This window comes from Myotis myotis, unplaced genomic scaffold, assembly GCF_014108235.1.
Source record: "Myotis myotis isolate mMyoMyo1 unplaced genomic scaffold, mMyoMyo1.p scaffold_m19_p_1, whole genome shotgun sequence".
In the NCBI taxonomy this organism is placed as follows: domain Eukaryota; kingdom Metazoa; phylum Chordata; class Mammalia; order Chiroptera; family Vespertilionidae; genus Myotis; species Myotis myotis.
The window spans coordinates 8,100,281-8,676,996 of NW_023416313.1; the positions used below are offsets into that span (position 1 = coordinate 8,100,281).

The following is a 576,716-nucleotide window of genomic DNA, read 5'->3' on the forward strand; positions in this document are numbered from 1 at the left end:
TTGGAGGAGGAATCCTGGGCCCCAAGACTTCTTTGCTGTGCTTGCTTAAGCAGGAAACCCCATCAAGGAAGAGTATAATTACATAGAGTTGACTTTCACTGAAGCAAGCAACCCTTCCTTAGAACACACCTTTAAAAAGAATTTTTTTTTTTTAAAGGAAGAATGGGTTAAATGGGTATTCATTGGAAGATAGATGAATGATCTCATGGGCACTCAGTTATTTCATTTTTTAAAAAGCCAGAGCATCATGGTCATGCTTGCCTTTTTTTTTTTTTTCCATCTACTTTGTGCCAGAACTGTGTAAGGCCATTTGCATTTGTTATTTTACTGAATTTTCAACCTATTCTGTGAATTAGGTGTTATTGTTCTCATTTTACAGTTAAAGAAACTGAGGCCTAGAGAGGTGATGATTTGCCTCAGGTCACAGGGCTAGAGGTGGGAGTGTAAGGTTTCAAACAAGTCTCTCCTCCTTCAGAGCCAGATCAGGAGTGGCAGTAGGACAGGAGGCATGTTTTCTCCCCTTACAGATCTAAAGTAAACACTACCAATTCTAATCTGATTTACCAAAGCAAACTTTATGAACCACCTTCCACTGACACAGTTCTCCAAATGAGCATGATTTTGCTAAAATGTGGTAGTGAGAACCATGAGGGACCAGAGAAAGCAATCAGACTCCTTAGCAGCATTTCCAGAAGAACCCTCTTGGAACACACAGATGTCCAGGGAAATACTAAATTCACAAAGGCCAACCACTTGGACTCATGGAGGCCAATGAGCCACACCGTGGGATCTCTTGTCCCCATACAGCTCCTCCAAGGAAAGTACCTTTCCATGTAGTCACCTGATCCAATTTTTCTCCTGGTAATTTCATCCTTTAAGAACCAGCTCAGTGGTGCCTTCTTCCATGGTGGCATTTGGCTCTCTCATCCCTCACCACTCTAGGAAGACTTTACCATCCCATTGCTAAGCTTCTATAACATACCTGTAATTTGTGGGCTGCCCTTAAAGCCAGGACATACCCAACTGATCAATTTTCAGTTGTTAGGAAGCCCTGGCCCAAGGGTTCAGAGCACACGTGGGAGGTCCTCCTCCTACTATAAGTGAAGAGCATTATCAGTAGAAAAGCATATCAATGAGCAACTTACTTTCTTCCTTCACCACCCTACTTTCTGTTCTGCACTGTAAGATAGGACATTGTATTCCTAAAAGGCCTGTTTTCTTTAAATTCAGAAAATAAAAAGACAAATTTTATTTTGCTAATGATTTGAATCTTAGTTTAATGGATTTTGTGAAGAGCGTTGAGCATGGGTGGGGAGTGCCCAGCCTGCCGGCTGTATGAGGACTACAAAATCATTGGATCTAGTCTCCCACGGCAACTGCAGGTGGGACTCAACATTGAATACAGATGTAGGAGCTTTTTTCATAGCAACACAAATTTATATTAAGGGAATTGTGTGACGTGAGTGATGTTATAAATATCCAAATGGCCCTTGGCAGAAAAATGGTTCCCCACCCCTGGCATAGAGGATTGATGTAGGTCTAACAGGAGAGGCACATCTTTGAGATTAGGAGATGAAGGGGGTACAAGTAGAAACCCAAGTGGGGAATGGGCAACCATCCTATTTTTCCCCTCTTGCTGCTTCCTGAGTTTCTGGGATTCTATGTTGTAGAGATGGAAACATGGCTAGAAAGAAAGATAAGTCTGAAGATAAGTCTAAAGGAGGGGAGGAAAATAAGGTAAAGGAAAGGGTGGTGGGGCTTTGGACTTTGAAAGTATTTGAACAGAGAGTTGGCATTGGAGATTTTAGATACAGATCTAGGTGGGTGGGGTATGGGAGTCATGGAGAAACTAAAAAAGAAGGAAACAACTTTAAGAGGCATAGAAATAGACTGGGAACCTGATCATCTCTAACATTCTTCAAGAGATGTGCGATTGGAATTCAACCTGACAGCTTATTGCAGCTGGCATGTTTATGTGTGACACTGAGATTAGAGTGGATATTTGGGGTCAGGAGGTCTCTATAGGTTATAAGAAGAAAATGATGGTCTGTGAATGTGAAGAAGAAATGATGCCCTGAGTCTGAAGATAAAGGCAGGACAAAAGGACATGAAAACTAGAGAAGCCAGAGATGGTATAGGCAGCATGCCCATTGGCTTTCTTTGTTGCTGTGGTGTTTTTATGGAGTCGTTCTTTTAATTTAAAATCGTTTGTTTTTCCTTGATGTAAGCCCATTCTCCATCTCCCTCTGGCTCCCCTCCAAATAATCAATAGAGTGTCTTATTACCCACAAGCACTCACAGATAGTTTGCGTGAGCTGTTTTTGTTGTCTTTGCTGTTGCAGTTGAGGAAGAGTTTGAATTTCGCCTCTGGATTAAGATGCTGCAGGCTGCTGTTTGAACAGAAGCAAGATCTCTGAGGCAGAGAAGGCCACACAGATGGCATTGTTCCCCAAGTCCTTTGAAATGCTGACAGAAAGCTCTGGGATTTTTATAGATCATAAAATTAAGTTTCCAATCTTTTCAAGATTTTGTGATTTTGGGACATATCAGCAGATAAGTTCTTTCTTTCCTCCCTCCCTCCCTCCCTCCCTCCCTCCTTCCTTCCTTCCTTCCTTCCTTCCTTCCTCCTTCCTCCTTCCTGCCTGCTGCCTTCCTTCCTGCCTTCCTTCCTTCCTTCCTTCCTTCCGTCCTTCCTTCCTTCCTTCCTTCCTGCCTTCCTTCCTTCCTTCCTTCCTTCCTTCCTTCCTTCCTTCCTTCCTGCCTTCCTTCTTCCTTCTTTCCTCCTTTACTTTTCCTTCCTTTTTCTTTCTTCCCATTCCTTCCTCCATTCCATGCTCTCTTTCTTCTCTTCTTATCTTCTCTCCTTCTTCCTCCTCTTCCTCCCCTTCTTCTCTTCTTCCTCCTCCTCCTTCCTCCTTCTCCTCCTCCTCCGCCTCCCTCCTCACTCCTCCTCCTCCTCCTCCTCCTCCTTCTTCTTCTACTTCTCTTCTTCTTTTCTTCTTCTTCTTCTTCTTCGTCTTCTTCTTCTCTCTCTCTCTTTCTCTCTCTCTCTCTCTCTCTCTCCTCTCTCTCTCTCTCTTCCTCTTTCCCTTCATCCTTTCCTCCATCCCTCCCTCTCTCTGATGTTATCTCTCTCATCTTGAGCCTGTATACATATATCCAGGAAGTTTTGTCCACCAACAGGATGGAGGGCTTTGGGAAAGCAGTAAGGAGGGAGCACTTACTCTATTCATTGCTTGAAGGAGACAAATCATCTTGAATTTTCTATTATGTACACAACTATGGGTAGGGAGACTCTATACAAGCTATAGCATCATATAAATTAGTATATAAATGAAATGTACCTATATATTTTACCTTAAATTTATAAAAATATTTATTCACTCTTAAGTAGACCATAGCCAGGAAAGGAGTTAAATATTATAGATAACTCAGCTCAGGATTGGTTGTATAAATTTTCCAGCAAACCTGTCTATCCTATCACATGCCATGAGTTATTAGTGTCTTTTATTGCTAATATAACCTGCCTTTATCAACAACTTCTTCACATCCAACTCTGCTAACCCCTGGGTGCCTGTAGCATGTTGCTAGTCCTGGGAGTGCCCTGCTATCTCCATGGCCATGTCTGTATCTAATCTGCCGTACATATTTCAGGTTTTTCTAGCTGTGCTTGAGTGATCTGGGTGTCTACCAGAAGCTTTCTGATAAGATACTGCCTTCTCTGCTACAGTAGACTTACAGTTTCCCTTCAAAATAACCCAGTTGAAATTTAATAGAAGGTTTTAAAGCCACATCTGATTTAAATCGCCTAAGTTCTAGCTTTTAAGAATACTCTTGGCACACCAACCTCGGGGTTTTCTGAGCGACTGAGAGAAAACTCCAGCTTTACTTGCGACATATATCAAATTGAAACAAAAAACCCACACACAAACAGACTGGGTAGCCTGTTAATAAACTCACTGACAGGTGATAAACAACTGAAGAATGTCTAAGATTGGGAGTAAATCTTTAGTTTATAAGTAAAGTATTAGCAGGAAAGGGGGAGGAAAACACAAATCCTTTAAGATATTAGCTTATTATAGTCAGGGATTTTAAAAAAATCAAAGAAATCATGGGATAAACTATTAATTTTCCAAACTCTGATGTAATAGAACAACAAATGAGGCATTTTTCTTTGCAAATCTAAGCATCCTTGAGGCGGAAAAGGAAGAAAGGGTTGCTAGGCAATCTTTCAGTTTCACAAGTGACATCCCACACACAAAGCCTTGACCCACTCCTTCCCTGTCTCATCACAATGCTATACAGAGGTATCGGTATTCCCAATGTGCAGATGTGAAAACCGAGGCCCTGGAGGCAGAGTTGAAACATATTGTCACACACCTATAGCTCTCTGACTTCCAAGCCCATCATCTTGCTGAGGTGCCCAGCTCCCCTGGCTCTTAGGGTTCAGTTATTTTAGGCTCCCCTGAACACCCCTTCTAAACTCAGTAGTAGATCTTCAAGCAGCGCATTTACATTCCTAAAAGGCATCTCATGAACTAGCCCTTTATCCTTGATTAAAAAATAAAGAAATAAAATAAAGCTAGCTCACTGCTCAGGCTTCTTAACAGAACAGTATTTGATTTCTACATGTTGTTGATTTCATAGCATTCCCATAAGGCATCCAGGCTGCTCTCATGATTCTTCCTGCTGTTCCCCTTCAGGATTCCACTTTGATTCCTTCTCTGGAGTGAAGTCTTGCTTTCAAGATACAAAGAACACCTCCCTCTTCCCATGTGGCCTTGATTTAACACAAGAGGAACAATTTTCGAGGCTCATGCTAGGGAGATGCCCTCATGCTCTGCTCATGGGTCGGTTCACTGATAAAACTATTTTGCAAAGGAATTGTAAAAGACCTTTGAAATGTACCATTAATTGTATCTCCAGAAATCTATCTTAAGCATAATAATCTCAAAGGGAGAAACGACTTCATGCACAAAGAAATTCACTATTGTGTTGTTTTTAGTGGTGGTGAAAAAAAAATGGGCAATAACTTAATTGTCCAACAACTAGATAATGGTTGTGTAAACATCACGTGTCTACTAATAAATACTATGAAACAATGAAAAGTGATGTTTATGGAAGTTTCAACTTAATGTGACAAATCGAATTTACAGCATTTCCCCCCCACATCTCATTCAAGTCACAGTAAAGGGATAAAAACAAAAGCATACAAACCAGAGAGTCCAAGAGAATGAGATAGGAGACGAAAGCAGATGGGAGATATCAATACATTTTTAAAAGATGAGAAGCAGATTTTCAGTTAGTAACTGGATTGTGGTTGAGAAAGCTGAACCTTAAGTGCTACAGGGTAAAGATAAGAAGGAAATAGATCCATGTTACAGAATCCTGGGAAGGCTAAGGGTTGCAAGGCATCAGGTAGCACTGAAGGCAGGGAATGCCTGGTGCTGAGAGCAAGGAAGCAGGAGAAGCCTAGAGCTTTTCCCCAAGGAGGCACCTCTCCTGCTCCACCTGGTAGAAAACTGGAGGTTTACTCTCAGCAGAGGTTAACCCAGATAGACTCTGAACTCTGGGACCTGAGACAGAAGATAGGAAAAGAGAGAAGCATACAATAAAATGTATAAGAGGGCTGGAACTGTGCGAGAGTCTGCACAGTGAATGGCGAAATTCTCAGCCTCCTTTTCCAAATGCTGAGAATGCAAGCAGGCAAGCTGATAGTCCTCGATGGGAGATTGGAGAGTTCTCTGGGTAGAAACTAGCAAGTATAAGAAAAAAAATCTGGGCAATAGTGAGTTGTAATCCTTTTGCTGGAATGACTTGCTTTTGATTTAGACAAAAACACAACATCTGTGAAGCACAATGAAGTGAAGTGCAATAAAATAAAGTGTGCCTGTATATGCTTAAAAAAAAGAAAGAAAGAAAGAAAATCTGAAAAAACTGATAGTTATGGGTAGAGGTCTCACGTAAAGACCAGGTTCAAAGCCTGTCCTTCTGTGGAGTCTGCTATATGGTAAACCTTTTTTTTTCCTTTTTGAATCCTGGAAATTGGGTTCTGTATTAATTTCCTAGGGCTATTTCAACAAATCACCACAAAACTTGACCTAAAACAACAGACACATTCTCTCACAGTTCTGGAGGCCGGGAGTAGGACTCTAAGGTGTCAACAGGGCTCCTGCGGGTGTCTGAAGGCTATAGGGAAGAATGCTTCCTTGCCTCTTCTGAATTTTGGTGATTGCCATTGATCCTTGGCATCCCTTGTGGCAGCATAACTGATGTGTACCTGTCTTCACCTGGCCATCTTCCCTGGGTTCAGGTCTCTGTGTCTCTGTATTTCCCATGAGGACACCAGTAATGGATAATGGCTCACCTTACTCTGTAGGACCTCATCTTAACTCGATCATATTTGCAAATAAAATCATAATCACAAGTGTTGGGGATTAGGACTTGAACATAGCTGTTGGGGGGGGTACAATGAAACATACCATAGAGTTTAAACTATATATATATTGATTTCAGAGAGGAAAGGAGAGGGAGAGAGAGATAGAAACATCAATGATGAGAGAGAATCATTGATTGGCTGCCTCCTGCACGTCCCCCACTGGGGATCGAGCCTGTAACCCAGGCATGTGCCCTTGACTGGAATTGAACCTGGGACCCTTTAGTCCGCAGGCCAACAGTTTATCCACTGAACCAAACCAGCTAGGGCTAAACAATATTTTTTTAAAATATATTTTATTGATTTTTTACAGAGAGGAAGGGAGAGAGATAGAGAGTTAGAAACATCGATGAGAGAGAAACATCGATCAGCTGCCTCCTGCACACCCCCTACTGGGGATGTGCCTGCAACCCAGGTACATGCCCTTGACCGGAATCGAACCGGGGACCTTTCAGTCCGCAGGCCGACGCTCTATCCACTGAGCCAAACCGGTTTCGGCTAAACAATATTTTTTAATAAGTAAAAGGTAAACCACATTTCCTTAAAACAAGTTAAACCCTCTTATAATTCAGTGGCAGCTGTGGATATGCAAGAGGGCTCAAAGTACATGTCTAGTATCCTGATCCCCTCTCAAGAGGATCACCCCACTGAGTCTTCTTCTTGATATGTACACACATAAAACACAAAAACTCACCTTCGAGTTTGGGAGGAATATATAAGAGGAGCAATATAAGTAGATTTTTGCCTCTGCTTATGCTTTAGTAGCAAAAATAAAACAAGATACAGATTAAGGTGAGAGCTCTTTAATTTTCAGAGGTGATTTGAGTTGAGAAGCCCGGGCTGGCTTCTGGTCTTTGCACAGTGCATTTGAACAAAAAGGCTCCATCATGCCAATCAAGGCGACATCCTCTTTCAATGAACTCTTCATTATATATTTTTGCTCCAAGACAAAGAACATTCATGCAATTAAAATAGGCTGATTAAAAAAATCTGTGTCAGGCATAGACTTGCATTTATACTTTTGGGCACAAATGATGGGAGGGACATTAAAAAACTGCAAAACTGAGCAGAAATCATCTTTTTTCAGCACATATTTTGAAGAGGAATGCAGCATTGGCTTTTCCAGGACTCAGCAGCCTGGCTTCCCTCCTCATTAGTTGACCGCAGAGCCAGGGCTGCTCCCTCAGGCCCTAATCAACTTACTCAGATCGGCTGCAGAATCGATCTGACAGCCCGTGAAAGGGGGTTTGGAGGTGGGGAGGGAAACACCAGGGAGGGCTGAGACTTTGGGAACATGGACTTCTGTATTTTTAAGGATATCACCATGTTTGCCTAACACCAAGGACTGTGACATTAGCAGACCCTTCTGATAGTTGGGTCCCAAAATAGTTGTGACAAGGACCCTACAGTGTGTATGCCTTTTGAGTCCTGGGCTTAGAAACACTTCTTCAAAATGATGAAGAAGAAAGTTCTCTCTGATTTAAGCCTGAATTCCTTTGACATGAAAATGAAGGCAATTAACAGTTATTGATCATTTACTAAATGTTTAGTTTTTCCTTTTAATCACCATAGTAGCCCCTGAGGTTGGCATTATTATCTCCTTGTGCAGATGAGGACATAGAGGCTTAAAAGCAAGAAGGATATTAGAAATGTTTAACAGCCAGAAGAGCAAGGGCATAGACCATTTAGAAGCATGCTGGCCACAGTCCTGGAGTTCCCCCGGGAAAGGGGATGGCTGGGGCCCTGAGAGATGCCCCAAGGAAGCTTGGGGGAGCAACTACTTATAATAAGTATAAAAGTATTTCAATGACTACCATGGCATTGCCAAGTAAGCTGGGTCTGTGAGGAGGAAAATTAGCTTTCCCTAAGATGATCAGCTCACAGTAGATGACCTGGGATTTGAACTCAGCTATCTTCTCTCCAAAGACAACACCCTTCTCAACATGCCATACTCTGGTCTGCTCACTCCATCATGCCTTGGAGGAGGAGCATTGCCAAACTGACTTTAAGGGGTAAGTGATATCAGAATCTTTCCTGTGAATATCCTTGTCAAAGTGATGGAGAAATTTTCTAACAACCTGAGAAGGTGGAACATGAATCATGGGGTCGGAGACAGTATTTCAAAAGGGGAAAAGGCACTCAAAAGCAGAATTAAATGACTGAGAACAACTGTTGCCAATGCCTATCATTTTCCCCTAGAGCTAATGATCCCTTTCCGGTGGGAACCATATTCAGACCCATGACCTAGATGTTCATCTGGGGAGAGGACGGTTCTGATGCAATACATTGAGAAAATGCATTCATGACTTAAATGGTATACGATGCATATTTTGAAAACTTCAGTTAAGATTCTGGTTCTCCCACACACAAAATATTGAGTTTGGAACTTTGCCGATTGGTAGTATCCATAGAGTTTTCTTTATGAGTTGATTCAGGTTGCCTTAAAGCCTATGTCCATACCCATTCTGGTATGTCCGTAAAAACACGGTCAATTATTTCAATGGAAACCCTCAAACTACAAATGAAAACATGTTGATAGAAATGAAAGAAGAACGCCCTCTTCATCCACTTAAAATAGGAGAGACATGTAAAATCCTTTTATTATTTTTTTTTCAAGTGAGGGGAAAACCAGTATTCCTTTTCAAATACAAACAGAAATTTACTCACTGTCTCTGAAAAAACAAGCCCAGAATGGACACATTTGCCTCTGCAGGGACCAGCTTAGCTCTTTTCTCTCCATTTAAAAACCTTTGAACCTCTGCTTCCTGCTGTGCTCTTGCATTTTTTAATTGCATCTCTCTTGCTACGCTGTGTTTTCCTCATTGAGCTTGGACCACCTCTCCCTTTCTTCTCACAGATTCAAACCTTTTCTGTGATAATCACAAAATTGTAGCCTCAGAAGGCAATTCCCAAAGTGTGGTCTGCATCACCTCCCTGTGAGCCAGATGGTCATAGGTGATAGAGAGACAATGACCTTTTGTTATTTCAATAATCATGCATTTATTTTAATGAGTATTAAAATATAGACTTGGAACATTATGCTGTGATTACATAGGTATTATTGCCTAGGACCAGGCTAAGCTTCAAAAGTGAATCTATTCATGGTCAATTAAAATATGTTAAAAAATAATGGTCCTTGCAGTGTGTGAATACAGCAAAGAGCATCAGCTATTTGGGAGACAATTCTACCAAGGTCTGAAGCAGCATTCTCTGACATCGACTCTTCTCAGCAGGTGGACAGCCAGCTTCTGCCCATGAGGAAAGGGGGTGACTGTAGGAGTGAAGAGGCTGCCTGTTAGAAGAGTAAGCATCTCTCCTTCCCTTTGATCAGTCTGATATGCTGGTCTTCAAATGAACTCAAGAGCCTGCTCCCTCTACTTGCCCACATAAAACATACATTTGAGACATGGATCGTAAGAGCTACTTCTACCTTGGAGAAGGAGAAGAACGTGCAAGGTCTGCTGGGGCCTGGGTCTGGCCTGTGCGTTGGGTGTGTCCAGGTGCTACCCACAGGCAGGTGAGTGCTCCCTGTGTGTTGAAAAAGAGGTAGCAAAAGGTGGAGGAAAAAGAGAAGCATTCAACTAGCCATAAATCAGCTGCCAGCTGCAGTGCTGACTATTCTGTGTATGAATGGAAATTGGGTGTGTCTTTATCTCAAAGTGCCTTTGAGGAAAGAAGACGTTTATTTGCTAAGGAGTGAATTTACACTGCATAGTTGGTGTCCACAACAATGTAGGACTTAAGACTAAATCATTTAGACCTTGGAAAATGTACAACAGACTGCTGTGCTTGTGTGGGCCTGACATGGAGTCTCTTCTTAGTGCTGGATACATAACAGAGAGGAATAGGGAATAGGTTTGTTCAGGTGCACACATTCTGGGCCCAGCATATAGCTGATGCTAGAACCTTTCCTCTCCCAAGACCTCGCCTTTGAGAAAATGAGTTGGATAAATGTACTTTTAAACCCACCTCAGTATCATTTCCTCCATTAGTCTGTTGCATCTCTTCATCTGGACAACTCTTTTTTAAAAAAATAATATATTTATTGATTTCAGAGAGGAAGGGAAAGGAAGAGCGAGAGCGAGAGAGAGAGAGAGAGAGACATCAATTGGCTGGCTCCTGCACACCACCTACTGGAAATCAAGCCCGAAACCCAGGCATGTGCCCTTGACTAGAGTCGAACCCAGAGCCTTTCAGTCCACAGGCTGATGCTCTATCCATGAGCCAAACCAGCTAGGGCTAGACAACTCTTTATGTAAGTACAATGTTAAATACACTGTTTTCCTAATCCATGGAATTAAGAAATGGCTGAAGGACCCAGGTGGAAAGCAGGTGCTTAGTTATAGTATGTTGCTGGGCACTCAGAAATGGAGCTGATGACATGATTCTTCTGTGGTATGGCCTGAGAACTTGGGATAAGAGGGCAATATCTGATGTCATGTAAAGCCACATAACAGAGTGGGGGAAGCATGGTTGTTGCTGTCAACAGATTGAGTTCGAATCCTGCCTTTGTCACAAAATACCTGCACAAGTTACTTCACCTTTCTCGGGTTCAGTATTTTTCCATTGGAAAATAGATTTTAAAATACTTGGCCCAGTGCTCAAGAAGTAGTAACTGTTTTAATTACTATTTTAATGCTGGATCTCCTTTAATCCTACAATACATATGAGTGCCGCATCCATATCCCCATTTTATAGATGGGGAAACCAAGGCAATGGAGGCTTGGAGAGCATAAGGCTTGGGCAGCCATGAAGAGGTGGAGGTGGATTTTGATTGTATGTCCCCAGGCCAGTGACTGATTCTACCAACCCACACAGTATCTATGATTATTAGGAAATTATATTCTACAACCGACACAGACATGCTGGAGGTGTTCCTTTGAAAAGTTGTCAAGTGCCATCTTATTACAAGACTAGAGGCCTGGTGCACGAATTCATGCACAGGTGGGGTCCCTCAGCCTGGCCGGCAATCAGGGCTGTCTCACCCAGTCCCAATCAGGGCCAATGGGGGCCATCTGGCTGGGGAGGGACCATGGGAGTTTGGCTGGCCAGCCCCAGCCGGACCCCAGCAGCAAGCTAACCAACCAGTCAGAGCGTCTGCCCCCTGGTGGTCAGTGTGCATCATAGCGACTGGTCAAGCAGTCAACCGATTGGTCAAACACTTAGCATATTATGCTTTTATTATATGGGATAGTGAAGAATTTAACATGTCTCTGCCCCCCTTAGAGAGATGCCATTGGATCAAAATCATCAACTACTTGAACAGCCATATCACCTTTTCTCTCCAGGCTGTGTCTTGCCTGCTAAACAAAGGGGTTGAACTCTGAAGGATGGCCGCTGCGCTGTAACATTCTATGGAACCTACAAGGTGGAGAGGTTCTATTGGAAGAGGAAAAATCTGCATGTTTGGATCAATAAAAATGGGAAAACAATTTGAGCTTGATATATGAGGAAACATAAGTCATAATGTGTGTGAAGAGGAAGAAGACCAGGATGGGTAGGGAATACTGTTGGATACTTTATCTAGAAGATTCTCCACAATTCTCAGAAAGATTAAATGGTTTTTTAATAAAGAGGAGTAAAATTATTTGAACAGGATTCTAGTGAGGGAGAGAGAGAAGATAAAAAAAAAATTACAAATAGACCTGAGCTAGACAGCATACCTCTGGCCTTCTTACTACAGCTGCTAGAAAACCCATGAGTCCATTTTGGTTTTAGGATTCAAGAATATAAATGGGATTTGGATTGAGATCCAGGGTGGGTGGGCGAACTGGTGAGAACATAATAGATAACTTGTTTTTATGAGATCTGATATGAATAGTTTAAGCTGTAAAAGCAAGGCATGAGTCACTCTCATTTTCTGTGATTCCTCTGGTTGGCCCCAGAGGGAAGATGTGATGACTGGGTACATCTATTCCAATAAATAAAGAAACACATACACATTTTGTGATGATTGCTTTCTGCCAATATTTAATATACCTCCTGAGCTGGAAAATGGCTTCAATTCCCTTACCATCTCTCCTGCTCTGGTCTCGGGAGCTCTTCTCCTTCAAGGCTGGAAGCTTCGTTAGTCCGCGGAGACACTGCTTCCCACCTTAGCATAATATGTCCTTTCCCTCTCAGTGACTCCTATTTCCCAACTAGTAGCTTTAAAAGCTTCAGAGAGGGACATTTTTTTGTTGTTGTTGTTAAATGTTGATGGCCTCAGAGATATTGCAGAAGCAGTAGCTTGCTGAGAAGTGAGGGAGAAGAAACTCTTTTTTTTTTTTTTTTTTTGGCCAATTTACAAAGAATTGGGGTGGGAAGGAGTGAGGAGAACCCCCTGAATTGCTAAAATCCTACAACTGGAGTGGAAGGGGAGGATTATTCTTTGTCAATCATCCAAACACATTTCTAAAAATGTTGAGCATTTAGGCTAAAACAGGAGCTTGGATTCACTTTCCCTCCAAATGGCCAGGGAGAAGGGAACACACATCGAGTACAGAGCAGAGGAAACCTGGCCCCCTGCCTAGAATAAAGATTTTATGTTTTAGAGAAATGATCGAGGACATCCACAAGAAGCTGTTGATCAGTGAAACGTGCATGTGCTCAAAACACTCTTTCCCAGCAGAGTCCACCCCACCCCCTCCTCCATTCCAGGTCACCCTGGCTGGAGCCTGCTCATTGGGCAGTGCACAGCCTTGTTTAGGACAGTTTCTTGGAGGATTTTACTTTGAAGTGTTTCAAAGTAATTCTGCTCATGCAGGAGCTTCTTCTGTTTTATGGATCAGAAGAGATTTGAAATCTGTTCCGTAGAACAGCTAAGAGCTAAAACAACAACAAAACAGGCATTGATAAAATTTAATTGACTATATGTCAGACCCATCTAAATACTTAAAAAATATTAACTCATTTAATCCTCACAACAAACAGCCTTTTGAGGTATGTGCATTTACAATCCCCATTTTTAGAGTTGAGAAAAATGGTAAGTACTTCGCCCAAGGTCACATAAGCAATAAGTGATGGAGCCAATATTTCATTCCAATCTGCCCGGCTCCACAGAGTCCACACTCTTAAGCACAGTGCTATATGAGGACTAATGTCCACTTCCAAGGGTTGTTCTGAAGATCGAATGGAATAATCAGTATGCTATGCTCATCTAACATGGGGGATGATGCTTCTGCTAATGCTTCTGACTCAAAAAAATCCCGATGCCAGGAACTTGTATTTTTTTCCTTCCTTTCTCCCTCCTTCCCTCCCTCTCATTCTCTCTCTCTCTCTTTGTTCCTTCCCATCCTTCCATATTCCAAAGGGTGATTGGGTTCTTTTCAGTGGGATTAAGTACCCAGTCACCTAAGGCAGCAATGGAGAATGGAAGGCAGGGGGGAAAGAAGGAAGGAAGGAGAGGAGAGGGAGATGGGTTCATTCATTGAGCCTTTTCTATATCTCAAATGATTTACTTAGGATAGATTCCCAGAAGTGGAATTCCTTGGTCAAGGTATGCGAAGGAGCATTTTAAAGTTCTCCCACAAATTGCTATGCTTCTTTCCAAAGCTACCCACTTAAATTACCGTTAGTAGCAATACATAAGGGTGTCTTTTTCACTTCACTCTTGCTATTATTTGGCATTTTCAGTTTATTTTTTAAGACGTTCACACATAAAATGACTGATCAGCAAAAAATAGTACCTCCATGTGCATTGAGGTTGAACATTTTCTAATCTTTTATCTTGGTGAATTTTCTCTTTCTTTCCTTTGCTGACTTATATATGGGAGTGTTCATGCTTTTCTTATCTTTTTTCACATATGTTGAATTATCTTCCTTAGTCTTCTGGTTATCATTATCTTTTTGGTTTTGCCCTGCAAAAATTTTAATTGGTATGTAATTGCCTATAAGAGTGATTTTCAAAATGTAAACGACAAATACAACAGAGACACTAATCCATCTGGGTGGGTGCTGCCTGTGCACCGTACCAGGACCTGTCCATCTGTCCATCTGCCCTGTGAATTGCTTTATCATTCTGAGAACAGAAAACTTTCTCCCTCCAAAACAAGGGAATGAAGCTGAATCCTCTTCTATTTTGTATTTTATATCTGTTATATTCACTAGTTAATCAGAAATGTCTTTTGGTACATGGAATGAGGTAATTATTTAAATGTATTGTATTCCAAATTGTTAGCTGATTGTTCTAATCTTGTTTATTGAGAAACCCTAGCTTTTCTGGTTATTGTCTTGGGATGCATTTTTATCATATGGTATTAGAATATCATATATATATATATATATATATATATATATATATATATGATAGGGTCATTATTCTGGGTTATTGTCCCTGATGTATTTTTGTGCCTTGTCACATTACCTAAAACTTTATAGTTTTATGAAATGAAGAGCAGTTCCCCTTTAAATATTGTATTAAATATTCTGTTTATTTTTATAGGTTAACCTTAGAATCCTTTTGTCAAAGTCAAGTTGGGGTTTTTATTAAAATTGTAGCCAGCCACGTATTAATTTAAGAAGAATTTGAACCTTTACAATTCTCAGCATCGACATGTGGTTTCTCTCCTCATATTCGGGCCATGTTTTTCATCTCTCCTTAAAGTCTTGTAGCCTTCTTTATATGGTGACACGTTTTTGATCAAAATTATTCATGATATATCATTTTAGTTGCTATTGGAAATAAAATTCTATAAAGTATTTTGTACATTTTTGTTGGCAATTTTCATTTGTTTATCCTGGATTCAAACTCCTAAATTTTATTACATTTTGATAGTTTCTACCACATTCCTTTGGATTTTATAGGTCTATAAGTACATAACCTATAAAGACTAATTTTTTTTTCTTGTTTAATATTCATCCTTGTTTTTAAAATTTCTTTTTCCTTTGGTCAGAATGTCTCAAACAATGTAAATATAATGATAACAAGCTTGCTTTTTTGGTGCTTGATTTTGATATTTTATGATTAAGTGATTACCAACTATTATTGTGAAATATATTTTCTTTTCATGGTAAGAAGTTTTTTATATATTCCTACGTGAATTTTTAGAATATAAATTGGTCGCAAGTTTTAGAAAGTGGCTTTGCACCATTTATTTAAAAGATATGCTGTACTATATTATAATAATAGTTTTATTATTTGCAAATCACTGTAGAAGGCCTACATTACATCCTGTATAATCCTTGCCCTGATGAACATTAAAAACACACTCAGTTGAATTGCTTAACATTTCACTTTCTTGATTAACAATGGGTTTATTTATCATTAATTACTAATAGAACATTAACAACTGTTTATTTTTGTCATATAGACCTTACCTCATATAAAAGAATGTCATGGTACCTGGGACCATTTCAAGATGAAGGTATTATTTATGTATTTATTCATCAAATTGGGCACTCATTTATCCCTTTGATGTAAATACACAAGTATTTTTTGAGCTGTTCTTAGGTTCGGCAGAAGTAGAAGTTCTAAGCTCTGTCTCTGCTGCCAGGAACACCTGAGTTCCCATCCTAGCTCTGTTGTTTACTGATTATGTGAATCTGAGCAAGTTTCCTATAACTTTGAGAAGCCTCAAGTTTCCTCACCTGCAAAGTTGGCGTAACAAATAGCGCCTACTTGAGGCTGTACACAAAAATAGTCTCCATAAAGCTCCAAACGGTGTCTGCACATGCAATCCTCAACAAATATTATTATGACATTATTACATTCTGGAGACAAAGACAAAAGGGTCTGGGCCCCCTGCTGGGTGGCAGAGGCTATGTGCTAACTGTTGATCATCTGGTCCTCCCCAGACCTCCTCTCGCTGCCTTGCACTGAGAAGGCTAAAAGGCTAATTCCAATGTAACCCTGATTTTTTTGGGGGGGCGGGGGGGCTAGCAATCTGAATCTGTGCCAGCAAGCCCAGTGCACATTCTTGATAACCTTTAATTAAGTCACTGCCTCTTTCCCAGAAACTGGTCTTGCAAGACCTGTTACCTAAATACAGAGGCCATAAACTATGAATAGTGCACAGCCCCATGAGGGTGGGGGGGGCTGTATTAGCACTGGCGCCAGGCCAGACCATTAGATATGGTCTCAAGACCCCCAACACTTGGGGCCTTTTTTGCAAAGCCTGCGAAAGGACCGGAAGCATAATCCATTTGGGGGACAAAGACACTGAAAATATATAAAGGAGAAGCTCCCTGCATGTTACTTTGCTCAGACTTGGGAAATTAGTTCGCTGAGTCTGCTGGAGTAATGAAACTGTGTAACTCCATTTCTCTAAAGTATTGCTTGGTTTTTCTCCGGTCTTCTACAACAGCACCTGACTCATGATCCTGGAATTAGAGCTCACTTCCCTTCCTGGTCCTCAGTTCTGCTCATACTAGTACATTCCTCATTGCCCACTTCTCCCTCCCACCCTCATGTCAAGTCTGCTGGATGAGAAATAGATCAGTATGAAGATTATGGAAGAAGCCTAAGCCCCATAGCCAGGTCACCTGTGCCATAACTGATGAGCTCTTGGTCAGGGAATTTGTGGTGAATATATTTATGGCAGCTTGCTATTCACTGCCATATCAGGTCAGTACCCTGAGCACTGACTTCCAAGGTGGTATCTCCTGGCTTTTTCAGCATGTGTCAGTAGCCCCGGCTGCAGGAAAGATTCAGAAATCCAAAGAGCTTCACTTTCCTCAATGCTGCCTTGATATCCCCTTGCAAGCTATGCTTTAGAGGCCTTGGCCTTGGTTGCCTTTAACAAGTGCCCTCTGCATTGAACATGCTCCATCAGAATCACAAAGGATGGCTGGCTGTTATTTTCCTGGTGGTTGGGATGATTCATATCTATAACTCTGTCTCTATCTCTATCTCTATCTCTATCTCTATCTCTATCTCTATCTCTATCTCTATCTCTATCTCTATTTCTATACCTATATCTATATCTATATATTTTTGCAAAAGTGACTTATTTGTTCTGACCTCTCTACCTTTGTAGAGGCTTAGCTAAGTTGTCTTGTCTCCTTGACCTCTGCTCCAACCCTTGATAATAAATCACCTTTCAGAAGGCCCGCCCTCACCACTCTCCCTTCCCCCTAGGTAATTTAGATTTCTTGAGCTGCCAAATTTCTTCAGCCTGGGAAAGAAGAGGTTTCTTATGCATATTGTGTCAGCTGCAGACATAACTCACGAAACCACCCCAGACACAGGATGTCACCCAGTGATGCTTCAATTTACAATCTTCCAGAGCTCCTGCTGGCAAACAGCTCTGAGTGGAAGTGGGGAGGTTTACAGAGGCTTGGGGCATGTTTTTTAGCTCTTCGTTTCCCCCAGAATTTCTAAGGCTATTTAGCATGTTAGACACTGTCAAAGCATATTGACCTGCAAAACTACTGTATTTAGTGTAACTGTAATTTCTCATAATATTGAAGCTTACACTGGCCATATCCACAGCTTTGTTCAAAGCCTACCGGTGAGAAGGTCATTTATATATTGTAATCAGATTCTAGAGCTGACCACTTTTTAATTATGGCTTAGGTAGTGGGGGTTGAGCAGTTTGGGAAAGGAGGCTGGCTGGGAGTTATCATCTCTTTGATCATAAGGCTGAGTGATTTACTTTGATCACAGAGACAACAGTTCATAAAAAAGCTTGGTCTCTTCCTGAAACTTGCAGGTAAACAGGGAGATCATTTGAAGCTACTTGGGAATGAACAATTCAGATCCCAGACAATGGTCTTCTTTGAAATGGACTTAGGTGCCTATTGATTAACAGAACACAGGGGATTAAATGGGGGAAAAAAAAAAAAAGTAACTTTAGTCCCTGGGGAAGGTGCATCTAGAGGTCACCAGTTCTTCTGTGGTTGAACTTCTAGGTTCTGCATGACCCCTTCTGTGGAGCCTGCATGGAGTTCAAGCAAATCGGTATAAAGATGAACACCTCAGTGACAAGCTTGCAATCTGGGGAACCCAAAAGTCCTGCCTCTCTCCATTTATTATCTGTGGGTCCGGGGGCTAGGTGCTTAAACCCTTCTGTGCCTAAGTATCTTTACCTGTACAGATTGGACATACGTACTTCAATGGTTATGTTTAGGGTTTAATGATGTGCCTTTTGAGAAAAAAGCCCTGTGAGGTGTCAGGCATTTGGGGGAAGAAGAAAATACCAAGGTGTCCTAAATCAGGATTAGAAATTCCTCCTGCATTGTCCCCACTCCATCAGAGGAAGATGAATAGAACACTGACTTTTCGAAGCAAATTGTTTTAAAGTGATATTTTGAATTGTATTTTGAACATTTATATGCAGGAAATTTCACTTGTTTAAATCAAAGTGTTTGTGCCTTTGGGGGGTTGTCGTGAGTACTGCCACATGGGGGAACCATCTAACCACTGGTCAGTTTTAGAAATAGTAGCCGAGCAGGGATTATGTAGCATTGGAAGCATTTAAATTCTGTTAGTTGTGACTCTGGAGTGTGTGGATTGGTTGGTTCTGCTAGGATGACCTCATAAGCCTAGTCAGTTGCCAACTGACTGAAATATAAGTCATTGAGATCTGATAGTCACTATAAAAAAGACATTGGTCCTAAATACGCAAGACACCTTGAGTGGAAAGGCAAAAGCCCCATGTCCATTCTCAAATACTGGTCTGCCTTGAGACTTCTCAGACACTTGGTTCCTAGGGAGAGAACACCAGCTGAAGAGTGGACCCATCAGACTGCCTCTCCCCCAGCTCTGCTTTTGGCTACTTGTATTTTTGTGCCGTAGCCAGTGCCCTTTCATGGAGGGGTCACAGAGGTGAGGGAAAGGTGGCCACGTGGAGAGGAGATACCTAAAAATTCCTGCTACACCAGAACCAGAGGATGCCAGAGATGTGAGTATGGAACTCCAAGTCTTCAAGGATTCCATGCTGTCTCAATTAGGCATTACTGAACACCTACTGTATTAGTCTGCTCAGGCTTCCACAACAAAATACCACTTATTTGCTCACAGTTCCAGACCCTAGAAGTCCAAGATCAAGGTGCTGGTGGGGTTGGTTTCTTCTGAGACCACTTTCCTTGGCTTGAAGATGGTCTCCTTCTCATGGTCTTTACTCTGTGTGCCCACATATCTATATTCAAATTTATTCTTCTTATGAGGACACCAGTCAAATGGGAAGAGGGCCCACCTAACTGACTTCATTTTACTTTGATTACCTCTATAAAGGGCCTATCAGCAAATGTAGTCACATTCTGAGGTGCTGGGGATTAGGACTCAACCTATGAATTTGGGGGGCACAGCTCAGCCCATCATGCCTACTATGTGTCAGGTACTGTGTTAGCACCTGGGGTACAGTGTAGACCAGACTCACTTACTGTCCCTGAGGTCTCAGTCTCAGCCATTTGGTGACACTGCCTGTGAACATCAGACGAGAGTCTCCATGTCACATCATCGACTGTGCGCTAGAGTCTGACTCCTTCCTTTGGCTCCTTTAGCAATCAGTGCTGAATGAACCCTGTGTCAAAACTCTGTATGCCTTGGGCTTCTGAGATAAAGGTCCAGTTCTTCTTTTACTCCTGTGACCATTTCATCTCCCTGTCTTCACAAACTGATTCCTATGTCCAACTGTTAAATACTGGTGTTCCTACCGATATATATCAACCACTGCTCATTTCTGTGAATATTCTACCTGTGCGCCTCAAATATTCTGCTCCCTTGCTACTTAAAAGGTGGTCTGCACACCAGCAGTATCAGCAGCACCCAAGAACCTATTAGAAATGCTGAATCTCAGGTCCCACTACATTCACTGAATTGTTATATAGATTTCTAGCAAGATTCCTAGGTGATCTGAGTGCTCATTAAAGTATAGGAAGCATGTTCTACTGATGTCAGCTCCCACTGCCTACTGGCTATGTGTCAATCTCCTATCAGTCCTCTACCAGCTTTCCTCCCATGTGAGTAGCTGCTTGTTGAATGTCTCCAAGATGGGCATGGCCAACTCATCATGCCCCACTGGATTCCTCATCCTGTCTTCCTCTGCTGCTCATCTTCCTGCATTTCTCCTTTTAGGGGGTGGTCTATCCAGCCCCCTTCAGGCATGCAAGCTCCTCTTTGTCCTGCCCTTCTGCATCTAATCAATTAAGTCTTGCTAATGTCGACCCCCCTCCCCTCCAAAAAAATTCTTATCTCTTATCTCTCCTCTCCTTTTTTACTGCATGTACCCTAGTCTGGGCTTTCGTCATCCACCCCCTGGACTAGTAAAAGAGACTTTGAATGGATTTATTGGCAGCAGCTTTTTCTCCTTATGCTTCCAATGCCTTTGCCTGTAACCTCTCATTCCTCCTGTTGCCTAGCAACACTCACTCATCCTTTAAGACTCCGCTCAGGAATCCACTCCGGGACCCTTCCCTCACCCTACACCTACCCCCAGGAATCTTTTTCTGTTTCCTTAGTAACTCTGTGCCTCAGTGTCATCACCTGTGAAATGGAATAAGTAGAAATATGTTCAGGAATACATGAGTTACGTTCGTGGAGCAGGACCTGACACACAGAGTACAGCTGTAATAACTGTTATTTTAGCAACCATTTAAACTCTGATGGGTGGTATGGAAATTATCTTTTCTTCTACCTAGACCATAGTTTTTGAAAGCATGAGCAGATGACTGCTAGCATTGGAGCCATCAGTGGGAAGGTTCTGAGATGGTCCTCAGTCTGAGAAGCCCAGCTTGGACACTGCTGCCTAGGATCAGGGATTGTGTCCAAGGCATCTGGGAACTCAGATCTACCTCCACTGTGCCCTATAGCAGATGCTTCTTGAATACTGACCCCACAAGGTGACAGTTGAACACTTTAGGTACAAAAGGAAGCAGATATTATTCAGGATATAGTGTTTTTAAGTAATAGAAGCTACCAATGGCTTTGGGGGCATTTCCTAATTGAGGAAGCTGAGGAGGAGATTGCTGTCAGCTTGGCTGATTTATCGTTTTGAAGTTGTGCCCAGAAGCTATTTGTAGAGACAGTATTTTTAGAAATGTGAAAATAAATACAATTAAATTAGAGAGATGTGTCAAGTATTATTTTCCCTTGAATTAAGACTGTCCCCTGACCATTACAGCTTAGGTAATGACAACTCCTCAAATAATGAGGCCGTATTTCCTAATTAAACAATCAAGGCTCTCCAGTCATTGCTGTAGTGGAGATAGGGGTCAAAAGACTGGAACCTAAAAGAAAAGCAATTTTAAATGGACAGAAATGGCAATAAAAATGGAAATATTTTCCCTTGACTCTTTCTGTATCTTATTAACTCTTCGTGCCATGAGTAGATGTCAATCTTATTTAAATGCCTGTTTTCCACTTGATATAAAAGTTAGCCTGTGGAGCCCTAGCTGGTTTGGCACAGTGGTTTAGAGCCATGGTCAGCAAACTGCGGCTTGAGAGCCACATGCGGCTCTTTGGCCCCTTGAGTGTGGCTCTTCCTAAGCCTTAGGAGTACCCTAATTAAATTAATAACAATGTACCTACCTACATAGTTTAAGTTTAAAAAAAATTGGCTCTCAAAAGAAATTTCAATCACTGTACTGTTGATATTTGGCTTTCTTGACTAATGAGTTTGCCGACCACTGGTTTAGAGCATTGGCCTGTGGACTGAAGGGTCCCTGGTTTTATTCTGGTCAAGGGCATATGCCTGGGTTGCAGGCTCGATCCCCATGCAAGAGGCAGCCAATCAATGATTCTCTTTCATCGTTAATGTTCCTCTCTCTCTCTACCTCTCCCTTCCTCTCTGAAAGCAATAAAAAAAATTTTAAAAAGTCAGTCTGTGAAGTAGAGAACACACACACACACACACACACACACACACACACACACACACACGTCATTGAATCTTCCCTCACTACCTGTGTGGCCCTAAGCATTTCTCTTAACCTCCCAGAACTCGGTTTTTCTTTCCTTCAGAATCTGGAGGACTTAACACTAAGTTCATTCTTTGGCTTTGGAAGTTAAGTTAGATAACTTATGTATAAGGCCTATGCTTTTGTTCCCTCATAAACAAGGTAGAAGAAAAGTTGCTTTTTTTTCTAGACCAAATCAAATCTGGTTCAACCAGCACATACCAGAGATGAATCAACACAAATCCAACTTTCAGGACTCTTTCTTAGGGTTGTTAAAGAACTGGATGAATAGTTACAGGAATTGCTCAGCCTGAGGACACTGTTCTGGGGTTCATCTTGCTTAGGACCATGTGGTACAGAGCTCTGCTGGTACCCACTTCCTGATGAGCACTTAGCTATGGAGTGGCTGCCTCAGCTCCCACAGATCTTTAAATAAAGGCAAGCTCTCAGGTAACCATGAAATGACACTAGTCTGAGCTTCTGCCACTGTTATAACGTCTGGAATTTACTGGAACATACTTCAGTATACAAAGTGTGATTTTGGGTATGCATGTGTGAGTGTGTAGGTGTATGTGTTAAACTGTCACCCGCATGCTACTCACCTCCTAATCAGGATGACACACCCTGATGGAGACAGACACATATATCTGCTATTCGTATTGGGTCAGTAATTTAGGCTTTGCCGGGAAACCTAGTAAATGTCTAAAGTGGGTTTTACTGGTGAAATAAGACTGTTACCTCAAATGATGCATATTAAAAATTGACTACCAGTGGGTCCAGAAAGGGGATTGTGAAATTTGAATGAGTTTATGTGTTTTCTACTCAGCACCTACTCATCTGACTTCCCATTGGTAGTGTCCTTCCTTCATTACTAATGAACAAAAAAAAGTAACAGTAGACCCAGGACCAGGACAGACAGGAGAGAGAAGGGGCTGCAGGCCACATGAAGGCACCAGTTTTCTTTATATGAATGAGATCTGATGAAATATATATATTTTCAACTTTTTAAGCTGCTGACAAAAAGGGCTGCCCAAAGTGATAATTTTACAGAGTATTGGAGAATTCAGTCTAACTTTACTCTGGGTATTGAATGTTGAAGTGGAAAGTCAGCAAAATGGCATTGATAATGCTTCTCATCTCTGAAAGTAGCTGAAGGTTTAACCCACTGAGTAAAGATTTAAAAATAACACCTGAGTTATTTTAGAGCCATATTCTTAAAGAAGTTGGTGGAGCTGCCAAACAGTTATTAAAAGAATTTTTTAGTAATTCAAACTTCCCCCTCCCAGAGATTATTTAAGGAGAAGAATAAACCTTTATGTGATAAAATGAGAACCAGAGGAGAGTATGATAAGTGTGAAATGACTGCATCAAATTGAGTGTTTGCTAAAATGTCTTCTAGATGCATCAACAAAAGAGACACCATGGAGCTCCACATAGCCATTTAAGAGAGAGGTTGCAGACTGGATCAGACATGTGCAAAGTTTTGCAGGACCCATTTTTAAATTAAAGCAGTGCAAGAGAAATACCATCTGCAGAGGAGCTATGGCTAGTCACCTGATGGTGTGACAATTATTTGCCTGGTATACTAGTATAGTAAGTGCTCAATAAAGAAGTTTTTCCTAATTTTATTAATTATTTGTTGTTCTACCCGCCTCCCCACCCCTCAAACCTGTAGCACCTACCATATACTGGGCACTGTGGTAAGACATAGTATATTAGTTAAGCTCATAGCTGTGAGAAAACAGAATCTATTGTAGCTAATTTAAGCAGAAAAGAAAGTTATGAAAAGATATTTGGTAACTCACAAAATCTCTGGAAGAGCCAACATTGGCAACCACATGCCAATTTCTGCCTTAGAACTGCTCTAGTGGGCCTTCTGCTTCTGGTGCTGGGGAGTGGCTCCTCAGCCTACAGGCATTGTTGAAAATCAAATGTCCGTCTTGCTGCAAAGGCTTCTGCATGGTTCCCCCTTCCTCAGGATACTACATCTGAACTGAAGTGCTATGTGAGTTCTTCTGATTAGAGGAGCCCAGGTCACATGCTTAGCTGCCCTAGCTGCAAGGGAATCTGGTAATGTGAGTTTCTGGATTTTAACTTGGGGTAAGATTTCTCAAAAGCCATGACAAACACCCATTAGACTTAGTGTCTGTATTCCAATAGCTCAGTCTAGTTCCCATGTCAAGCTGTAGCACCTACAGGGTTGTTTCCTTCTGTGGGTTGTGAAGGAGAAATTGTTCCAGGCCTCTTTCTAGTTTCTGGTGTCCCCAGGCATCCCTTGGCTTGTAGCTGGTGTATATCCTGTTTCTTCAAATAATCTTCTATCTGTATATTTTGGACTCTGTGTCCAAATTCCCCTTTAATAAGGATACAGCCATATTGGATTATGGCCCACCCTTGATCTCATCTTAACAGGATCATCTGCAAAGACTTTATTTCCAAATAAGGTCACATTCATAGGCATTAGGATTTAGGACTTCAACATTCTTCACAGGAAACAATGTAACCCATTTTCATGCCCATCTCTTAGAACTGTTCATGTTACATGTCATACATTGGTATGGGTTTAAAAACTAGAGGCTGTGGGAGGGCACATAGTGCTGGTATGTTGATGAAAGAAAATTCAACAGTCTGAAGAAGCAAAGTGATGGAGGAGACACACTGGCTACCAGTGAAGACACTCTTGCTCACTAGCTAATGTCTGGGCAAGCCACTTCCTTGCTTTCATCTCAGTTTGCACAACTGTATAATAAAAAATATCAACTGGTCTCTCTGTCTACCTTTTTGATGTCATTGGATCTTCTAGGACAGCCCTTTGAACATTCATTGAAACCTTGTCTTCTCCAAGGTTTTCTGACCTTCAAGCCCTGACCTTAAACGAGGTGGGCCTTTGCTGAGCTCTGAATATCAAACAGTACAATGGTGATAACAAAAGTAACAAGCTTATCATAATAATAAAGCCAATTGGACCACCCTTAGGAAGGTCTAAGGTATTATTTGTGCAGCTGACAAGAGGATTAGCTTGAGCTGAGAGGGTTTCTGGAAGCACAGCAGTTGATTAACTTGGATGCTGGGGAATTCTCTACAGCATGAACTCTGTTTGTTGTGGGAAAACCTTGAGTAAACAAGTGATGAAAATGCAGGGCAAGCAATTCCATCCTTTATTCCTAGAAAAGATGCTCTATTTCTTGTTCAGTTGCTTTAATTGCTTTATGAGAAAGAGTCTTCCTGCACCCTCCCCCCTCAGAATAAATTGTTTTAAATATTGCATGGATTTAAAAGTGTTTAAGGAGGTCAGCACCTGACCCAGCTTAAATTTCCAAAAAGCCAATCCCAAGTATATTAAGCATAGACTCAACTGGCTGCAGGAGGGAGGATTTTATATCCAGGATGACAGTTTCATTTTAGTCCATTTCACTCACACTTGGAAGGGGAGAGGGTCTCCTATGAAGTTAATAGGGCAACATTTCTTATTCTTCCTTTGCTTTTCTAATTAACTATTCAGGTTTGTGGCTTCCCTTCCCACCAGGTTCACTCTGAACTGACAGGCTCAACTATTTGGAAATAAAATTTGGGCTTGGAGCTCAATATTACTTAGTTTAAGTTCAGGTTCTACCACTTAAAAGTACCGTGACTTTGGGTATGTCATCTCTGGGATCAGCTGCAATCTAAGGACAATAAAATAAATAGCAAGTTCAAGTTGACCTGTGGAGTAGATGCTCAATAAAATTTCAGTTCCTCTTCTTTTCCATTTATGGAATCCTCTCAGAATTCTGCCATACCAAATGAACTTTTATCCCTACTGTATTTAGTCATCTGTTTGCCTATCACCTATCATCAATCCTTCCTTCCATCCATACACCCATTCATATATCCATCCATCCATCCATCCATCCATCCAATTTTGAACATTTCCCTCTCTTTTTCTACCATCTCCTATTCTCCCTGTGTCTGTCCCAATAGAGGCTCCTTGGACATCTGAAATTTACCAGATAAACCAATCGATGGACATGTTTATAGGCTCAGAGGATAAAACATTTTAAAGCTAGAAAAATTTAAGACAGGTTGAGTTACATAGGCAATATTTCATGGTTTCATGGGAACACTACACTAATTTGTGTAGGTTTCCCTGGTCTTAAATATGGTGATTCTAAACAGATAAAGTATATTCCCATACTTGTATTTTACCTTGAGGAAAGATAGTGATTATAATAATGATGGTGGTAAAGATGATGATAATCATAGGCATCCTGTTTAGTCCTTATCATGTACCAATACTATACTTCATGTATTATCTTATTTTATCCTTCACAAAACCCCTTGAGGCATATGTTGTGATTTTATAGATAAGAAAAGTGAAACTTATAGAGGTGCAGTAATTTGCCTAAAGTGATGTAATTGGTAAGTAGAGAAGCCAAGATTTGCACATTGCTTTGTTTATTTCAAATTTGTATTTTTAATCTATACCTTCTTCTACTGGTATAATCAGATCAGAAAGAGATGCTGCTGCTGCTGCTGATGCCATCAAATGCTTTTGAGCATTTATTAGATGCCAAGCACAATTGTAATATTATGAGCATGCATTAACACATTTAACTCTCACACCAACCCAATGAGGTCAGCACCATTATTATCCCTGATTTTTAGATGTGGCTGCCAAGGCCCAGAGAGGAAGTTATAAAACTTCTCCCACAGATAAAAACTGGGTAAAATGGAAGCACAGAGGAGTGGCATAAACCTGGTCTTAGGGTATCATTGAAACTTTGTTAACCAAGAACTGAGCCATGCATTTGTGTTAGCCATGTACAAGTGGGATTTCCTATGCTGTCCTGAGTTTCTTGCAGTAAACTTCCATTTTCGAAGGTCACCTGTGCATGACCTTGGATCTCTAAGAAATTTGCCCTATTTGACCAGATCAGAGTTTGGAGCTTAGTGTCCTTAGGAAATAAATCCTTGATCTAGAGAAACTATGATCCAGGCTTCCCATCTGACCTCCAGACAATGTGTTGGACATGACTGGAAAATGTGATGGAACACCCACAGGCAGTTACTGTAGAGAAGTCAGAAAAGACAATGGGTAGCTTGGGCTCCTCACTAAATGCATATAACTTGAGGGCAGGATTAGATCTTAGAGTACGGGAAAGAAAGTGGCACGACCCCAGAAGTTTAACAACTCTCTTTCTAAATTAACCCTGCCCTTTATCAATCATGCACTTAGGTACAAGAAGAAAAACAACTTCAGTTCTATTCATTGCCAACCCTTACATCAAGGCTTAATTCAAAACTCATCTTCTCGAGGTAGAATAAATACTTCTTCCCCCCTGTATTTCCAAAGCACGTTATCTCTTCTCTAACATCATAGTCTTTAGTTTGCCTTCTACTGGGGGCAGGTGGGGTGGCTGATGGATGTCTGTCTCTGAAACTCTGAGCAGATTGAGTGTTCCTGGAAGTTAAAACAACACAGTTTTTTTCAAGGCCTTGCACATAGTAGGCATTCCAAAAATAATTTCTGAAATAAATTATTGAATTGAATTTGACTTAAAACATGGTCACTTTCTTCAAGACAAATAACTTGGCTTAGGAGCAGTCTTCATGTTTATTGGCATTTGGTTGGGAAGGTATCTACAGATAAAGGGATTGTTGGGGAGAAGTTGAAATTTTAAGAGTTCAACACACATTTCCCAGAAACTTTTCTGCAGACCTACATGACACCTATTACAAAGAACCTGGGCTTTGGAGAGTTCAACTTTGTTAGATTCTATGACCTGTATCTCCTGCTGTGATGGGCTACTTTCCTGGGTCAGGGTCTTAGGTGACTCTTATAAGAAGATGGCAAGGGCAATTATAATGGAGTATGGCAAAGAATATTTATTCAGTAAAGGTTAGTTAGGTTCTTATTCTTATATCACATATCTGAAGAATTGGAATCTTCCAGGTGACCTCAAATGGCAGAATACAACACGGTTTTGAGCCATTCTCCTTGCTCTTCATCTCTATCTCTCCCCAATACCATGACCCCCTGAAACATCACCATTAGTAGTTTACTCCTTTGTAACTAATACAGTATTGTATTAAAAGACATATTTCCTTCCTTGTGAGGAGTAACTATTCAGACTCTATGAGTGAATCTCAAAGATCATTTTTGTTCTTATCAGTAGGAAGGCATTGGTCTTGAAGGACACGGAGGGGGTACATTGCTTTGAAAAGGAAATTAGATCATGGTACTGAGAAAGTGCCAGAAAAACTGGCTTTTCTATGCTTTTTCATCTTTGGATCCTACTGTTAGAGTGGCGGGTAATCGGATATCTTTGCCCCATTGCTTATAGGAAGAAATCCACTAGCTTAGTGCTCCTAACCTCAGTCAACCCTCTTACCTGGCTGACTAAGTCTCCCTAATTCAGTTTAGATAGGCTGCATGCCTGCGGGTATCAACCTCATTCTCCTTATCAGCATTGTCTATAGTAGAGTGGTATTTTGATATTCGCATAACCCATATTCAACTCTAAATTAATTAAAAACTTGGTCAGGAAAGTGGTTCCTTTTACTGATTGAGATCCTTCCCACTCCAACACATGAGAATCATCATTCAAAATCCCCCCTCTGCCTTGACCATCAGGAAATTCAGACCTCAAATGGTAAGGTGGTCAACTTAAGTGTAATAATTCATAGCAAAATGTAAATAAAATGCAAAGCAATTTTTATATGACTTTTCTACTTTTTTTTGTATAAAGAACTGATGAAATCACTTAACCAATTGCGAATGAAAGAACTGTCTTCATTTGTTCTGATCTCAAATTCTCTTTACTTGCTCAGGTTCTGCTGGTTCCGACCAGTTTGTTCCCTATAACTTTTGTCGTAGGTCAGTGGCCAGGGTGTGTGCTTTTTCTTGATTGGTGATGTAATGTGAGGTTGCAGAACAAAATCTTGATTTCTTCATACTATTGTTCAAAACTAAGATTTTTTAAACATTGGCATTTGATAAATATTTCTAAAAAGGCATTGTCCCAGGAATGTCCCTGAGCTTTCCCATGGCCCTGCCCATCTTGGTCTCTGTGAGGGCTGCATATCTGCCTGTCTTCCTTTTGAGTCTGGTGGGCAGTGTTTCTATTCCACTCCTCTCGGCAATAAAAGCAACCCTGTTCTGGGGTCTGATCTAAAAATGGATTTCTCCTTTGAGCAGAAACTCAGATGCTATTACATTGGCTGTAAAAATGATTAAACATGTTTTCTTCTTTCCCAAACATAAAAGCTGGAGTTTCATTGTTTAACCACTTGGTGCCCATTCTTATGGGGTTTCCAGCTTCACCTCCCTGAGCCTCAGATTTTTCATCCATGAGAAACCAACTAGCGCTTCTCTAGCCTCAGAGTCCCTTATTTCTCCTTGCTTCATTTTTAAGCAAGTCCGGTATCCATGGAAACAACTGAAGATTAATACTCAAACTAGACAATCATCCATTTCTCTCTGAGCAATACAACAACAATAAAGATTGTGCTAGGAACAACCTGAATTCTTACCACAAATTATGAAGTCTGGTTTCAGAATAGAGGTAGAAGGGAAGAGGACACCCCTCTAAACATTTTTCTTAAGCATCTGAATGTAAAAATCATGGGAAACTGAGAAAATGCACTTATGGTACCAGGAAGCACCAGGTTTCATGAGCACTGGGTTTTGTCACTTTATGAATACCTCCTAGGATTAGGTCCTGCTGGATTTCAATGGCACTGAGGTGCCATCCATGTTTTTATGTGGAGGTGACCCAGGTCAAGCTTGTCCAACTGTGACCTCAGCTCCTTAGTTAGAGCACCTGTAGGTAGGTTCTAGCATGCTCTGTTGCTTTGTGTTCTTGGTGGCCTCCATCAGCATCTGAGGCTATTTACTTCCTTTCTTTCTCCCCCAGCTAGATTCCCTGGGAGCAATATGAATGATCTGTCTGGATCACAAGCTACATACAGCCTTGGCTGCAGAACAGCATAACAACTTGCTTTGCAGTCCTGCCAATATTTCACCTAATAGAGAAATAAAGGAAATAGGCCATTGTTCCTAGAATAAAGGGAACTGGATGCTGCAAGACTAGAAGATAATTCATGTCAGTTATGTGAGAGAAGGGAGCATTTGTAGATGCAGAAAGACTATATGGAGCCATGACATAGGGACACTGGTTAGGGTTAGGGTTAGAGCTGAGGTTTATGGGGAGAGACCTGGAGTTCCTAAAATTAGAAATTGGAGTCTAGTTAGGTGATTGCACTTGACATTTAAGATGCAGGTGGCTGTTAGAATTTCTATTTCTTTGATTACCAGTGGGTTGAACATTTGTCATATATTTATTAATAATTCATAGCTCTATACATACTATCGTACTCTTCACCTATTTTTCTCTTAGTTTTGCTACTTTTATAATTAATAAATGTTTCTTATTTTAATAACAATGATAATCATTTTTCTAGTAGATTTGTGATACTTAATTTTCCTAAGGATTTCATTTTGATTTTCATATTATGAAGACGTTTACTTTTTTTACAATATAAAAATCAAATAATTTTTTCATGCAATTTTATCTATTGCTTTTATACTTGGGAAGTGAGTCAACAATTTCAGATCAGACATTTTCTTCTTATTATATGCTTTGTTTTACACATTTAGTTCCTAGCTCCATATGGAACTAAATGTATAGTTTAGTTTTTCTCTTGTGATCTCTCAGTGTTTACAATTGTGTCCTCTTCCCAACGTTAGCTAATTGTGTAAACGTCATTTATCAAGTAATTCCCCCTCGCCTCTGGATTTGTGATGCCATTTATGTCATAATTGAAATCCTTAAACATACTAAAGTTTGTTTCTAAGCAGTCTATTCTGGTTCAACAATCTGTCAATTGTCGTAAGTATCATGTTCCTTGAATTATTGTTGCTTTACAACGCATTTAAATAGGAAAAAACAGTCCTCACCAATTGCTCTTATTTTTCAAAAGGCTTTTTAGCAATTGTGTCTGATTATATTTCTTAAAGAAATTCAGAATTGTATTTGTCACAAAAATTATTTTGGGATTTTGATAGAATATTTATGTGAATTTGAGATGAACTTGCTTCTTTGTAGAAACATAATCATGATAGGACTTGTTGTTTAATGAATACTTTTGATGTTTCCAAAATGCTACATAATGTTATTTCATTTAATTCTGAGAATAATCTTATGGGATAGGTACTACTATGGGGCCCATTTGATAAATGAGGCTTGTAGAAATGATCTCTTTCCAAAAATTACATAGCTGATTAGAGGCAGAATCAGGACTTAAACTCAGGTCTGCCTCTAGAGCTTGTGTAAGAAAGATTCCTTAAATCACTCTGTGTGTATGTGTGTTTTTTTTTCTGTATCTTAAGAGAGTTTTGTTGGTTTTTTTTTGTTTGTTTTTGTTTTTTTTTTTTTTAAATATATTTTATTGCTTTTTTACAGAGAGGAAAGGAGAGAGATAGAGAGTTAGAAACATCGATGAGAGAGAAACATCGATCAGCTGCCTCCTGCACATCTCCTACTGGGGATGTGCCCGCAACCCAGGTACATGCCCTTGACCGGAATCGAACCTGGGACCTTTCAGTCCGCAGGCCGACGCTCTATCCACTGAGCCAAACCGGTTTTGGCATTGTTGTTTTTTTAAATACAGATTTTGTACTTTTAAAGTTAAAATTATTCCTAGGTATTTTATATGTTACTTTTGTTTGTTCTATTTCTCTATGTTTTTTTACATATATGAAAGGTTATTTTTCATCTATAGTGTACATGCCCAATTTAGTGATCCATTAAAAATGAAATGCTCTAAGTTGATTGTCCTGGATTTTTACCAGCAAAAAATATTAGGCATATTGTTAAGATGGCAATTCTCCCCAAAGTGATCAACAGATTCAGCACAATCCTTGTCAAAATCCCATTCCTTTTTTTTTTTTTTTTTTTTTTGAAAAAAAAAGTGACAAGCTGATTCTAAAATTTATATGTAAATGCAAAGGGCCTAGAATACCTAAAACAATTGTGTAAAAGGAAAACAAAGTTGGGGAACTTATGTGTTCTAATTTCTAATCTTACTACAGAGCTACAGTAATCAAGACAGTGTGGTGCTGACAGAAAGAGATCTACAGGTCAATGGAATAGCATTGAGACTTACCCAACACAAACAAACCTCTCATATTTAGGGCCAATTGATTTCAACAAGGACGCAAAAATAATGCAATGAAGAAAAAGAGTCTTTTTAACAAATGGTGCTGGGACAACTGGATATCCACATGCAAAGGAATGCAATTGGACTCTGACATTGTACCACATACAAAAGTTAATTCAAAATGAATCATAGGCCTAAATGTTAGAGGTAACACTAAAACTCTAGAAGAAAACATAGGCATAAATCTTGGGGACCTTGGATTTGATAATGGCTTCCATGAATAATCAATAAGCACATTAATAGCTCAATATCATTAGCTATCAGAGAAATGCAAATCAAAACCACAATCTTATTACTTTACACCACAAGGATGGCTATAATGAAAAAGATAGATAATAACAAGTGCTGGCAAAGATGAGGAAAAATTGGAACTTTCATACACTGCTAGTGGGAGTGTTAAATGGTGTTGTCACTTTTGATAATGGGACAAAAATAGAACAAAAGAGGAAAATAACAGCTCAGTTCTCCTCTGAACACAGCTGTAAAAATGAAATAATAGCAAATAAAATATAACAAATATAGCATACTGAGAGAATAATTTAGCATGACCAAGTAGCATTTAGCTAGCAAAGTTAGAAGCTAAGTCAACAAAATATATCTCATTTAAGGCACAAATGAGAAAAGTAAATTTGACAGTCTCCTTAGTTGACAAATTGGCATTTGTTAAAATTTAACTTTCATCAGTGATCAAAGAAAATGTTAGAAAATCTCAGAAAATTGTTTATTTTACATATTATAGAATGGGCAGCATCTTATTTTTTGTTGTTGTTAAACCTCACTGGAGGATATTTTTTCCATTAACTTTTTAGAGAGCGTGAAAAGGAGGGGGGGAGAGAAACACAGATGTGAGAGCGACACATCAATTGGCTGCCTCCTGAACATGCCTCGACCAGGGCTGGGGAACAACCCCCAAACAAGGTGCATGTCCTTGATGAGGAATCAAACTTGCAACCCCTGGCTCTGCTGGCCAACACTCCAACCACAGAGCCAAACCAGCCAGGGCAACATCATATTAAATGAAGAACACTGGAATCAATCTTATTGAAGCCAGGAGTAATACAAAAATGCCTGTTATCACCACCACTATTTAACATAGTTTAAGTTTTAGCCAGTGCACTAAGCAAAGAAATGAAAACAATAGATGTATCTATTGGAAAGATAGAGAGAAAAGTATCAATATTTACAGGTAACTTGATTATATACTTTACAAAGCACAAAAGAATGGAATGAGAAACTATTAGAATTAATAAGAGATTTCAATAAAGTTCTCCAATTAAGACACTGGTGCACAGTAGCCACAGCAATAACCAGAGAATAGAATGGGGAAAAATTCCATTGCTTTTACGAGCAAATGGTTTCTATTTCCTTATTTCAAAATAGCATGTACATATTAATTTTATGTTTCCTTTGACTCACTAGTTTATTTAGAACATTTTAAATTTTTGAGGGGTTCAGAGTATTTTGTCTACATTTCTGGCAAACATTTCTGTATTACTACATTGTGATCAAAGTATGCCCAGTATGTGCGGAGGTAACTGGACGGAAGTGCAAAGTAGCCACAGATGTTTCTAATGGCTCTCTTGCCTGAGCAAAACCTAAGGTGAGTCCTTAGAACAGGCCCGATCAGCCTCCATTACAACTGGAAGGGAGGATTTCATTGGTCAAATGGAATAATCCTTGGCTGCCCACCATATGTTCCTGATGTCATTCATCCGAATGCTTTCTAATTAGCCAACTTCAGTAGTGTGCGGTGACATTTTCCATCAGCCAGTGCAAGTCTCCTAACACTGAAAGGGTGATGGTGTGAGAGGCAGGTGTGTGCCGGGTTTGTACACCAGGACTCTGGTTCCTCAGCAATGTGTGGCTGTCTCTGGGTCTCAGATGCTTGATTGCTTCCTACTCAACTTGATGTATTGTCTTTGAATGAAAGTTCAGAGCCATGGGCATAGCAGAGCAATCATTGGCTGTGTAGGCAGTCACACCTAGGCTTGAATTTCAGCTCTGTTGCTTATTAGCTCGAGGTCCTGGGGCATCTTAATGGTTCTTTGCCTCAGTTTCCCTACCTATAAAATGATGGCATTAATACCCTCCCGCAGGGTGGGTGTCCAGTTTGTGCAAAGTACTTGGGATGTACAAGATGCTTGATGAGTAAGTAGTGGCTGTCATGATTCTGGGTAAGTCTGTTTTGCTACATATATGAGCAGGTTTGCCTGGGACTGAGGAGGGACTTTGGGTGTTAAAACTGGTTTAGTCTCAGAAAAGTGGGGTCAGTCACCCTGCTGTGGGGAGACCCTTGTGATGAATCCCATAGGTCTCTGCCTTTGAAATGCTGGCGATTTAGGGTGGAGACAGCAAATGCAAGCAATCTGAGCCCCCACCTCTGCACCCCTGCTCCTCTGCGATGGCAGCATCGCCAACAGTCCACACCTTTCTTCTCTCTGTGTGAGCTGCTCCTCAGAAGCTTTCCCATAACCAAGTCCCACGTTGCCACTCGTGGTCAGAACTGGCAGGAGAGGTGCTTCAGAAAGTGCCTAGGTTTTCCAAAATTTCCTCCTTCTGCAAACTGTAAGCGTTCACTTTTGTGACAGTGGACTGGATCTAGGCCATAGGAGTGAAAGCAATTTCACACTCCTTTGCAAATTCTTGCTAATTTCCCAGAAAGCATTAACACACTCATTAGAATATGACAGGAGAATCTGCAGACTCCCAAAGAGTAAGTAGATAACTACTTTAGCAAGTTAAGAATTAACAGAGAGTAAAGGATCTACTATTATTGGAAAAGAGTCCAAGATACAGCCTGTCAGCTCTGGAAGAGATACAAAGGAGAACTTCCGAACTTGTTTGCTTAATTCAGGAATAAACCATTTCCCAAGATTCTATGAAGGCCATTGGAAAATGAGGAATGTTTTCTTTGTCCAGGATGGTGAAGAACGGGATGACTAGGAACCCGCGAGAAATAAACAAGGCTGGGCAGGGCCATAGAGATTGCATCACCAGTCCCTTAATTTATAGCTTTAATAACCTTTCAGTTTTAATAACCTTTTCCAGCTCAGTGGCTTCAAGTGCAGAAATACCTTTACGTAAACACCAACAGTGCTGATGCATAGAGTTTTGTTCAAACCCCAACTTTTTAATGTTCTCGTTGATCAGAGACACCATCTTGACAACAGTGATGAATAAAAGGAGGTGAGGCCAGAGAGCAAATTCAGAGAAGCTGCCAGACCCTCAGGTAGGTACATGTTTCAAGGTGTCCTCCCCTCTCGCTCTCTACCATGAAGTCATTCCTGCCAACACTCAATCACGGCATTTGTTATTTCCGCAGGGGTTACCTGCGGCTAACCAGAGACGGGAGAGGCTTTGGAGTAGTGTGCTGATTGCAATGTAACCTTGCTATTTTCTGTCTATGTGACCTTTGCATGCTAGTCCACCTGTCTGAGCTTCATATACAAAACATGGGCCTCCCTTGGCTGTGGGGAACATTAAATGAGATGCTAAGCAAGAATGTGGGTTCCATACCTCTAGACTCCTGGAGCTTTTATTCCCTATGCTTCATGACCCTTTGACTATACTTAGCCTGATATGTTTGGATAGCATTTTATGCATTTCTCCTCTTTCCTGAGTGCATTGTACACACCTGGTGGGTGGGACTAGGTACAGAAATCCCTTATAATGCTCAGAGTGGGGCTGGGCACATGGCAAATTCCCCCAAAGTGAATTTTGCTTTAACAAACTCTTATCAACCTTGACCAGCTTATTAATGATCATGAAATTCCAATGGGATGTAAAAAAGGGAGTTGATCAGCTATAAATAAATGGCTTAATACATTATGGTATATTCCATTAGTGGATGATTATATGGAAATTAAAATCATGTTTTTAAAGAATAGTTAACAAAGTGGCTCATGATACATTCTATGAAAGGGCAGGATATGTAACTGCCTAGTCTGTAATGTATATGAGCCAAGAAGAAAATACGTGAGGGATATGCATCAGTATACTAGTAATGTTTTATAACAAGGTAGTAGAACTTACTTTCTTCTTGTTCCTGTTCATTCAAATGATCTACATGTATGTACTATTTAACAATCAGGAAAAAAAGCCTAGTAATTGTTTTTTGTTTTGTTTTGGTTTTTAATGGAAGACAAAGGAAGTATATAAAATGAATTTCCCAAGGATGCTACCAATCCTGCTTTAGGGAAATTGAAATCTTGTTGGCCTTGTTCTCACTGCATCCCACCCCATGTAATACCAGTGTGGGTTGATATCCTATTGCATTAAATGTTCACCTCAAGGCTAAAGAGAAGTGGAAAGAGAAAGAATTTCCTGCAGGGACTGGGCCACTTATTTAGAAATCCCTTGTCAAATGCCCATGAGATTTCAAGGTCCTAGAGGGAGTCTTCCTATTCCATTTCATTACCAGGTGAGTGGCACATCTTGATTTCTGAAATACTCTGTGACAGCCCCTAAAAATACATAATGAATGGCAGATAGGTGGATGCCCGGACCTGCTTGCACGTCAGAGACCACCTCCAGATACCCAACCTGTGGACCATGCACCTGACAGTAAGCCTAATAAAGTGGATCGGAGTCAAGGTGACAGGATGTCATCTGTGAGCTCTGTGACCTTGAGTAAACTGTTTAACTGTACCAAGTCCCATCTGCAATGTGGGGGATAATAACTAATATGCCCACTGGGATATTGCAAAGATTCAATGGGATCCTGCTTGCCATGTCCCTATCCACCACTGTGACGTCTATTAAACTAGCATGGTTTGGTGAAAGGAGCACACAGGCTTTGGCCCTGAGGACACAGGTTCAAAGCCCACTTCACCACTTATGAGCTATGTGACAAATAGTACCAATGAACTGTTTAAGCATGTCTTCACATCTGTAAAATTGGGCCCATAATTCTGACTTCCAAATGTAGTTTTAAGGAGTAAAGAGCAAGTGTATAACAGATATGATAGCCGGCAGCCGCCGGGCAGGTAAAGTGAGTGAAATGGATTGAACAACTAAGCAGGATAGCCGTGACTCTGTGCCAGCCAACTGTTACCATCTAGGGATCTAGATATGTGAGTCTATTGTTGTGCATATTTGGTTTGTTTGTAAGAGAAACAAGAAACTTTAATTTTTATAGGAATTGAGTCAGTTTTTAAATACTGGCAAACAATTAGAAGTTTTTCAGGTAACATTGTAGATCACTGTGATCGGTCGATTCCCAGTTGTTTACTCATGTCTTTTACCATGCAACTTTGCAGAAGGCAGAGTGTATTTCTCACCCCACTGATGTTGGGCTTGTTCTTGTGACTTGCTTTGGCCGATGCATGTAGCATAAGTAGATGTGCATATGTGATTTGACCTATCACCTTTCACTTCTCCCAGAATCTGTCAAGAGAAGAGCATGCCCTGGAGAGCCACTGTCCCAGAAAGAGACCCAAGGGGCAGATCTGAAGCAGAGTTGCCCCTGGTGACACACAGTCCCATGAGTGAGAAAAAGAAAATGTTCGCTGTCATAGGCTGCTGGGATTTAAAGTGTCACAAAGCAAAACCCAACTCATCCACCACCCTTGGGTTCCAAGTTTGAGACCACCTAGGTAAAGCACCTAGCAAGTGACTGATCTATAGTGTGCACTTAATAAATGGTTGCCCTTAGGATTATTCTGGGCCTGACTCATCTCCTGGGATTTCTATAGTAGAAGTTAGGCTTAGGCCAATGCTTGTAAGATGTTTGTTTTGTGCTGATTTGACCTCTGAGAAACTTGAATACATCCATCTCTACATCCATCACTCACCTTATTATTTACCTACAGGGATAACTGTCACCCTGTGTTGTGCCATAGCATTGCACACTGTTTGTAACAGGACAATGAGTGGTAAACAGTGGTTTTATGATTTCTTACTTGGGAGTTTCTCACTGTATTTATTCCACCAACATGCATGATAGAGTTTAGATATGGAGGATGCAGTGAAAATGATTAGATTGCTCACACCGAGAAAATTCTAGTGTGATGGTGAGGGATAATCAACAATAATTTGTAAAGAATGTGCTAAGGTAGAAGTAAGAACTAAATGCTCTTGGGCCTCAGAGAACGAACTCTGAGCAGAGCTGGGGAGGCACCTCAGGGCATGTGAGAATCAAGGGGGCTGTTAAATGAGTAGCTTTGGTAATGTACAAAGGTGGGGCCGGAATTCCAATAGGGAAAAAAACAACAACATTCAAAGATACATGTGATGTGAGCATGTGGCATGTTCAGAACATGAGCAGGAATCTAGGTAGATGGGGAATCAGGTCCCAGGGGCTAAAGATACAACTGCAGGTAGGCGAGGACCAGCTGTAGACTTGGTTGGATTTTGTAGACGTTTGTTTTCAAAGGTGGCTGCCACAATTCCTCCCCTCACTAGGCATATGCCACTTGTCCATCAAGGAGGAGTCCATGCCTCTGGGCCTTGAATGTAGGCCACCTTGATGGACAGCACTGAGACACAGTGACACTGCTTAGGTCTAGGCACTGGCAAGTTAGGTCTCTCCTCCCCCAGGTGCTGGTTCCTAGAACATTCCCTCTCAGAACCCACCCCTCATTCTGGGAGAACCCCACAGAGAGGCTATGGGAAGGTACCGTGGTCCATAGCCCTGGCTAAGCTCCTGCCCAACAGCCAGCAAAGTGAGTGCATCACCACCGTGGATGTTCAGCCCCGTCAAGCTTCTGAGGACTCCATCCCCAGCAGCGTCTGAGCCCCGAAGAGCAGGCCATTCGGCAGAGACCATGAGCTCTCTGAAGGGTAACTGATAATAATAAACTGTCCTCCTGAGTCTCTAACTGGGGGGGTGATTTGCTATGCAACAATGGGTAATGGGAACAGGTATCAAACACATTGTCCTAGGCATCATCTGCAATGACTGCATATGGTAACTTTAAAGAACTGATCAAAGAAAACCTAAACAGTGAGGTGGGGTTGGGGATAAATTGGAAGTTCCCTTCCAAGTGGGAAGCAGTAAGTAGCAGTTTCCCTGTGTTTCCTTTGGCACTATTGCTATTATACTACACATTTTCCTTAGGAAGCAGTGTGATGTTCTAGAAGGAATCCAGGCTTTGATGTCAAGGGAGATCCAAATTAAAGTCCCAACTGTGTTTCCCATGAGCTATGAGATGGGGCAAGTCACTCAATGGGGTAGACTGTGTCCTGCCCAGATGCCCTCTCTGGGACCAGCCTCTCTGAGATGCTATGACTGTTGCCTCCTAGTTGGCCTCCTCTCTGCAGAAACGCCCTGAAGGTCACAATCCCCCACACACTCTGGGGATGGCCCCTCAGGGACTGACTGGTTCAGGGTCACAAGAGTCTGGTGGCTCGCTCAGGAGGGGGGACCTCTGCAGTGAGGTCTATGCTCCTAGCCCTGCCCCCATGGACCGGGCAGAAGACTACCCAAGTCCACAGCTTTTCTAGGCTCCTTCACCTTCTTTATTCTTCCCCCTTCACTCCCTTAAATATTTTTTTCTCCCTGAAGAACAATCCCTCAGTAAATCTTGTGTCCTGGAATCTTGGTCTCAGGCTCTGCTTCTGGAAATCCCAGCCCAAGACACACACCTTCCCTTCGCTTGTCTTTTCCAAACCCCCCTCTCCAGAATTCAGACATGATCAATTAAAACTGCCTGACACTCAATACACAGTCAATAAATGCTAACAGGCTTCTTCTCTCATCTTCCTCATTGGTACAAAGTGGAAAAATATGAGGAAAGTTCTTTTAACAAAAATGTCTTCCAGCACATTTTCGATACTGTCTGTAGCAAATCTTTTAGGAAAAATAGGGATATTCATGCCTTTTTAGTGGAGTCGGGAGGATTGGCTGAAATAGAGTTGGTTGTTGGGTTCACGGTAAGCGCTCAGCCTGTGGAAGCCACTGCCCTTCCATTGGGCCACCTCCAGGGGCACAGGCGGGCCCTTCCCTTCTCATGGGTGTGCCCTCAGTGGCACAGTGCCCCACACTGAAAAGCACTCCTGCATCTGCCCAATGCAGTGGGCAGGGAAAAAAACAGACTTTATCCAAGATGGCACAGGTTTTCTAATTCCACTCCATGTGGAGCTTGGGCGATAAACCCAGCTCAGTGCTTCTCACAACTGTGGACAGACTTCTCTGCCCGAGCTCAGAAAAAGCTAGACTCACTGCGTTGGTCGTTAACACAGTTTATTATTGGCACAATTATCAGTAAAGCATACATAAAATACAGCTGTTTTATAACACACGGAGCCACTGTGTCTTTACATGTGTAGAGGAACATATTAATATGCAAATGGAAAAATTAGTTCTCTTATAAAGTTTCACATAAATACACTGGCATTGCCCCCAAAGGAAAAAAAAATCCCCATAAAAGAACCAGGAGAGGGCTTTACAAATTATTATACAAGCAATATATGATGAAAAGAAACAACGGTCAACTCAGATACAATAAAAAACACAAAGGAGTTTCAGATTTATTAAACTGCACACAAAAGGAATGGATTACATGGCTTGAAAATATTTGGATCAACAGCAATTTTACAAATGCATAAATTCTCAAGGGGCCAAGTGTCGCTCTTTCATAAAAATCTGCTGTGGTGACTTTGATGACAAAAAGACATTTCTTGTTTCAGCACTTGGGCTCCATTGCACCGACGTGGGCTGGAGAACCAGTGGACATTAGCTCACCCATAAATTACCCTGCTGGGCCCTCTTGGCTGTTACCCAATGAAAGAAAAGGTGAAGAAAAAAAGCCAAAAAGGTACATTTAAATAATTTTCCCAAAGTGGATATTTTTCTTTTCTTTTTTTTTTTTACTGAAACAAGAAACTCTCAGATGCAAGTCAAAAAGCAGAAAATATTTTACAATAGTAAAAAGTCATCTGTCGTTAGGTTCGGCATATAACGGGATCCTGAGCACTGAGGGCATATTGACGAGGTGGCCTTCGTCTGATGCAGGGGAAAGGAAATTAACAAACACCGTGTCAGGAGAAGCCTTAGCATCTGCTCTTGTTTTAAGTACGATCAGTGCCAGGATCTATGTTACCTGTGAAGGCCTCCGGGGGAGGGTCATGGAAGTTTATTTGGAATGATCCTCTCAGTTAACAAAGACACAAAAAATAAAAGTGAAAGAAAGAAACTCAGATCATTGGGGTTTAGAAATAGGTATCGGCGTGAAAAAGTTTTTTATGTCTCCTCCTTTCTCTCCTGTGAATAGTGATCTGAAATAGTGAGTGTCACCCACGGGCCTATTGACGGTGGATCCAGTGCCGGTCAGGTCAGCCTTACTGGGAAGCCTGGGGCGGGGGGTTTTCTGATTTGGTCTCTTGAGTGCCGGGAGGCTTACTGTTCCACGGGCTGCTGTTTCCCAGGGCGGGTGAATTGTTGAAGTCTTCCTCGTCGTCCATGCCGTTGGCCGCATCATACTGCGTGTTTTCTAATCTAGTGATTAGCCTTTCGTCCTCGTCCCCAAACTCACCTCCCATCAGAGTTGGCTCTCCTACCACCATCACATCCTGTGAACAGCAGCTGACATTATTACAGGGAAACCTTGGGAGAGAGAAGCTCAGCCTAAAACACTAGTGGGAGGAGCTGGGGGACCTGGGACAGACACACTTGTGGACTGTACACAGGGTCAAGTCTCAATGTCGGGGGGGCCGAGGTGCATATCTGATCTCTACAGGAAATAAACATCGCCTCCTGACGTGTAACAACCACGCGAGTTTATGTCCTTAGTGCGCAGCCTGACACCGGAGAGCGAGCAATGCTAGCAATCTGCAGAAATAAAAAAATGGATTTTTCAAAATTAAAAAAATCCACGCTTTTCACTTGCTGACACTGGGGACTTTTGAGAGGGCTGAGGAACCTTCTGCTGGGTCAGTACCTCCGAAAATCCGCCACTTCCACTTAGGGCCTCTGAAGAAGGCCTTTTGGAAACTAGGCGGGAACATGGGTCGGATGCGATTCTGCAATATTCACCCAACCCATTCCTAATGGCATTTTCTCTGTCCTGAGGACGGTATATGTTTTAACTGAAGACGGAATCTCTCTTTTCTCTACTCAGCCAGGCCCTTTTAATGCAGCCAATATCCTTGACATTCTGCTACTTAATTACGGTAATTAATTTAGGTAAAGTTTTCGATAAAAACAATGTTCACACTGATTTGACAATTTGCATAGCTAATTAAGTCATTAGCAAAAACCTGCTGATTGCCAACAAGCCCCGAATTTACCATCTGTTATTTCATGGTGCCTGTCACCTATCCCCACACAGGCAACTCTGCCACCATTCTGGGCAGTGAAGAGAACCGCTCTGTCCAGCTGGTGCCATACAAGGAAGATGAAGAGTGCTAGTTACAATTACACTGATGAAGCTGGTCATCATCAGAAATGGAAGCGTGCAAGAAGACGCCATCGAATCACTCCTTTAAGCACAAATTGTCCTTCCATGCAGACAAGGGAGCCACCTACTGTAGCCGGGAGCATCATGGAGGCCACTGCTGGAGAGGCACGAGGGTGGCGAGAAGGGCACATGCACAGGGCACAGTTCCAGCCTCTTTGTTCAAAGGGGACCCTATGGGGCTGGTGGGTGACCTGGGCATGGGACAGGACACCTGCCAGGGGGAGACTGCTGGCCAGCCTCTGAGCAATAGTCCCCTTAAAAGTGCAGTGACTCCAGCTGCTCTCAGCTTCCGAGAGGCCAGGAAAGGCAGGACTGGGCCAGATGCTTTTGAGATGTAAGTGTGCATTCCCTGAGAGGGAGAGGGAGAGGGAGGCCTAGTTGATGAAATGCCTTGACAACTGGGAAATGTTTCTCTTCACTGGTGCAAGAGAGGGCTTTCCTGGGCAGGCTAGTAGAATACTGCTGATCAGGCCAGGGGAAGGTCCAGAGGGCGCTCAGATTGTTGAAGATGCCAATGAAACAAATCCCTTAATTACCCCTGGATTATTTTGGAATGGAAAATCTTGTTTGATTGATGGGTTGACTGCCCCAGAACTATGGGGAGATAATCAATAGGCTTCCAAACTGTGTTTTCTGGCTAATCACTCTCATGCTTTGATAAAAATGATTTTAAAGAGAAATATCTCAGATGAAGTAAATGTCTAAAGGATGGATACACTGGGTACACACAGCCATGTAGGTTCTGGCAGGATAATCAGATGTGTGCTTCCAAGGACATACTTATGACATAATAGCAACATGTTAGGAGACTCAGGAGGACTCTTGAGGCAGGACCCAAAAGGCACAGAGTGTGATTGGCAAGAAAGCTGATATGGTTTTAGATGACAAGTGGCCTCCACAGAGGCGACAACATTATCTGGTTAGTCAGGGCAGCTGCCGGATGACCCACTGGTGGTGTTCAGGATAAAAAGATGCCACTTAGTTACAGGCAAGTAGGAAAAGGCACTTATGATCAGGAAAATGGTAGGTGGAAAGAATAGGGCAAGACCGGGCAGAGAATGAAACAAGGGGTAACCTCATTTCATGACTTAACATGCAGCACGCTTTGTTGAAGAGCTTGGAAAATGCATGTGTGAGGTGTCACCGGGCAGGAGAAAAAGGTTAGAACCCACTTCATGGGTGTGCATTAGTATTGTGAGTGTGAGATTATCAGGAGAGGTGGGGGGGGGGGGGGGACGTAAGTAAGCATAACTGGAAAAGCAGAGAAAAATAAGAAGCCAAGTTCAACGTGATATTAGGGGAAAAGTTCCCAACACTCCAGATGCCTTCATTGTAACTGAAAATAACAGCCATTCAAGAAAAGTACTATGAAAATAGTGATTTGAATCACTTGAAATGGGGCTGATATAGGCGTGTCATATGTTTGGTGGATCTCTGTTCTAAGAACAGCTGGAAAAGATGCCCAGCCACAGATATTTTTAAGCTGTCTAAATGTCAGAGAGATGCCACTGCTGCCTTACTGATGGTAAGAAATAGCCTTTGCCAGATACATAATCACATGTGGATGTGTGTGTGTGTGTGTGTGTGTGTGTGTGTATGTGTGATTAATAGATGGCAAGCTCTAGAAGAGGCCACTTAGGCACACATCTCACTCTGGTTTCTCTAAACCTCTAGAGGAGGCTAGTGGTTCTCTACCCAAGCCATCCTGATGAGTTATCCTCACGCAAAGTGGACAGAGACATAAGGCATGTTCTGGGCGGCCTCAAACTAGGGGATGTTGGCACCATTTTCCCCACCCTCCACATCTTTAAAAATCCCCCCCGACATTCAATAAGAGTTGCATTTCCTTCCCATCTCTGCTATCTGTGTGTCCCCAGGAGGCAAAACTGGTCCAGCTGAGAGTAACCCATATGCCCTCGGCTCCTCGTCAGAGGCCTGGAGGTGCCACCAGCTTTTGCCCACGTCACATCTTCTCACTAATCAATCCCCCGTGCAAGGACCACCAACCTCTGAGGAGGACTGGAAGTGACTCCTTTCAGGGCCCCTCAATGCTTCTCCTTAAATTGGCCAGAAGGGGTCACTGCTGTTGAATGACACAGGTCTCCATCCCTCCCAGGGTTGAGGCTGCAGTTCGGGATGGCTCCTAGCCCCTGCTCATGGAGTGAGAAGCAGAATCCAAGGATTAAACCCTAGTCCTCGCCAGACACGCCCGCTGCTGCCACAGCAGCCATGTGGACCACGGCTGCGGTCGTGGTGGCACACCGAATCTGTTCGTGCCTTTGGACGAGGCTGCCACGTCTGCAGATTGTGTTTCTAAGCAGTAAAACTGTTGGTGATTTGGTAGACAGGGTTACGAGATGTGGTCACTACAAGCCAATGCTCACCATTTAACATCTATTCAATTAGAGTACACACGGAAGTTTGCATCTTTTCCTAACCTGGTTGCCTCCCCTGCCTCTTGTGCCCGTCTGTAAGTTTTACATAATTAAAACATCTTTAATGGCATAGTGTGGGGATAGGGCTGAAATTCTATCCTCACTTTCCAACACGTGCACTGTTCTCACAAAGCTCAGAGGGTCTCAACTCATTAAAAATCCTCTGGACACTGGTATCTTCCACTAAGATCCATTTGTTGATTGGAGGCCAGGAGCATGATGGAGCGAAATAAACCAGGAGCTCTTTAAAGTAAAATCAAAATGATTCTGAACAGGCCAGGTTTGTCAAAATGCACATGTATGTTGCTGCTCTATAGCCGAATGGATGGCCCACCAAACCCAGCCCAGGCCTCAGAATCCTCAATCCTGTGCCCTGTGAGCTAACACCAGGAGACAGAGCAGGGGAGAGGGAACCTCTTGGCCATCCCTCGGTTAGATGTTGAGTTCTTTAATGACATGTTTGCTTGTTTGTTTTTTAATCTTGGTATTGTCAATACTTGGTATAGTGTGGGGCACACAGTAGGAACTCAGATATTATTTGTTGAACTGATCTGAATTCTTGCAGCCACTGTGCTTTTTCATTTATTAGAGGAAACTAACAAATATTGGTTTCTAAAACTCTAGTACTGGGTGAATAAATTAACTACTTATGCGGATATTTGATTTATTTATACCCGGTCATTTTCCAATTAAACCCAGAGTGGGAATAGCTTATTGGTACCTTCATAAAAAGACTCTGCTTTTCTCCTTTGATATTTTCTCCTCTGACTCTTTAGGTGGCGATAGCTCAGCTCAAAGTCCAGAGGTAAGTCTGGCATTACCTAAGGACTGTGGTCTTAAAACTGAAACAGTACTTTCCTCACAGGCTAGCCACTCTCTCCATGACCATTTCCTTCTAAAAAATACAAACCACACCCTCTGTTTGTGGACGATGGCAGGGTCCCAGCCCCCCAGGTAATTCTCAGGTAGAGATGGGCTTGGTTTCAGCCAAAGAGAACTGACCGATGGAAGGTGAGTAAGAATGAGTGGGGGACAAGTTTGAAGGACACATTTAGAAGCAGAGAATCATGGTGAAAGAAAGGTCTATTCTCTCCTGGAGAGAGAAGGAGCACAATCAGGACATGAAGAGTGAGGACAGCAGACCAGAAGGGAGAGTGGGGGAGCGAGAAAAAGGGAAAGGGGAACTTCTATTGGTTGAGGGAAGTAGTAAGAGATGGGGAACATTTCCGCAGAGATGGGGAACATTTCCGCAGACATGGAGTCCAGAGGATGTCCGTAAAGCACTAGGAAAGTGTTGGGACTCAACTGACAGTCAAACCCCCGCCGAGGGTGATGTGGCACAGGTGGCAGAGGAAGACAGCCCACACAGAACTGTGGGGGTGGTGAAGAGACAGCACATGCATAAAGGAACATATAAATTTAACGGCGATAAATGATCTCATACTACCAGGCTGAGGAATTTGGAAGAAATTAGGCAGAAGGGACAGAATTGGGAAAGAAATGAGAGAAGATGGAGAAGGGTCCTGTACAGCTTGTACGATCTGGGAACGCCCCTCAGCGATCAGCTTTGGTGTTCAAAGAAGCCCCCTTCCAAGTGGCCCATTTCCTTTGTCAAGACCCAGAAACGAAAGACAGGGGTCTAGAGGTCAAGGGAGTGGAGGCCAAACCAGGGACTGACCCTTCCTTGGGCTAGGGAAATCGGTAAAGTGAAATCCACTCCACTGCACTTTCTGTGGCTGCGTTAATTACCAAGGTCTCAGAATGAGAGGGGCGCCCATGTCGGGGAGGCCCAGTCAAATTACAACAAGAAGCCTGAGAGCCAGGGGCTGCTTTCCAGGGCAGCACAGGGTCTCCGGTGATGGTGCCAAGAGCCCCTTACACACCACCAGGCATGCCTGCTAAGTGATATTTTAATTAAACCTTAAGTGACATATCTCCTGTCTGTGATTCTGACGGCTTTTTAATTCAGGTCCCATTGGAGCACAGACTCTTAATGTTCCTTTCCAATTCCCAGTCTGCAGTCTGCAGGGGAAGGTTTCCAGGCTAGACTTCCTCCCTCCCATCCCAAACCCAGTCCTGCCTCCCCTCCCCCATCCCAGCCTGCCCAGGATGTAACAGCAGCTAAAAGAGACTTGAACCTGGGCCCCTGGACTTGGAAGACAGGCAAAGGCAGGATTTCGGGCCTAAAAGGAAAGCGAGACTTACAGGTACCTGACTGGACAGACTCAGGTTGGCGGCCGGCGTCTTCTTCTTGCTCCCAGTGCTGTTTGTGGTGTTCCCAGCGCTGCTGTTGGACGTGCTGCTGGTGGAGTTTTTCCTTTTTCTCCGCTTTGTTGTCGGTTGCCGTGTGGGTTCTGCTGCAATATGGAAAAATGGAAGGAGAATCAAGTCCAGGGCAACCATCAGACCCTGTCCCTCTGCAGCTGTTTTTATAAATGGAAAAGAGTTGACTCTCTACATTTTTATCCATTTATTTTAACTTTACAAAAAGTGAAGGGAGTCAGCTGTTGGCTGATTTTTAGCATGAGATCTGTACAACTTCTTTGTAGCTAGATAAAATGATTTGTATCTAATTGTTATTTCTAATTTTATATATGCCTTTAATCTAGTAATATATTTTAGGGGTGAGCTACAAATATTCCTTTCATAGTTGAATTAAAAAGATTATTACCATTACAAAATTGGGAAAAACATTTTTTCCCTCCGGTTAACCTTTTCTTTATAACAAAAGGAGGGTTCTGGGATCACAAAGGGGTCTCCAAGGTGTAAAAGTAGAAACTTAGTTATACTAGTGAGCCAGTGTGTGACAGCAGCACTACTGGCCAAGTGTTATATTGCAGCTCAGCTCTATTACACCTTGAAATGTTCAACTAAAAAGTAGAGGAAGTGCCAGTTCTATTAGCCATGAATGCAAAACTGAGGGAGTCCCAAGTTAGTAAGGTTCCCAAGTTCCATGGATTAGACCCTGATATTTAAAGGATGCTACTAATTTCAAAATTTCTGAAAAAAACAAAACAAAACACAACTTAGTATGATATAGGTAGCATATTAATGAAGGGAAGCTAGATCTTTTGAAGAAGGCCTATTTAGAAATAGAAATATTTTACACCCGAAGGATGAGTAGCACCTTAATGAAAATATATGGACTCATGGTAATGTGTGGTAAGAGGAATATTATTTATTCATTTATTATGTACTGAGTATTACTCAGTATTTCCATATTTATTTTCTATTTTTAGTGTTTACTATGTCAAAATTATTTTATATTCATAACACTTCATATTAACTAGGTAATATACTAGGTAATAGTATAACTTTGTCTTGTAAATGAGAATTTTTTGAAAGCCTTTTCTAGGCAGTGACTAAATAAGTTGGAAATGGCCGGTGAGAGCATCTTTTTTGCTAACCCTACTATAGACTCAACTCTGATGGAGAGAAGATAAGCCTGAGCCATACTGAACCCAAATGCCTTGTAGCATTTTCTGATGGATGATGGGGGGACCTCCTTTAAGGCTCATTGCAAAGATGGTTTAGTCTATCAAGTTATTCATGATTTTTGATGAAGAAGAGGATTATGGTCCTAATTATATATCATTTTTCTTTCATAAATATTTTGTATCTTATATTCAGATATTTTCATCAAAGGGCCCAAATATTTATTTATAGAGAGCTATGGGTGCTTTTTCTGAAGGTTATGAAAACAAGGGAATAGAATTGATCATGGGGTGGAGAAGAGACGAGTAGCATATTCTAAAGTCAAGCAAATATCCAGGTTTCCCCTGACAAGCATCTTTTTCTTTTGACCTCAAGAACTGAAATCTGATACTTTAAAAAATCTATATTTTCTTCACAAAATTTGGAGGAAATATAATTTAGTAATAGAGTCATGGACTTGGGAGACATAAAACCTATTGTGACACAGGCCTCCTTCATTGATTAATCATGAAACTGATTTTGGCAAACTTACATGCCAGATCCCATTACATACAATGGGAATAACAATAAATACCTCATAAGGTTATAAGGTGAGGATTCAGTGGAAGGTCTGTGAGGGCTGGGACTAGGACTTTTATTCAGTGTTGTGACCCCAGTCGTTGAAGCAATGCCTGGCACCTATTAGGGGCTCAATAAAAAATCCTATATAATAAATGGTTAATATGCAAATAGACCAAATTGCAGAATGACCGGTCGCTATAATGTGCACTGATCACCAGACGCTCAATGCAGGAGCTGCCCCCTGGTGGCCAGTGAGCTCCCACAGGGGGAGTGCCACTCAGCCAGAAGCCAGGCTCACAGCTGACGAGCACAGCAGTGGTGGCGGGAGCCTCTCCCACCTCTGCAGCAGCGCTAAGAACCTCTCAGTGGACATCCCACAAAGGGTCCCGGACTGCAAGAGGGCACAGGCCAGGCTGAGGGACAACCCACCCCCTGCCCCCCCGGGCACATATGTCATGCACCGGGCCTCTAGTTATTGAATAAATGACTGAATTAATGTATAATATAGAGGTATATAATCATATGTTGGAAAATATAGATGTTCAAAACATTAAGTGAGTGGAATTTTTTTTTTCATAAAGACTTATTGATATTGAAAGACAAAATGAGGCCAATTGAAGCCCATGTTATATATTAAAAACTTAATGTTCTAGCTTGGCCAGCGTGGCTCAGTGGTTGAGTGTTGACCTATGAGGAAGTCACAGTTCAATTCCCAGTCAGGGCACATGCATGGGTTGCAGGCTCGATATCCAGTGTGGGGTGTGCAAGAGGCAGCCAATCAATGATTCTCTCATCATTGATATTTCTATTTCTCTCTCCCTCTCCCTTTCTCTCTGAAGTCAATAAAAATATATTTTAAAACATTAATGTTCTAAATCTGTAAAATTCCCCAAGATGGGAATGCAACTATTCTTTGTAAAATAATGCTCATTTTCTTGACTTCCTAAATATGTACATAGTTATATCTATGTTCATTTTATCTAAAATCCTTGGCCAATTACCAATGGAAGCTGACCATTATATTTTGTGATTCAGAAACCTATATGCCTTGTGTTAATAATTATTCTTTAAAAATAATCTTTAGCAAATGGAAACATTTTGCTTTTATAATTAATGAGGCTGAACACATGCCTGGGAATGAAAATGTATCAGATAGAAAGACAATGAATGCTGACTTGAAGCAGTAATTTCAGAACCCCAGCAGGAGACTCTATTATCTCCACTGCATTCTAGGGCTGTGAGGCGAATGGACTCTTTCATGTATTCTCTTCATGGTCAGAGTACCCTTAAACCAGAAAAATATTTCCTTCCTTCTCTTCTTCTTCCTCCCTTCTTTTCTTCCTCCCTCCATTTTTATAATATATTTTTATTGATTGAAGAGCAGAAGGGAGAGGGAGAGAGAGATAGAAACATCAATGATGAAAGAGAATCATGGATCGGCTGCCTCCTGCATGCCCCACACTGGGGATCAAGCCAGCAACCAAGGCATGTACCCTGACAAGGAATCAAACTGTGACCTCCTGGTTCATAGGTTGACACTCGAGCACTGAGCCATGCTGGCCGGGCCTCCCTCCATTTTTTATAATTTCTGTCATTTCATAAAAAAGTACCAGCATAACAGTAGGCCATGAGAAGCCCACAGTCTTATTCAGTGGAATAACTACTGAATTGAGAGCCAGGAACCCTGGGATCTGACTTCAGTGTTGCCAAAGATCTTAGTAACATTAAATAAATCAGTTTACCTCTCTGGGTCTCAGGTCCTAGTCTGGCAAATGAGCAGATAGTGGACGACTCCTACGCATGTTTGTCCTTCACCCATTTATTGTCTCTAAGTCCAAAATCATGGTCAGAATATCCCAAGTAAACTCCTTCTCCTGATAAATGTACAATCACTTCCTTCCTTTTCACTTCTCCTCACCCTCAGCAGAAGCCACAGAAAATGCAGTTAGCGGGAGAGTGAAGACCGAGGTCGTACCTGGCGGAGCCACCATCCGCTGCCACTTCTGGAACAGGCAGGTCTTCAGGCAGTCTCGTGGACTGAGGTTGTAAGTTTTGTGTCTCGACATCAGTTCCTGCATTGGCTCCAGTATTACACACAACTGCAAGAAGTTCAAAGGCGTGGGCATTTCACTACTTGATAATATTATTTGCAATAAATAATGTGAGCAGCTGGAATCAATTAGGAAGCTTAAGAGTACTTTTCTTCCCCTGGTTTTGATTTTCTCTATACAAGTTTTGGGGAAAAGAAATATTACCAATATTTGATGAAACCCACTTAATTTACTATCATTTACAATGTCACATCATAGCTGAATGTGATTCACACACACACACACACACACACACACACACACACACACACACACACAGTCTGTCCAGACAGTTGGGCGGATATATGCAACTCTGTTCTGAAATCAAGTGATCCTGTTAAAGAAAAAAGCTCTCTGCCTTGCAGCACAGCAGGCTCAAATTTCTACTCTGTTGCTGTCCCTGTTTGTAAAACCACCCACTGCGAGTTACAATGCAAGTTTATGGAGATGATGTGGCAGTGAAAGCCATCTTTGAAATTTGAAAGAACACAATGGCAACTACAGGTCCTGTTTTTGATCCCAATCCTTACAAAGGCCCCTGATGAGCACTAATTTTTTTATGCACTCATTTGTATTTTACACATGATGATAATGTCAGTAACATATTCTGGCATTTGTTCAGGGTGGCAGCTTTCTCGGTGGTTCTGCATGCGTGGTCCCCTTTGGTTACATTTATTCAGCTTTCCTTTAGTCCAAGATATCTGATGACAAAGATTAATGAGTGAAACAAGGAGGTAAATCCATTTCGGATTGCCTTGGACTTTCTGAATTCCTTCTCAGTTGGAAGCTTATCAGAATACCACTGCATTGAGAGTATCTAAGAGGAGAAAGACCGCAACTTGGAATGAGGCCTCCATGGCTGCTGAGATGGAGTGATACAAACATTGGCAATGTGCCTGCCCATGGGGAAGAACCATGTTTTATGAAAGACACACCTGCAACCTCCACCCTCATCAGCCCTCTCTACCCCCTTCCCTTCTGCTGTTCTTCACCTTGAACACTGCCTTAGAGGCCCCGTTGCTTTTTTTCTGCTGGGTCCCCTCTCCCTGGAGTTCTTCCCTCCCTCTTCCTGGTTAGTGCCCACTTCACCTTGATTATAAAGTTACTTCTTCCCCAGCCACTGACGCTGGGACCAAACAGAGTGACGGATTCTACAGTCACCTGTACAAATCAATCTAGGAATGGATTGTCCATCCAAGAAGAACCACTCCTAGATTCAGACAGGGTCAGACAAGGTTTGCATCTAATCTAGGACAGTGGTCGGCAAACTGCGGCTCTCGAGCCACATGCGGCTCTTTGGCCCCTTGAGTGTGGCTTTTCCACAAAATACCGACTTCTGCGCACAGGCCACGAAGTTTCAATCGCACTGTACATGTGCGCCCGCACGTGGTATTTTGTGGAAGAGCCACACTCAAGGGGACAAAGAGCCGCATGTGGCTCGTGAGCTGCAGTTTGCCAATCACGGATCTAGGAGAATAAGAAACACTTTCAGAGAAAGTCTAAGGACTGGGAAAACATTTTATTTTAATGAAAAAACAAAACAAAACAAAAACAAACCTTAAAAGGTTTTCTAAACCATTTCCTTTTAGTCTAGTCCCCATTCTTGAGAAATGAGCTAATGATGGATAGAAAGCTCCGGGATGGAGTGGAACAAGCATGGACTGGGAAGCCGAGAGGTCTAGTGTAGATTTTGACTCTGTCATTAGGTGTGTGTCTTTGGGTAAGCCACCCACTAGTGCTGGGTGTCAGTTTCACCTGCAAAACAACACCCATCTTGATGTTGTTGTGAGAATTTGACATAATATGTAGACAAATAGTAGACATTATGATTATGTATTTGCATGTACAGCACTGATCACAAAACAAACTCCATTTACACTACTTAAATCAAAGCATTCTCTGAACTTCTTTCCAAGTGTCAGGCACTCTGTTAGGGGCCAGGGACACAATGATGAGACCAACACAGTCCCTGTCCTTCAAATGTGCCAAGCTCCCTTCACAAGACGTAAACCCACTAAGAACAAACACTATCCAGTGTTTACAGGTCTCAAGACCTAGGAGCATCGGACATGCTAGGAAATGGGAGAGCCGCATTTATTGTGAGAACCCATGAGCTCTCTATCTTTCTTTTTCCCAGGGCCTTTCCTCTCTGGGTTTTGGGCAACACTTTTTTTTTTTTTTCAGATGCTAATCCCAAGGATTTATTCTTTCTCCTTTAATGTAAACATATCTTTCCATCACTGTAACCCAGCCCAAAGGAATTGACATCTCTGAATACTAATCAGGAATCCCCAATCCTCTTCTCCCAGTGGAGGGTTCTGGCCTTGGGGGCGGGGGTGGGGTGGGGGAAAGGCAGCTCTTCCCTTATTCACATATGTAGAGTCCTCAGTGTCCTGCTGTGGAGCTGGTGGCTTTGCTGGGCTGCGTGCTGTAGGTGGCAGAACTCACTCAGACAAGAGCCTGCCTTCTAGGGCAGCAGGCCAGGGCATCTTGGCAACAGCCAAGGCCTGGGGCATTATGAAATGAGATCAGGAAGGCGGCTGGGAGAGTGGGCTCACACAGTCACTAGCCAAGTCCTCCTAGAGCCAGGATTCCTGGTCTTCCTGAGGCCTCAGGTCTCCTTGAGAATCTGGTGAAGTCTCTGCGGTCTGTCTTTCCAATTCTGTACAAAATATCTGCAGGTTTACAAACCCTCTTATACCCCCATCCATTGAGTCCAGGTAAAGAAAGTCCGTGGTTAGTGATAAACATGAACCAGGCAACAATATACATCATACACTGCCCCCCCCCCCCCCAAACACATATAAATGGAACTCAACCTAAAAACACAGGATTCTCTAATATTGAAGAACAATTTTATCTGCAAAGTTGGGCCTGCTGCAAAGTTCCCAGTGACCCGTCCCTTTGCCTGAAAAGAAAGGCCACAGACCATGTCACAGCCTCTATATCAGCCTCTGTGCACGGCTGCTGTTCAGTTCGGTCTCCTCCTGTGGTGGGTGGAGGAAAAGAGGAGGAATCCACGGCACTGGGGGCCAGCAAGCCCTGGTCTCTTGGATATGAAGACCCTGAATGTGCAGTCCCTGCCAGGTCTAGCTAGGAACCCACAAAAGCCATTGCTCATCTTGGCATAGCTCCAGCGGTGCCTTTCTGCAGACTTTGTGAGGGTTTTAGGCAGCCTTGCTCCCCCTATACTTCTGAGGCCCTATTTTCTGGGATTCTGGCCTCAGCGCTGACTCTTTGGGTGTGGACCAAAATCTGTAACCATAACCAACAGTGACTTGCTGAGTGAGTGTGGATGGATAGATGACTGGATAATAGATATCTTGGCTAGATTAATAGCAAGGAGTCGTTTGCTAATGGCAGACAAATTAGGCATTGTCCTGTGGGCTTAGAGGTAATGAATTTGTCCATTTGATAAATAATTGATTGTCTCCTCTGTGCGGCATGCTTTGCACAAATGCACATGTATATACACAATTACTACATGTCCTGGGTAGGCGTGGAGATCTTAGCTCAGTCCCAGGGTGCCTGCCTTTTCATAGTAACAAAGGGCCTAGCAAAAGGAGATGGACAGTTTTGTGTTGCTTTATTTTTATCTGACAGTTCTCCTGGAGACATTGGCCTCTCCTTAGCTATACACTCATACTGGTTCTTCTGGCTCATCTCTTTGCCTGAACCTAAGAGTTGCTGGTGCCTGTCAGAGTTGGTTCTGGCCCAAAAAGTGATGCCCTGGGCTTTGGCATTTGGCTAAATCCCAAACCGAGGTCTTGTCTACCACCAAGATTTTAATTCCATCTTTTTGGAGTGATGGATTACGTCCCCTGAGCTTGAGCTGCCCTGCCTACTCTTTATATGTGGGCTCACCCAGGATTACTGTCAGTACCAGCTCAAGCTCATGTTGTTCTTCTTGCCTGAAAGACCCTCCCTCCTTCCTGGTCATCTTAGCCAAGGGTTGGCAAGGAATGGCCTGTGAGCCAGGTATGGCCATGCTAATGTAATAGCTGTTTTTTGTTATAACCTGAGACATACATAGTTGCTACAGAATCCATGAGGCCCATAAACCCTAAAATATTTACTATCTGGCTATTCATAGAGGTTGTTGGTCTCTGTTGTAAACCAATGCTGCTCAAAGGAGGTGGTTTGAAAACTATCCGCTATATTTCCATGGCAAGGTGAGGAGTTTGAAGCAGAATGTAATCACTGCTTCATCCATTGAGAAAGTCTTACGCAAATAAATAAATAAATAAATAAATAAATAAATATTTTAAAAAAATGTCTGATGAACTGAACAATGTGTTCAGCAATGTAGCTGATTTCTATTCCAGAGCAAGTCTGCAAACCACATTTGAGTCTCATCAATCTGACCATGAAGGTATTCCAAGGTCCAGCTCAAATCTCACATCTGTCTCTGACCTTCCCTGCCCACAGGGGTCTCTTACTTCTATAGTGCTTATTATTAAACTACGTACATTATGTTTTCACTTGCATTGGGAATTTTCCTTTCTTGTGGATTTGTTTCATCTCCTTATCTATAGCAAGTCATATTTACATTTCTCTCCATTTTATTTAACACAGTATTAGGCATACTCAAATATTTGTTGAGTCATAACTTAATAATCACTATATCTGCCCCTGGAGTATGTACCTGACATATTATATCATTAGCCCTCACCACCTCCTGACTCATTTTTATAGGTGAGGAAACAGACGCAAAGCCATTAAGTCATCTAGAGCTGATATTAAAGAGTGTGATTTTTATAATGTATCCAAGGTTATGCAGCCATTTGAAGGGCAGAGAAGAGGTTCACAGTCAAGTCTGCCTGATTCTAATTCTGTGCTCTTAACTCCTGACTGCTCTGTTGTCTACCTCTCTAAACCCAAGTGGTTAAATGGTTGCTGAGCCCAGCCAGTGTGGCTCAGTGGTTGAGCGTCGACCTATGGACCAGGAGATCATGGTTCAATTCCCTGTCAGGCACACACTTGGGTTGCAGGTTCACTCCCCAGTAGGGGGTGTGTAGGAGGCAGCTGATCAATGATTCTCTCTCATCATTGATGTTTCTATCTCTCTCTCCCTCTTCCTTGCTCTCTAAAATCCATAAAAATATGTATTTAAAAATGGCTCCTAAGATGCCAAATTCAAAGACTTTCACTGTCTTTGTATTGCTCCTTGTGTGGTATTGATATGTACACAGAGAGGCGTGTCCTTGGCTAAGATTTTCGGCCTCTCTGAATCTCAGTGTCCTCATCTGTAAAATGGAGATAATGATACTTATCTTTGATGGTTTAAAATAGCACAGGTAAATCCTTAATGCAATGCCTGGAAGAAGGTCAGTGCTCAGATGATGGAATTTGGTAGTATGATAAGTACTGGCTGTATCAATAACCCAGTCCTACTGAGCAGGACATCAATGTGTGATGTGACTGGTGATCTACTTTAGGAAGTAAGTCACTTGGTCTCCCTCACACTTAGGGGTTCACTAGATATAATGCTCCAAGAGATGGCAATCAGGCCAATGGTACAGAACATTTTAGTAGTTAATGTCTTTGATAATATCCATTCTTAGAATTCAGTGATAAATACACATGTTTAAATCTACAAACCACAGTTACTTTCTTTTTTAGTTTTTCAGGCAACTTACTCCTGTGGCTAAATATGAATTAGGAAAAAATCAGAAGGTAAGAGTGATTAAGAACCAAGCGCTTATCTAAGGATGGAGTCTCTTCTCATTAAGAAACACATCACCAAAAAAGATCTTATATTAAAACAATGGAACAATAGCACATGGAATCTAAAAGGAAAACAAATCACAACACGGGGATAATCCCACCTAGAAACGGATAACCATGAATGACAAGAGGAAAACCCACTCTGCCTGGGAGGATGTGACGGAAATGCTTTCCCTTAGAAGCCATGTAATTCCTACACAGGAGATGATGATTTGGGTTTATTTCCTGATAGGATTAAAGGCAGATTGGTTGTCAAATTCAAAACATCCTCTTTTTTATCTGAAGATTCAACCAGGGAGCCTTTGCCTTCTCTCAATTGTTTTGCAAATTGATTTGTTGGGAAAGTTATCGTATCCGACCCAGGGAGAGGAGAGGGACCATCCTCCTTCAAGAGCAAGCAGGCCCTGCATGCGCATTTCAATATCTATGTCTTGATCTCAAATTTTGAGGCTGCCAGGAAGGACACCTATACAGGACCAGTGAGGTCACTGGCTGCTTTTTTGACCCATGGGGGGACCCCATCAGACTAGCTCAGTTCAGGGTTTCTGCTGCAACAGCCAGGCCCACAAAGAAATAGTTCTGGGTTTCTGATGTTCATTCTCTTTCCTTCGGACCCCACGGACTTAATTCCCTTCCACAGTGCTCTGGTTACTGCCAACTTGCTTTTGGACCCTTCTTCCCAGCTCTGTATTGTAGGGGACAGACTCTTCCCTCTCTACACTATTCCCCAACTGTTTTTGTCAGCTGGCTTTGGGCAACGTTTGGCCAGTTGGAGGCACTAGGAAGACTGAAGGAAAGTGAGTTGAGTTAGTTTTCTAGGACTGCCAAAGCAAAATATGATAAACCAGGTGTCCTGAAACAACAGAAATGTATTCTCTCTCAGTTCTGGAGGCTGGACGTCTGAAATCAAGGTGCTGCAGGGCCGTACTCCCCTGAAGGTTTTAAGAAAGAGTCCTTCCTTGCCTCGTCCAGCTCCTGGTGGCTCCAGCTATCTTTGGAATTCCTTGGCTTGTAGCCTCATGATTCTATCTTCACAAGACCTTTCTCCCTGTGTCTCTGTATCTTCACCTCTTCTTGTAAAGATACTAGTCCTTGAATTTCCAAATAAGTTCACATACTCACTTTTCAGGTGAATGTGAAATTTTGAGGGATGCTATTCAACCTAATACATGGGAGAGAAATAAGTAAGAGCATTCTTGTCCTCTCTGTGGTTCAGATGTCTTTGCAGATCCACTATGGTCCCATTTTCTAGCAGGTGGTCTTTCCCCAGGGAGTGGCAGCGAGAATCTTAGGACTGCCTCATCTTCCCCTGGTTGCTTTTCTACACTTTTACAAGTACTTTGCCATATTAAATTTCCTGTGCTCAATTACCTGGTGTGGGTTTTGTTTTCCTGGATACACTCTGATTGAAACTCTGATTTATGAGACATTAGGCAACATCGAAAGTATTAAGGACTTTGGAGTCCATGTGATTCCATTGTAACTAGCTAGTTATTAGTAATAGGAAGGAGCTAAAGGGGAAGCCAGACATTATAGGCATGTCATTTGGGCAGCTTCACCAGGAAGTTGCAACTTTGCACTCCCCAGGGAACCACTGGCCTATTCCCTGCAAAAAACACTGGGGGAAGGATCCAACGAAGGGTAGATAAATGCATGCTCACTAACTCTGGGGTGACATAGGGAAGGTACTTGCCTGTCAGTCATACCTAGGAACAAAGATCATTGGTCACAATGGACAGGGCCACTGCAAGCCCATGAAAATTCTGGAATACATAATCCTCTAAACAAAGAAATTCTCTCTCTTGTTGCTCTTGTGCTCTTGGATCATTCTTAGCTTCCTTGCATTTGCCCGTGTTCCCTCCATAGCCATGTGGCTCTGCAGACCCCACATTCAATGGACTGATGGACTGCAGCAGAGAACACAAACTAAGCTAGTCTGATGCTGGACTGGACTTGGCTCCAACATGGAAAGGAAACTCTGGACACTGACTCTGATTTTAGCTCTGCTAAAGCCCCAGCTACACTGTTTCTATGACTGGGCAAAGGGAATCGGGACTTTGGAAACTCAGGGATTTGATTCCACAAAAATAAAAATCACTCATCCTCCCTTGCAAGTCTCAGACATTTTTTTTCTTGGGATATCACAAGAATTCTACTCCCACGAGCAACCAGGGGAGATGAGGCCCTCTCCCCTCCACTAACACATGGAGGCATCATATGTAGTGGTTAGGCATGCAAATTTAGCTTGGGTTCAGAGTCCAGCTACTTATGAACTGCCGGACCATGGGCAAATTACTCAATCTCTTGGTGTTTGAGTTTCTCCATCAGCAAAGTTGAGATATAATAGTACCTAACTAATTGGGTTGCTAGGAGAAACAAACAAAAATCTGCTTACAGTATGTACCTAGGTTTTAACATATGGAAATTACTTCCTACATACTTATTATGATGGGAGTGTAACCAAGCCCAGGGGCTGGGGCTTCATGGAAAACATTTCAAAACTCATCAGGAGGCTCCTGTTAAAATGTTATGGCTGTTCTCTGCCTAAAAATTGGATTGTGGTGATACAATGGATATCTAAATGTTTAGTCACTATGCCTTTCCTGTAAATAACTTGTTCTGACCACCAGACTATTGCCTCAAATACCCTACGCAGGTGTTCTATTGGAATCTCCGAGCTTCAGGGCACAGTAGCTGAAATGTTTCCAAAGGAAGGAGGAAACATCTGCCGGGAAATCCCTCACAATCATAAATAAGCATTTAAGGAGTTCTGTCTAAAACCTGAAATTTGCTATTGAGAAAATTTCAAATAAATTTTAGAAATTGACCAATTATTGTGTCTTTAGATGAGTCGGATGCTGAACATGAAAGCTGGGGGTCAGAATTACTGAGTGGCCTATGACAGACACTACTTTTTCACTGTAAGTCACTGTATGAGAACCCTGTGTGTTTTCTAGAGAAACAACCAATAGGATATGTATGTATGTGTTATAGCATTTTAAGAACTGGCTCACGTGACTGTATGTACTGTAGTGAGTCTGATATCCAGAGAGCTTTCATAGGGTGGAAACTCAGGCAGGACTTAATGCTTTAGTCTGGAAGCAGAATTCCCTCTTCTCTGCACATCTCAGTTTTGCTATTAAGATCTTTGACTGATTGGATGAAGCTCACCCAACAGTCATCTGTTTTACTTAAAGTCAATTGATTATAGGAGAAAACCACATCTACAGAATACCTTCACAGAAAAACCTAGATTAGCATTTGTTTAAATAACTGGTACTACAGCTGCGGTGAACTGAATTGTAGCTCCCTCAGATTCAAACCCCAATGCGACTATATTTGTAGATAGAGTATGTGGGAGATAATTAAGGTCATGAAGTCATAAGGGTAGGGTCCTAATCTGATAGACTGGTAGCCTTGTAAGGAGAGGAAGAGGCATCAGAAATCTGTCTCTTTCTCTCCATATATGCACATGGTGGAAAGTTCATGTGAAGACATAGTGAGAAGGCAGCCATCTGCAAGCCAGGAAGAGAGCTTTCACCAGGAACCAAATCAACCAGCACCTTGATTATGGACTTTCCAGCTGACAGTGAAAAATAAATGTTTGTTGTTTAAGCCGCCCAGTAATGGTATTTTGTTATAGCAGCCTGAGCTGACTAAGACAATAGCCTAGATAAATTGACAGAGAACTATCATAGTATACCCAATAGATTATAAAGAACTGAAGAGATAAACTGTGTCCTATTATTTTATTTTATTTTTAATATTACTCAGCACCAGGCAATGTATCTAATGTTTGTGGAATGAATGTTTGAATATATGAATATGATAGAATGGAAACAAAACCAAATAGGTGAGTAGACATCAGAAAATGGGTCAGCTCTTGCATTTCCCACTTCATAATTGTAGTAACCTGGGTACCAGGGATGTGATGGTGAACAGGGCAGACACAGCCTTCTTGAAGCCGACTGTCTTGGTGGAGGACAGGTGATAAACAAGAATTTCAAATGGACTGTGTATTACAAAGGAGAAGGGCAAGAGGTGACAGAAAAGGTTGCCATGAAGAACTGATATTTAAGTCGAGACCTAAAAGGATGACCTAGGAGACAGACAGATGAACAAGAAGATGGCTGGGACAAAGGTAGGGATGGACATCTCAGGCAGAGGGAAGGCACATGTGAATGCAAGAGAGAATGTAGCATCGGAAACTGCCACAGAGTAGGATTAGAGAGCAAGCCACAGTGGAGAGGCAGGCAGTGGTCACTGCTCAAGGCCTCAGCTTCTGTCCCCCAGTAGAGCTGAGAGGTACAAGTGATGTAGGCAGAAGCACTCTGTAGGATGAGCTCTCTGCAAACGCCATTAGGAGAAACCCTGAATGGCGATCTGGTAAATATCATACAGTTTTTCTTTCATGTGTTTCCTGTGCACCAGAAAAGCATCATTGGCATCTTGATGTGTTTGGCATCAATAGCCCAAAGACAAACACTGGCTGCTTAGAGTCTCCAAGCAAGGGAGAACTCCCACCCCCACCGGCTCAATGACTGCTGTCAATCACAGCACTGGAAGCCTTAGCACTGGTCCACACTGGTCCCAGTGGAAACAGGTAGCTTTTGTAATATGTTGGTTATTTTTCTGGGGAACTGAGACACTGTACTTGCAGGAGGTAATGTTTAACCAGTTAACTGCCACGTGTCCAAAATGGAAACCATCTCCACACACCACGATATTTTGAATTTAATTAAAAAAAAATCAATTTGCAATGAATATTATAAAAATAAATACATTACTTACAATCCGGGTGTTCTGGAATATTTTCAGCTGAAAATTCTCATGAAAAAACGATTTTAAAGTTGGTCTATGACGCTTATGGCATACAATGGGTTAAACACTAGCATTTACAAATGGGCCTTATAATCTTACTATTGTGAGTAAGGGGCTTTGGATATGGTCCTTGGGAGCTGTCAGTGACAGTTTCCAAGGAACGTAGATGTTGCTGCAGCAGTTATAATCCCTCCTGAACATTAGCTGCGTGGTTATGCCTGCCTCCTGCCCTGGTGCAAACACCCACAGATGATTGAAGACAGCACTGTGTTCTGGGGTTCTGGCCAGCACCCCCAGGGCTGCTGTTTGGGAGCATTTCTGAGCTGTGGTCAGTGTGTGGATCTGGACTTCTGACTGGGCACCCAGCGTGGGCCTGCACTTGGAATGCCTGCCTGCCTGCCTGCCTTCTGGGAGCTTCTGCCAGACAATGCTGGCCTTCCAGCTCCACAGTGACACACAGGAAGGACTGATTTCTCCCTGATGGAGCGCTCAGCTGCTCAGTCCTCCCACAGCTCTATCCCAGCGGCTCCATCCCTGCATCCCTGTGCAACCTTATATCAGCAGCTGCTTCCCTTCCCGGGGATAGAAGTGAGATCCGATTGAAGCAGAAAGCAGGATTTATGTTGACAATGGCAATACTTTATGAAAATGGAGTTGGCAGAGACTGGGATTGACACCTTGATTTTGACCCAGTGAGGTCCTTGTCAGACTTCTGATCTCCCGTACAATAATAAGGTTGTGTTGTTTTAAGGCACTGAGTGTGTGGTAATTTCTCTTGTCAGCAACAGAAAACTAATATAATCACCTACAAGGTGACACCCAAGTAAAAAGCTCTGGTAAGGTCACCGTATTTAGCAAATCAAAACACAGAAGGCCCAGTTACATTTAAATTTCATATAATAATTAATTTACGAAAGTAATTAGTAAATATATTCTGGCAAACCTAAGGAAGAGGAAGTTAGGAAGTGAGGCATTTGGGGGTAAAGCATTCCAGGAGGAAGCAATAGCATTCTGAGCAGAGGGAACAGCAAGGGCAAAGGCCTGGGGGCTTTGAGAAACATCAAGGAGAGGAGAGTGGTTGGAATGGAAGGAATAAGAAGAGTAGGAGATGAAATCCAAGAGGCTATGAGAAGCTGAAACATGAAGGTGATAAAGGGGATGCTGGACTTGGTCTGAGTGGGATGGGAAGTCATGGAGGTTTGGGGCAGAGGAGTGCCAATGTCTGGGGACTCCTGAGAATGGAGAGATGCCGACTGTTAGCAACTGAGGACAGGGTCTATTTATTTTTGCATTTTCCTGGGCCTAGCATGGAGGTAGGAATTCAAGCACACAAGTACTAGAAAGGCAGCAGGCCTTCTAATTGGTAGACCTCAATGCTGTGCCATCTGTTAGCAGAACCAGAAAGGTATGGGCAGATGCATGGTGGGAGGAGAGAAGATTTTAAGAGGAAAAACTGCTTCATGAAGAGAAATCTGAAGGCGGTAAGGTGATCTGTACATGACAGGGGGAAACAACAGCTGCAGGGGGACCTCATGCAGGCAAAGGCATTATGTACAAAGCCAAATTTTACTCTGGAACTCAGGTATTAGGGAACCTGGGAAAGACAGAGTCATGCCTACTATCTACTCCAGTTAATTCAGAGCACCACGTCTACTAGCAAACCAAGATCTGAGGAAGCCATGTGTCCACTCTTCAAAGACATCAAAGCTCCCTTGAAAAAGTTGCAGGAGGGAAGAAAGCTATGCTTATAAAGCTTGACTTTCAGGAGCTTGTTAATGAATCATTCACTACCCCTAATTGTGAGCAGGACTTGGTGTCTACTAGACACCAGGAAGTGGGCTCAGTGGCCTCCCTGGGTTTTCTCAGCTCATCCTCCCAAAGCCAGATAAGGAAAGAAGACCAGAGAGATTGGGTAACTGGTCCAAGGCCACACAGCTTTCAGGGACGTGTTAGCTTTGACTTCCTTGAACTTAGCCCCCAGACTGAGGCAGTTAAGCCCCCTATTAATTTTTATGTTCAGAGTGTGAACACATTTCTATCAGCCTGCATTATAACGAGCTGAATATATGTCTGCTCTCCTAATGAAAATGGGATCCTGATGGTGAGGTGAGGATTCCACCTTTCTATCATCAGGTATTGGCACCTGTTAGGCAAGCAGAAAAGGAAATTAATGCTGAATGAATGAATGAGAGAAATGTCCTCTCTGAGCCTCCGCTGTAGATATTTCTTTTAAAAAATATTTTTATTGATTTCAGAGAGGAAGGGAGAGATAGAAACATCAATGTTGAGAGAGAATTTTTGATCGGTTGCCCTGACTGGGAATTGAACCGTGACCTTCTGGTTCATAGATCGACACTCAACCACTAAGCCACTCTGGCCGGGTGGCTGTAGATATTTCAGTGCCAAAGGACTGACGAGGCCAGGCCACAGGTAGAGCAAGGCTTAATCCTTCATCCTCAGCAGAACCAAGTTCGGCACTGAGGAGCCTGTCCTTTGCTAATTTTCTCTGGGGCTACACGGACACTTGAACATGCAGTGCTTCTAATTTCATTGTGCTTGTTTTCCCACAGAGTATTAAAAGTCTGGAGAGCGATCACATTGTAGCCCTTTGTAAATTCTTTTTCTCCATCAATGTATAGGTATCCACATGGGAAGCTTTCCTTCCTTATCTTCCTCTGTGATTATCTCACTGTTTTCCTTTAATGCTCTGTGCCTCCCTGTGCCCTTGATGGAAGATGTGTATATGGTGTTAGAAAATTTGCTCCTGTTCTAACCATTAAGTTGATCCAAATGTAGGGGCTTCAGGCTCCTTTGTGATGCATGTGTGTGAGTCTTTAAAAGAGTTCTATGGTTGCTATCTGCCTCACTTTGCCCTTTTATGATGCTGAAATCCTTAGATATGAGAAAGAATAGGTTCCTCAGGGCCTCTGAGAACAGTGAGGAACTTGGGGGAGCATCTTCGTTGAGTCTAATTGGCAGAACTAACCTGAGCGGGAAAACACAACCACAGGTGACTGTAGGCTAATACAAGTGAGTGGCGCCTCAGATCCTCAAATTGTTGATAAAGCAGTAAGTAGATTCACAAGGCTCCCAAAAGCATAGAACTGTGAAAGCTAGACCACTCTCGGACATGATTGCAGCAGTGGAGACCAGAACTGTGGTCTTCTCTCTCCTTGCACAGCATCTGTCTTCTCCATCGCATTGCGACACTTGGCAAGGTCTTCCGCTCTTGAACTGGACATTTGCTTTCCCCTGGGTCTAGTCCCAGTCCTCTTAGCTAGTTTTTGAAAATTTGTTGCAAGCTGTAGCTCTGCTATGGGATTCAGGACTTCCTGTTTGCAATGCTGCTAGGGTGGGTGGATCTTAGTTTGGTCACTTGTAGAAGGTAAGTATCCCAAGGGCACACTGTAAGTGAGGTTGATCCCCCACATACCCTAAGTCCTGAGCAGGAGCCAGTTCATTTCCGGTTCAAAACACATATGCATTTCGTATGAACATAGGCAAAGTGGGCACCACCCTCTACCGCCATTTTTCTGGGGCTTTCTGCATGTGAGTGTCATTCACCTGGGCTAGCACCAGGAACCCTCACGATGCCACCCAGTACTCTGGAGGGCTGGCACGCACCTGGTTGCTCTGCTGCCCCATCTAAACCTCACAGCAGCTCTGGACTCAGGTATTATTATCCTTATTGTATAGCTCAGCAACCTGAGGCTTAGAGAGACTGAGGTGGCTCACCATTCATAAATGCTCTCATTTTATCTTCAGAATAACACACGGGTTAAGATGGATGATCCCCATTGTCAGAGGCTACCGCCCCATTTTCAGAGACGCTAAGTGCCTTGTCCCCAGACCCATCTCTAGAAAGCAATGGAGCCAGATTTGAGCATAACTCCTATTAACTCCATACTCAGAAAGGTATTCAGCAAACAGCAGGTGCTCAATAAAGATCTACTGAAGAAATGGGTTATCCAGAGCCCCCCTATTTTCACTGCCCTCTACTGTTGCAACATTATCGCTTTCTCTAGCCCAGTGATGGCGAACCTTTTGAGCTCGGCGTGTCAGCATTTGGAAAAACCCTAACTTAACTCCGGTGCCGTGTCACATACAGAAATTTTTTGATATTTGCAACCATAGTAAAACAAAGACCTAATATCTTTGATATTTATTTTATATATTTAAGTGCCATTTAACAAAGAAAAATCAACCAAAAACATGAGTTCGCGTGTCACCTCTGACACGCGTGTCACAGGTTCGCCATCACTGCTCTAGCCCGTGGTTCTGAAATCAATGCTGATTTAAAAAGAAATATTTGGCCAAGTCCTCTTTGTCAGGCCAGCGTTGGGCTGCCCGCTTCCTGCGTTCCCTCCCTGCCGCCCTTTGCTCCCAGCAGTATCTTTGGGAAGCAGCCCAGGAAACAACCATTTCCCAGGCCAGCATCTCTCTCTGCTATCTTGTGTGAAGCTGCGGAATGACATTTCCTTCCTCTTAATTTCTCTGCCAGGCAAATAACGCATCACTCAGGGTTTCTGCGTCAAGTTCTAACACCTGATGCATCTGATATGCGAACCGCTCCTTCTTCTGTTTGTGCAGCAATGAGGCGTTATCGCTCTCACTTCGATGATGAAATGCATCCCCTCTCACTCCTCACCTGCGTCCCTGGCAGCTCCAGCAGGTTCACGTGGCTTCTCCAACGCTATTTGTCTTGTTTAACATTTTCTGGCTCAAAAATAATCACGTGAAATCATCCCCGTGTCACCCCTACTTGAGTGCTGGCATGGCTAAGTAGACAGGCGGACATATTCAAACCAGGGATGTGGTTTAGGAAAACCGTCCTGTTGGAACATTTTGATCGAGTAACGTTCTGCCCAAAAGTCCCCAAAGGGATGCTACTTTACAAGACATCCTATAAGGAAACAGGCCGATCGGTAGTGTTTCCACGGGCGCTTTGCAGTTCAAAAGGATGGGGAAGCCGAATAGGACCTAAGATGAGTTCAGCACAGTTTCATTTTGGAAGAAAGGGCTCCAACAAAAGGCTGTTTCGGAGGTTTTATTCTAGCATGAACAGTTTATGCACTGAAAATAAACAGATCATGCATAGCTGAGGTTCTGGGAAAATAAAACCTGCTCTCCCTTTATCTTTCTCTACCTACTTCCCCTTTTAATTTTCAGTATACCAAAAAATAAAGGTTTTTAGGAGCATCATAAATTATGGGTTTTGGGCATTACAATGTTCCCTGTTGGCACACACACACACACACACACACACACAGAGACACACACACACACACACACAGCCATCCATGTTTCCACACCAGGGCTAAAGCATGCATGCCACCTTGTTCACAGAGCCGATGCTATTTTTAGACTAAATTGTAGGAAGTCTGCAGCATTAATAAATGGGCAAGAAGCACAGAATCACAGTGCATGGGAATATGCCAATGCAAAAGCTAGCTTGGCCTTTAGCCAGTGAACTGTGGTTAGATGTTGCAGCAAAGCAAGGAAAAACACTGCTTACAAAGAAATGATTAATCAGCTGACAAACGTCCAGGCATTTATTCCCTATTCTTTAGTGCCAACTACATTAACACCAGCATATTTTCAACTCTATTAGGGAAGTCTCGCAGCCTGGTACTCTGTGATGAGCTCCTGGAGCGCTTCTGAAATCAGCTGCGCAGTATTTGGAGAGGTGACCATTTGATAAACATTGCTTTTCTGTCTGCCATCCTAATAGACCACGTCTGTTATTTGTCTCCATGATACCTTGTGCTGAACAATAGCCCTAACGGTTCTCCAAACGCAGTGCTGGAAGGAAATCTACTCCAACTGAGGTGTTAGCATCTGGCAGTAACTGATCCATGGGAATGGAGTATGATGTCCTGGGTCGTGTTTGTTTCAGCGAAGTTCTGTCTCTCACGGTGGCAAATTGCTTCCCCCATGTGTCAGTTTGACATTCATTGGATGTCAAGCACTTCCTAGGGAGGGAGCCAGTTGATAGAGTTTCGTCCCCTTCCTGGGATAAACCCACGATCTTAGTCATATAGGAAGATGAAGTAAAATAAAGAATTATGGACTAGCCCTAAATCGATTGGCATGATGGATAGAGCCTGGGCCTGTGGACCAAAGGGTCCCAGGTTCGATTCCGGTGAAGGACATGTACCTTGGTTGCAGGCTCCTCCCCGGCCTTGGCCCTGTTTGGGGCTTGTGCAGGAGGCAACCAATCAATGTGTTTCTCTCTGTCTTTCCCTCTCTCTTCTACCCTCCCTAAAAATCAATGGAAGAATATCCTCGGGTGAGGGTTAACAAACAAATAAGCAAGCAAACAAATAAACCAAAAGAATTACAGAATAGAATTAGGGTGACCAACTTGTTCTGGTCTGCCTGGGCCTCTCCCAGATTTTAAAGCCAGACATTTCATATCCCAGGAGACTCTTCAAACCATTCAAATGGGACGGTTGGCTACACCAAGGGGAAGATCCACCAACTTGACCCTGCAGGAAACAAGGAAGGGGCTTGGGTTTGGGAGTCAGACCCAGGTGCTAACCTCAGTTGGGCTCTACAAGCTGTGTGGCCCTGGCGAGGCTTTAACCTCCTCAAGCCTCAATGTAGTCCGAATGGGTTAGTAAAGCTCGGTCCTGGGTTGTTATGAGGTTTAAATACGGTAAGGTACAAGTTGTAGAACACAGTGCCTTCCCGCTCCCACCAACACATCATTTCTGCAGTTACACACCCATTCACGTCTGCCATGATGGGAATAATGACATCAGCTGCCCCACGAGTTGGAGGAGACAAGGTGAAATCGTGTGTGGAGAAGTATTGGCAAATGCAAGAGACAGTAAACTTCAGAGCCAGCTAGGTGGCCTCCAAAGTGGTGTATGATGGGCCCTAAACACGGGGCAGCAAATGACACAGGCAAATTACATCCTCAGTGGAATTCCCTTCTTTTTGACTCTGAGCAGGGTTTTATTCTTGTCCATAAAGCTGAACCTTCTCTCAGGAGAGCAAGCCTGGTAGAGGAGGCAGCACTTCCACCACCTTCCTGTTGTCACGAGGTGGGTACTTTTACAAAAGACCTTGTCCTCCAAAAAAATTTTATTTGGGGGTCACTGAAAAATAATAATTGCTGGAAGTCAAAAATTTTAATTAAACGTATTCAAAGGGAGTACCGATTAATGCAGCGGTTCTCAACCTGTGGGTCACGACCCCTTTGGGGGTCGAACAACCCTTTCACAAGGGGATGCCTAGGACCATTGGAAAACACATATATAATTACATATTGTTTTTGTGATTAATCACTATGCTTTAATTATGTTCAATTTCTAACAATGAAAATACATCCTGCATATCAGATATTTACATTAAGATTCATAACAGTAGCAAAATTACAGTTATGAAGTAGCAACGAAAATAATTTTATGGTTGGGGTTCACCACAACATGAGGAACTGTATTAAAGGGTCACGGCATTAGGAAGGTTGAGAACCACTGGATTAATGACTCTAAGCAAGAAAGTATTAAAGGCTCACAGGCCAGCTCATGCCTGCTGAAGCAAACTCTCACTGCCAGTGAAGCTTTAAAGTATTGGTATTTCCTGCATTAATAATGCTCTCAAGCACATTCATAACAATACAATTAGCAACACAATTCATACCATGCAGCATGCGAGGACCCTGCATTATTGCTTACACAACAGCAACAGAGCCCCCCTCTCAAACGCCATGCTCTAATTTCAGCTTTCAGGGGGGATGATTCTAATCCCGGGAGGTGGGAGAGCCTTGCAGAGAGCGATGCTCCTCCCACGTTCAAATCGCGTAGGTGCTCACCAAACCACACTGCTTTCAGGGATGACAGACATTTTAAAGTCCAAGCTCCAGTGAATTTGGCCACATTTCCAAACTTTCTATGGGGCAAAATGTGGTGAATGTCCTAGCAATTATTATTCTAACTCAGGCCCTGGCCAGGTAGCTCAGCTGGTTAGAGCACTGGACCAGCTGACACATACCAACGTTGTGGGTTTGACCCTTGGTCAGGACACATACAAGCTATGAGCCTATGAGCACATGAATAAGTGGAACAATGAGTCAAAGTTTCTCGCGCTCCCTAAAATAATAAAGAAATAAAATTTTAATTCTTAGGCTATCTCAGATTCTATCGTAAAATCCACAGGCCATCATGATACTTCTATGTGGATGAGACAACTGCCATTGTTAGGTCCTTAGAAGCGTAGCTCCACAATTCCCATCTTCCTTCCTTGGACATTCTGAACTGGCTTTGCAGGAATCCTTGCCTCTTGTCTAGGAAACACTGGGATAAGGAAAATGCACATTTTATTATGAGTGGTTTTGGCCAAAGGCCTGTGCTTGTCTTGAGTAAAACAACAAACATTGAAACATATAGTTGCGCCAATTTATGTTCCTCAAGCAATTCAAAAGGGCATCCATTTTTGTGTATCTTCACAACCACTATATATCTCATATCTACAATAAGCCTGCCAATTTGGTAGAAAAAAAATGATATGGAATTGTTCTTTGTTTCATTTTTTTAGAGAATAGTTTATTGATTTTTAGAGAAAGAGGGGGGAAGAAGGAGAGAGAGAGAGAAACATCGAAGTGCGAGTGAAACATGGATCAAGCCCACAACCAGGGCATGTGCCCTGATCTGGAATTGGACCCAAAACTTTTTGGTGCATGGGATGACAGCCAACCAACTGAGCCACACTGGCCAGGGCTGGAATTATTTTTATTTCCAATGTGAATTCTGAAGAGAGCAGCTCAGTGGAGATCCCAACAAGGAGGACATAGGACCCAGAGTGGATTAGGACACGTTCAGATGAAGCTTCTGGAAGGGTTCCCCCTCACTGTCCACCTGTCCCCACGTTATCTTGCCTCTCTCATGCAGACCTTCCCATTTACCTTGAGATTACTCGGCTCAGGGCACCCATAACAGGTACCCAGCCATCAGACCCCAGCACTGTATGTTTCCTTATTCTTTGCATTAAATTAAAACAAACAATAGAAGAAAAGGAGTGTTTTTCAAAAATCTACTGGACTTTAGATGAACCTTAGCCTAGTTTCTGGAGATGCCAAAATACATAAGCGTTATTCTCTAATCCAGAGGAGATCAAAGACTAATAAGCAAGATGGACAAGTAAAAGCAATATTATTCAGTGTGAAAAACTAAAACATAAACAAGATCTATGGATAAGTGATAAAGTGCTTCTTCTGTCCCACTCGCCCCGCCCGATGATACATGGGCATGTGAAGAAGATGGCAGTGGCCCTCCTGGAAACTTTGGGATCTGAGCCAGTAGAAAGAAGAACCTCTTGGTGGGGCTGACACCCCAGGAAGGCCTGCATGCAATGCTCTGGCCCCTCCGAACACTGAGGACTGGCTTGGCAGGGATCCTTTGGCTCAGAGAAGGGAGTTATTCCCTTTGAGGGTCAGAGAAGAGTTCCTGAAGAGGGAGGTCCACTGAAGCAGGTTCGGAATGTGAAGAGGAATTTTTGAGGCTGAAAGGAGGGAACATCCGTGCAGATGTACAAATGCTCCGGTGGTATGGCACCCTGGGAGGGTGTCTGACATTACTGGAGGGACGACTGGCAGGAAATGAAGCCCAGGGCTTATATACCATGTATTTGAACAATAAGTTGCATGATGTATTTTGCAGATGTTAATAAGTGTTAGAGAAGAGAATTTTAAAATACCCAAGAATGAAAATGTTTGAGATAATATATTGAATGAACCGAAACTAACCACATTTTCTTTTCTGCAGGACTTCTCAGAGCCTTCAGCTGCATTCCCAAGAGGAGGATACAGGATTCCCAAACCTATTAATAGGCTGAACCTTTTTTTGTGGTAAATAAAAATGACCATTTTTGTAGTTCAACAACAAATGAAGCAGAACAGCATGAACACTCAATCCTAAATATCTAAGGGTATAAATAAAACTAATAAACAAAATAGAAACATTTAGTGAGCACCTACTATGTACTGGGCATTATTATTAAGCACTTTGTGTTTTTTAAATCACAATGACAGCCCCGAGGCAATCCCTTTTGTTATCCTCATGCTACAGATGAAAACAAAAACAAAAATAATCAGGTTGAGTGTGTGGTTGCAATTTATGCCATCTCAGTTCTCAAGTTGCTTGGGTGAATGAAGCCTAAGACCCAGTCCCTGATCAGAGGATGCTCACAGCCTAGTAGGGTGTGTCAGACACGGGTGATACGGAGGCAAAGTTTCACAACAGAGATATGATACAGGGAGGAAACACAGAGCTGGGGGCAAGGATGCTTTTACTGATCAGGGGATTATGAGTTCAGCCTTGGGCATTTTTCTGGGTGAAGGAAGGGAGGGAAGACATTCCAAGCAGAGGGAGAAGAGTATCTAAAGGCATAGGAAAGATCAAGCATGTTTGGAAAATTGAGTTCAGCAAGGTTGAAGTGCAAGGCACTTGGAAGAAAGAGGAAAAAAAATAAAGCTAGAAGGATAAGCAGGAGCTTACTTCTCCCTGGTCACATACACAGACCAAGGCAGTTTCTGCCCTCCCCGGCTTTGGTAACCATGGTGATGATAGTGGTAATGATGATAATAGATTAGCTTTGCACAACACCTAGCAGTTTATGAAACATAATCACAAACATTACAGTCTATCATTTGATCCCGTGAAGAAGGCAAGGCGGGGAGTATTTTTAGCCCCATGTTGCACAAAAATAGTTTAACTTTCAATTGCTTACATGAATTTGTACCAAATTTACTCAGCCGCCCCAAATGGCAATGATCAAACAATGTTTTTCTCATTTGGAGTCCAGGAATTCATTGCTATTTCTCTTATCCAATAGAAAAAAAATCAAATTCACTGAAAACTCACTACCATCACTCTGGCAGAGTTAGTGTGCATCATACATCCTGTGCTCTCATGCATCTCCCAGCCTCCCTTGCAGTTAAGTTGAAGTCACATGACTAGCTCTGGCCAATAGGCTGGGAATGGAAGTGAGATGTCACTCAGACTAAAGTAGCCAATTGTGTTCTCCTAATTGTTTTTTCCCTGATAGAGCAACCATGGACACTGTGTTTTCCAGAAGTTACAGTTCCAAGATGGAGTAGGGTGGCCAATTCATGCTGGACTTTCAAAGCAAGAAAAGCAACTCCTCAAGTGGGTTAATCAAATTGCAAAGTTGGGTCTTATATTTACTCCAGCATAGCTTATCTTATCTTGACTACTATGGTTTTAAATACACTGGCACCTCAATTTCTTTCTTTTCTTTTCTTTTCTTTCTTTCTTTCTTCCTCTCAATCTTTATCTCAAAATGACATATGTCTTGTGGACAATATAGAGAAGTAGAAATATTCCAGAAAATACCATAGAAAACATGCTACTGCTAGTATTATATTCATGAAGTGGCTGATACCACTTCACTTTCTTGCTAAAAAGTCTTCAAAGACTCCACTGCTTCAGCAGATAATGTCTGAATCACTAAGCCCAGCGTGTGAGACATTAAGTAATCTACTCATCTTTGTACTTTATTTTCCCCAGCTCTCCCGCCCCAATTTATTTTTCAGCCTCACTGGACCATTTAGGTTCCCTGGGTATGTATACCCATCTAAGAATTATTAACAGACAGTTTCCTCCTTTCCAACTTGATTGTAAGTTCATCGAGAGCAGTGATATGGCAATTACTTGGAAAAAGACAGAAGAGCCAGGCACAGAAAAAATATGCATTGGACTGAATTTCACTGAGTAACGATCTGTGAGAAAGAATCATCTTGCTTGGGACACTTTTAGAGTCCCTGGGCTGTTTTCCCAATTTTGGTAATAATATCATTTGATGTCAGATGATTCTCTGACTAGTTTTTTCAGCCTTAGACAACTTTTATATCTTTACTCAAAATTAAGAAAATCCCAAAGTTTACAGAGAAGTGCCTTACCTCTGTTTAACCAAAAGTTCTGTGCTTTACCTGAGAGGCTGCATATGCTATAAAGAAAAAATGGTGATGTCCACCAAATCAGTAGCACAGGATTGATTAAAATGATGATGACCTGTTAAACGTTACTCTGTGCTACTGCACAGTAGAACCTGAATATTTGCATAGTCATGTATGAGACAAGGAGCTGGTGAAATCCAGGTGATCACCATGGCCAGGGTTCCTGAGTCTTTTCTTCCTCTTCTGTGACAGACATGATGGATGACAGACAAGTGTGTCTCATTCTTCCTGGGGCATCCTGGGTAAGGGCTGGGCAGCAGGCAAGAAACTCTATGTGCTATTTACCGGCACAGCTGTTATCACTTCAACCCCCAGCTCCATAAGAAAGCGTATTAGAATCTGATGGAAGAGAAGGATGCTAAACGGGTGACTTTAAAGCTCATCTGATATATAACATAAAAGGCAAGTGATACCCAGAGTTGGGTATTTGGCTACCACACCCACATGGCACCACTCTCAACTGGAAGGAATGGTACTCCATGATGGCGTGGGGAGCCTCTATTTGAAAGGTTTGTCCAAAGGAATGAAAATTTAGCTTATCGGTTTTTGGGTAGCTTGGGAGGATGCTTTCTTTCCGAACTATTTTATGCCTCAGTTTTTTCTACTTCCAGGAGTACTTTCTGTTAAGAACTGTGGCCATTTTACCTGTTTCCCAGGTGCCAGCTCACTGCCATGCACAGAGCAGCAAACCTGTACATATTCATCATCTGTGATGACAGGAGAACACAGGAAGGCCAATGTCCTGGAAGGCAGCCTTAATGACTCATTCACTGAGCAAATAATGACAGAACACCTACCATGTGCCAGGCAGAGATATAGGCACTTGGCATATAGCAGCAAGAAAGTCAGACAGAAAAGGCCTCTGCCCCAACAAAGCTCATAACCTAAAGGGAGAAGCTAGAAAAGTGAAGACATAAACAAGACACTTTGGAAATGGGTGAATGCCATGAAGATAATAAAACAGGGCTATGTAACAGAAAATGGTTAGAGAAGGGTCAAAAGGGTTAGTGAAAGTCTTCAGAGATAATATTTGCAAAGTTTCCAACCATGACATGATTTGGACACAGAGCCTTCTAAGTAGGTGGGAGGAAAGAAAGAGTTTGACATATTTGAGGAAGGCTGGAGTGATGACTATAGGAGACTGAGAAAGGATGAGAGAGGCAGGGGTCTGGTGATGGTTATCCTTATAATTCATCTCACTCTCAGTGCAAAGGAAAGCCTTGAGAGGGTTCCTTTTGGACATGACAATCAAGGGTTGAACTACATCAGGGTGGGGAACATCTGGCCCACAGGCCATGTAAGGCCCACAAAATCATTTGGTCTGGCCCTGCCAAGGCTTTAGGGGTGAGTTAATTAAATGTTTGACCAAATAGAGCAGGCTAATTTTTAAGTTGGTAATTTTGTATGGCCCGTGAATGATGTTATAAGTATCCAAATGGCCCTTGGCAGAAAAAAAGTAAAGAGCATCCTTTTCATTCATCTATCCTTGTTACTGAAGTTTAGGCAATTTTCAAAACAAGCTTTTTTCCCCCCTTCTCTCTCAATCATTTTTTTTTTTCTCCTACTAATGACTCAGTACTCAGTCTGTACCAGATATTGTGCTAGACAACAGTGCACAAAAATTAAGTTTCTGCTCTCCTCAGTCTTATAATCTACTGAAGAGAGGTAAACAATAAACAAACAAATATACATAAATGGGTTAGGAAATGGTAAGCTTTATGAGGGAAACATAGAAGATCATAAGGAGATACAAGTATGTGGGTGCATGCTGGCTGTTTTTGAAGGGGATCAGGGAGGATTTATTTGGAGTTACTGGAGAGAGGACTGAGAAGGAGAGAACCCTCTGAACATCCAGGAAAAAGCAGTGAAGGAAGTGGGAACTGCAAGTTCAAAGGCCTGTGGCAGGGAGCATGCTTGGTGCACTTGAGGAAGACCAGGTGGCTGGACAGATGGAGGAGAAGAGTGGTGAAGAAGGGAAGCTGTAGTCCAGACCTCATAAAACCTTCGTGGGCCAAGCAAGAACTTAGGATTTTGTTCTGAGAGGAGGAAACATGGGAGAGTTTTGAGGAAAGGTGCTGTAACATTATTCAATTTATACTTAACATGATAATTTTGGGTTCTGGTAGAGAATAGACTGAGTGGAAACAGGGAGAGAAGTTGCATTGGCTTGGCTGTGGGAGAGGTGGAGTCATCAGATGCAAGTCTGAAGAGTTACCAGCAGGGTTTCAACAGAAAGGATGGGGGCTATGAGATAAAGAAGGGAGTTAGAGAAAACCCCCACGATGTTGGCCTGCGACTGTCAGGATCTGAACAAGAAGAATTTGATGCATCTGTTAGACCTCCACATGAAAGTGTTCGGCAGGCAGAGAGACATATGGGGCTGGAGTTTGCAGGAGACGTGGGGGCAGGAAATAGGAATTAAGGAGTTTAGAGATTGAATTAAAAGGCATGGGACTGAAGGAGACCTTCTAGAAAATAGGTGTAAAAAAGACAAGAAGAAATCTGTGCAGAGTTCTGAGGCAAGAGACTGAGAAAGGCCAGCCAGTGCCAGAGGAGGAAAATCAAGAGACTTAAGAGAAAAAAAGGTTTCAAGAAGAAACATGAGCTGTATTAAAGAAAAGGATTACGGATTTTACTTCTCTCTCCCTCCCTCCCTTCCTCTTTCCCTCTGGCCTTTTAGTTGAGATCTTCCAGGCTACATATTTTCTGGTCCTCTTCATAACATTGAGGATTTTGGGGTTTCTTCCCGAGATCCCCCAATGCATGCAAAGGCATTGCAGATAAAGAGACAATCACATCTGAGTACAAAATACATCCCTTGCTCTCTGTTATTATATTAATACACTGCTAGTACTTTCCTCCCAATTTTATCCACAGAGAATTGAAAAGGTGTTCCAAGTCAAGGTTTAGCATCACCAAACTGTGCACTCGATCAGCATAAATGTCTCCTTCTAGATGAATCCACTTCAATTATATATTTAATTCAGCCAAGAGCTCCCCAAAGAAGGGTTATTCCATATTCACCAGCAAAAGTATTTCTGATACCCTCAAGGGGGCCATGATTTGCCCAAAATACATGCAATCTTTTTTTTATGTTAATGCAGAAAAACTTGAAGGTTATTAAGTCCCTGCTCCTGGCAGCCCCTGCAGTTACAAATAAGGCAGCTAATGAGAAGAAAAACTGCCCCTACTACCGTATTCCCAGAGCTCCAGCCATCTTTCCGCAAGAATGCTGTGACAAATGATACTTTTCACCTCCCGACCATGCCCCTCTCCGATTATAGATTTAGATGGATAACATGACTACAGGAGTTAGGCCCGGGAGCCCATGATTGCCTCTGGCACCCGCCGTATGCAATTCGGGTGAAATTTTCAAGAGCCAAATGAAATAATTGCAACAGGGTAAGCCTCAGTCTGCAAGTGAATTTATAAAAATTAAAAGGTCTGAGAGGTAATGCTCATGGACCCATTTGTCTCATTTTTCCTCATTAAGATTTAATTGAAATGAACTCTGGGAACTGTAAGAAAAGTTACATTCTTATTTTAGGCTCACAGATAAAAGAAGGTAATTTTTTAAAGCATCTAAACTCTGCTTGGGATCAGCTCCATGCGTTCTTTTCCCCCGACTATCGACAACAGTGCAAGCACACCAACGAAACTCAAAATATAAGAAAGGTCATTTAATGTTACCAGAAACAGAGCTGAGTGTTGACATTTCGGGAGCACGGGTATCTATGTTTGAAGACACCATTACAACGGCTCCTGGGCAAACTCTAAAATGTGAACTGGCCACCTACCATGTAAAACTAATTTAAAGGAACTGGAAAGTCAAAATATTGTCATCTAAAATAATTACCTTCTATAGACAAACTCATTCATTTATCTTCACTTCAATGTATTGTAGGAGAGAGTGCTAATGTGAAACACACTTATGGATGCATGAGAAGATGAGGGAGGGGAAGAGAACAGTGTCCTTATTTGGGTTTTTCTCGGCTGCTAATGTGTACAATGCCATTGAACAGTGTGCAAATGATGTGACAGCGTTGGCTCCCAGGGAGTCCAGCTCCAGGCTGCTACCTTTTCCCATCAGCACTGCCAAACTGGGGGAAAAAACACAACACACAAAAACCCCCCAAAAACTGTTCTTCCAAGATCACCAAAAACCTCCTCTCTGCTAACCCAGGTGCACACTTCTTAATAATATTTGACATTGTGGCCCATGACATTCTTTTCATATAGAAATACACTCTCCTTGGGTTTCTCTCTTAACTATCTCTCTATTGCTGATGGCTTCTCTTTGGTCCCCTCTCAGGTCCCCTCTTCATTTATCTTCCCAAATGTTGGTCTTCTCCCTTTATCCTGCCCCGTGTATACTTGCCTCCTTACTCAAGATCATCCCAGAACAAGCTCATCATGGTAGTGGTTTAAATAATGTCACCCAAAGAGATCTAAATCCTAACCCTCAGAATCCGTGTATGTAAACTATTTGAAAACAGGGTCTTTGTAGATGTAATTAAGTTAGAGATCTAAAGACAACCCCACACTGAATGGAGGGAGGATCTTAAACCCAATGGCAAATGTTCTTACAAGAAAAGGGGAGGACACAGAGATACACAAGTGGAAAGTAGCCATGTAAAGATGGAGGCAGAGGTGAGTGATGCAGCCACCAGCAAAGGCACACCTGGGACCACCAGATGCTGGAAGAGACAAGAAGCGTCATTCCCTAAAATCTTCTGAGGAGGCATGGCTTGCTGACTCTTTGGTCACAGATATTTGGGCTCCAGAACTTTGAGAGAATAAATTTCTGTTGGTTTAAGCCTTCAAGTTTGCAGTAATTTATTATAGCAGCTCTAGGAATCTAATACATTCAACTCATAATGAGACCTTAATGGCCACCTTTAACCTAATGACTCTCAATTTCTTAGCTCCAGCCCAGACTGCTTTTCTGAGTTGCAGATGCTCTGAGCCTCATCACCTGTCTGGGATGTTTTCCAGACACCTTCCTCTCAAGGTACACACCTCCATCACATAGGCTCCTGCCTGCTCCTTGTGGATTCTGCTGCTGAAGCTAGAGACTGGAGACCTCCATCATTACTCAAGAACCCTGCACCCTATTTACAGAAGCAGCAGCAAGAACCAAGAGCTAAGATCATGGACTCTGGAGCCCGAATGCTTGGCCTTGAATTCTTGCACTTACTCAGTGTCTCAACTCGGGCAAGTTTTCTATCTTGTTGCCTCAGTTTCTCACCTGTCATATAGATAATAACAGTACTGCTCCCCTCCCCATGTGGGCTTTTCTAGGATTAAATTGATTGCAATCTGTAAAGTGCTTACAACACTGCCCAGCACACAGACAATACTATTTGTTTATTTTAAAATAAATATAATTTGAAAAACATCTGGAATCTCCCTGGGTTTTGACCGAAACTGATGGTCAGTAAGGCTGAAGCCTCACCCAGGGAGGGAAGCATGGGCATTGACCAGATGGCTCTGAAGAGTCTCTGGGCCCATCTGTTCAGCATGCCAGAAGCCCACATACCATAGTTGAATGTTGGATTCAAATTTAGCCCTGCCTTCCTGCAAGTGGTTGGATAAAAATTCATCCAAGGCTTCCAACCCCAAATCCATTTCCCACACCTGAAATGCTCTTCCTCTTCCCTCTTCTTCCCCATCCTCCCCCCTTTCTCCCCGAGTTGCACTGGGCTGTGAGGCAGCCTCTTCCTGACACCCTCCCTCACTGACCCTGTGGGCTGAGTGGGATGATCTCTTTATTAATCCGTCTCTTCTATCTGACTGTCAGCTCTTCGAAATCAGGAATTGTGCTTTATTCCTATCTGGCTTTGGACACTTGGAATGCTGCCTGTATATAATGGAGATGCAGGGAAGTTTGTGAAATAAATAATCATTTGTTTAGTAGCTTCCTCATTCCCCCAGAGAGTGGATGTCAGAGTAGGCCTGAAAAAGGATCTCAGCTTCCAAATTATAGCCCTAAAATCCTCTGTTTTACCAATTAGCTGAAAACCAGTAGGGAACCGCCCTAGTCACTCACTATTTAGATTCCTGCAAAGCACAACATCCTACATTCTACTGATTATATGCGAAGTATACTTCACAAGGAGCACAGAAAAGCAGGCCAGGGGCAGTGCTGTGATGCTACCAAGATTTAAGGGCAAGGAGTAGGACTTCCAGAAGATTAAGGACATAGAGAAAGACCCAAACACCTATGCCTGGAAGCATATGAAGAAGACAGAAGCACAGCATCCTATGCAATGAGGAGGTACCAGCGTCTCAGGCCTTCATGAGTCCTGGAACCAACTTCATTCATTGTGATCCAGGACTGATGCAGGAATTAACATATGTATACCATTCTCTTAGTATGGCTTTTTCTGCATATCACAGAGCCAATGAGAAAACAATTTCTAAGAGCATCTTTTGAGCTCAGTATTTTTCAAAGCTTTTTATTTTTAAAGTTTTTTCTAAATACCCAGTGCATGTTAGGGAGCTCCATGGTTCAGTGTTAATGACCAATCGATGGCAAAGGCAAAGTAGGCGTCTCCACAGGAGAGACCTGTAACTGTATCAGGTGTCTGCTCCTAACAAGACTACCTCCACTGGTCCTTTGGGCAGTTTTCTGAGGAAAGAATATGGAGACAGGAAGGGACTCCCCTCTTTCCTGTAAGGCTCACATGCATCTATCAGGGAAAACCGTAGGTTTACCCTTTAAAATAGAACCAGAGGCCCATCTCCACTGCTAGCACCCTGGCCCAACCCCATCATCTTTTGTCTGGATTTTTGCAACATCTTCCTGACTGCTCTCCCTGTTTCCACCCTTGTCCACCTGCTGACCCTTCTCAACCAGCATCTAGTCTTCCTGCTTAAACTAAGGCGGACCACAGCACTCCTCTGTCGAAGACCTTCAACATCACCCCCAGCCAGAAGCCCAGGTTCTCTTAGTGGTCCTTAGTGGTCTGCAGTGTCCTTTATGACCTGCCCCAGGGAATGATTAGAAACGTTACTCCCTCGGGGCCCAGGGTGATTAAGCTCAGATCTGAAGTTGGCATGCAGCAGACTCGCTGACATAGCAGTCCCTCTCTGTAGCAATCACAAAATATTTTGCTGATGGGCAGCAAAAAAACTAATGTCAGAAGGGCTGAAGCCAACTGAAAATTCAAATGATGCATAAGTCAAACCAGATATCTGGGTGAGTCATCTTGTGTGAGTGAGTCATGCTTTTTACACTTTTCAGTGCTTAACCAATCTGCATCCACAGGGCTTTGGTGCCAATTGAGACTTTGGGATTTCTCAAACATGTTGTGTCCTTGGGTGTATACTGATGTTAGACCCACAGGTCTAACTTCAGTTTCTTCCTTCCCCATGTACTTACCCACATTTGTGATAACTCTCTAGACCTCACTTTCTTTATCTGTCAGATGGGAGCATAATACTTACTTCAGTATTTTGACCCTATTTATCTTGAGTTCTGCTGGAATATCATTTGACCCTATTTATCTTGAGTTCTGCTGGGATATCATTTTCTGAAGGAAGCCTGCTTGGGCCTCTGACAGAATCAATATCTCCCTCTTTTGCAAGTTCCTTCTCTACTCATAATAAATGATCAATCAGTTAATCATCCCTTCTTATTTGTTTTGCATATCTGCTTTCTCCTCAAGACTGTGTAGCAAGGAGTATGTCTTATTCATCTTTGTGTTCTCAGCCAGACTGGTAATGTTTGTTGAATGAAAGAGTGAATGAGCTCTCAGGTGCAAATGGAGGGTCCATTTCCCGTATGAAAGTTAGGCATGGTTGTGTATTTCCAAGAGATTTTCTTTTTGTACACTGATAAACACTATTGGTGTACTAGACGAAAAGGAACCACTGTAGTAGGAAGAGAGAATGAAGTCAACAATGAAAAACCATTTCATATTAGTAAGATTGGTGAAAATCCCAATGCCAACTGTTGCCAAGGAGGGACTGATGGGAATTCCCAGGCACTTGGTCGGAGAGTAAATTGAAATAGCCCTTTTGAAAAAATACAGCTTCAGATGCACATGGCATTTTCTAACAATTCTACTCCTGGGGAAATGCCCTTGAAGAATTGTGTGCGCATAAACAATGAAACATATGCAACAATATTCGTAGTAGCAGTTTGTAATAACAGTAGAATTGGAAACTACCTCAAATGTTCATCAATAGCAAAACAGATGTATAAATTGTAGCCGCTTCTTAGAACGCAACTCCTTACAGCAGTTAAAATTAGTAAATGACATATCCATGCATTTGCATAAATAAATTTCATAATCATATTGCTGAGAAAAATGTTGCAAAAAGCTGGGTATACCATCTATATGAAGTTCAAAAACAGAAAGTAAAGTCATGTATTATTTCTGGATGTGAACATCCTATATAATAAAAAGCTAATATGCAAATTGACCGAACGGTGAAAGGACTGGTTGCTATGACCGGCACTGACCTCCAGGGGGTAGATGCTCAAAGCAGGAGCTGCCCCCTGGTGGTCAATGTGCTCCCACAGGGGGAGCACTGCTCAGCCAGAAGCCAGGCTCATGACTGGTGAGCACAATGGTGGTGGCAGGAGCCTCTCCCACCACCACAGCAGCACTAAGAATATCTGACTGATATTCCCTGGGGAGCGGGCCTAAACTGTCAGTCAGACAACCCCCAAGGACTCCCAAACTGCGAGAGTGTGCAGGCTGGGGTGAGGGACCCCCCCTCGAGTACAGAAATTTCATGCACCAGGCCTCTAGTATATAAAAAAGTATCAAATCATGCCAGTAATGGTAGATATCAAATTCTGCATGGTGAGGAATGGGAATAGTAAAACAGGGTTGAGGAGAGGTCTTCTTATTCAACTATAATGTGGTTATTTCACAAATAAAAGACTCCGAGGAGTGGGGTCAGTCCCCAGAATATCAATCACTCTCACACCTTCACATAGAGAAACACCATGCTGAGTCTCTACACATTCTGGAGAACCATGTCAAAGCAGGAACAAGTCTTTTATAGGCACTAGGGAGGCAAAGAGGGATTTCGGGGGGGAGGGGGCAGATTTAATATCCCCAGTAACCTGAAAACATGGTGTGTTTTTTAATATTTGTATAGGATTTATTAGTTTTTAATTGGCATGTTTAATTATATATTAATATAATTTGATTAATTTTAATTATTTAGATTATAATTGTATTTGAAACTTATAATAAGCTATTTACATTTGTATGTCAAGCATTAATCCATTTTGTTTTCTTTGTTGATTAAGATTACATATGTGTCCTTATCCTCCATTGTCCCCCCCCCCCCCCCCCCACACACACACACTCATGCCCTCACCTCCCTGGTGTCTGTGTCCATTGGTTAGGCTTATATGCATGCATATAAGTCCTTTGGTTGATCTCTCCCCTTACCCCCACCCTCCCCTACCTTCCCTCTGAGATTTTGTGGTCTGATCAATGCTTCTCTGTCTCTGGATCTGTTTTTGGTCATCAGTTTATGTTGTTCACTATATTCCACAACATGGTGTTTTTATTATATCTAATTTACAGATGAGGAAACGGAGGCACAGAGAGGTGTTTTATTTTTTAACATTGACACAGACTGCACAGCTCCCAAACCTGAGGGTGTAGAAAGATTTCCTTTCTAACAATTGCCTTAGGTTAAAGTTCGTTCTTGAAAAGTGCCCTGTGCTGATCCTGCCTCAGCTGCTTTTAACAGTAAAGAATCGACATTTATAATGAGTATCTGTCAGGCTCTGTTCTAAGTCCTTTGTGTGAATTAGCACATTTAGTTCTCAAGACAATCTAGGTACTGATATAGGCAACTTTGGAGATATCATGGATTCAATTCTAGACTATTGAAATAAAGCGAGACATACAACATTTTTGGTTTCCCAGCACTATAAAAGTTATGTTTCTATTATACTATAGTCTGTTAAGTATGCAATAGCATTTTGTCTTAAAAACCAATGCACATACCTTAATTAAAAATGCTTTATTATTATAAAATGCTAGCCATCATCTGAGCCTATTGGAAAAATGGTGCTGATAGACTTGATCAACACAGGGTTGCCACAAACCTTTAATTCATGAAAAAACAAACAAACAAACAATCACAAAAAGAAACCAAACTCAATATGCTCAAAGCACAATAAAGCAGAGCACAAGAAAATGAGGTATGCCTGCATTATTCCCATTTTATACCTAAGCAAGCTGAGGCCTGAGAGTTTACATGATTTGCCCAAGGTCACCCCCCCACCCCCTTCCCCGCCCCTTCCGCTTCCCTAGTAGAGACTCTTAACCATACCCTCAGGCTCCAAGCCACCACCCTGACTGGATTATGGCACCATCATAGAAACTGGGATTCAGTCCTCCATGTCTTTCACCCTCCTGTCACATCCAATTAGATGTGTGTTGCTGTTGTTGTTATTATTGTCATTCAATGGCCTGAATGTCTCTGAAAGCCACTCCTCCTTTCCATTCCCCTTGGGTGCTGCCTTCTTCAAGGCCTCACCCACCTCCACTATGGAAGCCTCCTGACCTCCTTTCTGGCCTCCAATCTTTGCGAAGGAGTCTCTCTAGACCACTAGCTCTTCAGTGTGACTACACATTGGAAGGACCTGGGAGCCCGACAATGTACCAATGTCTGGGTGCACCACAGAGATTCTGATCAGTTGGTTGGGGATAGTCTAAGGATCAGGAGTTTTAACAGACCTTCCTCCACTGATTATAATATTCACTGGAGTTAAGAGAAGTGCTGTTCTAAAATAAATGAACAAACAAAATTGAAACAGACTCATAGATATAGAGAATAGACTGATGGTTGCCAGTGTCGGGGGAGTGGCTGGGGAACTGGGTGAAAAGGTGAAGGAATTGAGAAATACAGATTAGCATTTACAAAATAGTCATGGGGTTGTAAAATACAGCACAGGAAATATAGTCAATAATCCTATCTAATAAAAGAGAAACATGGTAATTGGGGTACGACCGCTACCCTTCCCATTGGCTAATCAGCGAGATATGCAAATTAACTGCCAGCCAAGATGGCAGCCGGCAGCCAGGCAGCTTGAAACTAACATGAGGCTTGCTTGCTTCAGTGACGGAGGACTCCAACGTTCCCTGCCTGCCTTGCCGGCCTCTGAGCCTGCAGTTTCAAACATTGTAACAAATATAGACGCTAAACAAAACTCCAGAAACCAGCTTTCAGTTGGCTGGGATCTCAGAGCTGGAGTTGATACAGAGTTTCGATTATAGAACCGAAACAAACCAGATACCTGCTTTCAGGAGCGGAGGCCTAAGAGCTGGAGCCTCAGAGCTAAAGCTGGCCCAGAATAAAAAAGAAAAAAGAAAAAAAGAAGCAGTTGGGAGCTTCAGTCAGCCTGAAAACAGCCCTCAGCCCCTCACCCAGACTGGCCAGGCACCCCAGTGGGGACCCCCACCCTGAAGGGTGTGTGACCAGCTGCAAACAGCCATCATCCCCTCATCCAGGCTGGCCAGGCACCCCAGTGGGGACCCCCACCCTGATCCAGGACACCCTTCAGGGCAAACCAGCCAGCCCCCACCCATGCACCAGGCCTCTATTCTATATAGTTAAAGGGTAATATGCCTCCCAGCACTGGGATCAGCGGAGCAGCGAGGCCTCCCGGCACTGAGATCAGTGTGACAGGGGGCAGCGCCCAAACCCCCTGATCGCCCTGCGGCTCTGTGTGTGACAGGATGCGGCGCCCCAACCCCCTCACCCCACGGGCCCTGCTCTGTGTGTGACGGGGTAGAGCCATAACCTCCCCATCGGCCCTGCCCTGAGAGTGAGAGTGGCGGCGCCCCAACCCCCTGATCGGCCCTGCTCTGTGTGTGACAGGGGGTGGTGCGCCAACTCCCCTATCGGCCTACTCTGTGAGTGACAGGGGGGAGCTCCCCAACCCCCTGATGGGCCCTGCTCTGTGTGTGACGGGGGTGGCACCACAACCTCCCCATGGACCCTGCCTTGAGTGTGACAGGGGGCGGTGCCCCACCCCCCCAATCGGCCCTACCCTGAGCGTGACTGAGGGTGGCATTGCAACCTCCCAATCAGCCCTGCTCTGTGCATGACAGGGGGAGGCGCCCCAACTCCCCAATCGGCCCTGCTCTGAGCCCGACCAGGGGCTGCACCTAGGGATTGGGCCTGCCCTCTGCCACCCGGGAGCAGGCCTAAGCCAGCAGGTCGTTATCTCCGAGGGGTCCCAGACTGCGAGAGGGCACAGGCAGGGCTGAGGGACCCTCTCTTCCCCCCGAGTGCACAAATTTTTGTGCACTGGGCCTCTAGTATTGTAATAACTATGTATAGTGCCAGATAGGTACTGGAAGTATCAGAACACTTTGGAAAGTATATGTCTGCCTAACCCAGTGGTTCTCAACCTTGCTAATGCCTCAACCCTTTAATACAGTTCCTCATGTTGTGGTGAACCCTAACCATAAAATTATTTTTGTTGCTACTTTATAACTGTAATTTTGCTACTGTTATGAATCGTAATGTAAATATCTGATATGCAGGATGTATTTTCATTGTTAGAAATTGAACATAATTAAAGCATAGTGATTAATCACAAAAACAATATGTAATTATATATATGTTTTCTGATGGTCTTAGGTGACCCCTGTGAAAAGATCGTTTGACCCCCCCAAAGGGGTCGCGACCCACAGGTTGGCGACCCACAGGTTGAGAACCACTGGCCTAACCACTGTGCTGTACACCTGAAACTAATGCAAAACAACATTGAATGTAAATAGTAATTGAAAAATAAAATTTTAAAAATTACTGTAAAAAAAAGAAATATTGTTTTAAATTCACAAATATTAGTTTATAAGAGGTTGAGGTTCTTCACTATGAAAATAGCTCAGTGATCATGGGCCAGTCCTAATTCCTTAGCATGGCAGATGGAGCTACCTTGCCAATACTCCAACCTGAATTTCTACATTTTTAAAGATTTTCTACCCAGATCCCTCTGCACATGTGTACATGTGCATTCATGTGCAAACACACACACTCACATACTCACATTACATACAGTCTAACTACACCTAAGATTTTATACCGTCTGAATACACCATGTTACTTTATGTTTCCTGGTGTCTTAGTCCATGCAGATTGCTGTAATGAAATACCATGGACTGGGTTGTCTTATAAACAGCAGAAATTGATTGCATATGGTTCTGGAGGCTGGAAATCCAAGGTCAGGGTGCCAGCTGGCTCTGTTGAGGGCCCTCTTCTGAATTGCATACTGCTGATTTCTTGCTATGTCCTTACATGATAGAAGGGGCTGGGGACTACCTGGGGGCTGGGGGTGGGGGAGGCGGTTTAAGGCACTAATCTCATTCCTGACAGCTCCACCCTCATGATGTAAGTACCTCCTAAAGGCCCCACCTACTAATAAATCACCATTGGGGGTTAGGATTTCAATGTATGAATTTGTTCAGACCACAGCACCAGGTCTTTGCACATTCTGTTCCCTCTGTCTGAAAGAGCAATTCTCTTCTTTTGTGACTCTCAAGTTCTGTTTATTTTTAAACACCTGCTTAAATGTTCCTCTACCAAGAAAGCTTTCTTTGATTCTCCAGCAGGACAGTTTTCCCTTTGAGTTCACAGACCAGTTGGTACATGGTTTTGTTACAACACTTTGATTCATAATCAATTGCGTAGATTATGGTCTCCTCCTTTATCAAGAAGTGTGTCTAAAACATGGCTTAGAGGCTCTGTGTCATCTGCCAGAAACCACTACCCTCTCCCTATCCTCCCTGCCTAAATCTAGTCTCACAGAGCTCTCTATCTCACTCCATTCTTCAGCCATTGGCCTTCTTTCTCTTCCTGCCATGGAGCCTTTGTCAGGATTGAGCTCTGAGTCTACATGTGCTTGGGCTGCTCCACCCTAATTAAAACCAACTTATTTTTAAAACTTGGCTCAAGCATCATCTTCTCAGGGATGCCTTCTGATGTTTTTCATGGACTGGTGAGTTTCATTTATTGTACTCATAAAATTATGTTTCTTTCCAAGGTGGGATTTAGCTAGTTAGAAATTATACACATATTTGTGTATGATTATCTGGTAAAGGCCTCTCCACTCATAACCATATGAGCAGCATTGTAACTGTTTCTGCTCATCCTTATGTTTTAGGGCCTAGCACTGTGCCTGGCACATTGTAGGTATCAGAATGAGTGAACAGCCAGCACATAGTAAGTGCTCAGAATATACTGCTAAGCTTGGTGAGAGCAAACAGCACATCTTCATTTTTATAATCCCCAGGCTTTGGAACATAGTGTGCACTCAATAAGAGATTTTGTGTATCATCAAAGCTAATGACTATTCCGTTGACTTCATCTAATAATAGTCAGCGTTTTAAGTATATCGAAAGTATTTTTCTCCATCATAAAACCATGGACAATAAAGACTTTTATTCACACAGTCATTGCCAGAGCTAGAAATTGCCTAAAGCCCCTGGGAAATTAATAAGGAAATAATGGCTTTCAGATGGGTGAAAGACCTCTAATAAGAGAAAACCTCAGTGAACATATGTAGTTAAAAGTTGAATCAACTACATGCAAATATCGTTATAGAAAACAAAGTTATAACTTTTATTTAAATGAGGGGGTCTCCTTACCAATTTATAGTTAAACTTAATAACATGAGCCTACCAAACATTTTAAAGAAGGGAGAAATAACATAAGAACATTACTTAGACTTGAATTTGGGGAAAGGAAGATTCTAGAGGTTTCTGGGAAACTCTGGGTACAGAAAACCTAAGCTAGTCTTTATTGAATAGCTTTTTTTAAAAAAGTAAGTCTATGTGCTAATATTATCATATCCAGAGATTATTCCAGAGAGTCATATTAAAAGTGTGCAAATACTTCCCTTCCATTAGGAATTTGCAGAATTTTCATAAGCAGACAAATCTCCCTCAGGATTCCAGGCACTGGCTTGTGTATGTGCCTCTGAACATTAGAACGTTTTTGTATTTAAAACCTATATGTCACGTTTCAAGAGGCTCTTTGGGTACATGTTCCAAATTATGAAACACAGTGTTATTAAAAACATTTAAAAACAGCCTCTCAGAGATTCTAAAATAGCAAAACAGAAAGAGAAGAGGCAGTCACATCATTTTAGATCTGACCTTGGACGCCAAATGGCCCCTCAAGGAGAGACACCCATAGAGTCCCTGAAGTCCCCAAGCCAGAGCAGTTATTTTGGAGAATTTCCAGATTGTTCCCCTTAGGATCCACAGAAACCCTGACAAGGAGTCCCAGTGGACAGCAAAATAGAACAAATGATGGGATTGCCCAAGAATTAACTCCCAGCCATGGGTGGGCCCAGGCTCTCTTCTCCTCCATCTTTCTCCTTCCTTCTTGGTCTTCATCCTTAATAATGATCCTCAAGGCTTTAATTGCCAGATATTCAGAAAAGGAAACCCTTGTGTACTGTTGGTGGAGATGTACTGTTACAGTCACAATGGAAAACAGTATGGGGCTTCTTCAAAAAATTAAAAATAGAACTACCATATGAATATATCCAAAGGAAACATAAACACTATATGAAAGAAATATCTGCACCCCCATTACTTACAATAGCATAAGACATGGAAACAACCTAAGTGTCTGTGTATGGATAAATGGGTAATATGAATAAATATTCATATATTTATTAGTAAATAAAAATATTTACTTAGAATATATTATTTATTAATAAATAGCCATAAAAAAGGAGAAAATTTTGCCATTTGTGGACCTTGAGGGCATTGTGCTAAGTAAAATAAGTCAAACAGAAAAAGATAAATACTGTGTGATCTCATTTATGTGTGGAATATAAGGAAAAAAACAACACACCAAACTCATAGAAAAAGAGAATAGATTTCTGGTTACCAGAGGTGGGGGTGAAGAGTGGGGGGAACTAAATAAAGGTGATCAAAAAATACAAACTAAAAAAATATATAAACTTCCAGTTATAAGATAAATATGTACTAGAAATGTAATGTACAACATGATGACTGTAATTGACACTGCTGGATGATACACAGGGGTGGGCAAAAGTAGGTTTAGAATTGTGAGAACATGAAAGAGTTTATTTTCATTTTTTTAATATATTTTATTGATTTTTTTACAGAGAGGAAGGGAGAGGGATAGAGAGTTAGAAACATCAATGAGAGAGAAACATCGACCAGCTGCCTCCTGCACACTCCCTACTGGGGATGTGCCCGCAACCAAGGTTCATGCCCTTGACCGGAATTGAACCTGGGACCCTTGAGTCCACAGGCTGACACTCTATCCACTGAGCTAAACCGGTTAGGGCTGATAATTTTTATTTTTATTTTATTTTATTTTATTTTTTTTAACATGAAAGAGTTTATTCCTGTATCATTATTTATTAATTATTGTATTATTTATTTGTATTATAACTTTAAACCTACTTTTGCCCACCCCTGTATGTGAAAGGTGTTAAGAGTTCTCATTATAAGGAAAAGAAATATTTTCTTGATTTTGTATCTGTATGAGATGATGGATGTTAACTGAACTTATTGAGGTAATCATACCAGTATACATGTAAGTCAAATCATTATGCTGTACACCTTAAACTTACATAGTACTATATGTCAACTATAGTTCAATAAAACTAAAAGAATGTGTTTTTTTTTTAATACAGGGCCATTTAAATATACCATTTACCTAAAATGAATAAAGAAAATGTATCAGGAAGCTTCTTTCCACACATACACACACAATCCGATCAGGCCCACATGGTTTCAAGGGAACTTAATACAGGTAGTTTCATAAGGGAATTCTACAAAAAACTCAACACATTTAAAAGGCAAATAATTCAGTGCTGTTCAAATTATTCTGACCAAAGGAAAAAAAAAGAAATGTTTTCAAAATGTTCATGAGGCCAGGATACTAATAAGATACACACTGACAAAGATATCATAAAAAGAGAATTTCAAGATACCTACCAAACTATTGGGATTTGTCCAGAAATGAAGTGATGGTTGGTTATCAAGAAATCTATCCAGATGAAACTGCCCAGTGTTGTATTCAAGGACTTGCCCTGCGTCCGATCTCAGCTCTGCCACTTACTTACTGGCTGATCTTGTTCAAGTTACTTAACTCTATGAATGTGAGTTTCCTTAAGTTTGGAGTGAAAATACTAATACGAGTTCTAGATTGGGCAAGGTCTACATGAGTTGATGTATGTAAAGAACTTAAACTACTGCATATCACAGAAATTACTGCAAATCACTTGAATATCAATTGTACCAAATAAGCATCAATTATTCTTATTAATATGCTTGACCATAATAATAAGAAATGAAAAATAATACCATCTCTTAGACACCAGAAGTACATTGGATAAAATTTAATATTGATTTTTTTACTTTAAATAGCTCTTAATAAAATAAGAATAGATTGATATTACCTTAACATGAGAATATCATAAGCCATCATCCTCTTAATGAAAAATCTGGAAGCATTCCCATTAAAGTCAGGCACAAGATAAGGATATTAATTATCCTCACTATTATTTAACACTTTTCTGATAGTTCTAGTCAATATAATTAGCCAAAAAAAAGAATAAAACATAAAATTGGAAAAGACTTGGTCAATCATCATTATTTGCAAATGATAAAACTTAGCAGGACCACCAAAGAGGAAACTAAAAAAACAAACAAAAAGTCACTTGTTCAAGGTTCTGCAGCTAGTAAGTAACCAAGTCAGGTTCCAAACCTAGTTTGCCTAAATCAGAGCCCATACTTCTAACCACTATGCTACATTTTCCCTTCCTTGAATCCAGAAGGTCTCCTTCACTAAACCGTGGCACCTACCTTGGTAAAGAATTACTATATTCTTAAAGCAAAAAGACCATGACCTCTGCCCTGTCCTTTCTTATAAGCCAGAGAGAAAGAGAAATGCATATTACAATAAAAATAAGATACTATTTTTCACCTATAATACTGGAAAATAGAAACATTTGATAACCTTCAGTTGTTGAAAACTGTGGAAAATAATCATTTTATATGTTGCTGGGGAAACCAAAACTTGGTACAACCTCTATATTGAGCAGCTTGATAATATTTACTAAAATCATGTACATATCTTTCTACCTGACAATTTCATTTCCAGGATTGTCTCCTACAAATTTAGCTTTTTAACTGCTCCTGTGCAAAATCAAATGTGAAAACATATTTACATATCATTGATAATAGTAGAAAAATATTAGAAACAACCTAAAGGTCCATCAAAAAACCACTGGTAAAATGTTACGATCTCTAGAGCAAGATTTCCATGATGGTCTTTGACACTATGAACTGGAAGGGTAACACTCCACCCCTACTTTATTTCACAAAGCTTGGAAAATAGGCAAGAAGAGAAGAGGGACAAATTAGCTGTCTGCGTGGGGAGATTTCCAGTCTTACGCTATGATTTGCATTGGAAAACTTTTAAGATCAGAAGCAATATGTGTGAAATTCTCATGAGCCCAGAAATATTTACTATCAATTAGGGAATCTCCTAGTTAGAGACCAGAGCAGACCGGGTATACAGGAGGTGCTCAGTATTTGTTTGTGAATTGAATGGATATGAATGAGTCCTACAAATGACACCAAGACAAAAAGGAAACTAGAACCCATGCTCTGCTACTAATAGGTAGGCAGTCTTGGGTCAATCTCCATCCAGCTATGGAATCTCTTGGTTTCAGTTTCCTCATTTCTGGCCTGGGATTTATTAGCATTTTATTTGTGGCATTTGTCAATATTTCTATTTTGTATTCCTTTTTTTTTTTTTAGAATGATTAAATAGAAGTCTTTAGAAGTCATTATTAATTTCAGTTGTTTTACCGATGAGGAACATTGATCAAATAAAGTTAATGACATCCCTCATCTATGCTCACGACAGGTTGTTTATGAATTGTAAAGAACATTACATCCTTAGAGGGAAGTGCTACAGGTGTTCAGTCTGTGATGTCAAGGATGGTTAACAGCCGTCATATAAGTCCACTCAAGTGTTCCAGGCAACACTTGAATTTGGGGTTTTACAAATGGTTTGCTCTTTAAAACTTTCCACTCCTCAAAGAGCACATCTCAGGTTGAGTAGCCTCAAAATGATTGACTCTTTATTCACTGCGTATAGGGAAGAAGATGCAAGATTCCTGCTTTCAAAACAGCTACACTCCAGTGATCGGCATAAGAAGCAGGGAAGTAGAAGGGTAAAGTACAATTATGCAAGAGAATTCAACTGATGAAAATGCTACACGGAAAATAAGACAGGTAATGAGGTATGACGGAAATGACAGGGATTTGGTGAGGTCACTTGACATAGGCTGACTGGGAAAGACCTCTTGCAGGAGGCTATGTATCTTGAGACCTGAATAATAGTGACCAGCCATGCAAAAACCTGGCAGGAATATTTTAGTAATAGAGTTGAAGAAGAAGAAGAAGATGATGAAGATGAAGGAGAATGTATCCTATTTCAGGATACATCCCTGCCTATGATCTAAAACGAAATTAAATCTGAACACTCTCTCCTTGCCCCCTTATGCATTTCCCTGATACAATTTTTAATTAAGTAATTAATTAATTAATTTTACCATTCTAGACTATTAGAAAGGCTATTTCGCAGGAGGATGAACTCTGGGCTCCATCTTGTACTTAACTTTGCAATCGCTCAGCTTTGTTACCCCTCAGACTGCCAATTGTCCACCTACCCATCTTCCTTGAATTTCAGTGTCTTGTTAAGTAACAATTTCTTTCTCTTTCTCTGTGTCAGAGACTGGGAAATTACTTTCTTTAATCCAGGCCCCATTTGTAGTTTTTAAGGCTAAGAATTGTAGAAGCATCTGTGGCTGTGATATTGTTTTCAGTTAGAACTGCTCTGTTAAAATACTGTTTTTGCTTATTTATATATATAATTTCTTTTAATGTTCTGATAGCCATTCCCCCTGGCTTGACTTTTAGAAACCACGAAACCACTGTTTTCTAGATGCTGGTATGACTGTATGTTACGGTCATTTCACTTCGTTAAGAGTTAACTGCTTTACTTCCCTTATCACGTTGTCATATGTACTACTTTTCCATCTTCAAATGCAATTAAAAGTGCCCTTCGGGTGTTCCAAGTCTCAATCCTTCCATGTGTGGAGCGTTCACGTGGCTTGGAAGGCCTTTCTCTGCCTCTGCTGGGATGAAGCCTTTCTTTGAGGAGGAGGCGGAGGGGTAGAGTCAGAATGAGGTTGTTTCAGAGTCTAAATGCCTCACCTTTGAATCGCCCTCTCTCCTGCTTGGGTCCACACCAGGCAACCAGCTCTCACCAACCATGGAGTGTGGAGCAGCCTTGGGAACCAGCCAAACCTGAGCTTCACTTAAGGAAGCATTGGTGGCCCAGACTAGCTTTGTGACCTTAGGCACAGACAGATTTGTATCTGTCAAATGGGCATGATAATACCGATCTCATCATTTCATTGTGAACATATAGAATTTCTTCAATACCTAGTGGTATTATGATGCTAATTATGATCCTCATGGTCTTTGCACAGACTGGAGCTTATCTCTGAATGAGATTCATGTCATAGTGCCCTATGCCATGGCTCATCACTCTCCCTGTGACATGTGCTTCTCCAGCCCTTGACTAGTGGCCTTTCACATGTGAGTTTGAGAACGCTTGACATGTTCTTCAGTTTCATCAGTAGGATGAGTCCACTGGATGACTTGGATGAACTTGGGTGTCCTGGCAATGGCAAATTGTAGTATAGTTTTAAAGTTCTTGCTCTCAATTCCTGGACTCATACCAGACTAGTAACCAACAGTTTGCAAACCCTCAGTGAACCATGCATGATACCTTGAGGGTCTCTAACATGCAGGCACAGGGGATTTGCTGGTATGGTTCCTGCCACCCTCCCCACCCAAACTGCATTGCTTAACTAGGGTTTGTTACTGATCTGTCTGAATGTGTGAATGGTGGATGGTCTGCTCATATCCTAGCCTGTTCTTATGCCTAATAACCACGGTTCATCTCAATCTCTGAACAGGGATTCCTGTTTCCTTCTCAGGCTTAATATTTAGGTGGGAAAAGGGTTTGCATTATAATCCCTGCTTATTCTTAAGACCAAGGAAAATATCCTGGCTGGGAGTCAAAACCTTACAAAAATAAAAAACAAACATATCTCGACAGGGTTCCAAATGCTGACTCCAGCCATGCTCATTCTCCTAGAGGCCACTTTATGTCATTCTGTTGGGTAGGAAGCATTTTCCAAAGCTAATTGCCCAGTTCTTCAAGGCACCAGACTCTACTTTTTTGCTATCAGTGAAAGCTACATGCAGGGTCCAATGTTCTTTAAGTATAACAATAACAACAACAAAATTCTTCCCTCACTTGGGAAATTAAAGGCACAGGATCAAAAAACATTATTGGGAAAACTAAATGCTTTCAAGCCCAATAGATGATACTGCTTATTTGAAGAATTAGACTTAACAATAACAACAGAAAGCTTATAGGTAATATTGAAAACACTCAGTGATCATGATTCTACATTTGAAATAACTATATTGGGAAAGGATGCCAAATATATGCACATGTCCCAGACTCATCGCTGTTACCCTCCTTGGCAGATATCATTAATCATTGACTTCTCTTTTTTTCTGATCTATCATATGACTTCAGAATCTCAGTGAAGAATTCAAGGCCATGACCAAGGCATAGGAGATGACAAATGAGATGAGACTGACTTGTCTTCCTGGTGTTGTAATTTAGGCTTAAACGTGCTCCTCACATACATTATCACTCTAACCTAGGCTAGTGATGCACTTACCACAATTCACAATGTGCATAATCATTTACACAGGAGAAAACTGGGGCCCCAAGAAATTAAGGCAATTGATCAAAATTACATAAGAAGTTGCCGAAGTGAGAGTTGATCTGCTCTCAGATAGCACAGGAGGGGACTAATATTTAGTAAGCTCCTTCTGCATGCCAGGTTCTTATAAATTTTAACTCCTCTGGTCTTATAAATTGTGCCAACCTGTGGAACATTAATTTTCCCAATTTTCAGATAAGTAAAGGGGCGTTGAGAGAAAGGAAAAAACTCACTCAAGGCCCCTATAGGCTGTAGGGGGGTTTGGGTTTGAGCCCACATTTCTCTGAATCTACAGGACCTTATTTTCTTTAACACCTGGCCTCACAGCTCAGTCTTCTGCTTGCAGATAATACCACCTGGAGCAGGACATGGCAAAGGTGCTTAGAGGAATGGGATTAATGGCAGCAGCAAGCTGAACATTGCTTCAGTGCTCAACATTTAGAGGAAAGATTAAGTAAACACAGTCCCAGCACCACACCAGAATGTTTTGCAGCTATTACAAATGGTTAATAGGATGGCTATGTAGAAGCATGCAAAAGTATTTATCAAATAATATTAAAAAATGTATATGTACTGATTACATTTATGCAGATACTATGCATATGCACGAATAAAGAGTAAGGGGAAACACACACAAATGTCTTTTGCTGGGATAGAGGATAAGATGTTTTAAAGTTGCATTAAGCATAATGCATATAACAGTTTGTCTATCCCAATATCAAGAAAATTTGGCCAAAGAAAATAGACAAAAATAATTACCCATTAAGAAATTTATAGTTTTATTGCATTTTGTTTTGGTTTTATTCAAAATATGGTCTTCCATTTACCAAACTCCATCCACCAGCCATCCGTTCAAGCGCTGTTTACTGGTGCTTATTGTGATGTAGACCTTGTGAGGCTCTACAAATATACGGTAATTGATCTGTCTTCAGGCTTCTCTGAGTCAAATACAGGAGACAGACAATTATAATACAGGATCTACCAAGAGCTAAGCATAGAACCAGGAACACTGAGGCTGGGAAGAGATCAACCAAAGAACTTGTATGCATATATGCATAACCCATGGACACAGACAATAGGGTAGTGAAGACTTGGGGCAGGGGGCAGGGGTGGGATAGAAGGGGTCAATAGGGGGAAAAGGGAAGCATATGTAATACTTTCAACACTAAAGCTTTTTTTAAAAAAGAAAGAAATGAGGACAGAAAGGCAAACAGGTGTGGAACCAGGGTGCAAGGGCTGGGGAAGTAGTGTTATGTGTGCCCAGGAAGAGAGAAGAGAGCCAGATGTCATGTTGCTCTAGTGGTTCCAGTATAAAGAACAATGCTAGGTACATAGCAGATGCTCAACAAAATAGGACAACAAACACTAACTGGGCACTTTATGTCCCTAGACTCTGTGCTACGTCCTTTACATGAATCGTCTCACTCCATCCTCATGCTAAGCCCTACGAGGTGCAGATGTAACTTTTGGCAAAATAGATTAAGGACACAATGGTAGATGCTGACTCTCCAATCAAGGCAAGAAAGACATGATCCAATTCCTATCAACATCTCCATTCTACATTCTTACTAGAAAGGCAGCAGAGTTTTGCTATGAAGCACCTAGATTATAGACCAGACTGCCCAAGTTCAAGTCTCGGTTCTGCCACTTGGTGATTGATGTAAAGCTGGGCAACTGACTTCAATTACTCCCACGCTCTGCACCTGGCTCTCTTACGGGGACAGTGCTAGTGCACAGGGGCCATTGTGAAGACTAGTTAAGTTAGGACATGTATCTCGAGCACAGCACAGCAGGCAGCAAGCTCTGCATTAAATGGAGGTCTTTGAAACGCTTCTGTATATTGCCCTACCCATAAATAGTTTCCTTGTATCATTGTCAGGAGAAGGGCTGGTGCCCTTCTTACCCCTCTGCAGGTATCGTCTCCTCAGCCTTTCTAAGCTAGAATCAGAGAACTGCAGGACCTGGGCTCCAGCTGGGTTTTATTGACCCCAGGGCGAAGGTCACCATTTTACTGATGACAGTAAGAGAAGCTGGAGGAAGAGAGAAAATTTAGCATGTATTCATCTGTGTTAAATGCAGCTAAAAGATATAATAAAGAATCAAGAATCTAAGATTTCACCAGAGGGTTAGCGACCAAGTCTAGGATAGACGCCAAAGTCCCAGATTCCTCTGTGGGGTCAGCTAAGGACACACCATGTGGAACTTCTTTATCTGCCTGAGGAAAGGCATCTTCAGATGGTTGAAACCTAACCTCTCAGGATCCCTGACAAAATGACATGCCCAGCAGTGCCGAGCAGCCCTCTGAATTCCTGCAGAGAGAACAACGCCACAGACCCCCACTTCCCAGGCCTTGCTACCCACTCCACTGCGCCAGCTTCCCCACAGAGGGCCAGTTCTGAATGCAGAGCCTGAAGCTTTGAGAGGACATAGCCCCAGCTAACCTGGCTGGGAGCACTCACCTGTTGACCCATCCCACTTGGGCAGATTCTGGTTTCCCTCTGAGAACAACCTGGTTTGAATCTGTCAGAACAGCTAGGGCAGTGGTCGGCAAACTCATTAGTCAACAGAGCCAAATATCAACAGTACAATGATTGAAATTTCTTTTGAGAGCCAAATTTTTTAAACTTAAACTATATAGGTAGGTACATTGTTATTAACTTATTTAGGATACTCCTAAGGCTTAGGAAGAGCCACACTCAAGGGGCCCAAGAGCTGCATGTGACTGACGAGCCGCAGTTTGCTGACCACGGAGCTAGGGTATTGAAGTGAGGTGGGGTGGGGGGAGGGGTGGCACGAAGCTGACTGGCTCTTGCCATGCTTGGATTTGGCTCTGGGACATCTAGGCTTGATACTAAGAGTGTCCTCTCCCTCTATCCAGGAGGAGGGCTCTGCCATCCTCATATTTAACCAGAGGCTCCTAGCCCAGTAACCTGGTCAGCCAGTTGCTCTAAGACCTGACTCCCAACTAACTCTCTCCTGCCTGTCTTGGCTTCTCATGTCCCAGCATCATCAAACTGCTTGGAATTCCACCCCTGAGTCCATACTCCTTCTTTTCCTTCAGATGGAAATGCCCTCCCTGCCCTTTCCTCTGCTTTCCCTTTATTCATTCTTTTATACTCAATTTAGGCATCATCTCCTTCAGGAGGCCTTCTCTGATTCTTCTGAGATGTCTCTGTTTTGTACTTCCATAACTCCATCTGGAAACTTCTATCATGGTATTTACCATGTTGTACATAATTTTCTCTGTTTATGGGCCTGACCCTCATGGGAGTGAGTTTCCTGATGGCCGGGGCCATGGCCTTTGAGTCTTCAGCATCTAACAAGCACCTGGCACATGGCAATGAGTGCATGACTTGAAAGCATTTGTCCAAATCACTCTTAATTGAAAGAAGAGAAAGTCTGGGCAAAGCATGCCAGCATTTCAACACACACAAAAATGATCGTGAATACAAAACAAAATTCCCCAACCTGTGGAGCGCTTAAGGATAAAGAAATGAAAGCATAAGATTTAGGATGCAATGGGTGCCCTGGAGAAGTGAACACTACACACGATAATAAAGGAACTCAGCAACTCAGAGGCAAAGGACTGGGGACCGTGGCCACCACCTTCTGATTGACTCTGGAGGACAATGTTTGCTTTATGAAGGAAACCAAACCCCTTGCCTCCCATGTGACAAGTGCAATTCCACTAAAAACTGGTGTGGTAAATGCTACCCTGTTAGACCAACTATGGAGGCTGTAAGTATTATGTAGGTAGTGAATGTTTCCCTAACACTTAATTTTAAAAAATAATAACTGACTTTATATCTAAACCAGAAAAATCTGTTACTATGTCACACAGAAGCTCCCTGGGAAGACTTCGAAATGCATGTCTATGTTACAGCGCTGGTTGGAATTTCTTCAGGGGCTCTCTCTGGAGGGCACACCAAGTCTCTGCAGGATGACCGGCTCCTGGGTGGAGAGGCAGAAGCCGTGAGCTCCACAAGAGCACATTAGAAACTTGAGACAACCAAAAGGGACATACGACCAAAGCATCTGATGACAAACATTGCTTGCCTTTGAATAATTCATTCCGAGAGTGATACAAATGTACAGAGGAAGCTCAATCCTGACAAAGGCTAGGTTTGATGCTTGCTAATTAAATTCCTTCCTCTGTTCACACATACACGCACACACACACACACACACGCACACACACACACGCACACGCACACTCACATACACATTGTGCTGTAATACCGCATTCTAACTCCTTGGTTCAAGTGATATATAAACCTGTAAAGGACTTTTCCAACTCACCAGGAGATATAATCATCACATTGGTCTTACCCTGAGGTAGTTGAGGGTGAAATTTGTTAGCCCCATTCTGGTGATGTTTTTGGACAGCTGATCCAGGACCTGAGGATCTTGTGCCTAAACAGGAAAAAAGTCATACATTTTATCCTTGCAAGATGGTCTCAAGAAAGTCTCAGGCCCCAACCAGTTTGGCTCAGTGGATAGAGCGTCTGCCTGCTGACTGAAGGGTCCCAGGTTTGATTCCGGTCAAGGCCATGTACCTCCGTTGTGGGCACATCCCCAGTGGGGGGTGTGCAGGAGGCAGCTGATCGATGTTTCTCTCTCATCGATGTTTCTAACTCTCTATCCCTGTCCCTTCCTCGCTGTTAAAAAAAAAAAAAATCAATAAAATATATTTTTAAAAAAAGAAAATCTCAGACTGCACTACAGCTGCTAAGAAATGCAATCTTGACACTTGGTTTTCCTTAGAGGGCCAGTTTGCTGGAGATAATTTAATTTACATTTCAAGACACATGCATATAATGCTCAAGGAGACTTGTGGGTCAACGGTGCAAGACCTGAGGTCAGGGAGAGCCAAACGGAGTCAGATGTGCTTTCACATCTGGGGAGAAACAACTTCACTTGCTCTATGAGAGGCCCTGTGTCTTCAGGAGAAGGGATGTGAAGACCTGCCAGGACACCTCTAGGTCCTTTCTGGTTATGTGGCTTGTATTTATTGAACCTCCCATGTTCCAGGAAGAGCTGGTTCTATATAGAGATGCATCAGGTAGTCGTGCTCTACATCAAGGAACTTACATTGTAGTCAGACAATAGGAGAATAATAAATAAGGGGAAAGATGTGGTTGCTGCTGCTACCAGCCAATTGTCATACTTGCAGAGGACCTTCTATGTGCCAGGCACTGTTCCATGTTCTTTAGATGCATTGACTCTTAGTCCTCAAACCAATCCTCTGAGATAGACTCTATTACTGTACTGATTTTATAGATGAGGGATTGGATACAAAGAGGTGTCATATCACTTGCCCAAGGTCACACAGGAGCAGGGATACAAACCTATGTGATCTCACTCCAGGGCTCAGGTTCCCAACTCTATTTTGAGAATAATAAGAGTGGCTACTCAGACTGCTTCAAGGAGATGTGAAGTGGGCTTTGAAAATTGAGAAAACTTGGGTCATGAGAGGCTGAAGCAGTGGAGAAGGGGAGTGGGAGTGTGGGAGTGGTCACAGAAGAAAGCTCAAGGGCAGAGACCTGGTTAATCAGTCAGGAGGAGAGTTGAGGACCAAAGCCTTCAGGGATGGCCTGGAGGGATAATTAGGAGACAGTTGGCTTATCAGCCCAGATTTGGGAGTCAGAGCCAGCTGAGTTGAAATCTTGATTTTACCACTTTCAGTCTAAAAATCATTGGGCAACTGATTGAACTTCTCTGAGCCTCAGTTTCCTCACTTGTAAAACAGGAATAATGAATGATAACTCACCTAAGTTACTTGGGGAGTTAATTATGATGCGCATACAACGTGCATCACAAGGCCTGGCATAGGAAACACCCAACAAGTGCCAGCTACTGTTAACATATTCTCTTTTGATTATCTTGGGTCTTAAAAATCAGGCTCAATAAGTGACTTTGCTCCCAAACCTTTTCACGGGAAATGCTTGCTGTATCACGTATGAAAGAGGAGGGACTTAATTAAGTAAATGCCTTGACTCCTTCAGGGACTGCACCTGACTAGCTCCCATCAAGTTTTCCCTTTAAAACATGTCTCTAGATTGGCATCAAATCCACCCTTGCACTTAATTGGTGTTCAATAAATTTGATGTGATTTATGTCCAGTGGAAACCAAGAGAACCCCAAATATCCCAGCTCATTCCAACACTGGTTAAAAAGGGCCAATTCCTGTGGACACAGAGATGAGGTCCATGTGCTCCGTGTCTCCTCAGATGGTTCTAATCAAAACTGGAAACTGTTTTTCTTACTTCTTGTTTTATTTCTTCCCCTGATTATAAATAACGGGTTTATTAGCCCAGGCAGAGCATTACTGGATAATGACTGAACTGAATTAAAGAAAAGTACAAACTGTTTATTGAGGTAACCTCAATTTAAGAGTTTAAAATAATAAAGTTTCAAAAGAAAAAAAAGGCTCAGAATTCACCACACTCAAAACAAAGGAGGAGAAAAAGGGCCTATGGATTAAAATGGTTGAGGGAGAAACCCAACATTTAGAGTTCATTACGTAAAGTGTGAAAACTGCCGGAGTTCTTTCACAGAGAAACTGTACTTCTCCCGAGTGAAACGAGGGGAAATAGGGAAGAGAGTGGAAGAGAGAGGAAAGTACTTACATGCATGGCGAGAATACTTCTTGGGACCAGCTCTCTGTACTGTCTAATGGTAAAGTGCCACGTTTTTATTCTCATGAGATCGTCGAAGGTGAACTCCAGGATCAGTCTGCCTTCTGTACATACCTGGACGTGACAAATGACACACTCATTGGTTATGCACTCTGAGAACGCCATATTTTTGTTTTTGTTTTGGAGAATGAGTGATTTTTATTTCCATAGAATTACATCCCTGGGTTTCCAAAGCGCCATTTCCCTTAATCCAATCCTAGAAGAAGTGTAATTGGGATTTTGGGAGAGCTAAAAGCAAAGCCAGTGTCCAGAGTCTCGGTTCCATCTTGCATCTGGGCCCAGTTTAACATCAGGCTAGTTGCAGGCCATTACCCCATTGTGTGTGGGTGAATGCCAGGAAGAAGGGTCATGAGAGCCCCACAAGCCAGAAGTCAACCAAGAGCCAAGAGAGTGAACTCCTTTGTTCAGGGAATTATGTATCCAGAATTTTCCCATGCTTGCAGTGGCCAAGCCCATTTTGGCCAATGACCTGTTCCCAGGTGTGACTGACAAAAAGCGTCTTTACTAGTCCCTGCACCTTTTCTGGGAATGGGTAGTCTATCTCCCACATGTCCAGTCCCTTCCCCAGTGATCTGCTGGGAAGGAATGCATGGCTCCCCGGGGAGTGTAAAGCTGTAGGTTCCTGGCAAAACTGCCCAAATGACATGCCCATAATATTTGGCCTTCCCTTTGCTCCTTTCCTGTTATTAATAACTAGGTTAATTATAACAGTATTTCTCTCCCTCCCTTCCTTCCTTCCTTCCTTCCTTCCTTCCTTCCTTCCTTCCTTCCTTCCTTCCTTCCTTCCTTCCCTCTTTCTTTCTTCTTTCCTTCTTTCTTTCTCCTTCCTTCCTTTCCTTCCTTCCTTCCTTCCTTCCTTCCTTCCTTCCTTCCTTCCTTCCTTCCTTCCTTCCTTCCTTCCTTCCTCTTTTTGCTAGCAATTTCATCTCTTTTCTCTCCTGTTACAGAGTGCAATGGAAGTCTGTTAGCAGAACATATCTATCCCCTTGACTCTGACATAATAACCTGCAGTTCCTAGCATATACCACCTTCCTGTACTGAAAGAGAATGCCATATTTTTGCCACTCACATGTCAGCTACTCAACATGGTCCCTTTGACTATCCTTGGATGGCTCTGGATCTTGACAAAATGGGACACTAGTGGCTTTTCCATGGCATACTGAGGCAGGTACAAGCTAGTTAGTGGGTTCAAAGGGGAGTGTAGCTGCTTACCTGCCATGGTTATTAATGACCATTAGCTGCGACTGAAACCCTGTGAGCCTCCATTTCCTCACTTGTAAATAATGGGCACAAAACCCATCTTACAGCAAGATTATGTCCAAAACCCATGGCACAGAATATGGACCCCACAAAGTAGTATCCTCCTACCAACCTCCCCCGCCCCCCTCTTTCATGATCCTTTGATAATAGGAGCTTGAGCTGTTGTTCTAATTTTAGTTAATCCTACTTTGGGAGAAAGTATCTAATAAAATTATTTATGTTGAAGTGTGGGATACTATATGATTACCAAATCAGAGGTTCTCATTTCCAAAGAGAAATCCCAGAGGGCTTAACCCAAGGGTATGGGTATCAGTTTCTGACATGGAAGTTAGAAGCATATTTAGAGTCCATTCCTTAAATCACATCATATCAGCAATGACAAATTCTGCTTGCATAAAGGGCCAGCCTTTGGGAGGGGTGGTGGCGGCGGCGGCAAATTTATCTTTCTAAGAAAACTATATGTCATTAATAAAAAATACTTATTGGCGCTCTCTTCCTTGATAGACTGATTAATGATAGGGGAGCTTTTCAATCTTCTTTTGATATTCAAATCATTTTTTCCATGTAGTCATTATTTTATTTGCCTTTCTTTTCACTGCTAATGACTTATAAATGGAAGAAAACACTAGGCACTCCCACAACCACCAAGCCTATTTTGACTATAGGATAGGCAGTGGCGGTCACACACTGGTCCAGCTGAAATCATTACAACTCATTATTCAGCCCATGCTGGCCTCAGGGTAGCAGTACAACATACTGGATGGAGGTTTTGGCATCAGAAAGTACTAGATTCAAATCCTGACTCGACTTTTCACTCATTTTGAAACTCTGGGGACATCAGATTCCCTAAATTCTAGTTTTCTCATCTGTAAAATGAGGATAAAAACATCCTCAGGCAGGGTTGTTAGAAAGATATATTAAAAGGAATTTTGTATGTAGATTGCCTAGGATTGCAGCAAGCACATACTAGGCTATAAACAACAGCTCTAATGATAAAAGAAATGCAATTGAAGAATTCAGAATCATAGACCAGTAGAGCTATCTGAGACCTAGTGGCTCAGGAGAGCTATCTCAGGGGCTCTGCTTAGAAGACCTTAGCCTCCACCTGGACTCTGAGATTCCTTCCCATCTTCTAGATTCAACCAGATCAGCTTTAGTTTTATTTGATTTCATACATTGAGCTTCTGATCAAGCTTTTTTGAAGAAAGATTTCCTATGCTAAAAACAAACATATAAAACCTTGGAAATCACTGCACTATACAAGTTTTTAGGGAAAAAAAACAACCACACATAAAAACAATAAGCTCAATAGGGAATGTGATCATTTCTAACACTATAGTCTATGAATGTATTTAACAATTTATATCAACCTCTTATGAAATATTAACGCGCATTTTTCCCTCTGGGAATCTAATACAAAAAAGCCACGATATTGAGTTCCAATTATGTCCTAGGCACTGGGTTCGGTGCTTTCGGTCGACTCTAATGTAAGGTAGTATTTTCTTTAAGCAAGCTGCAAAGACCAGTACAGGAGAATTAGCAGTGTGTGCTGATAGGGCACTACTTAAGACAGATGCTATGAATGCCTGCCATTTTCATTTTATCAAAGGTCTCAGAAGCACTGTAAGATAATCATTGGTAATCTGGGTGAAGACCCCTAACTCAAACCCAATTAGCAGAATCTGTGGGTAATTTCAGGCATTTGGGCACCTTGCCCCCACACTCCTCAGTTGAGTGGTCTTCAGAGCCTTGTTTCTGATCTTAGCTATGACAGCGGAGCCCCCGGAAATGGGAAAGACTTTAGTGTCCCCAAACTACTCCCCAGGGCATCTCAGCATTGGAATTAATTTACCAAGGGTTTCCAAAGAGTTACATGGAGATTAAGCCGCACCATCCCCCTGGGTGTTAGCATGATGGAAGCTACCTGCAGTGAAGGCTTTCACAAAAGGGAGGGGACCATCGCCAGCAAGTGACAGGGAAATACCTTGACGATACAGAACAGAAATATTTGGATGCTATAATCCTGTTTTCGTTTCCTTTAAGAAAGAAGATTATTGGGTGTTTAAACAGATACTAACCCAGTTAAATGTCATGCTTCTAAATGATCTCATTTATTTATTTTGTGTTTAGGAACCACAAACCCACATTAGAAGGAGGTTCTGGTTTACCGGTATTGGAATAGAATATAATGGGAAGACCTGGATGTGGTCCTTCTGATGAATGACTGCATTGGAGATCTGGAAGGCCAAGTTAAATTGTGTCCTTTGTTTTCTGTGAGATCACACACCACACTGGTTGAGGACACTTCTTGCAGTCAAACTGTCATGGGGGCTACAAAAGGGAAAGTTGCAAGTAGCCTTGGGCTCCTCCTTTCTCAGCCAAAACCAAGGAGTCATTTTTACCCAGGGCAGATCATATGCGAGAGCACAGTCCTTAGAATCGAATCTGAGTTGACTGTGTGGGGTGTTTTTCTAAATGAAAGACTGTAGGAGAGTTTGGTCACTGCTGGTCTTCCCCAGGTAATTACACCCACAGCCTCCTCCCAAACCCTGTGCAACCTCTCCGCCTCCTGCCCCCATCTTGGAAGTTAAAGAAAATTGAAATGTTTGTGATTTATTTTAGAGGCAACAATCATCAAATGGAATGGAGGCATATTCAATATATATATATCTTGTTTGGAAATGGTAAAAAATGGGCATAGCTTATACTGGAGAATGAATGTTTTCTACTTTCAGAAAAATTCTCTGCATTCCTCTTAATCAATTCAATTAATGTAGCTTTTATCTAAAGTTACCATTTAAAAAAAAAAATGCCTTTCACTTGGCATCCAAAATCAAAAGGGTCCCCAATTAAGAAAACATTTTCTGTTATGCCGAATTCATGTTACCGTACTATGAGCTCTGACATTTTGTTTCTGTGGTAACCAAAATCAGCTGATTAGTTGGCATGGCAACCGAAAAGATGTAATCCCAGCAGACACACTCTAATCAATGCCCCCAGCACAGATGGTCTCCAGAGGATCAACAAGAAAGAGGCTGGCAGGCATTCAGCATGTCACGTGCTAGCTGGAGACTAGGCCAGGGATGAGAGAACTAAAAAAGAACATTTCTCAAACTAACTGGTAGCTTTTTAACCCTTTTCTTTCTCTGATTAATTGTGAAACAATACAGACCATGTAGTTACATATATAATACAATATTCATAGAGCTTTTATGAAATAAAATGTGCTTTTTAAATACGTATTTATTTAATTGTCTTGGTCTTTATGCCTGGAACAGTATGCATGGAATAGTGTTATAATAATAATTATTTTAGTTAGTAGACTACTAGCTTATTATAAAAGGACACAACTCAGGAACAGCCAGATGGAAGAGATGCATAGGGCAAAGTATGTGGGAAGGGATAAGGAGATTCCATACCCCGAGAGCTCCACTCTCCCCCAACACCTATGTGTTTGCCAACCAGGAAGCACTGATTAGTGCTTTTAGATTAACAGTTGTATGAAGCTCATTGTACTTTACTTGGAGACACTGTTCGTGTAAATGCATATATATGCATATATTAGAGCAATATGGTTATTATCTGTAATAGTTTGGTTATTCAGAATAAGAGTACAAGGTCCAAATCCTGGATTGGCACATGGTATAACATGGCTCAGGGTAGAATGATGAGCTAATAGTCAAAGACAAGAATGAGTATTCAGATAGGTACACTTCCACGATATCTGGCTATAGTGACAAACAATTTCATCATAAATAATTGAGACCAAAAAACAAATAAATCTATGTTTATAGAAGTGATAAAGGTGTTAATAGCTATAATTATTGTTCTAATTTGTAAAACCTAAAAGTCACCCAACACATACCCCAGAGAGGGCTCATCTCAGCACCTGCCAGTATTGCACCCTTACATATAATTTGAGGGTCTTTGATTGTGAAAACCTTGGTGATTGCGCTTCTGATATTAAGCCTTGTTTTCTGTTTGATTTGAAATTGAATACAGAAAAGAAAGGCTTCCTAATGTGTGTTTTAAAATTCTAATTACATATTTACCCATAATCTATAATGTTGCGAGGCTCAGGAAATTGCAAAATGTGTACTATGCTCCTGAGGAATATTAAGTGTTACTGTTGATTAGGGCTGTGGCAGATTTTTGATTCACCAGTTGACCAAATTTTCATAAAAACAACTCAGAACCACTGGCTCAAATGCTACTTGGGGAATTAGAGTTTATTGATAGTCTAAATTAGAACAATGTGCTAAGTTATGCCATGTACTAACTAATAGTCAGTTCCCCCCAAAAAAACAAAGCACCAGCTTCCAAACTATTTCTCTTTGTGACACTGGAAGTTCATTAACCCACTGTTTTATACTAAATAGCCTGATTATTTTCTTACACGGAGATAAGTTATTTTTAATTAACATAAGAACAAAAGAAAAATGGGAAAGGTTCTTTGGGTTGTATAATAATCACTAAAGAGAAAAAAAAAAAGAGAACCCTTCAAATTTTCTAAAAATAAATGTGCATAATTAGAATCTGAACTAAGTCCACATAGCTAAGCTACATTTCCCAGAAAGTAATATTTCTCATCGCAGTATGGAAATATTCATTACAAGATTTGGCAGATGGTCTTGCCATGGAGGGAGAGTCAAATGGGTGATCTGAAGAATTGAAGATAGCCCGGCCTGTGTGACTCAGTAGGTTGAGCATCATCCCATGGACCAGGAAGTCACTGGTTTGATTCCTACTCAGCGTACATGCCTGGGTGGTGGGCTTAATCCCCAGTACGGGGTATACAAGAGGCAGCCAAATAATAATTCTTTCTTATTGATTTTTCTTTCTCTCTCTTCGTCTCCCTTCCTCTCTCTGAAATCAATAAAAATATATTTTAAAAAATTAAAAAAATAAAGAATTGAAGCTTTAGGCTGGGAGAGCTGGGTCCAGGAGAATGCGCAGGTTTTCCTAGGGGGTGCCCTGTATGCCTGGACAACCACTCAGCCAACTGAGAGGGGAGCATTCCTGAATGAGGAAGAAAGCAATAGAGAAAACCCTAGTTTCTTCATTAGAATAATAATAATAAAAAAACCACTTTATCAATTCACCAGGAGAATGGGATTCTTTATTTATTTAATTTCAAAACAGCCCTGAATTGCCCTAACCAGTTTGGCTCAGTGGATAGAGTGTCGGCCTGCGGACTGAAGGGTCCTCAGTTCGATTCCAGTCAAGGGCATGTACCTTGGTTGCGGGCACATCCCCAGTTGGGGATGTGCAGGAGGCAGCTGATCGATGTTTCTCTCTCATTGATGTTTCTAACTCTCTATCACTCTCCCTTCCTCTCTGTAAAAAAATCAATAAAATATATTTAAAAAACAAACAAGCAAACAAACAATCAAAAAAGCCCTGAATAAATAGCACTACATCTTCAGAGCAACTGACTATTGTCACTTATAGAAAAGTTTTGGCCTGAGAAAGAAAGAAATCGAGGAAATATATAAAAAGATGCCTGCAAGATACATTTTTCTACCAATGGCCACAGGTTTGGTAAATATCTCCTTCATTATGGCAAAAGTTTTATTTAATTATTATGGGTCCCCTCCTCCCCCTTAAAGCATAAGGAATTTGGGAGTTTTTTTTGAAATACCTACAAGTAACACTAAGTCTTAACAAAAATCTATAATAATAAAAGTTTAATATGCTAATTAGACTGGACGTCCTTCTGGGTGACCTTCCAGACGAAGCCACAGCAGCGGGGCTGAGGCAGAGGCAGCTGCCTCGGCAGCAGGGGCCAAGCCCCTTGCATGAATTTCGTGCATCAGGCCTCTAGTAATAATAATAAAGATAATGAAGCAGCAGAGAAAGGCTTTCTCTGCAGTGTTGGACTCTGCAACACTAGACGTGGACTGTGGATCCATCTGATCTACAAGATTAAGTAGATGTGTTAAGTCTCCAAAATGAAATGAGACATAGACACGTTAAACTGTCACCCAAGGGATCATTCCTTTCCACAGAGCAAACTCTTCCCAGCACCAGCCCTGCACACAGTGGGAAACTTCTTTGTCTCTGAATAACAACCTTCCTCTCTGCTCAACTGTCAAAGAGGAAGAAAGAGAAAACCCAGCTCCCGCCTCACATTTAAAATGTCTATTAGCCAAGGCCAGATATCATATAATCAGTGGCATCTGATGATGTGCTTTTGCATTTTATGACCTTTCCCTTTGCCTTCGGTTTTTCACACCATCGTGAATAGCAGAAAGATGAAACTGCACCAACAAGATCAAGGAACACTTTAAACAATAAACACTTTATTTTTATTCTTTCAGCATATTGTGCATAAGCAACAAACACATCTTCTGTTTATAATTTGGGCTTTTGCAATTAACCCTGATAATTCAACTGTCCTTAACTATAAAACGGGGGTGGCCATTTGTGTTTTCAATGAAAAGAGATAGCTGCTATCATTCATATTAAAAATTAATTTCACATTGAGTCTTAGTCAAAATGCAATGAACCGGTGTTCATTAAAATAAGCTTCTGTGCCTGGCTGGCATGGCTCAGTGGTTAACCGTCGACCCATGAACCAGGAGGTCATGGTTCGATTCCCGGTCAGGGCACATGCCTGGGTTGTGGGCTCGAACCCCAGTAAGGGGCGTGCAGGAGGGAGCCAATCAATGATTCTCCCTCATTATTAATGTTTTTCCTTCTCCCTCTCCCTTCCTCTCTGAAGTCAATAATAAAAAAATAAGCTTCTGTTTTGCCAGATTCTATGACTAAATATTTGCTCTTGCTATTTTTCTACTTGGGAGAATATGTAAAGGGGTTTGACTCTAATGTTCCAGAAAGGTCTTTGTCCAGAGGAAGCACTCCATATGGCAGTTATCTATGCATGGGAGAAGTCATAGGTGGGCTTTTTTCTTTTTCATTTCAAATCCTTCATAGGGCCTTGAATTCTGCCTCAATTTTTTATCTGATCCTCCTCCTTCTCTCCCCATGTTTCTCATTCTCTCTCTCACAACTTCTTGCTCACTTGCTGACTGACCAATCATAGAACTTCTCAGAATTTGGGAAAATCACCTTTAAGCTCCAAATTTCCTAAATTCTTTTATATTTTTATGTTTCTTAAAGATTACAGTTAGTTGAGTTATGGTAAGTTGGATTTTCCTCCTGTCCAGTTCACAATGAATTTAGCTTTAAGAGTGTTTAATTTCAGTAACATATAGAATTTCTTCAGAAACGAATGGTATTATGACAATCATTGTGATTCTATGTGGTCTTTGGATAAATTAGAGTGTATCTCCGAATCATTCTTTTACCTGTAAAAGATCTTTTGTATAAAAACTAACATTCTAAATTAGTAACCTGGGTTTAATAGGCAGCCGACCCTCTCTTGCCCTTAATTTTGAGGCTCTATCACGCTTGACTCCACCTTACATGCCCACAGCTGAGAACAAGAGTTAGCTGAGTTGCAAGCATAAAAGATCATCTCACAGGGCTGAAAGTGTCTAAGATATGAGAAATCAGCTCAAAGTTCCGGAAGAAAGCTTCCATTATTATCCTTAAATACATGCAGAGAAGAACAAGCCATGTTGGAGATGGCCCCTTACCTTGGTAAACATGGGCTTCCCGTGCTGGGTGACCATCGCACACTGGTCACAGTCCACTGTGATGGATGAGTTGTGGTAGGACTCCTTTGAGTGTTTGAGAATGTAATACAGGTCAGTCACCCCTCCTTCAAACACAGTGCTAAAGTAGCGGGGGATGAGGGTCCTGCCGATAGCTGGGAGAGAAACACAGACAAACAAAAAATGAATGAAACTATCCGGCTGGTCCCACACACCCCACACCATCACCAGACCTGCAACTGGATACAAGTCATCGCAAGAGATGATGCCAGGAGGCAAATTTCTCTTTACAAATAGTCATGACCCTTCTGGGTTATAGTTTATAAAATAAAATCCTCAGCTATTCAGACAAAAATTTGTACAGTCACTTCTCCAGATTTTGTGTCCTTTGAGAGTTGTGTGTGTGTGTCGGGGGAGGAGTAAGAGATCAACCAAAGGACTTGTATGCATGCATATAAGCATAACCAAAGGACACAAGACGCTGGGGAGGAGAGGGGGGTGAGGGCATGTGATGGGGGTAGGGGAGGCCGGGGGAAAGTAAATGGGGGAAAAAAAGGAGACATATGTACTACTATTTGTAACACTTTAAACAATAAAATAAAATTTTAAAAAAAGAAAGTCAATAGTGAAAGAGGTAGTATTTTTTAAAATTTATCTTTATTGTTGAAAGTATTAGAGATCTCCCCATTTTTCCCCATTTACCTCCCCTACCTCACCTTCACCCCCCATCCAGGTCTTCCCCACACTATTGTCTGTGTCCATGGGTTATACATATATTCATATAAGTTCTTTAGTTAGTCTCTCCCCAAATCCATCCCCACCCCCACCTTCCCTCTGAGATTCGTCAGCCTGTTCCATGCTTCTGTGTTTCTATTTTATTCATCAGTTTATTTTGTTCATTAGATTCCACAAATGAGTGAGATCATGTGATACTTGTCTTTTTAAAGAATGGGAACAAGCACATTGATTACTTTGGACCTCATGTTTGTTCTCTAAGTGAACATATTTCCCCAAAATAAAACACACCCAACCCACTTGATTTTTTAATGGATTGCTTACAGGCCAGTTATTCAATCATGTTTTAGTAGTAGTTGTCATAATAATAAAAAATTTAATAATGTAGTGCTTGATAGTGTGTGAAGAGTTTTGGCATTCAGACTTGGATCTTCAGAACAACCCTGAGTATAGCGGGCTGAGATGAAAAAAAGTTATTATGAAAAGAAAAGAAAAAGGTTATTAGGAATGTTTCAAAGTCACATAACTTGTGAGTAGAAAACTGGGGTCTCTAATTCCAAATCTGCAAACACCCAAACAGTCACTCCTTCTGTCTCAAATCACTTTACTGAAGGGAAATCTTTAAACGTGAACTATACCTGCACATACAGAGATCCACACCTATGTCAGTACTGACTATTCATTCTGTCTGCTTCTGGAATTGGACAGAATATCTTTCTAGGATAAAAGGCCCATTTGAAGAGAATTTGGTACCTTCCACTTGGTCTATATTGGTCTCCTTTATCCCTGTGCCCTGTCCTGCCCCATTTCAGTTGAACGATTGTTAAGTAGCCGGTTCTCTCTGATATATGATGCTTAGAAACAGCTAACAAGTCCTTTGCTTCAGCAGAGATTTTAAATCCTCTTACATTGAAAATCCCAACTCATAATATCAGGAATTTTGCCTATGTGCAGATTTGAGGCAAAGTACTAAAGCACCCTCAAGGGATCCCAGGTTTTTAATAAACCTCTTACATTCCCCATACATGGCCTCCTGAAAGACAAAAATAATATTTAAAATAAATAAATTACCAAAGAGAGCTTTAGTAGGAAAGATCATGCAGTCTTCACTTGAATGTTTTAAAATGGTTAACTTCATTTTAAAAGAATCAGTGTTAATCTATCCCATATGGATCTATATCTCTTTTGTACATGGACGAGGGGGAAAAAAACACATTATAAAAAGAATACCCTGCCAAACAGTTTTCTGAAACAATCTCTAAAGAATCCTGACATGGATGACTGGTCTCTGAATAATTTATAGAGTTGTTATTGCTTCATATTTACTGCAGTTAAAATCAATCAACAAATATGTTCTTCATATTCCTGGATCTTTGGCAATTCTATCTTAAATAATCCTTATACATACATTTCCTAAATCCTGCCTAATCCCCAATAGCACATGTTCACTCATTAAATACAAAATCCAAATAAAGAGTCATTTGAGTCCACCATACATGTACGCATGGCTTATATTGTAAAGAAAACTTGATTAATGCGAAAAACCTTATTGTACTTTGCTAAACAGATAAAATATAGTTAAATGCATTTCAAATATTCTAACTTAAAACTACATACTACAAACGAGCTCTAGTTATTTGACATTTTTGGGGGTCTGTACTGTGGAAAATAAATACAAACCATAAAAAAGTAGAAGCAGGGTGAAAATATTTCACCACTGTATCCAAGGAATTGTCCCAGTAAAAAGGTTACTGGATTAGACACATTGCAGTTTATTCATCATGAATCCTACACAATTTAATTCCTTTGCAGTAGCGTTTGCTATATATTATCATCATTTTCATTCATAGCTTAAGAAAAATTGAATGAGAAAATGTCAGAGATTCCTTAACTTTAAACCTAAATTATTAATTAGCTCTCCGACTCTAGAAAATGTACAAACTGTGAGGGAAAGCTACCTGGAGGGAAAGGCAGCTTCGCTTCATGGAGTACTGTCTAGCACTCTAGGAAATGGTTGCTATGGAGACCTGAGATGTGTTTTCAGCCCTTTTCCTTTGTGGGACTGTCCCTAGCATTTTCCCCATGGTCCTGTTTGGACCCTCACCCACACAGCTCTGCTATTCACTGTAATAGACTGCACTCTGGGGGCCCCACAGGACCACGGCAATGGTAGTCACATCGTCGTATGTGCAGTCTCCTCTTCTCAAATATGGGCTGGGTCCTGTGGTCTTCTTTAGCCAGTAGAATGTAGCACAAGTGGCCTGATGCCAGTTTGGGGCTAACCCTTAAAAAGGACTAGAGGCTTCCCCTTTATGCTTAGGGGCAAGTCATGGAGATGTACAAAGTTCAACTCCTGTAAGGCTGCCATAGTGCAAGAAGCCCAACCTAGCCGTGCGGAACAGTCACGTGAAGGAGAACTGTGTCTTACAGCCAACAGCCCCAGCTGAGCCTCCAACCAACAGCCAGCACCAACTTATTTGTGTGAGCGAGGCTGCCGTGGGAGGTGGGTGCTTGAGCTCCCATCGCGCTGCCTCAAGCTGATGTCACTTGGAGCAGAGATGCGCCATCTCCCACATGCTTTGCCCAAATTGCAGAATCATGGGTAAGTGAAAGCAGTGTTTGTGCTTTTTAAGCTAACATCTTTTGGAGCCCTTTTTTAATGTGCCAGTGAATAATCATGGCACCCTTGCAAATCCCTAGGCTGCAAAGATGGGCAAATTACTATTTTTCCCTGAAAGAGGGCAGTTTTGCCACTGAAAACATATGAATATAGAAATACAGAAGCTCCCATCCAGAGGAAAGCAGACCAGAGAGACAGAGGGCCTTTGTGGACTGATTTGGGCCCTCGTCTTAGCTGGGACTGAAGGCAACTTTAGTCCTTGGAGGTCCTACTTCTGTGAGATGCGCCTGCTCCTCTCTTTTTTAAATAAAAAAAATATATTAAAAATTTCTTTGAGTAAGTTGGGATTAACTTTCTGTTATTTGCAATCAGAGGAATCCTGATTCATGCTGTCCATTCTGTTACAGCATGGAACAAGGTAGTGAACACTGAGCTGAAAGAAAGCGATGAGAATGTGAATCTGCCAAAGATATGAGTCTCTTTGTGTCAGAAGCTGAAGGGGATAAAAGGGTGTGTCAGAGACAGTATTAGTTTTCTACTCACACTAACAAATGATCACAAATTTAGTGACTTAATTTCTCTTTGCTTATCACCTCACACAGTGTTCTGACAATCTGACTGGGTCTTGCTGGGCTAACAGGTGTCAGCCGGGCTACCTCCCTCTCTGGAGGCTCCAGGAGAGAATCCCTTTTCCTGCTTTTGTCCAGCATCGAGGCTGCTGCCACTCCTCCGCTGTGGCCCTTCCCCCAGCCTCACATGCAACAATGGCCATGGAATCCTCATAGGGCATCACTCTTGCTCTCCCTGCTGCCTTCCTCTTCCATTTTTAAGGACCCTGGGGGCTGCCTTGTACCCATCCAAATAACCAGGATCATCTCCTATCTCAAGGTTCTTATTCAGGTCTGCAACGTTCCTTTTGCTAGTAAGGTAACATAGTCATAGGCTCCAGGGATTAGCACTGGACATCTCAGAGGGGGGCAATTGTGTTGCCTTCCACAGAGAATATCTTTGCCAAAGAGCTTCTGTTTTGCAAGGGAGATTAGTAAAAAATATAACTTGTGCACACACACACATGCATGCACACACAATGAGCAATATACAGATAATGTGCAGTGAATGGGAGAGACAACCGGAAAGAAAAACATCACATGTGCATGAGGAAGTCACTCTGCAGCTCATTCATTGATTCTGTAAACATTCACTGAGCCCAGAGTAGGTGCAAAGCTCCTTGGTAGGTGCTGGAAACACAGACAGACTACTGTCCCTATCTTTCAAACACACCTCTAACAAGAGAGTTAACAAGCATCTAAGTATCTATAATACAATGTGACAATGAAGCTAAGAAACAAATTTGTGATTTTGAACTCTTTGCCAGTTTCTTCTGACGCCTGAATTCAAAGTACAATTGTATTATTTTTGAAGCACTGAGAAGATTAAAATGTCCTTTTAATTTCATAAATCTTGCAACCACACTGCACAGCCTAATATAAATGACTTTAAATCAGTAGACATTTCAGATTTAGCTCTGGTGATCCCCTAGAACTCATCAGCCACACCAAGTCTAAATCTATTTAAATGTTATATTGTCACATTCATATGCTAGACTTACACTTTGCATTTGTACTTTAATTCTTGGAACTAAAAAGAATTTAAATATTGATATACCTAAATCTACATTGTATTTCCATGTAAAGAATTACATTTTACAAATATTCCTGATGAGTGATTAAGACTATAGGAGATGATAACAGAGATTCTATTTTTCTGACACATTTGGGTCAAAACTCCAAAAGTTAGGAAGGGGAAGTAAGGTGAGCAAGATAGCCCCAGGGTGATGTTCTGTGATGTCAAGTGAGTAGAATCCTATATAATAAAAGCCTAATATGCTAAGTGTCTGGTCGTCTGGTTGGCTGTTAATCCAATCAAAGTGTAATATGCTAATGATATGCTAAGGCCATTCAACTGCTCACTATGATGTGCACTGGCCACCAGGGGGCAGTCGACCAGTCTCCATGATGTACACTTACCACCAGGGGGCAAATGCTCAATATAGTAACTGCCCCCTGGTGATCAGTGCACTCCCACAGGAGGAGCGCTGTTCAGCCAGAAGCTGGGTTCACAGCTGGCAAGCCCAGCGGTGGTGGCGGGAGCCTTTCCCGCCTCTGCAGCAGCACTAAGGATGTCCAACTGCAGGCAGAGTGAGGCCCGCTCCCTGGCAGGGAGAAGGCCTAAGCCATCAGTCGTACATCCCCTGAGGGCTTCCAGACTGCGAGAGGGTGCAGGCCAGGCTGAGGAATGCCCCCCCCAATCCCCCCCCCCGCCCGAGTACATGAATTTTGTGCACTGGGCCTCTAGTATAGTATATATTGTGTATCTATGCATTTATGAAAGAGAAAATAAAATCATAAAATACTCAGAAACCCAAAATGTGTATAAAGAATGCCTAAGTAATACACTACTTTATAGGTAAACATTAGTCCAAAAATAGGTAAAAATTTGTTCGTAGCTAATTTGGATATTGAACTCTGAATTGCAGTTCCTTGGAAGTTTTTCATTGTTCTGTTTTGTGCCAAACCACTGACCTTCACTCTTCAATAGTTCTTGCTATTGGAGCTGGTAGGGTGACAGTGCTGTGGAGACAAGATCTAGCTTCCATCTTTTTTTGTAGGTGTTACTTGTGGATGTTAGGATATGTACAGCATACTTACACATACTGGCTGATTTTTCTCCATTTAGAAACTAAATGGTACACACTGGGAACTCTTAATCATTAAAAAGATATAAGCTACAGTGCATCTATCTTTTAGGACATTTCATCTCTATTATATCTCATCTCCTTTAGAGCATTTCATCTCATTTTACCTCTATTCATCTCTATGTCATTAAGAAATGCTTTTAACTCTTAAGAATGTTTGTAGGTAATTCACACGAAAGAAATTGCAAGTAGAAAATAATTATATGAGGAAATGTTCAAACTAGTAATCAAAGTAGAAATTAAAATAATAAAAATGATTAAAACATAAAGCTGCAGAGCTTGTGGTGGAACAAGCATACTCAAATACTTCCAGGGAAATCAACAATTATGCCTTATCTTGAGAATCTGTAATTCTGATAGCTTATTAAGTGTGACTCTAATGTCTTTGCAAATACTTTTGCCAAATTATAATTCTAATGTTCCGATCATAAGTGCTCTGAATTTCTTTAAGTCCTAATTCTAAGACCTTTTGATTAGAGATTATCTTTTACTATTCCAAATGCCTGTACTTTCTATCTGTTAGAGACAATTCACTTCAAAAAATTAAATAAAATGAAATAAGAGTTTGAGATCCCTGATTAAAATGCAGAATAAGGGGAAGATTCACAACTAATGATGTATTAGTACCAGTTTACACTTGGTAATTATTTAATGAATAGAGGCCCAGTGCATGGGATTCGTGCACTGTTGGAGGGTGGGGTGTGGCCTGCGGGGATAGGCCTGCTGTGGGAGCGTGGCTCATCCCAGTCAGCTGAGCAGCGCTCCCACTGTGGGAGCACACTGAACACCAGGGGGCAGCTCCTATATTAAGCATCTGCCCCCTGGTGGTCAGTGCACATCATAGAGACTGGTTGACTGGTTGTTCTGGTTGTTCCGCCATTTGGTCACTGGGCTTTTATTATATAGGATTTTCCTCCTCATTGAAAAGAGAAAAATCATAACCAAAAATTTTGTGTTTTTAATTTGGTAAAATTAATTATAGTAAAATAATTGAATACTACAATTTTTCCCTCTCTTCTTTATTACAACTTTTTAAAAATATATATATATATTTATTGATTGTTTTACAGAGAGGAAGGGAGAGGGATAGAGAGTTAGAAACATCGATCAGCTGCCTCCCGCACATATCCTATTGGGGATGTGCCCACAACCAAGGTACATGCCCTTAACCAGAATCGAACCTGGGACCCTTCAGTCCTCAGACCAACGCTCTACCCACTGAGCCAAACTGATTAGGGCTTTATTACAACTTTTAAAGTTGACATTATCGCAGGTGTCCCTCTTCCCACCCCCCCACCCACTTTGCCCATCTCTACCCACCCTCACCACCCCTTCCTTGGCCTTATAATATGATTTTATTTTTTAAATTTTTTTAAAGATATTTTTATTGATTTCAGAGAGGAAAGGAGAGAAGAGAGAGATAGAAACATCAATGATGTGAGAGAATCATTGATCAGCTGCCTCTTGTATGCCTCCTACTGGGGTTTGAGCCCACAACCCGGGCATGTGACCCTTGACCGGAATCGAACCCAGGACCCTTCATTCCACAGGTGGACACTCTATCCACTGAGCTAAACCGGCTAGGGCAGTGGACGGCAAACTGCGGCTCGCGAGCCACATGCAGCTCTTTGGCCCCTTGAGTGTGGCTTCTGCACATGGGCTTCTGCACATGGGCCATGAAGCTTCAGTCACACTGTACATGCGCCCGCACATGGTATTTTGTGGAAAGTCTGCCACTGAGGTACACACAGATTCATTATGACACTTTAGACTTATCAGCATTCAGAATCAATGAATGTATTATGCTAACATGTAAATGGTGATGATGCTCCTAGGAGTGACATAAACACTACTGATGATTTCATTTATGGTACATTACCATCATAATTAGCCAAAACAATAGAAATAAAACATGCTTAAACTCTGATGGGGGTGATACAGGCTCCAGGCAGATTCCTCTGTCTCGGTAAAGGAAGAGCAAGTCAAAGTAACTTTACTTTCATAAATTGACAATATTTTCAATCTAACCTACCTTTTCCTCTTTTCCCAACCAAAGCAATTTAACTTAATCAATCACCTCTCTTGCTCTTTCAAAGATTCATTCATTGAATATCTGCTTAGTAAGTACTTGGGCCTGACATTGTTCCAAGTGCTTTAGATAAATAGCAGACAAGTGGAGAGACAGAATCAACTTCGTGGCAAGGGAACGCAGGCTGGTTTATACTGGCTGGCATGGAAGGCTGTGGTGAGGAGGTGTTGATGGAGCTGATTTCTGATTAAAGGGGGCCATGTGAAGATCCAGGATTGAAGAGGTCCAGGCCCAGGGAAAAACAGGGGCAAAGCCCCAAGACAGGAATGAGTTTGAACTGAATGTGCTTGGTATGTCCCAGGAAGAAAGACATTGTGGCAGGAGTGAGATGATAGGTGGGCTCAGAGAAAGAGAAGAACCAGATTATGTGGCTCTTCCTAGACTATGGCCAAGGACTTGAATTTTATTCCTAGTGCAATGAGATGGCAGTGGAAGGTTGAGCCAATGATATGATCTGATGAGACTACTCTGGTCTTAAATGTAGTATGCAACTGCCAACAGGGTCCCCAAACCCCACAGCATTTTCTGATCCTGCCAGAAATCTACTAGACATGTTTTTTTTGTTTGTTTTCTACCTACCAAATTTTTAATAACTTGACTAACACTCCAGCCAACCACCTTGCACTAGGTGCTGGAGAAACAATGATGACTAAGGTAGACCACATCCTGCATTTAGGGGGCTTCTGATCAAGCAATTCTTTGAGCTATTAACTCATTAAGGATAAAAAAAGATGTGTACCATGGCCCCCTCTCTTTATACATTGTCTGACGCAATAAGGACCCAATATGTATTTGCTGAATGAGTCCATGTAATCCATGAATGGACTTATAGTTCCAAGTTGTAGGAACTTGCATGTAACCCTGTCTTATGTCATCTCATTCAACCAGTACTTTGCCATATTCAGATAATTTTGGATTATTATTCTGTCAGCCATCCCACAGGAAATTTTTATGATGGGCCAAATTCCATTTTCCCTTTGTTCAGGTTACTGACAATAACATTGTGCAGGAGAGGTCCGCAGCCATGGCTGAATTCTAACCGTAAATCAACACCCTTTGGATATGAAATTGAAATGCTTTACTGACTTTCAGAATAAGTCCATGATCTAATTCCTGATGCCTCATAGACATAGTGCAGGATCAGTGGGAAGTGAGATGTTAGAGAAAGACCCAAGTGGAAGGATGAGTAGACATAAATCAGGCACAAGTGACCAAGGGGAAGAATTGTCCAGGCTGAGGGAACAGCATGTGTTAGGAAGCATGGAACATTTCTCATGACTGGGGCTGCTGCCTTAACCAAATCTTACATACTTACTAGAGGCTGGGTGCACAATAGTCGTACACTGGGGAGTCCCTCAGCCCAGCCTATGCTCTCTCACAGTCCTGGACCCCTGGGGAGCAGGCCTAAGTGGGCAATCAGACATCCTCCTGCGTTGAGCCTCTGCCCTCTGGTGGTCAATGTGCATCATAGAGACCGGTCATTCAGCTGTTTCAGTCAATTTGCATATTAGCCTTTTATTATATAGAATGCCTTAAAGGAACTTGTCTGGATTAACTACTCTGTTACATAGAACTTTCTCACTCTCTCTCTCTTTTTCATTGTACTGACTTTTATTTATTTACTTATATTATTTTTATTTTTTACCTTTATTGCTGAGAGTATTATAGATGTCCCCTCCTTTTTCCCCTTTGCCCTCCAACACCTGGTTCTCACTCTCTTTTTATGACAGTTATTATATATATATCAAAGGTTTATAATATAGTTCACATCTGGTAGATTTCCTTCCTCTGTATCTTTATTCAACATTTTTCTCAACTACTGTATTTATTCTTCAAGATAAACTTTAAGATAATATTTTTAAATTCCCCCACAAAAAAATTTGGAGGAAGTTGATTTAAATTAAATTTATTAAAAAAGAGTTGGCATCTTTAATATGCTTAATCTTCCAATTCAAGAACATGAAATGTTTATTTGTCTGTCTTTATTTCTGTAAGAAATTCTATAGATTTTTTTTATATGTAGATACTGAACATTTCTGGTTAAGACAATTCTTGCATACTTTAGTTATGCTGAATGGTTAATGTATCTTAAAATTATATTTGTAGTTGGAACCCACCCAGGCTAGAAATTAATGGATTTATTAATTTTAAGTTTTTTAACAATTTATAAAAAGTTTTCTATCATTCCAATATATTTATATCATTGATTTCTCAACTGCAATGGTTAGAATAGAACTTCCAGAATAATAAGATTAAATAATAAGCAAAGTTACAGAACTTTTTCTTTCCCTGATATTTTTTAAGAAAATGCCTCAAAGATTAGGGAAATACTATATGCTGACTTGACAGTATGTTATTTATCATGGAAAGAAAAGCAAATTGTTTTTCTAATCCTTGTTTTTATGAGTTTTTATCCAATGGATGTTTAATTTGATTGATGCCTTTTTAGTAACTACTGATGTTCTAATTTTCTTTAGAAAGCTATCTATTAACTTATTTTCAATTATTGAACAATTTTTGTGCCCAGATAAACTTAATTCTTTCTTGTACACACACACACACACACATTTTTTATACATTTTTGCATAAATTCAATTTATGAATTCATTCCTTTAACATGAAAGCAGTGTTCTATATGAGGCACTATCCTACATACTAAATTAGTCCAGTGGGTCCCAAAGCATTTTGTAATCCCAGTGCGCTTCTGAAAATCTCAACACACCCCTAGCCAGTTCTTATTTAATTTTTAATTGAATTTATTGGGGGGTGACATTGGTTAATAAAATTATGTAGGTTTCAGGTGTACAATTCTGTAATACATCATCTGTATATTGCATTGTGTATTCACCATTCCAGTTAAGTCTCCTTCCATCACCATTTATCTTTACCTTCTTTTACCTCTCTCCACCCCCTTTCCATCACCATGCTGCTCTCTGTGTCTGAGTTTTTTTCTTACCCCCTCACCTTTTTCAACCAGCTCCCCAACTACCCTCCCCTTTGACAGCTTTCACTCTGTTCCCTGTATCTGTGAGTCTGTTTCTATTTTATTTGTTAGTTTATTTTGTTCATTAGGTTCCACATATAAGTAAAATCATATGGTATTTGACCCCTAGCTATACACACACACACACACACACACACACACACACACACACACACACACACACACTAGAGGTCTAATGCACGAATTTCGTGCAAGAGTAGGCCTTCCTTCCCCCAGCTGCCAGCGCCAGCTTCCCTCTGGCACCTGGGACCCAGGCTTCCCTCCGACTGCTGGCTTCATCTGGAAGGACGATGGTCTAATTAGCATATTATGCTTTTATTATTATAGATTTTTAATTATTAAAAAATAACATGTTTAGCATGATTCTCTAATTCAAATAGGAATGATCTCAACTCATGGTAATACTGACTAGCTTCTGATTAGGGATTATGAATAGCACTTAACATATGTACAAAAAAAATATTATACAAAATCCTAACAATTATCTAATAAATACCATTAGGTTATCCATGATTACATCCCTCACCTTCATTTTACAGGATAAGAATCTGGTGGCCAGAAAAGTAAAACTTCCCAACTGCATGGAGCCGTGGCAGAATCATACAGAATACTTGTTTTAATCAACCATCATTGGTTTATTTCCATGCCCAAGTTTAATTTTTATTAATTTTTCAATTATGTAAGTAAAACATGTGCAAAGAAATGAATACATTACTATCACAGAGACTCACTACCTCTTCACTAGATCTGCTTCCTTATTCTAGAATAGACTTCACTTCCTCAATTGTCTTTTGGGTTGGGTGCTGCCATGGAATGGAGCTGGACATTTCATGGGGATGGACATTTCCACTGTTTTTATTTTTCAATCAGGTAGACGTCAAGAAGAAAATGTGGCTTTCCGACATGATGAGTCAAATCTTTCTATGGGCATTCTCTTCCAGATACAAAAAATTCCATACACACCCACCCCCAATTGGTAGAGGACCAGGAGATGGGAGAAGCTTGGTCTCTGAATTACCACCAAGAGGACAGCTGCCATACATCAGGAAAACCCATCTGGACTTTGGAGCCAATACACTTTTCAGTTATGTTAAGCCACTGACCTATGGAGGTTTATTTGTTTAAGAAGCTAGGGCTAACTTGTACAATGACCAATAAGCCTAAAGTTCCCCTGACCACCCTGTACCCACCAAGGGCAGTGCCTTTACCCCTCCCTAGGCCACCTTTGTTATAAGTATGTTATATAGTCTTTGACATTTTAAAATTACATAACTATTTCCATATGTATGACCGATAGCAAAGACATATCATTTTGTGGGAGTGCCCTTTGTCTTGTTTTACATTAAAATAATCATGCTAACTGTATCTATATGGAACTTTTTTTCATTCAATAATACATTTTTGAACTCTAAGGCTAATTCACTTCTTTTAATCACTGCACAATATTTCAGAATATGGTTGTTTCACACATTAGTTAGACATTCTAATGTTGAGGGACATATAGATTGTTTTTCAATTTTTCCCAACAGGATAAACACTGAAAAAGAAAAAAATATATATATATATTTTACTTAACAACGTGTCAGTAATCACCCTTCAAAGTGCTATGACCAGTTCACTCCCTCATTGCCCTGATAGTACACGTGTTACCCACACTTTCACCAGCACTGAATATTATTAATGTCTACATTTTCTACCATTTGGATCACACAATGTGCTCCTCACAAGTGCCAGTTCTCAAGTACTCAAAGCTTTATCTTCATTATAAAATTAGGGGGGATAAATGGTGATGGAAAAAAGAAAATAAAATAAAGAAAAAAAGTAATTATTCACAGATAGCCTGCTCATGTGGTTATTCCTCCGAGTCAATCATTCACAGTTGATGTTTTCAGTTTTCTGGATCCCCCTCGACCCCCAACCCATTCATTTGCCTAAAGGAAGAAAAAAGTGCTCCAAATTAGAGAAGTGAGAAAATTCTATTCCTTGATATTTCAAACGTGCCAAACTTCAAGAACTCTTATGAAATTATTTCAATATGATTTATTGGGGCTTCCCAAACTTCCAGGGGAACACTACGAGTCATTCAATTTTGTATTTTAATATGAGCACAACTCAACTGGGTTGGCGAAATGTTGCCAGAGAAACAGAAATATGCCTGTGACTTCAAACTTAATGGAAACCAGGACTTGGCACCTTTGGCCATGCCAAGCGTGGTGAATGAGGTGATTTCCTCTCTGTAGAGAGAGGCAGAGTTGGGTCAGACTGGGCCCTCCCGCAGGACTGGGTATTAAGTGGTCCTTAAAACAGAAGCTAATAAAATATAACCCTTTGCAGTGGATTCTGAAGTCAAAGGTTTGTAGAATTAAAAATAATCAACCGGGTGCCCCACCTCCTCTCCATTTGGCTCTCGCCCACTTCCTCCATGTTTGCATGCACTGCACTCCTCAAAATCTCTGCTCACGCAGCACCCTATGTCTAGGGGGTTCTACTCCCTCCTCTTCCACTTCATCCCAAGTCTTAGGCATCCTTAGATCTTAGCTACAGCACCACACCCCTGGCTGAGCATCATGCGTCTCCTTCAAGTTTCCCAGTTCTTTCCTCTTTGCATGCAAAGTGGTTATAGACTTGGATGCTGCAGAGAAAGTTCCAGAGGCATAGGCTGGCTGTGCCATTTACTTACTTTGCAACCTGGATTTATGCTCTTTAAAGCCCAGTTTCTTCATCTGCCAAACGGGCATAGAATCGTCGCTAATAACGGGCAGTTACCAGTATTCATAAAATTATGCAGGCAAAGCGCTTGCACGGAGTCCGACTCCACTGAGCACTTAACTGCACAGGCTGTGCCTTACCCCACTGTATTGTAATCGTCAATTTTATTGTCTTTCCTTCAGTGACTGTCATTCCCTGAAGGCAGAGAACGTTTCTCGATCATTTCAGTATCACAGCACATCCGTGATGTAAATAGCTACTTAAGAGATGTTTGGCAAATGGATGCATGCAGACTTGGCATGTCTATTTAGACGGCCTGCCAACCTCCAACTGGTTATGCGTGCAGGCGGGTTTCAACGCAGAGCTAAAGCCACTTTCACAGTTCAGGGCTGGGGAACCAAAAACCCCAAGAACAGGTTCTAGGGGCCCCATATCTGGGATTTTCACAGCTGAATGCTCTATTTCAGATCATTAAGAATTAGAGTCTAATCATTTGGAAAGTTTCATCTTGGGGTTTAAGTTAATTTTGAATTTTCCAAGTTAAACAAAACGCATCCTACCTGAGACTACTTAGTCTGAAGGGCTTCTCCCTTATAGGAGCTGTGTGTATACTTCATAAACATCCAAACTCCATATAGAAGAGTATACTTCTTTAAAAAGAAGAGTGAGGGGAAGAGAGAAAGACGCCATTTGCAGGCCAGGCCAGCATTCCAGGGGCACTTTACAGGGAAGTAAAAATCCTTGAAAGTGAGAAGTACTAAGGGTGAGCTGCCCATTCTGCAGAGGTCCATTGGTGCCCCTGACTAAATAGGCATTGCATGGCTTAAACATGCTTGCGGCACACCGGTTGAAAAATCACTATGCTAGGTGGTTAGAGAAGAACCTGCCTGGGTTGGGATATGAAACACAGGCTGTGGAATCAGACAGGACCAAATGCCTCTTCTGCCACCACACAAATCCACAGTTTACCACAGTGACCCGGAACGGGTCCCTGGTTCCTTTTATCTGCACCATCCCCCATGTCAATGCACATTCTTGTGTTCCTAGGTGGCTGGCCATATGCTAGTTACACAGAAATAATATTACTTTTTCTCCAGATGACCTTGAGGATTGGTTGAAATCAAAAATTACATTGTGTGTCCAGTCAAGTTCTCAGGGCACAATAGAGCTCCATCCACTCCATGGGCCGGGACCCAGAGCTAGGCCTGCACACAGCAAGTACTCCAAGCTCCTTCCTGAAGGCAGGAACGAAGGTAGAAATACAAACACCATGTCCAGGATCATATAATCCAAGTCTACATTCTACCATCTACACAGGAAAACAAGGTCATTGGAAGCCTTTTCCTAAAAGAACCTGCAAGATAGCGACCTTGGAGGGTTCAGAGAAAGCAGAGCCTGTCCCCACACCACGCTCTTTCCCTTCCTAGCAAACCCAGGGTGACCTCTCTCCCTTCCTAGCAAACCCAGGATGAAACTCCCAACTTGTCCAAGCGTCCAAGAATTAAACACAGCAGGGCAGGGTAACCTAGGGACATTTCTCCTGCTAGTCTGTTATTATTTCCTCAAATCTTTGAAAATGCTATGTATTCTTTTCATATTGCATTTTAATGACTGCTGCTATGTAACTTGTTACTTTAATAACATCTCTTCAACATTCTTTCTTCTCCCTCCCTTTCTCCTCCCTCTCTCTCTCTCTCTCTCTCTCTCTCTCTCTCTCTCTCTCTCTCTCTCTCTCTCTCTCTCTCTCTCCCCCTCTCTCTCCCTCTCTTTCTCTTTTCTTCCTTTCTCCCAAGGCTTTTGTTACCAGAATCTCAGCTCCTTCTCAGCGGGAACATAAAGCAGTGTGGGTTTATGGCTACCGTAAAGAAGAAAGTTTGAAAGGCAAAACCAGAGACGTGATCCCCAGCTTTATAACCAACTCCTGTCAAAACATAACAAACCACAGCCAGACATGAGCCACGGTGACAGAATGCAAGACCATAAAGATGATGGAGATCAGCCGGGACAGGCACTTTACAGAAACAAACACCTTCCTTGCAACAGACAGAGCGAGAGCAACACTGAAAAACCTTCCTGGGGAGAGAAAAAAACCATGGTCGGAAAAATAAGGACAAAAACATAAAATTCAAATGACAACCCGGCCCAAGGAGATAACCCAAGGCAGACAAAGAATCCAATTTTACTAAATCAAGCTGACACCTCCTCCTGACTTTAATTGACCTCAGAAAGCTGGATCCTGAGCAAACATAAAATTAAGAAGGGGGAACATCGGGAGCAGAAATGGAGCGTTGGCATGGAGCTGTTTTAAGTTTTCCTCTCTCTGCACATTGTTGGTTCTGTATAGGAAACGTGGACTCATCCATTGCGCGGTAGCAGCCACGGCACCTGGCATGAGGCCAGGGAGGAATTGTCCCTATGTTACCACATGGAAGGTTCCAGGTCTGAGTCGGGATCCTGCAGTATGTCCAGACGGCAATTCAGGTTCTATGGTAGTGTCATTATTGGAAAGAAGCTCAGGAAAAGGAAGTAAAACGAATGTAGGCAGCTTATCAGGAAGCCCAGAAACCTGTCTTGTATTAAACTAGAAGCATTACAAATGCAAGAAGCGCCCCACTGGCCTCTATTTGCCGAAGTCCCTTACTTACTAAGGGTGGTATGTTTTGCAAATCCTCCCCTTAGTCTCTAGCCTTTCTCTTCTGGACATTCCTTCTGACCTTTTCTCCTTTATTTTTTCTGAATACCTCCTTCTCTTCTTCTGCTCCCAATGTGGGGACTACTTCTTCCAGGGTGCCTTCTCTGATTCCCACAGGGCGAGCTGGTTGGGTGTATCTCGTGCAAGTTCCATTGACAACCTACACGTCTCTGTTACAGTATTTATCATATTACAGTGGTTTTCAGACAGAAGACAGCAGGGGAGCATGTTAAGATCAAGATTCCCAGACCTCAGCCCCAAAAGCATCTGTTTCAGTGGGCCTGGGATGGGGCCAGGGTCTGGCATTTTTAACAATATCCTGGGTACTTGGGAGGCAGGCATTCCCTTGGCCCTATTCAGAGACATGGCTCTATTTCAGCTGCCTGTGTGTCTTCTGAGTACACAGCTTCCAGGAGAAGAGTCACCATTTGCCTCGTTTAAGGGCACCCAGCACCCAATCACAGTCATCCCCCATTAAGTCATTATAAAAACGTATGTGTATGATTGTGTACATGTTTGTATGTGTATGTATATGTATATGTATATTTGTATGTATGTGTCTTTGGTGCATATATTTGTGTGTGTACATGTATATGTGCCTGTGTGTTACTGACTGAATGTGACGTGGAGTGTGTTTGGTATATTGTGGTTGGCTTTGTTCAACAGAGACGCTATTGATCAAGGCATGGCACGCTGGGGCATCTCATAGTCTCCAGATGTCTGAGAATTCTTCCATGAGGAGCTGCCAAGGGAGTGGATGGGATTCTCAGAACACAAAAAGCAAACACTTGCGTTAACTGTTACCAACAACTAGGTAACGTGCTGGCCACCAGGTTTCCCTGCTGATTGCTCGAGGGCTCAGACTCCCACAAAGGGAACGCCACGCCATCAAGCAGGAACCTCCCCTGGTGGCGCTCTGCTGGGAGGCAATTTCAAACAACCCAGACTGTGGTGGGGCCACGTGATGAGATAACTGTGGGAAACAGATTTGAAAGGCGAAAGGTGAAGTCTCTTTTCTGACATTCCCTAACAGCTATATTTCTAGACTACCGGCACTCCACTTAACACGTTAAAATACAGTTGAATGCTGAGCTTTACCCAAGGTTCATTGTAGTAGGGCCTTTGCATGACGAATTTGGTGCAGACGAGGGATTTGCAGCAATCCAAGAAGGTAATTCCCGGAGCCACCGGGCCATTGTCTGTATGACTTGATAAACCGGGGCGCTCATTCGTACAGCATCAGGCTGTGGAGATATGAACAATATCTCGCTGGTGGATAATACCAGTTGTCAGGCATATGTTTTATAATCCCCACAACTCCCTTTTGTTTTTACAAGCTGCTGGTGGATATCTTCGGATTTTTTTTCTTCTTGGCTGCACAGAACTTTGGGAAGGTTTTATTCTTTTTCCCCATTTTGTTTATCAGAGAAGTTAATGGTACAGAAAATTTAACAAGAAAAAAAATCAAGATAGCTGATAAAAACATTATAAATAACCATTTCATCAGCGCTATAAAACCACTGAAAAGATCAAGATGCACGTGTTAAATGTCTGTAGCCAACACAGGGTGGATCTTGCAAATTTCAGAGGCTCTGCTTTCTCTGCCTAAAGAGTTATCAGGCTTGGGATGGAATGGTCTGTGACATCTCTCTAGCCCCTGGTTGTCCAAAAGCCCTGTAGGGGAAGGGATAATATCTATCTCTGTCACCACTATATCATGAACGTTCAAAACAGTGCCTGACACAGTTGCCAAATAATTACTGTGTTTGTTTATCATGTAGGATCTCTAACAGCTGGAAGTCAGATGCGATCAGGTTGACTGGGGTTAGGAGCCAAGCCAGGCTGATAGGATCCAGGGAAACGGATGAGCCTGTGTGGAAGGTGTAGGCAAGAGAAATCAGGCAAGAAGGAAGCTCTGAGTGGTTACAATGAAAAGACTAAGGCAAACTGGAAGAGGACACCAATGTCAGGCTGAGACAAATGTGATGAAGACCACAGACAGGAAATGAGAAAAGAGCGTGTTCCAAATCAACAGAGAATTGGTGTTGCCAGGGAAGGTTTTTCCAAACAAACTCTTGAGGGTTCTTCCTTGTGGCAGAAACCCCACGGATGTGATACTTCCCACTTCTCTCTGCCTCTTCCTTCACTTCAACTGGGAAGGTGAGAAGAGTGATGAAATCTTATCAGAGAGCTGAAAGTTTAGAAGGGGAATCCTTTTCTTGGATACAAGCTCTACTGAGAATGCATGTGTTGCTAGCATCTCCAGGGCTGAGCCCTGTTCTAGAGGGTAAGCAATGAACACTGGTGACTGGAGAGTAAGTCTACTTGCTCTTATACTTGATGTTAGGAAGGCCTTTGCATATAAATATAAGCCATATTCTCCAATAACTGTTTGTACCAGAATTAGAAATGGTGTCTTTTATATCTGCCATCTTTGTCTTATTTCTCAATTGGTTCAGAACTTAGGTTTAAAAAATGTGTCGCTTATTGGAATCTCAATTCACCGACAAATAGTTGGCAGGTAGTGAACAAATTTAAACCTAATTCAATTTCTCAAATGCTTTTCACATACCTATTATGTATTCAGCACCATGTTGCATGCTAGAGTGATTACAGCAGCAACCAAGACAAGATATCAGGCCAGGATACTACCTATGTGACATCCAGACTTGAGAGAGAGGAGCATGACTTTGATGTCATAACAACTGATTTACTAACAAAATGTATCCACACTTTAAGCAACCTGGGACTTTCTGCAGCTCCAAATGCACCTGGTAATAGAGTTCCTTAAAGATAAGAACTCTGCCTTAGTCTTTGTCTTCGTTCCTGGGTCTAGAAAAAGGCTTAGCATAGAACATCATAATGGGATGGTTGGCTGGCTGGCTGGATGGATAGATGGGTGAGTCTTGCTGGATATCAGATGTACATTAAGAAAAAGACAAAAATCACCTCCACCTCAACTGATCAGAGTGACAAGTTAGAGAGGGTTTGAGCTCTCCTGGATAAATTCTGGAAGCTCCTAAATAAATTGTGTAAATTTAGAAAGATGTTTTGAAATACCATAGTGGGAATTTTCCCTAGATTAAGGTCTGTCTTTCAACAGTTCAAGTGAAGGAGCTTTGAAATAGAGACAGATAATGGCTGCTGGGCAGGTGGCTAATGAATCTATACAAGGAGGCTTCTGTCTCTTCCTTCCTGAGTTTTTTCTTCTTCTCATGCAGCCAAGAAATAAACAGTGGAACTTGCTTTCTGATAGGGAAGGCTACTTTGATTTTCTAGCTGAGTGGGCCAGGTATCAGTTGGAGAAACAACAGTGAATGCTTACTTAGACTCAAAGGAACCACAGACTAGATTATACATTTGGAGGGGAGCAAATAAAGTGAAAAGCAGAAACTATGAATGCCTGGTCCATAGGAGGCATTCAATAACTAATGGTTGAATGACATAAATGAACCAGAGACATGTTTAAAAAAAGAAAGCCAGATGGGTACAAGTCAAAAATCACTGACATGAGGCAGTGGCTCAAGTTACAGGCAATAGCTTTTGTATAATTTCCCTCCACACCCCAAATCCCTTGAGTTTCCAGGAAGCAGTGGGGATTAAAGAAAAGATATCAAGAACAACAGCTATTGACTAACTTTATGTGGCAGTTTTGAAAGAAAAGCTTTAGAACTCAGCTTTTACTCAGCACACAAGTTATTAAAGGGTTTGAACAAGGCAGGAGCGGGTCTGGATTTCAGTATTTCTTAAATTAAAAAAAAATTTTGGATAACAGTCAGTAGTGCTAGTTTTCTCTGTTAATATTTATGTCAAATCATTGGGAAACTATAAATGAATTTTATGGATCTGGTATGGGGTGAATGCACGTGTTAAAGGAGAAAACTTACTTTAAATTTCTAGTATTGGCAAAAAAGAGTTATTCATATCAATTTTGGAGCCTCAACCGAAACCTCTACAAAAACATTCTCATACAAAAGCTGTTGTCCTAAGGTCTATGACCCTGTATGATGGTCTACATTCTGATTTAACTTTTTGTTCTATCATTGTCCAATTTTACCATGATTACTTTTCTATGCCTACCTCTAGACACTTTCAACCAACTCTCAAAGAGTGTCACTGTTCCATTCCAAAGCCGAACCTATGGCTAGGATGTAAGTTCCAAGAGGGAGGGCTCTTGTCTTTTTGTTCAGTCCTGTGTCTCCAGCATCTAGCTGATCTCCTGGCACAGAGCAGGCACTCAATAAATATTTGGTGGATGAATAAATAAACAAATAACGACTGGTATGAATTTGGCAAAATAACACTCGTTGTGAGTAACTGGAGAGAAATGAGAGGCAAGAAAAGGACATGCAAAATAAATAAAAAAGGACAAAATGTTCTGCAAAAAAAATGCCATTTTATTGCTTTTAAAGATGCTCTTTAAAATCTATGACTATCAAGTGCTAACAATTTAAGTGACACTTGGAGATACTTGAATAAATCAATACAGCCACCTTTATAATTATCTTATGGGATACATTCCCAGAAAGCACCTTCATATACTTGAAATATACCTATCTATCTATATCTATCTATCTATCTATCTATCTATCTATCTATCTATCTATATTGAAGTTTAATACTCCCATATTTCCTACCATCACTGGACTTGCCATTATTCATTTGTGAAGCAAATTGTTTTTGGTTCCATTGAGAAAGAATTTCATACCAATTCAAATGACCATGATTTTGAATTTGAGATATCCAAATATAAAAAAAAATTTTCTAACAACTGATAATGTCATAGTAGTAACAGCTCTCATTGCCATTATCCAAAACCTATCTGCCAATAACTGCTACAGCTATACTAAGAATGAGGTGACTAGCTAACTAAATTTAAGTTCTTATCATTGGATTAAGTTGTTTATTTTTTAACCTGTGTTATCTCCTCCAATTCTCTCAACATCTTTACACCATAAATACTACTAACATCCCAATTTTACAGAGAAAGGGACCAAGACTGAGGCAGAGAAAGGTCACACATCTAGATCATCAGACTCTAAACTCAATCAGTCCGTCTTGTGCAATCTCTTTTATTGTTAGGACAGTTATGTGTCCCCTGCAGTTTTATTTACCTTCATGCACAATCCAGCATGGTGTCATCCATGTAAGAGATGCGCAAAGTTCTGCTAGATTGACGTCATTGTGTGAAAAAAAGGCTATAAATGTACAACTGGTTATTTTAAAAAAAATACTAAAGAATTGATTTCTGTGGCTAGTACTTCAAAGAGAATATATAGTATCTGTTTAGGAAAGTTTCAATATACAGGGACCTTGAAGATCACCCAGTCTAACCAAGTGCCAAAAGTATCTGCCCAAGTTCAATAGTCTTTGAAATCTTTCAATGGCTACCCCCATTGCCTTCAAGATGAAGTTCGGACTCTTTAATATGACCTGTGAGAATCTTCCACGGCCTGTTCCCTGCTTATCTCTTTGATCTTATTGCTCTGCCTCTCTGTTGCTCCTCATCCTTCTCTGTCTCCCCCTGGGTCCCTGTCACCTACCCCATGTCCCAGACAGGCACACGTTCTTGGCTCTAGCAGCATAGAACTTCTTACAGCTCCTCTGAACCTCACAGCTCTCCTTTGCTTCCGCACTTTAGCTCATTAGGTTCCATCTGCTTGGAATGTCATTACCTTCCTCTGGTTAATTTGTACTTTAAAAACCACCTCCAGGACATTTGGAGACAGTGTCCCCTAGCAGTGCTTCCGCCATTCTTTCTGCTCTTTGTAACACAGCACATCTCACCCTGGACTGACAGTATGCGTGGTTCCCTCTGAGATCACTAGCTCTCTGAAGGTAGTGGCTACCAGGTCTATTTCCTCGCTGTGTCCCTGGGGTACCAGGGACAGAGTAGGCTGGATACATATTTGGTGAATAAATGAGTAAGACTCAGAAACAAGAATTTTGATGCCCACTGAGTTCTCTTCCATGAATATATCAGCTTATCAACCACAAAAATCACAAAAGCAGTCAAGTCTGCCTGCAGTACAGTCTTCTGAATACTGGCCATGGTTTTCACATGGGAAGTGGTCTAAGCTGCCCTGAAAACCCACAGAGGCTAAACCAGAGCCCTGAAGCCTGCTAGTTCCCTGTTAACAATGGGAAGTGCTTCTTGATGTGGGCATGCTGTTGCTCCTGCCATAGCATCCTCCGTGGTAAATCATGTCTCAAAACGTCCCAGGGAGGCAAGTCACTTCCAGGCCTCACAGCATCTAGAGAACCCTCATTCCCTTCTGCTCTGTGCTGGGATGACAGTGGGTTTAATAGGGTCTGTGAAGACCATCTTGTCCAACACTCTCATTCTGACACAGGTTGATATAGGACAGGGACTGAAGTCTTGAAAGTCCACTGGGTAGCAGGCAGCACACCATGTATTTGAACCAAGGTTTTGTGCATTATCTTAATTTATTTACAGTGTGCCCTTATGAGGTAGGAACTGCTATTAACCCATTTGTACAAATGAGGAAGGTGAGGCTTAATAGTGATGATAGTAGCTCGTCCAAAGTCACACACTGGCTAGAACATCTGTGATCTATCTCATCCACTACTCTGAACCACCACATTCCAATCAGAATTCACATTAGTCACTGGACTACCTAGAGAAGGTAAGATGCACCCCTTGTTACCAATGGAAGCCCCTGGGTTTTCATTTGGCAGCACCTCATTTTCTCTCTCTCACTGTTCTGCAGTCACACAATGCCAAATGTCAGATGTAACTGTACTCTCAACATACTGCCCTGGGAGACATGTCATCATAAAGTCTAAAGTATGAAACTGGTCATGAATAACCAGTGTCTGGGTCCTCACCCTACTCCCTGGAACCACATCCAAGTCCCACTTCAGCTCTGAGCCTCTGAGCTACCTTCACATAATGGGCCCCACCAGCTACTCAGAACTCCATTTTGGTGCCTCTGAGTGGCACATGGGAGGCACTGCATAATCTGGCCCAGAAATATTACCAAGTATCCCATGTTTCCTTAGGCCTCAGGGCATTACATATACTTTACCTCCTACCAGGACTGTTCTCTTTCCATCTCCTCTGTTCCTTCCCACAATTACTATCTTTCTGATGAACTCTTATACATACTTCAAAACCCAGTTAACAAACCATTTCCTTTAAGAAGTCTTCATCTGGTGACCTACCTGCACCCTAGTCTCTCCAGCTGGGTCAGAGGAGCCAGTAGGGTCCTCCCATAACACAAAGTATTTCCTCTCACATAACATGCTTCACACTGTATTATAATTATCTCTATCTTTTTTTCCCTATGAACTAAGAGTGCTATATACTTCTGATTCTCAAATGTATAGTGAAAGGGGTCGAAATATCTTTGAAATGAATACATAAATGTGAGAGGCAAAGCAACCCCAGAATGACAGAATGTTTTGCCCCTGGGATGTGGCTCTACAAAGAGGCATGAATTCTCTGACCCTGTTAGTAAGTTACTACACATTCCACTGAGGGGTGGGAGAAACTGACTTCTGAGGACTGGCCTGAATACGCACCCACTGCAGACATGGAAGGTCAAGCAGCTGAAGTGCAATAAACATGTATCAGCAATTTACGAGTTGGATTCTGCCCCTTTCCGCTGTGTATACACACCAGGAGAGAAACACAAGTTGATTCCTGTGAGGGTAATAAAAACCCAGAGAAGATTAGAAAGGTTCATGAATGGGCCAGAAAGTCCCTGAGCTTTGAGTTAAACACAAGGAAAGGAAAAGTAGGCTCTGTTTCACATGTTTTGGGTTTAGTGAAATTGGACGATACATCTTGCCTAGCACCTCTTCAACTAACTCCTAAACCCTCATAAATTCTAAGTGAATCAGAAACATACGGGGTGCATTCCTCTGACTTAATTCGACACAATATTGTTTTGTAAGAATTATGTGGATTCCAGGGAAGCCTTGAAAATGTCATTCCTTCATCTCATGCCCACAAAGCTCCAAGTAGGGAACATCATGTGGGCCCTGCGCAGCCTAGGAAGGGCCTGAGCCTGTGATCAGAGCCGAGGGGGCCCCTGCCCAAGCCTAACGCCTCGGCCAGAGGAGGGAGCTGGGCAGGGGCAGAGTCGGCTATTGGAGGGAGCTGGGGGTCCCCTGCCCAGGCCTAAAGCCCCAGCCAGAGGCCTTAGGCCTGGGCAGGGGCTGATGGGAGGGAGCTGGGGATCCCCTGTCCAGGCCCCAAGGCTTTAGGCCTGGGCAGGAGCCGACCCGGGGATCGGTGTGAACTACAGAGGAAACACCTTTTCTGACCACTCATTGGCTAAGCTCCCTGTATGCCACTGGTAATATTCTTAGTAACTTGGGTAATAAGAATCCAAGAAGGTGACCTAGGGTTTTTCACCACACTCCTGGAGAAAAAAACAAAGGTCCACTGCTGGAGGGCTAAGAAATGTCATATCCTGCCCTAGCTGGTTTGGCTCAGTGGATAATGCTTCGGCCTGCCGACCACAGGGTCTGGGTTCAATTGTGACCAAGAGCATGTACCTAGATTGCAGGCTCCTCCCTGGCCGGGACCCAGGTCAGGGCTCATGCAGGAGGCAACCAATCAAAGTGTTCCTCTGACTGTGATGTTTCTCTCTGTCTTTCCCTTTCTCTTCCACAGTCTCTAAAAATCAATGGAAACATATCCTCAGGTGAGGATTAAAAAAAATAATAAAGAAAGAAATGTCATATCCTATGAAAGACACATCTTGAAAATGCCTAAAGAAAGTTGTCATTTTTTCATGGTGAAGGGACTGGAGTCCGTGTTGATGAAAACACCTTAGTGGCTGTGATGACTGGCAGTGGCTACAGCAGCGGGGTGATGGGGCTGGTGCCTTCCCCTGATCAGCCCGGTAACCTCCCACAAAGGGAAGCCAGAGTGTGGCTTAGGCCTGCTCCCCAAGGGGAGCAGGGAGCGGGCCTAAGCTGTCAGTAGGACATCCCCTGAGGGCTCCCAGTATGTGAGAGGGGGCAGGCTGGGCTGAGGGACACCCCCCACCCCCAGTGCACGAATTTCGTGCACCGGGCTCCTAGTGCTGCTACAAAAAAGAAGGAACTGTTACCATTTGCAACAGCATGGATGGAACTGGAGAGCATTATGCTAAGTGAAATAAGTCAGTTAGAGAAAGATAAATATCACATGATCTCATTCATATGTGGTATATAATGAACAAAATAATCTGATGAACAAAAATAGATCCAGAGACAAGATAACACTGAACATACCATCCAACCTCAGAGAGAAGGCAGGGAGGTGGCAGGGGGTGGGGGGTTAGAGATCAACCAAAGGACTTGTATGCATGCATATTAGCATTACCAATGGACACAGACACTGGGGCAGTGGGGGCTTGTCCTGGGGAGGTGGGAGTGGCCGGAGAGGGGTGTCAATCAGGGAAAAAGGAGACATATGTAATACTTTAAACAATAAAAACAAGCAAATATCAGCTTGTGGGAAACTTGGTAATGTGATGGTATCACTGAGGACTCAGCTTTGACCTGAAAATCAGGGGCAAAGCCATTATTATTTGTGCTGCCAAGAAAAAGAGTATTCATGTCATAATATAACATATTATTATATTGTACAGTTCTTTTTTAAACTCTGTAATAAAAACTGAAGTAATTTTCCAAAGAAAAGTCATAGAATGATCAGATTATAAACTCTACAAGTAAAAATATGCTGGAGACCTTCAAAAAATATTTTTTTTTTTATTGATTTCAGAGAGGAAGGGAGAGGAAGAGATAGAAACATCAATGGCAAGAATCATTGATAGGCTGTCTCCTGCATGCCCCCTAGTGAGGATTGAGTCTGCAACCCAGGCATGCACTTTTACTGGGAATCGAACCAGGACCTCCTGGCTCATATGTTGACACTCAACCATTGAACCACACTGGCCGGGCTCCCAGATCTTTGAAACAGACATCACTTACACAGAGATACTCATGGATTCAGTTCAAAGGATTGGTAGGCAGTGCCTGAGCACTGTGTTGGAAAAGATTTTGGAGCCATTAGCATTAATTAAAAGAGCACCAAGATTGATTTTCGAAGTCTGCTTTGGACATAGGTGAAGGGAGTGATGGGATGCCATGCATTTGCTCTTCCTGGTTCGTGCTGTACTGCAGCCGTGCCCTTAAGGGCTACTGAACAGTGTGCGGGGATGTTTATTTCTCTATGAAACCGTCAGAGAGTTCATACGTTTGAATTCTTGTGTTGGGGGGAGAAAGAGAAAGAAATAGATTCTGTGTTTCCTCCTTTGCTGTATCTTTAGTATTGGTTTGCCATTAGGAGCAACCACTCTTTTATTTGCTCTTTCTAATCTCCCATAAATTAGCAAACCGGTAACCAAACCTTTCAGGAATGTGTAAATAAAGTAAATGTGGTCTGCATCCGGGCTCACGGGCTTTGGTATGAGTGAAATACCAGAGCATTGCCTCATGGGATTGTCATTCTTTTGGAGGCTCTGGTCTTCATTTTGTATGTCCTCGGTTCTCAGGTATGTTCAAGACATGAGGAGGTGCTCACTAAAATGTGGCCCCTACAGACCTAAAGAAGCATGATCCCACAGATGGTTAGCCATCTAGAATTGCTGCAGGGTTTAGGATTGTTTTACATAGAGGCGTAGGCAGCATAAAACAGTTGCGTGACATTGAGTGTCAAATCCTGAAAGTCATGAATATGTGATCCCCACTCCACAGATGAGAACACCAAAGCTCAGGGAGCCCTATTGGAGGCAAAGCTGAGACTGCAGCCAGCCTGGTCCATGGGGAATGCCACACAAATACAAAAACACCTTATCACTCTCTGCTGTCCCCACGAGCCTGCACTGGATCCTCTTCTCCCAAAGTTATTAGACTAACGAAACTGAAACTGGAGATGCTCAGAGACCACACTGAACAGACAACAGGCCTGAGGCATCATGCCTGATGTCAGTTTATGGGTGTAGGTGGGGTAGTCGATGGGGTTCTGTGCTTCTGTTGGCGTTCTCTGGTACTTAGGAGATAAGCTGATCCCCAAACAAACAGATTATGTAATTCACCCGAAGATTCTATTTATATATTTTGCTTTCAACTCAGCATCTCCATTTTTTGAGGTTACTAATAGGATTCACTTTACATTTGGGTAAGGGGAATGGGAGGGGAAGGGTACAAGAGGGCAGTTGGAATTGGTGAGGAACTCAAACCACATCATGATTTTAGAGAGCTGACATGTTTTTAAAATTTATAATTTACCTCCCAGTTAAAACAAGAACAAAGAGCTCCGAAGCAGCTCAGAGTATTAAAGCCCATCAACCTCAAAGCAGTTCAAACAGGATTTGCAAAAAGGAGAGCTGAGAAGCCATTTGGAAGGAAAAGCGATATAATAGCTAGGACTTTAGGAAGCCCTCTCCGTGTGCAGGAGCATTTTCCTCAGTTGGCACTCCCTGATAACAGAGGCTTCCAGACAGGAGTCTGGTCAGCTCTGCTCTAATTGAAAGCGGAAATCCCATCTGATCACAACAGTTTAGGTGCAGAGATTCCTCAAAAACATTTGTTCTGGGAAGAACAAAAGCGCCTACTGTCTCGTGGTTGTAAATCACTGGCTTTGAAAACACTTTCTTCAGCCCGGTCCAGCCCAGGTAAAATATTCACCATTCCTACATTTGTGGAGTCTAAACGAAGGAGGTTTAATCACAAAACCTGGGTTGCTTCTCTCATGCTCACAGCAGGAATCCCAGTTCTCCATGAGGAAAGTTCAAATGTTCTATTGAAGTCCTTTTCTCGTGGCTACTTCCCCCCCTTTCCTTAGAGAGAAGGTAGCTTTTGATTGAAAGAGCTGCTACTCATGTAAACAATTATGTGGGTGCTTAAATAATAAAGTGTGATTGCTTTATAAAGTTAATGATGCCTTATTAATTCCACAAATATTTATGGAATGCATACGCTGAGCTAGCTATGGGGCTGGCTACACCATCAACCAAAGGTCCCCATCTGCCCTTGTGGAGTTTAAAATCTACTTGACAATAAGCAGATGATTCCTCAGATCTACGTGTAGTAATACACTGTAATGAAAGCTATCAAGGGAAGCCCCGGATGCTCTATGAGCTAATGGGGAGATGGGGTGGGGTTGGGTGTCAGGAGAAGCCATGGAAAGAAGTTTGGGAATATGGTAGTGGAGATAACAGCATGACAATGAATTATTCTTTAATATTTCACTTGTGGAGCTTTTGTCTTCCATCCTTCTACTGAGAGTCAGCCAAGAGGTAGTCACCATGGCAGATACTTGACATAAAAGTTGAATAAGCCACACCCTCTGTCAAAGAAGAGGTTGCAGAGCCTACTGGACTCGAGAGCCTGGTGCCAGGGTTCAAATCCTGGCTCTGCTACTTACCCGCTGGACAGCTGGGACAAGCAAGTTCACAAATCTCTGCTTCCTTTCCTCTTTAAAATAACAAAATGTTATTGGCAGCCACTTCAGGGGTTGATAGGCTTGTAAGGGTTAAATGGATGAATATACGCTGTGTGCTTAGAACAGTCCCTGGCCCATGAGAAGGGCTCTGTGTTTGCATACATATATAGATTGTGCAGCCTGGGGGGAAGGGGGGGGGGACAGTTATATAAACCACTAGCTGAGGGAAAAGACTACATAACTGCAGCTCATGTGAGTGCAAAGATTAGACAATCTATATAATAGAGAGATATGCTAATTAACCAGGATGCCATAATGGGTCGACCAGACAGGAGGAGGTTGCGTGCACAACATCAGGGGCAGGGTGGCAGGGGCCTCCGCGCCTGTGCTTGGGGAGGGCCTGAGTGACAGCGGCCATGACTGCTGCAGGGCCGGGGAGGGAGGCAGGGCCAGACCGGAGGGTGAGTGGCACCACGCAATTTTGAATTGCGCGCTGTGCTCCTAGTGTATCTATAAAAGGCTCAGTTTTGCAGAGCCATGCAAAGAGAGCTCTGTTCTTTGATCCAGCATCTCCTGACTTCCTCAACCTCCCCAGCTGCTGTAGCTGCTGCACGCACCCAGTGAGAGTTATCAGGGCAGGAGCATGAAGTGGCCTGCAGGGAACACCCCTTAAATATTTATTGAGTGAACAGAGGATGAGGGCTCAGGAGTCACCTGGCCCAGCTCAGCCAAATCCAGCTCAGGCTGGCTCAGAGAGCAGGGCAACTCGAGAAAGGAGGAACTCGTGTTTAAACACATGTAAAAAACTCCCTCAAAGAGCAGGAGGTGGCCTCAACTGCAACGACATCCAATGTGCCAACCTGTTCTCTTATTTTCAAATTATTATTATTATTTTTTTAATTTATTGATTTCTTTTACAGAGAGGAAGGGAGAGAGATAGAGAGTCAGAAACGTCAATGAGAGACAAACATCAATCAGCTGCCTCCTGCACACTCCCCACTGGAGATGTGCCCGCAACCAAGATACATGCCCTTGGCCGAATTCGAACCCGGGACCTTTCAGTCCGCAGGCCGATGCTCTAGCCACTGAGCCAAACCAGTCAGGCTCAAATTATTTTTTATTGCTTCTGTGTTTTGCCAACCCAACCCTTCCCATACTGCACTTTTAATGTTTGCATCTATTTTCATCTATTCATTCATTTGGCAAAAATGTACCCAGTGAATCACTGCTACCTGCCAAGCACTGTGCTGGGCATTAGGGCATCCAGGTGGGCGCCTTCCATTCCCTGCATGCATGGTTATCTCCAGTACTCAACAAAGGCAGGGAGGTGTGTGACACAGGACGAGAGCATGGGCTCTGCCACAGAAAGCAGCGCAGGATTCCGTGGGAGGGAGCACAGTGCAGTCTCTGATTCCCAATCTGTAAGAAATTGTAACTCTTTCAATGTCTATTTCCCAGGGATGTGAAAGCATAGAGTAAACTCAGGCTTAGAGTCTTCAATTTTTAAATAAAGCAGCAACTTCAACCTTCTCCATCTCATGGCACACATAAACTAATTACTAAAATTCTGGGACACACCAAAAATATATATTGTATTTCTGCTGATCTGACAAAAAATTTTATTGTGTTATGCCTATGTGGTATAATTTTGATTCATTCACACTGGTGGATATCGTTGAATTGGCTGTTGTCATTTTTTTTTTATTTGAAAATGTAAGAGGAAATTAGCTAAATTTCCTCGACTAAATTAGCTAGGTACTGTATGTTTTAAAAATTCTTGGGGCACAATGATTAAAAATCACTGAAAGAATTTCAGAGAGGTGTTTGGGAGCTTTGAAAGAAATTGATAAAGTTTGCAGAAAGAGGTAAGCAAACTAAGGAAAAATTATAACCCTTTCTTGGTTTCAGATTTCTCCCTTTGAATAATTACATGTAGAATTAATTCTAGGCAAAGTGTTTCTAACACTGTCTGGCTGAAAAGAAAAAGAAAAAAAAAACAATTTCTGTTGCCATGTGAAATAATTTAAAGGTTAAAAAGCTAATTGTGCTCAATTGGGTCTATAGAAATTTGGCATGGGCACGACTTGGCTACAGAGAGAGCTTTAAAACAAAACCAAAGATAGGTATAGCATTCTACATACAAACCTGGCAAAAATAAATATTTTAATGAGAAAAGGATAGCAATTATGATGAAAGAAAATAAATATAGAAGAAGCTGAAGTCAGAGAAAAACTGTTTTTCAAATGTTTAGTGTGGATCCCATTTCACATTAATTTAACTCCTTCTATGAACGTGGACCCAGGGATCTAGCTGTGCTGGGAGCAGGTGGAACAGATGTAGCTCTGCCTTCAAGGCACTGGCACTCGCGCAAACCACTCCTAGCAGATGACAACCAGCACCCCTTCCCCATCAAGTTCCAAATGATTCTGTAATGTCTCACTTTGTTGGAATAGGTTAATCCCCAAACTTCTATTTATCTGTCTATATATCTGTCTGTCTCTCTATCTGTCTATCTATTCATTCATGAATTCTTTGCTAAACATCTACCATGTGCCACCCTATTATGTATATTTTTGAAGCACCCTAGATTCCTTTACAGTACTTTCTCAATGGTAACATACTACTTATTAGTGTAATCACCTTTATTCTGTAAGGAATATGAAGGCAAATATTCTAACTTGGGGTCTGCAAAAAAATTTGCAGAATGAACAAATAGATGAATAAATGAGTGAAGAAATGGATGGGTAAATAGAAAACAGTAATATAGCTTAGTAAGTACAATAATAAAAACTTTAAAAATGACTAATCTTAGCTAATAAAGATGGAATATGCAAATTGACCATCACTTTGTGACAAAGATGGCAATGCCCACAGCCAATGAGGAGGGAATATGCAAATTGATGCACACAGCCAATGAGGAGGGAATATGCAAAGATGGCGGCGGCTGGGCTGGGACACTTGTGTCGTCACCATGGCGACGACGCAGGAGTTCCGCCCGCCCCGGCCGCTCTGGGCCTCTGGGCAGTGTGCGAAGGTGGAAGGTGGCTCCAGGCCAGAGCGAAGGCAGAAAGGCAGCTCCGGGCCGGAGCGAAGACAGAAAAGCGGCTTTGGGCCGGAGTAAAGGCAGAAAGGCGGCTCTGGCCAGAGCGAAGGCAGTGTTGGCAGCCAGGGGAAGGAAGGCCTATTCTTGCATGAATCTTCATGCATCGGGCCTCTAGTGGATTATAAATGGTTAGCTGAACATAAAGGACCTCCTAAGGGTGCTGAGCTGTTAGAGAGATGGTCCTCATGCTCTAAGGAGAATACGCCATGAGGAAATACTAGAATTATATTCTCAACCCTTTTCCTTCCTTATTGTGTACAGATCCATGGAATAAAGGGAAATAATAACAGCTATTATTTACTACCAGCATGTATTCTTGAAAGCATTTCTTATTTGCTAGCTAATTTAATTTTCACAGCAGAGTCTATGAAATGGGGTTACTATTAACCCTCATTGCATGTAAGGAAACTGACCAACAGAGAGGTGAGGTAACTCGGCCCAGATCTTACCGTGGGCAGTTGACACATACAGCATTCAAACCCAGATAAAACTGCTCCAAATTTTTCTCTGGAAAAGGCAGATTTTATTCTGAAGAACTCCTGATGATCCGTGAATTTAATGCCTTGTATCTAGTATAAAATTCCTATTTGGAACTGTCCTTATTAGGAAATATTGTCATTCTTAGTTCAAATTCAACCATGATTTCTAGATGAAAAATGTGTTTTCATTGGTTCAATTTACCATTTTCAGCTCAGACTTCTTATCTGTGATGCAATGAAGCAAACTAACATCTCACTATTTTCCTGAAAGAGAGAGCTCAGCACTGGTTCTCAATATCAGACTGCTAACACAGATACAGCCCACACTCTTGGCTTAAAGTGTGTGTGTGTGTGTGTGTGTGTGTGTGTGTGTGTGTGTGTGTGCGCATATGCACACATGCACATGTATGCATGCACTGAGGTCACACATGTGGGACAGACAGAATACCAGTTCCAAATGATGAAAGGCAGCTGAACTGTGAGGAAGAGAAAAATACAGCTGAGGAGATGGGACATTCTGAATCTGGGGTTGATTCAGCGAGTCAGATGCAGAGGAGGGGGAGATGGTATTTCTCTGACGAGTGGACAGTATTTTAAGAGCAAGAAACAAGAAGGGCATTATAGGAGAAGAAAGCTTCATTTCATGAGATGGCAAGTGGGAAAGTTGGTGTCTGATTATCTAGAATAGCCAATAGCTTTTGAATAAAGGGGCTTACCTTTTAGTATCAACAAAAGGAGCAGGGAGTGAGCCTACCCAGAAAAATAAGCGTTCAAGGAGAAAGAAAGGCAAGGTGAAGTTTTTAGTGTGAGGGCCCAGGGTCATGGGGTAACTGCATTGGGAAAGCCAATAGTTTAGGAACCAAAAGGACACAGGGTCCCACAGGTCACCTACTACATAAGGCCACCCTACCAGGACTGGGAGTCATAGGGAATCTACCTAATACATAGAAACAAAGACAATGAGGCAGCCAAAATAAGAGACAAAGAAACAGGCCCCAAATGAAGGGACAAAGAATTCTCAAGTAATCTAAAAACCTGGAGACAAGATGAGAAAATAACAAAAGAAGGTCAATTAAATTCCCAAAAAGGAAATCTAACAAAGCCCATTAAGGAATAAAGTAACATTGTTGCTGAACTAAAAACAAGCCATTCAGACTTGTTTTCTAGGAACCCAAAGTTAGGGTATTTCCTCCTCAATGCCGATGACTCTCCTTTGGGTGGTGATGACCAACCATTTTGGAGGTGGTTCTTGCAAGGAAACCCGTGGACCTTTATTCCATCCTGCAATTATGTGTTTAATTATCGCCCACCTAGAAGGTGAGCTCTTGGAAAGGAAGTCAGTCTCTTACTCCTCATTGAGACTGATGAGTGCACACACTGAGTAGACAGACAGTGAATACATGTTGAATAAAAAGACAGGTAATTGGTATCAAGATAAATGCAGTGTTTCATTCAGGTTTAAGAGGGAATAAAAAGGAAAAATTGGAGAGAGGTGAGCAGGAGAACTTTCTCTTCTTTATTTTTCCTGGGAAATGAGAATGTTCTGCTGCCTGAATTGAAGAACTGGTGAAGAGCCTGGTAGAGCCACCTCTAAGAGGTGACCTTTCACATCACATCATGGGTGTCATAGATACTTATTCCAACAATCTTCCGGTAGATGGCAGTAAGCTGTCTTGGTCTATACAATCAGTTTATTACAACAACTTTCTAACAGATGGAGATTAAAGTGTCTTGAGGGAGAGGTACTTTTTTCTAATTCCCATAGAGACTCCATATGTGCTAACTGCAGTGCCCAGGGCATCAATTCAGACATACCCTTGTTCAAATTCTAATTCTACTGGTTACTAGCAGCAAGGTCTTAGAAAAAGTAGTATCACTCCAAACTCAGATTCTTAATTTATAAAAATGTTTGATGACAGTTCCCTTCTCATAGAGAGGTATCAAGAAGTCATTAAGACAATATAAGTAAAATATTCAGCATGGCTAATTGGGAAAAAAATAAAACCTAAATGTTATTTGATATCATTAGTATTATTATTATCATTACTATTGTTAAATAGTGCTAAAACCCTGATTGATTTGCATTTTCCAAACTAAGAAGGCAAATTATTCTCAAAAAAGTAGAGTATGCAGATCGAGTTTGAAAATATAACAATTATTTCAAACTAATAAGATACATTTTATATTTTAAATGCTTCAAAACACTTTGTGTATTCCAAGTATTGGCATATAGACAGCTAAAAATAACTTCTAAATTTTGGTCTTGGGTGAAGAGCAATTAGTGATCTTAAAAAAATAGCTGTGAGTATTTAACTGCACCTCACAAAGTGCAACAAATAATACATTTATTATATTACAGTATGTTATTTACAAACTTTTTTCGTACATTCTTGAGATGCACTCTGAGAAATAATGTTTAGTTTAGTATTTAGCACCTAACTTGTTCTTTCTCTGTTTCTTTGGCATCTCCTAAACAACAAACAACCTTTCCAAGTGCTGATCCTTGAGTAATTGCTCTTTGTCAATGTTTTGTCAACTTGTCAATTGCTCACACACAGTTTGTGAACATTCTCATTGCACAGTTGTCTGCACATGGCCTGATGGAGAAACCATTCCTTGGGAATGCCATTGAATATGGAGCCCCATTGGAATAAGCTCTGTTTACACCTAAGGAGAGAGAGAGTTCATGGAAGATTTACTACCGCCACTTCGGCAGAATTTCCTTCAATACAGAACACTGACCAGTGTAGATACATAAATGAATGCTGCCTTCAATAGTTAATTCCAAGCTCTAGATGTTTCCTTAAGGAAGGGGTGATAAAATTACTAGCTCTTACCTCCAGCAAGGTACCTACTTTTCACTAACAATACTCATTAGGCTATTTCACTTGAATTGGTTTTTGTCTTAAACCTTCTGATAAGGCTTCTCTCTTTTATAATCTTACTTTTTAAGTTCCAGTAGTCCTCTCTTGTCAAACTGTATCTTTTTCCTTCACCTTCCTTATCAGATATTCCAGCTAATTAACCTTCCTTTCCATTCTTTTTCTTCCTTCCATCTTCATCATCACTCAGTTACCATCAGGTACCGTCTGATAATCTCGTTGCTCCCAGTGGGCCACTGATATAAGGGCAAGGAATACAAACACTTAATTTGGGAAGAGGACAAAAAAATCCTAATAATGTTGAAATAAAACAAAATCACTTCCTGCTCTATGTATCACCTGTATTTAATTTAGGCTGTGGTAAATGGAGAAGTGTGGACAACTAGAGTCCATTGATAAAGTACAAAACCTTTTAGGCAATAGATTAAACCCCAATGAGCCAGACTCCACCAAGTTAGAGCCTAACTTACTTCACATGGTAGTCACGCTTTTCTCTTATAAATGCTGTGATTAAAAAAAGAAAGGATTGATTAGGTAGTTTCCAAGAAAGGATTGATCGTGCCCTTTAAATAGGAATGCTTTACTTACTTAAAAACAAAGAAAAACTAGGGAGAATGAATAAAAGGAGGTAGATTCTGGTTAAAAGAGGCAAATTCATAAACAAAGCAAACAGGAATTTTTCTGTCTGGATATGTCCAGGGTTGTAGCTGACCATGTGGGTTTTGGAGCCATAGTTCCAAGTTTAAATCTCCTAGTTGCTGTGATTTGGGCGTTGATCTCTCTAAGTCTCAGTTTCCTTGCTTGTACAATAAGATGGTAATAACATCTACTTCAAGGACTGTCCTGAAAATAAGTAGAATGTAGGTAATTACTATGAGAACCACTCAGGATGGCTTGTAGAGGATCACACTATCTCAGAAAATGGACAACACCCAGTCTGGAACCAGGGCTTCTTTCAGCACTTTTTAGCAATTCTACAGATAGAATGAGCTGTTCCTTAGGCTCTTTCCACCCCCCAATTTTGTTATTGTATGAAGGAACCAAGCATTTGAAGATTCCTTGAACACTGAAATGGAATATGTAAAATCAATAGGCTAATTTTAAATACCTTCACCTTTTTAATGAAGTACATCTCTAAAGAATGACTTCTAAGTTACTATGATATTCTCAAACTTTTTTTAGTTTTTTAAAAAAATGCTATGATTTGAAAATCTCTCTTCCCTTTCTCTATTTTTGTCTACTTTCCTGCTTACCAACTTGATTTAAAAAAAAAAAACAACTCAGTTTATAGTACTGTAAATTCTAGGCTGACTGTGGAATTAGCTCATTCTTCCTAACTCTTGACTCCATCACTGTAATAGAATTATGTAAACACAGACTTTGCTAATGTAGCCAAACCATTCCTTAGACTATCAAGCAGAAAAGGATGGAACTGAGCTGCATCGCCTTCCTCTGGCTGTCTTCCTCAGTTCACACAGTTATAGGCAGTAGGCAATACATCAGGCATTAGGGGAAAAGGGGGGGAATGGTGCAGCCACTTTGGAAGAAACTGATAGCTCCTCAAAAGGTTAAACATAGAGTTACCATGAGACTCAGCGATACCATTATATCTACATGAGAAATTAAAGCATATGCCCACACTCAAGCTCATACATGTGCATTCTTAGCAGCATTATTCATAACTAGAGGCCTGTTGCAGGAAGATTCCTGAAAGAATATGGCTTCCTGCAGCTGTAGCAAAGCAGAGAAGGGAGCGAAACCCACCGAGGCAGGCTTTGCTCCTGCCTCCGCCACCCAACTTGCTTCCCTCCCGCCTCCACAGCCCTGCTTGCGTCCCTCCTGTCTCCGCAGCCCTGCTTGCTTCCCTCCCGCCTCCGCTGCCCCGCTTGCTTCTCCGCAGCTTCGCTCCCTTCTGCAGCACTTGGCTTCCTTCTACATTGTCTTCAGTCTTCACTCCATGCCTGTGTATGCAAATTAACCGCCATCTTTGTTGGGTTAATTTGCATACTCATCTGATTGGCTGGTGGGTGTAGCAGAGTGACACTAATTTGCATGTTTCTCTTTTATTAGTGTAGATAGCCACAAAGTGGAAACAACCCAAATATCTATCAATTGAAGAGTGTATAAAAGTGGCATAACCATACAATGGGATAATGTTTGGTCACAAAAAAGAATAAATTATTATGATGCATACTACAACATGGATGAACCTTGAAGATACTACGCTAAGTGAAAGAAGTCAATCACAAAAGACCACAGTATGATTCCTTTTATGAAATGTTCAGAACAGGCAGATCTACATCTACAGAGGCAGAAAGTAGATAAATGGTTGCTAGGGGCTGGGGGAAGGAAAGTAACTGCCAATGGGTGTGGGGGGGGGGGGTGGTGAAGAAAATGTTCGAAAATTGATTGTGGTGATGGCTGCATAGCTCCATGAATACAGTAAAACCACTAAATTGTGTCCTTTAAATAGGTGCATTGCATAATTCCTTGAGACAGCTGGTATGTAAGAAAAACAACTAAGGGAAAAAATACCCCTGAAGAGTGTGCACAATGGAGGATACACAGCCCCTGGTAAGTGATCGCCGTGCAGAGCAATGGATCCCAGGATCCATTGCTCGATGGCCCTGGTGCCTGCACCAGATCTGACCCCACATCTCTGCTCAGGGTCATCGGGATACAGTTGTCTTGGAAAGGGGAGGTTCCCCTGCTGGGACTTGGTGCTTCAACTCAATAATACCAGTCATTCCATTCCCTGTGCCCCCATGTCTTTGCTCATAACACTCCTTTTCAACACCCATCTGAGACAATCCCTAACCCTATACCAACACTGTGCTCAGATCCTCTCTGTGATTCCTTTCCTGACCCTTAGGCCCACTCTGAGGAAAGAGGAATGCATCCAGTATATTCGCAGCCAGAGTTGGTACATCTTACTGGCTTACTCAGCTTTCTCCTACACTAACCCTCTGCTCTACACATACTTCTATTGTTTTATTTATCACTATAATTATTGCTCAGTAGTCTGTCCCCCTTAGTCAAAGATAAACCCTTGGAGTAACTCTTTCTTGTACCCTTCACATTGCATCACAGCACATAGCAGTGCATGTCTGTAATTAAAGCAGCTGATCGCCACAGCAACCTTAACAGGCAGATGTTCTTGCCTTATGCATGAAGACGTTGAATCTCTGAGGGGGCTGGCAATGCTGGAGCCCCATAGTTAGTGAGCGTGGCAAGCAGGACTGAAGCTCAGCACTGCAACCTCAAATCCCAGCTCCTCTCCACACCCTCATCAGAACTGAAGACATCTCAACTAGATCTCCACCGGAGATGAAAGTGCTTCCCAGCTATGCATGCCACAGACTCCTCTGGGAGGAAAGTATAAGGTGTGTGCTCTTAGGCAAGCAGGCACTGCTCATTCATCTTTGTCCCTCCCTATCTCATTGTTCTCAGTTCTCAGCTCCCCAGCTTGGTGAACCTTCTCGCCAACTGGTTCCAGGAAAAAACTCTGTCACCCATCATGTGGTCCTCCCTCACGGAGTTGAAGGTCCACAGCTTCCTTTCATGTGTCCATAATCAAGTGGGAAAGATACCCGGAGTCTGGTAAACACCATTCACTTTTTTCACCCTGACGGTAGAGCTTATAAACTGATTGGGTAAATCTTAGGAATAAAGTCTATGTACCACACAAGCCCAACATTTTCATGAAAAAAAACAAACAAAAAAATCCCCACTATATTATATTTAATCGGTCCTCTCAACTTTACTTCTTTTTTTCTTCCTTAAAATTTCTCAATTTTTTTAAACTGAAAAACTCCAAATTGCTCTAGATTTTTTTTTTTGAACCCAAACGTGGCTGGAGCAATTTCATTTATATTTATAGCTAAATTCCAACTGCATATACTCTGCACATGATTAATTCACAGATGAAGGCCTCTGAAGTTTGAATGTCTGAGTAAGTACAAAGCAGGGCAGAGTTTAAAACTGGTAGCTGAAGCCAATAATTTGAATTTATAAAAAAAAATCAGAACTCACTGTCTCTGGTTGAAAAATTTATGATCCCTTAGAAAACTACTATTTTTATGTAGAAAAGGAAAATATTAATCCAATGCTAACTAGACGGTGGCAAGAAGCCAAATCTCAGCTGCAAATCTGACTTCTTCATATCTTCTCTTGGCATAACCCTAGTAGGAATGCTACCCAGTACACTCTACTGTCAAGAGGTGACAACAGTAGGTGGCCTTCAGGGTCAGATGAGGTAAGAATGACAGGTCTGGCTAGATTCATGTGGAGAATGAAATGCTTCCATTCTTCATGAGGAAGTGTGACTTTGTCCAAAATGTTCCCTGTAAAATATATGGCCAACATCTAATTGCTCTAAGGTGTTATAAACTTTTCACTTTCCTTAGGTTACTGAACACACAGACAGGTTGGCATATATATTTAACATAGGAGATGGCATGCCATAGGGAAAAAAAATAAAAGGAGCTGTTAGGGCACTTGCATCTCCAGAAACCTCCTCATTAGCCACTGTATCCTAAGGATGCTATAAGGGCTGCCTTTCTTCTTTTCTCAAGTAAAAAAAAAAAGAGTAATTTATTTTGTATGTTAGCAATACACCCCAAAGCTTCTGAAACTAACGAACCTTGAAGAAACAAAATACCCTCTTCAGAACTTAAAAGCCACTTAAACAGATTGGATCTATTCCAGCACCAAGAACTAGAATGTCACGTTGGAGCCTGAAAACAGTGCTTTGCTGCTGAGGGAGAAACTCGGAACCATTCTGAACGTCCGATGGCCAGGCTTAGACTTTTACCCTGGTCCTCACGGAGCCTCCCACCCATCCTGAGGGCTGAGGGTGGGACCGGCAGCACAGACACAGGCTCATCCCAAAGGAGATGCTGAGACGCTGGGGTCATCCAGCCAGACCTTGTGCACGGAGTCCCCACACCTCTGTGGGCCTTGGGAAAGGAGGAAGAGCTTGAATGAAGCCACACCCCAACTACAGCAGGTGTGAAGAGGGATCCTGGGAGCTCCCACTTTTCAAGGGAACAGGGCTACTCCGGTGGCACTTGATTATATTCAGCAGTTCGCACAGCTCCCCGAGGACACGGGTTTTGTTTTTAGAGGAGCCTCCATTTGCTGCCTGTCGTGCAGGGAACTCGGGAGGAGCTATTAGCAGTCACTTGTTTCAGTAAACATTGAATGTAACACATGCCTCTCAAGTAATGTGTATCCAAACATACAATTTACAAATAATTAACATCATGTTAATTAGTCACATTAATTTATGCCACTTTGTGGAATTATTTCCTCGGAGTGTTTAGGAATGCTGCCAGGAGCGCGAGCCAAGCAGTGTGAAAATGCGCTTGAAGTTAGCTGCTGGGAGTGGCTGTGAACGCAGCCAGAGCAAGCTGTTGCGGGTCCTGCAACTGAAGCTCCCCGCCTCCCAGCTGCCCTGCCTGGTGCAATGTGGTCGCACGGGATATCCACATAGCCGATCCCCCATCCTGACTCACACTCTCTTTTTCACTTGCAGGTTTCTACTGATCATTGCTGAGTGCCCAGTCACCACCAAACATCCATGACCAGGTCCACGCAGGTGGGGAACAGTAGGCGACCTGTGATGAGACATACGCAGTGATATTGTGTTGACTGGTGTTTGGTATTAAGAATATCACCTGATCTCACTTATTTGTGGGATCTAATGAGCAGAATGAATTGGCCAACAAAATGAGGCCTGAAGCAGGGAGGCGTGGAACAGACTGACATACCTCAATGTGAGGTTGGGGGGATGAGAAGAGATAAACCAAAGAATTTAGTTATACTTATAGGCATAGCCCATGGACATGGGCAATAGGGTGGTGAAGACCTGGGGGGGGGGGGGTGGGTAGGGGCTGGGAGGAGGGGGGTGAGGAGGGGGAAAGGGGAGATATCTGTAATACTATCAGCAATAAAAAGTTTATTTAAAACAAAGCAAAACAAAAACTGGGAGTTATTTTCTATAAACAATGCTCTGAGAATGGGAAATGGCAAAAGTAGAGTGCTAATGTTCTAAATAGAGAGATCGTGGAGACTCTTCATCTGTCTTTGAGATGCTGGCACCCACACAGAGATCGACCCCACTCTGCTCACAGCATTTAGATGAGGGAAAGGAATGCTAAACCAGCTCAGCAGTGGAGGAACAAGAAAAACATTCAGAGAAAACAGACTTCATAGATTCTGCAAAGAGTGCAAATTCGGTAGGGAAAACAAACAAAACCCAACCACAACATTAAGTCAAGGTAACAGTGTCAGTGGAGGACTTGGGTTCATTTTCGTGGCCGAGTCCTGGTCAGGGCAGGACAGCTCCATAACATCTCTGGTCGGCCACCGTTCAGGAGTCTGGGACATATGCCATGATTGCTCCTTCTCACATCTGGCCACTGTTATCAATGAGCCCAGAACTGACTGTGTCTAAGGTTTATTTTACTGGGGAAACAAGCTGATAAGAAGAGATGAAATTCAGAGCCCTCTTCTGAACGTCACAATATAAATTCTGGAAAACCTCAGACAAACCAAACAACTCTTTCTCCACTGTTTTGAGCATTGGTATACCAAATGGGTTGATGCTTCAAAATGAATCATAGATAGCAAGACTGAAGTCTATAATCAAGTTAGAGGTCCAAATATGAGTGTGAAGAAATTGCATGACTATTTAATGTGGATGAAGATGTGAGTGTGAGAACATTGACCATATAAAGAAATTATGGACAATTGAGGGAACGGAGACACAGGAATATCTCTTGAGACTGTACATCAGTAAAACAAGAAAATTAGAGTTGGTGATCAACATGATTCCTTCCCTCCAAATTCCTGTTTTATTTATTTACTTGCATAGAGGGTCACTCTACCCCATCCGAATCAAGGACATTTATTTAAGTCAAAGGACAAATGGATGAAGATTCTAGACAGTGGTGGATGGAGATGCCCTGTAAGATATTAATACCCAACATCAGCCCATCCTCATGGAGTTTAATGAATTAGTAGGAGAGACAAGTGTGTGCACGAAAAACAATATAAAAATGATATCAATGCCAATTAAGTGTGATATCAATGAGGCCCAAAAATGTGTTGTGTGACCCAAAGGGAGTCATGATCCATTCAGAAAGTGAGAGAAATTTAGCCCAAAGAAAGTCCCTTCCCTGAGATCTATGCCTAGCAATCTAAAGAGATCAAGTCTGAGCTTCATTTCACTGTGGACACATCCAGATGTACAAGCCGTGGGTGCATTTCTTTTCCCAATAAGAAACCCTTGATTCATTGGTATGAGAATCACATTTAGTCTATCACTTTCCCCCAAGTCCTGATTAATAAGAATATCTTTTAAGCATTGCTTTTTAAATTTTATTTAGGGCCTATTTGATTCACTTTAACTTTGATTCAATTTGGTTCTCTTTAATATTTATCCAGTAATGTTTCAGAATCCGAGCAATGTGAATACATGAAAGCTCTTCCCTAATGTCCAGGAAACCATCGAGAATATAAAAGCAGCAAAAAGTCATCCTAGGGTTTAAGGACGTTCTGAGACTTCAAAGAGATTTGCATGAAATCTGCGCCTATTTTGCCCAATCTGAAATTGCACTCAGCAGGAGAAGCGCTTCTCCCCATGCGGAAACCTGAAATGCGTGTGAAAGAATAGATCCATATTTTAATTAAAAGGGGCCATTCTGAGCCCAGCATGTGGAAGTGTGACATTAATATTTGCGACACTAGCCATGGGGGATAAGGGGCATGGAGGATCTTGCACCAGCAGCAGGAAGTCAAGGTTGATCCTTGTTGAAATCCAGATTCTCAAAGACATTAAGGGGTCTTCAAAGTGCTACCCAAATACAAGACAAATGGATGGCAGGTCTAAGGACTCATTGGGGAAGAAGGGGATTGTGGTGGGATCAAAGTTTAAGCAGGACAGTGCTTGTGGAGAACAAAAATGCTCATGGATGTAGATGAGTACAGGACTGTGTGTATGTGTGTGTATGCATGTATGTGTCAGCCAGCAATGACCCCACACCTACCATACAAACGCATGAATAAGTGTCAATCCACAATCGCACAAACTTTAAAATGAGTATAATTTGCTCAACATAGTTCATACATGTCACAGTCTATTGAATACGGCACTTACTGGCATTATCTGTTTGATGGAACAGGACAGTACATATTTGGCATTTAACAAAAATCTACATATTCAGCCAGCTTATGGCAGCAGCTCCCCAGTGCCCTAAGGTGAACACTGGACATAATGGCTGCCAGCCATCCGGCATGCCCAATGCTGCTGGGCTTATGGACATGTATATTTAAAATGTAACAGGTTTAAAAAATCACATTGGTGTTCATGAGTCAATTTTTCTGTTAAATAGAACATTTTCTTCTCTCAAAATGCTCACTGCCCTGTGAGGAAAATGTCTTTAAAACATGTAATCTGGTTCCTAAGGGCTTGGTTTCTTAGTTCCTTGTTTGGTAACTGGATGCCATAAGCAGGCCCTGACAGTTCAGTCTTGAGGAGCAGGGAGGGGCAAGGAGTAAATAGGAGAGGACGACCTTGAGAGCTCATGTCATCCAACCCCTTCTCTGCTCAGTGAGGGCAAGTGGGACGGGGAGGGGCAGGCCGCTCAGCTGAGAATTTCACTGGCAGCTACTGAGCACTTGAAGTGTGACTAGTGAGACAGGAACTGAATTTTAAATGTTATTTAACTTGAATAGAAGTAAAGTTAAATTTAAAAACTGAAGCACTGAAAAATACTTTTCCACCAATCATACTTATCATGTTGGTAGGATTACTTTTCAGGTAACTATCGTCTCACATAGGATAATATTACCATTCTGTAGTGTGAGTGTGGGGTACGGGCACCATTTCTGCTATTACACATCCACATGGAGCAATGTGTGTCAGTCCCTGTCAACAGATTCATCCAGGTGAATAGTTTTTTCCTTTGAGTCATATAACCCTGTAATGTCTATATTTAACTATTTTATGCAGACAGCACGAGTTCATTACTTGAATCATAATTGGGAATTAAATTAAAATAATTGTTCTAATTATAAGTTATTAGATTAATTTGAAGTTAAAACAAATAAGAACAGAAAGATTTTAAAATGCAAAATGATAGTGCTGATGCAAAATCAAGGGGTGAATCTCAGTTCTGCAATCAGAATGGTTAAGAAAAAAGAGATTCAAAGAAGGAATAGCACAACTTTCAGGAGGACAGTTGATTGTAATTTATGTAGTGGAACAAAACAAAGGTATTTTCTGTATAAAAAATATTAAGGGTAAAAAAAGAACAATATAAAGAAATCTTATCAGCAAATACCAGATATTTGAAAAGAGCTTGTTCCTTAACACTTAAACCAAAAATGTTGCTACTAGAAAATGTGGTTCCTGGAATGTGGTTCCTCGAAAATTTACAATTACACATGTACTTGGCATTATATGTCAGTTGGGCAGTTGTCATGGTGCCAATAGATACTCAGTCTTTAAAATCTGTTCCGCATTGGCTTCCACCACAATTGTTACCCTATAAGTATCACCAATCATCTCTCACCTGCTCTTAGCAGGTCACCACCTAATCGGTCTCCTGTCTTCACTCTTGCCTCTTTGTAATTCATTCTTTGCATAGTGACCAATGGGTTCTCACATTTTTATGTATGTCAAGGTTCTCACTCCCACCACACTTACAAAATATACAAGGTCTGCCACAAGGCCCAGCGGTCCTGCATAAGCTGGCCACTGTTATCATTTCTAACCACTTTTCTCCCTTCCCCCAACCACACTGGTTCTCCTCTGTTTCCTGGAACGTATGCAGCTTATTCTCATCTCAGGGCCTTTGGACTCACTGTCCCCTGTGTCTGGGATATTCTTTCCCCAGCTCTGTATATACTTGTTGATTAAATAAATAAATAAATGGATGTGGGGGGAGGGGAGAATTGGATCAGACATTGGCATCTCATACATCCATTCAATGTTTTATCCATTCATCCACTTACATCAGCAAACAAACAATACTTCATTCCCACTATTTGCCAGGTAGTAAGCTAAGAGTTGGCAAGCCAGATGTTTTACAAACCTTTTCTCTATAGGAAACAGAAGGGAAAATGGTTAAGAAGACAATTTATCTCCAGATAAGTCATTGCAATGACTTGATGTTATCAGGATATTAAAAAACAAACAAATAAAAGCTAGGGCTCAACTTGATGGTGTTGTAAGCAGAATATAAAACATTAATGATGTTATGAGCTTCAACCTGGGCTGAAAACAGAAAACAGAAACTCCAATCCAATTGACAGGATGGAAGAGGTCAGCCGAGCAGGTTCCTCTTGGGCAGGGGCTGCGTATAATTAAGTTTTGTATCCTCAGTGCCAGGTTCACACTAGGAATTCAATAAATTTCAGCTAAATTGAAATCATCACTTACAATAAGCCCTTCATAAGGCTGAATTCCTTGAAGGCAGAGTCTATGGCTTTGGGTCCTTGAGTCCTCCAATGAACCAGAGTCTCCGTAGTCATTTGTGTGCATTGTGGCTAAAACCTTACACCCTAAACATATCAGGCACATGGCATAATGTGTGAATCGAGCCAGGTGTGAGACGTCAGAGAGTGATGGAGATAGTGCCCCAGGTACAGGGGCCCAGTGTTAACAGATTTTCTTATTTTTCCCCCCAAAAGCCTGGGAATTTAGATTTTTATTGGAAATCTCCAATTTTTAAATGTTCAAAATTAATTCAGAATGTTTGAAAGCAATTTGTATGACAAAAACACATGCAGGCCTCATTGGGCCCACAGGACAGCCAGATTGTGACCTTGCTGATAAGAGAATAGGAATACATTCCTTTTAAGCACCTATCCACATCCACGTAATGAGGACCTCACTAGGAGCTGCTCACTGAGCTTCCAGTCTCCCTGAGGAGTGAGTTAGCTCCATTCAGAGAAGAAAATAGAGGCTCGGGGGGTTTGGTAGTTCACCCAGGGTCACACAACCAGTAAGGTGGCGTGGTAGGGACTGAAAGTCAAAGTCATTGATCTTTCCAATATACTGGACTAGTTCTTAAATCACAGATAACAGACCAATTCTTAAACATAGAGAGAAAGCAAAACAGGTCTTCTAAAGAAGCCCACAAATGGTCCTGAATTTTAGGATGGGGTCATCTGTGAAACATCGATAGGAGCACCAATTGGGAAATGCCTTCCAAAGAAAGACATGTTTACATATGTCAAGGTTCTGCTGTATTTTAAGCATGGACAGACCAAGACTGCTTCAAATATGCATGTTGTATGTAAGGATAAGGTCTGAGATACATGGGGCACTTTGATCTTTCTGTCTTTGGCTTGCTAAGGCTCATTTTGCAGACATGTGTTTTTGCTTAGAAAGGCACAGAGGTGGATAAATCACTGAATCGGGTCCCTGGAGCCAGCTCCATTAACTTTCTTGGCATGATCTCACCACTTAAGTCAACATGACTTAAGAGTTTATATAACATTTTATTAGGCTTTAATTCCATACTTTCCCTGAATTTCAATGTTCATCTTTCGGGTAAAAATAAACATTACTCATGACTCAAAGTCCAAAATTTGCTAACTTTATTTTTTTTTAAATTAATTTACTTAGCTAATTTTAATTTCAGGTAGACTGGAGGGATGGAGTTATGAACACTTCAGAAAGAAAAATATATATATTTATATAAAAATCATATATATATGAAAAGTAGTGGGCAAGAGTTCAAAGTTCAGTATAAAAATTGAATTATTTTACTGTGATTGAGTCATGTGACTAGTGATTATATTTGGCTAGCTTTGTCCTCTGACTTCTAAACTCTTGCTTTGTAATCCTACTGGACTGTAAGTAACCACCTAGCTCAGTGTTCTCATTTAAAAAAGAAGAAAGTTGCTTGCCACTTGGATGCAATTTATTGAAAATTTACTATTTGAACAAAATTGTTAGACCAGTGGAACTCAACAAGGGACAGTGTTTTTTTTTTGGGGGGGGGGGACGGGGACAATTAACAAGGTCTGGTGACATTTTTGGTTATGATCTGGGGGGTTGGTATTGGTATCTAGTGCATAGATATATGCTGCAATCCACAGGAAATGCAATCCACAGAGTCTGATATAAGAGATGCCCTGAGGATAAACAGGCATCTTTCATCTCAGAGGGAGAAAAATAGTACACATTTTCCTGTTTCTCTGATGCAGAATTCTATTTTGTAGTTGGATGTTGGCAACGCCTCCCACAGTTGTAGGGAAGGCTCCAAATTTGGGAAGGATGAGCCCAAGGTTGCATAGGCCACCAAGTGGTCTTAGGCCAGGACAAATGCATTGAAACCCACCTTCCTTACTTATGAAGGGGCTGAAGATGATGAAGACACCTGTTCATCTGATCTCACATGATACTGAGAAAATTAAATGAGATCATGTCAATCAGGGTGTTGTTACCACCACAATCACACCCACCATTACATCCAGGAGAATTAAAAATATCCATATGGAAGTAACAGTTTCCTTTTTCCTTTTTCTTATCTTCCCCCACTCCCACCCCCATTTATTCAGCAAGCATTTAGTGTATACCTGCTACATGTCAGGCATCCTGTTAAGTTCTGGGGTTATAAATATGAGCAAGATATCAACACCTTATCTTTTTACTTCATCAATTTCTACTTATCATTATCTTCCCAAGTCATTGGATAGAACAAGAGAAACAGATCTGGGGACAGATAGCATAGATGAGCCCACAATTCCTTATTTCAGAGTCCCTTCCATAACCAGTGACCCTAAGACAGCAGTTCTCAACCTGTGGGTCGCGACCCCTTTGGGGTCGAACGACCCTTTCACAAGGGTCGCTTAAGACCATCGGAAAACACATATATAATTACATATTGTTTTTTGATTAATCACTATGCTTTAATTATGTTCAATTTGTAACAATGAAATTGGGGGTCACCACAACATGAGGAACTGTATTAAAGGGTCGCGGCATTAGGAAGGTTGAGAACCACTGCCCTAAGAGGACACAAGTGAGATTAGGGATGGCTGGAGACATGTATTGAGCTGGGTTAAGAAACAGATTGCGCAAGTCAGAGTTTGGCACAACAGTATCCAGTCACAGGCTCACTCTTTTCCAGAAGCACCAGGGAGATAGCCATTGTCCTACACGGGATTATGGAGAACACTTCTACATAAGAGCAAGGTTCCCGGGGATTCTAATTAATTCCCTTGAGGAGTTGTAAATAGACTCCTGATGTTAAAGCCAAATTACACCCTAATCTTCCAACACCCAGAAAAATTACTCTGCTCACCTCCCAACACTCTCAGTGCCCATCACAGTGCTTTGAACATGGCCCATCACATGGTACATGGTGTGCAGGTGTGTACCCACAGTTGCATATTTGATGAATCTGTTCCCACTTCTAGACAGTGAAACCAAGGAACAAAAGTAAAGCAGTCAATAGCTATGGACAAACAGCCTATCAGATGTCAGGTACTATTACTGTGTCCGTGATTTTCAACTTCAGAAATACCACAGAACCTTTTGGGAAGCTTAACAGAAATATGGAGGCTGCATTGCATAGTGGTTAAGAAACAGACTGAATGGGGTAAATGTCAACTTTCACTTATTAGCTATGGACCACCTTGGGCAAGTTATTTAACCTCTCCATGAAGCAGTTTCCCCATCTTTGATGGGGATGATAAAATTATCTACATCATTGGATTGCTATGAGAATTAAGTAAAGTGATTTATGCAATACAGAATAGTGCCTGACACCTAATGTGTGTTTGCTGTGGCAGCTGTTACTATCAAAGCTACTATTTTTATCATTGTCATCATCCCCATCATTAAAGAAGCTCATGGCCCCAGCTCAAATGCATACCATCAGTTTCAAATGGTTGAAATTATCACTTTTTACTTGGCTGAAAATCACTGACTTAGTATGCAGTAGGCACTCCACAGTGACTGGAGAATAAATGAATGATTGTGAAATGAAGACCATGCACCACAGAGGAGATCCCAAGCAGAAAGTGAGTGAAGAAAGAATGAAAGGCAGAGGGATTCTTACTCAGAGGAAGTCAGACCTTTGTGGGACTTTGGTAGAAGAGCTCACAGAATCTTCTTTGGGAACCTTATTTAATGGGGCAGGTCACATTCATTCTTGGAAGGTTTTCACACAGATTATATCTAACCTTGAGCCAAAGTAAGCCCTTGTTGGTCTCACTCCAGCTTTCAATTATTTATTTCTCCTTTCTATAAGACACAGGTAGAAGGGGAGAAAGTAAGTGGCTGCTAGAAAACTCTGGATTAAGTCTATAAATTCGCTTTGTAGATATCTTCTGTCTACATTCACCCTGCAATAGTTTGTTTGCCACCCCACTCTGAGGCCATTTTCCCATCACTGTGCCCATTCATTGAACAAATACACATTGGTCTCTGGTTCTTCATACATTGCACCTGGGAATTAGTATATTATTGATCTTTGCTCTAAACCCAGCACAGAAGATGCTTTGTATCATTTGTTGAAAGATGAAAATAACCCAAGCAAAGCTAAGTGCAGATGGAAGCTCAAACATAAGTATGGGACATAAACTTCTGAATTCCCTGTCCTCCCATTCCTGCTTTTTGTAAAGTCCACCACCTCCCACACAGTGCCCTGCATAAACTAATATGTGGTTAAAAAATATATTATCATCTAATCATAACACACAGTGAGGAATATTTTAAAATTATACTTTATGCTGCATAGTTTTATTTTCCTTGACTAAGAGGATGGCTTGGAACATTATAACAACAAGCAGAAAAGAGGACCCTCCTCCCCGCAAGATCTGCTACTGACTTGCTGGACCCTGGAAAAGAAATTGAATCACTCTAAGCATTTGTTTCCTGGAGCCAAAGAATAAAGAAAGCAAAGCTTTTCCTTTACTGAGCTCAAAGCGCTTCCTTCTGTATGGCCTCCTCTGTCCTCACATGTTCCTGTGTGATTCTTCCTCACTGAGACACAGCAATGCTCTAAAATAAATTACAGGCCAAATTAAAAGAAGAAAGCACTATTCTGACTTCAGTGATATGCTGATAAATATATAGCAACTGGTTTCTGGAAACAAAAGAGCCATTTGTAGTGTTGGCCAATTACTGTGGTGTCAATACTCCCACGGTGTAACTGAGTACAGAGCTAGGAGGAGAAGCTCATGATTGGGTGTCAAAAACTGATGACAGTTGGTCTCAGCATGCCACTGTCTGACTTCCCAACCCAGCAGCTTATCACTCTCAGAGGTGTCAGATATTGATGGCTCCCACATCCTCTGTGCCACCTGCGTGGCATGTACAAATATAGCTCCTATATTTTGAAGCATAGTACATGTTACCATGAAGCTCCTTACAGGTAAGATGGCAGCCCTTTGTGTCCCTGGTGTCTACTACAGTGTAGCTAGTTGATAAACAGCTGCTTCTAAAGAGTATATGTATTTGTAATTTAAGATCCTTCAGAATGAAATTAGGCATGCCAGAAAAAAATAGTTCTCATTATCACGCCTGCTTAGATATGTTCTGATTGACTCTATTTTGTCCTGATACACGATATAAACCTCCCAGACTGAGTCAATTCTCAGGCACTTCCAAGGAGTAAAGCCCTTCCTTCAGGAACACACAATTTCCCCACGTGACAGCTATCACCCTGGGAAAGACACTCCAAACAATAATGACCGACCGCCCTATTAGCACAGATAGATCAGAGCTATAACAATTTCCTCTCTTGACAGGCAGGTGGGGCTGGAGGGGCAAAGCAATCTACAAAATCAAAAAAGCAATGCTACATTTTGATGAAAGAGGGAAAGAAAGTGGGAATTGGAAAAGATACGGAACATTAAATTGAGGCAAGTGTGAGAGGGCATGGGTGGTGGGACATTTGAATGAGTCAGGGACAGAGAATGAAGAGCGGGAAGAAACCAAGACCCTCCTTGTTGATCTGAACTAGAAGAGCTCTTAAGCTTCCACTTCATCGGTTACCAAGGAGGTATTTTGTTTGGTTGTTAGTTTTAAATAAAGAAAGACCACCCAATCCCTCATCACTTTCACAGATGTGATTTTTAAAAATCCCCACCATCCAAGTTTGCATTCCTATGGCAATGGTCCTTCCAAAAGGCATAAAACAATGGCTCATATTTAATTCACTTCCACATTCCATCCACCTTCCAGGGGCCTTTGTAATAATGGATGCAGAATAGACACACACCTGTACTTTCTACATTATTCCAGAAACTTCAGACTGGATGCTTTGCAGGGACTCTCAATCTACTGGGCTATGCTGCCTTATTTTCTTTAGTGAAAGTGAAACTAGTGGGAAGGAATTCATTAAAAGAATGCCCTAAATGAATCTACCTAACTAGAATAGGCTGTTCGTTTTTCTGTTGCAACTAAGGGACTAATGCAAAAACTACATCACAATGTGGGTGGGAGATGGCAGGATCCTGTACGTGCAGGGGACATAACTACCAGAACAAAGAGATAAAAAGAGACTATGAGTGTTGACATAGGAAATTGGGAAAGAGATTTCTTTGGAGAGGGCTGCTGTGTTCATATGAGCCCTCACCCCTTTCCCAGGGCTTGGGGTTCTCCACCTTTTGACTCCAAGCCTCCAGAGGGAAGCTTTAGGGATATGGAGATTTTTGAAGTATATGTCTGGCTGGCAGATGGAAGATACAGAGGACTGCAGGCTGACCCTTCCCCAAGAAAGTTAGAGAGAATCAGAGATGGGAGTGTGAGTCCTGGACGTGTGGTTAAGCTGAGCCTGTCTTCTGCAGGCTGTGGATAAGTGCCAGGTGCATACTCCCTGTGAGCCAGATGTGCAAAGGGAGAGTGCAAGCAGGTCTAACGAAACCACTCTATAGGCACCGGCTGAATGCCAGGGCTTAGGACCAGATGCACCAACCTAGGTCAGGAGGACTGCAGGAGAGAGGGCACCAATGGGCACACACAGGAACTTCCAAAGCCTCTGAGAGAACAAATCTGCTTTCCTCATGGGCTGGGCCTCTCTAGGGTCTGCCCTTTAAATATCTGTGAGGTCCAGATAACACGAAGCCACTCGGCCAAGTGTGAACATCCTCACACTCCCAGCTCGCGCATGTAAGACCCTGAGAAAAGAGTAAACAGTGGAAATGTGGGGGAGGCAGGAGGAGGCGAGCAGAGAGAGTAGAAGGAAGAGCAGCCCTCCGCCCCTCTGCCGTCTTCCGGTTCAGTCAGCTCTGAGCTGCAGAGGAGAAATCCTCCAACTCAAGTTCCAGCTCTGCCTTTATTACTCAGCATTAGATATTCTAGGCACTAAACTGAGCCCATGTTTGAAACGTAAAGTGGCCAGATCCTTCTCTGAATGAGCAGAGATGTGGCTAGCATTCTCCAGGGACAAGACAGAAACACCTTGCAGTGAGGTGCACAGTAGCTCCCCAAAGACCCGTTCATTTGGTCCCTGGAAAAGTGGCTTCTATGAAAAAAGGGGGTGTTTGCTGAGGTCATCAAGTGAAGGATCTTGCCAGGAGACCATCTTGGATTGGGGTGGGCCCTAAATCCAATGAGAAGTAAGAGGGAAAGAAGAGGCAAGAAGGGAAAGAGCCACAGAGACCCAGGGAAGGAGGCCGTGTGAGGACAGAGGCAGAAATTGCAGTGATGCGTCTGCAAGTCAGGCGATGCCAAGGACTGCTGGCAGCCCCAGGAGCTGGGAGAAGCATGAGACAGATCCTCTGAGCCTCACCAACCTTGAAGACTCCTGGCCTCGGGAGCTGGGAGAGAGCATATTTCTGTTGTTTTGAGCAATTAGGTTTATGGTGAAGTGGCAGAGCAGCCACAGGAAATGGGTACCACCTAACCGGAACTCGGAGAGATGATGGAAAACAAAATAAGGTCATGTGCTGCCCAATCCTCAGGGCCAGCCTAGGCCAAGCATGAGTAGCAGGGAGCTTTACTTGCCCTGCTGGGGCTCATGTGGGACAGTCATTAAGCGATGAGGCCTCACAGACCCCACCCTGTGGCCCCAGAATGCTACTTAGGAGGAATCTGGAGGCCAAGGGCTGGGGCTGAAGATAGGAGCCTGCTGGGCCTGGAGCTGTCCTCCAACCTAGAATCCTACAACCGAGTCCTGACTCTTCCCTAAGCTCCTTGTGCTACCTCTGGAAGAAACCAGCTGCGGCTCTGGGTCTAATGAAAAGAAGGAAGGCTGCTGCCGGCCATCGAATTGAGTCCCTTCCCTGGGGTCCTCTGGGTCTGCCTCATGGAGGAGAGTCAGGTTCCACCAGGCAACCACGGCAGAGTGTCTGCTGAAGCTCGGGTCTCCTGCTGTCCGTGGTTTACCCCACGTACCTGCTGTCAGGCGTGGGTTTTATGGAGACAGGCCCTTGGGGAACAAACCCACAATATTCTGCAAAATCTAAGAAATGGAAAGACTCCGGGGTTCTCACACAGCAACTTGGACGTGGGCCAGTCCAAAGCAGCGGCCGTTTCTCCCCCATTTGCCTTCCACAGAACAGGCAGCAGCTGTTTCTGACAGAGCCTCATTGTGTTTTTAAAAATGGGAGGAAGGCATAGAAAAGGACCTTATTCCATCTGCATTGGTGGCTCGGGCCTCCCTTTTGAAAAGGGTGAGAGGCCCGAGGGTTGGGCGTGTCGGAGACAGTGAGTTAGTCCCCTGAGCTCAGATAACCACTCCAGTTTATCTGGGTCAGCTGTGAATGCAGCTCTTATGTGGGCTCTGTGCTCCTCACATTAGAAAGTCACTGCACGAGGCCATGCTGCTCTCCCAGGTCACAGGGGGTGTTAAAAAATGGCGTCAGCAGTGAGTTTAGTCCATGGGCATCTGCTCGGGGCAGTCTGAAGCTCTGTGCTATGTCCAGGGATGGTTCTGAGCCCCAGCGCCAGCCACACCCTGCCTCAAGCCACTTGTCTCTGTCCATGTGCCACCGAGCCACTGCTGTGTTTTAATGTCCCGTCAGCACCTTTTTGCAAAGTATTTTCATAAATAAGAAGCAGAAGTACTTCCTTATTTCTGAACCCTTCTTACATGCAGACAAGTGCTTTACATGTTTTATTAGGCTGCAGCCTTTAGTGAAAGTAACAGAAAGACAAATCAAAATGTTTTAAGCAAAAAAAAAAAAACAAAAACCCACCCCACTATTTGCTCATGTGACTGAAAACCCAAGGGATTCAAGCACAGCTCAATCCAAATAAAGTCTTCGTAACTCTGTTTCCTTTGTTCCGTGTCGTCTTTGCTTTGTTTTATGTTGACCTCCCTCACGGGCTGACTTTCCACATGGCTCTCCCAGCAGCTCGAGACCTACATCCTAGCTCCCTCCCCTGGATTAGGGAGGGGGACGCTACTTTCTGGAGTGCTAGCTGTAGTCCTGGGTATGGTTCCCATTGGCCTTGCTTGAGTCACATGCTCATCCCTAAACCAGGAAATGGGGTCAATTCAAAGAACATCATAGGCTGAGCTTGGGCTTGGTGGTGCCCAGAGAAAAACTAAGACAGGTGAGTTGTTCCCAAGAAACAGGGAATAAATGTAGAGCAAACTAAAGCAAGAGCCTCCTACAGGGTCCTCACAGTTCTGTAAGCAAGATGCTATTCTTAGATGTGGAACTGAAGGTCAGGATAATTATGTAATTTGACTAAGATCCTGTGGCCAAGAGGAGACAGAACTGAGACTCTAGCCCTGAATTCCCAGTTCTTGTCCTGTGTCCAGTACCCTGCTTCTTTGGCTACACTGATCTTCCAGTCCAGGATGGTCCAGCCTATGGACTACCAGTTCCCTCCATCTCCACTCCCCACCTCAAATATGCAGGTAGAGGTGCACCTGCCTTAGGAGGAGCCAGACCACATGGCTAGCTCATCCTCTGCTTTCAGTCAACTCCAGTCTGGACCCCAGTTTTTAATCAAGTTCTTCCAGCCTACGCGCCTGCTGATTATCTTCTAAAAGACACCTGGAGGAGTGAAAGAAGCCTGGATGTGGGTGCAGTCGTGTCATCTGGGCCAGTGATGAGGATAGGAGGCTGGGCCCTCTGCTCACTGACAGTGAGGCAAGAGTTAACAGAAGGAGAACGGTGCCTTGTTTACTTGTGTTCTAGTTCCCTTTTTCAACTGGACTATTGGGAAGGACTACAAGATTCTCCCGCTCCTTATTGAAAACAGAAAATCTGTTTAGGCAGCAGCTAAGCACAAAGGCAGATAGATATATTATGAGCAAGAAGGAGCCAAGTTGTAGGCAGGCCAACATCGATGGGGCGGGGCTTGGCATCAGCCTGTCAACAGGCCTGAGGATTCCTAATTAAACATCCTGTGTGTCCCAGGGTCAAAATAAGGAGCAATAGTGATTCTCATTCCCTGCAGTAACAGGGAGAGAATGCTTCCTTCAAGGGAAGAAAAGAACTAGTTCCTTCCTCCCTTACTTTTTTCCCAGATCATCATTGAAGACTCTGGTTTGTGACCAAAGATATTGTGAATCTGCAGGAGGGTAGTAATTGCCACTCTTTTCCTTTTCAGGGACAATGGCATGAGCCCACGTCACAGGAGAAACCTTTGTTTAAAATCTATAAATACAAAGTTGGGTTTTTTTCTTTGTTTGTTTTTGAAGTGATCCGATTATAACACCAGCCCAGCTTTCTACTTTGGGAGATTTCTAGGTCCCCAGGGGTGCAGGATGCACAAAGCACACATTCTACTGAGAGACCATGTTGAAAACACTTGTGGATACTTAATAAACACTTGTGGGTGAATAAATAATATAATAAGTAGGAGAACTCCCAAGTCAAGAATATTCCTGTGTGCCAGAGTTTGATCTTTGGAGCTGGGATTGTGCATAACTTTTAAAATGGGTTGCAGGGGAAAAGGCTTGGGTCTTCTCACAGTGTTCTTTCTTGTCATGTATGCCCTCTGTTTAAGAATACATTTTAGCTAGCTCTGAAAATTGTTCCATTAGGTTTTTGGAACTGTCAGAATTTTGCAGAGGGTTTGGGATTCCTTATGCTACTGAGTGTGCCTTTTCTCTTTGCTGTTATTATGCTAAGTAACTCCTGAACGGAGTGACTTATTGTACAGGAACATTCAGCAATGTCTGGAGACATTCTGGCTGCCACAGTGGTGGGGTGTAATGGCATCTAGTGGGTGGAGGCCAGGGATGCTGCAAACATTCCATAATACACAGGCCAACATCGATTGGGTGGGGCTTGGCGTCAGCCTGTCAACAGGCCTGAGGATCCCTAATTGAAAATCCTGTGTGTCCCAGGGTCAAAATAAGGAGCAATAGTGATTCTCATCCCCTGCAGTAACAGGGAGAGAATGCTTCCTTCAAGGGAAGAAAAGAACTTACCCCTCCTGCAACATAAAATCATCTACCCAAAATGCCCAAGGTGCCAAAATTGAGAAACGGGGTCACCCTGACTGGAGGTTCTTACTGAAAAGGAGGGGAACCATGGATATATAAAATAAAAGCATCCTTCTTCTTTTGCATTTCACCCCATTTTCCCAAGGCCCATTAAATTCTGTGGGTTATCTGTGTCCAGAGCACAGAGAGAGCCCATAGGGAAATTAGAGCAAAGATCAATACCAATAATACCAGTAACGACTCACATTTGTAGATGGATTTGCTGTTTACCGAGGGCTCTCTCATCCATGAACTCCACTGGAGCTTCACTGGGGAGGGGAGTTGGAAAGATTTCCCTATGAATATTTCCCACTTTATGTGTTTCCAGAATTAACGATTTCAAACAAATTACAAACAGATTAAACAAACTACCTTTGGTCAAACAGAAAAGCAATTATATGAAGGGAAATTATAGTACTCTATCACCGGCTTCTGCTCTCACATCCCAGTGCTGGTCCCAGTCTCTATGGGCACCTGTCCTGAACATACCGGGATAGAGAGGGGTTGGCTGCCCTCCACCTGAGTGCCAAGGTAAGAGCAGTCATCTGGAGGAGGCATTAGGAGAGGGACCCAGGTTTCCCCAGTGGTAATTAAGGAGAACCTATCATTTGTTGAGTACTCACAGAGTGGAGGACTGGGCCTTGGGAGGGTGCTTACATACTGTAATTTCATTTCTGAGCACCATCTATTTGCCAGGGAAGGACTGTCACTCACCCACATTTGATGGATAAGAAAACTGAGAAGTGCCCTAACTGGTTTGGCTCAGTGGATAGAGCGTCAGCCTGTGGACTGAAGGGTCCCAGGTTCTATTCCAGTCAAGGGCATGTACCTTGGTTGTGGGCACATCCCCAGTAGGGAATGTGCAGGAGGCAGCTGAATTGATGTTTCTCTCTCATTGATGTTTCTAACTCTCTATCCTTCTCCCTTCCTCTCTGTAAAAATCAATAAAATACATTTTAAGAAAACTGAGAAGTTACACAATAGGCTAAGATCACACAAGAAGGATCAACAGGTGAGCCTGGATTTGAACCCTGGTTTGCCTGCCCCCAGTGCCTGCATCCTCTATGACATCAGTTGAGATCAGCCAATGCTTGGTCCTTGGTACATAGAAAGTACCAAATTGTCATTTGTTATTACCATCACTTTGCTAAAGAATATTAATAGAAGTAAACATCTCAAATATGGACAACCCACCCACATACACCTTTTTGCATCTTTGGTGAACTTGTCAATGGTAACAAAATAATACATGGCTTCTGTTCTTATCCATCTCTCTGATATCAAAATATCTGATTTATTACCTGAAAATAAATTTCTCATTTGCTCTCATGTTTACATATATGGGAGCTCTGCAAACAATGGGATATTGAAATTACTAACATGTATACAATTCTAAATACTGTCACTGCACTTGCTCTGTACCTTAGATATACTCACTTTTAAAATGTTTTTATTTTTAAATAACTGGAGGTTCACATGCAGTTGTAAGAAATAATACAAAGAGATCCGAATCCCAAACATTTTTTACTCAGTTTCCCCCATGGAGTCGTCTGGCACAACTCTAGGATATATGACAACCAGGGGACTGTCACTGGCATTGATATAATTGCTCCACCTTATTCTTACCACTTTTAAATGCACTCAGATGTGTGTGTGTGTGTGTGTGTGTGTGTGTGTGTGTGTGTCTAGTTTTATGCAATTTTAGCACATATGCCACATTTTTATCTTATCACTAGAGGCCCAATGCACGAAATTCCTGCAAGGGGCTCAGCCCTCACAGCCCTGGCTTCAGAAGGTTGTTCAGCTGTCCAGTCTAATTAGCATATTATGCTTTTATCATTTATTATTATAGGTATTATAAGTACTCCGTAACTTCAATATAAATCAAATACTAGTACAAAACTATGACGAGGCACCTTTCTAATGTCAATAAAGTAATTCAACTGACTATTGAAGATATGCCCTGTGCCAGGCACTTTTCTGAGATAAAAAAAATACTAGACATGAAGAGAAAGAAAACCCGGCCCCTGCTGTCCTAAAACTTAGGGTCTCTCAGGAAAGGCAGGGATGCTGATAAGCATAGGTGACTGTGAATGAAAGAATACTTTTAATTAGTTGTAAAAATAATCAAGATGAATAAAATTATATAATTTGGTGCTTATTATATTGGCTTTGTTCCTAAAGTCACTTAAACTCTTAACACTATATATGTCAGTATATTAACAGCACTCACGTAACATATGCTTAACATTTAAAAATATTAGCTCTAATGAACTATCAATATGGTGTCTGTGTATTTTTTCCCATTGCAACAATATGATTCAATATGTGGAAACATAAAAATAAATCAACTCCAGATTTGAGTTATTCATGCAGAGATCCCCCCATTTCTTCATTATAAGATTATTTAGAATTCCATAAAGTACATATATCTGACTATGCTTGATGAAACAAAGATGTTTGTCAGATGAGAAGAGAATATTTGGCACATTGACAGGTGCTCTTTAAGCGTTTATAGATAATAATAGGAAGAACAGTATTTCATACCCACACAAAAGCCTACACTGGGAGAAGCCAGAGGAAAAATGTTTTTTAACTGAATAACATCATGTCCACAGACCTGGGGGCAGGGGTAGGAGTGTGCTCAAAAGGGTATGTATTTGTGTGTGAAACAGCCTTATCCACAACTGAATCCAAATGCATTTTTGTTGTTGCTAAATCTATTCCATTTTCTCTTAGAGCCTGTTCTCAACTCATGTTCAAGAGCCATGGGAAAATCCTGAAAGATGCTGATGTAGGAGAATAAGACAAGACTGCGAGCATTTTGTCTCCTTCCCTACTCCATCCCCATCATCGCCAGGGAGTGGAGAATGAATCCAATTGTGTTTTAACTGAGAAGGGCCTGGCATTCAGGAAGGCAGAGCCTTCAGGCCAGGACCTCAGTGCCCACGGCTGCCCTAGCCTGGGTTGGAGCATGCGCTCTTGGTCTCCTGATTTCTGCAAGGTGCAGTAGCAGGTGCTGTGGGGATTTCACATCTATCCACCAGGGAAGCATTATTTACCACTTACTACAGTGCTAAGAAATATATGGCACAGTGCTAAAAAAGTTCCAGACACAATCAGCTCTAAGAAATCATCTCTACCTCTGAGAAGTATACAGTCTAGTTAAGAAGTCAGACATGAGGAGCATTTTAAGGATGATATAAGAGTAACATAATATTTGATATTTTTTAAAAAGCTTATGGTGTAAGCCAGTGATGGCGAACCTTTTGAGCTCGGCGTGTCAGCATTTTGAAAAACCCTAACTTAACTCTGATGCCGTGTCACATATAGAAATTTTTTGATATTTGCAACCATAGTAAAACAAAGATTTCTATTTTTGATATTTATTTTATATATTTAAATGCCATTTAACAAAGAAAAAATCAACCAAAAAAATGAGTTCGCATGTCACCTCTGACACGCGTGTCATAGGTTCGCCATCACTGGTCTAAGCTATAAACATTGTAAGAATAACAAAACAAAAGGAGAGACCTGAGAGCCACGCCAAGAAAGGATTCTTGGATATGGTGGAGTGTGCCTTCAATGTGAAGGTGGGAGGAGCCAGGTGCCAGATGGAGAGGCCAGAACGGAGACCCTGCCTTTCAGGGTTTGAGTCAGACAAGCTGAGATGAGATTCTTGGCCACTCTCCTTAAGCTCTCTGAGACTCAGTTGCATTGGCTAGTGGGGATAGGACAGTACCAGTGTGACAGAGTTGTAGGAAGGTTGCACCTATTAGTACCTGTGAAGCACTTCACATATTCAGTGGGTGCTGGAGGAAGATGGCCACAGGATGAGGGTGAGGGGGGAGAGGAGAGGAACAGGATGAAAGAATGACGGAAGGATGAGCAGAGTTCAGGGGTGACCGGAAGCCGGCAGAGTAACAGAGCTTTCTTTCTTTCTTTTTTTTTTTTTTTTTCTTGAAAACATCAGGGGTATTTGAAATTGTTTAAAAAGTAAATACAAACTGTTAACTAGAGTTAATGGAAGGACTGAAGATGGAGAAGCTCTTTACTAACCAGAATTGAAATGATGGACAGAGCTTTCTTTCCCAAGCTGCAAAAGGTCTTCAGGGCTAACCTAACTAACTCAAAAACAAATAAGCATATGTGCATAAAATATATCTTAACGGATAAAAAATTATTCATCACCAACAAAGAAAAATGAAGAAAAACACTGAAGTATGTGGGCAAGAGTTGCAAAGAGTAAGTGGCGGGAGGGATGACTGGATGGGGGCGGGAATGTTGAACAGAGCCCAGTGATCCTCACTGTGGCGAGAAGGGATTACAGTCCAATCTCCCAAATTCAGAGCTTCAGTTTTGCAGCATGATTATGCTGGTACCTAATGAGACAGGACTCTGCCTTCCGAACTGCCTCCTGGCAGGTCACCAATCTGAGGTGTGAGTGGATCCCATAGAGCTCCAGAACATGTTTTTGTGTTAGGTCAAATATCGTGTTCCACATAATTAGAGGGTTCATAGAGTTTATTATCCAACCTGGGATGCTTTTGTTCTGACAAATGCTAAGCCAGATGAGATGCCAGGAAAACAGAGGTAACCTGGAACTGTCCAGCCAAACCAGAGCCCATGCTCCAAATTCAAACAACCCGTGTAAATAGTATGAACTTCCTGTTTGTTCGTCTATTATAGACACGCTGGGAAATGGCTAGACGTGTTTCCACCATGTTTGGTGGGTATATCTGGAACTGTCTGAACTAGAATATGGATCTCTATAACATTTACCTTGAGAGGTCTGGGAAAAGCCATTCCCTCCAGCATCTGAAACTGAGTCTGAGAGGTCCTAAAAATGTCCGTGCTGGAGAGAGGCCATTGCATCAGGGCTGGCCATGACGTCAGAGCAGACAGTGACATCAGAGCGTGGCACCACATTAGAGTCCCAGGCAGGACGACCAAGCCTGCAAAACAGTGGTCCAGGAGCCCAACAAGTCACTTTTTGGTTCTGTTGCTCTCCCAGGCACAAATATGAATCGCTGTGACATTCATCTTCTCCACAGCAACACTGGAAAGGTCACCTCAAGAGTTAACACCTGTTGAGCCATTTTGTGCCAATCCTGCTAGTAAATTACTTGTTTAACAGCTGAACTGAAGTTTAATTAAATACAACAAACTGAACATATTATTGATTTGGGGGTATTCTTACTCTCCTTTGCTCCTCAAGGGACTAATCTTTGTGTACCCCAAACATATGCTATGTGCAGTGATATTGGGCACTAGTGGGGTTTCAGGGGTTCAGAGACACCTTGCTCTGGGCTTCAGGTTTCCAAGTGGGGTGAGCTTCACTGGAGTCATGCTTCAGGCCTCTCTTGGCCCCCCACCTCCCTCTATCTCAGGGAATGTGGGATGAGCTATTTGGTAAATTCTGGAGGCATTGGTGATTCATTCAATCCTCAGGCAATGCTACGAGGTAGATACTGCTGTTTGTCGTGATCATTTCAAAGATAGGGGAAATGGGGCAAACAGCAGTCATATAACCTGTTGGCAGTCTCATGACCAGTGAGGGTTAGAGGCAGGATGTGTGTGTCCCTGGGCTGCCTTCAGTCCCTGTGCTCCAAACCTTTGCATTCTACAGCCACTGACAGGGGTCATTGAGAATGGGAGGTCAGGAAAGGAAGTGAGGGGAAGATGGCATGAAAACGTTCCAGAAAGAGGAGCTGATGTGAGTAGAAGGCCAGAAGTAGAACAGCCAAAGGACCTTCCACAGGGCCTCTGACAGCAGCCTGACCAGAGCGGAGGTCTATGCAGGGAAAGAAGACACAAGTTATCCCTTTTCTACTCAAAACATCTTTCTCTTGTTCATTTCTCTCAACCGAAGCTAATTTCAACTTTCACCTTCCTCTAGACTCAGTGATATGAAAACAAGGAAGCACATCTGCTCCTGTCTTATCTTTCTCTTACCAACTGCACTAAAAGACCACCTCTGGGAATGGGTATTCGCACTTGTCTTCCTAAAACTTACAGAGGGAGCAATCATCAACACTTACAGGATCCTTACAATATTCGTGGAACCACACTGAAGATTTCTCTCCATCCCGGCTAGCAAAGATCACTGAGGAAGGCACTGTCTCTAGTTTATAGGAAACTGGGGCTCAGAAAGGCTAAGTAGCATGCCCAGTGCCACACAGCCAGTGGATATAGAAACGTGGGTCTGCATCCTGGCCTGTCCTATTACCCACTGTTGTATACTTAACCTTTCTCCACTTTTTCAGTGAGTGGCCGAGGACACAGAACTATGGCAAGGACAACCACAAATGAAAACAAAAACAAAGAGCCCTCCCGCAATCCCACATATCTGCATTCTCTTCTCTCACTATTTAGAATCAGTGGTTCCTAACTCTTATATAACCCCAAATGGCAGCAGCATCCTCACATTCAAACAGTAAACTTGGGAATGCACTTGAGAAGTCATAAGAAAACAGAATTCTGGTGGGCAGAATCCTGAGATGGCATCACAAGACTCTGGCTCTTGGTTATTCAATATCATACAAATCTTGGTGCTACTGTGGAGGGATTTGGCAGATATAATTGAAGTCCCAGATCAATTGTTCTAACGTAGGAAGATCACCCAAGTGGGCTTGACCCAATCCCATGAGCCTTTTAAAAGCTGAGAATTTTCTCTGGCTGATCATAGAAGAGGAAGTCAGAGAGACTCAGAGTGTGAGCGGGATTTCGGGGGAGGGAGGGAATGATTCGGAGGGGATTCAAGTGGCTTCTAGAAGTTAGAGCTATTCCTGGCCAACAGCATGCATGAAAATGCAGACCTTAGTACTACAATCACAATAATTGAATTATTCCAACAACCTGAATTAGCTTGGAGCCCAACCCAACTGATATCTTGATATGGGCCTTATGAGACCCTATGCTAAGCCCACGTGGACATCTGACTGTTAAAGTAAACCATTAAATTTGTTGTAATTTGTTATACAGCAATAAAAACCCATATAAAAATTGCACTGTGTTTCTGGTTTCTTGGGATATATTCCTAGAAGTGGGATCACTGAGTCAAATGGGAGTTCCATTTTTAATTTTTTGAGGAAACTCTATAATGTTCTCCACAGTGGCTGCACCAATCTGCATTCCCACCAGCAGTGCACGAGGGTTCCTTTTTCTCCACATCCTTGCCAGCATTTGTGATTTATTGATTTGTTGATGATAGCCATTCTGACAGGTGTGAGATGGTACCTTATTTTGTTTTGATTTGCATCTCTCAGATGATTAGTGACTTTGAGCATGTTTTCATATAAAGGATATATGCACCCCTATGTTCATAGCAGCACAATTTACAATCATAGCTAAGATTTGGAAACAGCCTAAGTGCCCATCAGCAGATGAGTGGGTTAAAAAACTGTGGTATGTCTACACAATGGAATACTATGCTGCAGTAAAAAAGAAGGAATTCTTACCATTTGCAACAGCATGGATGGAACTGGAGAGCATTATGCTAAGCGAAATAAGTCAGTTAGAGAAAGATAAATATCACATGATCTCACTCATTTGTGGAATATAATGAACAACATAAACTGATGAGCAAAAACAGATCCAGAGACAGAGAAGCATTGATCAGACCGTCAAACCTCAGAGGGAAGGTAAAGGAGGGTGGAGGTAAGGGGGAGAGATCAACCAAAGGACTTGTATGCATGAATATAAGCCTAACCAATGGACACAGACACCAGGGAGGTGAGGGCATAATTGGGGTGGGGGGGCAATAGGGTTATAAGGACACATATGTAATACCTTAATCAATAAAGAAAAAAATTAAATTAAATTAAAAAGAAACAAAAATAAAAAAAAATTCACTGTGATAATGTGAATTGTTGCAATGCACTCTATTCCTCATTTTAGTAAAATATATGCATCCTAGTTCTGTAAACTTGAGAGCTGGGGAATTAAGTCGAACCGTCCACAGACATAGGAGATGGATACCTATTTAAAGGTGAAGAGTTACAGTCATATTCAGGACAGACTGCTTTTCCAGGCGACTATGTACCTTTTAAAAAGAGTTTTAATGTCATTTTGAACACTACTCATCAGCATGTTTATTTTATAAAGACAGAGAGAAGACAATTGTGTAAGATAGTTGATGGGATTTGTGTCTTAAATAAGTAAAGGGTGTATATTCCTATATTGTGATGTTTCTAATATGTCAGAAAAAAAAAGCAAAGCCTTAGAAATGAGTCAGAGAGAACTTGACAAAGAGAAATGTCCTAGTTTAGGTCCTGCCAGCCATGAAATATTGGCTTTTTCATCTCTCTGAGGATGAAAGTAAGAGATGGAGAAAAAAATACAATAATACCTATAGAAAGAAGAAAGGATGGACCAGGTTCTGCCAGCTGGCTCGTCCCTTATTTCCAACTGAAAGCTCTACCTCCTCACTGACCATTGAGCCTCATCACAAGATGTCTATGAGGACAACCAATGCATTTTGTAAAGCACTCAATAGTGACAAGTATTGGTTGATACCCAATAAATGTACATTCTTGCCCCTTCAGACTACCTACCAGTTAGTTGGGAATGCTGCTTCCCATTCCTGATGTAATTTTTGTTTGTTTGTTTGTTTGTTTGTTTTTCCCATAACAGCAGCTCAATTAATTTAAGACCCTTGGAATACTTGGCTCAGCCCCTCCCTTTCTCCTTCAAGAAGTCAACTGTTATTCCAGGGTCCAGTTCAGTCCCTACAGGAGGGGGCTTATGGAAGTCCAACTTTTCATGCAGTTCTGAGGTTCAGAATGAAAATCCCACTTGGCCAACAGACCCAATGCTAACGCCTTCAATTTGGTGATTTTTAGCGTAATCTTTAATGCTCTATTTTATTTTTCTACTTGTTCAAAACCAAAATGGGAAATGGGGTGCTGGTTACTGAAATTTCTCTTATGAGCTGCCAAGAACATCCTAAGAAGCGATAACTCATCTCCATTTTATTTTGAGGTACATAGTTGAACTACCAAAAGTAGACCCTCTGATTCTAAGGCATGTCCCTTAGTGGATGCCCCTCCTTATTTACAAATCTCTCTGATAAATTACATGAAGCAGTTTTCTGCCTCACAAACTCACCCAACCTGGGAGCTCTCTGTTCCAGAGATAAATGAGAAGGAAACTTAAATAAATGCTTATGGAGTCCAGGAAATAATCATGTCACTTTAAATAATCTCTTACAAAACCAACAAGTGTATTTATCTCCACATATACTTCTGTTTTGGAAAATTCCACTTGGAGATAACTGCAGCTGGAAAATCTCACATAGGCATACTTCCTGCCTTAATACTAATATTTTGTTTTCCCCATCCCCAAGAGCTAACATAATTTCAAGTATAAACTAACATGGATTAAAAATGTATACCATGGTGATGTTAAAAAAAATCCAAACTGAATTTGGGGGGAATTAGAACACCTGAGATATAGAGCTAGTACTCCTGCTGACTAGCAATGGGGCCTTGATCAAATCATTTGATGTCATTGATAAACTTTAGTTAACTAATCTGTAAAATAAATTGTTAGGACTATAATCTACAAAGTTCCTTCCAGCTCTAAAATTGTGTCTTCCTAAGGACCAATTACCTAAGAATACAGGAGTAGCATGAATCAGAAAAGTGGGGAAATAATACCCTCCCCCCCCCCGCCCCCAGCAGAGGGCGAGTACTACTGCCATCCAAAATTGTTCACATCAAGGAGATGCCATTATAGAACAAAGTAGAATTATAGATTAAGGTATTAAACTAATGGTAGCTGCTGGAACAGATTAAAAAACTCCCAAATCTCAGTGGTGTAGGACAATAGAACTTTTCTGTTGTTCATGAAATCTTTGGTGTGTGTGTGTTTCAGGGGGGAGACAGAAGAGAGGCTCAGCAGTGACTGAAGGCCCAAAACCCTCTGTTTGTGGTCCCATCACCCTCAGGGCCTCTAATGCTTCCATTCCATCCAGGGCAGAAACACAAGAAGGTACATCTGCTTCTTCACCACTCAGCTAAAGCAACATACATGATGACTTCTCTCATAGTCTATTGACAGTCTATCACAAGACCTGGCCTACATATAAGAGGGCCAGAAATTGTAGTTCTAGACTGGGCATCCATTCACTAACAATAACTTTCCTCTATGGAAAAATGGAAACTAGTCTTTAGGGAGCAATCACCTCATCTCTCAGAGTTACTGTGATGTGTTCCTCATGGATAAAAAACTTGCTATTTTCTACAGCAACTTTCACATTAGCAACTAATTTCTGCGTTATCTGGATTTAATTATGGAACCCAAGTGTGCCAAGTAAAACAGCACCATTCATGACTAAAATCGAGCTGACCTCAGCTGAAATCCAGTGTGTGTTTTGTTCTGTGTACCTTTTTGTTTGCAAATGTGTGCAAGCAGAAACCAGAGCCAGATGCTGCTGGAGGAGAAAACGTGACAGTGGTTCTTTCTATCTGACTGTAATGAGGGCAAACGCATGAAGAATGGCTGGATTCAGGTAAATTCAGCTCCTCAAGAATATTCCACAAAATATGTATATATTCCTTGATTGCTCATTCATCATATTTTGGCTTATTGAACTGTTGACAGAGTTATATTTCTTATTTTGTGTGTGTGGGGGGGAAAAAACACTTCAAAAAAGTGTTATGTTATTATCTAAATAGGTGAACCTTGTTCAATTTGTTTTCTGAGGCAAAGAAAAGTCTAGATTTAGTATGCAATTTTGCACCCAGTAGAAACATTCAGATCTCGGATTTTGTATTTGATAACATCTCCACCTTACTTTACTATTTATGTGTAAAATAAAAACCTATTAAACATGCAAATTAAGGCCCCTAGGCCAACAAGAAGTATCAACCACAGCAAGGGCTGGGAAACTTTTTCTGTAAAGGGCCAAATAGTCGTTACTTTAGGCTTTATGAGCCATGTAGTCTCTGTCCCCACTACTCAATGTTGCCTTTGTAGGAGGAAAGCAGAAAGCGGCCATGTTTGATAGGTAAACAAATAGGCATGGCTGTGTTCCAATAAAACTTTATTTATAAAAACAGGCAATATACTGGATGTGACCCACAGACCAGAGTTTACAGATCCCTAAACGAGAGACAAGATGGAAAACTCACCCGTGACTGGGAGAGAGCCTCAGTTTTTCTCTTCCTTTTGGAGCAGGATCTTCTAGCTTTGTTTAGAACTTCTTGTGTAAATTAAATAGCATTTCCATTATAAACTGGTGATAAAGGGAAGAGAGCTTTACCAGCTGCTAATGAACAGAGTTTGAGACCCAGGGGACCACGTTCTAATTCTGATTCTGTCGGTATGGGGACTGTGAACTTGCCTGCCTCATTTAACTTCAATCGGCTTTTGTTTCTGCTTCCCTAAAATCAGGGAGTTAGGCGAGATTACCTCAAATATCCTTTCTATCTCTCAGGTTCTTTTTAGCCTGGAAAGAAAGCTAACTGAGCTGGAAAAACACTTGAGACTTGGACTCAGAGGGCACAGTTCTACAGCTTGCCAAGTATGTCACCCTGGATGAGTTACTTCAACTCTCTAAGCCTCAATTTCCTCAACTGGTCAGTGGATCCTATACTCCCTACCTGACAGGATGGAAGGAAAGTAAATAGCAGGAGGTGGGAGGTGGAGGAGGGAGCAGAAGCACATTGAATGTTCGGTGTGAGCCGAATTCCAATTGTGGATTCCATGACGAATTTAGAGAAACTTTCTCCAGTCCAGTTATCCTAATATAACAATCAAATCTGCCCCTACCAGCCTTAGAATCTAGTCTAATTCTTAAGCAAGCGATCATTAAAAAAAACAAGTTAAAGTAAGTAAAAATAAATAAATAAATAAATAAATAAATAAATATGGCAGATCAAGGCTAAGCACAAGGTTTCAAGAATACAATTCCCACGGGGCAGAAAGCTCAAAGCAGGAAGTGGCCACAAATGGGGATTCACCCAAGTCCCTTCATTGGACGCTCATAGAACTAACCTCCAACTTTTCCCTTCCCTGTGGCTGTTTCTTTATCACAGACCAAGCTATAAACCCACACCTTAACAGAGGGCTGTCCAATGTACAATTAGGATGAAAGTTTATTAGCTCCATTGTGCCAGTTCACCATGCTGGCATCCTGGGTCACGTCTTCTCACTGTACCTTTGACGCTTTGCTCTGCAGCAGGCATTATGATTCTCACTCTCACTGAGGCAGAGGCTCAAGCCCCATAGGCTGAAATAACAGTGAAAGTCAAACCACATGGGAGCCACAGGTCATGCTCTTGCTCTTAGACATGCATCTCAAGAGAGGTTAAGAATCTCTAGGCAGAAATGGTGACCCCCAGAGGCAGGGAATCTGAAATCAAACTTCTGTGTGAACCTGAAAATCAGGGACTGCTACCCCCAAAACCACTGGGCTCTGAAAAGATGGATAAGGCAGGGGGACGATCAGAACCCAAGTCAAAGTACCAGATTGCTGTTCTTGACATCAGAACAGGGCCTTGAATGTGGCAGGAGAACACCATGTGTTTGAATGAAAGGATGAATGAATGAATGAATCACTGAAGGACTGGCTTATATCCAGATTGCCAGTACCATACTGATCATTAGATAAAAATGACTATTGTTTTGATTTATTTTGTGTGTGTGTTTGTGTTTAACGCATGTTCTTGCCCTTGCTAACAAATCACATTTTCGTCCTAACTCACCTAGCTTTCACCCTTTGGAAGCCTGTCCTCCTATTTTCTTTGGCCTCATATACTTCTTCCTGGTTTCTGATTCCCATCCTCCTTCATCTTCATCCCAAATGCTCTCAGAAAACGAGCTGGAGAATAATTTTTTTTCACCAATGCAATGTGGGGTGAGAGGGGAGAATTTCTTGTTTGTATGTACATTTATATTGTATGACTTTCCTCTATAAACTTTTTAAAAAGCACTAATTTGAGTTCACTCATGGAAGGCCATGTGTTTCTTGTTAAGAAACCTATTTTCAAACATGGGGATGATAATAAGAAGGAAGAGGGTTATTTAAGGAATAGGTAAGCTAAGCTTGAGTTTCTTTGGAAACTAAACAACAGTAGACCCTATTGGCAGCTGTATCTACCGTGACCAATGAACATGCACTTGTTTTTTCAGGGAACTTCTTCTCTAGCCCCCTGGTATCTCCTTCATGCAGGGTCTGTGCTAGGTCAAAAAGGAGTCCAGAAAAAAAGTTAAAATGTGAGAATACATGATTCTAGGAACTGTCTCATAAGTTTTCAGGATAGAGAAGTTAGCCTGCTTTGGAACTGAAACTAACCTCATTCAGCATCAACAAGAATGTGGGGAGTAACTGAGAATGAGGCCTTATTTGATTCAACACACAAGATAGGCAGAAGGACGGGGAATAGTCTCATGCTTATTTAGCATCTAATAAGTGTCAGGCCCTGGGCTAGATTTTTTTTTTTTATATTAAATTTTAGCGTTAGAACCACTTTAAGATACAAGTTAAAAAATGAGGCATAAAGACTTAAGTGAACTATTCCAAGCTACAAGATATGGAAATGCATGAACAGGGATTTGAACTCCAGTTGGTTGGGCCCTGAAGCCCTTATTGTTCTTGCAACCATGCTACACACAGGAGCGGCCTCCACCCAGCAGGAAAAGAGCAGTTCAACAGTAGTTGGATGGGGGAACTTGGCAAGAAGACAAAGGAAGGACCCATGAAACAAACACTTTTTTTTAAAAAAAGTGTGTGTTTTTTTAAATTGATTTCAAAGAGAAAGGGAGAGGGCAAGAGACACAGAAACATCAATGATGAGAATCATGGATCGGTTGCCTCCTGCATGTCCCTTACTGAGGATCGAGCCTGCAACCCCTGGCATGTGCCCTGACCAGGAATCAAACCATGATCTCCTTGTTCATGGGCCAATGCTCAACCACACCAGCTGGATGCAAACATCTTTTGAATAAAGTGGGTATTTCATCAGAGATCCCTCACCTCACCAGACTCAGGCAGGGCAAGGGAGGCAGGTCCCTGGCACTGCAGGCAGCTGCCAAGTCTTCTTGTGGAGTGTCACAGCCCCATGACACTCACAGGGTCATGAGTAGCGAAGACTCGCCCAACTGACCAAAGGATTAGCGCACTTACTGATTATCTGAAGCAACAGTTCCTATTTCGTAACTGTGTACCATGGGCCAGGCGTGGTGAGTTTTGCTAAGCACTTTGCATATATGATGTCATTTTACCTGCATAACCTTTGGAGGAGGCACTATTATTCCCACTTTTTAACTTATTGTTATTAAATGAGAAATTGGTGGCCTGATAGTTTGCTTTTCAAGGTCCATAATTTGTTTGGTAACAGAGCCAGGATTCAAGCCCAACTTTGCCTCCTACTAGAATCTGTGCTCTTAATCTTTAAATTCTCCACTCATAAAAAACTGCATTTACTGCCTAGCTGGTTTGACTCAGTGGATAGAGCATCTGTGGACTGAAGGGTCCGGGGTTTGATTCCGGTCAAGGGCACATGTCCAGGTTGTGGGCTCGATCCTCAGTAGGGGGCATGCAGGAGGCAGCCAATCAATGATTCCCTCTCATCATTGATGTTTCTATCTGTCTCTCCCTCTCCCTTCCTCTCTGAAATCAATAAAAATATATTTTTTTAAAAACTGCATTTACTGCCAAAACCGGTTTGGCTCGGTGGATAGAGCGTCGGCCTGCGGACCGAGGGGTCCCGGGTTCGATTCTGGTCAAGGGCATGTACCTGGGTTGCGGGCACATCCCCAGTGGGAGATGTGCAGGAGGCAGCTGATCGATGTTTCTCTCTCATTGATGTTTCTAACTCTCTATCTCTCTCCCTTCTTCTCTGTAAAAAAATCAATAAAATATATTTAAAAAAAAAAACAAAAACCTGCATTTACTGAAGCCTGATAATGACATGCAATTCACACATCAGCCCAGAGGCCCATAAAAGATAGGTGTGGCTTTAGTGAGCAGGATTCACTGTGGGATGTGAGCTGGGATGGGATGCAGAATGGAACCCACAGAGGACAGAAGAACCAGGTACCATACAGGGTCCAGGTGGGACCAGAAGAGACACCACGGCAATTTGTAAAAAAGGAGTGGGTATTGTCATTCAATGCACACACGGCTTTTGTGGAATATTATTGTGGCATTCTCTATATACTGTGTGCGTGTCGGCGCACGCACAGACACACACATACTGTGTTGAGATATATATGCAATCGTTTGCCACTAATCTTTTTGTGTGCATCGATCAAGTTTTAAGTTAAAACCACCAGAGCAAATATTGATACAGAGGTGTGTGGGGACTGGATCAGGCCAGCTGAGAAAAGCAGGAACGCTGGCGGTAGCCAGGAAGAGCAAGCATGCACACCACCGGCTTGTTGAAGGGCACATTTCAGAGTCCCTTAGGGGGCCTCTTCCAAAGGCCCCTCACTGCCTGCCACAGGGGCCGGATCTGAACTGGTCTGGTTCATGGATATTCCTTTTGGGAGGAGGCGAGGCAGACAAGAGGAGGAAAGCAACATAAGAAAGACATCTCAGAATCTCCTGAGGAAGTTATGAAGAAAGAAGTTACCATGTTCCAAAAGAGGAAATCAAATCAATTCTAGTCCTTTGTGAGCAGGGGTGGAGAGCTGCTTCAGCATCGCCTGCAGGGAGGGTGGGAAGGCGAAGGCATCTACTGCTGCAAGGGAAGAGTCCCAGTTGAGCTTAAGGGACACGCAAGGCTTTATGGCTGCTTAACCAGCAGAGAGGGACAGAGGCCACAGGTGACAGCTGCCACCACTGCCCACGCACAGACAGATATGAGATTACAGGTTCTCGCTTTTCCTTTTACTCTGTTTTCTTAATAAAGCACAGACTGGCATTCCGTATAGCTGCAATTACTATTACGGCACTAGATTATAATGTGGGATCTGATAATAATTTTTAAAAAAACCACACATTATCATGCAGCTTTGCTTCTCTCAGGGTCTTGAATGACTTGTCCAGGAGACTGGTTTGGGGCTTTTTCAAGTCGGCTGCATTCAAAACAGACAATGGGCTGAATTTCAATGAGGTGTTCACACCACGTAAGGTTCTCCACACCAGATCTGCAGCCTCCCTGTCAAGAACAAACAGGATCTTGTAGCCTAAACTCAGGAATCTCTACCTTCTATTCAGGCCCCCGGCAAGCCTTCTCTCCTAGTGCATATGTTCAGGATTTGATATGTTCTTTCAAATGAGGGTTTTTTTTAAAATGTGAAACAATATACCAGTTTTATAGTTTTGGATTCTACAGCAGGCAGGGTCCCGTCAAATAAACAAAACCATTTTAGATATTTCAAGCCGAGGGGATATAATACAGGGAATGATTTGCACAGATGGTGAAGGAGCTGAGACCACAACTCAGGGGCAGTGAGCAATCTAGAAACCACCCGCAGCGGGCAGCCGAGCATGGGACAGGGCGGGACGGCCCATCCCGGAAGAGCTGGTCAGAGAAGAAATCATCTCCTGGAGTCAATGCTCAAAGCAGAGGCCGGAGGATCCGCTAGCTTCTGCCCTCTGTCCCTCTCCAATTTCCTTTCTTGTTTTAAATGTCGTTTTGTCTTGTTTAATTGAGATACAGTTGGCCTATAACATTGTATTCATTGCAGGTATAAGGATGCGATATTTGTATGTATTGCAAAATGGTCACCACAATTAGTTTAATTTAACATCTGTCACCACATATAGTTACAAATTTCTTGCTTTGAGATGAGAACTTTCAGGATCTACTCTTTGGGGAACTTTCAAATATGCAATACAGTATTATTATTTTTATATATATATATATATATTTTTTTTTAATGATTTCAGAGAGGAAAGGAGGGGGAGAGAGAAACAGAAACATCAGTGATGAGAGGGAATCTTTGATCGGCTGCCTCCTGCACGCCCCTCACATGGGATTGAGCCTGCAACCAAGGCATGTGCCAGGAACTGAATGAACCCTGACCTCCTGATTCATAGGTCAGTGCTCAAACACCAAGCCATGCTGGCCGGGTAATACAGTATTTTTAACTATAGTCGCCACACTGTACATTACATTCCCAGGACTTATTTATTTTAGAATTGGAAGTCTGTATCTTTTGACCGCCCTTCACATCATATCTCAACCCCCACCCCTCGCCTCTAGCAACTGCCAATCTGTTCTCCTCATTTGTGAGCGGGGTGTTTGTTTGCTTGTTTGTTTTTAGAGTCCATATAAGTGAAATCATATGGTTCATGAAGTCTTTCCATGTGAATGGAGTTGTACTAGATTCTGAAACTACAGGAATAAACATGACCCAGAGCAGCTTTGCAAATGCAAATTTCCACGACAGTTCTCTGCCCAGAAGGGAAGCAGGCTGTTCCGGAAACAAGGACGGTATGTGCTATTGCAGGCGTTCATAGGATGCTACCCAGTGGGCCAGGAGACTTGCTAACCACAGGACAGAATCAAGGAGGCGGAATCAGGAATACGAAAACAAACACCATTGTTTCTTGCTCGTAGGAGCCATACACTCTCTCACCTCAAGAACAAGACTCTAGCCAGCATGTCTGAGATCAATCTCCACTCAGCCAATCGGCGTTGGCAGCTTTGGTTTCAGACATTTTCTTTGGCCAAGAGAGGCAGTTCAACATTTTCGGAACTCCAATTCTACTTTTTTTTTTTTCATCCTAAAATGAAAGGGAAAAGTTAACCCATTTTCTTTTCAGGATGATGATCATCAGAAGGAGAGTATGTGTCTGACACACACAGGTTTTCATTTCTCCTGCCAGGGATGCCTCTCTGCTTACAGTAACGAGCCTTCGAGAGATGCTGCTCCTGCCCTGAGCTTGATTGACATCCTTCCTCCACCTGCTAATTACCAAGGCTATTTGTAGTTACATAAAGTTGGCTCTCAACTTTTCCTCTTTGATATTTCAGTGACTGTATCATGGCATCGGTGATAACCTGAGAGCCACCAGTATTGAAATATCATAAATATAATGAGAAAGTAGCACCACTGGCTTCACCCTGAGAGACAAGAACATGTGCTTGGAGCGGAAATCCTCTATGAAAAGAAGTATCACATGAGCATCAAAACACCAATATATACAACTTATGTCATTATATACTGTAATTTGATGAAGTAGAATTTATTTTTTTATTATTTAAAAAAAATTTTTTTTTCTTTCTTGATGAAGTATAATTTAAATGTAAATACATTTGACTTGTGCCTGGAGGATATAAAGCCAAAAACAATCTTCCATCAATTGCTGAGACCTTTCAAATAAGCATAGTTGATGTGTTCTTAACACATCTCTTGCTAAAATACACAAACAAACAATAAACAAGTTACATGTGAGCTTGTCCTTAGGGATATGTGGAGGCTAAAACTCAATAGCAGCAGGAAAAGGGTTACTTCCAACCCAGCCTTGGAACATGGAGACACACAGGTACTGTGCCCTGAACATGTAATATTTATAACAGCCATGCAACTTTAATTTTTTCTTCTTGCTATGGAAAAAAAATAGTACTTTTTCTTTTCTTTAATGTAAAGCTCAGCACTGCAGGGGGAAGGAAAAAAAGAACCTGAATCTTCAGTTGGAATTTTCCACCGCCCCCATCAGTCTAGTAAGGGGAGCATGGCGGGGACAGGGAGCTGGGAGGGAGCGCAGGGACATTGATTTGTCTTGGAGAATCTCATAAAGGCTTCACGGTCCACGAGGCTGATTTCGCATCGGCTAAGTTGGTGATTATGCCTGACTCACTTTTGCACCCTTTGTGGACACGAAGAATGACCATATGTGGACAGACAGTGCGTGGGACTGATGTCTGCTATAGAAAGCCAAGGCAATTTGTTCCTTGCTGTGAGCATTTGCATGAGCTCCTATTTTCCTTGGGGTAGAAATTAGTATAAAAGTCTTTACTCCCCAAATTTCCTCTCCTCCCTCCATGTTCCATTTATTTTTAGAGTGAGAATTAAGTAATTATCTGGGCCAGGCCCCCTGTAATTCTTATAAAAAAGCAAGCAAATAAAACAGGATTCGGGGGCCTTTGTCGTGTGTAGGACATTGGTGACAAGAAAGAGAATAATATGTAAATAAAAGACCTATAAGTATATTTATGAGTCATGCTTTTATTTGAGAGCCTCATGCATTTAGGTCCCCTAAAATCTTTAAAGAGAAGAAGCAGGCAAATGTTGTAGCTTTAGAATTTCTGGTAGGATTTTGGCCTTGCAATGTGGGGGTACCTGCTCCAGATGGCAATGATTCTTACACTTTCCGTGGCCTGAATCACTTTGGAACCCGGACAAAAATCTATAGCCCTGTCTCCACAAGGATCACAAACGCAAACATCTTCAAAGGTGTGTATATGTTTTCAGGGCACTGACAGGCCCCGAAAGTGCCCTCTTGGGGTTCCTTGGACTTCAAGTTATGAATTCATGCTAGAGGAATCATGAAATAACCAAGGCTCACTCACTGACCACAACTTGCAAAATAATAATAATTTATTATTATTATGGGGCCTTGAGAAGAGAAAGGCAGATAAAAGGGAAAATGCATAGATTCCTACACATGGAGTTTTTATTCACCCACCTACCCTGGTGCCAAAACCCCATGAACTGTCTGCACTGACAACAATAAGAGTTATGATCATCAATCTCTAGTGTTCGTTAAGTGCTGATTATATGTCTGGCACTGTCCCAAGTGTGTTGGCTGAATGGGCACTTTCAATCCACAAAGCAGCTCTGGAAGGTAGGCACTCAGCGTATTTGTAGCGACTATGCGCAAATTGTGGCACAGAGAGAATAAAGCTCTACATCTAGCCATGTGATGCTAGAACCTCCGTGATAAACAATGATGCAACGTGTTTTCCTACAGAGCCCTGCCTTCACGCCAGAACCCACGGCCCATGCCCCACGCAAGTTCCAACCCAGGTGCGCCTGCGGAAATTCAGGATGGCTCTGAGGAGAGAATGCCTTGCAGGAGGTGGTGCCTATGCCAACCGGATAGATCTTCCCCAGATGTGGGTAACTCCGGTGCCTAATTTAGCGTTTTCCTTTATTCATAGGAACACGCTTCGCTATAATAAACACATACTGCAATGACAGGTCTCTTTCACGCAGGGAGCGTTCTCAGTCACATAGTCTACCACCGGCTGTGATCAGTGAGCGCTCCTCAGCCAGCGGGAAGAGAAGCCTGGAGAGGGGAGTGGGGGGCGGAGGATGCAGAGAAAGCCTCTTCTGAGTTTCTTCTCAAAATCCCAGGAAAGTGTGAACGTGCAAGTAAATATAGCAATGTGTTTGTATAATGCTGTTTTCGCAAGCAACTATCGGGGTCAGGAATCTATTAAAATCCTTCCAGTAAGTTATCCCAAATGTGTGGACCAAATCCCGGCGAAAGGCGCTCCCTCGCAGTGCGGGCCTTCAGCTAAGCTCTGCAGCTTGGAGGCAGAAGGTAATCACAGCAGCCACAGCCTGCACTGCAGCCCAGAGCTGGTCTCCCCCTCCCCCCGCTGTGCTTTCAGCTTCTGCTCACACCCAGTGGCATGACGCAACCAGCCAAGAGGGGCAGCAACAGGCAACTCACACTCCAAGTCTGAACTCTGAATTCATGGGGTTATTTCAGTTTGCTTCCTTGAGAAGGGAGAGAAGGCTGGCTTGTCAGGTCACCTGCTCTAATTGTCCCTTGCCCTGGTTCGTACTGGCGCCTCAGCAGAAAGAAGAAAGTATGCATTTATGAGAATTGCGGCATTCACTTTTCATGGGGGCATGCGTGCACCGGGACCCACAGGTTTCAGCCTCAGTATCCCCAGTGTGCCTCCCAACCTCTTTGCGGTGACCAGGACTTGTCTCGGAACCAGACACACCGGAAAAGTGATCAGAAAGATTCAGTAAGAAATTTTTAGCAAAGCCTGTAGAAGAATAAAAAGCCTTATAAAGCATTGCAAAAAAAAAGTATACCAAAAATCTCAATGTTTTAAAATATATCTAGTTTTTAACATGAGCACCATCTAATCCCAAATGGAGTAAACCAGGGATCAGCCAAGTTTTCTAGGGAGGGCCTTACAGTAACTGTTTTAGGCTTTGTGGGCTGTGAGGTCTGTGTGAAGGTTACTCCAATTTGCCCTTGCCAGAGAGGAGCCATAGATAATATGTAAATAGTGACTGGGCGTGGCTGTGTGCTAATAAAACTTTATTCATGGTCACTGGGATTTGAATTTATATAACTTTCATAAATCATGAAACAGTATTCCTCTTCTGATTTTCCCCCAAGCATCTAAAATGTAAAGGCTTCTTAGCTTGCAAGCCACACACAGAGAGGTTGGGGCTGATTTGGCCCTGGGACAAGTCGTTTGCCAGTCCCTGGACTGGATCATCACTAAAGCAGCAGCAGATCAGTAGACCATGGACTTGCCTCTCAGGCAGTGATAGAGCAACCCCAGGGCATCAAAGGGCTCAGGGAATGGGGGAAGGAAACTATAGAACTAGAGCACTTGGTGGCCTGCTCCTTAGAATAGTGGCTCTGAACCTTCTCAGCCGAGAGGGGAAGTAAACCTTGTTGCACCATCTTTGCCCCCAGCAGGGCAGTGAGTGCCTGAGAAAGAATGGGCTCTCTATGTGCTGGGATGCTGCAGAGCCTGAGGAAGGTCATCCTCATCCTTTTAGTCAGAGCAGTTCAGACTCTTCACATAGCCAATGGTTAAGCACTAACCTAATGATGACTCCAATTGACAACAATCCTCCTATATAATAAAAAGGTAATATGCAAATTGACCCTAACAGAAGAACAACCAGGAATGACTGGTCGCTATGACATGCACTGCCCACCAGGGGGCAGACACTCAATACAGGAGCTGCCCTCTGGTGGTCAGTGCGCTCCCACAGGGGAAGCTCCACTCAGCCACAAGCTGGGCTGACGGCTGTGAGCACAGTGGTGGTGGAGGGAGCCTCTCCCACCTCCTTGGAAGTGCTAAAGATGTCTGACTGCAGCTTAGGCCCATTTCCCACAGGTTCCTGGGCTGCCAGAGGGATGTCTGACTGCCAGCTTAGGCCTGATCCCCTGGGGAGCGGGCCTAAGCCGGCAGGTGGACATCCCCCGAGGGCTCCCCAACTGCAAGAGAATGCAGGCTGGGCTGAGGGACTCCCCTGAGTGCATGAATTTCTGTGCACCGGGACTCTAGTCTATATATTTAAAGCCTAAGCGACCAAACAACTGAACGACAGGTCAACTGGTCAACCAGTCGCTATGATGCATGCTGACCACCAGGGGGCAGACACTCAATGCAGGAGCTGCGTCCTGATGGTCAGTGTGCTCTCACAGCCAACCTCCTGTGGCTGGCCAACCTCCCAAAGCCCCTCCCCCTGGCTGGCCTGCCAACCTCCTGCAGTCCCTCCTTCTCCACCCCCCACCCCCGGCCGGCCCACCCCGATCAGCCCCAGGCCCCAATCAGGGTGAGAAGTAGCCCTGATCGGTCCCGACTGCTGGCCATGTCGTGGGATCCACCTGTGCATGAATTCATGCACTGGGACTCTAGTAACAAAAATAACCAAAGTTTGCATTCCTTTCTGAACTGTCTTTTCATATCCTTTGCCCTTTATTCTATTGGTTTCACTCTTTTCTTATTCTTTTCTGTGGGTTCTTTGTAAATTAAGGAAATTTGCTTTGTGATTCATACTGAAAACACATCCTCCTGTTTGTTGTTTTTTCTTTTCACTTATTTATTTATATTTACTTATCAGCATATTTTATATGCCATATAGAGAAGTTCTTTTAACTTGTATAAATTCAGACATATTATTTATTTTACGGTTCCTGGGCAATGATTTATTTGCCATGTGATAAGCATCTTAGTAGTCTCATCATGAGCAAAGTTATTGTCTGGTCCATTTTGGCTGCTACAACCAAGTATCACAGTTCTGCATGCTGGGAAGTCCAAAATTAGAGTGCTAGCAGATTCAGTTTCTGGTGAGAGCCCCCTTCCTGGTTCATTGATGGCTGGCTGTCTTCTCACTGGGTCTTCACATGGTGGAAGGGGCAAGGGAGCTCTCTTCTTTCTCTTTTATAAGGGCACTAACCCCATTCACGGGGCTTCACCCTCATGACCTAATGACCTCCCAAAGGCCCCACCTCCAAACACCATCACGTTGGGGATGAGTTTTCAACATATGAATTCTGAGGCACTCAAACATTCATTTGATAGTAGTTATACAGAAGAAAGAATTCCTAGAGTCTTGGCAATAAAAGCGCTCTTAGAGAAAACCAAGGAAAAGTTACCAATCAAGGACAGACTCTCTTCCTTGATATGTCTGTTGTGAGATCAGCCAGCTTCTCCTTCAGCCTCTACAGAAATTGAGTTTCCTAGTTTAAGAGTCAGCCCTTTATATTGTTAAGCAACTTTTTATTTATTTGTTCAAATAAGAGATAGGGAACTGTGGTCAGGGCAGGGGAGCAGTGCACATGAAGGTCAAGGGCAGGAAAAGATGGCATCTTCAGGGCTGCACATTCTTCACCTTAATGTGAGCTAGTTCCTCCTCATACACAGCCAAAAACTCTCTCCCAGCGTTTTATCACGACTTTGTAATAAAGTGAACATCTTTGAAATAAAAGATTCCACCAATCTTTTCGATCCATGCTGCAAAATTCAAACCAACACTACATGATAAGGATCATCACTAACTAATTGCATAATAAATCCTGGCACAGATTTCATTGCCTGGTGATATTATCAAGTAAAAACTATTTTTTCCAGTGTAAGGGAATAAGATGTACTTCTGTGAGTTTGCCTGTAAACTAAGTTCTGTATATCAATACCATTTTCCACTGACTTTTATAATGTAATTAGGTATGTGATGGTCTTGTATCAACATCCATTATGCAAATGGAGATATGTTCCCATGGAGAATATTTGAGATGGAAAAGCGTACAGCATATCTAGAAATATAAAGAAATTACACTAAGAATTGTGAGAGAAATAAAGCAATAACTCCAAACTCCCAAAATTAAAGCTATAGCGAAGAGGAACAAGGGGGGAAAAAGACCAAAGATAGATTTATAGCTTGAAATGATAATTACTCCAAGGAAGGACTTTAACCTTTTATTGCTCACCTCTCTCTCTGTGAGGGAATAGAGAGAAGTGCTGAGAGATAGCAGTCCCATGATGCACTCTGTTCCCAATGGCTGATGCTGTATCCTCTTAGAACACATGGGTAGGAGGGTTGCCTGACTTACCAAATTGAAATATAAAACACCCTGTTCAATTTAAATTTCAGATTTAAAAAATGAACAAACTTTAGTGTAAATATGTCTTAAATATTGCATAGGTGCCCTGTATTCTATCTGGCAACCCTAATGGATGGTCAATTTCTTATTTTCCCTTTAGAGATTCCAAACTCCATAAAAATGACCCTTGAGGTAACTCAAAACATACAAGCTTTCTACTCAGTGTTAAATACACTTAGTTGACATGTAAAAAGACATACTTGTCCTAAGAAGTTTAAAACATCTTAGAAAACTCCCAATCACATATTTCACCCACACATAAGCATGGTCTGACCTGAGAAACAATGACCACTTGCTTTCCACTGGAACATCCACTGGGTTAAAAAAAAATCACCATCTTTGTTCTATTTTGAATGGTGTTTCATATTCAAACCATAATGTCTTCAAAGATGATTTTGACTTGCCATGAGACACCTTAAGCCGGGCAGCAGTCAGACTGTGTGGTGAGAGGCCCCCCATGGATTCCTCTTTCTGGTGTCTCCTTGTAAATACACAACGTGGGAGGACTTGACATGAAAACAAAATCTCATTGGATTATAAGTAAAACTGATCACTTCTGACATCTCCTGGGCCAGTTTGAAAACAACAGTTTAGGTAATGACTTCATAAAGAAAGTTAAAGCTCCCTGGGGAATAGATAAGAAGAAGTGTCCTCATCAGCTAATCCAAGTAAAGGGACAAATGAGCGAGCAAATCACAGTCTATATTGAACAATACTAATAAAAATAAGTCTCATTTCGTGTCATGTTTTATATATATTAAATCATTTATTACTCAGAATAGTCCTGTATGACAGGATTATTATCTCCATTTTACTACTTGGAAGCCTAAATCACAGAAAAGTTACATAATGGGCCGAGATCACACTGCTAAGCAGCGGCCGAGATGAAATTCAAACTAAGGCAGGGAATATGATGTTTCCTTCCTCGGATGCACTTGCCCCTCAGATTATCCAATAAGCAAAAATCAAAATAAGATTTTGTCAACAGCCATATGGAGCAAATCTAGCGGCCTCTCCAGAGGGCTGATTCGACCAGAATCTTTTCTGAGCAGCCTCAGTCTCACAACAAAGACCTAACACTGCAGTAGACACCCTTTTAGCTGATGAGCATAATGTGGGATGGACCAGCCCCACCACCCAGTATGCTCCCAGAAGTGAAGCAACATGGATGGTAAAAAGGTAGAGTGACCTGAGTGTGTGAGACCTGCCTGGCACCATGTGATCTTGCACAGGTCACAGGCTTCAACACTGTAGTGTTTTCCTCACCAGAAGAGAAAATGATAAATGGTGCCAGGCTAGACTGAGTTCCCACTGGTGCCAGGCACAAGGCTAGGCACTTAGCATACATGATGCTGAGAACACTGTGAGCACAAACCCCATTGATGTCCTTGCTTTGTAGATGAAGAGATTGAGTTGCAGGGGACTAAAGTCACACAGCTAATTAGAAACCAAGCCAGGATTTACATAAGGTCTACTTTACTTCTTGGGAGCAGCCTAAGTGGGCAGGTTATGGTACTCATGTTGCCAGGACCTAGTCCAGTCCAACACTTACTTTTTTTTTTCTTTTTTTTTTTTTTTTTTTGCTGTATGACATGCTGTAAGTTATTTAACCTTCCTGTGCCTTGCTACTTCTCCTGCATGTTGGGGAAAATAGTAGTTTCTGGCTATTACTATTACTTTGTTATTACTATTTATGCCCTTCCTATTTCAACACATTTGCTTTGTATCAGAAAAGAGAGGATTTATAGTTCAAAAGGTCTGTAATTCCTGAAATTCTAGAAATCTGAAACAAAGACCAAAGTTTCTTCAGGATTAAAGAAGTTCTTATGAAGGGCTACTGGGAAAAGATCAAAAGGAGAAAAGATCTGAAATACTCAATCCTTTGAGTTTTAAGTATTTTATTCCCATTGGGTTTGTGATATTCAAATGCCAACACTTTGTATGAACTTGAAAAGTTCTCTCCTTGGTTATCAACACATTTCTTAAGAAGCATCCTTAAATGAAAAATTCAGCTACATGGCCTGCCATTTCCCTTACCCGTTTACCCCCTATCCTGACAGGCATATCACCCTGAATAACCTGGATATGCATTGTTTTAAGAGTAAGCACCTAAGGTTCCACCTGTCCCTCTTACTCATATCTTCTCCCTTCTTGGGTAAGGACAAAATGAATTGAAGGTGAAAGGTATCACTGTTGTGTTTTAGGTTTTGGTAGACTTTATTCCTCACCCAAGTGCCTCTCCTCTGCACCCCCTATGGTGTGGGTGAGTCGCATCCTTCTCTTATCTACTTCCTTCGGTGGGAGACAGAGATGATGGCTGCTGAGGTCCAGGTGCCTTCTTAGTCTCCATGGGGATCAACGACTAAGTCCTGATGCCACCAGCATTTGCACAGACACATGCCCAAGCATGAACACCACAACATGACTTATGGGACAGCTAAGGACTTCCTTTGATGACCTCTCATGCCCTATCCCTTCCACTCGCCCACATTGAATTGCTCCAGCCCTTGAATGCCCGATGTACTCTCCCTCCTCTCATCCATGCCCCATGGAAATAATTCTTCTGTATGGAAATCATCCTTTAACCCTCACCTGTACTCACCCTAAATGGCTAGTTTAAACACAGCATCCTCTAAGAAGCCATTTCTGATCACCAAGTCTGGATGAGTTGTCCTTCTGAGTATTTCTATACCCTAAGTGTCAGTTAGAATCATTGGTTTAAAAGGAAAAATACCTACTTACATGATAATCTTCAACTTAAATTCCACACCTCTATAATAGAAAATTATTTCTATTATTTATTATGAAGTTACTATGCAAGCTCTTCTCATGATTTACATAAATACCATCACATATCATTTATAAAGTTGCTGTAAAGCCTAAACATAGTCCTGTGCCCTTCCTGCTTCACATAGCACACTGAATCAGGGTCCACACCTCTTAATACCTTCCCCACTCCTGTATTAGAATCACACATCCATGCTGTATGGCATCTGACTTTACCCTGTCTCCTGTTAGAGTGAATATGGTGTATTTTCCTATCCATTGAGGTTGGGCGTGGCCCTGTGACATCCTTTGGCCAATGGAAAGTGGGCTGAAGTGAGGATGCACCTGTTCTGAACTAAATTCTCAGCAGGTAGAGTAAATTTCCACTTTCTTCTTCCCTCTAGCAATTTTGCTATAAGAACAACATGACTCAAAGTTGCCTTTTCAAGCAGAATGAGACTCACTGGAGCCAAGCCTAGCTGACCTGCAGCCTGACACAGAGCTGCCCAAGCTTACCACAGACCCATGAAGCAAAAATTAAATGCTTATTGTTTTAAGTTGCCCAGTTTTGGTGTTACACAACAATACTGCAATAATAGTTGAGCAATATACTAACCGTTATCACACATTATATTGTTCTTTCAATGATTTTAAACTCCACAAAGTCAGGATCAGGATCTATCTGATCCACTGTTTCTTCTCTCATTGTTTAGGACAATTTATAGTGTATAATATTTAATAGTCAACAATTTCATGAACTTCTTATATTAGTCTAGTCCCCTTCTCACCAATCAGGTGTGACTTTAAAGGAACACCTATTTTAAGAATGATATCCACAAAATACATGAGACTTCTTTACTTTTCCCAGTAACTGCATAATCAAATTTTAAGTGAATTAGATAAATAAATCTTATAAACAATATAGCTCAGATGTATGTATATTTTTATTGATTTCAGAGAAGAGAGAGGGAGAGAGAGAAACATCAATGATCAGAGAGATTAATCGCTCAGCTGCCTCCTGCATGCCCCCTACTCGGGATCAAGTCCACAACCCAGGCATGTGCCCTTGTCTCGAATTGAACCCAAAACCCTTCAGTCTGCAGGCCAGCTCTCTATTCACTGAGCCAAACCAGGTAGGGTAGCTCAGATGCCACTTTTAAAAACCATTGTTTCTTTGAATGGTGGCGGATCCAACAACACCAACTAAGATAATTCTGAAATTGCGTATTCTTTTATTTACTCAACAAGTCTTTTGATAGACAACCTACTTTGTGCTAAGCCCCACATCAAGACCTTGAGATGTGGAGAGCAAACTCGTGGTTCTTGGCAGAAATCATTTATGCTATAATGCAAGTCCACATCATCTAAAGTTTCATGCATTAAGTGTTTGGATAGATTACAGAGGGTTTATCGTATGGGGGCATAAAAGAAGTACCTAACTCAGACCTGGGAGAAATTAGGGGAGACTTATTTGAGCAGCTGATAGCTAGCTGCATTTTAAATAATGGGTAGAAGTAGCTGAGTGAATAAGAAAATTGATAAAAATAAAATAACATCTACACAACTCTCCATAGAGACGTCATGGCAGATAGGATAGCAAGGATCTCTCAATTCAGAAGGAGGTTATTTCTGCAGAGTTTAGTGTTTGAGCAGAGTGTATATTCTTTCTGCCTTTCCTGACCACAATTCTGTCCCTTCCATATCTCCCAAGCCTCTAGAAAAATGATTATTTTTCATTTGGGGAAATAACTCAGGATTAAACAAGGTCTGCAATACTTTTAGATGAAATAGTCACAATATCAATTTATTGGACCTCCATAATAAAATTAATAATACTTCTGTTGTACTTACTATGGGGAACAGAAGCTGCCAATGAAGTCTAGGAACTAATTCAATGAGATAAAATTGTTCATTTGTGAATTATCTCACAACTCAAAAGACAATGTTTTAGGTCATTTTATGTCACTGAGAATTTCACCTTAACACTTGTGACAATATAATATGAGTGCTATCTATTATAAACATTTTGGCAAATAACTGAGCATAATAATGAAATACAATTCTAATTTCATGCTCCAGCCTTTTAGAGGAAGGAAATCCCCTATAATTAACATATTATACAAAATGACCAAATGGACGTGGGGATAATGTAAAATAAATCTCAGAATTTAATGAGCTTTTAAATCATCACTAGTTAAGACAATTGGTTGGGCCTATTATTTTCAGTAGCAAGCTAAAATCATTTCACGTGATAATTTCGAGGGTTAATTGTTGCAGTTTATTCATTGCAATCTTCTCCACCGGCTTTATTTTTATCTGCCAGTACACCAATATGCCATGATTAGCATAAATTAAACTAAATTAATTCTGCGGGTTACTAAATTATTTTACACTGGTCTTCTTCTTTTTTTTTTTTCCCCCCTCTCCAAACATTTACAGGTTAGGGAAGGGTGAATGGTTTGATGGCAAGTTCCAACTTTCAGCTGGTCAGCCTCGGCTCAAAAAGAAATGCTTAAAAACTGGGTGATTGATTTTCAGAAATCTTGGGTAGAAAAATACATTGTGAGAAATGTCATCACACAAGATATTGTATCATTATGCACTGACCTTTTCCAGAGGCCCACATGACTCACGGCTGGAAAGCAAGGGACTTGACATGCAAAGTTAGATGATGCAGAATGAGAAAGATCCAAGTGGGAGACTCAAATGAGCGATTTCCACTGTTCCAATTGACACACGGTGACCTTGGCCAGCTCCAGTAACATGTGCGCTTAACAAAGTGAGTTTTATCTAATTTAGAAACCAGGTTGCTTTAACCTTGCTTTATTGGTGGTAACTCATCTTTCACTGAGAAGCTCAGCACAGGACCCCTTGTCTTATAGCCAACTTTAGAAAGAAAGAAAGTCTCTTACAGAGTGGTCCATCCACTTCAAGATCTGCCTTCCATCCTCCTTATCACCATCCAGGATTACACTCCACCAGGACACCTCCTCCTCCTCAACACCAGTGCCCCACAGACACTTCCTCTTCCTACACAAAGACACTAACCCTTCCTCCTCCTCACTACCTCACTCTTATGGGAATTCACTTATCATTGACCACCTACCCCATTTCTCCTCTGCAATGTGGTCCTGGAGAAACTCTTCTTTCTCAGTCAACAGCATTTATTGTGCACCTATTATGTGCCAGACTCTGGTCCGAGGGCTGGGAATACATTCTTGGACAAAGTAGAAATGGTCTCTGCTTCACAAAGCTTGTAATCAACAGGAAAGACAATAATTTCAATGAAGTCATAGACATACTACGTTAAGGAAAGTAGGGACCTGGAAGAAGAGGGGAGCATCTCTTCTCCCTCTTCAAGTTTTCTGTGATTTCTCTGGAAGCTAACTCTCCCCATCCATACCTCCTTTGCTTCTGAATGGGAAATTGGGATGGGCAACACCTTGGCTCGCATTGAAAGAGAACATTACTGTAACAATGTGCTCCTCACGCTACACATCTTCACTATGCAAGCCAACTCCTTTTGCAAAAGATGACCTTTTCTTCTTTACTCCCAAGCGAGGGGTTTGTACTCAATGGCAGCTCCTCCTTGCACCGTTTACTCAGTGTTCAGGCCCATGTGGAAGGCTCTCCACATATGGGAGCTGTTCATTCTGCCCATCACCAAATTCCTATTTATTTTTCCAGTGCCTATTTCATCACAGATGCCAGTATATATTTCTTGAATAAGTTAAATGAATAAATATGTGTTAAATTAATTAATTGTTTTAAGAATCATGATATTCTTCAGAATGGCAGATGATATTTGAGTAGAAAGGTATGACCACAAAAATTATTCTCCTGTGAATAATAGCATAACAAAGTTCAAAACTATCATGAGTCTTCTTCAAGGCCCATTGGGAAACCCAATGGATCATTTGTGGACCAACTGACTAACACTAAGAGGCCTCAAGTACTAAATACCTGACTAAGTGCCAAGTTCATGAGCACATGGATACCTCATCCAATAGAGTCCCTTTACTTAACACACAAATCAGCAGAAAAAAACATGTTCAGTTAAGGCTTGTTGAATATATGAAATAAATGAGCTAAAATAGCCTCCTGACTCACAAGACAAAAGTATGTTAAGAATTTCTGTGCAAGCATTCACCGACTAGACTAGTGGCCTGCAGAAATGTTCTGTTTGATTTGTGCATTGTTTTCCTAAATTTTATTTTTTTTACTAACATAAAGAATTTTAATGTAAAAATGACATTTAAGAATATAACTATCACATTTCCTCACTCATATGTGGAATCTAATGAACAAAATAAACTAATGAACAAAATAGACCCAGACACATAGTAGCATGAAGAGACTGGCAAATTTCAGAGAGAGGGTGGGTTTGGGGGGCTGGGTAGGGAGAAATTAACCTGGTAACTTATATACACATATGCATAGCCCATGGACACAGACAATAGTGTGGTGAAGGCCTGGGAGGGGCAGGTGCAGGGTGGAGGGGGTCAATGGGAAAAACAACAAAGGGGACATCTATATAAATATGACATTTAAAAGTAATAATAAAGTGACACTTAAAATTTTTGACTGTCACATTTCTTGGAAATATTAGAGGATCTAACAATAGTGTAAGTGGGAATAATGCCAGAGGGAATTCATCTGGCACTCTGTGAGACTGTCTAGTTTGGATGGGGTTTGCACCTCCATTTCACCGCAGTCCCTTCCTGACCCCTGTAGGTATTTGGCTTTGTGACCTTGACCTAAACAAGCATATAAGGAACAGCAACAGAGATCATTTGAGATTAGGAACCCTAAGTGACTTTTAAAATATTAGTTATTTATTGTTTAAATCCTTCGACTGTTTTTTTTTTTTAACAGATAATTTAAAATGAAGAGTGATGGGATGAGGAAAAATGTAAAAAATATTTCTTTAATAAATTAAATAAAAATACTCTTACACCAGCACGTACATGGAAAACAGCAGGTTGGGTTTAGTTAACTTGTTCTCCACATTGTCTGCTGGCCTATAAGGAAGAGAAGGGATAACCATATATACACATGGTCTAGAAAATGCTAGAAGGATGCCTCCTTTGACAGGACAGTCAACAGGCACCTTAACAAAGTGGAGTGGTTTGATTCAGAGTCTGGCATCTGACAGTCATATTATTTTTCCTTGGGTTCGCCTCCTCAGGAACATAATGAAGTGAAAATGACTGAGAATATGTGGAAAATCCAGGCTTCCCACGAAATCTGGAGTTATTTATGTGTGGGGAGAACTCTAGAAGGTGACATCAAAGACAAATAATAGCTATCAAGATGAAGAAAATAAACTCCAAAAGTAGAAAACAACCTTAGAAAGCCATATCCTACCAGTTGACAGGAAGGTTTCCTAAGTGCCTTATTTAAGGGGGAAAAAGAAGTGCCTTCTAGCATATACCATATTTTTCCATGTATAAGATGCTATTTTTTTCTAAAATCATTAGACTGAAAATCAAGGCGCATCATATACCCGGAAGTCAGCCAAGGAGGGAACCACGAGGTATGTAGCTGCCTATATCTTGTCAAACAGGCTTCTTCCAATCACGAGCCTTATTGTTACTGATGTCAGCTGATGCCATAATTGGAGGGGGAGAGTGTACAGATACAACAGAGACCAGAGTGTTCTGAGCCCATAAAGATGTCAAAAAATTAAAAGATAAATACCGGTAAGCAATTGTCTTAACTCTGTAAAATTCAAACTGAATGTAATCAGCTATGCAAAAGAGCATGGAAATAGAGTTACAGAAAGACAATTTGGACCTCCTCCCACTGAGTGTATGATCAGACAGTGGAGAAAACAGGAAGAACAACTCCTTAAGATGCCAAAAAGAAGGCCTTAAGAGGAAAACCAGCAAACTATTTAAAATATTGATTTCTTAATTTTGGGTTGGAAAAGTGGGGGGTGTCTTATACATGAGGGCATCTTATACATGGAAAATATGGTATATTTGGTTTGCACTAGGACATAACACTCAGCAATTTATCCTAAAGCAGTATTCAGACTGAGCTTGATCATTATGCCAAGAGTTGTCCCTACTTAATTTTTTCACTATTCTTATTTCTAGTCCACTGTTTATTAGTCCAGAATCACAATAATAACTTGAGTCAACAGGGAAAGTTACAAAGCCGAGGGCAGGAAATGATGGGCTCCAAGAAATAACCAAAGGCAACTGGCTCTGTCCTTGTTGCCTAAGGTAGGGCAATAATTTTATTGCAATCAGCAATGGATCCACATTTCACAAATCTTATGAGTGGTCCTTGGCTAAGTAGTTTCTTTCTGAAAATCTCTAAATAATACATTTCAAAATATGCATTTATCCATTCATTCATCCACTCAAAAATGTTATCGAGTATCCGGCATCATAAGGACCACTGCTGAAGCTGTTACAGTCTAGGGAGATGGATAAATGTGCAAATTCATAATTATAATATAACAGGATAAAGGGTATTTCTAGGGCACCCAAAGTACATGGCAACAGGGGAGAATCTGGTCAGGGAATAACCCCTAGTAGCAGCTAAAAAAAGAATGGTTAGGTGGTATCCAGGCAACAACCACAGTATTTATGGTTTGTTCACCTTACACAATGGATATCTACATTGTGTCAGGCACTGTGTTTGGCTCCAGGCCAGGGTGCTGGGCTATGGTGCTAGAAGGTGTTAAAGCATATGACACCACTGGGCAATGTGAAGAGCCTACTCATGCTGGAATGAAGAAGTGTGAGTGAGTGGGGGAAGAGATGAGGATGAAAGGATAGGCAGGAACAACATTGCCAAGGTAAAGTTTAGACTGCCACTAAGGCTGGGGCAAATGAAAGGCTATACACAGAGATTACAAGTCAGATCTTGGTTTTAGAAAGATCTTTCTGGATGTTCTGTAGAGAATGGACTGCAAAGACAATGAGTAGAGGCAGGGGGCCAGTTAGAAAGATGGTCTAAGAACAGATAAGGACCTGATTTCAAAAATTACTTCAAAGCTTTAGTAATAAAGACATCATGGTTCTGACATAAGTATAGACATATAGATCAATGGAACAGAATGGAAGGACAGAAATAAATCTTTACGTTACTGTCAGTAGACTTTAAATGAAGATGTCAAGACAATTCAATAGAAAAGGAAAGTCTTTTCAACAAATGATGCTGGGATAACTGGATATCCATACACAAAAGAATGAATCTGAACGTCTATATCATACCAAACATAATAATGAACTCAAAATGAATCATAGAGCTAAATGTAAAAGCTAAAACAATTTTGAAGATTACATAGACTTTGGGTTAAGCAAGATTTCTTGGGTATGACACCAAAAGCAAGGCTATAAAAGAAAAAATATCAATAATTTGCAGCTCATCAAAATTAAAAATTGTTGTACTTCAAAAGACATTATTAAGAAAGTGAAGATACTCTGAATATGGAGAAAACACTTTAAAATCATCTATATAAATAAAAGCCTAAGCAACTGAATGACTGGTTGCTATGACATGCACTGACCACCAGGGGACAGGTGCTCAATGCAGGAGATGCCCTTTGGTGGTCAGTGCACTCCCACAGCCAACCTCCACGGCCCCTCCTCCCGGCCAGCCAATCTCCAGTGGCCCCAATCAGCACCAATCGCCAACCAAGCCAAGGGATCCTACATGTGCACAAATTCATGCACCAGACCTCTAGTATTCCAATAAAAGACTTGTATCTAGAACTTAAAATTCTTACAACTCAACAATAAAGAGACAACACAATTTGAAAATGGGCAAAAGATTAAGCACACATTTCTCCAAAGATCATATATGAGTGGCCGAAAAGCACATGAAGAAATGTTCAACATCATTAGTTACAAGAGAAATATAAATCAAAACCATAATGAGATACCACTCTGAACCCACTAGGATGACTGTAGTCAGAAAGACAATCACAAGTTTTGGAGAAAATGTAGAGAAATGAGAACACTCCAACATTTCTAGTGGAAATGTAAAATGCTACAAACACTTTGGAAAACAGTTTGACAGTTTCTCAAAATGCTAAATATAAAATTACCATATGACCCAGCAATCCTATTCTTGGGTATCTATTCAAAAAACAAACAAACATATTTCTATACAAGGACCTATACACATGTTCAGAGCAGCATTATTTATAATAGCCCCAAAGTGAGAAAGACCCAAATGTTCATAACTGGTGAATGAATAAACAGATTGTGGCATATCTATACCATGGAGTACTTTTTGGCCCTGAAAAGGAATGAAGTACCAATACATGCTACAACATTAATGAACCTCAAAAATATCATGCTAAGTGAAAGAAGCCAGACACAAAAGACCACAGTGTATAGAAAATATCCATTTATACAAAATATCCCCCAAAAGTAAATCTATAGAGACAGAAAGTAGATTAGTGGTTGCCTGGGGCTAGAGGCAGCAATGGGGAATATACAAATTGGTACTAGAGGTCTTATTTGGGATGATGGAAATGTTCTAAAACTGAATTGTGGTGCTGGTTATACAACTCTCAAAATATACTTTTAAAATTATTGAACTGCACACAAGATGAGTGAATTTATGATATGCGTAAAATAAACAGCAAAGCCATTAAAAGACAAATCTCTATATATAAAAGGCTAAGTGTCCATCCTTCCCTCCAACAGGTAGCTATGATGTTCACTGACCACCAGGGGGGCAGATGCTCAACACAGGAGCTACCGTGATGCTCAACACAGGAGCTACTGTGATGCTCACTGGCCATTTAAAAATAAAAGGGACCACAGACCTGGCACCAACAAACCAACACTCGGCTTCCCCCAGGTGGGACTCAGGCCCTGCCACCACCCGGAGCGACACCCCACCAAATCACAGCCAACACTACCAAGACCCCATGGGGCAAAATGTGGCCCAGGGCCCACAGCCCAGCCCAGAAACAGTCACTGTGGGTGCCGGGTAATGCCTGGCTTCCTCTCCCTAGCGACTAGCCTCCTTGGAGTTTCTTCAGCCCAGGAACCCAACTTGCTTTATAGCCAGGTGCAAACATTTTACAGTTCAACCAAATGTTTGTGAAGCATTTTCCCATGCCTCATCTTATTTGATCCTCACAGAGGTCCTGGGGTAGGTAGATAGGAGACTCAGTAGAATCCTATTTTCTTTTCATTAGCAAGACAAAAGAGATTTTCAAAGTTTAGAAACAGAGATTTACAAAGTTTAGAAACTTTGACCTGACTGAAAAGAAGAAATGATGGAACTTAAAAATGACTTCAGGTTTTCTCACTGTACAGAATATAGTCAAACACTGCTGCAGTTAAATATTTCATCCTTTATTCTCCCTGTGTGATCTACAATAATAATCTGCTTTGTGTTGATATTTACTGCTGTGTTGCTGACAATTACCTGAAAGAGAAGTTGGGGTATGCCAGTGATGGCAAACCTATGACACGCGTGTCAGAGGTGACATGCAAACTCATTTTTTTGGTTGATTTTTCTTTGTTAAATGGCATTTAAATATATGAAATAAATATCAAACATATAATTCTTTGCTTTACTATGGTTGCAAATATCAAACAATTTCTATATGTGACACGGCACCAGAGTTAAGTTAGGGTTTTTCAAAATGCTGACACGCTGAGCTCAAAAGGTTCGCCATTACTGGGGTATGCCAATCGCACATGTGTGTTTCAAACTGTCATTGTTGATAGTGAGTTTGGTTAGCACTTCTATTATAGAGAAAGGGCGAGTAGCAATATTAAAATATTTCTTCTAATTAACTTCCTTTCAAAGTGCATGAATCTATGCACCGAGACACCAGTAAGAAATAAAAGGCCATGATGTGAACCACCAAAGAAGGAAATAGCATCAGCAGAATTTGGGGACCAAAATATGAGTGGCTGGCAAAAAGAATTCTAGGATTAAAAGGAAGGACAATCTTGATGGCTAATATTTATTGAATAAATGATGGACACTGACATATGTCTAATATGAATCATTGTGAGGTTTACAGCAATAGCTTATCAGGATTAGACTACCATATGTGTTTTAAATAGGAGAAACTCTGTTGAAGCATAGAGAGATTAAGAAATTTTCTGAGGGTCATGCAGTCAGTAAGTGGTGACCAAGGCCAAGCCATGTGTGGAGTTAGTAGGACAAGAGGAGGGATCGGCTTCACATGCTGCCCTGGGAATTTATTATTATGGTTGACAAGCCTGTTTCCTGACATCCACACAGCTGTCCTGATCTACCCATGAGAGGGTCTCTTCTTTCCGAGCTGTGGATTCTGGCCGGAGCAAGTCAATCTAAGCTTTGCCATTGCCTTCTGTAAGAATGTCCATTGACTGATGGATTTTTCTGCCTGAGACCATCAGAAATGCTAGATGGTAGGTCAGGGACAGTAGCCAGGGATAAATTAAGAGCAGTTAAGGCTCACTCTCTAGTGAGAAGATATTTAAAAGGCAATTAACAGCTTCCTTCTGACAAGCAGCCAGAAATATCCAAGGAGGAGTCACCAGGTGGCAACCTACTTCCTCTGGGCAGAAACCAGAAAGCCATCTTATATGTTTTATGCCAAGAAGTTTGTCTTGAGAAACTGATGTTTCTTTGAGCACTTTTAAACCTGAGTACGATGTTGTTTGGAAGGTGACATTGGAAATAATAAGTACATGCTTGCTGTGTTTCCTCAGTAAGAATTATACCTGTGCAAGAAAGAAACAGGTGAGCGTTACATCCCTGCTCACCTCGGGTACTTGAGAGAAAGCTGTGCAACCAGACTGCTATCCTGCCCAGGCACCCGTCCCCTGGCAGAGCAATGTGGTGTGAGCAGTGTGCAGAAGAGACCAGCTGGCTCTCCCAAGGCTTTCTTTGCACTTTGGACCCTTTTACTGCAGGGCTACCTCTCTGTGTGGCATTGGGTGAGCCCCATTTCCTCTCTGGATAGAAAATGAGAAGGCTGGTGTAGGTGCTTAAAAGTTCTTCTTGTCACCCAGCCAGTGTGGCTCAGTGGTTGAGCATCGACCCATGAACCAGGAGGTAGCGGTCCCATTCCCACCACATGCTTGGGTTGCAACTTGGTCCCTAGTAGAGGGCATGCAGGAGGCAGCCCATTGATGATTCTCAATGAGAGAGAATTTCTCTCTCTCTCTCTCTCTCTCTCTCTCTCTCTCTCTCTCTCTCTCTCTCTCCCTCCCTCCCTCCCTCCCTCCCTCTCCCTCTCCCTTTCTCTCTCTGAAATCAATAAAAACATCTTTTTTTTTTAAGTCCTTCTTGTCCACTTTACTCTGTGAAATAGCCCAGCCTATTCACTGGGAAGTATACTTCATAGGAAAGTCTACTAGGTGCTGTGGTGAGGCCAAAAATAATTCAAAGCATGATTCCTCCCCGTAGAGTTAGAATAGTGTTGGTTTCCTCTGGCTGCTATAACATTATTACCACAAACTAAGTAGCTTAAAACAAAAGAAATGTGTTCACTCATAGCTGTGGTGGCCAGAAGTCCAACATCACAATTTAGACAGCTTGGTTCCTTCTGGAGGCTCAGAGGGGAATGTTTTCCATGCTTTGGTCCTGGGTGCTGGAGGCTGCTGTCAGGCCTTGATGCTCCTTGGCTTGTAGATGCAGCTCTCTGCTTTCCGCTTCTATCTTCCCATGTTTTCCCTCCGTGTCTCAAATCTCCCTCCCCTTTCTCTGGTAGGAATACCAGTCATGGGATTTAGGACTTACTCTAAATCCAGGAGGATCTCATTTGAGATCTTTACGTCCCTATTTTCCAATAAGATCAAATGCACAGGTACTGGGCATATCATATTAGGAACAGAATCAACCTGCTACCAAATAACTCACATTTAGTGAGATTTAATATGTACTTCTAAGTGCTTCAGGTGCATTATCCCATTTAATCCATACACTAACCCTATGGGATAGAAACTTATATTGTATGCACTTTATAAATGAGGAAGGTAAGATGTTGACTCACGGGTCCAAGTTACTCAGTTATTAAGCTAGGCATGCAGACTACAACCCAAACAAGGATTTCATGCCGCCTTCCATCCAGCCATAACCACAGAGTGCCAACTTCACATGGATTATAGGTGCTATTAAATTTCTTTCATTCATTCATTCATTCATTCATTCATTCATTCGCAAACAACACAGTAAGCACTCACTATATAATTATTAAGTGAGTAAAAGCCCGCAGTGTCACAGACTCTGTGGAACACCAGGGTACAATGTCAACAAGATTCTGTTAGACCCTGGCCAAAATCAGAAATGGTAGCTCTCTAAACCAGGCTTAATTAGGGATGGATTAAAACTAGCGATAAAGCAAAAAATCAAAACTCCAAGAGCCAGAAATGTCTCCTATCTATTTGTCCTGCATTAATAAAAATAATATACTCTGGCCAGTGCGGTTCAGTTGGTTGGAGTATCATCCCAGGCACCAAAAGACTGATGGTTCAATTCCCAGTCAGGGCACATGCTTGGGTTGCAGGCTCGATCCCTGTAGGGGGTGTGCAGCAAGAGGCAGCTAATCAGTGTTCCTTCTCCATGGACGTTTCACTCTCTCTCTCCCCCTCTCACTACTCCTTCTCTAAAAATCAATAAAAATATTTAAAAAGAAACAATATGTAAAACAAAAACATCATGTAACTTTCACATATTACCACATGAGTTTCAACCTTTTGTGAAGTTTTTCTCTCTCATATCTAGAGGACTTCCTCAACTTTACATTTTATTTTATTTATTTTATTATTTCATTTTATATTTTATTTTACTGTGAGTTAGGGACAATTATTAAGTTTCAACCCACAAGCAGGTCTGTTGCAAGGGACGTGGGTGCCTGGAAATGGCTGTTTCAGACCTTTGTATAGCCTCTTCTGGGCAGACTGAGTGGCCAATCACAACTCTCTTAGTTCACTGAAGGCAGAGTTAAAGGCTGGGTCCCTCTTCTTCCTTAACAATAACATTTGAAGGGTAGCAGAATACGCCATCCTAAAGTATGCCACACATAAGAATTATTCTGAGCTAAAGGCAACTGAGAAGAAGCAGACACAGAAGAGCTCTCTGCTCTTCCTCTATTTGTCTGAAAATATATATTAGCTGTTTCTAATTATTCAAATTATTCAAAGTAATAGATGATGAGGTTCCCGTGGGAAGAAGGAAAGCTAAAGATAAGACCAAACCATAGTTTTAAAAATTTACTCTCCTCATTTTCTGCCAAAGCTGATGGGAAATCACAATGGTAACAGGGGTGGTGATGAGGACTAGATTCATTTGTAGTCCCTTCCCACTAGGTATACAACTAGGAGAACAGGAGGTGACTCAGCAGAAGAAACAATAGCTCTGGTAATTCTGAAAGCCAGAAAAAGCAGGCCTGGTAATTGGGTGTTCGCTGGAGAAAACTGGATTGTTATCTTGAACACAAAGCATATCTTGACCCGGCCCTGTGCACATTAGATGCATTCTGGAGAAGGCCCCGGTCATGCAAATTGCTGCCTACTGAGTCATTATTCATTGCCTTGCTTACACTGGCAGGGAATTTTTCCCAAAAGGAGAAAAATGATCCCAAACTCTGATTAAAGGGCATACTTTAAGAATCTTAGTAATCATATCAAAAAGCCTTCTATAGTTTTCAATGCATGGCGTTTAGCTACCCCACACCCCGGAAAATGAACAATGAGTCCATGTTCATTGTTTACATTCAGTTACTACATATTCCTATTATATGCAAATCTCTTATTGGATGAACATCCCACCCCCTTGGATGGGCTGATTGTATTGGCTGGTATTTTGCCCAAATGATCACATGGGTGACTCCTCATGTGCACTTGTCTCCTTTAAGTATTCCTGAAAGTGGTGAGGAGGGCCAGGCTCAAAGCACCTAAAACACATCAGATTTCCCCAAAAATATGTCTGCCACAATTCACTCAAATATCAAGTTTCTTTGCTTTAGGCAGGAATTTTAAAAACTCAGTGTAATAACAGTGCTTATCTCCCACAATCAGAAGCACTATCTTTCAACAGCCAACAGTGGGAAAACACAAACACGTTTATTCATATCTAATAAATGCAGTGGGTAGACTAAAATCATTCAAAATGTGGAAATCTGGAAAAATTAATAAAAAAATACCCATGAAAATTTAAAAATAGCAAATAAATAAGAAACGTCCTCCCTGGGGAAAAAAAACCCAAAAACGATAAAGGTGAATTTTAGTGGGGGGACTAGGAGTGGTGCATGTCCATTTATCCACCAGAGAAGTATTTATTCAGCTTCTTCTGGGTGCTGGACATTGTACCAGCTACCATGGAAATGGAGGAAAGAAGGAAATAGGACATGGATCCTGTCCTCAAGGAATCGCCATCCTAGAAGAGAAAAATGTTACTATGTAATTATGTTCACGTAATAAATATGTTTGTGTATATGTTCTTCAATCCACCTAATAAGCAGAGTCTAATGACATGAAAGGGAGAAATGAAAACAGTTTTTAAAACTTTTCAAGATAAGATGGAGTCTAGGAGTTTTAAATGGCTTTAAACCAAATGCTATTCTGATAACTTTTACTCTTGCCGCTATCTTTAGACATAGACACATGGGTAAAAAATGAGATCTGCATATTCAAGGCAGCCAATCTGTATATGTGTACTCATTGACCTAATGGCTGCTCTATCATTTGTCAAAATATATTCTGCAGATTATCATCCCTTGAGAAAAAATATCAGAGGGTGGGGTAGGAGAGCATAATCATTGACAGCCCATGGAATGAGTGCCCCCCCCCAGAATGTTCTCTTGGAAATGCTGCAGTAATAGATAACAAACATGCATCTATTGCTCTTAAAAGGATATTTGTAGACCACTTGCATTATTGACCCCAGTGGCACTTTATAGAGATTAAACTGCCAAACCCTGCTGTGCACATTTCCAGAACCTAATGTTTATACATTGAAGCAAATTGTGCATGTTGAAACTCAAAATAAGCAGTTATATAAGAAGGAATAACCTGTAATATGAAAGTTTATGACCAAATGCAAAAAATGAAAATATAAAAGGTTTTACACTGAGCCACCGATATGTTGTTACATGACCTTTACTTGGTTTTCCTGATTTCTTTCTTCTCAGCATAAACGTGATTTAGTTGTCTGCATCAGTTCTTACATGGTCACTTCGTTAGCTTCAAGTTGTGGATTTGCCTTTAAGAGAAGGCTAAAATAATGCAGCAGAAGACAGGGTCAACCAAAGGGAGTCATGCTCTTTGGTTATAAAGAAAGTGCCTACAGAGAGCCATGGGAGTTGATTAGCTTTGAAAGAAGATACTCATAAGATCAATGAACTTAGTCAAAACAATTTTATTTCCATTATGTTGGTTCCACAATGGACGAATATCCCTTTAGCCCTTAGTCTTTGATAAGGCCTATACAGCAACAAAAATCACTTAAATTTAGACCTAATTCCAAAGGGTCCTAGGTTTCAGTTATATAAGTCCTAGAGATCCTCTGTATAGCACAGAGCCATAGTTACAACACTTTATTATATTGTATACTTAGAAGTTTTCTAAGAAAGTAGATCTTACATATTATTAAATAGAAATATAAAAATAAATAAAAATTAAAGAGGGCATGATAAAACATTTGGAGATAATGAATATGTTTATGGCATAGATTATGGTGACAGTTTTATCGGTTAATACTTATCTCCAAACTTATCGAGTTGCATACATTAATTGTGCATGCTTTTTGTATCACACCTCAAAAGTGGTTAAAAATAAATAGATTGATGCTGAAAATATCAAGTACAATATATACCTCATTCTCCATCATCTATCACATTAGTCTCTTGAAGATGTTAAAGTGTCCTAGAATCACACCCTTCCTGCTCCTAGCCCATGGAGGGTTTAGCTAAAATTTCCCACTAATATTATCATACTTAATTATATTTACAGTTATTAGTGTTACTAAGAGTAATGTTTATGGTAGCTATTAAGTGAAATAATGCAAATAATGCATTTATAACAGCATCTGCCCAAAGTAAATGTTCCCTAAGTGTTGGCTGTTATTATAATTTGCGAGTAACTTTAAATTCAATTTCTCCCTCACTCCTCACAACAACGCTATTGGGTAGATATTTGTATTCACCTCATTTTACAGATGAAGAAACTAAAGTTCAGTGATGCTAGACAACTTGAAGCAAAAACCAACCAGATACAGATTCTGGGGATTATTCTAAGCATAATCAAAAGGCATTTTAAATGCCTATCTTCTTGTCATTCATTAAACTCCAACTATTATAGTGGCCCAGTGCATGAAATTCGTGCACTCAAGGGGGGAGTCTCTCAGCCCAGATTGTGAGAGGGCGCCAGCCAGGCCAAGGGACCCCACTGGTGCACGATTGGGGCCGGGGAGGGACACGGGAGTTTGGCCAGTCAGGGAGGGACTGTAGAAGGGCTCCAGGGCGTGTCTGGCCCATCTCACTCAGTCCTGATTGGCCAGACCCCAGCAGCAAGCTAACCTACTGGTCAGAGTGTCAGCCCCCTGGTGGTCAGTACACATCATAGCGGGCGGTTGAGTGGCCTTAGCATATCATTAGGATATTATGCTTTGATTGGTTGAACAGACTACAGGATGACCAGACACTTAGCATATTAGGCTTTTATTATATAGGATTCCTTTCACAGATGAGAAAATTAAGCACAGAGGGGTTCACCAGTTCACTCAAGGTCATACAGATGGTCAGTTTTCTGTGTTAATTTGCCTAGGATCTAACCCCAATAATTCAAACACTGATATAGGTGACCCTGAGAATGTACTATAGATCTGAGTCAAGTCTATAATCAGTTAAGTAAAGGAGATTATCCTAGACAGTCTAGGTCTGGCTGATTCTATTAGGTTACAGACATGAAGAGTAGAGTTGGTACTCCCCTGAGGATGAAGAAATTCTACCTGTAGACACAACATCAGCTCATACCTGAGAGTTCCAGCCTGCCTTCCCAGTGGCCTGCACTGTAATTTTTGGAGTTGCCTACCCAGCCCCCACCATCAGGTAAGATAATTCCTTGCAATGATTTTCTTAATATATGTCTCCTACTGGTTATGTTTCTTTGGTTGAACGGTGACTGATACTCCTGGATTCAAATCTCTGTGTCCAGAGACAGAGTTCAGCTCTGAGTTACTGGTACCATGGTAACTAACAAAATTCACTCTTAAGCTAAATAGGTCTTGGCTTTGTCAGATCCCCATTGGCTTAATTAACCAGTTTTAACCATACACACCATCACAAACAAACGGGAATGTTCTTTTATTTATGAAGCACTGCCTTCTAATTATAAGACAATAATAGCAATGTAATAATAATTAACATTTAGGAAGAAATTACCACCTTCCAACAAAGAACCAAGATCTTTGCATTCATTATCTTACTCAATGGGTATAAATTATCAAGAGATAGAAATCTTGTCAACATAAGGAATTATCTCCTGAACACAGAACATCCTAAAGATCCCCTGAGCTGTTCCAAGAGATGGAAAGCTATCCATCTGTCAAGGTGTATGCACCCAAGTTCAAGTCACTTGACAGGAACATCAGGCGGAAAATTCAGCATTGGATGGTAGCTAAAGATGAAAAACACAAAGCTCCCTTATTCCCAAACTCTGTCCTCTGACAATTTACACACTAAGTCTGCATCATATCATTTTTAAACTGCTGATAAAACTGTCCTCAAATAGCTGAGTAAATGCATGTGTGGACCTTTTTCTTTGCAAAATTATAAATAAATCAATGAACCTTATCTTTTCTTCTGTGGCCTCCCACAAGTACAAAGATCTATAAACAGGCACTCAAAAAATGCAAGTTAAATCAGAGTGAATTCTTAATTGTTCCCACTGAGAGTTGGAGTAATGGACAGACAGACAATCCAAAAACAGCAGATAAGGGCTAAAAAAAATTTTATATTTGGCCTTAAATTCTGTAACCTACTTGCTCCATGTTCAAAGGGTAGCTTATAGCTAAAAAAGTATTCACTTCCTTGACAGAATTCTGATCCCCTGTTTTTAAATCTCTAGATTAAATTTATTAGAATTCTTAATTCTTAAAATTATTACATACAAATTTTCCACAGTACATGGATTAGCAAACCTAATTGTGAACTAATTACTTTGTTAAAAATGAAAAGTACTTTGCACCATAAAGGCAGTTCACACCAAGCCTCCCACAGTGGAAGGTTCTTGTCTTATCTTGACCCTGAAACTCTGTATTTGCTTTATTCAGAGGGTTAGGCTACAGGCAGGTGAATTTCTATATGGTCTAAGGCTTAGACTCTAAGCCAAAGGCTAGAGAGTGAAAGAAAAGGGACCTTCGGGAACTAGAGATAAAATATGAATCAGCTGCATTCATTGCTTAAGCCATGGGGGTGGCTCTACAAAATGAGAAAAAGCTTCAACTTCATTTCTTTTGTTTACATAAAAATAAACAATAAAAACTAGTTCAAGACAGAATGACTTGAATGTAGTCCTCCTTCCCTTATTGTAGCAACAGCTACTACTTGTTAAAAAGCTTTCTTACTGTCTTGATTACTCTTCTAAAACCACCTTTGCATTTGACTTATAGAATCCTCCCTAAGAGTTTAAGAAAACTAGATGCCATGAGAAACCCCATTTTACAGAAGACAAAATTAAGGCATAGAAAGTAACTTGCCCAAGGCAAGGACATGTGGTGGGGTCACCTAAGATTCCAACTCACACATTTCGCCATCATGCTATAAAATCTGAGAGTTGAATTAGATGTTCTCTCAGGATCCTCTAGCTCTTTGTATTCTATGATTACAGTATAGCAAATACACATATTAAATAAAAAAAAATTAAAGGGCTAGCCTCAGAAAAATGTTCATTTGAAGAAATATTCATCCTTTAAGACCCAGATTAAATGTTACCTCCTCTACGCCCTCGGCATATATGTCAGTATATTCTAGTGTCTCAAATCCTGGCCTTGGCAGTCATCACATCATGACATTATGGTTAGCTTGTCTTGCTTGCCTCCTTGGATGCTGACTCTTCTGGCTCAAGAGCTGTTCATCTTTGTGTAACTCCACAGCTGGAACATGATAGGTGCTCAGTAAATATTATATTTATTTATTATAAGTACTTATTTTATAGCATATAAAGTATTATGACACTTCCCAATTACAACAAAGTTAGGGAAAAATAATATTCAAGAATAAGGTATTAAAATAACCTAGCCCCCTATCCTTGTCACCCACAAAATCATCCTATACCCTCCAACTATATTCTTTTGGCCCTATTCTCAGGACCTTGAATTTTCTGTTCTCTTTCCTGAAAGGCCCTTCACTTGTGTCCTCGTGACTCATTTTAGATTTCTGTTAAAATATCAGTGAGTCTACCTTAAATAGAAAAATTGTAATTTTCTAATATGCTCTAAAATAAATGTCTATTCAATTAACCACCTAAAAACATTTTATATTCTATCAGTATTTAGCATGAGTATGTCAAACACTGAGTTTAGGAGTAAAAACCCTGTGTTTAAACTCAGCTCCGCAACTCACCGACTGTGTGATCTAACCTCTCTGACCTAGGTCCTCACCTAACAAACGCCACTAATGTTCCAAACAGTAGGGTTATGGTAAAGATGTAAGTAATTCAGGGGCACTAACGAATGCACCAGGTACAGGAAGGTGCTCAATATAGACGTGTATTTTAACAAATGCAGAGTAACAGAAGGCAAAAAGGATGAGGAGAAAAACAGAAGCCCCTGAACGAAATTCCAGGAGTTTGCTCAAATCCAAATGAATGTCTGAAGTCCACCATGGCCAGCTACCCAACAGCCAGGAAATGTGCACCCACCATAAGCAAAGTGCTGATAGTGAGAAGCTATTCAAACCACCTTAGTGGGATCAGAAGAGATTATCTACAAGGAAGGCTTCAACAGATGGAGGGCCAGCCTGTGACTCTTTACAACCAGTCATTACCCATACCGTGTGCTCAAGGGCTGTTCAGGGTGTCTTTGAATGTTGGCCAGAATTAAAGCAAAGAAAGAGGAAAATATATTCAGCAGATGACAAAACAGTCTGAAATCCATCCTTACACATTTTCCACAAAAGACTGGTTCTCTGTCAAAAGTTTTAAATAGACCCTAACAGTTAAAAAATCGGGAACATGGAAATTACATATGTACATTAGAGGTGTGTGTGTATGTGTGTAAATCTTTTACATGGAAATTACATGTGTACATTAGCAGTGTATGTATAATTATTTTATATGGAAATTACATGTGTACATTAGAAGTGTGTATATAATTACATGAAAATTATATAATGTACATGAGAGGTGTATGTGTATAATTATTTGTTAACAATGTTTACGGTAATGTGGGTGAGGTTGCTTTAGAAAAAATGGTGTAATTAAGGTGGTTTGATGGCAAGTTGCTTTATAAGTAACTGCTTAGATTAATAAACCAACTGAAGTACATTTAAATGGTGGGCAGGTGCACTCAGGTTCCTCTTGAAGAAGCTTAGAAGTGGAACCAGTAAGTAAGACAGATGTTCCAAGGGGCAGTTTCCTGATTCACTGACCCAAAGAGGATGCAAAGTTCCAGCTCACAAGAAGATGGGGAGTGTTAGCAGGTGGTTCCCCCAGGGAGGAGCAGGGGAGCTTCTAGTTTGCAGAAAAGAGGAAACCACGTTGGCAACTTCCAAACTAGAGGCTGGTGCACCGGGTCGATGTTACACAGCACGGCCAGAGGTTGTCTCTGTCCTCATTCATGTCCATGCGTACTCCACACTCTCTCCCTGAATGGGCAAGACCAAGGGTTGGGAAGAGCCATTGAGAGATGTCTCAGAACTTCTTTCTCCAAGGCACTTCTCACCTCATTTCTCCCCTCTGGTGCCCTGAATTATTTCCAAACACAAATATATTGCTTTTAAAGAGCGATACCTTCCAGCCACTTATGAAAGATTTGTTTTGCCCTATTGATACCCACTGTTTTCTTATATTTCCCACAAGCTAACTTTTGTCCAGCCCGCTCTTCCTGTCCTAACATTAAACACCCTCATTTCCAAAGTTTGGTTAAGTCTTCATTTTTCATTTCTTTGTTTTGCTTGCTAAGATGGAGACATATCCTATTTAGTTAAGTGTGTAGACATACAAGAATAGAATGCAAACATGGGAAGGAGCCCTGGCTGTTACTTAGCCCAAGTTTTACACACAAATAAATAGAAGCTCAGGGAGGTTTACTTTCTAAACATTCTCAGGCCGAGGCTGTAGGTCGAGCCATTGACAGACTGTACTCATTGTACCACCTCCTGCTGGGGGACTGAGCAAAGATTTCCCCTGGGGGAATTTAGTGCTCCATGGATTTCTGAACTCTGTGCTTGTTGCTTAATTTTGTACTTAAGAAAGAGAGGGCTTAATTAAAGGAATAGGAGATGGAATGGGGTGGGGAGAAGGAAGAGAAGCATGGTATAATACAGAAAACAAGGAATAAACAATAAAATGTATTTCAATAGAAAAGCAAGGGACAACTTGTGGGCTGAGGCAGGACACATCCTTCATGTTAGAAGACATATCACAAGTATAGCCCTCCCTCAAACGGCTTAAGGAAGTCAGCTTACCCAGAAATTTGCATTTTAGCATATGAGAGGAGAGAGAGAGAGAGAGAGAGAGAGAGAGAGAGAGAGAGAGAGAGAGAGAGGGAGAGAGAAGGAATTCTGTATCAAGTATCAGGCAAAGTGTTATTACTGTCTTGAAATATGACTAAATGGTCAAAAACTAGCAAGGAAAGAAGGAATAATTTTCTTAATATTTTTGTTTTACGTATATGAACATCTTAATAACAGTCAATGATATATATATAAAAAGCCAGTGACTGTAAATCCATTAACGACCAGAATGACCGGTCACTATGACACCCACCTAGGTCAGCTAACTGCCAGATCAAGGGGTGGGACCAGCTGGCCAACTGCCTGCGGCCCCTCCTCCTGGCTGGCCCAGCTCCTGATGGGCCCCCACCACCCCATGGCCCCAAGGCCCCTCTCCTCCCAGCCAGCTCAGCCCCCAACCCCACCAATTGGGGGTAGGGATGGCCAGCCAATCTCCTCCAGCCCCTCCTTCAGCCGCTGACCCTGATTGGTCCCCCACCCCAATTGGCGGTGGAGCCCACCAGCCAATTACCCACAGCCCCTCCCCCTAGTCTGCCCAGCCCTGATCAGAGCGGGCTGGCCAACTTCCCACCGTCTCCTCCTCCTGACATGCTCGGCCCCATCCACCAATTGGGGCTGGGCAGGCCGGATTCCAACTGTGCACAAATTTGTGCACTGGGCCTCAAAAATATATATATATATATATATATATATATATATATATATATATAATCTAGAGACTAGATATACCCTGACTATATATTTAATAGTCAGTGATATGTCAACAATTTAAGCATCATTATCAAATAGCACAAGAACTAATACAAGTAACGAAATAGACTGACATACCTCAATGTGCGGATGGTGGGATGAGAAGAAATCAACCAAAGAACTTATATACTTATATGCATAGCCCATGGACTTGGGCAATAGGACTGGGAAGGATGGGGAGGGGCTTGGAAAAGAGGGGAGAAGTGGGGAAAAAGGAGACATCTGTAATACTATCAACAATAAAAAATATATAGATTTAAAAAATAAATGAAAAACAAAGTTTGTAAAACTTAAAAATAATTAAAATCCATGTGCTGGGCGGAAAAAAGAATGAATACAATGCATGCATCTATCATATTGATGTAATCTGTAGCAGAGGCAACATGGAAAGACCTTGCACATCAGTCTCTGGGGATCGCCACTACCATGGCCTCCTTGTGAGGGCAGGGCCCCACCATGAGCATCTCTGTATCCGGCAACAGATACAAGATGTGAGCACAATGAGGATTTGTTAAGTGTCAGAATGAGAGAAAGCAATGCTCTCACTCACACATCAAGGAGGAGAGTGTGAGTTCTAAAGTGGGTAGTCCTGCAGCTCTCTCTGCCCCAGCAGCTTGCATGCAAATAAAGTGCGAAACCCTGGCCAGAAATTAAATTTACATTTAAAAATCAAATGAGATCCCATTTTTACTGGAAGGACGTGCATGGTCTAATGCATGAAAGATTGTCTGTGTTAATATCAGCCAGATCCTGAAAATACAGATGCCAAGTCTCCTAATTACCGAAAATTCATGAGCTTCCCTTTTTTTATTGTATTTCACATTATTTCTGATTTCAAAGCAAACTCCATCTTTCATGTGAGAAACACAAACCCTCTGGCCATTTCTGCTCATGCTGCGAATTGTGCTTCTGATATTAAAAGAGGCTTTGTAAGTTCAGTGTTCATTTATCCTAGTATTTATCATAAGGCGCCACTGTTTAAGGGAAACACCTATTTGCTTACAGAGGATCGACCCAGGTAACAGGGCTGGTTACATGAAATTCAGTCCAAAATTCAAGTTTAAAACTTAACATTGTCTCTTGGAATGGCAGCTGAAAGGAAAAAAAAAAAATGCAAAACTCACCAGCTCAGCCAGCTAGCAGGAGGGGGAGGAGAGGAATTAGCAAATCTCAGAAAAATAAAGCTACATAATCTGCTATATCTCGGGCCACCTTTATCCTCCAAATCCCCCATCTTTGTTTAAGCTACAAACTCCATAAAAATCAGCTCACTGGCCTCCCCTCTTATACACCTCCCTGCACAAATCAAATGAAGTCTGGGTTGAAAAGCTGATTAAAATATATATATATATATATATATATCCCTCCCCTCCCCCAACCCAAGAGCATGCTGGTGTGTTTAAAAAGTGGTTATTTTTCTAATTCTTCCCTTCCCCTCCAGGCTACAGGTCCTGCTGCGGGCCATACAGAACCCGGGCACTGCACACACTTCACCCCTTGCTTTTGTTTGGAAAAGGGATTTTCTAGAAGCACCACTGCACCAACAGTTTCATCATTAGCATTGATTTTTAACACCTGGGGAGGGAAGTAAACAGAGCATTGCTGTTTGATATCAAGACATCACCGAGACTGCCTCCTCATATGTGCTCTCGTGGTGTGGTTTTTCCTGGAGAAGCGCGTTCCTTTCATGTTGAAAACAGCATGGGCGCTGCTCCACCCAGGTGCTTAGGACTTCTTGTTTCATTGTGTTTTTATTTTTGTGGCGTATAATGCATTCTAGATTCTGGCCAGCAGTGTCAGAAAGACACACATCCTTCTTGGCATTTTTTGTCCTGGCTTTTCTCCTGATGATTGGCATCAGCAGAGGACCCTGAGATGCCCAGAGTCCATCTCTTTTTTGGTTCTGCTTTGCAGGCCCCCTGCCCAGTCTCAGTGTCCCCTTTACACAGCCCCATAGTGCCAGCCACCTCTGTGGCACAGGCGTCATCACAGAACACATGCATACTGTTCAATCTTTGGTCAATGCCTAGCTCATGTGTGACACCATGAATTCCATGAGAAAACAGACTGTTGCTCACCTTTGAATCCCCCGTGCCCAGTCCAGGGAGCCATGTGTGCTCAGTTAGCACATGGTAGATTTCTTGTAATAATAATATTAGCTAATATTTATAGAGTATGTACTACAAACTAAGCACTTCACATGCACTATCTCATTTATCCGCCCCCCCTTCCCAAACTATGGTATCATTATCTTATTTTTTAGATGAGAAATGGAGGCTTAGAGAGGCTAAGTCATTTGCCAAGACAGTAAAACATGGGTGAGAATCAGGGTCTAATTTCACATCAACTGACTTCAGAGCACAAAGCCTGACCCAATAGGTTCATCTTTCATCAGAGCTGCTTCCCACACTGGGCCAAGTCATCACCAGGATAAGAAGGTCATATCTCAATCATCATTGTAATGCCTGATGCCAGGAACTGAGCTCCTTGTCTGAGACATTCATAATACATACAACTACCCTATTCTACTAAGTATTATCGTTGTTATTATCCCCATTGACCATCAAGAGCACCATGACTTACAGTTCAAGTGGCATCTCTGAGGCCTGATGGAATTAAGTAGAGCTTAATTTAAAGTCATGTTTTTTGGACAAAGCTTTCAAAGTGCCTCCACAAAAGACTTGGAATTAGAGACAGGGAAGAAAAGCAGGAAGAAAGCAAAGAAATTGCTCTTGGCCATCAAAATACATTAGATAGGACTAAGAAAAGGGTATGCATAAGAAGAAGAAGAGACTGTCAGAGAAAACAGTGGGCTGGGTTCTGAGGTGGGACTCAAGGAGGCGTTTGTTGAGGTGTTTGTTTGTTGAGCTAAAGTGGAATGAACTGGAATGCAGTGAAGTGTAATGGATTAGAATGGAATGGGTTGGAATGGAATGGAATGGAATGGAATGGAATGGAATGGAATGGAATGGAATGGAATTAAGACGCATGGCCATCATGACACATGCCACAGCCCTATTCCAATTTTTGGCATATGGATTATTTACTCATTGCTATGGACTGAATTGTGTCATTCAAATTCATATGCTAAGGCTTCATCATCATCAATGTGATAACATTTTGAGATGGGGCCTTTGGGAGGTTGTTAAAATTAGAAGAGGTCACGAGGATGGGTTCCTCATACTTGGGTAAGTGCCCTTATAAGAAGAGACACCAGACAGCTTGCTAGCCCCTTTTCTCTCCTCCTTCTGTATGCACCCAAAAACAAAGAGGCTCACATGTGTGTCAAGATGGTAGCCACCTACAAGCCAAAAAAAGAGTTCTCACCAGAAACCAAATTGGCCAGAACCTTGATCTTGGACATACAGGGCTCCAGAACCATGAGAAAATAAATATCTGTTGTTCAAGGCACTAAATTTATAGTATTATGTTATGGCAGCCTGAGCTGATCAATATCCTCATTCACACTTTCCTAAATGGTCTTCAGGGGTCTCCTCAGCCTGCTTCGGTTTCCAAATCCTTGGCTCAGCCTAGGCTGTCTTCAGCTGGTAACATTCTTTGAGAATTTTTTTGTTTTTGTCCATTTGAGTCTATTTGCTTCCATTCTAAAGCAGTTGCTTCAGGAAAGCAGACCAATACAAATCCGAAGCTATCTGAGGCACATCCAACCCCCTTTTCAAAATCCACCCAGTTGGCCTTTCAAGCTGTGGTGAGATGCTGAGACAGTCCCTGCAGGAATGCAGCGGCCTTGCCTTGGAAAGTAGATCCATTCCTCTAAAGCAGCGGTTCTCAACCTGTGGGTCGAGACCCCCTTGGGGGTCGAATGACCCTTTCACAGGGGTAGCCTAAGACCATCGGAAAACACATATATAATTACATATTGTTTTTGTGATTAATCACTATGCTTTAATTATGTTCAATTTGTAACAATGAAATTGGGGGTCACCATAACACAAGGAACTGTATTAAAGGGTCACGCCATTAGGAAGGTTGAGAACCACTGCTCTAAAGCAATTATTTGTTAACAATTTAGCCTATCAATCTCCAGTTGCTCAGATTCCAATCTGTCTTATTATGGATTCAAACATGCTACACAGAGCAAGCATTCTCCTTCCCTAAAGAACTGTTGTTTCAAGACACCCAGCTTTCTGATTTCCACTGCCCCTCCCACCCCCCATCCAGCCTTGCCTTTTCAAAGGAGCTTGGACTTGGTTGGAGCTTTCTTTTATAAATGCAAACACAATTATGACTTATGCATTTCAGTACATCCTAAAGTGGTAAAGGACAATACTGTGGCACTCACAGTAACAATACCTTCCTTTCTATCCCCTGCCGAGCTCCAAATGTTACTTCATTAGTGTGGATTTGATCACAGTGCTCTTTGCCACCATAGTTTCTATTCCAGAGCCCAACGAAGCTGCAAATGCTATATAATGTATGATTATTAACCTACATCAAGCAAATCACAGTGGCTCAGTATACAGTTTTCCTACTAATTCAGTCCTTCATTAATAACCTTAATTATTTGCATGAATAGAATAGGAGTTATACAGTGGAGAAACCCAAAATTGCCGTGGCAAACTCATTACCATTCCCAGCTATAGCTCTATACAGAAGTCAAATTGGAAAAAGTGAGAAATTGCCTAATACAGAAAGTTGTATTTTTGAGATGGTTTCTCTCATCTGTTTGGACAAATACAAACATCTGAAGTATCAGCTGTTAGAAACCAGGATGTGGGGAAAAGTCGTGGGATGCAGGCTTCCCTGAAAAGGGGTTTGGCAACAAAGCAAAACCAATGTAAGTTAAAAATGAACACTCTGCACTTAGAAAACCAAATTATGCAAATCCATCCACTTTCTACCTCGCTAATGTTTCCCTGCACTGGCTGACTTTATAAGGTTGGGGCGAAAGGCGGAGGGGGTGTTCGTAATCCTCAGGGTTAGCTGCTGATGTAACACAAATCTCAGCTGGGGAAACTAGCCTTGACTGGAACCAGACACACATTTTTTAAAAACCACCAGAACAAAAAGAATAAAACCGTGAAGTAGGACAAGCATCAAACTCAGGCCCTTTCTAGAGAGAGCGTTCACATGAAATGTAACAGCGCAGCAAATATGGTCCAAAATCAATGGAGGCTGCTTGTTCCCCTGAGGTAGTGGGTTCCCTGCCTTTAATAATAAGCAAGGTAGGATAAAGGGGGATCTAATCTAGTCACTCATGGTTATTGGGTGAATAGGAGTGGCATAAAACTTCAAGTTGAGGAAGATTCTGTGAGCAGTATAATTCAGATTAATTTGAACAAATACCCAATTATCATTCAGGAGTATGTGGCATCAGATTTTTGAGCAGTTCTGGAATAAATACAATGAGCACGAGTTCCATCTAGGAATTGGCTTGGAATCAGGAATCTGGCTGCGGAGAGAGCAGGTGAATGACTGGGTTATAAAACCAAACATCTACACTCAGGGTTTAATACATTGCCCCAAAGGGAAGCAAAAATGGAAGAGAAAGTCCTGTGGAAACAGCCCTACCAGGTAAAAAGAATTTGTGTGGCACCGTGAATCTGGTCTTCGCTCTTTTTCCAGTCGCCTGCCAATGGGGTGCGTGCTGCCTGGTGGGATGGCAGGCAGGCAGGCAGAAGTACCGCCTCCTGATACGATGCTTTCCACCTTCTTAAATGTTGTACACAAACCTAGTCATCAAAGCAATAATTAACTTCATTTTGATGCTGCCTAATTATGATGTTTACTTCTCACACTATCATCACATATTGGCTTATTTTTTAAAATATTATTATTAGTGGTAACAGATACAATAAATAAAAATCTCAATCCTTGGGAAAGATGAAGCTGTGGATGACAGTCTTTGTTTTCAGGGAGGCAGCCCGGCACTGTGAAGGGAGAACAGGGTATGGATTCCGGGGGAAAAATACCCCACAATCTGAGTTTAAATTTCGACTTGGTCTTCATTTGCTCATCTGATAAATGAGAAGAAGAATATTTACCCTTGTAGACTTGTCCAGCTGACTAGATAGATGAGATGTTTGTTGTGATATTCCTAACCTCATTTATGGCACATAGTAGGTTCTCCTTAAGTGGCTATAATGATAACGACAAGGGCCATCATAAATGGCTAGTCCTGTCAGACCTTTGGAGAAAGAAGTTTGAAAACTCACACACTGAGGTTATTCATCTAACAACTATATATTTAATCCTGTTGATTAGTAAATGAGTAAGCAAATAAGAGAATGAATGAATGAATGAATGAATGAATGAACGAACGAATGAATAAAAATGTAAGGAACGTGCCGACACTACTAACCACTAAACACTTCAAAGTGGAATCCGATTCCTAGAACAGTGCCTCGTGCTCAGAATTTGTTGTAGTAAATGAAATAAAACTTATTTTTAAGAATTCCCAAATAAACACTGTCATACTGATGGTCACCCATACCTGGCCTTCCACCTTCATCTCATCCTGACCAACCTTCTCCCCTCCCTCTGCCATCACAGGTCTCCCTCCTCCTGCCTTCCCCTGGCTGTTGCCCACATCTGAGATGCCTGACTTTTTCATCATTTCTCACCAAAGATGAGTAAGAAATTTTTTTTGTCTTCTAAGGACTCAGATTGTGAAATAAAACGCTGTAAAATGTGGTACAAAAGAATTAAAACAGTCGCAATTCCTCATATCTGGGGGTTGATTATATATGTAGGTGGGACATCCAACTATGAGTGCCTTTTCACATCAAGGCCCACAGGTCACCCTCCTCTCCTGCACTACTCCGCCCGTGGTCCACTGACATTGTAAGATATAGGAAGGGGGCAGATCTGAAGGGTCCTGGAGGACCTGTAAGAAGATAATCTCAAACCGACTGTTCTCTGTGCAACAGCTATTCTCACGCCCCCCTTCTCTACATTCCTCCTCAGTCCTTTTAAGAGAAGAGCTGTTGTCCAAGGAGCTGGACCTGAGGGCAGGTGCAGGCACAGTGCCATAGCCCAGGGCAGCAGCCTGTATGTGTCCAGCAACACCAGCCATGGCAGATGGAGGCCAATCTCAGCCTCCTGCTTCTGGTCCATGGCCCCCCCTCTCCTCACACTCTTTGTGCCCCTGAACCTCGGCCTTGAACAAGAATGGTCCCCTCTACCTACCTCTTCCTCTGGCTCTCAGACACACACATTTCACAGACTCTAACTCCCATTCAATTTAGTTTAATAGTAAAGGTGACTGGTATAAGGTCAAATGCTCATGATTTAGGGACTTCATTTAGATGGCCCAGCCAGCAGCATCAAAATCTGATGTAGTCGGTTGTTTGGGTGGGAGCTATAAGGGACATGTCATTCGGGTAGAATATCAGGAAAACAAAGTTTAGGCATTTCACCAGCTCTGTCATATGAGCCACCACTGTCCCTCACCTACCTCCCCACCACCTAAAAGGATGATAGAGCTTTCATCATGGAGAGACCAAAATAATGACAATAAGGTTATATTTTTTTAAATGAAGAAGAGATAGAAGAAAGAGTACTTAATGGTAAAATGTACAAAGAGCTTTGAACACTGGAATTTATTTTTCTGCAACCTTCATATGATACATTGCCCAAGACTAGAAGCTATCTCCTAGTCTGGATGACTTTTGATGCTTATTCCTACAATCCATAAAATTAATTTGTATTTTGCTATACAAAATCCATATGTAAAATAGAAAGATACAATTTTTGTTTTTGCATTGGCCATGGAGATTTTTTTAAGGCTACCAGAGGTGTCCTCAGACAGAAGTGATATCTGATTCATATGTATTAAGTACAAGGAGACAGAGAACATTTGGCAAATCAATGAACAAGTGTTAGGAGTGTTAAGTGTGGAATGAATAAATATGCGAATTGACAAAATAACATTTGCAGCCCCATATTGAATACATTCTTAGCATGGAATGTTTACCCCTAGTTTATGCAAATCTCTATTCAAGCTGGTTGATATTTCTAGTATCACATTTGGGACCCAAAAATTCTAGACCTAATTGTTTTAATTTGGAAATTTTCTATTATTTTGGAATATCTGTCCCCAATTTTTTTGTGATAGAGAAATAATTAAAAGTCAATTTAGAAAGAGAATGGGAGAGAGATTGAGTAAGAGAGACTGCTGTCCAATTCATCCAAATGGAATTTTCAACAGGGCTTCTATTTAATTAAACCAATCTAGGGAAGCCTCAAAATAACCCTCCTTCAGAATGTTGGCTTTTGACCTCCCTAAAAGAGTTTCTGAAGCTCCTTCTGATGATATAAATATTTTAAATTTTATTTTCCAGATTATTTTTTGGAGGAGTAAATAGCAAGTAAAAAGTAATAAGGAAAAAAGGGAAAGTTGTTATGGTTTTAAAATACACTAGAGTAACTTATTTTTTAATGAAGTAGATTGCATTTGATATCTGAATTCAAATGATCATACTTTTAAAAATTATAATCAAAATGCATTGTAAAACCATATGTTCATTGGTTAGGTTATATGAGAGAGGTTCTTTGAACATGAAATAAAGGAATCATGTGATAATACTGTTCATTTCACATGATTAATGGAAATAATAAATTTAAAATTTTAAACTTGAAATTGGAGAAAAGAGATACCACAAATTTCATTATGAAACCTCAATAAATATGTCTCGGTTTTATATTAGCACTAAACTATGACATCTCCCATTTGAAACAAGTCAGCTTTGTTTTTGATTCTCTAAGAGACGGTTTTCATCATGTCGTCTCCTGGCAGATGCCCAACTTCTTAAACTCTCCTTTAATCTCTTTGTATTTGGTTATGTCGCCAGCTTACACTGCCCTGAAGGCCACCTGTGAGCCTTGGGGGTTTATAGGTGTCTGTCATGATGCATTTTCTGGTAATAGTTGCTTAGCTACATTGCAAATCTTTTGTTCTTTGCTTGTGGATCAATCCCACCAGGCCCCCAATAGCATAAGCTGGTCATTAACTTGTCTCTCCATATCCTTTGTCCTTACTGCTGCTGAAGCCAGCATGTCAGGTACTAACTCACACACTTTCTGATTTTTGTACGATGTTAATGTGATGCTTGTCTAATATGACTCATGGACTTCTGAGTCATACCTGCTTCTTAGGCTTCTCTCTGCTATTGGAGAACTGTGTTCTCCATGGCTTTTTATTGATGTATGTGAATATGCACTTTTTCTTCTATGCTGTGTGATACAATTATTTCTGTCCAATACCTTACTCTGTCCTACAGGCATGTTTTCATTCATAAGCATGTTTTGATAGAGTTTTCAGACCTAATAACTTGGAATATCTCATTCATGTAATCTATGTATCTTATTTACAGTTTTAAATATCTTATCCCCCATACCATAAATGTAACATTCAGTAATGAAACCAAAATGCATAGCACATCTCTAGAGTCTATGACCAGGAAAGACTCTTCCAATCTGAAATGCTACTTGTGAACCCAAATCAAGCCCTTGAGAAAATGCATTAACTTTCTCAAGTAATCAGGATCAAAGACATAATTTGATAATTGGTGGTAGTTATAATCAAGTTTTTCTAATTCTGTTTTAGTTCACATTCAGATACACAGAATTATGGGACTTTTGCCCCCTCTAGGGAGGGTGAGCTCTGCCTCTTGCTCAAAGGCAGGCCATTTCACCTCACTGGTATTCTGAAAGTGCTTCCTTTTAAAGCACAACAGTCTTTCCACATGTTACTTCCATCACTTCCAACTAGTTCTAGTTTATTCATTCAATAAATATTATTTAGTGCCAACTGTGGTGCCAGGTGAAGTGTTAGGTATTGGAGATAAAAAGATGAAAATGCTGGCATCGCTGTCTGAGGACATCTCCAGTGAGGTCCTGGCTGAGCGTCGGGTAAACTATAACCATGAATTAGGAGAGCTATGCCAGAATCAATGTGTGTGCTATGTGTCACAAGCACAGAAAGAAGGGCCCAATGGATTCTCCAGCGAGAACTAGGGAGAGAGGTGCGCTGTGAAGAATGAGAATTAGAATATCAGGTAAAAAAGCAAGGAAAACATCCAGGCTGATTTCATTCATTCCCATATCTGAAACATCTCCACCCTGTCTGCCCATTAGATACACGACAACTCTGTGTTCACTTTAATCAATCTCTTCTCCCAAGTATATTTATTTTTCTGGATTTTTTCACCCTTTGTAACTTCCTCAGGTAGGTTTAGCTTGACCCACCTTCACTACCATCCCTGTAGAGGTTGTTTTAAGGCCCTGATTTGCCCTCGTGGAGTCCCATATATTTTGCGCATAACACTTACCACAGCTGAAATTAATTAATGATGAGAGTACCTTTATTTTAATAGCTCACTATCTTGAGAAACTAACATAGTGATGGCAAACCTATGACACGCGAACTCATTTATTTGGTTGATTTTTCTTTGTTAAATGGCATTTAAGTATAGAAAATAAATATCAAAAATATAAGTCTTTGTTTTACTATGGTTGCAGATATCAAAAAATTTCTATATGTGACATGGCACCAGAGTTAAGTTAGGGTTTTTCAAAATGCTGACACGCTGAGCTCAAAAGGTTCACCATCACTGAACTAACATCTAAATTAACTAGAATTATCTAGTTCTAGAACCTAGAGTCTAGATGAGAAACGTACCCAGGGCAGGGGCCATGACTGTCTCATTTACTGTGTCCCCAGAGCAAAAGCAGACTTCAGTGCATAGAGGAACACAGTGCGTACTTGCTGAGTGGACACATGAATGAATAACTGCATCATTTCTTGTACAGCTTGGTTTTGGATTCTTTTACTGAAAGCCACCTCCAGTTGGTTTAATGTAGAGTTTACAGAATTGAACTCATGTTTCCAGCCTTGTCCATCCTACTCCTAGACTCAGGGGAGAGGCCTCCAGAGAATGGCGTTTTAGAAACCACAGAGGCCTCAGGATTGGGAATTCTCTGTCACAAAGGGTAGAGGAAACTTCTCTAAGGTGCTGAAGGGGGACCACCAAGAGAGGCTTTAGAGCCCCATAAACAGAGGACACATGACCAGGCCAGACACTTCCTTTCTTGACTGAGTACATTCAAAGTCTTCATCACATTTTCTACAGATTTTATGTCCTCAAAACCCTACAGTCTCTTAAGAACCAGGGGGAAGTTCCTTAAAGCCAAGTTCCAGCCAAACCAAACCATTAGGCCTTTCCCCAGACACCGTGCTTCCTCTACTCTATTCCTTCCTCACTGTCCCACTCATCTCTGCCTCTGACTCCCCAATTCTGCCCACTGTCCTGCCATGCCTTCCAAGTCCCCCAAGGTCACAGGACACTTTACACTTGTTTGATGACTCGTATCAAGAAGTTTTGTGTCATAACGATACACTTGTCCCACATCCCTAGGATGGCTCCCAAGACTCCCACCCCTTGGTGTAAACACCCTGCATTATCCCCTCCCCTTGAGTGTGAGCAGACTCATGACTCTGCTGAGATGTCACTCCATGATTAGGTTACATTAGATGGCACAGGGATTGTGCAGATGTAATTAACGTCCCTAAAATGACAACTTTGAGTTCAGCAAAAGAGAGATTATCCTGGATGGGCCTGGCCTCACCAGGTGAGATGCTCCTGCTGACCTTGAAAGAGGAAGCTGCCATGTTGTGCAGGGAACTATGTGCCCGGGAACAGCAGGAGCCTCCGAGGGGCTAAAGACAGTCTCAGTGAACAGCTAGCAAGAAAATGGGAACTTCTATCCTACAGCTGCAAGGAGCTAAATTCTGCCAACACCTCTGAGTCTCAGACAGAATCACGGTCTCAACTGACACCCCAATTTCCACCCTGTGAGTCTGGGCAAAGGATCCAGTTAACTGGTGCCCGGATCCTGACCACAGATAATGCAAAATAATACATGTGTGTGGTTTTCAGCTGCTAAGTTTGTGGTGATCTGATATGCTGCAATAGAAAACTAAAACATCCATCAAGTAGGTTGTCTGCAATTCTTCGCACGTCACTGAATTCGATGAATTTAGTGATGCTTCCTATTGCACTTGGCTCTGAAAAAATTTGAAGGTGATTCAGAGGACAAAATTAAATACTATATGGTCCCTGGAAACTATGTTACTTCCAGACTATATTCAATAAAAAAGGAGGATAGCACTTTTAGCTCATTTAGTAGAGCCTTGTGTTTTATAAAAAACTGAGCACAGAACTCGAATCCAGGCTCTATCACTAACTAGCTGCCATTGTCTTGAACACATCAAAGATAAGTTAACTTCCTCTACATTCGCTATAAATAATCATTATAACAGCTACCATTTGTTGATAAAGTGCCGTGTATCAGGGACCATACGTACATTACTTACAAATACCATTATACCACACCAAACAAACACGTTCATTTTACAGATGACACTAGTGAGGCTAAAGAGATTAGGTGCAATAACCAAGGCCAAAGACTTACTGCAGAACAAGGACGTTGTTTTGAAGCTGGGCTATTTGCCTTTAGAGTGAGAGGTTACTGTGAGGTGCTCTTTGATGGATCATCCCAGAAATGCAGACGGGGCATGGGATTTCCACAGCACAAAGCAGGGAGAGAACCCTTCTCCCTGGCACCTCAGAAGTCACATGTGAGTTCCTGGCGGTGCAGTTGTGTCCAGGCGGAGACAGTAACAGGCCCAGGGCCCAGCCAGTGCAGCTGCATGGGTTTAAGAACTCGCTTCCTTGGATCAGCAGGAAGAAAGTCAAGTGTGAACTTTCTGAGCCCCAAAGACATTCTCAGGGTCCCTTTAGGAATAAGCATAAGTCTTCAAATTTATCCAAAGTTTAGCAAATTCACAATGACAAATGTAACAGTTCCTCTAAATTGAAGTTCATCTCTTGGCAGTTTTGGAGGCTTGGAGAAAATGCCAGCAACAAGGACTGGGAAGGAAATAAATCTTTAGATTCCCTGAAAACATAGATAGTTTTTTCGAAAGACATATGGAGGATCCCATACTGCGCCGAGAAAGAAAATTTATAAATGTCAGCTTTGTAGCAGCAATGTTGGAGGGATTTAAGCAATCCACACTTAACTGTGATGGAAAAAAAAATACTCCGTGAATACACATTTGCCATTGAGAACTAATTATTCTTAACCTGTGCTGTTTTCAGGAGGTGTGGGCGAGGGGAGAGGGAAGGAAGAAGGCTCCAAAATCCAGGCAAGACAGTAGGTTATTTTCATCCAAACAGGTAACATTCAGAGATTCTATACTGTTTAAGAAAGCTACTGAGCCCTGGCTGGTGTGGCTCAGTTGGCTGAGTGTCTTCCCATGCACCACAAGGTCGCTGGTTCAATTGCCTGTCAGGGCACATATCCAGGTGGTGGGTTTGATCGCCTGTTGGGGTGCCTATGGGAGGCAACCGATTGATGTTACTCTCTCACATCAATGTTTCTCTGTCTCTCCCTCCCCCTTCTTCTGTCTCTAAAATAAATGAAAACATATTAAAAAATAAATACATAAAAATGCTACCAAGAAGTGGGATGGTAAAGGGGTCACGATATAGGCAGAAGAGCTGAGTTCAGGTCTCGGGGTGCCTCACTTTCTTCATCTCTTCCATACAAATGGTCACTATAACACGTGCTCTGGCCTCATGGTGATGATGGAATGAGATACTGCCAGCCAGTTCCGCTTAGCAAATACTAATCATGGCCTCCTTTCTATCCCTCACCACAGCAGGCACAGAGGACGCAGAGGGAAATAAGACAGTCCTCCCCACTCCACTCTCCCCCCCCCACAAGCTTACAGATGGTCCTGATTTAGGAAAGAATTCTGTGAACGTTAAGACACTACCCGAATGCTTGTCATCTTAACTCATTAACCAATCCACGAGGTTACTGTTGGAAACATTTGAAAAAACGACCAAGACTCCACTATGTATCTGACTCATTTCTTTTTGCAATTTAGGATATCGTAGCAAGAATTACTTATTTTGGACTAAAAATTGGAATCTGTAACCGTGTCTCATTTTAGACAAAACCACAGCTACTATTGGAGGGTCTTGTAAAACATTTTTTTTTTTCCTTTCCAAAGGGAAAGAAGTAACAAATTAAATGGCAATTCAAAACCAGGGGAGGCAGGAAGAGGAACGGCAGGTAGCGCATGCATTCCTTGTTTCCCTGGGGATGGGTCATTTTCCCTTCTCCTCCTGAAGGCTCGGAATAGGGATCACCCCAATTACTAGTACACAGTGCCCTGGTTGGCAAAGCCCAGAGCGGAAAACAGGAAGAACATGGGAAACACCAACTGTCAAGAGATACAATGGGACCTCACCAAAGAAAGCATAATCCCCTCATAAGAAACATACAACTTCTTAGAACTTCTATTAAGGAATGTCACAGAAGCCGTGCTGAAGATGAGCCTGGGTTCAATAAATTAGCACTGTTTCCACAGCTGGGGTGCTTGCACGGGGCTGGAGGACCGTTTTCTTAATCAAGGCATGGCGCTGGGCTGACGTTAATTTAACAAGGTAATTATCAGGTGAAAAATTGCTGCCACACTGAACCTGAATAATAACTCTCATCGTTACTGATTTTGAGCCCATCTTTAAAAGAAATAATAGCGCTCTGAGCACTTAAGCATTTTATAGGAAATACATTTGGGCACTAATAGTATGGGAAACTATTAAGGATATAATTGGCGGTTTGTTTACATAACCTGCCAAACAGAGTTTATCATTTATCTTATGATTCTATTGAAGAGAAGCAAATAAGTATAGAGACATTAAGTTGTTTTAGGCAGGCAACCTTGAAAAAGCTGATTATCATTGATTTTTTTTAAGCTTGAAAGTTGAACTTTCCTAAATGCCTCAATTGAATAAGAGCAGTTGACTTTATCAAATGTGAGTACTTCACACATAGGACATGACTAACACACATATGGCATGACAAACATTTCCAGAGAAAATTTTACCTCTCAGGTAACTAACTTCAATTTTTGAAATATTTTCAAAGCTTGCATTAATTCTTCAACACACACACACACACACACACACACACACACACACACACATCATCCTATTACTGAGGACCATCTCAAGTGCTGATTTTTATCCGGAATCCGAGAGTTAACATGGAGATACCATGTGTGTCTATGAGAGAATACCCCCCTGTGCATTACAGACTGGGCTTGCCTCACGGTTAGACTCTGGAAGAACTCTTGCTCTCTCATTGTTCTCAGTGTAACTCACCCATCCTGGCATAGCAAATGATGCATTTTTCAAAGTAAAACAAAAGACGATCAAATTGCAAATGAGATTATTCAAAGGCAGGACTAAGTAAGACTTATTTTTTAGAAAAGTCTGTAAAAATAATGTAATACTCTCGTTGTTTCAGATAATATGAAGAACTTGTCTCATCACTTGCTCACATGTGACCTTACTTCCTCCTTCTACGGATCTTAAAAATGATTACTAGTGTCAATTTCAGCTTCTTCTGGCTTGTTGAAAAGCTAAAGATACATGTTGCATCAGGAAAGTTCCCATCAAAGAGTATATTGAAGGTAGCACCAATTGGGAAAGGATCAACTTCATAAAAACAAACAAGCACGCTGTAATAGTCATGTGAAGCTGATTCTCTTGGAAAGAACAATAAAGGTACCTAGTTCCGTAAGGTCTTGAATTCAAATATGACTACCTTGATGAAACAATAAATAATGGAACACATCCGGATGGGTGATTTTGTCATAAAGCCTCTACATTCTTAATGAAAGTTACCTGAACATGCCTAATACAGTTGTACAAGAATGCTAATTTAAACTGACTTCAACAAATGCTTTATCTTACCCCATTGTCACAAATAAGGTACATTTACAACCTGAAAACATGTCACAAAGTAAAGATTAGGCTACACATTAGCTTATGGGGAGTGGACCTCACAGCATGTCACCTCGCTAAGTGTCATGCAAAGAAAATACTGCAAACATCGCACTTTAAACTGTTTTTTAAAGATTTTTTTGTTAAAAAAAATGAAAAGAAAAAAACAATTGTTACATTTGGATATAGAGTCTAAAAATATGTTGGTGATTATGATTAAGAACAGTTTCATAAACCGAGGAGGCAAAGGGCATCAATTATGAAACCATCTAGCTAATAATAAGTCCTAGAAATAAGAGCTCACTAGACCTTTAGCTCCTCCAAGGCAAGAGATTTTGTTCATTCATCTTCTTATCGCTAGGGCACAGAAATATGACATGTGGGAAGTCCCTGAGAAAGGTTAAATAAATAAACAACTGTTTCCACGGAAATGAAGTTTATTAAGATTTGTTTAATAAGTAGATTCATGTACCTAGTTAACCACTGCTAAGGACTACTTATTCCATGAAATGGACTTACCAAGAGGGTGGCAGACAAACCATGTGGTGAAATACTCTATCAACTCATGGCCCAAAGCTTTAAAGAAAAGAAAAAAAATCAATCCTAGTGTTGTAGGTTGGGTAAATGTGATTTCGGTTTGGTGTTTAAAATATTTGAGTCTCAAGTCCTGTTCCTGTTTGTGGACAAATTTCCAAGTTGCTCTGTGACATTTCTGTGACTCTGACATCAATGAGTAGCTACAACTTGAGATTGCAAGGGTAGAAACTTACTAAAACACGGGAAATATCATATGCACAATCATGTGCCTGTGGGCCAAATATTCAGGCCCTGTGGGTCATATTTGTACTATTTACCAGTGCTTCATCACTCATGCAGTCCATAAATATTTACTGAACGCCTATATTTTCAAAGCATTGTGATAGGGTATTTTCTGCCATGACTTTAGAAAACTAAGGGTTTTAGAAGGTTAGAAATAAATCTTTGCCAGCCCTTTAGTTGAGGTCGGAATGAGGTAGTAACCAGAAAATGGAAAGGAGGTGTATTTTTGAGACTCTGTGTGACTATGACTCTGTCTGGCACATGTATTTCCTGACTCTTAGTTTCATAGCTTATGTTCCTACTCCTATTTGTTCCCTATGGTTCTCATAGCAAGATGGCGCTACGCCATCATGGGCTACGGGGTGATTTTGGCAAACTTTTTTATTATTAAAAGACTCAACTGGAGTTAAAATCAGATTTGATCACTTCTTTCTCAGTGCCATATGGTCACTTCCCTTGTCCTGCTCTTCCAGTGTTGATGCTATTGCATTAGAGTTAACTGTAAGCTCCTTTAAGGCAGGCAATGTACCTCTTCAATGACTATGCCCAATCCCTGGCAAAGTCAACTGTGGACAGCCTGTAATACAGAGTTTGGATTTAAATTCAGGCGGGCTTCAACTTGTACCCCACCCCACCCACTGCTGAGGTGTTTTGTTCTGTAGGAGGGACTCATGAATACAGGGCTGGACATACACAGAGGGAAGACTTCTGTGACTAAGAAACCAGGTAAATCTCTTAGAGTTTTTTCATATAATATGCCATGCTCACACCCTATTTTAGCTTCTCTGGAATTATCAGGATTTCCTATTTGAGCATGAACTTGTGGCTGCCACATTCAACAAAGAAAAACACAGGATGCCCAGTTAACTCTCAATTTCAGATAAACAAAAGATAATTTTGTAATAGAACTATTGTATTTTATTTTTATTACATTTATATTTTTATTACATTTTATCTAGCAACCTTATCTTCAAGATGATGAGTAAATGGGATTAAAAGAGGATAGAATGAGATGTATCTCTATAATTCTGTTAACATTACCAGCCCTTAGACAATAAATGCCAATTACACTACCTGTAATTTTAATAATTAAAAAGTTTGCCACAATCTTCCTGTGGCCCATAATGGGATAGTGACATCTTGGTGTTAAAACCATAGAGAAATTTAGGAGTAGGAATATAAGCTATGAAACCAAGAGTCAGGAAAGGTATGTGTCAGATCCCATAGATATCATAGTCACACAGAGTCTCAAAAACAACACACACTGTCCATTTCCTGGTTAGTACTTCACCCAGACCTCAATTAAGCATTTAAGGGCAAGTCAGTCAGACCCATAAATGTATATTCAACAATAAATTTTATCTGCATGAGAAACCCAACAATCCTCCTAGATTTCTTAACAGCTTGACTTATAAAGGGAAAACAGAAAGTCATAAAATCATAAAGATCAATTACAAATATGGTGATGGTTATACCTTCAACTTGCAAAGCACTTTAAATCCATTCAAAGCATTTTATGTCCATTATTTCATGTAATTATTAGTGTGGTATTTATTAGCAATGAGAGAATGGAATGTCTGTTCAATCTATTGTTATGGCCCATTTGCAAATCTTGATATCATCCATTGGAACCACAAATGGGAAGAGATTCAGTTTCTTTTTCCCCTTTAGGAGTCTGTCTGTTCATCGATCAGTTGTAGGCTTTCTCTCAAGTCTTTTTTATAACTAGTCCCAGATTTGGCATTAATATCAGAATATTTTATTTTTGGGCTACTTAGCTGATTATGCCCATGTAAAGTAAGAATTTTAAATAAAATGGAATCAAAAGCAAATGAAAAAAATTGTGAGAAAAGGCCTTTCTCTTTAACTGTATGCCCCACTATAATGACAAATAGCAAAAACTCAGTGATTTCTGAATGAATTAACCAAAGTATCAGTGCAGGAACAAATGAACTTCAAATGATAGTGTGCTTTAGTCCTAATTCAATTCACTCCAAATATCGCCAGCCTAATGAAGACTGCTGTTGAAAAGGGTCACTCACTAAAACCACAAGTTCAGAGGCCAGAGCCATCCAGAAACCATTTAGTGCAGCTCCATGGAAAGGAACTCATTTTCTGGAGTCATCTGAGACAAAGAGGTCTATGTCATTAAGCAACGAAAATGCCACAATCATCCAGTAACGAACCATCAAGTGCTACTCCGAGGCAGTGCATTCTTTTCTCTAAGATACATTTTTTTAAATGCAATTGAAGTTCATTTCCTTTCACCTGGTCCTCAATAAATAAGATAGCAAGTCCAAAGGTGCCTAGAACAGTGGCCAGCACTTGATATGTGTTCAATAGCTTCTTGCTGTCTGAGCAAAGTAGGTGATGGAATCCTAACCCTCTGTTGGACAGGTGTCATCATTGTAATAGTTTGGGGCTTGTTTGTTTAAACCACCATCTTCCATTAATATCACTTTTTCTCCCAATTGGTTACAAATTCAATTCTTAAGGTGTCCATATAGAAAAAAGACAGGTGTGGTCTGGCTTTGCCCAAAGGCAGAGTTTTTCCTGCTATGTGCCAAATGACTAAATGAATAATGGGAACTATCTTCCACTTTAAAACAAGTGACTGGCATATCATAGGTTTCACTCATTCTCCTGTTCATGCAATAATTACTCATTATGTGCTTTCCATGGGCATCACTAAGCTAAGGTTACATATTATTTAATCTTATTTAATCTTCACAAGTACCCTATGATGTTGGTGTTATTACCTTGGGTTTACATATAAAGAAACTGAGGTTAATATAGTTTAAGCAACATGCCTACCATCACATCACATGCCTAACATCACAGAGTTATGGTGGAGCAAAGACTCAAAATACATCTGTGTGGATCCAAAGTTCATGATTTTCATTTCTACTTCCATAAGTGGAAAAAATGAAAGAAAATGAGGAATTTTCAGAGGAACACAGCTACTTTGTGGAGGAAGATGTCCAGGACCAGCTGGCATATGTCTCCTGAAGAAATTCGGGGTCTTCCAGCACCAGCCCCACAAACCTGAGCCTTTCCAGATCTCAGGTGGACTCTCTTTTCACACGCACAGATCCGGCCTTTTTAATCCCCTCCTCCCCCTTCTGCAAGGACATTCTGTGCATGTAGCTTTTTTAAATGGCCACATTCGTGACACAGTAGTTATTAAGTGTGGTGTCAAAGCTCCTATGCATGTACTCAAGGAGTGATTTTCCCAGAAATCTATCTTTAATCATGTAATAAATTAGAGAGGAAAAGAAAGTGGGAGAAATGCTTTAAAAATTTCTCTATAGCAAGCACACTAAAGCACAGCTGGACCAGGTGAACCAATAAAAAGCAGGAGAAAAATAGTAACCAGAGATGCTGAAGCTGTGTGGGCCTCCTAGAATTTCTCTGCCTTCGGGGGACACATCCAAGTACACAACACATAAAAAAACACATATTACAGGAGAAAATTGAAGCGCTTAGGCTATATTGCAATGCTATCAGAGCTGTCAGAAGAAAGGGAGGTGGGAAGAAAATGTAAAAGAGAAATGGATGTCAAAATGACTCCACAGAGGGACCGATGTGTGGTTCTTCAAACTATCTAATGGGACTTGATGGCCAAGAGAAACAGAGGAAAATAATGCTATGCAAAGTGATGACTTGTCTTAAAACAACCTTCATTTTCTGGAGAGTAAAATGTCTCCCCAATAGCCACAGAGAGAAAGAGAATGAATAGTTTGGCTGGTGTGACTATGAAGGTGTGAGGTCACATGTCAGAAATCCTTATTCCAGACAGAAGTCATGGTGAACTAACAAGTGTGTGATAGAAAATTACTGGCAGCCATCAATCCCGAAATTCCAAACAAGAGTTAGATTAATGACAACTGTATCTGAATTGCCCTGGATCTCAATCTAGAGACCACGATGTGCTCATTGGAATTCAATCCAATAGCAAAAGCTATTTATGGAGCATTTTCATGGTGCCAGAAACTCTGCTAAGAACTTCACATGCATCAGATCATCAAACTTTTCCGCTGAGACCATTGATGCTTAGAACATGACTTATGCCAAATCACACAGGTAGTAAAAGACAAAGCTGGATTTGCACCCAGGTGTCATATCCAGAGCACCTGCCTGTACAATACACCTTTCCTAAAATGTAGGCCTCAAGGAAGTGCCCTGAGACAAGATGGCATTTTAGTAGTTATATCATTTCTCACCTGAATTTCCAAAGCAAGAATGCCAACCTAGACATGTTTAACTATGTGTGGGAGTCCTTACCCACCAAAGTACAGAGCCCTACACATACTCACTCACCCTTCCCCTCTGTTTCCCTCCCCCTGCACATCACTGACCCACCGGACATAGAGCTAGTTTCTGGGAGGAGGCCATCTCTTTGGTGTGCATTTCAGCAGGAAGTGCCCACCAGAGTGGTCCTATGGGCTCACAGCTAATCAGCGAGGCTCTGCAGCAAGCTCCAAACACTGAACACACATGACAAGCTCCTGCCAACTGTCAAGCCCATCGAATGATGCACAAAAGCTGGAGTGAGGCTGAGGCTGGGCATTGTTAAATAACAATAGTCAATACTGATGACACTACATTTCAAATGGTCCCAGGTTTGCTTTAAAATTATTTTTAATTATTGATTTCAGAGAGGAGAGGACAGGGAGAGAGACAGAAACATCAATGATGAGAGAGAATCATTGATTGGCTGCCTCCTGCACACCCCACGCTGGGGATTGAGCCTACAACCCAGGCATGTACCCTGACTGGGAATCGAATAGTGACCTCCTGGTTCATAGGTCAATGCTCAACCACTGAGCTACACCAACTGGTCCAAGGTTTGCTTTTAATGGATTATTAGGGTGAGGGGCACAGTTCTGCCATATGCCTGAAAAGGGAGTAGAGGAGCCTCAGTACTAGCTTGAAGTTAACAGTGAGCAATCAAGCTAAGAATGGCTGTTTCTGTACAAGATGGGGAAGGAAAATCACACAGGATGCCTGAGAGTAAGTGTGCCAAGTCCGCATGCAGAGGGCTCAGGAACCCACTCCTCTGTTCGCCTTGCCTTCTGTCATATCAGACACGGTCATTATTTGCAACTTATGTTCCTGGAAATGTGTGAATTGACGAATCCATTCCTTTCCCATTAGCTATGGGAGGATGTAGGGATAGGATGGGGACAGGAAGGGGAAGATGCTCTGACTTCGACTTTGAAGTCAGTGGACTGGAGGCCCAATGACTTGCCAGCTGGGACCCTCTGGACCAACTTTCCATTTTCAGAAAAGATGCTTTTCAGCTCTAATAGTCTTTAATCACTAATCTATTGACAAAGAGGAAGTCACTTACCTCTCCTACCCCCAGAAGAAACCTACCTCCCTGGAACTGCTAGAGAACAACTTCCCGATGTGCCGCAAGGCAGGGACTGGCACGTTGGTTTAGGGACACACAGCCCGATATCAGACAGGTCCAGTAACCCTGTCTATCAGGTTCTCTCCACACCAGCCACTCCCAGCAGTCTATATTTCTCCCAATCATGTCCCACCTGGGCACATGAGGACAGTGGGGACCCGGGTGGGGAGCGCAACACAACTAATACAGAGGCACAATGCACCTCCCGAAGCATACTTACTTCCTGATTTTTTTCACTGCTCCCCTGCCCCACTTAAAGTAGATCAGACCATATCCTAGAGCTTATTTGAAAATGCCAGCACATCGTTCAATTCAATTGTTGATTCAATTCTTCCAGTTAAAATAGTCCAGAGATCTAGGTAAAGGGATTGTTTTGTCAATGTTCTGTTTGTTGATATAAACTTTCCCCAAATGTCAATTCATTCATTCAATTATTCACTCAGCAAATATTTACTGAGCACCTATTATGTGTGAGTTCGTGTATTCATCTGAGAATTCAGCAATAAATAACATAAAAGTCCTGCCCAGGTGGAGATAACATTCTAATAGAGGGTGACAGGGAACAAACATATAAGCAAATGCATATTATGGGATTCACCTAGCTTAGAGATAAGACATCTAAACAGAGAGATGGGGAGGGAGAAGAAGCAGTTTTTCCTAGTAAGGGGTAAAGAAATCTATTGGGATATTTCTTGGTACCTAGAATGAAAGTAATTGGGGGATTTTTTTAGATGTACAAGTGAAGACTGTATATGTAAATGTAACAGGGAAGACTTATATTCTCCCTCAGAAATGCGAAGCTCGTGGCTCCCTGGAAGGACTCACGGAAGAGCTACAGCCTGCAGCCCAGGCCAGCAGGTGCCTTCTCAGCCTGGCAAAGGGTGCCTGGACCACGAATGAGTTAAGGTGGCAGCGCCTGTGCTGGGAGCGCTGCATAAACAGCGTGTGCCGGGCGTTCTAAGCCTGCTTCATCTTCCAGTCTCCCAGTCCCGGCTGTCAATCAGCTGTCACTCGCCCGCACATCAGCAGCGTGTGCACATCACCAGGCTGTCAGCAAAGCAGCTGATGAGACTTGGCTCCAAGCTGTCAATCATCTTTGTTTCTCTTCTCTGCTTGGGAAATATTTTGGCTCAGAGAAACAAAGAAACCTGGGCAACAATGGCTCAGAGTCAGGCATTCCTCCTGTCCATGGATGTAAGCTCTTAAAGAGGCACTGATCATGCCTCACCCCCAAATGATGTCGGGGTGAGGGGTGAACAGAGGGAAGATGGGGGACCTGTTTTATTAGAACAGGCTTTAAAACTGTAATTCTAGTTCCTGGAGCAGACCCTGATGAATTCCAAACAAACAAACCAAAAAAGCATAGGAATAAGGAACATAAAACAATGATAACTTGAAAGTATCTGAGCTTATGCCTAAAAAAAAAAAGAGAGAGAAGAAGAGGCTCACAAGATGGATGACTGCTCGGTTGGAAATTATTCACCATTGATCAGGCAGGCTTTTGGGGAGAGAGTAATTGTTGGATTGCCGAGTTCATTTATCTCCTAGAAACTTTGGAAACAGTGGCTTCTAAACCAGACTCTCTTACTGTCTCGGGCATGTCTTGGGGGCACCCACACCCAGGAAGGCAAATTAACTCATCAGAACCCCATCAAGTGGCTTACCTGTGCCTGCAACAGAGTCATTATGCTGAATAAAGACACTAAAACAGCCCATTGTCTGACATACTAGCTGCCGCCCTCACCCAAAATATTTATTAGAAATGCCCCACGCCTTTAAAAGCCCAAAGTACACAGATCCAAAGACATGCTCCTGGCACTGAGTTTCCATAGGGCAGCAAGTCCAAGTTGCTGAGTTGCCCCAGTCTGCCACTATTGCAAATCACCACGCATATATGAGCATAATTAATGAACTCATCATGCAATAGATCCAAACACTACTGAGTTGCCTAAAGTCACCAAAATTAAAACACCACCACCAATAACTTGTTGTTCCTAATGGCTTTGAAATACAGTTAGCAGCCATCAGATCTTTCAATCATTTTTAGCAAGAGCCTGATTACCTATAAGTTGCCCAATGCTCTGGGTTGTCTCCTTCAAACATCCTGCGGCTGTTTCCAGCATCATCTCCTCCCCATGTTTGTGACACGTGGGGTGTTCTACCCTCTGACAGATCCTTTCATATGGGCAACCCTGGATTCTGGAAACACATCTCCCCCTGATGTAACCGGACATTAATTGCCTGGGCGGTGACGTACCTGTGCCTCCCAGTCTTACAGCAGAACTAGCACATCTGATCTCTGACAAGGTGGCTGAACCTAATCAGGACAGATCAGCTTCTGCCCAAGGTGCCGTGGGCTGTAATTGGAGGATCCTTACGGAGTTATCACTCGCAGGAAAGTCAGGGGACTGTAATTCTGTCAACACCAATCCCAAACTGTGTGTTCAAAGCATCTGGGGTCTCCCCTACTCCCCACCCACCCCCAGAAAAGACAGCACTTGGCCAACAACACCTGAGATAATTGGTAAGAGGAAATTAGAAGGATGTTGCTGATACAGTAACTAGGAGCAATTTTTTAAAGGAACCTTCAGAAGCAGAACACTGGGAATGAGGTGTGAGCTGTCAAGATAAAGGGGGGTCCCGGGGAGGAGACCAGTGGGAAATCTCTGCAATTCAGCTCCCACTTTTCATTGCGTGACTTGGTTGCTATTCGCCTCGCTTGCTAAACAACCACGTGTCCAAACACTCTAAGCCTCGACGGAGACCCGGCTGCCACCTATGACAAGGCCTTGATCGGAAGCAAGAACGTCAGGAGTGGAGGTATCACTGTCAGGCTGTCGGCACTGTGCTAGTCTCTGAAGACCCCTGGGGTTTTCTTAGAGGCGCAAAAAGAGGAAATATCAGAAAAACAAACTTCGCTCTTACTGTATCGCTTCGGTCCATCTTCCAGACAAAAGGAAAGGGTCAACGTGGCGTCATCTTCAAAAAACTCCGTGGCGAACGCGTCCCACCAGAGGTTGTCACTATCCTGCAAAGAGACGGATCATTTACTTAGCAGGCAAGTGTGGGAAATATCTCAGAGGGGGAAGAAATAGAAAACCCAGTCGCTGCTAGCATATGTGTGTGGGTGTTCTAGAAAGAGGGTGGGCGGGTGTAGGTCACTCTTCAAATGAATTGCCTCTAGTGGGGACAGAATTCCAATTCAATAAATGAGTTTATGCAAACCTGGTGAAAATTAATTTTGGAGGATATATTTGGGAAGATTCAATAAATTTACTCTAGAGCACAATGATATTTTCTTTTAACAAAAGGTTAGTATTTCATGTAAAATACATTCAGCTTTTTCTCTTTCTTGTTGCTCTTGTAAGAGTCCAATTTTATAAACAGAAACCACATTATTACAACTAGGTTAAGGAGGGTACATTTTTAAAGACACAATTTATTCCAAAAGGGGTATGTGTGGCTTACGGCCCTACTCTGTGCAAATATTCCTGTAAGGAATGCAGGTGTGGCTGCTACATGGATATATGTAGATAGATGTGTTTCTATCTAGATGGTCAAAGTAATCATCACGTGCATATGGATTGTTTTTGAGGATTGTTTTATAGACAACCCCCAGCTTGTTATTCAAGCAGCTATTCAAAGTGAAACAGTTCAGCAGAATGCAAACCATTCTCATGAATCCCGTTTGTTTGTCTTGGGATGAGTGCTTCCCTTGCTCATCCAGAAAACACTCTGAACTTGGCCCAGTTTAAGGTAGTGAAAATCACTGCTACTCTCCAAGGGCAGAGGGGGGCCTCCTATCACAGGAATTAGGAAGGTTATGCAGAGCGTCATGTTTAAAAGGGGGGCCTCATGTTCTGGACCGTGGCCCATTTACCCCTAAATTCTTAAGCACATTCTTTTTCCAGAAGATTGTTGGTGGGTGCCAGACCTCAGGCCCAAGATGGTTCGCAGCTGCCTGTCAGAGCAGGGAGGGGAGATGAGGGGGGCTGCTGCTCCCCACTCGATAGCCCCGCTGCTGCGGCCCTGGCGGAGACATCCAAGGCCTGGAGTCTTCCCGTTAAGTTGTTCTGCTTATGACAACATTAGGTTGTTGTCACTGGCAGACTTCGGGAACAAGCCTGCAGTCCTGGCAAGAATAATTAAGGGGCCACCGAAGATGGATGCCATCCTCTTTCCAGAAAAAAAAAAAAAAGCAGACAAATGAATTTATTTTCAGTCTCTTTTTTTCTGGCCTCCTCCCAATCACCACACCAAAAGCCAGCACTCTTCTTCATAAAGACACAGTACATATAAAACCACCCAAGGGCAATTCATGGAGCCACATACAAGCTACCCCCTTTTCTCATTTTAAAAACAAATATTAATTGAGCACTTATTATGTGCAGGCCCTCAGGGTACGCAGCTGGGTGAGAGACTGGTCCCTATCCCCAAGGGCTCAAAACCCACTAGTAGAAGACCTCCAAGTGAGCAGCTAACAGGTAGCCTCACTCCATACCTGAGACCACGGCACAAAGCTTGGGAGCCCTGGAGGCTGGCAGAGCTTCTAGAAAAGGCAGTGGGCTTAGAAGGGGAAGGGACAGCTGCAGAAAGAAACACTATTTGGGAACCTGGATGCACTGGCACATTTTATTTCACATGGCTACACAGATGGATAAAGAACAAGTTAACATGTACCGAGTGCTTACCCCATGCCAAGCACCACTGCATTTTCCCACTTGCTCTCCACTACCTCCCTGCTTGTTTGTTTGTTTTCTCTCTCTCTCCAGTATAACAATAACATAATTTTCTTGTGAGCAGGGCTTCTGTTTTGCTCACTGCTCTACCTCCCAGGCACCCAAATGGTATGGAGCCCACGGTATCACTCAATAAAAGTTGTTTACTGTATGAATAAAGCTGCTCACCTTATTAGTCCTACTTTACAGCTTTTAAAAAATATATTTTTATTTCAGAGAGGAAGGGAGAGGGAGAGAGAGAAAACATCAGTGAGAGAGAATCATTGATTAGCTACCTCTTACATGCCCCACACTGGGGATTGAGCCTAATCTCCAAACAGGGAACTCATGCAACTTAACAAAAGGAAGGTAAACAACCCAATCAAAAAATGGGCAAAGGACCTAAATAGATATTTTTCGAAAGAGGACATAGAGAAGGCCAAGAGACATATGAAAACATGCTCAAAGTCACTAATCATCCAAGAGATGCAAATCGAAATGACAATGAGGTACCATCTCACACCGGTCAGAATGGCTATCATCAACAAATCAACAAATGACAAGTGCTGGTGAGGATGCGGAGAAAAAAACCTTCGTGCACTGCTGGTGGGAATGCAGACTGGTGCAGCCATTGTGGAGAACAGTATGAAGTTTCCTAAAAAAAACTAAAAATGGAACTCCCATTTGACCCAGTGATCCCACTTCTAGGAATATATCCCAAGAAACTAGAAACACCAATCAGAAAGGATATATGCACGCCTATGTTCATAGCAGCACAATTTACCATAGCTAAGATTTGGAAACAGCAGATCAGTGGATTAAAAAACTGTGGTACATCTACACAATGGAATACTATGCTGCTGTACAAAGGAAGGAACTCCTACCATTTGCAACAGCATGGATGGAACTGGAGAGCATTATGCTAAGTGAAATAAGCCAGTCAGAGGAAGATAAATATCACATGATCTCACTCATTTATGGAAAATAGTGAACAACATAAACTGATGAATAAAAACAGATCCAGAGACAGAGAAGGATCAATCAGACTGTCAAACCTCAGAGGGAAAGCAGGGGAGGGTTGGAGTAAAGGGGAGAGATCAACCAAAGGACTTGTATGCATGCATGTAAGCATAACCAATGGACACAGACATTAGGGGGTGTAAGGGCATGAGTAGGGGAGTAATGGGGGGATAAGGACACATATGTAATACCTTAATCAATAAAGAAAAAATATGAAAAAAAGAAAAGAGGAAAAAAAGAAGGTATATAGGCTGATATATAATGATAAGCAAAGTAAGTCAGACATTAAAAGTTAAGAACCATATGATTTCACTGATATGTGGACTATAAAAATGAAAGCAACAAATGAACAAACAAGAAAAACAAAAACTCATAGACAGAGACAACAGTATGGTGGTTACCAGAGGGAAGAGGGATTAGGGTGTAGTTAAAGGTAAAGGGCATCAAATATATGGTGACTGAAGAAAATTTGACTTTGAGTGGTGGGCACACAATCAATATACAGATGTTGTGTCACAGAACTGTACACATGAAACCTATGTAATCTTATTAACCAATGTCACCAAAACATTTTAATTTAAAAAAATATAAACTATATAGGCTGATAAACATTAAAAAAATATACAATAAGGAAATAATAATGGCAATAATAAAAGCTTGCCTAGCCTTCTCTTAAAGGCAGAGTGTATTTCAGGGGCTTCATTAAGCAACAGGAGGAGTATTTCCTGACACTGATACCAGAAAGAAAACGTAGGTGCTTCACGGTCTTCTCCAATGACTTATGGGGCAGAATGACTGAGCTCCAAATGCCCCACCCGTGGCAGGAGGTGGGTGATGGGGAGGAATCCAGCTCTCTGCACCCACAAGGCTTCCGACAGGGTCCTGCCTTTCCCGGACACACAGGTTCTTCCCGGCCTCGCTGCTGTTTATTATCTGAACAGAGCATGATTAATGTTTAGTGAATATTAATAGGTAAAAAGTGCATTCTTTTCCCAACGCTGGGAAGTAACAACAGCACAGAGCAGCCTCCAGGTAAATAAAGATGAAATTAACTCAGCCCGCACAGAGGCAGGAGGAGCAGGGCTGACGAGTCTCGTATATATTAATTAGGTAGAAATACCACGGAAGCTTCTCCAGTCTAAATAACCCCCTGTATGCATTTCTGCGATTGAAATTCCTGGTCCCTTTGTCCCATCTCGCAGGTGAGCCCCAGTAACACTGGCGGCCAAATCATCTATCAGACTGAGAGACGAACTCAGGTCAAAAAGCGGAAGAGAGTCTTAATTATATTTAAAAATCCACCAAAGCATTTTGCGCCCGCTCAGGATTCTCTCCTGTCCCCATCTTTCGGTCTCTCCCCACCAAAAACAGGATCCTGCTGCCAGGGCTGCCCCCTGGCATCTTTAACTTAAGTGCTGACAGGTTATATGGGATTTTTGCCAGAGTAATTATTTTTCAATTCAACAATAATGAGAAATTACCATGGCAACCACTTGTCACGTGGCACACATATACCCCCTCCAAAGAATGAACCATACATAAAGCATCTATTCCTTGGAAAATGTGGGTGTACATATATTTTTTAATAAACTTAAACAGGTCAAAGTGGAGAGAGTATGTGAAGAGGTCGCAAAACAGGGAGATGAGAAGGGCACGGGCTTTCTTCAGTTTCTGGGGTTCTAGAAAATAATGGTACTTCATCTTATAACCCTTCTTGCACTCGCACACATACACACACAATCCTAGATAGCACTCTATGAATTTGTAGCTGACCATTTAGGCCACACCCCTTCCACACATGTCAGCGCACCCCTCTCAGAAGAATGAGGGCACCAGCCCATTTGGCCATGTTTTCTCTCCTTACATTTCTTGGCCTGTCACACCCGTATTATGAGCCAGGAGACAATAAAAGGCCTCAGTCACATGCCTTTTCTTTTCATAGAAGTCCCCTCCACCAAAGGGAGTGCAGGTCATTGATTTTCCCTAACTTCCAAAGTCTTCTTGCTTCTCTCTTCTCTAGCTATCCCTTCTCCAGCATGCGAGTCTTTTATCAAACCATGTCTAGTCCAAATTAGCTACATTTAATAATCAACAGTAACACAGCACTTGCTATGTGCCAGACACCAATCTGAACTTACTGAATAATATAAACCCCTTGAAACCTCACAACAACCCTCTGAGATAAGTTCTATTATTAACCCCATTTTATAGATGAGAAAACTGAGGCACAAATAAGGTAAATATTTAAGATTACATAACTATCAAGTTGCAGAAAATTCAAACACGGGGACTCTTATCTCTTGAGTTTGGGCTCTTATAGCCATGCTACACGGATGTATCTTCATCTAGAGCAATGTTCCCCAAATAGTATTTACTGTCTTCTTGACTGTTTTAACATCCAACAAATGCTGAGTGTACTGAATGTTTGGGGTAATCCCTCCTGAGCAAGGCTTCCCTCCACACCTGTGGAGTTCTACATCCTGACAGAAATAAAAGGAATCAGGTAGGATCACTTGGTCTCACTAGCTGGTAAGTGCACGAGCATATAATGAAGGACACAGGGAGAGAATTTTAAATCCCACCTTTGTAGTTATTGTCATGGGTGTGTTTTTTAAATCTCTTTTCTCAGGGATTATAATTTTCCTTTCTCATTCTCAACTATGATTTTGTTTATTCTTGGCTAAGTTGCATTTTACTTAACAGGAAACGTTAGCTATCATTTTAACAGAGAAATTCTAAAACAGTGTGTCACCCTGACAGTAAATTATGTGTCTTGATAGGACATCTCAGAGCTTCACTCCCAATCCATGGCTTCCCTTTCAGAAGGTGCTACTCCAGTTCACCCCCCAGCACAGGCGGAGGCTGCCTTGGGGGAGAAGTGCATTAAACAGGCAGAGAGACAAGACTTAACATCCGGCAGACACGCCTCCTCAGCTAAAGGTACATCAGTGCATTTCCCCCAAACACCTGGGAAATTTGTGTATTTCAATCTCCAGCCTTGACCTACTAAATCATTAATTATTGTGAACGTTCCAAAGAGAAATATTATTGGCAATAATATTAATGTTAATTAATCTAAAAATAATGACTAAACTGTATACACGCTTATGTGTCAAAATTTGATTTATTTGCCACTGGACTTATCACAACTCCACTAAAAGAATAATTTTTTTCAAAGGTCAGACTCCTCTACGCTTTATGAGGGCAGGATCTATATCTATGTGCTGTGCATTTTACATGCACGGCAACTAACACTTGTCAGGCATGCAACAAATAAGTAATTTCTGATTATTTACATAATTTAATTTCACAAATAAGCATTTATTGCATTAAAATTGGAATACTCTCAAAACCGTGAAGAAAAACAATGGTTTTGTTTTCATAATGGTTGATCACTTCCACTCCCTTCTCTGTTCACTCAGGAGTGCTGAATATTTAATAAGTGAATCAACGAACATGCTGGGTGCTTCACAGTGAATTATTTCCCAGGCCTCACAGTATCCTTATCAGGTCAGTATTTTGATTGTTCCAAATCAAATGGCGAAACTGAGGCCCCCGAAAGCCAAGAAATGTACCCAAGGTCACAGGCCGGAGGAAGAGACATTGGGACTTGATTGTGGAATATTTTGATTCCCGAATATTTGTTTCTATCCCAAAGCTACATTGCCTTTTCTAACCTACATTATTCTGGTATGAGTGAGAAATACTGTTTTTCTTCATAATTGAATTCCATGTTTCATACTCCAACATGGAGACATGCATCCTCACATATGAAAAATAATGTACTGGGGACCCCAGGCACTCCCACATTGGAGGTGACAGAGCAAGGCATTACTCTAGAAGCACGGGGCTCACGGGTGGCAGTGCCGGGACAGTGGGCACCATACTGCAGAGGACATCGCACCATCGAGGCGAGAGAGGTCCTGAGACGCAGGGTAATAGGATGAGGCAGCACCGTGTGTATCTTGAGAAAAGCTCACCGAAAGGCAGGCACAAATTTTCTGTCCCTACATAAACACAGCAGACGGAGGAACATTTCTGGAAAAGCTTGCAAGAGGCAAAAGCTTGTTTTTGTGATCTGCCCAGTTGCCTCTGAATCAAACGGCAGTAATAATTCTTAGAGTCTCCACTAAAAATCGGGGACTGTCGATTTTTCCCAGAGAGGCATCGGGAAGCCACTAAGAAAGAAAACTCACGTTTTTCCCTCTTCCTACTTGGAAAGAAGGAAAAACGATTTTTATTCACAAGATAAATATAAGAAACCCAGTGTATTTTCAAAATTCAGAAGGAAAATAATAGGGTTAACTAGACACTGGTCAAAGGCTTCCATTCTCTTTTCTGATTATACACCTGTTTACAATCCAGGAGATTTAGATTCTCTCTGATTGGCCAATGACTTCAAGTCTCCATGAAGGAGCCCACCTTCTCCCTGGGATCCCAGCACTGTGGCTCCAGTGGCCTCACCGACTTCCCCACTTGTTAACCAAAAAGGCATCTCAGGCTAAACATGGTCAAAGCCAAACCCACCCCCATTTCCACCCCTCCCCCCAAGCCTATTCTCCCTACTTTTTTCCATCTCAACAATGTAATTCCACTTTCCCAGTCACTTAAGCCAACCTTTTAGGACGCATTCTTGATTCTTCTCTTTTTTCTAACTCCACACCTCCAAGCCACCAACAATTCTCAAGAATCTACTTCTACTACATAATGGCACCCGCGCCCTTTCTTTCCCTTCACCACCACCCCTTGTCTGGGCCTCCAATGACTCCAGCCTGGAAAAGCGTGATTGTTTCCTCAGCCTTTTTCCTACAAGCATGCCGGGGTCCTGCCCCAGCAGGTCCAGGGGTCCCCAAAGGTGTGGACGGAGTCGGCGAAGAAGGAAGGACATGGAGACAGCGTTCAGTTGATCAGCAGCCTAGCCAGGATCTCCAGCCAGGATCTCCAGCCAAGTTCTGGTCTGGATCTCCAGAGAGGTTCTGCTTAGGATCTCCAGCTAGGTTCTGTGTCCATGTAGTCTTGCTAGGTTCTCCAGGTTCTCCAGCCAGGTTCTGTAGCCATGTTCCCTTGCTAGGTTCTCCAGCCAGGTTCTGTCCAGGTTCTCCAGCCAGGTTCAGTCACCAGGTTCTAGTCAGGTTCTCTTGCCAATTTCTGTAGTCAGGTTCAGTCCAGGATCTTTTGCCATGCTCTCTCCAGCGAAGTTCTTCTGTCTGTAGGTTCTGAGTAGGTTCTGTCTGCTTAGTTCTGTGTTCTAAGCTCTGTATTCTAAGTTCTGTGTCTTGCTGTCTTGTTACATCTGTATTTATACCAGTTGATTCAATCCTATCAATCTCTATTACAAAGGTTAGGGCGTTTCTTATCTCCATTCCAGGGAGTAAAGATTATGTAGCTTAAGCATGATTGTTTGTAGTTAAAGTGATTAACTACCCACCTGGCACTTAGTTAAGGAGTTTTATCCCCTCTCTGACTTCAGGGAAAAAATCCCTACCTGGGGAAACAACCTTTCTCAGAGAGGAGACCTTGGTTAAAACACATAGTGCCAAGAAGGTGAGCAAACATTTTAAGAACAGTATGCCATATATGCCAGGTCCTTTGAAACAGCAAGGATGGACTGGCTCCCGGCACAAGCACCCTGGTTTCCTATAACTTGTGCTCTACAGAGAAGCCTGCATGATCTTTTAACAGTACCCACTAGACCACAACCCTCTCTATGAGCCCCTGCGCCGTGACTCCCCATTGCTGCTTATTGCCCATGGAATGCACTGTCCTATGCGGTTGGGACTTGGTTTTGCTCTTGGGCCTCAGTTCGCCTCACTTTCAGCACAGGGACCCTCCTTCCGCCCCAAGGCCACACTCTGCTCCACCATAGGGCCCTTTGCACTAGCTGGCACCAGCAAAACGATGTCTTTCTTCTACTTGGCATGACTTTCTCTTCCTTATCATGCAAATCTCAGCTTTCATGTCACCTCTGACCATCAATCGATAGGAGCCAACGTGCTTTCATGTCAGTCTGTGTCTTTCCTCCGGGGAGCGCTTAACACCGGGCTGTGTTTATTTACTGCCTTCCCACCTAGAAAACACAACCTCACTGAGCACATGGGATCCTGCTGCCTGCTTTCCTGGGCAAACTGGCACACAAGAGGTGCTTAACTGATGACTGCCGAGTAAATGAGTATCCAAAATTTGTGTTCAACAGGAAAAAATAAAAGATAAATCCAGCAAGGAGACCACATCAAATTCTCTCTTGAATGTCCCCAGGGTAGCCAGCTCCAGATCCAGACTGGTCTCAGCCCAGTAGGGTCCCAGGAACTTACCAGAATCTTTATTCACTTTAATTTTTAAAATAAACATATGCTATGAGTTAAAAACATTAAAAATATTTATGCCCTTTGACTGAGTAATTCTATTTCTGGGAAGCCATCCAAAGGACATAATGCAAAAACATGTAAATGCTTTATATGCAAAAATATCACCATAGGAGCATTCATAATAGAAAACAAAACAAACAAACAAACAAAAAAACCTAGGAACAATGTGCTTGCTGCCTGACAGGAGAGGAATGACTCCAGAAACCATGATGTGTCCAGTAGAAAGAAAATAGGAATCTTTAAAAAATAGTGTGTAGCTATGATTTACAAAGCCATTCTTCTAATGTAAAATGAAGAAAACACGATGGAGCAAGAGAGCAGTGGGGCAGATGGAGGGCTGAGAAATGGATAGAAACATGTGTGGGGGTCAAGTATATGACGGAGATGGCCTTGTTAGGGAGTAGGGAGAAAGGGGCTATTTGGTAAGAAGTATAAGGACAACTGGATTTTCAACATGGAAAAATAAATTTGATTCTACCTCACATAACCAAACATACATTCCAGATGGATTAAACTTTTAAATGAAGAAAAGCAACATTTTCAAACAGAAGAAAACGTAGGAGAATATTTTGTATAACCTCAGACCAGGAAAAAAAAACTTTATAAACAACCCATTAAAAGGACAAATCACATGAAAAACAGTGAATCATTTGAATACATGAAAACAGAAATAATTCATATGACAAAAAAACATGGTAAACAATGCTGCAATATAAGTGACAGCTGGAGGAGGATTAGTAACTGGAATATAGCACCAACCTTTACAAATCAGAAATCAGTCAAATATAAAAGAACAAAGGATGTTAATGTACTATTACCAGAAAATGGACAATAAAGTTATAAAAAGATGTTCTATTTCACTTGGAATCAAGAACAGGTAAATTCAAATTAAGTCACTGCACAGCCATGGCATTGTCAGAAAATCAGAAGATTGAACATTGCCACATATGCTTCTGGAAAGCTGGGGAAACTGAAGTCTCCCACACTGTGGTTCTTGCTCATCATGGTCTGACAGTCCAGAGCAGAAGTGGGCAGATGCCAACACACTTACCCACTCATGGCCTCCCATTCTCCCAGACTATCTCAATGCCTGACAAACTTGTCCCTTTAGCACCTCCATCCCTGCCCCTGTGATATTCTTCTCACCCCACACTCTCCCACTCTTCCCGAACCATCCTTCGCTCATTCTTTAAGACCTCCGCCCACACCTTGCCTCCATCTTAAAGTCTCCCAGTCCTCCCACCTACAGAAAAAGTCTCATTTTCTAGTCTGAGATACATTATTATTATTTTTAAATTTTGGTAACTACTTCTAGTACTTTATTTTATTTTATTTTATTTTATATCTCATTTCTATGTTTTCATGTCTCAGCCACTAGATCCTAACTCCATGGCAGAGATGGTCTCTTCTTTGGGTTGTGTTTTGCATTTCCATTGCTTATCTGGCAGACATTTCTTGGGTATTTAATTATGAACTGAATACTATGCATTATCTATTTCAAGATTTTGAACATGATCAGTTAGCAACTATTATTATCTTCATTTTAAAGGTGAAAAAACAAACAAACAAAGCTCAGAAAGGTTATTTAATTCCCCAGTCACACAGCTGGTACATATTGGAGTCAGTGTTAAAAGTCATGCTAATCTGGCTCCAAAACATACTTATTTTAACTGATATGAGAGAGAGAGAGAGAGAATTGTGGGCAAATATTAGTAATAAAATGTCATATATAAAACTTTTGCATGAATGTTCATCGCTTCATTTTTCATGAGAGGCAAGAAATGGAAATATCCAAGTGTCCATCAACTGGATGAATGGGAAACCAAAATGTAATGGAACACTATTGGCAGTGAAAGGAACAAGACAGAGATCAGTGCTATAATGTGTACCTCACAAACTTTGTGCTAAGTGAAAGAAGCTAGACACAAAGGACCATATTTTGTGTGATTCTATACAATATATGAAATATCCAGAGTCCTGGCTCTACCACTTACTAACTGTATGATCTTAAGCAAGTTTTTTAAACTCTGTGCCTGTTTCATCATGTGTAAAATGGATATAATATCTCACCTTTCATGCGAGGGTTGAACTAGATAATACATGGATCAGTGATTGGAACAGAGTAAATATTAAGTAAAGGGCCCTTAATAAGTGGTGAAAGTGTCGAGGCCAGCATTGCTGTGGACATGAAGTAACATCTACCAGTCACGCATCTTACAGTTACAGCCAACACACCGGACAACCAGCTGACCTGGGTCCAGGTGCCAGAGCCAGCACTTCTTTGTTCTGTAACTGGGCAAGGTACTTGGCCTCAGTTGCTTTCATTGTGAAATGGGAACAATAATAGGAGCTACCTTGTAGTGCTGTTGTGAGAATTAAATGAACTGATCTGCTAAAGTGCTTAGCACAGGGCCTGGCACAAATGAACACTGGTTAATCTTTATCCACCATTATTGTTCTGGCCATCAGTTTTAGAGGGCACAGAAGACACCCAAGATAGAGTCCCCTGTTCTCAAAAAACGTACAATCCAATTAGCTGGTTGTCACAACATTCCACTGTCTCCCTCAGGAGCTTGCAAACGCCTCGAGGGCCGGATCGGTGTTTTCTGTTTCAGTATCCCTGTGTCCTGCGCAGTGCCGGCCTGGGGAAGAGCGAGGGTACACTATCTAGCAAAGTGAGTTTTCAAGGCAGGTCCACAGAAGCAAAGCCTCTACATTGCACGCCACCCTCACATCCACAGTTGCATGTGGTTTGGGCTAATTTGCATCTCAGCATCTCAGAAAGCTCTGCATTTAGCTATTCACTTTGCTTCCCTGTCAACCAGAGATCACAACTTACAAGACAAAACAGAGCCCTAGGAAAGTGTGGCTTGCCTGCCAGCTCCCACATTTGGTCCTTTGGGGTATTTCACTTTCCCCCTTCCACCTTCATGGGAGGTAGGAAACTGGGTTCTAATTCTGACCCTGCTACTTAAGCATTGAAAATGTCCTTAGAGGATGCTTGGGCCTCTGTTTCTCCATTTGTCAAATATAAGGATGATTCTAAGGGTACTTCCAAAAGCACCCTTGCAGAATACTCACTTTTTCAGGAATTTATTGTTCACCCAAAGAACCTGCCCACCTGCCCCACTCTTGCCTTCAGAGAAAACATTTGGGGGAACTTGGTCAGGGCTAAAGCCGAGGCAACACCAACCGCCAAAGAATGTAAAAGGGAAGACATCTCACATCATTACCCTCCAGGGTCCAAGAACAGCCTCCACAGGGATGGCAAATGGATTTCAACCCAAGTGGCCTCTCTAATGGATTTGTGGTGCTTACCTAGAACTCTGTATTCATTCATACGTGCAAGAAATATTTATTGGGCATGTACTATGTTCTAGAACCGTTCTAGGTACTATTAACAAAGCAGTGAACAGAGAGAATACAAATCAGAGCGCATATATACATGTGGATGGCAAACAATAAGCAAAATAAGTGCAATGTATCCCTTATAGAGAGTGACAGGTGCACAGGAGAACAACACTAAAGCGGGAAATGGGGACATAAAATATAGGGAATGGGGAAGGGACAGTGACATTTTGGACTACAGATGGCCTCGCTGGGAATGTCTTTATAGAGCAGGTTTCTCAGCCTCAGCACTACCAGCACGTAGGGCTGGATAATTCTTTAAGGTGAAGATTGTCCTATGCATTGTAAGATGCTGGGCAGCATCCCTGGCCTCCACCCACTAGATGTCAACAGAACCAAACTTGTCTCCAGACATTGACAGATGCTCTTCAGCTTGAGCACCCCTGGTTTAGAGAAAACATCTGAAGAGTGAGAGAGGGAGCCACTGGGAGACCTAAAAGGAGCCTGGGCAGGCGGGAGAGGTAGAGGGGTGGACAAAGCTGGCCCAGCCCTCACCCACAGGCCGCTTACATCAAACAATTTTTTTCCCAAGTTCTCAAGAGAGGACCTGGTCAGTTGAGATGAGGAAATAGCAAGTACCCCAGCCCGGAGGTCAGAAGATAGTGATGTATTTAAGGACCTAAGGAGGCCATTTGAGCCAAGTCTTGGCAGCCAGGAGTGAGAGACATAGCTGGGCCAGGTGGAGGCATGAGACCTCAGGGGAGGGTCTTAAGTGGGGAGGTGTCATGATCAATTTAGTGTCCGGGGTTTCAAGGACCTTCTATGACAAGGCCAAGTAACTTCCACTCCTAAGTAGCTACATGGCCTTGGGTGGATCCTTCACTGCCTGGACCTTGGTTTTCTTACCTGTAAAACTGGAGGTGGAGGCAACAGCCAAGTGCCTCATGGGTTTGTTATGAGGATCAACTGAGACAATACGTACAAAACATGCCCAACTGGCATGGCTCAATAGGTGAACATTGACCTATGAACCAGGAGGTCATGGTTTGATTCCAGGTCAGGGCACATGCCTGGATTGCAGGCTTGATCCCCAATAGGAGGCTTGGGAGCTTGCAGGAGGCAGCTGATCAATGGTTCTCTCTCATTATTTCTATCTTACTCTCTCCCTTCTTCTCTGAAATCAATAAAAAGATATTTAAAAAAATAAAAACCTAGCTCTATTCTAAAAATATGTACAAAACACTTAGAACCGTGCCGGGTGCATGGAGCGATCTTCGTAGGAGTGCGTAACCTTGACAAACAGCTCTGTTCTTAAACTGTTAGCTATTCTGTTTGTTTTTTTCTTAAACTGTATAGTTGACAATCATATTAGTTTCCAATGTACAACATAGCGATTCAACATTTATATACTTTAAAATGTGATGACCACAATAAGTCTGGTAACCATGTGTCACCATTCAAAATTATTATCTTGTTGACTATTTTCCTGTACATTACATCCCCGTGACTTATTTGATAACTGAAAGTTTGTACCTCTTATTCCCCTTCACCTTTGTCATCCATCCCCCTATTTCCCTCCCCTCCATCAGCCATAAGTTTGTCTGCTATACCTATTCTTTTCTTTCCTATCTCTTGGAAGCTTACCAATGCTCACATGAAATTTACTGCTGGTTTGGCTTTCCTATCAGAGCTCTTTGTCCCTGCCCTGCCTCCCATCCCTAGCCAGCACTGCCTCTGCTCCCAGGACCTTGCATGTCTACTTCTATTGCACTACCTCGTTGCCAGCTTCTCTGCCACACCTGGACTTTATATCTATCAATAGTCTTTATTAGGGACAAATATTTCCACTGGAAAACCAGTGTCAAAGAGGTCTCCTTGCTTAAATACGTGAAGGTCTTATATTTGTATATTAACTATCAGTTTTGTCTTAGGAATGTGTTCTAAAACAATCGATTGTCACCTTTGAGAGTCATCAAATCATAGCCCTGCTTACCTCCTGACAACATACTACTTTCTTTTATATATATACACACACACACGAGAGGCCCAGTGCACAAAATTTGTGCACTGGAGGCGGGGGGGGGGGGGGGGAGGGGCAGTCTCTCAGCCCGGCCTGCACCCTCTCACAGTCCGGGAGCCCTTGGGGGATATCCCCACGAAGAGTGGGTCTAAGCCAGCAGTCGGACATCCTTATCACTGCCGCGGAGGCAAGAGAGGCTCCTGCCACCGCAGCTGTGCTTGCCAGCCATAGGCTGGCTTCTGGCTGAGCAGTGCTCTCCCTGTGGGAGCGCATTGACCACCAGGGGGCAGCTCCTGCATTGAGCATCTGTCCCCTGGTGGTCAGTGTGCATCATAGCGACCTGTCATTCCACCATTCTGTCCATTTGCATATTAGCCTTTTATTATATAGGAGATATATATATATTGATTTCAGAGAGGAAGGAAGAGGCAGGGAGAGATAGAAACATCTATGATGAGAGAGAGCCATTGATTGCCTCCCTCCTACACACCCCCTATTGGGGATTGAGCCCACAACCTGGGCTTGTTCCCTGACCCAGAATCAAACCACGACCTCCAATGCTCACCACTGAGCCATGCCAGTGGACCATACTACTTCTTCATACAACTATAATACCTAAAACAGTTCCTCTACCTGTAAAGTCTTTCTCCCCAGTTTGTGGACCAGAGAATTTCTTCTAGTCAACACCTACAGGAGTGTCCCCCTCCCCACTCCCTATCCCCCCAATCCCTTCCCTCAGCACCTTTAGGAGCAGTGATCCCCTCCTGCTTACCTAGGAATGCCTCTGCCTGCACAGGGCCTGGTTCCCAGCAGTGTCCCCTCCCCACCCAAGTCCATGCCCTTTGGAGGGGTGGGTGCATGTCCACTAATGCCACATGCTGTTTGTTTGCATCTTATTTGATCCTTACACCAAGTCAGTGGGATGGACAGCATAGGTGTTCCCCATGTGAGAAAACCGAGGCTCAGAGAGGCTGAGCAATTTGCTGAAAGTTACCCAGGAAGCAAATACCAAAATCATACACTACGTGTGACTCTTTTAACTTCCAGTGGCTGAACTTCTATTTTGAACAAAAGAGTCATTTGTCAAAACTGTTTTTAAAAGTTTGGACCCAAAATATGCAACCTAAATATATACACAAAAACATTGCTTATAAGTTCCTGACCTTATTGAAATTATCACAATAATGAGGTAGTAGTAACAGAATAAGTAACACTTATTGTACATTTTCTCTGGACCAGGCTGTGTCTACATACCATACAAAACTATCTCATCTAATTCTTGAACATTCATATGAGATGGATATTACTGTTTCCAATTTATGGATGAAGAAAGGAAGACTCGCAGAGGTTAAGTAATTTGACCAAGGCCTCTTTGCTAATAAATGAAAAAGGCAAAATCCAAATACAGGCCATTGTGATGGCTAACTTTATATGTCAACTTGGCTAGATATTTGGTTAAACATTATTGAGTGTTTCTGTTGAGGGTGGTTTTGGATGAGTTTCATATTTAAATTGGTAGACCGAGTAAAGCAGATTGTTCTCCCTAATGAGATGGGCCGCATCCAATCAGTTGAAGACCTGAGTAGAACAAGAAGGCTGAGTGCAAGGGAGCTCTGCTGGCCTGAGCTGGGCCATCAGCCTTCCCTGCCCTAGAACTGGAACATACAGCATTGGCTCTATTGGCTCTCAGGCCTTTGGACTTGGACTAGAGCTACATAACTATTTCACCAGGGTCTCTAGTTGCCAACTCACGCTGTAGATCTTTGGACTGGTCAGCCTCTATCTGTGTGAGCCAATTCTTTGTAATAAATCTCTTTATTATAAACATATATTCAATTGGTTTTGTTTCTCTGGAGAACCCTAACTAATACAGTGGTAAACGCCTAAGCGCTAGGATGTTGCCATTCTCTGTATTAAGTAAAAATAGAATTCTTTTTACTCCGGGTGGAGCAGAAGCATTAATTATCAATAGTATGTAGCAAGGGACTCACTAGAACATTTCACTAGCGATCATCTGTTTTGTCCTAGTGTCTCAGAAGTAGCTTGACCCTCGCTCACTTATAGTTTAGAAGATCACACCACAGAAGGCCATAGAGATAGCTTTGGATTCCCAGGAGCTTGGCTGGCATTGCGGCTCCGGCACACTATGTATGGGTGACCTGGGACAAGTCATATTGCCTTTCTAAGGAGTTAAAATGTGGACTCCTTACACCTATATGCCCCATGGTGCCATGAGGCTGAAACAAGATCAGGTATTGATTATTTCTAATTTCATTCTTTCCCAAACCACAAGAAAGTTAGCAAGCAAGGGCAACCTCTGGCTTCGGGAGCAATCCACCATGCAAAATAGACACTAATTCTATTTCATCTGATTCTTGTCCAGTCATCTTAACTGAAGGCTAAAAATGATTCTGCAGTAATAAAGGGAATTATAACACATGATTGTAGAAGCTTAGAGAGCAATTTCAGCACAGAAGCCAGTGATTATACATTGCAACAAATTAAAAACTAAAAAAGAAAAAAGTGTGTGGTGGGGGCTAAGAAAACCAAAGACCACTCAAATCCCTCAAGAAATGCTATTTAATAAAGCAAACTCCATTTTCCATAGAATTCCAATCAAGGAGCATTTTGGCCACATGGAAGCAATTAGAGACATCTATGATTTAATGAAAATGCAGAAACCAAGGACAAACAACAACTGCATAGCAAGAGGCCACTTCTCATATCTCTGCCACCAAAGGGCAGCACACAGAGTGGCGGAAAGCTCGTACCAGTGTTACTCTGCTAGACCCAGCCAGACGTGGGCCCCAAAAGTCAGATCCACCTTGCCTTTTGCTAGAACACAAAGAAAATGAAGCTTTAAAGAAATCAAAGGCCAGGCATGAACTGCACCAGGGAAGGCTGCCTCCTTGCTGGCCATTCAGACCCCGTGATCTCATGAGGAGAAAATGTGAGGTCTGGCTTCTCTTCTCTTTGGCAAAAACCTAGCTCCATTCCTTAAACAGGATTTGGTCATCCTTGGGCCTCCCCCATCAAATATAATTTTTATTTTAAACAACTTTCCTCACCCCGGAAACACCTAAGTCCCTTTCCTATGAATTGGAACTCTTCCAGGTTCAGACCATGAAGAATGGGACAAATTTGTCTCCTGGCACCATCCCCTACCTCTTGGCCCCTAGGCCTTGCTCACCAGCTCCCTCTCTGTTCTCCAAATACCTCGTGTTAATTTCTGCTTCCAAGTCTTGGTAGCTGCTTTTCCTTCTTCCTGAAGGGCTTGTCCTTCAGATCTTCCAAGACTGAATCCTCCTTATTATTTAGGTCTCAGCTTGAAGGGCAACTCCTGGAGAGGATGACCTTTCCCAGCTAAAGGAGGAAACTCCAGTGAATCTACCCATTATTCTCGTTGGTTTTCTTCTGAGCATTTATTATTGTCCAAATCTACCTACACTATTAATGCACTAATGAGTGGGTTTGGTGGTTTTTCCTGTCTCCTTCTCCAACCTCTCCTCTAGATAATAAGTCCTAAGAAAGCAAACACATTGATCTTATATTTGTTTACCCCTGTGTTCCCAACTCATAGCATAATTCCTGGCACAGAATAGGCAGTTAATAACATCAAAAGAATACAAACACAAAATGGAGGGTGGCTTGGGGTTTCTGCGTCTTTGGAAGAATTGTTTCAGCCAAGAAGTATTATTTTTATTTGTTCATTCTTTCAACATTTATTGTATGTCCCAGGAGCTGAGGACACAGCGATTAATTAAGTCTGAGTCCCTGCCCAAGAGGAATTCAGAGTGGAGATGGAGAGACAGAGAAAGAAGTAGCCTACCACAGTGGGATGGGAGGTGAAGATCGCGGTAGGTACAAAGGAGTGACTGGCACTCAACAGCTGGTAATGCTACATAGCCTAAGGTATGGAAATAGAGAAGTCCTCATTGTTAAATAGGTGAGTGTGCTAGTTTCCTGTAGCTGCTGTAACAAGTGGTCACTCAATGTGCCTTAACAAAACAGACACTTATTCTCTCACAGTCTGGAGCCTGATGTCTGGAATCAAGGTGTCAGCAGAGTTGGTTCCTCCTGAATGCTGTGAGGGAGAATCTGCTCCATGCTTCTCTTCTAGTTCCTGGTGATTGATGACAATCCTTGACATCCCTTGGCTTGCAATTGCATCTTCTGATCTCATAGCATTCTCTCCATCTGTGTCTGTCTCTGTCTCCATTTTCTCTTTTCATAAGGACACCAAACAATGGAGTTGAGCCCACCCTAATCCAGTATGACCTCAACTAATTACATCTGCAAAGACCCTATTTTCAAGTAAGATCATATTCTGAGATTCTAGGATTTTGAGGGGGGCAGTGAGGTCAGGTGAGGAGGAACATACTACTCAGGCCCATACAGTTGGTTACACCTTGGTTTTTGATTCTATATTGTTTACTTTCAGGAGCACCAGCTGTGTGATAGATTTAGTATGACACAATCTTACTCTCTACTGAACACATGGGTATGCCAGTGTGAGACGTGCCCCACGTACTTCCTTTCCCCAGATCTAGTCCATCCATCGGAGGGAAGAGGAGCAAAGTAAGTCAGTGTCTGGCAACTGACTGTACTCATGGCCCATGCCTTCTCCCAATTGGCCTCTCCAAACTGAGGGCTCCACCTCCCCCACTTGAGCTTTATCCTCTAACTCACAGACTAGTCTATGTTCCACCTAGGAGGCAGCACAGCCCGGGAGACATGCTCCCTCTCAAAGACACTCCATAGGAAGACTCCTTCTGAAGCACCCAGGGAAGCTGGTGGAACTGCCACAAGTTAGAGCTCCTCTGTGTGGTCCACAAAGTCCTAGCCTGGCCCCTCTGCTGCCCACTCCTGTTCTTCAGCCGGGCTTCTGATCCACTGCTGCCTATTCCCATTCTATTCTCCTTGGGACTTTTTACAAGTCATAGTCTTAGATCTTCAAAGATTATGGGAACCAAGGTTCCTGAAGCCCAAACACAGGGCCATAGCCATGGAGACAGCTGACTGGATCCCTCAATGGAGAGGATCTCAGCCAAGTCCAGGCAACCCTGACTGAAGCCCAGAAATATCCAGGAGGCTCCACAAATCGGGGCTCAGTGGAGAGTTGACAGACCTGGGAATCAAACAGCCCAGAGTCCAAATCCAAGCTCTAATCCTTACTAGACATCTCACTGTAGATCAATGGCTTAACCTTCTTGGTTAAGTGAAGTCAACCACTTGCCTCAGTGAAGTGAATCCCCATCAAAAAGGGTTAAAATATAGATTAAATTTTAAAAAATAATGCATTTAACACAGTTCAAGACACATGGGATGTACTCAAGAAATGAGTTTTGAATTGTACTAAGAAAATTGAAATTCCCAATATAGAGCTAATAAAGTTATGAGAGGGAGAAAAAAATATATATTAGGTTGAAGTCCAGAATATTTTCATTGATATTCAAATACATATTTTTCTCCATGGCTTTTGGTTCTTCAGGTAACTTAAATGGCACCTCCTCAGGGAAGCCTTGTTGAGCCAGCTTTATATAAAACAGGACATCTCTCCTCTATTTAGTCTGGTCTATTTCCCTTATGCCACTTATTAGAAGTAATGATTGGGGGTGGGCATGGGGGTGGAGATGGGTAATTTGCTCATGTATTGTTCTGTCTCCTGCTCTAGACCCTTTGCTGAATGAGAGGACTGACCAAGTTCATCTTACTCTAAGCTCAGTGCCTGGCATAGGGCAGAGCACACAATAAAATCTGTCAAGAGAATAAATGAGTAGTAAATATCCTGTTACAACAAATGGAGACAGTGCCATATTTTCATTGTTTCAAATGTTATAAATAAAGGAAGAGAATTGTGCATTTTGGAGAAGAAAATAAAAGAAGTCAAAATAATTTCAAATTTAAATTCTATTAGTAGGATTATCATAGCTGGTTGGAAATGGCAGGAACCGCCTAAATAATCTAGAATAACCATACAACTGGTGCCTGAAATTCTTGGACATTCCTGGCCATTATGTTCAGTCACCTCAACTGAAAAGACAATTAGGAGGGTGATGGGGAAATTAGCTTGTGCTATGCACCCAATTCTTTTGACCACTCAGCACTACGGCTGGTTCACCATCCGAGTTTCCCCAAATATTAGTCTATTTCTTTAAAAAATGGTATTTGAAGACATAGCCATGGTCCCATGGCTCTTCCTCTTCTCCAAGCTAATAATCCCCATGTCTTTCAACTCTTTCTCAAAGGACGGGGTTTCATAAGATCTCGACATCCAAGATGGTGGCAGGGAAGTCAGACATTCAGCTTGCCACCCAGTCTTCTTTCTGTGTGGATAACAGTGCAAGTAAGACAAGCAGATAAACCGGGCCATCCATGCTTAGGAAGTGCACTTAGATTTCCATACAGCCATAAAAGGTTTCAGATGACACATTTGCTTCAAAAAAGACAGATTCTTAAATGAGAGCGATTTCAAGATCAGCCATCCTGTGGTGAACTCAGGGAGGGGAAGCGAATTGCATAACCATTGCTCATCTGAACAGCAGTGAAAACTCCTGCCAGCAGAGGCACCAGTTCAAATCCCCAGGCCACCTAAGCCAAGTTCTGCAAAGAGACTCCCCCTCTAGCTCAGCACCCCCCACAGCTGGAAGCCAGGCTAACTCATCTGTTCCATCCCACTTCCCTGAAAAAGGGAACACAAAAAAGACAAGAGTGGGGTTTGTGAAAACCATGCATTTGTCCCAAAATTCCCCTCTTTGAGTTACAAGGAGACAATGAGATTGGGATGAAAAAGCATTGGCCCAAAAATCAGGTTTGGTGGGTCTCATTTTATAACTGGAATTCCGGTCACTTAGATGTGAGCTAGTTCAAGCACTTTCCTTTCACATCCAAGGACATTGAAATTTAGGCCATCTTCACTATGTATTGATCTGTGTGAAATTGAGCAAGTTGCTAAGACTCCCTGGCCTCAATTTTCTAATCTGTAAAATGGAGATGATGATAACATCACCCGCTCTTAAATAGGTGTGATGACTAAATTAAATGTGATAATTCATGTAATGTGCTTGGCAGAGAGAAAACATTTTGTAATGACTACTTTTCATTCAACAAACAGTAATTGGGCTTCTGCTCTGTCAAACACTGCTCCAAGTAATGAGGTAAACACTGGCCTGGTACTCCTGAAGGCTTCTGGGAAGATAGACATTAAAATTCGGTAGGCACATGTGAGCTAGCTAGAAAACCCCCTCCAATCCCACACCACAGAGGCCAACTGGGCAGACCCCACCCAGAGGGCAAGGGAGCCCCATCACCTTGCTGCCATCTCATAAGCAAGTGGGTGGAGGCCTGAAAGACTTCAGTGACTTAAGTTCCCCAAACTTTATGGAACACCCAACCTCAATGAGCAAGTGAGTATCTGTAAAGAGCACAGCATGTCTCCAACAGTGTTGTTCTTATTTGTCTTTCCTTCCCTGGCCAAATGTCCATCCCCTCTGATCCAGGCAGAAGGTGAGGGAGAGCTGTGCCCAGGTGCGCATGTGTATAAACCCCAGGCCCAGAAAGTGCTCCTCTGGAAGGGCCAGGTGGCGGGGGCGTGGGCTTGTGGGTAATCTCTGCATGGGAAGTGTATTATTACCCACGCTGGTGACCAGGTAAAAGAATAAGGAAAAGTACAAATATGCTCAGAGGCAGAGCTGGATATGCAGCTCTAAACATACTATGTCCTAATAATACTTGAAACGTGGCCACCTACAGAGTCCTATTTCTTTACCTGGGATGAAAGGAATCAATAGGAAAAATCCACTACACTATCAAAAAGGCCAGAGGAAGAACAGATACTTCTTCACTATAACCCAATCATGAAGTGCCCATGGCTCTCACTATGATGCGTGCAAAACTGAATTTTTTTTATGCCCTCGCCTTCTAGGGCCTTGTGATGGAAAATGTTAAATTAGGAGGATTACTAGGAGGCAGGGGAATAGTCTTAAGGCCTTGTTTTTGGGCCAATGCTCATGACAGTGATGATTTAAGATCTGCCTTTTACTAGCCACTTGACATTAGATTTTATCAGCACCACTTATGCTACCTTACCTCCACTACAGGAATAAGAATTCAGCTTGAGAATTAAATAAGATAACTGATGGCGATGTTGCTAAAAAATAGCGATAATAGTTACTGCCACCTGAACACATTTTACATGTGGCAGACACCAATGCTAAATACTTTACAAGCTTTGTGCCATTTAAACCCATCAACAATATTTTGAGACAAGTACTCTAGTGTCCCGTTTTACAGATGAGGACACTGAGGCTTGGAGAGACAGGCGTCTCACCCACAAAGACACGCTCTTATAACCCACTGCTGTTTTGCTCATTTGTTTTACTCATTGGACCCGTGTTTGGACTTGAAACGTGGCTGTGCAGCAGATAGAGTGGCTAATAAAGGAGCACGTGATGGTAACTTCTAGACTTCCAGATCACCAGCCAGTACTTAGGGGAAGATAGGAAGCATCAGCTCTTTTCAGGGTCTCAGAGGCTGGTCCCACACCTGAGGGTATGAAAGCAACCTGAGAGTGTCTCCTTTTCCCTTCAGTCCTGAGGAATGGCTCGGAGCTCTACAACCACCCAAGGCTGTGTGAACCAAGGACACTATGCATTTCCTTAAGCCCACACCTCGTCCTTCTCTGTATTGGTCAACATCTTGAACAAAATTTCCTACCCAGAAAATAATGTTCAAATTCCTCAGTACTCCACTCAAGACTGTCTGGGGTCTAATTTAAATCTGCTGTTCTATCCCCAACCTATTATATGCCCATGTGCCTGTTTTTATTCTCCATAAAGTAGTGACAGGAAGCAGTTAAAGTGAAGTTCTGCCTGTGTGTAGGGGCCCCCAAAATTCATGTGTTGAATCCTAATACCCAATGTGATGGCATCAGGAGATGGGGGTCTTTGGAGGTGATTAGGTTAAGAGGGTGGAGCCCCCATAAATGGGATTAGTGCCCCTATAAGAGAGACCTCACTGCTCCCTAGCCCCTTTCTTCCTTCTGCCATGTGGGATTATAGTGAGAAGATGGCATTCTGCAGCTGGGAGAGGGCCCTCACCAGAACCTGGCCATTCTTAGCCTTGATCTTGAACTTCCAGCCTCTGGAACTGTGAGAAATACATTTCGGTTGTTTATAAGCCACCCAATTTATGGTATTTTGTTCGCAGCCCAAATGGACTAAGAGAATGGGTATTGCTTTACAATTAAGAGTTATTTTTTAGTTGTTATACAACTAATGGCAGGGAAAGAGGCTTATGATATATAGTGAATGAAAGAAACACAATATAAAGTTACACATATAGATGTTTATGTAAATTTAATGATCCAACATTGTAAAATCACATTTATTTCTACAAAACTTGGAAGAAATTTTCTGAGAGGTTAAAGGTGATGCAAATAAAATGTGTGTTGGCTTGTTCGAGTCCCGAAGACCCCAGGCCACAATTACCCCAATGCTCAGAAACAGTGGGGACCAAAGAAAGTGCCTACCCATTCCATCCTTCTCCCAACCACTTCCTGGGTCCCAGTTCCACCATAGGCCAGTCCAGAACAGAAGAAGTCAAGATCAACTCAGGGGCAAATCCCCCATGCTCTGCTAAGACACTTATAGGCTTTGTGGTGAGAACAGACACATCATAATGCACAGTTGAAACTGCCCATTCTGGACAAAACGCAATGTGCCAGCATCACCTACAGTGGCTTCATCGGGCAGCCGCTGCATCGGGCGAAAGCAGAGAAAACAATGTTCTAGAATGTTCCTGTGGCAATAAGCACTAGTCAAGCATGGGAAGTGGTTGCTGAGAAACGCATGATGGGTAAATAGGGCAGCGTGGGGAACACATTTGCTGGCTGGTTTGCAGGCTCACACTCCCTTACAGGTTGCTCCCTCCCCCACACCCTACACACCCACACCAGATGAGAGAATGACCTAGCTCCTCCGTAATTTCTCAAAAAGCCCACATTTCAGGGTCTGTTCCTGGCATCTCATTAGGTAACTTTGCTTATCCAAAAGGTTAAAAACTCTTATGACCCCAAGCCAGCTTCATTTTTCTCCTCAAGTTTCGAAAGCAAAACCCAAGGGACTCTCCCCAAAATGAATTATGCAGAAGATATGATAAGATGAGATTCCACCTGCTGCTAAGGGACTTGCCTTGGAAAAATGTAATCAGATATTCATTTCCTGATATTAACAACCACTAAAAGGGAGCTCTGATTTCTGGAACAAATACCTTAAGAAGAAAGTTTGAACATACACATTTTAATTGAATTTCTTCCCAGCCAGAATGTAATTGACAGAATCCTGCATCCATCACGGATCCACAGCCTTCAGGAACTCATAAGTCGAGGGATCTACTAGTAGGACTTATCTAAGTTCTTAATCCTCTTATCAACCACTCAAGTTTCCAGGGAGACTCATTAGCAGAACTGGCAAATGTTGTCATCTAGCATTTATCAAGCACAAAGTTCTGAGCATCTGCTTTTCTACATGTTTATTTGTTTAATGTCTGTCTTGTCCCAACTAGAATATAAGAAAAACAAGGCAGATATCTGATGTACTCACTGCTGTAGCCCTGCACTTCCTGGCACTGACAGGTCCCCAATACATATTTGCCTTCTATTGTAGGTGACCAGAATGTGCCACTCCAAAATATGTCACTGTACATGAGGATTATTTTGAGCTGAAGACAACGGAGAAGAAGCAGGTTAGAAAGATCTCTGCTCACCCTGTTTGCCTAAAAGCAGGAATAATTTTGTAAAAGCCCCACCACCACCAGCACAACCACCAGAAAGGACAGAGGTTAATCACCAGAAACAAGTCTGGACCCTTATTATCCCAGAGATGGCACCAGAGGGATCTACAGGACAACTTTGCTGACTAGCCCTTATCTTCCATTAGTTCCCTATTTCTGTGCCTTTCCACAAGTTGCCACTCCTAGAAATTCAAGGTCCTTTCCTTTGTCTCTTCACCTCTCTACCACTTATTGTTCTTTTGTTAAAATGCTCTATAAGCCCAAGTTCTAACCACTGCTTTGAGTTACTCATCACTGAATGCATGCTAATAAACTTTGTTTTTCTCTTGTAAATCTGTCCTTTGTCAGTCTAATTTGTGAGTACCAGCCAGGAAACCTAAGATGGATAGAGGAAAAAGATTTGTCTCCTCCCCTATACTATGAATCTTTTATGTAGATAGAAACTGAAGGCTGGGGTTGCAAACACGCCCCACTATAAATGAACTTTTAGTCTCCCTAACTGGGTGGCGACATAAACACACTTTCAAACAAGAGAAATCATGGCAGCCTATTCTAAGGGATAAACAGACACTAGGGCTCAGAGAGAGGAACCATGCTATTAGGATGTAGGAAGTTCTCCTACTATACTCTCACCTACCCCTGTGTTGAGCTGAGACTGAGAACTGGGAACTACTCAAATGGCTGAGTCTTCCTGTCCTTGGGAGATACACAGGTCTCACCAGAGGCCAGAGGTCGCCTCTCCCCACACCAAATTGGACCCCAAGTCCTGTGGACTCCACTCCCAAACTGTTCACGCATGTATCCTGACACTGCAGAATGGTGACAGCACACCTTTCTCCCTCAGCCATCTTACCTCAGAAGCTGAGTTGTCTTGAGGGCCCTGGAAGGGAGGGTACCCATGGTTGATATTTAAAAAAACAAATGGAAATGAAAATCTTCCCTGCAAAAAAGGCTGAAATCTTTTTTTAAGACTGATATAGAGGACAGAGGAAATACCAGGTGAGGAAGAGGCCTTCATTCATTTGTTCCCTCTTTTATTCAGTGAATGTGTAATAACAGTTATCCTAAGTCAGGGATGGTGCTAAGGGTTGAAGGACACACAGGAAACCATAAAGACACAGCCCTGTCTCAAAAACTGTATAGCCAACAGAGAGAACACACAATATCAAATAGGTAATAATATCAATAGGTAATAAGGGTGCAAGAAGATTTATTACAAGCCAAGCATGGGGTGCTCTAGAAGCAAAATAAGGACAAACCTCCGTCCAAACCCCAGCTCTGCCACTTGGAAGGCATATGGCGCTGCCAAGTCACTTCCTATTGTTGAACCTTGATCTGTTACTCAAAAAGTTGGGAATCCTTTTACTGCTTTGCAGGATTGCTGTAAAGCAGGGGTTCTCAACCTGTGGGTCGTGACTCCTTTGGCGGTTGAACGACCTTTTCACAGGGGTCTCCTAAGACCATCCTGTATATCAGATATTTACATGACGATTCATAACAGTAGCAACATTACAGTTATGAAGTAGCAACGAAAATAATTTTATGGTTGGGTCACAACCTGAGGAACTGTATTTAAAGGGCCAGAAGGTTGAGAACCACCGCGTAAAGATCCGACACACTTCCACTTACAAAGATAACAAAGTGCACGGCCCCCTGCAGGCACCCAGTACACTGCCAATACTGTCATTAGAAGGTGATGTCAGGCTCCAGATGCAGATTTGTTTTCTACCACTTAGGTTTGAATGATACTATGCTCGGGGTGTGTGTATGTCATCATTTCCCGTCTTCCCAGCGGCGGAGATGCATCCTTCCCTGTGTCCCAGAGGTGGTCCCTGCACAGTGTTGAAGTGTGGGCATCAAGACCCAGGCGCATTGTGTGCTCTCTGGCTTCACCTAAGTCCCAAGAGTGTCCTCAATAGCCTTGCACCTATGGCAAGAGTGGCCAAGCAGCTGAGTATCATTTGACTAAGCTGAGACTTCAGGATGCCTAGGGATGGCTGGAGAGGGACTTCCAGGGTGGGGATGAGAAGGAGAAGGTGCTCAGTGTAATCTACATTAGGTCCCCACAGGTCAAGCAACACAAATAAGCAAAATAAACGTTAAAAAAATAGATTATTATGCTAATTCTTCAAATGCTGAACCTTCTTGTCCCTGGGAGAACTATAGGGTGAGGTCTATTACGGTGTCCAACAAGAAACCAGGAGAAGCCAAGAGGAACCTTAGATCCTAGATTAGTCTTCCCAAAACTGTAGGTCCCAAGCCACTCACCCCTTAATGGAGACCCCCTAGACATGCTTCTGCTCTCTGCTATAATTCTAACATTCAGCATAGTGCCTGGAACCATAGCAGAAGTTAGATCAGCATTGGTAGATGAACAAAAGAATGAATGAATGAATGAATGAATGAATGAATGAATGAATGAATGAATGAATGACAAATAAAGGAAAGAAACAGCTTGGGATTCAGAACTGCCTTTGGGTCAAATGACACCAACAGTGAATCCTGTGTAGGGTGGATGTTATCTTGACATTTCTGGCAGCAAAGGGGTGCCACTGGGTAACTAACTCTTTCAGGGCCAAGCTGGTGAGGAAGGGAGCAGCTATTGGAAGCAGAGCCATTACACTAACAGTAGGAGGTCCCCAAAGCCACCAGGCCGGATTTCACTTTGGAATGCACTATATGATTTTTTTCTGCTGCACCAGCAGCAGCAACAGCGGCAGTAGCAGATTTACTCTCCTAATTATGTTTGGCTTTGGTTAAATTAGTTTGCATTCCCTGTGCACACACTGGTTGGAGGAGGGGAACAAGCAGGGGAAGGAAATGGCCTGAGAAGATACAGAGAGGTGGAGAGAATCTCCTCCGAAGATGATGCACACAGCAGGACAGTCCATCAAGTATCCGGCAGAGCCACAGCCCATGGTCCAGGCATCCCAAAGGGATAGAGAAAGTAGTGTTCTGTCCTAATTCTCTCTTCACTCTTTCATGTGTTCATGCATTCATGCCACAAGTATTTATTGAGTGTTAAGATGAGGAAGACATTGAACTAGGAGGTGGAGGAAACTGCAGGGAATTAGACAAGGAAATGCTCCCTGACCTCATGAACTAACATTCTAGAATAAAGAGTGAGTTGAGAGACAAGCAAAGAGACCAGCAAAACTTTCAGATGCTATGAAATCCATATAACAGTCAAGTGAAAGGGACTACCTATGGGAAGTTGGTTACTTCATTTTTATGGGTCATGGTAGCCTCACGCAGCAATAACAAAAACACAACAACTGTTAAATTCATTTACTCAGTGCTTACTACATTCCAGGCACTCAGCAAACATTTCATTTATTCATCAGCAAAACCCAGTGAGATGGGCACAGTTATCCCCACTTCACAGATGAGAAACTGAGGCTCAGAGGGTTTTAGTTACCTACTCAAGGACACATGGCAGGTGACCTCAAATGCAATGTGGCCCTTTATGCTTTTTTCAAAGTCCTACCATCAGTAGCAGTTACCAGTGATGAAAGCACCCACTACATACACACAGAGTCCTTAAAGCACGTTTTCAATGTCAACACATATAGTCTCCTTTTACAAAGGGAGAATAGGAGAGCCTGGCTGGTTCCCCCAACATAATAAAACCCGTGAGGAGAGAAGGCAGGATTCACACTCAGGTCTGTGTGACTCCTCAGTCAAGTGCCTCCACAGACATAATACAAAGCCTCTCATGGAACGGATACCATTTATCCTTAATTACCAGGTAGAAAGTTCCAGATGTAAGAATGTAAGAATGCCCTAGAGTCGTAGTCTGTAGGCGCTCTGGATGATGGCCCAGGAAATGCTGGTCCTCTGAGCTGTCTAGTTCCCAGTAACTCGGAGCAAAGCTTAACACTCTTGCAAAGTTACTTTGGCGAAGGAACCAGAGAAAGAAAAATGCCTAGAACCCCAAGCAATGAGGTAACTACAAAAGGGCCTCTTGTTAAATTCCGTGTCCCCAGCAGGGACATCAATAGGCAACGCAGGGCTTAGGACTGTTGGTGGGTAAGAGCTGTGTGTACCTCTGCACCAGCCTGTTCTTGGCATCCTTCCTGCTGGAGGACTTCTATTTGCCATGAAAGTCCAACTGTCTGGCTCCAGCAATCTATTTACATAACTACCTGTCATTATCATCTGCTGGGCTGGCTTTCTCAGGGACAGGCAAGCCAACATCGCACCCCACCGCCACAATGAAGGGCATTTTAGAATGTCCATGATGGAACCTGTGCTTTGTGCTTTAATGTCTTGCCTGGTTTTCACAGTTGTAGTGAACTCAATTCTGAAAGGAGGATTGTCAAATCAGGATTTTTTTAAAAAAAAAAAAAAAGGTGCCATTACAAATAGAGGCAGCTGCTTTTGATTTATAAACACTGTAATCTTCCCCAGGCCTTAGATATTTTTTTGACAACATCCAGATCAGAACCAATTTAATTTGAAAGATAGCTAATCAAGTAATTTGTTGTAGCACCTCTCTCGTGCTTGCTGTCACAAGGGGGGTTGGGCGCTGCATAGGCACACAGCAGCACTTTATTGAGGATTCCGAATGGACTCTTCGGCTCTCAGGAAGTGTTTGCCCTGCCTCTCCAGAGACGCAATAACTTCTATACACTCATTTCACCAACCAGCGGAGCATTTCGGCGAGTCACATGGAAGGGCATACACTTACGTGTTTAAAACTTGAAAAGCGAAACATTTTTTATATGCGATAATTCTCTCTTAGTAAATGTTTTAGAGACTTGTACAGATGAATTCCGAATTTGGAGAAGAGTTGAACAGTCTCAATCTTGGTTCTGCAGTGTTCTATATTCCCAACACCTTAACATATACACATTTATTGAGAAGTAAAATGGGCATGGATTTGAGAATTTTACATATTTACATATAGTGAGATCATTGGAGTTACTCTGAAATTTTTCACCCACTAAACTTTTATTGAACAATTACTATATGCCAGGAATACATGCTGCCCTTGGAACACATGTTCCAGTAGAACAACAGGAGAAACCATTGACTTGTACTTAGCAAATATTTATATTCCTACTATGAAAGCCCAACTGCCTGCCTCCAGGTCTGTCCTGCATTTTTTCATAAATTTGTCATCCTCCTAACAACCCTATGACACAGGTACTGACCTACCCTGGTAATTTTTTTTATTCTTTAAATGTGATCTGACTTGAGTCCTAGCCATGAAATTCTATTTCTCTCTGTCATGTGGAAAAGAAATGTTCATCGCATCACACCGGAACATTCTTTAAGATCCAGTTCATATTCTGAGGCAGATGCAAAGTGTCATGGAGTTAAAAACTGCTTCTGGTCTAGTCAGTCTCTTCCCCAGAACCAATTATCTAATTACTTTTTCTAAGCAATTTTCTCATTTCATTTCAAAAGATGTATTATGATTATAGGGAAAGTACTGAGCCGGCAGACATTGCCCTGCCAACCTGGGCAGATAAATGTGAACACCTGGAATTCCTCCCAGGAGTCCTTGTCCCTATCCCCTTCCCTCTACTCCAGCCATCTCTGCAATTAAAAAAGCCCTCTTTGCTTGGTGATTTTCAGACAAAAATTATGAAAATTATTGCAAGAAACCCTAACAGAAGGAAGAGAAGAAAGAACATTATGATACATGCAATGAATGCTCTTTGAAAATATTTTCCACTGAATGTGAAAGAAATAAGCATGAGTTTGGGGGTTCAAATCCCAGCTCTGCTCATACTTGCTGTGCAACTTTGAGCAAGCTACTTAACTTTTCTGAGCTCTTGCCTTGTCTATAGAAAGCCTACTTGATAGTTCTTTATGAAAATTATATACAGTTAAATTATGTGAAACAATCTACACTAATAAAAGAGAAAGATGCAAATTGACTGTACCTTCACGATGCCCACCAGCCAATAAGGAGTGAGCATGCAAATTAACCCAACAAAGATGGCGGGTTAATATGCATACACAGGTGCCAAGCAGCCGGGGGTGGAGCAGGATGCTTGTGTCATCACCATGCTGACGACACAGGCATTCCGCACCACCCCAGCCACTCAGGGCCTCTGCACAGCGTGGGAAGGCAGAAAGGTGGCTCTGGCCAGAGCGAAAGCGGTGCTGGCAGCCAGGGGAAGGAAGGCCCACTCTTGCATGAATCTTTGTGCTTCAGGCCTCTAGTAGGAATATAATGGCCCATCATTGTCCCTTCATAAATGATGGGTCCCTCCCCACTCCCTCCCCTCCCATGTATATGAACCTATTTTGTCTTTCCAGGGCAACCTGCTACTGTAAGTGTTACATAATAAATAAAAGAAAAAAAGCCTTCCCACCCTGAGGCCCAGGGAGGGCTAATATTGTTCCTATTTTACAAATTTGTGGGGCAGGGCTGATTCCCACCTCAGGCACCCATTCTGTCTAACTCTGCAGCCTCTAAAAGAAGCTACCACCGATTTTCTCATATATTTGCAAGAGACAAAAATAGTTCCCTCAGTGCAGTCAGGGAAGGTCCTGATTTTCACATTCCAGATGACAAGCCTTCCTCACACTCCATCAGAAGGAGTTGAACACTGGGCGGGGGGGGGGGGGGGGGGGGGGGGGGGGGGCGCAGGGGATTGTCAAGGGCAGGGGGAAAAAAAAGGACACATATGTAATACCCTTTGTAATACTTTAAGCAATAAAAAAATAAATTAATTTTTTTAAAAAAAGGAGTTGAGCCCCAAAGACACAGCCCCCCTTGACCAAAGATCATTGTAACAGGATTTCAGGTTATTTGAGTAGAGATTGGAGGTGGCCATTTTCGTCATAAAGCTTGCTTATTTTCCAAGTCAGGACACTTAATTTTTAAATGTGCTCAATAGAATCTGTAGGTTTCCTTCAGCTGACAATAAAGAGAAACAGCTGAAATTGACATACGTGTTGTTTTTGTCCCAGTTTTCTCTTATTGGATTAGACTACATGCAGCTCCTGCCCCAGGGGCAAGAGCAGTATCAAAGCATCTCCAACAAGGGCAGGGTGATCCTGATGACTTCAGAGCCTCAACTCTGGGTTTTCTGGCTTCTGTGGGTTTACATCAAATGCTCAGTGGGCCTTCAGGTAGGGGTTGCGCTTAATTATACTTAGTAGGTGTGATTGCATTTGAAGCCCAAGCCATCAAGCCATCAGCTCCTGGGGTTATCATTTCAAGCTTCTTATTTTTAATTACTTGAGTCTTTACCCAAGATGTGTTTTCACTCAAGTTAAAGGGATTTTGTTTTTATAAACAGTCATTTATACTCACATAAAGAAGAGTGTTGTGTTTTTTTGTTGTTGTTGTTCATGGAAATAAAAACACCTGACTATATCTAAATCCTTCATGTAAATAATTTGTAAATTATTACAAAGGGACTTGTAATGATTCCTAGTTGCAACCTCTCTTTGCAGTCCAAGTCACTGTTGGGCAAAATACACGTTTTATAGCAAGATTGTGTGGAGCACCAATCTGAACCATGGTATGGTGAGAATCTGAACATGGTATGGTGAGAACCACCATGATGTGGTAAGAATCACCATAATGTAATGAGAATAGGGACATGGTATGGTGAGAACCGGAACATGGTGTGGTTAGAATCTGAACATGATGTGGTGAGAATCACCACATTGTCTGGAGATGGACTCCTGGGGGCCAGAACAAAGTAGAGCAGGCAGGCCATAGAGCCATTTACAGATGTCGAAGCTAACTGAGGCCTCTGAAAGCTACCTAGGATCATTAGAGCAATGAAAGCACTTGTCTGGGATCTGAGTCTCCTTTCCCAGCTCACTCAGTAAAATCTTAGATTTAACAGCTAACAGCCATAAAGCTACACTGCCTTCCAGGAAGTATTACCACATTCAAAATCCATTTGCATACTCCCAGAAGAAGGGCCTTGGCAAAGGGGAGAAGCGGTCCCCTCTCTTGCCAGAAAAGGGCCTTTTTGGAATTCACTAAAGACCTTAAAGCCCATAGCAAACAGCCCAAATATATATACTCTGGTGGGTTAGGCAGTATGGGGCTATCACCCTGGAGAAGAGCTGGGATGGTTTGACTTTAAACTCACTGAAATGGCATGTTGCCATCTGTATGTCCTGTAGGCACCATGGTTGGCAGAAGGTGGGGACCAGGAGGTGCTCTAAAGAATGAGGCATGATTATCTCACCTGCAGCTCCTCCAAAGCTATTGCTTTATATTCCATTTGCCCATCAGATATCTCTGAAAAAATACATATCTCCTGTCCTTACAACCTCTTTAATGCCCCTCCATGTGCCCCACCCTCCTTGCTTTCAAGATATTGGCTAGGGTTTCAGAGTTCTGAAGCAGACATCCTGGGCTGGAGCCCTGGCTTTGCTGCTGAGCTGGGTGTCAGTGGGTATCTTACCTAACTTCTCTGTGCCTTAACTGTAAATAATTGCAGTATCTACCTAATTAGGTTGATAACATCAATAGTTATTGAATGCATGTAAATAGCTGAAACACACACTAAGCATTCAATAATGTTAGCTATAATCAGGGTGACTTTGATGATTATTCAACCAAGAAAAATGACAATTTCATGATTCCACCTGTTATTAAAGTTCTCAGGCTTACTGAAGCCTAGTCTCTTTTCTTGATTTAATTTGACTCAAGCATCACCTGCTCCTAGAAGCCTTCATGATGTGATGCCCAGTCTGAGTTCATCCCCCCCATGCATTCATGTGCTCACTTACTCAATAGCATAGTATTGAGCATGAGCACCAAGTGTCAAGCACTGGGAATTCACAGTGAGCAAGGTTGCTATGGTCCTGCCCTCAAAGAGATGAAATTCAGACAGAAGACAGTCAAACATGTACTGACGATCAATGGCCTAAAGGCCTCTCTGGGCAAGTGGAAGGCACTATGAAAAGACATACTTGAAAATAGGAGTTGAGGGCAGGAAAACAAGCGACCTTTACTAAAAACCTTCAGAATGAGTAGAGATTGATCAGATGAAGAGGAGAAGAAAGCTTGTTCTAGAAACATCTAGTCCACTGGTTCTCAACCTTCCTAATGCCGCAACCCTTTAATACAGTTCCTCATGTTGTGGTGACCCCCAACCATAAAATTATTTTCGTTGCTACTTCATAACTGTAATTTTGCTACTGTTAGGAATCGCAATGTAAATATCTGATATGCAGGATGTATTTTCATTGTTACAAATTGAACATAATTAAAGCATAGTGATTAATCACAAAAACAATATGTAATTATATATGTGTTTTCCGATGGTCTTAGGCAACCCCTGTGAAAGGGTCGTTCGACCCCCAAAGGGGTCGCGACCCACAGGTTGAGAACCACTGATCTAGACATTTCTGTGAAGGTGCAGAAGTGAGAGAGTGCCTGGGGAAGAGGAGGATGTTGGGTGTGGCTACAGAGAGAGAGGTTATAGGTGAGGGGGCAGTTAAAGAGGCCACAGGTAGCAGAGATTCAATCATAAAAGGCCTGTAGGTCACCCAGAGAAGTTTGGGCAAAATTTAAGGAGGCACTCACTCTTGGGGTCATAGGAGCACAAGATTGCAAATGCCTCCTTAATATCTGCCCCCTGGGCACCTTGCTCATCTCACTCTAGTCCTATCCCTATTGGGCTTTATCCTGAGGCCAACAGGAAGCCCTTGAAGAAATGTCAAAAACAGAGAGCTACCTCCCTAGCAGCATTTTAGAAGCTCATTGTGGCTTAGCTTGGCTGACAGCTGGAGGGAAGCAAGGGGAGAGTAGAAAGCTGGGGTAGTTATTCAGGCAGTGGGGGCCCCTCACATGGGTCCCCAGAACACGCTGGCTCTCTCTCTAGCTTATCACTATGATACCGATGTCTACTCATTCCTTTGTTTATTTTCCACTGGATGCTGCATCTCTTGAAAATTAGAGACCTAGAAGATTATCCTCCCACCCTACCCTCCAGATCAGTCCTGTGCCTAGTACAGAACAGATAGTCAGCAAGTGGTGTGAGGTTATTGCTTTGTGGACAGACCAGCTTCTGCATCTATTTATAACCTTATTTCAGCATTTCTCTAGTGCATATTGTAAGATTCATTATTTTACCTTTTATAAAAATTATCCTTTGGCAGTTTATCATTCTTCTCTGGACAGTGAGCGTAAAAGGAAGGCTAAGTGGAGGTTGTGCCTAAGTCATTGCAGACAGTCATGAAGTGGAATGGGCAGGATGAAGGGAAAAACCTGACCTTGGTGCTCTCTGGAAAACTCTCCTTAGACTGTGCATGCAGGACCCTGAGGACAAATTAAAATTCCCCATCCTGGGGACAGTGCTCCTTGTCTGCCCAAGAGTTTGCACATTCCAGGAACCTTCTTCCTCGCCCACCAAGGGGTGCACTTCAGCTCCGCCTTCCACTCTTAGTCTGGTTTAGATGGATGCCCGTCCTATGGGCCCCCATGAGCCCCTTGGGCTTCACAGACCATAGCACTTTTCTCATTGCATTGCAATTACTGCTTAATTGTCTGTAGCCTGCATTAGACTGCACTTTGTGAGGGCAGGGTCCAAAACTGTCTTTCGTTTACTTGTGCATTCCCAACTCCAAGCAGAGGGTGTTGGCTCTCAGTGAGGCCCCCCAAAACGTGCTGAATGAATAAATGGAGCTGGGAGCATAAAAGGATCGCTTATATACACATAGGAGAGGGAAGCTAAGGGCCTAAGGACCACAGAAGGAAGGCAAGCAGACTCATACCAGCTGCATTTTCTTAGAAAACCCCTTTGGGGGACAAATCTCTAAGCCACCTCCCTCCCCCAGGTCCTGAATTCATTCTCCCCCAGTGATTTCCTTCCATCTACCTACACAGATCTAATTATATTATCCGAGGGCACCGTGTAGTAATTGTCATCACTCTTCATATGAAATTGAATTCTAAAATTGGACAGGTCCCCCTAAAATCTCACAATGTTTTATCACCCTTCTAGAAAAACAGAAGTTCCCTATTTTAAAAGAATAGAGAAAGAATATGTTTTGAACTCCACCTACCTACAATGTGTGGGGGGGGGGGGGGGGGAGAGAGTCAATCCATTTAGAAAAGGTGCTTCCGGAAAGAGGCAGATCCCAAATCCTCTCTAATGTGTTGCCCCATCACTACCTTCAATTACCAATTAAAAGCTCCCAGAGAAGTCCAGGATCCTGTAATGCCTCATTCCCCTAAGGCAGCCCGACTTCCAGCCCTCTCTTCAAAGTGTGCTCACTCCGAGGCTGTGGTTTCCATTTGTGGAAGCGGTCCCTTTATAGAGCACACAGGTAAATTAGCTAGATGGTGTTTACTGCAGAGCTGGGTCTCAGCTGGCATTAAGGGTGGTGCTTACCTACCCCCCCTCCCCCACCTCACTGCCCACACTGCCCTGAGCATCTCCACCACCGTCAGGCCCATTCCTCCCTGTGGACAAAGGGAGCTGAGACCAAGAGCTGCAGGCTCCATCCTACCTATGCTTCCAACCAGCCAGAGGGACAGCAGCCAAGGCTGAAAGCTTTGTCTTCAACAGCTATTGTTTCTCGTCCCAGATATAAATGTACAAAGCCATCTGGCAAAAGACATTCCAGAGAAAGAGGTACAGGCCAGGCTGGGGTGTGACCCTTCCTGAGGGAGAGCTCAGGGTAGTCACCTGTGTGGGTGGTCCAGGGCTGCTGGGTGGGTGACAAGGACAGAGCTGGGTGCATGCCTATGGCTCATCTTGCAGGACCACTGCATCCCACTCTCACTCCGATGTCCATCTTTCAGGAAACAAATCAGATCTGTTTGAAGCGACACACTCAGGTATGAAAAGAATTCTAGAGAAGAACAAGAGCCAAAATATACCCACCACTTAGCCCTGCGCCAAGCACTGTGCTAAATGCTTCACAGGAATCTCTTATCTGCTCCTCACCAGGCTTATGCAGTGGTAACTGCTTCCATTCTCATTTGAGAAATGAAGAAGATGAATCTAGAAGGTGTCCTGAAAACTCCCTGCGGTCTTTTAACAACATGGTGGCAGCAGTAGAATCCAAACAAATCAGACATCAGGGCCCAAACTCGGAACAATTAGGATGGATTTGTTTGAAAATTAGGTGCTAGGGTTTTTGTTCCTGCCATCTCATTTTTCTCTTGACAATACTCTGAAGTACGATTTGATTCCCTCACAAAAATAATGAGTGTAAGGAACTTGTCCCAGGCCAATTTCCTTACAGCTTGGAAATGATGGGTGGCTTTGATGATGTGTTTGTGTGGGCAGCTGCCAATGGAACGGAAGTGGGCATGGGGGGGTTCCCAACTCCAGGACTGACGGAAGAGGCTCTGAGTGGCAGTGTTAGCTCCTGGCCACCAGGGCACTGATCTCAGGCCACAGTTTTTAAGAGAAAATGCCTCCAGGCTGAAACGTGAAATAGGAACCCTTTGTTGTCTGAGTTCACTGAGTCTTAGGATGGTCATCAGACCCAGAAGTCTCCTTCTCACTGGCTCTGAGAATAAATAGGTTTTGCATTTCATTCTTACAGGAAAGACTTTATAGGGCTGCTGTCCTAGGGAGGTAATTTGAAGCAGCTATGACGCACTCTATAGGCCTCCCTGTTGATGTGATATACAGGAGTTGCATTGGGCAAATGTCATTTCGTTTTGATTTGATTTAGAAATCACTGACCCCATTTTGTTGGTCCCTTCCATTGTTTACAAGCCTCCTATCCCCTTTTCAGTTTAAAAGTCCCCAAGCTTACATCAAGTCATTGACTCAAATGACTGAATTCATCAATTTCTTGGGAACCAGGAAACTATTACTGTTCTTAGTAACTTAGGGGGATGCTGACTTCCGATGAAAGCTGCAATATTAGAAACACTTTGTAAGAGTATTTGGGAGAGGAGAGCAAGTGTAAATCATTTTTAAAAAACAGTTCAGAGTTCAAATTATAAAGGAGGGTTTGAACTCGGGACAAAGTTTGCTCTTATTTGAAAATTAAATCAAATCAAAGCAGCACCCATGTCGTTAGGTGTGTGAACCCACCAAATGGTTAAAAACTGAGGAGAAAGAAAATGAATATATATCAGTTTCACATATAACCAACAATTTTCAACCACACAATCACAAGAAATAGAACAAAAGGAGTAAGAATTGGGTTGAAGTAAGAAAATCTGAGTTACAACTCTATGCTTATTTCTTATTGTTGCCTAACCTCCCTGCATCTTGATTTCCTGTAAAGTGGAAATAATCATACCTTTTTTATGTTTGTTCATGTACTAAATGAGATAAAGGGAGCAATTAATTTAGCACAGTTTTGGCACATTGTTGATGTAGATTGATTGATATTTATTATAAATATGCATATGATACTCTATTGTTTCATTTATGCAATACAAGCAGTGGTTGGTCTCTAATGAAGTATGTTCCTGACAAAGAAGGGTGATTCTCACTTGTCTTGCAGGTGATGTACAGACACGGCCTGCCAAGCAGAGCAGAGGGAGGCAGTAGGAATTACTGAGGACCCGGGGTTACTGGAGGTTCAGTGGAAGCTGGGCAGCCTCTACTCAGCCCCAGGCAATTGATGCTGTGTGAGAGGGAAGCCAGGTATTGGTGAGCTTTCTTTCTTGTTTTGTTTTGTTTTATTTGTTGTTTACTTTATTTTCTTTATTGTTTTTCTGTTTGTTTAGTAACTATAAAACTGGATTATTAGTTAGCTTGGGCTACCCTAACTAAATACCATAAACTGGGTGGGTAAACATAAGTTCATTTTCTCTAGTTCTGAAAGCTGGAAGTCCAAGATCAGGGTGCCCACTTAATCTCATTCTGGTGATAGCCTCCTTCCTGGCTTGCAGATACTGCCTCTCCCTGTGTCCTGGCCAGTGGATAGGGTGGAGGTGAGGGGGACTCTCTCAAATTTCTTCTATAAGAACACTAATCCTATCATGAGGGCCTCACCCTCATGACCTCATCTCACCCTAATTATCTCCCAAAGGCCCATCTCTCAATACCATCCCATTGGGGTTAGGGCTTCAACATATGAATTTTGGGGGAGGACAGGGACAAACAGTTTTTACACCACTGCATTCAAATATTTTAAATGCTGGGTAGGCCAACAAAACTCACTCCGTATCACCAAGCTTCATCATATTTTATCACTTTAAAATCACAACACATACTTTATAAATTCTGTCAAATGCTTATTCAGGGGTCCACCCTCTGCTGGGGGCCGGGGGGTTGGGGGGGATAATGTACAGAGTCATGAGCAGCTTGCTGGATTGGAGTGGAGAGGAAATCCAGGGCATGGAGAGGGGTGAGATGAGGCTGTTGGGTACAGGGTAAGGTTGCAGTCTGTGACCAATTTGATTCAACCAATGCAAGAGGCAATTGGGAACCACTGCCTAGCTCTCAGGAGGGAAAATGCTATGATAGCAATTACAGCAACGAACGATGATTCCTCTGACTGTATGTAGAACCGAGGAGAGCAGGAAAAGCCTGCGGAGAGAAAAGGCAAGTGGAGCCCAGTGCCACGCAGTATCCTTAGGACTGTGCCAGGGGGAGACATTATTCCGTGGCTTTGCTTATGCTGATTTCTGGGGTGGGAATTGTCCTCCTCCTGCTCACACTCTCTCTCTTCCCTGCTTGACAACCTGCGCCAACCGCAGTGTCATTATGAAGAGTCACAATCTCTGTGAAGCTTTCAAGATGGTTGTTATTGATATCATCCCACTTCTCCACCCCTGACTCTGTGATCGGTTTTATGGAGTAACCCTCATTGTAATGCTGCACAGGAGGAGGGGTTTATCACCCACCTTTGCCAGGATAAGAAAAAGAGTCTTAGTGAAGGAAAGAAGTTCTCCCAACATTCCCCAGCTACACACTGACCTGGCCACAACTTGGACCCAATCTGTCTGATTCAGTTCCTCAGCAGCCATGCTACTTGCCTTGACTCCTCTATTTTTAGCCCAAATTAGTCCCTCCCCTCTCTGGCTTAAAGAGCACTTGCTCCTGCCTCTGTTGGAGCACTTACTGCAGACAATAATGACCTGATTCCACATCTCTCTCCCCGCTTGAGGCTGAGAACTCCTTGAGGACAAAGACCAGGGCATCTTCACCTTTGTGTCTGCCATAGCTCAGTGCCCACGATAGGCACGCCATATGTGGCAGATGAATGTATGAATGACTGCCCATCGGGTTGGTCTGAGTTCAGTGTGGGGGCAACTGGACACTGGCCATCTGGGAAGCTGCCCTGCCTTTAAAGAAGACGACTGTGACTGAGGAACTGCTTTAGGGATGATTTTGTTCCCACATATCTGAAAACTCCTTTTGCAGATTTCATTAGGACTCAGATAAGTCTTGAATCTGAATTCTGGATCCTCAAGGCCAATGGAACACCTTCAAGAATCTTGCACAAATTTTGGGACTGATAGCTGTTTGGTGTTGAGAGGAAGTGTTCCCAGCTCCTTCCTTTACCTGTTATGTCTCTAAAGATAAGCTACTTAACCTCTCATTGTCCCCACTTTCTCCTGTACACATTAGTGCTAATAACAGGATCTGTCTCATGGCATTGCTTGGAAGATTAAATGAGTTCATAAATGAAAAGTAAACTTAACAAAATTCTATATACGTGTTAGCTATTATTAGTAGCATTCTATTTCAAATCTCCCTGGTAGAACGAGCCATGCATTGGGAGTTAAGAAAACTGCTTTTTGGCCTAGATCAGTCCCAAACTGGTGGTACATTGATAAGTCTCTCCTACATGTGGCTGTGGCCCTGTTTTAAATTATCACCCCTAAAATATAAGCCTAAACATGTGTCATTTCATCATCCCATCTGTAGAATGGGTTGTATATTCCCGTCTTGTGTACTTCACAAGGTTAAAACAATATGTGATCATGCCTTAAAATATGTTAACAGGTATGGTCTCATCACTAGTAGTATATTCCCAAAGTGGAATATTTGAAGAGCCATATGGCCTTAACTAATCATTAATAACCAAAGCAACCTCTAACCAGGAATAAATCTGGGTGTGAAAAGCAGTCTCTATACAAGGAAGAGTGAGTGTGTCAGAAACAGGCTGTGCCTTCTGCAAGGATGTGAAGCATGCTGTCACTCATCCTTTCCTCCCTTCATATATGGTCCCCTTTCTTCTACCTTTCTTACTATTCCAGCCTCACCTAGAATAAATTTCCCAGGGGAATAGGAGCTATTGGTGAATCACAAAAGATTATTGGCTTCTCACAGCTAATGAGCTATTTCATTTGCTACAATGCAGACAACCCATCAGATCTTTCATCTGCATTCTCATGGCCAAGTGAGCTGTGGAGAAACACACACCCACCCCCACTGGTGCTCTCTTCCAATGCTGTATTTGTAGAAACCACGATGGCCAAAAACCAAGACAAAGATCAGTTTCCTCTTTCCCCATAGCCTTGGTTCACCTATGTCCTTCCAAGTAATCATTTATCGGTCAGCCCACATGTGAGAAATTGAAAAAGACTTTAAAATATGGTGAATATCTAATGACTGCTTAGGAAGCAGAACAATGGGGAACTTTCCTCCTGATTTTAACTATTCACCTACACAAGGTGAAGGTATGCTTTTTCTAAAGCATTTTACCTTCTCCCAATTCCATATGGCAAGGGAGTTTCTATGCTTATAAAAAAAGGGGGGGTTAGAAGCCTTTAAACAGTAAATATAGTTTGTATAATCATTAAAGAAATTAATGAAGGAAAAGATTAAGAAGGAAAGAAGAAAAGTGAAGAGAGGGTTGGAGGGAGGGGGAGAAAAGAAAACAAACAAAAAAACCCTCAACAATTCTAAAGTTAGCAGATATCTCTTTCTCATCGCAAGATGTGCCCCTCTGGAAAACTCTGGGATCTTTAATTACAGCAAAATGCCAGCAGAAACTTCTCTTTGTCTTTGGATCTCAAATGCGACTCTGGATAGAGCTCCCCAAGAGAGCGATAGATATAATTTTATTAGTTTCAGCAAGACACAGACATGGCTGTTCAGCAAAGATTTTTATAAGGCAGAGAGAAGGCGGCTAGCAAGAAAGCCCTGGGACAAATAGAACTGCAGGCGGGTTTTACTAATGAGCAGTGGAACCTGGAAGCCTGAAAGTTTAGTGCAGTCACCTCTTTTGAGGTTGTATATTCTTAAAAAGAGAGGAAAACGTGAGATGATTATGAACTCTTTGCTTTTCAGCATCCCCTAAAACTGCTTAATTGCTGCTGATAGAACTTTCAAAGGAGAGACTTAAGAAACAGTTTTGATGTAGCGACTTTTCTGTCAAAAGCAGAGGTCCATGGAAGCCCATGGAAATAAAAATTATTTAGGGGGTCTTACCAGTGATATTAACAATGAAAGGAAAACCTGCATAAATTCTGCTAGTTTAGGGCCGGTGGACTGTCTCCCCCATTTGCTAGCAAACATTGTGATGTATCAAAACAGCATATTTTTCAAATCTGTATCCCACACATTGAATACCACAGCAAATTTGGGCTCCCCTTGAGTAGAATAGGGCTGTCACTAGGAGGTAGCCTGCCTCAGACTACATTGACAAATCTCTTTTTGAATCTCATGGCCCTGTTTTAAGGTCTTAGACTATAAGCTTAAGAAATAAGTGTCACTTCCAGATTAGGGTCTTAAGAAATGGGTACATTTCTCTTTCTCTCTTATTTTTTCCTACTTTTTTAGGCTGAACCAAGATCACTCCAACACTAGAGGATGTAGGAGCCACAAATGGAAGGAGCTTGGGTCCCTGAATCACCACGTAGAGGACATTCACTCACTCACTGTCTGGAAACAGCTACACTGAACCACATATTACATGGTAGATATCAACATTTTGAGGTTGTTATAGCAGCTATCCTTAACTAATTCACTGTTGTTGTATGTAGGCTTAAATTGTGGATATTTTTGCTTAGCATGAAGGTTTAATTCAGCTTAAATAATAAAAAATGTAAAACAAACCTGTTCAACAGATATTACACGCCTTTGCTAAAAGCTGTCGAAGAATAAGGGGAGGAATTGCTGGGAGGGTCTCAAGCTCTCTTTGAGATAGACAGGAGTTGAATATCGGGCAGGCACAGGCAGAAATGGCTATGGAGTGAGATCTTTAACTCCCCACTGTACTTTTGAAGGTTGTTGCATCATCAGGACTATCAGTGAGTGGGTCTCTCTTCCTCAGAAGGGATTTACAAAGATTCTTTGAGGAAAGGACTTTAATCAAGATCAGTACCTCCAAGTACAGTGGCTATAAGCCTAGCACCTAATCCATGGCAGTTCTCCTGCTTTGGGAAATGATTTTAAACCTCTGCTGGCCCATAAAAAATTTTAAAAAAAGACTACATGGGAATTACTGATAAACTGGTATTGATTTTCCCAGATCACCCTTGTCAAAAAGATTTATTGATGTGTCAATGTGTGTTGTCGAGAGGATCATAGCACGACAGCTTTGAAGGATTTATAAGAAATCTATGGGCTTTAATACACTCGCAGGTAAATAACTAACAAGTACTGAACGTATTGATTCTTGTCATGTGGTCAATGCAATCTTTAGCCCACTAATTGTCAGTATTGACAAACAGTTCATGAACTAAATGAGCAGCTGGACATCTGCTCAGAGTGGAGTGTTTCCAAATGGTATTTGCCTGTCTGTTCTCAGCCTAATGCTCATGGAGCAGCCTTGCAGGTAAATGGGCTCTAGGGAGAGAAAACCACGTGGTAATTAACTCTCCCTCACTGTCAAATGTCGCTTTAAGAAGGGAGAGGAGAGGAGAGGAGGAGGGAGTCTGTTCACAGTGCATAAAGCTGGAACCCGGGTCCATGACCCAAGTACAGTGATATCCTTCAAGGCATTTCTCAAATGCCTCTTCCTAGAAAAACATTCCAAAATCACACCCCACATGGGGTTTCTACCACTTCAAACCCTATACCATTCCCAGGCAATTAATCACATAATACCTTTGTTGAACTTTATGTATTTACCTATGTATACTGTGTACATATTGTGTTATGACTAAATCTTAGCTTTTCAGTTGTATATGAGCTTTTTAAATTTGGGAGGAAGATGCAGGCTCTCATTATGAATTTTATTGAGAAGGTAATAAAGTTATTCATAGTCTTCCTGGGAAGGCTTACAATCAAATTTGAAAAAGGGTTTTTGGGGGTCACTGAAGATCTAGGGAGTCCATGAACTCCATAACAGATGCAATCACACCCAGGTTCAATTTCAGTCCACTACCTCCCAGATGTCTGACCTCAAATAAGTTTCTCAATCTGTCAGTCTACCCATTCTTAACACAAGAATAATAAGTTATAGAAGAGGTGTGTTCTAAAGATTAAGTGAACTGATTCATGCACATAGTACCTATTCTAAAAACTCTTCAATATCATTCAAGATTTCTGAGTTTACTTCTTCTTTTGTGTTGCAAACACTTGTTGAGCACTAGTGAGAAGTCATGTATGGAGCCATTATTATGTCCCACAGTCAATCCATCCAAATCAAGAGCCCTTGCTTCCCATAGTTGCTCAATTAATGCTTTTTAATAGACTGATTAGAATACATACCACTGAACAGAAAAGTCTTTAAATCACTCTACTATATTATTTTAATCAAGCATTCAAATATTGCTACTGACTAAACTTTTTAATACTATATTACAAGCCTCCATTTTACACTCATTAAACTGGAAATTAATCTTTCCAAAAAAAGGGTATGTATCATACCATATTTTCTATAATGATCATCCAATCTATTTGTACTGTGGAATTGTATCATATTTTAAATACAGTTTACCCATCTCAAAATATTGCTCCATCTTAAATATATAAATTTAATTTAACAGAATAAGCATCTATCTATATAAAAGCCTAAGCTACCATTGCAACTGAATGGACAGCCATAAAGGCTGCATGGGATGACCAGGCTGGCAGGGGGTTAGTGAGGGGCGACCAAATGAATGAGCAGCAGGCTGTGGGGGGCCACCAGGCCGGCAGAGAGGGGCAGTGAGGGGCGACCAAACGACCGAACAGCAGGCTGCGTAGGGTGATCAGGCTAGCAGGAGTGGTAGTTGGGGGTGATCAGGCCAGCAGGCAGAGGCAGTTAGGGGTGATCAGGCTGGCAGGGGGGGCAGTTAGGAGCAATTAGGCAGGCAAGCAGGTGAGTGGTTAGGAGCCAGTAGTCCAGGATTGTGAGAAGGATGTCCGACTGCCGATCCCTAGGATGGGGCCTACACCAGTAGTCGGACATCCTCCAAGGGGTGCCGGATTGGAGAGGGTACAGGCTGGGCTGAGAGGACCCTCCCCTCCCACCCCCATGCACAAATTTCAAGCACCAGGCCTCTAGTTTCATTTATATTATAATATAAACACATCAACTTGGACTTAGATCTGCTACAAAACATTTTGCTCTCCATTGGGGAAGAGTGTTATGGAAATGCAATTAGTAAATATAGGGGAAAAGAGGGAAACCAGTATATGCACAGGTATAGTTGTTCTTTGAAGGTGCTTTTGTAAACTTGGCAGTCTGACACAAAGAATATTATATTATTCTAGTCAACAAGCTTATTAAAGCTCATTCATAGGCTTACTAATTCTTTTCATCAATTTTTTTCTGGGCTCCCAATCCTGCCTTTGTCTTTATTTTACTAATGGGGAAGTTTGGGATTAGCACAAACACTCTTAAACTTTACCACCTGGATGAAGTCTCCTGTCCCATCTTTTCTAATTTCTCACCGTACTTTCTGATAATTGAGGTGTAGCACGTTGCATTAGCCAAGCCAGAGAGCCCCTGGGTCTGGAGATAATGACCGACCCTTCGTTGTCAGAGATGTCGCTTCTTAAGGAAGTGATATCCTGTCTGATCTCACAAATGTCTCCAGTGTCCAATTATCACCAGCCATTTGGGTGAGTGACAAGAAATCAAGGGGAAATTCTTTGCAGATCACTTTCTCTCCCTCGCTCCTTTCCCTTTTCTCTTCACACAGGAAGGGCTCCTTATTATGGGCTAAGAAGCATGGGCATTAACTCTGTGGTTGCAGTTTCATTTTTAACATAGGACAGCTTGTTTTGTTCCCCCAAATCCAAATTTGATCATCTGCCCACCGAGAGAATTATAGCTATTTTTTGATCCAAGGTTTAATCTCTTGAATCTCTAGGGCTCTGAAAAATGATAAATACTTAAGACTAGAATAAATAAACATATGTTTATAAAAAAACTTAAAGAGTAACTATTCTGAAATCTTTGGCTTTGAAAATAAGTTGATGGTGTATGAGGATTAGAAAGATGAATTAAAGAGAAGGAGAGCATAAAATACTATGATATTTCATATTTCATTATTATGAAAATGCATGACAATAATTGCATTCACCAGACGCTTTCTTCCAGGGAACACTAAATATTATGCCAACATTTCCTCATTAATCTTCTTCATACTCTTGCAAGATGGTTAAGAAACAAAAATTAACATTCAAACTTTACCAATGGGATGCAGAGTATAAAATGAGATGTTGGTGACAGATACTTCTGATTCTTTGGTATGCCTCAGTTTATTCATTTGTATAGTAAGAATATTCATGGTACTTAACACACAGGGTAATGTGAGGAGTAAATGAGTAGGGATTCAGAAAGAGGCTTCAATGAGACCCCAACACAAACTGAACACAGGAAATGTGTGAGGATATCATTATGACTATCAGAATGCACGAAGCAAGACAAAGAAAGTCATCTTCACATGTCCTCTGGAACCCCAGCTCCCCAGAGAAAAATAAACCTCTCCATTGCATTCAGCAAACACCTACCCATCTCCCATGGTGCTCACTGGTCCCCAACTCTCCCCAGCCTGATTCTCATCCTCTGAACAGCCCCTGTAATCCTCCAATAAATTATCTTCTTCAGTTAACAAGAGTCACATTCTGTTTCTTGCAACTTAAGAGCCCAAACTGGTGCCACACTCCTACCCCTTTGTTTCTTGTCCATTCCATCAGCAGACACACTGAGAAGTTATCAAGTGCCAGCTGCCATGCTACCAACTGAGGTTTAAAACGTAATCAGGATGAAAAAAAAAAATGTAAGCACTTAAGAGAGTTAAATGGGGAGTGGGGAGGATATCCTATCTAATAAAAGAGAAACATGGTAATTAGCGTACAATCGCTACCCTTCCCATTGACTAATCAGCAAGATATGCAAATTAACTGCCAGCCAAGATGGCAGCCGGCAGCCAGGCAGCTTGAAACTAACATGAGGCTTGCTTGCTTCAGTGAAGGAGGACTCCAACGTTCCCCACCTGCCTTGCCGGCCTCTGAGCTTAAGAAACATTGTAACAAATATAGAAGCTAAACAAAACCCCAGAAACCTGCTTTCAGGGAGCCCGGGATCTCAGAGCTGGAGTTATACATTGTTTCGATTATAGAACCAAAACAAACCAGATACCTTCTTTCAGCAGCAGAGGCCTCAGAGCTGGAGCCAGAGCTAAAGCTGGCCCAAAATAAAAAAAAGAAAAAAGAAAAAAAGGAGCAATTGGGAGCTTCAGTCGGCCTGAAAACAGCCCTCAGCCCCTCACCCAGGCTGGCCAGGCACCCCAGTGGGGACCCCCACCCTGATCCAGGACACCCTTCAGGGCAAACCAGCCAGCCCCACCCATGCACCAGGCCTCTATCCTATATAGTAAAAGGGTAATATGCCTCCCAGCACGGGGATCAGCGGAGCCGCAAGGCCTCCCAGCACTGGGATCAGTGTGACAGGGGGCAGCGCCCAAACCCCCTGACCACCCTGCAGCTCTGTGTGTGACAGAGGGCGGGGCCACAACCTCCCTATCCACCCTGCTCTGTTTGTGACAGGGGAAGGCACCCCAACCCCCTGATCAGCCCTGCTCTGTGCCTGATAGGGGGGAGCTCCCCAACCCCCTGATCGCCCTGCAGCTCTGTGTGTGACAGGGTGCGGCGCCTCAACCCCCTGATCAGCCCTGCTCTGTATGTGACAGGGTGCGGCGCCCCAACCCCCTCGCCCCCCACGGGCCCTGCTCTGTGTGTGATGTGGTAGAGCCATAACCTCCCCATCGGCCCTGCCCTGAGTGTGACAGTGGCGGCGCCCCAACCCCCTGATCGGCCCTGCTCTGTGGGTGATAGAGGGCGGCGCCCCAACCCCTTGATCCGCCCTGCCCTGAGTGTGACAGGGGGTGGTGCCCCAACTCCCCAATCGGCCCTGCTCTGAGCCCGACCAGGGGCTGCACCTAGGGATTGGGCCTGCCCTCTGCCACCCGGGAGCAGGCCTAAGCCAGCCAGCAGGTCGTTATCTCCTGAGGGGTCCCAGACTGCGAGAGGGCACAGGCCGGGCTGAGGGACCCCCCTCCCCCCCCCCAGTGCACAAATTTTTGTGCACCAGGCCTCTAGTGTGTATATGTATATATATATATATATATACACACACACACACACACACATACATACAGTGGGGCCTTGATTTACGAGTTTAATTCATTCTGAGACCGAGCTCGTTAAGGAGCTCGTTAAGAAGCTCGTTAACTCAAATTACTCTATCAACTCAATGCAAAAAATCTGCTGAGAGACAGCTGGTATCTCAAAAAACTCATTAGTTGGGACACTCGTAAGTCAAGGCCCCACTGTATTCTGAGTGGCCAGATTATTATGACCACCTGACATTTGTAGGAAAATTAGCTATAATTTCATGCTGAAGTTGCTAGAGGGCCACACCATTATAAACGTCTGAATAGCACAACATACCTAAGTATCGTTGCTGATCAAGTTTATCCTATCATGTTGATGGCGTATCCCAATGGAGATGGCTTCTTCCAACAAGACAATGCACCATGCCAAGGTGCTCATATTGTGCAGGAGTGGTTTTAAGAACATTAGGTGGCCCCCACAATCACTAGATCTCAATCCAATTAAGAATTTGTGGGACGAAGTTAAAAGAGCCATCAGGCAGCTGGTTCTACAACCATCAAATCTCACAGAACTGGACAGTGCTATCCATCAGGCATGGTGTCAGATTCCTCGCATCACCTTTCAACCTCTTGTGGAGTCAATGCCAAGAAGAATCGCCACAGTATTGAAGGCAAAAGGTGGCCCAACGAAGTACTGATGGGTTGGTCATAATAATCTGGCCAGTCATAATAATCTGGCGTGTGTGTGTGTGTGTGTGTGTGTGTGTACCAAATGATGGGCATGAGAAAATGGCAAGTCAAAGCCAACTAGAGAGAGGACAAAAGCTTCCTGTAGAAGGTGGGCCTTCATCTGGGTCTTGGTGAGATTTGCAACCCATTCAAGCATGCAGAATCTAATAATGGGGAGAAAAAACTTGCTCTATTCAAAAGCAAATTTATTTTCCTTCTAAGAAGCAGTGACTGATTTATGAAAAAGAAGAGCATTTGGGGAAATACAATTCTATATATTCTGATCATGCAAATGTACTACTTAGCATTTGTTCACATCAAGCCTAAACATTATCACAGAGTAGAAGAACATGAACTTTAATGAACATTTTTAATTGCAAGTCCAAAGCAAGGTATTGTGGTTTTCATTGCATTCATCAGATTTATCGCTGGGATGACAGTGTAAAGCCTGCTGCATTTAGAACCAGGTTTTCTGGCTGAAAGCTATAATGATGCTATATTGCTCAGTACCCTGACTAGACCAAACACTTCAGTTTCCATAAGGCCCTCTAAACTATCCTTAGTGCTAGTGACATCACAAGGGTGTGGGGGTGTTGAGGAAGCATAGAAGAGCCTCCTTTCATTATTTCTCCTGGATTCAAAAGGGTTTACACTATCCAAAATATTCTACTGGGGTCTTAAGTACCCCTGAATTTTTGTTGGCATTCAATAAAATAAATGTAGAGCATTTCTATCTGAGGTTATATGGAATTATTGAAATCCATACCCCTTCCAAAAAAAATCCTCTCTTTTTCCCAAAGCCTGTTTTGTAAAATCTCTTACCACAAGGCCTTGTGCAGGCTATAGCTTCTGTCTAAACTGCTCTCCCCTGTCTTCTCTTCCTACCTATGTAACCCATTCCTCAACCCTCAAGTCAAGCATCATTTTTTTTAGAGCAGAACCTCTTAAGGCAGCTCCTCAAAACTAGATCCCCTGTTGCCCCTCTCACAGTTCGCTTTGCTTTTTCCTTGTAAGGTAGTGGTTCTCAACCTTGGCTGCACATTAGAATCACCTGGGAATCTTTTTAAAATCCTGATTTCCAGGATGAGGCCCAGAAATCAGGATTTTAAAAAGATTCCCAGGTGATTCTAATGTGCAGCCAAGGTTGAGAACCACTGTTGTAAGGTGACAAAGTTATGAGAGTATATTGGCACAAGTATCTGATTAAAGATTCCCCCACCTATCTGACTGTAAGCTTTGGAAGAGCAGAGACTTCAGGTTATTTTCATTGTATCAGCTTCCCTGAGTGACCGGATAAATAAACACATACAGAGTTCTAATATATTTGGCTTAAAATCCTGTTACTTCCAGAGACAATGCAAATGCCCTATATGTGATGTCAATGAAATTTGTTTTCCTTTACTCAATGTTATTTTTCCCAGGTTTAAAACTGTTGTTTTTTCATGGATCACTTTTCTTTCATTATATCTTGATTTTTAATTCTCATTCTCTCTGATGACAGCTTATAAGTCATCCTGGGTTTTTTTTGTTTGTTTGTCCTTCACAAAAAGAAAGGAAGAGCCAAATCTGGTTTTCAAATATACAAACCCTTGTGGGTTTCTATTTTCTTTCCCTTTATATACATAGTCTACATAGTCTCAATTTCTAATGTATGCCCCTAGTTTCTACATCTTTTGTTTACATGCCCATATGACACACATCAGCCCACATGGAAGCTTTCACTCCCCCGTCTGTATGGCATCTGCAACCTGAACATACAATATTCTTGCACCCATTACCCTGTGTTATTTTTATTGGTTTCAGTCTGCATTGCCTGTAGGACTGTGAGGTCTTTATGGGAGGAACAGGCCTTATTTGCTTAGGAGTTCTCATTTTTTAGTACAGTGCCTTGCCTGTCATGTTACAAACCTTCTTCGGTAAATACTTGTTCAACTGAAATGCTTCAAGTGATTTTTTGCAAAGGATTGGTACAGCGACAGATCCAATTCCAAGTCTTGAACTTGCCTGCATTTCATCTTCCTGCTTCATTTTCCTCCCAGCTCGCCTTCTGACTGTCTCCTGATATAGAGATGTAATCCCTGTTTCTCTTGTCTTCTACATGATTTGATGTCACAAATATGATTAATGTGCTGCTGAACCTCGTGCCCACATCACTAATAACAATGTTAAAAACAGTGTACCTGTGACTAAATGCCTCTCCAGCAAATGTCAGGTCTCTCTACTCTTTCTTTATGATCCCTTATCTCTTTTAGGGTCCATGGGGAGATCCTTTCTAAGGACAATTTAAATTATTTTGCAAGTCAGATTTCCAGAGACTTACAGACCCAGAACAAAGGCCTGTTGGCAACCCAAAAGCAGGAAAACCTGATCCCCTGAATAGTAGGGCCCCCTCTCTGCACCTTTGTCTTCCCACTTGGGCCAGATTAGTATTTTCCAAATAATGTATCTTTAAATCAATGTATAAAGGCAAAAGTAACCTCGTTTAAATTAAGTGGCATAAAATAAAAAGTAGAATATATCTTATACAAGGAGGGGGCGCACTGTGAACCTTTAGTGTTAGTTGTGCCTGCCTATTTTCCCATGTGTGGTTGCATGTGTCTGTGTGTGTATTAGATCATACAAAAAAAAAGTATTTCTTACTGTAGATAGAACAGTCTTAACCTTTTATGATTCCTCTCAGACCAAAAAGATCTGATTCTGGGAATGTCAAAATTTCAACCATAATTTTGTATAAAACAGAGGCTATATCTAACTTGCTTTGAACAAGACCCTGAATAAAATTACTATTTGCCATACTATTCTTGACATATTTATCAGCTCATATATTATTATTCAAACTCAAAATAAAAACAAAAACATTCTCCACTTAAGGTCCAATTTTGATTTTTTTAAAAATCTTTTCCCGGCACCCAACCTTCAAGCCTCAGAACAAAAATCTCTGCACAGCGAATGTTCCCAAGCATCAGCTCGGATATTCTGTGTTCATTTCAAGCATTATTTTTAAAGGAAATTTTACTGCCTCCAAAGCATTAGGACCATCCTTCTAATTTGGGATGTAACATGCACAATTCACTTTTTATAAAATATAAAGTCTAGAAATTAAACTTCAAGAGAATATCTCAAAACACATGTGTGAGCAATATCATATCAATGCTAAATTAATTCAGAGGATACAGTCTGCAAAATTAAAGCGATTTAGGGATACAAGTGTCGGATTTGGGGGCTGGGTGAAGTGAATGAACCACACGTTTCTTTTATAATGAAACTCCATGACTCAGCAGTTCTACAAATGTTGGCCGGCACCCATTCTGAAGGGTTAAGAGTCAATGTGAATTGTGGGTGACCTTGTTTCTCTGACCCACAGGATTCTCTTGGCCAGGATATGGGACCTAGTAATTTTTCTTCTCTCAAATAGAAAACAATGCAGACTCTTCCCTGTATATTCTGCCAACAGCAAAATATATATTTTACTTTAAATGCAAGGGCACTTTATTTTGGCACATAATGATTTCCTAAATTTCTAGCAATGGTGTGTGATACTAAACTTCAAGTAAATAGTACATGAGGAGTAAAGTTAAAATGCACTTTGGGGAAAAATATATGATGCTATTTGCTAAAAAAAAAAATAAATAAACAGAAATAGATTTTTTTAATTTCCTAATTTCAAAAAAGCTTACATAATAATATATTTCGGGAGCTCTTTACTGTTTTTAAAGCATTTTTTTTTCATTCACTTATTCAAAAATATTTATCGGATGCCTACTTTGTACCAGGCACTGCTCTTGGCAGTACTGACCAGACAAGGTCCCCTGGAGATTACAGCTTAGCAGAGGTGGGGTGACAAGGAACAAGAACATAAATAAAGGAACCAGGCCCTTGCAGACTGTGGTAAGTGCTATGAAATGGGGGGAGGAGGGAGGACCAGCTCCCGATAATCAGTGATGACTTCAGATACACACGTCAACCTCAAAGGAAGTGACATTTGAGCTGAGATCTGAATGGCAAGAAGGAGTCAGCCCCTTGCAAACCTGAGGGCAGAGTTTTCCTGGCAGTGAACTTGCTGGGACAAAGATTCTCCAGAGGAAATACGTATGAACTGGGGAAGGTGCAGAATAACGAATCTCACCTACCCAGATTCCTTCCCATCTTCCCATGTGAATAGAATGTATTTAAAGAGTCTGTTCTCAATCTTCCTAACCCCTATTCCTATTGGTTTTATATTTTGAAGCGGGGAGAGAGGGAGAGAGAGAGAGAGAATTGAGGAAAAACAGAATTTTTTTTTTTTCTGCACAGTACATACTCAAAATAGCCTGACAATTTATGTGTCCTATTTTAATGTTGCTTTAGGACAAAGACCCAATGGGTCATGTTTGCCTGTATGGAAATATTTTTCTTTCCGTTGGGCCTGATTTCTCTAAATGCCAAGTTTCCATTAGCAGTGGTATTCCTGTCATGTTCTAAATATTTATAGGGTTTTTTTTTAACTTCTTAATCATTATTTGATAATTTAAAAATGGGTAGACTAATCACCAAATACTTCACAGCTGCAGAAGGAACAAAACATTTTTGTTAATGTGCAAAGCTGGAGTCAATTTTCTCCAGATTATTTCACCCACTTGGCACTTTCTCCTCATTCACCACCCCTCCTCCTTCCCAGCAAGATTTGGAGTCCTCAGAGAGGTAGCTTGGCAAGGCACTGATGTGGCGATTCTGGGGGTTCCCGCGCACTGTTTTTATATCAAAGATGCTGTTTTTTGTTTTTCAAAAAGGCTGAAAACAGACCACAGCCTTTCAAACCCTTGGCCTTTTGCATGGATATTTGAAAACATTTACCCTTGGTACCTGAGAATGAAAACCATCCCAATGTTAAAAAACAAAGACAAAGCCATGATAAGGAATTTATAAGTAAAAATAGCCGGGCAAATTGCCCACGTTCTTGAGCCTCATCTTCTACAGTGAAGCCCCTGGCCTCTATTATTAAATAATGAAATATAAGGCTGGAAGGGAGGAATCCTAGAACGTGTCTCTGTCTGGAGGCTTCAGACAAGCCATCCTCTCTCCCTAGAATGTTCTGCTCACTGTTTTTTTCCACCCGAGAAACTGCTAAAGAGCTTTCGGACGAGATGCTTTGGCCCAACGAGACCTAGGCGCAAAGCTCAGCCCTGGGACTTTCACTTCGGAGCTCATTCGGAAAATGGGCATAAAAGACGATGTATTAGGGCAGTTAAGAAAAAAGGTTAAATGAGACCATCTCCGTATACATGTGCATAAGCTGAGCTGCTACCTGTGCCTACGATCTGTCCCATGAGTGTCAACAATTATTTTCACAGTAGAGTTCTTTAATCTGGTATAAGAAGGCTTGGTGGTTGGTAGGTTAATAGAAAGAACATGGGTTAAAGCAGAGGTAGCATGGTCTACTGACCTGAGCTTTGGGAATCAACCTATGTTTTATGGAGAGAAGGAAGCATGACAGCTTGCCTAGAGAGCATGTTATGGGGGAGATGGCTTAAAATCTCCCACTTTTTTTTCAGGTCCCAGTTTAATATTTCCTCTCAGAGGTCTGGTTTTCCCATGCCATCTATGTCATTTCATCTCTCTCTGTTCAGTGTCCTCATAATAACAACTAGTACTTACTGAGCACATACTACATGCCAGGCAATATTTTACGTATGTCACAATAGCCCAATAAATAGAAGTTGGTGCATTCTTCAAGATCACACCCCTAGAAATGTCAGTGATGGCTGTGACACTGGACAATCCAGTGCTAGCCTTCATGCAAGTAAGTATCACGCAGCCCCACGAACCCATCATAGCCCATGCTCTCCAGCAGGATCCTTGCACACTTGCTCTCTGTGTAGTGTATCTGTCTTCCTGGGCAGCTGAGCTCCCCAGGTGAGAATCTGCACAGAGCCTGATGCATACAGGCACTCAATTCACCTGGGAACTGGCTATTTCCAAACCCTCATTTGTACAGATCAGAGAGTGAGGTCGAGAGTATAAGTGACCTGCCCAAGGGCACGACTGATATTAGGATGTGGGTCCCCTCACTCCATAACCACGTTCTTCAGGAGCTACTGTTTGGGTTGGTTTCCTTGCTCAACAACTTCCTACTTGTTTGAAAATCACAAATGAAATCACAGCCCCCAATCCTTTCCCAGCCAGGTCTTAAATTCAGTTTCCCTGAAGCTGACTAAGTCCATGATACAATGAGTATGTTAAGTACATCCAAATAAAAGGCATGAAATTCTAAAACATCCAGATAGAACGGAAACACAGAGCCTGACCCCGGCTGAGCTGCTATCTGTGCCAGCGACAGTACCAGGCTTCATAATTAGCGCTCTGGCTGAGGTTCCGCCACACCGTGCACGTACCTTTGAACTAAAAAAAGGAAAACAAATAAATAAATAACTAGCTCTGCTGATTAGCAAGGTACTGCAGCCGCTGGAAAAAATCTCCCACATCTAACTTCTCGCCGTATCAGCGTCCCTGATGTTTGCTGCTTCTTCCAGCCAAGATGAAGAGAAAACTGAATTGTGTTTCCAGTGTACAATCTCACCTAATTATGCCGGCTGATCACTTAAAAGGAATATTTGCACACACATTGGGAAGACGCTCACAGGAGCCAGCTGGTTGATAAAGGCAGTACATGAGGATCTGATTCCTCTTCAAAGAAGTGTTAACTATTTACATCTATTTTTAAACACCACATCACAACACCAGCGTGATGGCACGGTGAAGTGATGCTGCACTGGAGTTACATAGGGCAGGCAGACTGCGGAATGCACGCCCCTACTCAATGCATAAGAAGTGTGACACTAGCATTCACTGCTTTAGGACATCTGTTTGATGTCCATCTTGGCTTTTGGTTTTTAGACACAAATGAAAGATCACTGGGAAGTATTGGGGGGCCAAATGTGTGTGTGGGTGGGTGGGTGGGTGTGCATGCTCATGAGCACGTGTGGTTTCTCCTAAAGCAGAATGGTACAAGTTAATCACCACCAGCTTTTCGACATAAAGATTGAGTTAGGATGTTGATGACATCACACTCTACTGGCATACCTTAGTGAAGTAATTTCATAAGTTCATGTGCTAAGAACTATCTTTTGTTTTTAATATTAAAATTGTTTTTCTTTTTTTATTTTCCAATTACAGTTTACTTTATTATTTTATTTGATTTCAAGTAAGAACTGTCTTAATCCATATAACATTGTCTTCATTAATCCACATAAAAATTGTGGTAGGTTATCAACATCATGTTCTTAAACTTGAGAAATATTAAGTGCCTCCATCCAAGAGGCAAATTAAAAGTTGAACTTAAACCTGTATGAACTCAACTTTGTTTGAACCCAAACTCCATGTTTTTAACATTCATTCCCCCACTCCCTTACAGACCAAAGTTTTGGCATCTTTAATCCATCTAATTTCTGAAGCATGTATTCTCCGCATGGTGTGCACCCATGTTTTTAAGACTAAAGGGGGATTTCCTTAACTCAGCTGATGGTGGTTAGGTGCCAACCATGTCCCAGTATGTGCCTGGGTGCTGGGATTATGAAAGAGATTAAGACAGTGGGACTCTCAGTCTTCTTAGGGCTACATGAGGGAGACATACAAGAAAGCAAGTGTTATGCTATGGAGTAACTAGAGGCCAGGTGCACAAAAATTTGTGCACTCGGTGGGGGTGGGGGGGCATCCCTCAGCTCGGCCTATGCCCTCTTGCAGTCTGAAACCCCTCGGAGGATGTCCACCTGCCGGCTTAGGCCCGCTCCCTGGGGGAACGGGCCAAAGCTGGCAGTCAGACATCCCTCTGGCAGCCTGGCAGCCCTCGGGGGATGTCCACTTGCCAGCAGGGAGCAGGCCTAAGCTTCAGTCGGACATCCTTAGCGCTGCTGAGGAGGTGGGAGAGGCTCCCACCACCACCGCTGTACTGGCAGCCATCAGCCTGGCTTGTGGCTGAGCAGAGCTCCCCCTGTGGAAGCACACTGACCACCAGGGGGCAGCTCCTGCATTGAGCATCTGCCCCCTGGTGGTCAGTGTGTGTCATAGTGACCAGTCATTCCCAGTCTTTCTGCTGTTAGGGTAAGTTTGCATATTACCCTTTTATTATATAGAATAGAGGCCTGGTGCATGGGTGGGGCCAGCTGGTTTGCCCTGAAAGGTGTCCCGGATCAGGGTGGGGGTCCCACTGGGGTGCCTGGCCAGCCTGGGTGAGGGGCTGATGGCTGTTTTCAGGCTGGTCACACCCCCTTCAGGGTGGGGGTCCCCACTGGGGTGCCTGGCCAGCCTGGGTGAGGGGCTGATGGCTGTTTGCAGCTGGTCACACCCCCTTCAGGGTGGGGGTCCCCACTGGGGTGCCTGGCCAGCCTGGGTGAGGGGCTGATGGCTGTTTGCAGCTGGTCACACCCCCTTCAGGGGGGGGGTCCCCACTGGGGTGTCTGGTCAGCCTGGGTGAGGGGCTGATGGCTGTTTGCAGGCTGGTCACACCCCCTTCAGGGTGGGGGTCTCACTGGGGTACCTGGCCAGCCTGGGTGAGGAGCTGATGGCTGTTTGCAGGCTGGTCAAGCCCACCCCCCAGTGGGGACCCTCACCCCATGGAGGTTTGGCCAGCCTGGGTGAGGGGCTGATGGCTGTTTGCAGGCTGGTCAAGCCCCCCCAGTGGGGACCCTCACCCCATGGAGGTTCCGCCAGTCTGGGTGAGGGGCTGAGGGCCATTTTCAGGCTGGCCAAGCCCCCCTGGTGACGGAAGCTCCCAGCCTCTCCTTTTTTTTTTTTTATTCTGGGATTTATTTACCTTCTATAATTGCAACTTTGTTGCTTTGAGTGGAGCTCAGAGCCAGCCAGGGCGGGCAGAAAGCTTGGGTTCCTCCATCGCCAGGGGCAACCCACTCCTTCTTGCTCCAGCTCCGTGGCCACGGTGGGCTGAAAGCAGGTATCTGGGGTTTATTTACCTTCTATAATTGAAACTTTGTTGCTTTGAGTGGAGCTCAGAGCCGGTCACAGCAGGCGGAAAGCTTGGCTTTCTTCATCACTGGGGCAACCAAGCCTCCTGCTTGCTCCAGCTCCATGGCTGCTATACGCCATCTTGGTTGGGTTAATTTGCATATAGTAGCTCTGATTGGCTGGTGGGCGTGGTTTAAGGCATAGTGAAGGTATGGTCAATTTGCATGTTTGTCTTTTATTAGTGTAGATACACACTTATGGCACCTAAATGATACCTGGTATTTGGTAGGTACTGGGTCATACCTGTGGGATAACAGAGAACCATTTGTAATGTAGTGGGAGCTGAGGTACTGACTATGTCTAAGAAGTTCAGAGGAAGGGGGCTCCCTGGAGAAGGAGGTTGTAGAAAGAGCCCTCGAAGGATGAGTAAGTAGTTCACTAGGCAGATGATACAGGAAGGCTTCTCCAAGCATAGGGAAAAGACTTGCTTCATGATATATAAGGAGATTTGTTAAGAACATGGAGTAAACAGCTCCAATTTTTTTTTTTAAATATGAATCCTAGATGTGGCTCATAGATTCAAAGATCTACAGGCCATCCATCAAGTGAAGAGATAAACCAGAAAGACCAAGTAATAGTGAAAATGATGACTATGAGACAGAAGCTAGGGTTTTACAGATTAATAATACAAAGTGTGAGGAACACTCAAAGACCCTGACCTTTCCCTAGACTTTGAATCCCCAAAGCAAGCATGACACCTTGAACATCTCCATGTGATCCATATGAGTTTTTGGGTGGCCACACGATATCCAAATCAAGACCAGTGCAAGACCTTGAGGGTAAAGAAGAAAAGTGTTCCTTCCTAACAACCTAAGGAGCTGAGGGTGACACATGACTTAGCTCTAATCCTATATAATAAAAGCCCAGCGACCAAACAGCAGAACGACCAGAACGACCAGTTGACCAGTCACTATGACATGCACTGACCACCAGGGGGAAGACACTCAATGCAGGAGCTGCCCCCTGGTGGTCAGTGCACTCCCACATTGGGAGCAGCCACTCAGAGGGTGGGTCCATAGCTGCTTGGCTAACCGGATGAGTGGTGCCCCCACAGCGGGCCATCCCCCAGGCCACAGCCCCCACCAGTGCATGAATCCCATGCACCAGGCCTCTAGTCTTATTCATATAATGAGATGGAGGGACCACAATTCATCAACTATAACTGGGATGGCCACTCTCCCATCCCATACCTAAGGCGGATATAATTGCTTGATCCATGGCTCTCCTCTAGAATGGAAGTTCCTAACAGCAGGAAACTTAACCTGTTTCTTCTTTTGTATTTTCCCAGTACCTAGAATATGGAGTACATTGTGGCATGAGTACATTGTGGCATAAATATTTGTGGCATGAATGAATTGGTTAAACACTTTTTTTTTTTTAATTGAGCCCAGGGTTACAATGCTTCCTGCAGCCAAGCCAATCAATAGGAGGGGCCCTGTCAGATGAACCTGATTGGCCTCTCTAGTGGAACAGAAAGCACCATGGGCCCAGCTCAGCAATTCTGGGCCATGGCCTTCTCTCTGTGATTTGGTTTCCTCATATCTTCATCATGCAGTTGTTATGTGAATTAAATGATATAGAAGATGTGATATATGGCCAAATTCTTTCCCACAGAGGTTAATAGATAGCAATTTTCTTTTCATTTTCTCTAGAAAGCTTTAATATAATTAAAGCACTCCAAATTTAGTTTATTAATCAACCATAAAACTAATTTTGTATGTGTGTGTTTGTGTATAAGATACACACAAATACATATTCATATGTAATCATTATGTATATATAAATCATTAACAGCAGTAAATTGGTTTAGCTCTAATATTCTACTTAATCTATTTATGGACTATTGATTAGATAGAGAATTTTGTAGATAGAGTTAGATAGATAGTAGATAGAAAGATAGACAGAGAAAACTACCCAGCTATAATATTAAGACAAAAACAATATTCACATCAAATTGGGCCAACTGATTTAAAATCATACACTTAACACAAAATGAAAAGTCATCAGAGTGCATCTCTTACCAATAGTTCAGTTTCCAAAAGCTTCCAGGCTTTATTTCAGTGTAAATAAAAGCAAAAGGATAAAAATAAAATTTGGTTTTGGTGATCCTGGCCTTTTAAAACCAAGTAGCAAATATTACATTTACCCTCTGTTGATCGACATATCCTACTTCCACAAATTTGTATATACTGAAACTTCCATCTCCAGAATATGAATATTCACCAGCAAATGGGTGGATTAAATTGTTATGCAAAAGACATTGTCTCTGGTGCATTGCAATTTCCTTTGCCTCACTCCGGTGAGCAAGGCTCCTCCCGAAAAAGGTTTTATAAGATAGACAGAGTTCTTGGACCAGCATTTCCAACAACTGCTAAACCTGAGCTCTAAAGTATGCGTGAAAGGGGAAAATCCACTTTCTAAGCCCATTTGATTTATTAGCTTATTCATTTGACTGAAAATGCTTGAGAAAAATCTGTTTTCATCAACAAGCTTAAACATTTTGGTAAGGGCCAGGACAAAAGGGGGCGGGGGTAGGGGGGAGGAAAAGAAACAAACAAAAACAAAAACACACCAGAGAGTATGTTAAAAAAAAAAAAAAAGGTATGTCAAATGCAAATGGAAAGAGCTTAGGGAGGCTGCAAGACTGGCATTGGAACTGCAACAACTTGGCGGGCAATTCGAGATTGATTAAATACCAAACAAGGCTTGATTGGTGTAGAGGTTCAATCATAATCAGGATTCAGAGGCAGAGCCTAGAGAGAGGAAGATTCCCCGTGAGAACCCCAAGTCTGAAGAAAGCTCAAACCGGTTCTACAGAAACTGCATGGAGAGAATTCTCATTTTCTCATTTGCTTCTCATCTTTACATCCTGCAGTAGGAGTGCTCAAAAAATAAAACAGCGCCCCCTCCACCAGCAGGAAACATGAGGCTGGCTCCAGAGTTGGCCCCTATGGAATCCCCTTGAAGGCACCCCAGTGCCTGGTCAGCAGAGCAGCGGGTGCTACTCTGGGCAGCATTGCATCTTGGGCTGAGAATATGGAGAGACTGGGTGCACGCTGGTATTTTGAAAAGGAAGCTGCAGTTATGAAAAATGAACAAAATAATTACTAAAATGCATCAAGAAGTTGCCATTCCTACTGGTTAGGAGTAGCCCACAATTCTGACATGCTTGTCCATAGGCTTACGAGGCTTTTGATTTAGTTCATAAGATTTGCTAAGCAGATTAGTGTTATAGAGTCCTCATTTTTTAAAATGGCAAGAAAAAAAAAAGTAATCTGGAATGTAAAAATGTGAATAGATCATAAAAATTCTCTCATAGACATACAATTCAATAATCACATTTTGCCCAAACTGCAAAATCAACATTATCTTATCTTTTGTATTCCAAAATGTTGCACATATGGCTGTGCTTTGATAACCATGGGGTGGTGGGGCGCAGGGGGCGGGGGGGGGGGGGGGGGGGGTGCAGGGAGCTGAGCAGGAATAGTGAAGAGTCATGGAAAAGCCCAGTGTTATCAGCGTCTGGGATGGCAGCTGTCCACGCACTTGCCCTAGTTGGGCCGGACCTCAGAGACCTTCAGTGACTTCCCAGCCTATCTCCTAACTGACACAATTTCCTACCCGGCAGACAGGCCCAACCAGACTGTCCTCTGACTCTTGGTTGTTGCCACCCCACACTTCCAGCCTCATCCCCAGGATCTTTGTCTTGCCCAATCCCCCACTTCCGCCAAACCATCTCCTTTACTTTGCAACCCAAGGTTTCATTCTCTCCCCTCTCCCAGGATGTTTCCGTCTATCTGCCCTCCAGTGCTCCCCTTCCAGGAACCCCACCTCAGTTCTCATAGAGGCTCATTACACCATCAGTTTGTAGGACGTCAGTGGCAAACCATTAACTTCAAACAAAATACAGCATAATACACAAACTTCTAATCAAACATCCAAGTCCCATCTCCACCTGGTGCCCTGCAGGATTTGTTAGTAATATGTCCTTCCACGCATTCCTTCCCTCAGGCCAACCTGAAGGGCCCACTGTTTCCCTCTGCCCCTGTTCTTCTCTGCCTTTAGGATTTTGCTCATACTGTTGCCCTAGTCTTAGATACACTTCCCTCCATCTCGGGGCCCTTTTTCCAGCCCTTTATCTGTAAACATGCTCTTGTATCTGTGCCTGTATTAGAGGCTGCAGAATCTATGGGCATGGTTTCATCAGAGCTAGATTATGAGATACCTGAAGGCAGATCCCTTAAAGGCTTTTCTTGGATAGCTCTCAGAGTTTGGACAGAATGTGATACTGAGAGGTAGCATGAGGATAGTAGAAGGAGCAAGTCTAGAAACTTCCTTTACAGTTGTGGCAGGACCACAAGCGTTTTTTTTCAAATAGCGTCAGAAGAGACAGGGAAGGAATAGAAAAGAAGCAACTTCAGGGGTCAAAGGGAATGGAAGAGGTGAAATGGATGAGATATTTCAATGAATTTTTGGAAGATGGGAATTGAATGGAGAAGTAATAATAATTTATTAAAAGGGAGACACCCAGGACACAGCAGCCTGCAGAAAAGGATGCAGAAGTGAGCCAGTTTATCCTACAGGACCCCAGAGAGGCCTAGAAGTTAGAAGTGTGGCTGAAGAGGATGTGTGAAATGAGGAATCAGAAATAGGGGCTCTGTTTACAGAGCACTGACATGCCCATGCCCCACCCTCCGGCTGCCTACCCAGAACTCCTACATGCCTCCTAACAACAGCAGGTCTCACATACCCTAGGCAGGGAACTGGAAAATTCTATTCTGGAGAAACTTATAGTAGCCACAGAAGGAACTCTAGAAACTCACGTGGATCACAGCAGTGAAAATGCCCGCTGGCTAGCCAGTCCCCCAGTTGGGGGACCCACTGGGCAAGATGCCTTATTCACACACTGAGAGGTTGGAATTAACCTTTGGCAGCACACGTTTCCTATGACAGTATAACCAAAGGCACTCAGGTTTAAACAGTTTCCTACGTGAAACTGAGAAATGCACACAAATAAACAGGAGAGGAAAAAAATAAACAAAAGAAACAGACGATGCAGGAAGCAGAAAAAACTTTAAAATTTTTGATTTTAAAAATCATGTGTCTATAGGCTGCTTTGATAAAATATATGTCAATATAAAAATAGAAAGATTCTTAAGGGTAGAACAGACTTGGGTTTAAAATATGATCCCCATGCTCAAAATCTATGTGTGATATTAAAAAGAAATTAAATCTTAGATCTGAGTTTTTGCATCTGTGAAATCACCATGGTAACGTACTAACACACGAGGTTGTTTGGAGGATTTAAAGGAGCAATGTAGCAATGTGCTGGAGAAATGATAGGCATCCGGGGAGGTGTTTATTACCAGGAGTTCTCACCGTGTTTTGGAGTGTCAGACCCCTCAGAGAACTTGATAAAGGCTCTGTATCCTCTCACTAGAAAAACAAACGCATGCACGAATACAGGCGAGAATTCATACATAATTTCAAAAGATTCTCAGATTCTCTGAAGCCCAAACAAACTGCCCCCCTCCCCCAGGTTAAATAACTGTTCCAAATGAAGAAGTCCTTAAGGGCAAGGATGTTCCTTTTCATTGCTTCTAAATCAACTGCAGTGCTCAGCGAAGGAGGCATCTCAGCAAGTGGGGGAAGAAGGGTAGCTAATTCTACCTGCGCCAAACGGAGATGATTCTGCACGAATAACAGCAGAAGAGCCAGCCGACCTGTGGAGGTACATGCTCAGCTCCGTCATTCCATTTGGTCCATGAAAGGAAGATGGCCAAACAATTAGCCTGTGCTGACCTCGGGCCTGATGAGGCTTATGATTTTCTATGCTACGGGGGGTAGAGTAGAGTTCCTAAGGGATTCTGGAAGAGATAGAACATATAAGACAGTGTTTTCTCCTGCAAAAGGACCTGTGGATCTCACAGAAATACATCAAATTTCACGAAATGGACTGACTGCCTCTATGGAATCCGTCACGGAGCAAATCACGCATTCATTCAGCATTCATGCAATTGGGGTTGAATAAAACGATACAGAACTTGTAGTCTGACTGATCTGGTTTGGTGTCCTGGCTCCAGGACATCTGAGCTGCATGACCTGGGGCAATTGACTCAGCCTCTCTGTGCTTGTTCTTCTATTTTTAGTGGGAAGAGCATAAGGAAGAGAACTTTTTTTAGGAGTATGAGAAGAGCAGCAAGAAGGCTGGTGTAGCTGGAGTGCAGTGAGGAGTGAAATGATATAAGGTCAGAATAAGAATGGAGAGGGTCCTACAGATCCCATAGGGCATGGCAAGATTTTAGATTTTCTTCTGAGTGATATGAAAAGCCATTGGAAGGTATGGAAGAGGAGGGAAACATAATCTGACCTACATTTCCAAAAGCTTACTGTGGGACAGAAGTCCCCATGGTGGCTGCCACAGGAATCCAGGGAAGAGGATGGTGGCTTAAACAAGGGCACTGATGGTGATGGTACTAGTGATAAGAAAGTCAGATTCAGGATATCCAAGGGGTATTCCTTTATTTTTAATTTTTATTTCTTCAATTTATTTTTTTATTTTTCAATTACTGTTTATACCTAATATTATTTTATATTAGTTTCAGGTGTACAGCATAGTGGTTGGACTATCATATACTTTACAAAGTGTTTCCCCCTGATATTTCCAGTACCCACTTGGCACTATACATAGTTATCACAATATTATTAACTATATTTCCTATACTGTACTTCCTATCCCTGTGATTACTCTGCAACTACCAATCTGTACTTCTCAGTTCCTTCACCTTTTTCACCAAGTCCCCCCAAATCCCCTTCCTCTAGCAACCATCAGTCTGTTCCCTGTATCTATGAGTCTGTTCCTGTTTTATTTGTTTGTTTATATTATTCTTTAGATTCCACATATAAATGAAATCATATGGTATTTGTCTTTGACTGACTTCTTTCACTTAGTGTAATACCCTGTAGGTCCGTCCATGCTATCACCAATGGTAAGATTTCTGTGGTACATATATACAATGGAATATTACTCAGCCAAGGTGTCTTCTTAAATATTCTCAGATGAAAGAAACAATTGAGGAAGCCAAGTAGCTAGGACAACTTCATAAGAGAAGCTGGAGAACATGACAGCACAAAAAAGCTGGTTGTCTCTTTCTCAATAACTGGACCTTGGATTTTAGCTGAGCACATCACCACCCAGGAAAAAAAAAATTGGTCTCTATAGATTATGTGTGACATGTGACCATGTTCTAGCCACTGGGATGTCAAAATACTGTGTGCATTGCTGGGAGACATCATTAAAGGAAGACGACACACCTTTCCTTTTTTATTTCCTTTCTGCATGTTAATACAAACACGACCAGCCTTGGATCATCTGTATTCAAGTATACTCAAACTTCCACCTTGTTTAAAACACTCTAATTTTGGGTATTCTGTCACTCACAGTTGAGCCTAATCCTAACTGAATCAAATGATAATAAAAATAGTAACTGTTAATGCATTTATTTATTAAATGCTTACTATGTTCCAGGTAATGTGCAAAGTACTTTACACCATATATCTTGTTCTTTAATACTCACAATACCAAAATAGAAGTACTATTACTATCACCATGTTACAGAAAGCAAGCTGGTGCAGTGAGAGGTTAAAAAACTTGTCTAAGATCTCTTGCCCAGCTTATAATTAGAAGAGTTGGGGTGGCTAGAATTTGACCAATAAGAGAAAAGGGAAGGAAAATACTAATAAAATTAAGGAAAAGAAGAATATCTTAATTATCCTGATCTGGCTGCATTGTATTTTGACATCTATAAACAATGAAATAGAAAGGAATTCAGATTATTTTCTTTAGACTAGATAAGTTTTTAAGGTATTCTTTAAAGAAAATGTTTATGAGTTGGTTATTTGCTAAGTATATTGACACCAACTCTATTTTTATGGTGTAACTTCAAAATTCATTGTGAAACAAAATTACACACTTTAAGTTTTGAAATTGATTACAATAGATATCGATAGCTGGTTTTGAATTTTGGAGCAGCATTTTAATATTCTCCCTACAATGCCCTGAGGAAGGCTATTGCACAGGTGAGGATTGTCAGATTCAAGGGACCTTTGTAACTGCCACCAAATCAGCTAGCAAATGGGGGCATAAATGACATATTTGTTGGGTGGGAGTCAAATTCAGAACCTCTCACATTTTTAAAAAGCAAAATTACAAGACCATTTGAGCAATTTATAAAAGCCTTGTAAGTTGAGAGACTGGCTCAGGAAAACAGTATCTACTGAGCATCTACCATACGATTTCACCCTTGATTTGAGTATTCCTATTTTATTTATAGGGAAACTGAAATAGTGATAAAAGAACACACTGGATAAGCCCCAGGGGGAGGTTTATAAATAAGTGTTGTAGGAATGAGTAAACTTTGTGAGAGGTCACAAACCGAAGAGTTTGACCTGTAATGCGTTTGGGGGGGAAAGTGAATGAAATGTCAAACTTTCACAACTAAGATTTCCAGGTTGTCTTAAAAGTCAGATCTGGCATGACGGGGCCATTATGCTTTCAGGACTTGGAAGAATCTGAGCAGAGTAGCGGTTCTTCCCTTTACATGGGCATATGCTCTACAGTTTCCAACTGAATGCCATCAGCCCACTATTGTCTTAACTGCTAAAGGCATGTGACCCCTATAGGTAAAAGCTTTAGACGGTAGGATCCATGAGGGAAGGGAAGGGTCTGCCTTATCCACTATCCTCTTGCCATGATCCACACAGCAACTGCACATGTGGTTATTAGCTGAAAGAATAAGTGAATAGATTAGTCCTATATTTCAGAAGAGAGAGCTGAAATTCAGAGACACTAAACAACTCTACCCAAATCATAGAGATGGTACACAGTGCAGGTGGAATTCAAACCCAGGCGGCTGGACTCCAATTGGTTGGCTCCTATATCACAAAGACAATGAAAGAGGAGTTCATTCTAGGCATAGCCTACATTCAAGAATGTGGGCCCTGGTTTCTTAAGTTGAAGTCATGTTTATGTTTCATGAAATGCATGGATTGCAAGTTAGCAATTTGAGTTTCAAAAACTATATATACCTGTGTAACCACTATTCTTTTCAAAATATAAAATTTTATCTTACTTTAGAAGATTATCTTAGGCTTCTTACCAGTCAACCCTACTCCCACCCTTACCCCCAACCCTAAAGGTAGCCAATGTTCTGGTCCATTGCCATGGAGGCGACTCACTTGTTCTTGAAGTTCATGTAAATAAAATTATGACCACATACTCTTTTGTTGTGTCTTCTTTCATATAACAATATTTTGAGATTCTTCTATGTTGTTATATGTATCAGCAGTTTGTTCTTTTTTATTGCTGAGTAGTGTTCCATTATACGGACAAACAAGCCCAAATTGTAGGTCTAGTTAAAATCCCAATAACTCACTGAATACACCCCTAAGTTATTAGCCTTTATGGTTAATCAACCTTTTATACACACTGAGCTGCCACACAACCATTATCTGCCCAACAATTCCATACCTCCTCTTCTGTTTCTCAATTTGTTGCTAGTCCAGCCCAGCCCTGTGTCTTTATAGAATTAGTCTGTTCAGTATTAAAATCCTGGCCATTTCCTTTCTGTATGACCTTCGGCAACTTAACTAACCTGGAAAAAATTGGACTGATAACATGTACCTTGAAGAATTTTCATATAGATTTAATAAAATAGTGTCTTTGAAGCATCAAGCCCCATACTGGGCACATAAAGGAGGTGCCAAATAAATGAAATAATAACTGTTATTACTTAGGTCACAGCTTGTGGTTGATTGTCACAGTAATGGTTCCAATAAATGATGCCTCATGTACCCAGGTGTTGGCATAGTCTCTTCCCAGGTTGACTATAGAGTTGGATACATGACTTGCTTTGGTCCATGGAACCTTAGTAAACAGGATGTAAGTAGAGATGTGAAAGTCACTTGTACACTGGAATTGCTTTCTTTGAATGCTGCCTGATCACAAAAAAGCCAGAGCTAAACTGCTGGAGACACATGGCCCCCACCGACACTCAACACCTACTATCAGACATGTACACAAGGTCACCTGCAACCATCCAGCCCCAAAAGAGCTTCCAGAGGACTGCACTCACATGAGTGATCCCAGGAGGGAACAGCAGGAGGACCACCCAGTTCAGTGCAGCCAAAGTTGTCAATGCACTAGAAAAACAAATACCAGTAAAGCAGAGCTTGTTTGTTAGGCAAGGAATGTGTTTTCATATCTGAATTTTGCAGCACTTAGCTCTCTAGCTCATGGAAGGCTTTTGATGCACATTCAGTAAGAGATCTCTGACAACAGACACAAGGCTCTATGCTACTAACCCACCTCACAAAACTTGGGCACAGAGAAAACAGAAAATGAGATTTTCTGCAATAAAGAAAAATTGACTTATTTAAGGAAAAGCAGAACCTTGTTCATATGAACATGTAAGAATCTTAGACATCTTCTTGAACAATGACCTCTTTTACAATGTGGACTTTTCCTGTTATAAATATACTAAACATTTCATTGAAAGGCACGTTCCAGCTCCTATGCTGGAAGAAACTGGCCTTCTCCCTAGTTAGGGGAAATGAGAAGTGGAGACCAGTCGAGAATGAAACTAACCTGCCTTTCCTCCATCCAGACCCCCTACCTCAAATCCCTGGGCATGTGACCACAAGGGCATTCTTTACCTTAGCTGTACTGACATTTCTTAGCACCACATCTGGAAAAGCAACTTTCAAACTTGATTTCACAGGCACACTTGTGGCTCCCTTTTGGCCTTTAAAGACACAAGCTACACATCTGTGAAACCTTCAGTTAAGAGCTTTGCACCAAGGTTTAGGAAGCACGATGGGGATATTAGTGTAGTTCTTGGGAAGTACTTACAGAAGGACACCCAGGTGGACTGTCGCCCTTCAGAGAACACCCTGGGGGAAGCACCTTGCTGCAGAGCTCCCACTACACAGTGAGGTCACACACTTGGCTCAACCATTTCTCTGACCGGCAAAGCAGGTGACAGTATATGGGCAAAGACATAAATCTGTTGTCCATTAATGCTTGTAATGATTCAGCCTTCCATACACTGAGTAAAGAATTCAAGTGGGGAACACACAGTAGAGTGCACAGATGTTATATTGTAAAGTTGTACACCTGAAATGTATATAATATTAACCAAAGTTACCCCAAATACATTTATTTTTTAAAATTGAGATTTAAATAATAATAAGTGTATTTTGGAAGAACTTACTCTAAATGTCTAAAAAGCATAGCCAGATTAGTGACTTGGCCTCAGAAGGCTCCAGTTGCCTTTGTGTTTAAGTCTCCTTCCCTGGGGCCCATGAGGAGTTGGCATTGTGCTCTGCGTTAGTGAGAAAGGCCCACAAAACACAAGAGCATGTTTCCCAGATGTCTCCTGCAAGTAGGACTCAAACATGGGTTGTCAATAATGGATGAGAAGGAAAGAGAAGGAAGTGTCTTTTAAGCGTATGTTCCAGGCACTTAATATGCATGCTTATATTTCAGCCTAACCATGAGACCCAGTTTGGTGGGAATTATCTTCATTATGCATAAAAGGAAACTGAGGCTGAGAAGATTAAGTAATTTTCTCAAGGTAAAAAATGTTACGATTTAAGTAATTTGTCCAAGTTAAGGAATTTTTCATGATTCACAAGGGGTAGGGGTGGGCAGCTAATTAATGGTAGAACAGATGTTCAAAACTAATTCAGCCTATGTTCTTCATAAAAATTTTCAACTGAAAAAGATATTATTATTGAGAGTTACCTATGTGCCAAGTACTGTGTAAAGAGGTTCACATCCATGTTCTTATTTAAATTATGGGGAAATTATTACTCTTGATGTGTAGAGAGAAAACTTTCCTATGTGATTCCCCTGTCCTTTTTTAAAAGAAAAATTGATTTCAGAGAAAGGAAGGGAGAAGGAAGGGGAGAGAGAGAGAGAGAGAGAGAGAGAGAGAGAGAGAGAGAGAGAGAGAGAGATCAACGATGAGAATCACTGATCAGCTGCCTCCTGCACGCTCTCTCCTGGGGATCAAGCCCAAAACCCAAGCATGTGCTCTGACCAGGAATCAAACTTTGACCTCCTGGTTCATGGGTCGATGCTCAATCACAGAGCCACACCAGCCAGGTGTGAATCCATCTTTATGACTGGTACACACACAAATACACACACACACTCACACACACACGCACACACACGCACACGTGTGCTTTTGGGGTGTTTTGACAGTGCCTGACACTCTCACGAAGTCTTTGGATTTGAAAGGGACCTCAAAGGTCCTCTAAGTCACTGTGTGCTAATAACACATACCTACTATTTCGATACCCCTCTTCAACTTACAAAACTCTTCCAAGACTCATCATCTCTTTTTACCCTCTCAAAAACACTAACAGGAAGGAAATATTATAATCACTGCACCCAATGGTCCTCAGTGCCAGTGGTCAACTTGACAGGCAAGTAAGTAACAAAGTGTCACCTAAGTTCATATGTGTAGGTGATCACAGCTATGCACATAGAGATAGACACCTCACATTATTTGATGAATGAGCCTGATTACAAATCAGTGCAAAAATGCATACTAGAATTTTCTATCATAATTGAACATTTGTCCAGGAAGCCATAACATAGGAAAACTCACAGAAAGTCAATCCTGGAAAGAGAAGAGGGTTAAAGAAAGAAGACTACATCCACCACATGGCTTTAGTAGCACATCAACAGCAGGGAAACTGGTTTAGCTTATGTAAGTGATGGGTCAGAGCAGTGGTTAGACCATGACCTCTGACCTTGGATGACTTGTTTAGCATCTCTCAGTCTCAGACAAAGATGCCCAACTCACAAAAACTATCAAATGTATTGTAACACTTGCACAGTATGCACAACACACACACACATATACACACACACACAGTACTGAGAAAACAAGGGCTCTTAACAGGACACACTGCTCATCTTCTTATCAAAAAACAGGCAAGAAGTTCTCCTTCTCTTCTGCCTGAAGCAACTGAGCTCACAGCTCCCTGGCCCCACTCCAAGGAGACACAGAGAAAACTGCCACCTGTGTGCTAATACAGTCTCAATTAAGAGTACCCAAGAGTGTCCTGGACGGTGTGGCTCATTTGGTTGGGTGCTATGCACTGAAAGGTGGCTGTTTCAATTCCCAGTCAGGGCCCATGCCTGGGTTGCAGGCTGGATCCCTGTTAGGGGGTGTGCAGGAGGCAGTGGATTAACGTTTTATTCTGGCATCAATGTTTCTCTCTCTCTCTCTCTCTCTCTCTCTCTCTCTCTCTCTCTCTCTTCCCATCTCTCTCTAAAAAAAATCAATAAAAAGATATATTAAAAAATAAGAATAGCCAAGGGTATGTGCTTGGTTTCAGCAGCATCCCAGTTTCTGCATGCACACCCAAACCCAGGTTCCAGGAGAGAGACTGCATCTCATGCAAACTCATAACCTGTGAAATTGTGTTTTGATTGGGTACACCACATATGCCCGGCCTTATCTACCCAAGTCCCTAAGGAAAATTATAGAATACCATTTTTTTCTTAGCCCCCATAGAAAAAGATTCAGTTATTACATTTTTTAAAATTCAGGGCAGGCATAACCATAGCTAGCCTTGACATTTCTGAGCAGATCTGGATTTCCAGGGAAAGCATAGCTAACACAATCAGTATACCAAGGCCTATTTCAGAACATAGAAAATGTGAGTGGATTCACAATATCCCAGAAAAATCAATATTGTCCCTTAAACATCTGAATCAGGTGAACTGAATATTTAAACTAGATGATGACATGATTTAGCCAAATTCTCCCACCTGGTGAAACCACTTTTCAATGGCATTATACATCATGTGTGCACCTCCTTAACAGGTGTTTGATATTCCTTTAGAAGATGTTGGATGTGAGTAAGATTCTAATTCTCGCATAGTTACCTTTGAATGAGAACATTACTTTCCATCTTGAAAGTAAACAATATAGAAAAATATCAGAGGTGTAGCATATTCAGCACTCTAACCTAGATTTAACTGGGACTCTTCCCCCCCCTTCCCCATCTTTCAGACATACCATTTTCAGAATGGAGTATGTGAAAAAATATTTTGTCAACTCTAAAGCCCTACACAATATCCGTTGTTGTGCTAGAAAATAAACTTTGCATTTATCATAGACTCCAACAACTACAAAAACCTCCGAGTTGGGAGGAAACCAGGAGGTCACAGGGTCCAACCTCCCATTTTCAGGTGGGTCCCTCCAAATGAAAATCAGATGGCATTTTCAACAGACCACTTTCAAATTAAATGTCTAGTGTATATGATGCAACCTAAAACATCATAAACTCTTAGAACACAAAGCTCTTCCCCATTCTCCCCAAAAGCCATCAAAGCCCATGGGAATTCATATTTCCTTCTAGAGGTCTATAAAGGTATATTGCTGGGTACCTCTTAGGGAACTCATCTATTTTCATGGCTTTGCTGAGCACATTTTAAGGTTATCATCCTTCCGTGTGCTTTTAAGTGTCACCTTTGTAATTCTTCTGCATATTTTTTTTAATCAGAGCCAACAGAGGTAAAGCTTAATAAAGCAACCAAAGCCCAGAATCCCAATCGCTGGTTGGAAATTTAAACCTTTGGCTGACACATATCTCCAAAGTGCAAATTATGGTAGTTTCTTGACCTTGAAGGGGCTTGTTCCATGAAAGGAAAAAGCCAAGAAAATACTGAGAGTGTCAGAGAGAAAGGGAGAAGGAGCAAAGAGAAGCTGGCTCAGCAGAAGGAACTAATTTTCAAAACAGACCTCATTCAATACAGTTTTCCATCAATTAAGAGAAAAAATTCATGTTCTAAACAGTTATTAAAAAAACATAAACTAGCTGACTTAAATGTGTGTATGTCAACAAAATGTATAGTTTTTCATCAACTGAGAAAAAATTCATGTTCTAAACAGTTATTTAAAATATATAAACTAGCTGATTTACATTTGTATGTCAACAAGAAATGTTTCAAATTATTTAATAAGGTTTATTTTAGAACATAGGAAAATATGAGTGGATTCACAATATCCCAGACTCATTATATACACATTTATTAAGGCACTCAAAAATATTGTGCATATGCGCCATAACTGCCTTTTGAATGGAAATTTAAAATTTATCAAAAATGTTTGCAGATATCATTGCACAGGGTGGGGAAAAGTAGGTTTACAGTTGCTCCTATGGAAAAAGACATGCAGATTATGACAAGGTAGCTTTATGAACTCAAAAGAATGTCATTACAACTGTGAAGCTAGTTTTGCCCCTCCCCCCCCCCATATTTGATATTTTCTGCAGCAAGCAGGGCAGTAGATATTATTCAGATCTCCATCTTATCAACAGGACCTAGGGTTTGAGCTCTAGAGAACACTGCTTCAATTTGTGTATGTAAGGCCAGACCAGTTTCTCTCTTTGAAGAATAACTGGGCACAGACTTTACAAGTCTGGTTCTGAAACTGGAATTCCTCGGTTGGAGTCCAAGGTGGACACCTCCCAGTGCTCAATTTCCTTACCTGTAACAAAGGGCTATGGTGAGGGTTAGACAAGGAATGTTAAAGCTCAGGATGCCTGGGAAAGAAGTTTATCAGCAGAGGAAACTGTCACCTTTATATTTCAACAGAAATGAAATAGTATAAAGGGAAAAAGAAAGCCCACCATAATCTCATCAACAACCGTTTTGTTTTGTTGCTGTATTTCTTCCTTCCATCCTTGCTAGCATAACTATAATCATTCTGTATATACAAATCTGTACTCTTGTTGTGTTTACTTAGCATAAACACTTTTCTCACAAACACCATGTTCAGTATCTGCAGCCAATAGATTTATTACAAGTAATCATTGCCTTCATTTTTAAATAATGAGGATATTTCCCATTTTAGTGTTAAAAGTAATGCCATAATAAATGTCTTGGTGAGTTTAGCATTTTCCATGTACGGGATTATTTTCTAAGAATGCATTTGTTACAGGTATGCTTCTTAGGGGCAGAAACCATGTCTTTCTTTTTTATTGTTGAGTCCCCAGAATCTAGTAGGATCTGGTTCAAGAAATAGTTGACAAATGAGTGAATGAGTGAATAAATGAATGAATGAATGAATGAATGACTTCAACAGACTCTTGCATGTTAAATATTGGGTGTAAGTTATACAGGGTGGGACAAAAGTAGGTTTACAGCTGTGTGTATGGAAAATAGATACAATTAATGGTTAATAATACAAGGATAAACTCTGTGTTTCACATACTCACAACTGTAAACCTACTTTTGCCCACCCTGTATATAGTTCTCATGTTAAATATTGCAGTTCATTAAGATGTAAGTGACAAGTGCTAAACAAAATATGAGCTACGAAGGCACTATCAAATGGCATAAAAATGGGGCCTTTTTAAATTTTTAAAAGCCAATTTTTAAGGGTTTGCCTTTCCCATTAGGAGCAATTAATAGTGGGTCTGCAAGCAACAGGTGTAGAGGTCAAAACTGCATGCCTACCTCCTCTTTATCTCTCTGGGGCCTCATTTCCAATGCGTTGGCCAATGACATCCTTTCACTAAAAAGACATCCTCCCACTCAGGCTTATTTACATCTCTGCAGCTCCACATCTGGAAAAGGAACTGCTAAACTTGATTTCACAAGAACTCTCGCGGCTCCCTCATGGCCCTCTAAACAGTAAGGATATTAAGGATGTGTCTGTTATGTTGCTGGTATTTTTTTTTCCTAACTCAGCTTTTTTTTTATGGTGTAACTGAGATGTGTCCTTGAGGCACAAAAGCTTTTAATTTTTAAGAAATCAAGTTGACTCTCTGATTCAGGAAAATATTCCCCCTGCCTTTCCTCACCTTGAATCTTTTTGTCAATGACTTCTTAAGAGAGTGGTTCAAAGTGCTGCTTCCCTGATCTTATTGTTTCTTCACAACATTAGCATATTTTTCAGAACCCCCGAAAACATGGCTTTTCTGTGACCTATACAATTTCCTGTTTTCTTTCACCTACATTTGTCTGATTTCAGGGTTAATACTGTATTAAATAGTGAAAGCAAATGGAATGTGGTCCGTGGTTAAAAGCTACAAGGGGGAAATATGTAATGGCATGTTTCTGCTAATGGTAGGTCAAGAGTAAACCTCCACACGCATATGTTGAGGATCTACACCCATGGGGGGGGGGGGGGAGCGGGGGCAGGGAGGTTCACTCTCGCTCTTTAAGAGTCAATAGGGTTGAATGAACCTTTCACCCAGCCCAGGCTAATGGCAACTTCCTCAGATTTGGGGTCTCAATTTCACCATGCTACAACTGGGGTGGACCAGATCAATGGACTTTGTTCTGTGGTCCCTGAAGATCTAGATGGCCTAGTGGGAGAGAAGTGGGGTGCAAGGGGTGAGCAGACTCCTACTCCCAAGTTTTCACATTGAGTCTCTATAGGAAAGAGCAGCTTTGGTAACCAGGACCACAACTCTACTGGTTGCCCAATGTCCCTTCTCAGCTCTGTCATGTGACCATTCTATGACCACACCTGTTTCCTTTGAGCATTGGTGGGTGTGTGAGTCTTCGCAAGGGAATACAGATAGAAATGGCTAGGGTTCACTCACCTCTCTTTAGCAGGCACAAGGGCCCAGCACATGCTTGGTGCTCAATAAACATGTGGTGTAATTGCTAATATTAGTCATAATATAAACTATTTACAAAGTACAAGGTTATTTCTTATCCCACATCCACTGTTTCTTCCAGGCACATTCTGTATAGTAAGAGATATAGGTAATAACAATGGTACCAATGATAACAACACAAAGACTTAGGGACTATGCATTAAGGGCCAGGCACTCTGCTAGGTCATTTGTGTCCATAGCAGATAATGCTCAATTTTCAGTCTGGATCAGTATTTACTAGTCTTAAGTTATGAGGTTGGGCATGAGGAAGCTGAGTACCAGGGAAGTCAGTTTCTCCATGAGAAATGAGGATTCTTCCCCGTGGTGGATTCAATGTCCAAGTCTTTCTGATCTCAACTCTTATACTTTTTCTATCTCCAAGACTTCGGCCCCTTCCTGGCATCCCTCACATTGCCTTAGATGGTTTGTGATCCATTGTTAGTTAACAGCTGAGAATCCTCACTTCCAAGATGGAAACCCATCAAGATGGCTGAGTCACTTCTGACAATTTCCAACAACTAATAGCAGTAGTTTCAGGTTTGATAAATAGAAGGCAAAGTATGCTATCTCTCACGCCATAGGTAAGTGAGAGATCAAACTTTGTAACAGAACTAGTTGCATTTTAACTTATTGGAAGTGAAGCTAAAGATTCCTTGGGTACATTCTTTTATGGCCTTCATGCACAGAAATCAGCCTTTTGAAGGATGTTTTGTTACCTTCTGTGGTAGTTAGAGTAAGTAATTCTAGAGTTATAAAAGCACTGAATATAGTAAATCTTGGAAACACTTTTATGTTAAAAACACCAAAAAGCAACCATGTGTAAGCATTGCTCAAAACAAGTGGGGGGGGGGGGTGCCATATTAGCATCCTCTGACTCCCCAGAGCTCTATATGAATTCTATTATGTCATTTACACAAAAGTGGAGCCTCCCTTTTGTATTAAGGTGCTAAAGCCATATCAGATGGACAAGGCAAGTGAGTCAGCAAAGAGTACTTTGTCATAAAAATACATAATTTGTTTCAGCAGTTTCTGTGAATTTTTGATATCAAAGTATCTTTATGAGGCTGACAGTCATCAAACGGATGTTTGTCAAAGTACATTTCCCAGATGTCTAAATAAAACAGTTTTTGCTTTGATGAGTTTTATACTGAGAGCTGAAGAAAGACTACACTCTATTTGAATTTCTCTACTTTTAGAGTATGTGTCATATATTTCTCTTTTCAATTTGCCTCTCACCCAAAATTTGAATACTTAACGTTCTAGTTAGTTGGACTCTGTTTCATAAAAAACCTTCTAAAAATGTTTTTTATACCAAGATAAGGGAAGGAATAATGTTGTGGAGGGCAGGGAAGTGTCTTAACAATAACAGATTCAATTGATAAATGGGCAAAAGTAAAAACAGACAATTCAGAAACAAGGAAATGTAATGATGAACGCACATACAGAAAAATATTCATCCTCACTAGTAAGTCACAGAATACAAATGAGGACATCAACACCAAATAGGCTCTTTTCCTATCAAATCAGCAAATGCTTCTTTTAATGACATCATTGGACAGAGGCCTGAGTGTGGTCAAATGGCTCCATACATCCAACCCCACGGGAGGTCAACTGCATCACATGTTGGAAAATCGGTGTTGTCCCTTTGTACAAAGTCCACACTCCGCAGTTGTGATCCCCTTAGGGTGTTACTCAAATTATAGAAAAAATCCTTATACTACAATTTGTTCACCATCATGGCATTAAAATAACAACCATCATTAAAACTCTAACAATAAATTAAGTCACCTTATGAACTGAAAACCTCAGCAAGTGTTGTGAGAAACATTCCTTGAGAAACTCTTCAGAAGTATTAACATTTGTTATAATACAAATGAAAAAAAGCAAAATATGCATGAATTGTACAAACACCATCCGTTGTGATCAAAGTAAAGGAAAAAATACTGAGGAAAAATGAGCCAAATACTTAACTATCAAGGTCTTTGGGTGGTGAGATGCCAGATGGCATTTTCTTTTAACTCTAACTACTTGTCTCTATTCTCCCTACACAACCAGCACATACTAGATTAAAACTAAGTACAAAGTTAATTACAAAAGCAAAAACAAAAATTATGTAAAGTGTCTCGGGGACAAGTCATCCCTAAAGGCTGAGCCCTTCATTCAGAATTCAGACTACATAACAGAGAGATATACAGTCAGCTTGGAGAAACACATGTATACACACTATGATCTAATTAATGGCATTTTTACACAAACAAATTTAAAATTTTAATGTGTTAAAACAATGTCACATTAAAATGCCTGGCCAGTGTAGCTCAGTGGTTGAGCATGGACCTATGAACCAGGAGGTCACAGTTTGATTCTCAGTTGGGGCACATGCCTGGGTTGTGGTCTTGATCCCTGATGGAGGCAACTGATCAATGATTCTCTCTCCTCACTGATGTTCCTATCTCTCTCTCCTCCCTTTCTTTCTAAAATTAATAAAAATATATTAAAAATGTCAAAAATACTGGTATTCAAATCTTTGGCAATAATTTCTAAGAAAACAGGAGATTTTTCCATGTGTTTCTAGTAAAAGAAGAACACAACGGGCTGGAAGGTTCAAGAAGGCAGAGTCTAGATTAGCACCTAGAATAATTTTTCACCTTTAGAGACACCCAGCAGAAGGGTGGCCAGCCAATCTCTCCCCAACTTGGACGGGATTTTAGCAGAGGCTGCAAGGCCATGCGCTTGAATGTAGAAGTCATTTCCTCCCCTAAACTTTCCCCCACCTCTATCTGACTAATCCCCATCTCTGTAAATGGCACCAATGCCCACACAATTGCTAAAGATAATATTTGAATCTTCTCTTTTTCTTTACCACTCACAGGTCATCAGCAAAACACATCTCAAATCCATGCACTGCTCCCCACCCCCACTGCCGCCACTCCGTCCACGCCAGACCGTGTCCCCAGTGGGGCACCGGAGGAGCCTTCCTAAAGTTACCCCTGGGCACAGCTGCCAGAATGAGGCATCCACAGCATAAATCAGATTATGCCTCTCCCCTACTGTAGCCTTCCAAAGCCTTCCCAAAGCACCACAGTTAAATCCCACACTGCAACGCCTTTCCTTGGTCAACACAGATGAATATAATCTGGCTCCCAACTATCTCTTGAATGGAATCTCAGACCATTTGCTTCCACTATATTTGCGCTCTCTCGCTCCTCTCCTCCTTCTCCTTCTCCTTTTCCTTCTCCTCCTCCTCCTCCCCCCTCCTCTTCCTCTTTCTTCTGTGTTTGCCACTGGCTTCTGCCTAAATGTCCTCCCTGAAATTTTTACAAGGCTGTTTATTCGTGCTTATAAAGTCTTTGTTTACATATCAGCTCACTGGGGAGAACACCCCTGACACCCACTGTAAAACAGCCCCGAGCATATTCCCTGCCATCACTCTCTTTTATTTCTTCCTATTGCTTAAATCACTACTTGATATTTTATGTTTCTTAAATTGATTCCAAGCAATGCAAGCTCCATGGGAGAAGAACCTTGTCAACTTTGTTCACTGTTTCATTCAAAATGCCTGGTATAAAGCTGTTCAACTAACACAGATGCAACAAATGTCAGATACACACTATATCATGACCAAATGCCACCCAGGGAGAACACCCTCCAAAGAGACTGGTGACTCGGGGAGAGCCTTCATAGAGAGTTGTGAGACTGCCTTCAGATCCCTCTGGCTCTGATGATGTGTTAATTCTTCGGGAGCCATTTAACAATACAGAGACATTTCGTGACATGAGTGTTTCCTGATTATCAAAACACAACACATCCTTTGAAGAGTAGCTATTAAAACAGCTACGGAGAGCACGGACAGCACGTGGGCACTTGCTCCTTCTCTCCCTCCTATCACTCTGACCATTTATTTCATAGGCCAAGTGCCTGTCTCCTACTGGACAGTCCACACCTTATAGGGAGGTGCCAGCCCTTAGCTGTACATCTGGCCCTTGTTGACATCTGATCTCTCCTACTGCACAAGCTAGTCACATAGTAGGCATTTGCATACTGGTACCTTAAAAAAACTGTTTAACAATGTTCAGACTTGTATATCTAAACAATGCATTTAGATATGTTCTCCAAAAAAAGGGAAACCCTTTCAGCCTACACACTCCAAAAAACATTAATGAACTTCACATTCATCCATTTGGGAATTTCAACGGGTGTCATGCTACCTAGGCCCTTTGGTAGGCAAGCAGGGTTTCGGATGTGGGAGAACAAGGACAGCAGCACTGAGAAAAGGAGGACCTCCTGCATAGGGGTGAGGGTAAGAGGCCCTTTCTGTGAGTCTGTTAGCCAAGCCGCCAGTGATCAGTTTTCTGCACACAGACACACGTAGCAAAAGGCAGTGTGAGGTAATGAAGAGACCACAAGCTTTGAGTCCTATAGGCCTGTCCAAATCATGCCTCTACCACCTACTTATGGCATGTGCTCCTTGGACAACCTAATTGTTTAGCTAAAGCTCAATTTCTCTTGCACGTAAAAAATATGATCCTAATATCTATATCATAGAAACATTCAGAAGATTCAGATAAACTTATGTATGGAAAAGCTCCTAAAACTCTTGGCATCTTATTCTAGATGCTTAATTTACATGAACTTTTTTTCCTCCTTTTCCTGAGAACAGAGGAGGAGGCTGTTTGCACTGCAGAAATTCACAGGACCTGAAAATCTCAGAATTCCCACATTGTAGAGATTAGAACAGTATAAAAAATCAAAAAGAAAACCACACCATTATCTAAAATCATTTCCCTTGGGTTACCACCCAAGAACTAGCTCCTAGAATGAATGGGCATCCCACTTAACAATGCCTTCTTGGGCTCAGCCTGGCTGAGGAAACAGAGGTCACACCCAACTTCTGGAGAGTGGAAGGTGGAGACAGTAATTGAAGTAAGGAACATAGGAAAAGAACAAGAAAGTGAGTTCTATTTGGGACTTGGTGAATTTAGGGTGTCTGTTCAAATGTGCATTTTCAGGAAGTGTTTGGATATACAGGTCTGAAACTCTGAATTTAGGCCTGTAGATAGATATTTATGGTACAATTGACAGTATGTGTGTGTGTTTGTGTGTGCGCGCGCATGTTGGGGGAACGGGGTGGGAGAGATATCTTCCAGAAAGAATGTGTCAAGTGAGGGGAAAGGTTGTTAAGAATGGCTACCCTACAAAACACCCACTTTAATGGGGTGGTTTAGGAGCAGTGAGGGTACTGGTGAATGTTTAATGCTCTCGGGGATGGAGCGGGGCTGATTTTTAACATTTGCCAATTTCTATCATGTAAATGCAACTCCATAACTGATTTCAAGCAACAAAAAATGGCATGAACAGGTTCACAAAGTTCCTAAAAAATTAAAAACTGACCTTCACAAGCATGCAGGAGCCCATCCAGCCCACCACACACGGCAAGAAGAAGGGGATAATAAAAACTGACCAACACAATGGTCAAGGAAGTAGAATTGAAAACACTAGGACAACAGTACCATGACAAGCAAGGCTCTTGGGTTTCTCAGCAGGAATTGTGGCAATTACAACAGAAAGGCCCAGTGAGTAAATTTTAAAAATATCATTTGGTCCAGTCATTGTGCTTCAGTGATTGAACATCAACCTATGTACCAAGAAGTCATGGTTCGATTCCTGGTCAGGATGCATACCCAGGTTTCAGGCTCAATCCCCAGTGCCAGGAGTGCAGGAGGCAGCTGGGCAATGCTTCTGTGTCATCATTGATGTTTCTCTCTCTCTCTCACTCTCCCTTCCTCTCTGAAATAAAATAAATAAATAAACAAACAAACAAACATAAAAATATCATTTGATTTGCTAGTAGGTGAGTGATGCCTCTGAGAGGCAGATTCAGCAAAGGGAGGAGAGGAGAAGTCACGTGGCAGTGTCTCAACAGGGAACAAACGAAAGGAAAATGGAGACAAGTTTAGACAATCCCTTCTGCAGGAGAGAAGCAATGACTACCATGGAATGCACGCCAAGGTAGTTTGAGCTAACCTGACAAGCACGAGCCACTAGGTGGAGAGAGGTAGCAGCCCAAACACAGCTGAGGACAAAGGCTACCCATGTCAACAGGACAAGAGCAGATCAGATGATAGGGGCACCACTGTGTGCTAGAGAGAGAGACTCCTGGGAAAGTTTTCCTGCCTGCTCTGTTATTTCCGTCTCTAGCAGGAAAGAAACAGTGATGACCCAGCCTGATTTCCAAGGTCAAAGACAGTTGGGAGCAGTCCCAATTCTGTCATGTTCTAGCTTTGTGATCTCAGGGTTGACTCATTTCCTCAGCTGTAACGTGGAGATAATAGCAACTCCCTTCACTAGTTTGTTTGTGTGTTTTTTATGAAGATGCAATTAAGCATCTAAAACATGTCCAGGATGTCCCAGGCCACTTGGCATAGAGTAGACCTAAGTATGTGTTAGTGTCTATACTCCACCCCTTACCCAGACGGTTAGGCATTTAAATGAAAATTACAAAGGTATCCTGTGCTCTACCCATGACGGACAGGAAAGAAAGGTTCCTTCTGCTGGGTATATCCTGCAGCTCCCGGGGCATGAGGGGATAAACAGGATGGACCTGCCCTCCCTACGCACACATCGACAGCGCACTGAAATGGTCAACTTTTATACATGTGGGCTGAACTAGGCACTGCCACATGGGGGAGCCACTCAGAAAGCACTGGGAGAATCAGCTGGACAAAAGATGTTCCATGAATATCGATGATCATCCAATTACATATTCTGTTGGTATAAATCATAGGAAGATATGAATCATGGGAAGAGATATGCAGTAGGTAACATCAGAAGATAATACCTCTGAAATTAACTTGCTCCAGCTTTTCCTAATTTGACACCTACTATTTTTAGGAGTTCATGATCTCATTTCTTATATGAACGCATTGCAAGAGTAACGTTTGTTTTAAATCCCTCAAATGGTGCCTTTGGGGCTGAAAACTTAACTCTATTTATTTTTCTATGGTAAACAGGGAAAGTTAGGCAGTTACCAAAGTGTAAAAGTCAGTCACTAATATTTGAATAAAACAAACTGATCCAAATATTTTAAGGAACAGTGGTTACTATACCCTAAATGTTATATAAATATTGAATTAGGACTATTTATATTAGTTGGAAAATGGACAAAAGAAAGGTCACTTTAAGTTTAGTGAAAACTTTGGCCCACAACTCCTTAATAGTGAGATAGGCATCCTTTCTCAGTAGGGAGCAACCAAAAGAAAGTGCTCAAGCTTCCAGAAAACACTATTATTTTTTCAAGTATGCATACACTGGCATTCTTCCTAGCATATATGCAAATCCTGATCCTCATGTGCTATTTTGCTAGAAGGATCAAGAAGCCATGTTCCTATAATTTTTAAGAAGTTATTCATTTTAGTTAATAAATTCATAAACATATTCTCCTTGTAAAAAAAAAATCAGCTACCAAATAAGTCAAAGGCACAATCAATATAATTCCCTATTGTGGGTCCTTTATCTCCATCTAAAATAATAATTATGATTATCTTCTGTTATAATTTGGGTGTTTATCCTTCAAGATGTTGTTTATCTGTCTGTGTCTTTAATATACATATTAAATACACACATATTGTTATATATGTGTGTATATACAAACTTTTTTATATATAACATTATACAATTATATAAATGTATATATATATATTTATTTATAAAACAACTGTTTTGTGTAATGAGTGGGAAGGAATTTATAAGTAACACACTCTATATTTTCTAAAAATTGCCTTATTTTTTTCACACTAAACAATATCTTTTAGGCCTTTCTAGGTTAGTATATTTTGTATTATTCCATGCAATGCAGTGTTTTACTATGTTGGATGCACATCATTATTTAGGTTTTGCCCTGTTGGTGAAGAAATATTTGCAATACATGTGTCAAAAAACTCTATTCTCAACATATACATTGCTTCTAAAAATCAATAAGAAAAAGACAAACAACCCAATAGAAAAATTGGGAAAGCATGTGAATAGCCAGTTTGCAGAAGAAAACACATAAAAATATGCTCAACCTCAGTATTATCTAGGGCAGCAGTCCGCAATGGTCCCAAGATCATTTTAGGGGATCCATGAGATCAAAACTATTTGCATCATAATTTTATGTTGTTTGCCTTTTTCTCAGTGTTGACACTTGTAATGATAGTGCACAGCAATGGTGGGGAAAACTACAGAACCTTAGCCCCAAATCAAGGTAGTGGAACCAAACCATATAGGAGTAATTGCATTCTTCACTACCAGGCACTTGGAGAAAGGAAAAAAAAAAAGAATTCCTTGATGTAACTACACACTGTATTACATTTCTACCATCGAGTCCTTGCTTTTTACTATTATGTGTGGCAAAATAAGCATGAATGCCATCACCAGGAAGGACACTTGTGTGATGTCTGTGGGCTCAACTAGTGCTTTATTTCATTCAATGCCATTTTAGATAAAGGAGAACAGATGAACTATAGTGATTCAGATGCATATTTGTCAGATGTTTTCTCAAAAATAATCAAAATGAGCCAATCACTTCAAGGAAAACACCTGATGGTATTTGTGGCCAGTGATTAACTGAGCTCTCAAGCAAAAATTAAATTATGGTAAACTTATATCTACTGCTGTCTGTTTGACAGCTTCCTAATACTTAAAACTTCCCTGATGTGATTGATGGTGGTATTAATAACTGTGATTTTTTTGCTCTTGCATAATGCAAGTGTCCAATTTGGAAGATTTGTAAAATTCAGCAAATCAATATTTTTCAAATAACCAATGCATAATATTACAAATTTGTTAGTGGGTATAAAAGATCCATTTAAGGTACAAGATAGACTGATGAATTGTAATATTACAAAGCATGAAAAGCTCAGTGATATGACTTCAGATTCCACACTGAAAGTTATCTTTCAGAAACTATCACTTGTAGAGTTTTGATATAGGAACAAAGAATTATTTCAAAGGCTATTAGAATATTCGTTTTCTAACCACAAATTTATGTGAAACTGCTTTCTAAATACTTTCTTCAACCAAAACAATACACCAGCAGATTGCATGCAGACACTGATGTGAGAATCCATCTATCTTCTATTAAGCAAACATTAAAGAGATTTGCAATCATGCAAAACAATGCCAATCTTCTCACTTAACTTCTAATTTGTTTGAGAAAACATAATTGTTTAATTTAAAAAACGTCACTTATGTTAACATGTAATAGGTTTATTATTGCCATTTTAAATGAATAGTAACTATTTTTTCAACTTCTCAGCTTTAATTTCTAACATGGTGAATCTTGACAATTGTTACCCAGAGAAACAAAAGCTTGTAGGGATCCTTAAATATTTTTAAGGTGTGCCAGGAGGTCCTGAGACCAAATTCTTTGAGAATCTCTGATCAAGGAAATGCAAGTTCAATTTAGATACCATTTGTGATCCAACAGCTTGGCTAAAATTTTAGAAATTAATAATATCAAGCATTGGTGAGCCTACAGGAAGTGAATATGCTCATAATCTGATTGCTTATGGGAATATAAACTGGCACAGTCACTTTGAAGGACAAGTAGGCTGGTCCATTATATAGGGGTTGGCAAACTTTCTCTATGAAGACCAGAGAAAAGGAGGGGAGAAAGCCTTAATTATATTTAAAATGTGTGTAGTTTATGCTTCAGTTACTCTGTACCTACTCTAAAGAAATGCTAACACTATAAAGTATGTAATATGCGCTTTAGCACTATTCAAATCACTTTATATATATTAACCCACTTAATTCTCACAACAGTCCTATAAGGTAAATACTGTAGTTTCTCCATTTTATAAAGGATAAAATTGAGGCCCAGAATGGCTAAGTAACTCACCTAACGCCACACAACTAATATACTAATCTTCTTATTTAACTTCCAAGTTGTTTGAGAAACCATAATTTTTTAATTTAAAAATGGCATTTGTTAACATGCAATAAGTTTGTTATTGCGATTTTAAATGAAGAGTAACTATTTTTTTAAGTAGCCAAAGCTGGAAATAACCTAAATATTTAGACTTTAAGCATTATGTTTGGTCTGGTGGGAGCCTTTCCTTATATAGATCTCTAAATGTTAAGTGGTTTGCTGTCTTCATGCTTTGGCCTGTTCAAATTTTCCTGGGCGCATCTGAAGCCCCACATTCTCATTAAAGCTTTTGCTGACCATGCCCACTCATGATGGTCTGTGTTTTCCTAATCCCCCCATAGACCGTTATCTCTGGAGTTCAATGTTTCCTTGACATGTTTCTTACCCCTGGTAGACCAGTAGTTCTTAAAGGATGGTGAATGAATGGATCTTATGGTCTCTTTTTATTCCTTACAGTCCATCACCATCTCCACCACCTCCACTGCACCATCCCCATCCAAGCCACCATCATTGCTCATCTGAACTGAGAAAGTTGCCACATGGATGTCCCTGCTCCCATCTTGCCTACCTGCAACCTGTTCCCTGCACAGGATTCAGGGTAAATCTTAGACAGAGTTTAATTCAGATCAAACATTCATCTCAGAAGCCTCCCATGGCTTCCCAAAGGAAAAAATCACAAATCTTAAGCAGGATCTTCATAGATTTCCTTTGACCTGACCTTGTCGCTGACTGCTGTCCTGGCTTTCTGCTCTGGGCACCCAGGGGTCCATGCCATTCCTCATGATTGACTGAGACACTCCTACTGCAGAGCCTTTGCACAGGCTGTTCCTTCTGTTTGGATGCTGTTCCCTGAGGTGTTGGCAAGGCTCATTCTTCCACTTCAGGAAGGTCTCTGCTAGAACTTCCCCTCATCAGGGAGACCATCCCTGACATCCAGCTCCTTTTCTCTCTCTTCCTTTTCTCAGCTTCCCCTTCATATCACTTACTGGAATTAAGGATAAATTATAACTGTTTACACATGTATTTGCTTACCATCTCTCCTCTCAACCAGACCTAAAATAGTGCCTGGAACATGAATACTTAATAAATATATTAATGGAATGAGTCTCAGTTTCTCACTTCCAAAATGGAGGTAATCCTGTCCCTCACAGGATTGTCCTATATAATAAAAGGCTAATATGCAAATCGACGAACAGCAGAAATACTGGTCACTATGATGAGCACTGACCACCAGGGGGCAAACGCTCAATGCAGGAGATGCCCCCTGTTGGTCAGTGAGCCAGAAGCCAGGCTCATGGCTGGTGAGCACAGCGGTGGCAGCGCTAAGGATGTCCAACTGCCGGACTGCAAGAGGGTGCAGTCCCGGCTGAGGGACACCCCCCCCCCAAGTACATGAATTTCGTGCACTGGGCCTCTAGTTATTAATAATAATTACTGTTTAGTTGATTATTAAAATATAGTAAGTAATGCTAGGCACACTGCTAAACACTCTGCCAGCATGATCCAACAGAATCCTGACAACAACAGATGAGATTTAAATGATTGTTCTCTCCCACTTGACAGATGAGGACACTGAGGCTCAGAGGGGATGAGCCAGGTTCAAAGTCCAGCAGTAAGTCATAGAGGTGACAGACAATGCCAGGAGTTGCACCAGAGCTCCACAGAATGAAGACTGTGCACACACACAAGCTCTCTATAAATGCAAGAAGTCACTGTTTACATCTCTGCTCCCAAGGAGGGTATGCAGGATGCCATAATGGCTGGAGACAGAGGTGAGACCTATTGATGTTCCAGGTGAGCTGAGCCTCAGTGTGCCACTGTGACTTGGCAGGACAGCTCAGGTGGGAAAAGGGGACTTCCTCCTCACAAGGGACTTTCTTCAACACTGCTTGGGAAGGGTGTTTGCTAAGTCCATTTTCTGATCAGATAACCATTTGACACTAATTATTCTATTTTCAGTGGGCACCAAACCTGACTTTATCGCCCATTGGTTATCTGTGTCGCCTGGAAGGAACTCCGGGCAAGGTCCAGGAAAAAGGTGCGGGTATTGTTGGGGCTTCCTGCTGGCCAGCACACTGGCCTATTGTTGACTTTATTTTTTTAGACTATCGCATCACAATTATTTCGGCAACATCCTTTTCCCATCCTGGACCTGATATAATATTTATTGACTTATACAAACTGCGTCAAATGCACAATTCTCCCTGTGTTGTTGTCCACGTTATTTTTTAGAGTATTTTTTTAATCCATTAAGTGAGCTTGCTAATGGCCATGTAATCAGCCCACCCTTCAAACTTGACATAAATTTTTAAACAAAAAGAGGCCTTGGAATCTTGCTCAACCACTACATTAAAAAAAAAAAATAACAGCAAAATAGCATTTCTCGAGGTTTCTCTGGGTCAGGCACTATATGATGTTTTATCTCATAAAAGCACTGTCATACCCCATAGCTGCTCATAGCTCCCATTTCTCAGATGAGGAAACTGAGCTAAGCAAACTGGTACAATGACAGTGTCAGTAAAACACAGACGTGTACTCTGATATCTGGAAGGCCTACTCCAGACCTCTAATGATACTACAGACGAGACAAAGGGCGTGTCCTTGAAACATTTCACCACTTTAACTTGTGATCAACTGAGTTCTGTGAGTAAATGCAGAGTGGGGCTCCCACTCCTGCTGTCAAGACTGGTAGCATGTGTGGGTGATCCACCCAGTGCCACTTAGTAAGAGCCAGGTAACCAGGATCAGATGGCATTTTAATCCGTATGGCAATACTCAAATCCCCCCAATGCTTCAATTACATCCTCCCCCTAAATATTTCTATTTGATGACAGGTGTGAGGTTTTGCCAAATCCTCATGGTGAGAAATGTTCTTTGCATCCTCAATAGGTTCACATCGCTGGTCCCTACCACTGGCACTTTGGTTTTTTTCTCACTGTGGTGTGGCTAGAATCCCAGACTCAGAGACTCATTACACAGAGCATGTTGAGTTAGGAAGGGCCATTCCCATTTCCTCCAAAGTAGGGAGCTGAGGCCCCTCTTAGGGGAGGGTGAGTTTTTGAAGCCACACAGGCACTTGGTGGCAGGGATGTCACTCAAGAGAGAGAGAGAGAGAGAGAGAGAGAGAGAGAGAGAGAGAGAGAGAGAGAATATGAATTATTGGTGGAAAACCTGCTATGTGCCAGACACATTTCACAGTGAAATAACAATAATAGCAGTAATAAAAAATAATAATAGGTAATATATATGAAGCTATTAAAGTTTGTTGAATACTAGGCAAAAATACCTAATGCAAATTTAAAAATAATTTAACCCCTCCAACTTGGAGGCAAGCACTATTATTATCCCCATTTGACAGATGAGAAAACCTCTGAGAGAAATAAGTCAGTGTAGAGGTGACTCAAAGAGCCACACTTACCTGGCAAGTGGCCTTACCTTTACTGCAAACATGGAGAAATGTACACAGTACAGCTCTAATGCCCTAACCTCACCAAAGCATCTTCCTGGCACAGATTTCTGTTGAGACAAACACTGAGAAAGACAGAAGGGTCTTGGTAGCCTGGAAAATATAATATCCTCCAGCCCTACAGACGTTTTCCTTTACCTACACTTTCTTATACATTTAAATATTAATGGTATTTTTTAAAAATGTGTCATAAGAGCATGTCCAGTTCAATTCAGAGCCTTGACTTTTTAGGTACAAGGAGACCCACTGTCACAAAGAAAACAGAGTGGTGCTCTTAAATGAGCAGAGAGCAATCCTCTCAGCTCAGTGAGCATCACTGTATTATATAGGACCTAAAGGCCCTCTGTCTAACTGGTCCACGTCTGCTGAAACCTACAGGAAACAATGCCAGGTCATCACGTATGAATACAAAGTGCCCGTGTGCTGCAGGTGGTCTGGTTTTAGTGCCTATGCCCTCGCACAGTGGGCCTAGCGGAGGATGCCCATTCGCCGTGTGACTTCAAGCAAATCACTCCACATCATCTCAACCCCCAGTTTGTTCATCTGCAAAAGTACAGGTGGTCTCTTCCGTCCAAACACTCTGCGGCTCCTTGACAACGTGTTTTAAGATGATCTCATTCAACGAGCACCTGTTTCATGGCCAGCCTATTCAATGAAAGACTCTATAATGCTGAAGCAATCTGGGCAGTGATCCACATTTGTGGACAAAGTCATGGTTGGTGAATTTATTTCAGAGCTAGCAATATACTGACCTTGGCAACACTGTAGTTCTGTACCACCAGGATCTATACCTTCCCAGTGAAAACAACTGGGATTCCACCCCCCACCCCCACTCCCCGGGCATAACTAGAGCTATCAAAAAAATCAATCAAAGATAATTTGCCAAAAAGTCAGGCAGTAGTCCTGAAACAAGGATTCTGCAGCTTAAATACAATAGACATGTTAACTAAAAGGAACCCCCAAAGAAGTTTGCTTCACTGGGGTATGGAGGACTCCTTCGTTGCTTGACTATGAGTCCATAAAGAGCATATATACACAAATAATCATTGGAAAGTTCATAAATTTTTTTTGTCCTACCACTCTAATATTCCTATGATCTTCTTATATCTACTATACAAATAAAGAAACTCAAGCTCTAGCCGGTTTGGCTCAGTGGATAGAGCATTGGCCTGCAGACTGAAGGGTCCTGGGTTCAATTTTGGTCAAGGGCATGTATATTGGTTGCAGGTTTCCGGCCCTGGTCCAAGGCATGTGGGAAGCAACCAGTTGATGTGTCTCTCTCACATCGGTGTTTCTCTCTGTCTCTCCCTCTCCCTTTCACACTCTCTAAAAATCAGTGGAAAAATATCCTCAGCTGAGGATTAACAAAACAAAAGAAAAAAAAGGAAAAGAGGGAAGAAGGGAAGAAAGAAAGAAAGAAAGAAAGAAAGAAAGAAAGAAAGAAAGAAACTCAAGCACAGACTCACTAAGTTGATCAAAAGGGTTGACAAAGAATGTGGGATTGAGATTGTCAATCAGAACCAAAGTCATAGTAGGTAGTTAGGGTTTCTCAGCCTTGGCACCATTGCTATTTTGGGCCTGATAATTCTTTGTTGGGGGGGACTGTCCTGTACATGGTCTAATGTTTAGCAGCATCCCTGGCTTCTACCCCTTACATGTCAGTAGCTCTCTCCTCTAGTTGTGACAACCAAAAATGTCTCTAGATATTGACAAGTGTTTTCTGTGAGGCAAAATCACCCTCAGGTAAAAGCCAGGGTTACAGATACACAGTCAGAGAATACAGAATGGATAGTAACTCTTCAGCTTCCCCTGAGGACTGAAGAATTCCATTCACTTCCAGCTTTCTCGCCAATATCAGCCCTCCTCGTCATCACAGGTATTATCATGCTGAACCTCTGCTTTAAAACAGTCAAGCCTTTTCCTCATGCGCTACAGAGCATCGTAGACAGCTTGTATGGCCTCCAGATATGATTTCAGCCCAGTGCTATTACTCCCACCACATGGTAAAAGCAGACATCCCCAGGACACACTATGCATGGCCATTCCTCCTTTGCACATGCTGCTCTGTCAGCAATGCCATTTCTAATGTCCCAGACAGAGACTGTGTGAATTCTTCAACCCATACATGTGCTGTGAACACTCCATTGGTGCCCACAAACCATTTGAACTGAACTGAATTAACTCCTTGCTCAGTTGCCCCAGCACCTGTCACAGTTGAGCAACCCGACCACCTTACTCTTCAGTTTCTTTACCTGTAAGATGGGCACAATGATGCCTTTCTCACATGGTTGTTATAAGAAATAAAGGATGTCAAAAGGCTTCCACATAAGAAGCTTCCAATGAAAAGTTCTTTCATCTTGCTGTTCATACTTCTTTTTAATCTATGAAAATTATTTCATAAGAATGGCTCACTCTCTGGGCTGTATCTACATGTGTTTGGTATACAGAAATAGAACTAAAAAACGTGGCCTCTTTCATTTGAGTAAAATACCATTTTGTCCATATTTGGTTATTAGATTCTCTTCCTAAATATTTGGAGACAGGAATACAAGTTTGATACCACTGTAACTATAGAAACGGCCCTATCTTGCATGAATCAGAGAGCCCTCCAGCTCTGGCCCTGGGTGAGTTCTCTCCAAACAGTGCTATCTGCGACCCACACTATTTGCAACCCTCGGTAGTGGTTAAAGGCATCCAGGTTCCCACGGAAATCTGAGAAAAATGGAATTAGTAGGCCAAACGATAACAGGAGAAACAGGAACAATGCCACCATCCTCCACCCCTGAAGTCCGACAAATTGAAGTTCTTTGTGTAATGCTCATAAGGATGCCAAGCTCCGCAGAGATTGGTCACCAGGAAAAGGAAGAGGATGAGGAAAGGGAAGAGGATCCGAGGGTCACAGCCAGCTGAGCCAGGGAGCCATCCATCACCAGCGCTGCCCGGGCAGCCTGCACCTCTCCAGTCACACAGGGCACGGCTTCAGCCGCCAAGGACACGGGAGGAAAACAACCTTGGCTGAGCTTTATTAGTTAAGTGAACAGACTCCTTAAGAGTATTGATGTATTGACTAATGATTCTGACATCCAGCGTGCTGGGAGCTTACATGTTTAAAGGGCAAGAGTTACAAATCAACAAGTTATTAATTTAATTCCTCTTTGAAAAGGTGCCAGAGGTAGAGAAAGCAGAATGAGAGGAGCATTTATCATGTTTTTCCTTCAATAAACATGATTACATAAATATCATGTTTACTTTGCCCTCTACTTTCTTAGCTAGTGAATTTTAAACCTCAGGCTGGGGCAGCTTATTAAAATGCAGATTCCGAAGAAATAAGAAAAAAAAAGAATAAAATGCAGATCCCCAGGCCCCACACTCAGTTGTTCTGCTTCATTAGATATTGGTTTGGGTAAGAGAATTGTCACTCCTAGTAATCACCTGCCACCCCAGTGACTATGATGCAGGTGGGTAGCAAAGTACTTTGAGAAATACTATATAACAGAGCCAGTATCTGACCTCCTGGAAGCTGAGCCACGTGACTGAGCAATCCCTGTTGAGGTGGGTAGAAGCAAGGCCTGACTTGAAACCCTGCCCCACCTTCACACACTCTGGGGCTATTGGCTGATTGGATGCGGAGGACCTAAGGGAAGCCCTGGGCAAAGTGGCCCATGCCTAAAGTTCCCTTGGCCAGGATGAGACCCAGGAGCTCCACTGACAAATATTCACAAAGAGCTGCTCTTGACCCTCTTGTAGGAAGGAAGGGACTCGCTGTGACTGCACTCAAGTTTCTGATGTGTAGGGACTCGAGGCTGGCCTGGGGGCAGGCTCAGCACCACAAGCCCTGCAGGAGACACAGCCAGGGAGTCTCCACAAGCCAGCCACAGTGATTAGGGGGATCCTCTAGCCTCCAAGAGAAGGGCCATTTTCCATCTGGTAAATGTGTCCTTGCCTGTGAAGACAGCCTTTCACATGGAGGGCAGCATCTCCAATTCCCCTCTTTCTCTTTAAGCCAAATCATCCCCACACCAGAAGTTCAAGTGACTAAGAGTATATGATTCAGCACTCCACCACGTGGCTGTCCACAGTCCCATTGGGGAAGATCCAATTTGACTTTGGAAAGGAAAGGGCAGGGACATTCATTCATCTCAGAGAGTTCAGGGGTAGAATCTTCCACTCATGCTCCCAGTCACACAGGCTTCTCACTGCCCCACAAACACTGCAAGCCCATTCCGAACCATGCTGCTGTCACCTAGAATATTCTTCCCCAGCCCTTCACATGGTTCAGTCATCCATTTCCTGCAGGTGGCCTCTGTGCCAGTTTCCCTCGAACAGACTTCCCCTCATGGTCTTGTCTAAACCAGCTACCCCCGTTCTGTTCCAGTCACTCTCCAACCCCTTGTCCCATTTTATTTCCCTTCAAAGGCCTTATCGCCACATGGAAGTATAATAATTGTTGTTCTAGCCTAACAGGATATCTACAGAGGACTGGGTGATAAGAGCTGGAGAAAAGGAAGGTGACTGTGCCGAACTTTTTTTCCTGAGTGCCATTTAAAAACAATCAATACACAAAAAGGCATCACTATGGAAAAGACACATGATATAAGATAAATGAAAATTCAGGTTACAAAGCAGCAAAGTTACAACTACACTGGAAAGGATTGGGATAAATTTGGCAATTAGGAGATTTTGGTGATGGAATAACAAAATTCTGTACACTACATTTCTTTTTTAACTTTAAGAATGTACTTAATAAAGAAAATAAATGCACAAGTAAATAAATCAACTAAATCTAATAAATAAACCAAAGACCATTGTGACATAAAGAAAAACTATACAGGCTACCAGGTCTAACACCCTCATTTGCCAGATGAAGAAATTGAGCCTCAAAGGGAAGTGAATTGCCCGAGATATCACTCAAAGTTAGTCAAGGAAGAGAAAGAATAAAAAGAACTTGGAGTCCAGGCCCAATGCTTTCCCCACTGCATTATGTTACATAGTCAAACAATGGAATCTTTTGAGAAAGGCCAAATATTTTCAAAGGATGATGACCAAGAAGTTAAAATCAGGTACAGTGTAATACAGAAGAATTTCTTATTCACGGGAGCACTGCCTACGGAAGGCCTTCACCTCAGTGCTCTTCTTTAGTCCAGTTGCTTAACCTCCTTGAAGTTCTATTTCCTTTCATGGGATGATGGTGGTGGTGGTGATGATGATGATGATGAAGGTGGTGGTGATGATGCTAGTGATAATGTTGGTGATGTTGGTGATGTTGATGATGGTATTATTGATGATGATAAGGTTAGTGATGACGACTACTACTACCATTTGTCAGGCATCATGCCAAGTTCCTCACTGCTTGGCCAAGCCAGAAAGTATGCCTCGCCAGACACCAGATCTGCCAGTGCCTTGATCTGGAATTTCCCAGCCTCCAGAACTGTGAAAAATAAATATTTGTTGTTTAAGCCATCCATTCTTTGGCATTTTTACTATAGCAGCCCAAACTGACTAAGACAGGGGTTATTAAAAAGAGGAAATAAGATTGTAGGTGTGATGGGACTTCTAAAACTACCATCTTATATGAACACTATATAACAGTATTAATTCATCTAATTCTAATAACATCCTGACAAAGTAATTACTGTTACCATCACTTTGCATTTCAAAATGAGAAAACTAACTCATGTTAGTTAGATAACATGGCCAAGGAATGTTTGGCCTAAAAATCAGATGGAGACAGTCTGGTCCACTGGCCTGAATTCTTAACCACAACACCATGGGTGTTCTTAAAAATTACTGCTATTACTGAGGCAGGAAATTTCTAAATCACAAGGGTAATAGTGTGCATGCTTCATCTCTTGAGTTTGGAGCTAGTCATAACCAATATGCAGATGTTAACTCTCCTCTGTGATTTCTTCCATCAATCTCCAACGTAATCTAAAAAACACCCAGCTATTTTGCTCTCTAATTTGTAAGTGGTCTAGAAGATCAATGTAGAGATCCAAGGACAGCACTCAGTAGTTCCTTGAGTCTGTTTCCTGATTTGCAGCCTTTTCTTGGGGAGGCGTCTCAGTCTCTGGATACGTGTTCATTCAAAGTGAGTGATTTGAGCTGATGTGAGCGAGTGCCTAAGTTGGAATGCCAGCCAGCAACAACACTGGAAATGAATGGCTGCCCTCCCCCATCATGAAATGCTTAACTGAAAAAAAGCAAACCACTGAGTTTTTACGGGAAAGCAGCAGAAGCAGGCCACCAAATTCAAAAGGAAGTAGGAAAGGCTGAAGACGCAGTGGATCAGCTGTGTTTTGAAAACTAACCATCACCATAACAATGTGGGGAAAGGCTGAGAAAGTCCAGGAGTCTCCACAGACAGTCAAGAGGAGCAGGACAACGCTGCATGCATGATAAGATGATCTGAAGCCTTATCTAGATTCAGATATTGCTAGAATTTAAAATGTAAAGGAAGCTTAAACGTCACATTAGTCCAACTTCCTCAGCTTAGATAAGAAAAGTGATGGCCAGGAACATAAGTGGCTCCTTCAAAGTAGCATAGCTGATTAGAGGCTCTGCATCTCAGCTAAGGATGGATATGAATGGAGGGTGGCCTCCCTGGTGGCTATGGAGCTCTGTGGGTCACTGCCCCTCCCTTTAAAATGACCCCTCTACCAGGCAAAAGACCCTTTCTGGTATGACGCCATCATCTCTGCTGCCCACCTCCCTCCTCATATCCACTCTGTACCTACCATCCTGACCCTTTTACCTCATGTCCATCATAGGAACACCTATCCCCACCGGTCTCTGCCCACATGATCATACAGAAGGTGGTCTTTTGTGACTGACTTCTTTTATTTAGAATAATGTTTTTTGGAAGTTCATCCATGATGTAGTATCTATTAGAATTTTGTTCCTATTTTATGGCTTAAAAGCTATTCCACTGTATCAGCCAATGGACATTTAGATTATTTCTGGGTTTGTTTGTTACTATTACAAACTATGATAGAATCATTTTTAAATATCTCAACTCCCCAAAGTCCAGTTTTATATAACATTTAATAAAAACATGTTTAGAATATGTTTTAAGGTGAGAAAGAAGGTTACAAACCACAAGCGCAGTAAAATCCCAACTAAGTCTACCTATTTGTAATTTCATTAATTTCAGCATGCACACTTTCTCTAGTATCAATGGCTCCGGGCTCTGAAGTCTCATGTATGTTTTATAATAAGATTTTAATTTACCATCCCTGCCAAGCCATCATTGTCATGGCACATGGGCAAATATTAAAAGCAAAAGCATCATAATTTGCAGGATGGTTGTAATGACTTGGAAAAGAATGGGAGAGAAAAAATGGATCATTCCTTAAACTCTCAAAATCAAATGGCTCAAGCTAAGAATTGGGAGATTGTGCATCCAACAAGATTAGCTACATTCCTGAAAATCAAATTTAAAATTAGGCAAGTTCTATACAATGCAGATCCTGCTCAGAGGCCAGCGCCAACTGCTTTTTCTCCTAATACCTTATGTTGAAGAATGCTGTCTCACCAACATTTTTGGTGGCACAGAATGTATACTCTATGGAAAACTGTGAACAGCTATGACCCAAAGAACAATTCTGAGAAGTTAAACCTTGAATATGAAGTCTTAGGAATACCTAAACATTTTATTTCATTTATATTCCTATTTATGTATGCACAAGAGATTGGGTTAATAAAATGTCAAAATATAAAATAAAAATTATATGTGATAAGAAATGGTGACTCTAAGACACAAGGACAGACTGACCACAGACACAAGACACACATGCGATCAGAGTCTGGGCAGGAAGAAGCAGAGGAGGCCAGGCTCATCTGATGGACCAGAAAATAAGTGAACCAGAAATGGCCAACAGGTCATGACTGGCAAGTGAGGCAGGCCAAATTAAAAATAGCAGCTGAAACATAAAGGGAAAACACCAGAATGTTTATACCCAAAAAGACTGTGAATACTGTACAAGGAAGGGGGTTATGACTAGAACAGGGCTTCTGGCCTGGTAGCAAAATTATGATCTTGATTGTGGGCAGATAACCTCATTCTAACACCTTAAGCTATGCAAACTTAATTGATTTAAAAATAAAATTTTTAGAAATTGCCATGATTACTTGATACAAAGAAGATCCTGTGCCCTACCCCAGACCTCTACATCAGAGAGTCTGAGAGCAAAGTCAGGGAATCCAAAAGCCACTCAAGTTTATGGGGCGGGGAGAGGGGGTACAGGACTTATGATTAATGCTCTTTAAAATTATTTTTAAAAATCAACTGCATTTTTGAATGAATCATATGTTTAGTCAGTACTAACATTTCTTCCAATTTTATAAAAGGAAATGCTGTCCAATGAGACTCTACCTAGAGCCATCTCCCCATGTAGACTGATAGGAGGAGGCCCAACAGCTACTCACAGTGACTCAGAGCCCTTTGCCAGAAGGGCCAGGAAGGTCTGCAGAGCAAGGAGACATCCTGTTATGGAAGCTCACAGTCAAGGGCAGTCAAAGGCAGTTTACCTTCGGGGATGGTGCCTGCCTTATGAAGCAGCTCACACACTAGCAACATCATCATCCACATAGAAAGCTTCAGGGGCTATAAAGTATCCTGCATCCACCACCCCGAAGTCCGATTTGAGATATCAAGAACCTTCAGTAATAGGTACGGAAAGCATCATAGAAGGAAACTGAAGTTCACCAAAAGAGGCCAGAGGCAAGATGTGGTGAGCTGGGCTATGACTCCCATCTTTGTCTCTGGTCCCACGCCCCCAACCCCATTGGGCCTTTCCACAACCAACACAAAGCCATGAAACCAGGTTGCATTACCATGTTCTAGAGGCACTGAAGGTTTGGATGAACTAACTATGGAAACATTCTTCTTAATGCAACAATTTCCTAAGTGTTTAGTATTCTGGATCTATTTCTTTCTCTGAAACACCTACAGAGTTGATTGATAATTTATGCAAGGATGATGTTCCACTACATTTAAATCTAGAGGTGCAACCTCTGCCCTGACGTTGTCTCTAATTTTTCCTACCTCATTTTCCTTCAGTAAGTCAAAACTTGGTAGATACAAAGGGTTAAAGAAGCTAAAGCCTGAAGTTTAAAGGATAAAGAGTTGTTGGGGTCACCTGAACATATCATGTTGTACCTGTTCTATATAGTATCTTTCTCTACTAGTAGATGATTAAATGTAAATCCTAATGTACATTCCATTTTACATGCAATATGGGTTAGTTACTGTTGCTATGGAAACCTTCACTTTTGCATTTACTGATTTTAATTCTGTGACATTTGCTGACTTTAGTACAATGTAAAGTTTATAAATATAACATACAGGTTTGTGGAGGGCTTTTTTAAAGTGTTCAATTTGCATAGATAATTCCATCACAAATCTCCAGGTACATTAGGGGGAAAGGCATTAAACTGATGCCAACTAACAGTAATCAGCAAACAACAAGCTATTTCCAGAAATAACTATTTCCATCGATCCTCAAGTATCTCCTTCCACTAACTAAATGCCCCATCTATTGTAAAAGACTTTTAACCACTGATTCACTGATCATTTCCCAATGTGGACTTTTTAAAGTAATTCTACTTACTCAAAACACTTTTAATCTGTCACCTCATTTTACCTTTAATGTTAACCTTGTGAAAGAGACAGTCCAGACATGGTTTGAAGAAGAAATGACCCCACTTTCAGGACTGCTTCCAATCAGGGCAAAGATCCTTTTGACTTCCAACTGGAGCTTCAAAGGGTTCATTGCAACAATCATTCTCCTGTCCCTACTATCCCAGTCTGAGTCTCCTTTGCATCTTTGAGACCTAGCACAGTCCCAATATGTGGAATAAATACATACTCTCCAAAATACCCTACATTTGTTTTGATTCCCTGATTATTGTCACTTAAGAACCTAAGACCCATAATCATTATGCAAAAGCATCAAAAGTCATCTAGCAGCTCATGGGGAAAGTAAAGGTCTCACTAAGAATTGATTGAACTGATGGACATTTATGATGAGCACCCAACATTTTTGAGGGTATTCACATGGGCTTGGGTAAACATCTACCACTCTGGTCTAGAATCACAGAGAAATAAATTATTTCATGAGTCTTCCCAGGAAAAGCAAGCATTCAGATAGCCATACACATACTGATATGATATACTTATATAAAAGAGAGAATGTACAAGAAGCATTTTAAGTGATTTCATCAAAGTCTGCACATTCCACAAAGAAACAAATTTAACCAATATTTATTGAGTTTCTATATTGTGAGAGATGCTGCAAAGCAATCTTACAGTAGTGAAGTGTCTATAGTTGTACTTGAAGAAGGGGAGAGGGGATGAGGAAAACTATAATGCCATCCTTAAGGCTTCTAGGGAAAAGGAAGACAGGCCAACAAAATGGCAAATGGGCTTAAGAGAATCACAAGAGCTTTTCAAAGACGAGAGGCACTTGAAAGAAAACAGGACCACTAATAACCAAGAGAAAACAGGGAAATAATGAGACTCAAAAACAGGGAAGAGAAGAAACTCTTAATCAAGCTTTGCTTTAAAAAAATAAAAAGGATGTTGAACAAACTGATAAGTAATGAAGATGTTGTGAAAGTAGAAGCTAATCAAAGTAGACAAGGGGAAGGGGCTGGGAAATGTGCAGCTCAGGGGAGGCAGAAGAGTTTGACAGAACTGATGGACACACAGGATGCTGTTACAGCTAGTTCAAGTGGATTCTGGGATGAGGGTAGAGTTAAGATCATTAAACTATACACTGATTTGGGGCTTGAGAACACAGGTACATGCTGTTGACATGAATGGATAGAGATGAAGCCTGAGAAAAGACACTACTCTTATTCCAGTAATCCTAGAATGAGGCTGGAAATTTATCCTAACCAATGCCCTCCATAGCCATTTCATCACCAACCACTGTCCCATCCATGTTCTTCTGTCCCCCTGATGGGCTCCAGGTGAATCCAATTCATTGTCATCTTTTACCTGGAAAACTGTAATATCCTTCTCTCACTTGTCTTCTTGCATCTTCTATTAAATCCTTCCATTAAAAAAAAAAAAAAAAAAAAAAAAAAAAAAAAAAAAAAACCTGCCAGAATGGCTGTTTGTTGGGCATTGTCCCTTGCACCAAAAGTTTGCCCATTCAATTCCTGGTCAGAGCACATGCACAGGTTGCAGGCTCCGTCCCTTGTTGGAGGCAAGCAGGAGGCAGCTGATCAATGTTTCTCTCCCTGTCTCTCCCCCTCTCTTCCTTTATCTCTAAAATTCAATAAAAAATATTTTTTAAAAACCCTTCCAAATCATTTTCCGCGCAGCAGCCTGAGACATGTTTTCAAAATATCCGTTTCATGACGTACCCTCTTTCAAATCTCTATCAGAAGGAGAACATTTCCCATTGCTCTTAGGATAACTTTTTAAAAAGCTAAAATCCTTAATATGTCCTATCCACAGTCAAACATAATCTGGCCCCAACATGGATCTTCAGCCTCAGATTGCATCTTGCATCTCCTCCCTGCTCTCTGCACTCCAGACAACCTGGCCCCCAGTAAGACCTTTGCCTTCTCTGCTCCTCTTTTGAATGCCATCCTGGCATCCATGTCCCATTTTTCTGATTAAATCTCATTTATTTTTAAATCTCAATTAAAATTTCACTTTGTCAAGAAAGTCTTTCTTGACCACAGCTCCCACTGGTGTAGGTCGGGCTTCTTCGTTATGCTTTATGGAAACATACTGGACTCCTCTAGTGCACTTATTATATTGTGTTGAACAGTGCACATTTCACTGCTGTCTATCTCCTTACATGGTTGTCAGTTTCTGACAAGAAAGGCCCATGTCTGTTTTTAAGAACTACAATATGCTAAATACCAGCCCTCCTCAATATAGATGCACCTAATGAAGGAAGGAATGGGATTTTAATGGATCTACTCAAGAACATACAAAGGTTCCCTGTTGCTATAAAGTTATATCCAAACACTTCAACCAAGCATTCAAGGACCTCCAACACCACCCTCTGTTATACCTGAGAAAGCAGAATTTTGACAGGGAAGGGTGTGATAGTTCATTTTATGTGTCAACTTGATTGGGACATGGGATGCCGAGATTCTATTTAAACATTATTTCTGGGTGTGTCCCTGAAGGTGTTTCCGGAAGAGATTAGCATTTAAACTGGTCGACTGAGTAAAGTAGGCATCATCTAACTGATTGAGAGCATGAATAGAACAAAAATGTGAGGAAAATTGAATGAACTCTGCCTGACTGCTGAGCTGGGACACTGATCTTCTCCTTCAGACTCAAATTTAGACCATCAGCCCTCTGGCTCTCAGGCCTTCAAACTCCACCACCAGCTTTCCCAGGTCTTCAGCTTATAGATCGTAGATCATGGGACTTTCCAACCTCCATAATTCTGTGAGCTAATACCTTCTAATAAAGCTCTTCCTGGATACACATATATCTTACAGGTTCTGTTTCTCTGGGGAACCCTAATAAATACAGAGAGAGTAGAGAAAGAACATGTCTCCCCAAGAAATAGGAAGTCAATTTAACAACTCCATGAAACTCCATTTACATTGTATTCTGTGGATGTGGGGACCAAGCATAGAGTACATTGAGAACGGCCTCCTTCAGGTATGCAGCTCTCTGCACACTTGCAGACTTCCTTGAGCAGAGGTCAGCCAACCAGATCCTATTCCTGCCCCAGACCTGTGTGCTTGATGGCATCTCAGCCTTTGTTTCTTCCAACCAGATGCCCTTCTTTTTTCCCCAACAAAACCAAGTCCTACAATCCCTGTAGAATCAATTCACTTCCAGCCTGCTCCTGGACACATGCCCCCAACACTATTGTATTCATTGTATTCTAATGCTGCAGACAATTTATTCTTCATGTGTTCAATCGATATGTAGTGAATATCAATCAAATTCCAGGTCCTTTGTTAGACCCCAGATGACTAAATTAAATAAAAACAGTCCTCCTTGTACAGTTGGGTAGTTTCCACACTGCTAAAAGGCAGCTGGCCAAGAGAATAGGAGAGGGCTGAAATCCAAAACCATTTGCCAAGCCCTTTGGGGCTAGTGTCTGCCAGGAAGTCCAGAAAGCCTTCCCTTTGTAGGCTCATCCAGATGCAATACCTTTCACTAAATCACATAAATATGTCCTATGGGCTGGGGTGCCTAGAAAGACAGCCACTGTGCTTGTCCATGGTGAGCTTACAGTTAGTTGAGTTTAAGCTTCTGGACCTGCTGCTTTTCTCATATTCTTCATTTAGTCAAGAAAGGTCTACAGCATCTCTTCTGCACCCAGCCCTGTGTTCTGTGTTGCTCATACAGAGATGAGCCAGGCATGGTCCCTGAGTGCAAGAAGGCCATGGTGATGTGAAATTCACAGTGGATTCCCAGTGTGCATGCATTGAGGAACCAAAGACCAAATCATCAATCAATGAGAAGGTTTCAGTAATGCCTTTCATATGACCCAAGGCCCGGGTTTAACCTCTCTGGGCCTCAGTTTCTCCAGCTGTAAAATGAGGCACTGTCTGGAGACTCAGTAGAATTGAGATGTGAAAATCAACTTGGGTTCAAGCCCTTGCTCACTGTGGAACCCTGGGTTAATTACTACGTGTCTCTCAGCCTGTTTCCTCATCTGAAAAAAATGGGGATAATACTACTATTTCCCACACTGATGTGCGGATTAATTGCAACAATGGTGTAAAGCACTGACCTGGGGAGACTAACACGAAGCAAACACTCAATAAATGTACAGCATGATCATCATTGTTTCTGCTCTTGAATTTCTGAGATTCTATTGTTTGCTGATCCAACCCCCTGCCTTCAGTTTTATGGATTTCTAACTATTCAACACTTCGCATGATCTGTTTTCTTCCTAAACTTTTCTCAATGTTATCTAGCTATAAACCATAGTTGTAGGAGGAGGATTTTTTAAAAAGATTAACTAAGTAGCGATCTGAAAGCTTGACAAAAATTACTATTCAGTTCCTAGTTAAGCATGAAATTTTCTACCCTACATTCAAACAATCTCTCATGGCCTAGAGGGAAAAAAGGATTATTTTTGCCATATCTTGGCATTTTAAGTAGGCTTAGAGGAGTAGCCTTTTTTCTTTGTCCCTCACCCACAGTTTGGATTACAATAGGCTAAAGGACCTGGTTGCAGCCATTGCTGGGGCATTAATGCTGCCTGGTTTTAGCTTTTAGCTCTCTGGTTTTGGATATTTAAGCAGCTTAATTGCTCTAAAGATCACCAGATATGCAGCATCATCAAAAAGTTAGCAGTGCCCTAGATTAAAAATACAGGGAATATTTGGGTCACACTGTATATAACATAAAGTGTGAGTGTGCATGTGTGTGTGTGTGTGTGTGTGTGTGTGTGTGTGTGTGTGTATAGCACAGTCTCTGCTAGGGTACCTTCCATTCTCAGTGCAATCAGCAGCCCAGTCTTCCCCAGCAGGGCACTGGCCACCCTTTCCTGTAAGTGCTTGTTAAGTAGCTGGCTGCCTTCCCCACTAGGCTGTGAGCATCCTGAGGGCAGGGTACTCTGTGGTCCTCCATCACTGAGCACATTAATAGAAAAACTCAATACGTTACTGAAGGATGAATGAGCCAATGCAGTCCCATCGTGGACACCACAGGGTGCCACAGTGAATGTTACTTCTTAAATGGTTTTAAAATCAAAGCCATAATAAAAGTAACAGCACAGTTCTTTCTTTTCTCCTTTTCCCCTGCCTTCATTAAAAACAAACAACAAAAAAATCACAGGAAATAGAGAATTAAGACTGGAAACCATTCCCCATCCGTTTTCTCCCACCTCCCCCTTCTCTCATTATACCAACAGTATCTGGTATCCCTTCAAGGAGCTCTCTGGAAACCGGGTAATATTATATATGGTGGGGCTCCATGGAAATACAATGGAGTGAATTAAGGCAGAGATTTCAGTTTCTAACTATAAATGTCTTGACATATTTTCCTTCCAAACGCCTAGAAATATAATAAACTATGTTTTAATGTTTCCTTGTTTCAAATACAGTCTTTTTTTTCAACATACAAATGTGAAGTTTTGAGTCTAGAAAAAAATTGGTTTAAATCACCATCGCAGCAAAGCAGCTTTTAAAATAGAGCACACAAGTGATCATTTCAAAGCAGTTTAACGCACTTAGGCAGCAGGCATTAACCGTCTTTTCCGAATAACCTAACACCTTAAACTTATTTTCTAGTCTTGGTTCACATGCATTTTAACCTTTCTAAAAACAACAACAACAAAAACTGCGGGTCCAGGGAGCTGGCTGAACTCTGTAATTTTAGTGCATCCTGCATTTGCATTCTGAGGTCCTTTTTCCACGCCAGGAAAAAACAATCCCGGGCCTCCTTTCATGTGCAGGCTGTAAGACAATGGTACGAGGGCTCTAGGAGGCCAGGGCTGGGTCTCCAGCTCCAGCCACTGTTTGTGTAAAAGCAAGAGGCCATGACTCAGCAAGATCCCTCCACCAAGGGAGGGAGAGAAAGGGCAGAGTCTGGATGGAGCCCGTCAATATACGTGATTTACCTTGATCTTATTTTTAATACGTAGGTTAAAACAGAAAGGAACAGTCCACCTAATGGGAAGAGGGGACTCTGGAGCCAACGAAAGAACCTTGCTCCTATCTCATCTAATCCAGAGCCATCCGAAAAGAAAATGGGTTCAGGAAAGGGAAAGATTTATCGGAGGCCACAGGATCAAGTTTAGGGAGGGGCGGAGGGAGGTGTGAGAAGAGTTCAGGAAACACAGCTAAAATGAACAAAAGTCAGCCCGGCCGGCTGTGGCTCAGTTGTTGAGCATTGACCTATGAATCAGGAGGTCTCGGTTCTATTCCCAGTCAGGGCACATGCCTGGGTTACAGGCTCGATCCTCAGTAGGAGGTATGCAGGAGGCAGCCAATCCATTATTCTCTCTCATCATTGATGTTTCTATCTCGTTCTCCCTCTCCCTTCCTCTCTGATATTAATTGCCGGGAGCCGGTCCATGCTTGCTGTTTCAAGGGACCTGGCATATATGGCATACTGTTCTTAATATGTTTGCTCACCTTCTTGGCACTATGTGTTTTAACCAAGGTCTCTGAGAAAGGTTGTTTCCCCAGGTAGGGATTTTCCCCTGAAGTTAGGGAGGGAATAAAACCTCTTAACTAGTGCCAGGTGGGTAATTAATCACTTTAACTACGAACAATCATGCTTAAGCTACATAATCTTTACTCCCTGGAATGGAGATAAGAAACGCCCTAACCTTTGTAATAGAGATTGATAGGATTGAATCAACTGGTATAAATACAGATGTAATAAGACAGTAAGACACAGAACTTAGAATACAGAACCAAGGAAGACAGAACCTACACACAGAACTTAGAAGACAGAACTTAGAACACAGAACTTAGAACACAGAACTTAGAATACGGAACCGAGAGAGACGGAACCTAGGCACAGAACCTACACAGAACGTTCTCTAGAGACAGAAGAACTTCGCTGGAGAGAACATGGCAAAAGTTCCTGGACAGAAACTGGCCTCAGAACCTAGAGACAGAACCTAGCGAGAGAACATGGCAAAAGATCCTGGACTGAACCTGACTATAGAACATGGCAAGAGAACCTGACTAGAACCTGGTAACTGAACCTGGCTGGAGAACCTGGACAGAACCTGGCTGGAGAACCTAGCAAGAGAACATGGACACAGAACCTGGCTGGAGATCTGAAGCAGAACTTCGCTGGAGATCCAGACCAGAACTTGGCTGGAGATCCTGGCTAGAGATCCTGGCTAGGCTGCTGATCAACTGAACGTTGTCTCCGTGTCATTCCTTCTTCGCCGACTCCGTCTACACCTTTGGGGACCCCTGGACCTGCTGGGGTTGGACCCCGGCAATTAATAAAAATTTATTTTAAAGTAAATAAGCCAATAAAATGAACAAAAGTCTGTGGGCCTGTCTGTTGTGACATAAAGTATCAAGTAGAGAAAGGAAAGGCCACCGGGTCTTGACAATTTATCTACATGATCTCATATATTGTTCAGCATGTTCCTCTGATGTTGACATATTGTTGTTCCCATCGGGGAAACTGAGGCTCAGAGACCCATGCTGCATGTGCTGGAGGGGGTAGGACTTCAACCCCCCTGCCTTCTCTCTCCCACTCAGCCTGTCACTTGATTCACTGCCACACACATTGGGTCCAGTCCAGGGTGGCTGCCAGCTCAGGGAGCCTTCCCAGCAGCCTCAGTGCATCACTCTGGGTTCCCAGTTCTGTCTGGGCTGGAGGCCCTGGGGACCACCCTCTGAAATGCCTACTAAAAGTTTCATGGAGCACAACCGGGGGGCAAATAAATTGTCCCTGGGCAACTTACATAACCTTGGCTCACGGTAATTCTGAATCTTTTAAAAAAAATGCCATGAAAAATCCATCGTTTGCCTCAGACATACAAGGCTAAAAATAGCTCAGTCAGCCAGTAAGTGTGTGTGATTTTTCCTTTGTGCATCTCCCCATCCACTGACTCCTTCCTCTCAGCAGATGAACGTGCTCCAAGACACACCGCCAGTCCACCCTCCACAGAGTGGCCAGAGGGATCTGCTCAAAGGCAGATCAACCTGTTTCAGTGCCTGGGCAAAATAAATAAATAAATAAAAAATGTCATCAGTTCCCTTTGCCCAGTAGGGTAGGCAGACCAGGTGCTAGTCTAAGTGCTTTAAAGGACTAACTAAAGTCCCTGTGAGGAAACCAAGGCACAGAGGCATTAAATCATCATTCCAGGGCCCTGTTTGTACTCACCATGCTGAAGTTCAAAAGTCTCGAAAGGGTAAGGACCAAAGCCTTCACAATCTGGTCTCTACTTCCTCTCCAGGTTCTTCTCCCACCTCCCCCACCAAGCCCACCCTACACATACACTGAGTGGCCAGATTATTATGGCCCTCCATCAGTACTTCATTGACACTTCCAAAAATACTGAATATTGAAAACTTCCTAAGCAAATTCTCTCAAGGTTTTATTATTATTATTTGCATAACTAATTCACTTCATTGCACTGATGGGGTGGTCATCATAGTCTGGCCACTCAGTGGATATACACACTGTCCTGCATACAGCCATGCCGAAGTCCTCCCCTTCCTCAAACAGAACACCACCTTCCACGGCTCAGTTTCTCTGCCTGTGCCACTCCTTCTGCCAAAAACACACCACCCTTCACAAACTGCAAACTCCTACTCATCCCTCAACACGCTCCTCCCTATGAACCCTTACTGTGCGCTCTCACTACTCTTGCACCACATATGGTAGATGTTCAATAGCCTCTAAAGAAATAGGCCGTAACAGTGACAATAAACAACTACAGGGTGTAGGCACTATGCCAATCACTTTATAAGAATTATATCACTCGATCTTCATAAAAACTCAAAGACATAGATTCTATTATCATCCACCCATTACTCATGAGGGCTACCTGGGCACAGAAGGGTAAACTAGCTTACCCAAATAGTAAGTAGAGAAATAAGTCTGTGTGACTCCAGAAGGTAACCACTTAGAGCTAATGCTGTGGTCCTATTTCACACCATGACGGTACTGCCATAGAATCGCCTGTGTATGAGGCTTATTTATAAAGTGCACACTACCTGTATCAACACCGTGAAAACTCAAAATCTAGTGACAATATGGCTACCTCTGTGAAATATGCCTTTTAAAAAAAGACTGCTATGGGCCACAGAGAATGTCAACTGTCATGAAGGATATGAACATGGATAAGATGATACCTGACCCCAAGGAGCTCTTTGATCCAGTGAGAAAAATAAGATAACATTGCATTCAGCTCATGACACAGCCCACTTTGCGAGACATCCCTTTTCTCCTTGAATTGAACATATGCCCTTCAATGGTGTCATAAATTAACTTGCTGTACCCTGATCTCCTGGTTCTACTAGTATAGGTTGTTAATTTTTAAAATACAAACATATGTGTGAATAATTCAGGCAACTCAAAATTATATTTTGAGAACACAGTGAAATACTCAAAATTTTAGTGAAAAGAGTTGGTCAAAAGGATGTTCAATAAGTTTCTAAGTGTGTAAGCGTTAATGTATATCTTTGTGTGCTTAGGTTTATATGCTAAAATGCCAACAGCTATTTTTGCATTTTTGTATAGAATTAAAGACAATTTATATTTACCTCTTTGTACATCGTTATATTTTACAAATACTTTATGCTGAAATTGTACCATGTTTTTTAAAGTCAGAAGTATACTTAAAGCATATGCAACTTTATGTTAACTCAATTGGCAAGGAAAGCAATCATAAATTCGAAAAAAAAAAATGAAAGTTCGTGATGAGTTTTTCAACATCAATAGCATGTACTAATTGGAAAACTGAAAATGGAGAAAGAGGTTTGAAACATGAAAGTTTTGTAGGCTTGAAGTACAAACCGGTGGTTGGTAAGAGTGTTTAATTTGGCCAGTGCCTGGTCTTTCCCTTAGCAACTAGCACTACGGTTTAGAAAACCTGAGGCCACATCTGGATCAGCAGCTGCACAGTCCAGGTGAGCCCCTGAGTTCTGGTCTTCCTCATTCAGCGGCTTGGGCTAGAGAATCTCTCATGTCTATTCCAGTCCCAACATGCCAGGAGTCAGCTCATTTGGGCGCGGTAACTCCACAGTGTCCTCCATCAGAACCTCTCAAAAGCAGGTGATATGCACCAACTGCTGAATTTCAACATCAAGCAAGAAATTTCCAACTGCAGGGTCATCATGGCTAAAATTATAAGGCATAAGAAGGGTTTTGTATGTGTATGTGTGTGTGTGTGTGTGTGTGTGTGTGTGTGCACTGCCAAATGGTCAGTCTTGTTGATTAGTTCAGCTTTATTTTTGCTTTCGCCAACACCAGTTTTCAGTCTCAAGATGAAATCCTCATGAGTCCTAAGACCTGTATCAGGAAACAAAATGTAGCAAAGACTACCTTCTCCAGAAAAAACAGTGTGTGTGTGTGTGTGTGTGTGTGTGTGTGTGTGTGTGTGTGCGCAAACAATTTATGTTTGAGCTATGTAAGATCATTTTCTAGAAAGGTTAATTAAAAATTATTAATGTGGAACTCTATATACAAATCTCAGGTGACCTGGCCAATGAAATGAAGTACAGGAAGGTATGTGTAATTTTAAGAATTCAATTTAAAAAACCAAGGAGGCTCTACACTGAAATTAGTGGGACAAACCAGCACATTAGAGGCAGGTAGCTTTCCTACCGATCAACCTGATCCCTCTGGCGGGAAAGATGCCCCATGGTGCCATTCAGCACCTCACCTGCTCCACCCTTGCGCTTTTTCACTGCCTTAAAGAGTAAGCCACAAGGTGTCACAGTGGAGCAGTTGGCAGGGCCGTTATCAGTCCAGACACACAGGGGGCACTTCAGACTCTGACCAGTGCTGACACAGCTCTCAGGGAGAACTCCGTGCCAGCTGCCTATGGAGAAGTGTCCCTTATTAGGCAAAATGGCCAGTCAAGGCAGCAGGTGTGTGCTCTCTAGGCCTCCCCTGGGGCCCTGCAAAGCACTGGGGAAAGGGAACATTTCAACCTTCTATTGTCTCCACTGCGTTCCTACATGGGGCAATCCCAAATACAGCTTTTTCCCAAAAGAATGGAGTGCCCATGTTCCTCATATTGGTCAATTCTTATTAACCACAGGTATGTCCAAGAGAGGGTGATAACCTGGACTTTGGGGAAAGCATGGCCACAAGAAGGTACATAATCATTGTGTCATCCTGACTATATGAACGTGGGAATCCCTGATGGCATTATCACATATCATGAGAACACCAAACCCACAAGTCCTGCAACATATCACTGCAAGGTTTGTTCATTAAATTGAATATGCTACTGCAGCCATGTAACAATATTTTTAAAGACATTTTTAAGAAATCAAGCAAAGTTTTGCTTTACTTACACTACTTAATTTGCAGATACGATGGTGAATAAGGACAGCCTATCATCAGAGCAGCCTCACTTACTGAGCACTTGCTACAGACCAAGCATTTTACAGGCCTTAGCTATTCACTCCCACCCTAAAACTTGGGCGAAGGAAACAAAGGCACAGAAAGGTTTAGGAGCTTCCCTGAGATCCTATAGCAACCCGGAGGCAAAGCCAGGACTTGGATCCGAATTTTGACTTATTGTAAGTCATACTTCAGTTCAGATCTTTATATTCTAGGCATGTCCCTCTTTTCACTCCAAAGGAAAAGAAAAACACTGGTGGAAAAAACTGTACACAAACACAACCTGATTGGAGCATCTCTCTCTCTCTCTCTCTCTCTCTCTCTCTCTCTCTCTCTCTCTCTCACACACACACACACACACCACCACCACCACCACCACTACCACCATACAGCTAACACGAAGTTATTATAGACCACAAGGTAATATACCAACATAACTTCCCATATTTTGTTGTGCAAATCACTTCAAATAAGCTAATTAATGGCCCTGAAAGCACTTTCCTAAACTGCAAAGTGCTCCAGGAAATGTAAGGTATTATCATGATTCTTATCATAATTCATGGCTATGGGCCCTAAGGTAGATAGATACAAAGATAAAGGAGTGGTGAAATATCAAATGAGGGGGGAAAAAACAGAATAAGTTCAAAATTTTTAATCAGAACTCAGAGATTCCCAAAAGACACTTACGAAATAAGCAAGCAAGAAAATATCACCTATGGAGGAAATTATCAGGGCATGTGATAGAGAGTGAGTGGGCAGGGGGCTAATAGGAATTGAGGTGATCAAGAAAGGGAAGCTCCCTGGGACATGTAACTTGATCCCTAGAGGAACCGCTAAGTGCTGGGACTCAGCCTCATTGCCATTATTTTCTGTGAGATATTTGATTACCTGCAAGGAAGGCCAACACATTGCCAACTTCTAATGCAAATTAGAGCTCCTCATACTGATATGGGTTATGATGGAGGAATCCAAGTATTCTTTCTACCACTGAGGGCAAAGGTGTTGAGATGTGAAGGAGCTTGGCAAGTTAATGCATCCAAAGCAAGCCCCTATGGCTGGAGTCTGGGGGAAAAGTGGCAGGAGTTAAGACTGGGCCATCAGGAAGAAACAGATAAATAGAACCTTAAAGCTAGAGCAAAGCGTGTAGAGCTTATGCTAGGAATGAGGGGAAGCTGGAGAGTGGCATGATCTGATTTGTGCTTCAAAAATTCCTCCTTGGCTGCTTGTGGGGAATGGAGTGTAGGAAGAGGGAGGGCAATTAGGAGGCCATCCTAAACCTGAAGGCCGGATAGGGCTTGTGACGTCACCACAACAGGGCAGGTCCCTCGTCTTCAGAGGGGTCTGCCAGGTTTTTAATTCTAAGTCTTCTGTTTTTAACTGGAAGACTACAACTTTCAATTAGGCTGGTCAAAGTAGAGGTAAAGAGAGGGCGGAGGGCAGCTGTTGGGGCCTCCAACATGGCATGCGTAGCCTTCAGCTTGCTTTGGAAGAGAACATTGAGTCAGGGAGTGAGAAAACCCAGCTGCTGGGGACGTCCATGCATGGACTCAGTTCCCCTCCCTGAGCCTCAGTTTCCTTCTCTTTAAAGGAGAGCCAGAATGCATGCATCTTGGGCTTGGGCATAAGTCAAATGAGGAGGCCCATCTTATCTCCAATAATTGGCAGGTATTTACAGACAATGGCCAAGGTGGCTACAGCAGGGCAGAAAGGAAGCATCACTCCTCCACACAGAAATGCAGAGACACACGATGTGGAGAGATTGCCTCTCAGGAGAGGACCAAATCAGGAGAGTGGAAGTTAAAGCATGCTGGGGGTTCTTTCCTCTCTGTGCCTTCATGTTCTCTAAAATTCCAAGTTGATTACCCAAAAAGGAAGCCAATGCCGCATCAAATTCTAATTATAGTTTAATCTCCCTCACCCTCACATGTGGAAGGGAGTGGTGCCACCAAAAATGAAATGGTTTTTATAGGCATCCTACTACTCTTTAAAATGATTAAAAGACCATCTTCCACAGAACTTGCCTAAGAAGAGTCAAGCACTGGATGAAAATCTAAGTATTTTTCAAGTAAAATAATTAAACTTTTAGACGACTATGCATAAGATTCCATAGAAATTCCAGTGATTCTTCAGATAATGCCCCTTCAAGGAACAGTAAAGATATTTGTTCTTCAATGGTGAGTGTGATTTTGGTTCTTTTTTTTATATACGTTCCATCTCTGGCTCCCTCCTTTGGAATTTCACATGGTTCTTTTTGAAATGAAGCATTTGAGAGACAAACAGTTTAACTGAGTTAGGTGGATGGGGTCAACTTTGCAGCCACTACCAAAGTCAACCTGTCCTAGAAAAAACCATACATATTTACCTAATAAATGTCCACACGTGAAACTAGAATTCTAGCTGTTATTGCTTATCTCAAGAGAGTTGCTTTAGCAGAGTGGTTAACAGCATAACCCCTAAAACTAAACTACCATCTGCATGGCCTTGGACAACTTACTTAACCCCTCTTTCCTCATCAATGAAAATGGGGATGTTAACAGTACCTGTCTCAGAGGTGATTATGAGGGTCACATGAGCTGACCTAAAGGCACTTAGCACCATGACCCAACAGATTCTAAACACTCCATAGAAGCTAGTTATGATCACCATGCCTACCTTTCAGAAGTGTGTCTGCATTTTAATACATTCGCACACTCATACACCACTGTGGATTACTCTATCATAGTACCTCACTGTAAGAGCTGGTCTGGCGGTCTCCCTTCGTGACCAATTGTAAGCTTCTGGATAACAGAAAATGTCTTCGTCATCTATTTTCCGACTCTGGTATCGGCATCGCCAGAAGCATGGGGATTCTTAAAGAATGATGGGATTTTGCTTTAAATGTTAATAGTTGCCTATGTTCAGATGCATGGTGCTAGAATTTAAATTAAAAAATAAACACACACACACCATATAACATCTAGGGTCAAACAAATAAAAACAGGAGAGAGAAGAAAAAGAGAGGGAGAGGGAGAAAGGAATAAAGGAAAAGAAAGAAAGAAAAAAAGAAAGGGAGAAAGAGACTAACAACAATAAAGGTGCATGTCATATCTACATCAGTGGAATATATTTTAAAACTCTGTTGACTGACACTTTCTGAAAGACATTGTTTTTCAGAATCAATTATGTTTTGAGACCCACCAACCAAATCCAAATAAGTATGTTTATGAATCTTGTTCTTGCCGATGTATAAAGTTGAATGTTTGAGGTTGTTTGTTTTATGTTTTGTTTGCTCGTTCGAAAAGGGGGTGTTCTGTGCTCCTTGTGAAAAATGAGTTTGCGTGGACAAATGCAATAAAAGGAGATTTATTGCCCTGCTCTCCATACAATTTAAATTAATTTCTTTCTGAAACCCAAACAGCAAGCTAAACGCGTAAAAAAATGAATACTGTTTTTTATCCTATATCATAATTTACGCACCAGAAAGGGAGAAATAGAAATGTGCATTGATTCTAGGCAGATAAGAATCTGTGTTGAATGTGAGTTGAGAGGGTTTTTTCCCCTCCACGGCCTCCTCCAAATAGTTAGTTTGCAGCAATTTTTAATTAAAAACAGTTCCCATAGTAAGAATATGGAAAGAAAGGGGGGAAAAAGACCTCAGGAAAATAAAAGCAGTACAAGAGTCCTGCAGTGTGTTTGCTGAGGCTATGTAGAGAGCCTGAAAAATAAGAGTTTGCAAGTTCTCCTTTTTAAAACTGCACTTTTGGTTTCATTTAACATTTTCAAAATAGCTTTCCTTACTACGACCAACACACCATCCCCCCACCCCTCACCACCCCCCTTCACAAAACTTGGAAAGTTCTGTGTTTAACACTGAAAATCATTCATATGCTTCAGAGCAACAGCAACATTTTGCTTTCTAAATTTCTAGGGGGAGAATAATTTCCAAGTTATCACAAAGCATTTTTCATCCCCCCCCCCAACCCCCACCTCCCACCACCTAGCCAAAATACCTAATCTCATTTTAACTAGGCTCCATCTGAGCATCAATGATACTGAGCTCTCCATGAATAAACATGATGTTACAACGTGAAACCCTGTGACTGAAGTATATAAAAATGTAGCTGAAAGAAAAGGCTGGGAGGCCCCACCCCCTCCAACCCCCTCCCCAGGGAGTTGGAGAGTTGAACTGAGAAGGGGTGAAAAGCAGCAGATTTAAATTTCAAGGTCTTCAAACATTTTTACCATTCCTATTAAACCCTATAAAACTAAACACTGTAATTCTAATAAAATCCTTGTGTGTGCAGCTTCCAACTGTAGTCACTTTTCTCTTTTGGAGTGGGGTGTGTAATAGTGACAAAAGGAAAAATAAATCGCAAAACAGCAGAAACACAGAATGGAACCCACACCCTTCCCTGATGTGTGTGTTATTTTATTAAAATGAGTATCCTAACAACGTGAAAAATGTATACTTACAAACATCTTCATGAAAGCGGGAGACATATTTTGTCAATTTGTATGAGGAAACAAGGTATAGCAAAGTTATCAACAAGGATCTTTACAATTTCACTGATAAAGTTTTTTAAATTCTGTAATAAGCCAACATTAGTGAAATCCCTTTGCTAAAAATGAAAGTCCTTATGATGGGCCTCATATTTCCCCTATATTTTCATCCCATAGCACAGACCTCAAGAAATTAAAAAAAAAAAAAAATAGTTTTTGTCATTCTGGAAGCTTTCTACAGAACAAATTCTGAAGTCTTTAGAACACATTTTTATATCCTATTTGACTGTACTTGATGTGCAATACTAAATTATATCACGGTGCAGTCCTGTACATCTGGGACAGCAAGACCATCAAATGCCTGAATTTTGGGAGACACCAGGTCAACTCCTGGTGGCTAACACAAGGGAAAATGAAAGTCCCTTCCACTGCCTGGGAATTGCACTGGTCAACAGTGACACAGATCTCAGAGTTTTTCTTAATTTCATTTAAAAGGGGGGGAAACACCCACACATTTCTTTATAAAATTTCACTGAGATTCTGATGTTGCAAAGAAATTTTATTTGCCAGAACAGCCAACAGCATTTAAACTTTTTTGTTTTTTGGTTGGTGTTTTTTTTTGTTTGTTTGCTTTGCCATGCATCATATTCTTTTACAAAGAGATGAGGTTCTAAAATCTTTGGCACTGGCTTTCTTTTGCCATAAAGATTAGAGATCTAAATAACCTCATGATGAAGTAAATGTGGATAATATGGAGGTGAGTGGAGGAAGCGGATGCCCAGAGAAGCTTCACCGGATACCAGGCCCCCAGAGGCATTTGAAATTGTGTTTCTCAGGAAAGGTGCTAATTTCATGATATCTTTCTCAAACTCTCCTCCTTCACCTACTGATTCATTGGCCATGGGCTAGTTAGCAAATACCTACTTTGTCCCAGGAATTCCTTGCTCCAAGAGCCAGCTTTAAAGGAGACCGGCAGGGCCTCTGTCTTCCACACTTCCTCCACGATTAGCCTATTATTTCAGTACCATTTGTGATTTTGAACTAAATACTAGGAGCAAAAAGGTAATGATTATGCCCCCCTCTAGTTCACAATACTTTCTCATGCCAAAGCAAACCAAACCCGGGACTTTCTCGCAGTGTCTGAATTTTTTAATTCAAGGGCTTTGCAAGGAATTTGCCAATGAGGACCCAAGGTCCAAACCAACCAGTTAGTATATTACGGAAACAAACAGGATTAATGCCCAATCTAATGCTCTTTAAACTAAAAACTACTCAGCTTCTGAAGGGGGTGGATTTGACTTACTTGGAAGAAATGCACAAACCCCCGTGAGAGGATGCTCTGACTGACAGTCAGCAATAGAAGGGGAGCCCATAAAAACCAGGGTTCTTTACTACTCTCCTTCTTGTCCATGAAAAAGGGAGGTTCCAGGAAACTTCTAAGAACTTGATCTTCAATTTATTCCTCACAGAATGACTGGCTGCAATTCCTTCCTAGCCAAGTCAACACTGAAAAGGGAATGGGGAGTTAACAGTATTACCTAGGTGTGCCTGTGTGGGTGGTGTTAGGAGTCAATAAAATAACACTACGTAACATAGGGCCCCAAGCCAGGAGAGAGAGAGGGAAGGCTGAGCCTCTCTGGCCCAATGGTTGGATGCATTGGTTAAATTCTGAAAGTAATTGTTCAACAATCTATTTGATTGTGGGTGTGAATAAACTGGTCATTCTTGCTGGGTAGTATGGTATTTTATCCCAACCAAGCCATCTCTGGCTCAGAACAACTTTATCATAAGTAACCATTGTGGGTAAAGGTACAATATAACTTTTTTCCTAAATATTTCCTTTTCCAATTCCAAACCATGATCAAAATTTAATATTTAATGTGAATAAATATCTTAGGAGCACCCTGGCTGGTGCGGTTCAGTTGGTTGGGTGTCATCCCCTGCATGGAAGGGATGCAGGTTCGATTCCTGGTCAGGGCACATGTCCAAGTTTCGGGCTGGGTCCTAGATCCCTGGTATGGGCATGCAGGAGGCAGCTGATGGCTGTTTCTCCCTCTGTGTCCTTCTGCCTTCCTCTCTCTCTCTCTCTCTCTCTCTAAAAAAATCAATTGAAATATATTTTAAAAGTAATAAATATCTTAGGAGCAATTATATGATTCTTTTTTCATATGAAATAAAAAGGAAAAGGTTATGGCTCTAGGTTCACGACATTAGTTATGTTTGGCAAAGAAAAAGTGTCAGGGCAATTATTTGGTTAATTAAAGAAAAGATCTACTTAAGGGAGGGGGAGAGGAGCATCTTTGAGGTTGGCCCTAGGACACACCAAGAAAAAGTTAAACTGCTTTTCTGTCACAGCCAGGGAGGTTTACACACATTTTTAAGATCTGTCATAGCAAGCTTTTCTCTCCAGGTTCTTGAGTTATGAAGTAGTTTTTCCACTAAGAAGAAATCTTTAAAAGTAATACCCCATAATCCAAAAGTTAGGAATACCTGAGGTTAGCTCTCAAAAAAGAAAAGAAAGGTAATAATGTACCATTTTTAAGAAACATAACATGAATGGGGGCTTTTCAAAGGTTTCCTCTCAAATGTGAAATAAAGTGGGGACCTTGTTGCATCCTGAGGCGGGGATGGAGTGGTCTCCCCATGCGACTCTTAGCTGAGCCCTGGCCAAGTGAAAATTAAAGGCACAGGGGAGCACAGGTATCCGAGAAACCTGCCTGCTCTCCTAGCCAAGGCGGACAGGACGTAAACCTCTTTCCACAACTCCTCCAAAACTTTCCACAATGTGAAGTGGACACAGATTATTTTTAAATCCTGTTGCTCTTCAAGAATTGAGCCATCATGGCCCTTGACCTCTCGTTTTAAAGTAATCCTATTTCTAAGACATTTTTACCTAAAATTTATATTGCAATGAATGTGTGTGTGAACTATAAGACGGTTTATATTCTCCTAATTCTGAAAGCAAGCTACAGCCACCAATAGTTTATGCAGGCACTCAAGATTGCAGCACACAGTGGCAAAGGTCTGAGAGATATACCAACTGTAACACACAAGTACACACAGAGCAACACACACAAATGTCATTGGCGGCCAACAGCTCACCACTCTAAGCAAAACAGTTTCTACTTCTGGAAAGCGACTGACTTCCAGGGAGAGCAACAGTGTCCTCATTTATATTTAACACCGATGGAGTTAGTAACATATGAAGAAAATAGCAGTGATCAAGACAGCCCAGTTAAAAAAGCAATCAGTCCTTGTCCAGGAGGTAGCCAATCAGAAAGCAGGTCACATCTTGTTAGCTGTGTTATAATAATACGGTAAGCATCATGAATGCTCCATGGCTCCGTTGACAATTCAAGCAAGTGTGTTTTATTTTATCCTGTAGCCTCAGGTGAGTTCCTTTCCAGAGCTGAGAGTCACTCTTCAATCTAAAATTCCACCAAAGCTCTTCGCCATGCACCCTCTGGGCATTTGATCTCTACAGATAAGACTGACTTCCCAGCGATTTCTACTTCCTAAAGTGACTTTAGTGCAGACTAAGAACTCCTCCTTACAACATCAACACAAAGCCCCAACTTCCAGGCACAGGGACAGCCCAGGAGCAGGGCTGGCCCGCAGAGCCAGCACAGAGAAAAAGTCAGCTGGCATTAAATATTCAAATTGCAGGAGGCAGCCTGGAGTTTTGCATTGACAAAGTTCTCAAAGTCCTGTTCTCTTCTCTACTCCCAGAGTTGCTGGCCCCTAGGCTGGGCTCCCTCGTTCAGGCACAAAATCCCAGATATGCCAAAACTCCAGCTGGCCTGACTGCTGAGCCAGCTCCGGAGGAAGGTAGAGCCCTTAGGAGACGCTCCCATCCCCACAGGACAAAGTCAAGAACCCCCTTGCCCCAAGCAACCGGTTTCGGAATTTAACAAGGAAATCTACAGCCCTGTCCCCACCAGGGCTAGTTCGGAAAAGTACTCGGGGTCACCCTTCTGCCCCCTTCATCTCGATTTTGATGACTTTAAAAAGCCAATGCAAGTCAAAACAGACTTCCCCTGGGATGTGTTAACAAATTATTTTGCGGGATACAAACGATCACAAAATCCCTTGGAATTCTATCTCAAGACACGCTAGTTCACTGACCGCCTGGGAGCCTGCAACCCCGGGAGTTCTGGGACAGCAGCCTGTCTGGAGACCCCACAAGCCAGGCAAGTGCTGGGCTGTCTGTTTCAAGATTCCAGCTGAAACTGTCCCCCGCTCTAAGAGTTGCTGCGCCTGGAAACCTGGCGTTCAAACTAGTGGCTCCATCCTGGCGCTTGTTTCCACGTAGGTGGTAGTATCTAGCGGGACACTTCCCACGGAATTCAGTCGGCATCCCCGGGCAAAGCCCATGCACAGTTCTCCGAAAACATACACAAACACACGCCGGGGTGGAAGTACTTACCTCTGTGCGAGACTGCAGTCTCTTGTTCATCTCGTAGATTCGGTACTCTGGCTGTACCATGTAGGGTGTGTGTCTCCTATAAAATGGGCCGAAAGGAGAAGAATAGAAGGGGTCGTGTGGCGTGCTGGACATCTTGCCTGCTTGTGGAAAATCAAGCTACACAGAGTAACAGTAACGTCCATGCAGAGCACATGGGCTGTGTTCCTCGCAGTACAAAGTAGACGCACGCACACGCGCTCACACACACACAGCGGCAGGCAGGCAGGCTGAGCACACTGGCTGGGAGCTGCTCTCGGAGCCCTCTACTGCGAGAGGAGCGGGAGCGAGGAGGAGGGAGGGTGGGAGGGAGGAGGGAGGGAGGGAGGGAGAGCAGGCAGAGGGAGAGAGCAGGAGCTCTGGAGAGGAGGGCGGGTGGGAGGGAGGAAGGAGGGAAGGAAGGAAGGAGGAGAGGGAGAGGGAGGGAGAGAGAGAGGGAGAGGGAGGGAGGGGGGGGGGGGAGCTGGATAGCTTTAGGCACCACTGCTTGTTTTTAAAGAAGCAGTTTGTGGAGAGGTCATTTCCTGTCCACACTGTAGAGGAGTTCAAAAATATAATTCTCCTCGCAGGCTGACAGAGGTCTAAGGTTTGGTTTTAATTTTTTCCCTCCAGCCAGGACCCTTCCCCACCTGATTGCTGAGCTTGTTAGCACATAGGTGGTTGCACGGGCTGCCTGAGCCACTCACCCCTGACAGCCACACTGTGGTCATGTGTCAGAAATATGATGACTACAAAACACGGAAACAGGGCACCCTGGTCCCCCACACGGGAGCTGGGGATTCACTCACATGCAAGGATTTCCCTCTGCACTCACCTCCTGCTATAGTTTTGTTTTTACTTGCTGTTGTTGTTCCAAGAGCTTGTCATATAGTCTTTGCATTTCAAGCCTTCCTCAGGCTCACCCCTCCCCAATCTCTCTTCTTCCCTGCCTCCTCCTCCTCCTCCTCCTTCTCCTCCTCCTCCTCCTCCTCCTCCTCCAAGACTTCCTTCCAGGCTGGTTTGAGGGGGCCTGGATTCAGGTTGCCTAGGCATTTTCAGGTAAAAACAATGATTGGGAAGGTTGGGTGCCAGAGATACATCTATGAAGCAATGGACTTTTTCCCCCAAGGGGAAAAAAAACAAAAACAAAACTCCAGAAGCAGACCTCCCATTAAAAGATAGAAAAAGCAAGAAAGAGAAACTTCCACAAAAATGACCGTGGAAAATCAGTTCAGTGGGAAATTGCAGATAATTGAATGGCTCATCCCCAAGCAACTCTGATGGAGATGGGTCTTTATTTTGGTCAAGTATATAAATCTTTTCTCACCTGTGCTATATGACCCCTGGAAGAAAACAGCCATGGGAGGGGAAAGAATCTCTATAGAGAATAAAATTATCTCCATGGCAATCAAATTCTGCTGGAACCAATGATAAGAAGATATATACCCTTAAACAAAGCTCAGACACAGAAAATGTAAACGTGTGGAGTGAATACCTAGCTAGGTCAGTGGCATTAAGGAAAGAAAGCAAAGACCACCAAAAGCAAGATGCATGCAAGACCTGAATGTAAATGCATGCAAATGAGACCTTTCTTCTTTTTAATAGGCAGATTAATTAACTTCCTGCACCACTCATGGCTTGGGGTATCTCCAAGTCACTAGCCAACAGGGGATAAGGTATTGCTAATACTGCAATTTACACTTTTAAGACTATTTAGGCACAGAAATGTCCCCAAATCGCTGTCCTCCTTGGTCCTTTTCCATAATTGCATGAAATGGTTGCAGATTCCACCCCCAAAAAGTCCAGCGCAGCCCAACACAATCCTGTGACTTGCCAGGATGCGATTAGGGAGGCATTGCACTAAGGCTGCTTGGCGCTTGTTCCAGAGACCCCAAGGCAGGCCAGCATGCTTGGTGTCAGGTTTCATTACAAATCCAAAAGCTGGACCAAATTTGCTGCAAGGTTTGTCAAAACACACAACCTTCTAAAGACAGGATTTCAAACAAATTTGGTGTGATTTATGTTTTGGAATGATGGCCACTGCAAAACCTAACAGTTCCTTGTGTTTAAATTCCCAAACTAAAGACGGTCCAAGAGTTGAGTGCCTGCCTGAGTTTGTGTTTACCTGGCTGTGTCAAGGCAAGAATCAAAGTACCACCTAGCAGGTATGTGAAGCCCAGTATTGACCCAAAAAGGAAAAGCTCAAAAATTCATTTTGGGAACCACTTTCTGAATAAAGGCACAGGGGCTCTTTTCACTAATTTTTTCTGGACCATTCCAAGTTATAACGTTGTAAATATTGCTCCTGTTAATACCTAATTCAAATTCAGAAACGTCTGAAACTTCATTTTGTTTGGTCCATGTATGTGGTTTCTCAGCCCTCCCATTTCATGAGTCTCCAAACTGGTGTCCCTGCTCACAGATTCACAATTCACTCCTAACTGGTGATTCGTCCTTATTCTACTCAGAATGCTGACTGTAGAAAAGGAATATAGATCATGTCCCATGTTTTCCCTTCAGTGTTTTCCTGCTGTATGTAGGAAAAATGTCCAAACTCCTCTACATGGTTCACAAGGCTAGTTAAAGTCTCTCAGTCTCTCTCTCTCTCTTCCTCTCTCTCTCTTTCTCTGTACTAGTATGTCTCTTCTGTCTCATTCTGTCTCTCTATCAAACACATCACACACACAATTAATTAGCTACATTTGATCTTCCTGAAGTTGGAATCTCATTCCACGAATGTACATATTTGTGCTTTTGTCCCTTGTTTACCTGCAAAGTCCTACTCATCCTGGTACCCAACTAAATTGTCTCCTCCCCTGCAAACCCTTTTTCACTTCCTATTAATGAATTCATTGGTTCCACAGATATTTCTTTCACAAAGGATGTAGGCACAGGCACCAGCCCAGAGGACAATTCAACCCTGGTTCCACCACTTACTTGTCCTGTGAACTTGAATAAATCACTGGTCCTCTCTGTACCTCAGTCCCCTCATTTTTTAAATTGAGGACAATGATAATAACAATCCATCAGATTATTGCAAAGAACTAGATGAAACACTACTCTTGAATGTGTTAGAACCCACACATATAAATGCTCAAAAAATGTTGTTTTTCTCACTTGCCTAGTACAGTTGACCCTTGAACAGTTCCAGTGTTAGGGGCACCCCCAGGAAGTTGAAAATCTGTGTATAATTTTTGGCTCTATAATCAGGTCTTCCCCTCCACCAATCCAACCAGCCACAATTAGAAAACAGTAGCTTTGTATTCCCAACTGCAGATTCACAACAGTGGATAGAAAATACTGTTTGGGAATCTGCCGATTGGAATTTCATGGATGTGAAGGGCTGATGGTTATTTATTGAAAAAATAATCATGTTTAAATGCTCTTATGCAGTTCATACGTATGTTCTTTAAGGGTCAAATGTATATGCTTAAGTGCTAAGGAACAACAGGAGGTCAAGGTGGACACAGGAGATAGAAGCCCTGCCTTCCTGTCCCTTGCAACCAATGTGGGGGTTGGGGGGACTGTGTAGAACTTTTGTGTCTCCGGGAACATAATTTCAAATTGTAGTGTGTGCTATGAAGAAAATACATAAAAGGAAGAGATGGAGAATAATTTACTCCTTGGGGTCAACAGGGTATCTTCTATATTCTTTTATTAGAGAATTTACATGCAAACATAGCAATTGCTGTCATTTGTGGAGTATTTACTATGTGGCAGACACTGTGCTGAGTGGTTTCCACAAATATTCTTCGTTAATCTCACAATAATCCAATGCGATTGATTCAATTACTTTCCCCATTTTATAGAAATGGACACTGAGGCTTTGAGATGCTAAGAAACTTCTTCAAAATCACACAATTAATAAGTGATAGGGACAAGATCCACACCAGTTTGTCCCTAGGTCTTAAGCTCAGGTTCATTCTCATCTTTAAGGATCTGTTTTTCTGTCCCTAGCGACCAGTGTGGTACTGAGGCCACAGTAGGTTCTCAAGCCATATGTCCCCAATTAAATGGAAGAAAAGCCAAGAGGATGAAGTGGCTCTTCATTCTTTCTCCTGCTTAATTTCAGACACCTGCTGTCCCCTGCCCCCACTTATGCCCATTCTCCTTGAAGCCTTGTCCAACTGCTTTCATCATTTTTTTATTTGTTCAAAATAAAAAATCTCCTGGCACATATTCCTAAAGCTGCACTGTTAGGTGTTTAATCCTTGGCCCCATCAGGTTAACTGGCTGGTTTTGCCACTTGTCTATCTGTCCTACTTCCTTGCTTCTTGATGGACCAGCTATGGCTCGTCTTCTTATGGCCCCAAAATGAGCCTGAGAAGAGAAACCAATGAGGTGCTCATTATGAGCCTGCAAATCATCCTTTGGGACACCATAGGGAAATTCAACAAGCAGTATCAGTATACCCTAAAAGAATGAGCAAGCCTCATCACGGATCTTTCTCTCTCTCTCTCCTTCTCCCTTCCTCTCTCTGAAATCAATAAAAACATATTTTTAAAAAATACAAAATAAAAATTTAAAATATGAATGAGCAAGCCTAACCCCAGTGTGACAGTTCTCTTACCCCAAAGATTGGACCATGCTAGTTTACATATAATTTTGCATGTTGAGTATTGAATAAGTTCCAAAAGACCTCATCTTGCTATATTCAGCTCAGGTTTAATCCAGTGAGTGCTTATTTTTCCTTTAATTTGAAATGTTTGCCAACAGTTTACAAAAATCAAGAATTTCACATAAAATCCAGATTTTCACCTTCTCTTGAAAAATCTTAAGCACTGGGACGTGACTCCATCATGATTTCCATCACTCTGTGGCCTTCACCAGCCAATGTCCCTAATTTTCATTTGCCTGCCTGGTCCCTTTAGGTATTTAAGTCATTGTCCCTTTCCTTAATCTATTCAATTGCACCCCCTCCAATTCCTGCTAGCAAACTCTATTTGTTTCAGAAAGCTAGTTTTCTTTCCACTCTCAATTCCCCTCTCTGCCCTTCCTTACCTATTTCTGTGTCCTCTATTTTTCTTTCTGCCTCTTCATTCAATAAGCATTTAACTAACAGGTATGTGCAAGATATAGCTGAATTGTGGCAGGGGGATAAAGATAAAGACATCTAAGGCACTTCTCTGCTTTCAAGTGACTTACAGATATGCAAAATATGCATCCTTCATTCACAAGTATATAGGGAGCCCTTATTTTGTCCTAAGCACTGTCAGGTGCTGGGAATATAGCCCCAGGAATAAAATTAAAGTAGACACAGAACTAATCTCCAACACTGGATCTTTACAGTAGAAAGGCAGTTCTAGAATAACCTTCTAGAGGACAAACCTTGAAATCTCACTAATTTAGCTGTATGTCCTTGGGCACTTTCCCTCCCTGTGCCTCAGTTTTCTCACCTGTAAAGTGGGGCTAATAACAATCCTGTAGTTTTTATGAGGATTAAATAAATCAACGCATGTAAATTGACTAGAACCATGCTAGGCATTTAGTATGTGTTCGTAATTGTCATTGTTATTATTTGGAGAAGTGGTAGGCATTGCCAATCTCAGAAATAAATGTGAAGTGAGACTGAAGTTTGGTGGACAGGCTGGGATAGAAAGTAGACAGTAGCAGAAACAGCTCTAAGGCATAATATAGTAAGCATCTTCAAACTTATAAATGCAATGCTAATTTACAAAGAGTCTTCAAGGAAGGAAGGAATTATTCAAACCAGTTAAATCAAGGAAGGCTTTACAGAGGAGTTGGTATTTGTGTTTATCTTCAAACATCTGTCAGAAAGGCAAAGATGAAAGTGGGAGAAAGGTCATGCCGAGCAGAGCAGCCAACACAGAGGTGAACATGTTTGACATCAAAGTCAAGAAACTTTGTAAACATTGGAGACAATACAATATTAAATACAATATTAATGAGAAATTTGTAGTTTATTGCATAAGGACTGGGGGAGAGGGGTCAGAAATTGACAAAATAAAGTGACTTGCAGGAATGAGGAGGATGGATTGGATTCACACAGACCTGAGAACTGAACTATGCTTTGGGAAGCAGATTTCAGATAAAGGGATTCAATCCCAGTATGAATTTGCTTAGAGACTTCTCTCTGGAATATATGAAGCCGAAAACGTAAACAGAGACCAAAAGTTCTTTCATTGCTCTTGGCCATCATTTAGATAGAATGAAAATGATGGAGGACCTCGTGGAATTCTGAAAGGCCATCTTTTCATCAGCACCCCTTGTCCTTGCTCAGGCATTTAAACTCCACGCATGGACTAAGTGCTGGAGAGGATGTGGAGAAAAAAGGAACCCTCTTGCACTGCTGGTGGGAATGCAGACTGATGCAGCCACTGTGGAAAACAATATGGTGTTTCCTCAAAAAATTAAAAATGGAACTTCCATTGACCCAGTAATCCCACTTCTAGGAATATCTCCCAAGAAAACAGAAACACCAATCAGAAAGGATATATGCATCCCTATGTTCATAGCAGCACAATTTACCATAGCTAAGATTTGGAAACAGCCTAAGTGCCCATCAGCAGATGAGTGAATTAAAAAGCTGTGGTACATCTACACAATGGAATACTACACTGCTGTAAAAAGAAGGAATTCTTACCATTTGCAACAGCATAGATGGAACTGGAGAGCATTATGCTAAGCGAAATAAGCCAGTCAGAGAAAGATAAATGTCACATTGATCTCACTCATTTGTGGAATATAGTGAACAACATAAACTGATGAACAAAAACAGAACCAGAGTCTAGAAGCATCAAATAGACTGTCCAACCTACAAAGGAAGGCAGTAAGAGATCGACCAAAGGACTTGTATCTTGTATGCATGCATAGGAGCATAACCAATGGTCACAGACTCGGGGGTGGTGGGCTGAGCACATGTGCTAGGGGTTGGGGGCAGCTGGGGAGAGGTGAATGGGGGAAAAGGAGACTTATGTAATACATTAAACAATAAAGAACTTAAATTTAAAATAATAATAATAATAATAATAATAATAATAATAATAATAATAATAAATAAACTCCATGCATGGAGTCAGTCCTGGTTGAAGAGTCAGCATCGCAGATGGTCCTGAGGAGCTTGGGAACCTGTGTCCACCCTGCAGTTCGGGAGGCATCTTGGCTTTACCTTCCTGTGGTGCCCACTGTCATTCTCTAACGTCCTCCTGCTTAAACCAAATCTAATAAGTGACTGTAATGACTGAGGAAGGTGCTCAGCCACTGAGAGCAGCTCGTTTCCTGAGTCCCAACAGTAAAATCCACCCCACGTCATGGGCCATTGATGCTCTTTAGTCATCTCACAGGTGATCACTGAGCGCCCACCGGTGCTGAACCTGCCCCCTCAGACTCTGAGCTGGCCCCTCCCACCCTGCCAGCCACCTCTGTGCTTCTCTTTCCTCCCATGACACTGCACTCCACAGCAAACTCCTTCCTCTCGATTCTGCAACCCTCCTCTCTGCTGCTGGCCTGGCTAGCTCCTCCTTAGCCTTCAGTTTCAGCTCAAGGTGCTCCCTCTTCAGAGAGGCCCTCCAGGACCAAATTATCCAAATAGTATGGCTGTTCCGTCACTGAATCTCACTTGCTAACTCTTTAATGCTGAGCTCTTTTTATGATCACGTCTGGTTTGGCTATTTACTTGTATACTCCCCATGTCCCTATGAGAGTGTAAATTTGTGAGTGCTGATGATTGTTGGTTATATCTACCCATGTACACTCAGAATCTAATGTGCTGTCTCCAGTATGTGGTGCTCAGTATATTTTTATAAAATAAGGGATGAAAACTTATCAGGATGAATCCCAGGAGCTGACCTAGCAATTTACATTTTCTAATTCCAGGCCAGGCTCTCCATACAGGAGTGGCCAAAGGGGGTTTACAATTGTTCATATGGAAAAAAATTATTTATTTATTTGTATATGTTTCTATTGATTTCAGAGAGGAAGGGAGAAGGAGGGAGAGATAGAAACATCAATGATAAGAGAGAATCGTTGATCACTGCTTCCTGCATGCCCCCTACTAGGGATCGAGCCCACAACCAGGGCATGTGCCCTGACCAGGAATCAAACCGTGATCTCCTGATTCATAGGTCAATGCTCACCCACTGAACCATACCAGCCGGGTGACACAGCTATTTGTTTATTTTTCCACATGAATAACTGTAAACCTACTTTTGCCAACCCTTGTACAATAGGGGTGTACAAGGGCTATTTTCATTCATTCATTCACTCATTTATTCAGAACACATTTATTGGGTACTTACAATAAGTCAGGTAGTATGGTAGGTACTGGGCAAACAAAAATGGATAAATTTGAGATTCACTTTCTAGGACGCTTTTCTCTATAATGCCCTTTCTCATCACTGACATTAGCATTAGTTTCTTTATTTATAAAATGATGATAATGGTGCTAATTTCAAAGAGCCATTATGGGCATTAAGGAAGAATACTTTCGACTCAATAATGGTAACTAACTTCATATAGCTGCTACAAAATGTCGGGCACCGCTCCCAGCATTTTTAACTGATTAATCCTTACAGCAGTCCCATAAGATAAAAACTATTATTGTTCCTATTTTGTAGATGAGAAAGCGTAGGCACAGAGAGGCTGAGTAACTTGCCCAAGGTCAGCCAGGTGGTAATTGATGGCATGGAAACTGAACCCGGCAGTCTGGCTCCTCTCTGTCCATGCTCTCAACCGAGATATCCTCAGCCCCTGCTTGTCTCCACGCTCAGTTGTAAGCTGCTGGAGAGCAGAGAGCAGGCCTCTTCTAAGCTACAGTCACACAGACATGCAACACATTTTGTCCTGAAGAAAAACATATAGAGAAATAAGAGGATGCAGTGTATCACTGAGGACTCTTGTTTGGAAGTACAGGAAAACTGACTCCCAATATCAGAGGCAAAAAAAAATGAAAAGAAGTGAATTTATTGGTTTATGTCATTGGAAAATTCAGAAGTATCTGAACTCAGGTACAGTAGGACCTAGGGGCCCAAATTCAGCCCTGCAGGCTTTCTGCACTCACAGGCAGGCTTGTCCATGTGGTGATGTGGCCAGAAATGGGCTTATGTCTGTCCAAGCTTGCCCGGCAGAAAAAGAGCCTTCCTTTGCAGGAGTGTAAATAAAAATGCCAGCGTTGAATCTCATCGCCTGGTTTGGACACAAATGCCCACATCTAAACCAATTATGTGGCCAAAAGAGTGGCCAGTCCTGGGTCACATGTTCCCCCTTCTAGCCTGGGCCAGAGTTGGTCTTTCTAAATCTAGAGACCTGAATACATGGTTCTTACCAGTAGGTAAATGTAATGAGTTGAACTATGTCCCCCAAAATTTAAGTTCAAGTTCTAACCCCTAGTACCTGTGAATGTGACCTTATTAGTAAATAGGTTCTTTGTGGATGTAGCCAAGTTAAAACGAGGTCATATTGGATTAGGATGGATCTAAATTCAATGATTAGAGACACAGACACACATAGAGGGGAGATGGCCATGTGAAGAGGGAGTTGGAAACTGGAGTGATGCTGTTACAAACAAAGAAACCACCAGAAGATAGGAAGAGGCAAGGAAGGATTCTTTGCTAGAGCCCTCAGAGGGAGTATGGGCTACTGACAGCTTGGTCTGGGACTTAGAGCCCCTAGAAGAGTGAGAGAACCTGTTCCTGATGATTTGAGCCACCCAGTATGTGGGACCTTGGAGAGACAGGAAATGGACCTGACATGCAAAGCCTTCCAAACCCAATCACCAAGATGCCAGCTTAGCTCAAAACAGCAGGAGTTGGAAGGGAATGGAAGAGAACCCTATGTGTTGTCTCCTCCTATGAGTAAAAAGAATAAACTAATAGTGTCATTTACTGATTGCCTACTAATTGCCATGCAAATGTAGAGTCTGCTGCTTTACATAAAATTATGTCTTCCACAATGCCCTGATGAGTGGTGGATCTTCTTATCTATGCATGAAGAAGTTACCACACACAGAATTGGTCTTCCTTCTTAAATTATGGATAAGACCCCTGAGGGCAGGTTCTATATTTTACTAATCTTATATGACACCCTTCCCCCAAATCCCACACATACACGCGTGCGCGGACACACACACACACACAATGCCACAACACGAAACTGTGATCAAAGCAAGCACAGTGGGTGACAACAAACACTGTACTAGCTAAATCTCTGGCTATTGTGCACTTTTCTAACATACTAAAATTATGATCCATGATATCACATTTTCCTCCTTGTGCTATTTTCTCAGACCTTACTTATAAATACTACTCCCCCAACCCCCATCTGCATGCCTCCCGCCTCCCTCTCTCTGGGAGGCTTGCAGATTGGCTGCTGTGACCCCAGGACTTGACAGGCACCTGAAGGCTGGAGGAAAGACAGTGTGGCTATGCAAAATCTCGCAAAGCCTGCTGAGGACTTCTAGGGCACAACTTGAACCTGGACAATCATTGGCGAACAAAGGAGCCCCCCCGGCGCCTGTGCCTGCTCGGAATTGACTTTTGAGTCCCTCTATTATTGGGGCTGACATCGAAGGGTGTGTGTGTTTTTCTTTCATGAAAGCCCTACCCTCGTCCAAGATCAAACAATTTATTTTGGAAAATAACTGTACATAATAGTACATTTTCCAGAACCGGCCAGGTTTCCCCCTGTCATTTGCCATCGCCTTTGAAGTATGTAATAGCCCAGGTAACTTGGAGAAACTACTGTTCTGAAAACAGCACTTTGTGTCTCTACTGTTTGCTAAGGACTCGGCATTTACCCACTGATTTTATCAGGCCGCTCTTCGCTTTTATCTTCTTTGTTTCCCAAGTGAGTTGTCATTACCTGTTTTCTACACATTGTTTTTAAGGGCTGCAGGGGATTGCCCTATGTGAATGGGCCTTCGCTGATCTAACTGCCCTCTAGAGTAGTTATAAATCTCTTTGCATTGTTTCCTCTAATGCAACAATCCTTGAATGAATATACTAATATCCTTCTTCTGCTTTATTGAAGTGCAACTGACAAATAAAAATTATATCTGTTTAGAGTGCACAGTGTGATGATTTGATATACATGTACATTGTGAAATAATTACCACAATCAAGGTGATGAATACATCAATTCACACACTTATGTAGGTATGTTGATCACATATCTCTGGATACACCCACATTTATCCACAACAAAATTCTAAAGGTAAAATTATTTTAAGACAAAGGGTATGTTACTTTGTAAATTGTTTATTACAGGTTACCAAATTGGCCTATAAGTGAGTGAGATGAAGATAGTCCCACCAGCAGTTTTTAATCTTAACTTGGTTTTCATGTTGGTACGCATAATACAAACTTATGAAGGACATACACAGTGTTTCAAAGTATGAAGACAAGTGTGAAATCACCTGGCTTTCTCCACAGCACACACTGTGCAGAAGGACCCAGCAGCTCATCCCTGTGAGCCTCTGTGCCAGGCCCACAGCTGCCACACTCACTGGGAGCTGGGGAAGAGCACCCATTGAGTGCCTGGAAGAGAAAGAGCTTCAGCTCTACTTAATTGTTCCTTTAGAGCAGTGGTTCTCAACCTTCCTAATGCCGCGGCCCTTTCATACAGTTCCTCATGCTGTGGTGACCCCCAACCATATTTTTGTTGCTACTTCATAACTGTAATTTTGCTACTGTTGTGAATCGTAATGAAAATATGATATGCAGGATGTATTTTCATTGTTACAAATTGAACACAATTAAAGCATAGTGATTAATCACAAAAACAATATGTAATTATATATGTGTTTTCCGATGGTCTTAGGCGACCCCTGTGAAAGGGTCGTTCGACCCCCCAAAGGGGTCGCGACCCACAGGTTGAGAACCGCTGCTTTAGCGTTTCCTTAGGCCAGGTTCTCTGAGATGCAGGCACCTGATATTAGAAATGCAAGAGATTTATTAGGGGAAGTGCCTGGGGGGAAGAAGGAAGGGAGCTGGGGAGGCTGGAAGAGCTGTGCCACCAGGATGCAGGTTTAACCCTGCAAAGGAGAGAGGAAGGGAGAAAGTTTGGGCGGAAGAGTCTTAGAATGAAGGGCATTTCTAAGAAAAGTCCAACCCAGTTGGCGTGGCTCAGTGGTTGAGCATCGACCTATGAACCAAGAGGTCATGATTCGATTCCCAGTCAGGACACATGCCTAGGTTGCAGGCTCGATCCCCAGTAGGGGTTGTGCAGGAAGCATCCAATCAATGATTCTTTCTCATCATTGATGTTTCTCTCTCTCTCTCTCTCTCTCTCTCTCTCTCTCTCTCTCTCTCTCTCTCTCCTGCTCCCTTCCTCTCTGAAATCAATAAAAATGTATTTTTTAAAAAAGAAAGAAAAAAGTCCAGAAGCCTGAATGGGTGTGCTCAAGCCAAAGTCACCATCAGAGGAGACTTGCTTCTCCTTGCAGGAGCATCCTGCCTGAGTGTTCCTGCTGAGGTCGGCCACTGGCGGCGGGAGCCCAAGGCCAGAGTGGCCTCAGCTGGACAGCGGGGGTGCATTTCAAAGGCCAGCAGCTGGGGCTCTCGCCCATTATGCTCCTGGCACTCAGAGAGCTGAGAGGCACATTGTAGTGACCACCATGGGAGAGATTGCCATCAATGGGATTCTAAGTTCTAAAGGCAGAACCAATTTTAAGGCTTTTGAATAATATTAAAAATTCCTTTCCAATTTAATAAACATTCTAACAATTATAAGTATTAAAAAATTTAATTAAAAAAAACCTTCACAATCTCTCTAATCTTGAGACCAACTATTCCTTCTCAGAGACATCCCCTTCATGGTTGGGTTCCTGACATCCCTTATGAAAACCTTTGCAGTCGCCTTGTGATTATTCTCTGCTTCCGGCACCTCGTCTGATTATCTATTCTATATTCCACTGCTAGAATAATTTTACCAAAGCTCAATTTTGACCGGACACATCTCTGCTCAGAAATCTTCCAAGGGTCAAAGAAATAGAAACTCAACATGGAATTTTCACAATATGGTATCAACCAGATTCCCCCAAACGTTGCTAACTATTGGATGCGCTGGTTTCCTAGGGATGTGTATTGTGTGTGTATTTAATTACATATGTATGTTAATTATTCATGTGTACTATATATGCATTTTTTAAATATTATGGTGTTTGGGGCATTTTAAAGGAACTTTCTGGCCTGAGAGAAACTAGCCAATTCTTAGAGATAATGAAGGGCCCAGGCTGGAGCTTGCTTGATACACAAACTAACCAATCTGGAGCCCAGCCTCCGTTATCGCTATCTGGCCTGTGATGGCCAGGAAGCAATATTCCTCTCTCTCACTCATCTCAGGGTCGAGTACCTGGGAACTAAAGACCAGCTCCACAGCTTGGAGCCCATCAAGCTATTCAAACTGGCCAATCCTAGACTGTTCTCCCGGCCCTGCCTTGTGTTTCCCTCAGCAGCCTCAATGTAGGTGAAGACCCCAGCTCTAGCCATGCCGGGAGCCGGTCCATCTTTGCTGCTTGACACAGTCGCTGCAGGAAAGAAACATCTGCACAGCATATGTTTCAAGGGACCTGGCGTATACAGCATACTGTTCTTAATATGTTTGCTCCCCTTAGCGCTGTGTGTTTTAACCAAGGTCACCTCTCCAAGAAAGGTTGTTTCCCCAGGTAGGAATTTTTCCCTGAAGTCAGGGAGGGGATGCCTCTCCTAGAAAGGTTGTTTCCCCAGGTAGGAATTTTTCCCTGAAGTCAGGGAGGGGATGAAACTCCTTAACTAAGTGCCAGGCGGGTAGTTAATCACTATAAACAGTCATGCTTAAGCTACATAATCTTTACTCCCTGGAATGGAGATAAGAAACACCCTAACCTTTGTAATAGAAATTGACAGGATTAAAATCAACTGGGATAAATACGGATGTAACAAGACAATAAACAGCAGAACTTCGCTGGAGATCCAGACCAGAACTTGGCTGGAGATCCTGGCTAGAGATCCTGGCTAGGCTGCTGATCAACTGAACGCTGTCTCCGTGTCCTTCCTTCTTCGCCGACTCCGTCCACACCTTTGGGGACCCCTGGACCCGCTGGGGTTGGACTCCGGCATCTGGCGCCCGAACAGGGTTCCCTTAGGTAAGTCCCCCCGTACTTGGGACGGATAGGACTGCACCGTAGGGTGCTGCAGACCCCCCCCCCCCCATAGAGAATAAGTAGGGTAAGCGGGTAGTTAGTACAGAACTTAGATTGACAAGATGGGTCATACTGAGTCTAAAGAAAAAAGACTCTGTATTAATCTTTTAACGCATATGCTTACTAGCAGAATTGGAGTTGAGGTTTTTCCCAGTGAGACAGAAAGTTTTTTAGAAGAAGTATGTCAATGGCTTCCAGAGGATGGAACTGTTAATTTAAAAACTTGGGTTGAAGTAGGAAAGCAATTAAAGAAACACCATGAATCTGACAAGGTCCTGCCATGTTTCTTTTCCCTCTGGGATTCAATCTGTGACACCTTGGCACCAGAGGCAAAAACGGTTGAACTTTCTCAAAATTTAAATAGTCCCTCGGCTCCACCCAGAGAGGACACATCATCATTGTCTTCAGCTCAATCTAAAAGCAATTTAGCTATGCCTACTGATCGGGAGGAGAATAAATATCATAAACATGACCATTGTTCCTTTCCAGTCAGTAGAGAGGAGAATGGCCCTCCCATTCAAAACAGGCTCCCCAAATTAGAAAGGAAGCCTAAACCAGGTCCTGTGGCTCCTATGAGCTCCATGTCTAAATTTCAAAGGGCAATAAGAGAAGCTGAAGCTAATGGAGATCTTGAATTCTCACTCTGCTTCCCAGTTACATATGAGAATGAGTCTGGTGGGAATAGAAACCCCACCTTGGAGCCTATACCTTACAAAGTACTTAAAGAATTAAAATTGGCCTGCTCTGAATATGGACCTCTAGCTCCTTACACACAAACCTTGGTAGAAACCCTAGCCAGTAAATGGATGACTCCTTATGATTGGTCACAGGTTTGTAAATCCTGTCTCTCAGGAGGCGATTACTTATTATGGAAAACTGAATATGAAGATCTTGCTAAGAAAGCTGTAGCCACTAGCGAAAAAACCAGAAAAAGAATAACCCTAGACATGATATTAGGAGAAGGTGATTTTAACACGGCTGAGGAGCAAATGAATATGCCCACAGAGGCACTTACCAAAGTAACCAGTTGTGCAGTAAGTGCCTGGAAATCCCTACCTTATACAGCAGGAAAAACCACCACCCTTACAGAGGTTAAACAGAAGGTCGAGGAACCATATCAGGATTTCCTTTCTCGCCTCATGCAGGCAGTCAAGAGAGTAATCAATAACAAAGAGGCAGCCGATATCCTAATCAAACAACTGGCTTTTGAAAATGCTAATAATACCTGTCAGGCTTTATTAAGGCCGATTCGCAGAACAGGAACTATAAATGATTTTATAAAACAGTGTGCTGATGTAAGTCCAGCATTTATACAGGGTGTAGCTATAGCTGCAGCTCTCAAAGGGGAGACATACCCTCAATATGTACAGGCTATAGGACAAGCCAGCAATACTACAGGTAATAAAAGAAATATGAACTGCTACTCTTGTGGCTTATCTGGGCACTTTAGCAGAGAATGCCCAAATAAAAATAATAATACTCAGGCCAGATGGCAAGCTCCTCGACAGCCTGGAAATACATTAGGGAATAATATTAATCCTCCAAAAACCGTTTGTCCCCGATGTCAGAAAGGATTCCATTGGGCAAAGGAATGTAGATCAAAATACCATAAAAATGGTCGGCCTTTAAACTTTACAAATAGCTCCCAAGGAGGTTATATCCCATCACCTCAATCGGGAAACTTGAGAAGGGGCCAGCCCCAGGCCCCTGCAATAATAGGGGCATCAACCTTCAACCCCTTTGCAAATTTCGATCAGTCAGTGACCTCTTCAGGGCAACCCCAGGCAGTGCAGGATTGGACCTCCACTCAACCACCCATGCAGTACTAACCCCAGACTCGCCAGTAGCAGCCATTCCTACAGGAGTGTCTGGGCCACTGCCTGAGGGAACTGTAGGTTTAATATTAGGACGGAGCTCCACCTCGTTACAGGGGATCTTAGTCATCCCAGGAGTTGTTGATGCAGACTACACAGGAGAAATACAGATTTTACTTTCCCCACCCACCACAACTATACAGATTCAGCCCAACCAGAGAATTGCCCAATTAATCCTGTTACCAATACATAAAATAGGGACAGCTGTTACCCAGGAAGCTAGAGGGGCCGGAGGCTTTGGATCTAGTGATGCAGCATTTTGGATACAAGAAATCCATGCTACTAGACCTACAAAAATTTTACAAATTCAGGGAAAACCAATTGAAGGTCTATTGGATACAGGAGCAGATGTTTCCTGCATAGCAGGGAAGGATTGGCCCTCTTCATGGCCCATGCACACCACCTCCGCTTCCCTAGTAGGACTAGGCAAGGCATCTAATGTAAAAAAGAGTTCTCAGATTCTAACTTGGGCTGATGAAGATCAACATTCAGGAACATTCTGTCCCTATGTAATTACGACTATCCCCTTTACATTATGGGGAAGAGATATCTTATCTCAAATGGGAGTTCTATTATATAGCCCCAGCGGTGTTTGATTTACTCCTGTTACAAAATATTACAAGAAAATTAGTTTAAATATTCCTCTCCTCATCATGTTCTACAACATGCTCAATTTGTAATTAATATACTAAATGTAGATTCTGAGGGAAATTCCCCGATGTACAGGCATTGGAACCCTGATCTAACTAAACCTAAAGCCCTCGTCAAATGGAGAGACTTGCTTACAGGATCCTGGAAGGGACCTGATGTACTTTTAACCTGGGGGAGAGGATATGCTTGTATATTTCCACAGGACGCAGACTCACCTGTGTGGATTCCAGACCGTCTAGTCCGACCTTATGTCTCACCGCCCGCCATCTCTGCCTCATCATAGCACACTTGACCAGTGCCCGTCTGCAGCAGATGTGCAGCCCTGAGCTGGAACAATCTGTCCATTGGGAGGATCACATGTGCCTCCGTTTTGTCTTTCCACATGTCCCAGCTTTGCCCCACATCTCCTTTCCTTTTTCCTTTTTTTAAAATCTAACTACTTGTTTGCTGGTTCTTTGGCCTTTCTCCTTCTTTCCTGAACACAGCCTTTTCTAGAATCTCCCTACCCTACTGTTCCAGGAAGGGCATCTCCCTTTTATGCCGTGACTAGGGGTGTTTGGTATATGCCCCATACATGGAGTTGTCTTGGGCCAAGAGCCTGACATCCTGGGCTGAGAAAGCCCTGTTCCAGGACTCTCCTTTGTCCTGTATTGGCCCCTCTTACCCTTGTGACAAGAGGGACCCTCTTCTTACAATCCAATTGCCCATAGCTGTTGCCTGAGCTCTCTGTTCATGCTGAGGTTGAAGCCGCATGGTGGCTGGTACCATGGATCTGTCTCTGGCCCAATGGCATAAGCTGGGCCCTCTCTAGAGAAGAAACCTGAGTTCCCTATGATCAATGCCAGAGCCCCGCCAGCAGGCAAGGGGATCCCAAGGCAGTTGCTGGGCATGGAGGCCAGAGGGACTTTAGGCTATCAAGGAGACAAAACTGCACCTCACATCACCCTACTTGGCCCAGAGATGGCTGGTAGTCAACGACGGGTAAGACTCCACAGGGTGGGGCAACCTAAGACAGGCACAGTCGGGGGCCAGTAGGAGAAAACTTGGGGTGCAACAAAGGTGGGGCACAGACCCCCCTCCCCAATGGTGCAGGGGCTTGAACACTCGGCCCTTCTGAGGAAGGTCTCCTGTCCCCATGGCTGCTTCCTGCTTCCCATGCCCAGCTCAGATCGGGACCCAGGTAAAGACAGAGACTGGCTGACAGCAGCTGCCCTCTCACTGCAACAGGACTTGTTTCCCATTTCTACCTTGGACCACAGGGAAAGGGGCAGCTGAAGGAAAGGGCTGTGTCAGGATGCTGCCTTCTTCCCTTTCTTCTCCCTCTTTTTTCTAAACACTTCCATGCCTTGTAGTTCTTTTGCTTTCTCTTCTTTTTCTACTACCCTCCATTTTCCATATCAGCTGGATCCAGAGGGCACAGCTTACTCCTCCTCGGACATCGACACCACCATCAACCACGGCCCTGATGGACCCTTTGATGCAGCCCTTCAACTTGCTGACGCTTCGGGAAGCCTGTCGCCAGTGACGCCGCCCGCTAGTCAGACCAACAAAGACAACCAAACCAACAACTTGAGGACAGCTGAAATCCCTTGACTGAAGAGGCTGGCAACCTTCTACAGGAATGGGGCTCCTTCTGCGCTCCATCCACTATGTTTATAGCTATGCTCACTATCATTGCTTGCCACTCTTCTTCCCAGACTTAAATGGCCCAATCTGAGAGGTGGCCACTGATTTGCATGCGCTATCATTTAAAAAATAAAAAAGGGGGAATTTGCCGGGAGCCGGTCCATCTTTGCTGCTTGACACAGTCGCTGCAGGAAAGAAACATCTGCACAGCATATGTTTCAAGGGACCTGGCGTATATAGCATACTGTTCTTAATATGTTTGCTCCCCATAGCGCTGTGTGTTTTAACCAAGGTCACCTCTCCAAGAAAGGTTGTTTCCCCAGGTAGGAATTTTTCCCTGAAGTCAGGGAGGGGATGCCTCTCCTAGAAAGGTTGTTTCCCCAGGTAGGAATTTTTCCCTGAAGTCAGGGAGGGGATGAAACTCCTTAACTAAGTGCCAGGCGGGTAGTTAATCACTACAAACAGTCATGCTTAAGCTACATAATCTTTACTCCCTGGAATGGAGATAAGAAACACCCTAACCTTTGTAATAGAAATTGACAGGATTAAAATCAACTGGGATAAATACGGATGTAACAAGACAATAAACAGCAGAACTTCGCTGGAGATCCAGACCAGAACTTGGCTGGAGATCCTGGCTAGAGATCCTGGCTAGGCTGCTGATCAACTGAACGCTGTCTCCGTGTCCTTCCTTCTTCGCCGACTCCATCCACACCTTTGGGGACCCCTGGACCCGCTGGGGTTGGACCCCGGCATAGCCACTCCTGTCTTCTGCTTCCTGGCCAGCTGGTGTCTCCCATGAGGCCCTGTGTGCTGGGTGCTGTGCGTTGAGTGAGGTGCCTTAGGTGCTGGCTCTAGGACCTGGGAGTACAATGAGCTTTCTTTCCTGGCCTCTCCTCTGTCTCCTCTTGTGGCTGCACCCGACTGATCATCTCATAAAACAGTACAAAACAGGCTACTACACAAGTACCACAAAACTGGGGGCTTCAAACAACAGAAATGTATCCCTCACACTTCTGGAGGTTAGAAGTCCAAAATCAGGGTGCAGTCAAGGTTGGCGTCTTCTGGGGGCGGAGGGAGAAGCTGGCCCTGCCTTTCTCCTGGCTTCTGTAGCCCAGTGTGTTCCCTGGCTTGTAATGCATCTCCCCAATCTGTGTTTTCATTTGGCATTCTCCCTGTGTCTGTCTTTGCATGGCCATCTTCTTAAAACACCAGTCATACTGCACTAGGGGGTCACCCTGCTTTAGTATAGGGGGGTCACCCTGCTTTAGTATAGGGGGGTCACCCTGCTTTAGTATAGGGGGGTCACCCTGCTTTAGCACCACCTCATCTGAATGTAGCTGATCACTTCTGCAGTGATACTCTTTCCAAGGTGACATTCTGAGGTCCTGAGGGTTAGGATTTTAACTTACGTTTTTTTTTTGTTTTGTTTTGTTTTTTGGGGGGGGGGGTATAATTCAATAATATTGGGATACTCTAGTAAGTTCCCCCAATAAATAGTAACATAAAAAAAGACAGTAACATAAATCTTAAGTAAGCTAATGTATTCCATTTTAAAAGATATTACTTTTGAGGGGGGAAAATGGGGGAACATCTGTAATTCTGTCAACAATACAATATATATAATAAAAAAGTCTATTACTTTATTCTAATATGATGTCCTTCTTATGCTTTTAGTATTGAAATGATCTTTGTTTAGTAAATGATAGTAACAGGAAATAATATATGATTTTTTTAAGGAAAAAATGAAAAACTGACAACTTTTGAAAACATTTTTGAAATTTTACATATTAAAAAAAAATGCACTTCAAAATCTTTTAGCTATATATCCTTATTAGGAAAGCAAATTTAATAAGTGCCTTAAAATGCATTTTATTTGTTTATTTTTAATTTATACCTAAACATTAACTATTCCCAAAATAGGAGTTCTAAAGGGTTATTTATTTATTTAGGATATAACTTCAAAGAAATCTTATTAAAATTATTATAGATAAATGTTTAGTGATAACAATGGGTTTGATAATCTATATTTTTTTATGAATCATAGTTTAATGCAGAAATATAGTATTTGAAAACTGGATTCTAAGTTTAATTTATGTCTATAGTTGATTATCACAGTTGTCAGAATTGAAAAATTACCTTGGAAAAGCACACATCATGTAATATGTAGTTAGGAAGACATTTATGGTTATTGATAATGGATATATAAATTTATATTTTAAATACCTTTCTTGGTAATGTCAAATTTGGAATTGGGCAGATCAGCAGTTTTATTATTTTTAAACCCTATAAGTCTACCTTGATTTATAGATCCAATGAAGGCGAAGATATAAATCCAATTAAATATTAGTAGAGCTAAACTCTTATTTTTTTATGACACAGATATCATGTTTAAGTAGAAAACAAAAGGATTAAAAGAGTAATATCACTAAAAATATTGCACAACATCAGGTGTTTCCTCCAAATTTGCTTTAAAATGTTTCTCTTATTTTTTTATAAAATTAGAAAAAACCATTGGACAAATACCACAGCAATTCTTGCTGCAGGAAGGGGCCTATGGCGGCTGCTACACTTCATGGGCAAAGGTAAAATAAGACTAGGTGATATGCAGAGTTTCAAATCTCTCCCCATCATAAATGTTTTAATTGCTGAAGGAAAAAAAAAATAGTAACTTTACAGGCACCTTGCAGATGCCTTCTGAATCAGTGATCAAAGTCAGCATGACCAGTAGTAATATTCCTCTGTCTCACTCATCCCAAGGCCGGAGTCAGTTTGACTGGGCTCTGAGATACCCAGAGATTAGCTCAAACATTATTCTGGGTTTCTGTGAGGGTGTTTTGGGATGAGGTTAACATTTAACTCGGTGAACTCTGAGTAAAGCAGATTGTCCTTCATAATGGGGCGGGCCTCATCCAACCAGTTGAAGGCCTGAATAGAACAAGAGACTGGCCTCCCCCAAAATGAGAAAATTGTCTAGCAGAGTGCTTTTGAAATTCATATGCAACATCAGCCCTTCTTGCCTAACAGGGATATAAATATATGCATTAGTCAGAATCAATGATATCTACATCTGCATCTACATATCTCCTAGTGATTCTGTTTCTTGGAGAATTCTAATACAGTTGTCCTATGTGTTTCTAATATAAGAGGAATTCTGGGGAGAATAATTGGGGTATTTTCTAGTTGATTTTAATTATTCCACAGTACTCTATTGATTAACTGAAGCTTCTACTTGAAAATGTAAAATACATTTCAGCATGTAAGGAAATGGCTGGAATATTGACTAAAGCACTTTAAATACAAACTCCTCTTGGGTTTTCAGAAATATATGAGCTATATACATACTGCCATTTATTTCTACAGTTACAGGATATGTATGTGTTGCCACTTCTCCCCCAGCCTTTGAGTAACTTTACCTCTGGAGTATTTATTAAAGCAAAGTATTTCTGAAGACAAGTTAAAAAATCTCAATATCCCTTTTAGTCCCCATATAAATGGCAACAATGGTGTCTTAGAATTCCACAATATGTCAAGCTTCAGTAGTCAACGTGGTCAGTGACCCAGATCTTAGATCACATTCCCTGGAGAGGAATATATTTTTCTGGGCCTAAAATGTGGAAGACACTTCTCTTTGGCTGTTAAGGTCTTCAGACCCACTTTTTTGTTTCAACTTCTGCTATGTTAGAATCTACATCATCCCAATTATTTTGCTATATGTGAATTTTGATTTATCAGTTCCAGGGGTTTTAAAAATAAGCTTGTCATCTCCTAAAACCTACTTTGACTGCCCATTTTCCTTTCCAGTGCGTTTTCTATAAGGGAATTTGAGCTATACATTTTTGCTATCTATAGAATTCTGCTTAAGGTAGTGGTGAAGTTGAATAATTACTCCAAGATTCAGGTTTGGGGGTTTGGGGATGCGATGATGGTAGTGGCCTGTATGTTCTTGCTTTGGAAGCTAAACACTGACTCTAGGGTGAGGGGGATATTGGTTGGTGTGTTCAGTAGGTAGTCAATAAGAAGTGACCCACCTACTCCCATATCTAGAATATGGTTGCTTGTTTGGAATTAAATAATGAAAACAAACAAACACAGTCCAACAGATTGAGAAAATATAAGGAAGAACTCTGTTGATCATAAGGGGCATTAGCCCAGCTGGGTGTGGCTCAGCGGTTGAGCCTTTACCCAGGAACCAAGAGGTTACGGTTTTGATTCCCAGTCAGGGCATATGCCTGGATTTCGGGCTCAATTCCCAGTAGGGCGCGTGCAGGAGGCAGATGATTGATGATTTTCCCTCATCACTGATGTTTCTATTTCTCCCTCTCCCTTCCTCTCTGAAATTAATAAAAACATATTTAAAAAATAAATAAATAAGGGGGCATTACTCACAGGACCAAAGCCCCCCCTTTGACAGTGCGAGCCATGTGCTGGTGCTGTGTCAAGCATTGCATGTGCCATCTCCTTTAGTCCTACAACAATCTTAGGAATTGGATGCTGTAATCACCCAGTTTTAGATAAAGAGATGTGAGACTCAGATAAACTATTGCTCACCCAAGATCAGAGTCAGTGGGTGACTGAGCCACCACTTGAACTCACTTGTGTCATTGCAACAACCGCTCCCTTAAGCAGCATGCTCAGTGCCACCTGCAGCCCAAAGAGCCACTGGTTGTGCCATGCAAGAATTCCAGCAGAAAAGCTCCTCCCCTCAAAATTCATGTTGACCTGGCAGCCCCTCCCTCCAAAATTCATGTTGACCTGGCAGCCCCTCCCTCCAAAATTCATGTTGACCTGGCAGCCCCTCCCTCCAAAATTCATGTTGACCTGGCAGCTATCTCAACTATGAAAATCAGGGCCTGAGCATTTTCCATGTTCCTCACTCACCTCCTTTTTAGCGACGCTCTGCCCACCAAGCATGTGGCTGGCAAAGATGCTACTTCCAGGTTTGTTTTATTAGGGGAAGGACAAACCAGGTATACCTGCCTATCAGATGGGGTTCTTTATATTTTAAGCCTTTTTTATTACTCATAAAAGCTTCATTTTTAAAAAATTTCTTTAGCTTTCTGACTCTGTGCTTGTGCTTTCAACATGTTCACAATGATTATCTGCTCCTCAAGAAGAAAAGCACGTTTAAACCTGTCACTGACAGACACTTTTCACACACGTGGATCCACTGTAGACTCTGCTGACATGTTTTTTCATTTTAGACAATCTCATTAGAACTTTAAGGCTCACCACACAAACTCCTCGAAGTTGACCTGGGCACACACCACATGCAGATTTTGGTGCTTTCCCAACTTTCTTGGTATAAAGGTAAACAATTCTATTGCAAGGGGCTTGGGGGAGCCTAGTTTTGTTATGCCTGTATTGTAGGACAGCCTCTGATGGTATGTCAAACGCTGGATCATGGTAAATGCCTGAAATCACCATCCTGAATGAGCAAAAGAATAGAGCTTGCAAGTTCAAAGGTCAAATGGACTCCAGATGGGGTTCTTGGTGTAATCTGGTACATGGCTCTCCTGGCTTATAGATGCCAGTCTCTGGATGTGGCTGAAGCAGATCAGCCTCTCATTCCATTGCCTTGGGAGCACTGATAAAACACCCAAATCCCAAACTTGCTAGGCTATGAGCCAGACCACTTTGAAAGGCCACCAGAGTCCCCACCACCCTGTGAGGTTTGTATGGCCAAGCAAGAGCCAGCCAGGTGATCAGTCCTGAGGACATGTTTTTCATCAATTACTTCTGGAAATAATCTCAGAAATGTATCTATTAAATATCCATTTCAGGCTAACCTCCTCTTAATTAGACAAAGTCTCCGGCCTCATTCCTTAATCAGTCACAGTCTGTTCCTTTTCTGGACGTTTCTTTCTCTCTATGCAGGTTCTAACTGAAGGTAATTTGGTGGAGAAGGATGGGAACTGGGGAGCTGGTGGTGTGACTGCCCCATCGCCTCCTGCCTCCCTCTAGTGGCAGCTTCAGGGATGGTAGGTATACCAATGTAAATTGTAAATCATACCACATGATGCCCTGGTTTAAAATCTTCCCATCACTAGGAATAAAACCTAACTATTTACCAGGCTTGATGAGGCCAAGATAATTTGGATCCTGCTTATCTCGCTGACCTCTTCCACCTTCATTCTGACTTCAAATATGTCACATTAGTGCAACCCTTAGGTTCTTTGTACTTGCTTTTGACTCCGTAGAGTTCTCTCCCTCCAGACTCTTGAAGACTAGTTTCTTCTCATCATTCAGTTTTCAGCTCAAACACCCCCTCTTCAGAGAAGCCTTCCTTAACCACTCAGCATACAGAAACCCTCTTTTTTCATCACATTGTTAGAGTTTATTATTTATTCATGGTACTCATCACCACCTGACTTTTTTTTTTTTTGTTTACCTTTGTGTTTACATCTTTTACAATATAAATGGAAGTTCCATGCAAGAACAGTGCTAGTTTGTTCTTAGCTCTATATTCCCAGTGTTTACACTAGTGCCTGCTCGAGTACCAAGGGGCTTGGGATGCACTAATTAATTAATGGATTCTCCCACTCTCCCATCCAACATCTATGGCAGATAGAATTAATCAAACATGTTGTTCTTCTCACTGCACATGACAGCACTGAGAGGACAATTTGCTAGAAATTCTGAATTTATTCCATATGCAAAAATAAACTTCAGGGAGAGTAAAGAGCTACTGTAAAGAAATATGAGATGATATTTAAGGGTTAATAATTCTTATATTATTGCAATGGGGGGGAAAATCTCAATGGAAAAGAAATTACAAAGCTAAGCTTAAGACCCAGAAGAAATTAAAGAAAAGATGGATCAATCTGGCAATAAAAAGGCTAAAATGCTTGCAAGACAAAGTAAACCAAATTAAAAGGTAAGTGAAGCATTTGGTGAAAATATTTTCAAAATAAATAATCAAGGATTAATAACATTCATTTTCATTTAATTTTAGAAACCAACAAGAAAAAAGCACACAACGCTATAGAAAATGGACACCAGTTCTCCACAAACAATTCACTCTGCACAGATGGCCAGAGAGAACATGGAAAGACATTCACCTCACCGATAATTAAGAAAATGAAAATTAACATAGAACTTCTTTTCTACTATGAAATAATGAAACCAAAAAGATCCAGAGCTGTCCTGGATGTGGAGAAATGGCCATTGTTTTCATGGCGAAGAGTATGATGAGTACGGCCCTTTGGAAGGTGACTTACCAGTATCCACCAAAATTCATACCGAACATGTACAATAACCTCACATTTAGGTATTTCAAATAATTGACATATTCGAATAGGAGTGCATGCTAATTGCTCATCTCTATATTTTTCTATTCTGAGTGTGCCAGTTTATGGCCTTTGCCTGCTTTTCTGCCATTAGCTGGTCAGCTGGCAAGATGTGAAGATGTAGAGAAGCACAAACAGGGCACTGAAGTTGACTTCATCCTACAAGGACTATTGAACTCTTGTACCATTTCACTCTTCGGAGTGGAGCCACTTGTTCTGAATCATATAATTACAAGTGTTTCTCAGCAGTGGCCTTACCCCAGAAACTTGCATCCCTCATAACTTGCTGAAAGGATGTAATGATTGCACTTATATTTTTAAATGTAACATATTATGCATTCTTTAATTCAGTTAGCAAACATTTATTGACTACCTGCATTTGCCAGGGACTGCTTTAGCCATTCTTCTTCAACCCTTTTGATCCTGCTTATAAAATATGTACAACTTTCTTAAGAAGCGCTGGCAGAGGGATCAAGGCCAGCCATCAGGGTCCACAGAAAAGATGCCCAGCTTTGCACTCAGTCACATCTGAGCCAGAAGGAAAATTATATTATGAAAATTTTTAAAGGCAGAATTTCAAAAACTTCAAAATTTCCCATGTATTGTTAAGTTAACAAAACAAAAGTTAACAAAATGCTATGTGTATAACGTTCCCACGTTTGCTAAGAAAAGTGTATTTATACTTTTATGCATATTTATATGAAAATTTCTAGAAGGATATATTCAGAACTTATTTTCTTGAATGGTGAAATTTCAGATTTTTATTTCATTTTTTTTTCTTATTTTTGTTCTAAGTGTTTTTCTACTAATATGTATGACTCAATAATCTCAGAAATGAAAAAGAGTAAAATACAGAATATAGTTATATAACTGCAGTTTATAGTTAAATACAGAAATGTAAGAGCTAGAAGTGGGCTCTGTAACCAAGTGTCCAGTTTCCTTTCCATTTTTTTCTGTCACTTTCTAAACTTATGAATTAGAAAGTTAGTGAGAGTTTTTTAATATATTTTATTGATTTTTTATAGAGAGGAAGAGAGAGGGATAGAGAGTTTGAAACATCAATGAGAGAGAAACATTGATCAGCTGCCTCCTGCACACACACTCCCCCCACCCCCCGCGGGGGGAGGTACCTGCAACCAAGGTACATGCCCTTGACTGGAATCGAACCCGGGACCCTTGAGTCCGCAGGCCGACGCTTCATCCACTGAGCCAAACCGGTTAGGGTGAAAGTTAGTTTTTAAAAGATTTTTAGCTACGCTAACTCTCGGTTTCTTCACCTGAAAACAGTGAGAATAGGTAATAAGTACCCCCATAAGTCCTTGGTTTGAATTAAATGATACCGAGTAAGAAAGCCCAGTACAGAGCTTCATGCTTAGGAAATACTCCATGTTAGTTCATTTCTTTCTCCCTTTCTTTCTTTTTTCTTTCTTCATTCAAGAATCACCAGTCAATCAATATTTATTTTAGCAATTATGTATGAGACAAAGCGTCCCTGGCTGCTACAGGAGTCTAGCAGACAGGTATAGTTAAGAAACAACTTTATTTTGAGAAGGGGGAACGACAACACAGCACTTAACAGCTATGTTGTAGTCTGAATCCTGCTTTCTCCCTTTCTTTCTTTCTTCTTTTCCTTCCTTCCTTCCTTCCTTCCTTCCTTCCTTCCTTCCTTCCTTCCTTCCTTCCTTCCTCTTCCTTCCTTCTTTCCTTCCTACTTTTCTTCCTTCCTCCCTCCCTCCCACCCTTCCTCCCTCCCTCCCTTCCTTCCTTCCTCCATCCCTCCCTCTCTTTGTTCCTTCCTTATAGAGGCAAATGTTAAAGTCAGTTAAACATTAGGGAGTCTATAAAAGCCATAACTATACACCCAGGACTTGTCAAGATAGTCTCACTTCCAAATACTTCATTCCATTGCCAGACTATGTATACAGGTTTTGATTTCAGATTCATGATTTTCATCATGCTTATGTTCCTTTGGTTATCTTTTCATGAAATCTAATAGTGTGGGCACTTAACCAAGTGCCACCCAATCTTCTGAAATGAGAAAAATAGCTCTGAGAGTCTGAATATGGCTGTTTGCAACTTCATTGATAGCCAAAGCCTCATACAGTTAACTGGGATGTTACTTGCCTTCCTTAATGGTTAGACAGCCTTAGTTAATTGGAGTGGTAAAAAGTATTTCTCAATAAATATGTATTTTTCAACCCCAGTGATTTTAAGGATTACATTTTTTAAAAAATCAGGAAAAGTACTGAATACATTTTATAAAGCAAAGATAACATTGAATCTGAAAGTTGATAAAACTTCACCAAAAAATAAAACTATAGATTATTCACCCTAATAAATATTTATGCAAAAATCTTCCAAAAATTATCAAATATACATTAAAACCATATGTGCATATTTTTAGAAAAGCAAAAGTGGTTCAATATTAGGAGTTTCAGTTGAATAATTCATCATATTAATAGACCTAAAGAGAAAAATCATATAATTATTTCCAGAGATGGAGAAAAGGCATTTGCCAAATTCCATTTGTGAATTTTACAGACATATAAAAAGAAAATGACAATGTAAGACTTGATGGACACTTCCTTGACATATATAAAAATTACATATATAACATTAATAACAAAGACAGAGGTATTTTCTCACTAAAATTAGTAATAAAATGAGTAATGTCTATTATCTCCTTACAAAGATGCTCATGAAATCCATTGTTATGTAACATCTGCAGTGATTAATACTTACAACAAAATGTTACATAGCAATGGTCTTCACTCTACTTCTCCCTGAATTTAGTGGAAAAGGCTCTGGCTTTGTTGTTAAGGTCATATGCAATTTTCATATTAATTAATATAGTAAAACAGAATATTAATTAGAATAATCTTATATCATTAATAGATATTAATATGTTAAAGAAAATTCCTGCAAGGCCCTGAATTAGAAAAACAAAAGAAAGTCATACCATGTTTCTGGGGAGAATGATTCACTATCATAGAGATGCCAGTTTTTCCTACGTTAACTTATAAATGGAATGCAAGCCCATTAAAATACCACCACATGTTTGTTTGTTTTTCTGAAGCTTGACAAGTGGATTACAAAATTCATTTGAAAGTATATTTTATGAGCAAGAATATCCAGAAAAACTCTGGGAGAGAGGAACTAGGAGGGAAACTAACCTATAAGATATTAAAGCACCCTGCCAACCTTTGTAACTAAGAAATGGTATTGGTGCATGAATAGACAGGCAACCCAGTGAAACTAAAGAACAAACAAACAAAGAGAAACAATTACAATTGCAAATTTAATGTATGATCAAGGTGACTTCTCAAATCAGTGGAGAAAAGATCAACTTTTTGATAAGTAATATTTGGATAACTGGATGGTCATATAAAAAAGATATGATGTATTTATTTCTTACACCAGGATAAATTCCAAATGGATGAGAGATTTCAATGTGAACAATTAAAACATAAGTACTAGATAAAAACATGAGTGAATTTCACTAAAGCTTAGGACTAGAAAAAAATCCTATTATTCAAAATTCTAAAGAAAGACATATAAGAAAAAATAAACTATGAAAAGGAAAGAAAAACTTTTGTCTGGAAAAAAATACTATAAGCAAAGGGGGGATAAGTCAAACTGGGAAAAATATTAGCACCTTGTAAAACAACAAACTGTGTTACTGAATATCTCTAACATATTTAGGGCTTCAAAAAAAATCTTAGATAACAATATATAGAAAATAGACTAAAGAATAACAACAACAGCAAACCATCTGATTAAAAAATAGGCAAATGATCTGAATAGACACTTCTCCAAAGAGGACATACAGATGGCTAATAGAAATCTGAAGAAAAAAAATGCTCAATATCACTAATTATCAAGGAAATGCAAATTAAACCATAATAGATATCACTTCACACTTGTGAGAATGGCTATCATAAATTAATCAACAAATAACAAGTGTTGGTGAGGATGTGGAGAAAAAGGGAACCCTCATGCACTGATGGTGGGAAGGCAGATTGGTGCAAGCCCCTGTGGAAAACAGTATGGAAGGTTCTCAAAATTAAAAATGGAACTGCCTTATGACCCAGCGATTCCTCTTCTGGGAATTTAAAAGAAAAAAATCCAAAACACCAAATTGAAAATGTTATATAGTCCCATGTTCTTATATATGATATTAGAGGCCCAGTGAACAAAAATTTGTGCACTCAGGGGGTCCCCTCAGCCCAGCCTGTGCCCTCTCGAAGTCTGGGACCCCTCAGGGGATGACCACCTGCTGGCTTAGGCCCACTTCCCCGGGGGAACGGGCCTAAGCTTGCAGTCAGGCATCCCTCTGGCAGCCTGGGAGCCCTCGGGGGATGTCCACTTGCCAGCAGGGAGCAGGCCTAAGCTTCAATCAGACATCCTTAGCGCTGCTGAGGAGGTGGGAGAGGCTCCCACCACCACCATTGTACTGGCAGCCATCAGCCTGGCTTGTGGCTGAGCAGAGCTCCTCCTGTGGGAGTGGACTGACCACCAGGGGGGAGCTCCTGCATTGAGCGTCTGCACCCTGGTGGCCAGTGTGTGTCATAATGACCAGTTATTCCCAGTGGTTCTGCTGTTAGGGTCAATTTTCATATTACCTTTTATTGTATAGGATAGAGGCCTGGTGCATGGGTGGGGGCCAGCTGGTTTGCCCTGAAGGGTGTCCCAGATCAGGGTGGGGGTCCCTCTGGGGTGCCTGGCCAGCCTGGGTGAGGGGCTGAGGGCCGTTTTCAAACTGGCCACACCCCCTTCAGGGAGGGGGGGGTCCTGCTGGGGTGCCTGACTAGCCTGGGTGAGGGGCTGATGGCTGTTTGCAAGCTGGCCACAGCCCCCTCAGGGTAGGGGTCCCTGCTGGGGTGTCTGGCCAGCCTGGGTGAGTGGCTGATGGCTGTTTGCAGGCTGGCCACAGCCCCCAGCCACTCAAGCTCCCAGTGGAGGCTGGCTGGAAGCAGGTATCTGGGATTTATTTATCTTCTATAATTGAAACTTTGTTGCCTTGAGCTGAGACCACAGCTGGCCAGGGCAGGCAGGAAGTTTGGCTTCCTCCATCGCTGGGGCAACCAAGCCTCCTGCTTGCTCCAGTTTCTTAGCTGCCGGCAGCCATCTTGATTGGGTTAATTTGCATATAGTCGCTCTTGGGGCGTGGCTTGGGGCGTAGCGGAAGTGCGGTCAATTTGCATGTTTCTCTTTTATTAGATTAGATATTGCAGCATTACTTATAATAGCCAAGATAGGGAAGCAACCTCAGTGTCCATTGATAGATGAATGGATAAAGAAGAATTATTACCCAGCCATAAAAAATAATGAAATATTGCCATTTGCAACAACATGGATGGTCCTAGAGGGAATTGTGCTAAGTGAAATAAGCCAGACAGAGAAAGACAAATATCATATGATTTCACTTATGTGTGGAATCTAAAAAGCAAAATAAATTAACAAAACAAACTCATAGATATAGAGACCAAACAATGATTTCTAGGTGGGAGACAGGTTGGGGAGCTGGGTGAAAAAGGTGAATTAAGGGATTAAGGACAACAAATTGGACAGCGTGGTGGTTACCAGAGGGAAGAGGATGGTGGGAGTTGGAGGGGGCCTAATACATGGAGATGGAAGGTGGTTTGGCTTGGGATGGTGGGCACATAGTGCAATATACAGGTTTGTATCATAGAAATGAACACTTGGAACCTATATGATCCTATTAACCAATGTCATTCCCAATTAATTTAATTTAAAAATGTAAGCAAACAAATTTTTAAAAAATCAACAACAAATTGGCAGTTATAAAATAGTCATGGGGATGTAAAGTATAGCATGGGGAATATAGTCAACAATATTGTAATAATTATGTATGGTGTCAGATGGGTACTTGAATTATTGGGCAGGGGGGTCACATTATAAGCTATATAAATGTCTAATCACTATATTGTGCGCCAGAAACTAATATAATACTATATGTCAACTGTAATGGAAAATTTTTAAAATTTAGCAATATATATATGATGGATTAGCAAATAAATTAATAGCTCACAGAAAAATAAACTTATAAATTTAAATGACCCAATCACATGAATATTTGCTTACTTTACTTCATAATAAAAAAAAAAAATCTGTTTTAGATTGAGATGTCATTTCTCATCTATTAAGTAGCAAATTCAAACTGTCTTATTAGTTTGGCAAAAACTGTAGACCAGGCTTTTTTAAAACAAGTGAGCACTTTCATATATGGCTTATGGAATTGCAAAGTGGTACAATTCTTACAGAAGGGAATTCGGCAATATCTAACAAAATTATATGTGAATTTAAACTTTGATTTAACAACCCCACGTCTATGAATGTATTCCAAAGATACACTGGCAAAATAAAACAAAAAAGGAAGGAAGGAAAGACAAGACTACAATTTCAAGGTTATTTATTGCAGAATTAATTATAATAGTAAAAACATGGAAAAGACTCAACTGTCCATCAATAGGAGACTGGTCAAATAAATCCTGATACATTTACATAATGTAGTCACATGCAGCTTTATAGAAGAATAAGAATAACTATGTAAAGCCTACTATTACAGAGTGATACCTAGGATAAAGTATGTGAAAAAAGCAAGGTAAGGCAAATGTGAATAGTGTGCTATTTTTAAGTAAAAGGAGTATGGATAGATATACATGTCTGTTTATATTAATAAAAAGGAAATGATAGAAGGCTAAACCATGAAATTAAGAGAAAATGGGGCTCTGGCTGAATGGCTTGGTTGAAGCATCGTTCCCTACACTGATAGGTTGTGGGTTCAATCCCTGACCAGGGCACATACTTAGGTTTCTGGTTCAATCCCAGTGCGGCTGTATATGGAAGGCAACTGATTGATGCTTTTTCTCTCTCTCTCTCTCTCTCTCTCTCTCTCTCTCTCTCTCTCTCTCTTTCTCTCTCTCTCATCAATAAAATATATCCTCCAGTGATGATTTTAAAAATTAATAAAAATATATACAGTACTAAAACAGTGACTGGAACGTATATTACACTCAGAAAATTTCAGCCATCATGTTGATCATCATCCTGGACAGTGGAAGGAGAACAAAGCTGATTTAAATCTTGATCCTTCTATTTATGAACAAGGAACAAATTATTTGGTTCCATTTAGAAGTATATATATGAAAGCACTTTCTGTGTGCTAGTCTCAAAAAACTGGGTCACTGCTTAGGAGGAAGCAGTCTGCAGTCTGTCTCCCCAGTTCTGAAATTGTTATCCTGACAGTCACAGATCATAATGCCAGCACTGAGTTGGTTTGCAAATGCAGCAAAACAGGTTCCAATGGCCCTGCTGGCCTGGCTCAGTGGTTGAGCATTGACCTATGAACCAGGAGATCATGGTTCGATTCCCCGTCAGGGCACATGCCTGGGTTGTGGGGCAACCCAGGGTTCTCCAGTGTGGGGCAAACAGGAGGCAGTTGATCAATGATACTCTCTCATCATTGATGTTTCTCTCTCGGTCTTCCTCTCCCTTCCTCTCTGAAATCAATTAAAAAAATATATTAAAACAGCAACACACACACACACACACACACAGGTTACAATGATCTAAACAGAAAGGCTCCCAAAGTAGAAATGAAAAGCCATGTTTGCAGCACCTCAGCTAAATGAAAATAGCCAAAAAGAACCGTGGGAACTTGCTTTCTTCTTTGCTCACCACGCTGACTGCTGGGTTGATTTGCTGTCTGAAAGGACCTACCATTGCCCTATGTTCAACGAACTTCTGTTGTTGCCTATTAATCTAGAAGGGTTTGCTTTAATTCATACATTGTAATTTGAAATATACCTTAGGCCCCAGCCCACTTTTTGAAAATGTGAAATGAGCCATGATTACTCCTCTAATCATCATCAATAAGCAAAAAAAAGTCCCAAGGAAGTCAGCCATGGGCTAGACATCAGGCAACTGGGACTACGGGATTGTCGGCTGTGGCTATTAAAACTGAGGGTCCTTATGACTTTGATTACATTTAGCTTTGAATCCTAACTATAGAAATCATATTTTCTTTCTTCCTACAACCCTCAGAGACCTAGCTTTTCCCCATGGATAATCAACAACCCTCAAGGCAGCAGATGACAAGAGAGTGAACCTAATGGTCACAGGTCTCAACCTCTGGCGGGCTAAAGGTAATATACTGACCTAAGTTATGTTTCAGTTCCCGACCCCTAAGATGGAGCAAACCCCTGGCTACTTCCCTATGAGACTAGGCAGAGGGACAGACCTTAGAGTTGTCCTTAAGACCTGAAGACATGATTTATTACCCTTTCCTTACTACATCCAACCAATCAGCTCCCAACATGACTTGGAACCCCTTAACCCACAGTATTTCTTGATTTTGTCCTATGGAACCTGTAACCTACAGGCCACTGGGGAGCCAGGTCTTTCAGAGTGCTCACTCCCCTCACTCTGGACTGGCCAATTCAATATTAAACTATTTTCTTTTCCATACTGTACACTCCTGCTCATGCATTTTTGGGGGCCATTGCCCACAGGCAGGCGGACTCAAATATTGGGGTTTTGATAACACCCCAGCATCACTGAGCAGTGTAAGGGAAGGAAGAGACTAGTTTCTGCATAGGCCACAGAACAATCTTTCTCTGTTCTTTATATTCTGCTGAATTGAGAACCTGAATGTTTCCATGGTTACGAAGGCCACTTAATGGGGCAAAGGGCAGAGTCCACATGGCATGGGGACATCTAAAATGACAAATGTCACGCTTTTGTCTGGGGCCGCATGCTAAGGAATCAGAGCAGGACTTGTGAAGTCACTTTCGGTGGGGAGGACACTTTTTGGAAAGTCTTTTCACACGAAGGTGCTAAAAACTACACACAGAGATGAAAACCTCCCTCGATTTAAATCCTTCCAGGATTACCATCGTTCAAAGGATAAAGTCCAAATTCCTTCACTCAGCACCAGAGGCTCTGCACAACCTGTTCCCGGATATTGATGTGTCTCCTCCTTCAGGCACACAGGCCCGTGGCTCAGCCTGCCCTTCTGCACTCTCTCTCCTTTGACTGGCAAACCCTACTTTTCCCTTCCCTTCGGGCCAGCTCGTGGATCACTTCCTGGCAGCCTTGATGCCTCTCTCAGAATTTATAGCCCCACCCAAACCCTCCATGGCCCTTATACTCTTATATTGATTGGTTTACATGCCTTTCTCCCCTGTGAGACTACAAGATCCTGAATAGAAAGACTATGACATATGTTATTTACCTTGCAACACACACAACTGAAAACATAGTCGACACTAAAAAAAATTAAAGAAAGAAAAGCTTTTCAAAATAAATGATACCACCTATGGAGTATTCTTGCTTTAAAAATGTTAACCATGAACCAGAGCCTTTTAGACCTAACTTCTTTTTCAAAGAAAAGACAGCGATGAAGCAGCAAGCAAAATTATACTATCAGGAAATGATCATAATGTAGGTTTTTTGGCTATCTGACACAGCATGGAAAAGAAGAAAGAGAGTAGGATGAGGGACTCTTCTAGAATAAAAGAGACTTAAATATATATCAGAATCAAATGTAATGTGTAAGCCTCTTATAAAGATTTTTGGGGATGATTAGGGAAATCTGAGTATGGAAAGAGTATTAGAATTATTAAGTTATTACTGCTCATTAGACATGAAAATTGTTATTTTGGTTATATCTGAAATGTCCTTACTTAAGGGCAAAATAGTGTGATGTAAAGAATTTTCTTTAAAATACTACAGCAAAATAAATGTAAAATCTGCTAACCATACAAATAAGGCATTTGGGGGGTATGTGATATAATAAAAATATATATACATTTGGTCTTTGTCCCGAATTGCTGGCACAGAGCTCCTAAAACTCTCGGGATTTCCTGAATATAAAACTGTCTTTTGTTACTCATGAGTCCCTTTAACCACACCAGAGTTTATACTAATGAGAGGATTCGTGGTAGTACCCCAGATGACTTCAGGATGGGGCCAACCTTGTGACTACTAGGTTAGAACTTTCAGCCCCACTCCCAACTTTTTTTTGGGGGGGGGGGGGAAGGGACTGAAAATTATTGGCCAATCACTAATGGTTTATAATTTAATCAATTGTGTCTATATAATGAAACAATGTTATAGAAGCCCCACATAAAAACCCTGAGCAATAGGGTCCAGGGGCACTTGGGGGTAGGGGAACACATCCATGTGCTGGGGAGATGCATACATGCAGAGGGCCCGGAAGCTCAGCTCTACCCCTCCCCCACATAATTTATCCTGTACATCTCTTCTAAGTGGCTACTCAGAGCTGTATCTATTGTAATGACAATGGTAAGTAAGGCAGTTTCCTCAATTCTCTCTGTCATTCCAGTGAATTACCAAACCTGATGGGGGCTAGGCTGGGAACCCCTGAACTTGTAGTTGACCAGGCAGAAGTTCAAGTAGCCTTGGGACCCTGTTTGTGGCTGACATCTGAATGGGGGCAGTCTTGTGGGACTGAGCCCTTGATGTGTGGGGGTCTGTGTTCACTCCAGGTAGTTAGGGTCAGAACTGAATTGAATTGTAGAGCACCCAATTGATTGTTACAGAAAAATGGCCAAGTATTGCCGGGAGCCGGTCCATCCTTGCTGTTTCAAAGGACCTGGCATATATGGCATACTGTTCTTAATATGTTTGCTCACCTTCTTGGCACTATGTGTTTTAACCAAGGTCTCTGAGAAAGGTTGTTTCCCCAGGTAGGGATTTTCCCCTAAAGTTAGGGAGGGAATAAAACCTCTTAACTAGTGCCAGGTGGGTAATTAATCACTTTAACTATGAACAATCATGCTTAAGCTACATAATCTTTACTCCCTGGAATGGAGATAAGAAACGCCCTAACCTTTGTAATAGAGATTGATAGGATTGAATCAACTGGTATAAATACAGATGTAATAAGACAGCAAGACACAGAACTTAGAATACAGACCAAGAGAGACAGAACCTAGGCACAGAACCTACACAGAACGTTCTCTAGAGACAGAAGAACTTCGCTGGAGAGAACATGGCAAAAGTTCCTGGACAGAAACTGGCCTCAGAACCTAGAGACAGAACCTAGCGAGAGAACATGGCAAAAGATCCTGCACTGAACCTGACTACAGAAATTGGCAAGAGAACCTGACTAGAACCTGGTGACTGAACCTGGCTGGAGAACCTGGACAGAACCTGGCTGGAGAATCTAGCAAGGGAACATGGCTACAGAACCTGGCTGGAGAACCTAGCAAGAGAACATGGACACAGACCCTGGCAGGAGATCCTAAGCAGAACTTCGCTGGAGATCCAGACCAGAACTTGGCTGGAGATCCTGGCTAGAGATCCTGGCTAGGCTGCTGATCAACTGAACGCTGTCTCCAAGTCCTTCCTTCTTCGCCGACTCCATCCACACCTTTGGGGACCCCTGGACCCGCTGGGGTTGGACCCCGGCAAAGTATAGATAATTGTGGCAAAATACAGATAATTAGTGAATCTGTGGGATGGATATATGATAATTTATTACACTATTCTTTCTACTTTGGTGTGTTTCAAAACTTCCCTAACGAGAACATTAAAAAACTTAAAGGAATACTCTTTCAAAATTCATTTGCCTGTTTAAAGAGAACACTTGCAAAACGCAGACATCCTGGTAAAATGGAGCCGTATCACATTGTGATTTTAATTCATGTCCCTTTTATGACAAATTATGAACATCTTTATAAGTGTTGTTTATGCATTTGTGTATCTTCTTTTGTAAAACAACTGTTCAAGGCATTTTCCCAAGGGAAATGAGAACACCCATCTACATAAGGACTTGTGAAAGATGGTTCATAGTGGCTTTATTCAAAATAGCAAAAATAAATAAATAAAGGAAGCATCCCCTATGTCCACCAATAAGAAAACAGATAAAGAAATGGTGACATTTTATACACTGCATTAAAAAAAGAACAAACCATTGTTACATGCAATAACTTAAACCAAATGTTAAAAACACTGTGTTGAATGAATGAAGCCAGACACACACATAAAATTCATATTGTATGATTTTATGAAGAATTTTGAGACCAGGCAAAATCGATCTATAGGTATAGAAATAAAAACAATGGTTGTCAGAGGAAGATGAATGAAAAAGGGTAGGAGGGAGCTTTCTTGGTGACACATATTCTATCTTGAGTGGGCTATTGGGTATATAGGTGTCAAAACTCATCAAATTCTACAAATCCTACAGTTAAGATCTGTGCATTTCACCCTATATAATTATACTTCAATTGAGAGAGACTGAAAGAGAGAAATACCAAAAACAAAGGAATGTGTTGTTAGTAGTGGAATTTCAGACATTAGTAAGGGAGGTATTTTCAGGTGAGAAGACACACCTTCCTAGTCTTTCTGCCAGTTGTGAACGTGTGATTCAGGACTCTCTGTAATCACCCTGAGACATCTGAATTCCCCTTTGCTTAGGCATCGATGCAGAGCAGAAGGCCACCCCTGAGATCTGAAACTCCACTTGCTGCAGTCCCAGTCCAGAATTCTTAGTGTGACACCATGGAAACAGCACTAGCTTTCTCTATAGGCAGCACAAGTGACCCCGCTGACATCCTCCTTAGAGGAAGAAGCAGAAATATCATTAGCAATAAGTGGGCTGTATTTGACTGCAAGGAACACAGTGGCCAGGCATATGGTATTTCCCAGTTCTCTGAGTTTATCCCATGGAGTTCAAGGTCCTTGGTTCATAGAACTTAGAAATGAGGGCTCATTAATCAGAAGAGCTAGGTAGAAAGCAAAATTCCTACTTTAATTTTGAGATGACTATTTATTTTGGTGTTTATGCACTAGAAATACACTATATTAATAATGTTTGTTTAGAGCACAATAAAATATGTTAATCCTCCCCAGGTATCTTAATTTCTAGGGCTATCATAATAAAATACCACAAATGGGGGGATTGAAACAACTAACATTTATTTTTCTCACCGTTGTATAGGCTAGAAGTCCAAGATCTGGGTGTGGGCAGGGTTGATTTCTACCTGAGGCCTCTCTCCTTGGCTTGTAGATGGCTGCCTCCTCCCTGTGTCCTCACATGGTCTTTCCTTTATGTGTGTCTATGCCCTAATCTCTTCTCATTAGGACACCATTCATATTAGATTAAGGCCTACCCATACTAGCTCATTTTAACTTAATTAGCTCTTTAAAGACCCTATCTCTCTATGTAGTCACATTTTGAAGTACTGGGGTTAATTTTGGAGGGCAGAATTCAGCTTATAAAACCAGGTATAGTGGGTATTGTCCCATTTTGCTCATAAGAAAAACGAGCCTCAAGAAATTAAGCGACTACATCAGAGCTGCTTGGCTGGTAGGAAGTAAGGATGGGTGTGGCGGCACTCGCTTGGGCCTCACCACTGAGCGCAGCCCGGCTGACTTCCAGCTGCCAGTGTCTGAACCTCATCTTCGAGGGGCTTTCTCTGAAGCTTGTAAAGATACTCTCCCCGCCTCTCAGCAAGAGATGCCTCAAATGACCAACTCCAAGCAGTAGTCCTCTACCAACTACAGATGGGAGCAGGTATATAAATACCCCGTGATCGGCAAACCGTGGCTCACGAGCCACATGCGGCTCTTTGGCCCCTTGAGTGTGGCTCTTCCACAAAATACCACATGCTGGCACGCATGTACAGTGCAATTGAAACTTTGTGGCCCATGCACAGAAGTTGGTATTTTGTAGAAGAGCCGGTATTTTGTGGAAGAGTCACACTCAAGGGGCCAAAGAGCCGCATGTGGCTCGCGAGCCACAGTTTGCTAAGCCGCAGTTTGCCGACCACTGCGGCTTAGCCCAATAGACCAAACTGCTTGAAATTGTGATATTTGACCATTTTGACCTATAAAAAAAGCATTATCATAAAATTCAACTAAATAGAAGTATATGCATAGGTATATGCATATAAATAACCACATGAAAACACATGCACCCAAAAAACATACATATGTACATGTCATGTAAACATAATATACTTTTTATAATGTCAGGAGGCCACCCATTTGATCTTTTTAAAGCAAAAGTCTTTGTGTCTCTCCTCTTCACTAAATCCTTCAGTCCTATCACTGCCATGGTAAAATCCAAGTTCCATATAATGATATCACAATCCCATTATTTTCTGGCTCCAGCCTTTTTATCCTGGCTGTTGTCTGCACTCTGTTTTGTCTTGATATTACCAAACAGCTCAGAATTAAATAGGAAAAGAAAAGGGAAACACTCTGCTATTTCACAAGCCTTCGTTCTTCATCTTGCACAACATGACAGCCATAAACTTTTTCTTGGGCTCCCTTTTTCAAGATGGAATGAGTCCAACCCTGCCAAGACCATCTCTTTACCTTGGATATAATTCCATGATTGTATTAATCACACTGGACACAATATTTTTGTTTGCTTAACTGTCTCCCCTCTCCGAATACAAGGTACTGAGGCCTGGTTTTGATCAACCCTCTCTGTTCAGCATGTATCACAGAGCCAGGTGCGTGGTAGGTGCTCAGTAAATGTGGTTGAATGAAGATAAACTCAGAACTTGAACTTGGTTATCTAGGCTTCAGTAAAGCACTGCACAAAAGGTATATGAACAATACCTAATTCTTGTTCTTTTTAAAAAATATATATTTTTATTGCTTTCAGAGAGGAAAGGAGAGGGAGAGAGAGAGATAGAAACATCAATGATGAGAGAAAAATCACTGATTGGCTGCCACAGCTCAGGGTTCCAGAACTGGGGAGAGAAGTCCCTTAACTGCAGACTGCAAAAACCAGTGGGGATCATGGCTGAGTGACACAGAGGCTGCTGGAGAACTCAGCTGTTCCTCTTTAAAGGGCCAGTGTATGGCCTTCCTTGGACTCAATCCCTCTAGGCTCAGCACTGGGGCAACAGCTGGGGTGGGGGTGGAGGGAGATTCAGTGATATATGAGAAGAAACTGAATTATCTGGCATTGGAGCAAGAACTCAGGGGTAGCTTTTTCCAAGACAGGGGTGCTCACAGGGGTCATTGTTCCTATGCTGAGACCTTCCCCACCCAAGCTGTTTGCAGTGACTTTTCCATAAGAATGTCCTGTCCTGGTTCAGGCTTCAAACATTCCTAAAATCTTTCAAACAAGCAGCAGCTGGCATCAGCATGCCCCATAGCTATCAATAAGAGGCCCAAGACCTGGCACTAGTACCAGCCTGTTTTGCTTCACAGCTTGGCCTCACCTGGGCACTTGTAAACCCACTACAAGTAGCAGTCATCTGCAAATAGCTCTGTAGCTCCACCAGGCAGTGGCTAACTTTGCGCCTCCCTGGAGGCCCCAGAACCATGCACCCGGCGGACAGTTTCAGACCATACCAGATTACAACTCTGCACGTCCACCAGCGACATATATTTTAATTGTATCTAAAAATCAAAATAAATAAACAAGCAATCTAATGAACCAAATAAACTGATGAATAAAATAGAACCAGCGGCATGGAAACATGGAACAGATTAAGGAATCTCAAAGGGAAGGGGAGGTGGGGGAGAGGGACAGGAAGAGATTAACCAAAGAATTTATATGCATATATGTGTCACCTATGGACACAGACAGTAGGGCAGTGAAGGACTGGGGTTGGGTGGGAACCGGGTGGAGGGGGTTCAATGGGGTGATTAAAGGGGGACATCTGTAATACTCTCAACAATAAAGATTTTTTAAAAACTTAAAAAAATGCTCAACGTCACTAATCAGAAAAATGCAAATTATACCTACAGTGAGGGCCAGTGCCCTCAGTGGTCCCCTGGTCTATCTCTTGCTTCAACAATGTTTGGAAGGGACAGACCCAGGGACACCCCTTCTTCCAACCTTTGACCACCCTCCCACCTCTTTTCCAGTCATCACCTCAGAACCACCTCAGCCATCCTCAACCTCCAGGAACAGCCAACAACCATTCCTTTACCTTAACTTCTTATTGCTGAACAACCATGAAGTCCCAAATTCATCAGAACTATTCCACCAAGGTGAAGGCTGAAGTCGACCTGCATCTTCGGGTCTCCTGCACCTACCTCTCTCTGGGCTTCTATTTCGACCTCAACGCTGTGGGTCTAGAGGGCGTGGGCCACTTCTTCCTGGAGTTGGAGGAGAAGAAGCTGGAGGGCGCTGAGCATCTCTTAGAGATGCAATACCAGGACAGTAGCGGCATTCTCTCCCAGGAGGTGCTGAAGCCTTCCCAGGAGGAGGTTTACCGCACAGCCCCTCAGCTCTGTGACTGCCTGGAGAACCACTTCCCCGGTGAGGAGGTGAAACTCATCAAGAAGATAGGTGACACCTGACTAACCTCCTCAGGCTGGCCGGCCCCCAGCTGAGCTGGGCTAGTATCTTTCTGAAAGGCAACTGGAAGCCTTTGGAGCCCAGAGGTCTTTGAAGGGCCCCTCTGCATTCCCCTGGTGTCTGGCTTTTGCATGAGCCTCTCCCTAAAACCCTAGGCATCCTTTTAACCACGCAGGAGCCTTCTCCCATGCATTGGACCAAATGGAAACAATAAAGCTTTTTGCAGCAAAACAAACAAACAAACAAACCAGGACAATGAGGTATCATCTCACGCCTGTCAGAATGGCTACCATCAATAAATCAGCAAGCAACAAGTACTGGTGAGGATGTGGAGAAAATGGAACCCTTGTGCACTGCTGGTGGGAATGCAGACTAGTGCAGTCACTGTGGAAAACAGTATGGAGTTTCCTGAAAAAATTTAAATATGGAATTGCCATTTGGCCCAGCAATCCCACTTCTGAGAATATATCCTAAGAATCCTGAAACACCAATCAGAAAGAATATATGCAACCCTTTGTTCCTAGCAGCATTGTTTCCAATAGCTAAGATCTGGAAACAGCCCAGGTGCCCATCAGTAGCAGATGAGTGATAAAAAAGCTGTGGTACATCTACACAATGGAATACTATGGGGCTGTAAGAAAGAAAGAACTCTTACCCCTTGGGACAGCATGAAGGAACCTGGAGATAATTAAGATAAGTGAAACAAGCTGGTCAGAGGAAGACAAGTATCACATGATCTCACTTATATGTGGAATCTAATGAACTAAATAAACTGACAAACAAATGGGACCAGAGGCATGAATGCATGGATTGGACTGACAGGTCTCAGAGGGGAGAGAAGTGGAGGGATCGGGAAGAGATTAGCCAAAGAACATATATGCATATAGGCATAACCCATGGACACAAATAATAATTTGGTGTAGGCCTGGGGTGGGGCAGGGGCTGAGTAGAGGGGGAGAAAAGGGGGGGGGAATGGAGGGACATCTGTAATAGTGTCAACAATAATAGATAGACAGATAGGTAGATAGACCCTAAAAAGAATTGCAATTCTTCTTTCTCCTGATATACTTTATTTGAACCTTCTTTTCAATGCACTTTGGACCAGGCAGAGATCTGAAAGTTTGTCAGATCCTCGCTGTAAACAAAAAGAGTGAGACATGGGATGAAATAACTGGTCCCAAATGACAGAGCTGTTAAAGATGGAGGTGAGATCAAACTCAAGACTAATTAATCACATTTTCACTCCACCTGCCTGCCTTTTTTTTTTCTCAATTCTGAGCCCTCAGTGAGTTACTCAACCTTTGGTTATAGAGTGTACTTACTTAAAATATTAGCTTTACTGGGTTTTTTTCCTCTTATTTTAAGCTTTACTGATTCTTGATAAAATGCAAGGAACTGCTTACAATCCCAAATTCTGAAACTTTTATCCATGAAAATGATTTAAAATGGCATTGAGCCTGGATTTAAGTCCTGTAACTTCCACTAACTAGCAGTAAGAATGGGAACACATATTTTTAAATTATCTGGGCCTCAGTTTACTCATCTCTTAAATGGGAGCAACACTAACAACAACTACTATAATAATAACTAGAGGCCTGGTGCACAAAATTTATGCACGGGCAGGGGAGGTGTCCCTCAGCCTGGCCTGCACCCTCTCCAATCTGGGACCCCTTGGGGGATGTCCAACTGCCGGTTTAGGCCTGATCCCTGTGGAATCTGGCCTAAACCAGCAGTCGGACATCCCTCTCACAATCTGGGACTGCTGGCTCCTAACTGCTTGCCTGCCTGCCGGCCGATCACCCCCAACTGCCCTTCCCTGCCAGCCTGATTGCCCCCACTGCCCTCCCCTGCTGGCCTGATCTCGCCCCCAACTGCCCTCCCTTGCATGCCTGATCTCACCCCCACTGCCCTCCCTGCAGGCCTGGTCACCCCCACTGCCCTCCCCTGCTGGCCATCTTGTGTTGATCAGCTTGTGTGGCCATCTTGTGGTGATGTGGGGCAGCCATCTTGTGATGATGTCACGCACGCGCAACGCCACCTAGGCTTTTATTATAAAGGCTGAGGTTACCAAAATGAAACACTCCCCTTTGAGGCTAATACTACACATCTGCCAGGTTACTTAACAAATTCCCTAGGTTTAATCTTATCGCCTATGACACAAATGATCTAAGGCAAGGTTGGCCCATAGGTGGCCTGCAGGCGTCTTCTCTCTCCTCAACAGAACCTGAGACAAGAAAGAATAGAGTTTTCAGACAACGCTGGGAGGAGGCGGGAAATAGAGTGAAAACAAGACACACATTAACATTTCAACCAGCTGTCCCATTGCACGTGTACCACATATGTTTCATTTTGTAGCTGTATACATGTCTTCTTTTTAAGCCCTTTGAGAACAGGGAATATGTTTTGCTCCTTTTTTATCAACCAAGCACATCACATAAAGCAGTTCTTAATACAGCGCCTCCCCTGTGCTAAGCATGTATTGCCTACAGGCTAGAAGAGGGAATAAGTAGATGGATGGATGAGTCCAATGGCATTTCCACTCTGGGCCCTGCGCCAGATCTCCTTTGTGTTTGCCTGTGGTCTCATGAACTAGAGCTTTCACCTGCCTTTCCACACCTATCTGCTTCCATCTCTTATTGGACAGTTTTGTTTTGCTCCCTGAATCAAACCACCAGCATTGAATCAAGACTTGCTCCAAACCAACCCAGCCAAGTGACAATGTGGCAAATAATTATCTACAGCATCTTTTCAGATCCCTGCTAAATAAAGCACACTATACATTTAACCAAAAAAAAAAAAAAAAAAAAAAAAAAAAAAGATTGTGACTATATCTCAAGTCAGGGTGAATAGCAGTGCTTTGAGATATGAAGAAGAGGAAACAAAAAAACTATACACACACTGCAGACCATGAGGCCAGAAATGAGGAGACGAGAGTGACCCGGAGCAAGGGATGTGACACACCAGGAGTGCCTGCTGTCCATGAAACATCCATCTTCAGCTCATACTAGCAGAGTGTGAGGAAGGCTGCCAGCCCCTGTCATCTGAGCCTCCTCACTGGCACCTGGATGCTGCTTTCTCTATTTTACAGTTATGACAAAGTCTCTGACAAAAAGCCTCCAGGACTTGGCTCTGAAGGCTCATGTCTGTAGTTCCTCTTGTCATCATCCCAGAAGTGAGGATAAGGCGTGGTCACCATCCGTCCGTGGGACTGAAGCAGGGTAGATCTGTAGAGAGATGCTCAAGGACAGACGTCGGTGCTCACAGGCTGGCTGGCAGTGCAAAGAACAAGTCTGCCCTTCAGGAAACTTTGCTGGACCTAACTCCATCCTGCCTGGGTCATTCACTTGCCGTAGATACACACTTGGTCCGTACCAGATCATCCCACACTTGTACCAGCTCTTGGGTAATTGTTTGGTTGTTCTGTATTTATAGTTCAGACCCAGCAAGCCCCACCTCCTCCACCAAGCCTTTCTGAGAGCTGCCTGAAGCACTGGCCTGCGTGACCTTGGAGTAACCTTGTAGATAATGGGTTTTGGAGTTAGGAGTCAGGAAAACTTGAATTCAAAGAGCAGGTCCAGCACTCACTGTGTGATCCAAGATAACACACAGAACCTCACTGAGCCTCCCTTCCTGCACCTGTAGGGGACAATAATCTTGTCCAGGCAAAATAATTTGTGATTTCAGGAAATGATTGGAAACCATCCAATTGGCCTGCAAGGGCTGGATATATAGATTCTGACACAGCTCTAGGAGGGAGAGATCCTTCCCCATTTTTCATACTATTTCCTTTGATGTGGAGGGAGGTCCAACAGCACAGCCTCCATCCCTCTCCATCCCCTTTCTCCCTATCCCACGGGAAAGGGGAACTGACGTTTCTATTGGTGAATTTTGGAATAGAAAACTGGGTGTGCTTAACCAGTCCTTCCCTCCCAGCTCTTGAAGATAAGTTGACCACAGGGTCCTTCTTCAAAGGGTCAAGACCTACCTGTCCGGCACTGCCTGGAGCTGGGTAGGAGATTCTAGGTAATTCTGAGGTTCCATATCAGGAAATCTATGAGCCTTCAGATGTTGCTGTGTCCAAAACCAGCCTCGTCAATAGTTCAGAACTCAGGTAGGAAAGATGATGGCTACTTTGCAGGGGTTCTCTAAGATTCAGCATAATACCAGGGAATATCATGTTACAAGTTTAAAATAGTTTAATAGACGTGTTTATTGACATAGAATGATAGAATTATGTTTGTTATATATTGTTATGGGGAAAAGATTATGAAATAAAGTGTATGCAGTGATTCTGTTTTTGTTAAAATACATATACCTACTTCTACTTAACATTTTTGCAGTAGAAAAAATCTGAAATGGCAGCTTGAACATTTCAGAGCTGTTATCTTGGAGTGGTAGAAGGATGGGTGTTTTTTTTTAATATTCTTCTTTTAGATGACATGCATTTCAAAAGAGTCTACAATAAAAGTCTATTCCTATTTTATTGATAAAAATGCCGAAGCTACTTATCTGCTAAGAAATAAAAGTCATTTTCAAAATTGTCAAAAACACAAATGTTTCACAGTTACCTTTTCATGAGCTCATTGCTTGGTTTGTTAGCTCAAGTCAGAAGTAATTTTATATTTGGTTGGGGACCATCTGGTGTCACTGACTTTAAATGGGCAAGTTTCCACAGGCTGTAAATCCCTTTGAGTTTCAGAATAGTCAAAAGGGGGGAGTGGGGGAGAGGGAGCTACTTCAAGATTTGAATAATGCTCTATGTTCGGTATCTATACTAATAAAAGGGTAATATGCTAATTAGACTGGATAGACTGGACATTTTCCAGATGTCCTTCCGGATGTCCTTCTGGACAAAGCTGCAGTGGTTGCGAGGGCCGAGGAGGGTTGGCAGCCGCGGCGGCCGGCAGTGGCTTCAGCAGCGGAGTGATGGGGGTGGCGCCTTCCCTGATCGGATGGTTGCCTCCCGCAGAGGGAGGCCAGACTGTGGCTTAGGCCTGTGGGGAGCAGGCCTAAGCCATCAGTAGGACATCCCCTGAGGACTCGTGGACTGTGAGAGGGAGCAGGCTGGGCTGAGGGACCCCCCCACCCAGTGCACGAATTTTCATGCACCGGGCCTCTAATGTTTCATATAAAAGGGGAGGGATGGAGTGATTAGGAAACATATCATATAAAATGTAGAATTTTCCCTTTAGCCAGTGTGGCTCAGTTGGTTGCAACATCCTGAACACTGATAGGTCTGGGGTTCAATTCCATATCAGGGCACATGCCCTGGTTGGGGTTGGATCCCTGGTTGGAGCATGCATGAGAGGCAACCAATCAATGTTTCTCTCTCACATAGATATTTATGCATAGAAAAACACACAGCTCAGTTAACCTTTGAACAACACAGGCTTGAACTGCGAGGTCCACTTGTATATAGATTTATTTCAATAAATGCAATTGGCCCTTCATATCCACAGGTTTCACATGAGTGATTAAACCAACTGTGGATGGAAAACCGTATTTCCCCATTTCCAGCTTCGGTTTCCCAGTGGATGCCTGAAGCGACGGATAATACTAAACCCTATGTATACAGCTGCCCCTTGGACAATGAGGTTATGGGCGATGCCCATGCAGTTGAAAATAACTATGACTCTACAGTCAGCCCTTTGCTTCTGAGGGTTCAGCCAATTAGAGATCAAAAGCAGTATTTTTGATCCTGTTGAAAATCCACGGCTGTGTTTTTTCTATGCATAAATACCTATGACAAAGTTTAATTTATAAATTATGTATAGTAAAAAGTTAATAATAATAACTAATAACAAAATGGAATGATTGTAATAATATGCTGAAATAAAAGTTATGTGAATAAGGTCTCTCGCTAGCTCTCTCTAAATATCCCACGGTACCATACTCCCTCACCTTCCTGTGTAGATGGGAGATGATACAAGGCCTGTGTGACCCGATGAAGTGAAGTGAATGAGACATTGTGAAGCAGAATAAGGGTGACTTGAACACACACTCTACTTCAATCAGTCATCTACTTTCTCAGAATACAATGAGATGGTATTTACCGGGCAGAATAAGTGATGGGAAAAGCATGTCAGTAAATTGTCCGAATATTGAAACTTCCTTTTAAGGTGCCAAAAGTTCCACATTTTATCATTTTGCTCTACGTTTTTCTTAAAGGATCATATATTCCCAGTCCTCAACACACCACGCTGAACAGATTTGAGTCTTCATCTTGTTTGTAATGGAGGGTCATTAAATGTGATTGCATAAGGTTGGATCTGTGTGCGCAAATGTCCTTAATGTATTGAGAAGTAAGAGAGGGCTGTTGATTTTGGTTTAAATTCTCCCAGAACTGCCACGGTGTCTGAATTCTCTGGTCAGATGATCCCAATTGCTCTCGAGATGCGGGGTACACCTTCATACTACTGCTTCTCTGCCTGCTCTTAGCAAGCACCATCCTTTCTCACCTTCTGCTTCTCATGAACAACTAAATAATGAACAACTTAGAAAACGAAGCTTGTAACATCCATTGCTAAAATAAATAAGAGCTCAGCCTTCTAAGAGGCTGTCTTGTGATAACATGCATAAGTGTTCTATGCATTGGAGGCTTGTTGGTTATGCAAAGGGTTCATTGGGCAGATGGCCAGTATCTGAAACGATATTTGTCTGTCTGTCAGGCTCTGAACTCTCTGAAGGCAAGAGTTGTGTTTCTCTTCTTTTTTTTTAATATGTTTTTACTGATTTTAGAGAGAGAGGAAGGGAGAGGGAAGGATAGAAATGAGAGAGAATCATTGATGGGCTGCCTCCCATAGGCAAAGTAGGCCACCCTGTATTCCCTGTGAATAATACAATTCCTTGCACACAGTAGGTGCTCAGCTAATGTTGTTGATGAGATGACCGCGCTTCCCCATGCCCTCTCTTAGTAGAGGGCAGGTCCTGCAGAGCGCATCCAGTACAGTGCATGGCATGTAATATCCAGCTCACACGTTTGCAAAATGAAAAACTTGAATCCTGCCTGTCACCACATGCATCTCCTTCAAAGACTGCAATGAAAGGGCAGGGCCTTCACCGCCCAGATTCCCAGGAACAGAAACTGCTAACAAATGTATCTTGTTAGTCTGTTGTCAGGAGCAAGATTCTTATCAGAAATATTGTATTTCTGAGGACAACAGAATAATTTCCTACTAATAAATGCCATCTTATTCGGAGAAACTGAGCTTCTGCCAGGAGCCTGGAGCCTCCTGGGGACAGGGCGGAGCAGCTTTGACCTGCAGGATTAGATGTCTATGCAGGGCTCTGAATGGCAGGCAGGAGCCCAGCCTTCTAGGTGGCAAATGGGGCATTTCTAACAACCCCACAGAAGCACACATGGGGGTCGGGGTTCCTAGCAGCCTTTTGAAAGGACATGAAATGCGGTGTTCATAGGCTTTCTTCCCTTCCAGTAGAGGAGGAAGTAGCTTTGTCTGCCTGTTCATTCTTGCAAAGAGGAAAGGAGATACTTTTCTATATCCATTTCTGATTTGATTCACGGAAGTCTGAAACACCGTTAACGCTGCACACTACTTTTTTTCTTTCCACTTTGGGGTTTTCCTGTAAATTCTCCACGTGCACTAGCACTCACTCCAAATGTTTCAAGAAAACACACCCGAGAAGGGAATTTCTGAAGGCCCCTGTGGAGTAATTCTGCAAAGGGTCCATGCTAACGATAGGTTTAATTGTTTAAATGTGGATGGCATTTCTTTAAATAGATAAATAAGCTCAGTCTCTCCCTTCTTTCCTGTTTACAGCTCCTCCCACCCCGATTCTTGAATAAGAAATTGTCTTAGATTTCTTTTCCTTCTCTTTACTGATTCCAAACTATATTTAAAAACCAAATTCTTTTCTTTGCTCCCCAGGGATCACCAAGCAAGCTCCTTTGAACAATGAATGCAATGAAGAGAAATGGTGTGGATTTTTTTCTTCCCAAAATTCCATTCCGGCCTGGAAACTAATTCTGTTTGGGATTTCGAGGGGCTCGGCCCCTTCCCCTCAGAACTTCCTTGGGGAGACGATGAATGGCCACCTCAATGTTGCATAAAAGTTACTATCAGGCCACAAATTGTTGGACACTCCTAGGGTTTTCTTTTACATAAATGAAGGTAATATATCACAGTGTTCCAAGAGGCATGGTGTTTTGAATCCTCCAGAATAAGAGAACCTTTAAGATTTCCTAAAATCTAGTAGTAAATATAATGAGAAGACATGGCTAGTAGTTACTAGCACAGATTCTCTTTGGTGGCAGACTCACTTTTTAAAAATAATAAACTAGATGATGGATCTTATAATTGAAGGATTTTCAGCAAAGAAAGGGGATTACATGGTTAGCAAATCAGACATCACAAGCTCACCACCAATTCTCTGATCCACCGGGTCACCAGGAAACTTAGGAGAAGATGCCACTGTGTGTTTGTGTGTGTGTGTGTGTTTGCATGTGCATGTGTGCACATTTGTGTGCAAATGTATGATCTGTGCATATACATGCAATTGTGTGTACACACATGCATGTGTGTGCACATGGTTGTGTGCATGTGTAAACCTGCACGTGTGTGTATGTGCATTAATGCATGTGTTTCAAGACACATAAGGACAATTAATATTTCCTCCAGCCAGACATATTCCATGCATATTTTTCATGTAGATGTTCCATGCTTATGTTCCACTTATATTTCTTCAGGAATTAGGTTTAAGCCAAGTTTTATTGTGTTTTCTACATCTTTCAAGGAGCAAGTTGATATTAAATTCCAGTGCTCACACACTACTGAGGAAATCTATACATCACTGCCCAGCACAGTAACTACGCCTCTTACATTGCATCTTAATTTCATAAATATTTTAACTATGCTCAGGGAGAAAGACTGTTTTCTGGAGGCAAGTACCTGCCTTCTGGATGTTCTCACACCCTCTGCAGTGACTCCTGTCCAGAACCACCTGCACTCCATTCCCCTGTATTCCAGGCTGCACCCCCATTCTTCTGTTGAGCAGGTCATCAAGGAACGTGACCTGCTTGTGGTTCAAGTTTCAGTTGTGAAAGGAAAACTGTCCCTACAGCATTCCTTGGCAATGATTAATTTTAGGAAGTGTGGGCCCAGTATAATATGGAGTAGTTAGGATTTAAACTCAGGCATTGGACCCAAGGTTGCTGACAGGGAGAGGACCACACAACAACCCCAGTGTCTTTGCTGTTAAATGAGAGGGTTGACCATTCAACCTCATTTCTACATTGCCTTCCAGCTCTAATCTTTTATGATATTCTCCATCTCTCTAATTTGCACATCAAATTTTAGCGAAGAAGCTAAAGGCATTATTATCCTTAGGAAAAAGCAGCTCCATGCTTAGGTTCTAGGTGGTTTTGTGTATATTCTCAAGCATAAGAAGTTAATGCAAATCCTAATCAAAATGTAGGATTAAAAAAATGCTCTGCTCCCAACTGAAAATATTAACAGTGGGATTACAGGTGTTTTGGTCTTCATTTCTTCCTACTGAAAATATACACCACCTCTGTAAAAATGTTACTTTTAAGTGTCCTCCATTAAGAATTGTGTGTAATATTTATCCATTTTGCTAAATTTTTTAAACACTTAGAAAAATTAAAATCTAGAAAGATATATAGACAGTTATTGACATTATCTTGGGTGGTCAGGAGCTTAAAATCCTTTTTATTGTTGTGGATGTATCTGACTTTTCCATGAATTTATATGACTTATATATTTTTTTTAAAAAAAGACAATAAACTAAAAGCAAAACAAACACCCCCCCCCCCCCCCCACACACACACACACATTTCTTCTCCTCTTCCCCATCTAAAATCCCTATAATTTCAAACTGAGAAAGGGTACCCAGGCTGGGAGTGGGGGAGGCCGTTTCCCTGAGACTAAATCCAAATTTTGCGGATTCCTGGTGCCTTTAATTGAGGAATTTTGTGATGGGGAGAGACTTTCTCAGGATTTCTCCAGGGGATTTTTTTCCCCCCCAGAACAGCGGATTGCCTGAAAATGAGATTCTAGAGCCTGTATGTTCTTTAATTACACACTATAGCTTCACAGTCCTTTTCTGGGGTTCTGAGAACCAAAACACTCTGAAAATTGGAAGCTTTTTTCCAAAACTTGGCTGCAAAACCTAACCGTTACTGACAGTCTTTATCCCACTTAGTTAATAGTTTTCCTGCATAAGTAGTCCGGCTGGAATACCAGGTGCCTCCCAATAGACTCTGCCATAGGTAACATGCAGTATACCTAACGTAGGCACTGAGTTCCTATAATTTCATTTCTGAATTCTGAAACACATTTGATCCTAGAGACTTGGTGGAGGGATCAGGGACCTGTACCTAACTCAGCATCGGTGCTGTTTGAACCTTGCAAGGTGAGGGAGCTCTTTGTGTCGATCTCGCTTCTGAGGTTAGCTCCCATGACCCTCATGGTGGATTTGTGGAAGGAGAGCGGAGTACAGTCTTGGGTGAATGGGACTAGGACAGTGATGGCGAACCTTTTGAGCTCAGCATGTCAGCATTTTGAAAAACCCTAACTTAACTCTGGTGCCGTGTCACATATAGAAATTTTTTGACATTTGCAACCATAGTAAAACAAAGACTTATATTTTTGATATTTATTTTATATATTTAAATGCCATTTAACAAAGAAAAATCAACCAAAAAAATGTCATAGGTTCGCCATCACTGGACTAGGAAGAGAACCCTTTTGGACAAAGTAAAAATGTAAGACAAGTGAAAAATAAGTGCCAAAAGGACCACTTTTTTTCCATCTCTGCCCAGAAAGATAGCTCTGCATTTCAGACCAGAACTACCCTTACATGTTCTTATTTCTCAAATATGCTTTTCTCTTACTGACGGCTGTGTACATGAATAGGATACACCTAGGGGATGACAGAACTGAGCACGATTTTATGGATAGGCGCTCTAACCTTCATGAACATTCCAGGTGATTACATTCCCCGGGATGCCAGAAAACAGATCAAGAAGAGAAATCACTTTGGGCATCCTAACTGTGATAAATAAGTCTCTTCTATCAAATATGTATTTTTCCCCCTTGCAACACCAATAATGGACTAGAAGAAAGATGCTTCCATGTTGGTGTCAATATAGGACGGGCTGTTCAAGGAGAGGCAGGCATTCACCTTGTCGTCAACGCCTTTAATGAAATTGAGCTACCAAGCACTTGGGCATTTTATCCTATCAGAGCACAAACCCATCCACATAAGTTTGGGTCTCAGGTGCAGGTCTGCCAGGACAGCCTCCTGCTCACCTCCATGAGCTGTCTGCGGATCAGGACAGATTTCTTCTTGCACTCAGCAAAGATCTGGTTTAAATTATTGAAATCAGCCCAGGGACTGTTGTGCACTGAAAGTTTGTGTCTTTTCCAAATTCCTATATGGGAGCCCTCACCCCATGGTGATATTATTTGGAGGTGAGGACTCTGGGGGGTAATCAAGTTTAAAAGGGATCATGAAGGTGGGGCTCCCAGGATGGGATTAGATGGGATTAGTGCCTTTATAAGAAGAGGAAGCCAGATCACAGCCCTCTCCTTCCATCACGGAAGACAGCAAGGAGGCAGCCTCTGCAAGAAAGCCCCGCCCCAGGAGTCCAATCAGCCCAGGACCTGGCTTTGGATCTTCTCAGCCTCCAGGACTGTGAGAAAGAAGTGTTTGTGGTTTGAGCCACTTGGCCTGTGGCACTTCATTCCAACAGCCCAGGCTGACTACAACAGGAACCCTACCTTCAGAGAAGGGCTCACATGTTGATCTTTCACTGAGTAAAATTTGCTGATATGATTTCCCGAGAGTTCATTGTCTTGGTCTTTTCTTCAATACTGAATACCAAGCTCTGCAGAGGGAAGAACTGGAAAACAAACAAACAGATGAAAAGCACCTCTTAGCTCCCGGCTGGGTTTCCAGATTTGTTGGATTTGTTGGGTGTTTTGGACTCAGAGTGTGTGAGATCCAGAGCAAGGCCGCACACAGCAAAAAGTCTTATGTGCCCGGCTCTTACCTGCTCAGGTGCGGCTGTGCAGGAACAGAATTGGGGTGAGAGAGAATGTGAGGATGAGAGAGTGCCACTGAGGCAGCTTTAAAGAAAAAGTGTCCAAGTGGGAGGGTAAGGGCAAGGGCATTGGATCGGGGAGGGGGAGGCTGGCTCCCAGACCTGGACGCTGTGTGTCCTGGGGCAGGGTATTCACACCCACTGGGCAGTTTTCTCATATTGAAATAAAAGCTTTCAGAATTGCCTGCTGATGTGAGGATTAAAGAGGATCATGTATGTAATGAGTTGAGCAACACACCAGGTATGTAAGTAAGAAATAATTGTAGCTATGTTATTCCCCCTAATATCCCAATCTTACCTACTACCCCACACCTCCTGCCTGGTACTTTTAAGATAAAAGAAATGGCCAGTCAGGGTTTCAAGCTTCCATTTGTGGGTAAGCAGAGCTATCTTTCCACGCGCCTCACAGAAAGCCTCACAATTAAAAACTAAAATAAAACGTTCCCTCTTCAGACTTTATTTGAACCAGCCCACAAAATTTTTTATCCATCTTCGCCTTTCAGAAACCCTGCAGCTGATGGCAGAGAAGTCAGACAGCCACCTTTAGATGTCTCTGATTCTTGAATTTTCCACCGCTTATTAAAATTCTTTCTCACCCATCGCCTGATCCCACAGGACCCCGACTGCCGAGCCTGCAGAGCAGACCCGCTCCGCTCTCATTCATTTATTCATCAAACATTTATTGAGCACCTTCTACGTGGCAGGCACTGCGCTAGGCTCTGGACCAGCGGTGAGCAAGACAGCCTTTCTCTTCTCAGGGAGCTCACTGTCTGGCAGGGAGTCAGACACATAAAAAAATGATTACAATGCAATGAAGAAACAGCAATGGTCCAGGTTTATGGGGAAGCAGAGAGGAGAGAACTTGTAGCCTCTTGGGGGTGTGTGGGGGGCAACAAGAAAGAAAGCCCGGGATGGAGCTCACTCATTACATGGCTCAGAGGGGCAAGATTTGCCAAAACGCCCCCCAAATGCAACCCTCCCTCCCTCTCCCTTATTATCACTCATTGCTGCTAATAATCACCTCTCCCCCTGCCATTCACTGCTGTATCATTTCACCTTAGGAGAGGGCCTGGCACAAAGTAGATCCTTGTTCTGGGCTCAATTGTGTCCCCAGAGATTCATATGTTGAAGCCCTAACCCCCAGAGTCTGCTGTATTCCACAGGGCGGAGCCTTCCACCATTAGCAAGCTCCTCGGAAATGCTCACTACGACTGTCACTACTGTCCATTGTTAAAAATGTACCGCAAGTAGCTCGACTTGGCCCCCAAACTCCCACCAGGTTAATTTCCCCATCTATATACCACCTCCCAGATTCTCCTGTTTTTGAATGAAGAGCCTTTTTACTCTGTTCCATGCCTTGGGGATTTTATCCCCAAGAGGTTAATGAAGGGATTTTCTTAAATAAATCAAGTCTCCACTAAGACACACTCTAATGCCAGCTGTTAATAATGCCTTTGTCCACCCCGCTCCATAAGCAACCTTACAAGGACTATTGTTTCTGTCTGAGCATATCTGCTTTGTTACATAAGGTCTGGATTCAGCTTAAACTCAGAAGAACAATAAAACCTCATCATCATGGGGATCTGATTTGAATCACTCCCTCCTTCTCTGGAAATGCAGAGAGAAGCCTGGGCTCTGCTGAGTCTGGAAGCCTGGCCTGTGCTCCTCAAAGGAGTCAAACCGCAGCCTGCCATGCATGGTGACCCGGGACAGCGGGAGCCTTAGCATCGCCAGGGTGGAGACAGAAAAACAGGAGCTGGCCCTGCCCGGGTAGCTTAGTTGGTTAAAGCACCATCCCGATATGCCAAGGTTGCAGGTTTGATCCCAGGTCAGGGCACATACAAGAAGCAATCAATGAATGCATGGAAAAGTAAAACAAGTTTCTCTCTTTCTCTCTCTCCCCTCTATCAAATCAATTTTTTAAATAAGCAAGAGCTTCCCTCAGGGAACATTCTAGCTGATGTTCGCCTTTCAAAGGGAGCTTCCGAGGGAGCTTTTCTTCTCACAGAACAATGGGCAACAAAGGTGAGGAGCAGCACCCTCAGCGGGGGTCTTTAGTGGGAGGGTCCAGCCAGGACTCTTACCATCCCACCACATAGCCCCTTAGATTCAGCCCAGCCACTTACCATGGAGCACAGTCCAGATTGGAGAAGACAAGGAAATGCCTGCAAGGAAAACTCCACTCGCACCACACATGTGATGGCCTCAGACTGGAGGGTTCTTTGCCATTTTTAATCTTTTACTCTAGTCTATTTAACTTTTCCCCCCTGTTTTTGTGGAATCCTTGACACTTCTTTTTGTCTTTCAGAATTGGAAAGAATCTTAGAAATATAAACCAATTGTGGTATTTTTTTTTTTTTCAGAGAAATAGCCCAGAGAGTTTAAGTGACTCACCCAGGACCACACAGCCAGGAAGTGGGGCTGACTTGGTTCAAGTCTCTTGGGATTAGGAACCTCCAGACTCAGCTTTCGACAAAGAGTAGCTCCCTCCCCTAATAGGATCATCATCAATGATCCTTCCAGATGACAAGATTCTATTTCCTTTGATGCCCATACCAACCTCAGAGCAAATTCTCGCCTTTGTTTACAGGTGAAACCCAGGTTCAGAGAGTTGGGCCAGGTGTCTGGGAGGGTGCGTGGCAGAGCCAGATGTTGAACACAGACAAACTCACTCTGAAGTCATTACGTGACCGGAGGCCAGGACCGGCCCCATTTCTATTACCCCCCTTCCTGTCCCACCCAGGAGGGATCTGATATCTGCTGTAGCTTTTTGGAGTCTCTCATTTAGCTGGTTTAAGCCTTCTGTTATTGACACTTGGACGACCCTGAGCGTGAGCACCTCCTTAAATGTTGTATCCTATGTGCCTCACTAGCCCCTGTCCCTGCCTTGTTGTCACAGCTTCTTGCCTTTAAATCCATTTTCCACTCTAAAGTCAGAATGATCTTTCCAGAATTTAGATCACTGCCCAACTTCTCCCCTCTGCCCCAGGATAGAGCCCAAATTCCTTCACTTGGTGTGTGAGCGTACAGGAGCCCGCAAAGGCCTCAAACTGCAGGCTCTGCGGAATCCAGCTCGCAGATGAATTTTGTTCAGCCCATAATGTCCCAATAATGTCAGTGCTTCAATTTAAAGGTGCATTCTTCTGTTTTCTCTTGAGTGAAACCACAAAATAAAACAATGCTGACCAGTGAATGTCATCATTAGTACTATGACACTCAGTGCTTCCGTGGCCTTCATTGGCTGGAGCTGAGATGTGGTGGGCCACCAAGGAGGGCCAGGAGGGCTCCCCAGTCTGACCCCTCCTACCACATCCCTCATTCCAGCTACCTGCCTGACCCTTGGAGATGTTTGAGCTTGTGCCTCCTGATAGAGTCCCCTTCTATTCCCAGCCTCCATTCTCTCTTCCTGTCTCACATTTTTGAGCAACACTAAACAGCTTAGGTTTCCTCTATATGCTTTCACACCCCACATCCGAGCTTTGCTCATTTATAACACTTAATAACACTTAGGACATGTACTGTGTCTGCTGACCCCACTGGAACATAATGCCACACCCCACTCCAGGCAGGGACACCAGCATGTATTTTTAGAAATAAATGAAACTGAGAGGGTTAACAGCTAACCCACTGACACGGATTTATATCCTCTCTTGGCTTCTAAAGAGCCTGCTTGCATTTTCAACCGGTAACATTATCCTGTTTCCAATTCCAGAAAATAGTTGGAGTTTGGAATTAAATCAAGTTGCATTCAAACCCCAGCCATGTCACTTATTTGCCACCTCAGGCTGGTTACACAATCTCTCTGAGTCATAGTTTTCGCACCTTTCAAAAGGACATAATACCTATTTCTCTCCTCGGTATTATAAAAACGCATGTCCACACGCTTGTATGTAAATATTTATAACAGCTTCATTCACAATAGCCAAAAACTGGGAGGAAGAAGTGTTCATCGATAGGTGAATGGTTAAGACAACTGTGGTATAACCCATACAATGGAACACTACTCAGCAATATAAAAGAACGTACCACTGATCCCTGCAACATTGTGAATGAATCTCAAAGGCATTATGCTGAGTGAAAGACACTGGATCATGTATGAGTCCATTTATATAAATGCAAACCAATGCATTGCAACAAAAAGCAGTTCTGTGGTTGCCTGGGGCCAGGAGTAGAAAGAGAGATGAACTCTATAGGAACTCAAGGAGTCCTTTGGGGATGATGAACATGTTCTGAACCAGGATTGTGGTGGTGGTTTCATGGGTGTGTGCCACTGTCACAACTCATCAAATTATACACATTTAATACATGTAGTTTACTGTGCAAAAATAATTCCTCAATAAATTTGAAAAGAAAAAAATTATTAAAACCATAAGCAGTGTTCAGCAGTATTTGATAGTAATGGAGGAAATTCTTCTGTTGTTGTTTTTGGCAATGACTCTTATTTTAAGTATGCAAAAGAACTAACATTAAGACCGGTTGCAGTAAGGAAGAACTGTGTAACTTTATTTTTTATAGCAGTTATTTGACACTTCCATGCAATCTTTACAAAATCCATGTAACTTTAAATTTTGTACAACAATGTTGATATATACACATGCACTTCAACTATGCGTGTGTAGGCATGTTGTAAAATAGTTGACAAATGCCTTAGTTGGTCATGAAAGAGAAGTGCCGGTCAGTGGCTGTCTCGTTTGGTAGTTGTGAGGGGCGAGTGCCTGGAGAGGATGAGAGGACGCCTCTCCAAGAGTGGCCTGTGGTTACCAACCTGTGGCACAGGGACAGCCCTGGGTCCCAGGAATCCTCCTCACCTGCTCATCTCTCATTTTTGTTCCTTACATTTTTTTGGACCTGAAGTAGGCTTTTCCTTTGGGCCTGGTAATTACTAGCATCATCACTTACCTCTCTAATTTTTCTCCAAGTGTCTAGTTCAGTGATGGCGAACCTATGACACGCGTGTCAGAGGTGACATGCAAACTCATTTTTTTTGGTTGATTTTTCTTTGTTAAATGGCATTTAAATATATAAAATAAATATCAAAAATGTAAGTCTTTGTTTTACTATGGTTGCAAAGACAAAAAAAATTTCTATGTGTGACACGGCACCAGAGTTAAGTTACGGTTTTTCAAAATGCTGGCACGCCGAGCTCAAAAGGTTCGCCATCACTGGTCTAGTAGACAGGCTTTCCCTAACAAGGACAACAAGCAAAGACCTCATCCTAAGAGATAAATGGGGAGAGTGGGGGTGGGGGTGGGAGTGGGTGCCCTCCTTTATCTTACCAAATACCTGTCTCCCTCAGTCTGCTCTTGACCTCCCTCTGCAATTTCATTCAGCTTTTCGATCATTATCTTAATAGGCATCTACCCATCATTTACCAAAATGCAGTAAGCAAGATGATCATTTTTCTAAATCTAAAAATGACATCTCTACTCTCATTCTCTCTCCCTCTTAAAGCTGATGCTTGTCCATTATTTTAACTCTAGCTCTTTTGGGCTCCCTAGGATGGCTCAGTTCTCCAGCTTTGTTTATCAAAGTTTTTTATAAAAGTTGGGAAGTCAGGGAGTGAAAACATCAAACTAGAGAATTTGATCACTGCAGACCTGCAAATGAAAACAGCTAGTTTCTTTTAGTCTTAATTATCTGTGTAATTACCTTTAGCCCAGAGAGACATAGTTTCAGAATTTCTAAAAAGGTGGATTCTTTTCTTTCTCAATCCATCAATGGCACAGTCAGCAACATTTGTTATGTACCAACTGTATGAGGCAATTCTGCATTAAATATTGAGAGGACCCAAGGGATTTATTATAGATGCTGCTCATGAAACTCTAAACAATCTACCTACAGAGAAAAGACCATTGGAATACCTTGTGCATACCAGGCAATGTGCCAGCTGCAAGGATACAAGGATATACAATATCCCTGGACCTGAAATAGGCTGAAGTGGACTTAAGGACTATATAGCCTAGTGGGTAAGAATTAACAAGCAAGGGGAGTGGGGGAGGTGGTGAAGTGTCATTTTGGTGATACTGACTCCTAAATGTAGCAGGAGTGTAAGGAAAAGCCAGTCAAGGTGCAGGACCTGCCAGTCAACATTGAACGGACACTTATTCTATGCCAGGCATTACCTCTTAAACTTTTGCCCACAAGTCATCACAGATTTTTACAACTCAAATGCCACCTCTTCCATGAAGCACTCCCAGCCCCCAGACAAAAGGAATCACTCCTTACTCAGTGCTCCCAGTGCATTAGACAGTTGGCATTGATATCATTCTGCCCCATGTGCAAATGAATTGTTTGCAAGTCTGTTTTGACCACTGGATCCTTCTTGAGGTTTAGATTAATGTGTGGTCTCTGCCACTATTTCTAGATTCAGGTGTTTCTCCAAACTATTAACCATATATCCTTATCAGAAAAATATATTTGAACATGCACTCTTAATGTGTATTTATTTATATACTACTATGCTAATATGTTGTTTCATTATAAAACATGCACTAAAATAAAATAGATAATAGAAGCTGAGTGTCTACAATGCAGAAAGTCAAAGAAGACTATGGTCCCAGGTTGGGGGCGGGGGTGGCCTGCAGGAGGCAGCTGAGCATATAGTATATATGCTCAAGAAATCTTAGTTCTCTATGAACCCTGACAAATTTCTAGTCTAGCACGATTATTTTTTAAAAAGAGTTCATGTTTGACATGGTAAAGCTGAGTGGTTACATAGTGCGTGGTGGTCACCCATGTTGACTCGGAGGGTGCTCAGGCTCAGAGAGCACAACTAACTAGCTGCAGTGGGTCATGACGCCACCTCTTTACAATGTGACTTTGCAACACCTCCCATCAAGAGGGGACTCCATTTCTCTGCCTTTTGAATGTGGGCTCAGATATTGACTTGCTTTGACTAAGTCAGGTTTTAGCCAATGAGATGTAAGCAGAGGCTTAGAAAGTCCTTGCTGACACCATACGTGACCACTGCCATGGGGACAAGTTGGGGCTAGCCTGGTGGGAGACGAGACACATGGCCACATCACCCCCTCACCCCAGGTAACACCACTCCAACCACCGGACACGTGACTGAGGTTACCTTGGACCACCCAGCCCTATCAGAGTCTGCCCAGACCAAAATGTAAAAAAAAAAATTTAAAAAATGTGTTTGAGTCACTAAATCATTTCAACAAAACCTAATTGGTACACTTGCCCCAGATTCAGAGCTGGTGAGTGGCCAAGTCAGGATTTGTGGCTTTCTTCTCCTAAAGTCACTGTTTCCCTATTATTTCAAGACTAAACCCTTCAAATATTAGCTCGTAGAATCAGAACCAGGAACATTCTGGGGCCATGTCCTCCAAACTGCCGTCTTAAAGCAAATTTACATTAAAACCCACTCCATTTGATAATTGCAATCTTTCTCTCCCTCCTTGCCGAGACAATGTTCTGTAAAAGCGACCAACAGAAATCCAATTCAGTCTCTGGGGAAATTTATAGAAAAAAAAAACTTTCTATGCCAGTGCTTTTCCATGGCAATATGAAGCATATGGGATCTCAGAAGAAGCATCTATCACAATATGTTGCATTGCAGTGCAGGAATTGGCATTTTCTCCAATTCCTCAAAGCATAGCTAAGAGCAAAATAAATGTAAAGGTATGAGATCCAGGCTATGGCTGACATGCTGTCCCTTTCAAAGCATGTTATTGGTTTAAGGAAAAGAAATGCAAAAAGAAACACACATACACACACACACACACACACACACACACACACACACCCCAAAAAGCCAAGTCCCAAATGTAGTGCACCGTTGGTTCCAGAAGTCTCTGAGCTGAAACCCAGACCCAGAGCATATTTGAAGCCGTACACAGTGTCCTGAGGTCCAGCCACCAGAGCCCAGACAAAATCCAGGACTGCAGGCCAGCATTCTGGGGCCCCCGATGGAGGGGGGGGAAGCGTATAAAGCAAACCAGGCTGGCTTTAGCAACAAGGAGTCCTGAGCTCTAGTCTTTGCTTTATTACTCCTTCCTACAGCACTGTGGGAAAGTCTCATCATCAGAGAAGACCCAGTAAGTCATCATTACCATGAACGCTTCAGCAGAGGACTCCTTGTTTAGAGCTGGGGTGAGCAGAGAGCAGTGCACCCAGGGAAGGGGGACACTGGACTACTAAGTTTAGATGTGATGAGGTGAGAGATATGGATATCCTAGAGACCCTGAGAACAGAAGGGGCCAAGGTATCCATAATTAGCCAGAGAACACGATGAGCACGTCGGGTGCTTGGAGTTTAAATACTGAAAGGGAGGAGGACGGTGGATGTGAGGGGAGCCTTGTTGCTGATAGCGCCAAGTAGCGGTGGGGACCCTCATACATGGTGACAGGTGTTTTACATACATCACCTGGATTAAAGCTGACCACAACCCTGGGGGAGAGGGGAGCGCTGCTGGCTCTGCATCACCAGTGAGAAAACTGGGACAAAAGCTGGTATGTAACTCACTTCAAACCCACAGCCACTAAGTTTTGGAGCTTAAACCTAAACCCAGGTCGGTCTGTCTCTACACCACATGCTCCTATCATTTTAATTTTCTTGGAATGTACGACTTAAAAGTAATGCCTATGTTTATATTCTAAAATATTATGAAAGGATAACATGGTATTCTATGGCAGAAAAAAAAGTTAGTCATAAAACACAGTTGTAAGTGATGAAATGGATTCTTCTCTTCTTGCTCCCTTCAGGGACCCAGCCTGGCTTTCCCCTCTGATTCCTGGTGATGAGAATGGGGGAGGCGAAGCAGAAGTCCTGGGAGGGCCAGGCCAGCATGTTAGATCCTGCTCTGTCCCCTTAGTCACCAGCATCTCAGAAATACAAAGAGCACAGTCTGCTTCCCAGGCCCGGCAAGACCAGTCATGCTGCTTCCACAAAAGGAGGGAGCAGAAGCCCAGAAATGGCCCTGCGATTGGACGCGGTATTGAAGAGAAGCCTGCCTCTGGCTTCTAAATCACTGAATCAAAGTTGTATTCCTAAACTTTTAATTTCATTTCATTTATGTGTGTGTGTTTTACATACCTCAAATTAAATGAAAATCAATAGAAACATTACTCCAAATGAAAAGGCTATAAATCCAAGAGTTTTCCCCATCAAAAATATAACTCAATTTGTATCCCCTCAGTGGAACACACATACGGGCAACCATTGAGAAAAAAAAAAAACCCATGATGGGCCCTGGCCAGGTGGCTTAGTTGATTGGAGCACCATCCCATACAGCAAAAGACTGCAGGTTTAATTCCTGATTAGTGTGCATACTACTGGAGGCAACTGGTCTATTTCTCTCTCTCTCTCTCTCTCTCACCAATAAAAACATATCCCCAGGTGAGAATGTAAAAAAAAAAACCACTTGATGGATAACTAGAGGTCAATCCTATATAATAAAAGGCTAATATGCAAATAGACTGAACGGCAGAATGACTGGTCGCTATGTTGCGCACTGGTGGTCAGTGCACTCCCACAGGGGGAGCGCTGCTCAGCCAGAAGCCGGCCTCATGGCTGGCAAGGGCAGCGGCAGTGGCCGGAGCCTCTCCCACCTCCTCAGCAGCACTAAGGGGAGTGGGCTTAAGCCAGGGGTGGGCAAACTTTTTGACTCAATGGATTTTGGCCACAATGGGTTCTTAAACTGGACCGGAGGGCCGGAACAAAAGCATGGATGGAGTGTTTGTGTGAACTAATATAAATTCAAAGTAAACATCATTACATAAAAGGGTATGGTCTTTTTTTTTTTTTTTAGTTTTATTCATTTCAAACAGGCCGGATCCGGCCCACGGGCCGTAGTTTGCCCACGGCTGGCTTAAGCCATCAGTCAGACATCCCCTGAGGGCTCCCAGACTGCGAGAGGGCACAGGCCAGGCTGAGGGACCCTCCCCCTAACCTGTGTGCACAAATTTCATGCACCAGGCCTCTAGTGAGGACATAAAGAGCAGCCCATTATGTGTCAGGATCAGTTGGTCCTGGAAAGACTGGGAGGGGCAGGATAAAGTGTCTGCCAGGAGTTTCTGGAAATGTTAAGTATAGAAATAAAGGACCTCCCCACCTTATCCACTGGAAATAGGGTCCAAGACCCTCAATGGATGCTTGAAATCTCAAACAGTACCAAACCCTATATATAATATGTTTTGTATACACATACATACCTATGATACAATTTAATTAATAACTTAGACACAGTAAGAGATTAACAATAATAATAAAAAAGAACAATTATAACAATGTACTATAATAAAATGTGAATGGCTTTGGAGCCATTACTAAATAGCATAAGGGTGACTTGAACACAAGCTCTGAGCTGATACCAGGACAGTCAATCTCATAATTGAGTTCTTCTCCTAAGTGAGTACTGGGGGGCAGCATCTACAGTGTGGAGACGCTGGACAAAGGGTGGATTCACTTCTCAGGAGAGATGGAGCGTAACAGCACAAAATTTCATCACGATACTCAGAACAGTCAAATTTTAAAATGTATGAATTGTTTACTTCTGGAATTTTCCATTTAATAATTTCGGGCTATGGTTGACTGCGAGTAACTGAAACCTCAGAAAGTGAGACCTCAGATAAGGTGGACTACTGTCAGGTGAGGTTAGATGACAGTCCTAGGAAAAGCTTTACTAGAGACATCAGGAGAATTCCAGCTTCTCCACTCACCAGACCTGTGACTTCAGGCAACTGAGCCTCTGTGAGCCTCAGTTTCCCCCTCGTGACAAGGCGGGAAACAGGTGCTCACTTGCTAAGGGAATTAGAGACACAGTGAGATCATGGTGTTTTCCAAAGGGCCATCTGAGGAGTCTGCCCAGGTCTAGATCCTCAGGACCCTCCTGGGGCCTGGACTGTGCTTTCAAAAGGCATTTCAGCAGCAACAAAATCAAGAGAAGGGACTCTGTCTAGACTGTCCCCTTCCCCAATGCAAACTTCCACCCTAGTCACTCCAAATCTACATAAATATTTTTACTTATTTTTACTTTTAACTCACTTTGAAATAATTTCAGACTTACAAAAAGTTATAAAAAGAATGGTACAGTGAGTTGCCTTATACTTTTCACACTCAGCTTCCCTAAATATTGCCATTGTACCCAACCATCATACAGTGGTCAAAACCAGGACATCAATATTGATCCAATAATATCCACAACTTCATAAACCTTAATTAAATTTTACCAATTGTCCCTTTTTCTGGTCCAGGATGTAACCTAGGCAAATCCAAATAAATGAAAGATGGTGTTCTCATGAGTCATATGCCTTGTGTAGACAAGTCCCCAGCAGCCCTTCTATGCAGATCTTCATCTTCATCTCCCGTGGACACGCTAGAGCTGCCATCACATCCCCCATAATCCTTATCTTCAAGCGCTTAGGGTAAACACTGAGAGAATGATTTTGATGCTCTTGGCATATGTGAGTAGGACAAGCAGAAGCTCATTCAAAACACAAATTCCACATTGGAATGTAAGGAATCAAGAAAAGAGTGATAGTGGTGAAGGCCTAGGGTGGGGGGCAGGGGCAGGGGGCAGGGGGCCAGGGTGGGTAGAAGAGGCCAATGGGGTGGGGGAGAGAAACATGTAATTCTTTCAAAAAGAAAAGATTTGTTTAAAGAAAAGAGTGATGAAAGGGAGGCAGACACTTTTTTAGAGAAAAGCTTGAGACATTGCCTCTTGTCCTTGCTTTCCCTTGAGCAATGCCATCCTCAGCCATAACCACCAGCATGATCCTATCAGTCAAGGTCCATTAAATGAGAAGATACATGGAAAGGATTTAGCTCAATGAGCACATGGGAAGGACTCAGTGAATGTCATTCCTAATTTGTGTTACTCCTTCCAAAGCCACTGTCTTCCTGAAAATTCTCTCCGCGTGTGATAGTCCCAATTTCCAACCACCTTCCAGTTCTTTGAATCTCTCCGTTAGCCTGAACACATCCTGATTTATACTGTACTTATCCCCGTGCCTCTTTATCTTATCGCCCCTATTGGATTGTAAATTACGATCCTTTCATCCCCTGAGGAGGCTTTCTGAGCTTCCTAAGGATCACACTGCAGGAACTGGCCTCCCAAACACTGGGGCGCCCAGCCTGCAGATCCTCTGATTTAATTTATCACCAACACTTTAGGCTTTAACTTGTTTTGAGCATCTTTAGAGAAAGCTGCCATTGTGTTCAACAGGGGGAAGGAAGCACCTGTTCTAAATGAGCCTCTTATGAGAGCCTCCCTGCCTTTCAGGAAAAAAGGAACACCCCTTTTCAGGTGCCCACTCATTGATAATGGGGGCTTTGGGGCAAAATCTGTATTCTGGGTTCTGAGAGTTGCCTTGAGGGAAAAGAGAGACAACGAAAGTTTGAGGAGGTGGATGGTACTTCCTAGCACTTAGGTTCCTAGGATCTTCAAAGCACTTGACATAAATCAACTAATGCCTACGTCATCACACAGCATGCAGTCTCCCTGGGAATGAGAAGGTCTGGGCTTCGGTCCTGCAGCCAGACTTCAAAGGGGCTGGGCAATTTTCAGTGAACAATTGCATTTATCTTGGCCTCTTCCTAAGAGACAATCACATCTCCTGCCTTTCACTGAGTGAGTCCTGGCTGGGTGTTTGTTGACTGAATCAGACTGATGGCAGATCATTCAGTGAGGCCCTTCCTCTGTACTCCTCTGTCCTCAGGTCTAATCAGTATGACACGGCCAAGTTTATTCCAGGAAGTCCTTCTCAATGCTGCATTAGGTCATTGAATGTGAAATGTTTAGAGCCATGAGTCCCTTATAAAATTAGATGAACGTTAGGGGTCTCCTCCCTAGGAAAATCCTAAGTGCACACATAGGCTGCAAACATTTGCAAGACTTTTCAGAGCCCCGTCTGAAGCCCAAATGAAGCCTCTCTTTTAGGTGTTGTTTGGAAGCAGCCTAAGTAGAACCACCGATGTCTAGGTTTGGGAGAAATGATTTGTTCTGTCAAAAATATTTGGTTTCACTGGTTTGAAAGTGAGATTTAGAAGTGCAGTTGACCTTTCCAGATTAGGCATCAAGAATATCTTTAAATGTTATATGAATATATATTTCTTGTTAAAATTATTAGATGAAGCTGTGCTTTCTGGTCGCAGCCACTCACAGTGACCTTAGGAACTTGGGTTTTCTTTTTCTTTGTTTTCTTCTTAGGCTCATTTAATAACATATTCTTATATTTGGGGAAGTAGGAAGTGTTCCCCTTGTCTTTTTAGCAAGTGTGGAGTAACCAGGGAAGAATTTTTGGAAAACTCCTCAGCAACACCAAGAGTGGTGTTTTAACTAAATCCTCTATAAATACCCGCAATAGAGCTAAACAGATCCTGTTAGGAAACCCTGACACCCAACTACCTCATTCCCAGCCTTATGGGAAATCAGGGAGGAAATAGTTTGTAGGCAACTGATGGAAAAGGGCCTCACTTTTTAGGAAGACTGAGCTTTAGGAGGAGGCCAGGAGAGTGAAGGGAAAGATCAAAAGGCAGGCTGAAGTACCATGGGAGTGACCCTCCAACAAGGAGAGCTTGCATCTCAATGGTCGGCCTTGAAATGCAGATATTGAAGTTTCCTTCTGAAAGGGCCTGTGATGGGACAATTGCCCCAATCTCACAGAAGCGGAGGTGGGTTTGTTTACCTCAAACACTGTTTCACTAACATAGGCACCAGGGCATGGGGCCTCACTTCCTGGTGATGTTTAGGAGAAAGAAAGGAATCAGCAACTTTGGAGTCAAGAGAAAGGATTCATGAATTAAAGCTAAGGATGAAAGGGCTTTCCACACTGCTCACCAATTGATGTGCAAATTTGCACTTCTGCTGGCCCCCTTGCTCCTAACTGACTGAGGGGTCCAGCTGTTTCAGATATAACAGAAAGTTAGCAGTTCAAGTCTATGATTCTTTTTTTAAAACTGTTTTTTAAATTTCTTGATTTGAGAGAAAGAGAGAGAGAAACATCAATTTGTCATTCCACCTACTTATGCCTCATTGGCTGCTTCTTGTATGTGCCCTGACAGTGGATCAAACCCACAACCTTGGGGTATCAGGACAATGCTCTAACCAACTGAGCTACGTAACCCAGGCTCCAAGTCCATGATTCTTAGCTAAATGCTCAGGTAAGATATAACCAACCACCAGGACTTGTCTCCTTCCAGAATTTCTTGTCAGGTATCATTGTTGGTCCCTTCTGTTGACCATTGCTTCTTTGCTGGTGGAAAGCTACCTGAATCCAATTGCTATATCTAGTTCCAGCTGCTCTTTTCATAATGAAAGGGTTGAGCAGCAAATATGTCTGCTGGTGCATCTGTCCGCCTGGCTCAGCCTTGGGAACCTTCCTTCTCTGAGGCCCCGTGAGGCAGCGGGACAGGCTGCTGCTGGTTAAGTTCCTGCCTCAGCTTGCAGTTGTGAGCCACAGGGTTGGATTTGGGTTGGATTCTGGCTCTGCCACCTCCCGGCTCTCAGAAGTAGGCAACACATTTAAACTCTTATTTTTGGTCCTTCATCTATAAAATGGGCTACCATGGCCACTTCATAAATCTGTGGTGAGGATTAGATGAAATACTTAAGTATGTAAGTGTATCCTGCCTCGTTCCACACAGAATTTGCAGTGCCCCTCCTTGCCCCCTCAACATACACACAAATTCCAAAAAAAAAAAGAATTAAAATGAAGAATACTGACTAGAAATTTAATAAAATATACTTTTCAATAACAATCATATACACTCACTTTTAAACTTGAGGTTTGAGAATATGTTTATATATTAGAAACTAATTTGTTTTAAACTTCAGAGTAAATGTACAGAGCTTGAAGAAAACATGAGAGGGGAGTTATTCAATTCAATCTTCAATTTTAATTACTTCCTATCCCTGGACAGGAAGCTGAGAAATCATCTGTCTGGTTGCACCTCCAGGAAGGTGACACCCAGGTCAAGATGCCAGAGAGGGAAGGGAGGGCTCAGTGGGTGCCCCCTTAACCTTACTAATATCAGATTCCTAGCATCTGAGTGGTGCTTGGTAAACTCTTGTGAGATACAAGGCAAGTAATTTTTATGCCCATTCTATAGATGAGAAAAAATGAGTGTGGGAGGGAAAAAATGGCTCCCCGACAGTCACACAGCTAGTTAGTGGGGTTGCTAGCGCCCTATCCTAGGGCCAGAGCCTGCACAGAGCCATTCAACTTGGGAGTCTCCACTTTGCGAATGTGTTCTACTTTGCAAAGTTTCCTTCCTTGCTCCCTACCCAGCTGTGCTTCCATTGCGATTCTGTTTCTGATGAATTACATGTTTACTTTATCCAGGGATCAAGATATTAGCCTCCCAGAGTGGTTCTCCTAGCAACAAGCTGCTGTGGAGATGAGAAAACATCTGCAACCAGGACTCAGCTTGTCTCTCCTCAGTACAGCTGGGTGGTGGTTGCTGCCACTTGGAAAGGCTATTTCTAATGATGACTTGAAAGGTCTAAGTGATACATTTCACCCCTTACACAAAATTCCTAAATTCTGGGATTTGAACATAAATGAAAGTCTGAAAGAATGCAATGCTAATGCTTCCTTTTTGTGGGGGGAAAAAGTGTGAACAGCCACGTTCAAATGTGAATACTACTAATACTAGATGACACAGAATGCTAGGCACCTTGTGCATTACCATTGCATTATCTCATCAAGCCGCACAATGTCTGATCGGCGTCCTTATCACCCCCTTTTACCCACGAAGAAGTGAGGGTCCAAGAAAGTTAAGTCACTGCACGCTGTGAGAGGAGCAAGTGGCTGGGGCAGGATTCAAATTCAATCAATCGTTTCTCACCTCAAAGCCGTTCCCTAGCCCACTATTCTTTCTTGATGCTTCTACTCCATGAAAAGAAACGACTTATGATTCTAGAATAGTTGACAATATATTGATTTTCATAATACAAGATTTTGGCTACAGTGCAGGAAATGGATACACACAGAACTTGACCATTTTATACCTTTATTTGGAAAAACAAACAAGCAAGCACACACATACATACATACACAGACCCTCTAAATATATGTATTATATGCCAGGCACCAAGGATGCCAAAAATAATTGAGATAGAATTTTTAAGAACTCACAGTTTAACGGGGGACAAGAAAAACAGAAGATGATACCTTCACTCAGGAGTTCTGACAGGATATAATTACACGATGAGAGGAGATATATAAGGTGTCAGAAAAGGCTCCCAGAAGAGTCTTGTTGAGCTGGCTTCAAAGTGTGACATCCTTCAAGAAGAAGGTGTTTCCTAGAGAAGTCTGGGCCAGGGCAGAAGTCTGCAGGGCTGTAAACATGGCATGTAGGGCCTGGGCCTGGGCAGAGATGAGACAGTGGAGAGGTTGGTTGACATCAGGTCATAAAAGGTGTCGATCTTCTTTTTTTTCATATAAGTTTTCTTTTCTTTTAAAATTGGAATAGTGGAATGAAATGGTTTGTGGCTGACACTGGAGTGCTCATCCAGCAAAACAACAAACTCCAAATGTCTGAGCCAGCTGCCCCACCTCCTGGATGTTATGCAACTAAATGTAGGTGGGTTATATTCTTGATTTCATCCCCTCAGGATTTAACCACAGGTATAGCTGTAAATCATGTGTGTGTAAAAATGCATGCAGAGCATTCACCAACGCATTGTTTCATATCAAGAAATAGCCGGAAATCATCTAAATGCCCAGTAACAGGAATGGTTAAATAAACTATGTTGTATCCCATAATTGAACCATATAATGACAATTTTAATTTTAAAAAAATTTATTGATTTTTAGAGAGGGGGAGGGAGAGCGAGAAAAACATTGATGTGAGAGCAAAACGTCTATTAGCTGCCTCATGCACGCCCACTCCTGGGGATCAAGCCCACAACCCTGGGGATCTGCCCTGACCAGGAATCGAACCAACAGCTCTTTGGTTCATGGGACAATGCCCAACCAACTTAGCCACACCCGCCAGGGTAACAATTTTAATCTTTTTACAGAACACAGATCTAGCTGTGTGGCTATGGAAAGAAGCACATAACATGATGTTCAGTAATATTGCTAAATATTTTAATTTTTCGTAGCTATCCATACCTACCACTCACAGCCCATATACTTGGAAATCAGTAAGTCCACTCCTGGCTCTGGAGGGTTCTTGGCTCAGGCTGAACTAATCTGTGTAACCCATCTCTTCTTAGGGAGACTGGTTCTGATAAAGGCACATGGCCCAATTCAGACCAATGAGATGCATAAAGTAGTTGGCTTGGGCCTCCAATGGAAACAAAATATTAAAATTAAAGCTTTCTGGCTCTTCTGAGAGAACTTCAAGAAATAACTTCTCTCCCTGCCTAGATATGGACCTGTGAGTATGTAGCCCTGGGGAGGTCAGCAGGTCACATCGCAGTCACCATGGGAAGCCAGCCTTTGCAATCACACAATGAAAGGCAGCGCAGGAAGAGAAACGGACCTCTGATAACATTGTTAAGCCACTGAATCAAATCAACCTTGAACTTAGTTTTTTTTCTGAACTTCCAGTTTTGTGTCAGCAAATCCTGTTTATTACACAGGACAGTTTGAGTTTGGTTTTCAGTTACTTGCAGTGAAAAATATAAGTAAGTGGGAGGACAAAAGCAAAGAGCAAAAAAATGATATAGAATGTATTACCCATTTGTGTTAAAAAGAAACATACACACACACATACACACACACACACAAGGCATCTATACAAATGTGCTTGACTATGCATAAATCATTTTCCGAAGGACACATAACAACTGTTCACTGTGAATATTTGAGGAGTGGGTTTGGGAGTTCTAGGGTAAGAAGGACTTTTCATTATTTATTTATTTTTTGAAATTGTTTAATCAATGGCATATATTATTTCAATATTTCTACTTTTAAAATAGAGTCATTAGTTCTGCTCCTGCAGCAATATATCCACAAAGAAATGGCTGGGATCTATTCAATAATTTTTTGTCTGGGAAAAAGAAATGGCCCTTCTTGGGCTCATATGATTTGCATCAGGGTGAGTAGCAGGGAGTCACCAGGCTCTAAACCCCGTCTTGGTCGAGGAAAGGGCAGCTGGCTCCAGGCTTGCAATGTGGGGGCTGCTGCTGGCCACCTACTGACAACGTACCCTGAGCACTGTCAGGCTCTCTCCGGTAGAAATCTGGGGGCTGTCGAAGGAGGAGACATGGTCTGGAGTTCCCATTTCTTTATGCAGTTGAAGAACCTTGGCCTTCTGTGTCTGAGGCTTCTGGAGAGAGGCCATAGGAGAACCAGGCACCATTCATTTTTTTCCATCAGCTTCCCCCGTGGCACCAACTTCAAAGCAGACGGTGAGAGCCAACCTCTTACAACCTTCTTCCTCGCACCAAACGCCATCCGTCATCGCAGGAAACCTTGCCTGGCTTTGTCAACCTTCTCTGTCCTTGTTCTTACTGTTCCCTCTGCTATGAATGCCACACAGTTGGATTTTCTGGGACTCGGGCTCTGGCAAGGCAACTTGGGAGCAGGAAGTTCAGGGAGGACTCCTGTAGACAGATGTGGGCAGAGGTGCTGAAGGAAACACTCTTCTTTCTCTCTGACTCTCTGCACTGTGAGCAAAACTCTACTACTCACATGACGTCACTTCTGGTCACCAAATGTTCGCACTCCCACACCAAGCAATTCTCTGACACAGCTGGGGATCCTGCAAGTTGATTCCATTCTGACTCTGTGGACCTGGGGCAGCACTGACCCAAAGGTGGAGAGCTCAATCCCCCGAGACCATCCTCCCAGCCCACTTCTATTGCCTCTTGCAAGTCCAGGTGTCACCTGGGCTTCTGGCTGAGCTGCTATAAGATGGATGTTCCCACAGCCGCCTCCTCAGATTCAATAATGTGCTGGAACAACTCACCAAACTTAGGAAGGCAGTTTGCTTATTATATTAGTGGTTTATTGTGAAAGGAAACAACTCAGGAAGAGCCTGATGGAAGAGATGCACAGGGCTAGGTATGAGGAAGAGGCGAGGAGCTTCTATGCCTTCTCTGGGCGAGCCGGCACATCTACCAATCCGAAAGCTCTCCAAACTTCCTCATTTGGGATTTATATGGAGGCTTAATTATGTAGGCATAATTGATTAAATCATTGGCTATTGGTGATTAATTTGACCTCTGGTCCCTCTCTCCTCAGAAGTCAGGGGATGGGCTGAAAGTCCCAACCGTCTCCTCACAGGGTTGGTTTCCAGCCACCAGCACCCATCCTGAGACTTCCAGGAGTTCCTAGCCACCAGTCATCTCATCAGCATACAAAAGACTTTATTAAACCAAAAAACATTTTCACTTCAGAGATTCCAAGGGTTTCAGGAGCTGTGTGCTGAAAACAAGGGAAGGAGGGTACAGATCGAATATATTTCTCATATGTCAAGGTGCAGCCAACCCACCAGGAGCTCTGAAGCTGGAATGGCCCTTCTGAGTTGTCCCAAATCAGGGTAAGGAACTGAGCCTTTGTATGTTCACATCAGGCAGTCATAGGGGGTGAGGACTCCAGGGATAAATGTGGTAAATGTTTCCCTCCACGTCCTGCGTGGTTCAGGGTTCAGGATCTGGAAGAGGAGCCGCACACAAATGAAAGAGAAAAGACAAGAGATAATTTGGGAATATTGGGGGACCAGGCAGGCAAGTTCAACTCAAGGAGAAGGACTTCCACTGGGGCTCTGACCTCACCAAGCTTTTATTGATCTGGGATGCACCCATAGCATAGCCCTTAGGCAGGGGACCCCAGGCAACAGGCAGACTAGCCCATCAGCAAGGATTTACATAATAATAAATGGGGAAGTTGCTTCAGCTACCACTGTCTGGACAGAGGTGGCGCCCAGCTCCGACCTTTGCTAGGGCTTCAAAGGTACCCAGCCTTGGGGGGGGGGGGGGGGTGTTCTCTGTCTACGCTTATCAGCTAGTGAAGACAATAAGCAGTTTCCCACAGATAAGGGCCACCTGGAGTCAGGTGGCTCTTCACTGTTGAGGGCTGACAGCTGAGAATGACAACCTTCCTAAACTGGGGGCATCAATCCTTCAGGCCTGAAGGGGCTCTAGGGGCACAGCACAGCATCCCCCACAAGGGTCCCCCAATCTCATGCTTGCCAAGTCCCCTGCTTGCCTTCTGCTCTTGTAAACTTTCAAATAGGGTCATTGGTGTCCTGCTGATTTCCGTGTCCTGTGTCTCAAACTTTTACCTAGAGTGTTTCTCCTTATTTCTCAATGAAACACCAGGTGCATCCACCTCTGTGCTAAGTCCTTCACCTTTATCCAAACAACGTTTGAAGTCAGGACTACATCACCTCCATTGAACAGAAGAGGAATCTGAGACCCAATCAGGGTAAATAATTTGCCCATAGTTACAACTGCTAATAACTAAGTATCAGCAGTACTGCCTGATCACGGATGGACATCAAAAGGCAGCCTCACAGGGAAAATAAGTCTCGCAGGGCAGCCCTGGGGGCTCTGTGGAAGGAGAGAGTGGGCAATCAAAGTGGCAGCATCTGGGAGTGTTTCTATCCATGTCCATTAGCCCATCCCCAAACCACCCAAAATCTCATAGGCTCCAATGAAAAGACACAACTCTTGGTCATGTCTCCTTGTCACCACTCTTAAGACTCTGAATGTAGAAATTCTCAATCACCAGTGGCCAGACTCATGCCTGCCCCTTCCCCCTATGGCTCGGCAGTACCATGATACAAAATGAAAACTACCACACAAATTCCCACCATTCCACTGTGTCCAGATGACTTGCCCTCTGTGCCTAAGAGTCCATTGAAAAACATACTATTGTTAACATTTTTAAAAAATCCGATGAGCCCGTTTGTAAAACTGGAACGCAGAGAACAGACTCATCCCTGCCTCCCAACTCTGTCCCAGTTGTTGCGTTCAAGGGGCTAAGGCAGTGGTGCCCACAGTTACTAGTCACTGCATTTATTGTTTGAAAAGAAAGAAAAGGAAAAAGAAGCCTAAATGATGCTATTATGCTGGCTAATTAAATTTCTTCTTTGCTGTTACAGTGCATTCATTTTTGAGGATCATTACTTTTTGTGTAGCTTCTTTCAAGAGCTTGGTTTAAGGTTGGGCATTAAGGACACCTCAAGGCAAGGCTTAAAGCCACCAACCATGCTTGCACCTCTGGCCACATGTGGGCTACTCAGGGGCGCCCCGGGATGTGACTGTGGAGCTGCCCTTTCTTCTGAAGTCTATGAACCAGAGTGAGGGGAACAGCCACTCTCTTTATAGGAAAGCCAGTGAGTTTAGAGTCAGGGGTGTGTTCACAAGTAGCCCTTAGCTAATGTTCAAAATACAGGGTGTTCATTTCCTATTTAATATTCATTTCTTCACAAGAAGACGTGAGCTTCCTAAGGGAGCAGACACTGATGCATGTGGGGGAAGAGGGTAGAGAGTAGAGGAGGCTCGGAGATGGCTCTGGAAAGAAGGGGGATGCAGGGGGCACATCATGTGCTGGAGACGTTCAGACTGGGCAAGGCCATCACACACTTATCTTTTCAGTTCTGTTCATAGTTGAACAGATGAGGAATCTGAGACCCAATCAGGGTAAATAATTTGCCCACAGTTACAACTGCTAATAACTAAGTATCAGCAGTACTAATAACTAAGTACCTTTTCTTCATAGTTGAAACTGGCCATTGCGGGATTATTTTCACAATGGACAAGGCAAACACCACAGTCAGGCTTCTTACCCAGCCTTTGGAGAGCCAGTGTCCCTACACTGCACTGGCTGGGTGACTTCCTTTTCCAGGTGAGAAACTGAGGCAGAGAGAGAAAGGGTGCTTATTCTTAGTCTTCTTTATACATCAGCATACTCTTTGGCACACTGCCAGTGCTCAATAAATATTAACTCATTAAAATGGAGACACTCAAATTTCTTCCTTTTCTTTTGCTCCCTGAGTTGTTGATAAATGTATGGGGAAGTGTAAATGATCACACAATTGTACCAAACTAAAATGCAGTGGCAGAAATATGTACCAAGCCTTAGACTACGTAACACGGTGTTAGAGAGAAAACAAATGTCTATCATATTTCATTATAACAGGCTTTGAGTACCTTTGTTTCTCATCAGATCAGGTACTTGACCGCGATCCCTCAGATCTGCAGGCATGGCCCAGATCTGCAAGGCCAGCATTTGCAAGGCCATTTTGGACTAAGGATCCCTATTTCGAACAGTAAACAATTTCATTCACTGCACAGACGTCTCAGGGGCTGAACAAAACATTAATCCCAGATGAAGGCTGATGCTCTGCACAGCCAAATATTTAGGTAAAGGCCAAGTCCAATTCCAGCAGATGATACCTGCAAGTTAAAAAAATCTGCTGACATTTGGAAATGTGTGTTGACCAAAGTGAATAATAACAAAAGTATGTTTTCCATTAGAAAAAGATAGGAATTGTATATGAAGCTCAAATGATATGAGATATCCACCCATATTAGATAACTCATTTTTAGTCTTGCCTTTTCCAAAGTATCCCCCAAAAGATTTAAAAAAATAACTGTTAGTGATACAGAAAAACAACACCATAGCCACTCGCCAATACTGTACCTTTGGGGCCTTGACTTACGAGTGTCCCGACTAACGAGTGTTTTGAGATACCAGCTGTCTCTCGGCTGATTTTTTGCATTGAGTTGATAGAGTAATTTGAGTTAACGCGCTCCTTACTGAGCTCGGTCTCGAACGAATTAAACTCTTAAGTCAAGGCCCCACTGTATTGCAAATGTCCAATTAGAATCCAATATGTCCAATAATAAATACATATGTATTATATATATATATATAAAACATTGTGTGTCCTCAACATATAACTTGCATTCCTCTGCCCACCACCCCAACTCCCACTTCCTCCCACCCTCCACTCTGGTAATCATACGAATGCTCAAAAGTCAAGACTGGGTTAAGAGGAGACCAAAAAGAATGTTTAAGATGAAATCAGATGTGACCCCTGGAATCAGAAGCATTTGCTGAGCATGGTTTTAATTACGGGGCTCAGCCAGCTCCTCCGTGCCTCACCCCTCAGCCTGGTGCACCTCTGGAAACGCGCAGGGCCCGCCAGCCTGCCAGCAGGAAGGCTTTATGGCCTCGCACTCCATTAAAAAAAATAAATAAATCAGAAGTCCCTGAGGCAGTCGCATGCTTAGAAGCAACGAAATTGCAACCTGTTTACCTCTTCTTAGACATTTAAATCCCCAGCCCAGGCACAGCCTTACCAGCAAAGACTCAACCTTATTGTGAAGAATTAAAATTCTTTTGCTCTGATGCAGTCTGGCTTATGGCACATGGCCCATAGCTGAGGCCCGAAGGCTCATCCTGTGTTTTCTGAAGTCTCATAAAATTGTCCAGAACTGATGGAAGCAAAGAGTTTCTTAAAAATGTATAGGTCCTTTTCCCCCATCACCATTTACCACCCCCCCCCCCATACCCTCTTCCACCTCCACCCACCCCCATCTAAATAGCTATTAAATTTTTTTTAATGTGTAGGTACTTCATTACAAGCTCAAGTTGTTAAAACAGGGCTGCAGTCGAACTTTAAGATGCAAAGGAAATGAAGTCAATAAATGTGGGAGTTTGGGTATCATATCACGGGGGGGAAATTTTCTAAGTCACTGGAAAGAAAGGTATGAGAGAGCTGAGAACTGAAGGAAAAAGAAGTCACTAGCCATCAACTGGGAAGGACAATCTTGAAAGGGCGAGGGCTACGCCCTCCATCTTACCCTGGATCCTCCATGTTGGGGCAGAGGCCATGTGCTCAGAAAAGTGCCTTCTTCCTGAGCCCAGGCCCCTGCTGGCCACGCCCAGGATTTCTTTGAACTAACCAATGACAAGCAAGGGATGTGCGCGCCATAGAGATGACCACATCCTGTGTAACAAGACCCGACTTGCGCCTGGCCAATCGGCAGGGCCACAGCCAGCTCCCCTCCCCTCACTATGAAAGCCCGGATTTTCACATGGGTCTCACTCGGTTTCCGGTCGCTGCATCGACTGGAGGCCCGGGTCGGGTTAGCTAACTCAATAAAGGACCTTCTGCTTTTGCATCGGACTGACTCCCTGGCATGGTTTCTTGGGGATCTTGAATTCTGGGCATAACATTTTGGGGGCTCGCCGGGATCCCCAACACCATGAGGGACCCCCAGTCCGGAGGGCCTGACTGACCGCGGTAGGTCTTGTTTTGTTTGTGTCGTGTGTTTTGTTTTGTATCTATCCAGTGTGAGCTCACTTCTGAAATCTGTAAATGCCTGTAAATGCCTGTAATAATGATCTGAGTGGATGCACAGGATCAATAGGCGGGAGGAGCCGGGGGACGCCCTGATCCTCCATCTGAAGGGGTATAGCTTTGCTTCCGCTGAGTCGGAAGGTCTGTAGGAAACCCCTTAATCTGAGACAGGCAGGAGGAGTAGGGGGGCGCCCTGATCCTCCATCTGAAGAGGGGAAATTTTGCTTCCGCGGAGTCGGAAGGTCTGTAGGAACCCCTCAATCTGAGAAAAGGCGAGTCGCTCCTGCTGGTTGGCGCGCAGCCATCGTCTAGCTTTCGGTTTTTGCTTCCATGGAGTTGGAAGGCTGTACTTTTTTGGGCCCTTTAGTTGTTTGTGTTTCCGTTTTATTTTGTGGACTTGCTGGATTAATAATTTCAAGGAGATTGGGGGAGGCTTTAAAGCTCCCTCAGGAATGGGGAAGTTGTTAGGAATTGAATGGATTGTTTAAACTCTGAATGGATGTCTGGTGAAAGTGTATGAATGTGGAGGGAGGGGGACTGCTCTCACCCCTCCTTTGTGTGGCGGTCGGACGGCCGCCTGAGTGAGGGTCTGTGGAAACAGGTCACCCCCTCCCCAAGTATTCTAAAATTAAAATCCTTCTTGTAATTGAAAAGCGTTTACAAATTTATAAATGCATCCGGGATTTCTGTGCACATGTAAAGGGAAAAGGCCAGTTTAAAAACGAGTGCACATAGTTTTGAGCTGGACTTGACTTTTTGCTGTGTACAGAATAAAAACCCAAGACTGTTTTGGCCTTAAAAATGGCGGAGATGAACCTGAGAAAGAAATGCAGGCTGGTTTCCCAAGGCGATTTAAAGTAGCTCTTTTGAAATTTCCCGCCCTGAGGCAAGTACCACCAGGAAGTTGATAGTCAAGCTTACATGTGAATAGCTATGGTTTTGCTTCTTGACTTCTCCAGCAGGAAAATTGTGACCATTTTTAAGTTCAAATCATCGAAAAGTATTGAGATTTATAATATTGAAATGTTGATCTGAGTATGCCTAGTATGAAGTCTAGATGATAGAAGTTAATCTGTTAATTGAAAATGCCTTTGCTTATTAATCTGATTGAGAAGAGAGGATTGATTTTGTGACCTCAACTGAAGATTTTTAATACAAAAACCAGTTTAAACTTAATTGATATTAAGGTAATTATAAAAAGTATAAACAGCTAATGAGATTTCTGTTTGTCTACAATATAATGTTGGCCATCTACCTTCTAGGGGTTTTGGTTTGCTCTGTCAGAGAACGGTGGACAGCCACAATGTTGAGCTGCTTGACTTGGCAGCCGCCATGTTGGCCGCATGGCCTGCCGCGCCCCTGGGGGCCGCCATCTTGGAACAGCCCCTCCCTCTGACTTAGCCAATCACAAAAGGAGTGTCTGCTCACTAAGGGAGGATAGAATTTCAGAGGTGGAGTTTTAAGGCAGAGTTTTACTGCTGAAATGCGGATGGGGCAAAAAGTGTGCTAGGCTCTCGGATTTATTTAATACTTAATAAATTAGCAATCACGGTCTTAATACCTAGGTTACCCAAGAAAGATTTTTCTTTTTTCTGTGTCTCTTAAAATGTATTGCTAATCACCTAAGAATTAAGGCTAAGAGTTCTAGCTACCTGGAAAGCATGGCCTTGGTGTGATAGGAGAAAAAAAAGAAATGTTAAGTGAATAATATACCAGTGAGCTGGGACTGGTCACTAATGATGGATTGTGAGAAGGACTAAACATGGCCTAATTTCTCCTTCCTTGGTACCCCTGAAACGTCAGAGTATCCAATGTGTTTAATCCTCTTGAAGGACATTGAATGGTTCTTTCCTTCCTCTTTAACTTTTAGGGGATTGTATCAAGAATCTCTAAGGGTTTTAGAAAGATAGAAAAGAAGCATTCCTAGACAGTTTCCTACCACCTCTGTTCAGGGACTTGTTCTGTATCTTGACACAACTGAAACTGATTTGTTGGTATTTTGTGATGTAAATGTGGCATGCACCTCAAAGTTCTTAATGGGGAATGTATCTAGTTATCATGTCTATTTAGTCTTGATTTCCTTGTTCAATATGAGTACCGTTTCTATCTGGATGAGACATAGGTCAAGAATCCCATCCTGGGACGTGGGAAAGAGAGGCCCCCACATCTGTTCCTGTCAGGCCCCCATCAGGGGACTTGGGCAGTGTTCCTGTTACCTGCTCAAGATCCCAAGACTGTATTTGTTTATGTAAGTGTGGAAATATATTCTGTGCTAGGTTGGGATTTTGGAATTCTGGGGTAGATTTAAAAGATATTTGTGACTTTTCTAGTCTGATTGGGACATTTAAGGGTAGGGCTCACAGTTCCTCAGGGCAGAGATTCCATGGGCCCTTCCCCCTGCCTGTGCTGAATTAAATAATACAGGCCAGTGTCATTTAGCTTGCTGGTTAAAGGAAAACAATGGACCTTAGAATCTGTAAAGGTGGGCGGGAATGAAGCTGGTCAAATGTACTGAAAGAGTTTGGTACCTGTTGCTGCTAGCAAAGGAGGGGCTGATACCCACTTCTAGCGCACTCCCTTGAAAGAGGCCTGGTTGCTGCTCTGCCACAAAGGGAACTGGTACAAAAAAAGAAGAGTCTGTAACTGATAAGCAGGGTTACCTAGAAGCCATCAGGACTTTAAAGTTCTCCAAGAGAGGAGGAATCTGACTCAGAGACTGGTGAGGACTGGGTGGCTTTTCTTTAACAATCTCTTTCCTTGAGAGGGCTCCAGAGGGTGCACGAGGACATTTGGCCGCACCATCTACAGGACCAGCCCAACCCCAACTCCTCATCAGCACAGACCAGGAGATTGGGTCTATATCAGAAGGCACTGCTGGGAGACCCTAGAGCCACGTTGGAAGGGTCCCTACACTGTGGTGCTGAAGACCCCCACCGCTCTCAAGGTAGACGGCGTCACGACCTGGGTCCATCCGGAAAAACTTCATCACCAAATGGAGCATCGATTGATCAAGATCAACGCAACCCGCTCAAGCTCAAGCTACGGAGTGCTTGACCTGCCTGATGCCGGTAACATGACTCGCGATCGCTCCTGTCACCAGGAGCCCCCACAATACTGTGTAATACACTTAGATAATGCCTGCATCTTCATGGACATGGCTCCAAAGGGACAAGGACCATTTATAGGATCACATGTTTAGTGGTAGATTTGGCTAGAAAGTCCGAGGCATGGACCAACAATTACTGTTTTGTTTTAAATCCATGAAAAGAAATTAGCAAGGAAAGTCAGAAAATCTTAAAGTAAATCAGTATGTTTTTCTCCTTATGTAATTCCTCCGAAATCTGGCAATGCTAAGTAAGTACGTTTCTTTGCATAGATTCAGTAAGACTGGTTCCTAATAGTGGTTTTATTAACGGAAAACTTTGACTGGAGTATCATGTTTTAAAGAGCCCTATCTGAGCTCTAAAGACTTGAAGCCACTAAGAATGCCACGAAGAAAGCCTGGTATCCTGCCTGGGAGCCCTGAAGACGGCTGGCGCTGGAGCGTCAGGCCCATGCCCTACCATCCCTGGCGGTTGGTAAGAGTAGAAGGGGAGCAGTAAAGATGCCTCTGCATCCCTGAAGAACCCCCACACACTCTGGGCCGCAACAAGTAGGAGGGCTACTGAGATGGGCCTTAAAGCCTGGAGCGTGGGCTCAGGTGGAGTTGCTACAGGTGAGGGATTCACCTAACTCAGCAGATACTGCAGGCAGGCCTGATGGCAGCTGGATGGCTTGGCTTCCTGGCCCTACGGGGCACATTAAGGTTCAACCATGAAATTCCAGCAAAGGTAGTCAGTTACCATTCTTGTTGTGTTTATGCAAACATCAGGACAGTAGATAAATTAATCTTGATTTGGCTTTTTAATAGCCATGGAGGAATTTTAAGAAGAAAAATCCTATTTCAATAGAAGTTGTTAAAGCTAAAATGGTTTCTTTCCCTTCCACCGGACCATTTGTTAAGTGTATAAAATAGTTCAGTTGATAATTCTGTGTGCTCACTACGGGCCCCTAGCGACGGTGAAATAGAAGTGCAGTCCGTCTCATGATTGAGCCGGAAGTTCCAAGACAAGGGGGGAATGAAAGGGCGAGGGCTACGCCCTCCATCTTACCCTGGATCCTCCATGTTGGGGCAGAGGCCATGTGCTCAGAAAAGTGCCTTCTTCCCGAGCCCAGGCCCCTGCTGGCCACGCCCAGGATTTCTTTGAACTAACCAATGACAAGCAAGGGATGTGCGCGCCATAGAGATGACCACATCCTGTGTAACAAGACCCGACTTGCGCCTGGCCAATCGGCAGGGCCACAGCCAGCTCCCCTCCCCTCACTATGAAAGCCCGGATTTTCACATGGGTCTCACTCGGTTTCCGGTCGCTGCATCGACTGGAGGCCCGGGTCGGGTTAGCTAACTCAATAAAGGACCTTCTGCTTTTGCATCGGACTGACTCCCTGGCATGGTTTCTTGGGGATCTTGAATTCTGGGCATAACAAATCTGATAATATTTAGCTTTGAGAAAGGAGAGTGCCAACCATCAAAATTTTCCTCTTCAAATTGTTGGTGTTGGTGTGATAATTTTATGTGTCAACTTGGCTAGGAAATGGTGCCCAGTTATTTGATCAAATACCAGTCTAAATATTGCTGTGAGGTATTTTTTTTTTAGATATGATTCACATTTAAATCAGTAGACTTTGAGTTGAGCAGATATCCTTGATAACATGGGTGGGCCTCACCCAATCAGTTGAAGGCCTTAAGAGAAAAGACTACGATCCCCCAAGGAAAAGAGAATCCTGCCTGCAGATGACCTTCAGACTCCAGACCGCTGCAGCAGCTCTTCCCTAGCTCTACAGCCTGTGCCTGCCCTGCAGACCTCAGACTTGCCAGCCTCCATAATCATGTGAGATAGTTTCCTTAATAAATCTCCTCATATAAATATATCCCATTAGTTTTGTTTCTCAGGAGAACCCTGGCTAATAGTATGTGAAGAAGAAACAACAAAAAAAGAACAAATGTTTGAGTGCACACCAAACATTTCTTACGATTTTCTATTCATCTCTTTACTCCTTACAACAATCTTGCAAAGTAAGCATTTCCCCCATTTTCCTGATTAGAAAACTAAGGCTTTGCTCTTGCCCAGAATCACGAAGCAAGTAAGTGGTGGCTCTTATAGTCACTCAGGTGTGACAGTCTTCTACATCCATGTCCCTTCCAGACATCACTTGACCCATGTACAACCCTTGTTCCCTGTTATTCCAGAAAGCAGAGCAAGACCTTGTGTCTCCACACAGACAAGCCAGCCTCAAAGAGGGAAGCTGACCTGTAGAGAGAAGTCAGGGTGAGAGAAAGTCCTAATTGTTAGGTCTGATCAACTAATTGAATCAATAACCTCTCCCTTGGGGACTGTCCTTGAAACCACTTCACAATAGACATTCCCCTTTGCTTAGACTACATTCCACTTGCCAAGACCATTATCCTTCTCCAGCAGACCTTCCCTGGATCTGGGCCTATCCAGAGAATTCTCTGTCCAGAAAAAGCAGAGAGTCCTTTAAAAATCCCTGACTCCCCAGCCCTGGGTGCTGAAACCATTTGGGGGCTCAGCCCATCTGGAATCAGGTGGCCTAATAAATTCATAATCCCTCACCACTTTGGCCTTATGCGTTCCTCCTTCAGCGACCCTAACACTCATGGCGTTTAAGACCTTGGCTTCAGTGTTTTGTGAGGCCAGTGCTACCCTGTCCCTTCACTGCCAGTTGTATGTTTTGTTTTTTTTACCATGTCTATTGAGGTACTAGAGGCCCGATGCATGAAATTTGTGCAAGAGTAGGTCTTCCCTTCCCCTGGCTGCCGGCACCAGCTTCCCTCTGGCACCCGGGACCTGGGCTTCCCTCACAGCCCCAGCTTCGTCTGGAATGTCATCAGAAGGATGTCCAGAAGGACGTCCAGTCTAATTAGCATATTATGCTTTTATTATTATAGATAATGGACACACAATATAATAAGTGTGTCCAATTTGATAAGTTTTGACATCTGTATACATCCACGAAACCAATATCACACGTGAGATAATGAACATACCACCACTCCTACAAGCTTTCTTGGCCCTTTTACAGTACTTTTCTCCAGTCCTGCTGCCACTCCCTCTGCCAGCCAACCACTGATTGGTTTTCAGTCACTACAGATTACTTTGTATTTTCTGGACTCATATATTAGTAGAATCATACACTATTTTTTTTTTTTTTTTGGTGGGGGGGAACAGAGGATCTGGCTTCTTTCATACAGCATAATTATTTGGAAATTCATCATGTTGTGTGTGTATCAATAATTCATTACTTTTTACTCCTGAGTATATTCCATTGTCTGGATATACCATAGTCTGTTTATCCATTTCTCTGCAGGTAGCAATTTCCAGTTTGGGGCTATTACAAGTGAAGCTGCTATGAGCATTCAGGTCTTTATATGGACATCTGTAGGGGGTGGCAGACTATGGCTTATTCTGTGCTTCCCACAAACACAGTCACACACATTTATTGCCTTACTCATGTGTTTATTGTCTATGGCTGTGTTTGCATTACAATAGCAGAGTATATAGCATCTTGCCTTGCAAAGCCAAAAACATTTACTTCACAGTTTCCCAACCCCTGCTCTTATATAAATTTCTAGGAGTAGAACAACAGCACATAAAGGAAGTGTATGTGAAAAGCTGAACAAAGTGGTTGTATCATTTTTCATCCCCACCAGCAGTGTGTGAGAATTCCAGTTGCTCCATATCCTTGCCAAAACTTAATATGCTCATTCTTTTTAGCTTATGCCATTCTAATAGACATGCCCTGGGTATCTCCTTGAGATTTTAATTGGCATTTTTCTGATGACTAATGGCATTTATTTTTTCATGTATTTATATGTGTCTCATGTATTTGAACCCTTCAAGATACTTCAGTAGGTTTGTAACTTGAAAAAGCCAGGTAAAGTGTCTTGTGACCCCACCTTGCATGCTCACACGCTGTAGACAATCCTGAGGTTTTACCCTGTTCCTACGTCATCAGGAATAAACAATACGCAGTTTTCTTCTTCCTATGGTGTCTGAAATCTTATTGGAGAAGCAAGACCATGACACTACAGCAAACAATGCAAGGCCACTTATTATCAATAGTCCAATCTGACTCAAATATTCTGCAGGATTTTAATCAGCATTGGTGCTTGTTTCTGTGCTTATATTCTTTTGTTCTTGTTCCCTTCTCCTCTCTCTCCCTCCTGTCTCCTCCCTCCCCCATTTGCTTTCTTCCTTTCCTCCTTTCCTTCACTTCACATTTACTTTGTTCCCAGAGCCTGTTCCTTTGTCCAGAAGAGGATACAGAGTTGAGTCAAACAAGTTCTCTCACCTCAGAGTACGTCAGAAGGAAGCTGCCTCGGAAGAAGTGGGGCTTGAGTTGAAAGATAATAGCTGAGTGTCATATTCTGTAGGATGAAACACAGATTTGACATTTATTATACAATGAATTCTGTGGTTCTGCATAAAACTTGAACATTTCAAGTCTTCTATTTGACCCAATGTTGATAAAAAAATAAAGGTGCTTGTTAGTTTTTTTCTCCACTACTAAAATCACATACATTTAAGAAATTTGGAGGAGTGAGGAAGGAGAGCCTGACTAAATGACAGGGAAATCACCTGTAGCATTACTATCCCTAGGTGTGATTCCTAATCACATCATCTACATACTACCACTATAGATATTTTGATATTTTTCTATTTTTTTCCTGTGTAACAAATATAACCATTAAATGTTTATATCCTGATGTTTTCTTGACATTTTCTCCAGAATTTTCTATTTCATTATGATTTTGGTCAACATAATTTTTAAAAGGTCTAACTGAGTGACAATAAGAGTTTACTTTAAAATTTCCCTATTGTTTTATATCTAAATCAGTGATGGTGAACCTTTTGAGCTCGGTGTGCCAGCATTTTGAAAAACCCTAACTTAACTCTGGTGCCGTGTCACATATAGAAATTGTTTGATATTTGCAACCATAGTAAAACAAAGACTTATATTTTTGATATTTATTTTATATATTTAAATGCCATTTAACAAAGAAAAATCAACCAAAAAAATGAGTTCGCGTGCCACCTCTGACTCGCGGTTCGCCATCACTGATCTAAATTGTTACCAGTTTTTCCTCATTAAAATGCTCTGCTGATATATTTTTATCAACTTTATATTTATCATTTTAGTGTTTTATAGGTGAAAGGACCTTTTAGGAATTAACAAGTCCAACCATCTCAATTTTCAGACACGAAACTGAATATATGGGTAATGAGTTCTTCTGAGCTATACTTCTCAAACTTTAATGTGTGTGGGGATTGCCTGGGGATCCTACGAAAACATAGATCATGGTTCAATAGGTTTGGGTGGAAGCCAATGTCCCACATTCCTGACAACCTCCCAGGTGATGCAGATGCTGCTTAAAATGTGATTCACAAGCCAGGTAAAGGATTCAAAGCCCAGTGTGTCTGTCTACAGAGCCCAAGCATAGCCAACAACTCTATCCTTCCCCTCTTAGCCAGGATAAGGCTACAGTGGCTACGTAGGACCAACAGGTGGAAGCTTTCAAATGTAACTGAAATATAACTTCATTATCTTAGTTTAGGAACATCTTTTCCACCAACCATCAAAAGTATGAAAGCTCTGGCTGAATACCCAATTAATGGAAAGTTTTAATGGAAATTCAATGATGGAGGGGGGGGGGGCATCTCTTTTCTGGTGACTTTGAAGGGCCTCCCAACCCTGAGGTTAAGATTGTATGCTACTATTGCATACTTTAAATGTTTATCTGAACAGCTAGCTTCTCAGCCCTTTAAGATTTAAGAAGCCATTTTCTGATAGAAGTCACATTGCCAGGCATAAAAAAAAACACAAGTGAAATTAGTACCTTAAAAAAAATCAGATTGGGTGGGAATTAGAGACCCAGGAGATGGCCCAAGTTGTCACATGAATCTCTCTCTCTAAAAAATAAACCTCACATTTGAGAAAATTTTCAGAAATATATTTTGCATTTGAAGAAAATGTCAGAATTATTTAACACAAGATGGGAAGCAAAATGTAAATGATTGGGGTCTCTTTACAAAAGGAGGATGGTGTCACTTCTTAGTACAGACACGTTTCTCCTTACAAGGTTTTCATATGATAATGTTCTCCTTGAAACCTGTTAAATGCCTCCATTGTAAATTTCAAATCCTCACTGCATGTTGAGCTTCAGCACCGAGAGGAAGAAGGGCCTGCCTGTTTTTTATGTAAGCTACATTAAAACTCCTGAAAATCCCCATGGAGGTGTTGGTTTTACTTCAGTTTTCCAAAAGCTGGAGCCCCTGCTTGGTGATCCATCGGGACATGGATGACAGAGACAATGCCTTCGAGATACCACCTGTGTAGCACATGACTGTGACCTGCACAGGCACCTGTCAGGCTTCTCTCCATGGGTTAGACACCTACTGCTCAGTCTGTCTAAAACCAACCTCATTATCCACCCTTTCTGCCAAACCAGGTCCTCTGATTCTGAATAAATTCATTTCATGTCATTCTCCTCTTCTCAAAAACACAAATCAGACTCCCCAACACCTGCTCTCCACTGTCACATCAGGACCTGTAGGTTCCTCAGTTCCAGCTGGATTCAAATGTAATCCCCACCGCTTCCTACAAGTTCCTGCAACCTCAGCCTTTCTGGTGCACCCTCCACATGGATGCCAGCTTCCTCTTTTTAAAGGACAAATATTATTCTTTGTAAGTGCAAAGTCACTCTTTCATCAGGAGTTTTTGACTGACTAAGGCTTAGAGGTCACAATTCCTCAGCTGGTATACTAAGCTATCTTTGAACTCCCCCCAACTTCTCTGTCCAGCCTCAGCCCCCTTTAAGCTACAGTCTAGCTGTTATGGAGGGGAGCATGCCTTATCTCCCCAGGTTGCTCATAGGAGTGGGGATCCTTGGGGTACCACTGGAATAAGCATTTTTGGAGGCCCCCATGGGAGGATGAGATACGATAGAAAGCTTTATTTCCATAGAATGACACCCCTCTGGGTTTCCAAAGTCCCATTTCCCTTAGTCCAGTTATAGAAGAAATGTAGTTGGGGCATCAGTAGAGCTAAAATCAGAACCAATGTCCAGACTTTTCTTTCCATGTTGGAGCCTGGTCCCATTCAGCATCAGACTAGCTGCAGTCCATCAATCCATTACATGTGGGGTTCACATGGAAGTTGGTCATAAGGGTGAATGCAAGAGAGCCAAGAGAGCATGCCCCAAGCAACAAGAGCCCCAAGAGTCCCGAAGCACACGAGTCAAGCACAAGAGAGCGAATTCCTTTGTTCAAGGGATTATGTATTCCAAATCTTGTGCACCACATTCATTCTGGCCAACCATCTCTGTCCTGAGGTGTGATTGGCAGGCAAGAATCTTCCTTATGTCACCCCAACTTTACTGGGAATGAGTCTATCTTCCTATGTGGTTCCCTCCCCCCAGTGTTTTTTAAGGAACATGTCTGGACTTCCCTTTTGCTCCTTTCCTGTTATTAATAACTAGCTAATTACAACAGTACCATAGCCACACAAAAGAACATGCCATTCCTGGAAGACATATTTAGGGCGTAAGTTTGCATAGTGGTTACAAGTCTTTGCGTGCAAGTCCTATCTCCATTCTCTCTGCTCATGGGACCTTGAAGTTAACTCTGAGCCATTCTCTTATTGTTAAAACCAGGGTAGTGCCTCCCTCCTATACTCAGTTCAAGTTCAAACTTAGAGCAGAACTTTCAATTTCTGCTCAAGCAGGTAGAGTATTCGAATGAGCATTGTTCCTGATCTTACAACAAAAGGATCAGAACAAAACACAAGTTTATGAGTATTTCTTAGTCAAAGACCTAGATCTCAGGGTAGTGAACTAGCTCAAAATCTAAGGAGAAATAGTCACCTGCAAAGAGACAGGACAGGAGCACTTGCTGACCTGGGCAGATAGAGCAGGACACCACTAAGAAGAACACAGTTAGAAGAGTTCATGAGTGGAGGTTGGTGAGAGAGCATAGTGCCCTTGGGGCGGGGGGCACAGGTATTAGGGGAGTTTACACTAGGCTTTTGTAGGCTTTTTCTCCAGGGACAGCACTGGAGAGAACTTATGGCTCAGGCCTGGGGACAGCAGTCACTGAAAAGTGGACATAAAATACAACTAGGACCCTTTGCATAAATGAGGACTTCATTAACTGTAGGGCATGAGCTACCTTGCACTTATATAAGGCTTATATTTTTTACATGTATTGTTCTTTTATAGACAGAAAATAGATGTCAAATAATTCACTTTCTTTCCTAAAGGCACACAATAATTTTCTTTAGAGGTTGTCCAAAAATCATGGTCAAGTGCTTTTTATATGAGTCCACTTCCTGGAGTTGGTAGGAAACATCTATTCAAACATGAATTTGATCATACCCAAGTTCATTTTGTATGACTTTCTACTGTCCTGTCAGTTAGGTTAAAGTAGGATTAATAATTCCATTGTACAGATGAGAGAATTGAAGCTCAGACAGATTAAGGCTTGTCCCAGATCAGAGAGCGGTATTGTTAAGGTGAGGCTAGAAGAAAAGAGCAGTGAGGGGGGCGGGGGGCAGGCAGCCATTCAGGGCCTTATAGTTCTTGAAGCTTTTATCCCACACCAACTTAAAACTATGGATGTTCTTTGGTTTAAGCCAAATAACTTATATACCTTGCATAGCCCATAGACATGGGTAATAGGGTAGTGAAGACCTGGGGAGTGGGGGAGGTATGAGCTGGGAGGGGGGGGATGGGAGAAATTGTAATGCTATCAACAATAAAAAGTATATTTTTTAAAAAAGAAACTGTGGATGTGTTTTAAGAATACACAGATATAATCTGATATGCGTTTTGATGTTGGCTTTTCTAACAATGAACCCTCTTTTATGTTTAGCCATCTAACATCCATTCCCTCTTCTTGCTGGCAGCCATACCTTGCTTTGGCTTTGAGGAAGCTACCCTCCGCCCACACTTGTAGTCCAGAAGATTCCCAGTAGGAACATGTGCAGGGCTCAAGCGCTGGCCACTGATTGGTTCACTGTGGGCCACATGTCCTATGTAGGCCCACCAGGGACCAATGAAACTTGTTTTTATTGGACTGTCCCTTTCTCTGGCATGGATGTTGAGATGACATCATACAGAGAGGAGAAAGCACCCAACTCAGAAGAAGCCAAATCCAAAAATGAGTCCTAGCAATATTTCTGAACTTGAATCAAACTTCACTTAAAAAGGAATCTACTCCTGGAACTTTGCAGATACAGAACCTATCAATCTCACCCTCCCTTATCCCTGCCTTCTTTTCTTGAGCTTTTTGAGTTGGGTTTTGAAAAGTTTCAATGTAAATATACCTAGCTAGCATACTCTTTCATGGTTATTAAATTATCAGAACTGTAAAAATAATGTTTACCAAAATTTGGTAAGAGTATGGGAAATCGGCTCTTTCCTACACAACTTACATAAATATAAACTGGCATATTATGTGCATATGCATACAAACAAACACACATTATTTGTAAAACTTAAATATGTGCATACCCTAGCACTAAAACATTCCACTTTGAAAACTTTATCTTAAATAAATAATCAAGAATGTGTGAGATAAGGAGTTAGAAAAAGTATCCATAATTATAATTCATAACATCAAAAACTTGGAAGTCTAAGCATACTGCAATAGGGGATAAGTGAAATTGTCATATGTCAATACAACACAAGCTAAGCACGTTAAAATAACATTGTAGAATATCGGCATGTTAAAGTGTTCATAAAATATCAGAGTAAAATATACATTGGAAATCATAGGTACAGTATAATTGTATCTTTGTTTATAATAACGTAGATTTATATGTATGTAGAGAGAATGGGAGGCTCTCCCTCCAATATATTACCAGTGGTGGGAATACCAGTAAATTTTTAACATTTTCCTTTTTTATGTTTTTAAAAACCTGTTTGATCATTATGAATCACAGAAATGATATTTAAGCAAAGGTTTTTATGAAAAAATAACTTAAAGATTGCATTACAAAAATAATTAGAAAAGGAAAGGGAAAGACTTCACTCATAATCCTGTCCCTGAAATACAGTCATCCTCATTCTCTGCCAATGGATATCTTTCTTTGCAGACTCTCCCTCGTTATTGTTATTCCTTTATTTTGTAGCTATTAGAGCACACATACAATTCTGCATCCTGTTTTTGTCACTTAGCGTTTTGTTGGTGTTTAGATATTTCCAACCCACATTCATAATGGTAAGACCTCACGTTGAGTAATATTCTATACATCTCTATAATTTTCTTTATTTAACCAATCTATTTTGTTGGATATACAGGCTGTCTAGTTCTTCAAAAAACAAACTGCATTCCTGTGTATTTTGGGTGGTTTTCTTAGAAGAAATCCCAAGAAGAGGACCCCTTTCACCCATTTTATTATAAAAAAAAAAGGACTCTTCCAAAGGCACTGTTGAAATGACAGCTAATTGTACCAAAGCCATCGTCTGTATCACCTGACTGACTCTCACCAGGACTCCTCCTAACTGCGGGAACTTTGGGAACACTCCCTCTGCACAAGCCACTGCCAGGACCAGCTGTCCAAGTGCGGGAAAAGCAGAGAGTTTCTGAGGCCCTGCAGGAGGCTGGGGCCAGGCCAAAGGCTTGCTGAGGAAAAGCTAAGAGACAGGAGTGGGATAAGATCTTTCCAGTTACTCCTAAGTGCAACTTAAAGCTTAGTGGCCATCAATTGAATCAATATCTGACCTGGAGCCTGGTTGACTGAGGCATGGAGTCATTTCCTCGTGTCCAAGGCTAGAAAGTGGAGACTCTGTAATGGACAGGGAGGCCCTTACCCAGTGAAGGAGAGAGTGTAATGGAGGGGAGCTGGCCTTGGGTCAGGAAGCCTCAGTTCCACCAGCCAGATATGTGACTCTGAGAAGGTCTTCTGGACAAAATAGGGCTAATAATACCTGCCTGCCTGGAAGGCTGAGAGCCTCCAATGAGAAAATGGATGTGAGAGTCCTTTGTGAACTCTACAGTGCTGTGTCCCAGGGAGGGATTAAGACCTCCCATGCTTGATAAGGGAGGGCACTAACAGGATGCTTGCTCATTCTGCTTAGTGCCTGCCAGGAAAGGGGGTTGTTTTTCATTTATTCCACATTGATTCAGTGCCCACTATGTGCCACGTCCTATTTTAGTACTTGGGATACAACAATGAATAAGACCGAGTAGGTTTTTCAGAGAACCTCACATCCCAGTGGGTGGAGACAGACAGCATAGTAATCAAATGAATAAACAAAAGAACTGCAGAATGTGGTGTCAAGAAAAAAACAAAGGGGTGATATGACAGAGAGTGCAGGATATAATCTCTTTCTGGAGTGTGAAAAGGGATCTCCAGAAGGTGACAGGTGTATTGAGGCCTGAAAAGTGAACAGGGACAAGCTACCAAGCCACCTGAAGATGGAGGAGAAGATGTTCCAGGCAGAAGGAACAGGAGGGCAGGAAGTGGGAACAGACTTGGAAAGTGCTGTAGATTGCATTTGTGCTCTCAAATTCATATGCAGAAACCTAATCCCCAGTGACGGTAGGTGGGGGTGGGGCCTTTAGGAGGTGATTAGGTCACGAAGACAGAGCCTTCATAAATGAGATTAGTGGCCTCATAATAAAGAAGAGACACCATTAACTAGATTTATTGTGGTGATCATTTCAAAATATGTACATATGTTGAATCATTATGTTGTACACCTAAAACTAATAAAATGGGAATAAAGACACCTTGAGTTGATAATTGATGAAGGAGGGTCATGGTAAACATAGCAATTTACATGTGCCATTGTCTCTACTCTGGTATATGTTTTAAATTACCCAAAATTAAAAATTTTAAAAGAAAAGATTTATAATATTGGGAGTAGGAGGGAGAGACACCAGAGCTGCCTCACTCTCTGAGGACAGAGGACAAAGGCTGTCATCCACAAGGCAAAAGCTCCCTCGCCAGAGCCCAATCATGCTGGCACCTTGACCTCAGAACTGGGGGAAAATAAATTTCAGTTGTTTAAGCCACAGGTCTTGTGTGGAGGCCTTGTGGGCCCTCCATGCAGAGACTGGAACAGGAGAAGGGACAGAAAGAGGAAAATAATTTGACAGACCAAAGAAGGAGGACGTGGAGAAGAAGAAAGGGCCAAACTTGATAGGACATTCCCACCAGCTTCTGAGAGGCCACTGGATGGAGGGTTCTGGAAACTGAGAAACAAAAGGAGGCATGTACCCTAAGAACCTCACCTGCAAAACTAAGATCTCTTCCAGTCTGAAAATTCTGACAGAGGGGCTGGGCCTGAGCAGCCAATAGATGAGCATGATCTTGCCCCAGTCTTCAGTCTTGAGTGGAGCACCCAGGGGCTCCACTTCTCACTTGATGGTTCAGGAGGAGAAGGGGTGCACAAAGAAAATGAATTACAGAGAAACTTTATAGCTTCATCAAAGGAACTCCTCACATGGCTGGAACACCTCATTCTCCTTTTTGTCTATACTTCTTATGAAAAGAGTATTTATAATAGTAGTTGCTGATGTTTATAAGCACTTATTCTGAGTCAGGCACTGTTCTATGACTTCTGATATTAAGTCAGTTACCCTTCACCTGACATTTGTAAGGTAGGTACTGTGATCTCCCCATTTTATAGCATAGGACATTCAGATACACAGGTTTAGTTGTTGGCCCCAAGTGCTCTAAGCCACCATGCTCTGCTGTCTTTCTTAAAACAACGAGAAGAAAGGACTTCATTGAATACCAAGAGATGATTAACCAGGTCTCAGAAAGCAGGACTTGGAGGAAGAGCCCTCCATCTCTGCTTCTACAACTGTCCCCGCCCAGCCTGTCCTGGCTGAAACAACCGTGTCCCATGGCACTCCTGAGCCAGTCAGTTGAAAGTCACACTTGTGGGTACCACCCATTCAACATCACACAGCTTGTGAGTACAAATGGTAACATTGCCACTCCCTTTTCTCCATGTGACCAATATCTTCTCCTTCCTGGTCCAAGAGTCATTTCACAGAACCATGGCACCTCCTCAGGAATTCTAGTCACATGTGGTGCAGTCAACCTGGGGTGGCTCCAGGAGCCACAGTCATCCCCATCCCATGTCTATCAAGTGGAGTGGGAACCAAGTGGGGTAATGCAATGGATCCACTGTCTCGAAGCCCCACTTGGCAGAACCAGGATCCAAGGCAGCCAGACAAGGCACAGCTGGGCTCCACCGCTGTGTCTAGTGCCATAGGGCCTCACCTCTGTGTCACTCTGACTTCTCAGCTCTGGGGAGATTTCCTCAGTCCTTGTGGAACATGGAGAGCAGAGGAAGCTTGCGTTGCATGCATTCCCCTGTCGTCTCTATCCCACAGGCCTGCTCTTGCGTCTGCTGCTCTAGAATCACTCTGTCCAACTGGACACACTTCTCGTGTTAAAAAGCCCTGCTGCATTTAAACTCTGCATGGCCAGCCCTGGATGCCTGATTAACGTCTCCCTCAACCCTTATTGAGAACCAACCATGTTAAGGCTCAAGATCTGGCATTTTTCAAAGAAGAGTTAAGACCATCCCTTGCTCCTGAGAGCTGCTGGGTAAACACCGATTTCTGGCTAGAAAGAAACCTCCTGAAGATCTTGTTAAAATAAGTAGCTTTCTGGGGGAGAGGAGATGGTGCAAGTCTGAAGTGGAAACTAGTGTGAAGCACTCCCAGGTGACCTACTATGACCACTATTTGGTCCCATTGCCTTGGCCTCCTGGGTCAGCAGGTTCGAGTGGTCTCTTTGAGCCCAAGATCATACCCAGGCCTTTTGACAACTTACTCTTATCCAGGGGAAGTGTTATTCTCTTTAGCAGGCTTTGAACTTTCTTCCCTTCCTTTCATCCCTTGTGAATATGAGCTTTATTTTATATATAAAAAATGACTCAACACTGACTCATGCTGTCTTTCCAGCCCACCTCCTCATTCCTAAACTAATTGGGACTCTTTTCATCTCTTCAACCTACTCATGGGAGAGAGGGGAGATGAGTAGAAAAGAGGATTTCTTGCTGGTGCTTCTGCTCCTTGGTTTTACATACACACAACAAAATGTTTGTTATCATTCTTTTTTCCACTTAATGAGCCTAAGAATAACACTCAGCTCCTTATCCAAGTAGAATACATATTAATCTGCAAAGCATCCTTCTACAAATCGTTGGGAGCCTTTGCAATGTAGGGCCGTATTTACACCTCAAACTAACTATGATGTGATAAAAATTCCAGGGTTAAATGTTTCTAACTTCTCTTACCCTCCCAGCTTTTTGGGAAGAAGAGTAGGACTAGTCCTTTACTATTGTGGTCTCCAGCCCACAACCACATCAAGGACATGAGCTTGCTTCTAGACCTTCTGTCTCCCTCACTTGTATCCCTGCCCTCCTTTCTAACCCAGAGCTGCTGTTCCTTCGGTTATATTGGCAAACACTTAAAACTCAAACGGAATAGACTCAAGGCTCAGTGGCATGCTACATACAATGAATCCTTCTCGCCAACAAACAACATTCAGAGAGGAGACGCCATGGCCCAGGAGATTCAGAGGCGCATCCCAGAACACAATCCACATTTCTCCCTCACAAGAACCCACATTCCCACACTACCCAATGCTGCCTCAAATTCAAAGAACTGTTCTTTCTCTCTGGGGATGAAACCTCATTTATCTTGGAGTGAAATCTCTCTCCCCAGCGCCAATGTCCTCTCAGTAATTATGTCCTGAGCCTTTCCTTCCAAAGGATCCCCTGGCACCTCCAATCCCCCAGGTGCCAAAAGGAGCCAACCAGCTCCCCCCAGAAATCTGTTCCCCTTTCTGGCCCACTTGCTTCCTCATAAGATTTTTCCCCCTAAAATTTGTCTCTTTAAACATTCCTCCTGTGCTCATTCCCAAACACAGATAAATGGCAATAATTTAGTGCACCCTCTTTATACAAATCTCAAGGTGGAAAGCAGGCCACGCTGAGCACCAATTCAATAAATACTGAATTAGAGGGAATGTACTTAAGCATCAAGTTGTTTGAACGTGTAAAAAAGGCAAGAGGTTATCCTCTTTTAATCTTCACTACAATTATCACTTTATAGAAAACGCTTCAACAATGACAATACACAATCTTTACATATAACTTTCCAAAGTTAATTCTTCTCCCAACAGTATTTCAGAAAAGGTCTGAATCTGAGCCCCACCTCTTTACCTCTTACTAGCTTACTGAACTTGAACACAAGGTATAATCTTAATAACTCATAACTCAAGTGTATTTAAGCTTCTAGACAATATGAAAGCACATTTAAAGTTCATGGTCGCCTCTAAGATGCTACCTTCCATGAAGTCACCTGGTAGAAATGACAACTTTTTCCTTGTGGTCCTACTGTGCATGATCTTATTTCCCAGCAGGCAGCATTGAATCACCACACCTAACCTGTATTAATTTCTTATTAATTTCTAGCACAGTGCAGTCTTTCAATAATTATTTATTTTTTTATTTTTAGAAAGGATGAACTTTTAGCAAATGTGGTCATTAAGATCATATGCACACCTCTATTTTTAGTCAAAAATTCTTCATTCAAACTGGGGTCTCCTTTCCTAATTGGGTTCTGAGCTCTGATCAGAATGAGTGTGCTTAATTTTGTAAGGATTCTCCAAAAACATTCCCACGTGTTTGTTGAGACATTTTCTCTTAACAACAACAAAAAGAAATGTTTAAATACATGCATGCATGTGGAATAATTATTTTTGAGAAAAACAGGGCAGGGAACCGAGTCAGGCTAAGAAATAATGATCCCTTGTTCCTGCACTAACAAAGAGCAGATAACTAATCAGTTTGCCAAGGAGGTATTCATGGTTGGAAATAAGCCCGAAATCTGATCTCTAATTATAACACATGTGGTCAAGATGAAGAATGAGGTTTTGCCTTTTCTTTCAGGCATCATTGCTGGTCGGCTCCTCCTTCTAAGAAGCCCCCTAATTCATACCCAGGTCTAGCTCCCCTCACTCATTGAAATTTACTAGTTGAGGCCCGCCTCCGTCCATAAAACCAACTTGTCGCGGTGGTGAAATAACTCACATGGGGCTAGGGGGCAGGGAAGAAGTCAACTGAGAAGAAGCCAGATGAGAAATGTACCTGGAGCACAGCACGGGCCATCATTTGCAAAGTCCTCATCACGCGCAGGATGCCCGATTGGAAATCAGGATGCTCAGTCACTTGGCTCCTTCTAGTTCCGTGGAGCCAAAAGCTTCACTCACACGAGTTGCCTGCTGACCTTTTATGGGTTGCAACCCGCGTGCCTGACAAACTGATTTGTTCCAGCTGCAGCTATATTTTCTACCTTCCTTGTTACTTAATTGATCCTGGCTGTGCCTGGTCCTGCAAAGAGGCCTTCCTGGACCTTGCAGCATATGCTATATATCCTGCATGCACGCCTGTGTTCTGACAAGGAACATAAAAATCAAAGATGGCAGGAGAGGAAGGGAGGGAGAAGGCCACAGAGCAGAATGAATGCAGATCCCTCCGCTTGCCTCCGTGGGTCTCTCAACCACTGGTCACTCATTGCTCCCTGAACCAAACTGACTTTCTTCCTACAGACAGCCCATCTCCTTTTCTGTGCAAACTTTGAAAACTGGAATCATTTACCAACCTTTGAAGAAAAAAGAAAAAACAGAACAACAAATGATTTCCCTCGTTCATTTTTTGTTCTTTTTTAAAAAAATAAGTTTTTATTGATTTCAGAGAGAAAGGGACAGGGAGAGAGCTATAGAAACATCAATGATGAGAGCAAACTATTGATCAGCTGCTTCCTGGACACCCCTTACTGGGGATGGAGTCCATAACCTAGGCATGTGCCCTGACCGGGAATCCGACTGTGACCTCCTGATTCATAGGTCTACTCTCAACCACTGAGCCACGCAGGCCAGGCCACTTTTGTTCTTTTCGCCATATGTATTAAGTTCCTGCTAAGTAGTTGGTTTTGTGTGAATTGGGGTTTCTGCTCCACTGTAGCTCGGTCCTACAGGGGACAATGACACAAAAACAAATAGTTAGAATATGGTGGGACATGCCTCAACCTACATCAACAGCTCTCAATGTATGGGGAGGGGATCCTAGGTGTCCCCAAGACTATTTCAGAGTGTCTGTGAGATCCAAACATGTTCAATGAGAAAACTAACATGCTTTTTGCCTTTTTTACCCTCATTCTCTCATGAGTGTCCAGTGGAGTTATCCAAAGGCGACATGACATGTAAAGGCACAGCAGACTGAGTGCCTAAGCAGACAGAACAATCCAGCTGCCTTCTATCTATCTAGACCAGTGGTTCTCAACCTTGGCTGCACATTAGAATCACCTGGGAATCTTTTTAAAATCCTGATTTCTGGGCCTCATTCACCAGAAATTCGGTTTCTTTGTTATGGGGTGAGGCCACAACATTAGTAACAAAGAAACAGAATTTCTGGAGAATGAGGCCCAGAAATCACAATTTTAAAAAGATTCCCAGGTGATTCTAATGTGCAGCCAAGGTTGAGAACCACTGGTCTAGACATTAAAGAGATTTTCAAATATGTACCACATCTTCTTTATCCCAATCGTCTATCCACGAACACTTAGGTAGCTTCTGTATCTTGGCAATTGTAAATAATGCTGCAATGTCCACAGGGAGGCGGATATCTTTTGGAATCAGTGTTTTGTATTTCTTTGGATAAATACCCAGAAGTAGCATTGCTGGGTCATGGTAGTTATATTTTTTAAGTTTTAGAGGAGCCTCCATTCTGTTTTCCATGGTGGCTGTACCAATCTGCATTCCCACTAATTTACAAAATGTGAAACAATGCTACTTTCCTCACTATTGTTTTGTTTTGGAAAATAAATTTATTTTTCATAAAAATGTATTCATTATTATTTTAATGTTTACTGTGGTTTTAAAATGCATTAGTAAATAAACATGTAACCAAATCTCAGAACCAGTTTCTAATATAGTAAGTATTATAAATAGCACACATAAACAAAAGTTCTTCAAAGACCTCAATAATTTTAAAATAGTGTAAGAATGTCAAGAAATTGCAAAAGTAGCATTGCAAGATCATAAGTGTCTAGCTTCCTCCACTGATGACATGTTACACAAGTGTAGTCAAAACCAGAGAACAGACTGGTTCAGGACTATGAACTACAGATCTTATGTGTATTTCACCAGTTTTTACATGTACGTGTATTTGTGTGTGTGTGTGTGTAAAGTTCTATGAAATGTTATCACATACAGATTCACGTAACTATAATCTTGACCAGCATACAGAACTGTTCCATCACCATAAAGTTTCTCTTTTATAGTCACAACCAACCCTAATTCCTGGCAAACACTGATCATTTCTCTATCACTATAATTTTGTCCCTTGGAGAACATTAGGTAAGTGGAACAACACAGCATGTAACCATTCTTCTTAGCACAGTGCTTTGGCTATCACCCCTGTAATTGTGTCAAGAGTTCATTTTCATTCCTTTTTATTGCTAAGTAGTATTCCATTGAATGTATGTACCACAGTTTGTTTATCCGTTCACCCATGGAAGGACATCTGCATTGTTTTCAGTATTTGGCTATTACCAATAAAGCTAACAAATAAAGAACCTTTGTGTACAGATTTCTCTAGGCTACTACTTGGGACTGTGTTTGCTGGGTTATGTGGGGAATATGTTTAACTGTCTGAGAAACTGCTCGCTGTTTTCAGCGTGGCTGAATTAGTTTTCATTCCCATCAGCAATATAGGAGAGATCCAGTGGCTCTTCATCCTCACCGGTACGTTTTATTGTCAGTATTTTTATTTCGGTCATGCCTATAGGTGTATAGTGGGATTTTGTTGTAGCTTTATTCGAGTATTCCTAAGAGGTAATGTTGTTGCACACCTTTTGTGTACCTATGCATATGTCTTCTATGGTAAAGTCCTACTCTTACCGGATTATTTGTTTTCTTACTGTTGCAGTCAGAGAGTTCTTTATATATTCTTGATACAAGTCCTTTGTCAGATGTATGACTTGCAAATATTTTCTCGCAGTCTGTGCAGAGCAAAGGCTTTAAATTTTGATGAAGTCTAACTTGTTCATTTTTTAAAATAGATCGTGCCTTGGGGTCAAGTCTAAGAACTTTATGCATAGCCCTAGGTCAAGAATATTTTTTTGAAAAAAATTTTATGCACAAAGAGCTAGTATTGTTTCTGTGGTAAGGTAGGTGTTTTGAATGGCCCATTCATGGTCGTTTACTTAGTTCAATAGTCTGTGCTGGTTTGAGCAGACATGGCAGGAGAGAGAACCCTGGCTGAATTTTTTCGGGTGGCTCCAGCAGACGATCCATTTGCTCTCTGATGCAATACGGCAAAAGGAAAGAGTTGGTGCATACATGCATTTTTAAAATTTGGGGCTTGAACGTTTTCTCATAAGTAATTCTTAAGGATCTGAAGCTTTCTGAGATCAAGAAGTCTAAGAAACCTCTGTGTATGCTCAGCTCTTTTTCTACAATTTTCTTTCTACCCACCCTTTTCATCAACAAATCTTAGTCCTTTAACATGTATCTTTCATTATTCTCCTTTCTTTTAATACCTCTCACGACCCCTATTTCTATGTAACTAAAATGTGAGAACTATAAAGGAATAAAGCAACATTCTCTTTGAGATAAAAGCATATTCATTCTTTTACTCGTCGATTTGGCATTTACTGAACATCTGTTATTTGCCTGTTACTGTAATATGCTCTGGGAATAAAGAGATGAAACCTAATGCATCAGCAGAAGCAGGGCATCAGACTGATGGACCACTCACAGAGCAGGGCCAAGGGACCAACAAGAGATGCTGAGGGATCCAGGCAGTAGCAACCGGGTGAAGCCAGTGCCATGCCAGGCCTGGGGAAACAAGAAAATAGTGAAATCTGGGGCTTTGAGGCTGGTCACCCACAGGAGAGGTTTTTGTAAAGGAACCCACCTATGGCTGGAACTCTGGCACTGGGGTAGTTGGGAGGGGGCAGGAGGCCATGCCTCTGACTCTCTCCTGCAGCCTCCCTTCTCTACTCTGGCCAAAGCCAACTGAAAGCCAGAGAGTAAAGGAGCCCTGGGAAGGGGAAAGGGGCTAGTCCCCAGGACACAGAGCATCCCCATTACCATGTTCTGTATCCAAAACACAGCCACAGTTAGTGCTGACAGGTGTGAGGAACCTTAGTTTAAAGTTTTTAAGACAAATACCAAGTGAAACATGGTGTTTCAATAAATATTACAAACATAGGCAAGTTCCATAAAAATAAGCCTCGGGTAACAACTTGGTGGCTTTCCTAGATTTTGTTTTAACACCTGTTGCTAAGAACTACCTTCTTAGTGTTCAAAACCTAGATCACATCTTCCTATAAGCCCTAGGGCAGTGGTCGGCAAACTCAATAGTCAACAGAGCCAAATATCAACAGTACAACGATTGAAATTTCTTTTGAGAGCCAAATTTTTTTTAACTTAAACTATATAGGTAGGTACATTGTTATTAACTTAATTAGGGTACTCCTAAGCTGGCCTTTGCTAAAAACGTCCTCAATCTGATTGAGGTATGTCCACAGAGGTCGACCCCTACCAACTCTCCCATCCTCAACTTGTGCACGAATCGCTTGCGCCCCCTCCCACCTCCACCACCACATTGCGTATCCCATGGCCGGCCTGCGCCGTGTCTCCCTTGCCGACCGACCCACACCCCCCACTTCTTCTAATGCCACTTCTTCAAAATAGACTCTCCCAGGCCAAAAACCGACTTCTGCGCATGGGCCACGAAGTTTCAATCGCACTGTACGTGCGCACCCGCACGTGGTATTTTGTGGAAGAGCCACACTCAAGGGGCCAAAGAGCCGCATGTGGCTCATGAGCCACGGTTTGCTGACCATTGCCCTAGGGTATTTGTTTGATTCAATGACTGGTTTGCAGGAACTTAGCTGAGTTTTCTTATCATGTTCAGGTGAAGGAAGTTAAGTGAAATCATGTTGGTGGAGGAACAGAAGATAAAGAAGGAAGGCATTTGTTGAACACTTACTATTTGCCTAAAATATCACTTAACCTGCACCACCTCTCTAGTTCTTCCGCACACTGTGGGTGAGATTCCACATTATGTAACTCATGGAGACAGGATTCAAACCTGAGTCTTTCCAGTGCCAAAGAACATCTTTCACACACACACACCAAAAAAAAAATCATAAAAATGTGTTTGTTTTAATATGTCATGTGGTCTTACAAGACAAAGGTCCCTGTTTGAAAATAGGAAAATATCTTTTTTTTCTTTCTCCCTCCCACTGTTCCTCCCTCTCTCCAGCCCTCCCCCTCCCTCCTTTTCTCTCTCTCTTTCTTTCTTTCTTTCTTTCTTTCTTTCTTTCTTTCTTTCTTTCTTTCCTTTCTTTTTTCTTTCTTTCTTTTCCTTCTTTATTTTCTTCCCTAAACTCCATGTATCACAGCAACAACTTTTTCCTCTTCTAGCTTGATGCTTTCTTCAGAAAATGAATCCTATATGATAAACAGTATCACCTGAATTTTTAAAATACTATTACTGCAAAAACACTTTTCTATACGGACCATTTGTGTGAAGATCTTCTTTAACAAGGTAACAAGAATGTAATACCTTAACCAATAAAGAAAAAAACTTTAAAAAAGCACAAGCTAACAAACAAGACCCTGCCTGTAGAGTCTCCTAAGGAAGGGAGTAGCTTTACCATAAAGGGTGCCTTCTTCTCTGGATTCTACCCATGAAATATGACCTAAAAGGAACACACTAGGAGGGATTTGAGTTCTATTTTACCTGTTCTGGTTCAAGGGCTATTTGAGTTAAACTTCTACAACATTTTATCTTCCCCAGATTCATGTTTTGCCTTGGCATCCAATTCTTCCTCAAATGCTTCAACCAAAACATCAGCAGCAGAACTATTATGGCAACAGGAAAAATCCCCACGACTTGCTATTCATGCTGAGACAGTTCATGCTGAGACAGACCAGTTTTTACAGCCAACTTAGTATTAAACAGATCAAAAAGCGAAGACCAGATGTTTCCACGGCCTTTCACTATTTCTTCATTCATTAAAGTTCACACTTGAAGACCATCTGAATTTCCAGATACTCCATGAAGCATTATTTACTAGGCAGACACCTACTGAGCACTTCTCCTTAAAGCTTAAATTTTTAAAAACAGACCCAAGTCAAGGACTCAGGATTGTGCCCAGAATATCATATGACATTCAAGAAATGTAAGCCCTTCTTGTCACTTTCTTTATCACTACTGCCTAAACAACAACAGCAACAAATCTCCAATAGCCATCTCTAACAGTTGTGTCTTCTATTTAACTGAACTCTTATTTCATCTCCTCATGTCTCATATATTTCTTTGCTCATCTGCTACACTCATTCACTTGGTCGTCAAACACTCATTGTAGAGCTCCCATCTCCTTCCTTCTGCGCATTCAGTTGCTGGAATTCCCATGTCAAACACCAGCTACCCTGAGCCATGTGGTCCCCAATAAGCCCATGTCTCTCAGGATAACTTTTAATCTTTGTAACATGTATCAAATTATAATGTTGGTACTCTCTGAGTCAGATAAATTGAGATCATTGATTTGACGAAGTTGAGAATGTATAATTGGTACACACTGGCACAGCTCCGTCTCATGGGGCAAGTGTCTTTTGGATGAGTGCTCCATCCAACATCTGAGCATGTACAAAGTTTCAGTGTCATCTTTAGGGCTTTGTAAATGCTGTCATTTAAGACCAAAAGGCCTCCTCCCAACCTCTTTCAGCCAGGGAACTCAAACTCAAGTCTCACCTAAGACTCGGGTCCCTCCAGGAATCATCTTTCTTTTATTTTTTGAAAAAAATTGAATATATACAAAAATAGAAAGAATATTGCAATAAACCCTCATGTACCCATCAACCATTTTCAATATTAACATCTAACATTCAATGTTGTTTGCTCTGTGGACCTTGGAGCAAGAAGCAAATGGAGAATAAACCACACACGAAGGCAGGACTTTACCTGGAGGACAACAGGGACCCTTCATGGATTCTAAACAGGGAAATAGTATGGTCCAATTTGCTTTTCAGCAAAGGTCACTCTGATCTTAGAAGGTGGATTAGAACAGGGCAAAACTGAACGTGGAGCTACTACCAGGGAGGAAGACGTTGCTGGAAAAATAGGTAGAAACTTAAAATGTAATGGGGGAGGCAGCCCCTTCCCAAACATTTGGGATGAGCTTGGTCATGTTATGGGAGGCACCAGCAAGGGAGGAGTGAGGGGGAAGCTCCTGCCCTGGGAGTCTGAGAGACCTTCCTGAAGAATGATATGGTTTGAGTTTGTCCTTAAAACTAAATTAGGACAAGCAGCTATAACTGTATTCCAGTACAGAAAGTTTACCCAGCAAAGAACATTGTTTATGGTGCATCTATAATTAAACCTGACCCGGCATTTGTTGTGCTCCACCGACCTCCAGTTGGAAGGACCTAGCATATGTGTTGTTATTTTAATGAACAGCATTTCCACCACTACCCCCTACACCAATCCCCAGCAAGTCTACATGGTTCTTTTAAGAGTCATGGTGGGTGCTCACACTTCCAGCGTAAAACCTCACATAAATGTTCCTCACAACCACTTTGCTTTCTCTCATTGAGTCTCTTCAAATGTCAGTGGTTTTAGCACTGAGCTTAACCTTTACACATTTTCACCAGAGTTTTAGAAGCACAGCCTGTGCTGGATTTCCCTTCTGGAGGTGGGTGGGAGTGTTTTATATACACAGTTATCAGCCAAGGATTCTGGATGCCACCAGCCTGCCTTTGAGACATCATACATGCTTGAGTGCTCGCAATAAGGCAGTGGTCCCCCTTCACACTTGAATGCCAAGCACATAGTAGTCATTCATTTATTCATCCAATAAAGAAAATGTTTACCGAGGGCCTGGTATGGGACAATCACTCTTGGAGGTAACGGGAATATGAGACCGAACAAAATGAAGTGCCTGTCTTCATGGAGCTTATGCCCTACTGGAAGAGACAGAAATTAAACAAATAATGAACCAGGTGATGATAGATACAGTATAAAAAATTAACCCTGGTAAGAAAATTAGAGAGCACTGAAATTGATGAAAGCTCTAGTCCCATGCAAAGCTATTGCATCTTGCGTGTCTCCATAGAGAAAGCGTTGCCAACCCTATGGGATTGGCCAACTGGAACAGAACATGGACTGATGACACTGTTGAGCTATACCACTCCTAAAACTCCCTATCTCTGAGCACAAGTAGGCAACTGCCCTTGCTCTTTTAAACATTTATGTGTTCAATATTCTTTTACTTGCAGCCAAAAGCATCCTAAATGACATAGCTCCAAAACTCATTCCAAGTTCTCTCATTCCGACAACACACTTGGATGAGCTTCTATGACTGGGCCTTCTGTGTTTCCACAGCCTCCAGCACCATTTCATTCCTCTCCCTCTGGCTCTAGCTCCACAGTTTCCCTAAATCCCCTTACCCCATCAACCCAGACATCCAGTTTCCTTCCTGAGGGAGTCGCCAGACATCTGGCAAGAACTACAGAATTTGGAATAGCAAAAGAAGCACAATTTATTCTTCAAGTCATATAATGTTGAACGAATCAACATTCATTCATTTGTTCATTTGTTCATCAAGCATTTATTAAGCACCCTTTTGTTAAGTACCAGCAACTGTGCTTGATACAGGAATATAATTGCAAATAAAAATGTCCTTTGCCCTCAGTAAGTTCATAGTCTACTATATGATTTAAAAACCACACAAATCAAAATATAATTGCAAACTATAAAAAGGAGTATGCAGAACAGCACAGAGTGCTGAGTGACAAATAGAAGGAGGATGGAGAAGACTGTAGGAGGAAGGGCTTTTCCATCTGGGCTTAGCTAGAACTCAGATAGGAAAATATTTTCACTACCCTCTAACTGAAATTCAGCATTTCCTCCAATTTTTAAATGTGGCCAGCAAATACAGTAGTGTTACTATAGTTGCAGAGATCTTGAAATAGTGTTTACACTCATCACTACTTTAAAATTACTATAGTTATTATACCTGCCTCTAAACTTGATATTTAATAAATTAATATAGAAGTATATATGTTATGACACCATAATTTAAACATATTTTGATAACTTATTTCAAGAGAATTGTACTTCTGTGTATTTTATGGATTTAAAAACATTATACGGATAGGTGTATAAATAGGCTTCATCAGATATCTAAAGGGATCTTTGATATAAAAATGATTAAGAATCTTTTTTTTTCTTTTCAAGTGATGTAACTGGGTGAGTTACTAAGAAAAACTGGTGTCAGGAACGCCTATTCTTATCCCAGGTATTTGCAGTGTTTCCAAAGGCCCAGGTAAAAGTTGCACTAGAGGAGATGGGACCCAAGGGAAGAGCTTGGAGAGGTAGAAACAGAAATAACTCACTCGGGGAGAGGGAGAGATGCCCTAGTATTAAGAAAATGATGGGGTTTGGGTGGTTCCTACCAATGAAAGGCAGGAATACTCCTTTGGCAGTGCCATAGGGAGGTGCCAGGACCTAATCTCCATGGGCAAACAGTTGGTTAGTGTGCCCAGGGGCTGGCACCAGGCATGAAAGCTCCCAGTCTCAGCACTGATCCCCATGCAAAGCATAGCATAGCACAGAGTGAACCTTCTGAGCTTGGACAATGAGCACTGCCGCAGGGACCTGGATGTTCTGAGGACCAGAGATCCTGGACATTGCCTACCCTGCTTACCGAAAATTTAAAGAAAAACAAAAAAAAATAAATTGAATTTCTAGTCTCACTCGTGAGCTAGGACTTTAAAAATAATCTTATTTTTTAAAGTTAATAAGGTGCTATTTCTTATACCAAGCATAATAGTTGAATCAGATTGATATTTGCTTTACTGAGAGCTAAAGGATGAATAAGAGTTAACTTATTAAGATTGATAGGGACAGGTCTGTTCTCTATAGAAAACAGAATATGCAAAGGTCCTGGGATGAGAAAAGGCATGTCATCAGTGAAAAGAAAGGTCAGTGCACTGGAGAGGTGAGATTGGAATGGAAAGTGGGGGCCTGTGACTACAGAGCCTCTCTTACTATAGGCCATGTTAAGGAATGTGGCCTTTCTCACAACAACCCTAGATTGGCTTCCAGTGTTTAAGCTTTAAGGATGTGTTTAAAGTGGGGTGAGCAGAAGCAAAGGGTGTGCAATAATTAAATTTGTATTTTACATAAATCTCTTTGGCTGAAGTGTGGAGAGAGTTAAGAGCCAAGGCTCTTTAGAAATCTTCTGCAACTATCTGGTGAGAGGCGACGGTGACTTGGACCAGAGAGGAGGCAATGGAGTGAAGGGGATTGGGGGGATTCAAGAAAGAGAGAATAAACCTGATTAGATTTGGGGATGGATCAAATCTCCAGGGTAAGAGATGCCAGAGTCCCTGGCTTGTGAGCATGATGAAATTCCTGAGATAAGGTTCCCTAGAGTAGGATCAGATTTCAGGCAGGAAAGGAAGAGGAGAGAAGTCAGGAGTTTGGTTATGATACTATTGAAAATGAGGTGATTTTAGACAAATCAGCTGAGCTGAATAAGTAGTTGAATGTATGGGTGCAAGAGATGAGTATCCATTAGCTGTATAGATTCAAGCAAACATCTTTAAGTTTTCAGAGTTTAAGCCACTCTATCATTTTTACCCCTTAGACATAATGATGATGGTGGCGATCATGGTGATGGGATGGTGGTGATGGTCATGGTCATGGTCATGGTCATGGTCATGGTCATGGTGGTGGTGGTGATGGACCTGGTGATGATGATGATGATGATGGTGGTGGTGGTGGTAGTGATGGTGATGGATCATGCTCATTGACAATTACTTTGTTCTACTAGAGGCCCAGTGCATGAAATCCTTGCACAGGTAGGGTCCCTAGGCCTGGCTGGCGATCAGGGCTGATCTGTGGGGGGACCAGCAGGGTGATCGGGGCCCCCACTCGCACCTGCCTTAGTCTGGCACTGCCTGCTCACCTGCTCCACTATCCCACCATGTTCCCACTCTCGTGGGGGCCCACTGGGGCCAGCAACACCTCCACTGCCACCCACTACCAGCATGATGTTGCCAATGCCCGCCATGTTCCATGCTTCCCCCTAGTGGTCAGGACACATCTAACTCCTGGTTGGTCGAACTCCTGCCCATGGGGATAGTTTGCACATTAGCCTTTTATTATATAGGATTTTAACAACACTCTGTTTTCTTACTGTCTCATTGTATGGTTGAGAGACTGAAGCCCAAGATTACATAGCAAATCAGTGGTAGAGGTATGATCCAAACTGAGAATTTATTCAATAAAGCCAGGACATTAATCATATTCACCTTATAGGGTCATTATGAAGATTAAATTTAAAATGATAATAATTAATATTTATGAAGCACTTTTTATTTGCCAGACACTGTTTTAAATGCTTTGTATGGATTCTTTTAACCCTTGAATAACATTATAATGTAAATGCCATTCTTATTATCCTCATTTTAATGATGAGAAAATGGAGGCACAGTGGGCTTAAATAATTTGCTTGTAGCTTAGTAAGCCAAAGCCAAAATTAGGATACAGGAAGCACATTGTTAATTAGCAAGTTCTACTGTTTAAAATTCACAAAGTGTTTAAGACAGTTCCTACTACCTTGCAAGCATTCAATGATGCTATTCAGGACGTTAAAATAAATTTGTCTCAGGACTTAACCAAGGACACTGGTGCTTTGCAAAAAAGGAGGAGCTAAACTCATATGTGCATTAAAGTTAAGGACTGAAATGTCAGGATATCGGTCACAAAGCAGATGCTCAATAAACATTTGTCAAACAAATAAGTGAATGAATGAACCCTAGTCAAAAAATAAGACTTGCTCTGCCACTGTCTCTTGGATATGTCTCTTGGAAATGTCCCTTCTCTTCTTAGGTCTCAGTTCACTCATTTGTAAAATGTGTTGCTTGAACTGTTAGAGAGAGGGAGTGGTATACATGCCACATGCTCTCGTTTTCTATTTCTGTCCCCTGGAGAGACGTTGCCAGTCAATCGCAGCACTGTTTCCCATGCAGCCCAAGCCCAACTTCAACATCAAGCTCTCGGAAATCACCAGGGACACCACTCAAGATTCAACCCTTTAGCACACCCGGAATCTAAGATGTCTAAAGTCCCTTCCAGCTCTGACAGCTCATCACCCTCTCAAATAAAGTCCTGCTTTCTTCAGATCTTCTTCTTCATTATCCTCTGCTTTCAAAAGCTTTCACTCAACTCCAAGTCCATACCCTTGGCTGGCTTGACGGGCCTGTGTTCTTTCTGGCCATGAGGGGAGAACATGAACCACATGCTGAAAGGACTGTGATTTGTTCACGCTTCCGACTGGTGACGTTAAAACTGCCGCGGCGACTGGAGGCCGCGTGCTGCTGTCAGCAGCATCCTTCACGAGAGGCCTTCCCATGTTTCTGAGGCTTTCCCAGAGTCCTCAGGAGTAATCAGCTTCTTTCTTTCTTTTTTTTGCAAGAATTCTGCTCTTTCTAAATTTGTTTCCTGTCAGCCTGTTCACAGCTGCTGCATACCAGCACCAAGCAAACCAAAATGTAAGGGCTACTGCTGACACCCTCAACCTCCCACCGCAATCCCAGGAAAATGGGGCTTTATGATCCTGCCGGGGCTGCCGAGCCATCCCATGCTCCCCTCTGTCTTCTCTCTGCAGCTGTGCTGGGACATTAGAAAGCACTTTGACTGGTCACACATTTTAAACAGCTTCGGAGCTATTTTTTGCTATCTGTTTTTAAGTGCTGAAAATCAACAGCAATGTCTTTGAGCATCATCTTATATTTCTCCCAGCCTCCTCTCAAAAGCCAATCACTTGCCACAAAAAAACAAATAAATAAAAGTAAATAAATAAATCCAGACTGATCACCAACCCTAATTCGGGCTAAGGAATATCACTATGTACTATAGCAGTGATGGCGAACCTATATGACACGCGTGTCAGAGGTGACACGCAAACTCATTTTTTGGTTGATTTTTCTTTGTTAAATGGCATTTAAATATATAAAATAAATATCAAAAATAGAAGTCTTTGTTTTACTATGGTTGCAAATATCAAAAAATGTCTATATGTGACACGGCACCAGAGTTAAGTTAGGGTTTTTCAAAATGCTGGCACGCCGAGCTCAAAAGGTTCGCCATCACTGTACTATAGTATGATTCTATAAACGCAGACACTGACCAAACCCAGCAGCCGGATGCCTGCCATCAGCCAGACTCCAACACACTGTGTGTTTGGCAAGAGGAAGCTGGATTGGAAGCCTGAGATCCCACTTGGCTGCCTACTCACTGGGGTGACCATGGGAAAGTCTCTTCACTTCTCTGAGCCTCAGTTTCCTTATTTCTTAAATGCTGCTGTGGAGCCGTTTTCTCCACAGCTACAGAAAGGAGGCCCATAATGCTCTGGAGACAGGAAGTAACTGGCAAAGAGAAAGAGCAAGAGAACGAGGTTGTAGGGGCTCTCTATCTGGGTGTGAATGGGAAAAGAATGCTGGGGAACGGAACTCAGCAAGACACCAAGTTTCCAAGCTTTGACTCTTCCTGCAGTTCTGTTGAGTGTTGTGTGGGGATGGGACACTTCATGTACCCAGGTGTCAGATAAATGCTGAGACAGGATCCTTCCGAACGACCCTAGAAGATGACTTGCAAATGTGGAGTGATGCACAGGCCCCTGCAGTGTCCTCCTGGTGGCCCTCCCACAGGCCTTCTCACACAGTGGCAGTTTGCTTCTTCAAAGACAGCAGGAGAATCCCTCCTTCAGGTCCACCAATGATATAATGTCTTACATAATATAGTGCATGGGAGGGAAATCTTATCACCTTTTCCATATTGTGTTGGCTAGAAGCAAGTCTGATTCCACACATACTCAAGGAGAGGTGATTATATAAAGGGGTGACTCGCTGGGTGTCAGCTTAGAATCCTGCCACCACAGGCAGCCTCTGGTCTTTTCTATACATATGCACCCCGTCTCCTTAGCAAATCACCCAGTGCAGGGAACCTGAGGGATCTCCCAATCTCAAAGGTCCTGGTCTAATTTTGTCTTTGCATAGCACATTCACCAATGAGACAACTCCAATGAAAAAATATGCAATATTTATTGACAACATGTTATATTTATAAGGAGTGGGAGAATTTTTAAAATTGTAAAAATTATTTTAATAGGAGCATTTGTGATGAGTTTTATAAAGAATTTCTTCAACTTGCTCTCTTATTCCATTCTTATACTGTTTCCCAATTTCACATGACGAAACTGGATTTTGGGAAAGTTACATGACATAGTCAAGTTACATGACAGAATCAAGATGGGAACCAGGTATTGTACACACTTATCTCTAGAGCACATGTCTGGTTGAGAATGTATAGTAAATGTGTATTTCCATGAAAAAATCAGTAACAGTAGTGGAACTGGTACTTAGAACCATAGGACCAGGGTGATCTTAAAGGCTTTTTCAGAAAGGCTGGTCTGGCCCTGGAGGATTTCATAAAAATACGGGATATGACTTAGATCCTAAAAGCCAGGATTCATGTACTTGCTGGAGTGGGAAGGGATGGGGTGGGAAATTATGAGGGTTTCCAGGGCAGCAGAGGAAGACTGTCCAGCTGGGAAAAGGCCTCTATAGGAGAAACACAGAAGAAAAGACTGCAAAGGCATTTGGAACTCTAGAAATCTCATTGGGGATTTAAAAACTGTGGTACCAATGGGCCCCCAAACCCCATCAGACTTCCTTGAATGCCATGTCTAAGCAGCTTCCTGCAGACCCGAGCCACTCTGAATTACCTGGGCAGAACTGGGACAAGGTGGATGCCATCTCTTGGTTTCTACCTCCACAAAAATACCCGCCTTTCAGACCTGGTGAGTAGAAAGAAGAGAGAGAGAGAGAGAGAGAGAGAGAGCGAGCTGCAAAATGCCTAACTCAGCATATAATAAAGAGGAGCTATTATTATAAAGCGATTTCAGCTTTCAGTTGGGATGGTAGAGGGACCCCCTCACATAGTCCCAGACACACACTCACATATTGTGCATGCCTCAACCTCCAACAAAGGTCCCCAAAAATCTTCTCTTTTTTATCTTCAGTTAAAAGATAATTGACATTTTAAAAAATTGCTCCTTTTACCATGTGGTCACTGATGATAAAAAGCAAAAATAAATTCACAAGTAGGGTTAGCATAGAAGTTCTCTTGGATTAGAGAAGCTATTCTCAACCAGTGAACATTTGACAATTCCTGGAGACATTTTTGGTTGTCACCACTGGGGGATGCTTTGGCATCTAGTGGGTTGAGACCAAGGATGCTTGTAAATATACTACAATGCATGGGATGCCCCCCTCCCTCCAACCCACACACAGCAAAGAATTATTTAGCCCAAATGTCAGTAGTGCTGAGGTTGAGAAACCCTAGACCATAGATGAAGAGATCTGAGTCCTGGTCTTAGCTCTGCCTCAAATAAGTTCTGTGATAAATAAGCACATCACTTATCTGGGCTTTGGTTTCCTTATCTATAAAATGAAGACTTTGGCTTAGATCTGCCTGCAACAAACTAAAAAAAATTTAAAAAGTTGTAGCAAAGTTTTCATAAAGCTACATGTATTCACTTTGAAATACTGTCCTTTTTACGGATATTATGGTCTGCTTTGCTAGAGAGGGATGTTAAATGTCCTTTCTTTTAAAAATGATTGTGATACTTAAGTTGAAAAACATCAAAGTATTCTTAGTAAAATGAAAATTGCAAATACCATGTCAGCTCCACAATTTTGAAAAAATTTTTGTCAATGCAATTCAAATTTTGAGGACTTATCAGCCAACATGACCTCAAAGCTCTTTCCAGCTTCAACAAACTATGATTCTGTAAGAAACAATGAAAAGAAATTGCCAGAGGGTTGCTGCTTCATGAACTGTTAGGCTTTTTGGAAAAACATACTGTATTAACCAAGGCTCGCTCAGTGAACCAAACGGAAGTGACTTTTTTCCAGGTATTAGACCTAGCTGGTTGTAGAACTGTGGGAAGAGCTGGGAAGTTAAGGACAGGAAAGCCACCACTGAAAGTCACAGAAGTCGGCATGAAAGTCCCTGTGAATTTCACCTCCGTGCACACATGTGTTACAACTGCCTCCCAAACACATGGGTTCTGCTCTCAATTTTCCAAATCTTGTGCAGGTGCCTCTCACAGGCAAATCAGAGGCAGGGGGTTTGGGGGTTGGCAGTCTCCACCCAGCCTCTGTAATGCCAGGTTGACCAAAATCCAACACACCTAGTACACAGACCGAGGTACCACCCCAGGCCTCCACCCGCAGAGGTGATGGAAGCAAAGCAAACCAAGACTTGGCCGGCTGGCCTTCCAATGTGTGCTCCTCTACTTCAGAGGAGAGGAATTTGCAAAAAAGGGGGCCATCATGAGTTAAATCAACATTGTTTACAAAATATCTGCCTTTTTGAGTAATTTCTGGCCTGATTTGCAAAGGCTTAGGATGGATGGTTTTTGGAGTTTTCAGCTCCTCATTAGTATTCTGTAAGCCAGCGAGTCACTGAGATGCAAATCCTGTGACCACCGCATCAGGCTATAAAACATTGTTCTGCTGCTGCGGTGCCTGCCTGACGCGGTACCTGGTTTGAACTCATGCTAGTGTGCAAACCAGCTCCAAGAATGCATTTGACAATCACTGTTCTGTCCACAGAAACTGCCCCTTGACAGAAAATGTATTTCAAAAATGATTCTCTATTTTTTACCTTTAAAACTAAAGCTTGCAAGCCCAATGGCAGCCGAGAGCAACAACATATGCTTATAATTATGATTACCATCAGGGAGTTCAACCTTGCTGAGGGGAGGGCAGGAGGCCCGCCGAGGGGGAGCACAAAAGCTCTGAAAACTGCCGAAAAAAAACAGGCCCTTTTGGCTTGGCTATTCCCTGGTAACGGCAGGAACTTGACTGTGGAAAGCTGTGCTGGTTTCACGCCAGATTCTGGAAGAAATGTTGCGTGGGCAGAACGAGAGATGCTGACAAGCAGTCAAGCTTAGAGAACTGCTCTCCATGGCGGACGGACAAAGGCCAGCCCTGTCCCAAGCAGCTGCCCCAGTGTGGACCTTCAAACAAAGCCGGCCACTTGCTTCAGCCCCATATGACCAACAGGGCTCTTAACCACGGGGAGGGTTTCCAGACGCTGCAATTCTCTCCCACTCTGGCTCCCTATTGTATTTCTGGATTCCAAGCATGAGTTTGCAAGTCTTGGAACTTCGGCTCTCATGCTGCATGATTTGGGCAGTTGAGGTAACTTCAGCCTCTCCGATGGGATGAAGATGCCTACCTTTTAGAACCAGTATGCGAATTAAATAATATAGACCTTGTGGAGGAGTGCCTGGTGCCCACTGGTCACTCGATAAACAGTGACCACTGTTCTTGTTCTTTTACTTGGCTGGCTCCTGAGCTTGGTATTGGTTACTATTTATGACTCTGTGATTTTTTTTATTTATTAAGTAATTTATTCAACAATTATTTATGGAATATACTGTGTGCCAGGCACCCTGGAGCCACAATGCTATGTAGGACAAATACTGTCTGGTAGGGGAAACAGGTGAATTAATAGGACATTATAATAAATTGGATAAGGGAGATTAGGGTGCTAGAGAAACACCTAAGAGGGAAATTTTATGCAAGTTTGGGACCAGGGAAGGCTTCCTGGAAGAGGTGAGTTATGAGTTATACCTGAATCATGTGTTGGATCAAGTCAGATACAGGATGGTGTGGAGGAGTAGAGAGAAAGAGATGCATAGCTCCAGGCCACAGTGACTACAAAAGGCCACAATGAGGGTTAGCATGAGGTCCTTATTAACTGAAACAAGTTGCCTGCGGGTGAATGGGGCAACAGAGAGCTAGAGAGGGACCATGACCAGCCCCTGAATCACATAGCTAGCTAACAGGCACGCAGGCGTAGTGGCTGCATGGCTTTTACGTGCTTGGCTTTTGGGGGTACCTCCCTTCTTTCTGACCTTCCATTCTCTGGTATTCTCATCACAAATCTGGCAGAATCTTGTTCTGTGACTTTGGGCAAGTTGTTTCATTGTCTAAGCCCACATTTCCTTGGCTGAAAGGATCACCCTGTTAGTAAAAGTAGTCTGAAAATATGAAGAGAGTGACCACATAGAGGCAAAATGCCTCTGGCACTGGGTCGATGGACCATGGAATTCATTGTCTACTAAATGTGTCCAAAGTTCCAAAAAGATTGCTCAACCATTTCCACAGGCCCTTGTCACTGCCCAAAGTCACTTCAATTAATTCTCTTATGCTATGTGAGACAACAGGGTCTAGTGTCCTTGAGATCAGACAATCTAGAATTGAAAAACCATCCATAGAAAGCCAATGTCAAGTTACTTAACCTCTATGAAGGTTCCTCATATGTATGAGAGATGATTAACTTACCTCACAATATTGTTGAGAAGACTAAATTAAATGGAATAAACTATGGAAAGTGTTCAACATCTACTGGGCACTAAATAGATGTCAACCCCCCTTGTTCTTGGTTCTACAGTAGGTGAGCTGCCAGAAGCCGGTCCATCCTTGCTGCTTGACACAGTCGCTGAAGGGAAGAAACATCTGCACAGCATATGTTTCAAGGGACCTGGCGTATATGGCATACTGTTCTTAATATGTTTGCTCACCTTCTTGGCGCTATGTGTTTTAACCAAGGTCACCTCTCCGAGAAAGGTTGTTTCCCCAGGTAAGGATTTTTCCCTGAAGTTAGGGAGGGAATAAAACCCCCTAACTAAATTCCAGGAGGGTAGTTAATCACTTTAACTATGAACAATCACCCTTAAGCTACATAATCTTTACTCCCTGGAATGGAGATAAGAAACACCCTAACCTTTGGAATATAAATTGATAGGATTAAAATCAACTGGTATAAATACAGATGTAATAAGACAATAAAAGACAGAACCTGGTTGGAGAACCTAGCGAGAGAACATGGCAAGAGAACCTGTACAGAACCTGGCTGGAGATCCTGGATAGAACCAGGCGAGAGAACCCAACCATGCTGATCAACTGAACGCTGCCTCCTTGTCATCACTTCTTCGCCGACTCTGTCCACACCTTTGGGAACCCCTGGACCTGCTGGGGTTGGACCCCAACAGTGAGCCAAAGAAAATTACTCAATACACAACGCCACACATAGTGTCGCCTTTAAATTCACTTTCTCCTTCATCTCCCCTAATTAATGTTTTTCCTTTCCCCTCCCAACGCACCATAATATTCAGTGTAGAAGTTCCATTTAATGTGTCAGTTTAGAAGAGCAGAGTTCTCTCAGTTTAGTGTGAGAAATGAAAGGCTTATTAAAAGTGTTCACTTACAGATAAAAATGTAGGAAGTTTTTGGCTGTTTAACCAGGCACTGTGAGAGAAAGCAGGCCTTAAGGACATAGGAACAGAATTCGAAAAAATAAATGGCCTTTTAGAATCCAAAGATGCTTGGCACCATCATCTCTCACCAGCAGAGGACTTCAAAGATCATCTCTTTGATTTCATCCATTAGACTTGGTTTACCCTCTTGGTATCTTCACTGCATATCAGTTAGCCAACTTTCTCCATCTCAAGTTCTAATTCTTTTAAAAATATTATTTTACTAGAGGCCCGGTGCACAAAAATTTGTGCACTCAGGGGGGTGCCTCAGTTCAGCCTGTGCCCTCTCCCAGTCTGGGACCCCTTGGGGGATGTCCACCTGCTGGCTTAGGCCCACTCCCTGGGGGATCAGGCCTAAGCTGGCAGTCAGACATCTCTCTGGCAGTCCGGCAGCCCTCGGGGGATGTCCACTTGCCAGCAGGGAACAGACATAAGCTGCAGTCAGACATCCTTAGTGCTGCTGAGGAGGCAAGAGAGGCTCCCACCACCACTGCTGTACTGGCAGCCATCAGCCTGGCTTGTGGCTGAGCAGAGCTCCCCCTGTGGGAGTGCACTGACCACCATGGGGCAGCTCCTGCATTGAGCATCTGCCCCTGGTGGTCAGTGTGTGTCATAGTGACCAGTCATTCCCAGTTGTTCTGCTATTAAGGTCAATTTGCATATTACCCTTTTATTATATAGGATAGAGGCCTGGTGCATGGGTGGGGGCTGGCTGGTTTGCCCTGAAGGGTGTCCAGATCAGGGTGGGGGTCCCGCTGGGGTGCCTGGCCAGACTGGGTGAGGGGCTGATGGCTGTTTTCAGGCTGGCCACACCCCCTTCAGGGTGGGATTTCTACTGGGGTACCTGGCCAGCCTGTGTGAGGGGCTGAGGGCCGTTTTCAGGCTAGTCACACCCCCTTGAGGGTGAGGGTCCCCACTGGGGTGCCTGGCCAGCCTGGGTGAGAAGCTGATGGCTGTTTGCAGGCTGGCCAAGCCCCCCAGCAGGGACCCTCACCCCATGGGGGTGTGGCCAGCCTGGGTGAGGGGCTGCGGGCCATTTTCAGGCTGCCCAAAGCCCCTTCAGGGTGGGGGGGTCCCGCTGGGGTTCCTAGCCAGCCTGGGTGAGGGGCTGATGGCTGTTTTCAGGCAAGCTCCCAGCCTCTCCTTTTTTTCCTGGGATTTATTTATCTTCTATAATTGAAACTTTGTAGTCTTGAGCAGAGCCCAGGTCTGGCTAGAAGCCTCCTGCTTGCTCCAGTTCTGTGGCCGCCACCATCTTTGTTGGGTTAATTTGCATACTCACTCCTGATTGGCTGGTGGGCGTGGCTTGTGGGTGTAGCAGAGTGACAGAGTGATGGTTAATTTGCATCTTTCTCTTTTATTGTAGACTAGAGGCCTGGTGCACAAAAATTTGTGCACTTGAGGGGGAGGGGCCCCCTCAGCCCGGCCTGTGCCCTCTCACAGTCTGGGACCCCTCGGGAGATAACGACCTGCTGGCTTAGGCCTGCTCCTGGGTGGCAGAGGGCAAGCCCAATCCCTAGGTGCAGCCCCTGGTCGGGCTCAGAGCAGGGCCGATTGGGGAGTTGGGGCACCACCCCCTGTTATACACAGAGCAGGGCGATTGGGAGGTTGTGATTCCACCCTCAGTCACGCTCAGGGTAGGGCCGATTGGGGGATTGGGGCACCATCCCCTGTCACACTCAAGGCAGGGTCGATGGGGAGGTTGCGGCACCACCCCCTGTCATGCACAGAGCAGGGCCAATCAGGGGGTTGGGGCATTTCCCCCTGTCACTCACAGAGCAGGGCCCATCAGGGGGGTTGGGTCTCTGTACCCTGTCACGCACAGAGCAGGGCCCATCAGGGGGTGGGGGCGCCGCCACTCTCACACTCAGGGCAGGGCCGATGGGGAGATTATGGCTTTACCCCGTCACACACAGAGCAGGGCCCGTGGGGGGGGGGGGGGCGGGTTGGGACGCCGCACCCTGTCACACACAGAGCAGAGCCGATCAGGGGGTTGGGGCACCGCACCCTGTCACACACAGAGCAGGGCCGATCAGGGGGTTGGGGCGCTGCCCCCTGTCACGCTGATCCCGGTGCCGGGAGGTCTCGCGGCTCTGCTGATCCTGGTGCTGGGAGGCATATTACCCTTTTACTATATAGGGTAGAGGCCTGGTGCATGGGTGGGGCTGGCTGGTTTGCCCTGATGGGTGTCCTGGATCAGGGTGGGGGTCCCCACTGGGGTGCCTGGCCAGCCTGGGTGAGGGGATAATGGCTGTTTGCAGCTGGTCACACACCCTTCAGGGTGGGGGTCCCCACTGGGGTGCCTGGCCAGTCTGAGTGAGGAGCTGAGGGCTGTTTTCAGGCTGGGGGTGACTGAAGCTCTCAACCGCTCCTTTTTTTCTTTTCTATTTTGTTTTTTTTTTAATTCTGGGCCAGCTTTAGCTTTGAGGCTTGGCTCCAGCTCTTAGGCCTCTGCTGCTGAAAGTAGGTTTCTGGCCTTTGCTTACAATGTTGCGATCCTGCTGGCTGAAGCCCGGCAGGTTTCTGGGGTTTTGTTTAGCTTCTATGTTTGTTACATAGTTGCTTGCAGCTCAGAGGCCTGCAGCGGCAGGTGGAGAACGTTGGAGTCCTCCGTCACTGAAGCAAGCAAGCCTCATGTTAGTTTCAAGCTTCCTGGCTGCCGGCCGCCATCTTGGCTGACCGTTAATTTGCATATTGCCCTGATTAGCCAATGGGAAGGGTAGAGGTCGTACGCCAATTACCATGTTTCTCTTTTATTAGATAGGATTTTTCAACCACAGTTTATATTCCATACCAGTTTCAGATGTACAGCAAAGTGCCTAGAAAACCAAGCACCAACCTGGGTCCATACCCCATTATCTGGACATTATTGAGTATATTCTCCATTCTGCAATCCACATCTCTGTAGCAATTCTGCAACTACCAAGGTGAACTGCCTAATCCCTTCACCTTTTTCAGCCAGCCCTCCAATCTCCCTTCCCTCTGACAGCTGTCAGTTTGTTCTCTGTATCTATGAGTCTGTTTCTGTTTTGTTTGTTTTGTTTCTGTTTATTTTGTTCATTAGAGTCTACATATAAGTGAAATCATATGATACTTGTCTTTCTCTCTGGTTTATTTCACTTAGCATAGTGCTCTCCAGGTCCATTGATGCTGTCACAAGGGTAAGATTTCCTTCTTTTGAAGGCTGAGTAATATTCCATTGTGTAAATGCACCACAGCTTTTTATACACTCATCTACTGATGAGCCCTTGGACTGTTTCCAAATATTGGCTATTGTAAATTGCACTGCTATGAACATAGGGGTGCATATATTCTTTCAAATTAGTGTTTCAGATTTCTTTGGATATAGTCCCAGATGTAGAATCACTGAGTCATAAGGCAGTTTCATTTTTAATTTTTTGAGAATCCTCCTTACCATAATCCACAGTGTCTGCACTAATCTGCATCCCCACCAACAGTGCATGAGGGTTTCCTTTTTTCCACATCCTGGCCAACACTTGTTGTTTGTTGATTTATTGATGATAGCCATTCTGAAAGGTATAAAGTGGTATCTCAGTGTGATTTTGATTTGTGTTCCTCTGATGATTAGTGGTGCTAAGCAACTTTTCATATGTCTGTTGGCCATTTGTATATCTTACTTTGAGAAGTGTCTATTCAGGTCTTCTGCCCACTTTTTAATATGGTTGTTTGTTTGCAACTTCTAACTCTGAATTAGCTATTATAGCCTCTTTTGGACCCAGCTTTCCAGCCAAGCACTCTCAGAAGTCACTCTTCAGTCTAGAGATTGGCTATTCTGAAGACCACTGTCTACTCCAAAATTCTGGGGCTAGAGGGTAAGGATAACATGGTCCCAAACAAACCAACTCACCATAGTATTTCTGAAACTTTCCTGATTTTGGAACTGAAAGCCCTGCATCTCAAGAAACCCTCCAGTCAGTTTTAAAATAAAAAATCCCATATCCTGGGAACCCCCTCAGTATGGTCAAACTGGGACAGGTAGTCACCTCTATGGTCCCTGCAGGGAAATTTCTGCAGAGGGGGTTGGGCTGACTTCCCACAAAGTAAGGATCAAGAAGCCTGGAAAAATCTTCCTGACATTTGACAGCCAATCTGCCTCAAGGACCATATGGGATTCAAGTGATTTCTACTAAAATGATGCTTCGAATGAACATTCCAAAATTTAAAAAAAAAATCTCTCTGATTGGGCAATTTGGAAATTTTAGTCCTTTAAATTTTTATTCTATTTCAACTTTCTCATAACTAAAATAGTACCTCTTGGGTCCAAATCATATAAAATATTCTTGCTCAAAAAGAAACATTTTGCTAAATTTAGTAAAAATTTAAAAATCTGAAAGCAGATTTATAGTATAATGGATCCACAGCCACAACCAAGGTTCCCCAGTCTGTGAAAAGTGGTATGTGTGCTGATTGTCCATTACCTTTCTTTCATTCACTCCTTGAACCAACATTTAGTAGGAAAATTTATTGGGCATTGATCACATGCCAAGCTACCCAGGGTTAGCCAAGCTGGGAGATTTGAGGGAGGGCACAGTCCTCCAGGCTGCCAAATTGGCAAGACTTCCAATGCCAACTTCAAGTTTGAGGATTTCCCAAAACTACTCTCAGGTTTGATCATTTGAAAGATGAATTCAGAACTCAGAACTCACTAAAAGCTGTTAGACTCACAACCTATTTCAGGAAACTGTTACCTTAAAGTCAGACAAGAAAGGAGATGCACAGGACAAAGTCCAGCAGGTACTAGGGGTGAAGCTGCCCTGCACCTCAGGCTGTATTCCTGTCCAGCACTAATGTGTGACATACACACGCTTCTTGTCAACCTAGACACTCACTCAGCTTTAGTGTCTAGAGCTTTTATTTGGGCTGCATTTCTTAGGCATTATTGATGACTGATTGCTTGATTGATTGATTGCTCATGTGATTGAACTCAGTCTCTAGTCACTCCACACCATGGAGGCGGTGATGATATCATGTGGCTTGAGGAACCCAGTATGAGTCACCTCATTAGTATTATAATCTCTCTCTCCCTACACACAGGAAATGCAAGGGTTTAGAAGTTACCTCCCAGGAGCCAGGGACAAAGGCCAGACTTCTCTTTGGGCAAAGCCAAATTCTTTACCACTCACAGGCCTGTGATATGCATTTTGTTTTCACCATCTCATTCAAACCTAAAAAATGTGAGTATTACTATCTTTCCCCTCATTTAATGAGGGAACAAAGGCTTGGAGTAATCGCCCATTAATGGCTAATAGTGTAGCTGGAGCTGGAATGAGCACCAGTTCTGTGACCCCAGAGCCTGAGCTCTTGATCACTGTGTAGAGCAGCTGTCATGTGTCCAGGATTTGTGCTAAACTCTAGAAATAGCAGAACAAAAAAAGGCATGGTCCCTGTATCTATCAGGGACCTGGCAGGAAGCAGATTGCCTTAAGGAGAGTGCTGAAGGGACCATTTTCCAAAGTATAGGCAATACCAGTGTATGGTGCAGCACCGTGTGCTAGCAACAGTGGGGTGCTGTTACCTCCCCAGGTCTGTATAGGTAAGAGAAGCCAGTGGTCACTGGATCCCCGACAGTAGGTAGAGCTACAGACAGGAGTTGTGGTCTCTGGTAAGATAATGCAGATATAGCCAATGCACAACCTGTTTAGGAGGCTGGTGGAGGGAACTATAAGTAAAACACCCCTATCTCACTCTTCTTCTTCCCTCCAATTTCCCGCCATTATGTCCCATTGATTGAAATCGCCTGGAAAGCTTCGACAAATGATCTCATGGATGCAGTTCTTACACAGTCCTGAACACAGATCAGGGTAGAAAAGTATGGACAATAGATCTGAAAGGATAAATGGAAAATATCCTGCCCCTTTCTGTTATCCACAAACTCTCAGTATAATAGGACAGAGAAACATGTAGACATAATTGCAACCCAGGGGATGAATATTATCATTAACACAGAGAGAGGGGAATTAGGCACAGTGGAGGCACTAAAGAAATCATCAGCTAGGAGAAATACTTGCATCTTACCTGGAAAAATGATTAGATCATCACTTAGGCAAGAAGAAAATAGACATGCTCAAAGAAATATTTTTCTGAATCGACAAAGACATGGAGGTCTGAGCCAGTGTAGATAACTGTATTTAGTTCATCAGGCTTAGTGTAGACTCTCTTGGGGAAGCAGCTAGTGATGAGATTGTGGAGTCAGACTAGGGCCAGGCCATGGAGGGGCCTTCCAGGGCTTATTAAGTAACGAGTATTTTGTTCCCTCTAAGGCCATGGGGAGACATTCAATAATTTTATGATAAGATTTTAATTTTAAAAAGCTCCTTCTAGCAGTTTGGAAAATAGGTTAGAGAAATATGATTCGGTGGCAAAAGATCTGTTAGGTCTATTAAGCTATTGCAATGGTTTAGGTGAGAGCAAAGGAAGATGTAGTAGGAAAAGAGTTTGATGAGAGTTGGTGGATGCAGAGGGAGAAAGTGTAAAGTCCATGCAGATCACTGGCTGAAGTAGAGCCAGGACCACTTAGGAGGCTGGTGACACAATGAAAAGGAAGGTCATTGCTAACAGCTTGTGGTGAGACACAGTTCTTAGATATGCAGCAGATGCTAGGCATTTGAAAAGGCGAACATTTTCTGGCAACATCCCATAGGAAGATAGTGCCTTCTTATCTCCTGAGAGAGAAGTCTATAAGAGAGACTCTTATTAGATGGATGTTTTGTATGGACATCTAAAGTCTAAATGGCCACAGATTTATAAAATTGTAAGACCAGTAGAAAAAGGAAAAACAATTAGATGATGGACAAATATATAATGAAGAAGAGTTAACTACAGTGGGTGAACTTTTAAGCTGTGCAGAAAAGCTTTGTATTCTTAGAAGTGAACTCTGAGCAGTTATAGACTTAAAAATGGAAAATCATCTTTAGTGGCCCTACAAACACTGAAAAGAAGGAAGCTGCCAAATTGACCCAGTTTGGGGTTTATTTAGTTAACATACCCTGACTTGGTATGTGCCAGGCATAATATGCTACATAACATAATATTATATTTATGAGGATCTCCTTTGATCCTCATAAAAACTTTATTATGATTATTATTATAATCTCCACATATCAAAGGATTCTGCTTCCCTTTCCTAGCCTTATCCAGGCCAGGCTGCCATGAACAGTGATGCAGTCTGTGCACTGCCCATATATGCCTGTCTCAGGGAATGAATCAGGCCAAATCCCCACCACACTGTGAGATCTGGCTCGGGCTGACATTCACCGAGAGGAAGAAGCACATTTCCTTTCATCCACCTAGAAAAGTTGCCTTTTTCCTAATTTGCACAAAGGCTGGAAGTTGACCCAAATTCCAAATCTCATTGAAATCACAGTCCTGTCCAGGAATGGTGGCCAGGATCTCCAGTGCCTGTCTAACGCTTTCTTATTAATCAGGACCCTCCATTCCAAAGTTCCATGGTGCAGATCTCGTCTCCCAACTTCTGGTTGACCTTCTGCTCTGAATGGACTGATCATCCCAAACTGCAACCTTATCCAGGCTCATATTGTCTCTGCTACCCTCTTGGAGAACTTTTTTCACATTAGAAGAATCCAATATGCCTTTGCTGTATGATCTGCCAAGTAATAAGTGACATATATTTGAAGTAGTCCCCTGGGCCAAGGAGGATAGATGTAAATAAAAGGATGAAACTTTCCATCAGAAATTGATCATCTAAGATCATTTTGTAGGTGGGGGAGTAGGGTGCTGCCCATGTGAATCCACCAACTATAGTCTTACTTTGCCCCCCTCTTCCTAAGTTTGAAAACCTGAAGCTAAGGGCCAGGCCATAATTCTCCATAGAACCTGAGGCTTCACAAGACCTTCTTCATAAAGCCACCTTCCCCTCCTCAGCCTCACCCCATACTTCTGCAGCACCATCCAGGACCTCTGAGCCTTTTCTAGATAATCCCAAATGTCAGGAAATTTGCCCCTAATAAAAAAGATTCTCTCCGGTGATCATTTCAGGTGCGCTTTCTTTTCCTCAGACAAATACACAAGGTCAAGATATTCATCTTAGTTGCATTAAAAAATAGTGGTAAATTAGTAAAATCCAAACAACATGGTCTTGGGGGTCAGATAGAATTGAGTTCAAGGCTAGAGTAGTCACTTACTAGCTGTGTGTCTCTGAGTAAATTATTTCAATCCTCTGAAATTGAGTCTCAATTTCAAAATGTGTAATATTGAGGTTACTGATAATTTAAAGGATTGTTGTAAAGATGAAAATAGGATCCCCTATGAAGAATGCCTACTGTAGTTGTTGACAAATAGTAAGTACATAACAAGGCACTTGGGAAAAATTGGAAGGACAATTTCTGCCTGGTTTGCTTCCATAACTACAACTGCTTTTTCTCAGGTAGCAGAACAGGTGACACTAGAAAGAAATCATTGGTGAATGTTTACCCTGATCTCTCCCATCCAATTCTAAGCTATAAAGGACTAACAATGTTCTATGTGCTTGAAGTACCAATTGCCATCAACATCAATATAAACAGCCTCTCGGATTCTAAATTCTTTTTTTTTTTTTTTTAAATATATTTTATTGATTTTTTACAGAGAGGAAGGGAGAGAGATAGAGAGTTAGAAACATCGATGGGAGAGAAACATCGATCAGCCGCCTCCTGCACATCTCCTACTGGGGATGTGCCCGCAACCCAGGTACATGCCCTTGACCGGAATCGAACCTGGGACCTTTCAGTCTGCAGGCCGACGCTCTATCCACTGAGCCAAACCGGTTTCGGCTCTAAATTCTTTATATAGACTGAATTACCCATCCTTACAGAGTGGAGAAAACTTGCCCTGGAAGTAGGCAAACTTGAGTTCAAAGTCTGGCTCTGCCTTGAGGAGCCATGTAACATTGGACCAATCACTTCCCTTGATGAACCATTTTATAATGTATTCAGTAATCAACTTTGCAAGGCGAACAAAATTTTGCCAGGAACAAACAATATCATTCATACGGGATACAACACATAGTAGGGCTGCCACACTGGAATTCTCTTCCTTTCCCTCAGAGACCAGATTAATGCTGCCATACATAGAGTGAGATGACATCAACTGTACCCTTCATGTTTATTTCTAATCTTTTTTTCTTTGGTATGTATGGGGCAAAGAACTTGTTGATAATTGGACAAGCTGATAATAGAGTTTTGTTTTGAGTTGCCAATACTCAACTTTGTTTCTATGCAAGTCCATGGTGTTTTCACTTGAGCTTTTCCATGAACTTCTCTTCTCTGTTGATTTGACCTTTTTCAAACCTTGTTCTCTGAGCGTTTGTGACAAGATGAAGACATGTGGAGTGATGAAGCTGAACTCACGCCTCTGTACGTTGAGAGGAAAGAGAGTCCAGGCAAATGGCTCCTATGCCAGAAAAGCCTATTAAAATAGTAAATGAGGAGTTAGTGACAAGTTTAACTAGCCTCTTGTGGCAAGCCTCCAAATCTTAACTTAGTAAGGTTGATTTTGGCTGCGACAAACCAGCTGTCACAAGCTGTGTGAGACCGTTAATTATGTACAAGAACGCTGATAAATGAACATCTAATGGCTGAATAAAAAGACTAGGAGTTCTTGTTTGTTTAATGCACCCTCTTCCCTCTACTCCAGAAGTCCCATAAGAAAATGACATTTAATTAAGTGTATGAAGGTGTGAAAGTTGGATAAAATGAACAGTCACAAATGCACAAGTGTAGATCTCAGGACTAAAAGCTGGATGATCTTCATAATACACAACTCCTGCAATGCAGCACCTATCCTGCCTGGCCTGTCACATTGCTGCCCTGGGAGACCATTCTTAATGGCTCAGACAGGCTTATAATAAGACCTTTTTTTGTACTTTACTAATCAAAGAACTTTGGATCTGTTCCAAAATATAGCACCTTATTCTGAATATCTGCACTATAATGATAATAGCTACCATTCATCGAGCACTTATGAAGCGACAGGCAATTGAAAAGCTTAGAGATTATCCTACTGATTAAAATATGATATTAACAAGATATAGGAAATAAAATAGTACACTGAGGCAGGAGGAGCTAGATTTGAGAGCTATAGGGGAAGAGAGGAGAGGAGTTGGGGTATTTCAGTCTTATGCCCAGTGCCCCAGAGGGACAGCTGAATTTGGACCAACTCTGGCCCCTTGAAAGATCAAAGCTCTCAATTAGGGATAAAGGAAAATAGTTCCTGATACTTTTCCCCAACTTATCACTAGAGATGGCAGCCAGCTGATGTGGGTAGACTGTAAAATAAGCTGGCTACAAACTGACTTCATGGTAACAATTTGGAGCCCATGTTGAATTGATTGAAATAATGGTCCCTTTTCTTATTCTTCAATGTACCCATCCCCTTTGCCATGTGACTTTACAATTCTTCTCACTAAAGAGGAGAAGTCTAATTCCCACGCAATGAATATGGTTTGGCTTTGTCACTTGCTAAGCCCAATAGAAAGCAGCAAAGGGACCAGGCTCCAGTTCTGAGGCTAGACCTCAAGAGGCCTTGACCATTTCTGCCTGTTCTTACTCGTATGCAGCTGCAATGAGAACATGCCTACAGGCTAGCTTCCTAGAAGAGATGCACAAAGCAGAGCTGAGCTGCCTCTGTTATCCCAGCCAACAGCCAGCCAACCCCCGGATATGGAGTAAACCCAGCCCAGATCAGCAAAGCCATCTCACTGACCTGGAACTGTGTGCAGATATATGAGCAAACTCAGCTGAGATCAGCTGACCACAGCCCAGGTCAGCTGAACCCTGAAGACTCACACATTGTACAGACATTAATTGTTGTTTGCCACAGAGGATTCATGGTTGCTCATCACGCAGCTTTATTATGGCCATGAATAAATTGTACAGAGCCTTAAAGAAGCCAGTGCTCCACTAGATTTCTAAGAACAAATTCATTAATGAAAATATTTGTAGTTCATATTATAGTGTTCATGGTAGAGGTCAAGATAATGTATGTTAAAGCTTATCCAGCCTGACTATTATCCAGCCTGCATGTACATTTCTTTGTACACTCATTATTTTGATCATTTTCAAGTACTGATTGAACCACATAAAATTATAGATCGTGAACCATTTTAGGCCCACTCAAACAACAATTCCGTTTGGTTGAACCTAATTTGCACTAAAAAGGTAAATTTCTAGAAGTGGAATTCCTGGATTAAAGGGGATGGGCATGTGTAAAGTGAATCAATATTGCCAAGTTGCCCTGTGAGGAGGGTGTACCAATCATGTTCCCAGTATGTGAGAGTTCCCATTTTCCCACACTCCCTGCTGACACAGAATGCTATTAAATGTTCTTAACTTTACCAATTTGATGGGTAGAAAATGGTGCCTTGCTGTGGTTTTCATTTGCATTCTTTTTATTATTAAGCTGAGCATCTTCTTACATATATAAAAATCCTCTTTATTTCTGATTTTGTGGACCGTCTATTGAAATCTCTTGCCTATTTTTCTTTAAGACTTTTGTATTTTTCTGATTGATTTATAGAAGTTCTCTATAAAAGAGATGATCTCTATATTTGTAATATGAGTTGCAAATATTTGTTCCTAGTTAGTGGTTTTTGACTCGTTTTCTTTGCAGAAATTTTTTTCACTTACATGGTTAAATTTATGTTTTTCATGTTGGTTTTGTGTAATATAAGACATTACTTCTTCTCTCCAATATTATTTTAAAATAACCCTTCCATATATTCTTCTTCTATTTTATTGTTTCAACTTGTATTGAGTCTTTAAAAAATATGGTCATTTTTATGTATAAGGGGAGGTCAGTTGATATATATATCAACTCTATGTTTTGAACAAATTTTTAAATCCCTTTTATGTATTTTAAATTTACATATGCATTTGGGATTATATTCTGGGATTCCTGGTGTAATTCACTGATATGCTTATTCATGTTACAATACCACACCACTTTAATTAGTATAGATGTACAACATGTTTTAATACCTGGAAAAACTAGATTTCCTCTTGTTATTCTTCTTTTCAATTGTGTCTTCATTAGGCATGATGTTGATTCTGGAAGTATCTGGGGTAGAGGAGAAACAAAGTTTGAGTGTATGGGGCCAGAAACTAATCAGAGCGAAGTCTTCCACTTGTACATATCACTGTGTGAGCAAAGGATTTGTTTCCATTAATTCCTAGTCAAAATGGAAGACTTCCCCTAGAAGGAAAATACTCAATAATTCAGTATATACATTTATAAAAGAAACAATTTGTGCAAAGTAAATAGAATTTTCATGTGTAGGGCATAATTCTGTAGCAGTGCTGAAAATAGCAAGTACATCTGTGTGTGAAGTTGTGTGTTTTTTGTTTTTATTTTGTTTTGTTTGTTTTGTTTGGTTATATACTGAATTGTGTTTGAGCAGGTTGGGCGGTCCAGATAAATTGCATGCTAAATTACCACCCAAAACTGAAAGTGCCTGAGTAAACAAGTATCCCGGTGACAGTATTTATCAATGTGTCAGTGCATATAGCTTATGAGTAATTTGATTTTACAATCACTCAGTTCAATGCAACATAACAGCAATTTAAAAATGCATTTGAATTGCTCTAGGTAATGAGTAATCAATTCAAACAGAATTTAAGATTAAATACTGTACAAGAAAACTTAAAATACCTACAATTACATAACTCATACATGAAAGAAACTTAATAGTGGTTTTCCCAAATTTGCAAACAATCCTAAAATGTTTTCATATTATCAGTAATGAGCTCTGAAGCTGAAATAAATTGAAAAAAATAATAAAAGACAAATTTTGAAAAATATCAATATAGGAAACACCAATTTTCTTTCTTACCTTTTTGTAGAGAATGATGCTCAAAAATTATTTTTATATGAAGAGATCACAAAGTATGCCACTGAGAACTACAGAAATAAAAGTATTACAGATAAATAAATTCATTAGAATATATTATTTATCTAGAGTTTTATAATATATGGATTTGGGTTTAGTGTTTGTAACTTTTCCTTTTCTTATTCTTTTAATTCTAAATATGCATTCAATTTGCTAATTGTTTTGTTTTAAAAACTTGTGTCTTTTTATAAATAGGGGACAAAAGTGTTCAAGTATTGAGATTTAAAAGTCCAGAATTCACTTCTGCTTTTATGTGTGTGTGTTTATGTATGTAAACACACACATCTACATTTTATGGTAGTTAGTGGGTTTTTTGTGTGTTTTTCTTTAGATTTTCTATTTCTTTTGGGGGTCAGTTTGAGTGATCTATGTTTTCCTAGATAATCATTCATTACATTCCTTTTTATTTCTATAATGGTAATTATTTTATTTCCTTGAAGATATTGGCATCCTTAAAATTTGATATTAGAATATTTGATGTTACATAGAGAGAATGTATTGGGCACAACAGAATTCTCAGACTCTCAGACATTAAAGCCACTAAACTGGTCACTCCATCTCTAGGTAGGTTGAAACCAGTTGCCCTTTGGTTTCCTCCCCATTTATATTCTGTAATCTGCATCCAAGCCAAGTGCTCCTTTCCAACAATATCAAATGATTTTGTCTCACAAAGTTGCATATTCAAGAGCAGTTGTTGCTTTTAATAGCTCATTTTGTAAATTCAGTATTTCCTAATCAAAGCCATCTAACACTAAGTTGACATTGACCCACTGAATGAATAAATGAATGAATGACCCTTGTTCATTTGTTTTTGTTTACAAACCCCATTAAATATGCTTCAATAAGGACCCTCCTCCTATCTGTCAAAGCCTTTACTTTCTGTAGTAAAGTTTGTAATTCCTTGCTCCCCTATATGGTGCCTCTGACCCAACCAACTTTACATTGCCTCCCTCACCCTATTCCTAACTTGCTCTGTAAAACTCCAGATTTGATCTGGTGATATTACCTTTTCTCTGACTCCACGTATCTTGCAACCAAAAGACCCATGTATATAACTGCATGCTTAACTAAGGTAGAGCCTGGCAGGAGTCTTGCCTTCTTTCCTCCTAGTGTGTCTATTTTGACACCTGTGTCACTCTTGAGAGCTTCTCCCACAGGCTCCTTGGCTTTCATTTTCCTCCACATCTCACTTGTTTTCTTTGAGTAACTAAATTACTGCTTTCCTTTCTTCCCTGGAAGGGAAGAGCTGATTTAATTATTTCATAATGAAATGCATTTTCTCTTGTAAAACTGATTAATTTCTCTACTACATTCAGGAAGTGGGAAAACAGATGTCCTGGCAGTTATCTCTGAGCGGCCATATTTCCTAGGTCCTGTTCTGAGATAGAAAAAGGACACTGAAACTGGAGAGAGATGATCTGGTGTTGATCCTGACTTTATCACTTACCCATTATGTTTCCTTGGGAATGTGCCCCTTCTGGGACTCGATTGCCTCATTGGAACTGTGGACAAAAAGGGGCCACGTGCTAACCTGGCTAACTCAGGAAAGGCCTTGTGGCAGCCTTGCAAACTCAAGAGACCTACAGTCTGAAGGATGGTCTGAAATGAAAGCCTTTTATTATAATTAAAGCAGTGTATAGTGGGTAGTCATGTCCTAGGCCAATATCTTCCCTGGCAACTATCAACTTCGATCTTTATTGAGCCTATTGTCTTTTTGCATCCAAGATAACATGCCTGTGAAATGCCAGGGCAACTTGTAACTTCTCTTATTCCAGACCCCTCAGGGCACAGCCCTGGTGCCCTGGCAGAGATCACAGATTCCCTCATTGTTATTGTGTTAATGGTTGACTGTTAACTATCCTATACCCACCTATGTAAAAGAAGCATGTGTCTATCATTTTACTGTTTATCCAATCCCAGAGGTTTCCCCACTTTGCTTTCTCCCACTTCCCCAATCTGTTACCAATGGATTTCATGTAACCCACTTACATCTCCTCCTTTGATGGTAATATATAAAACAAAATGAAAAAAATGCCATTCTCCAGAGCACTATCTCAATATTGAGATTCTGGCAATTGTTGACAGTTTGGCTCAAATAAACTCACAAAATTCTTTACAGCTTTGAATGGTGTGTTTTTTACATTAACAGAACTAATAATTCCTGTCTCATGTGCTTCACAAGGTTATCATGGGAATCAAGTGAATTAATAAGGGTGAGAGCTATTTTAAAGCAATGATGGATTATACAAACAATAGTTCTTATCATATAGAAAAATTCAAATCAAATTTGTAACTTCTGTCTGATCTTTTCTTTTCACCAATGGTTATTTTTTTAAAATACACATGATAAGTACCATCCTTCCAGCAACAAAATCAGTGAAAGCTACTATTTAAAGTTCTAATAAGTTCTGAACTCAATATATTCCAATTTTTGCTGAATTAATTTTTGACACACCCTTCCCCAATACCATAAAATATGATTTAAAAGTTGTGCTTACCCTCAGAAATTTCCATGTCATACGTCTAAGTAATGAGACAGAAATGCTAAGCCTATGACTGTCCATTTGCTTCTTCAAGTATACATTTAGTAATGAGTTTCCTAGCTGTGGCCTATAATAAGCTGGGTGTCTGGCTCTGGATAAAGTTCTACTCAGCTTTATCACAATGAGGCCCAGGACATGGGTGTAATTTATTTTCTGTTGGTTTCCATCTAAAGCCCAGTATTGAACTTTGGCTTCTTTCATTCAATGGTAATTCTAGTTAATGATAATGATTGTTATTTTTAAAGTTCTTTTAGAGCTACATATATTTTTTTAATTAAGGCTGTTTACATGTTTTAGATTTGAAATGAATGGCCCATGGGCCCACTGCATAAGACCTTAGATGTAGTTAATTATCTCCTTTGGGGCATGTTAGAATCACCTTATTTTGATTTAGAAAACATTCTTTTTCCCGTCCATTAGATTTTAAACTTTTCTGAAATTTCAGTGATCTCTTGATTGATTGCCAAAAAGTAAATATTCATTGCATAATATTAAAAACATAAAAACATGAAGATACATAATAATATATATAATCTTAATTTTTATAATCAATATAAAAATTTTTGTATATGTTCTTCCAAATAAATACACACATCTGCAACACACATAATAGTGACAGAATCATACACAAAATCTCAAAAGATCGTCTCTCTGACTAAATGCCCATCTCCAAATGAATTACCATGGCCAGATGATATAGGAAGTAAGCAAGCTCTAGTCATGTGTCCACCAACATGGCCCAGGACCCAGGTCAGGGAAGTCTTTTCTGAGATATGTGGAATGGAATCCTCTTAAAGGGTCTATGTTTGCTTGAAGAAAGGCGTATGGAGTACTAGACACATGAAAATAACATTAATTTGTAACCATACACAGTAAGCCTGATTGTTGGCAAAGTTATTTTATCATTTCATTTGCTCACTATTTAAAAGAAAAAGATCTGGGCACTTCATTTATGTTGCCTGCCATCATTACCACACTCAAAGGGCTTTTTGCACCAAAATTCCACATCTCGGGGGCCATGGTCTTTGGAGGGTTTCCTCAAAATTTTCTAAATCCCTCTCCAATTCTTAGTCCCTGTTGCTCCTTCCAGGGCACGCTCTGACCCTCTGCTGTATGCAAGTGTTTGACCAGACGCTCTGGGGAAGACTAGAACTCTTACAATTTGTCTTGGGATCTTATTGCTGGTCCCCAGTCCCAAGAGAGTGTACAGCGAGTGGATTGCTCCTGCCTGGGGGCATGTCATTTCTTTCACAGGATTAGACAAGGTTGGTCTCCAGAATAATGGTGACTCACTGGTTTGTATGACTCTCGCATGTTCTGATTGGGTAACAAACAAATACATAAGAACTTCTCTCTATCCATTACCCTAAATCTTTTTCAATAAATTGCCATATTTCAATGGACCCATTTTAGAACAAAAACTAAATTTTTCAACAAATTATTGTTATAGACAAAGGCCCCTCAAAACCATTTCCCCAGAGCCCCACCCACCCTAAAGGAGGTGTTGCCTGCCACCTGCTATGAATCCTTCCAAGAAAAATTGCCTTAACCACATTTCTTGATAAGAGATATGTTCTTTAAATATTTTTATCTTTTCCTTTACACAGGAAACCATGTTCAGTACCATGCAGTCATCACTCAGCCATAATGATTTGACCAGAAATGGTCACCTGACATAAGCACAGTCAAATATTAGGTTGGTGATTCCCATATTTTGGTAGAAAAATATGACAACAAATTCTATATCACCCACCCACAAAGGGGAGAGGTCTATGCCTCCTCTCCATGACTCTGTGATTAGAATACAGTGGAAGAATACAGTGGAAATGGTGCTATCCGTGGTTCCAGACCTAGGCCTTACTAGATGGGCAACCTTTACTTCCTCTCTTTTGGAATACTCCTTGCCATGCTGTGGGAAACCAAAGTAGCCATGCAGAATGCCCACAAAGTAGCCATGCAGAGATGCCCCAGCCGGAAGCTTTAACCAAGCTCCTAGCCAACAGCCAGCACCAACCTTCTGGATATGTGGGCGACTCATCTTGGTAGTGGATCGTTTAGCTCCTTTTGAGCCACCTTGCTGCTGCCACATGAAGCTGAGATGAGCTGGACCCACTGAGCCCTGCCCAAGCGGCAGGTGTGTTACTCTGCAGTAGATAACCAGAATTGCTCCTCACTCAGGCTGTTTCTTGGATATTTAATGTGGGCTGATGTAAAACTCTTCAGAAACAGGGGGCTATTGGTCCCATTTGAGTCTTGATATCAGGAATTTGGAAAAGATGGAGAAATAAGTGTTGGTGTAGCAAGGAAAGTTAAAAGTCCATGAAATTGAGAAAGAGGCCATGAAGAGGAGAGGCCATAAGGCAAGAGGAGTCATGAAGGAACTAATGGAGTCTAGTTCAATAATGTCACGTGTATGTTTATATTAACCTTCCCCTATATAGACAAAGGTGTCGGTTTCACTGGTAGTCAGCATATCAGAACTCTGGGGATAAAAGTAACCTGAGCACCACCGAGTTAAGAGGGGAAATACCTTGTCATTTCACTCATTAGTGATTTATGTGTATCTCTGTAATTAACAAAGAGTATTTGAATTTTCTTTAAGTCAATTCAAAGAAATTGAGACTTTGATAGCTGTATTAGTCTTCTATTGCTGTGTAATACATTATCCCTAACTCAGTGGCTCAAAATACCACAAATTTGTTACCTTACAGTTTCATTGGATCAGGAGTCTGGGCCTGGTTCAACTGGGTTCTCTGCTTAGGGTTTCACAGGCCTAAGTCAAGATGGGGGTCAGCCTGAGTTTTTATCTGAGTCTCACGTCCTCTTCCAAACTCACTGGTTATGGGCAGAATTCACTTCTTTGTAGCCTCACAACTGGGGTCAACATTTCTTCCTAACAGTTGGCTGGGGCCTACTGTCAGGTCCTTGTCACATGGACTCCACCACAGGCCCTCTCACAACACAGTAGTTTGCTTCTTCAAGACCAGTCAAAGAATCGCACTCTCCAAATCTTTTTTTCAAGAAAGGACAGTATCTTTTAAGGGCTGACCCAATTAAGTCATACCACCCCTTTTTAATGACCTCAAGATCAAATCATTTGCCACCTAATACATTTGCAAAATCGCTTCACCTTTCATATAACCTGACTGTGGGAGTGAAATCCATCATATTCAGTTTTGTCCATATTCCAGGAGAGAGTACATATACCAACATTGTGGAAATCCTGGTGGCCAGCTCAAAATTCTGCTTACCCTGTAGGAGTAACAGATTCAGCATAAGGCACCAAGTTAAATTTGAATTTCTGATAAATAATTAATTGTTTTAGTATGATTTTCCCCAAACTCTACTTTTTGGAGTATCATAGTGTGTAAAATGGCGTCACGAGATCAAATGTTCAGAAGGACCAGGAAGGTGATGTAAGCGAGCAGAAGAGACTCAGGCAGTCTGGAGGGCTCAAGACCCAGGTACAGGGGACATGTTTCCATAACTCCAGCTGGCTGTTGCCATGAACACTCACAGGCCAAGTGGCCAGAACTTCTGACTGTTTTTCAAGAGATAGCACTTTTAGTTGAATTTCTATTTGAATTCTCCCACTGATGACAATAACACAAAATTTTCAAAAAACATTTCATGAGCTATATAAACCTTCACTATGGTTTGAAGCCAGTTTGAAAACCATAATCTAAGGTCTGTTATCACCAAAAGAAAAAACTAAAAACCTTTGCTCTCCCAGGATGCAAACAGGTCTTTCATTGGCCCCATTCCTGACACTCTTCCATCTAAAGCTCACAGTATTTATGTCCCTTTACTTCTCCACTTCATTTAGCCACTGAGCTTCCTTTCTAAAACAAAATTGATTTGTCACGCCAGAAAACTGATTTACCGTTCCTACCAGGCAGCCACAATGTCAACAAATCAAAAGCCAGATTTACAAATCCTCCAAAATATACAATAAATGCCAAATAAAAACTTTTAATTTACCAATCTTTATTTCTAGAAAGCATGAATCAAAGATGAGGATGAAATGGCACTGACATTATTTTGATTAAGTTTTGTAATTCTGATTTTTGTTGTTCTTATTTCCTTTCAAGTTTGATCTTCTCTTTTTAAGTGAACTTCCCATTTTAATGGCCATTTAAAAATAATAGCCTTCGTTGCAGCTTATAAAAGAGGCTCAGCTGATGGAGGCTTGGATTAGGTTTTAAAGCCATAGTGGTTTTAATTTGGAGATTCCATAATACCTTTTGGGGATAATTTCCAGCTGGTTTTCATACACCAAGAGGACATCCTGAATCCCAACTCCAAGTCCGTGACCTTCCTCAGTTTGTTTTCTCATGGCATGTAATATTCCCTTTGTTTTGTCACGGGGCTTGACTTTAAGATGTATTTGCTTTAGAGAGAATTCCCAATCTCTAGCTCAGAAGCCATCAAGGACCTAACTTGTGCTCAGGGCAAGGTGAGAACATTAGAGGTGATGAGCACTCTAGGGTGATTTGCAGCTCTGGGGTAGTGACAGGGACAGGCACACACTTATTTCTAGGAGTCCCCTGAATATCATGGAGCAGAAGACTTTAATGTTTCTGCCTCAGCCCTCTTCCCATTCTTTTTTAAAAATATTTTTATAAAAATATTTTTTAATAAATATTTATTAAAAATATTTAATATTAAAGGGAAGGAGGAAGGGAGAGGGAGAGAGAAAAAGGGAGAGGGAGAGAGAGATAGAAACATCAATGATGAGAAATAATCATTGATTGGATGCCTCCTGCACACCCCACACTGGGGATCAAGCTGGCAACCCAGGCATGTGTCCAGACTGGGAATCAAATTGTGACCTCCTAGTTCATAGGTTGACACTCAACCACTGAGCCACACCAGTCAGGCTCTCTCCCCATTATTAAAAATTGTCATCGCCAGAGCCTTCGGACAGCCTGTGGTGTCAGTATTGTCAAAGTGAAGGAAAATGGCAGACAAAAGAGATGCAGGAGCTCAAAACAGGCCTTCCCCTCTCTCTCATCTTGGGTACCTCACAATTGAAAGCCCATAATCTCATGTCAGGAGCATCACAAAGAGCATCCAACCCACCTATTCTGTCTTGGAGCCTCCTCTTCTCTGTTGTCACATCAACTGTGTGGCCAAGGGAAAAAAAGGAATGTGGGGTGGAGACTGAGAAAATGAAGGCAATTGAAGCATCAGGATTCTTGGGGTGAGGGAGAGGCCAGGCAGGGGTATGCAGCAGGGAGAGGAACAACAGGCAATAGGGGCGTGTTTAGAACAGTGGGCCCCAACTCCCCAGGAGGAAGTTCCCCTCTTTTTTGTAAGAGGGTGAGGGGAACTTTTCTATGTTAAAAAGAAAAAAAGTTCTTAAAACAACTTTTAAGGGATATAATATTATATATAATTTTATCATGCCATACTCCCCAACAAAAGTTATTTTGTTATTGTGTATTGATTGTAAAATTCACAGTGACAAAGAGCTACTATGAATTTAGCATCAATACACACTTGAAATGTAGTGATGGGTACATTCAAGTGACTTATTCAGACTATAGAGTTAAGTTTTATTCATGTGTCTTCTTTCCTTGCAATATCTCCTCCCTACCCCTTACCCACCTGCACACAGTTAGTTATTTATGAATACATGGATGCAATAATTTAATTAAAATATTTGCCATATATCTCTTATGTTTAAGGCACTGTGCCCAGGTACTGGGAATGTACTTGTGAAGTTAAAAAAGAAAAGGATGGGCATAATCTTTGTTTTCTTGGAGTTTTTATTTCAGTAGGAAAACTGACTCAGTTGTGAAATGTCTCACAGTGGTTTTTACTGAAACCTAAGTTTTAAAATTTGCAAATGTTTCTCTTTAAATAATAAATTAGAATGGATTCAACTTTGCTTCTATGATACCACTCTCACTGCCGCTTTGAATTTGCTATCTTGAGTGAGAGAGAATGGGATAGAGTTATGATTAGCATTTAAGAAATTGTGGATAATAACCTTATTTCTCCAAAGTAGAATATTGTCTATGTGAACATTTTCTGTCATTACTCTCTGTTATAATAGACCAGAAAAAGAGCAGGGACCACGACTTTGCAGAATTAACACAGTAGGTGGTTCTGTGGGCAGACACAGTACCCACAAAATGAGCTATGGACCCTCTGCAAATACCTCCATCTTGTAGTTCTTCAAAGTAAAATGACCCCCATTGTTATTGGGGGAAAAGAAATGGAACAGATGTGATTGTAACTGAATGTGATTGTAACAAGTACAGCAAACCTTTGCTGAGGGGTTTCATGTGCTGGGCACTGGGAAACACATATGAATCAGATTGCCTCATATCTGGTGGGAGCTCATGGACCACAGGTGGTAGAAAGTGGACAAAGTAATTCCCAGACATGGTACAACTCACATCCAGTTGAGTTAGATGAACTGAAGGAACATTAATCACTTTGCAGAATTTCACAAAGGGTTGAGTATTAAAAATGAAGCAGAAGGGTGTCATTCCAAGCAGAGGAATAGTACATGCAAAGCCATGTGTGTATTTGTGAAGAATTCATGGAATCTGGAGAACCAACTGGAGAGGGACAAAGCCAGGAAGGTGAACTGGGGCTATTCTAAGAAGAACCTGAAACCATGATATGTTTGGATTCAATCCTTAGGGCTACTGTCCCCAAAGAAGATCGTGTATACCCTCGTTGGCACACCAGATGGATTTAGAAACATTTTAAAAATCATTATTTCCTTATTTTAATTTTCATCCATGTTTAATGGGCAGAAAATGCTAGCACAAAGAAATTGAAATTTAATGAAGATTATTAACTAGAGCAAGGGTCACTCTAAAAAAAAGAGGGGGTACAAAATAATTTGATGAACAAAAATAGATCCAAAGACAAATAGCAGGAGAGGTGTGTGTGTGTGGGGGGGGGGGGGGGGGGCGGGGCGGGTAGAGAGCAAACAAAGGACTTGTATGCATGCATATTAGCATAACCAATGGACACAGACACTGGGGAAGTGGGGCTTGCCCTGGGTGGGGATGGCTGGGGGAGGGGGTCAATCGGGGGAAAAGGAGACATATGTAAAGTTTTATTTAGACAATAATAATAATAATAATAAAAAGAGGGCGTAAGTGAATTCCAAGAAAATATTAAGGAAAGCATTGTGAAGACAATACAAAAATACAGCAACCCAGCCGGTGTGGCTATATGGTTAAGCGTCAACCCATGAACCAGGAGGTCAGGATTCAATTCTAGTCAGAGCACATGCCGGGTTGTGGGCTTGATCCCCAGAAGGGGAGGTGCAGGAAGCAGCCAAGCAATGATTCTCTTTCATCATTGATGTTTCTATCTCTCTCTCCCTCTCTTCCTCTCTCTGAAATCAATATAAGAACCAAGATTTCATCATCTCACTGGTAACACCACCAGCATGCTAATATAGATTATAGACATAGATAGATATAGATTATAGATTATAGATATAGATAGATAGATAGAGATAGAGATAGAGATAGAGATAGAGATAGAGATAGAGATAGAGATAGAGATAGAGAAAGAGATAGAGATAGAGATAGAGATAGAGATAGAGATAGAGATAGAGATAGAGATAGAGATAGAGATAGAGATAGATCAAAAAAAAGTCATAGAGTTTGGAGGGAAATGATGGCAGTGTGAGGAATATTATTATAGAGTTAGACGTGGGAGCCACAGAAGTGACATGATGGAATTTGTAAATACACTGTGGGCTGTGCTGTGCTTCCTGGAAGATCACTCAGGCCGCAGAGTAGAGGGTGAGCTAAGGTAAGGGGAGGGAGAGGTGGGACTCTGGTTGGGAGACCCAAGAGCGGTCCAAAAAAGAGGTCTGCAGGACTGAAACTGCAACAGTGACAGTGCTGACAGACTCAAATATGCTTCCCTTGCTTTCTGTCAAAATAGAGCTCCGCTTGGCAAACGGGCAGGAAATGAAGGGGGGAAGATGGCTTTTCCTCAGATTATTATCATTTACGCTTCCTTTCCCACTTATTGATATTAAAATCCTAATGTCGCGTGATGTGATGTTTTCTCCCGGTGCCCGGAAGCTGCAATTTTAAGTGCTCATAAATATCTTCGGGAATGGATGGGCCAGAGTATGAAAATGGACTTTCCGAGTTAGTCATTACAGCATTGGGGCTTAACTGCCGGCCACTTAGGACTGGCCACATGCAAAGAAAGGCCACTTTGAAGTTCATTAGCTGCCATCAAATATAAAAGAGGAGCCACTTTATACCAGGTAGGTAGATAGGTCCTTTACTCCCCTCTTTGTGTGATGGCTGAAGTGGCTTAAGATTCAACACTTCCAACAAACATTGGCGATAGTGGGGAGGCAAGAAAAGGGAACATGGTGGACACCGTTTCAATTCTTCCTGCTTGATATCTATCTTCATCTCCCCCCCCACACACACACGCACACCAGTAAACATAAATGAAAATTAAAATAAGGAAGTCATGATTTTTAAAATGTTTTTTAATTGATCTGGTGTGCCAACAGAGTATACATGCTTTTTGGGGGGGACAGTAGCCCTAAGGATTGACTCCAAAAATAACATGGTTTCAGGTTCTTTGTAGTCTGGCCCAGTTCACCTCTCTGCATCAATTTTTCCTTGAAAAGCTACCTTTCTCCCACTTTAACCCTTGAATGTGGATTGGTCTAATGGTGGTCGGCAAACTCATTAGTCAACAGAGCCAAATATCAACAGTACAACGATTGAAATTTCTTTTGAGAGCCAAATTTTTTAAACTTAAACTATATAGATAGGTACATTGTTATTAACTTAATTAGGGTACTCCTAAGGCTTAGGAAGAGCCACACTCAAGGGGCCAAAGAGCTGCATGTGGCTCGCGAGCCGCAGTTTGCCGACCACGGGTCTAACCCCACCCCTGGCCTTCTAGCCAGATACAAGTCTCAGGTTTGGCCAATAAAAATATTCCACCCCCATGGCCAGAGTGACTGGTTCATAACTAGGCACATAGTGCAAGTTCAGTCATGGAGACTCAGTCCAGCACATTTTGCTGGAGTTATTTTTTAAAAATATGTTTTTATTGATTTCAGAAAGGAAGGGAGAAGAAGAGAGAGAAACATCAATGATGAGAGAGAATCATTGATTGACTGCCTCCTGCATACCCCACACCAGGGATCAAGCCTGCAACCCACGCATGTGCCCTGACTGAGAATCAAACTGTGACCTTCTGCTTCATAGGTTGACACTTAACCACTGAGCCACACCAGTTGGGCTTGCTGAAGCTACTGATAGAGAGCCACTTTCCTTACTACTTAGACGTAAGCTGAAAGTGGTAGAGGACCACTCTGGGGAGGGAATAAACCCCACCCAGTGAGAAACCGACCTTCAAGAGACAAAGTATCTATATCTTGATGTCATTGTTTGCTTCTTTGGATAGTTTTTCTCCCTGGATTTGTCAGTTTTGTAGGAAAATATACCCTCCTTCAGGGCAATTTTAATTAGGTTTCTGTCACTTACAACTAAAATTCATTACCCAGTCCCTTTGCTCTTCATGTTTTAAAGAGCCAAGCTCAGTAAATCCAAATGTAATTGGGATGGGAAGGGGGTGCAACAGTGGAAATGAGGCCAGCATTGTGGGGAAGTGATGCAATTCTGCAAACATCCATAGAGGATTTGCTATGTGCAAAGAAGAGTGTTGGGCAAAGTCAGGCAGAAGAGTGGGGATACAAAGACTTAAGAAAATGGTCTGTGCCCTAGAAGTGACTAGAATCCATTTGGGTCAGAGCAAGGGTAGTGTTATTACCTCTTGCCTTTGCTCTACCAAAGTCCCCTCCACTGCCACCTTCTCTCTCATTCTCTACATGGGATGCTATCTCCCATCCTACAAAAAAATTGATACCATCAACTGAAAGCTTCCTCTATATCCTTGTCATTATATGCCCAATGTCTGCACAAAATTAGCCACCAGGGAATTTGTTTTGTAAGTATATATGAAAAAACAAACTAAACACTGCATGCAGATTGAATGACAAACTATGAAGTCCATGGAAGGTCTACTGTGCTTGTCCCCCTGGCAATTGTGTTTTACCTCAATGCATAAAATTGAATACTGCATGAAACATTTAGAAGGAAAGATGAAAAAGTAAGAAAGTAAAAGGAGAGGGGAAGAGAAGAGAAGTGGAAGAAAAGGAGGAATCAAGGAAGGAAGGAAGGAAGGAAGGAAGGAAGGAAGGAAGGAAGGAAGGAAGGAAGGAAGGAAGGAAGGAAGGAAGGGAGGGAGTACTGGCTGCCTCTTGGAGTTTGTTGGCATGGAAACATGATATATCTCACTCTGAACAAAGATTCCAGTACAATTGCAATACTACTGTGTATCAATCCAGCAAAACAACACTGGGTAGGGATCACAAAATATTACTGAAGAAATAAATGTTTTGGAGAGCCTGGATAAAAAATTGGGAAGCTATTCCCTGGAAATCCACAGAGACATATCCAAGCTGGTTGTTGGAGTCACGAAGCTGAGTCCCAGCTCAGGAGAGCTGGGGGAGGCTGCTGCTGCCTTTCTCTCCCCATGCTTAGCCAGCAGAAATGAGGTCGTTTGCAGATCTAGCCTGCCCTTCTACCCTGGAATAAGAAATGTGTGGCCATTTGTCATTTCTGCATGGGCTGAGGACTCTCCTCCTCCCTCCTCCTAAATGGAGCCACTGGATCTGTATACACATCAAGAACTCAGCACGCAAAACACCAACACCCTAGGTCCCTCTTGATTTTGTAGCTATCTGTGTACCTTCCTCTTCCTGCCTTGGAACACCTTTTCTCTAACCTCCCTTGCTGGATTTCTTGTGTGCCTCTCAAATGGAAGGACACATGTTTATGGCACTTCCTCTGAAACTAACATCCAGGAGAGGTAATGCAGATGGGGAAAGGAGAAGTCTTTCCATCTTAAACATGCTGCTTGATGAGTCAGCAAGCAGGCTAGTTTGAGGGAAATAGTCTGAAATGCCTGTGAAAAACAAGAGCCAGGAAATAAAATAATGAAGGCTGCAACACTTATTAGGAGTATGACCACCACAGGAACCCAACATGGGCCATCTCACATTTGCAGCAGGGAGAAGGGGATGTGTGTACATGTGAGATTTTTTTCTTTGGTTGTTTTTTAATATTTTTATTGATTTTTAGAGAGAGAGGAAAGGAGAGGGAGAAAGAGAAACATCAATGTGAGAGCAAAACATTAATTGGCTACCTCTTGCACAACCCCTACTGGGGATGGAGCCCACAGACCAGGCATGTGCCCTGACTGGGAATTGAACCATCAACCTTTCAGTGCATGGCGACGTTCAACCAACTGAGCCACACTGGCCAGAGCTACATGTGAGTTTTGATAGACAAAAACACACAGTTGCCCCTCAAATGCTTCTTTTTTAGAAGTAGGAACATGTAATTTGTATTAAACTCAAATTCACACCTGCTTTCTGGGAGTCAGTCCATCCTTGCTGCTTGACACAGTCTCTGCAGGGAAAAAACATCTGCACAGCATATGTTTCAGGGACCTGGCGTATATGGCATACTGTTCTTAATATGTTTACTCACCTTCTTGGCGCTATGTGTTTTAACCAAGGTCACCTCTCCGAGAAAGGTTGTTTCCCCAGGTAGGGATTTTCCCCTGAAGTTAGGGAGGGAATAAAACCCCTTAACTAAGTGCCAGGTGGGTAATTAATCACTTTAACTATGAACAATCATGCTTAAGCTACATAATCTTTACTCCCTGGAATGGAGATAAGAAATGCCCTAACCTTTGGAATAGAGATTGATAGGATTGGAATCAACTGGTATAAATACAGATATAACAAGACAACAGGACACAGAACCTAGAGACAGAACCTAGCAAGAGAACATGGCAAAAGATCCTGGACAGAACCTGGCTACAGAACTTAGTGAGAGAACCTGGCTGGAGAACCTATCGAGGGAACATGGCTACAGAACCTGGCTGGAGATCCTGACCAGAACTTGGCTAGAGATCCTGACTAGACTGCTGATCAACTGAACGCTGTCTCTGTGTCATTCCTTCTTCGCCGACTCCGTCCACACCTTTGGGGACCCCTGGACCTGCTGGGGCTGGACCCCAGCACCTGCTTTTATAAAGACTCATCAGCAAAAATACTATATGAGCTCAGACAGATAAAAGCGTCAGATCACTACAGACCGACAACCCCTGGGAATGGAGTGCACTGTCCTGTAAAGGATGTGTCAAAGGACAGCCACGAAGTCCACAGGGTCTGGGAGGGTGGTCATTTCAGGAGGGAGGCAAAAGCCTGGGCCAGCGTCACATGGACAGTTTGGGAAATGGTGATTGATCCAGGGGCCAGATTAAGAGTATGAGATATGAAGAATGGCAGAGAACCCAAAAAGTAGTCTGGGGTCAGGTAATTCTATTCTAGGGGATTTGAATTTTATGAATAGCCATAGAAGTTTAGAGAAGGAAGTGCTGTAATCAGAGCTACACTTTTTCAAAAGTCACTTTTGAGATTAAATGTTATCATGAAACCCAGAGTGAGCATGTCAGGAAATTAACCTTTTTAAAATAAGCTGTTGTAAGTTTTTATGGGAAATTGGTTATTTGAGGTATGGCAGGAACACCAAGGCACCTTTGGAGAGAGGAACCCTTCCCTCCCATTTTCATTCTTTCAGCTGTCACTACACTGGCCAAACTTGTCAGGAGAGGGGGGAGGTCTTTTGGTGTAAACCCACCTTCAGAGGGAAACATGCCCTTCGGTTCATTCAGATTCCTCATCTGGGGAGAGTTGTCAGCTCACCATACCAGAAGCTTCGAGAGCCATTTCTAGATAAATTATACTGTCTTCCCTCTCACAGCTCAGATAAGAGGTAGGTCAATCAATAATAGCATGAAATATTGAAATTAAAATAAATCAGCTGCTCTTTGGTACATGCTGCAACATTGCTTAGGAACAGATCCTAGCTTTTGCAACCTCCCTCGTGTTCAGGCTCAGGATCCTAGCTGTCTTAGTCAATTCAGGCTGCTTACAACAGAATACCACAGGCGGAGTAGCTTCAATACCAAACATTTACTTCTCACCATTCTGGAGGCTGAGTAGTCCAAGATCAAGGAGCCGGCAGATTCTGTGTCCGGTGAGGGCCTGCTTCCTGGTTGATAGATGGCTGTATTTCACATGATGGAGGAACTAGGGAGCTCTGCGAGGTCTCTTTTTAGAAGAGGCACTAATCCCAACCATGGGGGCTCATCCCTCATGATATGATCACCTCCCAAAGGCCCTTCCTCCAAATACCATCCCATTGGAGATTATATTTCAACATATGAATTTGGGGGTGAGGAGGAACACAGACATTCAGTCCATTGCACCGGTCAGATCCTAACCCCTAGTTCCTTGATCTCCTCAACAATGATGAATCCATCTTACCTCACTGAAGGCACCACTACTATGGCCTCACTTTAGTCCCCAAACACAATGCTTCTGTGTCCTCCCCTCTCCAGTTGATGTTCTTGATGTTCCCTGCCCCATTTCAAAAGCTCTTCATTTTCCCTCATCTACCCTCAATTACCCTTGTCTACCCTCATCTATTCTCACTTACCCCTGACCATCTTCATCCACCAGTGACTAGTCTTACCTCCTTTGTAAAATCTTTATAGTTCCTTACCACCAGCATATCTATATCACAATATAGTAACAACAATAGCAATCATGATGCCCTCTCTGACAATGGTATGTTTTCTGATCAAGAAATATCTTTGGAATGAAGGTCTTGGAATACTTTATGTTATGAGCAACTTAGATCTTCAAAGTCATTTTGCATCATCATCATTTAATACTCATATGAATCCCCCATAGAATGTGAGATTTTTTCTCAGATGAAGAATTTCATGGCTTATGAAGGTGAGGTTACATTTAAGTGCAAGAATAATGCCCAGGAATGTATTCCTCTTTTTGCTAGCAATCATAGATACACGTCCAATCGTGTCTGAGATCCTTCATACGGGTGGTGTGTCATCTTCTCAGTCCCACAAGGAAGGTATCTTACAAATGAAGAATGTGAAGCTCAGGGACACCCAGTGGCCTCCCCAAAGCCATTCCACTAGCAAGTGACAGAACGGACACTGTATACCAAGGTCCTCTAATTCGAAGTCTTCCTTTGTACCAGAAATACACGTGTTCATTGTCATGTGCATCTCTTCTTCATGGACATTTGTCTTTTTACAGAAAAGAAAAGTTCATGGTCAAAGTAAAGAAAACATTTTCTATTGCAGGAATTATCTGAAAAGTTGTAACAGAATGATTAAATTTTCCATGGTCCCTCAAGTTACCCTTGCTCTTCTAAAGTTGTACCTGTTTCTAACACCAACGAGAAAGTAGGTCAGATATTGAATTTATCTTCCTTCTACTACATTCCCTGCTATTTTGTGACTCTTTCTACTGCAGAGCACATTTAACTCTCTTGAGTTAAGGCACAAGATATGTGAGAATACTTGGTTATGCAAATCACGGGAGAAAGACTAAGCAGGGAAAAGGCAGAGTTTGCTGTGGAGGAGGATCTTGAATCACTGGGCTTCAAGGTAAATAGAAAGATTAAGCCATGACCTAGTTTAACCTCACAAGCAGATGGAAGACCCTTAAGAAATTGCATCATGAAGAAAAACTAGGGAGGAAAATGGAACTAGTGTTGATTGAGAGCAGAATGGCACAGCTGATCGGGAAGGTGTTCTGGTCCCAGCCCCACTTCCTAACTGCAGGGCCATCCTCATCATGTCTGTTTCCTCGACTTTAAAATGGGAATAATAATAAAATAGCACCCACCTCACATGGACAGGGAGCAGTCAAGGAGTTGATGGCCACAGCATGTTTTGAAGGGACCTCGTGCATATATTAAGGGGTAGCATGAATGATAGATTACCATCATTAGTGAACACCCTTCTTGGGAACACTTGGGCCACTTCTAGGGCTGGGTGAATTAGATTGCTCCATCTGTACGTGCAGAACCTCTCCCAGGAAATGAGGAAGAACATTGTTCAGCCAGACCACCCAGAGACTGGAATGTTGTTCAACACCTGGGAAGCACTACCCTGAGCCATCTGCTGACAGTCAGGATTGAATGACAGCCCGCCATTCCCAGTCTCATGGTCTACTCTTAGGACAATGAAGAATTCTCTTTGTAGTATGTCTTCAATTGCCACTAGAAAGAGAATCTCACTATTCAGTGGGTCAACATGGGTCTTGGCAGTTAAAGTTCTTATGTAGCCAGTGACCACTCAGGCTCTTGCCAACTATGAATCAGCTGCCAATGGGCCTGACAAAGCACTGAGGTGGAAAGAGGAGATGACAGAGTCACTTTCCCGCATGGGGACGAGGCCAGGGCAGGTATGCAGACTACAGTAGATCCCCATCTAATACAAACATTATTCCATTTAACTTATGTTGTTAAGCCCTGTGTTCCCAAATGCATCTCTGTAGGCATGGTTTTTTCAAGGTTGATGGTTAGCCATGGCCTCCAATGGTCAGACCCAAGGCCAGACATTCTGCTGAATTTAAACTTGAGAAGTGTTTGGATTCTCTAGAGGATTCTAATTCTGATGTGTTTTCATTTCCCTAGTCCTTAAATATGCAAAGTAAAAGAAACTTTGTAGAAATGTTTATGGCATTTTGATTTTACTATGTGTTCTTGATTTTATTATCACCTTTCCTGATGAAGGATAAACACACACTCATTTAGGAAAAGAAGCTAGGATTTGGGGGAAAAGGAAGAACTGGAAAAAGCATTTTACAGCTGGGCTTCCCCAAATTAGGTGCACATCAAAATCACCTGGGAAGCTTGTTTTAAAACAACTTTTACTGAGGTATAATTTACATACCATAAAATTCACTCACTTTAAGTGTATAATTCAGTACTTTTAGTAAATTTATACAGTGGTGCAACAGTCACCACAATGCAGTTGTGACATTTCTGTCACCCCAAAATATTCCCTTGTGCCTGGAAAGCTTTTAATTTTAACTTCAAATCACTCTCTAAAATTACAGAAGAAACCACTGATAATGTATAGTGTCTATTTTTCCACACTCTTATCAATGCTTTTTATAAGTAAGTAAATAATAGCTACCATTGTTGGATTTTTTTTGTTTCAAAATAAATGGGATCATAGCATACATTCTCTCCCCTGGCCTGCCATTTTCAGTTAAAAATGTGTCTCTGAGATCTTTTCATGTTGGTTTGCTTTTCTCATTCTCTTGTAATGTCTGCCTAGTATTCCCGAGTACAAATATAGCATAAATCATTTGGCCACCATTCTTCCTTTTGATGAAATGTAGGTTGTTTTTAATGTTTTCTTTTTACCTTACAGTGGCAAAGCATCTGTGTACTACATCTCACGCTTCCCGGCATTGTCCCTGGGGGATGGACTCCTGCCGGGGCGATGCCAAGAGGTTTTTTTAAAAAAAACCAGGCTTCCTAACACTCTTCCTTTGCTTTTTAACTCAGTCCACCAAGAGACTTGATTTAATGGATCTGAATGGCACCCAGGAATCTGTATTTTTAGCCAAGTACTTGCCTGGAGATTCAGACATAGGCAGTCTGGCACTGCGTACAGACTCATTGTTTTAAGGCAAACATCAGTGACTTCAAAGTCAGAGAAATGGAGGTTCAAATCCCAGCTTCGTTGCTGCTTGTGCTATAATCTTGGACACCATTCATTCCTGCCCATGCACCCATTCATTCATTCCAGATAGAGTAAACAAGTATTGGGCACCGCTTATGTGCCAAGCATAATTCTCAGTCAGGGGTGAGACAGAAAGGTAAACAAGTGAAGAATATAATAAAGTGCCATGGATTATATAAAGGGGAGGCTAGTCCATTGTATGTTCAGGGGAGGTGGATGTCTGGGGAAGTCTGAAAAGATTGTAGAAAAAGAAACACTTTGGGTTTTCCCTGAATTAAGGGGAGGTTCCTGCCCATTGACCAAAGCCAACCCAGGCAGAGGAAACTGCACAATCAAAGGCCCGGAGTTGTCATGTTTTGGGATTTTGTATGATGCTGGGTGGGGGATGGGGCCAGTGAGGAGGGAGGAGAAGGAGACAGGATTATGGCAGACTGTCCAGCATACAAGTGTCCTTCTGAAGGGTTGTAACAGAGGCAGACTCCTCGCATTTTAGCACAGCCATTTCAGCAGGATGTAAAGAGGGAAGTAAAGGATCTTGGGCTGGGAGACTGAGGTCAGAGTCAGTTGGTATGGAGACCCATCGTCACCCAGGCCAGCACTCATTGGGCAGTCCATACAAGACACCAAGGTGAGAACACTTCAGAAAACCAACAGGGCCTCTGACTATTGTTGACTTTCCCATCTGAGCAGCTGATTCTTCCTGGCCCTGCTTTAATCCAGCACTAAGCCTGGTGTTTAATGGTCATTCAGCTACTAAGCTGTGGCAACTACAAATTCTGAACTGGAAGCCAAGGCATGATGGTTAATTTTATGTGTCGATTTGGCTGGGTCATGGTGTCCAGATATTTGGACAAATATTATGCTGGATGTTTCTGTGAGGGTATTTTTGGATAAGATTAGCATTTAAATCATTTGGTTGGGTAAAGCAGATTGCCCTCCATAATGCAGGTGGGCCTCATCCAATCAGTTGAAAGCTTAAACAGAAAACCTGAAGACAACCTCCTGCAAGCAAGAGGAAATTCCACCAGCAGATGGCCTTTGGACTTGAACTACACCATCAACTCTCCCCTGGGTCTCCTGCCTGCTGCCCCACCCTACAGATTTTAGGCTTGCTAGCTCCCATAAGTGCATCCCTTAAAACAAAATCTCTCTCTCATGCAAGTGCTTTGTGACACATTAGGGAATGATCAAATCTTATTTATATTTGCCACATCGTTAGCATTATTTCACCAATTCATTCATTTATCTACTTTTCAGGTAGGTTTATCTACTATGTACCAGGCACTATGTTAGATGTATGTACGATTAATATGATATGATATATTTTCTGCCCTATGGATAAATGTCAATGAGACAATTGACATGTCTCTTTTCTCCCCGAACATCTGTAGAGATGCAACTTCCCTAACTGCTCCATATAGCCAAGTCTTACATTTAATCTCTCTGTGGGTTAAGAAGTTCTTTTTGTTTAGCCATAAACATTCCAGCTTTAAGTTGAGCACCTATCTTCTTACTCAGCTGCCCATGAACCTGGGGAAGAAAGCTCATTGTCAATCCTCATAAAACCCCTTCATGAACTTAAATTTCGTCATTAAGTCAAGGAAAAAGTTAAGCCACTTTACATATGCCAAAGATTTTATTTTGGGATAGCTCTGTGGAAAGGAGTTTGGGATTAATTGAGCTTTCTGGATATCTGCACATGAGCCCTGGTGTTTTATATTTAGAATGAGAACACCTGATCACAGCACCTGCAAAGGAAATGACTCATTTAACCTCCCGAACTCCAGTCAGAGAGAGGAGGGGGTTCAGGCTCAGAAGGAGGGTCCTGTAGCTGGGGAGCAGGCCCCAGAGGTGGGAGGAGGCGACCTTCCTAAGATTCCATCTTGGTTCTCTTCTTTCCTTGCAACCCCCACCCCTTCTTCCCTGTGGTCACTCATGTTCTGCTTAAGACCCACTCCTGGGCCAGGCTCTCACTCACTCACTACTGCATGTGCCTTTGTCCAATGGCTCCAAATATTATCTTCTATGACATCTTGTTCAAGGAGTTGGTTTTCTGGATTTTTTTAAATACTAGAAAGAGAAGTCTATTTGTCTTTTTCACTTTTCCTGCCATCGTAAAGTTTAGAAAACCATCACTGCTGCATAGATTTAATAAATGCAGGCAGACCTCAGAGAGACTGCAGGTTCGGTTCCAGACCACAGCAATAAAGAGAGTTTCACAAAAGAGCGAGTCATCATCTTTTTGCTGCTGGAGGGTCTTGCCTTCAACTTGTAACAGGCATGTTATGAAGATCAATGAAGTGAAGCACAATAAAATGAGGCAGGCCTGCATTCACTTCCCCCTTCCTGCAATTTTTAAAATGCAATTAACTTTAAGTCCCTGTTCTAAACTCACATCCACAGAGAGGGCTTCCCTGACCAGCCTCTATCCACTGAATACACAGGGCCTCATTCCTGAGTCCTTCTCCTCTGCTCTTCCTCAGTTCTTAACACCAATTGACTTCTATCTAGTTGTGAGTGTTGTTTTTTTTTTAATTTGTTTCCCCCACAGGAACTGGAAATCAGTTTTGTTTTTTGCTGAAATTAAAATTATTTTTCATTAAAGTGTAATTTACATACAATAAAATTTATATACAATAAAATTCATCTATTTTAGTATAGAGTGCTGTAAGTTTTGACAAACACATAGTCCTATGACCACTGCCACAATCAAGATCACCCCCTGAAAAACTCCCCATGCCCCTTTGTAGCCAGCCCACCCCCAACCTCAGTCCCTGGCAGCCACTGATCTGTTGTCTGTATCTCTAGTTTTGCCTTTTGCAGAATATCATAAAAATGAAACCATAAAGGCTTCTTTCACTTAATACATTTGACAGTCATTTGTTGCATACATAATTTGCTCCTTTTTTAACGCTAAGAAGGATGACCTTGTGTTTGATTACACCACAGTTTGTTTATTCATTCATCAGTTTAGAGACATTTGACTTGTTTTCAGTTTTTGGTCATGACAAATAAAGCTGTTTAAATGTTTGCATACATGATGTTTTGTAACCATAAGCTTTCATTTATCTTAGGTAAATACCTAGGCTTGGCATTGCTAAATCACATATTAAGTGTATGTTTAGTTATATAAGAAAGTACCAAGCTGTTTTACGGAATTGCTGTGCTATTACTATTTTGAATTCTCAACAACAGTATATGAGAATTCCAGTTTGCTTCACATCTTTGCAAGCACTTGGTGTTATCAGTTGTCAGCACTTTTGTTTGCCATTCCCACGGGAAACAAGATGATACCTTGCTGTGGGTTTAACTTTTACTTCCTTAATGACAAATTATGCTGAGAATTTTTATGATTATATTTGTCATCCATTTGTGATTTTGGGTGATATATTTATTTAAGTTATTTGCCAATTTTTATTGGAGTATTTATGTAATTATTATTATGAGTTTTGACAGTTCTTCATATATTTTAGACACAAATATTTTGAGATATAAGATTAGCAAATATTTTCTATCAATTGTGGTTTGTCTTTTTTTCTCTAAATGGTGTCTGTCAAAGAGTAGAAGTTCTTAATTTTGATGAAATCCAATTATTTTTATGGATTATCTTGGTGTTGTATCTAATAAATCTTTGGCTAACCTAAGGTTATAAAGATTTTCTATCATATTTTGTTTTAAAACTTTATACATTTAAGGTTTCATTTTATAAGTATAATTCATTTTGGCCAAATTCTTGTATGTTTCACAGTATGAATTGGGCTCTATTGTTGATATTCAATTATTCTAGCACCTATTGTGACTAGAAATTTGTTTCTATGTATTGCTGTATCCATTGCTTAGAATTGTGTCTGGCATGTAGCAGGCATCAAATAAATACATCTAATTAATTTAATTTTGACGTATATTTAACTCTTTAATTCATCTAGAATTTGTTTCTGTATACTGTGAGAACTATGAATTTATTTACTTTAAATATTTTTCATCACCATTAATTTCCCCAGACCCTCCTCCACTTGTCCCCCCTCCCTACTCCCCACAATCATCACACTATTGTCTGTGTACATGAGAGAACTGTGAATTTAAATGGATTTATTTGCCAGATTATTTTCGGTATGCCAGCATTATGCATTAATTTACATCAAATATTCTTCCTTTAAAAAAATTATTTAATCTAATTCTTTTATCTACCATGTATTTCATTCATCAAACTTTGAGCAAGGTTAACTGAGAAATTAAGACAACAATTCTTTTTTCAGTTTGGTGATGTCTATGGATTCCTTTCTTAGAATAATATATTTAAGTGCATAAAATAAAAACATAGGATTATGAAGGAAACCAATTATATTGAAATATAGTTTTCAAAATACTTTTTAGAAATTATGACAGCAATATATGTGTTTCTTTATTTAAATACTAGTGGCCTAGGGCACGAAATTTGTGCACGGGGAGGGGGGGGGCAGGAGTTCCCTCAGCTTAGCCTGCACCCTCTCCAATCAGGGACTGCTGGCTCCTAACCATTCACCTGCCTGCCTGCCTGATCACCTCTAACTGCCCTCCCCTGCTTGCCTGATCACCCCTAACTGCCTCTGCCTGCCTCATTGCCCCTAACTTCCCTCCCCTGCTGGCCTGATCTCACCCCCAACTGCCCTCCCCTGCCAGCCTGATTGCCCCTAACTGCCCTCCCCTGCTGGCCTGATCACTCCTAACTGCCTCTGCCTCGGCCCCCACCACCATAGCTTTGCCTGGAAAGAAGTCAGATGTCCAGAAGATGGCCGGTCAACCTGGTCTAATTAGCATATTACCCTTTTATTAGTATAGATAGATTATATAGGATAGGATTGCTTAAATGGGGGGGGGGGCTTTTTCAGCAGGAGGAGATGCTCTTGGCAGACAAAAAACACATAATCCCTATATCTGGACTGATAGCCAGCCATATGCACTGTACTGCCAAAGTGGTCATTAAAAAACTGAACCACTTTCTGACACCTTACACCAAACAGCTGTTGCCCTTAAAACCTCTCCTCAGCCCCCACCTTAGGTTCTGCCTTTGCAGTTCACCCAGATTAAGTTCTGATTGGTCGGTTTCGATGCCAGTCAGCATCTAAAGCTTCACCTCCTAGGCAGCCATTGGCTCCTGGCACTTTACCCAGATTAGGTTCTGATGGGTCAGTTTCTATGCCAGCCAGTGTCAAAAGCTCCACCTCCTAGGCAGCCATTGGCTCCTGGCACTTCATCCAGATTTGGTTCTGGTTTGTCAGTTTCTATGCCAGCCAGTGTCAAAAGCTCCACCTCCTAGGCAGCCATTGGCTCCTGGCACTTCACCCAGATTTGGTTCTGGTTGGTCGGTTTCTATGCCAGTCAGCATCTCCGGGCCTATCTCTGGGCCTGATCAAAGAGGCGGGGCTGATCAGCAGCCCCTGTGGAGGACTGGAGAGAAAGAGAGAGGCAACAGCTGATCAACAGCTGCTACTGGGGCTTCAGATCAGACCCTGCCTCTGTCTTTGGGCCTCTCTTCAGGCCTGACCCGCAGCCCCCTTGGCAGTCAGTGCCACAGCAACCCAGCACTGACTTCTGGTGTTCAGTGGAGCCTTGGTCGTTGTGGATGTTTCGGACCCTGGCTCTTTATATATATAGATAACACAACCTAGCAGCAAGTCTAATAGCTACCATAGTTTCAGAATGGTGATGAGCCTGAGATATTTTGAGATGCCTGCAATAGCCTATAATGTGACATAAAAACAACAATGGCAAAGTCACAGGTGCCATGATTCTATCGTGGGTGCGCCCAACATTCATGATTAAAGGACATGCTAAATTTCTGCTAGAGTTAGTGAAAATAAAGATTTATTCCATTTCTATTCAAATTCCCAGCCTTATGAATTTCAACCCTGGTTGAGAACTCCTGAGCTGCAGAAATCCACAGATGAATAAAATGTGGTCCCTGCCCCCAAACAAATTACATTCCAGTGAAAGACAAAAGACACACAAACCCGAGAGATTCTGTGAGATGCCCAAATGTGCTGAAGTGGCTGAGAGTATGGCCAAAAGTTTACAAAAATGGAAACAATGCAAGTCAGCCCTAGCAGGACACATTGAGTCCTGTTGTCACACAGGAATGAATAACTAAGCCTGAGTAGTAGATAGTGGGGGGGGGGGGGGGGGGGGGAGAGAGAAAAATGAGAACCTGAATGACCAGCATAATCTCTCTCCCACCTCCACCACTGCATAATCAAAAGGAGCTCTGTTTAAAGAGCTTGGCCATTACTAAACATGGAAACAGGAAAAGAAGGTATCATTGTCCCGGGTACGTGGTGGGCCTGACAAATAAGTTCTTTTCCAAGCCACAGAAGAGTCTTTTTCTCTAAAGAATGAAAGGATACCCTAGAGTTGTCAACTAAAATCTGGTCCCTGGCCCCCACTCAGAGGACTTAGGCTGGTGAGAACGGCCATGTAATGAAATGAGAAAAATAGGACTTTGCATCAGACAGACCTGAACCCAAGCTGGTCACTTACCCATCTGCTCAGGGTCAATGATATATTCTAAGTAAATCTTTGCTAAGGACAATGATTTTGATGTTACTGCATTAATTTCCACAGAGGAGAGGGGAGTGAAAGTCTGGGGTAAAGACAGTATTGAGGGAAGATTTCAAAGTTTGACAAAATCCACTTGACCCATCAGTGGTGTCCTCAGCAGGGAACTGGGCCTGTGTAGTTTTGTTCCTTTGTGGCTCCCTCTTCCTCTTCAGGCTCAGGGATAAACCTACCCACACACACATTCTCCTCCCCCTGTGGTCAGCTGTCTGGGACAGGTCTTGGCCCTGGAACTGGGGGAATGGAGGGAAGAGGTCTATAGTTATTTATTTGTTCTGCCTGTTGTGGTGTATATGTGTGTGTGTGTGTGTGTGTGTGTGTGTGTGTGTGTGTGTGTGTGTCAAAGTGCATTCAGGGGACAGAAATCACACCAGTTATTTGAAAAGAGGAAATTTAATATAAAAAAAATTGTTAACCAGGTATAAAGTTGTTACCTAGGAAACTGAAAAGAAAAGAGAACTCAAGAGTATCACAGGGATAGTAATTGTCAGAAGCAGCTACGTCAGTAGGGCTGGGGGAATGGGAGGAAGAGATTGGAATTACTGAATTTTGGAAGCTTGGAGGAGGGCCATGGAGTTGGGACCCAGACCTCTCGGGAGGGGACAGCTAGGCTAGTGGACCTGAGGATGGGAGTGCGAGGGGTGGAATGTGGGGTTGGGGTTGTGATGAGGCTGGATCTGCAAGTGCCAGGGACACCTGTAAGCTAGATTCAGCTGCTGCTGTAGGAAGGCCCTGCCAGTGCCAGGAGGAAGAAGCCAGGGTGGGTGATGTCCACAGGGATAGGAGGCAGACAGGAAGCCAAGAGATAGGTGCCTCCTTTTCCTTCCTGACTCCTATTCTCTCTCTCTAGTGCCCCCTATTGGACAGGGAGCAGCTGACAAAGCAGAAATGCAGAGCCCCAGCTTCACAGAGTATAAAAGGGTGGATTTGGAGGGAAGAGACAACAAGGTGTGTGTGACATAGAGCTATGATGTGCCTGAGAGTACAGAGCTTGACTTTATAAAAATGCATTATTCTTTGCACATATTGGCCATAGCATGACAGAGGGTGGAGTTTTGGTGAACTAATCATTAAGTGATGAGTTGAGCAGATATTATGCAATGGTTCCCATTTCGTCTTGCTTGCGTCCCCTGAAAGAAGCCAGGCCACGAGCTGGTAGAACAATGATTTCAGTCCTAATGTGTGTTAGGATCACCTAGAAAGCTTTTTAAAAATACCCACATCTGAGCTCCAATCTAGATCAAATGAAACTGAATATTTGGGAGATGGGGTTCCAGCATTGCTATTCTTTAAAATTTCCCAGATGGTCCCAATGTGCAGCCAGGGCAAGGCCATTGTTGTGGACCGGTGGTTCTCAAAGTATGATTTCCTGACAAGCAACAGCAGCATGGCCAGAGAATTATTAGAAATGCTAATTCTTGAGCTCCATCCCCAACCGCCTGAATCAGAAACTCTGGGGCTGGGGTCCAGCTTAAGTGTTTCAACAAGTCTTCTAGGTGATTCTGAAGCATGTTCAGATTTGAGAACCCTTTGCCGCAGTAATGATATGAAGAGAGAGTTTAGTACATGTATGTGTATTTCCAAGGGGGTATCCACAGACACCAAAGTGCCACGTCCCCTCAGAACACCACACTGGTTCATCTCTGGGCCTTTATGTGCTCCTGTACTTCATTCTTGGCAGAGGAAATGGCATTTGTAGAGACACAGCACCCACTGTCTAGAGAAGGAAGGGCCTCTGTGCCCTGCAGTCCCACCTTAGGCAGAACCCGGCTCTGCCCTTGTGCAAACCTGGATACAGAATCGATCCTGCTCCATTAAACCATCTGCTCATGAGTCTTTCTCAGGCCACTGGACCCTGACACTCTCAAGGGCAGAGATAACGTCTTACATATTTTGATGTCCCAGCACCCAGTAAGGGTCTGGCAGTAAAACAAAAGTGGGTCAATAAATGAATGAGGAGATAAGTGAATGATGAATAAAGTTCTCTCAATACAAATATTATAGGCATCATAGTTATTTATTGACCACTTATTCAAGGAGGAACACTTTAATTATGATAACACTACATCGTGACCTATGTAAACTTCCCAATGACACTGAGGCATTATTGTTTTCTTTTTACAAAGGGAAAAGATATAGACAAGTTACCAAGGACCACATGACAAGTACTAGTAAATGACAAAGCTGGAGACTTGAAATCAAGTGTCTATATAGTTCATTTTAACCACCGCACTGCACTGCTGTAGGTGTTAAAGAATTAGACAATAGTGCAGTGAAGGCCTGGGGAAGGGGAGGGAGTTAGGGAGGGGGAGGGGTGGACGGATGGGGAAGGGGATATTTATAATATTCAACAATAAAGATAAATTTAAAAAATAATAAATAAGTAAATAAATAAATACTCAGATTATGTTACAATGGGGAAGAGACATAAAAAAGTAAAAAATTTAAAAAAAAGAATTAAATTCTAGTCCTAGCTAATTGATCACTCTCTTGGTGACTGTGGACAAGGCATTTCTCTCTGGGTTTCATTTTTGCCATTTGCTAAATGATTTTGTCTGATGATATTAATATGGGTCCTCAATTCCTGAAATCAATAAATCCATCTGGATACCAAGCATTATCTGGGGACCTGTGCCTTTATTCTGTGCTATTTTTAAATGTATGTAGAAAATGGTAATCATTCATTTCTCAACAAATGATTGCTGAGCTCCTACTGAAGCTCATACCCTCTACAAGTGCTCAGTGCCTGGAGGACAGCAATCCAGTCATCAGCCCTTCCATTAGGAACTTCCCACAGAGGGCAGGAGACATGAGCACACAGGTAATGGAGAAATAAAATTCTGGAAGTATATGAAGAAAGTCATCCCTCTATGAGTAAGGCTAAAGAGTGGGGAGTCTGTTTCATTAGATTGGTGGTCAGGGAAGGCCTCTCTGAGGCAGCAATGATTAGACTGATACCTGAGAGATGAAAAGGAACCAGCCAGCTTGCTCACTGGTTAGAACATCAGCTAGTGGAATGGTCAAAGTCTGTTACCTCAGTTGCAGGTTTGATCGCCAGCTCCAGTGGGGACATGTATGGGAGGCAACTAATTGATTTCTCTCTCTCACATCAATATTTCTCTCTCTCCCTCCCTTCTACTCTCTCTAAAAATCAATGGGGGAAGAATAGAAAAGGAAGCAGCTAGCTGCATGGGAGAAATGTTCTCAGCAGGGAAAGCAGTGAAAATGCCTCAAGGTTATTGAATTTAAGCATGTTTATTCTTAAACACACACACACACAACAACACAAACAAACAAAAAAAATTTTTTTTTTTTTTTTTTTTTTTTTTTTTTTTTTTTTTTTTTTTTTTTTTTTTTATTGCTTAAAGTATTACAAAGGGTATTACATATGTGTCCATTTTATCTCCCCGCCCTAGACAGTCCCCTAGCCTCCCCTATCCCCCAATGTCTTATGTCCACTGGTTATGCTTCTATGCATGCATACAAGTCCTTTAGTTGATCTCTTACCCCCCTACCTCCTGCCCTGCAACCCTCCCCGGCCTTCCTGCTGCAGTTTGACAATCTGTTTGAGGCAGCTCTGCCTCTGTATCTATTATTGTTCAAAAGTTTATAATGGTCTCTATTATCCATGAATGAGTGAGATCATGTGGTATTTTTCCTTCATTGACTGGCTTATTTCACTTAGCATAATGCTCTCCAGTTCCATCCATGACGTTGCAAATGGTAAGAGTTCCTTCCTTTTTAGAGCAGCATAGTATTCCATCGTGTAGATGTACCACAGTTTTCTAATCCATTCATCTACTGATGGGCACTTAGGCTGTTTCCAGATCTTAGCTATGGTGAATTGTGCTGCTATGAACATAGGGGTGCATATATCCTTTCTGATTGGTGTTTCTGGTTTCTTGGGATATATTCCTAGAAGTGGGATCACAGGGTCAAATGGGAGTTCCATTTTCAGTTTTTTAAGGAAACTCCATACTGTCTTCCATAGTGGCTGCACCAGTCTGCATTCCCACCAGCAGTGCACAAGTGTTCCTTTTTCTCCACATCCTCTCCAGCACTTGTCGTTTGTTGATTTGTTGATGATAGCCAGTCTGACAGGTGTGAGATGGTACCTCATTGTTGTTTTGATTTGCATCTCTCGGATGATTAGTGACTTTGAGCATGTTTTCATATGTCTCTTGGCTTTCTGAATGTCCTCTTTTGAAAGGTGTCTATTTAGGTCCTTTGCCCATTTTTTGATTGGATTGTTTATCTTCCTTTTGTTAAGTTGTATGAGTTCCCTATAAATTTTGGAGATTAGGCCCTTATCGGATATGACATTGGCAAATATGTTTTCCCACACAGTGGGTTTTCTCGTTGTTTTGTTGATGGTTTCTTTTGCTGTGCAGAAGCTTTTTATTTTGATGTAGTCCCATTTGTTCATTTTCTCTTTAGTTTCAAGTGCCCTAGGAGCTGTATCAGTGAAGAAATTGCTTCGGCATATGTCTGAGATTTTGTTGCCTTTGGATTCTTCTAGAATTTTTATAGTTTCCTGTCGTACATTTAAGTCCTTTATCCATTTTGAATTTATTTTTGTGTATGGTGTAAGTTGGTGGTCTAGTTTCATTTTCTTGCATATATCTGTCCAATTTTCCCAGCACCATTTATTGAAGAGACTATCTTGGCTCCATTGTATGTTCTTGCCTCCTTTGTCAAATATTAATTGAGCATATTGGTTCGGGCCGATTTCTGGGCTCTCTATTCTATTCCATTGATCTATATGCCTATTCTTGTGCCAGTACCAGGCAGTTTTGAGAACAGTGGCTTTGTAATACATCTTGATATCTGGTATTGAGATCCCACCTACTTTGGTCTTTTTCAGGATTGCTGCAGCTATTCGAGGTCTTTTTTTATTCCAGATGAATTTTTGGAGAGTTCGTTCTAGATCTCTGAAGTATGCCGTTGGTATTTTAATGGGGAGTGCGTTGAATTTATAGATTGCTTTGGGTAGTATGGACATTTTAATGATGTTGATTCTACCAATCCATGAACACGGTATGTTCTTCCATCTGTTTATGTCTTCCTCTATATCTTTTTTCAACGTCCTGTAGTTTTCTGAGTAGAGGTCTTTTACCTCTTTAGTTAAGTTTATTCCTAGGTAGCTTAATTTTTTTGGTGCGATGGTAAACGGGATTGTTTTTATAATCTCTCTTTCTGAAAGTTCACTATTGGTGTATAGAAATGCCTCGGATTTCTTGGGGTTAATTTTGTATCCTGCTACATTGCCAAATTCATGTATTAAGTCCAGTAGCTTTTTGATGGAGTCTCTAGGGTTTTGTATGTATAATATCATGTCGTCTGCAAATAAGGACAGTTTTACTTCCTCTTTTCCAATTTGGATGCCTTTTATTTCTTCTTCTTGCCGAATTGCAATGGCTAACACTTCCAGTACTATGTTGAACAGGAGTGGTGAGAGGGGGCATCCCTGTCTTGTTCCTGTTCTTAGGGGAAATGGTGTTAGTTTTGTCCATTGAGTATGATGTTGGCTGTGGGCCTGTCATATATGGCTTTTATTATGTTGAGGTATGATCCTTCTACTCCCACCTTGCTGAGAGCTTTTATCAAAAATGGGTGTTGAATTTTGTCAAATGCTTTTTCTGCATCAATTGATATGACCATGTGGTTTTTTTCTTTCAATTTGTTTATGTGATGTATCACGTTTATTGATTTGCGGATATTGTACCATCCTTGCATCCCTGGGATAAATCCTACTTGGTCATGGTGTATGATCTTTCTGATGTACTGCTGGATCCGATTTGCTAAGATTTTGTTGAGGATTTTGGCATCTATGTTCATGAGGGATATTGGCCTGTAATTCTCTTTCATTGTGTTGTCTTTACCTGGTTTTGGTATTAGGGTGATGCTGGCTTCATAGAATGAGCTTGGAAGTGTTCCTTCCTCTTGAATTTTTTGTAGTAGTCTGAGGAGGATAGGTTTTAGTTCTTCTTTGAATGTTTGGTAAAACTCCCCTGTGAAGCCGTCTGGTCCTGGGCTTTTGTTTGCTGGAAGCTTTTTGATGACTGCTTCAATTTCTTCCATAGTTATTGGCCTGTTGAGATTTTTAGATTCTTCCTGATTGAGTTTTGGAATGTTGTATTTTTCTAGGAATTTGTCCATTTCCTCCAGGTTGTCTAGTTTGTTGGAGTAGAGCTGTCCATAGTATTTTTTAACAATCATTTGTATTTCTGTGGGGTCTGTTGTTATTTCGCCTCTATCGTTTCTGATTTTGTTTATTTGGGTCCTCTCTCTTTGCTTCTTGGTGAGTCTGGCTAGAGGTTTGTCAATCTTGTTTATCCTTTCAAAGAACCAGCTCTTGGTTTCATTGATTTTCTGTATTGTTTTTTTGGTCTCTATGTCATTTATTTCTGCTCTAATCTTTATTATCTCCTTCCTTCTGCTCACTCTGGGGTTTTCTTGTTGCTCTCTTTCTAATTCTTTGAGTTGTAGAGTTAGATGATTTACTACCATTTTTTCTTGTTTTTTGAGATAGGCCTGTAGAGCTATAAACTTCCCTCTCAGGACTGCTTTCATTGTGTCCCATAGGTTTTGGATTGTTGTGTTTTCATTGTCATTAGTTTCCAGGAAAACAAAAAAATTTTGAAGATATTTTTTCTAAGCCTCTATTTTTCTACATATGTGTTTTAAGGTAAGTAATGTTAGTCCCTATAATAAACCACCCCATCTCAGTGGATTAACACTGAGTTCGTTTATTCCTCACTCTTATAACCGTCTTCTCTTCCATATAGTCATTCAGGGACCCAGGCCCCTTACAACATGTGCTCTACTGTGTTCTAGACACACCCACTCTCACCCTGGGAGTGACACCCATTTTCTCCACTCACGTTCAATTGACAAGATACAGCCACTCAGCCATGAGTAAAAGCAAAAGACCTAGAAAATGTTGTCTAGCACATTATTAGAAATGTCTGCCTCAACCTGTGACCTGACAATTTGCAAGGGAAATACAAATGGTCAATAAGTGTATGAGAAATGTTTACCAAATTTGGAAATCAGGGATGTGTATTAAGATAAAAGTAATGTAAATTTTCTCATTTATCAAGTTGGTCAATTTCAAATGTTAGAAATAGTGAATATATGGAAGCTAAATGTCTATTAATAAGGAATAGTTTTAAAAGATTGTGGTTCATTCGTTTTGTGGGATACCATGTAGCTGTTCAAAGAATCATCTATACATACTATCATGGAAAAATGTTTACAATATCTTGTTAGTTTAAAAAAAGGGAAGCAAGCAATAGAGTGTATATATCATCTGATTCCATTTATGATCAAGTACATGCAACATAAATGCACAAGACCATGTTCTGGAAGCATGCCAACCAAATTTTAACTGAGGTCCCTCTTGGTAGGGAAATTGGATGGGGGAGTCAGGAGAAGAGATGCAGAGGAGGAAGGGCCTTTTTCTCTATCAATCTATGCTATTGCTTTCATGCTTTGTTTGTTTGTTTGTTTTTAATATGAGCAAGTATTGCCTTGGGAATTAAAGAGGGGGAAAGAGAGAACAACCCAGAGTTGGGAACAGTGTAGAGAAATTGCTATTATCATACACCACTGGTGGAAATACAAAAATTGGCACAATATTTTTGGAGAGAAATTTGGGAATATATGTATCAAACGCTTTCAAAACCGTAACACCGCCTCTAGGAATTTAATCTGAGTATTACAGATAAGTTTAGCCCCACAGAATAAAAAATCATTTAAAAAGAGTATGGCACCTCCACTCTGTAGACTACTATGTAACTGTCCAAAAGAATCATCAATACATGCAGTCATTCCAGGATGCTTGAGATATTATGTACAGGGCAAACAGGAGAGCGAGCAATGGAGATAGTGTTTGTAAGAGCAATGTCCAACAGTAACCTTCCAGTGGACTCAAATACCACTCCTGTACTTAATGTAATGTTATAGTAGAACTTCTAGTGACATAGAGTTCTCATGAATGGGATAGGTTTTAAAACAAATCTCATTTTTGTTTAAATATAGCTGCATAAAATATGTATATAGGATACATTTAATATATCTATTGGAATTTGTATGTGTGTGTATGTGTGTGTGTGTGTATTTGTATATATATACTCTACAGTGACATGAGTAAACTCATGTCAAAAAGACTGCACAGCCCTAACCAGTTTGGCTCAGTGGATAGAGTGTCAGCCTGCGAACTGAAGGGCCCCAGGTTCGAATCCAGTCAAGGGCATGTACCTTGGCTGCAGGGTGTGCAGGAGGCAGCTGATCAATGTTTCTCTCTCATTGATGTTTCTAACTCTCTATCCCTCTCTGTAAAAAATAAATAAAATATATTTTTTTAAAAAAAAGACTGCACACAGACCAAATATAGAGTTTGGTCACTCATACATAGATAGTGGGCTTTGTAACAACCACTTCAGCTAAAATTAATGTTTCTAAAGACTGGTTCTCTAAATACCTACAAGTAGTTTGATAAAATTATCCCTTATTTAGATACTTCTCATTATTTATAAAACATCATAATTTTGATAAATCCTAATTAAATGTACAAAAATTAGTCAAAATTGCAGTTAGAAATATGTTTTTGTTACTTAAATGCCAAAAAGACAGAATAACAAAGAGTTAGAGCCAAAAAGATGAAAGTGATACTGAATTTTGGACAAACATGTGAATTGGCAAATGTTTGGTGGGCAAACTTGTTTTGGCCAAACCATATTTAAGCAAGTGGACCTATTTTTTTTCTTTATTTTCTACTCTACTTTTCTTCTTTTTTGTGTGTTTCTTTCATTTCCTTTTTTCTTCTTTCCTTTTTCCTTATCTATACCTCCTAATTTTTCTGCAGAGATATAACTTTAATAATAAAGTGAAAAAAATGGAAGTTATCTTTTAAATAATGAGGTTCTCACAGTCATTAAAGGTGGGCACATCTGGACTCTAAGATGCATCCCAACTATGACATCCTTTTACAAATTCAACAAGCATGCTCCATCCAGTACCTACTGGGTACTAACATTGAGGCCATTGTCATCTGACTATGCCCTTATTGCCACCAAGCCTGACATGAACACAAGAGTGGTAAATCCCCTGCCCCACTGCCGTGAGCTCCTGGGGAGTGCTAAGTCTGCCCACAGCACCCATTTAGTTGACAGCATGCTGACTTCCACAGCTTCTACTGGGAATCTGGGAGTCATTATACTCCCCTCATTAGCATTGAAAAAACATCTGGTGGTCATTATAAAGCAAATATTACATATAATACATTAGGCCCTAGAAACAACTTCATAAACATCAAGGTCTAGTCAATATCCACCAAATAAGAGGGATTCGCAGAAAACAGGCAACTTTGCTTCTCCCTTCATCCCCTGAACAGACGAGGAATTCTGTTAGACTACAGTCCTGTGGGCTCCAGGTGGTGCCTCCAGCAAACTCATCAGCTCACTTCAGAGGTCATTGGCCAAATGGCCATTCTTTTCAGATTGCATGAAGTCAAATTTTTTAAAATATATATTTTAAAGATAGAAACATCAATGATGGGAATCATTGATTGGCTGCCTCCTGCATGCCCCCTACTGGAAATCAAGCCTGCAACATGGGCATGTGCCCTGACCAGAAACAAACCATGACCTCCTGGTTCATAGGTCAACCACTGAGCAACACTGGCTGGGCAAGTCAAATGTTTTAAATTTTTGGTAGTTCTGTGTGTGAGTGAAATATTGCTATTTCCCAGATACCCTGAAAACTTGCAATGAAGACACAACTGCACATTCCCCTGGCTGGCACCCAATGGTTTTTCACTCTGAAATTCAGTGTGTTCCAGTTGAAAAAACTCTAAATTAGGAATCAGTATCATGTATCCAGTTCAGGGGCAACTTGTTCTCTGTGTGATCTTAGGCAAGTTGCTTATTAGTAACTTCCCAGAGCCTTTCCCCTCCTCTGTTAAATAGGCCACCTCACAAATCGTCACACTAGTATAGGATTTATTGATGAGCCAGTTTGGAATTATAGAGGCAAAATAGCCCAGCTTCCATTTGCCTTCCACTGAGCAGCCTCTTGAAGCAGCCTCTCAAAGTGTGAGGTCTGGTCTTGAGAGAACAGTTTGCACCCCGGCGTGTTCAATGATACAATCTAGGGGGCATTTTCTAGCTTTCTTATTGTAAAATGCTCAAATGAAGTTGACTCATCCTGTGTCCGGCTTTCAAGCTCCTCTGTCTTTTAGACTTTGAGCATGCTCTCCAGTGATCTCTTTCAGGGTATAACTCAGTGTGAGGACACAGGACAAACATCCAGACTGGATTCAGGACTCCCATGCCTAACCGCCATCAGGTTCCTTTGTGGCCCTAAGCAAGGGTCTCCAGTTAACTGGATTCATACTGGTCCTTGCTGGTTCTCAGGCATGAATCCTGAGCCCCTCTTAAAGATTTTTACTCTCTTCTCCATGTCCAAAAGGAATATTTTGAGCACCGACTTTATGCAGGGTACCCTGCTAGAACTGGGAACATGGAGGCTTAGAGCAGAGTCCCTTTCTTTGGATAATTTACAGGTTATGGGGGAAACCAACAAACAGGAAATTTCATCCACTGAAATAATTATTGAGATAGAGAAATCCAAGTGAATTCACATCCCTTACCACTCAAAATGTGGTCCTGGCACCAGCAGCATCACCTAGTTTGTTAGACATGCAGAGTCTTGGGCCCCACCAGACCTGGTAAATCAGGGTCTGCATTTCAACAAGATCCCAGGTGACTCTTATCCAAGTGGAACAAAACTTATGTCCCAAAACTCATTTCTGAGGATATTTGTGACAGAAGGCTGAAGTAGGTCACCTTCCCAAAGTATGTGAGACTGAGGGATGGATGTCCTAGGTTAGGAGACTTGCAGGACTAAAAACAAGACAACCTCAGCAAACCAGAAAAGTTAGTCATCCTAAACAGAGGACCACTGACCTATGACTTGAGGGATAAGGAGAAACATTCAGGAACACTTTCATGAAGCCAGAGATGACTATAGTGGAGTTGGAGATAGAGAAGGCTGATGAGGGCCATCAGTCTAAAGGCAGAAAATGTGCCTGGTGAAGGTGTACAGTCTTGTCTAGCTTAGCATGATAATGCCCCAGTGGCTGCCATGGGGTTGGATGCTTGAAATCAGACAATACACCTCATAACCTTCCACCCACTCTTCAGTGAAGGTACCATATTTTTAGTAATTAATTTGAATATTGAAGGTTCTGTTACATTTTCATGTCTACACATCCCAAAGTATTAAAAAGTGGTAAATTTTTTAAACCTCTGCAGTAGTAGGAAAAGTAAAGCTTTGTAGCCAGGCAAGTAAGCAACTTGCCTAAGATCACACAGAGAACAAGTTGCCCCTGAACTGAGTTTAAATCTTGGCTCTTTTGTTTCCTGGCCATGTAATCATGAGCAAGTTACAGAACTCCTCTGAGCTTCAATTCCTCGTCCGTAAAATGGGGTCTTGATGGAGGTCCCCCAAGACCACCCTCAGATTTAATGATTCACTAGAAGGATTCACAGGACTCAGAAAAGCTGTTACACTCATGGTTATGGTTTATTACAGTGAAAAGGTACAGATGAAAATCACCAAAGGAAAAGGGTACTTTTTCTGGGAGTCCAGAAGAGACAAATGCCAGGCTCTAGTTGCCTTCTCCCAATAGACTCATATGCATAGCACTTAAATCTCCCAGCAGTGATGTGTGACAACATGTACAAACTATTGCCAACCACAGAAGCTCAGCCACATCTTGGTGTCCAGGGTTTTTACTGGGGGTCAGTCACGTAGACTAATGTCCGTCATGGGCTGCCTCTGTGACTGACTGACCTTTAATTAGTCTTCGGGATCCTCAGAGATAAAACGGACACAGAATAGGCCCAGGAAACAAAAACCAGGTTTTACCATAAATCACATTGTTAGCATAAACTATCTAAACTATCTGATATGGGTCAAGGGCCAGGTACAATAAAGACACTCTTATTAGGCAGGCTATTCCAAGGATTCAGAGATTATCTCCCAGGAGCTAGCTGAGGATCAGTCCTTTCTTGGAATGTGCAGGATTTGAACACCCCAAGTCTGTTGAGCTAACCCTTTACCACACATGAGGGCAATATTCTCTACCTTGTAAGAAACAGATATTTTTATCCTAACACATAACAGGCAATGAACATAAGAAAGCTTTTGTTATTCCCTGAATAAAAAATACCTGTGTCTTTGTTTTTTTCTATCTGATTCCACAGCTTCACAAATTTTCCTTTCCTTATGCAAATCCAGCTCTTTCCCATTGGTCAATGCTCTCTTTAAAGCCCCTCCTCCAAGAAACCTTCCCTATCTACCAATTCTACAATAATCTTATTTCTTGCTCATTCTGGCAGTTTCTTGCAAGCAATCACTCATATTATTTTTTTAAAGAAACATGCTATTACTTTTTGTAAAAATAATATATGCTCATTGTGAATTCAAACAATGTTGAAAAAGTACAAAAAAACAAATTAAATTATTGCATCAAATTATCCAACTGAAAATTAACCAGCAATATTTTAGGTGAAAATTGTTCTGTATATTTCTCACTATATAAACATAGATAGATAATAGGTTAATAGATGTTTTTCTAAAAATAAAATCATGCTAAAAGCACTATTTTTCATTAAAAGTGCTCAATTTTATTTGAATTTACCTGAAGAAATTATAATGAAATAGGAGAAATTGCTAATCTTGAAATGAATCATTACAATACTAGATTTTTAAAAGACTGTGATGTTAAGAAATAAAATTATTAGGATCCTAATTAGAGGCATTAGGTGTCTTTAAATGACTAGTTTCCATTTTAGGCAGCATTGATTGACTACCATAAATGATGAAGCATTAGCACTCACACTTCTTCCCACCATCCCTCCCCCCATCTCCTGATTTTTGTTACTTAGAGCATCATTTTTACACTGTCAATATTTGTAGTATTTGCATTCTGCCTTGTAATAATAATCCCCACCATTATTTAGTATCAGATGCTCACTTTTACCACATCCTCCATTCCTGAGTTCTATACTTTGATTCATCTAAGTCTCTTCGTTTCATTTTCAAGTAATATTTTTCCCAGTAAGAGCTCAGGGGTGCAATATTTCCTGAGTTATGCGAGTTATTTAAATAGCTGCCTGTGCCCTCTTCTTGAACAATATCTTGGTTATATCTGATATTCTTGAATCACACTTTCCTCCAGAAAATGTAGACATTGGTCTATTACTTTCAACTATTGACTAGGACTGTGGTCAGCCTTCTGTCTCTGTCCTCTGTGACTTACTAATTCTTCCTGGATGCCTGAAAAGCTCACTCTTTATCCTTGAACTTCAGCAACTGAACAAGGATATGTCTTTGCATTGCATACTTTCTGCTTTGGTGCTCTGCATCAAATTTTCTTCAAGCAGAGCAAGTTCCCCTAATCTGCAGAGTCATGGATTTTTTATTTCATTATATCCTTGAATAATTTTTCTGTCCTAGTTGTGTGCTTCATTCACCTCAAGGACTTTGACAGTGAACTGACAACCCACACATTTATATCTTTAAGCCAGACCTCTTCTTGGTATTCCAGAGCTATACACCCAACTCTCTCCTTTTATCTCCTCCTAAATTAAGAGATACACTTAACACACCCAAAACCAAACTCTGGTTCCCACAGCAAATCTGCTCCTACCACACTCTTCCAATCTCATAGGAACTGTGTCCTTCCAGATGTTCAGACCACAATCTTGGAGTTCTCCTTGGCTCTGCTTTTGTTCCCATTCCCCATAACTGATCCGTCTGCAAATCCTATTTTCTCTATCTTTGATATATTCAGAATCTGGCCACTTCTTTCAATTTCCATCTCTACGTCATAATTTCTTGCTTCCACCCTGCAGGAGCCTCTGAACCGGTCTCCATGATTCTACCCTCACTTTGCAATAGTCTTTTCTCAACAGATTGGCCAAAATAATTCTGTCTATCCTATGCCCAAAACAATCCACAGAATACATGCCCAAATCCCTCTAATGGCCTAGAAGGAGAGGCAAACCTGACTTCTCTGGCTTCATCACCTAGCATCCTCTCCACTGATTACTTTATTTCAGTCCCATCAGCCCTTTGCTGCTTCCCAAACATATCAGGCATGTTCTCATCTCACAGGCTTTGTAGCATGTTTCCTCTCCCTGGAACTCCCTTCCTCTAAATTTTGTTGGAGCTAGCATCCACCCTTCATTCAGGTCTCACCTCCAGGGTCACCCTATCCCAGAGCCCTTCTCTGACCATCCTTTATAAGATAGCAATACCTCCAGTACCATTCTTAACATCCCTTTGGCCTTGCTTTCTGTTTCTCCTTAGCACCTGTCAACATCTGACACACTGACTATCTCATTTATTTATTGTCTGTAAAGGCACTGAAGACAGAGACTATCCACATACCATAGAGGTGCTCCACAGTATTTGTTAAGCAAATATGAAAAAAAAAATGTTAGATCTATCTTAGTCTGCCCTTCCTGTCTAATAGCATCTATCTGGTTGCTTTCTCTGCCCTTTCTAATCTGCCTTTATTGCATTATTTTGGACTCTTTTCACATTTTTAGTAATTGAATTTTCAGTAATGTCTGTTCCCTTCTTTACTTTTAAAATTTTTACTTTTTGTTCTGTAATGAAAGTATTTTATTCAACCATTTTTCTTACTTAGGGCTTGTAATGGCCCTTTTCATCATGTTCTATGGCTTTATCATCTCATCTTTAAGTTCTGGTTTTTATAGAATTCATACTCTTATTAGGTGGCTCAATAACTAGAAATATTTTTGGGGAATTGCCTTCTTTTCCTTGGGTTATTTTCTCTTCTAGACTTGGTTTTCTGCCTAGATTTTGCATGCATTTTTCTTTCTTTTTATTTTTTCCTGTAGTTTGTATAGTTGCCATGGTCTTGTATTTATTTGTTTGCTTATTTGTTTGTTTGTTTAATCTTGCTCTTACTAACTCTGGACAGAACTTCTCTTTGCTCTGTTATTTTACTTTTAATTTTTTCTTCAAAAGCATCCTTCAAGAATCACTATGCCTGAGGTCTTGGGTGGTGATGGGCAGTATGAGGAGCAGGGTTAGGTAGAAAGGGAGATCAGCTGACCTATATGCAAGCTTCGATTAATCATTTTTAGAATTCCCAGTGGCAGCTCACACTTCTGAGAGTGTGTAAACCCCCTCTTCTTATGTTCCCTCACTTGAAGGGTAGGGGAAGTTATGCTGTTCCAGGGAGGCAGGACCTGCCTCTGGTTTCTTTGGTCTGATTCAGCACAGAGCCCTGGAGTTTTCTTTCATCAAGCACATTGCTCTCCCTGACTCCTTTATTTCTCATGACTGACCAGTCCCATTCTACAAGAGGCTTCTACTAAGTTACAATTAGAAGAAGAAGGAAAGTACGAAGTTAAGTTTTATTCCACCTAGATTTGGGTGGTCTGTGTAAGAATTCTCATACTAGTTGCTAGAGCTTCCATATTGAATTCCACAGTCCAGGTGGCTTAAACAACAGATGATTATTTTCTCATAATTCTGGAGACTAGAAGTTCAAGATCAAGGTGCCATCAGGGTTGGTGTCTTGTGAGGACTCTCTCCTTGACTTGCAGAAGGCTGTCTTCTTGCTGTCTTCACTTGGCCTTTTCTCTATGCATCAGCATCCCTGAGGCCTCTTCCTCTTCATCTTTTTTTTTTAAATATTTTTTTATTGATTTCAGAGAGGAAGGGAGAGGAAGAGAGAGAAACATCAATGATGAGAGAGAGTCATTGATTGGCTGCCTCCTACACACTCCCCACAGGGATCGAGCCCCCAACTTGGGCATGTGCCCTGACCAGGAATCAAACTGTGACTTCCTGGTCCATAGGCCAATGCTCAACTACCTGGCCAGGGTCCCCTCTTCCTCTTCTTACCAGGACACCAATCAGACTGAATTGGGGCCCCACCCTCATGGCATCATTTTAATATAATCACTTCTTTAAAGACCTTAACTCCACTTAAGGTCACATTCTAAGATACTGGGGGTTAAGGATTCAACATATCACCTAAAGAGTAGAGATTGGGTAGAGTGGGGGGACAAAATTCAGCTTGAATCAATTCTCGAGATTTAATTGACTTCAGGGTCACAGCCCTTGGGGTAAAACCCCGGTTAGGAACCTCACCGTGGTGCTCCCCCAATATGGCTGCCCCACTGAGCTTCTGTTTCTTTCCTGTGATCATGTCATTGGGCTGTGGTTGAAATGCTTTGACAATTTGTTCATTTTGTTAGGAACACATGATGTGTGCAGAGAAAGTTGGGCACTGTGAGTTCTGATTCGAGATTTATTTTCTGCTCCAAATCTGCACTGAGTACCCACCAAGAACCTGACCCTGTGCACTTATGGTAGGCACTGGACCACAGCACAAAGCGCAGCACAGCCTGATCCTTATTGCCCACATTTTCTGCCTACCAGCTTCTTTCTCCAATCTGATCAGGACCTACTAGATGGAAATTTTCACATCGCCTCTTATCCACCTCCATGCCTAGCCCAGATCTTTGCTTGAAGTTGTGGGTGTTCAATAAAAATCATTTAGAAAAAGAAATGCATGTGGAAACTTTAAAACGGACTGTCACAATGTTATTTGTTCTTAACCCAAAGAACAAAAGGAAAAAAACCTTCTCAATTTTTTCTCTGATGTCAGAGGAAGGGTGAAGGAAAGAAAGACTCACATCTGGCCACGTTTTAGCTCTGAACACTGCATAATCAGTTAGAAACCCTTTGTTAGTGGGCCAGATGGCTGCTGTACCCCAAAAGAAAATTAAGTATGTAAGCTGTGTCAGATGAAGGAAGGAATTAGAAATTGCTTTCTAAAGAGAAAGAACTTTGTCTGAAGCTGCCCTGTAGGTGTGGTTAATATCAGCCATTGGTTTCCTAGCAACCAAACCCTTTCCCTTACAGAAGTATTTCCACACGGTTTTCAAATGTTCTCCATAGACATTGGAGGACCCAGCACCCATAATGCTTTTCAGGGGAACTGAAAAAGCCCAAACTGATGAGTATGGGAGAAGATGGCCCTGCCCTCCTAGGCTGGTTTACCCGATGCCATTGATGCTCCCAAATGTGGGACCAGCCCTCACTCATTATGTCATGGAATCCTGCCCTGGAATTCCTCTGGGCACAGAAAGAGTTTCTAAGGCAAATCCAGGAGACTTCTGTGCCCATAATCCAGAGTGCGCCCTAATCACAGTTGTTCAACTTTCAACATCTCTCCTGCATGACTGCAAGCTACCTCCTCACTGATTTCCTACCCCTAAGCTTGACCTTCCTCCAGTTCATCCTGCTCATTGCAGCCATTCTCTTTGTGAAAGAAAATCCTAGCTGTGTCTGTCCATGTCTATTCATTTCTGTCCAATGGGCCTTTTGTGACCTGGCTCTTGTTTAACTCTCCAGCCCGTTCATTCTTCCACATGCACCCTTTGCTTTGGACAGACCATACTATTTTAGTTCCCAGGACACACCAAACTACTTCACACCTTGCCCAGTGCCTTAGGACATGCTTTTTCCTTTACAGACTATACCCTAACCTCACTTAAAATTGAGCAATCTTATAATTCCTCTTTGTCTCTCAAGATTCAGCTCACATGTACAATAAATCCCCACTTAACATTGTTGACAGGCTCTTGGAACTGCAGCAAAATTATATATAACAAAACCAATTTTACCAAAGGCTAATGATATAAACAAGAGTGAATTTCCTACAGCATCACATATATGCTAGAATGAAGCAACATTGAATAAAATGGTGTTATTCAAGGACCTACTGTAGACTCTTCTGTGAAATTGCCCATAATTCTCTTTCTGTCCCTAAGTCTGCTTGGTATGCTTCCCCTATAGACTCTGGGTTCACAACTCTTAGTACTACAGTAAATATGCTTTAATTGTTGGTTTACTTATCTATGTCCACAACTAGATGTGAAATCTTCAAGGACAAAGTGCTTTTTTCCATGTTTTCTACACCCACAACAAGGCTTAGAACATAGTAGATGCTAAGTAATTGTCCAGTGAATGAATAGGCAGTGAAGCAGACAGTATCACTTGGAACCTGCCTCAGGTTTCCTGTGTCTGTTTCCAGTTCCTTTCTAGACTGGCATTCTGTTTTCATGAGATGTCAGCAGAAACATATGTAAAGAAGTATATATAATGGCTTAAACCTCCAAACATGTCCACACAGAAAACTGTGTTCTAACTTCTAGAAGGGATACATCAGCTAAAATATTTTATAGCTAAAATAACTAAAATATTTTATAATCTGAAGATGTGACATTATGTGGCCATTGATTCAAGTACAGAAACTATTGGCATTTAATCATTGCATGCAATAAAATTTTTTTAAATTAAAAAACTTTCTAGAATCTGAGCTTGTTCAAGAAATCTAAGATAACATCTGACACAATATCTCACATAGAAAGAGAGTGGGTTCTTAATACCCAGTCCCAGAGAAGTGTTTAAATACCTTCCATATCCATAAGCACAGGACCCATTGAGGAAACCCATTTCATTACTGAGCATGCCTAATTCAGGTCTGAGCCAAATAATTTAGATCTTTATTATAAAATCCAATTCATTCATATGCATTATTTGCAGTTTATTGTGGGTAAGAGCTTCTCCTATTCTTTGACTAAAATTTGCTTTGTTATAAGACATCTTCCTCATATAGGTTTGAACTCTATGTTTTGTAGCAGCCCAGGAAAAGGGCTTTCTTTCTTATATATTACTTTTCACAGAGTAGAAGATCATTGTCATGCCCTCTTGGCCTTTTGTTGGCCTGAGCTCTTTGGGTCTCTTCAACTACTCTTCATCAGATGTGGTTTTCAGAAACTTCATCATCCTGGTCACCATCTTTTATATATATAACCACACAGAGCCTGCCCGATCAACAAGAATATGCCAAAGGCCAACTATCAAGACTATAGTTGAGCAATTTTACAATCTTTGCAAGTAAACAAGTTAACCTGCTACAGTTTCATGGATGCTGGCAAAAGACCTAGGACTTCAGGGTCAGAGACAAGAATAGGAATAGTCATGGCTTCAGGACCAACATTTTGTGTACCAGTTCCCCAGACCTCATTTCCACCAGAGATATATGAAAGGGGACTGACCAGATAATACCTGGATTCACAATGGGTTGCATTGTAGAAGAGGAACCACAGATGAGGAAAAAGATGAGATTCCATCTTTTATAATGGAGTGCAAGCAAGCCTGCTTAATTTTGCTTCCAAAGGAGACATTATCTTTATCTTACAAGGCAATTTGATATACAGATTTTTTTGGAAAGAGTTCAGAAAAAAAAGATTGTCAATGCCTTTATTTGCAAGACTAGAGGCCCGGCACACAAAATTTGTGCATGGCCTGGCCTGTGATCAGGGCCATCTTCCCTGGCTGCTGGCAGCTGGCCCCGCCCCACGCTGCCACCTAACCCCAGTTCCCTGCTCGCCATCGGGTGATCAGAGCTTGCCAGCCAGGGGAAGGGACTGAAAGGTTGGCTGGCAGTCCCCATTCAGGTGATCAGGGCCTAAGGGCTGGGGGCAGCTCCTGTATCCAGCATCTGCCCCCTGGTGGTCAGTGCATGTCATAGCAACCAGACATTCTGCCATTTGTTCAATTTGCATATTAGCCTTTTATTATATAGGACTAGAGGCCCAGTGCACAAAAATTTGTGCACTTGAGGGGGAGGGGGGTCCCTCAGCCCGGCCTGTGCCCTCTCGCAGTCTGGGACCTCTCAGGAGATAACGACCTGCTGGCTTAGCCCTGCTCCCGGGTGGCAGAGGGCAGGCCCAATCCCTAGGTGCAGCCCCTGGTCAGGCTCAGAGCAGGGCCGATTGGGGAGTTGGGGTGCCGCCCCCTGTCACACTCAAGGCAGGGTCAATGGGGAGGTTGCAGCGCCACCCCCTGTCACGCACAGAGCAGGGTCAATCAGGGGGTTGGGGAGCTCCCCCCTGTCACTCACAGAGCAGGGCCCATCAGGGGGTTGGGGAGCTCCCCCGTGTCACTCACAGAGTAGGGCCGATAGGGGAGTTGGGGCACTGCCTCCTGTCACACACAGAGCAGGGCAGATCAGGGGGTTGGGCACCACACCCTGTCACACTCAGGCCAGGGCCGATGGGGAGGTTATGGCTCTACCCCATCACACACAGAGCAGGGCCCATGGGGGGCATGGGGTTGGGGTGCCGCACCCTGTCACACACAGACCCGCAGGGCGATCAGGGTGTTTGGGCGCTGCCCCCTGTCACGCTGATCCCAGTGCCGGGAGGCATATTACCCTTTTACTATATAGAATAGAGGCCTGGTGCACAGGTGGGGGCCGGCTGGTTTGCCCTGAAGGGTGTCCTGGATCAAGGTGGGGGTCCCCACTGGGGTGCCTGGCCAACCTGGATGAGGGGATGATGGCTGTTTGCAGCTGGTCACACACCCTTCAGGGTGGGGGTCCCCACTGGGGTGCCTGGCCAGTCTGGGTGAGGGGCTGAGGGCTGTTTTCAGGCTGGCAGGTGACTGAAGCTCCCAACCGCTCCTTTTTTTCTTTTTGTTTTTTTATTCTGGGCCAGCTTTAGCTCTGAGGCTTGGCTCCAGCTCTTAGGCCTCCACTGCTGAAAGCAGGTATCTGGTTTGTTTGGGTTGAAACACTGTTTCAACTCCAGCTCTGAGATCCCGGCTGGCTGAAAGCAGGTTTCTGGGGTTTTGTTTAGCTTCTATATTTGTAACAATGTTTCAAACTGCAAGCTCAGAGGCCGGCAAGGCAGGCAGGGAACGTTGGAGTCCTCCGTCACTGAAGCAAGCAAGCCTCATGTTCGCTTCAAGCTGCCTGGCTGCCGGCCACCATCTTGGCTGGAAGTTCATTTGCATATCACCCTGATTAGCCAATGGGAAGGGTAGCGGATGTATGGCTAATTACCATGTTTCTCTTTTATTAGATAGGATGTGCAGAAATGTGAGAGTTCCGTGGAAAATTGTCTCCCACTGTAGATATCAACACTCAGGAGATGAACCAGTTCTATAGCTATAAGTGAACCATACAAAAGAGACCAAACAGCTGTGGTCTCTAGAAACTACACTGGGAGCATCACCTTCAGGTACCTGGAGCAGAAGGACTTTTACCTTAGAGAAGCCATGGCCTTGAATTATGGAAGACAGCAGCCAATGACCACAAGTCCACTCATTCATTACTTCTGAGCACTTTCCTTCCTCCATTTAAGTGTGTATTTAATGAAATAAGGGTCAAAACCCACCCAATCCCCTTAGGAGGGAATTCTGGGTCCTATGTGATTAGTGGCATCTTCATTTATTGCTTTAATTATGCTATTGTAACCATCCACAAGACCAAGCAAAGGGCCTGTGTCTATGAACAAATGGTTTTACTATGGAATTGCTAGAGATTTTTTTGTGTGAACATAACAGTATCAAGTCATTTTAATCCTAAGAGCAGTCATGAAATTATGACAACACATTTTGAAAGAATTTCCAAGCCCATTCAGTCAGTTACATGTCTCTGGGCTTGAGAAGAACTTGGGTTTTATTCATTTACTTATGCAACAGATACTGAACTGTGTCAGTCACTGTTAGAAGTGCTGAAGGTAGACCAGTAAAAAATACAAAACTCCTGCCCACCTGCATGGAGCTTACATCCTAATGGGAGAGGCAGAAACCAAACCAGTAAGTATACTGATGTAAAATACCAAGTAGTGGTAAGTGCAATGAAGCAGGACAGCAGGTTACAGAGCTGGAGAGGAGGGGTGCTGATTAAGCAAAGGTCTTGCTGAGACAAGACCTGAATAAATCAGGAATGCTTGCCCTGACAAATTTGAGAGAAGAATGTTCTAGCAGGAAGGAGTAACTAATGCAGTGAAGTTGGCTTGCTTGTCACTCTAGTGGAAGGAACAAAATAAAGGATGGGTGGAGATGGACATCTGCCTTTCTTTAAAAAGATATGCTTTATATCACATGGGCAATCTGAGTTATTTGGCCAATTCTCCAGCCTTGCCTTTCACATGGCACCACCCTGAATACCATAGGATCCAGCCCTAAAATAATTCTTGCAGACTTTAAAATGAGCCACCCTCAGATTTTCCTCCTGATGACACCTCTTCCTGCGTGTCTGCCTTCTCTTCCCTCATCATCCCATGTGTCCTTCAAGACTGAGCTTGGGCATCATAGCTCAAGGAAACTACCTAAACACCCAATCTGATTAGGGATCACACTTTGGTCTTTGCTTCTCTCTTACATGTTTCTATTCTCAAATGTAATTGCTGATGTATTGTGTATCACATTTGACAGTGAGTTCTTGGGGGGAGGGGGGACGGGATTTCAAATTTCATCTCTATGTTTCCAGTTCTTAACACAATATGTTCCTCATGGTAGGTGCCCAATAATAATTTGGGTAGAATAGATAAATGAATGCATGCATGAATATATTATATTTAAAGGCTTTCTCTGTTAGCAAGAAGCATTTGAATGCATTCCTCTGGACTGCTATGCAGCTGCTCTAATCATACTGAACACATTTCAGGCTGCTCAGAATATAATTAAATAAATTGTTTTAAATCTATAATGCATTAATCAACCACATTTCAAAAAGTTCACACTGTTACTAGCCTCTAACAATCTCAGTATCACTGGAAATCATCTTCTTGGCTCCCTTTTGCTCCTAAGAATTAAACCCACTACTGTTATTCCAGGAATTATTGTGTATTTCATGGCTTGAGAACCCCACTTAAGCGGGGTAAGCAGACCCTGAAAACCCAAAGAAAAATAACCATTTCTTGGGTAGAATCATTCTTGGGCTACTTTACAGAGAACTTAGGTCTTTGATGTCTGTGATCTCATTTGTATGTGGAATATATATTTTTTTAAAGCTGAAATCAGTAACAGAGAGTAGATGATGGTTACCAGAGGCTGGGGCATGAGGGAAAGGATTTTTAAAAAAGTAGAATGGGGGTCAGGATTTGGGGGAGGGGATCATGGGGAGTTATTTTTAATCCGTACAGAGTTTAAGTTTTATAAGAGGAAAAGAGGTCTGGAGATGAATGTGGTGATAGTCGCACAACAATGTGAATGCACTTTATGCCACTGAACTATACACTTAATATGGTTAGAATAGTATATTTTCTATTATATCTATCTTATCACAATAGAAAAAATGAAATTCAAAGTCCTTGGCCAGTATAGCTCACAGTAGTGTGTGTTACATGATTAAATAGAATAGCCCTAGTTAATGCTGCTCAAACAATGTGTAATGCTTGTTTTAATTTTGGTAAGTTGAGAAGCAGAACCGAGATAAGAATTTGAGTGAGACAGTTTATTTGGGATGTGCTGGGAATCCCAGTAGGGGACCAGGAAAATAACACAGGGAAGAAGGTGGTCGGCAAAGAGTGTGCAATTAAGCCAGCTACCCTAGTGGGTGACTAGAGCTTCATCCCAGGGGAGACTCTGGGAAATGACGCAGAACACATTGGCTACAAATACCCTGCTTGAGAGGGGAGGAAGCAGGGGTATTTATAGAGCTTCTCCTAATATTCATTGATTGAGGGTTGCTTGGGGTTGTTAATTTCTGGACATTTCACCATTGCCTCTCACTCTGACAATTGCACCTGAGAGAAGAAGGGTAAAGGTCCCAGGAACAGAAAGAAATGCAGGTACTGGCAGACAGGTAGATGGAGAAGGAAACAGACAGGGCACTGACAATGTCTACTGTAGTACTGGTGCTCATCAAATTTCTTCCCTTGTTCTAACCTTCCAGCTCAGAGCTCTCCTACTCAACAAGTGAGAATAAATGCCCACCCACTTCAGCCACATAAGGCAGTGAGCTCAGGACCCCGCACTCAGGTTATGAGAAGGCTGTGAGCAGTGATTAACCACAGAAGTAATGACTGAAAATAAAATCAATGGGACAAGATGGTATAGAGCACACACCTGGAGCTCAACTGGATGGGAGGAAAAAACAAAAAGGACTGAGGCCAGGCCTGGGTAAGAGATGCTTTCTTGGTCCAACTGGATCAGGGCTACCTGTAGTTCATTACAGAGGATTAGAATTGCTCAACTAATCCTTTTATTATCTTTATAAAATCCCAGAGTAAAGAACCTATCCAGGTATTGCTCTATTCAGCTATCAGCCTGGGAGGACCCTACATGATTTCTGCTAGGTCAAGAGTCTAGCACCCAGAAGATGTAAACCATGAAAGCATATTTTCCCCCTTACACACATGTGGATTTTTCTGGTGGGTACCCTGGCTGCACATCACAAAAGGTCTTCTGAACAACAAGGATGTTAAGTAAGTCAGGAAAAAAAAATCTAAATTGGCTTAAAACAAAAGGTGTTAAGAGGAACAGAAATTGTTCTACTGCACTATGGATGATTATGGAAGAGACAGGCTCAACCCATTGACCACTGTAATGAAAAATGCTGTTGAAAATATTAAGCCTGCTGAAGAAGGGGGAAAGCCTGAAAATGTTAATCTGTGATATTCTGATTATAGAAAGAAACTTATTATAAACATTCACTCCTGAAACTGATTGCATTGAAAGCATAAGAAATACTGGAGGTTAATCTCTGATAATCCTATGAGGAAGGAAGATGAGAGATGAATATAAACCACTATTACTTGTATAGACTGGAAAAGAAAGTGGAAGAGCAACCCAGCTTAAGTAAAGAACATGATAAACATCATCTTCCTTTTTACATCCAAGCAGTAGAATTTACTAGACCGAGAAGAGAACCTTTAATAACAGGAATGAAAGGATGTCCAAGCAGAATTACAAATGTCTAGCAAAAGAATAAGAGGATGAAAAGTTTGAGGATACCAGCAATAGGTCTGTGGTTGTGCACCACAGAGGAATCTAGACTGGACAGGGTAGAAAGGGAAGCATTAGAAACGGGGCAATGGCCATGTTGTAAAGGGAAGCTTGGGAGTTTAGTGGTCTTGATGTGGTGAAGAATCAGAAGATTTGTAAAGAAGGAAGTTAGCTAGAAGGAGGGAAATTTGGGTCATTGTGGGATACAGAAGTTTACATCTTATTGATGGTGGATTCTTGGCAATAACCATTACCAAGTGATGTAGGTGATTGAAGGGGAGTAAGAGTCATGGGTAGTCAGAGAAAAGGAGTTTCAAGGTCTGGCTCTTGGGTGGTTCAACTACATAGATGTTGCCCATGACAGTTGGAGGAATTGGGGTGGAGAGGAAAATAGCTCTGCAATTGCTAAAGTCTTCAGCGAAGAAGGGAAGAGGTCAAGAGTTAAGCAAATAAAAGCAATGAGAAGTAGTAACCGTGGGATGGATGAATGTCATTAGCCTCAAAGGAAGAGGGCTTTCATTATCATGCAGATCAAAGAGCAATGGGTTGGCAACAGCTAGGAGAACTTCCCCTAAGCCTGCATCTCCATGAGATGTGAAGTGTGAGAGAAAACTCAGCCTCCAGCCAAAGGGGAAGTAAGTATCTGCTCAGGTCCAGCTGCTATTTAGGTAAAACAGTGTCCCTAGTTGTGTCCTGCACAACAGTACCTCCGCCAGGTGTTAAAGAAGCTCAGCCAAATAATATCAAATAAAAGGTTCGCTGATCAGATAAGTTTGAAATATACTGCATGATATACCCTCTTGCAAAAGAATCATGTTACTAGCTAAAAAATTTCAGGAAATCCTGTGGAGTAGAAAAGTGTTTTATCCAAATGTTTTCATTTGTACTAATATTTGACCACTGAATCATTCCCTGGGGGCATTCCTAGATAGGTGTTTTATGCCATGGGGGAAGTTGAGTTAAGAAGGAAGAAAGAGGCTTCAGTGAAAAGGTAAAGAGATAAATATGTAAAGATAGAATATGGGATACAAAGTCAGCCTGCCTTGTTTTGATTTCCAGCTCAGGCATTTCCCAGCTCTGTTACTTGGGCAAACTACTTGCTCTGTATGCTTCAGTTTCCTTACCTATAGGAGAAGAAGATGGAGAAGGAGAAGACCTATATGGTAGGGTGATAGTAATGATCAAATTAATACAGGAATGCTTAGAGAAATGCCTGGTGACTGATGTGTACCCCCCTACCCCAAATGAGAACTGTTATTACTGCAGAGTTTATTTGCAAAGAAGGAGAGTTCCAAGTGACAAACCAGTTCCAAACAGTGGGAGATTCCAGAGGAGAGTAATTCCAAAAAAAAGGTAGGAAGGGTAACTCCCAAATGAACCTGAATTGGGTAGAAATGTGGATCCCAAGAGTACTTCCCCAGAAACATTACTAAAAATCCTACCCACCTGCACAGTTTAAGAGTTTATAGTTTCACTATTTCATGCCCACAGCTGTGTGAACTACATAAGACAAGATGAATGTGATGGGTTCACTCAGCGAGATAGACCACCGACTCAGAATTTAAACTTAAGATCCTTTATTAAGCTGGCCAGCGACTACAGTTACAGCACCCTGCCGAAGAGAGGCTGAACTGCAGTGCCTACTGCAGAAGTTACATTTTATTATTAAATTTTGTGGAGGCCCAGAGAAAAATGTGTCTTTCAAATTCTAGGCCCCCCAATATGGAGGAAACTCTCTTTATTTATACTTTTTCCAGTCCTTTGTCTCCCAAATTTAGAATGAGACTTCCAGGACTTCTGAGAAAGAAGGCCTGCGTGCTGGGAAGGGGCCATGAGACCATATCTCAAGGCCTGACCTGATGTCAGTACCTTCCTATCTATGTGTTTTAGTAACAGACAGCACAGCATGACCCGTCTAGCCAAAGCGCCAGATACGCAGCCCAGCACAATGAACACTTGTTAGTGTGTTTGCTATTTAAATTTTCTCTGGTGTGACTTTTTCATTTATTTCTTTTGCCCATTTACATGGTATATCAAGGTATTAAATTATTTTTCTCCAAATGTAAACAGCAGTCCTCCCCCACCTCCCTCTGTACCTTTTTCTCTTTGCCTGACTCAGAAAAACCCTGAGCTGGTTCCATTCATACCAGGCATGTCAATGACCTTCTCATTGGGAATATAAAGAGGTGTAATAAATTCATTTTTAATAAGAATAATGGGTAAGAAATACAGCGGCCTTCCTGATCAAAGCCCTTGCAACTATCTTATTCCCTTTTCACTCAATATCTTTTCAAAATTACTTACCCAATACTTTAGTCCTCTCTTTTTAGCTGACAATTTTGAATCAGGAATATTGTACCATGTCCACATCTCTGAAATCTAATAAGATAGAACATGCTTTTCCTGCTCTGTGAGCGTTCAGGAAAATGGGTGGAGGAGAATGCTCCAGGCCACCATCGGGGAGCCCTGGCTCTATCAAACATTGTCCCTGAAGGAGATGACAAGGACATTAGCTTACTATTCAGCATCCAGCCTGAGAAAGCATGGTGAGCCAGATAGGAGGAAAAAAGCAAATTCAAACCTTCACAAGATTCTTTGCTGGTGACTTACACCCATGCAGGGCCATACTATTTAAAAAACCTGGTCATCTTCCCATTGTTTTTTCACAACAATTCTGTCCCTATGGGCAGCTCTATGTTGATGAGGCAACACCTGGTTTTGGTATTTCTAAATATATGAAAATACCTGAAATTGAGTCATTTATACTTGAGAAATATTCCAGGAATGTTATCCTGTGTTAGTCATCTGCCCTTCCCTAAGGTCAGTATAGGAGCCCTTTTAAAATGGGAATGGGGGAAATGAGAAGAAAAGGAGAATGTGGGAGAGGACTAGGGGGTAGAGGAAGAGAAGGAAGGTGTGTAGGCCAATTCCTAGACTTGTAGAAATGATGTCCCCAATCCTCTCCTCTCCTTTCTACTACACTTGAAGCTAGACTAGCTCTTCCAAGCCTATGCCTTCTACCCAACGAGATTTTTTTTTTTAAATCAGGACACAGTCAATTTTTCTTTCTCATGGTTACCTTGGTTTTAGACCCTGGATCTTTCTCATGCCACACCACATTTGAGCACAAAGGATATAGGACCGCAGAGAGCTTCGCTCACTCTAAAATGTAAAGAAACAGCATTAATGCCAATATGTTTGTGTTGCCTTCTTACTTCCATTTTTCAAACAATTCTCTGTTTTGGAGATGAGGTAGCTGAAGGTCACCATGGTTAAAGTGACATGACCAAGATCTTCACCTGCCTTGTCTTTGAGGAAGACTCCATGCCAGCTCCTCTGACTCCTAGAGTCCTGTCACTCTGTGAATACGGGATGGAGAGATGGAAAGTGAACCACTCTGAGCCCCTCCCCTACTTCATGGAGAGTAGCTCAGCTATGAACTGTAATATCTACTGCAGTTCTGTAATATTGTATTGCCAATAGGGTTTCATGGCTGAAATAAAAGTTTGAAAATCAGGGCATTACCTTGGGAAATTTAAAGTCATGGTCAAGGGAAAGCAATTGTCATCACCATCAGAAACAGATTTATCTGAGCTCTTGTTCTTTCTTTTCAATTTTTTAAAAATATATTTTTATTAATTTCAGAAAAGAAAGGAGAAAGAGGTAGAAAGATCAATGGTGAACGATAATCGTTGATTGGCTGTCTCCTGCACACCCCCCACTGAGAATTGAACCCCACAACCCAGGCATGTGCTCTGACTGGCAATCAAACCATGACCTACTGGTTCATAAGTTGACACTCAACCACTGAGCCACGCCAGCTAGACTGAGCTCGTGTTCTTTTAAGAAACTGTAGAGATAAAAAGGCTTTAAGACATGGCCCTATAATTAAGGACCTGATAACTTAGTTCATAATAAGGAATTTAAAAATATCAATATGTGCACTAAAAATTGATATATTCCATAAGTGTGATGGCTACTCAAATAGTTTATTGGAAGAAAAGGTCCTTCTATAAGGGACAGGAAATATAGAAATTACGATTCAAAGATGGGTTCTCCAGGATTTCAAAACTGAAAATGGAGTATGATCCAGAGCTAAATGAAGACAATTGTTCACATGCAAAAACTACAGTGTGGATCCCTGACTGATGATCCTGCAATAGGAAAGTATTTTATTAATAGCCACCTTTATTGTGCTAAGTGTTGTATATGAATTGTCTTATTTGATTCTCACTTTAACTCAGTGATGTGGTATTATTATTCTCATTTTGAATGAAAGGAAACTGATGTTTAGAGAGTAAAGTGACAACTCCAGCACCAGAGATTATCAAATCTAAATAAATCTAAGGCATATGCGTGAATGCTGGTAGGTAAGCAAAGCATGGCTCTGGAGGAAATGATAAATGTTCAGAATGGCTGGGACACAGGATGGGTGAACTAAAGAAAAACAAGTGACTGGCTTCTTAGCATAACATTTTAAAGTTTTATGTATGCTATATTCTAGTGTATGGGCATACCACATTTTGTTTACCCATTCATCAGTTGATGAATATTTGGGTTGTTTCGGTTTGAGGCTCTTATAAATAATGCTGCTATGAATATTGTGTACAAGTTTTGTGTGAACATGTTTCCATTTCTTTTGGGTATGTACCTAGAAGTGGAACTTCCGGGCCATCTGGTGACTCTCGTTTTCCAATGTGGCCCCACTATGTTACATTTCCACCAGCAATGTACGAGGGGTCCAATTTTTAAACATTCTCATGAATGTCTTTTATTTTATTTTTATACAATTGATTTTTTAAAATATATTTTATTTACTTTTTACAGAGAGGAAGGGAGAGAGATAGAGAGTTAGAAACATCAATGAGAGAGAAACATCGATCAGCTGCCTCCTGCACACCCCCTACTGGGGATGTGCCCAAAACCAAGGTACATGCCCTTGACCAGAATCGAACCTGGGACCTTGCAGTCCGCAGGCCGATGCTCTATCCACTGAGCCAAACCGGTTAGGGCATGGACTGAATGTTCTTGAGCATCTCCAGGAAAGCCTGCGGGGATGGTGCCTCCACATTCTGGAAGGTGTTCTGTACTCTGCCGCACAGGAAGAAGTATTTCGCCTCCAGCCAGATGAACCCGAAGTGGTTCTCATCAAACAGGATGAAGACTCCAGGGAAGCGCCCGTGGTAGGCTAAGCCAGGTAAGGTAATAGTGTCCACGCCATAGAAACACATCCTGCAGGTTCCGGGGTAGTTCTGGTCACTGGAGCGCACGCCCACAGGCAGAACAAACGGGACAGGCTGCTCCTCCGAAGCTGCAGCCCCAGACTCCCCGGCGCTGGGCTGGGCAGGGCTCTGCCAGCCATGGCCCTCGCTTTCCTCAGTCCCGTCTTCTTGCTGCTGCTGCTGCTGCTCCCGGATCACCTGCTTGTCAATCTCCTGGACCACACGGGAGAGCTCTTTGAAGTTGCAGAAGATCTCGCCATCTGGCAGCTGGATGCGGCGCATGAGGTGGATCTCTAACGTCTTCTTGGAGATTCCCGTGATCTTGGTGACCCTGGCATACTTCCCATGGAAGCTGAGCATGGCAATCTTTAGGCCGAAGGAATCGTAGTAGTATTGGAAGAGGCCAGGCCTGATGAGGTCGTCCGGGTGGCTCGGCGGGAGATAGAGGCGGCGGTAGGTCAGCCAGTTATACTGCTGTCTGTCCTCCAGCACCAGCCCCCCTTCTTCCCTAAGCCACGTGGGTAAATCCGTTCCGTGGTCGGTGTTCTTGCACCGGGTGGTGAACCTGTCCTTCTGAATCTGCACGTGGCGCTTGTGGGGCCTGCTGTCTAGGCCCTCCATGCACTCCACCGCGGCTGATTTCCTCTCCGTCAGGCGAATTCTGAACGAGGGCTGGAAACGTATTGGGCCACCCACGTGGGTGTGAAGGGAAGGCCTGTATTTCCAACCAGTAATGCATAAGCCGTCCACCACGACATTCACTAGTGTTCTATAGTACTCATTATCTAGCTGCCACAATCCCAAAATGTTTCTGTATGGGAACAGCTTCGCATAGACTTCCCGATAAGACATACCGATCATCTCCAGGTTCTGCAAATTTTCACGAATGCCAAACTCCTCCTGGCAGCGCCGTCTCCAGATGCTGTCGATGTGCAGGATGTGGTGGAATTTGGTGCAGGTCTGGGCCAGGCTGGGCAGGTGGGTGCCGGGAACCCAGGTGAAGATCTCCACCAGCATCTCCACCGGCAGGTCCTGCAGCGAGCAGTGCGGGGCCGGCATGGGGCTCGCAATTCCTCCACTCCCCGCACAGCACCGCGCTGCCACATCCCCCTCGATGTGCTTTTTTGCTGGGGCCAGCTTGCTGTCGGCCGCTGCCATCTCAGCTGGGCGCTGGCGCTTCTGAGGACACCGACATCCCCGTGAAGAGCCCACGCTGCAGAGGCAAGCGCACTCCTCCATGCCTCCGCAGGTAACAGCCACCGCAGTGTGGGCCGCTGTGCCTCAGCCAGGCTTTAAGCTGGCTCCTCCCGCCCAAGAGTCCAGCCACGCCCCCAGGGCCTAGCCACGCCCCCTCAGAGAGGAGCCAATTGTAGGACTTTAAACCCATAACCCTTAACAGTTGCCTCCCTTTCCCAGTGCCCCCTCCCTTTCCTCCCGCCCTAGCCCCAGGCAGTCACTAATCTGATTTCTGTATGGTTATGCCACCAGGGATATGCCTATGGGCGGGGGCGGGGAGGGGGGGGGCGGGCATTTCACATAAATGCAGTCATAATATCTGGTCTTTTATGACTGGCTTCTTTCACTTAGCATAACATTTTAGAGTTTTATGTATGCTATATTCTAGTGTATGGGCATACCACATTTTGTTTACCCATTCATCCCTTGATGAATATTTGGGTTGTTTCCAGTTTGAGGCTCTTATGAATAACGCTGCTATGAACATTGTGTACAAGTTTTTTGTGTGAACATGTTTCCATTTCTTTTGGGTATGTACCTAGAAGTGGAACTTCTAGGTTATGTGAACTTGAAAAACATTGGGTTAGTTCCTATAATTCTGAGAACATACTTGATTTATATAAATATTTCATTTTACATATACATATATGTTAATAAAGTTTGTTTTGATTGGGAAAAAAAAAAAGGAAAAAAGAAAAATAAGAGGCAGGCCCTAGCTGGTTTAGCTCAGTGCATAGAGCATCGGCCTGCGAACTGAAAGGTCCCAGGTTCAATTCCGGTCAAGGGCACATGCCTGGGTTGTGGATCCCCAGTGGGGGAGGTAGCCAATCCATGATTCTCTCTCATCATGGATATTTCTCTCTTACTCTCTCTCTCTCTCCCTCCCTCCCTCTTCCTTCCTCTCTGAAATCAATAAAAATGTATTTAAAAAAAAATAAGAGGCAGAAAATAAAGAGGATTCACTCTTCAAAGCATAGCCCACCAGTATCAGCTGAACCAATAACCAAAGGGGTGTAGGCACATTCCTTATTCTTTCCTACTTCCTGTTTAGACAACGGATTGCTTGGGAACACATACACTGAGATAGGAAACGAAGTCACTGGCACCTGTTTCTTTAATGAGCCTCTATTTAAGAAGGTAAAATCCCAAGCTTTAAACTCCAAGGAAAAGGCCAGTAGATGAAGATTTTGGAATACGATGTCAGGTCATCCCATGTCTTCCAGAATTAGGTGACCATGGCTATAAGGTGACTCATAAGGTGACTCATAAGGAAAGTACTTAAGGATTTGGAAACTGACCCTGAACTGGGGAAGAGCTGATAAGACCAATAATAACCAGATTTAAGGAGCATGAGCTTTGTGACAGCACTTCCTGCCAGGTACTTTAATCACAACATCTCATTTTACCTTTACAACAAGTCTATGAGTAAATGCTAATGCCATCTCTATAAGGAAACAACTTTTAGAGAGATAAAGCAACTTTCTTATTTCTTCCATTTTCTTGGCTAGAAATAGTTGAGGTTGGATTTGTACCCAAGCTCATCTGAAGCCAAAACCCATTCTCATAAACCCTTTACAGAATAAAGATTGAAGGACAAAAGAACACATCTGAAGAGTGGTACAGCAGCTGACTTCATCAGAGCAGCTCTTTGGTTTAAGGGTCTTAGAGATGGAATATAGTCCTTTGGTGGCTGAGTGATTTGGAAGACCTAGTGTCGAACGGACTAGAGCAGTGATCAGCATTTATCAATGGCCTGAACTAGGAGCCAGATCAAAGAGTCTGCAAAGCTAGACTTCAGTGCAGCCTAGAGATGACTTACAGAGTAAGTTAGTCAAGATAGACTGGTTTTGCTATAGTAACAACCCCCAAATCTGAGTGTGTTAATACCACAAAGCTGTATGTCTCACTGAAGCAAATTTAGCTACTGAGCCAGGTATCTATCCAGGGGCAACCATTCTCCATGGGATGACCTCAAACTCCAGGCTGCTAGAGATGCCACCATGCTGTGCAGCCTTGTTGGTTGATTCATCAGGGAAGAGCACAACTAGATAATTATATAATTTTATTTTTCCACCCAGACATGACATCTTTCACTTGACCCACTCTTCATTTGGCCAGAACTAATTACATGGCCTCACTTACCTGCATGGCTGCTGATGGATGCAATACTCCATGCACCATAGGAAGGGAATTGAGAAGCGATGAAGACTGGTATGCCTACCATGGGAGCCTCTAACGAGTTCTCAATAGCATGCCCTCTCTATGTAGTGATTTTCTAGATAATTCACAATCACCCTTCCCTGAAAACTGCCTCACACCATCCATGAGTGGTATCAGCTGATACAATTGAATTTGTTACACTGAACCAAGGACTCTATTTATTGGACATGGAGTCCTAAGTTCCCTGACCTAAGAAACACCATCCTGATTCTCTCTCTCTCAGAGTTAGAACACATATTTTGGGTATCTCTGTGTGTATTCTTAAGTAAATCCAATTTTTATGTTTAAGTGAGCTCAAGTTCTTTTCCATTCTTTCATGACCTCCATACTGATGAATGGAAATAATTGGTTCAGATTGATGAACTGACAGGCACAGATATTGTTTGGTAAATTAAATAGGGTCTGTTTATTGTAGAGATTCAGAACAAAAGCTAATAAAATCAAGATTCACAGTAGACAGATAAGCAACATTCTCCAGGAGTGAAAGAGATGCAAGCTTCTAGACCAGTGATGGCAAATCTTTTGAGCTCAGCGTGTCAGCATTTTGAAAAACCCTGACTTAACTCTGATGCCGTGTCACATATAAAAATTTTTTGATATTTGCAACCATAGTAAAACAAAGATTTACATTTTTTATATTTATTTTATATATTTAAATGCCATTTAACAAAGAAAAATCAACCAAAAAAAATGAGTTCGCGTGTCATAGGTTCGCCATCACTGAATCTAGACCATACAGTCCTCCTTCTGGATCCCCAAATCTGAAAGAGAGTAAGCTTCTCATCAGAACCTGTGAATATCCAAATATATCTCTCTAAAGAGGCAGCTTTATACACATGAGAAGTTCTGTGTGTAGGCTGGTCTGGATGCACTCCAGAGACCCTGTCATCTAGAGCAGATTCAACTCATTAATCTCAATGTTATACCACAGGCACCATGCTTACAGGGTGCAGATTGGCTGTGTAAGCTCAGGGAAATAGCCAACAGCCTCTGAAAGGGCCCTGTTCAGCTGGACTTACAGGACACCTAAGTCAAGCAGGGCTTTCACCTCTACCAACACAGTCACTTGAATTCTAAGGGGCAAGAATGAAGTGGAATCCAGGGTTACATTTCAAACTTCAAATTTCTTTGCTAAGCAAAATGGGGTCAGGTCCTATGGTAATCAGAATGCAGGAAGCTCTTTTCCTTTTTTCTTTTTTTCTCCCCTTTAAGAACACTTGTGGTTGAGAATACAAGAGAAAAGGTCATATCTTAAATCACTTCAGTGGCAATTGCTCACATGCCTTCAGAGCACACTTAACTCCATGTGTCCTTTCCTATGTCTTCTTAAGAGGAGTAGTGCTACTATAATCATGGTTCAATCGCACACATTGAGCGCCATCTTACTGGAATAGAAATTAAAGACTACCACTCAAACAAAAGTTTCATGATTTATTCAGCTTAAGGACCTGAACAAAGCAGTGCAGAAAGAAATAGAAATCATCAAAACTGGCAAAGGGTAAAATTTAAAGAACATTGCTTACTTAAAAGATCCAAAACTCTGGGCTTCAAACAGTTGTAGACATATAATATACATTTACCAAGGAAAAGAAAATATTTCCAACATGTTTGTTACTGTTTATTTAAATGTTATAACTTGATTTTTTTATTATAACACTTGCTCATTGTGGAAAATGTTAAAAATGCAGGAAAAGAGAAAATGAAAATTAATTCTCAGTATTGCAAGCCTGAGAGATGTTGCAAGTCAACAGAGATGTTGACTCTATATATGCATATGTACATCTGTCTATATCTATGTGTACACACACACACATACACACACAATTTTTACAAATGATTTTATCATTTTAAACTCTTAACAATACCACTGCATGGTAAGCAATACTATTACTCATCAATATCCAATTCCCCTCTGCTTCCAGGCCCACTACATGACTTACTTTATGGTCCTTTGAGATTGGATGTGACCACTGACTTTGGCAAATAAAATGTGAGTTGAAGTGGCGTATGTCATTTTGGAGTGGAAGCATTGAATCTTCTCTCTCTCTGTTGTCACATGGAGGTGTCATAAAATGGACATATGCGAAATGCTAAGCCAACACATAGAGAAGAATGGCCCTTGAAAGTCACCATCTCCCTATAGGTCTTTGTGTAATATGCTGAAAGAATATATTTTTAGTGAAATTTTTGCTCATATTTATGGTTATTTCTTAAGGTGCAATCATCGAAGGAAAAACCATAGCTCAAAAGATATATAACTATACATAAAATCTTAAGTTTTAAAAAATATAGTGCCAAATAATCCTACAGAAAGATTGTTGACAGAATCATCAATGGCATAAAAAATAGATAATTTCTCTATTTGATGTAAACATTCTATTTATCTTGTAATGGTGAAAATGGTGCCTTATGGTTTTTAATTGCAATTCTATGAGTTAAATATTTTTTCATAATTATATAGGTTATTTGCATTTCTTCTTTTTAAAAATTGATTTGAGAGACAGAGGAAGGGATAGAGAGAAAGAGAAACATTGATTTGTTCTTCCACTTATTTATGCAATCATTGGTTGATCTTGTGAGTGCCCTGAATGGGGATGGAATCCACAACCTTGGAATATCAGGATTGCCGGGAGCCGGTCCATCCTTGCTGTTTCAAGGGACCTGGCATATATGGCATACTGTTCTTAATATGTTTGCTCACCTTCTTGGCACTATGTGTTTTAACCAAGGTCTCTGAGAAAGGTTGTTTCCCCAGGTAGGGATTTTCCCCTGAAGTTAGGGAGGGAATAAAACCTCTTAACTAAGTGCCAGGTGGGTAATTAATCACTTTAACTAGGAACAATCATGCTTAAGCTACATAATCTTTACTCCCTGGAATGGAGATAAGAAACGCCCTAACCTTTGGAATAGAGATTGATAGGATTGAATCAACTGACATAAATACAGATGTAACAAGACAGCAAAACACAGAACTTAGAACACAGAACTTAGAATACAGACCGAGAGAGACAGAACCTAGGCACAGAACCTACACAGAACGTTCTCTAGAGACAGAAGAACTTCACTGGAGAGAACATGGCAAAAGATCCTGGACTGAACCTGACTACAGAAATGGGCAAGAGAACCTGACTAGAACCTGGTGACTGAACCTGGCTGGGGAACCTGGACAGAACCTGGCTGGAGAACCTAGCGAGGGAACATGGCTACAGAACCTGGCTGGAAAACCTGGGAACCTAGCAAGAGAACATGGACACAGAACCTGGCTGGAGATCCTAAGCAGAACTTCGCTGGAGATCCAGACCAGAACTTGGCTGGAGATCCTGGCTGGAGATTCTGGCTCGGCTGCTGATCAACTGAACACTGTCTCCGTGTCCTTCCTTCTTCGCCGACCCCGTCTACACATTTGGGAACCCCTGGACCTGCTGAGGTTGGACCCCGGCATATGGCGCCCGAACAGGGACCCCTAGGTAAGCACCCCGCACTCGGGACGGATAGGACTCCACCGTAGGAAGAGGGTGGATAGTCTTTGCCCCACAATCGGGACGGATCAGACTCCACCATAGGAAGAGGGTGGATAGTCTTCGCCGACTCCATCCACACCTTTGGGAAGCCCTGGAACAGGATTCCCCTAGGTAAGCCCCCCCCCCCCCCATTGAAAACCCCCACACTCGGGATGGATAGGACTCCACCAGGGTGCTACAGACCCCCCTATAGAGGATAAGTAGGGTAAGAAGGTGGATAGTACAGAACTTAGATTGAGAAGATGTGCCATACTGAGTCTAAAGAAAAAAGACTCTGTATTGATCTTTTAACACATATGCTTGCTAGCAGAGGAATTAAGGTTACTCCCAGTCAGATGGAACGTTTTATACAAGAAATACGTCCATGCTTTTCTGAGGAAGGAAAGGTGCCGGAAAGGTAAATGTAGAGGCATGGGAGAAGGTAGGCCCAAGGAGCCTTATCTTTAACCCCACTACAGCCTTTCCACCCCGGGAAAGTGCAGGATTGGCAAGCTCTCCCTGGGGTGATAGATCAGGACTCAGGTAATAGCGGAAAGCGCCAATCCTACTCTTAAAATGGATATAAGAGAGCATTTGGGGTTTTTCTTTTTAATGCCCGCTTTTAAAAAATAAAAAAGGGGGAATTTGCCGGGAGCCGGTCCATGCTTGCTGTTTCAAGGGACCTGGCATATATGGCATACTGTTCTTAATATGTTTGCTCACCTTCTTGGCACTATGTGTTTTAACCAAGGTCTCTGAGAAAGGTTGTTTCCCCAGGTAGGGATTTTCCCCTGAAGTTAGGGAGGGAATAAAACCTCTTAACTAGTGCCAGGTGGGTAATTAATCACTTTAACTACGAACAATCATGCTTAAGCTACATAATCTTTACTCCCTGGAATGAAGATAAGAAACGCCCTAACCTTTGTAATAGAGATTGATAGGATTGAATCAACTGGTATAAATACAGATGTAATAAGACAGCTAGAGACAGAACTTAGAATACGGAACCAGGAGAGACGGAACCTAGGCACAGAACCTACACAGACCGTTCTCTAGAGACAGAAGAACTTCGCTGGAGAGAACATGGCAAAAGATACTGGACAGAAACTGGCCTCAGAACCTAGAGACAGAACCTAGCGAGAGAACATGGCAAAAGATCCTGGACTGAACCTGACTACAGAAATGGGCAAGAGAACCTGACTAGAACCTGGTGACTGAACCTGGCTGGAGAACCTGGACTGAACCTGGCTGGAGAACCTAGCAAGAGAACATGGACACAGAACCTGGCTGGAGATCCTAGGCAGAACCTCTCTGGAGATCCAGACCAGAACTTGGCTGGAGATCCTGGATGGGCTGCTGATCAGCTGAACGCTGTCTCCGTGTCGTTCCTTCTTCGCCAACTCCATCCACACCTTTGGGGACCCCTGGACCCGCTGGGGTTGGACCCCGGCACAGGATGATGCTTCGACCAACTGAGCTACCACACCAGGGCACATTTCTCCTTATATGAATAATCTTTTCATCATTTTCTTATTGATTTCTTAAGATCTGTCTATTTGTTAAGTATGCAATTACTGATACTGGTGAAACAATGATACAGTCATTAAAAATTAACCTTTGTCATATGTATAGCATGTATTTTTTCCCAACCATTAATTTGGTTGGAAACAATCCAGTATTATTTATATTTTTTAATGTACAGATGTGTTGATTATTGTTTTGTTTTTCAGATTATCTAATCTATTAATATTTTATTTATGTTTTGCCACTAGTAGCATGCTATAATTATCTTCTTCAACCCCCAAATATAGATATATATTTCTTCTAGTACTTTATAATTTTGTTTTTGTATTTAAATCTTTGGTCCATATGGCATATAAGTTGTATATGACATAAAGTGCAGATCTATTTTTTTCCCCAGATGGCTGGATTTCCTAACATTGCTTGTTGAATAATCCTTTTTATACAAATTTTAAATGCCATGTTTTTCCATATACCAAGTTCTTAAAAATACTTGAGATTGGACTTCATTTTGTTCTACTGACCAATCTGTCAATGTCCAAATTGGTGTCAAGCTGGTTTAATTATTGTATCTTTATACTCTTCAATATCTCATATCATACATTGCTATTCCTTTTTGGAATTTTCTTGTCTATTTTTAAGTATTTATTTTTCAAGTTGAACTTTAAAAAATTCCACTGGGATATTTCTCTTTTTCAGGAACATTATTCAAGTCTTATTTAATGTCCTTTCATTAATTTACTTATCAAATGTTTATTGAGCACTTATTGTGAGCCAGGAAGCATTCTAGGTATTGGGGATACAATAGAGAACAAACAGAATTCCTTGCCTTCATGGAGCTTAGATTCATTCTAACAAGAGAAGAGAAATACAATAAACAAGATAAATAAGTAGTAAGGGCCAAAGAGTAGTAAGGGCCGAACAGACAAAATAAGGCTGGGAAGGGAGATATGAACTAGCCTATCTAATACAAAAGTAATATGCAAATTAACCATCAGTCCACAGCAAAGATGGAGGTGCCCATAGAGGCCGGGGTGGGACACTGTTGGCATCGCCCTGGCAACGCGAGCCCAGCATCTGCACCCTGGCCGCACGGAGGGTGGGGAGGGGCTTCTGGCCAGAGGCCTGGGTGCAGGATGCTGGGCTCGCATCGCTCCCGGCAACACAAGCCCAGTGTCCGTGCCCTGGCCATGCAGAGGGAAAGAAGGGGCCTCTGGCCAGAGGCTGGGGTGAGGGACATTGGCATTCTTACAGGCTGGGCTGAGGGACTCCCCTCCCCCATGCACAAATTTCATGCACCGAGCCTCTAGTTGTTTATGGTGGTTTTCAATCAGGTTCTTGAAGCAGATGCTAAAAGAATCAGATGTGAAAAAGGTTTATTGGAAAGGAAACCTGGTGAAGGGTAAGGGAGCAAGAAAAGGCAGAAAGAAGCACCTTCAGACACCAGTAGATAACTGACACCTATAAAAAGGGATAAAAAGAAGGAGAAATGAATGAGGGAGAGAGAAAAGGTAAAAAGAGCCTCTGACTGTGTTGCTCTGAGAATGTGGCTGTGGGTGGTGCAAGGATTGTACTTTATTAATTTTATTATTTTTTTTTAGGATTGCCCTTTAAATAGCCTTGGGCTTTATTTAGTATCCCACAAAGCTCATTCATTGGCTGGGAGCAGCCTTGGGGGGTGTGGATGTGGTGGCTTGTATTGGAGCCAGAGGTGCAGCCATTGTAGGCATTAGGTCCTAAGGTGCTGAGGGAAAGGTGAGTTGTGATTCTCCATCGCCATCACAATAGAGGAAAGTGTTAACATTTCTAATAGGGTGGCTTTGAAGTTTAGTACATTTACCTTGTACATTTATATATATACTAGAGGCCTGGTCCACGGAATTCGTGTACTTGGGGGGTTCCTCAGCCTGGCCTGACCCTTCTCACAGTTCAGGAATCCTCGGGGCATGTCTGACTGATGGCTTAGGCCCACTCCCCACTTCTGGTTGAGCGGCGCTCCCCCTGTGGGAACACACTGATTACCATGGGGCAGCTCTTGTGTTGAGCGTCTGCCCCCTGGTGGTCAGTGCATGTCATAGTGACCAGTTGTTCTGCAGTTTGGCTGATTTGCATATTAGCCTTTTATCTTACAGGACTAGAGGTCCAGTGCATGAAATTCGTTCATGAGTAGGGTCCCTAGGACTGGCCAGCGATCAGGGCTGATTGGGGCCTCCTGGCTGCCAGCTGGGGCCTTCCTTCCAGCTGCCAGTCAAACTCCTGAGGGGACACTTTGCATATTAGCCTTTTAATATATATATATTATTAATATATATGTAATAAATATGTAATACTTTATTATTGAAAGTATTACACATGTCCCCCTTCCCCCTCCATCTTCTTCAGGCCCCCCTCTTCCTTATCCCAGGCCTTCAGCACCCTATTGTCTGTGCCCATGGGTTATGCATATATGCATACAAGGTCTTTGGTTGTTTACCTCCCACCACCCCCCCTCCCCCGCCTTCCCTCTGAGATTCTGCACTCTGTTTCATGCTTCCATGTCTCTATGAGGGGTGGGCAAACTTTTTGACTCGAGGGCCACAATGGGTTCTTAAACTGGACCGGAGGGCCGGAACAAAAGCATGGATGGAGTGTTTGTGTGAACTAATATAAATTCAAAGTAAACATCATTACATAAAAGGGTACGGTCTTTTTTTTTTAGTTTTATTCATTTCAAACGGGCCGGATCTGGCCCGCAGGCCGTAGTTTGCCCACGGCTGCTCTAGATTCACTCCATTTATCAGTTTATTTTGTTACTTATATTTCACATATGAGTATGATCATTTGACTTTGTACATTTCTTATTTATCTATATGCTATGATTCTGGTTGATATGAATTAGGGTTTTTTTCATGTCATTTGAAAATTAAATATTGCTTATATGCAAGAAAACTAAATTTTGGATACATATAACCTACCACCTTGCTCAATGCCTATTGATTTGATTCTTATGTTGAGATACTTACATTGTTAAGAACATTACCACAAATAGTTTTGTCTCCTCTGAAAATTGTTTCATTTCTTAATGCCAAATCAAAGCTGAAATACAGTGATAACAATGGACATATCCATGTTCTTGGGACAGTTTTTAAGTTTTATCCTTAGGATTATGTTAGGATTATGTTATGTTTTTCACTATGCCAAGATATGTGAAAAAAAATATTTCTGGATCAATTTCCTAAGAAAAGCTAAATTACCAAAATTAACTTAGGAAGTTGATCTAGAAACACTATTTTCACAGTCTTACGATAGAATTGCAAAGCATGTACTCTTATACATTTTCTGCTCCCTCCCTACTGTGATCATATCTTTGATCATTCTTTGGGTTTGTGGTTATGCTTTTACTTATTATTTTTCTTCATTAGGCTTCAAGAAGTTTTCTTCTTTTATGAGTCTTTTCAAATAACCAGCTCTTGAAGTACCTATCATGTCTGCATCTTTTTCTTTTCTAATTTATTAATTTCTGCTTTTATCATCAGGATTCTTTGACTCATTCCTCACTTAATTTTGTTTATCTTTCATGGGCTTTTAAAAGAGAAAAAAGTGATATCTGTTTATACCTTTGGCATTAATGCCAATCTGGCCACATTTTTTTCATCTTAATATGAACCATTACAGGCAGCATGGGATCATGACCAAAGATGTAGACTATGGTCTGGTGCCAATTGCCTGGGTTCATATCCTGGCTGTGCCTTTGCCAGCTGTGTGACACAGAGAAACATTCCCACATCTGCAAAATGAGGTTTACTATTATAATAAAGCTTACCTGTAAAATCTTTACTGTAAAGATTACTTGAGCTAATATTTGTAAAGTTGTTGAAACAGAGCTTGGCTCATAGTAACTGCTATGTAATACATGAATAAATTATGTTTATTCAACACTTTATCCTTCACAAAGCTTTTCACATGAATTTCTCCCTTAGTTAGCATGACAACCCTATGAGACAAAAAGTTGCTATCTCTACATTATATATGATAAAATTGTAACTCCTACAAGTTGACTTGCAGGAGACCAACCACAGGTTAGAGAATGAAAGAGCCAGGTCTTAGGATTCTGTGATCAGTGTGTGGATGAAAGCTCAAATGACCTCTTTCATTTGGGGAGCTTGGGTGGACACAGACAGAGAAGTCCAAGTTTGGTCCCACTTTAGGCCATTGGCATCAGTTGTAGATATTGAGCCCTTCGACTAGATGGCAAACTTTCCAAGACTGGGATGGCAATTTGGTCAACTGTCAAGAAGAGTTTTGGAGCTTCCAGCTTTGGGACTTCCAAATGCAGTCCCCAGCAGCAGATGGAAGCCAAACAAGACCTCATCTAGGTGTGGGAGATGTAGGTTCTAGTCCTGGTACTGCCCTGTCTTACTCGTGAGCATGAGCAAGGTACTATGCTCTGTTGTGCCTCTATTTTCTCAAATACTAAGTAGAGAAAATAAAATCTGCCCAGCTTGCTTCACATAGTCACTTTTGGGTTCAAAATATGTGAATGGCAGTGAAACATTTTGAAAGCTTATAAAGTTTTCCACATATGCAGGACATTGTGCATGTTAAAGGCATCGACCACACTGCTTTCTTTGCTTACACAACTGAGAAGTGAAAAACAGATGTGAAAGCAGCTCCCAGACATTGAGCTTGCCCCAATTTCTTACATCCTCCAGCTCTTACTCCACCAAAAGCATCATTGTTTTTTCACAGGAGAGGAAAAAAATCTATACATATCTGAACATAAATCTAATTTCCAATTGGCTTCTTTCAGAGTGAACCTTGGGTAACAGAACACAACAGAATTTTCCACAGGCACTGTTTTCCATGGCACACCCAAAACCAAGCAGGAAAGAGAAGGAACCAAAAACTTCCTTTGGCATTTAGCTCTTCCTTATGTTGCGAGAGCATGGGCCACCTGGGGAAAATAATCATATTAGGAGGGAAGGAAACAAATCCAATTTTGGGTCGTATTCCCAGAATTGTTTCTATAAATATGTATTTCTCCAGGATCTAGGAACTGTGTCCACTGAAATCTTTAGACATTTTAATTCATTGTATTTAGGTTTCATATTCTCCAACAAGAACCATTTTTAACTTTTCTAAAGTTTACAGCATAGAAATTGGAAGGAGATGTGTAAATCGCAACTACAAGATGCACAGGTGAGTATGGAAGATTGAAACTTTCACATTCCAAATAGAATCCCCTTTAAGCTCAACAAGATGTGAGCAGATAGATTTCAGAATCCTTCCTCCATCTGCAAATGAGAGAGAGAGGCGTTCTTTTCTCAGGGCTGACAAGCTTTATCCTTCCTGAGTTTCATTCCTCCCTTGCTGTATGTGCGGAGGAAGGGGGTGAGGAGGGAGGGAGTAGGAGAGGGAGAGACAAAGGAATCAATATCCAATGCATGTGCAGGAGAGGACCCTACTGAATTCACAGCTTGAATGCAGGGCAGCAATTGTCTGTGGCCACACCTGAATGTCAGTGAGGTTCCACTAAAGTCAGGAAGGACCTCCAGAACTGGAAGGGATCTGATAATTATTGGGTATTACTATGTATCAGCCACTTGTTCAGAGATACACACACACACACACACACACACACACACACACACACACACACTAATAAATCTCATTTAAAGTGACGAGAGCGTTCCATAAGAGCAAAGATTTTTGCCTGATTTGTTCACTGTTGTATCCCCAATGTCTTGCAGATGGCAAGTGCACAAGAAATATTTGTGAAAGGAATGAATGAATTGTTACAACTCAATATGAGTGGGAATAATTGTGAATTTTGTTCTAAGATGAAAAAGCTAAGTTTCAGGGACATTGAAGAATATGTGAGGTGGGATTCAAGCCCAGGTGTGTCTTGACTCCACAGCTGATGTCTTTCGGGATTCCATGTTGTCCTCGCATAACAAACTGGAATGTATACAGCAAACTAGAAATCACATTCTACACAGAACCATTGAGGAACTGCAGCACTTAACTGATAAAAGGAACACTTCCAGCTAACAAGCTATGGAGAGCCCCTCCCCTTTCTGGGCTTGTTCTTCACCAGTGAGATGAAGGGATTAGATTAGATCAGAGTGCAAATAACTGGTACATGTGCCACTACTGCCCAGTTCATCTCCTATGACAGACAGTACTCATTGATCATAGCATTCTTTCCCACTGACCCCGGACACAACTTCATAAATATTCCCGACATGCTACCCCACCCATTGATTAAAGTTGGCATGCATGAGAGAGGCTCTTTGGCTTCTCTAGTCTAGATAATCTCTAAGGTCCCTCAAATTTATTTCTGTCCATAAATTCATCACTGTTTCTATCTAGCTGTGTATGTCTTTAGCACACCAAGACACCAGGAGCGACAAAAGCCTCTAATGTGTTCTGAAAGCATATCGTATCAGTAAAACACCCCAGTGAAAAACCAGGTCGCCTTGCAACTCTGGATTTATCCTTATGGAGTCCTCTACTGACACTACCTTCCTGAGGGAAAAAGAAATTTTTTAACTAAAAATCATCTAAATATTGTTGATAAAAAGATTCCCTTTTCTAAGACTAAAACAATACTTTTTACAAGACTATATTCCACAAGCGAGCTAAGGTGAAAAGTTGGGACAGATCCTAGATTTAAAGTATTGGCCTCATGGATTAGCTTATAGTCAAAATTTTCTTGAGTTACACATACAGTGAAGATTGCCATGAAATAAGATAACATTATCTGATAAGTATCAAGTGTGGATTTAGCAACTTTAAAGTTGTTTTATATGTCAGCCTCATAGCTTGGTATCTGGCTTTCAATGGTTTAGGAAGAATTTCATAATGATTATTTTTTCAAATTTACTTTTTTTAATAACACAACTAACCCTTAATAGCTCATGAGGTATTCCCCCCATGCTATAAAAGTATAAAAGTTAAATTTATTGTTTAGAAATTATAGCATTGGTTGTTCTATCAGGATCATTGATTTCAAACAACAAAAGTCAGCGCTGGTTGGTGTACATAGGAAGGGAACTCATTGAAAGGTATTGGGATATTCTAGAAATGCATCTGAAGGCTAGAGAAGTAAGCTCAGAAAGTACTAAAGGAGACTGAGTACAGCCAAGATCCTGCCCCATCACTACAAGCCACATGTCTCCAACCTTTTGCCACGATGCTGGACTCAGTTACCCTGGACACTCACTCCTGCACCAATAAAATCTAGAGTCCAGCATAGGTGCCATGAATAATGCCTAACTGTTCCTGTCTCTTTTATCATATTCTCATGAATAGAAGTCCTGGGCAGAAGCTTCTGATTAGTCACACTCACATTTTAGTAAGGATCTAGCAATTAGTGGATAGAGACAGAAAATACCTGCGCCCTCCTTGGACTTCTGCTCATATGGAAAAGTTTTCAGGAGCTAGGCAACCACCATGATTAAAGCCCAGGACATCTGTTACAATGAAATGCCCTCATGAATACAAAGTGATTTTCATATCAGTGAAACACCCCAATAACAAATATCTATAAGTTATTGACAACTACTTTCTTCCAGGCAACGTACTATATATAATCTCCATCTCATTTAATTTCTCATAATATCCCTAATAAGACAGGCACTATTATCCCCATGTCAGGGGCAAGGAAAGAATAATTTGCCCAGGATCACACAGTTAGTAAACACCAGAGCCAGAATCCAAAGGAAGGCCTTACTGAAGCCAACACCAGTGTGTTCCCCTAATCATTAAACTGCACTGTCTCTCCCTGAACATTGCCACGGTGGCCTGGATCTTACCAGGTATACAGTGCATGCTTGTTTGGCACTTCCTTTCACCAGGCAGTCATTCAATGAGTATTTGCTACAGAGAAGCCAACATCATAGACATCATGGGGCAAATTTAACATGAGCATAGCACATGTCAGTCTCTACATTATGGAGGATAATGAAATATTTGCAAGAGACATGCACGGTAAGTCACACCCTGCAAATCCGTTGAGGGAGCGGACTGTGACTTTCTTACTCACCCTATATCCTCAATACTTCACAGTGCACTCTCAGTAAACATTTAATGAATGGATAAAAATAACTAATATTTAAAAAGCACTAACCATGAGCCAAGTACTATGACAGGCTCTCAAGAGATGAGTATTATTATCTCCACTGTGAACACTGTGGCTCAGAGAGGTGCATTTGCCTCAGATAACAGGTGAGTAGGGGGCATAGTTAGGATACAAACCCGTGAAGCCAGCACCTTGCTCGGGCTGAGTGTTTCATCTCAGGTTGACTTTGCTGCAGGGAGCATGCCAGCTAGAGCAGTCAGGGCCTCACTTTTGCACCCCACAACCGCCATAGGAAAAGAGGGCATCCTTTTCAATGGCTGTCTTAGGAGACAAGAAATGTCTTTTTCACAATTCCTGGACAGACCTCCTTACCTCTTTGCATCTATTTGGAGGGAATTGATCATATACCATTCCTAAATTGATCCCTTTAGCCAAAGTGAAGATGTGAGTTACTAGCCTTGACCAAAGTGGCCAGATCAGAATCATGGACATAGCAGGGGGTATGGAGGATCCCCTTACTAGGTCCAAGCCCTGCATCTGGAGGTAGTTCAACTTCCCCTGGAGCATGTGGGCTATTGGCTGGTGGATGAATTCCTGAAGGTCAATTGAAGTATTCTCAGGAGGGGTCATGGGCAGGATGGGTGCTCCTTAGGCAATTGACAATGTCCACTATAACCCTCCCTTTTAAAGTCCCACACGGCTCCCCACAACTCTCAGAGTCCTAGTGGTTTGGCAAGGCACCCAACTGCCTTCACCATTCCCTTTCAACCTGCCTTTCCAGGCTCACCTCCAGCCACTGCATGTCCCATGTGTTTTCTTCCTAGAACTCTTCACTCGTCTCTGGAGGCATGACTCCCATCCCTTGCTTTGGCCCATGCCATCCTGCACTTGAAAGCTTTTCAACACACAGTAAGAATGGAGGCTCTGGTTGGCAGCCCTTTTTTTGTGTTTTTTTTTTTTAATAGACTTTTTTATTGCTTTCAGAGAGGAAGGGAGAGGGAGAGAGATAGAAACATTAATGATGAGTGGGAATCATTGATCGGCTGCCTCCTGCAGGCCCCACACCAGGGATTGAGCCACAACCCTGGGCATGTGCCTTGACCAGGAATTGAACTATGACCTCCTGGTTCATAGGTCAATGCTCAACCACTGAGCCATGCCCACTGGGCATAGTAGACAGCCTTTTCTGAACACTACTATAACCCTCCACCACTGTGCTCCATCAGAGAGGGACTGCTGAAGCTGCAGCTCCCCAGTATCTCCATCGTGGGGCGCTGTGGGACTGTCTACACAGGTTGCCCTCCATCCAGTCCTTCACTCCAGGGGTCAGCCCAGTACCTGGAAAGTAGGTGGCTCCAGTCTAAAGAAAATAAGGAGTGAATGAATGCTAACATAATATACTCTCTCAACTTCTAAGCTTTCTAACCCTTATCACAAATTACATATTGATTGACATAAACATTTGCTTGGTGTCTATTTCCCCATTCTCCCATCCAAGTACTAACCAGGCCCGACCCTGCTTAGCTTCCGAGATCAGACGAGATCGGGCGCGTTCAGGGTGGTATGGCCGTAGACTCCCCATTCTATATAATAAAGAGCTAATATGCAAATGGCCATCACACCCTCACACCATCACGCTGTAACAGCTCAGACCCTCAACACTGGGGAGAGAGGAATGGGGACCAGCCAGGCTACGGCCCAAGAGAGGGACAAGCCGCACACCCCACAGCCCCTGGGACTAGCACATGCGCCTGCGGCCTGGGAGAAGGACAAGCCACCCGCCTCGTGGTCCCAGGTGCCAAGACCTGCAGCCCGGGTGAAGCCGCCCGCCCACGGTCCCCTGCGGCTATGGCCAGCCTGGGCGAAACCAGCCCAGGTCCTGGGTGCCTGCAGCCAGCCAGAAGGAGGGAAGCTTGGGTCTCAGGTGCCTGTGAGTGGCCGGAGGAGGGAATCCTGGGTCCCAGGTGTGGGGCCAGGCAGAGGGGTTGGGGGCTATCAGGCAGGCAGGCAGGCAGGCGAGTGGTTAGGAGCCAGCGGTCCTGGATTGCAAGAGGCAGTTGGACATCCCCCAAGGGGTCCCAGATTGGAGAGGGTGCAGGCTGGGCTGAGGGACACCCCCGCCCCCCCGTATGAATTTCATGCACCGGGCCTCTAGTAGTAATATAAGCTGGGGGGAGGGGGCATGCAGGGGGTGGAGATCATGTCTCTTGTTCACCTTGGCAAGACTATCACAGTATCTGAAACATTCCAAGGGTGTAATAAGTATCTGTTGAATGCATATAGCATCCAGGGTTTAAAGATGCCTAAAAACTGCACACCCTATTTTTCCCCCATCATATGTATTTCCATCTTTGAGGACATAATATTTCTTATAGGAACAGAGAAGAAATCTCGGCTTTAGTCCAGACACCTTTTCCCAGCTTCGGTTCCTGGAAAGAGGCAAAACCCCAAGTCACATGGTTTTGTATTTAGAATATTAATTTTCCCTAGGTCAAGCAGAAAAGGTGATGCTTTCCTTAATGAGATGCTCTTATACTAATTTCTATTTGTATGCAAAAGATGTGGTGGGTTTAGCACCTGGAGATCCCCACCCCGCCTCCTGCACACCCCTGCACACCCATATCTGCAGAGCAGGAGAAGGGGAAAGGTTTCTGATTTATTACACATAAACAAAATGAATAAGATAACATTTTATTAGTTAGAAACCATTGTAAAAACAGCAATAAAATGAGGCAGTACCAGTGGAAGACGCCCTTATCAATAAATCCTCCGGCGTTTAGGACCCTGGTGCATGTTGTAATGATAAAAAACATAATTAAAAGGATTGAATTGCAGAACTGTATCATTTAATCAAGAAGCAGCCTGATAACAATAGGAAACATCGGGACAGTGATGGTGAATCTGTGACTCTCTAACCTTCGGGGGAAAGAAAGGTGTCTGAGATTCAAGTTGTATTAGCTGCTGTGAGGAGAATCCATTTTGTAGGTTGTGTCTTCTTGAAACATGCCAATCCAGGCAAGAAGGGTCTTGCCTTTAAAACCTGTATCTTTTAAAGTCTTGTTTCTGGTGGTGAGCAGTAAATGGCTTTATTAAATTAGCCAGGTCCAGCCTATCAATTGTAGTTGATATTATAACTAATTGCTATAAGTGACAAAAACGGTTTTGTTATTTTTTTTTTCTTCCAGAGCCTCCTGGTATTTCTTCCCTTGACTGAAAATCTTCATTTCATCCTAGAAAATCCTTATGACACATTGCAAATACTTTTTATATAAAAGCAGCACCGGGAAACGCGGAGACTTCGGAGGTTTTTCATTTCCCAGAAAGCCGGAGTCAGTTTTTAGAAAGTAAATTGTGTCCCTACCTTTTCCCTCCCCCGAGGTCAACGCTCCCCTCCCCCACGTTGGTCAGTTTAATATGAGTCACTGCCTGGGCTTTGTTCTATGCAATAACATTTTCTCCCGGGAGTCTGATCATGCAAAACACTCCCTGCTGAGGGAGTGGAAATGTACCCTGGAAGAAACCTGATCAGAATGTCTAAAGACTTTACTGGCTTGTTCTCCTTAGCTCCTCTCAAAGTTCCCTGAGAGTAATAAGTAAGCCACATATTTAAGGTTGATAGCACCCAGTGACAATGGGCACAATGAGACATGGTCCGGTTCAGAAAGAAAACTAAGGCTGAGTGGATTATTTCTGATGTGTCTCCTGCGGCTCCGTCTTCCACCAAGAATTCTGTCTTGGCTCCTTTCCTCCTTCCTGTTTTGGGTTATTGTCATTCTGCAGTCATTGGGCTGATCTGATCGATGCATCAACTTTTTTAAAAAAACAACTGCCAGATACCCAATAACTTACCTTAAGCCAAGTAGCTATTATTTTGCAACATTTTAACAAACTCAGGCGTATTTTCTGTAGTACAAGTGACATCGATTTACCACTAAAATAACGCACACGTTCATAAATAAAATCAGGAGAAAGCTTGGTCGTGATTTCTTTATAAAAAGTCTTAACGCAAGCCCATCTCTGTAACATGTACACACATATACATAATATAAAGTAATTAATAATGAGTAGAATGTACTAGTAGTATTCATACACATATATGGATGCATATATGTGAGTATACTTAAGCATTTATACATTTTTTATCCTCACCCGAGGGTATGTTTTATTGATTTTATATATACTTATGTATATATTCATTTTTTATCCTCACCCGAGGATATCCCGAGGATATGTTTTTATTGATTTTAGGAAGGGGGAGAGAGAGAGAGGGAGAGAGAGAGAGAAACATCAATGTGAGAGAGAAGCAATGATCTCCACTGGGGATCGAACCTGAAATCTGGGTATGTGCCCTGACTGGGAATCAAACCTCAGACTCTTCAGTGCATAGGACCAGGCTCCAACCAACTGAGCCACACTGGCCAGGGTTACCTTTCTTTCTTTCTTTTTTTTTTTTTTTTTTTTTGAAAGAGTAAAGCTAGTGATTATGGAAGACATGGAAGCTAGCCCAGCCCAAGAAGTTTGCTTCTCCTCATGAACATTTACCAAGTGATGATGCAGAAAGAATATCACCCAAGGCAGCTCCCATCTAAGAGAGGGCCCCGGCTGGGCTGACAAGAACTGGCTGACTTGAAACACCATCTGCTTGATGGCCAAGGAGCAGAGGCCTGGTGGCACCCTGGGCTCGATGTTTTGCCATCTTTTCATATTACTGGGGACATTGTTATCTAGGTTTTCAAAGTGCACTTATAATACATTTTCCTAAATAGTGTGTAGAGTTGCACAATGTATGCCTACATAAAAACCCTGTTAATAATTTCAAAGTTTGCAAACTGGGAGAAGAAGTGAGTGGCTCGTTTAATTTATTCTAATCAGTTCTATCAGGAAAATGCAATTCTATTGAAGGGAACCCTTTGCAGAAGCAGAGAGCAATTATGTTTTGCGCACAGAGTACTCTTTTTAAAAAAGACCATGTGTGCAGCATGAAGAAAGCTCAGTGATGTCAATCATCTTGATTTCAAATTCCTTCAGCACGGTGTTTAAACAGTGCAGAAATTACAGGCAGCAAAAGCGATTTCTCTGAAGACTCTGTGCAGCTGTTTTCTGCAATTCTTGAACATTCTTGATATAAACGTGCTTACCTGATGGTAAAAGTAAAAATTAAGGCAGTAGTGCTCTTACCCCTGCTTTAAGTAGATATTGTCACATCATATCTTAGCGAGAATAACTCACCAGAAACCCCTTGAGTGAGTTAAATTTACACTAACTTTAAGTCAGGGGGTCCTCCCCTAATAATTAACATCACATTATGCAGAAGAGTGGCTGCGAGGTGGAGAAGTCCATGGCAACGGTGCCAAATGGCAGCCTGTTTAAGGGGAATGTATTCAGTTGTGAAAATATTGGGGGGAAGCAAGTAAGAAAATTTTGCAACAAGTACCACACTTCCAAACACACACCTACGTGCTTTTTGTCCTTAAGGAGAGCAGAGATCTCTGCTTCCTCAGAACTGGGCAGCTTTGAAATGAAGCAAATGCATTTCCTACGTAAAAAAAAATAAAAATCATGTTTCCTTCCCACCTCATGTAAGTAAATCAACTTTGAGCTCAATACAGAGTTGAAATCTCTTAAGATACAGTGACTTACAACCTGTCCCGATCTGATTAACAAAAGCCTTTGATTAAAGATGGGACTGGAGATGACTTGTGACAGGCAAACCCCCAGAGTTCGGTGTGCATGTTTCCATTGTTTCATAGACTCTTAGATTCGGGTCACTTTCTGGTCGGTAACAGGGGAAGTTGTGTAGATTTCATTATTGTTAGAAATTCAACCAGCAGGTTGAAACTTTGAACAAATACTTCAAGTCCCCTGGAAGAAATGAATAACCTGAAAATACAGTGCCAGTTTCGTAACAACGGCAGTCCCTAGCTCAGCCATGGACTGCACTCCAAAAGTTCATTGGTAAGCAGGTGCTTTAGCATTCAGAATGCATTTTCTGTTAGAAACAGTTTCATCCATATCGTGGCTGGTTTCTTAAGTTAGCAAAAAAAAAGGAAGAAAATCCTATTTAACTCATCATGAACCAGAAGTGGGTGTTAATGCTAAAGTAGCATTAGCATTGGCTTAACTATATCATTTGACCGCTTATGATACTGTAATTGACAAATTACTGAGCATCAGGAAGTTACAGTAATCTACCTGGATAATAAGAATATGTTAACTCTTGACAATTCTACCATTGCAGAAGGACAGGCATTTTTTTAATGTTATTCATTCCCCATTTGTTTTATATCAGATAATAAATGATAAATGATTATCTATCTCACCACTCATTAGCTGTGTGACCTTGGACAACTTACTTATTCTCTCTCTGCCTCAGATGGTTGTTGTGAAAATAAATGAAATCTCTTTGCCTTATCAGTTTCCACCTTTCTTCAAACTATACCTCTGACTTTTACCGGAGGATTCTCTCTGCACCCAACACCCATCCAGATGGCGTGAGTGGGGCTTTATCCCCAACCCTGGGACAGGCCTATGACCTGGGCCTGCCAATCAGAGCTGGCTTCAGATTTGACTTCCAGGCGACTGCTTCAAGGGTGAGCCACCTACTGGGCAGCTCCAACAAGACCTTTCCCTGGGAATGTTGAGATAGAAGTACTTACTTTTCTCTGATGGGTTCCCATCAGGAGCACCTGGCAACCATCTTTGTTTATCCCAGTGGTTCCCCTTGGAGGGCAGGAAGGGAGAGTTGTCCTCCACCCACCGCCCCCCAGCCCCACCCCCATCCCACAGGGGACATTTGATAATATCTGGAAACACTTTTGGTTGTCGCAACTCTGAGAATGGGGGGGCGGAGTGGGGGGGGGGCTGCTATTCTCAGCTAGAGGATAGAGGTCAGGATGCTGCTTAACATTCTACAATGCACAGGAAAGCCCCCACAACAAAGCATTTTCTGTCCCAAAATCTCAGTAGTGCTGAGGCTGAAAACCCTGCTCTAACTACACAGTTACACTAAACAACGTCCAAGAAGCGGAGCTGAGAAATGGAGAAAAACAGCCTCCTGGTGACACTGCTTGAACCTTGGATTGATTCAAAGCTCACTTGATTTTCTGTCACTTACACCCAAAAGAACCTTAACTGACAAAATTAGTCAGTGTGGAACATGATGCATGGTATACAGCAGGCACCCAATAAGCGGTGGGTATTCTCATTCAAGGTTATCACTCACATGAGACCTGGGTGGGGAACTCCAGAACACCAACTTGTTTATGATCAGGTGCTCCTGGAGCAGATGCTATCGACAGGAGAATCATGGTTCAGCTCCTTACGCTCCTAGGACCTCTCCTGAGTTCTCAATGCCTTCCACATTTCTGATTCTGCTCAGAAAAAAAACAAACAAACGTCGATCCAACAGATAATGCCATCTTTGTCCAGAATGTGCAGTTTTCTCTGGTTTTAGATCTCACATTTTCAAGAAGCTCGTACATCTGATAGGAGACTGAAAAATAAAAAGAAAAGAGTGAAAGGTTTCTACAAAATCACTGTTTTCCTTTTAAAAGTGACTATAGGCTGTCCATGTAAACCAGGATGGCAGTTTAAAATCTGCTTCATAAAATAACATTCAGGAACAAAAGAGTTATTCATAGTTTTCTTCTCAGGCTTGTGCTTTTAGAATATGTTGGGGAAGTGGACTGGGTGGTATTGTATCCTAAACTTCTTGACAAGAGACGTTGAAGACATTTTTTTAAAATTTTGATGTTGCCCCTTTCTCCAAAGGTGGTTGAAATATATATAGGAATGGAAATTATATATTTACACCATTTCATGAACTAAAAATAATTACCTTATTTCTTGATTCACAATGCTATAGCTTTAAGAGTATATGTTTCATAGTATTTTCACTCCATTAACAGTTGTGTGTATTTTCATCCCTCTGTAAGAAATGAATATATTATACCAGAGATATTATATAGATGAGACCATTATTCAAAATGAGGATCTTCTCTACTAACAGCATCACTATTTGTAGCATATAAGACTAAATAAATGTCTCCCGTGAGTGGCTAAATGCAAAATAAAAGGTAACCACTCAACTTTAATAGTTTAAAAAATGCTATTAAACATAATGGCTTCTTGACATTCAAGTAGCACTATGTTTTAAGTGATCTTCATTCTTTAAGAACTGCTTTATTTTCATTTTAAATATTAATGGCAAATCAAGCTTTCCAACGTGAGGAACCAGAGGAGAAAGCTTCCCTCAGAAAATAAATTCCCATGGACTCTGGAGTTCTGAGGTGCAATTTTTTTATTTTGTTTTTGTTTGGGTTTGTTTCGGTGTTCTCCTGAGGCTATGTAATAACATCACATAAATGAAGAACCTGAAAAACTGACGGAGCAATCTTATTTCTCAAAATTTTCTTCAATCCCTGCTGGTAGATACTTCTGACCACATCCCCACCTTCCTCACTTGAACCTTTAGGGGGAGCTCTAATCTCCCTCTATTAAGGACACATGAAGAACAAAATGACCCAGTGGAACCACCATAGAATGACATCCATGTGAAAGAGAGGAGACTGGCAGAGAATGGAGAAGGGGAAGTGGGGCCTTCAAAGGAAGTAGTGACCCCTTTCTCTTCTTATTCTTCAAGCTCTAAGGGAAAAGAGAGCAACTAGAAGTGGTGAGCATTCGCAAACCTGATTTTAGCCTAGAAGTATGTGAAGGCCACTTTTAAGGTCTGGCTCTCATCCATTTCTTCAAGTTAAAAGAAAAAACCCTGGCTAGGAGTTGCCGGGGGTGTTGTGGAAGGATGAGAAGGGGCAAAGCTGCCATTCCATGTGCTATATTACAAGAACTTGGTGGTATCTGACCAGGTAAGGATATGAGGTGAGGAAACACAGGAGCATACTCCAAAATGAGTAGCATGTTCAGTTGATTATAAGATGCCGCCTGCTAGACCCTAAACTCTCTGGGCAGGGCCCGGGTCTGTCTTATTCCTCATGGTGTTACCTGTTTCTATGATAGTGCTTGGCACACAGCAGATATGCAACCCATCAATCACTGACAACAGGAAACCAAAATAAAAATCAATGCTTGCTTACAGACGTTAAACAACTCATCTAGCCTTCCTGGATTTTAGTTTATTTACTATGAAAAATGTAAAGATAAAATAAATGATTTATTTGGTCCCTTATAGCCCTATGAAGCTATAAAATAATGTTCCTAAGATTTAACCATAAGAATCACAAAATTTACAGATGTCTGTCCAGAGATATATATGACAGCCAGCTGTTCTTCAATGTACATCACTTGAAGTCACAGTTGAGGGGGAAAAAAAACCCATGAATTTATTTATCAAATTAAGTATTTCTGTCATAGTCGAGGCAAACCAAAGGCCCACCCCATACCATCTCTAAAGAGATTTCCATTCTGGCTACCATCCACCTGGGGATATTAGCATTATTTGTCCACAATTCTCAAATATTTAATTCTTGGATCACCGAAAAGCCATATTTGATATTGCATGGCAGGGAAAAAATGTCAAACCATCAAAGTCCCACAGAGAACAAGTCCCTTTTGATGGCATGACAGCCAGACATACACATAGTCAGATCTATGAGACCATGATCTCTAGCAGGATACATGACTTCTCTGAACCACATTATCCTCCTCTGTGATATGGTAACAGTTTCTGCATCATTGAATGGGGAAGATGAAATGAAATGATGTATGTGAAATGTATGTCCATAGTTAACACTCAGTGAATAATAGCCATTGTAATTGTTTAAGGTCCCTTCACTTTTCTTGATACATCAAGAAAGAAAAAGCCGAAACCGGTTTGGCTCAGTGGATAGAGTGTCGGCCTGCGGACTGAGGGGTCCCAGGTTCGATTCCGGTCAAGGGCATGTACCTGGGCTGCGGGCACATCCCCAGTGGGAGATGTGCAGGTGGCAGCTGGTCGATGTTTCTCTCCCATCGATGTTTCTAACTCTCTATCTCTCTCCCTTCCTCTCTGTAAAAAATCAATAAAATATATTTAAAAAAAAAAAGAAAGAAATGATTTAAGGAATAAAAAAGTGGATGAGGAGCTCTCTTTGAATGATGGGAAACTGAAGAAAAAAAAAAACTGAGAAAGAGACTAGTTTAGAATCAGAAAATCTGAACACCTCTCCTACTTACAGGGTGTATGATCTTGGACAAGTCGCTCTCTCAAAACCAGCTTCCTCTTCTGTAAAACAAGATGGATTTGTGCCCCTCAAAAGCACTCTGTACATTCTAAAGTGCTATTTACATGTCCGGTGCTAATATCATTTTTACAGTAGGCGGAGTGGTTTAAGGGCACACTAATAATACAGGCTCACCAAGCTGTGACATGTCTGCGGATAGACGGGAAGCAGGAGCTAGGAATTTGCCACATTGACATTCTGGAACTGGAGAGAGACTGGTCTTTTTTAAGCCCTTTCAGGGGGGTGGAGGTGGACAATCAGGAAGCAAATGCAGTCACATTAGATTGCAACCAGTGGTAGGTTCTTCCAGGGTAGTGGCAGCCTCACTAAGATGGGGTAGAGGAAATTAAACATGCTTGTATTGTTAAATAATAATCGAAATTATTTCTTTAGATGTAGCCATACCATAATCTTTGTTTTCAAAAGAAGCTCTTTTTTGTATTCCAAAGCATGTCGTGTCCATACACATGTTTAAGAAAGTCACAGAGCAGAACACAAGAGAACAAAATTCAACAGTAGAGAAATGCATCGCAGGCCCTTTTACACCATCACATGGGAACGTGAAGTGGAGGAAATCAAGCTCCTTTGTATACATTCAGTGTATACACTCAGAGCAATGTTTACCTCTGAGGTTAGTTAGGAACCTGTCCTCATCAGTGATGTCAATATTGTCACAAAGTTTTCAAGAATCCACAAATCACTATTCACAAACCAATCCTCACTCTCACAAATACTGGCACTCCTTGGCAAACCAGAGAGATGAGGGCTACTTTTCAGGGGTGAATGACAAGTTGGGAGGAGTTGATAGTCCACTGGAGGGGCAGTCGAGGGCCATTAAGCCTCGTCAGTCATTAATCTCCAGGAAATGCTCAGAGCCAAGGTCGTTATTGCTATTATAAACTAAAAATGAAAAGAAAAAAAAAAGAAGGCACGTACTCTTTCTTTTATGGGTGATACAGTTTCAATTGGCACTATTGAGCATTTCTAGAGATTTAATTAAGCAATCAGATTGCTTGAGTGGTCTCAATATTCAGTGCCTTTTATAGAGTTCTTTAATGACTATGCATAGAATTATTCTGGATACTTTATGGACCATAGCAAGTGAAGTTTTATGCCTTCCCAGGAACACAGTGAGTCTTTCCACTATTTCTCTAGCTTACACAAAGGTTTTTGTTGCCATTGTTGTTGTTGTTTTGGGGTGGGGGATCTTAGGTTTGTGTCTAGAAAAGTATAACCAAAAGAATTAGAGTGAAGATAATTTAAATCAAAAATCACAACTTTCCTTCTTCGTAAGTCATTCCAGTGAATGAAATGCCAGTGAAATGTAGTGCCAGTGTCTCGTAAAACAAGGAGCGCAGCCCACTTAATACTGTATTTATTCATTCTCTAGGGCATAGGGATTTAAACAGTATTTGGGTATGGAAGGTATAACAATGAACAGAATTTGTAAGATTCACATCTACACATAGAGAAGCATAGCATAATGATTAAGAGGACTGACTTTGGCACTGACTACTGAATCTTCACGTATTCACTTACCAGCTCTGAGACCTTGGGCAAGTTACTTACCCTCTCTGTGCTTCAATCTTTTCATCTTTAAAAAGTAGTTGAAATGGGGTTTTTTTCCTCTTTGGCTTTTGTAAAGATTACGTGGGTAAACACCCATGAAAGCACTTAGAATAATACACAGAGTGTAATAAGAAGTATGTAGGCGTTAACTATCGTTATTACATTCTTGTGCACAGACACAAGTCAATATGCAATGGAACACATCAATCAATAAGGTGTTTATAATGTCTAAAAATAAAACAATGCAATGTGGTTGGAGTTGGGGTGAATTCATTGGGAAATTTTTCTCCTGGGTATTTTTGCCAGATCAAAGGCAGCCTTTGCTTTAATGAGAGGTTTCAAGTTTCTGCTTTATTAGAAGGAAACAGTGGAGACCAGAGACAACATGACACAGCGCTAGGAATCAAAAGAGTCTCTTTTACTGGTAGCCTCCGTCATTCAGTGACCTTAGGAAAGTCACTTCCCCTCCCAGGGCCTTGCTTTGTACTTCTCTAAAATGAGGAAAGTGAACCCATCAGAGGTTTTTCATTTCTCCTGGAGCCACAGAATTCTCAGTATATACCATTGACACAACTGGGAGCTCTCAGGTTGAATTGGTGGGCCCCCAATCCTCCCCTCCTTAGGCCACCTCCTCACCCACAAAACAATCAAGGCTCCACGGGAGGAGTTGGAGTCCCCAGACTCACAGCATTTCCAAGTACCTTCAGGCACATTGTTGACAATGAGCCCCTTGTTTGAGTAACTGCACACAACTTGCAAAGTGCTTTCACAAACCC

General features: G+C 42.1%; 2 protein-coding genes, 1 non-coding gene and 1 pseudogene across 11 annotated transcripts; all 4 read right to left on the bottom strand.

The window, feature by feature from the left end:
- Window positions 1-40,623: 40,623 nt before the first annotated feature.
- LDB2 (LIM domain binding 2) lies at window positions 40,624-362,372 on the bottom strand. 9 transcript variants are annotated; one of them, XM_036329460.1, is made up of 9 exons: window positions 362,043-362,174; window positions 242,657-242,759; window positions 111,320-111,492; window positions 102,390-102,512; window positions 100,090-100,173; window positions 51,256-51,379; window positions 47,490-47,641; window positions 44,857-44,999; window positions 41,854-41,962 (listed from the first exon to the last, which is right to left on the bottom strand). In XM_036329460.1, the coding sequence occupies exons 1-8, from the start codon at window positions 362,172-362,174 to the stop codon at window positions 44,895-44,897; spliced, it is 996 nt and encodes a 331-aa protein (XP_036185353.1). In that variant the 3' UTR covers window positions 41,854-41,962; window positions 44,857-44,894. The 9 variants fall into 9 exon arrangements, with proteins under 9 accessions (XP_036185325.1, XP_036185316.1, XP_036185345.1 ...); XM_036329432.1 differs by lacking the exon at window positions 44,857-44,999 and having other exon boundaries at window positions 40,624-41,962; window positions 47,490-47,638; window positions 362,043-362,366; XM_036329423.1 differs by lacking the exon at window positions 44,857-44,999 and having other exon boundaries at window positions 40,624-41,962.
- Window positions 362,373-385,384: 23,012 nt separating this feature from the next.
- LOC118660521 lies at window positions 385,385-385,750 on the bottom strand (annotated as a pseudogene).
- A 3,356-nt stretch (window positions 385,751-389,106) lies between these two features.
- On the bottom strand, window positions 389,107-389,238 carry LOC118661615. The gene has a single exon (XR_004969403.1). It is a non-coding gene; the product is annotated as a small nucleolar RNA SNORA63 (small nucleolar RNA).
- A 158,161-nt stretch (window positions 389,239-547,399) lies between these two features.
- Window positions 547,400-548,854, bottom strand: LOC118660527 (F-box only protein 31-like). The gene has a single exon (XM_036318072.1). The coding sequence runs from the start codon at window positions 548,852-548,854 to the stop codon at window positions 547,400-547,402; it is 1,455 nt and encodes a 484-aa protein (XP_036173965.1).
- Window positions 548,855-576,716: the final 27,862 nt, after the last annotated feature.

What these genes read in the sequence shown, in the direction of transcription:
- LDB2 (XM_036329423.1), bottom strand. Translation starts at nt 362,174, where the DNA reads ATGTCCAGCACGCCACACGACCCCTTCTATTCTTCTCCTTTCGGCCCA. An exon ending in GAAGTATTCTCGCCATGCAT is followed by an intron (nt 100,174 to 102,389) that starts GTAAGTACTTTC and finishes TTTCCTGTTTAG; the next exon opens with GCACAAGATCCTCAGGTCCT. An exon ending in GCGGATGGTGGCTCCGCCAG is followed by an intron (nt 47,642 to 51,255) that starts GTACGACCTCGG and finishes TCCATATTGCAG; the next exon opens with CAGAACCCACACGGCAACCG.
- LOC118660527 (XM_036318072.1), bottom strand. Translation starts at nt 548,854, where the DNA reads ATGGAGGAGTGCGCTTGCCTCTGCAGCGTGGGCTCTTCACGGGGATGT.